Source organism: Mobula birostris, chromosome 8 (genome assembly GCF_030028105.1).
Source record: "Mobula birostris isolate sMobBir1 chromosome 8, sMobBir1.hap1, whole genome shotgun sequence".
In the NCBI taxonomy this organism is placed as follows: domain Eukaryota; kingdom Metazoa; phylum Chordata; class Chondrichthyes; order Myliobatiformes; family Myliobatidae; genus Mobula; species Mobula birostris.
Genome location: NC_092377.1, coordinates 87,142,250 through 87,718,965, shown reverse-complemented (window position 1 = coordinate 87,718,965; position 576,716 = coordinate 87,142,250). Strand labels below are relative to the sequence as shown.

Genomic DNA, 576,716 nt, shown 5'->3' with positions numbered 1-576,716 from the left:
CCCCTGGGGTGCTGGTAGAAGTACATACATTAGGAGCATTTAGGAGACTGTTAGATAGGCATATGGGTGACAGAAAAATGGGGGGCTATGTAGGAAAAAAGGTTAGATTGACCTTAGAGTAGGTTAAAAGGTCAACACACCATTGTGGGCAAAAAGGCCTGAACTGTGCTGTAATATTCTATGTTCATTCTTGCCAGCCATTTACCATGTTGGATCATACTGTTATCTACTGAGTCAATAAGCTACCCAGTACCTGTCTTCCAGTGCTATCCAATGTAATTCCATCTTCACGCTGACCTTAGCATTACAACGGAGCACAAAGCAGACGTTGAATACTTTACCTCTTTCCTCTGTCAGCAAAGAACTGACTAACATGTCTGCACAACTTTTAAAAAGTAACCATTATTTGGTGTTACCAAGTGATATTCTGTATGCGTATGGAGAAAAAAATCCTTGGCAATTTGATCAGAGAGTCTATGAAGCTTAAAAGTATAACACTTGCAGTGCCAATATCTCCATGATTTCTGAGCAAATATAATAATCAAATTAACATCTGCTGGATCACAGGTTTATTGTAGATGAATTTACTCCCTCTACAATTAACATATCTCATTTCCCATATCTCATGTGTAAAATAAATTAATTTTAATTTACCATTATCTGAAATTGCAAGGAACAGTTCAAAGTTGTACTTTGGTTGTTTTGGTTATTGATGCAGACACTGAGGAATTTAAATCAACATTCATGTTTCCAGTACCCCTGCCTTCTCCCAGCCATTAATGATTACAGGAGCACAGATGGTTGAATCCTCTGATCTATATGGCCAGAGAAATCATAAACAGATTCCTTTGATATTGAACTTTTCATTTGTTAAAATAATCAACACAGGAAATATTTTCTGTATTTTCACAGCAAAATGAAGACATCTGAGGATCCTGCTAGTGAACACAGGGCACTGAGAACCTTTTTGATTGAACAGGAATATTTTCATTTTGTTACACACACACAAGAATTTACCTGCAAACTAATTTCTATAGTTGAACCATTTGACCAAAAATCAGTTAAACAAGAAGTAGTTGAAAGAGAAGTCCTCTTTTCTTTTAGTTGTTTCTTTGGTAGTTTGTATTAGAAAAGTGGAAAAGTCTTTTCTCCCTCACATTTCTGTGCCTAACATTTGACTGTGAGCCACTCAACAGTTGATGTGCACAGATCCTAAGGAAAATGTTTGAATAGATTTCTGACACAGACTTACTGACTGCCGGTGAGAGTGAAATCCCCTCTCTCCCCCCACTGTGTTCATACACCCTTTACTCACACTCTGGGTCAGAGGTTCATAACTGTTTTTATGCAATGGACCCCTACCATTAACTGAGGGATCTGTGGACCCCAGGTTGCGAATCCTTGCTCTAGGTGATCTGCCCTGGGATCTTGCAACTCGTGATCCAATTCAGACCAGAAATGCAACCAGTCAGACTAAGGAATGAATTTCAAGCTAGAATTTCATTGACCTTAGACTCAAGCACCTTATTATACCTTTGGGAAGTAAATAAGGAGGCTGAGGCAAGTTAGAGAAGGTGTCAAAGGTTGAGGGAGGGAAAAGATGGAGCTGTCAGTTACCGTGAAGTGGTTTAAACAAGTACTTCTTGTTTCATAATAGTGCCTTTGATTTCTTGTTCTGACAGCAGTTTATTTGCGATCAATTTTTTTTTGGATTCTGCATGCTTTTATTGAGGATAGAGGTTGGGCTGCATAGGTGAGAATACAAAAGTTCTTGGGTCCATTCTGAGCTCTGTGACACCAAGATCTTAGCTTTTAGCTTTGGCAAGTTGGTTCTCTTGCTATGAGTTTATATATGCAATGCTTGTACGTCAGCTTCCAGTCGTTGCCAGTCTGGTCTCTGCTCCATTACATTTTGGACCTAATGATTCAATACTATCAAGATATTAAAGCAACAGCCTCACAATGTACCTTTTCCTGACATATAGATTTAGTTGTACTCTCTTTTGCTATTCTTCAGATTAAAATAAATGATATTGGGTTGTGAGTGTGAAACAGCCACCGGGTTGTGCTTCATCCAGCCCAAGTCTCCAGTTTACTCCTCATACTATTCTCATGGCTGCTCACTGCTTGGCGTGAGTCCAGATGCAAAGTGACTGATTGTACCCTCTGTTTCCTCCCTGTGCCACCCAGGAACAGAAGAGTGGAATGCACTGACACCCGAGGGGCACTTTGCCCGTGGTTCTCTTCAAAGATGTCGGTAAGATATAAGTAATAAACAATCTGCTGGACGAATTGCTTGGTCAAACAGCATTTGTGGGAGAAAAGGAAACGTCAACGTTTTGGCTTGAAACACAGCATCATAAATGTGTTTCACACCCCATGTAATGTATTTGAAGCTGAACATGGTACTCCATGGCATTGATGCTTGTGTGATGAAGGTTGAATTTTATTTTCTCCTTGTTTCTATATTACCTTCGATGCTCACTTCACTCTCCTCCAAATTCACTGAAAAGACAAGGTGGGGGCCGGGCAATGTTGGTGTTCCTTCCCAGGCCAAACTCTGTCAGGGGAAGAGATTACTGGGTAGAAAACAAAAATCAAGGATGTGTTCAAAGACCTTGAGGAAATGCAAAATCCCCTCTAACTCCTGGGAATATCTGGCCCATGACTACTCAGAGTGAAGAAGGAACATTCGGGGTGGAACTGAGGACTTTGATGCCATGCATCAGGAGCGCACAAGAGGCTCTGCCTAAGCAGCGGAGAGATCAGACCATCTCACAAGCTGCATATTCTGCCAGCCACCCCTTGCCCCAGCTATGGAACAACATATAGTCCCCATGTTAGCTTCCTTAGACACTTCAAAACCCACCAAACTGGAAAGATGTCATCATCAGTCACAAAGAACTGCCTGCAGAGACAAAGTAGCTATTTAGACGTGATGTTGCTAAGATTGTTCTGTTTCAGAACCACTGCCATGTAGAACTTAAGGCATGCATACAACTCCAGATCATAGCACCTGTGAGGACCCAGGCAAATGCACATGGCTAATGGAACATTATTTGAAAGGGAAGAGACATAAATCAAAGAAAGGCAAAGATTTGGATCAGCCATGATCTGATTAAAATGCAGGAGAGCCCTGAGGGGACCAAAAAGGGTTAGTCTTTTTCTCCTGTCCAGTTCTGAATGTTTAAAACATCTATTTCAGCTCTTTCCATGCTGAACACAATGAAAGGAAATGTTCCTTTCTTCTGTTTAGTCAATAAGATTCATTTAGATTTTGTTCTGTCATAACTTTTTACATGATCGAAATGATTTCCAGATTTATTTCTCTCTAAGGGCTATTTTGCTTCTGGAATCAATATCAGAGCAGGCCTCACATCAGCTATTCCTCGCAGACAATGGGAGGTGGGGGTGGGCTGTGTGGGAGAAGGATGTCTTGTTCTTCCATTTCCTCTTCTTTCAAGCAATTCTCTAATTAGCAATGCAACACAATCTCTTAAACTTTTCTTTAACAGTACAGTATTTCTTTTGTTGGATCCAATATATTGTACATTATTTGTTTTGAATATCCTCGCTGGGTTTGTATTATATTGGGACTCAGTTGTCATGAACTTGAAGGCCTCTGCACCGTGCTGAAGGGTGTTGGCTTCGAGGTTTCTCCAGCACCAGTATTTACTAAACGTTGTCTTAAAGCGAGTCGTTAAGCCCTTGTGCTCTCTGTTTAATCTTGTCAAGTTAATTGTGACTGGCACAAGTTTCCACGTTCTGTGATTATTTAAAGGGGACTATTGTTTTAGCACTTTGGCGGAGTCCTTGTGGTTGTGGAGAATGATTTGTCTCGCGGTGTTTTGCTCAGTTGTGCTGCCGATGCTCTATTGGCATTCCTATGTCTAAGCTCTTGCTCCTGCCTCCTCATGGGGAGTCTGCCGCTCCTGGGGTGAGTCGCTACCAGCGCCCACAGTGATGGAGCCTGGCATCCCTCTACACCTGAGTCGAGTCGATGCCAGTGCCCACTGTGGCAGTCAGTATAATAGAGCTGGAGGGGGAGAAGATAGTGGCGATGTCTGTTATTTGTCAAGTAGGGGACCGTGCACAATTCTGATTTGATGGAGACAGACGTGAGAGTACGGAGGAACATCTGGAGAAACTTCTGAAATGCCCGCTTCGCTGCCGCTGTTACAGTGTGGTCCGGAATCTCCGGAGGGGAAGGCCCTGAATCCTCGGCTTTGCTTGCTTCGGCGGCCGGGACAAGGTCAAAGGCGCTCTGCAGAGGATGGCGCTCGGGAAGTTGTATTGGAGGGGCTGGTCAGAGGCGCGAAGTTTTTGCACAGATGGACTTAGTGTCAGCTGTGGTCGGGTGCTTCCAATGCATCGGCAGTTGTCAGTGCCTGGAGGTTTATGGCAGGGAGTTTCTCCCTTTGCCGCCTGCTATCAGGCACTCGGGAGTCGATCGACTCGGGATTTTGAGACTTTATTTACCGTGCCCATGGTCTGTTCTTTATCAAATTATGGTATTGCTTTGCACTGCTGTTACTATATGTTATAATTATGTGGTTCTGTCAGTGTTAGTCTTCGGTTTGTCCTGTTTTTCTGTGATATCACTCTGGAGGAACATTGTATTATTTCTTAATGCATGCATGCATTTCTAAATGACAATAAACAAGGACTGAATGTTCTTATAATCCAATCTAATCTAATATTATGTTGACTATTGTCTAGGAGCTTCAGACCAAGTTTTACTTCTGTACTTAAAACTAATGACAAGCACTATATGGGCTTACCTCACACTGAGAGCTGCATTGATAGATCACATGACGATTCTCACTCTCTACATACCTAAAAGGATAAGAATTAGAGACAGCAGTACTCATAGAACCTGCTCTATGAGCCTGCTTTGCCATTGATGACCTACCTCAGTGCCATCTTCCAGCATGGCTCCAACATCTCTTGGCTTCCATAAAGCCCAGAAATCTGTTGCTTGTCTGTCGGAGTCATACCACATGGAAATAGGCCCTTTGGCTCGACCATCAACCAAGTCTGTTGTCTAAGTTAGTTCCATCTGCCTGCAGTTGGCCCAGATCCTCTAAGACTTTCCTATCCTTGTAATGTCCAAATTCCTTTCAAATGTTGTTAATGTACCTGCCTCAACTATTTCCTCTGACGGCTTATTCCATATACACACCACTCTCTGGTTTAAAAAATTCTCCCCTTTCAAGCTAAGTGTAGGTCTCTAGTTCTTGATTTCTCAGTCCTGGGGACAAAAGGTCTGTGCATTGACCCTATCTGTGCCCTCATGATTTTATATACCTCTATAAGATCAGGGGACGGGCCCCTGCACACGTAGCATGCAGGCCCCCAGGCATGTGGACAGGCCCTGATGCTTGCGGACCAGATCCCCAGCTATGGGTAAATAGCCCCACTGCCTTGTGGGAAGTCTCAGGGAGAGACAAAGACTACTGGAGTAATCCCAGACAGCAAATCCAGAATGGACCCCCTCAGGCAGCTGGACGTCGTTAAACATCCTTCTGGCAGATCCTGTAGCCAAGCTGGTGCCAAATGTATTGCTTTGCTTTCCTTTGGACTACACTGGTGAGGCCTTGAGGGGGATCTTGATGACTCGGCATCTCAGGATCTCTATACCTTCCGCCCAGGCTTGTGATGATGATGATCTTCACTCCTTGTCCTTCGAGGCAGACGGATGCCAACCACCAGTGAGATCACCCCTCATTCTCCTGTGCTCGAAAGTAAAAAGTCGTAGCCTGCTCAACCTCTCTCCATCACTCAGTCCTTTGAGACAGGTAAACCTTCCCATAAATCTCCTCTGCAGCCTTTCTGGCACCTTTCCTATGGCAGGGTGACTAAAACTAAACACAATATTCCAAATGTGACCTCAGCAAGATTTTGCGCCACTGTTTTGTTCTGGTTTGTGTTGTTTTGCTGAGCATTGTGGGAGTGCTGTGTTGGCACTGGAATGTGTGGCAACACCTGTGGGCTGACCCCACAGTATATCATTAGGCTGTGGTGGTTGTTAACACAAATGATGCTTTTTGCTGTATGCTTCAATGTACACGTGATAAATAAATGAATCTGAATCTGAACTGCGATATAACATCCCAATGACTACACTCAAGGTCCTGAATAATGAAAGCCAGAGTACCAAAAGACCTCCTCACCACCCTGTCTACCTGTGATGCAGGTTTCAGAGAGCCATGTACTTGTACTCAAAGATCTTTCTGTTCTACCACGCTCCCCAGGGCACTACCATTCACTGTGAGAGTCCTATCCTGATTTGTCTTCCCAAAATGCAACACCTCCCACTTACCTGAAGTAATCTCCATCCACCTTCTAACCTGAATGAACTCTATGACTGAGCGTCCGCAGTCAGTCAAAGTAGAGAAAACCGAAGGTACTGAGCGAAGAAATTTCTTCTCATTTCACTCATGAATGGCATCCCTCTTATTCTCAGTTTGGACCCACTAGACCAGGGGCTCCCAACCTTTTTTAATGCCATTGACCAGTAACATTAAGCAAGGGGCCCATGGACCCAGGCTGGGAACCCCTGCTCTAGACGCACACCCTTCATTCAGGGAAAGCAACATCCCTGAATCTATCCTGGCAAGCCCTTGAAGAACTTTGTAAGTTTTAACTAGATCTCTGGTCACTCTGCGAAACACTGAAATTTACTGGCAAACTGTTTCTGTTCAATCCTTTGGCAATGTAGAAATAAAAGATGCTTATATTCTTTCCAGCACTGTGTATGATCATTCCATTCACTTTGACACCTGTTCTTTAATGTGGAGATCAAAAAGGAATACAAGAGTATAGGTAGTAAATGTGGGGAAGACTATGTCTACAGAGTCTTTGAACTCATCTCTGTTTTCAATTCAAGCTTTTTTCCCAATAACTTGGAGTAGAGATCTGGAAGTTCAGTTATGTGTAAAATGGAGCACTTTCTTCTGCAGTGTGCTACTACTGCTACTGTACCAGGAGTGTAGCACCTACTGTGTTGGAATAGGCATTCAGGATATGGCTGGGTGCACTTGAAAATCCTCATTATAACGTGGACCCTGCCTGTAAAGTTAGGACCATTTTAAGAAATTTGCTTGTCATAGATCATGACTCACTAACAATCATAGCCACAACAACCCTGGAGAAACACCAGGGTGGCATGGTAGCATTAACGGTTAGCCCAATACTTTACAGCAGTGTTTCCCAAATTGTTTTAGCCCAACACCCCCTAAAGCACTTGCCAATGCCCCCCCCCATAAAGCACTTTCATTCTTACCAACGCCCCTCTTAGGCACAAAATACTTCCTGGCACCCCCATAGTGTAAAAACATGTCCACCATATGCTAATGTGAGAAAATTATCCTGCTTTAAACTTTTATTTGTCTTTAAACCTAACGTACTCTGTACCTGTGCGCTGTATAGCAGCTTCGATATCAATGTGATCCTTGAGCTTGCTGGGTTTTAACAAGAGTTTAAATATCTGGTTCAAGTTGTGACAGCAAATTACTTAAGACCCCATGCATAACAATGTCCAAGTGGTTTCTGTTTTTTGTGAGTATGTGGTTCACTGCACTGAAGTCTCTTTCAACAAGGTAGTAGGCTAGAAATACAAAGAAGAGCAGTTTGGCTCTTCTCCAAAGACCAGGAAACCATATGACAGTGTAGCCACATACCACAGAAGCCAACATTTTTGAATATCATTTTTGCTTCTTCATCATTCTGAATTTTGATAATTACTTCTTGTAAGCAGTCTTCCTGTTCTTCCACCTTGCAAGGAAGTGGGTTGATTACTCAATCTGGAACCTCCAGATCGTTCAAATCCTTGAATTGATTCTGACAATCCTTCTTCAGTGACTCCAGGTGTAAGCAGTTTCAAATCACCGTCTGTGAAAGAGAGTGCCATATTTTCCATGTGTGAGAACATTCTTCTCCCAATGTTTTGCTCATATATTTCCAATTTTCCTATAAAAGTGGACACTGCACTATTTGCCTGTATTAAATTGAAATTTTCACTGTGCAGTTTCATATTTAGAATTTTCATTTTGTCATTCAGATCAGCTAGGTATGCTACATCTCCACGTAGAATTTCAATCTTGTTTTCCAAGCTCTTGTCGACTTTGAGCAAAGATTTAACCACAGTGTCAAAAAGATCAAAGAAATGTTTTAAGCAGCAGTCTTTTGACAGCCAACACACTTCAGTGTGAAGAAGCAAGCATTCAAACTCTTCATCGTTATCTTGGCATAACTGGTGAAATATTCTGCTATTTAATGGATGAGCCTTAATTTTGTTGATAGCAGATATTACAAGAGTCATTCTTGAAAAGTGCCACTGGCTGAGGTTTTTGTCTGCAAGATGTTGTTGATAAATTACACAATGGATTGCAAACAGACTTGGAATTTCCTTTTTCATAAATGCCACTAAACCAGCATGGCAACCTGTCATATATGGTGCTCCATCAGTTGCACAAGAAATCGTGTTCCTAATAGGAATACTTTTATCCTCAATATACATTTTGAGCTCACCATAGATTGATTCTCTGTTGATATTTGTTTTTAACATTTTTACAAAAGAGGATCTCTTCATAAGCTTTTTCATTTTGATAAACCGTATATATGCCATCAGCAATGCCTCATTGTCTTACACAGTTGACTTATCCAAATTCTGTTTTTTGTAGCTCTGTGCATATTTGCTACTCAATGTCTTCACTCATTTTGTCAATACGACGAGCTACAGAGTTATTACTCAGAGGAATTGATTTCAAATTACTGGTATCCATTTTGGGAGCAGTGGTGAGCACTTCTGATTCAGCAGGCATTACTAATCTTTCACCAAATGCATGAGATTTTCCACACTTTGCTATCATTTTGGAAATGCTATAAGAAGCAATGAGACCACTATCAAGGTCATTTTTGGCTTTCTTGGAAAATTACTTGAGTGTGCAACGTTTTTCAAATGCTCCTTTCATCTTCTGGAACTGAGTAATACCATAAGTAGCCCTTTCAGGGTGTCTTTTATGGAAGTGTCCCTGCAATCTTGATGGTTTCATGGCTTCATTAGACAGTACAATATTACAAATAAGACACATGGGATGTCACTGATCAGACATGAACAGAATAAAACCATACTCTAGGTATATAACATTATATTGATGCACTTTACGTAGATTCTGTTTCTTAGCAGGATTAGAATTCAAGGCTTCACCACCTTCAGGTTCATAGAGATTGTGCCATATGCATTTATCCATCATTAATGGACTCAGTTAAATTAAAAAAGATTAACACTATCTGGGAATGTCTATCAGATGTTGACAACGGCAGTGCGCTGACACGGATGGAACGATGGTGACGGCACACAAAGGACAGGTGAGGAGAAGATGAAGATGATCACAACAGTGAAAATTACATTGACAAGGATTCAGATTGGAATCTGAACATTAGTTGAGATAGAGCTGATGTTCAGCAAGCTACCTTTATACTATTCCAGTTAGCATGATTGACCAATCACGTAATGCCTCATAATTCCCAAAGATGGTTCTTGACTGCAGATACGAAGCCAAGGTCGCTTTGAACACTTCACGAGGAATCCTCAGAGTTGGCAGGTCACTGATTGGCTCTATTTCACCGTTTGGTTCCGGCCAGCACTGTATCAATGTGTAACCGGTTTTCCATAGATCTGTATAGAAAGTTGAGGGGGTGTACTTGACTTACCAACTGTTAAATTGTATGAACTCGTTCCGTGCTGCGAGTCAAGGGGAACTGCTGGGAATCCTGGTTGCTAATTTATGCATCCCCAATAATGTCTGTTCGGCTGGTAAGGTCAGATGAGATTGCTGGGTTTCAGACATGTTGTGATGATGAGTGCTCACAGCCTACAGAGCCTTGGTTCTTCCTGCATTGCAATGCTTCATCCTTTTGAGTGCCCCCAATTTCTCCTAACGGCCCTTTAGAGCACATAGGCACCCCCTTGGGGAACAGGACCACCCCCGTTGGGAATCAAAGGTCTACAGCAAGCAAGATTCGAATTCAATTCCCACCACTGTCCGTGTTAACGCGTGGATTTCCTCCGGGTGCTCCGGATTCCTCCACATTCCAAAGACATACATATAGGAAGTTGCAGGCACACAACATTGGTGTTGGAAGCATGGACATACGTAGGCTGCCCCCAGCATATGTTTGGACTGTATTGGTCATTGACGAAAACGATGCATTTCACTGTGTGCTTCCATGTTTCAATATATATGTGACAAACAAATTTAACCTTTCATCTTTTCTTTAGTAGGCTCTTTGTGGCTTAGTTGTTCATTTCCCCAAAGGTGTCACTTAACATCCCTGTTTTATAGAGATGATTCTCAACTTCTGGGAACAATTTGGTCACTTGCTGCTTTTGTCTGTAGGAGAGTTTGAAAGGAATTCTTACTATAGACCCAATTTGTTTCAGTTGCTTACTTGAGCTATGATATTCATTCAGCATACAAACCAAATACCTGGGGAAAAAGACAGAGATTTTATTTAATGCAAAGTGTATACTAGGTGACCACTTGGCTGAGAAACCAACGCTCCATCCATCAAGTCCATCTGGTGCTCTCTGTTGCAAGCCATTTTAATCCCTCTTCCCAGTCCCACATTGGTCTGACTAACCTTGGTGTCCTTCACTACCTGGATGAGGGTAAATACAAACCAGAAGAATGGTATCTCATGTTCTGCCTGGGTAGTCTACATGTTGAATTCAGGTAAACTGCTCTCCCTTTGATTCTTACCTCTCTATTCCTGATTTCCATCCATTTCCTCCTACACCCACCCAGCACCCATCACCCTGCTTCTTTCCCCTCTCCCACCCATTCCAGCCATCCGTCACTCACACACTACTTGCTCTTGCTTCCTTCCCTTCCCTTACTTATACTGGTTTTCTCCCCTCTATCATTCATATCAAACGAGGGGCTTTGATGCAAAATGTCAATGTCTGTTTCCTTCAATGTATTGGCTCATTGAGTTCCTCAAACATCTTACTTGTTGAATGACATTTTATACAAAACTTTGAATAAATACCTGTGTACCACAATTCAGAAAACAAAGTAATTGTTTTTTAACACAGATCAGAATAAAGAAACTACATCATGGAATGACTTGATTTTATCTGATTTTCATAGGTTTGTTCAGCTTACAACATGAGGAGGGTTCCCATAGAGTTCAACAACCCACGTCTTTGTTCCAAAATAGGAGAAATATATTCTGCAAATCTATTTTGCAAGTATCCTTCTGACAAAACAATCAGCTTTTCAAAGTACAGAGTAAATTTATTATCAAAGTACATAAATGTTCCATATACTAGCCTGAGACTTATCTTCTTCTGGGCATTCGTAGTAAACAGAAAGAACCACAATAGAGTCAATAAAGAATGCACATGACAGAGATGGAAAAATAACCAATGTGCAAAAGACAACAAACTGTGTAAATACCAAAAGAAAATTAAATAAATAAATAAACAAACAAACAAACAAAAATGTTGAGAACACAAATTGTAGAGTCCTTAAAAGTGAGTCCATGGGTTCTGGAATCAGTGTCAGGGTGAGTGAAGTTATCCCCTCTAGTTCAAGGGCCTGATGATTGAGGGGTAATAACCTTTCCTGAACCTGGTGGTGTGGGACTTCCTGATGACAGCAATGAGAAGAGAGCACCTTTCTGCCATACAAATAATCAGGGTATATTCTGGAGTTATGTTACATATATAGCAAATTTCAATTTCAACAACAACCAGTCTTCAGATCTGAATGTGGACTGCAGATTGAATTTAAAATGCAGCTCAGAACAATGGTCTTCCTGGCTGATTGCAAGCCAGGATACGTCCATTGACCTGAGATGTCTGCATATGCATGATTGCAGCTCAGGGACAGTGGTGATTAACACTCATTTTGGGTGTGTTAGTGTGAAGCTCTAGGAGTTTGAAAATTATGTGCAACTCAAAGGAGGCATTATGAATGCACTGTAACTGTAAAAATTGTCCTGTTGTTACCTTTGTTCTTTAACATATAAAAATGTCATGTAATATTGGGGTTGGAAGCCTCTTCCAAGGAGGTCTCCAGTATGAAGCTTGCTTGTTGTGCTGAATAAAGACTTTTACACCACCAGCTTCTGTGTGTTTCTGGTGACTTCAATCACAATCACAACACATACCACTTCTTTTTTCAAAACACCTCAGCCCTGCTGGTTACTGTTTTGGGAATATAATTAATGTAATTAATTCTTTAAAGAAGTTAAATCCTAGTCAGTATCAGGTACCTCTGAATATATTTTGGTCCATGTATGCCCAATACTGTAGAGAATCCCCTCCCTCTAGTTATTCCCATCTCTCTCCCAGCACAACTTAACTTCTTAAATAATTTGTACTACAGGTTTACCCTTTGCACATTCAAAGTTATATCAGTTTGAATGTGATGTATTAGTCTGTCTTATGGTAGTTAGTACTTTCTATAATAATGTCTAGGAGACACCAGGATCTTCAGAACAAGGCTCTGCATTTTATTGGATACTAACAACTAACACGTGTGCTTATGTCATACATATGATGATGTCATTGCAACACATGCACGCTGAATGCCTTTGAACATATGCATACAAATATACCACTGCTTTCTCCTTTTGGAAAAAAGCATCTCACATGCCAACAGCAAATGTGTTCATTCAGTTAAGTAGCTTTCTCAGATACACCTTCATAATTGTTTTTAGGCCTCTGATGTGATAGTAACTTCTTAGCCTGAAGAATTTATGGCATCCCGAGGCAACACATTGTTGACTTGTGTTCCCCCTGCTGACGTAGTTTTCCATACATCCATGGAAGAAGTTCATCTTCACATATTCCTCCAGCATGATCTGGTGTATCTCTTCTTGCAATCATTTGGACCGTGTGGTGATCCTTTTTCACAAGGTTTAATACTTCAGATGTTTACTATCACATCAACACTCCATTTCCTTCGATCATACAGTATTTGCTCAACGTTCATGTTGCTTGAACCACTTATCTTTGGTTGTTCCAGTGGGTTGTCAGGATATGAAACTTGATTTTCTTTCTCAGCTGCTGTTTTTCACTTGTCTTGAAATTAGGCTGTGGTAAACTAAAGTGCTTTAGAAATCTGCAGCTGCTCCACTGCGTTGATGGATGTGATAAAATGTGACATCTTATTATACGTCTATATCAAGGAAGCTAAGTAGTGATTCATAGTCAAACTCAAACAACATCATAATAATGCACCAGCAAAGAACTGAAATGGATCGTAACGAGGCACGAGCTACTGACAGTGTTAATATTTGAGGATTGCAGTTTATTTTGAAGTTATTTGTGAACTTTCTGCAATTTTAACAGCAGCAAAGGTACTGATTCATTTTTATCATCCAATAGGGAACAAAGAAGGGCGCCTGAGTGTCGGGAAAAATTTTTAAAGAAGCAAGTGTTCTTGAGACGCATAAGCTTCACAATGATCCAATAATTGGCTGACATATTTAAATATGGCATGGCTCAATGCACTATTGCTGGTTTTACCTGGCACAGCTGTAAATGTGTTGTTGTCTTTGTACGGTTCACTTATTTTATTCAGAGGGAAGCTATACGGTGTCGGGGCAGTATATAGTGATAGAAAGTGGAATGTATCAGCGGTATCCTTTAGGATACATAGCCCTCTCTGAAATGGTCACATCATTCACCTGCATTTCTGTTGGGATACCTTTGGTGGTTTTGTTCTACACTCTCAGCAATGTGTACACGTTGATACAATACCTTCTGTTATTTTTTGACTTAAAATTTTCTGTCAGAGATAGAGCACTGCAACAGGCCCTACAGTGCCACCCAATTAGATCCATGCGCCAATTAACCTACTGACCTGTACGCCTTTGGATTGTAGGAGGAAACCCTGCACAGTCGTAGGGAGAACACACACACTCCTTACAAATAGCAGCAAGAATTGAACCTGGGTTGCTGGTGCTGTGACAGACCCTCAACGCGCTAACCACTAGGCTGTTGTGCTGCCCTGACCCTTGCCAATTCTTGGTCAGCATTTGAAGCCCCTGGCAATAGCCTCCATGCTGACAATACCAGTATGTTATTGCCTGTAACTCATCTGATGATTCATTTTCTCGGATTGTTGAGAATGACAATAATATTCTCCACCCCCATTCCATTTCAGGTGCGGTCAAAGAGATTGGTTTCAGGCAATCCTTACAGGAAGAGTAAGAGGTGGAAAAATATGAAGTAATTTAGGAAGCACATTATGTATCTTAGAGCTCACACAGCTGAAAGGAAATTAGTGTAAGGGAAATTGTTTGGTAATAGCAGCCGGCAGTGATCCCTACTACGACCAGTGTGACCACTTGCTGGGAAGAGACTCATTTATGCTTCAGATCAAGGACTTCGTCCTTCAGTATTTGTTACATCCAGCAGAAGTGTACATGTGCTAACATAGATAAAAGCAGAGAAAATGACACATTGTATTAACTCGAGGGACAGTAGATTTCTAAGGTGTTATTCACTTTGCTGCACTGAAAATCACCACTCAGTCCATTGGTATCTGGCAAATTTTGAGTGCCTAGATTGCACTCGTTAAAGGAGTGGGAAGCTCCCTTTACCATATGTCAGTCGGGGCTCAAAGGCCTGTTTTATGGCCCTGTCTCAGATTTGTCATTGTGGAGCAGAGCTTGTCCAACAATATCTCAAGCAACATTTCTTAGCAGTCTATATAATAGTCCTTAAAGCAGGAGGTGAGGACCACCTACTCAATGCTCTGTGATATCTTTATTCTCTCTATCTGTGTGTGACAGCAGGAGTGGGAGTACGGGGTCAGAGATGCTCTCAGCAAAGGACTGAGTGGGAATCAAAGCTCAATAGCTTCATGGAGATGCCTCATTTCCAGGCAATCCATGTTTCACTAGGGTCACGTTCCAGACACAGTGCCTGATTCCCAATGGCTCCCACTACCACATGTATCTCCTATCAATGCAACTGCAGAGTCCTCACTCTCAACACACATGCGGTTATTGGGTTCATCAGTGAAGACCTGGCACAGAAACCTACTCATGATTACAAAACACATGAAAACACGATAAGGCACAAAAGTAGCAACTTAAGCAAGTCACATGACACATTTATCCAGTTGCGATCTCTCAGAACACACAAGTGCTGGAGTGGTTCAGACTAAAGCACTTTCTCGGGAGCAAGTTGTTCCACTTACAGACTGGCATCAATTGTACAAATGACAAAAGGGGAACTGCCTTTGGAGCAATTCTCACTGTCACGTTGCTAAGCCACTTTAAACAAGATGTGGCATAGAGAGGTTCCTGTGGGCAAAATTATTGTTACAAAACATGAGAATGTTCTACATGAAAACTGGGCATGTAATTAGCTCTTCTACTGAGAGAGGTTGGATATAGCTTGTTTCCTTGAATTTAGAGAACACCACTGTGTTCTGGGCACTATAGGGAGCACTGAGTGAGCAGGAAACATCTACATAATTGTTGCTGTCAAAGTGCCCCTACATTATTGGGTAGGGACAATAACGTGTCCATCACTCTTGCTTGAAGCAGAACTGTATAAGAGTCCGGGACTTGGTGTCTAATGCCTCTGTTCACTATCGCTTCATTATAAGGTGGCTGATGATGGAACAGTTAGAGCTGCTGACCACAGCTCCAGGATCTAGGTTAAATCCTGACCTTCGCTGCCGTCAGTGTAGAGTTTGCAAATTCTCCTCATGATTGTGGGTTTCTGGGGTCCTCCCTCATCACAAAGATGTGCTGGTAGGTTAACTGACTGGAGCAATTTGACCCTTGGTGTAAGGAAGGGGTAGTGGGTGGCCAAATGAGCAAGAAAGGGGGAGTAAGGTGAGGGTGAAGGGAACTGCTTGGGCTGTCTGCTGGGTGTTGGCAGGGTCTGAATGCCCTTCTGAGTTGTGATAACTAGGAGCCCCAGGAAGCTAAGAGACTAAGGCAAGGATTCTTAGTCTTGGTCCAGTCGAGGACTGGAGTGCGTGTGGGTCTGAGAAAGGCAGGAGACTTTCCTTCAATCCCTTGTTAAGCAACCTCATATACACCCAGTGACCACTTTACTCGGTACCTCCTGAACCTAACTAAGTGGCCACTGAACGTATGTTTATGGTCTTCTGCTGCGGCAGCCCATCCACTTAAAGGGCTGGAGGGTCTCAGCCTGAAATGTCCATTGTACTTTTTTTCCATAGATGCTGCCTGGCCTGCTGAGTTCCTCCGGCGTTCTGTGTGTGATGCTTGGATTTCCAGCATCTGCAGATTTTCCCTTGTTTGCACTTGAAGTTTCTTTGTGTCGTGCATTCAGAGATGTTCTCCTGCACACCACTGTTGTAACATGTGGTTACTTGAGTTACTGTCGCCTTCCTGTCAGCTTGAACATTTCCCTCTGACCTCTCTCAGTGACAAGGCGTTTTTGCTCACATAAACTTTTGAGACTGTTTTGCGTGAAAACTCAGGAGATCAGGAGTTTCTGAGATACTGAAACCACCCTGTCTGGCACCGACAATCATTCCATGGTCAAAGTCACTTAGATCACATTTCTTCCCTGTTTTGCCATTTGGTCTGAACAACAACTGAACCTCTTGACCATGCCTGCATGCTTTTATCCATTGAGTTGCTGCCACATGATTGGCTGATTAGATATTTGCATTAACAAGCAGATGTACAGGTGTACCTAATAAAGTGACTACTGAGTGAATAACATTTTCCCTTCACGTCTATGACTCATTACCTTTACCTCTTACCTGTCCATGGTCACTGTGATCTTCTTGTGTGCTGCAGAGATTTACCCCGGTGGTTATTGACCCAACTCAGTTTTATGAGGGTGGTTCTGGTGAAGGGTCTTTGCTCTGTTTCTCTTTCCACAGATGCTGTACCACCCACTGAGTGTCTCTGTTCTTATTTCAGATTTCCAATATCGGCAAAGTTTTATTTTTAATTTCACTCTGAGGATTTGTTCTTTCATCGTTGCTGGGTTTAAATGCTGCAGCTTCCTTCTTAATGGCACCGTGGGAGTACTTTCATCAGGAGGGCAGCACCACTTCAAGAACGTGGCTCGCTGTCACCTTTGCAAAAGGAATTAAGGGCGGGCAACAAATGTGGAATAGAGGCAGCATGGTAGCATAGTGGTTAGTACAACCCTCTTCAGGGCAAGCTGTAAAATAAGGGTTCAAATCCCGCTGCTGTCTGCACATTTTCACTGTTACTGCAGGGTTTTCTCCGGGTGCTTCAATTTCCTCCCACATTCCAGAAATGTACAGTTAGGGTCAATGAGTCGTGGGCATGCTCTGTTGGCGCCGGAAGCATGGCGACACTCAAGGGTTGCCCAGCACAGTCATCTCTGATTTGATTTGACGCAAGCAACGCACATCACTGTACGTTTCAATATAGTGACAAATAAAGCTAATCTTTTAATTTTTAATCTTTACCTTTGCCCCGAGACTAAATGCAGATGAGCACTAAATGCAAATGACAAATCTCTCCGACTCAACTCCTAACTGCAGGGCTGGTACAGAATTCATAATGGGCTGATAACATTCTCCACCTGGGAACTCAGATATTCGTGTTTGTTCCATTTATAATAGGGCCTAACGCCCAATAGGCAGGGCTCAACATTCAATTCCATTGAAAGAACCAATGTCATATTTGAAGGAGTGGGTAATGCTGGGCATCGACAAAACTAACACTGTGCTGCTGCTGAGCTGAATATCTGCTACTCAGCAGGCAGCATCAACGTGACGTTCTGAACAAGTCAGTTTACCCATGCAAATATTTCAACTTTCTGTCATGGAGTAATTCAGCAGAGAATCAGCCCCTTTAGCCTGTCTTGTATATGCCGACCATAGTGCCCACCAAACTAGTCCCATTTGCCCACATTTTGTCTACATCTCTTTAAACCCCTCCTATCCATGTCTTTTAAATGTATTCTTCTACCTGCCTCAACTACTTCCTCTGGCAGCTCATTCCATATGTGCAGCACTTATGAAATCCCTTTAGAAAGTTTCCTTGCAAAGTTTTGTTGAAACAGACGACACAGGCCTGGATCAGGACTCATTTATTTTACGGGCCAAATATGGCCATGCACAGGAACAGCATGAGACCCAGAGAGAATGGAGGTGGTGATTTCCCCATCAATCACTTTTGTGATTGTTCGGCTGGAAGTGGCTGGTTGACTTTACTCTCCTACTTCATGGAATGAAACTCCAGTCGTAACCTTTACTGGAGTAAACACTCTGAACTTATCGTGAGAAACTGCTTCAGGTTTATCCGTGAGTTCTGGAGACACAAGAGACTGCGGATGCTGGGAAACTGGAGTAGCACACGAAGGAGCTGGAGGAACACAACGGGTCAGGCATCATCGATGGGGAGAAATGCTTATTGATTACTGCTGTGACTTAAGTGTGTTTGCAGATACTAAACCAGTCTCCATAGGTCTGGCGTACAAAGTTTCAAATGTTCATTTAATATCAGAGAACATATACAGTATACAACCTGAAATTCGTGCTCTTCACAGACATCCATGAAACAAGAAACCCCACAGAATGAGTGATAGAAACGTCAAAGTCCGAAGCCCCTCTTCTCCCCTCCCTTCGCACAAGCAGCAGCAAAGGCATTGGCACCGCCCCCCCATCCCTCCTCCACTCATGCCAATGCCAATCTCAATAATTTTGCTGGAAATGATTCATGCCCCTTCCTACACACCGTTTCAGTTCAAGGTTTGTGTCAGCAGGGGTAGGGATGGAGGAGTCATAGGGAGAGTCAGTGACTGGGAGTCTGTCTCAGGGAAAGCAACTGATGAGATGGGCACAAGGCCCCTTGTTTCCATATGCATCGGAGACAAAGGCCTCTTCTTACTTGTCCCTGCACAAACATCATGAAGCTGGCAAACATCCAATCGCAAGTGCTCTTGTACTCCATACTCTATATTCTGGGAGCTTTTGGTAAGCCGTATGGTGTCAGACAATGTGGCCTGAATTCTGCGCCAGGTACCTTAACCTTTTCCCCTCTGCTATCTTGAAAATGTCTAATATACAGATTTGTTCAATGAATCTAGGTCATTGGGTATAATTTATGTTACTTACTTCTCATCTGCCAGCCTCATGCTGGGTAACACTGCTGCTGCTTGTCATCAGCCAGGAAATTACTCCAGTTCATTTTAAGTAAATTTTGATAGAGGCTGTGCCTGTTTGAATTTCCTATGCAGTAATCATGATAAATTTGCAAGCTGCCTTGGTAATTTTTTTTAAACTAATATTGATTTGCTGTGAAGTAATCTGCAAAATTAAAGACTTATGTTACAATCGGCGCTGCAGTACATAATAGCCCTTTTTATCATGAGTTGCCTTGGAAATGGACTGTTAATCAGAATTAACTCATTGAGAGATACGTTAGGGTTTGTGCTTGTCGACGGAGCAATGTTGGGGAACTGATTGGTTTGTTTAGCAGGACTGACTTCACAGTGCTAGACGACAGACTAAGGTGACAGCCATTCCAGTTATGAAAGAAACAGTTTTCTCAATGCATGATGCCTAACAGAATTGTAAATGTGTTCTTTATAAGTTGATTAATGGCTTGAAAGCACCTGGAACCAGTCTGTACAGTCTCCAACCACTGGAGCTGTCTCTAGAATATCCTCCCTAAAAAGGAGGCAGGGGTCAAATGCACGCAGCTGGGATAAGTGAATCGCTGGAGAAGTGTAGGGGATACAGGAGTATACTTAAAAAGGACATCAGTGAAGTAAAAAGGGGGCATGAGATAGCTTTGGCAGAGAGTATTAAGGAGTATCCAAAGAGATTTTATAAGTATATTAAGGGAACTTAGTATAACTAGAGAGAGAAGAGGGCCCTTCATAGACAAAGGTAGACATCTGTGTGTAAAGCCACGGTCTTCAATGAAAGTTTCTCCTCTGTTTTCACTGTGATAGAAGATAGGAAGAAAATGGAACTCAGGAATGTTTAAGGGGATGTCTGGGGATAGTCTGCATTATGTCCTAAAATGTATGAAGATAGATAAATCTTCAGACCTGGTCAAGTATACACAAGAGCACTGCAGGAAACAGAAGAGGCATATGTATCATTGTTACTTAAGAAGGGATACACAAAAAAACACTGGATCTATAGCTCACTGCTGCAGTCAGGGTTTCCTATCTGCTTCAAAAGGGCGACAATTATGTCAGTGCCCAAAATGAGCAGGGTGAGCTATCTCAACAACTATCATCCAGTTGCATTCACATCGACTGTGGTGAACTGGTTTGAGAGGTTGGTCATGGCCAGCATCAACTCATGCCAAGGCAAGGACGTGGACTTGCTGCGGTTTGCCTATCTCCTCAATGGATCTACAGTGGATGTACTCTCACTGGCTCTCCATTTGACCTTGGACAGCCTAGACAATAGTAATACCTACGTAAGACTGCTGTTGATTACAGATTAGCGTTCAACGCAATCATATCCTCAGTTCTAACCAACAAGCTCCAAAACCTGGGCCTCATTACCTCCCTCTGCAAATGGATCCTTGACTTCCACATCAGGAGGCCTCAGTCAGTGTGGATTGGTAGTAACATCTCCTCCTCGCTGACAATTATCACCGGTGCACTGCTCTACTCTCTCTATACCCATTACTGCGTGGCTAGGCACAGCTCAATTGGCATCTGTAAATTTGCCTACGACAGGACTACTGTTGGCAGAATTTCAGATGGTGACGAGGAGGTGTACAGGATTGAGACTGATCCGCTGGCTGAGTGGTATCGCTGCAACAACCTTGCACTCAGTGTCAGTTAGACCAAAGAATAGATTGTGGACTTCAGGAACAGGAAGGCGAGAAAACATGCACCAATCCTAATCGAGGAATCAGCAGTGGAATGAGTGAGCAGTTTCAAGTTCCTGGGTATCAACATCTCTGAGGATCTATCCTTAGCCCAACATATCGATGCAATCACAAAAAAGACCCAACAGCGGCTATATTTCATTAGGAGTTTGTGGAGACTTGGTATATCGCCAAAGGTTCTCACAAGTTTCTACAGAAGTAACATGGAGAGCATTCTAACTGGTAGCATCAGAGTTTGGTACAAAGGGGCAACTGCACAGGACCAGAAAATCTGCAGGAAATTGCAAACTCGACCAGCCCCATCATGAGTACTAGCTTCCCAGCACCAAGGTCATCTTCAGAAGGTGATTCAGACCAGTAAGCCGAACATTTGTGGTAGTTAAGTTGCTAGAGGGGATTCTTGGAGATAAGAGATACACTCAGTGACTACTTTATTAGGTGCCTCCTGTACTGAATGAAGTGGCCACTGAGTGTATGTTCATGGTCTTCTGCAGCTGTCGCCCACCCATTTAAAGGTTCAAAGTGATGTACATTCAGAGATTTTCTTTTCCACACCACTGTTGTAATGCAAGGTTATTTAAGTTACTGTCCTCTTCCTGTCAGCTTGAACTAGCTTGGCCATACTCCTCTGACCTCTGTCATCAACAAGGCATTTTCACCCACAGAATTGCTCACTGAATGTTTTTTTGGGTTTTTCATACCATTCTCAATAAGCTTTAGAGATTGTTATGCATGAAAAGCCCAGGAGATCAACAGTTTTTGAGATACTCAAACCACCCAGTCCAGCACCAACAAGCATACTACAGTCAAAATGCCAAAAACAATGTTTTATTTAAGATTTTTTGCTGAATCAAAGTCGGTGATGAATCAACATGTCAGAGAGATTGAAATTTGGTTGAGTGATGACGCAACAGCGACCTCTCACTAAATGTCAGCAAGACTATAGAGTTGATTATTGACTTCAGACGGAGGAAGCTGAAGGCCCCTGAGCCAGTCCTCATCAGGAGATCAGAGGTGGAGAGGGTTGCGAACTATAAGTTCCTCAGTTATCATTTCAGAGATTCTGTTCTGGGTCCAGCGTGTAAATGCAATTATAAAGAAAGCACTGAAGCACCTCTACTTCCTTAGAAGTTTGCGAAGATTCAGCATGATAGCTAAAACTTTAACATACTCCTATTGGTGTGTGCTGGAGAGTACAATAGATTGACTTGTAGCATCACAACCTAGTATGGAAACACCAATGCCCTTGAATGGAAAATCCTACAAGAAGTAGTGGATATGTCCAAGATCATCATGAGTAAAGCCTTCCTACCACTGAGCACATCTACACAGAGAGCTGTCTCAGGTAAGCAACATCCATCATCAAGGAATCCACCATCTAGGTCATATTCCAAACTGATGTTTGGAGGCAGAGCACAATAACTGCGAAGCAGGTTTAACAACTGATTGGGAAAATTGTGTTCTTTGTGAACTTGATCAAGAGGTAAATATTGGTCAGGATATCAGGGATAACTCTCCAGCTCTGCTCGGAAGGAGTGCCATGAGATTTTTCACATTTGCATATCCGGGCTGGCAGGTCCTTGCAAGAGGGCAGCTCCAGCACAGTACTGCACTGACAATTTTTTATAACTAGGTCTCTGGACACGAACCCACAGTCTCCTGACTTCGGCTAGAATGTATCCAATGAACCACAGCCAATAAAGAGACAATCAAATTCTTCCCCATGTCACTGTTCCCTTGATGCTAAACAGGAATCTTTTATGATACTGATGGCAATGCTAAACTTCATGGCTGTTGATGTAGGCAGAGGGTTTTGGAATGCTTAATCAGGCATTGAGATGAAAGAGCGTGAGTAGAAGGTACACATTTTAATTACCATCACTACTCTCACCATATGTCATCCCCTTATCATACTAGGCTGCAATGACTCAATAAATTTGATTACACTCAGTGGACTGTTATTAATCAAGGATTAATGAATGTTTTTAGTTGCAGAAGATATAATTGCAATATTTGTTCTCTTTTCAAACAATATGGTTACAAAAATAGATTAAATATTTAGACAGGAGAGAAGGGACCTGTAGTAAGAAACACCACTTTGAAATTTTCTTTGCTCTTGACAATTGCACACTTTGAAATGCTTGAATTAAGCACATTACCTGCTTACTGAATCTTTAAAATTGGTGTGCCTTGATCACATCTGTCTTTAGGATGGGCTGAGGTTCGCTTTGTTGCAGGCACTATCTATTTTGTTCAGTACAACTAGGTGCTGCAAGCTGTTCACACAAGGTGATGTTGATCATATCCAAGAGGATCCTCTCAGACCAAGTCTCCAGCTCTCAACTATTTACCAGCTCTGGTGAATCATGGTCTTTCCAGGTGACATTTCACTTCCCAACAATAGTTGCAGACTGCAGAAAGTCTACGGAAAGACCCAACTTGAGCCCTTGTAGCTCCTCCAATTTGTGAGTGTCTCAAAGTGCATACGTTCTGATGAAAAGTCTGTAGTGGAGCTGATAGTTATGTGGTGATGGATATAATTGAATGTGTGCATTGTTTCCCTCCAGGCCAGCAGGGTCATGTTTCTTTCAGAACATAAAACTGTACTGCACATGAACAGACCTCTTAGCACACAATGCCTGTGCCAAACTCAATGCTGATTTAAAGTAACTCTCTTCTGCCTGTGCATGATCCATATTCCTCCATTCCCATCTTTGACTATCTCAAAGTCTCTTAAACACCACTATCTCCACCACTACATCTGGCAGCCCATTACAGGCATCTACCACGTTCTTTGTAAAATACTTGCCATGCACATCTCCTTTCAACTCTTTCCCTCTCACCATAAATGCATGCCTTGTAGTATTCGATTCCTGCCCTTGGAAAAATATACTGAATGCCTACCCCTCTCTATGCTTCTCATAATAGTATAAATTTCCATCGGGTCTACCTCAACCAGAGGAAGCAATCCAAGTTTATTCAACCTCTTTTTATAACTTATACCCTCTAACACAGGGAGCACCCTGGTAATCCTCTTCTGTACCCTTTCCAAATCCTTCCCACCCTTCCTGTAATGGGGTGAACAGAAATGAAGAATTATATTGGTGTTATGCTTTCTAACTTCAGAAAATGATCAAAAGAAAAACACGAGAGTCGGGGATACTCATGTACTTCATTTCTTTTCTTTAGTGAAGCACTCATATTTGACATGGTGGCATAATGACGTATGCCATTCATACTTCTTACATATAACCAATAATGAATTATGTAAACAAACAAAGAATGCTTAATCAAACAATATATTTATAATATTACTCAAATATTACTGAAATATTAAATACATGACACCCCTCACTGCTCAACTATAAACTCCAACTCAATATAGAATGCACCACAACGCAGATATGTAACATATTGCTCTCTAGTCATCTATATGTATAATACACTGCATAATATCTACTAATAGAACTAGTAGATAAACATCTAAAATATAGTAAATTTTAAATTGTCTCATTCAGGCCTAAAGATTTAATCGCTGCCGAGGATTTCTTACTCTTGTGGGATAATGTCTCTCCTAACAATGGCGGGGGTGGGGGTGTGGTCACTCTACTTGCAGCTGAGACTTGTGGCTGTGAATCAATCTCAGTTTCTGAGGCCTTCTCCATGATGGTTTCGTATCTGGGATTGCAGGAAGTGGTTCTAACAGCTTGGGATACTTTTCTTCTGGACATGTTAGCATCACAAATTGTGCATGGCAAACTGCTCGATCAGCTGATCAATCCCAGGCCACCAGAGCCAGTGGTTTCACTTTGACCACACCTTGATGACTGTCCTGTAACTCCTCCAACACTTCAGCTCTCAGCTTGGATGGTACAAGAGCTTTCTATCTCCATATAAGGAACCCTCCATCAAGGGCAAGTTCATCCCCACACTGGTAAAAATGGGGGAACTGAAACTTCTGCTGCACATTCTGGCCATTTTGGGAGGCTATGTATACCTGGGACAGGATAGGGTCTTTTCTGGTTCCCGTTTGGATCACCTCTGCTGTAATAGGGAGACTTTTGATTTGCATTAGGGAGAATATGTCATGAGGAGCGTCCTCTTTTGTAAATTTTCAAGTATTTCTTTTTCCAAGGTTAAACAAATAATTCATCAGTGTTTCCATGATTAGCTGTTCCCTTAAAGTCAATCTTGTAGTTGCATCCTTCAAGAAACAGAGTCCAGCTCTGCATTTGTGCTGTTATTAGTTGAAAATTAGCAATAGTGGTTGATCAGTAATGAGGGTAAACACTCTCCCAGATAAGTACTAGCTGAAATGTTTTACACCTCAACGCAGACTCAAGACCTCTCTGTCAAGCTGAGCATAATTTTTCTCTGCAGTGATAAGGGAATGTGATGCGAAGGCTATGGGGTGTTCACTTTCATCGGTCAGAACATGTGTCATGACAGCAGCCATATCATAAGGCGAGGTGTCGAAGGCCAGCTTCCCTGGACAATGTGGATCATAGCTTTTGAGTATAGTCTGATGTTACCACTTCATTCGTCTTTTGGAAAGCCACCTCACACTGTGATAGGGGGTCATGGTGGGGAGAAATCCAGAATGGTAAAGAGAAAAGACATGAAAACACGTGGGAGAGTGATTGAGGAAAGAATAGCCAACTGAGTCAGGAAGAGACAGAGTAAACAAATAAAAGTCTGCACAACAACCGGTATTCAAAGGCAGTATAAGGGTGCTTCATCTGAATACATGAAGCAATAGTAAGGAAGACAAATTAATAGTGATGTATATAAATAAACTGATACAATATAATGACCATTACAGCGATTTGGCAGCAGAGGACCAAAATGAGGAGTTGTATTTCTACAGTTCAGAGTTGTGATGAATGAAGTTATCCATGCCAGTTTGGGATCCTGATTGTAGGGTCATAACTGCTCCTGAAGCTGGTGATGTAGGACCTAAGACTCCTGTACCTCCTGCCCAATGGTAGTGGCGAGAAGAGGGCATGGCCTGGAAGGTGAGGGTCTATGACGATGGATACTGCTTTCTTGTGGCAGCTTTCCATGTAGATGTGCTCAATGGTGGGGAGGGCTTCACTTGTGAAGGACTGGGCTGTATCCACTACTTTCTGTAGCCTATTCTGTTCCAGGGCATTGGTGTTTCAATACCAGACTATGATGCAACCAGCTATGATACTTTCCACTGTGCACCATAGAACCATAGAAACTACAGCACAGAAACAGGCCTTTTGGCCCTTCTTGGCTGTGCCGAACCATTTTCTGCCTAGTCCCACTGACCTGCACACGGACCATATCCTTCCATACACCTCCCATCCATGTATCTGTCCAATTTATTCTTAAATGTTAAAAAAGAACCCGCATTTACTAACTCGTCTGGCAGCTCATTCCATACTCCCACCACTCTCTGTGTGAAGAAGCCCCCCCTAATGTTCCCTTTAAACTTTTCCCCCCTCAGCCTAAACCCATGTCCTCTGGTTTTTTTCTCCCCTTGCCTCAGTGGAAAAAGTCTGCTTGCATTCACTCTATCTATACCCATCATAATTTTATATACCTCTATCAAATCTCCCCTCATTCTTCTACGCTCCAGGGAATAAAGTCCCAACCTATTCAACCTTTCTCTCTAACTGAGTTTCTCAAGTCCTGGCAACATCCTTGTAAACCTTCTCTGCACTCTTTCAACCTTATTTATATCCTTTCTGTAATTTGGTGACCAAAACTGAACACAATACTCCAGATTCGGCCTCACCAATGCCTTATACAACCTCATCATAACATTCCAGCTCTTATATTCAATACTTAGATTAATAAAGACCAATGTACCAAAAGCTCTCTTTACGACCCTATCTACCTGTGACGCCACTTTTAGGGAATTTTGTATCTGTATTCCCAGATCCCTCTGTTCCACTGCACTCCTCAGTGCCTTACCATTAACCCTGTATGTTCTACGTTGGTTTGTCCTTCCAACATGCAATACCTCACACTTGTCTGTATTAAACTCCATCTGCCATTTTTTAGCCCATTTTTCCAGCTGGTCCAAGTCCCTCTGCAGGCTCTGAAAACCTTCCTCACTGTCTACTACACCTCCAATCTTTGTATCATCAGCAAACTTGCCAATCCAATTTACCACATTATCATCCAGATCATTGATATAGATGACAAATAACAATGGACCCAGCACTGATCCCTGTGGCACACCACTAGTCACAGGCTTCCACTCAGAGAAGCAATTCTCTACCACCACTCTCTGGCTTCTTCCATCGAGCCAATGTCTAATTCAATTTACCACCTCTCCATGTATACCTAGCGACTGAATTTTCCTAACTAACCTCCCATGCGGGACCTTGTCAAAGGCCTTACTGAAGTCCATGTAGACAATATCTACTGCCTTCCCTTCATCCACTTTCCTGGTAACCTCCTCGAAAAACTCCAATAGATTGGTCAAACATGACCTACCACGCACAAAGCCACGTTGACTCTCCCTAATAAGTCCCTGTCTATCCAAATGCTTGTAGATTCTGTCTCTTAGTACTCCCTCCAATAACTTACCTACTACCGACGTTAAACTTACTGGCCTATAATTTCCCGGATTACTTTTCGATCCTTTTTTAAACAACAGAACAACATGAGCCACTCTCCAATCCTCCGGCACCTCACCTGTAGACAGAGACATTTTAAATATTTCTGCCAGGGCCCCTGCAATTTCAACACTAGTCTCCTTCAAGGTCCGAGGGAACACTCTGTCAGGTCCCGGAGATTTATCCACTTTAATTTTCCTCAAGACAGCAAGGACCTCCTCCTTTTCGATCTGTACAGTTTCCATGATCTCACTACTTGATTCCCTTAATTCCATAGACTTCATGACAGTTTCCTTAGTAGATACAGACGCAAAAAACCTATTTAAGATCTCCCCCATTTCCTTTGGTTCTGCACATAGCTGACCACTCTGATCTTCAAGAGGACCAATTTTATCCCTTAAGATCCTTTTGCTCTTAATATACCTGTAAAAGCTCTTTGGATTATCCTTCACTTTGACTGCCAAGTCAACCTCATGTCTTCTTTTAGCCCTCCTGATTTCTTTCTTAAGGATTTTCTTGCACTTCTTATACTCCTCAAGCACCTTATTTACTCCCTGCTTCCTATACACGTCATACAACTCCCTCTTCTTCTTTATCAGAGTTGCAATATCCCTTGAGAACCAAGGTTCCTTATTCCTATTCACCTTGCCTTTAATCCTGACAGGAACATACAAATTCTGCACTCTCAAAATTTCTGCTTTGAAGGCTTCCCACCTACCGATCACATCTATGCCAGAGAACAACCTGTCCCAATCCAGGCTTTTTAGATCCTTTCTCATTTCTTCAAATTTGGCCTTCTTCCAGTTAAGAACCTCAACCCTAGGACCAGATCTATCCTTGTCCATGATCAGGTTGAAACTAATGGTGTTATGATCACTGGAACCAAAGTGCTCCCCTACACAGACTTCTGTCACTTGGCCTAACTCATTTCCTAACAGGAGATCCAATATTGCATCCCCTCTAGTTGGTCCCTCTATATATTGATTTAGAAAACTTTCCTGAACACATTTTACAAACTCTAAACCATCTAGACCCCTAACAGTATGGGAGACCCAATCAATATATGGAAAATTAAAATCCCCTACCACCACAACTTTATGTTTCCTGCAGTTGCCTGCTATCTCTCTGCAGGTTTGCACTTCTAATTCTCTTTGACTATTGGGTGGTGTGTAATACAATCCCACTAATGTGGCCATACCTTTCCTGTTTCTCAGCTCCACCCACAAGGACTCAGTAGACAAACCCTCTAATCTGTCCTGCCTGTGCACCTATAGAAGTTGCCTGTGCACCTACAGAAGTTTGACAAAGTTTTTGGTGCCATGCTTTCTTTATAATGGCACTTATGTGCTTGTTCCAGTCCAGGTCCTCTGATGTGCTGACACCGAGGAATTTAAAGCTACTGCCCTTCTCCATTTTGGATCCCTTAATGAGGACTGGCTCATAGACCTTTGGCTTCTTTCTTCTGTAGTTGATAACCTGCTCTTTGACATTGCCTAAGAGATTGTTGTTGTGACATCACTCAACCAGATTTTCCATCTCCCTCCTAAGACTTTGCCTCCTGCTCCCAGAGCTGGTAGCAATGGAGATTCAGTTGAGGCGATGGATTGAGAGAAAGAAAAGCATAACTAGTGAATGCCCAAGAGGTATTGAAGCAATTCATATTGGGGTACTTCTACAGAGCATTTCAGGACACAGATAGCTGGACATCTAACAATGATGGACTGTAAGAAAAATCTGGCCCAGGGCACCTTTCGTGTTTTATGTGCTGGTTTTAAACTGAACATATCATTGGTAATATCACTGGGGAACTGGGTCTGCTTCACCGGAGTGGAAGTGAGCACTGGATCAGCAGGTCGGCTGAAACTTAACCAGAAGAATTTAAACCAAAGCGCAAACTTCTCCAAAGAAAGTATTCTTCAAGCTCTTAAGTATTCATATTCTCTGCCTTAAGCTTCTATGAAGGAATCAGAGTAGAGGAAGAGGAAGAAGAAGGACTGGAGTGAAACTGGAAGGATAAAGGTGGGAGTGAGATTGAAGGGTAAACAAGTTTGGGAATGAAGAATGGAAGGAATAGTTGAAAGAAATAAAGAGAAACAAGGGTTCCCATCATCAGCTACTCCAGGGGCTGATCGCTAGTCCAGAAGTTGAAGCCCAATGGCCGAAGCCTGGAGACTGGAATACTCTCCATGTGCATGGATAGGTGGGAGGAAGGAAAGGGGCTCGCTTTGCTGTTGTTGTTTTATTGACGTTGTATTCTGTTTTGTAGTTAGGAATTGCAGGAATCCCCTTAAATTTTATGCAGCAGTTTGTTAACCTGAGAGGTACATGGCAGAGGTATCAATTTTAAAACTTTTCTTTCAGTGCTTCAGTTTGATAATAACATCAGATCAGAAACGGGAAGGGGATGGGAAAAGAAATTTTTTTGACTCATTTGGGTTTTTTGCTCATCATTTGGAGGATATGCAGAAATGTCCAGGAATGGATCCAGCTAAATTTAGCCAATTTGTTTTTCTGTGGTTTGCAATGTGGTGTGCAATGATTCCAGTATAATATTGTGTGCAGTTTGGGCCACCCACCTACAGGAAAGAGAGCAATAAGCTTCAAAGAGTGCAGAGAAAACTTACAAGGATGTGAACACCTGAGTTACGGAGAAAGGGTGAATAGGTTTAGATTGTATTACCTGAAATGAAGGTGCACAAAACTGAGGGGTATAGTATAAATAAATGCAGATGTTTTTCATCGCTGAGGCTAGCTGAGACCAGAACTAGATGTGTCAAATTTCTCCGCTCCAACCGCCACAAGCAGAACCTCCTGGTGGCCAAACACTTTAATTCTGATTCCCATTCCCGTTCTGACATGTCTGTCCATGGCCTCCTCTTGAGCCAAGATGAGGCCACACTCAGAATGGAGGAGATCCATCTGTGTAGTTTCCAGCCTGATGGCATAAATATTGATATCTCCTTCTGGTTAAAAAAAATTCCCCCCACCTCCCCTTTTTTCCTACTCCACACTCTCACCTGTCTTTCACATCCCCCTGTGTCCTTTCCTCCTTCCCTTTCTCCTATTATTCCTTCCATTCTTCATTCTCATCCTTGTTTACCCTTCAATCTCACTCCCACCTTTATCCTTTCAGTTTCACTCTAATCCTTCTTCTTCCTCTTTCTCTACTCTGATTCCACTCATCTCTCCTATCAGATTCCTTCCTCTCCTGCCCTTTACATCTCCCACCCACCTGCCTTCACCTATCACCTTCTAGCTACCCTCCTCCTCACCCCCCACCTTTTTATTCTGTCTGCTTACCCCCTCCTTTCCAGCCCTGAGGAAGGGACTTAGCCTGAAATGTCAACTGTTCATTCATTTTCATAGACGCTGCCTGACCTGCTGAGTTTCTCCAACATTTTGTGTGTGTTGGCCAGGTTTAGGGTGAAAGGTGAAATATTTAAGAGGAACCTGAGGGGGATCTTCGTCGGTCAGAGAGTGGTGTGAGTGTGGAATGAGCTACCTGCGCAAGTGGTGAATATGTGTTTAATTGCAACATTTAAGAACAGTTTGGATAGATGTACGGATGAGTGGTGTATTGAGGGTTATGGCCAGGGTGCAGGTATATGGAACTAGGCAGAAAAACAGGTCAGCATAGACTAGATGGGCTGAAGAAGTTGTTTTTGTGCTGTAGTGTTCTATGACTATAATATAATTAGGTTTTTTGACTGCTTGTATTGCTCTTTAATTAATTTAATTTCTCTTTTACTATGGAAACTGTAGGCAAACCTCCTCTGTGTTTTTAGGCAATAAAATCATTAACGTATGCTTTGCTGTTTCTTTACCTGTAGTGGATGCAGGAAATCTCTGAGGAGAACATTACGTTGGAAGAATTTCTGATCAGATTAGGTCAGTGAATTAGTAACACAGAAGTTTAAAGCGGGGGGAGGGGTGGAATCTGTTGGGGGTTTAGCCCTGATTACCCTGAAGTTTAATAGTGAGCATGTTGAAAACACCACCTACTTTTCCACACTCATTTCCAAAGGAGGTCAGTGTTGGTTGGCTTTGCAGTTAGCTGATTATCTTGCGCTACTGTTGAAGGGCAATTTTACTTTCATGAGAGGGCCAAGTCTCTGTGGTTGATGAAGCCGTGTCTTTTTTAAAGCAATATACTGTAGCTATTTGCAAAATGACAGGGTTCATATTTATTGACCCTTCATTATTGCCCATGAGAGGGCGGTGGCGGACACTTTCTTGAACTACTACCGTCCTTCTGGTTTTGACTAGGGAGTTCCTGGACTTTGAACTGCCATGGTGAATGGATAGCAGAATACAATCTGTGGCCATTTTACACTGAGTGTATGTTCGTGTCTTCTGCTGCTGTAGCCCATCCACTTCAATGTTCAATGTGTTGTGCATTCAGAGATGCTCTGCTGCACACCACTGTTGTAACGTGTGCATATTTGAGTAACTGCTATTTTCCTGCCAGCTTGAACCAGTCTGGCCATTCTCCTCTGATCTCTCTCATTAACAAAGTGTTTTTGCCCACAGAACAGCTGCTCACTGGATTTTTTTTTTGGTTTTCACACTGTTCTCTGTAAACCGTAGAGACTGTTGTGTGTGAAAATCCCAGGAGATCAGCAGTTTCTGAGATACTCAAACCACCCTGAAAGGTACCATTAATCATCCCATGGTCAAAGTTACTTGGATCACATTTCTTCCTCATTCTGATGCTTGTTCTGAACAACAACTGAACCTCTTGACCATGTCTGCGTGCTTTTATGCATTGTGTTGCTGCCATACAATTGGCTGATTAGATATTTGCATTAACGAGCAGGTGTAAAGGTGAACCTAAAAAGTGGCCACTGAGTGTATGTCCAAGTCAGGGTTGTGGGGGACTTGCAAGTGATGGTGCTCCCATCGGCCCCTATCCTTGGCAGTCGAGGTTATGGATTTGAGAAGTACTATCGGAGTAACCTCATTGTATTTTGTAATGATGGGCTTGACAGTTAACGCATGCGGATGGTGTGGGGAGTGAATGTTCAGGGTGGTGGATGGGATGCTAATCAGGTGAGATGCTTTGTTTTGGATTTTGTCAAGTTTCTTGGTTGTTATTGGAGATTCACTCATCCAGTGAAGTGGAGAACATTACATCATACACCTAATTTGTGTCTTGTGAATAGTCGAAAAGTTTCGGGGTGTCAGAGAAACCTTATTTATCTCTGACCTGCTCCTGCTAAGTTTCACATTGGTGGCAACCTCCTGGACACCAATGGTGAAGGGCTTGGTGATGATAATGTTTCAAGAGTAAAGAATGGATCTTTACAGTCTTGTTGGATTTGATTATTGTTAAGCACTACTGCTTTGTAACTTGTTACCTATTGGCCCTAACCTGAATGTTGATTAGATCTTTATGAAGGGATCATTAGTTTGTTATGTGTCGTTTGATGTAGGCGATTATTCTTGGCAAATTTTTTGACAGAAATGGTTTGCCATTACCTTCTTCTGGGCAGTGTCCTTGCAAGACAGGTGACCCCAGCCATTATCAATACTCTTCAGCCACTGTTGCCTGCTGTCAGGGGTCGCATAACCAGGACCTGTGATATGCACCAACTGCTCATATGACTATCCCCCACCTGCTCCCAGGGCTTCACAGGACTCTGATCATGGAGCTAATCAGGCGCTACACCTTGTCCAAAGGTGACCTGCTGGCTAGCAGAGGGAAGGAGCGTCTAACACCTCCTTTGGTCACCCTGTCACCCATATATGAAGGGACAGACTGGTTGATTTGCTGTGAATGGAAATAAACATTGGGCAATCATCTGTGCACAACACTGTTTGAAGCTAAAAATATTGGGGTCACTGAGTTCCTGCAACAATGTTCTGTGCTGGGATAATTAGCTTCCAACAGCCACAACTTTCTTTCTTTAGGCACAATATGACTCTCATCAATAGACTATTTTACTATTTTTGTCACAAACAAGAGAAAATCTGCAGATGCTAGAAATCCAAGCAGCACACACAAAATGCTGGAGGAACTCAACAGGCCAAGCAGCATCTGTGGAAAAGAGTACAGTTGACATTTTAGGCCGAGACCTTTCAGCAAGACTGGAGAAAAAAAGGTGAGAAGAGTTAAAAGGTGGGGGGGGAGGGGAGGGGAGGGAGAAACACAAGGTGATAGGAGAAACCGGGAAGGTGAGGAGAGAAGTGAGGAGCTGGGAAGTTGATTGGTGAAAGAGATACAGGGCTGGAGAAGGGGGAATCTGATAGGAGAGACAGAAGGCCATGGAAGAAAGAAAGGTGGGGAGGAGCACCGGGGAAGGTGATGGGTAGGCAAGGAGATAAGGTGAGAGAGGGAAAAGGGGATGGGGAATGGTGAAACAGGGGGGAGGATCATTATTGTAAGTTCAAGAAATTGATGTTTATGCCACCAGGTTGGAGGCTACCTAGACATAATATAAGGTGTTTTTCTTCAACCTGAGTGTGGCCTCATCACGATAATGGAGGAGGCCATGGATAGACAGTTCGGAATGGGAATGGGAAGTGGAATAAAAATGGGCGACCGTTGGGAGATCTCACTTTTTCCGGTGGATGCAGAGTGGGTGTTTGATGAACCAGTATCCCAATCACCAATGTACAGGAAGCCACACCGGGAGCACCGGACACAGTATATCACCCCAACCGACACGCAGGTGAAGTGTCGCCTCACCTGGAAGGACTGTTTGGGGCCCTGAATGGTGGTGAGGGATGAGGCGTAAGGGCAGGTGCAGCACCTGTTCCGCTTGTAAGGTTGAGTGCCAGGAGGGAGATCAGTGGGGATCTCTGATGGACAAGGGAGTCATGTAGGGATCGATCCTTGTGGAAAGCAGAAAGTGGGGGTGAGGGGAAGAAGTGCTGTTGGTGGGATCCCGTTGGAGATAACAGAAATTGTGGAGAATTATGTTCTGGATGTGGAAGCTGGTGGGGTGATAGGTGAGGACAAGAAACATAGAAACATAGAAACATAGAAAATAGGTGCAGGAGTAGGCCATTCGGCCCTTTGAGCCTGCACCGCCATTTATTATGATCATGGCTGATCATCCAACTCAGAACCCTGCACCAGCCTTCCCTCCATACCCCCTGATCCCTTTAGCCACAAGGGCCATATCTAACTCCCTCTTAAATATAGCCAATGAACTGGCCTCAACTGTTTCCTGTGGCAGAGAATTCCACAGATTCACCACTCTCTGTGTGAAGAAGTTTTTCCTAATCTCAGTCCTAAAAGGCTTCCCCTTTATCCTCAAACTGTGACCCCTCATTCTGGACTTCCCCAACATTGGGAACAATCTTCCTGCATCTAGCCTGTCCAATCCCTTTAGGATTTTATACATTTCAATCAGAACCCCCCTCAATCTTCTAAATTCCAACGAGTACAAGCCCAGTTCATCCAGTCTTTCTTCATATGAAAGTCCTGCCATCCCAGGAATCAATCCGGTGAACCTTCTTTTTACTCCCTCTATGGCAAGGATGCCTTTCCTCAGATTAGGGGACCAAAACTGCACACAATACTCCAGGTGTGGTCTCACCAAGGCCTTGTACAACTGCAGTAGTACCTCCCTGCTCCTGTACTCCAATCCTCTCGCTATAAATGCCAGCATACCATTCGCCTTTTTCACCGCCTGCTATACCTGCATGCCCACTTTCAATGACTGGTGTATAATGACACCCAGGCCTCGTTGCACCTCCCCTTTTCCTAATTGGCCACCATTCAGATAATAATCTGTTTTCCTATTTTTGCCACCAAAGTGGATCACTTCACATTTATCCACATTAAATTGCATCTGCCATGAATTTGCCCACTCACCCAACCTATCCAAGTCACTCTGCATCCTCTTAGCATCCTCCTCACAGCTAACACTGCCACCCAGCTTCGTGTCATCCGCAAACTTGGAGATGCTGCATTTAATTCCCTCATCCAAGTCATTAATATATATTGTAAACAACTGGGGTCCCAGCACTGAGCCTTGTGGTACCCCACTAGTCACCGCCTGCCATTCTGCAAAGGTCCCGTTTATTCCCACTCTTTGCTTCCTGTCTGCTAACCAATTCTCTATCCACGTCAGTACCTAACCCCCAATACCGTGTGCTTTAAGTTTGCACACTAATCTCCTGTGTGGGACCTTGTCAAAAGCCTTTTGAAAATCCAAATATACCACATCCACTAGCTCTCCCCTACCCACTCTACTAGTTACATCCTCAAAAAATTCTATGAGATTCGTCAGACATGATTTTCCTTTCACAAATCCATGCTGACTTTGTCCGATGATTTCACCGCTTTCCAAATGTGCTGTTATCACATCTTTGATAACTGACTCCAGCAGTTTCCCCACCACTGACGTTAGGCTAACCGGTCTATAATTCCCCGGTTTCTCTCTCCCTCCTTTTTTAAAAAGTGGGGTTACATTAGCCACCCTCCAATCCTCAGGAACTAGTCCAGAATCTAACAAGTTTTGAAAAATTATCACTAATGCATCCACTATTTCTTGGGCTACTTCCTTAAGCACTCTGGGATGCAGACCATCTGGCCCTGGGGATTTATCTGCCTTTAATCCTTTCAATTTACCCAACACCACTTCCCTACTAACATGTATTTCGCTCAGTTCCTCCATCTCACTGGACCCTCTGTCCTCTACTATTTCTGGAAGATTATTTATGTCCTCCTTAGTGAAGACAGAACCAAAGTAATTATTCAATTGGTCTGCCATGTCCTTGCTCCCCATAATCAATTCACCTGTTTCTGTCTGTAGGGGACCTACATTTGTCTTTACCAGTCTTTTCATTTTTACATATCTATAAAAGCTTTTACAGTCAGTTTTTATGTTCCCCACCAGTTTTCTCTCATAATCTTTTTTCCCCTTCCTAATTAAGCCCTTTGTCCTCCTCTGCTGAACTCTGAATTTCTCCCAGTCCTCAGGTGAGCCACTTTCTCTGGCTAATTTGTATGTTTCTTCTTTGGAATTGATACTATCCCTAGTGGGATAGTAGGAACCCTATCCCTGGTGGGATGGTGGGAGGATGGCGTGAGAGCAGACGTGCGTGAAATGGAAGAGATGCGGTTTGATGGTGCATTGGTTTAAAACTGTCTTGAAGCTCAAAGCAGTCACTCTTCCCTCAACTCCTAAATTCAGTTTGGACCAAAACTGCATTGATGTCAAGTGGCCCTGGCAAATGAAGCATTGGTGGTTTATACATTGTTATCCTACCCTGCGCATGTCACTTTTCGTAGTGTAGGCTGTGCATTGCCTTTGCTTGGTTTGTATTGTGGTCTCATGTATCAGCACCCTATAAAAAACATGAGCTGGCACCCTATGATTCTTAGTGCTTTACTCTACCAGCCTGACACCTCATGCAGTCCTGCTATTGTGAACTCCAGGAATCTGCTTCTTCATGCTGTGTTTATAGGTGCCTTGTGATAAAACTCGATGCATTTTGTGCTGTGTTTTGTTGTTCTATGCTGAATGGCTTTCTGTTGCCGTGCTGCCACGTGAGTGTGCATTGGTGATCCACCCTGCATGATGCCCATTTTGTCCTGCGTTCTGCCTTCCTTGGACCTTTGTTCTATGTTTGCTGTTGTTGTATGTGCATTCTGTGCATCCTGAGGCGAACTGTGGATCTCCCATCCTCTGCAGTGTCATATGTTACTTCATATGCTGATATCCAAAATCTGGTGCCTACCATTTATTGTATGTGCCATGCCATGTGCATCCTTTCCTCTGTCAGACTTCATATATCCTGTTCCCACCCTCCCCCCAGCTTCTTTATAGGGCCTCTGCCCCTTCCCCCTACAGTCCTGACGAAGGGTTCTGGCCCGAAACGTCGACCGATCTTTTCCACGGATGCTGCCTGACCTGCTGAGTTCCTCCAGCGCGCTGTGAGTGTTTCATATATCCTGTATCATGTATCTGATTCTCCATGGTACTGGATTTCTGCAGCTTATGAACCTTGATACAGGGAGCTAGAGTTTTGTATCCTGAGACGCTCTATGTGGGTATCCCATTCCCTATTATGTTGCTAGACGTTAGCCTGCTGGTCCCAGGATTTGCGTTGCTAAGCTACTGTTGCCTTTTCCTTGATTATCCATCCTCTGACAATCAAAAGGACAATGGTTAATAGTATCTGTGGCAGAATCTTTTTCCCTGCCATCTTAGTAGCTGAACTGACTGCTATGAACAACAGCCTTAAAATTGTGCTATGATGATATTATCAACATCACAACACTAGAATGATATGTGTAAACAAGCAGTTCACGGCTGCAAGCTACAAGCTGTTTCATGATAACAAATCCCATCAGCCAAATTTATTAACCAAGTGGTGCTGTAATGGAATCAGAAAGTGCTGGTAGCGCACTGTAGGTCCCTCAGCTTCTACAGAGAAAAACAGATATTGCGATATTTTGGATATTGTCTTGCCTCGAGTCATCTCCTGATTGAGCTCTCTAATGTGAATCTGTTTTCACTTTAGATTTTCGGTTGTTATTTTTATCATTTGAGTATCACCTTCTTACAGTATTTTTTTTTCCTGATGGTTTCTGGAGTGCAGTATCAAAGCTTTTCTAAAACTTGGATTGACATGCATTACGAATGCATCCGTATTTTGAGTTGTCCTGTGTTTTGGTGTTCTTGCTGACTTCCATTGGCTCTTAATTAAGCAACAGCACACTAAAATTCTCATCCTTCCCACCACACCACTAAGACTCTGCCCTTCCTTAACACCTTATCACCCTAAAATGGACAGCCCTCTGAGAAATCCATAATCCTTTGATTCTAAACTCCTGCATATTCCCAGATTATTCCATCAATGTTAGTTGTGACTTCAACTGCCTAGGTGTAGTCTTCTAAATTCCCCCACTCCCTTCACTTTTTCCTTTAGGACATGGCTTCAAACCCACCTCTGATAAAGCTTTTGGTCACCTGATCCAATATGTACTGATGTGGCTTGATGTAGATTTAGCTTTGCTTGATAATTCCTTTGGAGGTTTTAATCCAGAAATCCTTTGTTGTACATCTACTCGAAGTCCTTATTCCATCTTTTACCCTTCCCACTCTAAACAACACTGTCTAACATTGAGCTGAGATATGAAAGTAAGACCATATGATGTAGAGGGTAGTGTAGATTATACCCCACATGGTCCTTCTGATCTACTTGCCATTCAGAAGTCCCCTCAACCATTTTCTTGTCCTGTCTCCTTATCACATGATTTCTTAGTGTCTACCAGTCTCAGCCATAATTGGACATGACAACTGGTCATCCCCATCCTTAAACACAGAAGACAGAACATTACAGCACAGTATAGGTCCTTCAGCCCACAATTTTGTGCCGACCTTTTAACCTATTCTAAGATTAATCTAACCTTCCCGCCCCCCAATTAACCCTCCTTTTTTCTATCATCCATTCTCTGTCATGCCTATCTTAGAGTTTCTTAAATGTTCTTAATGTATCTGCCTTTACCACTACCCCGGCAGGGTGTTCCACACACTCTCCACTCTCTGTATAAAGAACTTACCTATGACATCCACCCAAAAGTTTCCTCCAATCACCTTAAAATTATGCTCCTTTGTATTAGCCATTTATGCCTTTGGAAAAAGTCTCTGGCTGTCCACTCCATCCATGCTCTTATTATCTTGTACACCTCCAAGTCATCCCTCTTCCCTCTTTGCTCCAAAGAGAAAAGACCTAGCTCATTCAATCTACCTTCATAAGACATACCTTCTAATCCGGGCAGCATCCTGGTAAAAGAGGTAATGAATTTTGAAAATGACGCAACTCTGTATAGAAAAGGAACACAATTTACAATAATATGATGCTTGTAGTACATACATTAGTTCAGATTTTCATGATCAGAGAACATCCCTGAGTTTGTTATTGCCAGCTAGATTCTCCTGAAGAAGAATCTCGCTTGTAATGAAGGAAGTGCATCAGTTGATTCGCCCTCATCAAACTCCCTCAAGCAGCAATGGGGCCAGGCACAGTGATTGGTCCTGGAATCCACCTCTGAGCTGGCAGACAAACCAGTAAGTCCCAATGAGATTGATGTCTGATTCGAGTAAGTTGCTGGTTGATGGCTGACATTGACCGGAGCTGAAGCGCCTTCTTCCATCCTTTTTCTCTCCCTGATGTTATCACTCGATCTCATTTCTTGTTATTGCTTGTATGGCTTTGTCCACCAAAACAAAGCATGTCTCATTTAAAGTGCTCTTCAAAGTTCAAAGTAAATTTATTATCAAAGTACAAATATGTTAACCCCCGAGATTCATTTTCTTGTCGGTATTCACAGTAAGTACAAAAACACAAGAGAGTCTATGAAAGGGCATACCCAAAAGGATGGAGAAACCACAAACAACAAACAGTGCAGATACAAAAGGAAAGAAAAATAATAATGAATAAGTAATAAATTCTGAGAACAAGAGATGAAGAGTCTTTGAAATTAAGTCCATACGTTGTGTGTTGTCCATAAGTTTGGTGATGGGGCAAGCGAAGCTGAGTGAAGTTATCCCCTTTGGTTCAAGAGTCTGATGGTTGAGGGGTAATAATGGTTCCTGAACCTGATGGTGAGAGTCCTGAGGCTCCTGTACTTCCTTCCTGATGGCAGCAGAGAGAAGAGAGCATGGCCTGGATGGTGGGGTACTTTGATGATGAATACTGCTTTCCTGTAACAGCTCTCCATGTGGATCTGCTCAATGGTGTGGAGGGCTTTACCCATAATGGACTGAGCTTCATCTGCTATTTTGTAGGATTTTCTGTTCAAGGACATTGGTGCTTCCATACCAGGCTGTGAGGTAACTAGTCAATATATTCTCCACTGCACATCTACAGTATAGATGGTCGTCAAAGTTTTAGATAACATGTCGAATCTTTGCAAACTTCTAAGAAAGCCAAGGCCCTGTCATGCTTTCTTCATAATTGCACTTTTTATGCTGGATCCAGGACTGGCCATCTGAAATGATAACACCAAGAAATTTAAGGTTGCTGACTCTCTCCACCTCTGATCCCCTGCTGAGGACTGAAGTCACCTGGAGTCAATATTCAGCTCCTTTGTGTTTCGGACATTCAGTGAGAGGTTGTTGTTGTGGCACCACTCAACCAGATTTTCAGTCTCCCTCCTATATGGTGATTTGTAATGGTTATGTTTGGCAAACCAGAACATAAAGGCTAAGTAAAAAGAAAACACGAAGGCAGAAGATAGATCATGTACGTTCAGTTTTGTTTTTACATTAAGTGAAGCTCACACATATGTGGCGTGGAGATGTGTGCTATCTTATATATAACCCATAATGAATTATTTAAGCAAAGAATGCTCAATCAACAATATATTTGCAATATTAGTCAAATATTACAGAAATGTTAAATAAACAACACTCCTTGCTTAGTTATAAGCTCCAACTGAACTGAACTGAACCCTCACTTATACTGTGTAGACTACTATCTTGACATTCACAGCATAGTAAAATTTAAATTATCCTATTCAGTCCTAAGGATTTAATCACTGTGGAGGATTTCTTAGTCTTGTGGGATAACCTTTCTTGAAGGGGAGCGGTGGCGGGGGGGGGCACTCACCTTGGCAGGAGAGATCTGTGTCTGCAAAACAATTTCAGGTTCTGGGGACTTCTCCATGGTGGTTTTAGGAGGTGACACTGGGACTTCAGGAAGTGGTTCTGACAGCCCTGGTCACCTTTTTTTCTGAATGTGCTGACATCCCAAACAGTGCATAGCAAACCTGACTGGATGGTGTGGATCCTAATGTGTGAGCGCAGTGCCTGACATCACTATTTTATTTACTTTTTGGAAAACCACCTCACACTGCTTTGTCCATTGCCATTTCTTCCCATCTGTAGTAATGAGCTGAAGGGATGGAGCACAATAGCCAGGTTTGGCAGGAAACTATTATGATAATTGACAAATCCTAAAAAGTACTACAATTGTGACACACGCTTTGGGGCATCCGCCACTGCTTGAATTTTCTCAGCACACTTGTGTAATCCTTATTTGTCAATGGTGTGATCACAGTAAGTGATGCTTAGTTTAAAGAATTTACACTAGTTGCATAGTGATCTGAGCCCATAATGTTCTGAACTTCTTAACACTGTCTTGAGATTTTGGAGATGTTCCTTGTCTTCCTTTCTTATAACAATGATGTCATCCAGGTTACGCTGTGTGCCTGGGAAGCCTTGCAGCACTTAATCCGTAGCCTTCAGCCAGAGCGCAGGTGCTAATGCTACTCCAGAAATAAGCCTATTCTAACAATAAATCCCTTTGTGAGTGTTTATGGTGAGAAACACTTTGGACTCTTCTTCCATCTCCATCTGCAGGTAGGCCTCAGCTAAGTCCACTTTACTGAAGTGTTTTCCTCCAGAAAGGTTTGCAAAGATATCTTTTTTTTTTTTTGGCGTGTGCCTGCGTGCGTGCAAGTTTGTGCATCTGCATGTGTATGTGTGCACGTCTGTGCGTGTGCATCTGCGTGACTGTGCGTGTGTCCGTGATGATGTCTTTTTCATTGGTTTTACAAGGCGCGGAGCGAGAGGGAGACTATGTGGCGTGCCACTCCTCATGCAGACATTTTCGCAGTATTTTCCCTTTTTTATTTTATGAGGTCAAGTTGCGATCTCGACACACAACCCTGCACGATGAAAAGCGTACTCAGGAGTGGACCTGACTAGTTTCGAACCCGGGAACCTCTGCTCCCGGGTCTGGCGCCAAAGTTGTTGTGCCACCAGCCGCCCCTGCAAAGATACCTTAGTGATCTACTTTCAGTATTGGGTTGATGGTGGCCTTAAAATCACCACAGAAGCCAAAAAGACCCATTCTTCCTGGCTACTGGAATCACTGGTGTTGCCCATTAGCTCCATTTTTCTTGGAAAGAATTCCTTCAGCCCCCATGCAATCTAACTCACTGGCAATTTTATCACAGATGGTATAAGGAACCGGGTAGGCATTGTAAAACTCGGGTGTGGGTATTTTACCTTTAATGTATTTGAGTTTTCCAATGGCATCCTTGAGCACTGCTATGGCACCATCCAGTATTTTGCTTAATTTGCTTTCAGTTGACTCTATTGCAGGGGATGTGGCATGCAAATGGTGGATGGGTCTCTAATCAAGTTGTAGTTGTCTCAGCCACTCACGTCCCCACAATGCTGGTCCTCCTGTTTTTACCACATACAAGATCAATGTGAGTTTTTGATTGTTGTATTTCACTGTTGTGAATGTTATTCCCACAAGAATGGTCTTTCCTCCAGTATAAGTTCATAGTTGGATATCTGCAGGCTTCAGTTTTGTATCTTTGAAATGTCATTCAAACTCATTTTGTGGAATGACTGAAACAGTCAAGCCAATATCCAATTCCATTTTAATTAATTTGCTTTTCACTGCTGGTGTAAGCAATATTGCTTGCCTTGTGTTAGATTCACACTGTAAATCTTAAAGCTACACAGTCCTTTATCACTCTCATCATTATCAGAGTTTTCATCAACAGCATGCAGATTAGTGCTCTTTTTGAAACTGCAACTTGACTTTTTATCTTTTCCACTTCCCTATGCAGTCCATTTATTTTTGTCTACCTGATATACTCTTTGTATGTGTCCAGCTGTGTTGTGCTTCACCCTTAGACCTGCATTGGTCTGGTGTATGTGATGGTAACACAATTTGTTCAGTCAGGCTGGTCTCTGTTTAGACATTGCAGTTTTGTTCATGCTTGGTTTGTGTCCTGACTGCAACTCAATTCTGTCTCTGTCTGTTGCTTCCATTGATACAGCAATTTCAACTGTTCTTTTAAATGTAAGTTGTGCTTCAGTTAGGGGCTGTTCTTGAATACTTTCTTGTAAGATTCCACAAACTAAATGATCTTTCAATGCATCATTAAGCCCATCACTGAACTGACAATGGTCAGACAATTTTTCAATAGAGCCACATACGGTACGCTGAAATTGACTCCCCTTTCATTTGCTTTCACTTTAAGTACCTAAAGCATTTTATAATCAACAATGTTTTGTTTCAAAATATTCCTATGTTAATTTCACAATATCAGCAAAGCTCATTTCATCTGGTTTGGTTGGAGCAATCAAACCTCTCAGCAATCTGTATTCCTTTAAATGCAATGCACTCAGCAAAATTGACACTCACTTTTCAATTGGCTATTTGATTTGCTACAAAATCCTGCTCAATTCATTCCATGGACAGCAGCCAGGTATCGTTTATGCAATTGAATGCATCTGATTTTCTGATGTAGCCAGCCAGTTCAGCTTTTTAAAAAATATTATTTTTATTATCACTCAGTGCTCACTGCTTGTGAACCAGTGAATTTGTCTGTTTTCAGCCTTTTTTTAACTTGACAATGTCCTCTCTCTCCCTTTAAAAGAGACACATACTGTGTTGCTTTTTTCAAACTCCAATGTTTCTCACTGTGCTTTTTTTAAAAACTCAAACTTCTCGCTATGACTCAATGGGTAGGTAGTCACCTCAGACTTCCTCATCACCACTATTATCCAATTTGTTTCTCAGACAGTAGTTGGAATGTTTCATCACCAACCTCTCAAAGCACTTCATCACAGTCGATGCAAGTGCTGCTGGATGATAGTCATTAAGGCAGGTTACCATGTTCTTCTTAGGCACCAATATAATTGAAGCCTGCTTGAAGCAGGTGGGGACCTTCAACAGCCCCTCAAGGGTGACAATGACTTACCTCCACTCCAGTTCTGTAGGTGATGAGGTGGCTGATGAGGGTGCTGTGAGAATTACAACTTCTACAAGAGATGATGCAGGAGGTAGATGACATGGTTTGTGAGGTGACACATCCTTTCCACCATATATTTAAGGCTTTTGAGAGCTCCCATGGTATTTAGGGCTTTTGAGGTCTCCTTCTGTATGCACTTGAGATTCTCTATGCCATCCTGAAAGTTGCTTCTCCACTTTGAACAATCATGGGCCAGAGATTCACAGAAGACATGTGCATTTCTTCAAAGAAGCTCTGAGCACATTCTTGTGTCTTCCCCTGGTAACTTCTTATCATGATAGGCCTTAGAAAAGAGTGTCTGCTTTGGGAGTTTCGTGTTGGGTGTATAAATGACGTGGCCTGTCCCGTAGAGCTGCCTGGATGCAATTAGGGCTTTCATTCTAGGGATATTGATCTTGGAGAGGCCTCCATCATTGTTGTCTTCATTCTTCCCAGCTGTAATTTATCAGATGACTATTCTACATTGCAAACATTATATAAGGTAAAGGAGCACACTGAATGAAATTGGACATTAGTATTTGGGGATAAGAAGAGTACGTTACCAAATTTTTTTTAAAATTTAAGGCCTGTGTTAAGGCAGAAGTCTCTGTGGTTTTGAGCATGCAGCAGGCAATCTCTCCACCGGCATTGATCAAATTCCCACGACCCCTGACAAAAATTCACCACATTGACTCCCGGACTTATGAGGACAGACTAGTGTAAGCTCTGATGACGCTCTAATTTTGTTCCTGTCTATTCATTTCCTATTTTTATTTTGGATTCCCAGCATTTGCAACGTCCTGCAGTTGCATTTTTGGGCCTTTATTCTCTTGAGTTCAGAAGAATAAATAGCATAAATGTTGGGTGTCAAGAACTACAGATCACAGGCTTGGGGTATGAGATTGGACATTCAGAAAGACTTCCTCACCCAAAGGCTGGTCAATGTTTGGAATTTCTTATTTAGTGGGGTTGTGGAGGCTACGTCATTGACAGACCTCAACAGATTTTTGGATATTAAGGGATATTGAAATAGTGAAGGAAGGCAGAGCTGTGATAAAAGATCAGTCATTTTCTGATTGAATGGTGAAGCAGGGATGAGAGACTGAATGACCAGCCTCTGCTTCTGCATCTTGCATTCTTATTTTCTTATAGTATAATGATAAGCATTGCAAGATTATTCTCTGTTTTCTTTAGTCCAGATTAATGGAGTCTTTTTTTTTGCCTTTAAATGTTTTCTTTTGCTCTTTCTGATAATACTCCTTCTTTTGATGAGAATTGGATTTGAAAATCAGGATCCATTTTTCTCTTTGATCAGCGATTGACAACTGGTCCAAACCTACACTGAGTTGAGTTGAGTTGACTTTATTCCTTACATCCTTCACATACATGAGAAGTAAAAATATTATTTTACGTCTCCATCTAAATGTGCAATCAGTGATTGGCTGATCTCTGGGCTCAAGAGGACAACCAGAATGGGTGATGCTTACTGGGCACATGCTACCAACTCAATGAGTTTGTTTAGAGTGACAACAAAACAGAACCTTTCCCCACTGTTACTCATCCTGTGACTGATACTAATCACGATGTTCGTTCCTGTGTTATCATTTTCATCATCCTCCAGTTTCTGCATCCCTTGCTTTCATTGAGCTCAGTGCCCAGTTAATTCCATGTGAACTCAGAGCACTGGGATGAACTCCAGATACTTCCCAGACTCTGACACCTGGCCGTCTACACTCTAGTCTGGGTGGCCTGTATCTATATCTGTGGGTAGCACACAGGGTAAAAACTCAAGAAAAAACGGGACCAGTGACTCGTGCAGTTCCTTCCTTCAAACTCAAAGAGAACTTCCAAAGGCAATTAGCCTTCATGCCCACTTTACGTTGAGAACATTACAATCTATCTATTTAAATAATATGCACACAAATTTATTGCTCACCACAATTGTTACAAATGTAATGTAACCTAGTATTTGAATATGGATTATAATCAATTGGCTTCATAATTTACAATGGAAATTGCACCTCAGACGTAGATCTTTGGCTGTAAATTGCTTCACGTCATGTGGTAACAATGCACTATTTATTTATTTATTGAGATACAGCGCGGGATAGGCCCTTCTAACCGCTCAAGCCGCGCCACCCAGCAATCCCCCGATTTAACCCTAGCCTAATCACAGGACAATTTACAATGACCAACTGACTTACTAACTGGCACATCTTTGGACTGTGAGAGGAAACCGGAGTACCCAGAGGAAATCCACACGGTCACAAAGAGAACGCACAAAATCCTTACAGGCAGTGACGGGAGCTGAGCCCCGGTCACGGTTACTGTAAAGCGATGTGCTAACCACTATGCTACTGTGGTTTTCTTTTGTTCAATGTACTTTTTACATGTGGTAAGATCCGCCTTTATTTTCAACTTTAATTATATTTTGAAAACTTCTAAAAGAACTTGAGAGAAAATCTGCAGATGCTAGAGATCCAAGCAACACACACAAAATGCTGGGGGAGCTCAGCAGGCCAGGCAGCATCGATGGAAAAGAGTTCGGGCTGAGACCCTTCAGCAAGACTGGAGAAAAAAAAGATGAGGAGAAGAGGTAAAAGGCCAGGGAAGAGGAGGGAGAAACAGAAGGTAATAGGTGAAACCAGGAGGGGGAGAGGTGAAGCAAAGAGCTGGGAAGTTAATATATTTTTATCCAACTGAAAAAAATTGGTGCATCTTCCCAGCCTTTCTTTGGGTTCCAGCATCACTGACATGGAGTGGATCGAATACTCCTGAATAAGTTTCAATTTTGGCTGAAAGTGGCCTTGAACACCTGCCTGTGGACAGGGAGGAAGCCAGACATATCAGGAGTTCTACCTTCCCGTGGGCAGACCCAAGAAATGCTCCAACCCCACAGAAGAGGGGCTTTCTTCTGGTTTGATTTTAACAAGCAGATGTCTTCCTTGTTCCTTCAGCAATCTGAGCCTGAAACATCCCCAACTAGCACATGGTCACCATCTGTCATTCTCTGCCCCCCCCAACCCGAAGTAATTGACCTACATTCCTCTTTACAACATGAACTTTGGTCTGTGAGGTGTCATCCTGAACGTTTCCAGTCTGCTTGTTTGCTCACCTACCCCAGCAGGTATTTGCCTCATCTTTGCTGAATGTCACCCACAGGCCAGATAAGTTCTTCCTCTTAGTCTCACACGTATCCATGTCCAATCTAAACAGCTTTTGACCCTCCCTCTTTGTATATTTCCTACCTCACTATTTAATAACCACCTTATCTGCCTCTAAGTGGTAGCGTGTTGCAATACTCTTCATTGGCTTTCCGAGTGCAGCCTCATGAGCATCTAGGAAGGAAGGTGATAACCAATCCACCACCTGAAATATCCATCCCACCCACCATAAGCATAGCATGAATAGAGAGTGCACTGTGGGCAACATGCAATGTTACTGCTAAGGTTGGACACATCTTTAGCGATCTTCCAAACCCCTTAAGCAGAAAACATTTTTTTTCTTAATTTATGTGATGCAACATATCAACTCCTGCCTGAGAAGCAAATTGGATTCATTCCAGTGTGCCTACCGGAGCAACATGTCCACAGCAGATGCCATCGCCTTGGCTCTTCACTCAATCCTGGAACAAATTGGCAACAAAGATGCATACATCAGGATGCTCTTTATCAGCTACAGCTCAGCATTCAATACCACCATCCTTTCAAAGCTAATCAATAAGCACCAAGACGTTGGCCTCAATATCTCATTGTGCAAGTGGACCCTGGACTTTCTCACTTGCAGACACCAGTCAGGCCAGATTGGCAGCAATGTCTCCTCTATAATCTCCATCAACACAGGTGCGCCTCAAGGCTGTGAGCTTAGCCCCTGCTCTACTCGTTTTACACTTACGACTGTGTGGCTGAGCACAGCTTCAATGACATACTCCAGTTGCTGATGACGCCACTGTTGTAGCCTGAATCGAAGGTGGTGATGAATCAGCATACAGGAGGGAGACTGAAAATCTGGCTGAGTGGTGTCATAACATCAACCTCTCACTCACTGTCAGCAAGACCAAAGAGCAGATTATAGACTTCAGGAGGAAGAAGCCAGAGGTCCATGAGCCAGTCCTTATCGGAGAATCAGAAGTGGGGAGGGTCAGCAACTTTAAATTCCTCCGTGTTATTATTTCTGAGGACCTGTGCAGGGCTTAGCATGTAAGTGCAATTACGAAGAAAGCACAGCAGCACCTCTACTTCCTTAGGAGTTTGCAAAGATTCATAATGACATTTAAACTTTGACAAACCTGTATAGAGGTGTGGAGGAGAGTATATTGACTGGCTGCATCACACCCTGGTACAGAAACACCAATGCCCTAGAATGGAAAATCCTACAGGAGTAGTGAGTATGGCCCAGTCCATCACAGGTAAAACTTTCATACTATTGAGCACATCTACACAAAATGATGTCACAAGGAAGCAGCATCCCTCATCAGCGACTCCCACTACTCAGTTTATGCTCTCTTCTCACTGCTGCCATCAGGAAGAAAGCACAGGAGCCTCAGGACCCAACACCACCAGGATCGGGATCAGTTATTATCCCTCAACCATCAGACTCTTAAACCAAAGAGGGTAACTTCACTCAACGTCATTTGCCCCATCATTGGAAATATTCCCACAACCTTTGGACTCCAGTTCAAGAACTCTTCATTTCATATTCATGATAGTTATTGCTTATTTATTTATTATTATTATTTCTTTGGTTTTTTATTTGCACAGTAGTTGAATATCCGTTCCATGACGCTTGCAGAGCGTTGGACCAATGGAAGGTCCAACGGTCAAGAAGGCGGTCTCTGCAAGCGTCATGGAACGTGTAGAGCAGGACAAGACACAGAAGACGTCCTGGTCATCCACTGCGCCTAGTCCCATCTCCAGCCGTCTAGACTCTGTCTTGCCACTGGATCCAGATGGGAATTGGGAAGAGAGAGTGAGACTGACGCTGCGCAACTCTCCCTCACTTAAATCCATATCACGCGCTAGTCTCAACACCATCATAATGGTGTTGAGGTCCTCATCGACGTCAATGATGGACAAACAACCTAGTTGAACACCCAAGTTGATGCGGTCTTTCACTGATTCTATTATAGATTTATTGTGTATGCCTGCAAGAAAATGAATCTCAGGATTGTATATGGTGACATATACATGTACTTTGATAATAAATTTACTTTGAACTTTGAACTTTGAATAACCTTTCAAATAACAATAAAAATATTTGGCAACAATGCTTAAACCAGCCAGAATGGAGGTCGTTGAGTAATCTCCCTGTCAATCAATCGTTGTGATCACTTTGCCTTGAGAGATCATGATGGACTTCACACACAAAAGTTATATTTATCTTTGGTCCTATCACTGCATTTATTTTTCTGCAGTAATGGCCCTGCTTTTACTGGGAGAAGTTGCTGTGGTTTGTTTCCACTGCTTCTCCATTACTGAATAAATTGTCTTTACAATTAGCTGTTTGTGTGATCTTCCACTCCTCCTCCATTGATGGACATGGTGTTGGGACTAAGTACTCTGTAAGTTAAAATTGGTGAAAGAAAATAAATTTAATTCAAAATAACCACCAGGCTCAGGAACAGTTATTACCCTACACCATCAGGCTCCTGAACTGACATGAATAACCTTACTCACCTCAACACTGAATGGATTCCAGAACCAATGGATTAACTTTCAAGGACTGTACAACTTATGTTCTCAATATTGTTTGTTGGTTTGTTTGTTTTGTTTATTTATTTATTTATTTATTTATTTATTATTTCTATTTGCACAGTTTGTCTTATATTGCACACTGGCTGTTTGTCAGTCTTTATGTGTTGTCTTTCATTGATTTTATTGTATTTTTTCTACTGTGAATGCCCACAAGAAAATAAATCTCAGGGAAGTACTGTATATGGCAACAGATACATACTTTGATAATAAATTTACTGTGAACTTCAAAGAAAAGTTTTCTACGATATTTCCAACGGATGGTCACACAACAAAATCCAGATACTAATCTCAGACATAGGAATTAATTCATTGGATATCCTATTGGGTATTTAACTCCAGGCTTCATGTTATGTTCCAATGCTGCAGCTTTATGCCTCTGCCCTTCACTTGTCTGTAACCATGTGCCACTCCCAGGTTTGGCAGATCACCGGATGTGCACTCAAGGGTGGACCTTTTTCTGGATCCCAGCTGCACAGTTCATACCTAACTTCCATTAGCCTCAACTGTTTAATTAACCATAATTACTTCTAAATGGCCCTGATCCTCATCAGTGCTCTGTATTTCATGGGCCTTCTATTTCCTATAATTTTGGTTGATTGCGATATATGATAAATGTATAAATTGGATTCCGGTTAATTGGACCATCTGCTAATCGGTGCAGCCAGTTATTTGGGACAACTCGAAAAACAATCAAAAAATAGCTGGGACTTGCTTCATTTATTTGAGAAGCTCTGCTGCTTAATTGGGACAGGAGACTATTGCCTAACAGTTTCTAACTAGCCCAGTCATGTGCATGTCTTGTGGTTGTTAAAAACTACACCGTGCTCAGAGCAAACAGCTTTTATATAGCATCACTTGCGTGTATTTTTGTTCAAAAAGCAATGAGTTTTGTCACTGATGGTTGGCAAGTAATAAGCAGTAAGGCATTTTAAAACTGTTTTGCTCATTGCGGTTTCAGGAATTCAGGCTTGGAAATGCCAGAAACGGCCGGGAGTGAAAACAAAACAACTTCATTACTTCAACAAGTTAGGAACTATAAAGAATTTGAAGGTATTGACAATCATCTTGAATGTTAAAACGAAAATGAATATTTGGAGGATGCAGTCATTGAAAACATTGTTTCAAGGCAGTCCATTATCTGTATTAGGTATCTGTACTGCTTTTGTTCATTTCCAGTCAATGAAAAGAATGTGGCAGCATTCTCTGGATTAATTAGACCATAAGACATAGGAGCAGAATTAGGCCATTCAGCCCAGTGAGTCTGCTCCACCATGGCTGATCCCAGATCCCACTCAACCCCATATACCTGCCTTCTCACCATATCCTTTCACACCCTGACCGATCAGAAAACAATCAACTTCCGCCTTAGGTATACGCACCAACTTGGCCTCCACTGCAGCCTGTGGCGGAGCATTCCACAGATTCACTAAGCTCAGGCTAAAAAAGAATTCCTCCTTACCTGTTTGAAAAGGTCGCCCCTCAATTTTGAGGCTGTGCCCTCTAGTTCTGGATACCCCACCAAAGGAAACATCCTCTCCACATTTATCCTATCTAGTCCTTTCAACATTTGGTAGGTTTCAATGAGATCCTCCCACATTCTTCTAAATTCCAGTGAGTACAGTCCCAAAGCTGCCAAACACTCCTCATATATTAACCCCTTCATTCCCAGAATCATCCCTGTGAACGTCCTCTGGACTCTCTCCAAAGACAACACATCCTTTCTGAGCTATGGGGCACAAAACTGTTGACAATACTCCAAGTGCGGCTTGACTAATGTCTTATAAAGCGTCAGCATTATTGCCTTGCTTTTATTTTCTATTCCCCGTGAAATAAATGCCAACATTGCATTTGCCTTCTTTACCACAGACTCAACCTGTAAATTAACCTTCTGGGAGCCTTGCACGAGGACTCATAAGTCCCTCTGCACTGCCGTTGATAACTGTTAGTACCTAATACATCATTTTATAGTACTGTGCTATTTTTTGGGAGTGTTCTAATTTGTTTTGTATTTCAGTTAAATACATGGTTTGTTACTCAGTTGAATGGCAGTTTGTCTTTTTTATATCTTTTTAATGATTTCTATGAAACTTCGGCTAATTGGGGCAGCTGTTTTATTCAGCCAAAATGTACTGGTCCCAATGTGTCCCAATTGATTGGAATCCCCTGTATATGAATTAATACAACAATTCCCAACATTTCCTTTATGTGGAAACATAGACTTTGCCATTTGGGCAGAAGGGCCTGTTTCTATGTCTTAGAATGTGTAACCAGATACCATTGAATGTAAAATTGTCTCCTCTTTACAAACAATAATAAAAATTGGTCACCCACTCTGTCTTTGTAATACACTGCAGTGAAAATGGTTAGAACTGACCTCAGGTGTAGGCTACATTATTTTTATTTATGAAACGCAGATGCTTTGATATATGCTGTCAACAAAGCCTACTCTTGGGCGGTAGTGGTTCAGTGGTGACGATAGGTATCATGGGATTTGCATGGACTGTATGGCACTGTGCCACTGAGAGTTTATTTGCAGTAAACCATTACTTCCCAATGCATACACGTGTTTTTAGAATCTTGGTCTGGTTGACATTTACCTTTGTCACAGTGCTAGTGTTAAACCATTTGTATAGCAAACAAAACCATGCCTGTGGAAAATGGACAGTTTGAAAATATTTGTAATTGTAATAGTCCTTGCTTTTGTGAGCATGAAGACTTGTAACAACCCTGGCAAAAATTCATTTTTGGTGTATTAATCCATTTATTCAGTCACTGTTCACACCACTACCGATGACGGATTTTGAATAATCGGCTGGTTAAGTTGTATAAGCTCTGCTGAGTGTGGATGAGTTATGGCTTGGGACATATCTGATGCAGGTTTTTGACCTGAAATGCCAACATTTCCTTTTCTCCCACAGATGCTGCCTGACCTGCTGAGTCCTTCTAGGAGGACCTCGTTGCACCAGTTTATCCTCAGTCATCGCAAAGGGGTAGAACCAACTGTTTGTTAACATGTGTCTATTGATAGAAATACGGATTTGTTAAAGGCGAGTTGTGTTGATCTAATTTGGTAGAGCTTTGTTTCTTGACAAGGTAACAGAAAATTGAGGTGGCTTTTCTGGACTTTCAAAGAGGTGTTTGATTATGAGGTGCATCAATCTTGATATCTGTGGAATACAATGGACAGAGGTTTGTTGGTCAAAATGGGTTAATTGGTCAAAGTGGTGCCAGACTATAGGCTCCGTCGTGGTCGTGACTCAGACTGAGCTGTTTTTATAGGTAGGTAGAGATAGATCTGGAGACAGAGAGGGGAATTAAGGGTCAGGTTAGGGTTTAGAGACAGGACTGTGGGGGAAGTTAGAGGTTAGGTCAGAGTCTGGGCCTCTGCTCTGCGCTCCACGGTTGAAGGTCAGCAATGTGTATTTGCGATGAAGGACATCCGTGAATAGCTGTTGGGCCAGCAAGCACTGTGCGTGAAGATCAGCAAGGATGAGGGCTGGTGGACCCTAAGGTCGATGGATCCCAGGAGACAGAAAGGCTGGTGTCCCCCTGGGCTGACAAGTCCAGAGTTCGAAGCGTGGAATTCTGGGTCCTGTCATCGTCAAGTCTGGAGTCCGTGGCCTGGAATTCGGGTTCCCATCATCAAGGAGTTCAGGGTTTGATAATGAAGATGGAAGCCTGAAGGTTGAAGACCAAAGCCTGTGAGTCTGGAAGTTGGGGCCCAATGGCCAAAGCCCTGAATCTGCAAGTCTACTGGTGAAGTCAGAGGCCCGATGTCTGTGAGTACATGAGTCCAACTGGAGGCTGCAGGCCCAAAGGCAGCCTGTCCTGGGGCTGGAGAACTGACTGTGTGGTATGAGTGGGTGTTTGGGAGGGAAAAAGGGGGCTTGCTCTGCTGCTGTTCTTTTTGCTTTGTCATTGTTGTTGCTTGTGTTCTGTTGATCATTGTGGGCCTGCTATGTTGGCACTGGAATGTGTGGTGACTCTTGTGGGCTGCTCCCAACACATCCTGAAGTTGTGTTGGTTGTGGTAACACCAACAGTGCACTTCACTGTATGTTTCAATGTACACGTGATAAATAAATGAATCTGAATGTGGATCGGGATTGCTAAGTGAAGTAGTGGTGAATGGGTGTGCTTTAAATTGGAGGGAAATGCACAGCAGAGTTCCTGAGAGATCAGCTCAAGGTTCTTTGCTTTCCCTGATAGATCCTTCACTCGGGTCTGCAGGTCATAATTTCAATATCTGCAGGAGATCCTAAACTTGGAGATGTCGGGGACTCTGAGGAGAATAGCAAAAGACTCCAAGAGGACATGTTTGGTCCAGTGCAACAGGAGGACATGAAGCAGATGAAATCTTACAAAGGGAAATGGGAAGTGTTCCGTTTCAGTAGGGCAATATGTACAGTATTAGTGGGCACAGGGTACAGGAATAGACATATCTTGGAAATATTTGCTCATGAATTGCAGAGAGGGTTGGTTGAGAAAGTGAGTAAAATGGACCTTGGATCCTGGACTTTATAAACCAAGACTCAGAGTACAAGAACAAGGGGGTTATAGAGCTCGGCTTTTCACAACTGTTGCATCATGTCTAGTTTCTGGGCACAATACTTTGGCAAACTAGATTAAAATGATTTATCTTCACTCGAATGGTTATTAACTCCCTTCCCACGCTGCTCCCAAAATCTACCTAAACTCAGGAACATCTCAGAGACTGGTCTCCACGCAGTTGACTTTCAGCAAGTGCTGAGATGAAGCTGCCACAAGTGACTTCATAAAACATCATCTGTTCTCTTGTGCCATTCTCACAGGGGCACACTTCTTTCCTTAAAGAGAGATCAGATTATCATGTCAGAAATGTCTTTGTTATTCTTTCTAGTCATATTGAAGTGTAATATTCTGATATTTCATGACCACGGGTTTAACTTTGCTTCTCGGGGAGAGCACCCCAGCCACGTAGGAGGTACTGTGCATGTCCTGTCTAAATACCCTCACACGCAGTCCAGATGCACCCAACAGACTGAGGCACAACAGTCTTTAGAGCAAGTAATAGAAATAAATGTTTCACTTCAGTCTCACACCTAATCTTTGTAATATTTAACACAAAGAGATTCTGCAGGTGTTGGAAATCCAGAGAAACACACACTAAATATTGGAGCAACTCAGCAGGTCAGGCAGCATCTGTGGAAATGAATAAACAATCCTTCATCAGTTACTTTCATCCGTTAGACTCATGAGACCATGGATTTGCGCCTTGGAAGGTTTCCAGGGCGCAGGCCTGGGCAAGGTTGTATGGAAGACCGGCAGTTGCCCATGCTGCAAGTCTCCCCTCTCCACGCTACCGATGTTGTCCAAGGGAAGGGCACTAGGGCCGATACAGCTTGGCACCGGTGTCGTCGCAGAGCAATGTGTGGTTAAGTGCCTTGCTCAAGGACACAATATGCTGCCTCAGCTGAGGCTCGAACTAGCGACCTTCAGATCACTAGACTGACACCTTAACCACCTGGCCACGCACCAACACGACTTTCAAATATTTCATGGCATTTCATATTACACTATACCGACAAATGTTGGTTGTTGATGGTGCCCTTCCCTTCCAACCAGAAGACTTCCTTGAAACCTGCTGTAAGCTTTTTTTGAAGTTTGATGAGCGAACAGCGAACTTATTTTTCCCTTGGGTTCCAGACTTTAAAGAGCTAATCCCAGGACTTGTTACCATGATGCAGAACCAGAGTTTCCACACCAGGAAATTTCCATTGCTATTTATATAAAGCTAATTGTGCAAAGATGTTGGTTTATCGCTCTCATAGGTAAAGTAGGCATGATAAACCGTACACCCTACTCATGGACTGTCTGTCCCACTCCCATCAGGGAGGAGGTAACGCATTATCCACGCCAGGGCCACCAGATTCAAAAACACAAACAACAGGAATTCTGCAGATGCTGGAAATTCAAGCAACACACATCAAAGTTGCTGGTGAACGCAGCAGGCCAGGCAGCATCTCTAGGAAGAGGTGCAGTCGACATTTCAGGCCGAGACCCTTCATCAGGACTAACTGAAGGAAGAGTGAGTAAGGGATTTGAAAGTTGGAGGGAGAGGGGGAGATCCAAAATGATAGGAGAAGACAGGAGGGGGAGGGATGGAGCCAAGTGCTGGACAGGTGATAGGCAAAAGGGATATGAGAGGATCATGGGACAGGAGGTCCGGGAAGAAAGACGGTGGGGGGGGGGGGACCCAGAGGATGGGCAAGGGGTATGTTCAGAGGGACAGAGGGAGAAAAAGGAGAGTGAGAGAAAGAATGTGTGTATAAAAATAAGTAACAGATGGGGTACGAGGGGGAGGTGGGGCATTAGCGGAAGTTAGAGAAGTCAATGTTCATGCCATCAGGTTGGAGGCTACACAGACGGAATATAAGGTGTTGTTCCTCCAACCTGAGTGTGGCTTCATCTTTACAGTAGAGGAGGCCGTGGATAGACATGTCAGAATGGGAATGGGACGTGGAATTAAAATGTGTGGCCACTGGGAGATCCTGCTTTCTCTGGTGGACAGAGCGTAGGTGTTCAGCAAAGCGGTCTCCCAGTCTGCGTCGGGTCTCGCCAATATATAAAAGGCCACATCGGGAGCACCGGACGCAGTATATCACCCCAGCCGACTCACAGGTGAAGTGTTGCCTCACCTGGGAGGACTGTATGGGGCCCTGAATACCGGACGCAGTATATCACTCCAGCCGACTGATAGAAAGATCCCGCCACTAAGCACATCTTTCCCTCCCCCCATCTCTCTGCATTCCGCAGGGATCGCTCCCTACGTGACTCCCTTGTCCATTCGTCCCCCCCATCCTTCCCCACTGATCTCCTTCCTGGCACTTATCCGTGTAAGCGGAACAAGTGCTACACATGCCCTTACACTTCCTCCCTCACCACCATTCAGGGCCCCAAACAGTCCTTCCAGGTGAGGCAACACTTCACCTGTGAGTTGGCTGGGGTGATATACTGCGTCCGGTGCTCCCGATGTGGCCTTTTATATATTGGCGAGACCCGACGCAGACTGGGAGACCGCTTTGCCGAACACCTACGCTCTGTCCGCCAGAGAAAGCAGGATCTCCCAGTGGCCACACATTTTAATTCCACATCCCATTCCCATTCTGACATGTCTATCCACGGCCTCCTCTACTGTAAAGATGAAGCCACACTCAGGTTGGAGGAACAACACCTTATATTCCGTCTGGGTAGCCTCCAACCTGATGGCATGAACATTGACTTCTCTAACTTCCGCTAATGCCCCACCTCCCCCTCGTACCCCATCTGTTACTTATTTTTATGCACACATTCTTTCTCTCACTCTCCTTTTTCTCCCTCTGTCCCTCTGAATATACCCCTTGCCCATCCTCTGGGTCCCCCCTCTTGTCTTTCTTCCCGGACCTCCTGTCCCATGATCCTCTCGTATCCCTTTTGCCTATCACCTGTCCAGCTCTTGGCTCCATCCCTCCCCCTCCTGTCTTCTCCTATCATTTTGGATCTCCCCCTCCCCCTCCAACTTTCAAATCCCTTACTCACTCTTCCTTCAGTTAGTCCTGACGAAGGGTCTCGGCCTGAAACGTCGACTGCACCTCTTCCTAGAGATTCAAAAACAGTTACTTTCCCCAGCAGTAAGACTGATCAACATTTCCACCACTACTTTATTATTTCCCCTTAGTCACCTTAAGTGCAGCCTAGTGTCACGTTATGGATGTACAATCAATCTATGTATACAAGTTATCTTATGCATTTATATTTAGTGTTTTATTATTATGTTGTTTGTCTTTTCAGTTTTTTTTTGTACTGCATCAGATACGGAGTAACAACTATTTCTTTCTCCTTATACTTGTATAAAGAAAATGGGATTAAACAATCTTGAATCTTGAAGGTGACTCCTGATTGTTAAACTACAGATTGAAGGTTACAGGTTCAACAGTATACCATATATTGAAATATTCCCTATAAATATCCTTCAGATTAATATATCTTTTAGTGTGATAGGGGTACCATGCGCAATCTGTTCTGTGTTGGTGACAAATGAGATCGCCACTCCCAGTTAATATAGGGTGACCTTTATGTTCACAAGAAAATGTTGTATAATTCAAAGAATACATTGTAAGTGTTTACTGTAACCAGAATGGCAGGAGGCACTATCCTCAAAACACACCGATAAGATTCCAGCTCTTTCAGTATTTAGAGGAATGCAATGGGAATGGAACAATTATCTTATTTTAATGTTCCAGCTGCTGCGAATGATTTTATAAAACACCAGCTGTTCTCGTGTGCTATTTCCTCCTGGGTAGTCTTCTGTCCTTGAGGAAAGATCAGTTTATCATATCAGCAGGAATGACTTTATTATTCACAGTAGTCATTTTGAAGTGAAATACTATGACATACAGTGTGGCCACACTCTAGAATATGCACAATTATATTTGAGCAACAGTTTGCATTGCTGATTTTAGGTTTTCACAATTTTTATTGCATTTATTATTTTATTCCTTGATTCTCCCCTGCAATAGAAACCTGGTGCCACCATCAGCTCAGAGGTGGAGTGCAGCAGACCTTTGAAGTAGTTACTGGGAAGGCCACACAATGAGATACTCGATACTTGAGGACATATACTACTTGAGCTCTGGAAGTATTTAACTACCCTGCCAGCAGAGCAGTGGAAAATCTGCTGAGACTTGGTTACCCTCATTCCAAGTCAGAAGGTCCCACTTTAGAAACCTGAGCCTAGATTACCTCTTGATGGGGGTACTGAAGGAGATCTACATTGCTAAAGGTACTGCCTTTTGGATGGAATGTTAAGCTGAGCTCCCATCTATGCCAGGTCTGTCCCAGCAGCCTAGATAGAGGCTTTTGACCCGAAATGTTGACCGTCTATTTCACTCCTGCTGAGTTCCTCCAGCACCTCATTTTCTTTTTACTCCAGAATTCAGCAACTGCAGGTTCTTGTGACCCACATCTATTCTCTTGGATGGATGCCCATGGGATATTTCCTAGAAGTGCAGAGAGTGTAGTTAATATACATCAAAGTCATAGAGTCATGAAGAAACAATGCAGAAACAGGCCTTCTGGCCCACTGAGTTTATGTCAAACGTTTGCTACATAAATCCCTGCATTCTCGTCCATTCCATACAGATTCTCCCTCCCATCTACATGCTAAGGGCTATTTCACAGTGACCAAATCATCTACCAACCTGAACCTTTTTGGGAAGTGGAAGAAAACAGAAGCACCAGGAGTAAACCCAATTGGCCACTGCAAAGATGTGCCCACAGCAGGATTGAACCTAGATCTCAGAAGCTGTGAGACTGCAGCTCTACCGGATGCCCAATGTCTTATTGTCAGGACGCTGAAGCAGGGACCCAATCGCAGACCAAGTATTGTGTGCACTGTGATATTTACTGAGTAGCAAATCCAGAGGAGCAACAAGCCAGCATCAAGGTTCAGGCAGAGATCAAAAATTCCAGAGAAATCCAAAAAACCAGAATCAGGAAACAGACAAAGTACAGATACAAATGCTGGAAAGGCTCAAGAAAACTCACTGGCCCAATCTGGCAACAAACAAGTGAAGACACAGGACTAAGACACACTGAGCAATAAACAGAGGGGCAGATGATAGGTGGAGCACAATGAGACACAAGTGGCAGCAATACAGGTAATAGTGGAATACTCAGTAATACAGGGGCCAGAGTAGAGCAGGAGTGGGGACAGGAGCACAAAATCAAACAAGAACACATAGCAATACAAAACCACAGAATGATGGCTAGGGGGAAAACACAAAAAGACAAAGTTCAACTGGAGGTACTGACACTTATTGTCTTTTGCACACATTATACTAAGCGTCTACTTGGCCAGTTTCCAATCGTGGGCAAAGGGAGATGAATACAATGTAGCTTCATTTGGCTTCCCAAAGACCAAGCGATGATTGACTTTAATGAGGGAGAGAGTGTGAGAAAGCTGCACCATTCTGGCCTCATTTGACTCAGTGTAGAGTGAAATTGCTATTTAAAGCTGACCAATTTGCTGCCTCTGAAGCCTGAAGATTTGATGCAGGGACTTGAAGTCTTTTTCCTGAATAATTTGTGGAGTAATTATAAAACAGGATATAATTCACTGAACTGGGCTCGGCTCAGAATTTGGAAAATCTAATGAACTAATAGCAGGAAAGTGATGGCAGTATCGTAAAGGAGATAATTCACAGAACAAAGCTTGGTTAAGAACTTGGAAAATCTAATGAACTAAAGGCATTGATCAGAGATCCAAAGGGCCTGTTTCTACATGACACAACTCTGAGATTATAAGTACTCTAAGGCCATAAGGCCATAAGACCATACGATATAGGAGCAGAATTAGGCCATTTGGCCCATCGAGTCTGCACTGCCATTCAATCATGGCTGATCCTTTTTTTCTTTCTCTTCCTCAACCCCAGTTCCTGGCCTTCTCCCCGTAACCTTTGATGCCATGTCCAATCAAGAAACTATCAATCTCTGACACCCAATGACCTGGCTTCCACAGGTGCATATGGCAACAAATTCCACAAATTCACCATCCTTTGGCTAAAGAAATTTCTCCACATCTCTGTTTTGAAAGGGTGCCTCTCTATCCTGAGGCTGTGCCCTCTTGTTCTAGACTTTCCCACTAATGGAAACATCCTTTCCACATCTACTCTGTCCAGTTCTTTCAATATTCGAAAGGTTTCAATGAGATTCCCCCCTCATTCCTCTAAATTCCAGTGAGTACAGACCCAGAACCATTAACCGTTCCTCATATGATAACCCTTTCATTCCTGGAATCATCCTTGAGAACTTCCTCTGTACCCTTTCCAATGCCAGCACATCTCTTCTAAGGTGAGGAGCCCAAAACTGTATACAATACTCAAGGTGAGGCCTCACCAGTGCCTTATAAAGCCTCAGCATCACATCTCAGTTCTCTTTTATTTTTAAAATACTTGAAAAAACTTTTACTATCCATTTTGATATTATTTGCTTGCTTGCTTTCATATTTTATCTTTTCCCTTCTAATCATTTTTTTAGTTCTCTCTGTATGTTTTTAAAAACTTCCCAATCCTCTATCTTCCCAGTAATTATTGTTTTGTTGTATGGCCTTACTTTTGCTTTTACAATAGCTTTGACTTCCCTTGTCAGCTACAGTTGTACTATATTACCATTTGAGTCTTTCTTCATTTTTGAACTACATATGTCCTGCACCTTCCTCATTTTTCCCAGAAATTCACACCATTGCTGCTTGGCTGTCATCCCTGCCAGCAGCTTCTTCCAATTTACTTTGGGCAAATCCTCTTTCATACCACTGTAATTTCCCTTTCTCCACTGAAATACTGCTACGTCAGACTTTACTTTCTCCCTATCAAATTTCAAGTTGAACTCAATCATATTGTGATTACTGGTTTCTAAGGGTTCTTTTACCCTAAGCTTTCTAATCACCTCCAGTTCATTGCATAACACCCAATCCAGTATAGCTGATCCCCAAGTAGGCTCAATGACAAACTGCTCTAGAAAGCTATCTCTTAAGCATTCAATAAACTCACTCTCTTGAGATCCATTACCAACCTGATTTTCCCAATCAACCTGCATGTTAAAATCTCCATGACTACCATAACGTTGCCCTTTTGACTTGCCTTTTCTATTTCCTGTTGTAATCTGTGGTGCACCTCCCAGCCATTGTTGGGAGGCCTGTATATAACTGCCATCAACGTCCTTTTACCCTTTGTGGTAAACCATATATATATGTTGTAACTAGGTTAACTGTCTGGACATGCCACTCTGCTGACTGCCCCTGTGGCTCCTCCCACAGATCCCTGAATAAAGGCGTTTTCGTCCTGCTCCTCCCCCTCAGACCAGGGGCAGACACTCAGCATGAAGGTCACGTCTTACTGCAAATAAAAGCCTTTCAGTATTTACCCTACCTCAGTCTTTTGGAGTTATTGAAGAAGCTTCAATTTTATTCGCAGTCAATTTTAAAGCATGGAACACGCCCTGAGACCGACAAGTTAGACCTCGATCCGCAAACGCCAGAAGCTGGAAACGCTTTCGAACTCTGGCTGGCCTGCTTCGAAGCGTACCTAAAGGAGATTAAAGTGACCGACCCCGTAGCGAAGTGCAGAGTTCTACTCTCCAGGGTCAGTCCACAGGTCTATTTGCTGATCAGAGACCAGCCCAGCTACGATGGCGCGATGAGCGCACTCAAAGAACAATACCTGCGGCCGATAAACAGCGTCTACGTGTGACATCATTTAGCGACTCGAAACCAGCGGCCCGGGGAATCGAGTGCTGAGTTCGTCCGAGCCCTACGGACACTCATGCGCGCCTGCAATTGCCAAAAACTGACGGTGGCGCAGCATGCAGAACTCCTAGTGAGAGACACCTTCGTCACGGGGACCAGGTCAGTGTATGTGCACCAGCGGCTGCTGGAAAAAACTGATCTTACCTTAAGTTCGGCGATCGAGCTGGCCAACACGCTGGAGGCCGCTCTGCACAACTCTGAGGCTCTCCAGGCACGTGATCTCCCGATGGCCTCGTGGGTGCCGCAGACCCCGCAACCCGCCAGCGAATCAACCTCAGCTGCTGCCAGTCACAAGTCCGCGAAGTGCTACTTCTGCGGACTCGAGAAGCACCCCCGGAAACACTGCCAGGCTCGACAAGCTACCTGCTCCAGTTGCGGAAAGGAGGGCCACTTCGCCAAGGTCTGTAAGTCGAAACTGCGAGCGGGATTGAGCAGCGCCGCGTGCGAGACATGGGGGTCGCCATCTTCCCTGCTGCCACCTTCGCTGCGTGCTGCCACCACGTGCGAGACATGGGGGGGGGCGGCTATCTTGGTTGGCACCACCTCCCACCGCCTATGACCAACGGGTGCTCAGGGAGCACCCCACCACGCTGGACCAAAACAGTGACTCAACCCTGACTTCTGTGACCCTCAACCAAAGCGCTCGCCACCAGCTCACAAGGTCAATGATGGACATCCTGGTGGAGTGGCGCAGGACAAGCTGCCTGTTTGACACAGGCAGCATGGAGAGTTTTATCCACCCAGACACGGTGCAGCATTGCGGATTTGTGATATGGCCGGTAAGTCAGAGGGTCACCATGGCTTCCGGGTCGCATACAACAGACATCTGGGGGGGGGGGGGGGAGTTGCGTAGCGACACTAGTGGTGCAGGGCACAGAATATCGAGACTTTACATTACTGGTCAAGCCTCAACTGTGTGCCCCTGTGCTATTGGGACTCGACTTCCAGAGCCACCTGAAAAGCGTGACGATGGAGTATGACGGGCCCTTCCCACCAACCACTGTCGTAAATCCCCAGTTTGGTAGGGATACGTCACATACCCCACTACTGACCACACACACACTGACCCACACATCCCACCCAACACTATGCCAACTGCCGCACTACCGACACCACTTGCAGCGTCTCCACCCTCAAGATCTCTCCCCCACCGCTGTTCACCAACCTGACCCCTGACTGTAAACCTGTGGCAACTAAAAGCAGGAGGTACAGCGCGGGGGACAGAGCTTTCATTAAGTCGGAGGTGCAGTGGCTGCTCAGGGAGGGGGTCATTGAGGCAAGCACAAGTCCTTGGAGGGCGCAGGTGGTCATTGTTCGGAATGGGGAGAAGAATAGGATGGTCGTGGACTATAGCCAGACCATCAATAGGTTCACGCAGCTCGACACGTACCCTCTACCCTGCGTCACGGATACGGTCAATCAGATAGCACAGTACAAGGTGTACTCCACCATAGACCTAAAATCTGCTTACCATCAGCTCCCCATCCGCTGGGAGGACCGCCCTTACACCGCCTTCGAGGCGGACGGCAGGCTTTATCAATTCCTGCGTGTCCCCTTCAGTGTCACGAATGGTGTATCTGTCTTCCAGAGGGCAATGGACAGGATGGTGGACCAGTGCCAACTGAAGGCCACGTTCCCATATCTGGATAACATCACCATCTGCGGTCACGACCGACAGGATCACGACAACAACCTCCAAAAATTTCTCCAAGCGGCCAAAGCTTTCAATCTCACCTATAACAAGGACAAGTGTGTGTTCGGAACCACCCGACTTGCTATCCTTGGGTGTGTCGTGGAGAATGGAGTCATTGGCTCTGACCCTGACCATATGCGCCCCCTGTTGGAACTCCCTCTTCCCAACACCCTCAGAGCCCTCAAAAGGTGCCTGGGCTTCTTTTCATATTACGCCCAATGGGTCTCTAACTACGCAGACAAGGCCTGCCCCCGGTCAAGTCCACCACATTCCCCCTCTCTGCCGAGGCCCACGCGGCCTTCAACTGCATAAAAGGGGACATTGCCAAAGCAGCAATGCATGCGGTGGATGAGTCCATTCCCTTCCAAGTAGAGAGTGACGCCTCCGACTTTGCGCTGGCTGCTACCCTCAACCAGGCAGGAAGACCAGTGGCGTTCTTCTCCCGTACCCTTCAAGGCCCTGAAATTCGGCACTCCACAGTGGAGAAAGAGGCCCAGACCATAGTGGAAGCTATAAGGCACTGGAGGCACTATCTCCCCGGCAAAAGGTTCACCCTGCTAACTGACCAGCGCTCAGTCGCATTCATGTTTAATAATCAACAGCGGGGAAAAATCAAAAATGATAAAATTCTGAGGTGGAGAATCGAACTCTCCACCTACAACTATGACATCATGTACAGGCCTGGGAAGCTCAACGAGCCCTCTGATGCCCTATCCCGGGGAACGTGCGCCAGCGCGCAGATCGACCGGCTATACGCGCTACATGTAGATCTTTGCCATCTGGGGGTCACCCGGCTTTTCCACTTCGTGAAAGCCCAGAACCTGCCTTACTCCCTTGAGGAGATCAGGAAGATGACCAGGGACTGCCAAGTCTGCACAGAGTGCAAACCGCACTTCTACCGACCCGAAAAGGCACCACTCATCAAGGCCACCCGCCCCTTTGAGCGACTGAGTGTTGACTTTAAGGGCCCCCTTCCCTCCACCGACCGCAATGTGTACTTTCTTAATGTTATTGACGAGTACTCGCGGTTCCCCTTCGCCATCCCCTGCCCCAACACCACTACCACGTCAGTTATAAAAGCCCTGCGCAAGCTCTTCACTCTGTTCAGATACCGATGCTATATCCACAGTGACAGAGGGTCCTCGTTTATGAGTGACGAGCTGCGCCAATATCTACTGGCTAGGGGAATTGCAACTAGTAGGACCACGAGCTATAATCCCCGGGGGAATGGACAGGTAGAGAAGGAGAATGGCACAGTGTGGAAAGCCACACTCTTAGTCCTCAGGTCAAAGGGACTGCCGGTCTCCCGCTGGCAGGAGGTCCTTCCCGAGGCACTCCACTCCATCCACTCCCTGTTATGCATGGCCACCAATGCCACCCCTCATGAGCGGCTCTTTTCTTTTCCCAGGAAGTCGACCACCGGGACCACCCTACCAACTTGGCTGATGTCCCCGGGGCCAGTGCTGCTCCAGAAACATGTGAGGAGCAATAAATACTCCCCGATGGTCGAGAGGGTTCACTTACTTCATGCGAACCCCCAGTATGCCTATGTGGTTTTACCTGATGGGCGGGAGGACATGGTCTCCATCCACGACCTGGCGCCCGCAGGAGCTCTGGGCCCCTACCCTGAACACTCTGTGGTGACTATTAACCCTGTATCCACCAATGTATGTACCTACGAGACACCGTGCACCCCAAACCCTATACAGACACCACACGACACTCCCATACCGGGCGCGACGCACACGCACGAGGGATCGCCGACGCCTAACGTGCTGGCACCTGAAGTCAGGCCGGAGCCAGCACAACCGCCATCGCTGGTGCAATCACCACCGGTGCTACGTAGATCACAGCGACGGACTCGACCGCCTGATAGACTTAACCTGTAAATATACTTGTTTTAAATATTGTCAGTCACTTCACCCCGTGGGACTCTTTTTAAAAAAAGGAGGGATGAATGTGGTAAACCATGTATATATGTTGTAACTAGGTTAACTGTCTGGACACACCCCTCTGCTGACTGCCCCTGTGGCTCCTCCCACAGAGTCCTGTATAAAGGCATTTTCACCCTGCTCCTCCCCCTCAGACCAGGGGCAGACACTCAGTATGGAGGTCACGTCTTACTGCAAACAAAAGCCTTTCAGTATTTACCCTACTTCAGTCTTTTGGAATTATTGAAGGAGCTTCACCCTTGCAGTTTCTTAACTCAACCCACAAGGATTCAATATCTCCAATCCTATGTCATATCTTTTTACTGATTTGATGCCATTCTTTACCAGTAGAGCCACACCACCCCCTCTGCCTTCCTTCCTATCCTTCTAATATAACGTGTAAACTTGGACATTCAGCTCCCAACTACAACCATCCTTCAGCCACGATTCAGTGATGGCCACAACATTAACTCCTTGTGCCCTTAACTCCTGGTGGAGTTGTTGGGGCATTGTCATGACAAGCTTTGCACCAGTCTGTTCCATCTGTCGCGGTTGTGTGCCAGAGCCTGGGTCACCGCAAATGTTTTCCCTGTCCATTCTTTAATGTTGTCCGTCCATCTTTTCCTCTGTCTGCCTCTCTTTCTTTTCCCTTCCACAGTTCCTTGTAGAATGGTCTTTGCAAGGCCACTGGATCTTGTTACATGGCCGTACCATCTCAGCTTTCTTTCCTTCACCGTTGTGAGAAGGTCTTCATGGGAGCCAATGTGGTGCTGGATGGTCTTGCGGACCTGTTCGTTTGTGATGTGGTCCAAGTATGAGATGCCCAAGGTGTTGCGATAGCATCTCATTTCCAGTGCCTGTTTCTTCCTCTGTAGCTCTGCTGTGAGGGTCCATGTCTCGCATGCGTACAGGAAGATGGAGAATACCAATGCATGCAGGAGTCTGTTCTTGTACTTCATGGTGATGTTGCTGTCCCTCCATATTGTCTTGAGTTTGGATAGCGCAGTCATTGTCTGTGCGGTTCTTGCCAGAACTTCTGGTCTTGATCCTTCATCATTGATGATTGCCCCCAGGTATTTGAACTGCTGCACTGTCTCAAGTTTCTGACCATGGACTGAGATGTCTGTTGTGATGACACCATTGGCATTTGCCACGAGCTTGGTTTTCTTGGCACTTATTTCCATTCCAAATTTTGTGGAGGCTCTGTCAAAATGGCTGACCAGGTTGGCCAGTTCGTCCTCTTTTCCTGCAAGTCCATCAGTGTCGTCAGCAATTCTTAGGTTTGTGATGTTCCTCCCTCCGATGCTGACTGTGCCCGCATGAAGAGAGTGGGGGAGAGGAAGAGAGTGGGGGAGAGGATTGGATAGTCATCCTCATTGGAAGATTCCTGCATATTCAGCATGCTTGGATCCCCTTTGCTCTGGTAGTTGTAGTTCTGAACAGTACTCTGTCCACCTTTCCATTATTTTATTTTCTTCTGTGAGACTTTTGCCATTTTTGTCTTGGATGGTGTTCACTTTGGCTTGTTTTTCTTTGGTAGGATCTTTCACCAGTTGGAATGCCTTCTTTGTGTTGTTGTTGGAAAGGCTGTCTTCAATGTCCACACATTGTTCGGCTATCTATCTTTGCTTTGCTTCCTTCATTTCCCTTCTGATTTCCTTGTTGATTTTCCTGTATTCTGTTCTTCCCTCTGCTGTGTTATCTTTCTTTAATTTCCTTCTTGTGTCACACATATCCAGTATCTTGCTAGTGACTCATGGTTTAGACCTGCAGCGGCATCATATCTGGCAATATGTAATATTGCAACAAGATCATCCACCTTATTCCTTATACTACATGCATTTAGATACAACACCTTGAGTACTGTATTTGCTATCCTTTCTGATTCTGAATCCCTAATACTTTGATACTCAGCCTGTTGGCTGCAACTAAGTCCCATCACCTGCCTACCCTTCCTGACAAAGACCTCAGGCATGGATGCATGAAAATGTATCATCTTCATAATAGTAAGTTTGCAGATGGCCTTATTCCTGAAATAGCCAGTAACTGGTTATGATAACCAAGTTACAGATGTTCATGTGTAGCAGAAACTTTATTCAATCAGATATTATCAGCAGGCAGCATAGGTATCCTAGATGTAAAACAGTTACTAATATACCCACTGTGAGAGAAAAGCGTACATTAATGCATTTCTGAGCCAATGTCACAATATGAGAGGGGTCTCTGGAGGCTTGACACATCAGACCGTCTCACTGGATCATTGCATGTCCTAATAGGGATAATGGCCTCAATTTCATGTCTCCTTTTACCAAACTGGTTTACCGGACTGACTGTGCTTACCGAGCCGGTACTAAACACATAAGCTTTGAAACAGCATTTAGTTAAATGTTGGGACGAGGCAGTTGAAAGCGCCATCTGTTTTGACAGACTGCTGCCAGCTGTCATTTGACTCTTTACTGTTGTTACATTGATCACCCCTTTCTTGATTTTCTGTTCTTTCTGTTTCCCCTTTGCTGGTTTTCCTATTCTACTTTGAAACAACTTCCTTTTGCTTTCTGCTAATTTCCCTCGACTGGTCCAATATCCTTTCCTACCACCCTCATCTATATGTTACGCCCATCTCAAGTGTTCTTTATAGGAAACTGCTTGGGTTTCCTAGCAGTGTCCACAGCTTGTGCCAGGCATCGTCTCCCAACCATATCAATAGTATCAGAGTGAGGGATTGTTCTACCAGCATCCATGACTGCGCAGAATCTTCAGAACAGAGGTAGAGTGCCACTTCCTACTGCAGAGGCTTTTCTAACTACCTGTGCTCTGTGGCTCAGCTTCCAGATAAGCTAGAAATGGAAACCATTGTGCATGCATGGAGATCTGAAGTTTGCTGGTCACTGCACTTGCCCCTAAGAGAATTGAAATGAATGTTATCTGCAAAGTGAATGATTTGTAACTCATGAATTTTGAATGGCCAATGCGATAAATTTTAAACCAAGATACATTTGGTTGACATATCACATACAGAGCATTTTGAAAGCGTTGCTATATTTAACACACCCTTTCCTGACCAGTCCTCATTAGCCTATACCCATTGCAACCCCAGTCTTGCCCTCTCAGAGATACTCCCTTTGTCCTTTCCATCGATCACCTATCCTCTCAGCAACTTCAAACTAAATTGCTTTTTCACCTTTAAAGAGTCTTCTCTTTTCACACATGTTACCTGATCTGCTGGATGCTTCTAACATTTTTGAATCTCATTTGCAAGTTTCTGATTATCATTTCATTCAGACATGATATGAAGACCTATCGTCTCACTTTCCACACTTCCGTTCCTTTATCACCTAAACAACTCTTCTTTGAAACACTGTTTGTATTTGCTTAAGTCTCCACCCCTAATCCATGAGATACAATAAGCATGTTGAAAAATAATTCAATTTCATCCAGCAATATTAGGTTGTGGCCCAGAGCGATCTTTGCACTGATCTGCCTCTTATCCAGAGAAGTGCCATTTCACTGCTAAATCATCACACTTTGGGGTCAAATGCTCTCTACATGCTGCCTTATCCATCATTTTAAACACTTCCTCCTCTGGGTTCATTATCCCCTGCACCCTTTCATCATCCCCTACACCCTTTCATCATCTTCATTACAAACTACTCCTCCTCTGGGTTCATTATCCCCTACACCCTTCCATCATCCTTATTACAAACTCTCCCTCCTCTGGGTTCATTATCCCCTACACCCTTTCATCATCTTCGTTACAAACTACTCCTCCTCTGAGTTCATTATCCCCTACACTCTTTCATCTTCATTACAAACTCCCCCTCCTCTGGGTTCATTATCTCCTCCACCAGATGTTTTCAATTTATGGTGCATGGACCCCTCATTTAATGGTAGGAGTCCACAGCATAACATGTTGGGAACCGCTGCCCTACACCGCTCCTCTTCCTCATTACAAACTCTGCCTCCTCTGGATTTGTTACCCTTCTCATTATCTGCTCCCTCTATTGAGACCCTCTTATCCATACTGATGGTTATCTGGCTTATCCTTGCAGGTTTTCTCTAGTTCTCTCACCCCTCATCTTTACAGCTTTTACATTAATATATCAACTAGTTAATATCATCAACTACTTGCCCCTCAGCAGTCCTGGTCTTTCCCGATGAGGCATATGTCTTTGTCCTCCCTGCTCCTTTCATCTCAATCTCATCTCTATCTCATCTCTGAATTGTGTCACTCTCCACAAAATTTTTTCTGCTTTGTAATTTCTTCATGTGCACCTGGAGAAGAAGTCCTCTCCTGATTCAGATTTGTCTGTCGTGAGCATTCCTTCGGTATGGACCCTCCCCTCATATGTGCCAACATTGCTCAAAATGCATGACCATTCAGGAATGAAAAGGTAAAAGCCAGAGGTGACAAACTTCTTTGCCAATGAGATGGGATCAAAATGATCCTTTTCCTTCAGCTATTTATCCAACTTCCTTTTGAACGTTACAATTCAATCTGCCTCCACAATTACAACTAGTCATGCAATCTTACCTGACACACTCACTATATACAAATAGCAGTTCCTTATAACAGGAATTCTGCAGATGCTGGAAATTCAAGCAACACACATCAAAGTTGCTGGTGAACGCAGCAGGCCAGGCAACATCTGTAGGAAGAGGTGCAGTCGACGTTTCAGGCCGAGACCCTTTGTCAGGACTAACTGAAGGAAGAGTGAGTAAGGGATTTGAAAGTTGGAGGGGGAGGGGGAGATCCAAAATGATAGGAGAAGACAGGAGGGGGAGGGATAGAGCCAAGAGCTGGACAGGTGATAGGCAAAAGGGGATACGAGAGGATCATGGGACAGGAGGTCTGGGAAGAAAGACAAGGTGGGGGGGACCCAGAGGATGGGCAAGAGGTATATTCAGAGGGACAGAGGGAGAAAAAGGAGAGTGAGAGAAAGAATGTGTGCATAAAAATAAGTAACAGATGGGGTACGAGGGGGAGGTGGGGCCTTAGCGGAAGTTAGAGAAGTCGATGTTCATGCCATCAGGTTGGAGGCTACCCAGACAGAATATAAGGTGTTGTTCCTCCAACTTGAGTGTGGCTTCATCTTTACAGTAGAGGAGGCCGTGGATAGACATGTCAGAATGGGAATGGGATGTGGAATTAAAATGTATGACCACTGGGAGATCACTTAGGAGGATCTCCCAGTGGCCACACATTTTAATTCCACATCCCATTCCCATTCTGACATGTCTATCCACGGCCTCCTCCACTGTAAAGATGAAGCCACACTCAGGTTGGAGGAACAACACCTTATATTCCGTCTGGGTAGCCTCCAACCTGATGGCATGAACATCGACTTCTCTAACTTCCGCTAAGGCCCCACCTCCCCCTCGTACCCCATCTGTTACTTATTTTTATGCACACATTCTTTCTCTCACTCTCCTTTTTCTCCCTCTGTCCCTCTGAATATACCTCTTGCCCATCCTCTGGGTCCCCCCCCCTTGTCTTTCTTCCCGGACCTCCTGTCCCATGATCCTCTCGTATCCCCTTTTGCCTATCACCTGTCCAGCTCTTGGCTCTATCCGTCCCCCTCCTGTCTTCTCCTATCATTTTGGATCTCCCCCTCCCCCTCCAACTTTCAAATCCCTTACTCACTCTTCCTTCAGTTAGTCCTGACGAAGGGTCTCGGCCTGAAACGTCGACTGCACCTCTTCCTACAGATGCTGCCTGGCCTGCTGCGTTCACCAGCAACTTTGATGTGTGTAGCAGTTCCTTATGTTGGTTTTGGCACTTATTCTATGTTCTTTGATTCTTAAATACTCCTCCAATGGGAGTTTCTCTCTAAATGTTCTATGATGTACACTTTGTCATGTTAAATACCTCTGTTAATTCCCCTGCAACCTCCTCTGTTTTAAGAATAACCTCAGCCTCTCCACTCTATCCACTTAACTAAAGCCCCTCATCCCAGGAATCATTTTTGTGAATGTCTTCTGTACCTTCTCCAAAGTCTTATGTCTTTCCGAAGGTGAGGCTCCCAGAACAGGACACAGTACGCCATTTATGGTCAAACCAGCATATTACTTCTTTGCTTTTGTGTTCCAATGTCCCAAGAAAGCCCTGGATCCAATATGCATTTTTACCCAAACTGTCCTACACTCTCATAACCCCAAGTCTCCTAGTTTTCATACTCCCTTCATTTAGTTATTGAGAGATGCAGCCTTTCTGGCCCAATGAGCAATGCCCCCCAGCAATCCACCTATTGAACCCTAGCCAACTCACAGGACAATTTACAATGACCAATAAACTTACCAACCGATATTTCTTTGGACTGTGAGAGGAAACCGAAGCACCCAGAGGAAACCCACATGGTCACAGGGAGAACGTACAAACTCCTTGCAGCTGGCACCTGATTTGATCTATACACCTTGACAGAGGTGTATAAGATGAAGAGAGGCATTGATCGTGTGGCTAGTCAGAGGCTTTTTCCCAGGGATGAAATTGTTGCCACAAGAGGACACAGGTTTAAGGTGCTGGGGAGTAGGTACAGAGGAGATGTCAGGGGTAAGTTTTTTACTCAGAGTGGTGAGTGCATGGAATGGGCTGCCGGCAACGGTGGTGGAGGCGGATACGATAGGGTCTTTTAAGAGACTTTTGGATAGGTACACGGAGCTTAGAAAAATAGAGTGCAATGGGTAAGCCGAGTAATTTCTAAAGTAGAGTCATGGTCGGCACAACTTTGTGGGTCGAAGGGTCTGTATTGTGAGTAGGTTTTCTATGTTTCTATGTAACGCTGACGCCCTGAGCTGTAATAACGCCATGCTATCTGTATGCTAGCCAATTGGTGGTGTAGTGGCCTCTGCACAGGACATCGAGGCGAGTGGTCCTGGGTTCTAATCCGACTGGCTCCCCGCATGCTTTCCATCCATGCTGGGTTGAAAGTCGAGCTAGCAATTTGGCCTTGTAATAAAAAAAGACAAAAATGCAAAAGAAACTGCAAGGTCACCGCCCAAAGCACCACAAGACATAAAAAGGAACAACAACCAACAACTGTGTACGACTGTGACCCCCCTCCCCCATTGTATTTAGAATTGTATGTCTTGGTTTACTTAGTCTCCTCCTCATTTGCCCTAGCAAGATTTCTCAGCATGGAACGTTACCGTCCACCAAAATGCCCATTGTATTTGCCTCTTGAAGTCACTACACCTTAAAGTCTTGTGTGAATTGCAGATTTGGGAATTGTACCCTTTACACCGAAGTCCAAGCCCGTCAGTTAAAATTTTTTAAATTACTGTGGACACTGGAAATACAAGTAAAAAACATAAAGTGCTGGAAATACGCACCAGGTCAGATATCAGGTGTGGAAGGAGAAGCAGAGCTGACATTTCAAGTTGGAGATCTTTAGTCAGAATACACACTTTGATGAAGAGTTACAAGTTGAAGTGTTAACTTTTTCCATAAGTGCTGTCTGATCGAGTTAACACACAGAGAGCTCTGGTCTTGCCAAGCCAAGCATCTGATGAGGTTAAATGTAATTATTTCTGTATGATGCAACCGGTTATATTTCATCTGCTTTGAACCTAATATGCTCATAGCCATTGAAAGCCATTAAATAACTTTTGATTGTTCACAGTAAGAACATCAACACCTACACAGGAACAATAATTTTGCATATTGCATACATCCTTTCGTTATACTAACTATAGCAGATTTGGTTTCTCTCAATGGTTATTGATTTGCTGAAGATAGTTAGCGGCTGGCACCTGTATGACAGGCAAGCACATCTTCACACTTTGTTGATTGACCACACCAGAAACCATTCATTGCTCAATCAGTCGAAGAAATTAGGAAGTTCAGGAAGTGAAGAATGTCGCAGATTTGAGGTACAGTCAGGGGAACATAGAAAAATGGAAATAAAGTAGAAAACAAGACAATGTTTTGTAGGATGCTGGATGTGGTGGTACAAGAAAGTATACAGGGGTAAGATAGATTGACTGGTCGAGTAGTGTCATGTAACAACATCACCCACAACTCAGCAAGAACAAGGAATATTTTCTGGATGTCAGGAAGAGGAAGTCAGGAGAACACACTCCAGAAGTGGGAAGGGTGAGCAGCTTCAAGTTCCTTGATGCTAACTTGTCAGAGGATCTATCCTGGCCCCAACACATTGATGTCATCGCGAAGAAGGCATGCTGGCGGCTCGACTTCATTAGGAGTTTGAGAGGATTTGGTATGTCACCCAAAGGTTCGTGGCAAATTTCTGTAGACTGGTTGCATCACAGCCTGGTACAGAGTCTATAACGAACAGGACTGCAAGAGTCCGCGGAGGATTATAGACTTAACAGTTCCACCATGGGAACAACCCTTCCCACCATCAAGGGTACCTTCAAGGGACAGTGGCTTAAGAAGACAGTATCCATCATTAAAGGCTTGCATTATCTGGATCAAGCTGTCTTCACGTTATTGCCATCGGGAGGAGGAACTGGAATCTGAAGATACATACTCAACAGTTTCAGACCAGAGGTCCCCTCTGCCATCAGATTTCTGAAAGGTCCATGAACCCATGAACCCTTGTTATTTGGTTCTGGCATTATTTATTCATTTGTGGAACCGTAACTTTTATGTCTTGCACTGTATATAATAAATTTCATGACATGTCAGGGATAATAAACCTGATTCTGATTCTTATTCATGTGCAGAATGACCAGTGAAAGACCGGGCAGCACAGAACTATCCCATGAGGTTAAAATAAGCTCAGTTCTCATAAAGTAAAATTATCTGATCTGTTGATGTCTGCACCATAGTCCTCCACAGAGGAAACCAACATGATGGCTGGAACAAAATAAGGAACTTTTCCTTGTAATATAATTAACAGACTTTCTGCTGCTGCTCAATGAAGTCATTGGCAAGGCTAAGGCATTTATGGCAAAGGGATGCAGCCCACTATTGTGGAACTGATTGACTGTGTGAATGTATGCTGCTGTCTCTTCATTCCAATAACTGGGATTGAAATAGAGAAAGGAGGAGGTAGAGAATTGGAATTACATCAGGTATCCTCCCTCAGGTATTACACAAGCTTGACTACAAAATACTCTGATGCTTCTGGTAGTGATCAATAGCTGAATCACAGATTTGTGCTGAAATAAAATCCTACTATTCGAAAATGTTCCACTTTCTTTCTGACTCCTTGGAGCCCAAGGCAAATTGTAAATCTCATCTTACATCCATTTGAAGGATCAAGGCATCACTGCAAGGTTCATCCGTTATTACCCTGGAGAAGGTGATAGAGGGCCGCAATTTGGGCTCCATATTCCTTCTCCTGAAGGTTCTCCCACATTGAAGCCAGACAGGGATTTAGACCCAACACCGACAAAGGATCAGCAATATACTGCATTTCCAAGTCAGAATGATACGTGACTTGGAGGAGCACCTGCAGGTGGTGGAACTGGCCATGTAGCTGAAGCCCTTGTCCTTCTTGATGGCAGATGTTGCCGAATTGGGAGGTGCTGTCAGAATAACCTAGGAAAATAACTGTGGTGTATTTTGTAGATGGCACTCACACTGCAGCCACGGTTTACCAGTGCTGATGGGAGGAACACATATTTAGAGTGGTTGGTGGGCGGCAGGTCAAATACCCTGAATAACATCGAGCTTCTCTCACTGGCATTCACAGAAATTTGCAACTCCTGGTAATACTGAAGAGTCTTTCTGTGGATGATACTATTACTTCCTGCCTAAATCCAGGACTTCAGATGATATTTTTCTTCTGTGTCTTGATGCACAAAGAAAATACTGACTTCCACGTGGAAGGAAAAATGCAGACGCAGGGTACCTAAAATCAAGACAGGAAATGCAGGACAGGCAGCCTCTGGAGAAGTAGAAGTAGGGCTAATGTTCCAGTTGACCTCTTTTCATCTTATGCAAAGTATGAAGACCACAAAGATATTAGTGGTCAGGTCTGTACTATTATATGCATTAGTAATGCAGGTACCATGGAGCCGAGCTGCACTCAGCAAATCCCCATGGACAGCATTGGTATAACATGAGTAGACAATCTGTTTTTATGATGTGAATACAGAGATAAATATGAATCGAGAAGCAGACTGATCTTCCGGAAGATAATGCTTTGGGATCTTTAACATCCATTCATGGGGAAATAGACAGGGCTTTGGTTTAACATCTTAACCCAAAGGACAGCACTTATAACACTGTCATGCTCACTCAGAACTGCTCTGGAGTCTCTACTTAGGTTTTAGTGTTGAAGTTGCTGGTGAAGGTAAGTATACCTTTGGACTCAGGGATAGGGGTACCACCAACTAAACCACTGTGGACCTCAGTAAAGCTGATCAACAAGGAGGAATTATGGAGAAGGGTGCTCCTTCTCACTCCAGTAGTGTGACGGAATGCTGAAGATGCTGCCTCCTAGCTCCAGTGACTCTGGTTCAATCTGGACCTGCAGGTCTTGTCTGGAGCTTGCATGTTGCTTGCTGTCCCTACAAGGGTTTTCCCAGATGCTCCCGTCTTCCCTCATATCCTTAAAGTGTGTAAGGTGGGTCGGTTAATTCACTACTGAAAATTGTCCTTTGTGGGGAGAGATGATGGGAATATGAGGAGAATAATCACAAGGAAATTTTGAGAGGGGGTTGGGATTGCTATGATAAAGTACTTAATGGTCAAAATGGTCTTTTTCTTTGTCATGTGGAAATATGTTACAACACTTTGCATCCATTGACCACAATGCCATTAGTTTCAAAGTAAATATGCAAATAGATAGGTCTGGTCTGTGGATTGAGATTCTGAATTGGAGAAAGGCCACTTTTGATGGTTTCAGAAATGATTTGTCAAGACTGGATTGGGACAGGCTGCTTTCTGGCAAAGGTGTACTTGGAAAGAATGAAATTTTGAGAGTACAAAGCTTGTATGTGCCTGTCAGAATAAAAGGTAAAGATAATGAGTCTAAGGAAGCTTAGTTTTCAAGAGATATTGAGGCCCTGGTTAAGAGAAAAAAGGAGGTGCATAGCAGATGAAGGCAAGTAGGAATAAATGAGGTGCTTTGGAGTACAAGAAATGCAAGAGAATACTTAAGAAAAAAATCGGGAAAGATGAAAGAAGGCATGAAGTTGCTCTGGCAGACAAGATGAAGGAGAATCCTAATTCTACAGGTATGTTAAGAGCAAAAGGATTGCTAGGGACAAAATTGGTCATCTGAAATACAGAATGGTAATCCATATGTGCAGCCAAAACACAGGTGGTGGAGAAAGGCAGCGTCCATTATTAAGGACCTCCAGCACCCAGAGCATGCCCTTTTCTCACTGTTACCATCAGGTAGGAGGTACAGAAGCCTGGAGGCACACGCCCAGCGATTCAGGAACAGCTCCTTCCCCTCTGCCATCCGATTCCTAAATGGACATTGAACCCATGAACACTGCCTCATTTTTAAAATATTTATTATTTCTGTTTTTGCACAATTTTTAATCTATTCAATATATATATTCTGTTATTTATTTATTTGTGTTTTTTTTCTCGGCTAGATCATGTATTGCATTGAACTGCTGCTGCTAAGTTAACCAATTTCACGACACATGGTGGTGATAATAAACCTGATTCTGATTCTGAGGTCTTAAATGCATTCTTTGCATCTGTATTTACTTGGGAGACAGATACAGAGTGTATAGAAGTGAGACAAAGTAGCATCAACTTCATGGACCCTGTCCAGATTAGAGAGGAGGAGAGTAGACAAATCCTCAGCGCCTGACAACGTGTTCTTTCGGACCTTACAGAAGGCAAGTGCAGAAATTGCCAGGGCTCTAGCAGATATTTAAAACATGCTTAACAACAGGAGAGGTACCAGAGGATTGGAGGATAGCCAGTATTGTTCCAGTGTTTAAAAAAGGCTCTAAACAGAAACCAGGAGATTTTAGGCCAGTGAGTCTGACATCAGTTTGGAAAGTTATTGGAAGGTACTCTAAGGGACAGGAGAAATAAATACTTGGATAGACGTGGACCGATTAAGGATAGTCAGCATGGTAAGTCATGTCTAACCAATCTCATAAAGTTTTTTGAGGAAGTTACCAGGAAAGAGGATGATGGCAAGGCAGTGGATGTTGTCTTCATGGAATTTAATAAGGCATTTGGACAAGGTCTGCATGAGAGGCTGGTCAAAAAGGTTCAATCACTCGGCATTCAGGAGGAGGCAGTAAATTGGATTGGACATTGGTTTTGTGGGAGAGTGGTAGTAGAGGGTTGCCTTTCTGACTGGTGGCCTGTGATTAGTGGTGTACCTCAGGGACTGCTGCAGGGTCATTTGTTGTTTGTCATCTATATCAATGATCTGGACAACAATGTGGTTAAATGGATAAGCAAATTTGTGGATGACACCAATGTTTGGGGTGTAGTGGATAGGGATGAGGCTATCATGGCTTGCATCTACCACCTACCACCTCACCAGCCTCCGGGTCCAACATATAATTCTCCGTAACTTCCGCCACCTCCAATGGGATCCCACCACCAAGCACATCTTTCCCTCCCCCCCTTTCTGCTTTCTGCAGAGATCGCTCCCTACACGACTCCCTTGTCCATTCGTCCACCCCATCCCTTCCCACCGATCTCCCTCCCGGCACTTATCCTTGTAAGTGGAACAAGTGCTACACATGCCCTTACACTTCCTCCCTCACTACCATTCAGGGCCCCAGACAGTCCTTCCAGGTGAGGCTACACTTCACCTGTGAGTCGGCTGGGGTGATATACTGCATCCGGTGCTCCCAGTGCTGCTTTCTATATATTGGCGAGACCCGATGCAGGCTGGGAGACCATTTCGCTGAACACCTACGCTCTGTCCGCCAGAGAAAGCAAGATCTCCCAGTGGCCACACATTTTAATTCCACATCCCATTCCCATTCTGACATGTCTATCCACGGCCTCCTCTACTGTCAAGATGAAACCACATTCAGGTTGGAGGAACAACACCTTATATTCCGTCTGGGTAGCCTCCAACCTGATGGCATGAATATTGACTTCTGTAACTTCCATTAATACTCCTCCTCTCCTTCACACCCCATCCCTTATTTGTTTATTTAACATATTTTCCATATGTTTTTTATTTTTTTACCCCTTTTTTTCTCTGTCTCTTTTTTTCTCCCTCTGTCCCTCTCACTATAACTCCTTGCTTGCTCTCCACCCTCCGGGCTCCCATCCCCACTTCTCTTTCTCCCCAGGCTTCCCGTCCCATGATCCTCTCCCTTCTCCAGCTCTTAGCTTCATCCCTCCCCCTCCTGTCTTCTCCTATCATTTCGGATTTCCCCCTCCCCTCCCCCACTTTCAAATCTCTTACTATCTCTTCTTTCAGTTAGTCCTGACGAAGGGTCCTGGCCCGAAACGTCAACTGTACCTCTTCCTAGAGATGCTGCCTCTCCTGCTGCGTTCACTAGCATTTTTTGTGTGTGTTGCTTTAATAAAATAACTTGTAGATTGAGTCAGTAGAAAGAAGGCAAGTACTACGTTTGTGTTAATTTTGATAAGACAAGAATATGAAAGCAAGGATGTACTGCTAAGGCTTTATTAGTTATTGGCCAGGGTGCATTGGGAAAATTGTGGGCTCCACATCTAAAGAGGGATGTGCAGGCCCTGGAAAGGGTCCAGAGGAGGTTCACAAGAATCATCCTGGAAATGGAAGTTTAACGTATGAGGAGCGTTTGATGGAGTTCAGAAGGATGAGGGGAAATCTCAATGAAACCTACCGAATACTGAAAGAGCTGGATAGAGTGGACATGGTGAAGATGTTTCAAGTAGTCGGAGAGTCTAGGATGCAAGGCAACAGCCACAAAATCAAGGGATATCCCTTTAGAACTGAGCAGAGGTGGAATTTCTTCAACAAGATTGAGGTGAATCTGTGGAATCCATTGTCATGGAGGGCCGGGGAGGCCATGTCATTGGATATATATAAAACAGAGATTAATAGGTTGTTTGATTAGTAAAGGGGTTAAGGATCACACAAAAAAGCTAGAGAATGGCGTTGAGAACAAATAAAGTATTGAATGGCAGCACAGTCTCGGCCAAATGGTCTAACTCTGCTCCAATATTTTATGGTCTTAATTATCGGTGAAGATAGAAGAGAAAGCCAGTCACCACCCAGGCTTTTCTGCAGTAAGTCACTGAAAGCAGCTTTGGGTTTAAGGTATGGCTGGTGGACACTGAAATGTTTATATTTTGGTTTGATAACAGATCGAGTGCTATAGTTGGGGAAGGGAGAGTGAGCGTGGATGATGATTGTCTTGAATTTACCGTTCAGGTTGGCTCCCGTCCACTGGGAGAGTGCAGTCTGTGAAGCTTAAGTTGAATTCAATTTTAAATGGATTTTTATTTGAAAGAAAACCAGTGCACTCTGCATATTTGTTTTTGACATAATATCAGCACAAATTGATGGTTTGTTTATGGAAAATTACTTTAAAATTCTGTGGAGTACTGTAAAGTCAAGTTAGGCCCTTCCAGCCTCCTGTGAGGAAATCTCATTACTGCAGAGCAAGATGAAGGAGCAGTAACACACTAATTAACATGATCAATGGGCTTCAGAGCTATGAAGGTTCATTTGAAGCACTGATAAGGAATGATATGGTGCATCATCTGTTACATTTTAAGTCCACATTCTAAATGGTTAAAATACAGCTTGCTAAAGAGGAATTAGGGGGCAGTTCTTGCCGTTGTCATAATCTAAGGATATGGGGTAAGCACATCCTTAGTAACCTGGGTAAGCATTTGGCTCAGAGGTTGTACAGCCACTGCGCTCAGGGCAAAGGTGACAGCACCCTCCCCGTCCTCATTGCAAGGTGGGGAGGCTGAGATGTTGAAGGTATTAAGCGGGACAAGTGCAAGGATTCCCCACATCTCCAGAGACCCAGGTTTGCTCCTTATTTCCGGCACTGTCTGTGCAGATTGTGCACATTCGATCTGTGACTGGGTGGTTTGCCTCCAAAGACGTGCAAGGTGATGGGTTAATTGCCCCTAGTGCGTAGCTGAGTGCAAGGAACTGATAGGAATGGTGAACATCAAAAGTAGATAGAACGTAGAACAGCATAGCCCATCAGCCCAAGAGGCTGTGCTACCCTATATAAACCTACTCCATGACCAATCTAACCCTTCCTTTCTATACAGCCTATAACTGTCAATTTTTTTCTTGTATCCAGATGCCTATCCAAGACTCTCTTAAATGTTCCTTTTGGATCAGCCTCGACCACCAACCCCAGCAGTACGTTCCAGGCACCGATCACTCTCTGTGTACAAAACTTTCCTCAGACATCTCCCCTAAGCTTTCCTCCAATCACCTTAAGCAGATGTCCTCTGCTGTTTGCCAGAGCCACTCTGGGGAAAAGGTGCTGCCTTTCTGCTCTGTCTGTGTTGGGAATGAAATGGGATCCATGTTAGGTTAGCATAAATAGGTGCTTGATGGTCAGTGTTGACTCAATGGGCTGAAAGGCCATTGGTCCTGCTGTCCGACCCCCTTGAGTCTCGATAAACTTGTCAGATCATTTCCCTGCCTTTCAGGTTTCAAAGGTTCAAAGGTACATTTAATGTCAGAGAAATGTATACAATATACGTCCTGAAATACTTTTTCTTTGCAACCGTCCATGAAAACAGAGGAGTGCCCCCATAGAATGAATGACAGTCAGAACCCCAAAGTCCCCCCCAAGCTCCCCTCCCTCCCGCGCATAAGCGGCAGCAAGCAACAATCCCCCTTCCCCCCTCCGGCATCAGCACCCACCTCTGAGCACTCGAGCGTGCGCAAAGCAACAGCAAAGACACAGACTGCAGACTTGCAGTACTCGAAAGACTGCTTGTTCACCCAGTATTCAACATACCACAGGCTCTCTCCTTCTCCCTAATAAGGGAGAAAGAGGTATCTCCGTTTCACAGCATAGGCACGACATGACAAAACTCACTGGTTTACGATGTTAAAAGTCCGTTGTGTTGCTTTTTCTGAACTCTGTGCCTAAAGATCTCGGGTCTCTGGGCACACAGCCTTAGATCTTCCATCTCCCACAACACACCAATCTCCTGTCCGGACGCCGACCTTCAATCCGCCCATCTCCAGAGCCTTGAAACCTTGAACCTCCAAAGCTGAGCGAAACTCTTGGGCTGCGCCCTTGGTGTGCCAAATAACGGCCCAAGAGTGGGTCCCATTCCCGTAAAGAATCATAGTCAGCGTGTAACTCCAGGTCAGGGTCTTCAAAGGAACCCTGAAAGGGGAAAACAGAGATATTAAGTATGGAAATGGAGCTGTTTCCGAAGATGCAAGCAAAGGAATCGCTGTTAAGCGCCATTGTCTCCTCCTCCTTACGTGGCCACAGATTTGAGAATGGTCCCAAGAGCAAAGCAGGGACATGGGGAAAATCAGTAATAGATGCTGGAGGGTACAAATGTAGCTGAGAAAGGTCATCCAGGTTGGCTACAAGTGCAATGCACAAGGTGCTGGATGAACTCAGTGGGTCAGGCAGTATCTGCAGAAGGGAATTGACTCTCAGTGTTTCAGTTTGAGACCCTTCATCTGGACCAATAGATAGAGGAGAGATGGCCAGTATGAAGAGGTGAGGGGAAGTGATAGAGCAAGAGCTTGTAGATGATAGGTGGAACAAGAATTGGCAGGTGATAGGTGGAACAAGAACTGGCGGGTGATAGGTGGAGCAAGAGCTCGCAGGTGATAGGTGGATCCAGATGAGGAGGGGTAATAGGCAGGGAAGAGTGTAACCGTGCGGGAGGTTGGGAGGTTACAGGTGGAGATGACAAAGGTGATAGACTCTGATAGGAAAGGAAGGTGTAACATGGAACCAAATAAAGGAGGTGGGGTAGACAGACGGGGACAGTAGGGGGAAGGGGTAGGTGTGTGTGGGGGATTGAGTAAGTGAGGGAGAAGGAATAGACAGGGTGATGGGGGGGCTGGGGTGGATGAAGAAGAAACTGCATGGATCAGGGTGAGAGAGAAAAGGATCAGAGGGGGAGCAATTTATCTGAAACCAAAGAGCTCATTGTTCATGTCATTGAATTGCAGACCCCCAGGGCAGAGTACGAGCTGCTATTTGGGTACGAAATCAGGTACTGGGGTTAGAAGGAGGGGGAGGCCATCAAGTGAATGGAGTGGGGTCAGCAAATCAATAGATTGGGAAGGGGCAAAGTGAAGACTTAATTTGCAGATCAGGGAGATACCACAGGCCTGGGTCGCAAGGTGTGTCAGTACAAAGCTGGGAGTCAATAGCTTTTGTATGTTGTCTGTGCTGGGTTTTCTCTAGTTGGACCGCAGCAGTGAACCTGAAATCGAGCAAAGCTCATTGTGGTGCTGTGGAAGCCTAATTTAAATATGTTAATTTAATGTTCCTACTCCAAGCACCAGGACAAGCATTTGATTTCCACCACTGGAGACATGAGGTAACACTCTCACTTCCAAGTCAGAAAGTTGTGGAGCATAAAACCCCAGGCTGACACCACTGCCCAGTGCCTCATTACTAGAAGCCCCTTCTTTATACGTGAGGTCGAGCTAAGCCCATACCTGTCCTCTAAGGTGGAGCAAATGTTTTTGAGTCATTAGTTCAAAAAGCACATGAGAATCAGAGAATATTTATCTCTCACCCAGTATTTATTGGCAGAGCCAGTGCACAGTGGCAGGAACGTGCAGTGTACTGTTTGGCATGACGTGCCTTCTGTAGTACAGGGATTGCAATGGAGAAACACTCAGGTTTGGTGTGAAGCACCTTAGGATGTTTTAAAGGTGGAATGACGGTAAGACTTTGTTCCCTTTCATTTCAGTGAATGCACATTGAGGGAGGAGGCATTGGCAGGATGATAAAAGAATGCTGATTTCTTTCACCTTGGAGTCAGGTCCAGATCTTTTGTAAGAACTATCAGGGAAGCCATTTGACACACCTCTTAGTGGAGTGTTAATTTTCACAACACTCAAGACTCCTGGAGACATACCGCATGGAACTAGGGCTTTTGGAATTCTGATTCTGTGCTGACCTCATGCACCACAGACACAAGTCACACACTAATCTCACTTTATTCTTCCCACAGCCCCAGGAACACATTCTACCACTCACACACATAATAAGGGCAATTTACAGAGGCTACTTAATTCACCAACCCACATGGGAGGAAACCCACGTGATCATTGGGAGAAAGTGCAAACTCAATGCAGAGGGCACAAGAGGTCAGGATTGAACCCAGGTGGCTGGATTTGTGAGGCAGAGGTGCCACTGCGGAATCGGCAGTAGACAAGCTATATCTATCTGTGCCAAGGCATGCAGAGCATGATGAGGGCATTCCTTAACAAGTCTTTTGGAAGCTGCTCAAAAGTGATTCACAAAATAATATTTCTCTAGTGCCCCATGGAACTCTGCACCAAAGGCTTACTCCCTCAACTTTGCTTTTCTCCTTTCTCGGGACCTGTTCAGGGCCTGAGCAGGGTTGGGTGCTGTCCAGAATGGTCAAGTACTGTCCAAAATCAGTAACTCTATTTCTCCCTCCACAGCCATTGTCCAATGACTCTGTTTCTTTCTCCACAGATGGAGCCTTTACTGGTCCCTTTAAGAAAGTACTTGGTTGGGCCTCGGATAATTTGGGTGGGAATTTATACAATGTAAATTCTGCTCATCTGCCCAATCAGTATCCAACCTTTCACAACACAGAAAACTGGCACCCCTTTCAGGCAAGCTGACTGGCCACCTAGTTATGGGCCTATTGGGCATCAATGAGGAAGCTGAGGTGGGCCTTTTGATCTTCAATGACTGCTTGACACCTGTGATGGACAAACAGGTTAGATTCTGTCTTCAATATTTCTATTTTGAGTAAACTGCAATGACTAAAATATGAAATCAAACCTCCTCTTCCAAACAAAATTTAGCATTTACTTCTCATTTGGCTATGTTATATACAAATTAATCAAAATGATAGAATGATTCAAAATAATAGCATATTTTTGGAGGGCTGATATAGGCACTATAGTGATGTTCAAATTTGTGTATTGTACAAGTACAATGTTTGATATTTTAAAGCAAAATATACAGGAATGAGTTAGGGATGTATTGTGTGAATTTAAATGTAAAACACTGATTTAATGCTTTGTTAATCCAAACATCCTTAAAATCTGAGTGCTGTTCTATTAAAAAAACAAGCTGAATCCTGGAAGACTTTGAATCAATCTTTCTCCACCACAAATAGAAATGTCTAAGGATGGCCAATATTATCCTGGTTTAATTGTATTTTGCTGGTTTAATTGTTTTCCTCTTTGGTGCTAAGTACAAGAGAAGTGACTGAATATATAAAGTGAACATATTTTTTTAATTTGTTAATTTTACATCAGAGAAGCACAAGTTCTGTGTTGATGAAGTAAAATCTCAAAGGAGTCTTGTTTCTCATGAAGAACTTGTACAAAGAATTACTTTTGGTAGGGAATTTTATGAAGTGTGTAACATAATTAGTTTTTCAGAGTTTAATATAAGCACATCAGTTCGGAAGACTCTAGTGGGGTAAATTATTATGGAGTTTATCTTGAATCAATATTGGAAAATAATAAGCCTTGAATGAGAAACAGCCATAAGCTTTTCAAACAAACTGTATGTGGAATAGCTAGTGTCATATTCTACATCATTTACTTCGATTTTATTTGACAAGGAAACACTAAAGCATCGTGATATTTGCTTTTGGTTTACTTTGCTCACCCTAATTTTATGCAGTGTGTTGCATAACCCTCATGGTTTCGGCACTGAACTGAATTAGCAGATGGTAAATTGAAGGCCTTTGTGCTGTATGGATCCCTGAACAGCCTACTCATCTCATGAATGGAAGTTTGCTGTGCAGTATCCCCCCATAAATTTATCTAATAGCTCATCTGGACCAGGGAGTAGATGATCTGACAGCTGTTCAAGAAGGCCACAGCCCAACAGAAAGATCCGATTTGTGTTGCTGGCCAGGAAATGAGTAATTGCCCACCACCAGCTTGCTTTTGCGTCAGAAGATTGTGGGTTCAAGTCATATCTCAGGATGGTACTGCGCTTCAGTAAATCTGGGTACTGTACCATTTACAACAGCAACTATAGATGACAGTCAAATGTAAATATTTACATTACATCCACAATTTTACACACTTTTCTATGGATCCAACAGAACCACCAGCTTCTCCACTGCTCTTTAGCATTATGCCACACAACTTGTCATATGAAAGGCTGAGACTGGACATTTCCTGGATTTGGTAAATTGGTTTGTTATTGTCACAAGTATTGAGGTACAGTGTAAAAACTTGTCTAGCACACTGTTCATAAAGATCAGTTCATTACAACAGTACATCCGAGTAGTACCAGGTGAAATAATAGAGTGCAGAGTAAAGTGTTACAATTACTGAGAAAGTGCACTGCAGGCAGACAATAAGGTGCAAGTTCACAATGAAGTAGGTTGTAAGGGCAAGGGCCCTTCTTATTATGATAGGAAATGATTCAATAGTATTATAGTAGTGGGATAGAAGCTGTCATTGAGACAGATTCCTCAGTGGGGAGGCTGGTTTCCATGATGTGCCGAGCTGTGTCCACAATCTTGCAGTCACATGCAGAGCCATTGCCATAACAAGCTGTAGTTCATCTGGGTTGGGTGTTTTCTACACTGCACCGATAAACATTGGTGAGGGTCAAATTGGACGTGCCAAATTTCTTCAGCATCCTGAGCAAGTTAAGGTGCTGGTGGGCTTTCTTGGCGGTGGTGCCAGTGTGATTGGACAAGGACAAGGTACTGTTGGTGTTCATTTATAGGAGCTTGCAGCCCTCAACCCCTCTTGAGCTCAATGCCATTGATGTAGACAGGAGCATGTGCACTATCCCTCTTCCTGAGGTCAATGACCAGCTCCTTTGCTTTACTGACATTGAGAGAAAAGTTGTCATGACACTATGTCACTACGCTCCTGGTCTCCTTTTTGTATTTTGACATTGTTACTTGACTTAGCTCACTATGGTGATATCTGTAAACCTGTAGATGGAGAATTGGAGCAGAATCTGGCCACAGAGCTGTGAGTGTACAGGGAGTAGAGTAGGGAGCAGATGACCCAGCCTTGTGGGGTTGAGGATAATCGTGGCAGAGGTGCTGATGCCTGTCCTTGCTGATTGTGGTTTGTTGGTCAGGAAGGCCTGTATTCTTCAATGATTCTAAGTACATTTATGATCAAAAAATGTATCAATTATACATGTTGAGATTTGTTTGCTTACAAGCAGCCATAAAGCTAGAAACCCGAAGAACCCATTAAAATAAAAGAAAGGCCGTAACAACTGTACTGAGAAGCAGGGGGAGGGAGTAGGAAACAGACACACACAGAGACACGCACACGCACACCAAACAATAGGAGCAAATGACAGCATTTTGAACCAGACTGGGTCCTTGGATCCGCTCCTTGGCCCAAGCCTCAGTCTCTGTTCATCATATTGGTGGGGTAAACACACCATGAAACTCGCAGCGGCCACAGCCACTGGAGCAATTCACAGCCTTGGCGCCACAGTGGGAGGAATGAACATCGCGGGAGAGTGAGCGAAATCAGCTCGTGCCTCGCCTCTGGTCCCGACGCTTGGGCTTTCCAGTGTATCTGGACCGGTGTTTAAATTGTCCAAGCACCGGGTAGTGCCTCACTCTAGGACCTGGACCCCAGCGCAGCTCCGTTGCTCAGTGACTCTCAGTCATCGATCCGGTTGCAAAGGTCCAGTTGAGTCCATGTCTAGGAACTTGGAGATGAGTTTGCTTGGAATTATAATATTGAAGGTGGAGCTGTACTCAATAAACAATAGCTACTTGTACTGTCCATATGCCCCAGAGATGAGTGTAAGGCCAGGGAGATAGCGCCTGCTGTAGACGTCGTTTTGGTGGTCACTGCATGGTTGGGTCAAGGTTATCTGGGAGGCTGGAGTTAATACACGCCATGACTGGTCTCTCAAAGCACTTTATGATGGAGGGTATCAGAGCCACCATGTTATAGTTATTAAGGTATATTACCCAACACCACCCAGGTCGAATGCTTCCAGTGGGTTCATTCTCCAGAAGACCGATATGTCCGCAACGGTGACTGGGTGAGGTGCTTTGGAGGCTGTTGAGTGTGTGCTGACATTCCAATCCACTTCCATTCAAAACGTGCATAGAATGTGTTCACCTCATTGGGAAGGGATGTGCGGTTGTCAGTGATGCTGCTTGACTTCATTTTTTTACCCCATTGTAGTATGAAAGCCCAGTCATCCCCAGCTGGTATGACTTGTATTGTGTCCTGGCATCCCTGATAACTTTGTGGAAGTTGGACCTCAACTTCTTGTAAAGGTCAGGGTCACTAGATTTGAACCCCACAGTCCTAGACTTCAGTAGGTGTGGATCTTCTGGTTCATCCATGGTTTCCTTTTGAGAACACCCAGACTGTCCTCTTTGGTGCACAGTCCTCAGTACGTTTGCTGATAAAGTCAGTGACCATGGTGGCACACACCTCTGGACTGGTTGCCAAGCTTGAGCCAGTCTACTGACTCTAAAGTAGTCCTAAAGAAGCTTGTCTGTTTCCTTGGACCAGCACTTAGTGACTTTCTGTACTTGATCCTGCTGTTTCAGCCCCTGTTTGTATGAAGGGAGTAGGAGCACAGCCTGGCCAAAGTGTGGGTGGGGGCTTGGTAGGCATCCTTAAGTGTGTAGCAATGATCCAGGGTGTCTGGTGCCCTGTGGGACATGAGACATTCTGGTAGCATTTTGGTAACACATTCTTGATTTTGGCCCGTTTAAAGTCACTAATAATGATGAAGAGGACCTGTTTCAAGGGTGTTGACCAAGGAGTATAGTTCATTGAGTGAAGGCTCCACATCAGCCTTGAGTGGGATGTAGACTGCATCAGGATAGTTGGTGAACTGTCATGATAGATAGTACTAAGCCGGGTAAGTAGGAACATGTCATGACTGAGCACTATGAGGTATTGATTAGGGAGAAGACACCTCCAAGTCTGACTTTGCTGGAGGACACCATACTATCTATCTGGTGAATTGAGAAGCCCTCAGGTTGAATGGCGCAGGCAGGTGAACCAGGTGACAGCCATGTTTCAGTAACACACAGCACACAGCAGTCCCTCCACTCTCTTTGGAAGGTCAGTTCATCAACTTTGTTCTCTGTGGTCTGGACGTTAACAAGTAGGATGCTGGAGAAGGAGGACTTGAACCCACGCTGGGAGAGCCTCACTGCATTCCAGCTCTCTCACCACGCTTCCAAGGTAAGTGGCTGCATCTGCTTGGTCCTCTGAATCCTGTGAGCCTTCTAGGATTTAATCCATGCATTTGTGCCAAGATCTTCAGATTTCCATACTCAAATAACAAAAGCAGTCTTGAAATTCACTTTGACATCATATCACATTTGCATTCTTGATGAAGGATGGATGACAATTATACTGATCAGTGACATCTAAGAAAGAAAGGCCCACACTGAATTAGTAGCGAGACAGCTGCCAAAGAATCTCTGCAAAACAGAATCCGACAGACTCTGATGTACATGCTGAGTGGCGTAGCAATTCAATTTCCCTTGGGCCTTGGTTAAGTGGCTGATATTGCACCACACATACTGTGTGTGTTTTTTTTTAAAAAAAAACGACTGCTAAAGAGTAAAATTGAAACAAAGTTAATTAACGGTGTCCAAAATGATCATGTGTATCTGGGTGAGAACAATACTGCTTAATAGCTTAAAATGGTGATAAGCTATTTTAATAAAGAATTACACCTTGCTGAAGTCAAAACTGATTTTGCAAATGAATTCAATGCAACAGTGATAAACTTGTCTTATTCAAAGATATCCAAAAATGGATGTTAAAATGTAGCCCCTGATTTGGCAACTATTTTTGAAACATTTGAATGATAACCACTTGCTGGCGTTTAAATTGACCAAACAATGGAATAGCTAAAGGCTCCAGTGCCCTGGAAAGAGAAGTGAACATCGCGTAGAGCACGTGAAATCGGCGATCACCTCTGATCTGGGACAACATTTACGTGCCGGGTGGCACCTAATTAATTAGCTTGTTTATTTTGGCTTTTTTCTTAAGGATGTGCTGGGTGCGTTCCGGCTACCGCTGCACCCCTGCATGCTTTGCGGCCCAGAGGTTGGGGACCACTGCGTACAAAGTCAAGTTCTGCTTGCAGATTTTACATGGACTTAACTCCCAGTTTAAAAAGAATGCAAGTAGATTATTTTTGCAGAAGTTGAATATTATTATTAGACCCAGATTACTCAGCCAGGACAAAGGATTGTCAAATGCAATTTTTTTTTGTTTGGTCAAATGTAAATGTTAATCCTACCTTTTTTCTTTTCAATTCATCCAGTTAAAAACAATGCATAGATAAAAGACAGTCTGTATTTAAACTGAATTGCACTAATAATGAAAAGTTTTCATATGGAAGGAATTAGTTTAATTTAATTTTTGTAATCTGGGCAGCACTGGCAAGGCCAGTATTTACCGCCCATCCCCATTTATGCAAAGCAGGGTGACTTACTCAGCATTACAGGACATTTTTCAGAGTCAACTACGTTGCTGTGGACATGGAGCCACAGTGGGTAGAGGAGGCAAATTTTCTCAAATGGAGTCTATCACTGAACCTGATCAGTTTTTAAAAACAATCTGACGAGCTCAACACCTTTCATGCACACTTTGAAAGGGAGAATAAAACTACATTTGTGCAAATTACTGGACCCTGCGATTTCTGTCTCGGAGGCCATCGTCAGAACATCTCTCTAAAGGGTGAACTCTTCCAAGGCATCAAGCCCTGATGGTGTACCTGGTAGAGCACGGAAAACCTGTACCATCCAGCTGGCGGGACTGTTTGAGGACACCTTCAATCTCTCACTGCTGCAGTCGGAGGTTTCCACCTGTTTCAAAAGGGCGTCAATCATGACAGTATCCAAGAAGAGTAGGGTGAGCTGCCCAGTTGCACTCACATCTGTTGTGACAGAGAGGTTGGCCGTGGCCAGCATCAGCTCCTGCCTAGATATGGACCTGGACACGCTGCAATTTGCCATTTGCCACAATAGGTCTACAGCAAATGCAATCTCATTGGCTCTCCACTTGGCCTTAGATCACCTGACAGTAGTCATACCTACATCAGGCTGCTGTTGATTGATTACAGCACAGCATTCAACAGCATCACATCCTCAGTATTAATCAACAAACTCCAAAACCTGGACCTCTGTACTTTGCACTGCAATTGTATCCTTGAATAGCTCGTCAGTCAGTGCGGATCGGAAGTAACATCTCCCCCTCGCTGACAATCACCACTGGTACTCCACAAGGATGTGTGCTTAGTCCACTGCCTCCAATCTCTCTATGCCCACAACTGTGTGGCTAGGCACAGCTCATTCGCCATCTATAAATTTGCCGATGACTATTGTTGGCAGTGTTTCAGATGGTGACGAGGAGGTGACCAGGAGTGAGATCGATCAGCAGGTTGAAAGGTGTCGCAACGACAGCCTTGCACTCAAAATCAGTACGACCAAGGAATTGATTGAGGACTTCAGGAAGGGGAAGTCGAGCCAACACACCCTAGTCCTCATCGAGGGATCAGCAATGGAAAGGGTGAGCAGCTTCAGGTTCCTGGGTGTCAACATGTCTCACCATCTACCCTCAGCCCAACATATTGATGCAAATACAAAGAAGGCACTACAGTGGCACATTTCACCAGGAGTTTGGGAACGCCAAAGACTCCTGCAAATTTCTACAGATGTACTCTGGAGAGCATTCTGACTGGTTGCATCACCATCTGGTACAGGATTGGAAAAAGCTGCAGAAAGTTCAAAGTAAATTTATTATCAAAGTACATATACATCACCATATACAACCTTGAGATTCATTTTCTTGTGAGCGTACTCAATAAAACTATAGAGTAATAATAACCATAACAGAATCAATGAAAATCTGCCAACTTGGGCGTTCAACCAGAGTGCAGAAGACAACAAGCTGTGCAAATACAAAAAGAAAGAAATAATAATAAATAAATAAACAATAAATATCAAGAACATGAGATGAAAAGTCCTTGAAAGTGAGTCCATTGGTTGTGGGGACATTTCAATGATGGGGCAATTGAAGTTGAGTTAAGTTTTCCCCTTTGTTTCGTGAACCTAATGGTTGAGGGGTAGGTAGTAACTGTTTCTGAAGCTAGTGGTGTAAGTCTTGAGGCTCCTGTATCTTCTTCCCGATGGCAGCAGTGAAAAGAGAGCATGTCCTGGGTGGTGGAGGTCCCTGATGATGGATGCTGTTTTCCTGCAACAGCATTTTATATAGATGTGCTTAATGGTTGGAAGGGCTTTACCCCATTCAAAGGTAATTGTGTTTCCATACCAGGCTGTGATGCAGCCAGTCAATATACTCTCCACCACACATCTGTAGAAGTTTGTCAAAGTCTTAAATGTCATGCTGAATCTCCACAAGATCAGCCAGCTCCGTCATGGGCACCAGCCTGTCCAGTAACAAGGATATCTTCAAAAGGTAATGCCTTAAAAAGGTGGCATCCATAATTAAGGACCCCCTTCACCCAGGGCATACCCTCTTCTTATCGTCACTGTTAAAGAGGGGGTACAGGAGCCCGAAGACATACACTCAATGTTTTAGGAACAGCTTCTTCCCCTCCACTATCAGATTTCGTATGGACAATGAACCCATGAACACTACCTCAATATTTTGTTTTTTTCTTTTTTTTTGCTCCCCTTTTATGCTACATATTTAATTTACTTTTTAAATATTTTATTGTAATTTATAGATCTTTTAAATTATTGTTCAATGCAATGTACTGCTGCCACAAAACAACAAATTTCACAACATATTAAACGTGATTCTGAATTCTGTTTTGAAGTTGAATTGCATAAATGTCAAATACAGAAAAGTTGGAAAATAGAAGCAGAAGGCCATTCAGTCCTTCAAGCTCTACCGTTCAATGTGTTAAAAGCTGAATATCATGTCCCAGCTCTCTCCCATGCCCTTTGTTGTGTCTGTACAACTACATATCAAATAAATAAAGACACACACAAGAGGTGAAGTTAACTCGTATATTCACTTTTCAGAGAGAGCACAAGTTAATGTGCATGGGTAAGTTATCAATCAATAATTAGTGCTAAGGGGAGTCATTGCATTAAAAGAAACAGATCCGTACACTACTTCCCGTTTTAGATAAGTGTAACATAAAACTGCATATGTAACAAAACATTCTATTTCCCTTTAGCAGACCATGTTCAAATAAACTTGCTTTCACAATAACAGTGTTAGCTTGTTTTTTTCTTTTAAATAATAGTCCATAACTAATATCATTATACTAAAGATTCGGACTTTTGGGTGGCGCTCCTTGTCTTTCAGGATAGTGCCCCTGGACCTATGTAGTGGCAACAGGTTTGACAGGTGTCTTGTCAAAGGGAACTTTCTTTGTTGCAGGTGTCACTTTGTTGTTAGTGACATGATCATCACTGAGAGGTGGTTCGGTGGATGCAATGTGTCTATCTTGTTGGACGCAGACGGCCCAGGTGTGTTCTTTGGCTAAGCATCCAGTATCTGGTCCACATGAGGTCTCCATCTGTGATCTCCAACATCCACTGTGCACATCAGTAGTCCAATCTTGTAGCTACTCTACCGCGTGTCCACTTGCTAGGAATTCCTGTCCAATTTCGAAGCTCCTTGCTGATTTACTTGGCAACTGGCTGAACTGTTTATTCTGCACTTCCCTCCGTAGATCTGGTTTCAGAAGGTCTACGCGAGATCTCAGATTCTTGCTCATGAACTTCATTGCAGGTGTTTGATTTGTCATTGCATGAATAGAGTTCTGATACACATAGAGGAAGTTGTCCACCTGGTGCTGTAGAGAAATGTCCTCCTTGTCCATCGCTTTAATGGACTTCCTGAAGGTTTGGATAAACCTTTCAGCTAATTCATTCGTTACTGGCTGGTGAGGAGCTGACTTGAAATGTTTGATGGCATTTTTCTTCATGAATAGTCTAAACTCCTCTGACTTATATTGTGGTCTGTTGTCACTCACAATTTGTTCTGGTAAGCCATTTCTGGGGAAGACAGTCCTTAGAGCGGAAACAGTCTTTTCTAATGTGGTTGAGTTCATTGGTATGACCTCAGGCCACAGCAGTCAGAAATATGAATGGCCCAGCAAGGTCAATATGCCCTCTTTGCCATGTGCAGATGGCCACTCCCATGGGCGTAATGGTGCCTGTGGGGGTGAATTTTGCCTTTTGTGACATTCTGAACAGCTTTTGGTCAAGTCTTCAATCTGCTGCCTACTCCTGGCAACCACACATAGCTCTGGGAGAGACTCCTCATCTTTACTGTACCCAGGTATCTTTTATGCAGATTTGCTAACACTCTGGTGTGCAGTTTAGAGGGAATCACAACACAAGGTCCAAGCATCTGGGTTCTTTGACGTTCAGACAGTCGGTCTTGTCTCACCGAGAACTCTGGAAACATAGGATCTTTGCATGGTGATGTCATAGACGTTTGGCAAAGTCAAGTCATTCCTAGTTTCTCTTAGTATTTCAGAATTTGTTACTGGTAGCTGGTCCACCGACGCTGTGCGGAACACCTCCACTGGGTCACAGAGTAAAGACTTTTCTACAGTTGTCACAGTGGGAGATGTGTCAGTGTTGCTGTGTTGTTTGGTAACCTTGAACTCTGACCTAAGACTGGGCTCCTCGGAATAGTGCCCAGCATTGCAACTGTGTAGTGGACATCACTGGGATCCCCTTTCTGGGATTGAAAATGGACACAGGCGGCTAGTGGTCTGTCACCAGAGTTAACCTTTGTCCATAGAGGTAGTGGAGAAATTTCTTTACTCCCCATACTAGACTAAGGGCCTCTCGGTTGATCTGTGCATAGTTACATTCTGCGCTCATCACTGATCTTGAAGCAAATGTAATTGGACGTTCAGATCCATCTTGCATAGAGTGTGACAAAATGGCACCAATGCCAGAAGGGGAAATTATCACACGCCAGTCTGATGGGCAGAGGTGGGTCATAATGGGTGAGCAGCTCATCTGATGTTATTAGTCTCTTTGTTTCCCTGAATGCTCTTTCACATCATTCTGACCACCTCCACTTTGGTCCTGTCTGCGATAGTGCTTTCAATGGGTGTAGCACTTTAGCAAGGTTTGGGAGAAACGTGAAATAGTAGATCACAAGGCCCAAGTAGGAACTGAGTTGTGACACATTTTCCAGTTTGGATGCCTGTAGCACTGCTTCAATCTTCTCTTGTGACTTCTGCAACCCATGCTCATCAATGACATGTCCACAATATGAGACTTCATTCTTGAAAAACTTACATTTGTCTCTCTTAGCACGTAGACCATACTCACTTTAGCAAGGTTCTGAAAGTGCTCTTCATCATTCTTGCCAGTCACAATGATGTCATCAAGGTAACATTGTATTCATGAGATATGTTGGAGTACTTGGTCCATTTCTCTTTATCAAATTTCTGGAGCTGATGCAACGCCAAAGACGAGACGATTTAACTAGAACAGTTCCTTGTGAGTGTTGGTTGTAAGGAACTTTCTGCTTGACTCCTCAATCTCCATTTGCAGCTAGGCTTGTAAAAAGTCAATTTTTGAAAACCTCTCCCTGCCTGCGAAAGATGCAAAAATATCTTCTATTCATGGCAGGGGATACTGCACAGTACACAGCACAGGGTTGAAGTTCACTTTGAAGTCCCCGCATACGCAAACAGCTACAGCCTTCCCTTTCTTGATCAGTGAGACGATGGTTATGGCCCAATCGCTCCCCTCAAAATTGGGGAGAACACCGGATGCCTCCAAACTCTGAAGTTCAGCATCTACTTTAGGACATAAGGCACTGGGCATGCTTCATGGAATCTTTGTGTTGTTGCTGCTTCATCCAGTTCAATTCTGGCCTTCGTGCCTTTGAGTTTACCAATACCCTTCTTAAACACCTTTGCATTAGCATTAAGCAACTGTGACAGTCTCTGGGTAGTGCTACCACTTGGGCTGCCGTTACCTGTTAATGTCACACTGAGAGCTTTGATTGAGTGCCAGTCTGGTTGGATTTTTCTCAATCATTCACAACTGAAAAGTACTAACCCTCCAATTTTCACTACGTAAGGCTCTAGCTGTTGTGTTTTGCTCTGTACATCAAATTCACTTTCAGTTTACCTTTGGGAGATACTTTTTTTTGCCTGTGTAGGTCTTCAGCATCACTGAAGTCTTTTAATGGTAGCTTAGAAAACACCCTGGTGTTGTCAGCCTCTAAAATTACAGACAAAGCTGACTGTGTATGCAGCTCCATTTTCAGTTTTACACCAAACACATCTGGTGTGATCTGTGTAATTTTGTGATCCGCTTCACTTTAGCGTTGCTAGTTGTGTGTCTCTCACGGTGTACTGTGCACTGTCACTCACATGTCCCTGTGCTAGTGTCTGTTGAAGGCCTTCTCCGTACTGATTCACTCTGTCCTCTCGCTGTCTCTCTCCCTTCCTCCGAGTTGTGGCATCTTGTAACTATCAGTGCAGTTGGTGATATTTGTTGCCAATTTCACACTCGTCACCAATTTGTTGTGTCTGTACAACTACATAACAAATAAATAAGGTAGGTGCTCGGTTGTGAAGCTAACTTGTATATTCACTGCAGAGAGAGCAACAAATCAATGCACATTGATAAGTAATCAGTCAATAATTACTGCTCAGGAGAGTCATTGTGCTAAAAGAAATACTGTAGATCTGTAAACTAAGCCCTTGATAATGTTTGGGCCTCAAAATCTATTTAATTCCTACTTGCATCTATTGCCTATGGGGAAGTAACTCCCTCAATACACCATTCTCTGAGTGAAGAAACATCTCCTCTTCTCGTTCATAGTTTGTTACCGTGTATTCTGAGACTAGGACTCCATGTGACATCCTCCCTGCCTCCAGCCTCTCTGGCTCTATCTTAATTCTTTGCACATTTTAATGAAAACTCTGCTAAATCCTTGTGAATACAGACCCAGTCAACACAACCTCATCATAAGAGACAGTACCACCATCACAGGAAACACCTGCGTACTTCAGCCTCAGAGATGAGCAGGGTGCAGGTCGCTCCAGCAGCCCTCCTCGGGGGCTCAGTGTTGGCAACATCAAACGGGGCGTAAAAATGATTTAGCTCATCTGGGAGAAGAGCAGCCATGTTGGCAGCACCACTGTGCTTAGCTTTGAAGTCTGCGATGGTGTGCAGATCTTGCCATAAGCTGCGTGTGTTGTTGGTGGAGAGCTGTGTCTGGATATTGTCCCTGTATAATAGTAAATGAAAAAAGAGAGCAAATTAGTGAGGTAATGTTCATGGATTCATGGACCATTCAGAAATCTGATGGCAGATGGAAGAAGTCATTCCTAAAAAAAATTGAGAATGTGTCTTCGGGCTCCTCTACTCCTCATTGATAATGAGAAGACAGTATGTGCTGAATCATGAGGGTATTCATGATGAATGCCATCTTCTTGAGCCATCGCCTTTTGGAAAAAGTCCTCACTGGTGGGGAGTCTAGTGCCCAGAATGGATCTGGCTGAGTTTACAACTCTCTGCATGACATCTCCGTATCAGATGGTGATGCAACTAGTCAGAATGTTCTCCATGGTACATCTGTGGAGATTTACTATAATTTTTTTATTAATTTTCTTATAATAATTTTTCCCTCTTCCCCCCCAGAAGTTTTCACATTTTATTGTTTTATAGCAGTGAATCACAACAGATTTAATTTGACTTTTTTGACACTGCTCAACAGAAAAAGACCTTCTTGTGTCAAAGTGAAAACAGATCTCTACAAAGTGATCTAAATTAATTACAAATATAAAACGCAAAATAATTGATTGCGTAAGTATTCCCCCCCCTTAATATGACACACCAAATCATCATTGGTGCAGTCAATTGGATTTAGAAGCACATAATTATTTAAATTGAGATCCGTTTTTGGAAACCTGTGTGCAGTCAAGGTGTTTGAATTGATTGTAGTAAAATTACACCAGAGTCTGAAAGGTTGAACCTCTGGTGAGTCAATATCCTGGCAAAAACTACACCATCAAGACAAAAGAATACTCCAAGCAACTCTGTGAAAAGGTTGTTGAAAAGTCAGGAGATGGATACAAGAGAATTTCCAAGTCACTGAATATCCCTTTGAGTACAGTTAAGCCAATAATCAAGAAATGAAAAGAATATGGCATAGTTTTAAATCTGCCTAGAGCAGGCCATCCTCAAAAACTGAGTGACTGTGCAAGAAGGGGACTAGTGAGGGAAGTCACCAAGAGACCTGTGACAGCCCTGGAGGAGTTACAAGCTTCAGTGGCTGAGATGGGAGAGACTGTGCATACAACAACTGTTGCCCGTTGCTTCACCAGTCGCAGCTTTATGTGAGAGTGGTAAAAGGAAAGGCACTGTTGGAAAAAAAACCTGCATTAAATTTTGGCTAAAGTTTGCCAGAAGGCATGTGAGAGACTCTGAATTCAGTTGGAAGAAGGTTCTATAGTCTGATGAAACCAAAATTGAGCTTTTTGGCTATCAGACTGAATGCTATGTTTGGCATAAGCCAAACACCGCACATCATCCAAAACACATCATTTCTACCACGAAGCTTGGTGGTGGCTGCATCATGCTGTGAGATGCTTCACTGCTGCAGGTCCTGGAAGGCTTGTGAAGGTAGAGGGCAAAATGAATGCAGGAAAATACAGGGAAATCCTGGAGGAAACCCTGATGCAGTCTGCAAGAGAGCTGCAACTTGGGAGAACATTTGTTTTCCAGCAAGACAATGACCCCAAGCATAAAGCCAAAGCTACACAGGAATGGCTTAAAAACAAAAATGTTAATGTCCTGGAGTGGCTAAGACCTCAATCCAATTGAGAATTTGTGGCTGGACTTGAAATGGGCCATTCACTCACAATCCCCATTCAATATGACAGAGCTTGAATGACTTTGTAAAGAAGTATGGGGGAATATTGCAGTGTCCGGATGTGCAAACTGATAGGGATCTATCCACACAGACTCAAGGCTGTAATTGCTGCCATATGTGCATCTACTAAATACTGACTTGAAGGAGGTGAATACTAATGCAGTCAATTATTTTGTGTTTTATATTTGTGATTAATTAAAATCACTTTGTAGAGGTCTGTTTTCACTTTGACTGGAGTCTTTTTTTTCTTTTGATTGATCAGTATCAAAAAAAGCCAAATTAAATCCACTGTGATTCAATGATGCAAAACAATAAAACATGATGTTACGTGTCCACAGTTTCGTTTTCCTGGGAGTCCATAGTTTCGTTTACTGTGAGCATTACCTTATGACGTATGCTGACGGTATAAAAGAAGTGTGGGCATAGTGCTGATAGGGAGTTGAAGGAAAGAGAGAGAGAGTGAAGATCACAGGCTTTGAGCTATCCGGGAACAGCTCACAATCAAGAAGGGTAAAGTCTAATGCTTACCCAAACCCAAAGGATTGGGTTAATCAGCGGCTCACTGTGCATTGTGGAGACGTGTCTGTCCTTCGCATGATCCATGGGTGTGGATTTTGAGACAGTCACTTTTTGAAATCACTCTTCGTGGACTTCGGAACAGCGTCCCTTGGCTGGGATCTTAGGTAACCGTTTCTTCGTTCGCTAGCCGTGGAATCTTTGGAATTCGTCGTGATCGCCTGGTCGCTGCACTGTGAATCCACAAGTCTGTCCTCTCACCTATTTTGTGAATTACTGGGACTCTCTGAACTGCCAGGTTACGACTGTGCTTGAGTGAGATTTGTTAAGAATGGGTTCTAAGTTTGACTGTAAGGGAGCTATAGACGCATAACACTGTTAACTTCTGTTTAAGAAAGTAGTTCATTTAATTTTCTATATTTTTGAGTAGATGTAAATAAATACAGTGGTTTTAATATTAAAACCTGACTCAATTTGTCATCTCTTGCTGCTGGAACGTTACGAAATCATAATAATGAAATCTTCCGTGGGGGAGGGGGGATGAATACTTTTTATAGGCACTGCATAACTGCTGGCTTGCCGCCTTTTTGAAGCTGCTCATCCTTTCCACTGCTGATCCCTCTTTGAGAACTACTGTATATGCTCCAGCCTACCCCTCTTGAAGTTCAAAAGACCAAGCTCCTTGGTATTATTGATGTTGAGTGCAAGGTTGTCGTTGCAATACCACTCAACCAGGCAATTTATCTTGGTCCTGTATGCCTGCTCGTCACCATGTAACATTCTGCCAACTATAGTTGTGTCATCGGCAAAATTAGAGATGGCATTTGAGTTGTGCTTAGCTACACAGTCATGAATGTAGAAAGAGTAGAGGGCTAATCGTGCATCCTTGAGGTGCATCCATGTTGAATGTCTGCTAGAAGGAGATGTTATTTCTGATCTGCACTGACTGTGGTCTCTTGATGAGGAAGTCAAGGATCCAGATGCAGAGGGAGGCACCGAGGGCCAGATTTAGAAGCTTGTTAATTAGTAACAAGGTTTGATGGTGTTGAACACTGAGCTGTTGTCAATAAACAGCAGCCGAACACGGGTATTGCTGCTGTCAAATGACTCTAGCTGAGTGGAGAGCCAGTGAAATTGTATCTGCTGCAGACCGGTTGTGGCAGTTGACAAATTGCAGCACGTTTAGGTCACTGCTCGTGCAGGACTTAATTCTAACCATGACCAACCTCTCAAGGCACTGGGTGATAGTCATTCAGGTAGCCCGCCCTGTTCTCCTTGCACTCCGGCAAAACTGGACTCTGGTAAAACTGGTACGTGGAAACCATAGAAAGGGTGCAGAGGAGATTTACAAGGATGTTGCCTGGATTGGGGAGCGTGCCTTATGAGAATAGGCTGAGGGAACTTGGCCTTTTCTCCTTGGAGCGACAGAGGATGAGAGGTGACCTGATGGAGGTGTACAAGATAATGAGAGGCATTGATTGTGTGGATAGTCAGAGGCTTTTTCCCAGGGCTGAAATGATTAGCATGAGAGGGTATAGTTTTAAGGTGCTTGGAAGTGGGTGCAGAGATGTCAGGGGTAAGTTTTTTACGCAGAGAGTGGTGGTGGTGGAGGCGGATACGATAGGGTCTTTTAAGAGACTCCTGGATAGGTACATGGAGCTTAGAAAAATAGACGGCTATGGGTAAGCCTAGGTAGTTCTAAGGTAAGGATATGTTTGGCACAGCTTTGTTTCTATGTTTCTAAAACTGATGAACTTCTGAAGAAGGTTGGAACCTCTGAATGCAACAGTAAGAGTTAAAGATATCCTTTGATCACACCAACCAGTTGTTCGGCACAGGCTGTTAGTGCCATACCAGGTACACCATCAGCCCCGATGCCTTTCAAAAGTTCAACCCTTCAGAAAAATGTTCTGACTTTGGCCTCTGAGACAGATACCACAGGGTTGCCAGGTGCTGCAGGGATTTGCACAGTTGTGGTATTCTCCTTTTCAAAGCATGCATAAGAGGCATTCAGCTCATTGGCGACAGGCTGGGTGGTGGAAGCATCACAGTCACTTGTAGGTTTTACCTTGTAGGAAGCAATGGCCAGCAAACCTGCCATAGCTGAAGTCTAACCTCATTCGGAATTCATTTTTTCACTTTTGAGATGGCCTTCCACAAGTTGTACCTGGACTTCTTGCAGGGATCTGGATCACCATTCTGAAAGACACAGAACTAGCCCTTAGCAGACTGCGAATCTCACTGTTCATCCCCAGCTTCTGATTTGGGTATGCCCAGTATATTCTCCAAGGACACACATTTATCCACATAAGCCTTGAAGAAGCTGGTGATGACTGTGCCATTTTTATCCCGATCTGAAGATGAATCTCTGAATATGATCCAGATAGTTCTTGTTTTGTTAAAATTAAGAAATAATTTTGCTGTATGGATTGCATATCAAAGCTCTTCTGAGGTACTAGGTGGGACTCTGGTTAAGTTTGAGCGTAGGAGAGGTTGCTGCAAAGGAATGAAACAAAGTTAAAGCAAATTCTTAAGGTGGGCTTGGTTATCTGGAGTTCAACATAAAGATATCAGGAGGTTTCCACTACAAGGCAGCGATTCATTTGAGTTCTCTACAAGCTGCTTGTTTTAACTATTTAATTAATTAATGTGTGATCAGGTGTTCGTATATTACAAACAAAAGTCCATTTTCAATGTAGTTTTATTAGCTGAGACAACAATGAAATCATCTGATATACCATGGAAAGAAAATGGATATTTTTGTTATATTCCAAAGAAACTCTTTAAATTTTATCTTCAGACATAGACTAACTGACTTCACAGGAAATTTCATCACAAAATGACATTGGCAAAGTTGGGTTATAGAGGGTGAAGCTTCCTAATTACTTGTCCAAAGGGGACTTTCAGAGTTGTGATAAGCTGCACTGACATTGCAGAGCAAAGCTGAAACAGTGCCTCATTTTTAACACTGTTTTTTGCAGCATATGTCAAATTAAGTCACTATTTAAAGGATGCAAGAACATCTCTCTGGCATTTATGTTAGTGTAGCTAGTGTCTCGTTGCAACAGATTCCTGTTGTCATGAAGTGATCTCCATAGTATCATGGAGCCAGCTCAATTTGTCCTTCCCTATTGTACTGCTATTTGCTGGAGCTGGCTACACACAAATTTGCTGTCATGTTTCCAATTTCGTACTGCGTAAAGATAACTACTCATGTCATATGTTCTGGGATGCCCTAAAGTACAAATTTTTAAAAGTTCTAAGTAAATTTACAATCAAAGTACTTATACAGTAAGTCACCACACACAACCCTGAGATTAAATTTCTTGTAGATATGCTCAGTGGTGGGGAGGGCTTTACCCGTGATGGATTAGGCCATGACCACTACTTTTTGTAGGATTTTCTAATCAAGGGCATTGGTGTTTCCATACCAGGCTGTGATACAGCCAGTCAATCTACACTCCACTACACATCTATAGAAGTTTGTCAAAGTTTTAGATGACATGCCAAATCTTTGCAAACTCTTAAGGAAGTCGAGGCGCTGCTGTGCCTTCTCCATAACTGTATTTATGTGCTGGGCCCGGGGCAGGTCCTCTGAAATAATAATGCCGAGGAATTTAAAGTTGCTGATCCTCTGGTGAAGACTGCCTCATGGACTTCTGTCTTCCTTCTCCTGAATTCAATAATCAGGTCTTGTTGACATTGAGTAAGAGATTGTTGTTGTGACACCACTCAGTCAGATTTTCAATCTCCGCCCTTTCTGCTGATTCATTACCATCTTTGATTTGGCCTATGATACAAGGAGTTGCATAAATAAGCGTAAACCTCTTTTACAGGATGAAATGTAAAGAAAAGAATGACATTACTATAACCTTCTTCTCTCCCTCTCCCCTTCTTTACATATAAAGTACACGTGTTTCCTGTTTTTGTTCAGTTCTGATTTACCAGAAAGATTAGCTCTGTTGGTCTGTTGCTCTGTTTCTTTCTCCATAGTTGCTGCCTAACCTGCTGATTGCTTCTGGCATGTATTTTTGTTTTATTTTCATTTGTTAAATAAAATGGGCCCAAGGGGACTGGATATTGTATTGTAGGTTAGGATATATTCTTCTTTTATACTTAGGATCTGGATGTTTAATTTAGCCTTAGTTAATCGTTGAAATACTCTGATAATAAATTTTACTTTGAACACAGTATCCTGTGCTGTGGACACATGATGTATCTTTTCCTGAGTGACATAGCATGCAAGTAAGTACTTTCTCCCACCAAATCTGTATTGAACCTTCAGACACTAATTTTTTTTTTTAATTCTCCTCACATTTTCATTAACTACCTCTAGCTTCTTCCCTTATCACTATTCTCAGGGATGCGCTAGTGACAATTTGAAGTGGTTAGTTATCCCAGCTGGTGAATCCCAGTGTACACAATAAAAGTGGGCACTGAGAACCCACTGATTCTAGATAGAAGACTAAATTTTACTCTTCTTCGATCTGTGAATAAATAACACTAGTAAAGAAGAAAATGCTTCCACATTTGTTACACAGGCACTCTTTGGTTTTTAACCTGTCTGTATCAACAATGTACCAATCTGTGATCCACAGACCCCTTGTTTAATGGTATTGGTCCATGGCATCAAAAAGGTTGGGGACCCCTGACCTACACTGATGATTGTTAATATGAGTTTAAATGTTAGTGGCCCTGATGTTGAAGTTGTGAGACTATATAAAGCCCTCAACAAAATTGTACTTGTTTTTAAATCACTGTTAGTTAAGAGGAAAATGGAACATGTTAATGTAACCTGGATATTTGACAGGCAAAAGCTGTAAAGCACCCATATATAAAAAGCTTTTGGTAAACTAACCTTTCGGTGATACGAGTTAATTTTCCAAGAATGGTAATGCTGGGAGACACAAAACAGCAGGTGCTGGAAATCTGCAGCAACACAAAAGTGCTGGAGAAATTCAGCAGGTTGGGCAGCATTTGTGGAGAGGGATGGACAGTCATTATTTCAAATTGAGAGCAGATGATAGGCCTCAACCTGCTGAGTTCATCCAGCACTATTTGAGTTGGTAATGCTGGGATTCAAGTTTTAATTTTGTAATGTGAAACATGTGCTGGCTACTTTTGGAATGTTGAGAGGCTGCAGAAGGCATTGTGATCTTGAAAGGGAGTTGACGCTGGCCACCTGACTAGTAATTATTCCACTTGGATGATGTAGGATAATTGCTCATCAGGTGGCCAGGGTCAACCTCCCTGCTCTTCTTCAAGACAGTGCTGTGCAATCTTTTATACCCACTTGAGACAAACCGTGGAAATAGAAGTCTCAGTTTAATTGTAAGACAGCACTCTGACAGTGCAGAACACCTTTAGAAATGCGCCAGACCATCATCAGATTCTCTGATCACCCACTAAAGGACACTTCAGAGTAGCAAAGCTGCTCATGTTTAGAATGTGGGAGGGAAAAATATGTGGCAGAGGGAGGACATGTAAACTCCGCACTGAGGCACGTGCCCCTGTGTCTGGCAGCTGGGTCCACTTCATCATATGATCCAAGGATTCCCGGCATTGAGATGGGGCCCACAAGCTGAAAAGGTGACACAGCTGTGGGATAGGTACAACCGGAGGACTTGTCTGTCCAGGTGGTGGTTTAACATATTATGGCCAGGAATAGATAGCTTTCTGAAGCTGTGGAATAGGGAACCATTGAAAAGGTTACTCGAACAGCTGGTCCAGGATGAATCTTGGAGCAGATCGACCATGATCAAGTTGCACGGCAGACCAGGCTGCTCCGATTTTCCGGTGTCCTCATCAAAGGGAAAGCTGGATGAGAAAGCCCAGTGGTTGCTGCAAAGCAGGGTTGAAGAGAAAGCACCTTCCTCCTCCCTCCTCTGCTTCTCTTCCTCCTACTAGCTCCATTGCTTTGTATGAGAAGTGTTTTACCACTATCCATGGTGATAGCAGGAGAACCCCCCCCCCCCCAGAAATTCTGACAGTTGATTTTCCAGTTCCAGCATGGTCCTCACATGTTGCTTGAGCACATCAAATGTCAGCTCACCAGACCTTATTGCCAGTCTGGTTTTCACTGTCAAAATAAACAATGCCCATTTAATGACTGTACTCCCTGAAAATGTCAGCAAGGATGAGTTAACAGTGCTGGCTCACACCCTCCAGATAGGTAGCTTGTGGAGGTTTACTATTACAGACCCCTTGAAGCTCAGTGATTAGGAAGGGTAGGAAATGAGATAGGTTCTAGGAGAAGTGGAGACACCCCAAGAATCTTCCACAGTGGATCACTAAGTACCTGAATCTGCAGCTGTGTTATCATCAGGTACCGTCAACACCGGCTTGCTCCAAGCAATGCCAGTTCTGCTTCCATTATCTCATTGTTACTCTTGAAACCTCAGCCCAGATCTGGTAGTCAAATTCTCAAGACTAGGAATAGAACCCACCATCATCCCATTCTGTCAAGAGTCCTATCCACTCACTCATCGAAGAAGGAAATGTCTGACCAAAATCAGTTTTTCAGTTATTTAATGGCAGTTGGACAAGAGAAACTTCTATGCTTTTTTTTCCTTGAAACTATGATATCCTTTCTTTAAAGTTTGGCATCCTGTTCTTCCCATGGTCAGATTCTAAGTATTTGCTCCCTTTACTGAGTACAATTCAATCTCCTGATCACAATCCAAGTGGTTTTCAGTGGTTTATTGACATTTCAAACTTGGAATAGGACAACATCTAAAAATATTACAGCTGTTGCCATCTTTCCCCAGGGTCCTGTCGGAAACAATCAAATTCAACAATACTCATTCAACACAAGGACCTTTGTAACAAAGCTAGCAGATGTTGAAATAAATTGCATGCAAATCTTATTTAGAATATTTGTGAAAATCTTTGGCAGGATGAATGGAGGAAAGGAAACTTTCTGAGAGGAATGGTTAATATTTTAGAACAATTATTGTAGTTATAATTTTATTAGATATAATTGCTTTTAAGATAGAGTCTAAAATTACAGCAGTGTTCCATAAGGTTTGGCTTGATGCAAGAAGTCTAAATGTTAAGCTGTGAAACCTGTGATTATTGGGCTTTCTCCAAGGACCAGGCTCTATCCCTATCAATTTTAAAAGTAGCCAACCTTCTAAGTAATGGATCTTCCTCTGGACCTGTGGAAGAGAAATGTGGTGTGTAATGAGCTACTGCTCCATTTTCTGTGGTGGCCAGAGAAAAGTAAGTCGAAGCCGGAATGTGCCGAACCTCCCCACAGTATTTTCAGCCTTTCAGTAAAATCGCAGGCAGTCCAATATTGTTTCCCTTCTTTTCCAGTCCTAATGAAAGGTCTCAGCACAAACCAACAATTCATTTCAATTGATGCTGCCTGATCTGCTGTGTGTCTCCAGCATTTTGTATGTATTACTCTGGATTTCCAACATCTGCAGTATCTCTTGTATTTACCCATGCCTGGAATCTGATTTACCATCTGACCCCCACCCCACCCCACCCCCCCATAGCCTCTGATTCCCTCTGTCCAAAAATATCCTTGATCATTCTCCACTTCTTCATGCTCTGCTGGGGTAGTGTGAAAACCACTATCAGCCCCTTAGGTAAGGAAGCAATATTTCCTCTGCTGTAGCAGAAATATCAGGAAGAAGAGTAATTGGGAATCATCAGCAAAACCTCTGCTTTTTCCACTGAGTAGAGATGAATAATATTTGGTCTTCCATCTAGATGGTCATATGGGCTCCGTCAGTATGAATTAGATTATGTTTGCAACATAATTTGATTGATTGTACTCTGATTCACCATCCCTCAGAGTAAAGTGATGTCCCATTAGAACTGAGATGAGAGGAACTTCTTCACCTAAAGGGTGGTGAATCTGTGGAATTTGTTGCCACGGAGGGCTGAGGAGGCTAAGTCATTGGGTATACTTACACAGAGATTGATATGTTCTTGATAGTTAAGCGGGTTAAGTGTTCCAGAGAGAGGACAGGAGACTGGGGTTGGAGTAAAGATCAGCCACTATTGAATGGTGGAGCAGTGGCCATGGTCTGCGTGGACAGAGTCAGAGTGGTGATCTTGAGGCTTTAGCTCTTCAAGGCTTCCGTGAAGAGAGGCTTCACTCAGAAAAAGCAAAGAAAAGAGAAGTTCTAGGTTCAGTTTTTTTTCTTCCCTTCTTTATCTAGTACAGTAGAGATGCCAGGCAGGATAGTGGAATGCTCCTCACATGGGATGTGGGAAGGCAGGGAGACCACCAGTATTCCTGACGACTACAACTGTGAGAAGTGCATCCAGCTGCAGCTTCTAACAAACTGCATTAAGGATTTGGAGCTGGAATTGGATAGACTCCAGATCATTCGGGAGGCTGAAGGGGTGATAGATAGGACATATAGAGGGGTAGTTACACCCAAGGTGCAGGACATAGGAAACTGGGTGGCAGTCAGGAAGGGGAAAAGGGTTAAGGTTAATGCAGAAACCCCGGTAGCCACTCCCCTCAACAACAGGTATATCACTTTGGATATGGTTTGGGATTGTGGGGGTTGACTTAACAGAGAAAAGTCTCAGTGACCGGGTCTCTGGCACTCTCTGGCTCTGTGACTCAGAAGGAAGGGAGGAAGAAGAGGCACGCTGTGGTTATAAGGGACCCGTTACTTAGGGGAATGGACAGGGGGTTCTGTGGGCAAGAGAGAGATTTCCGGATGGCATGTTGCCTCCCGGGTGCCAGGGTCCAGGATATCTCAGACTGAGTCCTCAGCATTCTTAAGTGGGAGGGTGAACAGCCAGAAGTTGTGATTCTTGTAGGTACCAATGACATGGGTTGGGAGAGTGATGAGGTTCTGCAAGAGGAGTTAGGTGCTAAGTTAAAGGGCAGGACCTCCGGGGTTGTGATCTCAGGATTGCTACCTATGCCATGTGCTAGTGAGGCCAGAACTAGGAAGATTATACAGTTTAATACGTGGCTAAGGAATTGGTGTAGGAGGGAGGTTTTTGGATCATTAGGATCTCTTCTAGGGAATGTGGGACCTCTACAGAAGGGATGGTTTGCTCCTGAACTGAAGGAGAACTAATATCTTAGTGGGAAGGTTTGATAATGCTGCACGGTGGGGTTTAAACTAGAGTTGCAGGAGGATGGGAATCAGAGTGCCAGAACAGATAGTGGAGAGGTTGTGGAGGCAGATTTTGCTAAGACCTCAGACCAAGTTAGGAATTAAAGGGTTGAGCATGGTGCAGCTGGTGTCCTGAGCTGTGTATATTTTAATGCAAGAAGTAGCGTCAGAAAGGCGGATGATGGTGCTGAAGATTAGGTAGCAGGTTTATAAACAGAAGCAATGTATAGTCAGGAGAGGTTGTTGACAGGGCAAGATTGCACTCAGCAGCATGAGTTGCAACATAACAGGCAGACAAATTCAAAAAGGGTGAATACAGGACTGAAGGTGTAATGTCTGAATGCCTGCAGTACACAGAATAAGGAAGATGAACTTGTAGCACAGTTACAGACTGGCATGTATGATATTATAGGCATCACTGAATCATGGCTGAAAGAAGATTATAATTGGGAGCTTAACGTCCAAGAATACACATTGTGTAGAAGGGACAGGCAGGAAGGCAGAGGGGGAGGTGTTGCTCTATTGGTAAAAAATGAAATCAAATCATTAGAATGAGGTGACATAGGGTTGGAAGATGTTGAAACATTGTAGGTGGAGCTAAGGAACTGCAAAGTAAAAAAAAAGCTGATGTGAGTTGAAAACAGACCCCCAAAGGACGTGGTCTACAAATTGCAATGGGAGATAGAAAATGCATGCCAAAAGGGGAATGTTACAATAATCATGGGGAATTTTAATATGCAGATTGGGGAAAATTAGGTTGGTGCTGGATTCCAAGAGGGTGATTTGAAAGAATCCCTATGAGATGACTTTTTAGAGCAACTCAAGGGATCAGCTATTCTGGATTGGGTGTTGTGCAATGAACCAGAAATGATTAGAGGGATTAAGGTAAAATAACCCTTGGGGGCAAGTGATCATAATGTGATCAAATTCACCCTGAAATTTGAAGAGGAGAAACTAATGTCAGCTGTATCAGTATTACAGTGAAGTAAAAGGAATTACAGAGGGATGAGAGAGAGGAGTTGCCAGAATTGATTGGAAAAGAGCACTGGCAGGAATGATGGCAAAGCAGCAATGGCTGGAATTTCTGGAAGCAATTTGGATGACACAGGATATATACATCCCAAAAAGGAAGAAGTATTCTAAAAGCAAGATGACACAAGCATGGCTAACAAGAGCAGTCAAAGCCAACATAAAAGCCAAAGAGAGGGCGTATAACAGAGCAGAAATTTGTGGGAAGTTAGAAGGCTCGGGAAACTTTTAAAAACCAACAGAAGGCAACTTTAAAAAAAAGTCATTAAGAAAGTGAAGATGGAATACGAAAGTAAGCTAGCAAGAGGATACTAAAAGTTTCTTCAGATGCATAAAGTATAAAAGAGAGGTGAGAATGGATATTGGACCACTGGAAAACGATGCTGGAGAGGTAGTAATCAGGAACAAGGAAATGATGGATCAACTGAATAAGTATTTTCCATCAGCCTTCACTGTGGAAGATACTAGCAGTATGGTGGAAGTCACAGGTGACAGGTCATGAAGTGTGTGAAGTTACGATTACTAGAGAGAAAATTCTTGGGAAACTGAAAGGTCTGAAGGTAGGTAAGTCACCTGGACCAGATGGCGTACGACTCAGGGTTCTGAAAGAGGTGGCTGAAGAAATTGTGGAGGCATTAGAAATGACCTTTCAAGAATCACTAGATTCTTGGATGGTTCTGGAAGACTGGAAAATTGCAAATGACACTCCACTCTTCAAGAAGGGAGAGAGGCAGAAGAAAGGAAACTGTAGGCCAGTTAGTGGCAGGGAAGATTTTGGAGTTGGTTGTTAAGGATGAGGTCTCAGGGTATTTGGAGGTACATGAGAAAATAGGCTGTAGACAGTATAATTTCCTCAAGGGAAAGCCTTACCTGACAAATCTGTTGGAATTCTTTGAAGAAATAACAAGCAGGATAGACAAAGGAGAATCAGTTGATATTTTGTACTTGCATTTTCAGAAAGCTTTGACAAGGTGCCGCATGTGAGGCTGCTTAACAAGCTATGAGCCCATGGTATAACAGGAAAGATTCTAGCATGGATAAACCAGTGGCTGATTGGTAGGAGGCAAAGAGTGGGAATAAAGCGAACCTTTTCTTGTTGGCTGCTGGTGACTAATGGTGTTCCACAATGTCCGTTTTGGGATTGATTCTTTTTACATTATATGTCAATGATTTGGACGATGGAATTGATGGCTTTGTTGCAAAGTTCGCAGACGATACAAAGATAGGTGGAAGGGCAGGTGGTTCTGAGGAAGTATTGAGGCTACAGAAGGACTTAGACAAAATAGGAGAATGGGCAAAGGAGTAGCAAATGGAATACAGTGTTGGGAAGTGTATGCCCATGCACTTCAGTAAAAGAAATAAAAGGGTAGACTATTTTCTAAATGGAGAATAAATACAAAAAAACTGAGGCACAACGGGACTTGGGAGACCTTGTGCAGTATTCTCTAAAGGTTAATTTGCAGGTTGAGTGTAGTGAGGAAGGCAAATGCAATGTTAGCATTCATTTCAAGAGGACTGGAATATAAAAGCAGGGATGTAATGTTGAGACTTTATATATCACTGAGGCCTCACTTGGAGTATTGTGAGCAGTTTTGGGCCCCTCATCTTTGAAAGGATGTGCTGAAACTGGAGAGGGTTCAAAGGAGGCTCACAAAAATGATGCCAGGATTAAATGGCTTGTCTCATGAAAAGCATTTGATGGTTCTGGGCCTGTATTCACTAGAATTGAGAAGAATGAGAAGTGACCTCATGGAAACCTTCCGAATGATGAAAGGCTTTGATAGATTGGATGTGGTGAGGATGTTTCTTGTAGTGGTAGAGTCTATGACCAGAGGGCACAGCTTCAGAATAGAGGGGTGCCCATTTAGAATGGAAATGAGGAATTTCTTTAGGCAAAGGGTGGTGAATCTATGGAATTTTTTGCCACAGGTAGCTGTGGAGACCAAGTCTTTATGTCTTCACTGCTCAGGGTATGAAGGGATACTATGAGCAAACAGGAGATCGGGGCTGAGAGGAAAACTTGATCAGCCATGATGAAAAGGCGGAGCAGGCTCGATGGCGAAATGGCCTAATGCTGCTCCTATATCTTATGTTCCAAAAGAGATATTGCATCTCTCGAAGCTGAGAAATCCAAGGTTGTTTTCCAAAGTCCATCCTTCATCCACTATTAGAGTCATAGTGTAACACAGTACAAAGGCAGTTTCTACTGGCCAACTTGTTTATGCTGACCAAGCTGCATGTCTAAACTAGTCTCATTTCTCCACTTTTGCTCCATATCACTCTCAAGTTCAAACCTTTCCTATTGGTGTATCTCTCCAAATGAATGATTGGACAGTGCTGCAAAATAACCTCCAAGACGGCAAAGTGGATAAAGGCCAAAACATAGGGTACAAGAGGAGGGAGGTCTTTTTGGAACGCTATAAACCACTGGTGAGTGTGAGCAAGAGCAAGTGGATGGGGATGTACGTCTGAGAGTGTGTGAGTTGGTGAGTGTAGTGAATGAGTAAATGAGTGAGTGAGTATATATTGACCATTATCATTTTAATTTTATTCCTGTGGAACTGTGTTCATTGGTACTAGCTGTGGAAGCCTAGAATGAAAACCCACACAAAACCAACTGTCAGGCATGAGTGGTGTAAAAACATAAAACATGATTGTTTAAGCTTTTGATGCGTCTTTAAGTCCTTAAGCTTGCAATGAAAAATTCAGAGTTAATAGCACTGAGGATTTGGATGATTTCATGCATTGTTTGAGTAATGCCTTCATAGGAGGGGAGATTAAACAAATAAATTGTCTTTTCATCTGAAGAAAAAAATTGAAATGTATCATGGAGTAGCACAATGCATTCAAGAGTATTAATTCAATGTCTTTTGGATGAGATATTAAATTGAGGGCCATCTGCTGTCTCAGGTGGACATAAAGCATTGCATTTGAAAAACAGCATGGAAGTTCTCCCGATGTCCTGGCTAATATTAATCAACCAACACCTGAAACAGATTGTCCGTTTGTTTATCCGCTGCTGGTAGTGGAAGCTTGCAGTGCACAATTATACTGCTGCGAATCCTATTTTTACACAGTGTCTGCTCAGAATCAGAATCAGGTTCATCATCACCGAGCGCATGTTCATGGCCTTCATCTGATGTAGCCCGTCCACTTCGAGGTTTGATGTGCCGGGCATTCAGAGATGCTCTTCTGCACATCATTGTTGTAACACGTAGTTAATTGAGTTATTGTCACTTTCCTATCAGCTTGAACCAGTCTGGCCATGCTCCTCTGACCTCTCTCAGTAACAAAGCATTTTTTCCCAGTGAACTGCTATACACTGGATTTTTTTGGGGGTTTTTTTTTTGCAGCATTCTCCATAAACTATCCAGACATTTGTGCATAAAAATCCCAGGAGATTACTTTGATTACTAATTGATTTGGTTCAGTACAACTGAAGCAAAGTACATGTGCTATACTGTTCTATGTTCTTTGATATCAGCCGTTTCTGGGATACTCAAACCGACCCATCTGGCACCAATAATCATTCCACCGTCAAGGTCACTTTGATCACATTTCTTCCCCAATCTGATGGTTGGTCTGAACAAAATTAAATCTCTTGACCATGTCTGCATACTTTTTGAGTTGCTACCACGTGATTGGCTAATTAGATATTTGCACTAACAAGTAGGTGTACCTAATGAAGTGGCCATTGAGAGTATATCATAAAATTTGTTTGTTTTGCAGCAGCATTATAGTGCACACTGAGCTTGTGAAAGATGATAGATTTTGAGGACATCTAAGGAACTCTTAAATAGGCACATAGATGATAGAAAAATGGACGGCTATGTAGGAGGGAAGGGTTACTTTGATCTTAGAATATGTTAAAAGGTCATCCCATTATGGGCTGAAAGCCATGTACACTGCTGTAATGTATAGTCTCTGTAAACCTGTTGTTATTGAAAGCGTGTTTTCAATAGTGCTTAAAATTCTTCTCCTGTCTAATCTTCTATGATGGACAAGTGTAGCCTCACTGAAATCTGGCGATTGACAACTTCAGCCGCAGTGAAGGGCAGGGAATGCATTGCCAGTGACTTGGAAATTGATTGTGACAATGAATCTTTATGTGTAGATTTCCTTCCAGGCACAGCCTGCAGTCTGCTGTACACAATGGTACATTGCACACTGACAGCCACTGTTCAAAGAATGATACATTCACTTCAGTCTGTTTTGCCACAAAGAAGCTGGTAAACTGAGCACAGGGGTCTGCAAAGGCTGCAGCCTTCTCTGCCATGCGTTGGGTATTTGAGAATTGTCTGTCAAAGCAGGGTTTGCCATATGTGCCAGCTGGGGTCACAGCAGGTGGGCACGGAGCAGACGCTCACCACATGACAAACCTGCATGTGTGACTCCTCTTTATCCCCAAGCCTAGGATTGGCCTATTCCTGTGGAAAATCTCTTGGTACCTGAAATTGTGCTGGCAGCAAGAGAAGGCTAACTGGCACCACAGCAAAGGAGAATTGCATTGTCAAGGGGGAGAAAAATAATAAGAAACATTGTGAAATATTATTTTACTAACCTTTAGACACATAAAATCATACAGTGAAGAAGGAAGCTACTTAGCCCTTTTAATCTTTGTCAGCTCTTTAAAAGAGCCATCTCATAAGGTTCATTCACCTGCCTGTCACCCACCCCTCTGCAATTTTTCTTGTTCATCAAGTATTTAACCAATTTCCTTTTGAAAGCAATTATGGAATCTTCTTTCACCACAGCTCACAGTAAATTTCCCATCATTCTCAGTGGCCATTTGCCATGGGCATTCTTCAAGAAACAACATGCAGAAACTTGATGGAGGTCTTTGACAAGTTGATGAAGGTACAACTGTGAATGTTGTCTGCATGGACCTTAGTGAGACATTTGACAAGGTCCCTCAAGAGAGGATCATTCAGAAGATTAAGATGCATTGGATCCATGGTGAATTGACTGGATTCAGAATTGACTTGACAATAGAACACAGAAGGTGGTGGTTGAAGAAAGTTATTCTAGCTGGAGATTATAAGATGATGAGAGGCATTGATCATGTGGATAGTCAGAGGCTTTTTCCCAGGCCTGAAATGGCCAGCATGAGAGGGCACAGTTTTAAGGTGCTTGGAAGTAGGTACAGAGGAGATGTCGGGCAAGTTTTTTACGCAGAGGGTGATGAGTGTGTGGAATGGGCTGCCGGCGACGGTGGTGGAGGTGGATACGATAGGGTCTTTTAAGAGATTCCTGGACAGGTACATGGAGATCAGAGAAATAGAGGGCTTATGGGTAACCCTAGGTAATTTCTAAGGTAAGGACATGTTCAGCACAGCTTTGTGGGCTGAAGAGCCTGCATTGTGCTGTAGGTTTTCTATGTTCTATGTTCTATTTTCAATTTGTAATTATTTGTGTTCCCCGGGGATCTGTACTGGGCTCTCTGCTGTTTACGATGTATATAAATGACCTTGATTAAAGATGTAATTGGTGGTTTATTAAGCTTGCAGATTATATGAAGATTGGTGGTGTTGTGGATAGTGTAGAAGACTGACAAAGAATAGAGCTGAGTTTAGATCAGTTGCAGCTATGAGCTGAGAACTGGCAGATGGAGTTGAACCTGGCAAGGTATGAAGTGTTACATCTTGCTAGGTCAATTGTAAAGAGACAGTGTTGATGAGCAAAGGGATCTCGGGGTTCAAGTCCATAAGTTCTCTGAAAGTCACTGCACAGGGTGATAGGTCATTGAGAAGGCCTATGGCATGCTTGCCTTTATTAGTCAAGGCATTGTCTTCAAGTCAGGAAGGTACGTTGCAGCTTTATAAAACTCTAGTTCGGCTGCATCTGGAGTGTTGCATGCAGTTCTGGTCACCCCATTATCGGAAGGATGTCGAGGCTTTGGAGGGGATGCAGGAGAAGTTTATCAGGATACTGCCCTAATTGGAGGGCATGTGCTATAACAAGAGTTTGGACAAATGTAGTTTGTTTCCTCTGGAGCAGCAGAGGCTGAGGGGATATATAAAGGGGCTTATAAGATTGAGAGGCATAGATGGAGTAGACAGGGAGAATCTTTTTCCCAAGGTTGAAATGCCTCATATAAGAGGGCATGCATTTAAGGTGAGAGGGGTTAATTTCAAAGGAGCTGTGAGGGGTAGCCCTGCAAACCTGCTCCATAATTCAATAAGTACATGGCTGATCTGTTGTTGGACTCCATTCCACTTTCCTCCCTGTTCTTTATTTTTCTACACATGAGCCACAATGATGCAGGATGTGCCTTCTTCCTGGAGATTAATGTGAAATTTTCACTGCCAAAACATAAATGGAATAACCCATCAAGCATTAGACTTTTGCAAATCAAACCCAACAGATGTTGAAATTTTGAACAAAGACATAAACCACTGGAGAGACTCAGCAAGGCAGGCAGTATCCACAGAAAGACAAACAGAGCTAATGTTTCAGTGGTAAGATTTCATCAGAAAGAATATTTCTACTGCCAGTTCTGATAAAAATATTTCTGGTCTGAAACATTACCTGTGCTTCTCTCTCCGCAGATGCTGCTTGGCTGATTGAGTATCTCCAGCATTTTCTCCTTCTAATTTAGGCAATTGACTTTACTGGTTCTTTAGACCCTTGGTTTTACTTTGATTCACATTCTAGAAGTTATCTTAAAATCTGGACAAAATGGACACCCACGGTGGTGATGTCAGGCACTCCATTAATTTAGAATTTCTTCCCCAATTGGACCAATGGTCTGTCTGGCACTGTCACCTGGAAAAGCTCCATTCTTCTATTCCCAAAGGCACCATTTGAGTTTTAAGTATTTCAATGGGGAAAACACATCATTTTAGGAAACAGAGCAACTGTTGGCTATCTGAGCGAGCTGCTTGTCACTGCTTATAGAGTGCCCCGGGCTTGCTGAAACCTCACCAGATGTCTGGATTCAGGAAAATATAGAGAGCTCAAGGGATAAATAATGACAGCATCACAATGTAAAACCCTGGCATCCTTGTTTTTGTTATTTGCTCATTAGCACAGAAATAATTCAACTCACAGAGAAATTATAAACGGGTAAATGAACACACAGCTCCACAGCATAGCACAGGGAGTCCCCATCGGAAAAACTGGGTGAAATAGTGAGTAGCTTCAAGGAAACTGAGTGACACAGAGGGCCGTGTAAGGAAATCTAGGGACCATAGGGGGTTCAATAAGGAAAATCAATGGCGCGATGGTTTTGATAAGGACATCATTTTATGGATTATAGAAGAGGGAGATGGAGTGCAGGGTGGGCTAGGTAAGTAAAAATAGATGGCACAGTGAGCTAGTAAGGAAATCGTGGGGGGGGACATTGTGGATGAGATCAGGAAAAATGGACAGTACAAAGGGTTCGATAAATAAAATTGTGAGGCAGTGATTCAGGCACATTGGGTGACACGTGAGTTATATAAGAAACTACAGCTGCACTGTGGTTCAGAATAGGAAATTTGGATTGGGACTTTGAATTAGATAGAGGAAGCTAGGTAGGATAGTGATTAGTCCCTGTAAAATTGCAAGGCTGAGCTGGCGTAAAGAGAATCTGACCATAGTTAACTGTGGGCAGAAGTACGCAAGCTGATTAGTGGTCATCAGTAGGGAATCAAAAGTCTGATGAATATAATAGGCAATAATGTATTATTCACTGTCAATCCAAAGCTTGTCTGTAGAAATATAAAGGCATTGCAATCAAAAACTTTGAAGGGGATGTCAAATATAGCCAAGCCTAATGCTAAATTGAATGTGTAGTGGGAAAGTGAAAAAAGATTGAACGAGGCAAAAAAGTAAAATCATGAGGGCGATAACGTAAAGGGAAGCAATTCAAGCTTTTTTATAAATGGACGGAAAGTTAAAAACAAAAAGCAACGCAGAGAGTTTAGCTGAAGTTGAAGGTATTTTACAGATGAAATTTTGTGCTGCGCCTTCCAAATGACGATGGAAATAAGACCAAGCTGTGGAATAACTGATAAGTTCCATTGCAAATGAGCAATTAGTTCTGAAAAGAATAGCAAATCTTAATAAGCCAGTGGACTTATGAAAGTAGTCAAAGGCACAGCACAAAACCAGCCAGAAACTTCAATTCTTGGTTAAATTTATGTATTACTCATTGAGACCAGGGAGTGATTGATCTCCAACAACCTTGTTCAGAGAAAGAGAGGACAGTAACTCTAAACACAAGGAGTTCTGCAGATGCTGGAAATCCAGAGTCTCACATTCAAAATGCTGGAGGAACTCAGCATGTCAGGCAGCATCCATGGAAATGAACAAACTGTTGACGTTTTAGACCGAGAACGTTCATCAGGACCGAAAAGGAAGAGAGAAGAAGACAGAATAAGGTGGTGGGGGTTGGGGAGGGGAAATAGTACAAGCTGAAAGGTGATAGGTGGAGCCAGGTGGGAGGAGGAGGGGAGATGAAGTGAGAAACTGGGAGATGATAGGTGGAGACAGTGAGTCTGATCTTGCTAATGAACAAATAACACAAAGTAAAGAAATGTTAGCACAGATGAGCAATGAATGTGTTAATCAAGTATAGGCAGCATGGATCTGTATGACATTGTCTTTGAAAGGTTCAAACAATATTTATGAGGAAGTTATGTATTGGAGAGATGAAGTATGGATTTTAATAAAGCTTTGAGATTTACCACTAAGTGAATTTTTTTAAAGCTGCAAATGTTGGAAATTTAAAACAAAAATAGAAATGGTGAAATATTTCTCAGTCAGGCAGTATCTGTGTGTGGGGGGGGGGGAGGGGAGAAGCAGAGAAACTGATAACAGATTTGTAACTGTTTCACTTCCCACAGATGAAACCTGACCTGTTGGTTATTTTGAGCATTATCTGTTTCTGTTTGTGGTCTTGTCAGACTTGTTAGAATAGTTCAAGCATATAGTATACAGGTCAAGTCACTCATGAATAGATTGTTGCTTCCTGGAAGGTTTCGGGCTTTCATTGGCTCAGGAAAGTTTGGGAATAATAACCCCGAGATCTAGATTCTATAAATTGCATAGAGACATGATCACAATTATTTTATCACTGTAAATATAGAAACTTCATATGAGATAACATGCATTGTGCATGGGAGGACAAAAAAACTAGGAGTTTATTTAGTGACATGGTATTGAAGGATATGGATTACAGGAAGATCCAAACAAAATTGCAGACAATTGCTATTGCTTGCAGATTAATGCAGGAGACGCTTGTTCTGCACCAAACAGGAATTTCCAATTTTCTCCTGGAAAAAAGCTGTAAATGCTAGCAGACAATTAAGGCTTCAAAACTCGAAGATTTTTTTATCAGGTAGAAGGCTTGATGGAGCTGAGAAATTAAGTAGATTTGAGATACAGATTTGCCAGGATGAAATTAAATGTAGAGCAGATTTGGGGGTAGAATGGCCTTCTTCTCTTCCCTTGCTCCTTTAAGTGAATTAAGAAAATGCTAATGGAGTTTTAGAAGCACAGAAATAATGCAAAAGAGTTAGGAAATACAAATGCACTTGTATGACACATGGGCATATTTTGTGGTGTTCCAGTTACCCCTCAGAGGAAACTCATTAAAGACGTAGAAAATGCTCAGCACAGAGGTTAGGTTGACATCAGGAAACCCATGTGTTCATGGAGGGGATGAACAAACTCCTTACAGGGGATGCTGGAATTGAACTCAGAACTGTTGTGTTTATTAATGAGGGATAGTGCAGAGCACACTAGCACAGCGGCATGCAGGATATTCAACTGAACTTCATTGATAATGCTGCTTGTACAATATGGGAACTCCCCCCTCATGGGAATGGCTAACTGAGTGGCATATGAATGACCTATTAACTACCACAACATTGCCCCTTCTTGAAAAAAAACTAGGTACACACTTCTTGTCTAAGGAACTGCATTGAAATTGTCGTCATTGAAATTGAGTGATTCAGTTCACTTTAACCATAGCACATAACTTGTACTGCTTACATAAAAATAAAAAGGAACTGAGAGCATTATAACTGTCTTTCTCTTTGCTTTTCACAGTCTTTCATGCTTTTTGTATTTAAAAAAAAATGGCCAACATTATAACTCTTTTTCTTTGCCCCCTCTCTCTCTTTGGTTTCGTCCTTTTTCACCAATTCCTTGTTTTTTTTTTAAGAACAGTCTCATTTTGTGAAATGCTTTCAATATTAGAACTTTTTAAAAAAAAAAACACTGGATCTAATGGAGGTCAGGGTTGACTACCTGAACACCCTGGCAAAGTGAGAGGATTACTCTGCCCCTTTAGTCATTTGCCCTAATCTATTAGGCTATGGAATAGATCTCTGTGGTGGGACAGGTATAGGTTCCTGGAATTGTTGGAGTGGATGGAGATTCTTGAACAGGTGTATTCACCTCAGGTAAGTTGTCCTCGTCATAGGGATCAGGCCACTATATATCTTCTTTTACCTTTCGTGGATTTTGAAGGTTCACGAGCATACACCTGCTCTGCCTGATTTTACCTTGTGATATTCTGATCACAAACAATTGTGATGCATGTTGGCAGACTGTTGTTCCTTTGGTGAATTGGTCTGAAACCCAAACAGCTTCACTACCCCTGAGCGGTGAGATAACAAAGATTTTACTCTGTGCTGTGTCTGAGATCATGCATGCTCTTTGTTTTCTCACTCTGCGTTGTCTCAGAATTTCTCAGTTTGTCTCAGTGAAGTAAGTGAAGTTGGCTAAGAGAAGGAAAAATGAACAGGCTTGTTCTCAGTCTCCGGCCCATTGACAGTTCTGATGGACCGCAGCCATTCGCAGAGGTGTGGAGCCGCAAGCTAGCAGTGCTTTGTAAGGGTCTGTTGCCTTCAGTAGGAGACTCTTAACAGTTTGCACTGCTCTTTCCACTTCTCCATTTGCCTGCGGCTACTGTGGACTGCTTGTCTGGTGTTTGAACTCACAGTCCCTAGCAAAGGGTTTGAATTCTGAGTATCTGAATTGTGGACCACTGTCTGACACAAGTGTCTCTGGTATTACATGTCGAGCGAATACAGCTTTCAGCTGTTGTATAACTGCTGCTGAGGATGTAGAGGACAGCTGGACACGTCAACATTCCATGAGTAGTAATCCACCGTGAGAAGATATTTGTTTCTTTTCAGCTCGAAGATGTCTGTGTCTGCGATTTGCAATGGCAAGTCTGGAAATTCTGTGGGACAGAGGTTCAGCATGATTTTTGTGCAGTTGTCTGCATGCTTTACATTATCTCACAGCTATGTGCTCAGACCGGGCTACCACACACATTGTCTTGCTCTTGGGCAAAGTTTCTCAATGCCTTGATGTTCTTGGTAGATTTGATTGATGATTTTAGAAGTAGGAATGATGAGTCTGGAGCTCTTTAGCAGCCAACCATCAATGATGAGTGTGTCTCTTTCAAGCCATTCAGGTTTGAGTTTGTGAGCTCCTTTTGGAACAGCTGGCCATCCATGTTCACAGTATTGCATGACCTTGCTGTAGATATGGTCCTTTTTCAACTCAGCACAAATTTTGTTCGGTTTACTCTGTGATGCAGGAAAGCTTTCACATACCTGAGCTAAGTGGATGTTGGTATCTTCCAAGAGGGCAGAGTCAGCTTCCATCCACTCAGCTTTGTATGGCATCCTCTATAGAGTGTTTGGTGTTGTGAAAGATTTGCCGGGGACATGTACAATGTCATAACAGTATCACATAAGCCTCATTCTGAAACTTTGCAGACGTGGAATTAAGTCATCCAAGTGTTTTGAGCTGAGGAGGCTGACAAGTAGCTTGTGGTCTGTTTCAAGAAAGAATTTAGTGCCAATAAAGTAGCAGCTGAAGGTTCACAAGCCCACACGAGAGTCAAGTCTCCTTTTCGATTTAGGCATAATGCTGTTCAGTTTGAGTCAGTGCTCTTGATGTATATGCCAGCGGTTTCCATACACCTCTGCAGTACTGCATGAGCTCCCCCACTAGGCCAGGGGTGGCCAACTTTTTACATTCCATGCGTCAATTTTTTCACACGAGTTCAGCTGCGCCATACATCTCTTGTACCCACATTCAATTCTTGTAAAAATACAGGTGTCCCCCGCTTTTCGAACGTTCGCTTTACGAAACCTCACTGTTACGAAAGACCTACATTGGTACCCTGTTTTTGCTTTCAGAAGGTGCTTTCACTGTTACGAAAAAATCAGCGCGCGATAAAAAGCTCCGCGCACCCTGAGCAGCCGCTCTCCCCCGGATTCGGAACTGCAATGCTTTAACACGTTGCATTGAACAGCTGTTTGCAAGATGAGTTCTGAGGTATTGGAAAAACCTGAAAGAGCTCGTAAGGGTGTTACATTTAGTGTAAAACTAGACATAATTAATTGTTTTGATTGTGGTGAACGAAATAAGGACAAAGTGAGTTTGACTTGTGGAAGCTGACGAAAATGATGTTGAAGAGGTTTTGGCATCCCATGACCAAGAACTGATAGATGAAGAGCTGATGCAATTGGAAGAGGAAAGGATAATAATCGAAACCGAATGCAGTAGCGAAATGAACGTGAAGCCACTGCGTGAGATTTTCGCTGCAATGATAAAGTACGACTTTTGAAAGTGTACGTTTGTTTTGGGGGATATTTGCAAAGTGGTTTCAGTCCTTACAAAGAACTGTATGATAGAAAAATGCGCGAGGCTCAGCCGTCAAGCAAGCCTTCCACAGCAGACAACGAACCTTGACCTTCCGATATCAAGGCGGGCAGTCATAGGAGAAGATGAGCCGCCTGCTGTAGTGGAAACAGAGGACGAGATGACAGCCCAGTGTCCCATCACATCAACACCCAGGCCGCGGACAGATACAGTACCAATTCGCGGAGAATGCAGCAGTAGCCGGGAGACACACAGCACATCTTTAAGAAAAAAGCCGAAATAAACATGCTAATTAATTAGGTGCCGCCCGACACGTAAATGTCAGCCCAGATCAGAGGCGATGCAATCAATGAGTAACAATGATTGTGGAAAAATATTTCTACTTTATATAGGCTGTGTATTAATCATATCATTCCTGCTTTTACTATATGTTACTGTTATTTTAGGTTTTATGTGTTACTTGGCATGATTTGGTAGGTTATTTTTGGGTCTGCGAACACTCACAAGATTTTCCCATATAAATAAATGGTAATTGCTTCTTCGCTTTATGACATTACGGCTTACGAACCGTTTCATAGGAACGCTCTACCTTCGGATGGTGGGGGAAACCTGTATGTTAATATAGAAATTGTGCATGAAAAAATTGCATCTGAACTTGTATGTGAAAAAATTGACACATGGAATGTAAAAGTTTGGCCACCCCTGCACTAGGCCAAAGGAAGAACAGTCTGCTGAGACCTTGGTTGTTTTGTTCAGATCAAAGGACGCCAATGTTGATGGAGAGATGAGCTCTGCCTTAAGTGATGAGAATGACTTCTCCTGTGGTGCATCCCTGTTCCAGACATTTTTCTGAGAGGGGAGGTCACATAGTGGCTTTGTTTTCTCTGCCAAATTTGGAATGAATTTTCCCAGATGGATTACCATGTCAAGGAAACTGAGGATCTCCGATACATTTGTAGGTTGATCCATGTTCCAAATTCCTGCCAGGTTGTCTGAATCTGACTGCACTCCCTCTGAGGACAGTTGGTGGTCCAAGAACTTCAGCTCCAGCTTTGTAACTTGCATTTCTTTTTGTTCAGGGTGATTCCAGCCTGTTTCAGTTTCTCCAAGGCAGTTCCACTCTTTTGTCATGTTCCCTACTTGAACCTATGAAGATGAATATATCATTCATGTAGTAGACTACTCCTTCCAGTCCCTCCAAAATTTGGTTCATCCTCATCTGAAGGAGTTCAGGGCTGCTGAGATGCCAAAAGGGAGTCTCTTGAAGGCATAATGTCCATATGGTGTGAGCTTCTGTGACTCAGGAGCTAAAAGAATCTGCCAGAACCCTGAGTTTGCATCTAGTTTGGTGAAGAACTTTGCTCCACCCAATATACTCAATATGTGCTCAACAGAAAGCAGAATAAACTTCTCCCGCCTCACTGTATTATTCAAGTTTGTTAGATCAACACAGATCCTCACTGCGCCATGTGGTTTGGGAACAGGAACAATCCCTGCACACCAGTTAATAGGTGCATTCACTCTGATTATGATGTCAAATACCTCCACTCTCTCAAGTTTAGCTTTGACTTTGTTGATCAATGGGACTGGTATAGATCTTGCTGTGGTCAGGGAAGAGGGCATCACTCCTGGCCTCAGTTGGATAAGGTACTTTTCTTTCAGTACCCTCAGGACTGTAAACAACTCTAGTTACTTCTCCTGCCATTGAACATTGTTTAACAAATCCTCCCTTGCAATGAGGTTCAGCTTCTCGATGGCATGTCATCCCAGTAATGGTGAGAAGAGATTCTCAACAAAATAGACATCCTCTTTTAATTGTTTCACATTTTTTCAGATGGAAGTAGTAAAAATTCCTTTTACACTGAGCTTATGTTTCCCTGGCTCCGTGAGCACTTTCTTTGTTGGGTTTAGCGTAATGCCTGCTTTCTTTGTCAGTTTTGTGGACAGACATTCTGAGATGGTTGTGACATCTGTCCCCATGTCCATTTTGAATGCCTCTGCCTCATTTTGCAAGTGAGCCTTGTTTATTTGAACCTGGAGCCCCAAAGAATGCTCTCTCCTCATCTGAATCATGGTCTTCTTTGACCTTCCTGAAGATCCATTTTTGAGTGGCACTGGCTTTTATAATGGCCAACTCTAATGCATTGGTGGTATTTCACTTCTTTTGCTGGACGGAACTCTTTGACATGGAATGAAGACTTGCCACATCTCCTGCAGTTGGACATTTTACCTGCATTTTGTTTCACTTGTCCGTTTTGTTTGAGCTGAGCTCTATTGTCACCTCTTTCTAACTGCACTTTGTTTGTTCCCTTCATTTTGTCCAGCACCTAGCTTTACCTCAGAATTGTTTTTGTGCCTGGGTTCTGTCTGTTGCTGACGAACAGTCTCACTCTGCCTGACCATTGAATCAGAATCAGGTTTATTATCACCAGCATGTGTCATGAAATTTGTTAACCCAGCAGCAGCAGTTCAATGCAATACATAATATAGAAGAAAAAAATAATAATAAAGTATATCAATTACAGTATATGTATATTGAATAGATTATAAATTGTGCAAAAAAAACCCAGAAATAACATATATTAAAAATGTGAGGTTTGTGTTCCAGGGTTCATTTAGGAATCAGATGGCAGAGGGGAAGAAGCTGTTCCTGAATCGCTGATTTTGTGCCTTCAGGATTCTGTACCTCCTACCTGATGATAACAATGAGAAAAAGGCAAGCCCTGAGTGCTGGGTTCCTTAATAATGGACGCTGCCTTTCTGAGACACTGCTTCTTGAAGATGTACTGAGTACTTTGTAGGCTAGTACCCAAGATGGAGCCTGTTGTGTTTTTTATACGTACCATGGGTTACTCACAAATTAGATTAGATCAGATTCAACTTTATTGTCGTTGTGCTGAGAACAGATACAAAGCGAATGAAATGCAGTTAGCATCTGACCAGACATACAAAGAATAGTGTTATTTACAAAATAACTGCGAATAAAAAGTAAGTGCTACAGCACACAAATATAAAAGTACTGAGACAGTACAATATGGGTGCAATACTGCTTAGCGCTGTGATGTGAGGTTCAGCAGGGTCACAGCCTCAGGGAAGAAGCTCTTCCTGTGCCTGCTGGTGCGGGAGCGGAGGCTCCTGTAGCACCTACCGGATGGGAGGAGAGTAAAAAGTCCATGGTTGGGGTGAGATGCTTCCCTGATAATGATTTTCACTCTGCCCAGGCAGCGTTTATGGTAGATGTTCTCAATGGTGGGCAATTGGGTGCTGATAATCTGCTGAGCAGTTTTCACCACATGCTGGAGTGCTTTGCGGTCCAATATGGGACAATTGCCATACCACACTGAGATGCAGTTGGTGAGTATGCTCTCAATGTTACGGCGGTAAAAGTCCATCAGTCTCCTGGGACAGAGGTGAGCTTTCTTGATGCTCCGCAGGAAATAAAGGTGCTGTTGCACCTTTTTGATTAGGATGGAGGAGTTCAGGGATCAGGTGAAATCCTCGGAAATGTGGACCCCAAGGAATTTGAAGCTTGATACACACTCCACTACAGCTCCGTTGATGTAGATGGGGACGTGAGTGTGGCTCCTAGCATGCCTGAAGTCCACAATTATCTGCTTGGTCTTCTGGGTGTTAAGACACATATTCTGGAAGAACATAACTAGAACTTTTATTTAACAGCAAACAGTAATCACATCTAACATACAAGCTTCTCGACCATTCTGTCAGTTCTGTGCATGCTCTGAACTCTGTCACGTGACACAATGATATCACCACATCTTCCTTTACTTTCAAAAGAAAAACAATTAGCAACATTAATCAAAACAAATGCATAATTTAACATGTCTCTACCAGTCTCTCTGGGGGTTTACGAACACCAGTAGACCTTCAAAGTGGTTCACACAGTTCTTGTGTTTCATTGTTATTTTCATGTTTTGTCTGGTCTGCATCAGTTAACTGAAACTCTGAAGTTGGCTATTTCTTGAGGTCTTTGCGATTTCTTCTTAACACTGCTTCTTCTTCTGTTTGGACCATGTATGATCTGGTTTGTACTTCTTCAAGTACTGTAGCTTTCTGTGTCCATGAGTTCATCTTGTTTTGTATCCTCACTTCATCTCCTTGGTGCAGTTGAGGTAATGGACGAGAACATCAGTCAAGGTATGTTTTCTGTTTTGCTTTGTGTTCATCTTCCCATCTTTTCACTTGTTCACCTCCCTCTGTTCTCAGAAGGCTCTCATCTATTGACAGATCAGATATCAAACAGTGTCCCATCAAGAGCTGAGCAGGTGAAAATCCACATTCAAGTGGAGTACTACAATAGGCTAACAAAGCTTTATAAAAATCACCTCCACTATCTTTTGCTTTGTGCATCAGTTTCTTGATAATTCCCATCGACTTCTCAACTAATCCATTGGACTGAGGGAAAAATGGACTAGATGTATGAACAAAGCCCCATTCCTGAGCAAAATGTCTCATGCATTCACCATTGAATTATGGACCATTGTCTTTGAAAACTTCATTAGGTAAACCATGTCTGGAAAACACTGATTTCATGCATATAATTACGTTCTCTGTTGTTGTTCTGCTCAGACCACACACTTCAGGATACAATGAGTAGTAATCTGTTATTAATAGATAATTTTTGTTGTCAGGTACAACAGATCAATGCCTACCTTCTGATAAGGTCTCTGAGGATAGGGTATGGATGTAGTGGTTCCTTAGGGTTTCTAGGTTGGTATTTAAAGCACATTCGACAATAAGACACCATTTCTGCAACTTCTTGATTCATCCTAGGCCAAAACATCACTTCCCGTGCCCTTCTCTCATGCTTTTCAATATCTAGGTGGCCTTCATGAGTTTTCCCAAGCATCTCTTTTCAGAGACTTTTAGGAATCACAATTCTGCTACCTTTGTACAATATCCCATCCACAACAGACAGTTCTGATCTGTGGTTCCAATATTCTTGTACTTCTGAGGGACAGTCATGCTTATTATAGAAACATAGAAAACCTACAGTACAATACAGGCCCTTCGGCCCACAAAGTTGTGCCGAACATGTCCCTACCTTAGAAATTACTAGACTTACCCATAGCCCTTTATTTTTCTAAACTCCGTGTACCTATCCAAAAGTCTCTTAAAATACCCTATTGTATCTGCTTCCACCACGATTGCCGGCAGCCCATTCCACGCACTCATCACTCTCTGAGTAAAAAAACTTACCCCTGACATCTCCTCTGTACCTACTCCCCAGCACCTTAAACCTGTGTCCTCTTGTGGCAACCATTTCAGCCCTGGAAAAAGCCTCTGACGATCCACATGATCAATGCCTCTCATCATCTTATACACCTCTATCAGGTCACCTCTCATCCTCTGTCGCTCAAAGGAAAAAAGGCCGAATTCACTCAACCTGTTTTCATAAGGAATGCTGCCCTCCGATTAATTTTTCTTTTATACATAGAAATGGTTGGCCTCGGGGTTTATAGTGGGAGGGTGGGGAGGACACTAATTTTATATGATTTTATTTTGGGTGCTTTTTCCTTATTGTTATGAATTATATATTGGACATGTTTGTTTTGCACTGTATAAATCTCCATTTTGTTGATTTTTTTTTTGTTCCTGTATTGTAGAAACACATAAAAAAATTAATTTAAAAAAAGGCATGCTCCCCAAACAAGGCAACATCCTTGTACATCTCCTCTGCACCCTTTTTATGCCTTCCACATCCTTCCTGTATGAGGCGGCCAGAACTGAGCACAGTATTCCAGGTGGGGTCTGACCAGGGTTCTATAACTGCAACATTACCTCTCGGCTCCTAAATTTAATTCCACGGTTGATGGAGGCCAATACACCATATGCCTTCTTAACCACAGACTCAACCTACGCAGCTACTTTGAGCATCCTATGGACTCGGACCCCAAGATCCCTCTGATCCTCCACATTGCCAAGAGTCTTACCATTAATACTATACTCTGCCATCATATTTGCCCTACCAAAATGAACCACTCCACACTTATCTGGGTTGAACTCCATCTGCCACTTGTCAGCCCAGTTTTGTATCCTATCAATATCCCGCTGTAACCTCTGACAGCCCTCCACACTATCCATAACACCCCCAACCTTTGTGTCATCAGCAAACTTACTAACCCATCCCTCCACTTCCTCATTCAGGTCATTTATACAAATCACGAAGGGGCCCCAGAACAGATCCCTGAGGCACACCACTGGTCACCGACCTCCATGCAGAATGTGACCCGCCTACAACCACTCTTTGCCTTCTGTGGGCAAGCCAGTTCTGGATGCACAAAACAATGTCCCCTTGGATCCCATGCCTCCTTACATTCTCAATAAGCCTTGCATGGGGTAGCTTATCAAATGCCTTGCTGAAAGCCATATACCCTACATCTACTGCTCTTCCTTCATCAATGTGTTTAGTCACATCCTCAAAAAATTCAATCAGGCTTGTAAGGCACGACCTGCGCTTGACAAAGCCATGCTGACTATTCCTAATCATATTATACCTCTCCAAATGTTCATAAATCCTGCCTCTCAGGATCTTCTCCATCAACTTACCAACCACTGAAGTAAGACTCACTGGTCTATAATTTCCTGGGCTACCTCTACTCTCTTTCATGAATAAAGGAACAACATTTGCAACCCTCCAATCCTCTGGATCCTCTCCCGTCCCCATCATCCAAAGATTGGCAAAGATCATCCCGAGGCTCAGCAATCTCCTCCCTCGCCTCCCACAGTAGCCTGGGGTACATCTCATCCGGTCTGGCGACATATCCAACTTGATGCTTTCCAAAAGCTCCAGCACATCCTTTTTCTTAATATCTACATGCTCAAGCTTTTCAGTCTGCTGCAAGTCATCACTACAATCACCAAGATCCTTTTCCATAGTGAATACTGAAGTAAAGTATTCACTGCTGTTACATGCCTCAAGGAGATCTGTGATTTTTTTTTTTGTGAGAATGACGTAATGGTCTTTTGGAGGACACCTGAGGTAATTTTCCTGCCAATGTGAGGTCACATGATGGCATGTGCACCATGGGTATATAAGGGGAGACCCCAGATAACGCAGTTAGTTTTTAGTTTTCAGATTTCCAGCTAGAACTTACTGTGTCTCCGTTTCTGTTGCGTATTTGTTTCTATGATGCAGTTTCATTTTTTAAATGGTTGTTACGTTCTGTTGCAAGGTACAATATTGCTGGACCGAAATTTTTGCTAGATGTGTTGATGTACCTTATTCTAGCAGTAGAAGGGAGACTGAAGACTTTATTGAAGTACAGGACCTGTAGGATTGAGAGGAGTCAGTATCGTTCGGCAGTTTAACAAAGGATCGACCTTATTGAGTCTTCGTTGAAGGAGTAGTGACCTGCATCGAAGAAAACTCTTGCCAAAAGACAAAGAGTTCATGCAAAGGTTTGCTCTCTCTAAAAGAAATTAAGGTCAGTTATTTTAAACTGTTTATTTTCTGCATCATGAATCCTTCGGACAGAACTAGCAGGAAAGTCGCATCTATGAAAAAATCTTTCTCCAGACAAGTCTTCTCTCCCAATTGAACGTATAAATCTGTTGGACTTTCGAATTTACTATTTTAAGAACTATATCTGACCTTACCGCTTTAAAAACTGTTTTCACATTTAACACTTTAAGAACCAGTGCCGAGTGACGATTTGTTGAACCAGAAGACGGTTAACTTCCGGTTAAGATTTTCGTTTGTTGTCTTTTATCGTTTATCTGTATTTAATAAATGTTTGGTTGTTTTTATATAACCTGTCTCGATTGATGTTCATTGTTGCCAGTTACATAATGTAATCTGTGGGGGCTCGTCCGGGATGTTCCCATTTTGAGTTTAAGTGCTGGTAATTGCCATTTTGATTTGGAAAAGGGAAATCCCTAATTTTTTTTTTAATTTGATTGGTGTGTGGGTGGTATTCGGCAACAATGGATATTGATGGGTTTATGGACACGCCTGACTTGGGGTCTTTAGTGAATGTGAGAAAACCTGAGGTACTGGAGATTGCTAGGTTGGATATTAAAGGAATTATGAAGAATTCCACCAAGGCTTTCATACAAAGAAAAATCACTGAGCATTATATTACTTTGAAATTGTTTGATGAGGAGGTGTTAGATAGGTTTCAAATGAGTAATCTGGTAAAGTTACATCTTGAACAAATAAAGTTAAAGCAATTAGAAGCTGATTTGGAAAGAAGTCGGTTAGAAGCTATAAATAAACAGAAGGAATTCGAGGCTAGGGAGGCTATTAAATAAGGGAACTTGAAGAAAGAGAAGCTGAAAACCAGAGGAAATTTGAGCTAGAGATGCAGAAATTAAAGTCCAGGAATCAGTCTTCTGGTTCTACGAAACAGTTTATTGCCAGTCATGAGGTTATTTTGGCTCCTCCATTTAATGAAGCTGAAGTGAACAAATATTTCCAGCATTTTGAAACTATTGCTCTGAGTTTAAAGTGGCCGAAAGAGCAATGGCCAGTGATGTTACAAAGTGTAATTAAAGGCGAGGCACAACAAGTTTATATAGTTTTAGATGCTGAGCAAGCACTGGATTATGATATTGTTAAGTAGCATATATTAAAGGCATATGAGTTGGTTCCGGAAGCATATAGAGAAAGATTCAGAAATTTGAAGAAATCGGTGGAAAAAACTTATGTGGAATTTGCCTATGTAAAATCTGTGTGTTTTCAGAGATGGGTTTCCTCTAAAAATGTGAATGGGGAGTATAATAAATTAGAAGAGTTGATTTTGCAGGAGGAATTTAAAAGAAGCATTCCTGTTGAAGTGAGAACATACTTAAATGAACAGGACACTGCTACATTGAAGGAGATTGCTAAATTAGCTGATGAGTATGTTTTAATTCGCAAGAATAAATTTTCTCCAGGTAAAATTTTTAAAAGGAAAAATAGCACAGAGAGTCAAGGTAAACCAGAAATTAAACCTGAAGTTAATGAGAAAAGTAAGGATGAAGGGAAACATGTGAAGGAAAGACATTTTGGTATTATTTGTAATTATTGTAAGAAACCTGGACATGTAGTCGCTAATTGCTTTCGGTTGAAAAAGAAAGAGAAAGAAGCCATCCCGGATGCTTGTGTACAGCATATTGAAAAACCTGTAAAGCCACGGGGTTCAGAAAATATTAATGAAGATATGTCAGAGTCTGACCAAGTTAAGAGGGGATATGAAAATTTTATAACAGAAGGATTTGTATCCTTGAAAGAAGGATCCAATTCAGTACCAATAAGAATACCTTAGAGATACTGGAGAATCTCAATCACTAATATTAGACAGTGTGCTAAAGTTTAGTGATGAGTCTGACATTGATGAGGTAAATTATATAAGAGGAGTTGGGAGTGCCAGTACATTTACATAGAATAAATTTAAGGTCAGGATTAGTTACAGGGGTTGTTAAAGTAGGACTACAATCCAGTTTACCTGTGAATGATGTTTCTCTTTTGCTGGGGAATGATTTAGCAGGTGGACAAGTTTTTCCTGAAGTACATTTGACAATAAATTCAAATTCTGAGGAACCACAGAGGGATTCTAACACAGATTCTTCCTGTGTTGTAATAAGAGCTATGGCTAAAAAGACTGATGTAAAGGATGAGGTTGTTACCCATGACAGTCCAAATCAAGATTCGAATTTTGAGGATGTATCAGAAACTTTCTTACCTACGTTATTTGATCAAGATTTTGGTGGTAAGTCTGAAGGAAGATTTGCCTTTATCTTGGAAGGAGATGATAGCAGAGCAGGGTAGAGATCCTGAGATAGTTAAATTAAAAGAACAAGCTCTTCCAGATAGTGAAATTGAAAAAGTACCAGTAGGATATTATTTTGAAAAGGGGATATTAATGAGAAAGTGGAGATCGCCTACAATTCCTGCTAGTGAGGAATGGGAAGTTACTCATCAGGTAGTAGTTCCTAAAATTTATTGAAATGAGATTTTAACTATGGCTCATAGTATTCCTTTGGGTGGTCATTTAGGTGTAAAGAAAACTATGGACAAAATTTCTCAACATTTTTATTGCCCTAGTTTAACACAAGATGTGGTGACATTTTGTAGAATGTGTCATACATGTCAGATTGTGGGTAAACCTAATCAGGTTACTCCAGTGGCCCCACTGCAACCAATTCCAGTATTTGGTGAGCCGTTCACAAAAATCATTGTAGACTGTGTAGGTCCTTTGCCAAAAACTAAAATTGGACATCAATATGTATTAACTATTATGTGCAGAGCATCTAGGTTTCCAGAGGCAGTACCTCTTAGGAATATAATAGCCAAAACTGTGACAAAGGCCCTCATAAAATTCTTTACTTATTTTGGGTTGCCTAAGGAAATACAATCAGATCAAGGTAGTAATTTTATGTCGGGATTGTTTCAGCAGATAGTTTATAAACTGGGAGCAAAACAGATATTTCCTCAGCCTATCATCCAGAATCACAAGGAGACTTGGAGAAATTTCATTCTACACTAAAAACTATGATTAGGACATATTGTGTGGAAAATGAAAAGGACTGGGATGAAGGTATATATTTACTACGTTTTACAGTAAGGGAGGCAGTACAGGAATCATTAGGTTATAGTCCTTTTGAACTTGTGTTTGGGCATAGAGTTCAAGGACATTTGGCCTTGAAGGAACAGTGGATTAATAAAGAGGTGCACACTAATTTGCTGGATTATGTTTTAAAATTTAAGGAAAGATTGTATAAAGCTTGTAGCTTGGCCAAGGAAAATTTAAAATTAGTTCGAGAAGATGAAGACTTGGTATAATAAGGAAGCTAGGATGAGGTCATTTAAGCCTGGAGATAAGGTGTTGGTTCTTTTCCCAGTGCAAATGAACCCATTACAACCTAAATTTCATGGTCCTTATGAGATTAAATCTAAGGTAAATGATGCTGATTACATGGTAAAAACCCCAGATCAGAGAAAGACAACATAGCTGTGTCATATAATTATGATAAAACCGTATTATGAGAGAGAAGCTGCTACTATGACTGTTGTGATTAATAATGAGTCTGATCTTGATAAAAACTTAATGGAGGATTCATCTGAAACTCAATTTAAACCCAACATTATTTCAGCCAGGTTACCAAATTCAAAAATTCTAGAAAATATTGATGAAAAATTAGCTCATTTACAGTCAGAGCAGAGAAAGCAGATGAAACATTTAATTTTTAAATATAGAGATTTATTTCCAGACGTCCCTAGGAGAACCACCGTAGCTACACATGATGTAGATGTTAGAGATGCAAAACCCATAAAACAACATCCATATCAAATGAACAGGGAAAAATGCGAACTTGCTGCACCGGAAATTAAGTATATGTTAGAGAATGATATTATTAGACATTCTAATCCGAATTGGAGTTGACCGTGTGTTATGGTGCCTAAGCCAGACAATAGTATTAGGTTTTGTACAGATTACAGGAAGGTAAATGCTGTGACAAATACTGATGCATATCCAATTCCTAGAGTAGATGATTGTGTGGAAAAAGTAAGTTGGACAGGCCAAATTCCTTACAGAAATTGATTTGTTAAAAGGTTATTGGTGTGTTCCATTGACAGATAGAGGTAGAGAGATTTCAGCATTTGTAACCCCATCTGGGTTATGTGAATATAATGTTCTTCCATTTGGGATGAAGAATGCACCAGGTATTTTTCAGAGGATGATTAATAGCATGATTCAGGCATTAAAAGATACAGATGCCTATATTGATGATTTAGTTACAGGAAATAATACATGGAAAGCACATATTACTGCAGTGGAGAAACTATTTGAGAGACTTTCAAAAGCTAACTTAACTATTAACTTAGCTAAAAGTGAATTTGGTCATGCCGCTGTGATGTTGTGGGTCAGGGAAAATTAGCACCTGTTCAAGCAAAAGTTCAGGCAATTTTAGAAGTACCCACTCCAACTGGTAGGAAAACTCTCAGAAGATTCTTGGGTATGGTAGGATATTACAGAAAATTTTGTAAGGATTTTGCGAACATCGCTCTTCCATTAACTAATCTCTTGAAGAAAAATGAAAAATTTGTTTGAACAGAGTCTTGTCAGGAGTCATTTGATAAATTGAAAACTATAATATGTAGTCAACCTGTACTTAAATCTCCTGACTTTGAAAAACCATTTTTGTTAGCTGTAGATGATAGTGATGAAGCTGCAGGAGCAGTGTTAATTCAAAGAGATGATGGTGATGAAGTTGATCGTCCGGTAGCTTATTTTTCTAAGAAATTTAATGCCCATCAAAGAAATTATTCAACAATAGAAAAAGAACTGTTATCTCTTGTTTTGGCTTTACAACATTTTGAAGTGTATGTTGGTACTACTCATAAACCACTCACACTTTATACCGATAACAATCCGTTAGTGTTTTTGAGTAAGATGGAAAACAAAAATAGGGGATTATTAAATTGGAGTCTAATTTTACAGGAGTACAATATTTTGATCGCTCATATTAAGGGTAAAGATAATGTCATCGCTGATTGTTTATCTAGATGTTAAATGTACAATGAAAATTTGTTTTTTTTTGGAGTGGTATTTTCACATTTGTAACACTCCTACTGTACATTGGTTTGTAAAGTGCTGAAAGATAAGATTGTATATATTGTGTATGGTGTAAATTTTGTACTTTTTTTTGTAAATTGTTAATTGCTAAAATTTTGTTCTTTAAGAGACCAGAATTTTTTTGGAGGGAGGTGTTACATGCCTCAAGGAGATCTGCGATTTTTTTTTTGTGAGAATGATGTAATGGTCTTTTGGAGGTCACCTGATGTAATTTTCCTGCCAATGTGAGGTGAAGTGATGACATGTGCACTACGGGGTATATAAGGGGAGACCCCAGATAACGCAGTTAGTTTTTAGTTTTTAGATTTCCAGCTAGAACTTACTGTGTCTCCGTTTCTGTTGCATATTTGATTCTATGATGCAGTTACATTTTTTTTAAATGGTTGTTATGTTCTGTTGCAAGGTACAACATTGCTGGACTGAAATTTTTGCTAGATGTGTTGATGTACCTTATTCTAGCAGGAGAAGGGGGAGTGAAGACTTTATCAAAGTACAGGACCTGAAGGATTGAGAGGAGTCAGTATCGTTCGGTAGTTTAACAAAGGATCGACCTTGCTGAGTCTTCGTTGAAGGAGTAGCGACCTGCATCGAGATAACTCTTGCCGAACGACAAAGAGTTCATGCAAAGGTTTGCTCTCTCTAAAAGAAATTGTCAGTTATTTTAAACTGTTTATTTACTGCATCGTGAATCCTTTGGACAGAACCAGCAGGAAAGTTGCATCTATGAAGAAATCCTTCTCCAGAGAAGTCTCTCCCAATTGAATGTATAAATCTGTTGGACTTTCGAATTTACCATTTTAGGAACTATATCTGACCTTACCGCTTTAAAAACTGTTTTCACATTTAACACTTTAAGAACCAGTGCCGAGTGACTATTTGTTGAACGGCTGCATTAGTGGTTAACTTCCGGTTAAGGTTTTCGTTTGTTGTCTTTTATTGTTTATCCACGTTTAATAAATGTTTGATTATTTTTGTATAACCTGTCTCGATTGATATTCATTGTTGCCGATTAAGTAACACTGCTATTTCCTCCAGTTCCATACACACTTTCCCACTGTCACACTTGATAGGTCCTATTTTTTCATGTCTTATCCTCTTGCTCTTCACATACTCGTCAAATGTCTTGGGGTTTTCCTTGATCCTGCCCACCAAGGCCTTCTCATGGCCCCTTCTGGCTCTCCTAATTTCCTTCTTCCTGTTAGCCTTATAATCTTTTCGATCTCTAACATTACCTAGCTCTCTGAACCTTTTGTAAGCTTTTCTTTTCTTCTTGACTAGATTATCTGGCCATCCATCCATCACCACTTGTATTACTTGACTGAGAATTTTTGTCCTTCTCTGTCTCAAGATGCAGCAGTTCTAACTTTTTGGGAGCAACAGGTACAGTTTCTATGACCATATCAATAAATACCTGAACATCAACAGCGTCCCTGTCACTGTCTTTTGTTGTTGGATCTACAGCTCTAGAAAGTATGTCAGCCATGTACATGAATTTTCCAGGTGTGTATGACACATTCAATGCATATCTTTGCAATTTGATCATCATTCGCTGATTTCACAAAGGACAGTCGCTTAAAGGTTTGTTAAACAATGCAATCAAAGGCTTATGATGGGTTTCAACATCAATAGATTGCCCTGACACAAACTGATGAAATCTCTCACAAGCAGACATAATGCTGAGCAATTCTTTTTCAATTTGGGCATACCTTGTTTCTGGATCGGATCATGCACGAGATGCATACACCACTGGTAGCCGTTCCTGATCATGTTTCTGGAGTAATACGGCCCCTAAGCCTGCTTGAGATGCATCCCATGAGATTTTGATGGGTCTCTCAGCACCACAGAATTCCAACACAGGTTCTTTGGTGAGCACTTTCTTGATATCTTGCCATGCCCTCTCCTGTTCATTATTCCAGCTCCATTCGTTTTTCTTTTCTGTTAGCTACCTCAATGGAGCAAGCTGTTCTGAAAGGTTGGCTATGAATCTTCCCATGTAGTTGACCATTCCCATGAACCTTTGAACATCCTTTTTACATTGCGGTCCTGGCACGTTCTCAATAGTAGAAACCTTCAATGGATCAGGACGCACACTCTCATTGCTGATTATATCACCCACAAAGGTAAGCCCAGTCACTCCTAGCTGACATTTGTCTTTACTCAACTTCAGGTTTGCCTTGCGTATTGCCTCTAAGACTTGTCTAAGTCTGGCATCATGTTCTTGTTCAGATGATCCCCAAACAATAATATTGTCCATGGAAGTATTTATGCCCTCAATATGCTCATACAGCATGTGAATGGTTTTATGTTACACTTCAGGAGTTGGTGCAATTCCAAACGGAAGCCAAAGAAAACAGTATCTGGCAAAAGGAGTGTTAAACGTACACAACTTTGAACTCGGTTCATCTAGTTTAAGTTGCCAGAATCCAGAGGATGCATCTAATTTACTAAAGTACTTTGCATTAGCAAACTGTGACATAATTTCTTCATGAGTGGGCAATTTGAAATGCTGTCTTTTAATGGATCGATTCAAGGCTCTTGGATCTAAGCAAATCCTTAGTTTTCCATTTTTCTTACCAACAATAACAAGAGAATTGATCGATTCAGTTGGTTCATCAATTTTTTGTATGACTCCTAACTGTTCCATTCTGTCAAGCTCTGTTTTCAGTTGATCACGTTATGCAAAAGTACTTTTCTACATGGATGTACTACAGGTGGCACTGTGTTGTCGATTTTTTTTTTTTATAATTTAAATTTTATAGTCATAGTCATAGTTATGCTTTATTGATCCCGGGGGAAATTGGTTTGCATTACAGTTGCTCCATAAGTAATAAATAATAATAGAACCATAAATAGTTAAATAGTAATATGTAAATTATGCCAGTAAATTATGAAATAAGTCCAGGACCAGTCTATTGGCTCAGGGTGTCTGACCCTCCAAGGGGGGAGTTGTAAAGTTTGATGGCCACAGGCAGGAATGACTTCCTATGACGCTCAGTGCTGCATCTCGGTGGAATGAGTCTCTGGCTGAATGTACTCCTGTGCCCACCCAGTATATTATGTAGTGGATGGGAGACATTGACCAAGATGGCATGCAACTTAGACAGCATCCTCTTTTCAGACACCACCGTGAGAGAGTCCAGTTCCATCCCCACAACAATCACTGGCCTTACGGATGGGTTTTGTTGATTCTGTTGGTGTCTGCTACCCTCAGCCTGCTGCCCCAGCACACAAAAGCAAACATGATCACACTGGCCACCACAGACTCGTAGAACATCCTCAGCATCGTCCAGCAGATGTTAAAGGACCTCAGTCTCCTCAGGAAATAGAGACGGCTCTGACCCTTCTTGTAGACAGCCTCGGTGTTCTTTGATCAGTCCAGTTTATTGTCAATTCGTATGCCCAGGTATCTGTAATCCTCCACCATGTCCACACTGACCCACTGGATGGAAACAGGGGTCACCGGTACCTTAGCTCTCCTCAGGTCTACCACCAGCTCCTTAGTCTTTTTCACATTAAGCTGCAGATAATTCTGCTTACACCATGTGACAAAGTTTCCTACCGTAGCCCTGTACTCGGCCTCATCTCCCTTGCTGATGCATCCAACTATGGCAGAGTCATCCAAAAACTTCTGAAGATGACAAGACTCTGTGCAGTAGTTGAAGTCCAAGGTGTAAATGGTGAAGAGAAAGGGAGACAAGACAGTCCCCTGTGGAGCCCCAGTGCTGCTGATCACTCTGTCGGACACACAGTGTTGCAAGCACATGTACTGTGGTCTGCCAGTCAGGTAATCAAGAATCCATGATACCAGGGAAGCATCCACCTGCATCACTGTCAGCTTCTCCCCCAGCAGAGCAGGGCGGATGGTGTTGAACGCACTGGAGAAGTCAAAGAACATGACCCTCACAGTGCTCGCTGGCTTGCCCAGATGGGCGTAGACACGATTCAGCAGGTAGACGATGGCATCCTCAACTCCTAGTCGGGGCTGGTAGGCGAACTGGAGGGGATCTAAGTGTGGCCTGACCATAGGCTGGAGCAGCTCCAGAACAAGTCCCTCCAGGGTCTTCATGATGTGGGAAGTCAATGCCACAGGTCTATAGTCATTGAGGCCGCTGGGGCGCGGCGTCTTCAGCACAGGGACGAGGCAGGACGTCTTCCACAGTACAGGAACCCTCTGGAGCCTCAGGCTTATTGAATACTTTTACAAATTTTTCCCGAACCCTTGAGTCAGTGTTGAAATTATGTAAATCATAGCTTACAAAACATAAAATTATCTATAAAATAAAAAAACAAACATGGCAGAAATAAATATCAATATAATAGCCATGTGTGTGCATCTATTTAGACCTCTAATAACATAAAAGACTGCCATTCAGCAATGTGCTTCACCACACATTCACCATTATCCCCCCCTCCGAGGAAACCGAACTATTTGCCCCATTTTTGTGTATAGAGGTCCAATCTATCAAACTGTTTGTAAGACGTGCATTCAAAAGCAGTCACTTTGGCTATTTCTGTGGCCCACTCCTGAAATGATGATCTTCCCAAGTTCCTCCAACCTCTCAGTATAATTTGTCTTCCTACCAGTATACTTGTCTGGATCCAATTTTGAGAGTGTTTATCCCCAAGTAACCCAAGTGTGTCTCCCAAGACAAAAAGTCTGGGGCAGAAAGGGAGTTGAATACCTGAAATTCACCAATGTACTTATGTATCATAATCCAAAATTCTTGAATTCTGGGACATGATCAGAGAGCATGTACTGAGTCCCCTTTATCTGCCTCACAGAGCCTGCATTCAGGGGTGTTTTTCAACCCTAATCTATGTAACCTTGCTGGAGTCCAATAGAAACGGTATAGAATCTTAAACTGAATAAGGTGCACCCTCAGGTCTCTTGACATTGTTTTGACATTTTTGCAAATTTTGTCCTACTCCTTTGTCTCAAAAGTCACACTCAGGCCTTTTTCCCATGCACTATTAAGACCCGACAGAAATTTGTCCCCGGAGATTTGTGTTAAAGCTGAATAATAAGTTGAGGCTTCGTGACCTTTACAGTACAGTAGACAGTATCGTAGCAACTTGTGGGGGTTGCTGTGTAGAACCAAAAGTTGTATGTAGCAAATGACGCAGTTGAAGATATCTCCAAAATTGTGACCTAGAGATATCGTACTATTGGGTTAATTGACTAAAAGATTTTAAACTGTCACCATTATAAAGGTCTCCCAATTTAATTATACCTTTCCCTTGCAATTCCCTCCAGAAGAAAGGGGACATCAATTGCCAATTTTGGATTCATCCAGATACTTGAGGCTTCATTCAAACATGGATTAAATTTAAATAATCTAGCTATCTTATTCCAAAACAAATGCATATGCGATATAATTGGGTGAGACCTTGCCTCAGGAGGTAACTTGATAGACAAACGTTGTAATGGAGGGATGGGAGGAAGAGCAGAGCACTCAATACGATATCAAGGAGGTGCTGTCTCTGGAGGGGGAGACCAATGTGCTAAATGCTTAAGAGTAAAGGATAGTAATAGTACATTAACTTTGGCAAAACTAAGCCCCCCACCCCTTCAACTGGCAATTGTAATGTGTTAAAGTTTAAGTGTGGGCATTTACCATTCCAAATAAAAGCCTTAATTATTTTATCAAATTGCTTAAAATATGTTATTGGGATTTGAATTGGTAACAATTGGAACAGATAATTAACCTTTGGAATGCTGTTCATCTTCAAGGCATTTACTTTTCTTGACATTGACAAATATAATGATGACTATCTGTCTACATCACATGAAATTCTCTGCAATAATGGATCAAAATTTACCTTTACTAAATCCTTCATTTGAGAGGGAAAATTAATAACTAAATATCATATACCCTTTGGCCAGTGAAATTGGCCTGGGTAAAGAGAAGATGCAGGGCGATATGCAGTCAACGGTAGTGCTTCCAATTTTGTCCAATTATCCTTATAACCTGAGAATCTAGAGTAAGACTTTATAATGTTAAAAAGACATGGCACCGACCGACTAGTGTCGGACACAAATAATAAAATACCATCCACATGAAACATCAGATTATGAACCTGTTCTCCCACAGGTATCCCTATAAAGTTCTCATTCCCTCTGATAGCTGCTGTCTGGGGCTCCAAAGCTAGATAGATCAACATTGGAGAAAGTGGGGAACCCTGTCGGCTACCCCTTCTAAGAGAGAAGTAAGGTGAGATGTATCCACTAGTTTGAACCGCTGCTTCAGGGTTATTATATAACAGTCTAATCCATTTTAAAAATATGGGTCCAAATCCAAAAAATTGAAGAATTTTAAACAGATAGCCCCATTCCACTCAATCAAATGCTTTTTCAGCATCGAGTGAGATAGCTGCTATAGGTGACTGATTATCGGCCACCGACCACATAATATTCACAAGATGCCTAATGTTATCAGATGATCTGCGGCCCCTGATAAATCCCACCTGATCACTATGTAGCAACCGTGTTATTACTGTGTCTAAACGGTTTGCAAGGATCTTTGATAAAATTTTCACATCTATTGGGATTAGGGAAATCGGTCTATAATTCTTACATTCACACGGGTCTTTACCCTCTTTCAAAGTCAATGTAATTAGCGCTTGTGATAAAGTAGGGGGTAAATTGCCCCGCTCTGTAGACTCATTGTACATATTCAGCAGTAGTGGAGCTAGTTCCTCCGCATAGCATTTAAAAAATTCTGCTGTAAATCCATCTGGGCCAGGAGCTTTCCCAGTAGATAAGGTCTTAATCACTGATATAATTTCTTCCAATGTTACAGCGGAATCAAGATTCTGTTGTTCTTTCGTCAACTTAGGTAACCCTAATGGCCTCAGAAAGCTATCAATTTCTTCCTCAGAGTTGGAGGTTGATGTATATAGGTCCTTATAAAACTCTTGGAATACATCATTAATATCTTTAGGTGTCAGCGAATTATCACCTGTTGCTGATCTAATAGCTGGGTTAATAGATATTGATTCTCTCTGTTTTATACAGCTTGCCAGAAGCTTGCCAGCTTTCTCCCCTGATTCAAATTGCCTTTGTCTTAACATAGAAAATAGGTGCAGGAGTAGGCCATTTGGCCCTTTGAGCCTGCACCGCCATTCAGTATGATCATGGCTGATCATCCAACTCAGAACCCTGTACCAGCCTACCCTCCATACCCCCGATCCCTTTAGCCACAAGGGCCATATCTAACTCCCTCTTAAATATAGCCAATGAACTGGCCTCAACTGTTTCCTGTGGCAGAGAATTCCACAGATTCACCACTCTCTGTGTGAAGAAGTTTTTCCTAATCTCGGTCCTAAAAGGCTTCCCCTTTATCCTCAAACTGTGACCCCTCGTTCTGGACTTCCCCAACATCGGGAGCAATCTTCCTGCATCTAGCCTGTCCAATCCCTTTAGGATTTTATACATTTCAATCAGATCCCCCCTCAATCTTCTAAATTCCAGAGAGTATAAGCCTAGTCGATCCAGTTGCCCTGAAAAGCCAAAGTTCTACCTTCTGGGATAATATTAGATTGTATTGATATTTCAGCTGTGTTAGTTCTCTCAAATCTTTGGATGACATCCGCTGCTTCAATTTTGTCTCAATCTCTTTGATTTTATTTTCTAAGTTTGTAATTTTCTGATTATTCTGTTTTTTTATATAAGAAGTATGTTGAATAGTATATCCCCTCAAAACTGCCTTCAGGGCTTCCCAGTTAGTCCCTGCTGAGGAGGCCGTAGGTGTATTTATCTCTAAATACTCCTTGATTTGTTGTTTCATAGCTTGCCTAACTATTGAATCTTGTAACAAGGATGAATTAAATCTCCATCTATGTGACTGCATTCTCTTATACTGAGCTATTGTCTCTAGACAAACCCAAGCATGATCTGAGGTTATAATATTACCAATTGCACATTGAGACACAGACTGAATAAGTGACTTGGATATAAGGAAGAAATCAATCCTTGTGTATATTTTATGAACTGTAGAAAAAAATGTGTAATCCCTCCCATTGGGATTCATAAGGCACCAAACATCCACAAGCCCGAGGACTATACAAGTTTTTTGCACCATCAGAGTGAGTTTTGAGGTTCTATATGACAACATTTTACTACGGTCGATGATTGGATCCATTACCAAATTAAAATCTCCCCCAAGTATGATATCATAAGCTCCAATAGAATGTAACTTTCCTTCAAGATCAACAAAAAATCCTGCATCTTCTATATTAGGTGCATATATGTTTGCTAAAATAATATGATGCTTCTGTACTTCTGCCAAGATAATAAGAATTCTCCCTGCTTCATCTTTGATCTGTTTCTCACATCTAAACTGCAGCTGCCTATTGGTAAGTGTTACAATGGCCCTGCTCTTAGTTGACCCTCCGCTGTAAAAAACATGATCTATAAAACCACCCCCCAGTAGCTTTACTGATTCCTCTGCTGATAAATGTGTTTCCTGTAGAAATACCACATCCCATTTTTGTCTCTTAAGCTTATTCATTATTTTTCTCCTGTTTATAGGATTCCCCAGACTGTTAACATTCCACGTGGTGAAACATATTTTATCTGAATTAAGAGAAGTCATAGTTAGGACAAATAAACAAGTACACTACAATATTTTGACACTGACTCGTAAGCCCCTGTTTAAACTGAATAGTAACAAAATGGCGCGTAAGACTCTCCCGTGTGCAACAGTGGCCACAGAACATGGCCAAACATTCCTTCCACAAAGGAACTACAGTCCATGAAATGCCCAGACCAGTTTTAACTGCTCAGAAACAAAGCCAGTGCAATTTCACAGTCAACATAGCACACTAACAGTATGTCAGCCCTAGTGAGATTAAGGTAGCTTCAGTACAATATAATCCAGCAAGATTTAAAAAAATAACAAACACAACCCGACTCACATCTTGCTCAGTTTAACTAGTGTAGTTAAACTCCCCCATCTCCTCAATAAATTTTCTTGCTTTATGTGGGTACTCAAAAACCTTGAAACTGTCCTTAGTCACTATTCTTAGCTTGGCTGGGTAAAGCAGCGCAAAGCTCACATTCCGCCCCCGAAGCATCTTCTTGCATTCTTTAAGCTTTCCTCGTTTTACTTGCGTGGGTCTGGAGATGTCCGGGAAGATCATAACATGATTGTTGTCCCAGGAAAATTTGCAGTTTACCCTTGCCGCTTGCAGCACAAAATCTCGATCCTTTGACCTGAGGAACCTTGCAAGGATAGGCCGAGGCCTATCTCCAGTACTGGGTCTAGGGCCCAGCACTCTGTGTGTGTGTTCTATTTCAAGCTTTTCCTCCTCATTGCCGACAAGCTCCGAGACCAGTTTATCCATGAACGTGATGATATCCTACCCCTCTTTTCCCTCTGGAATGCCGATGAATCAGAGATTGTTGCGCCGATTATGATTCTCCATGTCTTCCAGTTTATCTGTTAGCTGGTCAATATCTGCTTTGGTAGCCAATGGGTTGACTTCTCATTCCCTATCTGCCACTTCTAGATAGCCAACCCACTTCTCGACATCTGCAAGCCTGGTTATCAGTGATGACAGCTTTGACTCCACTACCGATATAGATCGGCGTATATCTTCAAGACCTATCAGGTCGTCCGAGATTTTTTCAAAGCCCCATATATGTCAGCCAAGTCATGACTCGCCTCATGTTGGTCTCCCTCAGGCGATGGTCCCCCGCCATTTTGATCAGAGGCCCAAAATGGCCTCAAGTGCCTCTTAATATCTCCAGAAGCCTTCATTTTAAGATGTTTTGGCATCTTACATGGACAGAAGCATTTTAGAGCTGCAACAGTGATTAAATAGACTATGAAAGTGAATTTTTAAAGGATAATTATATACTACCGGCGCGGAGCACTGTTCTAAGCAGCCGTCTCCGTCAATGTGTCACGTGACTCCTGTGTTGTCAATTTTAATCGTATGCGCTCCTGGAAGACAACCAAGCCCTTTGAACACGTCCTCATACTCTTTCATCAAGTCACTGTATTCTGACTCTGAGTCACTATCCAGGACTAAGACTCTTTACACAAAATTCAGTCTCTCACAGGCAGATAAACCAAGTATTGACTGTACACTCTTAGGCACAACCACAAATGAAAGCGTGTGCACAATATTTTTGTGTGATACTTTTGCCACACATGTTCCTTTAACTGGAATGTCTGCACCTGAATACCCAGTCACTTTTATATTTGTCTGATGTAACTTTGGTCTTGGCTTTAATGCATTAAACTCAGTTTCTGCTAGAACATTTACTTGTGCTCCAGTATACAATTTAAACAGAATAAAGTTTTGGTTCACTTGCAATGGCATCATCTAGTCATTCTTACTTTGTTTATTTTCACAAAGCACATCTATGTAAAACTCCTCACGTTCATTTTCAAGCACTGCATTTACGTGTTTTATTTCCTTTCTACCTCTGCAAGAGCGTGAAAAATGATTAAGCTTACCACAGTTGTTTCACAATTTCTGATACGCTGGACACATTTTAGGTCAGTGCTGCAACCCACAGCAATCACAATGTTTTTTTTCTTCTAAACGACACCTTGCTCTCTGTCGGTTTCGTAGTCGCTTCATTATTTTTTCTAACATGTTCGCGGTTATTTACAGCATGTACACTGCAGTTCTCAATAAAAAGCTCTTTCACCTGTGACTTTATGGTTTCCGAAGCTTTGCAGAGAATCAAAGCTTTTTCCAAATTTACGTCTGGCTCTCTTAAGAGTATTTCTCTCAGAGCATTATCCAGAATGCCGCAAACAATTCTGTCTTTAACAAGAGAGTCCGTTAGCTCTGCAAATTCACATGTTTTACTGTGGCTTCTCAATTACATAACAAATTGATCAATTGTTTGACGAGCTTTCTGCTTGCATGTAAAGAATTTATACCATTCATACGTCACATTGTGCTTCAGTATGCAAAATGACTCAAACTTGTCGATTATCGCTTTTAGATTCAAACTATCTCCATCTTCAAAAGTAAAATGGTTATATACCTCAATTGTCTCATCCCCAATTACGTGGAGTAGAATTGCAGCTTTCGTTTTCTTTGTTTTATTATTGGCTCCGATCGCTGATAAATAAATTTCAAAACGCTGTTTAAATCTTTTCCTGTTTTCAACTACATTTCCAGTCAGCTGAAGCATCGATGGGAGTTGCCAAACTTCCATTCTTAAAGCCGTTAGCAAACAACGAAAAAGTTTGCGCTTTTTTTTCCGATTATCTTCGCTTTACCCATGTCAGCGAAACGAATTATTCTTCCAGACCGACTTCTGACACCATGTTGTGTTCTTTATACGTACTGTGGGTTACTCATCAAGACACATATTCTGGGATAACATAACTAGAGCTTTTATTTAACAGCAAACAGCAACCACGTCTAACATACAAGCTTCTCCATCATTCTGTCAGTTCTGCACATGCTCTGAACTCTGTCACGTGACACATGATATCACCAGAGAGCCTACTAAACTTACAACCCTCTGCAGCTTCTTCCAGTCCTGTGCAGTAGTCCCCCGCGCCCCACCCCTACCATACCAGCCTGTCAGAATGCTCTCCACAGTACATCTATATAAGTTTTTGAGTGTTTTTGTTGACATACCAAATCTCTTCAAACTCCTATAGCCGCTGTCTTGTCTTCTTTATAACTGTATTGATATGTCGCAACCTCAGAGATCTTGACACACAGGAACTTGAAGCTGGTCACTCTCTCCACCTCTGATCCCTCTATGAGGATTGGTATGTGTTCCTTCGTCTTGCCCTTCCTGAAGTCCACAATCAGCTCTTTCTTCTTACTGACGTTGAGTATGAGTGCCAGGTTGTTGCTGCGACACCACTCCACTAGTTGGCCTATCTCGCTCCTGTACGCCCTCTCGTCACCATCAGAGCTTCTACAATACTGGTTGTATCATCAGCAACTTTATAGATGGTAATTGAGCTATGCCTAGCCACACAGTCATTGGGATAGAGAGAGTAGAGCAGTGGACTAAGCACACACTCCTGAGGTGCACCAACGTTGGTCATCAGCGAGGAGGAGATGTTATCTCCAATCTGCATGGATTCTGGTCTTCTGGTTAGGAAGTCGAGGATCCAATTGCAGAGGGAGGTACAGAGGCCCAGGTTCTGTAACTTATCAAACAGGATTGTGGGAATGATGGTATGATAGTAATAGCTTTCTCCAGTGTGAGATGTGCCTGCAACTGAAGTCTCTCTGACAATTTGGTGTCTAGTAGCTCAACAAGAATCCTGTCTCCAATGAGCTCATCTCTCAGAATTTCATATGCATGGTTGTCTGACAGGGCATACGAATGCTGTGATGAAGTCATTTACAATCTCATCTGGCTCCTGTTTTCTGGAGTTGAACTTTGCCCTCTCATATTTCACATTTTGCTTTCCTGGGAAATATTCTTTGAATTTGTCATGTATTATTTTGTACTCCTTGTTCTGAGCATCAGTTAACCCTTATCCACCCATGATGCCAATGTCATCTGCTTTGTCACCCATGCAGTACATCAGTGTGCTTAATTGATGCTCTTCTGAAGCTTGACTAAAATTGCTTGCAACCCTAAATCTCTTAAAATGTCTGAGCCATCTCTCAAAGTCCCCTCCTTTAGAGAAATCGAATGTCTCTGGGGGGCGGAGGGCTGTAGGGGTGTAGGGTCTTTATTAGGTAAGTAGGTTTAGGTCATGCAGGTATTTGCTCCATTTTCCTGTTTGTTTGTCTATTTATTATTTTATTTATTTGGACTACAGAAGTTTTGTTTTCTCTCCTTGAGAGTTTGACTGACTTCTCTGCTGTGCCTGTGTCTCTGTGCACTTCCCCAGGCTAGTGGCCCACAGATTATTACAATATATCCACTTCTGGGTGCAGCTTGAAGGTGTTGTCTAGCAACCCTATCCCTTTCTCAGCTCATTACCTCATGGTGCGTACAATTTAGCATACTGGCATAGGCAGTTTAGGTTGATAATACTTTGGATATTTTTCATAAATATATGCAAACAAGAACAGTCTTACTGTAAATCCTTTCTTGGTGGGAATCTCCTTTGGTTTGTAGCCCAAGTTCATCGATCAAACACTTCTGTCACCATATTGTGTTTACTAATGAGGGATAGTGCAGAGCACACCAGCACAGCGGTATGCAGGATATTCAACTGAACTTTATTGATAACGCTGCTTGTACAATATGTGAACTCTTCCCAAATGGGAGTGGCTAACTTAGTGGCGTAGGAATAAACCGTTAATTACCACAGCATGAACTCTGACACTCTGAGCTGTTTCAGAAAGGTATCGAGGAATTTTTCTTATGCTTATAGCTGCTCTCTAAGTCAGAAGGGCTCAATGATGACACTAAAATGGTAGTATTCTATATGTCTGCATGAGCATCTCTTAATTTGATTTACAAATTTGTAATAATTCTTGGTACGTTCTGATACAGAGATCACTCAGAAATGTATTGAATTAATTTCTATAATAACTAATGTTATTTGATTAGTTTTCGTGGTAGCTTTTTTGTTTTTGATTGCTCCATCGTAGAGGCATTTTTCTGCTCAGATTTTACCATTTTTTTAAAATGGAGTTTTTGTAAGTTGTGATATTAATACATTTTTAATCCCTGATTTTATGTAAGGTTTCGTTGATTCTGCAGCACAGTTAGATTTTCCTTAGCTATTCTGCCATAAAAATGAAGCTGTTCTGTTCCGTTGACCTGGCTACATGGGAACATTGTCCACAATCAGAGAGGTGCAGTCTGGTTAAATGCTGCATCTTTTTCATTTTGCATTGTTAATTCTGGCAAGCAAAGGACTACCAGGAACGAACTACTGTTCACCTGTACCGAACACCTGTTGTAATGTGTCTTTAAGCCTGGACTCAATTGTACTCAATTGTGCTCACTCTGCGTCCAATTGCGTGTTCCTATTGTGATCCTGCTTGAACAGAAAAATCATGTGATTTGCCTGTTTGCAATAACGTGACATTGTCACACCTAGGCAGCACTGACAGCTTAATACTCAATATCGAGAGTGTAGTGTGGAAAAATAAACCATTCCTTATTGGGTATACTCTGTATAGAAAGTATGTATGAAGACATGATCACTTACTGACAAGTTCAAAGTACACTTATTATCAAAGAATGTATAAATTACACAACCTTGAGATTTGTTTGCTTATCAGGCAGTTGCAAAGTAAGGAACTCGAAGAATCCAATTTAAAAAAAATACCAAACTCCCAGTCCCCACAGAGAAAGAGGGGAAAAAAACACAAAACAAATCAGATAAACAGCAGAAATGAGCAACAAAAGCATTCTGAACCAAACTGAGCGCTTGGAACCAAATTCCTGGAGCCGCTCTGTGTAGGCCCAAAGCCTCGGCATTCAGTTCATTTTACTAGCGGGGCAAATCACCGCAAAGTTCACAGACACAAAGCATGGCAGCCAGGGGCAATTTCACAGTCTTAGTGTAGTGGAGGGAGGAGGCCCCCCCCCCCCCCCCAGCCTACCAGGGCTGGTGCTTAAATTGTCCAAACCTCACACTAGGAACGCCCAGCGATTCACTTCGGACCTGATTTTGCTGCTGAAGAAGCCACCTTGACCTTTCCAAATTGGCTCAGTGCTCAGAGCGATCCACCTTCGTAACCAGGTTAGTTGGACGAGCATCGGAACTCCCCTATCCCATCTTCTCCCCTCCAAATTGTTCATTGCAGCCAGCACGGCTCCAACCCCAAGTGCGTTGATTTTGCAGTGCACCAGCAGGACACATAAGACCATAAACCTTAGGAGCATAATTAGGCCATTTGACCCATCGAGTCTGCTCCGCCATTCAATCATGGCTGATCATTTTTTCCCTCCTCAGCCCCACTCCCTGGCCTTCTCCCCATAACCTTTGATGCCATGTCCAATCAAGAACCTATTAAGCCCCGCCTTAAATACACCCAACGACCTGGCCTCACACACACCCCACAAATCTGTTTCGCCTTCTCTCGCTTCTTCGTTTTCAGCTCCGTCCGCCAAAACAGACAGGATCTCCCAGTAGCCACCCACTTCAACTCTGCTTCCCACTCCCATTCAGATATGTCCATACATGGCCTCCTCTACTGCCATGATGAGGCTAAACTCAGGTTGGAGGAGCAACACCTCATATACCGTCTAGGTAGTCTCCAGCCCCTTGGTATGAACATAGAATTCTCCAACTTCTAGTAATTCCCTCCTCCTCCCTTCCCCTATCCCTATGTTTCTCTGCCCCCTCCCCCATCTGCCTACCTCCTCCCTCTTGGTTCTGCCTCCTTCTACTACCCAGTGTGTTTTCCCCTATTCTTTCTTCACCTTTCCTGCCTATCACCTCCCTGCCTCCCCTACCCCACCCCTTTATCTTTCCCCTTACTGGTTCTTCACCTGGAACCTACCAGCCTTTTCCTTCCCACCCTCCCCCAACCTTCTTTATAGGGCCTCTGCCCCTTCCCTCTACAGTCCTGATGAAGGGTTCCGGCCCAAAACGTTGACCGATCTTTTCCACGGATGCTGCCCGACCTACTGAGTTTCTCCAGCGCGTTGTGAGTGTTCGTTTTCAGTGATAGTTTACCACAATATACTTTTTTAAAAATATGTTAATAATGATTTTAATCAAATTCCTTTGTTTTTGAATTACCAGTAAGCTGTCGCACATCTTCGGTAGCGCCACATTAGACAAAAATTATTTTCTTTGGAATTATCTGAGGATACTGCTGAGTCTCTGAGCAAAATTATAGCCCCAAATGTAATATATCACAATGTTTTCCTGCAACCATCTGCCTGTGACCACATGGTGCTCTAGTTCAGAAAGTTAAAGGTTAATTTGATTGTCAAAGTATGCATGTACAACACAATTCTGATATTTGTCTTCTCCAGATAGCAATGAAATACAGAAAGACCATGGGCTTTGTTGAAAGAAAAGATATCAACTTCTCCTCCCTGGCACAGAAAAAGAAAAAGAGAAAGAAACAAAACTTGCAAACCCCAAAATCCCCCACCCTTTCCCTGCAGAAAAAACAGCAACAATAGCATCACATCCAGTCAAGATATTGCCAACGAACAATGATTCCCCATGCTACACCCTCCAGACAGCCAATCGCTTCAACTATTTCACTTTTTCTTTGCCTTCTGCCTGTTCCTTTTGTCTTGTTTGTGTTACAGAAACCATTGGGGCCTGTGACAAGCAGTAGTTTGAGAGCTGGCATGGAGTTGGTGAGGCACATGGTTTCTTGCTGTGTTATAGAGACAATTGGTCATACTGCAAGAATACAGGGCATTCAGCCCAACTCATCCATGCTGAACAAGATGTCCATTTGAGCTAGACCCATCTGCTGGCATTTATCCCAAATCTCTCTTGGCCTTTTCAATCCATGTAATATATGAAAGTTCGATAATTTTGAAGCACACTACACTACTCATCACACAGCCAGTCAGGTACATCCGAATTTTGTAGTTAGGTTAAAAAGAGATTTACACAATGCAATTCCCTACAATAGGAAAAAGCTGGGTGAATCTATTCTGCTGTTTTTGGTTGGAGGATCAGCATTGATAAGAACAATGGAAAAACTATCCAGCACTTACTTGAATTCTCATTTGAATGGGTTCTGAGATTAAAATTTCACCTGATAGAAAAACAAACATTACATTGTCAGATCAAAGTCCTGACGAAGGGTCTCGGCCTGAAATGTCGACTGCACCTCTTCCTACAGATGCTGCCTGGCCTGCTGCATTCACCAGCAACTTTGATGTGTGTTGCTTGAATTTCCAGCATCTGCAGAATTCCTGTTGTTTACATTGTCAGAGAGAGTTTGAAGCCTTCGGTTTGCACAACAGCTCAGAATCTCAACATGTATGTTCAAAGCTCCCAACTTACCTATTCCTTTCCAGTCCCAATGAGGGGTCTTGGCCCAAAACGTCAACTGTTTATTCCTCCCCATAAATGCTGCCTAACCTGTTGAGTTCCTCCAACATTTTCTGTGCTGCTCTAAGTTTAAAGCTGCTGCTTTTCAAAATAAACCTCTGTGTCTTACTGCATTGATGAAGACAAAACCCTGGGCAGCAATTGAATACCTGCTGCGGGTTTTTTGAAGAACACAAGGCTTTCCATTCAAGGAAACTTGGGGAGCATATTATCAACATTTTCTGGTGGTACAGCAATAAGGGATTCAGCAACTAATGGTGATTCAATGACAGGCTAAACAGATGATGAATGCAGCTTCTGATATATGAATTAACGAAATTTAGGATGAAGGCAAGGATTAGTAATATTTGCCCAGCGAGAATATGCTGAAAGTATGAATAGAATGGTCAAGGGGCCCAATGTTCCTGCAGGTAGATAAATCATAAAAATAACTAATAACAAACTGGATTCTACACCATGTCTGTGTTCATCATTATACTGGACCATCTTTATATTGCAGTTATAAAACATCACCATTCAAGTAGATTCACAAGAATAATATTGATGAAGAGTAATGAGATATTTGGATTATTTCTACTCAAACAAGAACAGGATAAAAAGCAATTTAATTAAAAAATGCAAAGTTTTTTTGTTTAAGCAAATAGGGAAAGACTACTTCCTTTGCTCTGAAGTCGTTAATGAAAAGTCATCAATGTAAAATTGTTTGATGTTTGGAGGTAGAACTTTACATAGAATTAGTCAATCATAAGTTCTTTTTCATAAAGATCACGACAGACTACTTAAGGGGCAAAGGACAGGGATACTTATGACAGAAAAAGATACTCGGATGGTGAGATTAGTTTTAGCTTGCGGTGGGAATGTACGGTAAAGATATCATAGGCAAAATGGTTTTCAGAAGCAATGCACTATGAGTAGTAGGTGCTGCAGAAGATGCCTGAAGTACTCAGCATCTCAGGCAGCATTCGTGGAGATTGAGCAAAGCGTTTTCAGGTGCTGAAAGTTCACCAGCCTGAAACATTAACTCAGTCCTCTTTTCAAGTATGCAACTGACATGTGCATTTCCTGCAACTGAAGTCTAACCAGCCTCTTTTGCTGTAAATTCTCTGTTTGAAATGTAGCTTGTAGTGTACATTTCAATGCACGGCTTAATTGAATACATCCGCATTAAGTTACCTGAACCAGCTGCATAGTTGCACTCACTCTAGCATCTCAGAGTTTCCCTTTATATTTTTCAATACACCCTATATTGATCAGTTTTGATAGAGATCATGTACAGGCGCACACACATACACACACATCTTTTTTGTTCACCTTTTGCCATTGATAATTGTTGACAGGGATAAAACGTGAACAAAAAAGGGGTTTTCAAATGTCTGACTACAGATATGAGTTACCAGCTCATGGTATGAATCTGGAAGCCCTGCGAACAATTGATTTAACTTTGACCTTTTGCAAGGATTAGTTGAAGCAAACAGTACACTGCATGGAACAGCAGTAATTAGATAAAAAGAACAGAGAACATAGTGATGTGGGGCATAATAATGCTTGTACAGAAACTATGTCACTGTAAGAGTGGGAACAGGACAAAATAGCTGCTCAGGCTTGTGCTAGTGATGTTGGTAAACTTGCTGGATACAACTGTGGTTCTTTGGTTCGTACATACAAAGCTTAGACATGCTCTTTACAGCAAATAGCATCATCCAGGCTGTGGATGAATGTGCACTATGTATGTTAACAAATCTTTTAATAATATGAAACACATAAAGTGTTAGTTTAGTCATAGGGTCACAGAGTAATAAACATAGAAACAGTCTCTTCAGTCCAATTTGCTCATGCTGCCCACTGAGCTAGTCCCATTTGCCTGTGTTTGGCCCATATTCTAAACATCTCCCATCTGTGCACTTACCCAAATGTGGTTATTGTACCCTGTTTCAGCCACTTTCTCTGGCAGCTCATTTCATATAATAACCTTGATGAAGTTGCACTTCACATCCCTTTTATATCTTTCACCTCTCATCTTAAACCTATAGTCTCTAGTTTTTAGTTCCCCTCCTTTTCCAGGGAAAAAATACTATGTACATTCACCCTATCTGTACCCCTCATGATTTTAGGTCAAGGACAAGATCATTTCAATCCTGAACTGTGAATTTGGAATGAGAACTCTCAAAGTCAGGACTGGGGCTCCCTTCATTATTTTCCTACAATGTGGGACAAGTTGTGGGGAGGCCTTGTTTTGGTTGCGAACACACAGGCCTCATCCTGCGGCAGAAGTTCCCCAGGAGTGGCAGAGGCTGAATGGGCCAAACTACTTCCTGTAGTCACAGACACTTCAACATCACATTAATGCAAGCAGGCTTTTTCCACTGAGGTTGGGTGGGACTACAACAAGAAGTCATGGGCTAAGGGTGAAAAGTTTAAGGGGAGTACAAAGGGAAACTTTTTCACTCAGAGGGTCATGAGAGTGTGGAACGAACTGCCAGCACATGTGGTGCATGTGAACAGGATTTCAACGTTTAAGAGAAGTTTGGATAGGTACGTGGATGGAAGGGGTATGGAGGTCTATAGTCTGGGTGCAAGTCAATGGGAGTAGACAGTTTAAATGGTTTAACAGAGGCTAGATGGGCCAAAGGGCCTGTTTCTGTGCTATAATCTTCTATGACTCTATGACAAAGTAAATACCATACAGGGTTTTCCTGTTGTCCTTTACTGAAATCTCACCATTAAATTATAAAGGCAACACCAGCCCATTCAGAAAAGGCATAAACACAGGGTTTGCTTCAAAACTCAGCTGATCTCACTTTGGTCTTGGAGGGCAAACATTTGACTCTCCCCTATTTTGGGAAGCTGGCATACTTCCCTTCTTGCTCACCCTCAAAAGCCATTGTCCTACACACCGGTACTTTTACCAGAGACCAAGAGACTGACATCCTCACCATTGTGAAAGGTCTGGATGATGACATTTGCTGGAAAGAACAATTCCAAGCATTCTGCGTTTGAACCTTGGGACCAACTAGCGTACAGATTGGAGTGAGGCCAGGGGAGAGATGGTCATTTAAAGCCTCCTACAGCATTCTGTGCCTTTAACCGCTCTTTATACAACTCTTTGGAAAGGCAGTAATTTACACAGTGAGAGGCCATTATACTGATCGGGTCATTGCTGTTTCCCAGACGAATAGTCCCAGCAGGGTCATTGCTACTCTCCTTATTTCCCGGTATTTTTGCAACTTATTTTCTCTCACTCTCGATTGTCTTGCCACTTGACCTGCTGCTGGAGCAATATAGAGTGGCAAAGTAACCTATGAGCAAAAGGAAAGCAGAACAGCTGGGGGAGCTCCGTGGAGTTACAGGGAGAACGTACAAACTGCCCACAGGCAGCATTCAAGTTGAGTATGGAACCCGAGTTGCTGCGACTGTGAACTGCTGAACCACTGTGCCAGCAGTGAGCGATCCGTCCAGGCTCACTCTCCTGTAGTACCCGGGCCCAGTCCACTACCTGGCACTCAGGTCTGCAATCGGGCCTGATTGTCATGTGAGAGTCTTGCCTGAAACTAGCCCCAGCATCGGGCAAGTCTTGGGCCTGATACCCGGGTGATCTCTGAGGAACTTGCAAAACAAGGTCATACCAGATTCTTCAACCTCAGCTTCTGGGGTGCTCCTCTGGGTCACCAGATGCTGCAGAGCTTTCAGGGTAAACTTGATAATGATATCACTGCTTGCTCCTTTAGAAGGGCTGCAGCTGTTCAAGGAGTTCCTGATCACTCCTGCTCAGTCTCCTGGTTAATTCTGTGCAGATTGGCTTCCTGTATCAACATCTTAAAGGACATGTGCATTTCCTTTTAGTTACTGGAAGTCCTGTATAATATGGGAGTGTTGGTAACTCTAGGTTGAAAGATCTCTCTTGGCAGAACATCTTTGGCAGCTTTGTAGAGCACAGACTAGGTATCAAGTCTGGTTGTGGTGCACTGGGTAACTGAGGTTAATGACCACACAAAATTTTGTGTTTAATCTTGCACGTTCCCCTGAGGTGGCACCAAGGAATGTGAAGGTCTTTTGTATGATAATAGCTTACAGTCAGAGAATGGAAGGGAAAACTGATCCTAAAGAAGGATTTGAAGCAAAAGTTAGGGACTGGAGCACATTGTTGTTAAAAATGTCACGGAAGCTATCCATCACATGTACTGTATGTGAATCTTAAACAGAAGAATGTTTTAACAGTCAGAACAAAGGGTAAATATCCCCAGAATGCATGCCTGGGTCCCAGGCAGTGAAACAAAGTGATGTTTGTAACCTGATTTCTTCACAGAAAGATGCCATTCCGAGGTAACCTACACCATATTGAAACCAATGTCAGTAATGGAGAATTGGGTTAATGTAGTATTTATACCACAAGTTGCAATGGTGGAAAGCACAACAACATGACCCAAGAATGATGATGTGACCAGAGCATCAATATAAGCTTCACCACGGCAGTTGATGGTTCCATTTTGAGCAAGAATACTTACCTTAAGTCAGTACAAAAGAGGGGTGCAGTGAACTTGGCAAAATATTCAAGATTTATAAAGATGGCATTTTTATTAGTCATGTGAAGTTTATTGTTGTTTAACTACATACACGTATATAATGTATATAGAAACGAGACAACGTTTCTTCGAGACTGGGTGTAAAGCACTTAACACACGATAACATGAAGGAAAGGGTAAAATCTACACATAAATAACAAACTAAAGTGCCTTGATATTAAATATTGTAAGGTACTGAACAGATTAACCAGTGACACTTTGAATACGATGCGGCCAGGAGTTCAGAGGCCTAATGGCCTGGAGGTAGAAACTGTTTTTCATCCTGACCATTCTTGGTTTTATGCATCGTAGTCTCCTGTCTGATGGTAGACAGTCAAAGAGAATGCTGGATGGATGGGTGGGATCCTTAATAATACTAAGGGCCCTGTGTAACCATATAACAATTACAGCACGGAAACAGGCCATCTCGGCCCTTCTAGTCCGTGCCGAGCTCTTACTCTCACCTAGTCCCACCGACCTGCACTCAGCCTATAATCCTCCACGCAGCACTTCTGATAAATGTTCCTGATGGATGGTAGGGAGACCCTATGATCTCCTCAGCTTTTCTCACAGTCCTTTGTAGGGACCTCTGGTCCGATACTCGACTGCTCCCATTCCAGGTGGAGATGCAACTTGTCAGGATGCTCTCAATGGTGCTCCTGTAAAACTCAGTTAAGATGAGGGGTGGGAGCCTTGTTTGCCTCAATCTTCTTAGGAAGTGGAGGCACTTTTGTGCCTTTTTGTTCAGGGAGGTGATATTAAGGGACTAGGTGAGGTCATCTGTGATGTGAATTCTCAGAAACTTGGTGCACTTAACTCTCTCTATGGAGAAGTCACGTATTCACAGCAGATCATATATTGAAGTCAGATGAAATGTTTAACACATCACAGTGGTCAGTAGAAAGCAAAACCTATGGATGATATGGATTATATTATTATTAACATTGTGGGAAGAACTGGGCTCAGAAAAAGAGATGTTCGGTGTGGGATACTTCAAAATCATGCTTAGCCAAGCTTTTGGTACAGTTTGCAGAGAAGTCCCAGCATCGCCATATTGGGTATTACGTGATATAATATGCTCATCATTATCCTGCCAGGTCTAAAACTAAGTTTTGACCTGTCTGAAGAACCAAATGAATAAATTAGAACCAAATGGATTTCTTGAGATCAACTAGGTAGCTGCTGTTAAGTAGACAAAACTGTTTGACCATAGGGATTATGAAACAACATTGAGCCAGGGCAGTTAATGAAGTTGCTGAAGTTATTGCAAATGTGCTTTCATGGTTAAAAGTTAGGATGCAGGAAGAGAAAATAATAAGTTATCTTCACTGAAAATAATGAAGGACAGTTTTCCATTTACAGCAATGAAGTACAGGTGTCCCCTGCTTTTCGAACGTTCGCTTTACAAGACCTCACTGTTACTAAAGACCTACATTAGTACCCTGTTTTCACTTTCAGAAGGTGTTTTTGCTGTTACGAAGAAAGGCAGTGCACGATAAAAAATCAGCTAGCGATAAAAGGCAGTGCACGCCCCGAGCAGCCGCTCTCCCCCGGATTTGGAACGGCATTGCTTTAACACGTTGCATTAAGCAGCCGTTAGCAAGATGAGTTCTAAGGTGTCGGAAAAGCCTGAAAGAGTAAGGGTGTTACACTTAGTGTAAAACTAGATATAATTAAGCGTTTCGATCATGGTGAACGAAGCAAGGACAAAGTGAGTTTGGCTTGTGGAAGTTGACGAAGATGATGTTGAAGAAGTTTTGGTATCCCATGACCAAGAACTGATAGATGAAGAGCTGATGCAATTGGAAGAGGAAAGGATAACAATCGAAACCGAATGCAGAAAGTGAAGCAACTGCGTGAGATTTTCGCTGCAATGATGAAGTACGACTTTAATTTCGAAAGGGTATGTGGGCTTAGGGGATATTTGCAGGATGGTTTGAGTGCTTACAAACAACTGTATGATAGAAATTGTGCGAGACTCAGCAGTCAAGCAAGCCTTCCACATCAGCCACAGCAGACGACGAACCTTGACCTTCGACATCAAGACAGGCAGTCATAAGAGAAGATGAGCTGCTTGCCCTGATTGACGATGAGATGACACCCCCGTGTCCCACCACCCCGACACCCGGGCCCCAGACAGATACTATACCGATTCGCGAAGAACACAGCGGTAGCCGGGAGGCACACAGCACATCTTTAAGAAAAAAGCCAAAGTAAACATCCTAATTAATTAGGTGCTGCCTAGCATGTAATTGTCGGCCCAGATCAGAGGCGATGCAATCAGCAATCACCTCTGATCTGCGCCAACATTTACGTGCCAGGCAGCACCTAATTAACTAGCATGTTTATTTCGGTTTTTTTCTTAACAATGTGCTGTGTGCCTCCCGGCTACCGCTGCGTTCTTCGCGACAATGTATCGGGTCAGCAGCCTGGAGGGTGGGGGCCACTGCACCACCCCAACCTGCGACGACTCAGTCTAACACACCATCATCAGTGTGCTCGGCGCTGTTTTCCCAATTCCGGTAAGTGATACTACACTGTACATACATTATTTCTACTTTATATAGGCTGTGTATTTTTACGTGTTATTTAGTAGATTTGGCAGCTTCATAGTTTAAAGGTTACTGGAGAGCGTGTTTATGCCAACAGCGCTTGCGTGAGTTTTACTGCTGACAGCACTTGCGTGAGATTTTTGCTACGGAGATCTGTGCAGGCAATCGTTGTAGAGAAGTATTTCTACTTTATATAGGCTATGTATTTATCATATCATTCATGCTTTTACTATATGTTACTGTTATTTTAGGTTTTATGCGTTATTTGGCATGATTTGGTAGGTTATTTTTGGGTCTAGGGACGCTCACAAAATTTTCCCATATAAATAAATGGTGATTGCTTCCTCGCTTTACGACATTTCGGCTTACGAACCGTTTCATAGGAACGCTCTACCTTCAGATGGCGGGGGAAACCTGTAATGACAATTAAAGCATCTCTGAGACAGCACAAAAAGAAATTGTTGTAAAAGGTATGAAAAACCTTTACAAGGAAGTTTTGATGTTGGTTTATCATTGTCACATATGCTGAGATACAGTGAAAAACTTAGTTTTGCAGGCCATCCAAACATATCACTTCAAAGCATAAGTACATTGGGTAATAGAAGGGAAACACAATAACAGAATGCAGAATAAGTGTTCCATTTACAAAGAAAACACAGTGCAGGTGCAAGACAATACGGTGTAAGCTCCATGATGACGTAAGTTGTGAGCTCAAGAGTTCATCGTTAAAGTGCAAGAGCTCTGTTAAACATTGGGATTGTAGCTGTCCTTGAGCCTGGTGGTGTGTGTTTTTGAGCTTTTATATCTTCTGCCCAATGGAGGGGAGGAAAGACATCATGTCTGAGGTGCATCAAACAAATGTTCCACTAAAGACATGAAATGGGCTGCAACCTAGTTCAGTGTTATAACAGAACTATAACTAACAAGATGAGCTGTCATCAGAACAAGGTACAGTAGAGTTAAACAAGGACATGGAATTATTAGGCTGAGTGTATAGAGAGCACAAATTTTCAAAGGGCTTGACAGTGAACAGTCAAGTGTTGTGAGCATTAAGCTAATTGCTAGCATTTTCATTTGTTGGTCAGCTTTAGATAAAGCTCTTCAAGAACTAGTGGGCAAGTGTGGCATCAGTCAAGATCATAGACAGAAGGCATCAAAGACATCATTGCAGAGTTGGAAATAGACAAGCGAGACCTTCCTTGAGATTATTCTGAGAAGAGCACAATTACATCTCAGAACTCATGGATTTTATCTAGAGATACAGCACGGTAACAGGTCCTTCCAGCCCAATGGACCTGACCTGCCCAATTATACCCACTGTGACCAACTAACGTACTCATCTGTACATCTTTGGAATGTGCGAGGAAAGCATAGCACCCAGATGGTCACGGGAGAGGTAGAAACTCCTTACAGTCAACAGTGGAAATTGAACCCAAGTCACTGATGCTGTAATAGCATTACACTAATTGCTACCCTAACACGTCACCCCAATAGACGGCCTTGAAATGGATTGACGTGAAACACATAGAACCCAGTACTATATAGAGCATACAGCTGAAGAGCTGTGATTCATTTCCACAGATTACCAGAAGAATGAGCCTTGGGTGACTCTCCTCTCCATGTATACTTTCGTTTGGTTGCTCCAAAACAAAATGGTATTAAGCAACGGCTTAATTCATCATGCTGTCGTCTGTCACAGATGAGACTGAGAGATCAGCGAGGATTGTCAAAGAATCAATGAATCACAATCAGCTTTGATATCACCGGCATATGTTGTGAAATTTGTTGTCTTTGCGACAGCAGTATAATACAATACATAATAGAAAAAGACTGAATTACAGTTTTAAATATATATAAGTCAAATAAGTAATGCAAAGATAGAAATAAAAAAGTAGTGAGGTAGTGTTCATGGGTTCAATGTCCATTCAGAAATTGGATGGCAGAGGGGAAGAGGCCATTTGTGAATCAATGAGTGTGTGCCTTCAGGCTTCTATACCCCCTTCCTGATGGTGACATTGAGAACAAGGCATAACCTGGGTGATGGGGTCCTTAATGATGGATGCCACCTTTTCGAGGCATCACTCCTTGAAGATGCCCTGGGTACCATGGTGGCTGGTGCCTATGATGGAGCTGACTAACCTTATAACTCTCTGCTGCTTATTTTGATCCTGTCCTGTGCAGTAGTCTACACTCCATACCAGACGGGGATGTAGCCAGTTAGAATGCTGGGTGTCAAATGCAAATTCTGTTTTGTGCAGTTTACAATTGAGTCACAGGTCATTATTGTCCATAATATGAGGAAATTTATAAACATTCATGGGTGGAAAACCACCAATAGCTTTCAAGATCTTCCAAGTCCCTTTCAAATAACAATCAGCTATCTCCCTGAAATATAAGATCTATTAAAATGAATCTCAGCTTACTATAGATCATCTAGGAATCAGACCCACCTTGTAAAATGATGCTTTCTGTAATGATTATGGTGAATAACTTATATAAATCCTGTGAGATATGGAGGGGGATTGTAGAACATACAAATTTACAGGCCCGTCTGCCCACAATGTTTTGCCATCCTTTTACTATACTCTAGGATCAGTCATGTGGGAAATTCAAGCAGGTTTTTCATAAGTTGTCCTATACTTAAGACAGTAGAGGTTTTCTAGAAATTTCTGTGCACCATTTTCTACATCTTTTGTTTTTATATCAGAATTCTAGCATTTGCAATTCTGATTTTCACTCATTGACCATTGAGCTGTGAAAGGGTGTTGCAGAACCAGAACAATGAGTTTGAGTTATGTGATGCTTAGGTCAGTTTCTCCTTTAACAGCAGTTCTCTCAAGCTAGTGCAGTAGGATTAAGACCTTGGACACAAGAGAGTGCAGGTCCTGGAGTCTGGAGCAAAAGACAATCTGCTGGAGGAACTCAGCGAGTCGAGGGATAACTGTTGTGGTAAGGGGGAGGGGTGCGTACAAGGACTTGTCAACATTTTGGGTCAACATCCTGCGTGGTGATGCTGTGGAATTCATTGCCACAGACAGCTGTGGAGGCCAAGTCATTGGGTATATTTAGGGCAGAGGTTGATAGATTCTTGATTAGTAAGGACATCAATGGTTATGGGGAGAAGGCAGGAGAATGGGGTTGAGAGGGAAAATAAATTAGCCATGCTGCAATGGCAGAGCAGACTCAATGGGTGGAATGGTCTGGTTCTGTTCCTTTGTCTTATGGTGAAGCAGAGACCTTTAGGTGACTGGTGGATCAAGTCTGGATGAAGGATTGTCATGTTCTCCTGGGAATGTGGTACGATGGATTTCCCCAGGTGAACGTGTTCCAAATCCTCCAAAGGAGCTTTGTGCAGGAAACAGTGTTGGCCTATGTGTCCTTGGTGTGGAAATGGCACTGGGATCGCAAAGGTGACTGAAACTGCCCATTGTAGTTTCCTGATCGGTGCTGGAAACTGCAGATGTTGTAAATCTGAGACTAAAACAGAGTAAGCTGATAACACTCATCAGAAGGTGTCTGACTTCTGAATGTTCCCTGCATTTTCTGGTTTTGTCATAGCTAACAGTGGCTGGATGCTTCACACACCCCAACCCCTTCACTATCTCCTTTTCAATCACGTACATGAATGTAGCAGGGTTATGCAATTCACTTTCCAAGCCAACGGCTTCCATTCACATAGCACCATTAATATTGCAAATTTTCCAAAGTACCTCACAGGAGACAGATGATGTCATCCCCCATAAAAAGAGACATGAGGGCAAAAAACCAAAAACATTGTCAATGAGTGAACATTTAATTAAAACTGCAGATACTATAACAAAAACAAAAAGTTATTAAAAGTACACAGCAGGTCGGGCAGCGTTGGTGGAAAGAGGAACAGAATTAACGTTTCAGTTTGAACCACCGCCTTCAGCGCTGTTTCAGATTGGTGTTCTGAAGACAGGAAGGGATTTCAAGGTTTGGAGATGGAATTCTGAAGGCACAGTTGTCAAAAGTGGAGTTTTTAATTTTGGGGGATGAATTAAGAGGCCAGAATTAGAGGAGTGCATCTGCACGAGAATTTTACAATAGGAATTAGATGTGACCACAGTGGGAACAATGTTGAAGTGATAGGGTGTATGGACTCGTGCGGGTGACAGTGGGACAATGTCAGTGCTGGTGTCGAGACAGAGGCTGGGAGTTTTGCACTGGGTGTATAATATATGTTGCTGGATAAAGTTTGCTTTTGTGAAAACTGTTTTTCTTCTGTTTCTGTAATTTATTACCCTGGTCTAACGACAGATTCGTGCTGAAGTTTAGCGTTGTTGGGTAAAAAGGCCAGCACTGATGTGATGGGCTGAAGGGTGCTTTTCCATTCTATTGAACTCTGTGACTCTGAGTTGGTGCTCGTAGTCAGCGCGCAGCTACTAATCCATGTTCCTCCCCCACCGATGCTGCCTGGCCTAATAATTCTGCCTTTTGGATGCTGGCATTTCCCTCCTTCAGACGGATGTAAAACACCCTTGGAAAGGACAGAGAGAGTTAATCAAAGATACTTACTCCTCAAGTACATCAGCAAAAGAGAAAGCAGGTGATTTGTTCATTAACCATCACTGGTCAACAGTTGGTCATCATCACAGGAGCTCACTAAGCATATGTGAGCAACTGTGTGAGAGCCGGAGAGCACGATAGCACAGAAACAGGCTCTTTGACCCACCTAGTCCATGCCGAACTGTCTTTCTTCCTAGTCTCATCGACCTCCATACCCTTCCCATCCATGTACTTATCCAAACCTCTTAAAAGTTGAAATCCAACCCACATCTACCACTTCTGCTGGCAGCTCATTCCACACTCCCACCACCCTCCAAGTGAAGTTCCCCACATGTTAACCATACAACCATATAATGATTACAGCACGGAAACAGGCCGTCTCAGCCCTTCTAGTCCATGCCGAACGCTTACTCTCACCTAGTCCCACCGACCTGCACTCAGCCCATAACACTCCATTCCTTTCCTGTCCATATATCTATCCAATTTTACATTAAATGACAATATCGAACCTGCCTCTACCACTTCTACTGGAAGTTCGTTCCACACAGCTACCACCCTCTGAGTAAAGAAGTTTCCCCTCATGTTACCCCTGAACTTTTGCCCCCTAACTCTCAACTCATGTCCTCTTGTTTGAATCTCCCCCACTCTCAATGGAAAAAGCCTATCCACGTCAACTCTATCTATCCCCCTCATAATTTTAAATACCCCTATCAAGTCCCCCCTCAACCTTCTACGCTCCAAAGAATAAAGACCCAACTTGTTCAAGCTTTCTCTGTAACTTAAGTGCTGAAACCCAGGTAACATTCTAGTAAATCTTCTCTGTACTCTCTCTATTTTGTTGACATCTTTCCTATAATTCAGTGACCAGAACTGCACACAATACTCCAAATTTGGCCTTACCAATGCCTTGTACAATTTTAACATTACATCCCAACTCCTATACTCAATGCTCTGATTTATAAAGGCCAGCATACCAAAAGCTTTCTTCACCACCCTATCCACATGAGATTCCACCTTCAGGGAACTATGCACCATTATTCCTAGATCCCTATGTTCTACTGCATTCTTCAATGCCCTACCATTTACCATGTATGTCCTATTTTGATCAGTCCTACGAAAATGTAGCACCTCACATTTATCAGCATTAAACTCCATCTGCCATCTTTCAGCCCACTCTTCTAACTGGTCTAAATCTCTCTGCAAGCTTTGAAAACCTACTTCATTATCCACAATGCCACCAATCTTGTATCATCTGCGTACTTACTAATCCAGTTTACCACCCATCATCCAGATCATTAATGTATATGACAAACAACATTGCACCCAGTACAGATCCCTGAGGCAAACCACTAGTCACCGGCCTCCAACCTGACAAACAGTTATCCACCACTACTCTCTGGCGTCTCCCATCCAGCCACTGTTGAATCCATTTTACTACTTCAATATTAATACCTAACGATTGAACCTTCTTAACTAGCCTTCCGTGTGGAACCTTGTCAAAGGCCTTACTGAAGTCCATATAGATAACATCCACCGCTTTACCCTCATCAACTTTCCTACTAACCTCTTCAAAAAATTCAATAAGATTTGTCAAACATGACCTTCCGCACACAAATCCATGTTGACTGTTTCTAATCAGACCCTGTCTATCCAGATGATTATATATACCATCTCTAAGAATACTTTCCATCGATTTACCCACCACTGACGTCAAACACACAGGCCGATAATTGCTAGGTTTACTCTTAGAACCCTTTTTAAACAATGGAACAACATGAACAATACGCCAATCCTCCGGCACCATCCCTGTTTCTAATGACATTTGAAATATTTCTATTAGAACCCCTGCTATTTCCACACTAACTTCCCTCAAGGTCCTAGGGAATATCCTGTCAGGACCCGGAGACTTATCCACTTTTATATTCCTTAAAAGCACCAGTACTTCCTCTTCTTTAATCATCATAGTTTCCATAACTTCCCTACCTGTTTCCCTTACCTTACACAATTCAATATCCTTCTCCTTAGTGAATACCGAAGAAAAGAAATTGTTCAAAATCTCCCCCATCTCTTTTGGTTCCACACATAGCTGTCCACTCTGATTCTCTAAGGGACCAATTTTATCCCTCACTATCCTTTTGCTATTAATATAACTGTAGAAACCCTTTGTATTTACTTTCACCTTACTTGCCAAAGCAACCTCGTATCTTCTTTTAGCTTTTCTAATTTCTTTCTTAAGATTCTTTTTACATTCTTTATATTCCTCAAGCACCTCATTTACTCCATGCTGTCTATATTTATTGTAGATATCTCTCTTTTTCTGAACCAAGTTTCCAATATCCCTTGAAAACCATGGCTCTCTCAAACTTTTAACCTTTCCCTTCAACCTAACAGAAACATAAAGATTCTGTACCCTCAAAATTTCACCTTTAAATGACCTCCATTTCTCAATTATATCCTTCCCATAAAACAATTTGTCCCAATCCACTCCTTCTAAATCCTTTCGCATCTCCTCAAAGTTAGCCTTTCTCCAATCAAAAATCTCAACCCTGGGTCCAGACTTATCCTTCTCCATAATTATATTGAAACTAATGGTATTGTGATCACTGGACCCAAAGTGCTTCCCAACACATACCTCCGTCACCTGACCTATCTCATTCCCTAACAGGAGATCCAATACTGCCCCTTCTCTAGTTAGTTCCTCTATGTATTGCTACAAAAAACTATCCTGCACACACTTTACAAACTCCAAACCATCCATCCCTTTTACAGTATGGGCTTCCCAGTCTATGTGTGGAAAATTAAAATCTCCCACAATCACAAATTTGTGCTTACTACAAATATCTGCTATCTCCTTACAAATTTGCTCCTCCACTTCTCGCTCCCCATTAGGTGGTCTACAATACACCCCCATAAGTGTTACTACACCTTTCCCATTCTTCAATTCCACCCAAATAGCCCCCCGAGCCCTCTAATCTATCCTGCCAGAGCACCGCTGTAATATTTTCTCTGACAAGCAATGCAACACCTCCCACTCTTGTCCCTCCGATTCTATCACACCTGAAGCGATGAAATCCAGGAATATTTAGTTGCCAATCACACCCCTCCTGCAACCATGTTTCACTAATAGCTACAACATCATACTTCCAGGTATCAATCCATGTTCTAAGCTCATCCACCTTCCTTATAATGCTCCTCGCATTAAAATAAATTCATTTAAGAAATTTTCCACCTCTTACTCTCTGTTTATCACTAATGGTGAAAACAACTTTACTATTTTCTTTTTCTTCCTTCTCCCCTACATCTGTTCCTACACACTGGTCCCCCCCCCCCCACCCCCGTATCTAGTTTAAATCCACTGGAGCCTCTTGAGCAAACCTAAGTGCAAGAATATTTGTCCCCTCCAGTTCAGATGTAAACTGTCCCACCGGAACAGGTCCCACCTTCCCTGGAAAACTGCCCAATTATTTATAAATCTGAAGCCCTCTCTCCTGCACCATGTCTTCAGCCATGCATTGATCTGCGCTATCTTACTATTTCTAAACCCGCCTGCACGTGGCACTGGTAGCAATCCTGAGATTGCTATCCTGGAGGTCCTGTCCTTTAACTTGGCACCTAACTCCCTAAACTCACCTTTCAGGACCTCCTCACTCTTCCTACCCATGTCGCTGGTCCCTACATGGACCACGACATCTGGCTGCTCACCCTCCCTCTTGAGAATACTGAGAACTCGATCCGAGATATCTCTGACCTTGGCACCAGGGAGGCAACAGGCCATCCGGGATTCTGAATCTCTTCCACAGAACCTCTTATCTCTCCCCCTTACTATCGAATCCCCTATCACTACTGCTCTCCTCTTTTCCCTCCTTCTCTTCTGAGCTGAGGGTCCCACCTCGGTGCCAGAGACGCAACCACTGCAATTTGTCCCTGATAGGTCATCCCCATCAATAGTATCTGGCCTTATCTGGATTCGGCCCAGATCTAGGCCATACCCTCCAAATATCCGGACCTGCCTCTCAGTTTTTTTGAACTACTGTGGTAAACCATATATATATGTTGTGACTGGCTTAACTGTCTGGACATGCCCCTCTGTTGACTGCCCCTGTGGCTCCTCTCACAGAGTCCTGTATAAAGGTGTTTCGCCTTGCCCCTCCCCCTCAGTCTGGGGGCAGACACTCACCATGGAGGTTGTATTGTACAGCGAATAAAAGCCTTTCAGTATTTTACCAAACCTCAGTCTTTTGGAGTTATTGAAGGTGCTTCAACTACCTTACTTTCCCTTTTCTATTTATGATTTATAATTTAAATTTTTAATATTTACTATCGATTTGTACTCCAGGGAGCACGAAGTGCAGAATCAAATATCGCTGTGATGATTGTACGCTCTAGTATCAATTGTTTGGCGACAATAAAGTAAAATAAAGTGAAGTAAAGTATCCTAAAGGATGTACTTATTATTGGTGGGAACGGCCACAGGGGTGCTCTGCTCATTCTGTCTATTCCCCTTCCCTCTCCTGACAGTCACCCAGCTACCTGTGTCCTGATTCTTAGGGGTGACTATCTCCCTGTCACTCCTGTTTATTTCTGCCTCTGCCTCCCGAATGATCTGAAGTTCATCCAGCTCCAGTTCCCTAACTCGGTTTGTCAGGAGCTGCAGCTGGATGCACCTTTTACAGGTGTAGTCATCAGGGACGATTGTGCTCGCCTTGACTTCCCACATACTGCAAGCGATGTTCCCCTTAAACATTTCACCTTTCACCCTTAACCCCTGACCTCTAGTGGTAGTCTCACCGAACAGTGGAAAGAGCCTGCTTGCATTTACCCTGTCTACACCCCTCGTAATATTTATGTTACAGTAGCACTTCATTGTCTCTAAAACATCTGGTACATTCTGAGGTTGAGAGAGGCGCTACATAAATTCATCTTTGTTTCCTTTGCCCAAGCATTTCATGTGGGTCATGGATGTGAGTTTCCAGCAGTAATAGTGCTTGAATATGCAGACCTAATTCTTCTACGATAAGACAGTGAAGGAGGAGATGAACCCAGCAACCAGAGCAGTGAAGCATCCAGCAAGTTGACAGAGAACGCACAATGCTGGAAATACTCCGCAGGTCGTGCAGCCTCAGTGGCGTCTGGAAACACTTGCTGCTTTTGTTTAAGATTTGCAGCACTTGCAGTTATTTGTGCCCTTGAGGCCGCGACTTAGCTGATTATACCCCTGCCCCTAAACTAGGCAGATTCTGCCTTCGGGTTCCACTTTGGAAATTTGAGCCCCAGCATCTGCTTGGACGTCGTGGAGTGCGATGCACTCTCTGAGAGGTGTTAGACTGAAGCTGCCTATGCCTCGTCAGGCTGTTAATATCCAACTGTCATCTTGAAAGGCAGGATGCATTTTCGGAGGACACGCTGCATGCGCGTCAGTGCATGGTCTGGAAACCTGAAGCTATGCAAAGTGCTAAAAGACTTCTACGAGGCAGCAAATAAATGCAAACATTTTAATGAGTTTAATAAAGAGGTGAGAGTTGTATTTTGCGGTTGAAGCCCGAAGAGGGCGCAGCGGGCAAGCCTACCTCAACAGCAGACCCTCCCCTTCGCAGTAGAGTCCCTGACTCAGCCAGCTTCGGGCGCCGGTACAGAGTGAGTTGCAACGCTGGGTGTCCGGGGTGTCCGTGCTTCTGTTCTCTCGTCCCTGTTCATGGATCAACGCAGCGCAATAGCAGCAAGAGCAAGCAGCAACCAGCTTGCACCGTCTCTCCTCTCCTCTTGGCGTCTCATGGAGTGATAGCCACCCCATTTTCCCTCCCCTGTCCCTATTACCCCCCTTTCCTGACCCCCCTTCTCCCACCCACCCACTCCCCTCCACCCTCGGCGCTCTCGCCCGCTGCGGCTCAGCAATAGAAGTTGCGCCGCTGCCTAGCCAGAGCCGACCAGCGAGACTCGAGCTGCTATCATGGAGCCCCAGCGTTGCTCCTTGGAGCTGTTGGTGAATCCGAAGCACAACAAAGTGCGGCGCAAAAGACGGGACATGGTGTGGTGGCAGATCTGCTGGCTGGCCGGCGTGATGCTGGTGGTCCTCGGCATCTCCAGCTTGGTGGAGAAGGCAGGTAAGGGATTCTCCGGGGCGAGGGAGCCCGTCTTACCACAAAGAGCTTGACTGGAAAGCCCATTCAAGAATTCACCTTCGTGCAACTTTAGTGAAGCCAGTCTGACTGACACACACAACAATGCTGCTAACTCTGAGGATGGGGCAGTATTTTTGCCTGCCGTATTGGTGGGATGGAGATGGCTCGGTGTTAACAAAAGAAAATGTGCTGTGCCGGAGGTGAACATATTGCAGGTGGCCGGCTGTCTTCAAAGCACTAAGGGCCAGAGGATTGAGAATGATACCTTTGTCACTGCGATAAAAACACTTGTCTGCGAACAGGTTTAGACATTCGGGGTAAAGCCCGAGGTGGCGATTAGAAGAAAATGCTGGAGGTCAGAAGCATTGACTCCCACCCCCTCCCCTGCCTGACCTGCTGAGCTTCTCCACCGTGTCCAGTTTCTTCCTTTCAGATCTCCAGCATCGGTAGCTTTTCGCTGGTAGTCTTGATGTTAGGTAGCTGTGTGTTCCGGGCTGCCCGCGCTTGTAGAGGAGCGGACCATATAGGCTCTTTTACCTCTCAGTTATGCTGCGTGTGAGCCTGACATCATCTGAGGGGCATCGGTTGTGATTTCCTCTTTCCTCCCCCTCCCCTTCTCCAACTTTCCTGCCAGTCTAGAGGCAGGAGCGTTCTATGCAGTGTACCAAATGTTCACAAAATGCTTGGTCAAGAGATCCACTTCACAAATCCCTCCTTTTAGCAACTGCCCCATGTCAGTGTACTTCCAAAATTAACTTCCCCCTGCCTGGTGCTTGCAGGTTTCTTAAGGGATGGGGTAATTAACTTCACAAGCCTTTATTGTGCATTTAGAGCCCATGGCATTAGGAGCCAGTGTGTAATGACCACCACACCAAGGATGATTGGAATTGTTGAGAATATTACTGCAGGATTCATTACAGGATTATTTTGAATAGTTCACTCAGTATTGTTGGACAAGATCATTGGTTGTGGTGTATTGTGAGGCAGAACTGGCATATCAGCACTTATAGACCAAACAGGCTTTTCTTGCCTGGACTTTTATTCTCTTCTGTTCTGGCAGCCAGTCAGCTGGTCAGAGAGTGACTGTTCTACCTGCAAAGGAAGTAAGATGATTATCACCTGTAAAGTATTGACCACAGTGGTGATGGGTGAGGGAGTCCTAAAATTATGATGGCAATATGGCTGCTCTAAATTAGATTAACGTTCTCTTACAAAACATAGTTCAACATTGAAGTCCTTGCCTCTAGTAATTTGGCTACCTCAGCTGATCTTTGAATGAGCTAGTGCCTTTTGTTTCTTGGCAAGGGAATGTTAGTTGACTCTTAGAAGAGCAGGATAATGGTAATCTTGTTGATGTTGGACTCTAGTCGAGCTGTTCATTCTAATGAGCTGAAAATCCAGCTCTGATTTACAAAATCTACAACCTGCAACTGCAGATACTTAGTTTAGTTTTCATTTAGCCATTTATCTATTTTTTTTTGAAGATAATGTCTGTAAGAGTGTACGTATTTATTAGTATTGCATTTATAACTAACATAATGCTTGTCCCTGTTGACATCGTGAGCATATGCAGATGAGAACTTTGAGTGTTAGGGAAACTGTAAGGCTGCGAACGCACAGTGAATTGTAAAGTATGTTAACTCTGAGCTGTTTGCTAAAAGGATGGCACTTTCTGACCTTTTAACAGAAGTGTGTTTCAGTGCTTGTAATAATTGAATAAATAGTCTTAATGTATTGCAGAAGTGAAATCCTAAGCGACCATCGGCTCTAGATTATTAACACCTTTCCTACAAGCAAAGATGCTGTTTATCCCATACAATTCTTATTTTAAACTCTCTATTATGTATTGACACAGGATCTTAGTTAGCCAAGAAATGATTCAGCTATTCCACTTCTCTTAGATAGAATGAGTTCCATCGCTCTAAACTGATTTGTTTGCCTCGAACTCCAATAAATCCGGCTCCATCTCCGTCAGTTTTGCACTTGCGACAAGTTTTCCAGACTGTCTCTTTGCCTCTCTGCCAATAACCATTGTAAATACTGCTGTCAGTGTGAAGTACAAACCTTGCCGCTTAATTATTAGAGAACTGGGTCACTGGGGGAGGAGAAATGGTGTGTTTCCACCATCCAGACCGGTTATTGAGGGGAAGATGGTTGCTGCCAGCTAACCGTCTCGCTGTCAGGAGGGAAGGCTGAGTTCCTTACTCTACCAAGAGCAGGCAGTGGAGGCATGGGTTGTGAGTGGCAGGTTGCTAAGATGCCCTGTCGTTAATGGCTCCTGTAGACACAAGGTGTTTCATGTGTGTTTTCTCACAATAAAGAAGAAGAGCATTGACTCCTATGCTTCCTGCTGTCTCCGGACAGGTAGACTTCCCACCCTGGTTATGCTCTGTTCTTCTGTCTTCTATCGGGCAGAAGGTAAAAAAGCTTGAAAGCGAGTGCCTCTGGGCTCTAGGACAATTTTGGTCCTACTGTCAGCAGACTGTTGAGCAGATCTCTCGTACACTAAAGATGAGCTCTTGATCTTATCCAGGCCCTTGCACTTTGTTTATCTGCACTGTACTGCACTTTTTCTGTAGCTGTAGCACTCTATTCTGAATTCTGTTTTCCCGATTACCGTGTAGATGTCATTTTCTGCCTGGGTGGCCGATTAAACAAAACAATTTCACTCTATCTTGGTACATGTGACAATATTAAACTTTTTGTCTCTAAGAAGGATGCTATTCGCCATCAGTCCTGTTGAAGGGTTTCGGCCCGAAACATCAGCTGTACTCTTTTCCATAGATCCTGCCTGGCCTGCTGAGATCCTCCAGCATTTTGTGTGTGTTGTTTGGATTTCCAGCATCTGCAGATTTTCTCTAGTTTCCCATTCTCGATCTGCTTGTTCCTCTGGCTTCAGATCAACTATGGGGAATTACAGGGCAAACAGATTCACAATAAATTCTACCCACAGAGCTTCATCTTTCAGTTAATATTTTTCCTTACAAAAGGACTTGGGAGTCCTCGTACAGAATTCCCTTAAAGTTAACCTCCAGGTTGAGTCGGTAGTGAAGAAGGCGAATGCAATGTTGGCATTCATTTCTAGAAGAATGGAGTATAGGAGCAGGGATGTGATGTTGAGGCTCTATAAGGTGCTGGTGAGACCTCACTTGGAGTACTGTGGGCAGTTTTGGTCTCCTTATTTAAGAAAGGATGTGCTGACGTTGGAGAGGATACAGAGAAGATTCACTAGAATGATTCCGGGAATGAGAGGGTTAACATATGAGGAACGTTTGTCCGCTCTTGGACTATATTCCTTGGAGTTTAGAAGAATGAGGGGAGACCTCATAGAAACATTTTGAATGTTAAAAGGCATGGACAGAGTGGAAGTGGCAAAGTTGTTTCCCATGATGGGGGAGCCTAGTACGAGAGGGCATGACTTCAGGATTGCCCTTTCAGAACAGAAATGCGAAAAAATTTTTTTAGTCAGAGGGTGGTGAATCTATGGAATTTGTTGCCACGGGCAGCAGTGGAGGCCAAGTCATTGGGTGTATTTAAGGCAGAGATTGATAGGTATCTGAGTAGCCAGGGCATCAAAGGTTATGGTGAGAAGGCGGGGCAGTGGGACTAAATAGGATAAAATGGATCAGCTCATGATAAAATGGCGGAGCAGACTCGGTGGGCCGAATGGCCTACTTCTGCTCCTTTGTCTTATGGTCTTATGGACATATTCAGTATGGAGGGAGTGCTAAGAAAATTCATCAGGCTGTTTCCTGGGAGAGTAGGTCTGCCAGATAAGAAGAGATGGAGTAGACTAATTCTCTATTCTGTAAATAAATAGAAGTTGTTAGAAGCTTTAGAATGAGGGGTAATCTTGTTCATACAAAATTCTTAAGGGCTTGCTGGGTAGATGAAGAGAGGATAATTCCTCTGTCGAAGGAGTCTAGAACTGGAGTCACTGTGTCAAAATAAATACAGGTCATTTCGGATTGAGATGAGGAAAAATGCCTTAACTCGGTGCCTGGTGAACCTCTGGAGTTCTCTATCCTAGTGAATGGTGAAGGTTCACTTTTTGCTAGTGTTCTAAATCGGGTATTAGGTTTCTGGATACTTGTAGAATTGAGAGCTGTAGAGAAATGCTGTTGTGGTAGAAGATGATTTGTGATCTTGGGCAGCACAGTGTCTCATCTGGATGTGTTGCTGTCTCCCAGGTCCAGTGACCCAAGTTCGATACAAACTTTTCACACTGTCTATGTGGAGTTTGCACCTTCTCCCGGTGATCATAATAGTTTCCCTCAGGTTCCCCAGTTTCATTCCACATCCCAAAGATGTACTGGTTGGTAGATTAGTTAGCAACTTTAACTTACTTTTAGTGAGTATGTGGGTGATGGGAGAAACAAGAAGGGGAGTTGATGGACATTTGAGATAGAATAGTATACAGGGGAATAAATAAGGGAATGTGGTTGTGATTAGTGTGAGAGCTGCCATAGACTCAATGGACAGAGTGGCCTCTTGCTATGTTATAAGTGAATAGATTTGAGACTGGTGACGCAGAGTTGAGGTGCCTGCTCCAATTTCCTGTGTTCTTATCATCACGTCTATTGTGTTAGAAGAACTAGGGCTGAGTTCCACAGACTTCTCTACCCCTTCTCAGACCCCTCCCATTCCCCTGAACCATTCCCACCTCAACTCCCGGAAGCAAGGATAGAACTTGCATCCCGCTGCTGTAGTTACTGAGAGTAACACTGGAGCTTGTAATGCTCCAGTGTTTTCTGGGGCTCAGCAGGTCTGACCTTCTGTACTGCATTCCTGTCTTCCTCATGAACCAAAGTGTCTCTTTAGCTGCATGTTAAGATTGCTGGTTATGTTCCGTATCTCTGTGTGGCTTTTCTTCACAGTGGTGAGCGCTACAGCGAACACTACTGGAAGATAGTGCGGGCTGTAAGCTGTCAGCTATAGTTAATAAGCTATAAGTGAGTGTGTGGGGTGAAACAATCACAGATTGGATGTTTGGCAGTGTAACATTGGATGATTTTCCCCTCAAAATAGAAACTAACATACTTGTTTCTATTACGTTGAACTGTAACTTGAATTGGATCAGATTTCAGGCCCCTGAAATGTAACTTCTATGTGATGGTTTGAATGTGCACAATTCACTCTGGTGTAGCTACTGTGTCAGAACAAGACATGCAGAGAATCCCTTTGAAAGTTGATCCAGGAAGCGATGTTCCAGTTTTGGCTCAGTTGCTGGTTCTATCACTTCTGAGTCCAAAGGCAATTCAAGCCCTGTTAAAATTCTCCCCAAGCCTGCAGTGTACTATTGGTGTGGACAGTAAAACACTCTCTCGGGTGAATGCAAAACTCCGTGTTACAAAATTTTGAAAGAGTTCTGGGAGGTACTCCCCACTGTCCTGGCACTTTTGCTGAAATGGATTCACTGGTCAAGGTTACCATGTGAGGGTCCACCCTGCTGGGAGGAAAGAATGAAGGAGACAAAAGAATGAAGGAGACACAGGACACTTCAGTTGCTGGAATCTGGAGCAAACAACAAAATGCTGGAGGAACTCAGCAGGTCAGGCAATAATGGCGCCACAGCAGTGTAGCGGTTAGTGCCAAGCTATTACAGCTCAGGGCAGGGGAGTTCAGAATTCAACTCCTGTGCCCTCTGTAAGGTGTTTGTATGTTCTCCCCTTGGCTGCATGAGTTTCCTCCTGGTGCTCCAGTTTCCTCCCACATTCCAGAGATGTTAGTAGGTTAATTAGTCATTGTAAGCTTTCCTGTGATTGGCTAGGGTTTAAAAAGGTGGCTTGCTGCGCGGTGTGACTCATTGGGCTGGAAGGACATGTTCTGCGCTGTATCTCCAAATAAATAAATCTGTGGAATTGGAGGGATGGTCGGTGTTTTCGGTTGACGCGCTATATCAGGACTATGGGTATGGAAGGGAGCGAGGTCAGAGCGAATGGAAACTGTATGTTTGTCACTCCTACTCTAGAACTTGGGTCCTCTCAACCTCATTCATTAAGCAGCAGTTGCTGCAAAACTAGGTCCACTTACCATATGCCCCACTCCCTTACCAGCAAAAGAGGGCATCGGTGAGGAAATTCCACGTCACCTTCAGTGTAGGAAAAGCTTCAAGACCTCAAACCCAGCACAAAACACAACATTTATTGGACCGCAATGATCTTGGCTCTCCTGTACATTTCTGAGGCATGGATTTCCAACAGAAGATACCTCAAGACATTGGGTAGAGAGCATCAATGTCATCTCCGCAATATCCTCCAAATCCACTGGCAGGATAAGCTAATGGAGGTCAGATTTTTGTCGCACATCAAAATCCCCACCTTTCAGGCTCTCATTGGAGTTAGACAGGTAGCTTTTGTAAGGCCGACACCAGGCTCCCGATTACGAAGCTGTGCTCCGATATCTGTTGCGTCAAGGGACCACCAGGTCGGCAAGAATTGATTCATTGATGCTCTTCAGGCCTCCTTGAAGGAAGTGAGACTTCAAATGGACTCCCAAGAATTCCTGGCACTCAACCACTCAGAGTGGAGATGGAGATGGATGATAGAGTCATGGAGTTGCACAGCAAGGAAAACAGACCCCTTGGTTCAACTGGTCTGTGCCATCCGCGAAGTTAATCCAAACTACTCCTGTTTTTGGCACCTCCCCATCTAAACCTATCTAGGCAACTTTTAAACGTAATTGTGGCCACCTCTACCTCTGGCGGTTCATTCCATATATCTAACACCCTCAGTGTGGAAAAAGTTTCCCCTCAGGTTGCTTTTAACTTTAAAATCTATGTTCTCTAATTTTATATTCCCATTCCCTGAGAAAGACTGTGACAATTAATTCAGCTTATCTATGCTCCTCATGATTTCATACCCCTCCATAAGACTGCCCCTCGGCCGCCTACACGCCAGGGAAAGAAATACCAGCCCGTCCAGTCTCTGCTTATAACCATTCTTGGTAACGTCATCATGAATCTTTTCTGCACCATTTCCAGCTTCATGTTGGGATGAGACTGAAAACCTCAAGCTCACAGTACTACCCAGAATACCAGAGGCAGGAGCTCACCACTTCACAAACTGTGCTCTCTCCTGCCCCTTCTGTGGCAGAGCCATCTTCAGAAGTGTGCTGAATGAAAGCAAGTCATCCTCGATCCCAAGGGTCTGCCTGAGAAAGAGGGCATTATTTGATTTTAGTTTGAGAAACCTTGTTGGAATGTTGGCTTCTGTATCTCCCACATTGCCAGTCCATGGTTCAAGACCTGGAGTTCAGGGTCCAGTCATTGATGAGCCTTAAGGGTCAATACTGCAGATCGAAGCCTGAAGGCCAAAGTTGGTGAGTTCAGAAATTGAGGCCTGATGGCTGAAATCTTGGGTCTGCGAATCCACAAGGGTTGGAATAGAGAGTTTTGTTCTGCACAGCATCGTTTTTGCAGGATAACCAGTATTGATTGAAATTGTTAATTGGTGCCATTAGGGTACCAGGAGTTTTCACTGTAAGAGACCAGTAGAACCATATATTTCATCTCCTTAAGTAATCAGATTGAGTAAAGAAAGCAAAGGGAAAAAAATATAGAGGGCAGTAGTGAAGGAAGCTGAAGAGAGGGAAATGAAGACTGGATTAAGGAGGAGATGATAGAGTGTATATGTTACTGGGCTGATGATTGCAGTTATGGTCTTGGATCCAATGGCCACACCATGGCAACTGAGAATTGAAAATTCAAGTGATTAAATATTAAATTTAAAACGTCTGCTTGTTCAGCAAAAATATTGTTAAAAAAATCAATCTGAGTCATTAATGTCCTTTGGGAGAGAAATCTATGATCTTTATCTTACTTGGCCCAACTAGGACGCAGAGCTGCTAATGTACCTTCAAGAGGAATTAGCGGTGAACAGTCAGCAAGAGCAGAAAATGAACAATAAAAATTCTCTGTTCACTCTCTGATAGAACTGATGCATTCCTGAGCAAGCAAGGTTAAGCGTCATTGTCGAACAATTGTTACATTAAATATTTAATCATTTTGATAATATTTCAGACTCAATATGTTTAACATGAAAATCCGGCATTTTTTTTTTAAAACAGGGAATGCGAGAGCTTGCGTGTAAAATAAAAACACTCAATATCTCTCAAAATCCCCCGAAGCGGCTGACTACTTAGAATTTAGTAATGTTGGGTGTCATTCATATGTGGTTATTTTGCCAGCAAGTTGTGGGTCATGATGTTGGTATCTGGGTGCATTGTGTATCAAGATAAACAAACTAGGGCATTTGTATGTTTGAACTGAGCTTTTAACCCTCTGTGTATCATTTCAGCACTGAAAGAAGTGAACTTTGTAACGTGACCCATCAAGCAGTAAACTGTTTCATTTTTGCCATTGTCCTGTCATCTGCATGAAATGTTAAATTCTGGTTTCATCTGTCTGTGTTGGTGGTTTGTGTCTGAGAGGTATTCTCCCAGAGTCCTATCCTCATCATTAGGAACAAGAAATGGTTGCACTTGTTGCATTGAGTTGAATGCCCTGAAGCAGTTGGTGCATGTGTTGGGAAACCGTAAGAATGTTTTTTTCCATTTCATCTCTGTTCAGATTTGCTTTTGGAACTGAGGCCAGTACTTGATTATTGTTAGCTGAGGGAGGTAGCATGACCAAAATCTTAAGTCATTAAATCCTGGGCACCTAGAAATCAGACCTTTAGTGGCTCACCAAGTATTGGCACTGCCATTAAAGAAGATTCCTCTCTGCCCACACAGCCTAAATTAGCTGCTCAGAACCTGTAGTGCATGGTTTCCATCAGAGGTGAATACACTGCCGAATGACATTTGGTCAGTCTGACGTTTTGTTGCCTGTACTGCCTTGCTTTGTGCAGACTAGGTTGCCCATTTTGGCCATGAAAAAGTCATTGGACTGCAGAGCAGGTGCACTGTGGCGAGGCACATTTGACAGTTACAGCCGTATTTAGAAGTGATCCGAAGGCCACCAATAGGAAATTCAACCAGGTTGTTCATGGTTCAAACCTTATCTGAAGGTTTTTGTTTATCATTTGCAGCAAAAAAAAAATTCTAGAAGCAGATTAGAATCTGTTCTCTTATGTTGAAGGTAAGCAGAGGACTGTGCATTAGTGTTGAGATTTACCCAATCATTATTTCATGGTGTGGCAGATATACCACGTTCTCTCGCCTTCTGTAGATAAAAAATTTCACATCAAAGTGCAGATGGTAGTGGAGGATTTATAAATAGTCTGGTAACTGGATGCCGGAACCAAAGTGTTCACTGTTGACCTTCACAATGCAGTTGTGTTCACATGATGGAAATAAGTAATCTGCAGAATTTGGAATCTTAAATAAACTGGGGATTAGAGGAAAATGATTTGGCAGACATGAGATACAGAAGGGCGAAATAAAAACACAATGCTGGAAGAACTCAGCAGGTCAGGCAACTTCAATGGAAAGGAATACTGTTAACGTTTAACACAAGATTCTGGAGATGCTGGAAGTCCAAAGTAACACACACAATTCTGGAGGAACTCAGCAAGTCAGGCAGTATCTATGGAGGGGAATGAACAATTGATGTCTTCACCTGAGACACTTCATCAGGAGTCATGAAGACTTGTGTCCTGATTCTTGGCCTGAAGCATTGATTGTTTATTCCTCTCCATAGATGCTGTCTGACCTGCTGTGCTCCTGATTCTGTCCAGTCTTTAGAGGGAGGTTGTGTCCCATTAAATTGTTACTGTGGGGTGCAGTTAAATCAGTTCCATTATGGGTGCTGAGTTGGACATTTGAATATTGCCAGCAGGCATTTTGGTGAGAGTGGTTGTGGTTCTGTGCAGGGAAGGCAAATGCCAGTCAACAACAGGTGTGGGGGGGGGGGGGGAATGCGTCCCCACACTGCTGTGTAAAGAACTCATCTGCTTCCTTCAGGTTAGTTGCTGATTGACTATTGCCACGACTTAAGTGACTGGTGCATTTGAGATCTTTATGAAGTCGGGTTTACAGGAAGGGGTGCATACGGAGGAGGAGAGAGGCTGTGAACAAGAGGCCCCAGTCACCTGGGTTCAGTCCTATCCTCTGGTGCTTTCTGCGTGTAGACTGCACATTCCCCCTGTGACCCCTCGGGCTTTCTCTGGCTGCTCCAGTTCCCTGGCGGTGTTAAATTGGCATCTTTGTGTGCAGTTGAGTGGTAGAATCTGGGGAGGATTGATGGGAATGGGAGGAGAATGTAGATGGATGTTTGATGGGCAGATGAATGCCTATTATTACAACTCATACCTACTGATTGTTCATAAAATGAACCTTTTTATTTAAATACCAGCAGGACAGAAACAGGTCCTTCTGCCCATCTAGTCCAATCTGACCTCGGCTTTTGCCCAGCCCCATCTGGACTATATTCCCTCAAAACCCTCTCTTCCATGTATCTGCCCAAACTACTGTTGATTGTTACAATTGAACCTGCATATACCAGTTCCATAGGCAGCTCATTCCACATTAGCACCACCTGAAGAGGCTTCCCCTCTGATTTCTCCTAAATAATTTCACCTTTCACATTAAGCCTATGACCTCTGATTCTAGTCTCACCCAACCTGAAGGGGGAAAGCCTACATGCATTCTTCCTATATATACCACGTATAATTTTGTATACCTCTATCTCCCCTCATTCTCCTGCGCGTTAGGAAATATGAAGTCCTAGCCAGTACACACTTTCTCTGTAACTCAGGTTTTTGAATCCTGGCAGCATCCTTGTGAAGTTTCTCTGCACTCGTTCCAGCTTATTCATATCTTTCCTGTAGGTAGGTGACCAGAACTGCACAGAATACTCCAAATTCAGCCTCACCAAAGTTCAACATAACGTCTTATCTTCTGTGCTCGGTGCTCTGACTTATGGAGGTCAACGTGCCAAAAGCTCTCTTAAGACCCTATCTACTTGTGATGCCATTTTCAAGGAATTAAGTATCTGTATTCCGAGGTCCCTTTGTTCTACTGCATTATCTTGGAACCCGAACCATTCACTCTGTAAAGCTTATCCTAGTATGCCCTTCATAAATGCAACACCTCACACTCGCCTGTATTAAATTTCATCTGTCGTCTTTCAAGCTATTTCCCAGTTGGTTGAGATTATGCTGCAAGATTTCATATCCTTCCTCTCTGTACACTATGTCATAATCTTGGCATTGTCTGCAAATTTGGTAATCCAGTTCATGACATCATTAACATAGATAATGTACAACAGTGTACTCACCACCGATCCCTGTAGCACACCACTAGGTACAGTTTTTGGGACATCTTTGGTTCAATTGGAAACTCCCAATAAAAATTGCTGGTGAAGTGTGCATTTTGTAAGGTCTTGGATCAATGTTGTAGTTGGTGGATTTGGGATTAGGAGATGAAGTCACTGCTCTTTAAAGTCAAATTTAAGTTTATTGTTGCATGACGGGCACATAGTGTCACATCAGCAGCACTCACAGGTTTCAACATCAAAGTAAATTTATTATCCAAGTATATATATGTCACTATATACTACCTGGAGATTCATTTTCTTGTAGGCATTTACAGGAAAATAAATAAACAGAACTTACAAAAGACAAACAACCAACGTGGAAAAGAAGACCAATTGTGCTCATAAAAAAAATTAAAGAATACTGAGAAAATGAATTGTCAGGTCTGTAGGTTATAGAATCAGTTCAGAGTTGGGGTAAGTGAAGTTGTCCATGCTGGTTCAAGAGCCTGATGATTGAAGGGTAATAACTGTTCCTGAACCTGCTGGTGTGGGACCTAAGGCTCCTGTAGCTCTTGCCCGAAGATGGTAGCAGGAAACGAGCATGGCCCGGATGATGAGAGTCACTGATGGATGCTGCTTTCTTGTGGCAGTGCTTCTTGTAAATGTGCTTGCTGGTGGGGAGGGCTTTGCCTGTGGTGGACTGGGCCACCACTTTTGGTAGACTTTTCCGTAAAACAATTCAACACAAGTTATATACAGTTTTTACAAGAACACAATTAGATTTTAAAAAAGGTCAATTTTAACGCATGGTTAACATCATCATCCTCTTGCTGCATGGCTTCAGCGTCCTCGAAGAATAGGTCCTGGCATTCACCACGAAAGTTAACTCTTCGTCTGAACACTTGCTGTTCCTTGCTGATGAAATGTGTATTGTTTCCTGTTCCCCACCTCCTGTGCAGCTGTGTTGGACCTCAACTTCTTTGGCTCTGCTATTCTTCAGCATTTTCCAGAGTGCCAGCTGGCTCAGTGGACCTCCCTGCTGAGTGGTGCAGGTTGGCTTTGTGTGGTGCTCGCTGCTCTTCAGGGAAGGCCTAAGTAAGGTTAGTGACAGCAGCAGTCACCAGCCCTCGCACGAGCGGCTCACTGCCTGTTGTTTTGCATCAAGATCTCTGTGCCTAGCCAATTCACACACATTCCAGTGTCCTCTGTCCCCCTGAAATGACTGCATACCACCTCCAATGTCCACTTTGTAATTTGGCGAAAAAAGACATCCTTCCACTTGGGCCAGTTGGAAAAAAATATAGAATTAATAAACCCAGGTTGACATTGGAATACACTTTGCTTTGGCCCACATGCGCGTGCAAGACGAATTACAATCTTTAAAGGACATTGGGATGGGTTCATGGATAAGAAAGGGTCGGAAGGGTTTGGGACAAAGGCAGGTACATGGGAGAAGCTTAAGAAGGCAGCTTGGTAGGTCTGGCCATGCTGTATAACTCTGTGACTCTGAGGAAAGAAGCTTGAGCTTAAACTCTCAGCAGACTTTTCTGATATCACTGTGACTGTCTCTTCAGCAGCAAATAGCAGACAAATATAGTATAAAGCAAAAGATCTGGTCACCAGGCAGGGACGTTCTCTGTGATAAATGCCAGAGTACTTCAACTCTGTGTACTACTGCTGGATCACAGTAATGAATAAAGATGTGCTGGAAATTGACATTAATGCTTGTATAACATCATGAATGTACTGTACTCCTAAATCCAAGTGTACATTCCTAGAAGCTAAGGGATTGGAAAGTGATCTTTTGTTTAAAGAATGGCCTTCTGCTTTAAGTCACATTTGACTGCAGCAAGGAAAGAGAACACTCCAAAGAAGCCTTTCATTGGTACAATGTAAAGAGGCCAGTTATTGCTTGCCTACTGTAGAGAGTTGGTTTAATAGCTGAGGAAATGGTGATTGTACCTATGACACTGAACACTGTTTTCCATTGCTCAAGAAGAATAGCGCCAACACCACATGGTGGGATTGGGCACCAACTTTGACAGGTTGAAGAAATGGACCTTAATCAGACACAAACACGAGATTATGCAGATGCTGGAATTTCAGATCAACACACATAAAATGCTGGAGGAACTCCGCAGGTCAGGCTGCATCTATGGGGAGGAATAAACGGTTGATGTTTTGGGCTGAGACCCTTCATCAGGACTGTAAGAAGCCAGAATAAGAAGGTGGGGAGCAGGGAAGGAGTGCAAGCCAGCAGGAGATGGTTGAAGCCAAGAAGGTGGCAGTGGGTGGGGGAGGGGGTTTGAAGTGAGGAGCTGGGAGGGAATAGGTAGAAGAATTAAAGGGCTAAAGGAGGAGGAATCTGAAAGGAGAAGAGAATGGAGTTTTCCCTGGAGTTCTTGCCTCTTGCTCCAAGGATAGTGCAATGGCCTTTCCTTGTGCCTAAACCCAGATCAATTTGATTGAATGATCTGATAGAAAATCCTGAGTTCTGAAATTGTATTTCACAGGATGTGAGTTCAGATCTCTCAAAGGAAATGTGGCAGTCTTTTGAGATAATAAAATTCATATTTTTATTTTTAAAGTAGTAACTGCAGCTGTGCACGTTGCTGGAGGAGCTCAGTGGGTAAGGCAGCATCTCTGGAAGAAGGACAGTCAGTACTGTGGATAAAGGTCCTTTATCTGGACTGGCTGCAGGTGCTGTCTAACCTACTGAGCTCCTCCTGCATCCTGTGTCTTGTTCTAGACTCCAGCATCTGTAGTTGCTTGTGTCTCCTCACAGTGTTTTAGTAAAAATCCATTCTTGCTGGAAACGAGCTGCCCTCATGCAGACTGGCCTTTATGAGAAGTGGGCTTCACTCTGTTGTCCCAGGAAGTCATTCAGTTGTTGTGAGAAAACTGCATCCCCAGGGCAATGGGGATAGATGGCAGAGGGTGGACTGTGTTTAACTAGGCCCATCCACCATCTTTGCAGCTGGGCTAACTCTGGCGGCATGAGTCTAGGTGAGCTGGAAGCCTTACTGTTGTGGCTTTCCTACAAAGCAGACTGGTCTGTGAGCTCAGGAGGTGAATTCTAATCCCACACCTCAGATCATTCTGATGGCCTGTACTGACAAAGACATTTTCAAATCTCTCTTAAACGTGGGTCAGATGTTGAAAAACACTTAAGTAAATTGAAAAAAAAAATTGATTAAAATGAAATAAACTACATTCTTGAACCATTCTTTTCGATCGTAGGTGCTGATTTCATTGAATGAGGCCGTGCTAGATACACCAACATCAGATGCCCAGTGCAATCCATACCTTTGCACTGCTATGTGCGGTTACAAAGGTCGGGACCATTCTTCTTAAGCCCATCACTCCGACTGGAGCAAAGGCTGCAGACAGCAGCTCGCCAGAGTCCTGTACCTTGAACCAGTCTTTCAAGTTGTCCGTAGGTATAGCCCATTTCCTTGATCCTCCCTCACCTAGGGATGAGGTCATCGGAACTTGTGTTGGCGTTACTGTAGCACTGGGTTTATATGGGATGGAGTTACTAGCCCAATGTCCAACCTTCCTTTTGCAGCTGGGCTTGGGACCGCCCATAATTAAGTCCAGGAGCACCGTAGTGCACAAAATATCCTTCCTGAAAACACTACTTGAGAAGGAGCACAGTCTGGGCCAATAAGCCCTGGGCTCTGCATAGATTGGTTAAAGAATGACTAAATACAGTGGACGCATTGGACCAGTACATTTTGGCCCAATTAAGTGTCTGCCTCAGTTAGCTGAAGTTTGGAATCCAGGGCCACTTGCCTCAAAGTCCGGTACGGATGCCACTATACCATCAGCCGGCAGTTTTGATTGTCTGCAAATGAACAAGATCAGTGCAGACACCTAGTGCAGATAATGGATTGGATTCATACAATACTTTTGACAAATGCATCCTCCCAATCTTCATTATTCATTGTATCATTCAAGATTGTGGATACCTTCAAATTCTTAGTTCCTGACTTGTTCAAGTGAAATAGTTTCATTTTTATTCCCAACCATTTCTGGCATCTTGAAGCCCAGATGCTTGAAACTTCAGTGAGCAAAATACTTCTGAATCATTTTACTGCTTGCTTCTCGCCAAGTATCAATAACAAAAATCGCTGCTTGTTGAACACAAACTAACGCAACTGGTGCTATTTAAAAGCCGTTCGCTCTAAGCACGGTGTAGTGTCTACATCTACACAAGTACAGGAGATTGATATTAGTTAGAAACTATTTGCCAGAAGTCTCCTGTTCCAATTAAGTCGCATTGTATCCCAAATAAGCAAAGAGAATCCCAGCTATTTTCTCAATTTTTGTTCTTTAAGAGTTTTCCCAAACTGCACCTGCCCTGATTAACCGGTGGCCCAATTAACCAGAATCCTCTAAATTAAGCACATCCAAAAAGGTCTTGCCTCTATTTTGCACCATTTATTTGCACTGGCTCTAAGATTCAGTATGCCTGAATCAAATCTGACCCCACCCAATGAAACTGGCTCGGTTCCTCAATTGAGCCCATTTTGAGACTAGTTTATTTCTAACCTTTCAAATACCAGTTGGCCTCTTGATAAATAATGTTTCCCAATGAAATGATAAATGATTCAGCATAATTTGTTTGAGAGGCTTTTAAAACTATTTTAAGCAGGTTTACTCAAAATGAAAACTGACCACACACTAACTAAAGGGATTTATTTCTGGTGAGGGGCCTTTTTCCAAAGTGAACCATGCTACAGGATTAAATGTATTAAATACTCTGTTTTATGAAAGATGCAGCTTTGGATAAGACAGTATTATTGAGGGGAGTAACTTAGTGAGTTGAACAATAAATACCTTTTCCTCCCATACTCCATAATCATCCAAATTTGCCTCCATAAACCATCTGTTTTGTTGCACGTGCCTTTAAACCAGGTCAGATACATCCGAGCACCTTTGCTCCATTTGCAGCAGGGAGAATTTCCCCGTGGCCAACCATTTTAAATCCATTTCTCATTCCCATTCCGACATGTCGTTCCGGGCTTCTCTTAGTTTCAACAGGCAAAACCTCATGTTCCGTCTGGGTAGCCTCCAACCTTGCGTCATGAACAGTGATTTCTCCAACTTCTGGTAACTTCTCTTCCCTCCCCTCACTTCCATTCCCAATTCTGGCTCCTCCCTTACCCCGTCTCTTCTTTCTTCCCTTTCACCTCCCTCTGGTGCCCCTCCTTCCTTTTCTCCCATGGTCCACTCTCCTCTGCTATCAGATTCTTCCTTCAGCTCTTCACCTTTTCCACCCATCACCTCGCAGCTTCCCACTTCATTCCCCCCTCTGCCAACTATCCTCCTCCTCACCTGGCTTCACCTATCACCATCCATCTTGTACCCTTTCCCCTACTCCCACCTTCTTCTGGTTTTTCTCCATCCTTTCCAGTCCTGAAGAAGCGCCTTGGACCAACATGCCTGCTCTTTGTTCCTCTTCTTGGACTGTGCCTGACCTGCTGAGTTCCTCCAGCATTTTGTGCGTGTTTCTCTGGATTTCCACCATTGCATTCTGATGCATCTTAGCAATTGTATAAAATAGATGTGAGCCAATCAAGAGCCTGTCCTACCTCTTACCTGGTGTTTGTCACCAATCAGTCCAATATTTCTGGCAAAGTCACGTAGCCCATAGAAGCAAATGTTATAAACTAAAGTATTTCTTTAAATAAATGCACAACAGCCAACACCTTGCATCTTTCTGCTCTTCTGCATGTTTCTGAAGCCTGGACTATCTACGGTATGTATCTCAAGGTGCACCATTGCTATCTCCACAAAATTCTCTAAATTCACTAAAAGGGCAAGCAACCCATTGTAAAAATGCTCTCCCAAGCTAACATCCCCAGTAATTGGTTACTTCCTGTCAGCGTCATGGGGCACTTGCAGTCCAGAACTGAACCCTGAACACAGGTACTACTGACCCACTGAGTTCCCTCCAGTTTCCAGCATCTGCATTCTCTCGTGTCTCCAGTAGTCATTACTGGCTGAGCCCGAACCTGGGATGGAACCCATGTTTCCAGATCTGTAGGACTAATCCATTTGGGCAGCATTAAACTTCATTCTAGTCGCGAGCTATGGTACTCTCCAGCTACTTCTTTAAAAGGGCATAATTCAATAGTTTCACTTAATATCAGGGAAATGTATACAATGTACATCCTGAAATTCTGGTTCTTTGCAGACATCCACAAAAACAGAAGAGTGCCCCAAAGAATGAGTGATAGTAAAAACATTAAAACCCCAAACCCCCTCCACTCCCTCCTCGCACACACAAACAGCTGCAAAGCCACAACCTCCCCTCCTCACTTCAGCAAAAAAAAGCATCTGCACCTTCCACCCACCAAGCAGGCAATAGCAAAGCCCCCAAGAAAGACCATGACCTGCAGGACAACAAAAACTAATTGTTCACCCGGCAATTCAACATGCTGCAGGCTGTCTCTCTCCCTAATAGAAGGAAAAGGAGGTGTCCCCTTTCACAGCAAGAATTATTGGTTGTAATACACTTCAGAACGTAATAAGTTAACAAAGAGTATCGATATTTGTGAGTTCTTCATCTTCAGATTACAAAGTGAAGAAAATGATCATGCTTCAATTAATAAGTGTACCTGAGCAAAAATATATATAAAAAAATAACTTGATATTTGCCTACAGTCAAACAAACTAAAGCTAGAAAATTCAGACTATTTTCTCCTAATATTATCCTTTTACTTCACTATGTCAGGTATGTCAAACAAGGATTTTTCATTAGGTTTGATAAGAAATCCTCCAAGATTTTAAGTACAAGTATAAGGAGACATTTATTGCATTCTGTATATTTAATATTTGTGGATAATATGTTACAAAATAATTGCTTCATTAATCGCTTATAAAATCTGTGGCTTTGTGTGACTAGGTTACTCAGTGGTTCCTCAAAGGTTGTAGAAACATAGAGAAGTTCCCTTTAAACTCTACATAGACTTTTGCAAGGTTGAAACTCTCGCGTAGTTGTACAATTGTGCAGGAGGAGTCGGTTAGGATTATGCCCGCAGTGGCTATTGACAAAGAAATGTTTGCATCCATACGCCAACTTTCATGTCTCCTTCAGGATATCTCGAAGCTCTTCACACCTAATGCAATGCTTCATACTCACTTTGGAATGTGGAAAAGATGGCAGCCTTTTACCCACAGCAGCTCGCTATTGCATTTTACTGATGTCTCATCGATTTTTTTTTTTTCCCTCTCTCACCTGGATGAGGATTTCATCACTTGAATGCAATAAGTATTTATTAAATACCAGTGGAATAGCAAGTATGTATTAAGCAGGGAAACAAGAGGACTTAGATGTTCCTTACCGTGGCACTTGGCTATGGACTTTGGTAGCCACTGGAATTTACTTTAAATACAATCAGAGACTGCCACTTATTCCAGAGTAGTATTAATCAGCAGTTTGAGCAAGTAAGTGATCCACATTTTGCTGGTGTGTTTTCGGGCTGATTGAGCAATCTGGCACTCTGCTGTCTCTGGAGAGTGTTCCGTGAGGCTTCAAGCAAAAGGTGTGGCCTTGAGGCCAAGAAACCTGGAGGCGGGGCATAAGCCCATGACTGACTCCGTCTCTCGACGTTTATTGTGCCGAGGAAGATTGAAATCATCGAGGGCGAGAGCGGAGGGTGAGTCGATATTCAGTGCCGTTTACCAGCCTCTCGCTCGCTGCTGCCGAAGGAAGGAGTCTCTGTCTCTCTGTCTCTTTCTGTCTCCTCCCCCCCCACCCCCACCCCCAGAAGCTGTCGGGGGATGGTGGGGAGTTCAGGTCTTGGGCAAGGTTTAATCGACACGGTTTGTGGACTGGACCCTGTAGTTCACGTTATGATGTGTTTCTGTTTTTTTTTGTTGCTTTTGCGGGTGATTTTGAATCTGCAGATAATGAACACTGAGCTGAACAGAGTATGCCTGGACTCTTTCAATTTTCCCCCGCAATCTTCCCCCACGTTTTCCTCTGCACCTCCTTCTCTATCTTCCAAACCCTTGCCCTTCTCGCTCCTTCCTTCCCCACCCCCCCACTCATTCTTGCCCCACAACACCAACACACATTTTCAGATGGCCAGCTGTGTTTAAGCAGCTCATTTTTACCATAAATATAGCTGCTGGATTTGACATCACGTTGTTCCTCACCTGTGGAAAATGCCTGTTTCACTTGTAATCAAACCAGTGAATATGATCAGAGGATACCTTGTGGTAACTAATGTGTGATAATTCGGGGGGTGGAGGGGGGGAAGAATCACATACAGTCAAAATGATGGCGAAGCTTCCTCCTTGTGTGCCATTTCAATCCTGTGGAACATAAGGAATGATGCATTCTGGGATATTGAACCTTTAACACTTTGAGGATGGGAGCACTACACAGAAAAGTCAGAAGTGTCCTCAGAATCAGATCTATTATTGAGAGGTAAAGTATGGAATGGGGTTCTTTGGCCTCAGGAGACCACACTATACCATAGATGAGTGGAGGAAAGTTTAGGGGAGATGTTGGAGGAAGATATTTTAGAGTGGTGCGTCCTGAAATGCACTTCCAGGGGAGGTGGTAGAGTCTGATACATTAGGGACATTTAAGAGACTTTAAAGAGGCACCTGGATGTAAGAGTAATGGAGGATTATGGGCTTTTCAGGAGAGAAGGGATAGATTGTTCATATACATTGGCACATTGTGTTCGAGAGCTCATAATATGCTGGTCTGATCTGTGTTCTATGAACTTCAATATCTTTATTTTCCTGACTCTCCAACCAATTCCTTCCAGATTTGCCACTTACCAGCACACTGGGGGCAATTTATCGTGGCTATTGACCTGCACGCCCTTGGGATGTCAGGGAGACTGGATCACCCAGGGTAATCCACGTGGTCAGAATGTGCAAACTCCAAGCAGATAGGATCGGAGGTCAGAATTGAGCCTGGATTACTGTGCTGCCTCATGGTGTGTCCAGTTGATTGTTAAGGTAGTAAGTGTGGTGTTGGATGTTTCTAAGCACATCAGGCACCTTCATTCCCAAGGATGCAGTCCTAACAGGAGCAACCTAGGCACTGCAACTATCCTCTGCCACGTGATTGGCCGGCTCTGTTGGTGCAGCCCTTGACCAATCGGGTTAGCGGATACTCGAGTTGCTTCAGGTGGACGTCAGGTGGTACCTATTTCCAAGAGTAGCTCGAGAGTGTTCATCGGCCCTTTAACGGCTCTTGTTTTTAATTGTGCTGGGAGTCCACGCCCCAGCTGTGTAACCAGCTGAACTGGTTATGCGGTGTGCCAGGGATCAAGACTGATGAGCTACAGCAGAAGACATCCCAAAGCTTACAATAGAATCACTGACATTTGACATCATTTCCTTTCACCTTTGCTTTGGACACTTCCTTTCTCTCTCTCTCACTTCATTTTTTGTGCTTCCTCTTCTGCTCCTCGCTCTCTGACCAACTTTGCTTCCCTCTTCTGCTTGCACTGCAAACAAGTTCAAGTTTAATGTTGTTATTAAACTTCAACTTGCATATATAGGTTATAAATGCCATGAAAATTAGCTTTTTTATTGCAGCACTGGCAGCATAGCACATTATAAAGGCAAGTGTAAACAAACATAAACTTAAGTTAACATAGTTTATGTATCTTGTACATGTGCAAAAGAAAACAAGATAAGCCGGATGACACTATTAGGAGATTAAAAAAGGGGAAAAAGAAAGTCTGAGGTAGTATTAAGGTTTTCGGGTTGGTTCAGGAACCTGATTGCAGCTATTTTTAAACCTTGAGCTGTGGGTAGTCAGTTCCTGTACCTCTGCCTGATGAAGGCAAGGCCTAGGTGGTTGTGGTCCCTGATGATGGGGGTGATCTTTCCGAGAAGTCACCTTTTGTAGATGTCCTTGGTGGGGAGAAAGGTGTACCCTTGGTAGAACTGTCTGGGTCCACCACTCTGCTTTTGTGTGCATTGGAGTTTCCACAGCAGGCTGTGATGCATTCAGTCAGAGTGCTTTCCGTTGCTCAGGTCCCACGCACTTGGCGCCATGCTAGATGAGGGAGCGGCAGCCCAAAGATAAGGCATCGTTTGGTGCATGGTCACTCCTGGCCACTGCAACTGTGCAAAATTAGCAGCAACATAAAAAGAGCAGGAATTGTAGTCTGGTGCTTGAAGGCTAGCTGACCGATCCTTGCTACTTCCTGCTCATTTTCAGCTCTGAATTTGAGCAGCGTACAGATGCCAAAGGTCATCCAGAGAAGTACAAAATTGCCCTTCATATTTGATCTTGGTAAAATTGCAGGCATCAAGCGTCTATCTTCCCCTGCCCATTGCAGCTCCAGAACTTGACTGCTTTTTCTTTAATGCTATTGACAGGCACGTAGGATGTTGGCAGTGCAGGTGTTACCGCTGGGCTACATTGGGGTGAAGCGGTCAGTGACGGTGGGAGCTGCGTGTGAGGAACAGCTGGGAAAAGTGTGTTTGGCAGCAGGATGTGCGTATGTTTGTTTATGACGAGAACAGGCCCTGACGTCAGTCTCAGCAAACCCATGCTTAAAGACAGCCTGTGCTTTGCTGGGGAGTGATGTGATCCTCCTAACTCTGACCATGTTGTTTAGAGGGATGGAGTGCGAGAATAGTTATCATTTCAGCAAGAACTGCTCCAGTCAGACCTTCTCCTTCACTCTTGGACTACTGTGCTTTTGTCTTGTTCTCTGTTGTGTTTCCTGGTTTTTCTTTTCTGCCTTTAAAAACATTGATTCAAAATAGGTTTTTGCACAGCTTTGGCATGCGAGCACGTTTGTGGAAAAAAAAAATTAATTTTGCTGAAATGCTTTCAAAGGTGAGCCTGGAAGCAATTATCATGATGTTATTGTATCGTTGGTCACTGCCCCTTTTGGGAGGGAAGAATTTAATGTGCGCGCGTTCAGAGTGTGCTCAACAGCATCGCTGACGATGTTCGGCCAGTCCCTTTGCAGAGACATTTGATTGATCACCTAGACGCGAGTTATGGTTAAGAACATTGCTTGCATCACATGGTGCAACTGGGAAGATGTGTGGCTCACTCGTAGGGTGGTCATTGTAAACCAGAACTGTGGCCAAGGTCAGATTTCAAAGCAAATGGCAGGAAGCGTGAAGTATCTGCATGGAATTAAACTGCCATTGGAAAGCTCAGGGCTTAGACTGGCAGCGAAGGTGTTCCAGTTTGTGGAGGGACTTGGAATGTCCATTCCATACAGCATAACTCTTTAGACTTGGAGGGGTTTCCATTCAACTCCACTAAAACTGGAGACTCACTTAAAGTTGTCTTTGGCTAACAAGTCAGCAACTGGATGTGAATGCAGCTTTCTTTTACTTCTGTTTCAAAGCTGATTGCTATGTTTGATAAATTGAAAGTGTTGCGATTAGTTGAGCTCCTGAATATTAGTTTTTATCCAGCACTCTATATCTTCTTGCCAGTGTCACCTGCATAGGTGGTGGGCAGCTCCAGTGCTGTAATGCCAAGAGTACAGTGATGCTTTGGGCTTTACTTGGTCCTTCACGCCTGACAACTGTGCAATGTGCTTAGTTGATGCTTGCCTGCTAAACACACTCAGTCCACTTGTGGTGGACAAATCACTGCGAGTGCTCCATTATGTCAAAATATTCAGGGTGTGGTTTTGAGATGAGAGGGGAAAAGTTTATTGGCGGTTTGTGGGGCAAGTTGTCAAATGCGGCGAGTGCTCTGTATGTGCTGCCAGGGGAGGCGGTAGAAGCAAATAAGACAGCAGCATTTAACACACATTTAGATTGGCGCATGAACGGATGGAAAATGGAGGCATGCGGAGTGCAGGCAGATGTACAGTTTTAATTGGCATCATGGTTGGCACTGCCATTGTGGACCAAAGGGCTGCTTCCTGTGGATGTATTTTTTTTAGTACTATGTTATTACCATTTCTACTTGGTTAATAAATAATGTCTTGATAATTTATTTGTTAAGGTTAAATAAGCTGAACACAAAGAGGTGAAAGAAAACTTTCCTTAAACTAAAAGGACTTTAAAATAGCAAAGTATTCCAAGGACCTTTGAAAGAGTAATAATAGGCAATTTGATGCAAAGCCTGGAGCTAACAGGGCCGGTGACTGAAGGCTTGGTGAGTTAAGGGAAAGAAATAGTAAGGAAATTTTGGTCTTTATGGCTGAAGGGCTTATTGTTGGTGGAGGAGTTGAATTCAGGAGGAACAAGAGCCACAATTGGAGGAATGCAGACTGTTCAAGAGGGAGTCAGTATGGAGAAAGGTTAAAAATTAGCTTTATTTGTCATGTGTACATCAAAGTATACAGTCAAACACGTCATTTGCGCCAAATCAGCGAAAATTGTGCTGGGGGAGGCTGATCGCAACGTGCCGCCACATAGTCTACTCACTCTGACCGTACTGCTTTGGAGGGTGGGAGGAAACTGGAGCACCCAGAGGAAACGTGAGGTGGGATTCGAACCCCCATCGGTGAAGGTTGGCCCTGTAAAGCGCTAGCCGCTAGGCTACCATGCTGCCGTTACGGAGATCAGGACGAGCAAGAACATGCTGAGAGTAGAAAACAAGGCAGTGAACCTTTAAATCAGGGGCTCCCAACCTAGGGTCCACAGAGCCAGCAATTACTGTAGGGGTTCAAATTGCCACCGTCTTTGAGAAGTGTTGTACATTCTCCCCGTGAATGGTGTTTATCCTCCACAAACTTTGGTATCCTGTCATATTCCAAAGACAAATGGGTTAGTAAGTTGTGGGCATCCAATACTGGCGGCGGGAGGCTCATCCTCAGACTATGCTGGTTGTTCACATGCCAGTGTAAATGTGACTAATGGATAATTTGATCTAAATCAAGAATGTGCATTAGGGTAGCCCAATTTAAGGGAGCATAAGCAGAGATGAAGCTTTTCAGCAACAAGGCAAGGGAGGGTGAGAGTCAGAGTTAAGAGGAGGGGACAGCAAGGTCCAAAGCTTGTCTTAGAATCATAATGTCCTGCCATGGTTTTAAGTTGCAGACCCTGTTAGGGAGAATTGGAGCCAATGGTTAGGAAGTAGAACTCGTGGTTGAGGATGATGACTTTCATCTCCCAGACTGGAGGGATTTTTTACTCATTTGGCTTGATATTTCTGGATTACTGCCAGTGAGGGTAAGAACAGGATGATTTGGCAGATGAATGTGTGGCTGAGCAGCAGGTGTAGGGGGCAGGGTTTCAATTTCTGGATCATTAATGTCTCTTCTTGGGAAGGTATGATCTGTATAGAAGTGATGAGTTACACCTCAACCAGAGTGGGACCAATATCCTTGTGGGCAGGCTTGCTAGAACTGTTGTGGAGGGTTTAAACTAATTTAGCAGGTCTATGGAACCGGAGTGATAGGGTTAAGGATGGGGCGGTTGGTATATAACTAGATACAGTGTTCGGTGAGACATTGAGGAAGGATAGGCAGATAATGGGGCAAAATTGCAGTCAGTGGGATGAGATCAAGTTCAATGGGGGACAAAATCAAAAAGGGTGATGAATACAGGACTGAAAGTGTTGTATTTGAATGCATGCAGAATATGGAATAAGGTGGATGATGTTGTAGTACAGTTAGAGATTGGCAGGTTTGACGTGGGCATCACTGAGTCGTGGCTGAAAGAAGATCATAGCTAGGAGCTTAATGTCCAATGATACACATTGTATCAAAAGGACAGGCAGGTATGCAGAGGAGATGGTGTGGCTTTTTAAAAAAAAAAAAATGAAATCAAGTCCTTAGCAAGAGGTGACATAGGATCAGAGAAGATGTAGAATCATTACGTGTGGAGTTAAGGAACTGGAAGGGTAAAAAGACCCTGATGGGAGTTGCATACAGACCTCCAAACAGTAGCCAGAATGTGGGCTACAAATTAAAATGGGAGATAGAAAAGGCAACGTTACAATAATCATGGGGGATTTCAATATGAAGCTAGATTCAGAAAATCAGGTTGGTGCTGGATGGCAAGAGAGAGAATTGGTAGAATGCCTATGAGATGGCTTTTTAGACCAAATTGTGATTGAGTCCAGCAGGGAAAGGCTATTCTGGATTGGGTGTTGTGTAGTGAACCAGATTTGATTAGGGAGCTCAAGCTAAAGGAACCCTTGGGAGGCAATGATCATAATATAATTGACTTCACCTGGCAATTTGAGAGGGAGAAGCTAAAGGCAGGTGTATCAGTGGAGTAAAGGGAATTACTGAGGCATGAGAGAGGAGCTGACCAAAGTTGATTGGGAATGGACGCTACCAAGGATAACAGCAGAACAGCAATGGCTGGAGTTTGAGATAAGTTCAGATGGCACAATATAGATACATCCCAAAGAAGTAGTATTCTAAAGGCAAGATGGCACAACTGTGGTTGACAAGGGAAGTCAGAAACAGCATAAAGCAAAAGAGAGGGCATATAATACAACAAAAATTAGTGGGGAAGTTAGGGGATTGGGAAGCTTTTCCAAACCAACAGATGGCAACTTAAAAGCCCATAAGGAGGGAAATGATGAAATAAGAAGGCTAGCTAGCCAATAATATCAAAATGACACCAGTTTTTTTCAGATATATAAGGAGTAAAAGAGAGATGAGACTAGATATCAGACTGCCGGAAAATGATGCTGGAGAGGTAGTAATGGGGTACAGGGAAATGACGGATGAACTGGATAAGTATTTTGCATGATCCTTCACCGTGGAAGACAGTAGCAGTGTGTTGGAAGTTTGAGACTGTCAAGGAGCAGAAGTGAATGCAGTTGCTATTTCTAGCGAGAGGGTGCTTGGGAAGCTGAAAGATCTGAATTTGTGGATCACCTGGATCAAATGAACTACACCTCAGGTTTCTGAAAGAGGTGGCTAGGGAGATGTGGAGACTTTGGTGATGATCTTTGAAGAATCACTATGTTCTGGCATTGTTCCAGAGGACTGGAAAATTGCAAGTGTCATTCCACTCTTCAAGAAGGGAGGGAGACAGAAGGAAGGAAATTATTTGCCAGTTAGCCTGACCTCAGTGTTTAGGAAGATGTTGGAGTCGATTGTTAAGGATGAGGTCTCAGGATACTTGGAGGCACATGATAAAATACTCCAAAGTCAGAATGATTTCCTTAAGGGAAAATCTTGCCTGACAAATCTGTTGGAATTCTTTGAGGAAATAACAAGCAGAATAGATAAAGGAGAATTAATGGATGTTGTGTACTTTAATTTTCAGAAGGCCTTTGACAAGGTTCCACACAGGAGGCTGCTTAACAAGATAAGAGCTCATGATATTACAGGAAAGATTCTGGCATGGATAGAGGTTTGGCTGATTGGCAGGAGGCAAAGAGTAGGAATATTGGGAGCCTTTTCTGGTTGGCTGCTGGAATCCACAGGGGTTGGTGTTGAGATGGACTCTTTTTACATTATATGTCAGTGATATGCATGACTGAATTGATCACTTCGTGGCCAAGTTTGCAGACAATGTGAAGATGGGCAGAAGGGCAGGTGGTACTGAGGAAGCGGAGAGGCTGCAGAAAGACTGAGACAGATTAGGAGAATGGCAAAGAAGTAGCAAAATGGAATATAGTGTCGGGAAGTGTATGGTCATGCAATTTGGTAGAATGAACAGAAATGTAGACTATTTTATAAATGGGCAGAAAACTCAAAAATGTGTGGTGCAAAAAGACTTGGGTGTCTTCATGCAGAACTCCCTAAAGGTTAACTTGCAGGCTGAGTTGGTGGTGAGGAAGGTAAATGCAATGTTTGCATTCATTTCGAGAGGACTAGAATATAAAGGCAAGGATGTAATGCTGAGGCTTTATAAAGCACTGGTGAGGCCCCACTTGGAGAATGGTGAGCAGTTTTGGGTTCTTTTATCTCAGAAAGGATGTGCTGACACTGGAGAGGATTTGGAGGAGGTTTACGAGAATGATTCCCCAAGAATGAAAGGATTATTGTATGAGGAGTGTTTGATAGCTCTAGGGCTGTACTTGATGGAATTTAGAAGAATGAAGGGGGAATCTCATTGAAAACTTTCGCATATTGAAAGAGTGGATGTGGAGAGGACGTTTCCTGTAGTCCAGAAGTTCAGGACCAGAGGGCACGGCCTCAGAATAGAGTGACATCCGTTTAGAATGGAGATGAGCAGGTATTTTTTTAGCCAGAGTGTGGTGAACCTGGAATTTGTTGATGCCACAGGTGGCTGTGGAGGTCATTGGGTGTATTTGTGGTGGAAATTGGTTAGTTCTTTAGTCAGGGCATGAAAGGTTATGAGGAGAAGGCAGGAACATGCTTTGAGAGGGAAAATGGACCAGCGGTGATAAAATGGAAGAGCAGACTCAATGGGCTGAATGGTTTCTATTCCTCTTGTAGTCTAATAATTCAGCATGGACTAGATGGGCTGAAGGGGCTGTTTCTGTGTTGTATTGTTCTATGACTCTAAGATAATTGACTTAACTGTATAAAATTAGGCATACTAATATTAAAGTAAAAGTTGAAAGGTGAGTCATCCTCTTAACTTCATTTCTGTTCAGTGAAGGTTAATGACCCCCCTTCACCCACATACGGAAACAAAGTATATTTGGTCTCTCAGCTTGCAAGAATGCTGACTGAGGCCAGGCATAAAGTGAGACGTCCGATAACACCCCTATTTGATCTCCTCATTTTCAGTACTTGCATGCTGCAGTGTGCTGGCACGGAAAATGGAATGTGCTGGGGTATACCCATCCAGTGGTTCCCCAGCAGGCTGCCAGTGCCCTGTAGCCCAATGATTCTCATGGATTGGGAATGCCTTAACCCAGGCATAAGTGGATGAGGTTTGTATTTGTGGTAAACCATGTATATATGTTGTAACTCGGTTACCTGTCTGGACACACCCCTCTGCTGACTGCCCCTGTGGCTCCTCCCACAGAGTCCTGTATAAAGGTGTTTGCCTTGCCCCTCCCCCTCAGTCCGGGGGCAGACACTCACTGTGGAGGTCGTATTGTACAGCCAATAAAAGCCTTTCAGTATTTTACCAATCCTCAGTCTTTTGGAGTAATTGAAGGTGCTTCAATTTTATTCGCTGTACGTTTTAAAACATGGAACAGGCCCTGAGACCAGAAAAATTAGACCTCAATCCGCAAACACCTGAAGCTGGAAACGCTTTCGAACTCTGGCTGGCCTGCTTCAAAGCGTATCTAGAGGAGATTAAAGCGACTGGCCCCATAGCGAAGTGCAGAGTTCTACTCTCCAGGGTCAGTCCACGGATCTATTTGCTGATCAGAGACCAGCCGAACTACGACGGCGCGATGAACGCACTCAAAAGACAATACCTGCGGCCGATAAACAGCGTCTATGCTCGGCACCGTTTAGCGACACAGCAACAACAGTCCGGGGAATCGAGCGCTGAGTTTGTCCAGGCCCTACGGACGCTCGTGCGAGCCTGCAATTGCCAGGAGCTGACGGCGGCGCAGCATGCAGAACTCCTAGTGAGGGACGCCTTCGTCACGGGGACCAGGTCAGTGTACGTGCGCCAGCGGCTGCTGGAAAAAGCCGATCTTACCCTAAATTCGGCGATGGAGCTGGCTGATACGTTGGAGGCCGCTCTGCATAACTCCGAGGCTCTCCAGGCACACAATCCCCCAATGGCCTCATGGGTGCCGCAGACCCCACAACCTGCCGGAGAATCGACCTCGGCTGCCGCCAGTCGTGAGTCCGCGAAGTGCTACTTCTGCGGACTGGAGAAGCACCCCCGGAAACGCTGCCCGGCCCGACAAGCTACCTGCTCCAGCTGCGGAAAGAAGGGCGACTTCGCCAAGGTCTGTAAGTCAAAACCGCGAGCGGGATCGAGCAGCGCCGCGTGCGAGACGTGGGGGTCGCCATCTTCCCTGCATGCCACCACCATGTGCGAGACATGGGGGTGGCCATCTTGGTCGGCGCCACCTCCCACCGCCTACGACCAACGGGTGCTCACGGGCCACCCCACCACGCCGGACCAAGACAGCAACCCCACCCTGGCTTCCGTGACCCTCGACCAAAGCGCTCCCCACCAGCTCGCAAGGTCAATGATGGACATCCTGGTGGAGGGGCGCAGGACAAGCTGCCTGTTTGACACAGGCAGCACGGAGAGTTTTATCCACCTGGCCACGGTGCAGCATTGTGGACTCATGATATGGCTGGTAAGTCGGAGAGTCACCATGGCCTCCAGGTCGCATACAACAGACATCCGGGGGGGTTGTGTAGCGACACTAGTGGTGCAGGGCACAGAATATCGGGACTTTACGTTACTGGTCTTGCCTCAACTGTGTACCCCTGTGCTGTTGGGGTTGGACTTCCAGAGCCACCTGAAAAGCGTGACAATGAAGTATGATGGGCCCCTCCTGCCAATTACTGTCATAAATCCCGTTTTGTAGAGATGTGTCACGTACCCCGCTACTGACCCCACACACACACACACACACACACACACACACACACACCGACCCGCGCATCCCACCCAACATCATGCCAACTGCCACACTACCGACACCATTTGCGGCCTCTCCACCCTCAGGTTCCCTCCCCCACTGCTGTTCGCCAACCTGACCCCTGACTGTAAACCTGTGGCAACTAAAAGCAGGAGGTACAGCGCGGGGGACAGAGCTTTCATTAAGTCGGAGGTGCAGCGGCTGCTCAGGGAGGGGGTCATTGAGGCAAGCACAAGTCCTTGGTGGGCGCAGGTGGTGGTTGTTCGGAACGGGGAGAAGAATAGGATAGTCGTGGACTATAGCCAGACCATCAATAGGTTCACGCAGCTTGACGCTTACCCTCTACCCCGCATCGCGGATACGGTCAATCAGATAGCACAGTACAAGGTGTACTCGACCATAGACCTAAAATCCGCTTACCATCAGCTCCCCATCCGCTGGGAGGACTGCCCTTACACCGCCTTCGAGGCGGACGGCAGGCTTTATCAATTCCTGCGCGTCCCCTTTGGTGTCACGAATGGTGTATCTGTCTTCCAGAGGGCAATGGACCGGATGGTGGACCAGTGCCAACTGAAGGCCACGTTCCCATCTCTGGATAACATCACCATCTGCGGTCATGACCAGCAGGATCACGACAACAACCTCCAAAAATTTCTCTAAGTGGCCAAATCTTTCAACCTCACCTATAACAAGGACAAGTGTGTATTTGGGACCACCCGACTTGCTATCCTTGGGTGTGTTGTGGAGAATGGAGTCATTGGCCCTGACCCCGACCGTATGCGCCCCTTGTTGGAACTCCCTCTTCCCAATACCCTCAGAGCCCTCAAAAGGTGCCTGGGCTTCTTTTCATATTACGCCCAATGGGCCTCTAACTATGCAGACAAGGCCCGCCCCCTGGTCAAGTCCACCACATTTCCCCTCTCTGCTGAGGCCCACACGGCCTTCAACCGCATAAAAGGGGACATTGCCAAAGCAGCAATGCATGTGGTGGATGCGGCTATTCCCTTCCAAGTAGAGAGTGAAGCCTCCGACTTTGCGCTGGCTGCTACCCTCAACCAGGCAGGAAGACCAGTGGCGTTCCTCTCCCATAACCTTCAAGGCCCTGAAATTCGGCACTCCGCAGTGGAGAAAGAGGCCCAGGCCATAGTGGAAGCTATAAGGCACTGGAGGCACTATCTTGCCGGCAAAAGGTTCACCCTGCTAACTGACCAGCGCTCAGTCGCATTCATGTTTAATAATCAGCAGCGGAGCAAAATCAAAAATGATAAAATTCTGAGGTGGAGAATCGAACTCTCCACCTACAACTATGACATCATGTACAGGCCTGGGAAGCTCAACGAGCCCTCCGATGCCCTATCCCGGGGAAGATGCGCCAGCACGCAGATCGACCGGCTATACGCCCTACATGTAGACCTTTGCCACCCGGGAGTCACCCGGATTTTCCACTTCGTGAAAGCCCGGAACCTGCCTTACTCCCTTGAGGAGATCAGCATGATAACCAGGGACTGCCAAGTCTGCGCAGAGTGCAAACCGCACTTCTACCGACCCGAAAAGGCACCACTCATCAAGGCCACCCGCCCCTTTGAGCGACTGAGTGTTGACTTTAAGGGCCCCCTTCCCTCCACCGACCGCAATGTGTACTTTCTTAACGTAATTGACGAGTACTCGCGGTTCCCCTTCGTCATCCCCTGCCCCGACACCACTACCACGTCAGTTATAAAAGCCCTGCGCAAGCTCTTCACTCTGTTCGGATACCCCTGCTATATCCACAGTGACAGAGGGTCCTCGTTTATGAGTGACGAGCTGCGCCAATATCTACTGGCTAGGGGAATTGCAACCAGTAGGACCACGAGCTATAATCCCCGGGGGAATGGACAGGTAGAGAAGGAGAATGGCACAGTGTGGAAAGCCACACTCTTAGCCCTCAGGTCAAAGGGACTGCTGGTCTCCCGCTGGCAGGAGGTCCTTCCCGAGGCACTCCACTCCATCCGCTCCTTGTTATGCACGACCACCAATGCCACCCCTCATGAGCGGCTCCTTTCTTTTCCCAGAAAATCGACCACTGGAACCACCCTACCATCTTGGCTGACGTCCGCGGGGCCAGTGCTGCTCCGGAAACATGCGCGGAGCAATAAATACTCCCCGATAGTCGAGAGGGTTCACTTACTTCATGCGAACCCCCAGTATGCCTACGTGGTTTTACCTGATGGGCGGGAGGACACGGTCTCCATCCGTGACCTGGCGCCCGCAGGAGCACCGGGCCCCTACCCTGAACACTCCGTGGTGACTATTGACCCCGTACCCACCAATGTATGTACCTACGAGACACCGTGCACCCCAAACCCTATACAGACACCACACGACACTCCCATACCGGGCGCGACGCACATGCACGAGGGATTAGCGACGCCTAACGTGCTGGCACCTGAAGTCAGGCCAGAGCCAACACAACCGCCATCGCCGGTGCAATCACCGCCGGTGCTACATAGATCACAGCGACGGACTCGACCGCCTGATAGACTTAACCTGTAAATATACTTGTTTTAAATATTGTCAGTCACTTCACCCCGCGGGACTCTTTTTAAAAAAAAAAAAAGGAGGGGTGAATGTGGTAAACCATGTATATACGTTGTAACTCGGTTGCCTGTCTGGACAACATCCCTCTGCTGACTGCCCCTGTGGCTCCTCCCACAGAGTCCTGTACAAAGGTGTTCGTCTTGCCCTTCCCCCTCAGTCCGGGGGCAGACACTCACTGTGGAGGTCGTATTGTACAGCCAATAAAAGCCTTTCAGTATTTTACCAAACCTCAGTCTTTTGGAGTAATTGAAGGTGCTTCAGTATTATAAACAGCTCCGTCCAATGTAGAACCAATCGGGATACTCTCTCCACTTGCCTGGAAGAACGCAGCTTCCGTAACACTGAAGGAGTCACGTACCAACTAGGACAAGGCAACCTGTCTGATTGTTAACCCTCTGCATGGTGCAGGACTTATAACTTGGAGAATGTGTAAGAAATGTGACTGATCCAGAAAATATTCAAAAACCTCCTGAGGAATGTTTGAGAATGCCATGGTTTGGAGATCATTGTCAACTATGACTTGGCAGAATAACTGATGAGTGTGGACTGGATAGGCTGAGCAGCCTGTTTCTTTGCTGGAGTGCTCTATGACCCTATGGGTTACAGTTGGACTGATTGGTAAATAAAATCGGAAGTTATATGTTTGTAGTACATCTTATTATCTGGGTGAGATCTTAACATTCTCCAAGAGTGGAAAACGGACAATAGTCATTTGGCAATCAGTTTTCCATATTCACCATTTTTTATCTTGATTACTTTCAGTGGAAATAAAAATCAGAAGGAGCATCAATCAGGTGGGCTGGTGATTCACTGGTGTCCATCTTGCACATTCACATGAAATGAAAACTGCACAATCTGCTAACTGTGTATGGATTAATTGAAACAAAGTTGATTGCAGAAAAGGAGAACAAAAGAAAATTGCAACACCCTGTGTGTTTTTTTTATCAGAATCAATGCATTTTTAAAATGTCACAACCGTGGCAAGTTCTGCTCACCGGTTTTAATTAACTGCTGTTTATGAAATGTAAACCCCTGCTTTCCCCTTGCATTGAGATTACTTACATTCACTTGGACAGACAGCCTGACTGCCTCAACATAAAACCACCCTAGTTGTATATCTCATTTGAAACATGGCACAGTGACAATGTCACACTTCAGCTGGGATTTAGCCAATCCGGGGCTGGAATGGGAAATTGTCAATGGCGAGTGGAGTCGGATTGCACACAGCACATCTGGGTTCTGACTTTCCTCCATCGTCCAGAACTGGAAATAGAATTCCTTAGGATTAACCTCTGTAAAGTGCAGCATTCAGTGTGTGTGAAGTTTTATGTTTTATTCTGTCTCCATGGATTCCGCGATTGCGCCTGTCCAGCTGGTGGGAGTTAAGGGCTAATGCCCTTTGTTATGGACTAACATCGTCCAAAATACGCTCATTAGCCACTGAGTGTAGTTTCGTGGTCTTCTGCTGCGGTCCACTTCGAGATTCGATGTGTTGTGTGTTCAGAGGTGCTGTTCTTCGCACCACTGTTGTAAGGTGTACCTACAGGATGTTTTTTCATTAATTTATTGCATCATTCTCTGTAAACTCTTGTGCATGAAAATCCCAGGAGATCAGCAGTTTCTGAGAAGCTCAAACCACCCTTTCTGGCACCAACGATCATTCCAGGGTCAAAATCATTTAGATCACATTTCTTCTCCATTCTGATGTTTGGTGTGAACAACAACGGAACTTCTTGCCCATGTCTGTATGCTTTTGTGCATTGAATTGCTGCCATATGATTGGCTGATTAGATATTTGCATTAATGAGCAGGTGTATAGGTGTACCTAATAAAGTGGCCACTAAGTGTATACCTTCTGATAGATATACAATCCAATAGAGTGAAGAGTTTTTTCCCCCTAAACTCCCACTGATGCAGCACAGTTGAAAACACCATCCTGTAACATACTGTATTATCGTCTTCAGTAACTTAAGGCTTTTGTTAGTGAACTTCAACCTGAGGTTTTGGTAAGTCTGTTTAGTAATTCTTCCATGGAAATTTCCTCCTACCTTAAAGTATTTCTCAACCAAAGGTGTTAATGCATCCCATTTTTTTTCTGTTTCTATCCTGCCGGCATGAACTGCTGCATCCATGTTTTTCTTGTTTAAAAGATTAGATTTATTTGTCACATGTACATCAAAACATGCGGTGAAATACGATGTTTCCATTCAAATCAAAATCATCAAGGATTGTGCTATGAACCCTGCAGGGGTCCCAAAGGTTTTTCAGATGTTAACTGCTGTTTGCTGCCCTGCCAAGCATATTTTCTTCGTGCCGGACGGAGTATCAAGCCCCATTTAGAATGTACTGTAACTGGTAATAAGGAACTGGAAGTTAGCCTGGGTGTCTTTACAATTTCTAGTTTAGCCTCGCAGTATAACCCAACAACATCGAGCCAAGATCTCCTCACAGTGTAAACCCTGAATTGTAAACAGCCTTCCTGGAACCCATATCCTGGTGTTTTAACCAGTGATAACTATGTTCTATTCTCTGGCTGATTTAACAGTGGGGGGTTATTTCCTTCGTGCCTCCAACAACAGTGAGAATGCCAACCTACATTTCCCAATCATCTCCACAGGAATGCTCTTCCATTAGATTTGACACAGGCTGCAGGTTGTTAGGATAGGCAAACATTTAAGCAGTACTAAAAGGAGAAGTGTTTTAGAAGAGGGGAATTCTTTAAATATAATATCCAGGCAACTTCAGGTATGGCAGTATGATGAATATGTGGGATGCTGAAAAGAGCGGGATTCAACAAGAGAAGAGGTCTGAGCTCAGTGTTGGAGCTAACCAAGATCCAGATGTGCTGTAAATCATGGGCTCCAGACACACTGCAGTACTATGTCCAGCACGATTTAATCCAGGTGAAAGGAATCCTCAGGATAATCCCTAAGAGATCATAATTTCAATTTGTGTTTTTTTTTTCCTCTCTGTTTTGAGTGAAGATTATTGCTATGAGCCTTGAATTGCTTCAAGGCTTATTGGAGATGGGAAGAATGTAATCCAATTTGAGCTGCTTCCTGACATTAGAATGTACGACAGCTCTGTTTTGTATGTGAATAAAGTCCTGCTTCTGCACTTTAATTGTCTGGAAACTAGTTTAAGTAAGGACAGGCACAGTGCTGGGTAACATTTCTCATTCTTGTGGCCCACAGAGGGTGCTGTTCCTTAAAATAAAAATACTCCATCTGACCACTGCTGGCTTTCCCAGGCCCATTAATAAACTTAAGTTGGACTTGCAACTACAATGGCCCGATGTTAGGGTTAAGATCGTGTTTGGATTTACTGCCCTGCTATTCCTATCCTGTCCTTTTGGGCCTTTGTGAATGGGTCAAGGTGTTTAAACATGGTCCAACCGCCTGCACAAACGCTCCATTGGACATGATAATTAAAGTTCAAAATAATCTCACCTTGTATTTGTTTTGACAGTGAACTGGAAGTAATTCTGTGTCAGTGGCAGTCTTTCCATGCTACTAAAGCAAAGTGATGGAATGTAAAACTTTATGTTATGTGGGAAGAATGGTTACTGCAGGCAGGGAAGGGCCCTGTGAGTCAGGTATGATGTTGGTAATCCTGCTGGCTGGTCTTGATTCAGTCGAGTCTCCCAGAGATCTGCCCTGGATGCTGCTGAGTTTTTTTCCACAAATGTACAGAAGTTTATTCATTCACAAATACACATAATAATCGGGGGCTCACAAAAACTAACAATTTCAAATTCAAATATGATTATGTGCAAAGTTATTCCCTGGGGGCCTACTTTTCTCAGAAATCCCTCACTGTGCCCAAAGAAACCGCATGCTCCTTCTCCAAGGACATTTGGGCACGGATGTAATCCAGGAAGAGGGGCAGACAGTTGGCTCGGGCAGGCCCAAGAACAAGCTGAGCAGGAAATCCCCTGAATGACCCCCCCCCCACCACCACCACCAGTACTGTGTGACAGTAGATCAGAAGCTTGGGGTTAAGTGCAACCAGAACTTGAGGAGCAGCCCCCTTCAGATTCTCAAACAGAAGCTGCAGCTTCTCACACTCCATGTGAATGTACGTGATATACTGAGCCAGCAGCGTTCGACAATTCTGCCATGCAGAGACACACCCACCATCCTAGGAGCTGGCAGAAGGTAACAGACCTCTGTGAAAAAGCAGACTGCTTCTCTATTTAACTCCTAAATTTAATTCTGGAATAGAAGGTGTGGTAGACTGAAATAAAAAAAAAAGTGCAAGTTATCTGGCACATGTATGATTAAAAGATTTAGATTATTTGTGTTGTGTGTCCTCTCTTGGACAAGTACATCTGAGATTAAAGAGTTCTGTTTTACACACACAGTTCCATTTAGACTAAGCCACTCTGGCTGTTGACGGTAGGATGGTCCAGCTGTTACAGTGATTGTGGATTAGACTCATTTGTTGAGGCAAATTCCTTTTCAGATTATTTCATGTTTTTTTCCTTCTGTATAATGGTTTACTGCAAAATTATATGTATTTTAAACTTTTTTTCAAACTCTACTTACAACACAACAATTCCTGCATGTCTAACATATTTAGCATGTCTCCTGGCACTTTATAAACACGTTACCAAATTTTGCACAAGAATACATAATGAGGCCCCTGGACAGGTGAATAAACAGATATTTCATTAAAAGTCAGCATTGTCCTTGAAATTGAAAAATGGATAATTCACTTTAACCTCTCAGTTCTTGAATCAACCTGCACAACCATAATCACTATCTCAGTAGACATAGTCATAGTCATACCTTATTGATCCCGGGGGAAATTGGTTTTTGTTACAGTTGCACCATAAATAATAGAACCATAAATAGTTAAATAGTAATATGTAAATTATGCCAATAAATTATGAAATAAGTCCAGGACCAGCCTATTGGCTCAGGGTATCTGACCCTCCACGGGAGGAGTTGTAAAGCTTGATGGCCACAGGTAGGAATGACTTCGTATGACACTCTGTGTTGCACCTCAGTGGAATGAGTCTCTGGCTGAATGTACTCCTGTACCCACCCAGTCCATTATGTAGTGGATGGGAGACATTGACCAAGATGGCATGCAAATTAGACAGCATCCTCTTTTCAGACACCACCGTGAGAGAGTCCAGTTCCATCCCCACAACATCACTGGCCTTATGGATGAGTTTGTTGATTCTGTTGGTGTCTGCTACCCTCAGCCTGCTGCCCTAGCACACAACAGCAAACATGATAGCACTGGCCACCACAGACTCGTAGAACATCCTCAGCATCGTCCGACAGATGTTAAAGGACCTCAGTCTCCTCAGGAAATAGAGACGGCTCTGACCCTTCTTGTAGACAGCCTCAGTGTTCTTTGACCAGTCCAGTTTATTGTCAATTTGTATCCCCAGGTATTTGTAATCCTCTACCATGTCCACACTGACCCCCTGGTTGGAAACAGGGGTCACCGGTACCTTAGCTCTCCTCAGGTCTACCACCAGCTCCTTAGTCTTTTTCACATTAAACTGCAGATAATTCTGCTCACACCATGTGACAAAGTTTCCTACCGTAGCCCTGTACTCAACCTCATCTCCCTTGCTGATGCATCCAACTATGGCAGAGTCATCTGAAAACTTCTGAAGATGACAAGACTCTGTGCAGTAGTTGAAGTTCGATGTGTAAATGGTGAAGAGAAAGGGAGAAAGCCATGGGTGACAAAGGACATTAAGGACATCCTGAACACTAAAAAGAGGGCGGTTAGAGATGGAAATAGGGAGGAGCTGAGGGCAATACAGAGGGACCTGAAAGCCAGGATCAGGGAGCAATACTGTGACCATTTTGCTCGACAATGGACTTCTTTTGTTTCAATACTGTGCTTTTTTTTTTGTAAAAATTGTGCATAAGTTGTTTAGTTTCCAGGTGAATGTTGTATGCCGAAGCTATGTGCCTGTGATGCTGCTGCAAGTAAGTTTTTCATTGCATCTGTGTTTACGACAATAATCACAACTTTCATCGTTACGACTTTCCCCAAAGACATTTGTGCCAATAAAGAGTAGATTCAATCATTAGCACAAACCAAATGCTTCAACACCATGAAATGCATAAAATGAAGATGCTTACAACAAGCTACTACATAGTTACTCTGTATTGGGGCAGCACGGTAACATCGTGGTTAACATGTTGCTTTGCAGTGCCAGCAATCATGATTCGGGTGTAATTCCCATCCTGCCTGTAAGAAGTTTGCACGTTCTGCCTGTGACTGGGTGGGATTCATTGAGGTGCTCTGATTTTCTCTCAAATTACGAAATACGTATGCTTAGAGTTAGTGAGTTGTGGGTGCTGGAATTATAGTGACAACACTTGCAGACTGCCCTGCACAATCCTTGATGATTTGCTTTGTTCCAAATGGTGCATTTCACTATATGTTTCTACGTACTTGTGACAAATAAAGCTCACCTTTACCATCTTTTAGTAAGATTGCACCTTTTTTAAAAACATAGTTTCCCTCAACATATGATTTCTGCCTTCAATCCATCTGATTCAATAAACTTCTTTATCCTGTTGGCTTAAACTTTCCTCACCAGTTGCTGTATTCTGCTGGAGGAAACTTCTTCCTCTTGGATTTGAATCTACATCTGCTTGACCCTGAACTTAAGACAATGTTACAAAGACAAACGTAGGGCTCTTACAGTCAGACAGAGAGGAAATCATAGTGTGGAAGAAAGAAATGGCAAAACAATCAAAATCATACTCTGGAACAACAAACCAGTCCTTATGCAGGCTGCCAACTTGAAATGTTGACAGTTCCTTTCCCCCACACAGATGCTGCTTGACCAGCTGAGTTGCTGCAGTAGGTCGTTTGCTGCTTCAGATTCCAGTATCTGCAGTCTCTTGTCTTCACAGATTCCTGCCGTGGTTCTGCATTCACGGAGAAAGATACAGGTAGCCTCCTGAACTGCTGGGAGAGTAGGCTTCAGTGAGAGGGAGGAACTAAATGAAATCAGTAATAGTAGAGAAATTGTATTGGGAAACTTAAGGGATTACTAAAGCCCCAATATTAAAAATTGTGGGGAAACTGTTGAAATCCATATTTTTTAAAAAAAAAAGTATTACAGGATTTGTGTGAAGAGTGGCAGGATCCAGTGAAGTGGACCTGGATTTATGAAATGAAAGTCACGCCAAACAAGTCCATTGGAGTCTTTTTAAGGATGGAACACATGAAATGGATGAGTGAGAACTTGTGGATGTGGTGTTACGTGGACTTTCTGAAAGCTTTTAATGAATTTCATTTATGTAAGCACACAGGAAATGAGGGAAATGTGCTGATGTGGAAAGGGAATTGATTGACTTGACAGGTAACAGAGCAAGAATAAGTGGATCTTTATGTGACTGGCAGCCAGGGACAGGTGAGGAACCACAGGGATCAGCTCTTGGTCTCTGGTTAATCACAATATAGATTTGTGGTCTGGATGAGGAAAATAAATGGTACATCTATAGATTTACGAATGACACAAACCAGAATGGGAGTGGAGGTCTGAAGAGGTTTGGAGGATTGAAGAGGAAGCAGAAAAACTCCAGGTTGATGGTAGGGGCAGATGGAATAAAATATAAGTAAATATGAGGTTATCCACTGTGTTGGCAAAGTCAGGAAGACCAGTTATTATCTGAAGCAACAGATGGGGAAAAGGAGGTACAGCATGACGGTTTCCTAAGCATGCAAGTAAGACAAACATAGGCTGGCCTTCCTAGTGAGATGATTCTATATATGTGTGTGGGAGGGAGGGAGTGAGAAACAGGGCTTGTTTTTTGCTGTTTTTGTTGTGCTCTGTGTTGTTCCGCCGAGCGTCGTGGGCACGCACTGTTGGCACCGGAATGTGAGGTGATACTTAGGGCTGCCCACACCACATCGTCGGGTGTGTTGCTTGTTAACGCACATAATGCATTTCATTTGATTATTGATGTACAGCACCTGTGAAAAATAAATTTAATCCTGAATCTTGAGTTCATTCAGGTGTAGGAATTCTTGTAAGTCTGCACCTTGAGTATTTTATGTTGCTTTGGTCACTTTATCTAATGAAAAATGCTCGTGTTATGGAGAGGGCCCTGTGAAGATTCACCAGGCTGATTCTTGCTGATATATGACTGGGTTTTTAATGTTCACTGGAGTTCAGAAGACTTGAGATCTGACAGAAACCTACAAAATTCTAACAGAACTGGGCAGGTTAAATGCAGGGAACATGTTCCCAATGGCAGGGGGCTGTAGGACCAAGAGTCTCACACTAAGAATATGGGGTGAGCCGTTTAGGATTGAGATGAGGAAAAAGTCTCTCACCTCTCTGAGAGAGTGAACTGTAGGACCAATGGAAAACAGTGGAAGCCAAATCATTAAATATACTCAAACACACGTTGGCTGTTTTTCTAAAGGCTAGAGATATCAAAGAATTTGGGGAGGGTGATGAAACAGGATATTGAATTCAGACGATCAGCCAGGAATGGAGGAACAGACTTGACGTACCAAGTGGCTTTCTCCTCTCCTATTTGTCTCATTTCTTTAAGAAGTTATTCCATGCCTGATTTACTGTGTTAGATGCTCTGCTGCTAATGGCGAAGGTGGGGGGGGTCAGCAATAGTTCTTTCAGCACCATGTGAAATCATGCTCCAGAGGTATATCTACAAACGTACATGAGGCTAATGCTACATTGCAGTGCTGATTCCGTGCAGCGTTGACAGGCAGTGTCTTTTGGATAGGTTGTTAAGCCAAGGCCTTGTCTCCCTTAGGTGAAAGTTCCCATGTGTGTGTGATGATGTTCACCAGAGTAGGGGTAATCTTTGCTGTGTGTGACAATATTTATCTCTCAATCAATTTCACTGAAAGTGATAATCTGGTATTGTCACACTACTGTACAGACTGCTGGGATTTGCTGTACAAAGCATTGCAGGTGCCTTTCCCATATTAGAACACTGACCAGATTTTGATAAGTGCTTCTTTTGCTTCTAAAAAATACTGAACATTTTGAGGTCACTGGTGGCTTCTCTCTCTCCTCTAATAATTGGATGTCCAGGGGACATTGAAAAGAGTGAACGCAAAAGCAGCCTTGGAGAAAGTTTATGTAAATTATTACACAACACCAACATGGTGAAAGACAGGCTTGGTGCCAGGAGACACTTGTTCATGTAAGGTGTGATTAAGTGGTCCTTTGAATAGGAATCATTTACAATAAAAATACGGTGGATTCTGGTTAATTGGGCCTTTGGTTAATTGGGGCAGCTGCTTATTTGGGACAACTCTTAATGAACAAAAAATAATCAAGAAAATAGCTGGGATTCCCATTGTTTATTTGGGACACCATGCCACCTAATTGGGACAGGAGACCATTGCAATTTCTAACTAGCATTAGTCGTGTACGGTTGGGTGGCTGTTAGACACTACACGGTGCTGAGAGTGAACCGTTTTTAAATAGCATCAGTTGCGTGTGTCTGTGTGATCAATCATCTTGAATGTTAGATGAAAATAAAAAATTTGGAGGATGTAATCATCAAAAGCATTGTATGAAGGCGGTCCATTATCTGCACTATATGTTGGTGCAGATTTTGTTCATTTGCAGTCAATCAAAAGAACACAGCAAAGTACTCTGGACAAATCTCTCCGATAACTATTAGGCACAAATACAGATTTGTAGTACTGATAGTGTTCTAATTTGATCTGTATTTCATTTAAATACATAATTTGTTACACTGTTAGATAGTACTTTGTCTTTTTTTGGTACCTTTTTGATGATTTCCATGAAACTTTGGCTAATTGGGACAGCCACTTAATTGGGCCAAAATGTGTTGATCCCGATGTGTCCCAATGAATGGGAATCCACTGTATCCATAGTCTCATAGGGGTGTAAAGGTAATGGCATTAAGCACAAATACCATTGTTAAATACAGAAAGGCAATTCATGAGAAAGCATTCTGATTCTAGAGTAAGTTGAAAGAGTGGAACTCTGTATCACATGGAATAGTTGAACTGAATAGTAGAGATCCATTTAGAGGGATGCTGGACAAATGTGAAAGAAACAAGTGAGAGGATATTTTGGAAGAAAGGAAATGAAGTAATGTGTAGGATATTAGTGTTAAAGCAGTCTGAGTTAGAGAGCATGGGAAACCATGGTGGTGTGAAACGTGTAGTTGGAGATCTTTAGAAGGATGAGGTAAATGGCCAGAAGAGTGACCCATCTATTTCAAGTGCCTGTGGCTTGGCGGAGAACTCAGCTACAAAAAGAGGAATCTGGAGTTTGTCGCTTTGGACTTCTTGCATTGTTGCTGGTTACAAAGGAAGAGTAAAGCTTGGCTCTTTCGTCTGGGGAAAGCAGAGATGCAAGAATTTCTAACATTGCCACCAAAAAATTGAGTCTTATTACATTCTTTTTTTAAAAAAAATCAGATGTTTACTGGCATTTTCCAATTTAACTTTCATTTTGTTCTTCCTAGGCTACTGTGTGACAAGTTACACACTGGAGGTGCATAACAAGTGGCTTGGCCGGAGACTGATGGAGCATATCGATGAGAACACCACAAATGCTAAAGCCGTCTCCCCTCCGTACAAGAACTGTACAGAACCTGGTAAGGGAATTGCAGCTTCACTTGCTTCAAGAGCAGGAGAATTCATTGAGAGATTTTGAAATGTTATATGGCCTTCAAATTGAATGCTGTTGTTTTTGTAGTGGAGTAACATGGTTCCTTGCCGTATTGTCAGCTATGTTGCCTAAATGTCGCTGACCATGTTTTCAATGAGAAGTAGGGACAATTGGGAGGGTCATTCTAGGTAATATTGTCGACTGGAACAACTCTGATAGAATTTTATTAAAATTCCTGCTCTTTTAGATGTGGGGAAATGGGAAAAACTTGCAATATTTTAAAAAGACCTGACTCCATACAGTTTCAGAGGTATCACTTGAGATTGTTTGGAATGGATAAATAGCTAAAATCTGGATAGAAGGCATTGTGAATTCCTTAAAGAATGATACAGCTCAGAAAAGGATGAGAAAACAAAATTGAAATTGGTGCTGATTGTTAACTATGCAATTGAAAACAAACTACTTTTTATTGGTGTAAATTGATCTTGCATCCTTGTACAGCAGTTAACTTTATGTGGTCTTAGTTTTGGTATCCATGAGCTACCTTTGCATGGAAGATAAATTTTTGTCGAGGAGAAAAATTGTTGATGTTTCAGGTTATAATCCTTCATCAGGATGAGGGGAGGAAAGTTTCTTCAGTGTCAGCATGGTTGTAGAGACTTCGCCGTGGAATAGCAGTGTGGAGACAGAAAAGACCCCAGATGCTGGAATCTAGCACAACATGCAATCTGCAAGAAGAATTCAGCAGGTTGAGCAGCATTGGTGGGAGAAAAAATAATTGTCAATGTTTCAGGTCACAACCCGGCATCTGTCAAAATGATATTTTCTTTCTTTTTGCTAATTCTGCTCAACCCACTGAGTCCTTCCAGCAGATTGTGTGTTGCTCCAGATTCTAGCACCTGCAGTCTCTTTTGATGAGGAGAATCTGATTCCACTCACAAAAAAGCTGATAATGAGACAGAATGTATTTAAAGTACAAACGTTGTAATTTGGTTAAAACAAACAGAGGGGATATTTAAAATAATACTCAACCTTTGTAAGTTGTTGTGAACTGGAATGTGCTGTTGGCAATTGTGAAGGAAGTTCAGCTGTAAATCTCAAAATAGAGTTCGATATACTCCATAGTTAACAAAGAAAAGTTTTCAAAGCTAAAGGGAGTGGATCAAATTACATAGCTCTTTTAATGGATGACAAAGTGCAGCCACGAGTTCCTAAACAGTGGGAACCATGTGATAATAAGAAGAAATTTAAAAAATATCAGATGGCTGGCTACATTGGAAAGATAGATGCATTTGATTGCAAAACAGATAACTGAATGATGTATACTGAATGAATTGAGTAATATTTTGAAGCAAATGAAACAGCCAATGAAAAGCAAGTGCCTGTATTACTGAATGCATTGGGTGGAAAAGCATATAGTTTGCTTAGAAGTTTAACTGTTCCAGCCAGACCAGCCAGAATGAGCTCTGATATCATGAAAGTAATGCAGGAAAAATTTGAACTAAAACAAATGTTAATTGCAGAACGCTTTAGATTTCATAAGTGGAATCAAAAGGAAGTAGAGTTAATTTCAATGTATGTGGCTGAATTGAAGAAATTGTTTGAGCATTGTCAGTTCAGTGATGGGATTAATGATGCACTGAGAGATCATTTAGTTTGTGGAATCTTACAAGAAAGTATTTTTAAAAATTGCTCCTTACTGAAGCACAACTCGCATTTTAAAAGAACAGTTGAAATTGCTGTGTCAATGGAAACAGCAGCCAGAGATGCAGTTGAGTTTTAGTCGTGAACAAAATTATAATGTCTAAACAGCAACCTGTCTGACCGAACTAATTGTGGCAGGGGCTTACATACACCAGACCAGGTTTAAAGGCAAAACTTGATGGTTGCCATGGAAATGCTGGACCATATGACCTGTTTCTGTGATGTATGATTCTGAACATTTGGAAAAGCACGATGATCCCCATTGTGCTTCATCAGACCTCACCGGACCTCAGCATAAACAGTGCAAGGAGCATGCCACCTTCTAGATTATCCACAATTCCCTTAATCAACCATCTGCCCCAGTTGAAGAGTCTGTAGGTCCCATATCATTGCACCACTAGGCTCCTACAAATACAGAGCCATAGTGGCAGCAAACTATCCTTGATGCCAACACACTGGCAGACAGAGATCTTTAAAATAATGTTTTTTTTTCTTGAGACATTGTAAGTGTTGCTTACTTTAATATACTCGTGTTAATTTTGGATAATAATAAAAAGATTTGAAAAGAAAGGGAATCTGGGAGGTGATAGGTGGAAAAGGTAAAGGGCTGAAGAAGAAGGAATCTGATGGAGAGTGGACCATGGCAGAAAGAGGAGGAGGAGCACCAGACAGAGGTGAGGAGGAGGAGCACCAGACAGAGGTGAGGAGAAGGAAAGGTGTGAGTGGGGAGCCAGACTGGAAAAGAGCAAAGGTGGAGGGGGAGAAATGACTGGAAGTTAGAGAAATCAACGTTCATGCCATCAGATTAGAGGCTACCCAGATAGCAGAGGTGTTGCTGCTTCAACCTGAGAGTGGCCTCATCGTGGCAGTAGAGGAGGCCATGGGCTGACATGTTGGAATGGGAGTGGGAAGTAGAATTAAAATGAGTGGTCACCGGAAATTCTGCCTTTTGTGGTGGACAGAGCAAAGGTGCTCAACAAAGCAGTCCCAGAGTCTATGTTGGGTCTCACCAATGTAGAGGAGGCCGCAACGAGAGCTCTGAATTCAGTAGATAACTCGACAGACTCGCAGGTGAAGTGTTGCCTCACCTGGAAGGACTGTTTGGGGCCCTGAATGGTAGTAAGGGAGGTTGGGGGGGGAGTGGTGAAGTGACGGGTGTAGTTGGAGCAAACCATCCTTGATACTAAGGGACTCCTGAGAGCTGGCAGAACATCTGTGGATGTGAATGATAAAGGATCAGCCTTGAATCTGCAGCTTCTAAAGAACGTCAAACTACTGGGGAGGAATTGGTTTGTTGTTCTCAGATGTTCCATGATTGGTTTACATGCCATCCAGACAGATCATCCCATACACAAGGATGTCAAGGAGGTTAAAAAAAAAGGAAAATCAGAATTCAGAGATAGTTTTATAGATACAGAGAACATGCAGACAAAGAAAGTGCATGTGCTCTGACAAGGTAGCCTGGAAGATTGAGAGTTCATTTTTAGTGTTAAGCGGTCTGTTCAAGAGTCTGATAACAGTGGTATTTAAGCTGTCCTTGAACTTGCAAGTAGCTGAACTTCAGCTCTTGTATTTTCTGCCCGATGGGAGGGGAGAGAAGGAAAAACAATCAGAGTTGGAATAAACTGATCTTTTCCACCTTGTAATCGAAGGGGTGATTATAAGGCAAATTGGAAAGGTGCAGAAGAACAATATTGTAATGCCATAAATATATCGGCAAAATAAATTGTCCCTTGGTACAGCTGCTTGGAGCTTGAGCAGGCTAAATTTGGCACATAAGACAAAAGGAGATATCAATAACCAAAAGCTCAATAGTAGAGCTGGGTAGTGCATAATGTCTTAAGGTAGGAAAATAAGACAGAAGAGGTTTGTCTCGGGTATTGCAGAGATTGGCAGCTCAGTGCATCGCTGCCAGAGGTGGAGCGGGTGAATTTGATGATGTCAAGAGGCCAGAAATCTCGAAAGATTGTGGGTCGGAGGAGGTTACTGGGACGGACAGGAGGGGAAGCCACAGAGGAAATCAAAGTAAGGATGAGAATTTAAAATCACTTAATCAAGTGTCAGTGGGAGATCAATGAACCGAGAGTGGAGTAATTTGCTTCATCACAGTGAAAGGTGCCATAAATAGTAAAGCACTCAGTTTAATTTTGGCTGCTCTGAACATTATATAGGGGAGGAAACAAATCCCTTGTGTGGCAACAGCAGGTCTGTCAAAGAAAGTGCAGGTAAGCAGTATTGGGGACTTGGCAACAGGAAGGCATAGGCTGTGTTAGCTGCGTTGTGTTCTGAGCAGCCTTGAATCGGTAGAATTTTTTGAGCTCACTTGATCATGATCCTGCATACACCTGGTCCGAATATAGTGGTGGTCCTCTGCTTATTAAGGCAGGAAGTTCCCCATTACAGAAGTAATCTCATAGTCTTCATGTTTAATGTTCCATTGAATGAGCAACCTCAATTTATAATTTATGGCTAACATGAGAGGGCACGGTTTTAGGGTGCTTGGAAGTAGGTACAGAGGAGATGTCAGGGGTAAGTTTTCAATAGGGCCTTTTAAGAGACTCTTGGATAGGTACCTGGAACTTAGAAAAATAGAGGGCTATGAGGTAATTTCTAAAGTAAGTACTTGTTTGGAACAGCATTGTGGGCCGAAGGGCCTCTATTATGCTGTAGGTTTTCTATGTTCCTATAATTTAATTCACCACTTCCTTTTTGGATTTAGTTGTCTGGGTAAGGACAACTCCCATGCCCAATGATCTACTGAAAATCCAATCCTTGGTTGACTTCCTAATGTGCAACAATTTTTGGCTCACTTACCTAACTGATCAAAATCCCATTTTAATTTTGATTACCTTATCAGAAATCTGATTATCAGAAGTTCTCCAATGACTCAGGAATGTTTAGGTGTATAAAGGGAGGATGAATGTTGGGCCCTGGTGGAGAACTTTGTTAGATGGTATAAGCTGAATCATCCGCAGCTCAACGTCAGTAGAAAAGGAGATGGTGATGGACTTTAGGAAGACTAAGCCTGCGTTCCTCCCTGTTACTATTGATGGTGAGGATGTGGATGTGATGAAGACCTACAAGTACCTGGGGGGTACACCTGAATAACAGACTTGAGGGGAGCACCAACATAGAGGCTGTGTAAAGAAAGGCCAGAGTTGCCTCTACTTCCTGAGAAGACTAAAGTCCTCCGCAGTATGCAGGCCACTTCGTCATATGTTCTACCAGTCTGTTGTCGCCAGTACATTATCCTATGCGGTGGTGTGTTGGGGCAATGGCATCAACAGGGGTGATGCCAACAGGGTCAATAAACTGATTAGAAAGACTAGTTCTGTTATAGGAGTCAAACTGGACACGCTGGAGGCTGTGGTAGAATAATGGATCCTCTGGAAAATCCTGACAATTCTGGACAATGTTTCTCACCCTCTGCCTACCACCTCGGCTGAACAGATGAGCACTTTTAGTAATAGACTAAGACAACTGTTCTGCTCCAAAGAGCGCTCTGTGAGGTCATTCTGACCCTTGGCTATTAGGCTCTATAATGAGTCAACCTATAGCTGGGGAAGTGATGACCCCCTCCGGTTAGACTGCTTGAGGTAACTTATTTTTTATTCTTTCTATTTCTCTTCTAATATTTATATCTGTGCCCTTGTAATGCTACTGTGACACTGTCATTTCCTTTGGGATCAATAAAGTATATCTCTCTCTCTAGCTATCTTCTTCAGTGTCGACAGTACCACCTAATTTAGTGTTATCACTGACATACTTGTACAAACACATCGAAATAATTTAAATAACAAATAACAAAGGTCCCAACCACACCACTGATTGCAGGCTTCCAGTCTGAGACAATCTACGGCCATCACTCTCTGCTTCCTACCATTAAGCCATTTGCAAACCCACTATTCTGGTCGCTATTCATTTTCCACAGTTACTAGTTTTTAGCTGAATAGATCCAAGAACCTATTTTAGAAACTGTCCAGCACAGACTCTGTGGGCCGAAGGGTCCGTTTCTGTCTGAAGTGCTCTGACTCTAAGAGTGGGAGGGAAAGCGCATGGTTTTCTGGAACTTCAAACATTTATGACAGCAGTCGCTGACAAAATTTACATTGAATTGTACAAATTCAGGCAATTTAGCCCATTAGATCTCTTCATCAGGAACAAGTAAATCTGGAGGGCACAGATTTAGGGTGAAGGCTAAGGCTAAAATTTTCTTATGCCCCTCGTATCTCCTCTCATTCTCAGGCACGGGGGTGGGGCAATAAGAATCAAGCAGAATGAATATTGATGATAAAAGGAGAAATCAGCTGTTTTAACCTGATGTTAGCAAACAAAGTGTGTAATAGAGATCAGAGAGTCTATGACATAGCCTCACAATTCGGGGGAGTAGATTTAGGCTGGAGATGAAGAGGAACACCTTTTCCCAGAGAGGTGAATCTGTGGAATTCTCTGCCCAATGAAGCAATGGAGGCTGCCTCAGTAAATATATTAAGACAAGGTTGGATAAATTTTTGCATAGTAGGGCAATTAAGGGTTATTGGGAAAAGGCAGGTAGGTGGAGATGAGTCCGTGGCCAGATCAGCCATGATCTTATTGAATGGTGAAGCAGGCTCGACAGGCCAGATGGCCTACTCCTGCTCCTATTTCTTATGTCCTTATGATCAACATATTTCTGAATGTTATGCTCACCAGTGATTAAACAATTGACAGCACAGCGATATGTTGCTGGAATATACATTTTGAACCAGTCATTTCACTGTGGCTTATTTCTTAATAGCTGCTGTACCTGTCATTGCTCAAGCTATTTTGCTGTCAATTGTGTCATTTTCATTTATTTCTATGCAACTGTGTTTCATAACACTTATTCCAAATGAAATAATATCTAACTTAAATATATAATAGTTCAATGAATGATTATGATGAGCAAGTTAAGGTTGTGTAGTTTAACTGAAGTGGTCAATCAGAACAGACATACTGAACATAAATGTACCTGCAAAAATTATGTTTAATGTAGTTTTAAGTACAGAAATGCCTATGTATAGTGTGTAAGTTTACTTGATTTTAATGAAGTAAAAGTAAGTTTACAAAACTGTGCAAAAGTCTTGGGCACATGTATGTCGAGAGTGCCAGAGACTTTTGCATAGTACTGTATATTGGTTAAGTAGGAAGGTGGTTGGGAAACAGAAATAAGAGTACTTAACTTTGTATTAGCTCAGTAGTATTAAGTGTTATTTGGTGACTGGAACGACATAATATACAGTAAGCTTGAGTATCCCTTATCTGAAATGTGTGAGGCCAGATGTGTTTTGGATTTCAGATTTTTTGGGATTTTGGAATATATAATGAGATAACTTGTGATTGCCATCTCTGAGTTTGTGTGCTACTGGTAAGCAGTCTTTGTCTTGCACCTGGTCATCACACACATGTACTTAATAGTAAAAAGTTATTACATACCATCAATATAATGACAATATAATGTGTGCAGGGTAACAGAAGCTGTACAGCAGCATTAGGAGAATACCTGAATCAGCTGTTCAACAACAGCAAACAATGGCAGGCTTTCATTCTCCACCTACGGTGCTGTGTTTTGATTAAAAGGTTACAGTACAATGTATTGTATTTTTACTTTTTTTTAGGTTTGATATAAGGTATAAAAACAGCATTGTAGACTTGACCTGGTGTTGGATTTTCCATCAGCAAACTTCAATGAGTTTCTCTGCTGTTTCGTGATCAGCAGACGCTTTATCTTAAAAAAATTTTGTTTTTAATTTTCAAAAATTCAATTCCATGCCTTTTCTTAAATTTCTGCAACCAGCGTGCTGAATATTCACAATTGCCTTCAGTTTTCACTTTGTTGTGATAGATCTTGATTCATAATCAGCATACTGTTAAGCTGTACATGTCCCTGTTGACACTTATGAATCCTTCCTTTCAATTTATGATCGAGGTCTTAATTATGCAGTGTTTTTCTGTTTTTCATTAAATTCTGTTTATTCCATATGTGAGGTCACTTCTCAGAACTGTCTGTGGTGCGCAGAAACCTGCACATCACCTGGGAACCTTCTCAGGGTCTTGTAGAATTTTTTATTTGTGATCTTATGTCAGTGCTTAAAAAAAATATTTAGATTTTGGAGGTTTTTTGGTTTTGGAATTTCAGATGAGGTATACTCAACCTGTACCATGTACTATCCTCAAATTTATTTTGGGTTAGGGTCTAGGTTCCCTATAAGCTATGCGCATGTGCGCGCGCACACGTTTTTCAACCAGCGCACAAGGGAAATTACTGTGCGCACAAAAGTTTAGTTACCTAAAATAATGTAGTAATTAATAATCATTGAAAATAATCTTTTAGCTAAACGTTTCTATTAACTAGTTAGTCAGTTTTTCAAATACCGCAATGCACGTCACTAATTTACGTCACCTCACCTTTCCTGTTCCAGTTTGTACAGCTGCATCACGGCGGCAGCCATTTTTGGCGGACAGTGTTCATATCGTAAAGTTTACAAAGATCTGTTTCAAATCCTGTAGATAGCTTACTAAGTTTTTATTGAAAAAAATATTGATTCACTATGTCGAATTCAAAAGAAGCGAAGGGCATGAAGTGTAAAAGAACTGCAAATTTGTTTAAAGTTGAATGGCTTAACAAAATAGTAGAAGTTCCTAATGTCATTTGGATATGTTAATGAGAATCAAAAGCTATCAATTGGATGGAAATTCTATTAGTCTAGATAGAGTTTACAAAGAATGGGTAAATGCCAAAGACAGGACAAAAAAAAAATAACTGAGTGACTTAAAAATGTAAACACAAGGAAATCTGCAGATGCTGGAATTTCAAGCAACACACATCAAAGTTAGTGGTGAACGCAGCAGGCCAGGCAGCGTCTCTGGGAAGAGGTACAATTGACGTTTCGGGCCGAGACCCTTCGTCAGGGCTAACTGAAAGAAGAGCTAGTAAGAGATTTGAAAGTGGGAGGGGGAGGGGGAGATCCAAAATGATAGGAGAAGACAGGAGGGGGAGGGATGGAGCCAAGAGCTGGACAGTTGATTGGCAAAAGGGATATGAGAGAATCATGGGACAGGAGGCCCAGGGAGAAAGAAAGGGGGAGGGGGGGAAGCCCAGAAGATGGGCAAGGAGTATAGTGAGAGGGACAGAGGGAGAAAAAGGACAGAGAAAGAGAATATATATTATTTTATATATATATATATATAATAATAATAATAAATAAATAATGGATGGGGTACGAGGGGGAAGTGGGGCATTAACGGAAGTTTGAGAAGTCAATGTTCATGCCATCAGGTTGGAGGCTACCCAGACGGAATATAAGGTGTTGTTCCTCCAACCTGAATGTGGCTTCATCTTTACAGTAGAGGAGGCTGTGGATAGACATATCAGAATGGGAATGGGATGTGGAATTAAAATGTGTGGCCACTGGGAGACTTGAATATGTATGTTATTTTATTGTTCTGTGCAGTTTTATGTCAAATATTTTGTAAACCTACATAAACTGTGCCACGTGTGCATTCAGTGCACGCAAGCTTTTGTCACAGGAAAAGAATTTGCACAACATGAGATTTTTGCGCAGATTGACTACTAAAAATTAGAGGGAACATTGGTTAGGGTACTATTGAGAACAAGAGGTGTAGAGTCCTTGAAAGTGAGTCAGTATGTTGTAGAATCAGCTCACAGTTGAGGTGAGTGCTGGTTCAGGAGCCAAATGGTTGAGGGATAATAACTGTTCTGAACCTGGTGGTATAGGACGCAAAGCTCCTGTACATCCTCCCTGACAGCAGCAGTGAGAAGAGAGCATGGCCTGGATGGTGCGCTTCCTTGGTGATGGATACTTTTTTTTGTGACAAAGTGCTCTGAATTTGTTGTACTTGAATCCAGTGGAAAAAGTGTATAGTTCATTTTTATCTTTTTTTTAGAGCAACTTGCATATAGCTGAATGTAGGAAAAGCACTGAGTTTCAGGATTAAGGCTAGTAACTCCTTGTGCCTTGTTAATGCTCATGGCAGAATGATGTTGAACAAGGAACTGAAGTCACTTGAACAGAAAAAGTAGATCAGATGGGAGAATTGGTATAGGACCGTAAGACATAGGAGAAGAATTAGGCCATTCAGCCCATTGAGTCTGTTCCATCAATCCATCATGGCTGACTTGTTATCCCTCTCAGTTCCATTCTCCTGCCTTCTCCCCGTAACCTTTGATGCCCTGACTAATAAATAACATATCAACCTCCGCTTTAACTATACCCAACGATCTGGCCTCCACAACTGTCTGTGGCAATGAGTTCCACAGATTCACTACCCCCTGGTCAAAGAAATTCCTCTTCATCTATGTTCTAATTGGACATCTCTCTATTCTGAGGCTGTATTCTCTGGTCCTTGACAGCCACTGTAGGAAACTTTCTCAACATCTACTCTATCGAGGCCTTTCGATATTCAATAGGTTTCAATGAAAGTGAGTACAGGCCCAGAGCCATCAAATGCTCTTCGTACGTTAGCCATTTCATTCCTGGAATCATTCTTGTAAACCTCCTCTGAACCCTCTTCAATGCCAGTACATCATGTTTTAGATGGAGTGTCCAGAACTGCTCACAATACTCCAGGTGCAGTCTGACCAGTGCCTTATGAAGCCTCAGCATTACATCCTTGCTTTTATATTCTAGTCCTCTTGAAATGAATGCTAATATTGCATTTGCCTTCCTTACCACTGACTCAACTTGCAAGTTAACCTTTAGGGAGTCCTACATGAGGACTCCCAAATCCCTTTGCACCTTGGATTTTTAAAAAATTTCTCCCTGTTTAGAAAATAGTCTACACCTTTAATTCTTCTACTATACTTGTCAATACTATATTCCAATTACCACTTCTTTGCCCATTCTCCCAATCTAAGTCCTTTTGCATACTCCCAGCTTCCTTAACATTACCTGGCCCTCCACCTATCTTCGTATTATCTGCAAATTCGGCCAGAAAACCATCAATTCCATCAGCCAAATGATTGATATACAGTTAGAAATGCAGCAGTCCCAACAGCAAACCCTGTGGAGTACCACCAGTCACCAACAGCCAACCAGAAAAGGCCCCCTTTATTCCCACTCTTTGCTTCCTGTGAGTCAGTCAATCTTCCATCCGTGCTAGAATCTTTCCTGTGATATCATGGGCTCTTGTTACACAGCCTCACGTGCGGCACTTTGTCAAAGGCTTTCTGAAAATTTAAGGAAACAATATTCACTGACTCTCCTTTGCCTATCCTCCATGCTATCTCCTGAAAGACAGATTTGTGAGGCAAGATTTTCCCTTAAGAGAACAATGCTCTAACAAGCCATCTCATAGGTACTTTACAAATTCCATCTCTTAAGATCCTGGAGTAACTTGACTTTCCCAATCTACCTGCATATTGAAATGCCCAATGACAATCATAACATTGCCCTTTTTAACGTTGCTTTTTCTATGTCCCATTTTAATTTGTATCCCACGTCCTGGCTATTGTTTGGAGGACATACACAACTCCCATTGGGGTCTTTTTTATCCTTGCAGTTTCTTAAATCTACCCACAAGGATTCTACATTTTCCAAATCTATGTTACCCCATTATAAGGGTTTGATTTCATTTTTTTAACCAATGGAGCCACTCCATTCCCCCCCCCCCCCGTTTACCTGCCCTGCCTGTTCTTTTGATATGCTACATATCCTTGGTTTTTATGCTCCAACTATGATCTTATGTCAGCCACAACTCAGTGATGCCCACAATGTCATACCTGCCGATCTTTTATTGTGTTGCAAGGTCATCTACTGTATTCCGTACACTGCGTGTATTCAAATATAACACCTTTGGTCCTGTATTCACCACCCTTCTCAATTTCCCTTCCATGTTGCACTCCAGCTCATTCACCACTGACTGCAATTTTGCCCTATCATCTGCATGTCCTTCCTTAGTGTCACTGCACACTGCATCTAGTTGTATATCAACTGCCCCATCCTCAGCACGATCACTTTAGCTTCCACCCCCCCCCCTGCCAAATTAGTTTAAACCCTCCCTAACTGCTCTAGCAAGCCTGACTGCAAGGTTATTGGTCGCCCTTGGGTTCAGGTGTAACTTGTCCTAGTTGTGCAGGTCCTACCTTCCCCAGAAGAAATCGCACTGATCCAGAAATCTGAAACCCTGTCCCTGTACCAGCTCTTCCCTGCGCATTCATCTGCCAAAATATCCTATCCTTATCCTCATTGGCAATTGGTACAGGCAGCAATCCAGAGATTACTACCCTGCAGGTCCTGCTTTTCAGCATTCTACCTAACTCCCTATATTCTGTCTTCAGGACTTCCTCTCTTTTCCTACCTATGTCGTTTGGTACCAATCTGTAGCATGGCTAATGGCTGCCCCCGTTGGGATCTGATCCGCGACATCCTTGACCCTGGCACATGGGAGACAACACACCATCTGGCTGTCTCTTTCATGTCCACAGAATCTCCAGTCTGCCCCTCTAACAATGGAATGCCGAATCGCTATGGAACCTCTATCACTACTGCACTGCTCTGCTTCACCCTCACTTTCTGAGCCACAGAGCCTGACTCAGTGCTAGAGCTCTGACCACTGCTAGTTTAACACCCACAATAGTATCCAAAGCAGTATACAGTACCTGTAGTTGAAAGGAGTGGCCACGGGGTGCTCAGCACAACCCCCCCCCCCTTTCCCCCTCCTGATGGTCACCCAGTCCTGCACCTTGGGTGTAACTACCTCCCTTTGTGTCCTATTGATCAACCCCTCAGTCTCCCGAGTTCATCCCATTCCGGCTGCAATTCCTTAATGCTGTCTAAAAGTAGATGCAGCTGGGTACACTTCTTGCAGGTGACACAGGAGATCTCCCTGCCTTCTCACATCTCGTGAGAAGAGCATTCATGCCTGGCATCCCCACTGCTCTGACTGTGCAATAAGAGAGTGAAAATTGAAAAAAGCCTTCGCCTCTTCTTGCTGAGGCCTTTATGAGCTTAAGCCTGAGCTCCCAATTTTAACAGTGGGCTACTCACACAACAGCTGCTGTGCTTAAAACCTAACTTCTCTTCATTGGCCCTTGCCAAGTTATAATTATGCAAATCCAACATCTCCTTGGGAACTGTGGGGTCCCTGCTCACTTATTTTGAACTCCCTCCCACCACGGAATCCAACATCTCTTTGGGAATTGTGTCGCGCAGTATCTGAGAGATGAAGACATGCTCCCCAGCAGCATTACCATTGTGGCCTCAATTTAATGTGGTGGTAGTTTTTGAATCATGGTATTATCCTGTTGCAGAGTATTAGAATTCTTAACCCAGCAAACTGCAGAGGTAAAATCATTGAATATATTGAAGGGCAAGCTAGATTTTTGAATTTTTGTGAGTGCAGGGCTGTGGGGAACAGACAGGAATGTGGCACTGAGGCCAAATTAAATTCAGCCTTACTTCGCTGGATGAGGGATGTCAGCTCGAGGGTAGTGTGTAGAACAGCTCCAGTCAGAATGAACAAGAGTTCACTTTGTGGAATGCAGAGAGCTTGAAAGGTAAATGGGACAGGGGATTCCCAAAATTAGGCAGGGATGAGGAGGGAAATTGCTGAAAGCTGAAATTTGGAGGTGTTGCCTAACTGGGAGCCAAAAGAGGTCAACAGGCACAAGATTAAAGAGGGAGAAGAAATTCCTGGTTGGGAAAAGGTCCAGAAATTGGACTTCACAATGCACAGAATACTTCCAGAAGGTCAGAGTGAGTGCAGTCCAGTTCCAGCTTTTGACCAGAAGAAACATGAACAGAAATTGTTAAAGCTAAATGGCTGACTATTCTTGGAACTATTGAAGTGTCTTTTTGTTCTCTGTTCTCCCTCTGTTAGTCAGCTGGTGCCAAATAGAAGTAAGAATGCTTTTTTTCTCTCTCTTCTGGCCCTGATGTATCCTTTGATACCTTCCTGAGTGGAATCTTTTGGTTTCAGTACCATGACATGGCTCAGACCTGGATTGTAACACCTTCCTTGGACTTTGTTATCATCCCCAGTTCATTGTGGCTCATTCTTCACAGCACTTAGTTATCTTATACTTGTGTTTGTGTTCAACTCTGTTCCTGAATGGTTAGTATAGGTTGTAAGTGTTCAGTCGGTAAGACAATTGCTAGCTCTAAAGTGTTGGTGTTGTTTTTGTATTTGTGTTATTTGGATTCGCCATACGCATTAAATACATTTTTCCATGTTTAATTCTGTCCTTAATGCTATTGTAGAGAAATTCTAATGCACCAATTTTAAACATTCAAGTGACTGCGTGAAAGTTTTGAAATTCTGATAACACTACTGAAGACAATGGGAAAGTTGAGGTATAAGTATCTCTGCTGCTTTTGGCCACAATACTTTGGAATAAAGATCATTGGGACTATGCCAGTCAGCAGCATCTACTATGTGCATCAGTAGCTCAGGTTCTGGATGGTATCTGACTCATTCCGTGGCAAAACATGCAGTGGCTGAAGAACACTGAAACATATTTTATGCTGTGGCTGAACTGTGATTGACCAGCCTGTACATTGCGATTGTCCCTCATAGAATGCCCAGGGTCACACTTAATGTTTGGCACCCAAAGAGCTCCTGATTTCCAGCCAGTGCAAGTAGTATTTGTGGGCGGTGGGAGCTAAAAGCCCCACCTACAACGGGCCTGAATAGCCGCCTTACATCTCCTGGGGATACGTGCCTTTTATTTTGCTGATGCTTTCTGAACTGCAAGTGACATGAGGGGAGAACTTGTTTTTGCAGTAAGCGGTTAGAATTGGAGGCAGATTAGATTAAGAGGGATCAGAACATGAAAGAGAGAAAGATGCAGAACTATGAAGGACATAAGTGTGGGACAGGCTGACTTGCATTTGTATAACACAGTCTGGATTTGATGGATTTTAAAGGCCCCCTGTGGTTCTGTGAATTATTTCATGTCAGTGTTTGTTATAGAGGAAATGATTAAGCAATAACTGGAACTAAAAGAGAAGTGCTAAAAATTTATATTGACAGAATCTAATGGTTTCCATTCTATAATGTTAAAGCACAAGGCTAATTGCAAATGCTTTACACAAATCATTTGAGTTTCCTTTTATTTAGAAATTGTCCTTTAGCACTAAAAGAGGAGATAAATATAACTGTAAGCCTATCTCCATATTAGGGAAATTACTAGAGTCTGTAATTAGTACAGGTAGGTCTGCTATAACATAAGTATGTCCCTGAAAAAGTAGTGTTATTGAAAGTTGTGTTGTAGCAGAATAGGCCGTGTAAGTTGCTCTTGAAGCATAGATTTGAACAGATTTTCACAGGTTATCGCGCTGTTACGATTGCAGCCTGTGTAATGCAAATAATGCCCCCTAAACGTCAATTACTTTATAAGCTATTTGTGTTATGGAGACACGTTATAGTTGAACTGTCTGTAATATAGTGTCTGAGGACCAGGAAATTTAAACTCCTCAGTGAGAGTTGACAGTGGTTTACGAAGGATGGATTATATTCAATGAAGATAATTACAGTTTTTGGAGGCTATGACACAATGGAAGGGGGTGCACATTGTTTACGTGGACTTATGGAAGAGGAAGGATATATTACTAGGATTACTATATTCACCATAGAGCTGGACCTTGCACTATAGCAGGTGGTTGTGACTGTTTGAAGGTTATCATTCAGCCCCAGGACGTCGCTGCAGGTGGTCTTCAAGGCAAAGTCTTAGGCTGTACCTCCTCCAGCTGCCTTACCATTGACTTTCCCTCCTTGATAAGCTCAGAAGGTTAGTAATTGTTCAGTTCCATACACAATTTCTTGGAAAATAGTCATTGTCTACATCTAGAATGACACATGGAGCATTTGTACCCAGGGTATGGGTATTGGTTTGTTACTGTCACACGTACAATGCCTCTACAATGGAAAAACAGATTTATAAGCCGTCCATTACAGAACATTTCAAAACGCAAGTACATTGTGCTAAGTAAAGGCTATAACAGAATGTTATGCCCCACTAAGAAGCAAGCGGGGCAGTTGGGGCATTCTGCGCACCACAGTTTCCTTGGAGACGCTGGATTGTGCATGATTAGGCACTTGGCAAGAGCCAATAAAAACAAGTTGTGTTGAGCCAGAGTGGCCATTGTGTGAGTGGGCCAGTTTCAGAGGAGGGAAAACTTTGGCTCATGGAGGCTTTGGTAAGTGGAGGCAGGCACTGTACATTGATTTTTTTTTTTTAGTTTGAATTTTCTTTCTTATAGGGCAATGGAGATGCTAGGCAGGATAGTTGAAAGCTCCTCTTGTGGGAAGGCAGGGAGGTTTCCAGTGTCCTTGATGACTGCACCTGCAAGAAGTGCATCCGGCTGCAGTTCCTTTCAGACTGTGTTAGGGAATTGGAGCTGGATGAACTCCAGATCGGTTGGGAAGCGGAAGGTTGTCCGACAGGCGATAAAGGGAAGTAGTTACCCCCAAGGTGCAGCACACAGATAGCTATGTGACTGTCACAATGGAGAAAGGGGATAAGCTGCCAGTAAAGACTGCCCCTGTGGCAGTTTCTCTAAATAATACTTCAGATACCATTGAGTGGAATGACTGAGCAGAGGAAGGCTGCTGTGGTCAGGTCTCTGTGGCTCAGAAGTGGTGGGGAAGAGAAGAGGCAAGCTCCGAGATAGGGGGTTTATTGGTTAGGTGAACACCACAGGAAGTTCTGTGGACAAGAACGAGATTTGCAGATGGTATGTTGCCTTCCGAGTGCCAGGATCATCTTGGATCAAATCAGCAGCATTCTTAGGTGGGATGGTCCATGTAGGTCCCAATGACATGGGTAGGAGAGTGACGTGGCCCTGCAAAGTGAGTTCGGGGAGTTGGGTGATAAATTAAAGGATAGGACCTCCAGGCTTATGATCTTCGGGTTGTTACACATGCCACATGCTAGTAAAGCTAGAAATAGGAAGATTGTGCAGTTTAACACGTACCTAAGGAGACGGTGCTGGAGGGAGGGCTTCAGATGTTTGGGACACTGGTCTCTCTTCCAGGAGAGGTGGGACTAATATCCTGGCAGTAAAGTTATGGAGATGTACAAAATTACGATAGGGTAAATGCAAGCAGGCTTTTTCCACTGAGGTTGGGTGAAACTAGAACAGGAGGTCATGGGTTAAGGGTGAAAGGTAAAATGTTTAAGGGGAACCCTGAGAGTGAATTTATTCAGTCAGAGGGTGGTGAGAGTGTGGAATGAGCTGCCAATGGAAGTAGTGGATGTCAACACTTAAGAGAAATTTAGATAGGTACTCAGATGGGAGGAGTATGGAGGGATATGGTCTGAGTGCAGATCAATGGGACTAGGCAGATTAATTGTTTGGGATGCACTAGATGGGCCCAGAGGCCTATTTCTGAGCTGTAGTGTTTTATGCCTCTGAATCTAATGCCAAACATAGTGCTACATTTACAGAGAAGGATCAGAGCAGATCGACAATAAGCTGCGAGGACCATGACAACAGTGACTGTAAGGTCAGGGGTTTATCTTTAACATAATGATGTCTTTCAATTCAATAGTTTCACAGCACCCGAGTATCATTGCTTCATTATTGTTAGACCAAATACCTAGAAACTAGCAAACAGAGAGTAGTACTTTTAAGTATTCAATGCAATGATTCAATGAGAGTAACTCCAAATATGTTGAAGTATCTCCCTTTGGAATTCAGTAGTTTTCTATTGTTAAATGTCACACCATCAATATCCAGGGGTAACCACTCACCAGAAACCTACTTGGACCAGCGCTGTAAATGCTGTGAAGACAACTGAGGGTTAGTTGGGCTGTGCAACTTGCAGTGAGTGACTCATTCCTGACTGTCAAAACCTTACAAGGTACGTCAGAAGAGTAATACAGTGTTTCTCGCTTGCTTGAGGAAGTGCAGCTCCCCAAGGGTGACGCCATCCCGTTCAAAGTAGCACGTTTGTTTGTTTCCCTATTGGTCTTTAAACGGCGGTTTTCTCTATTGCTGGTGTGTACCAGTTATGAAATTCTCCATAGGTACTCATCGAGTCTAATTTCACAGCACCTAAGTCTGTAAGCTCTTCCTTTTGCAAGGACATGGGACATGGTTATTTGTGATTTCCCTTCAGAAGATTAATATTTTCTTCAAGTGGAAATGTATCGTAGTTCCTTTATTGTTGTTGGGCCAAAAGCCTGGATGGCTTCAACCGAAAAAGAACTATGGTAGCACTTCTAGTGCATAATACAGTGGTTCCTGAAGGTGCTCCATCTCCACTGTCTTCAGGGTGGTTAGTTTAGTGGTAAATGTTGTCCTTGAAAGACAAACCCCAGTCCCATGAATGTAAAAGGTACTCATCAGGAAGTGGCAAATAGTGGCTCACAACATCTATGCAGGGGTCACAGTTTATTAATGTCTTAGCCAATAAATAAAGAACTATGTATTGCCTGGATTGGAGAATATTCATTTTAAAAGGCTTTGGACAAGCTTCGCTGGTTTTCTGTGGAGCATTGGAGGCTGTGTGTGGGGAGGGGGTTGTGACCTGACAGAAATATATAAAATTATGAGAGGCATAGAAAAGGTTTCCCTGGATGGGGAAAGGAGATTTACAAAGCATTGTATGTACACAGAGCATGATAGATGTCTCAAGTGTGTTGTCAGGGGCTTTGGTAGCAAGGTTTAAGAGCCATTTTGATGTCACATGAACAGACAGGGAGGGGTGTGAGCAGATGTGCAGTTTAAATTGGTTCATAGTCCAGATGAAGGGTATCATCTGGAAACGTCGCCTGCCTGTTGCCCTCCATAGATGCTGCCTGACCTGCTGAGCTACCTCAGTTTTTTCTGTGCTGATCATAGTAATCACGGATATCATTGGCCTGCTCCTGTGGTCCACTGTTCTGCATTCTGTATCGATATCCTGAATTTTCAGGTGGTCCACTGGGATGGTGACATAGTAATTGATATGGCCAAGGGTGTGAAAATTACCAAGAGATATTAATCAATTAAATGAGTAGGTAAAGATGTTGCAAATGGATTTCAGAGTAGGTTAGTGTAAACACTGCATTTTAGACAAAAGGAGGAGATTCTGAGTTTGTCCATGATTTGAAACACTAGAACAAGTGGGGGTGTAATTAGATGTAGGCAACGACACATAAACTAAAATTTGTTACATACAAAAAAAATCAGTGGAAGCAATGGTAAGCCTGCTATACTTTTGCATCATATCTTTAGATCTTGGTACTGTTTCTTGATGGCTCACCTCATTTCTTGAAAGGAATGCCGTGCATAACAACAAAACATAACCTGAGTTCCAAGGATCAGATTATAAAATGAGGTACATAAACTATTTTGTAAGTTTACTGCAGACACTGGGATGTTGAAAGGAATTGATGAAATAGTTAGAAACTTTTTCTGCTGGCATGGAGGTTTTGAAAACTTTTATTGCTGGGCTTTTCAGGAGAAAAGTTTGAAAACACTTCTTCATGTCTTGTCAGTTCTGGGGAGAACTCTTCCACAGACTATCAAGAGTAGAATTTGCTGGGCAAGTTTTTCTAAGGATACAGAACCAAGGTGGATTGATGAAGATACACATCAGTGGTAACTTGTGGGAGAGATTTAAACAGTAGAATGCCTCCTTCCTGTTTACATAGCAACATAGAAAACCTACAGCACAATACTGGCCCTTCGGCCCACAAAGTTGTGCCGAACATGTCCCTACCTTAGAAATTACTAGACTTACCCATAGCCCTCTATTTTTCTAAGCTCTATGTACCTAAGCTCCTGTTTCTTGATGGTTTGTTTGAGGTTGTGCTGGGGATGACTGCTGCTATAGAAGAAAATTGCTACTTCCTCTGAGGAAATTGCATATGAAAACATTCCATGTAATAAACATCTGGAGGCACTCTTCAAGCAGAGCCATGGCTTCTCAAGAGCCAATCAGAAAGGTCAATCTAAGAGCAACACACCACATTTCACATATGTGCCTATACTCATTATTGGGCACTTTATATATAAAAAAAATTGTGTGTGTGTGTCTATATATATTTCAGAATATAGTTTATGTATTCCTTTACAAAGGTGAGGATTTGACTATTTTTTTGATGGGCTCAGCGTTCCTGGTCTTTGCAGCAGGTTGGTAAGGGTGTGTGGTTTACAAGATTTTCAATCAGCATGCTGGCTTTAGCAACATCGTTATCACAGTGGGCTCCTTATTCTCTCAAATCTATTCTGCCGTTTACTGGACTGATCTGCAAATTCACTCCATGGATTTATTTTTCCTCATATCACTTAATCCTTTTGCCCAACAAAATCTAATAACTTGGGATTTTAGGTTAGCATTTGACCTGACATCAATCCCTGTGGATAATTTGCAAGGGACTATCTACAGGCAGGAATGATCACCTGTATGGATGGCAGTGATTTCCCCCTAATAGTCATTAGAGTTGAGTTGAATTGAAAGGGTTGGAAAGGAACACAACTGAGCTGAGGTAACAACATAGTTAAAACAGTGTAAGATTGTGAGAGTGTAGAGGCCACATCACAGAAGTATTTTATATTTTATTATTTTTTATGTTGTATTACTTTAGAGCTTCATATTTTATGGGTTGCAGTGTTTAATAAACTTTTGAGGGGTTTTGTTTATGTCTGTGGGTATTGGTTAGTTCTTAGGGATGGCATGGTAGTGGAACACGACAGTATTATAGCGTCAGCTGTCAGATCAGGGTTCAGGGTTCGATTCTTTCAGCTGTCTGTAAGGAGTTAGTATGTTCTCCCCCATAATCGCATGTGTTTCCTCTGGGTCTTCCAAATTCCTCCTCCGTTCCAAAGACCTATAGTTAGGGTTAGTGAGTTGTGAGCCTGCTATGTTGGTTCCAGAAGTGTGGCGACACTTGGGGGCTACCCAAATCAATCCTTACTGATTTTTATATGATGCAAGTGACACAGTTTATTGTATGTTTCAATGTACATGTGACAAATAACTTTATCTCCTTTACCTTCTTGGACAGAACCATAAAACCTTGATAATCTAACATGCTCCAAACTCTGTTAGTGCTGGACTAATGGAATTTCTAGACTATTGGATGTTATTATGTGTTTCTAATCCAATGCACTTCTAATTTGTTGTTTTTAAATGTTACACAGTATGAAAATAAAGTTTCAAAACAACCAGGTAATTTGAAAGGAAGCGCTGGAGTGGAGCTTTGGAAAGGGAGAACACCCCAGTGAGTGCAGAAGGGGTTACATGAGCTGAGACTGCAGTGTGAAGGGAGGGTGAGTGGTAACTGTAGCCTCACTGAGCGAAGGGGAGCAGAATAACTCCGGCTGCAGTGATTGGAAAAGGGTTGTGGGCACAAGGGCTCCCGTGAGAAGAGGAGGATTGTGGGAACTGAGACTGCAGTACGTGTGAAGAATGAGCGAAACAGGGACCTCATTGAATGAAAGAAAGTGGAACAATTCTGGCTGTAATGACTGGGAAAGGGCTGCGGGAACCAGGGCCCGGATGAGAGGAATACGGGCACAGTAAGTGTTACCTGGTGAGCCTGATGCCAAAGCATAGTATTTCCAAATGGTTAGAGAGCAGATTACTGGAGTTGCTGTGTAAAGGCCATTTCTGCTGTCTGCTACGGGAAGCATTTTGGCTTGCCCCCACCTGAATAGCTTTATAACCTATCCTACACCCCAACTAGTGGTTCATCTGTCCCACCTATCTTCTCAGTATCTTGAAAAGGTTCATTCAAATATGTCACTTCCACTACTGGGGAATGTGGACCCCGTTTGTATAATTTTAAAATATTCTGATCCAGCTACGGATTAGGAGGAACTGTGCAACTCTGAAGGTGGCTTTGTCCTTGATAGGAGACTCGGAGAGAGGGAGTAGACTTCATGACGTGACAGCATGACTGTGCTGGGGGTAGTGTAGCAAACCTCTCATTGGCATTGCTTACCCAAGAACAGTATATTAATCATTAGGACAGGGGTCCCCAACCTTCTTTGCACCGCGGACTGGTTTAATATTGATAATATTCTTGCCAACTGGGTGGGGAGGGGGTGGTAAGGTGTTCAAGTAGGGTTAAACTCACCTCAACATGTATTTCACAGTTAGGATTGGCAACTTTCTCACTCCCAAATAAGGGACAAAAGTAGCAGTCAGATCCTGACGAAGGGGCCCGGCCTGAAACGTCAACTGTACCTCTTCCTATAGATGCTTCCTGGCCTGCTGCCTTCTCCAGAGTTTTTTATGTGTGTTGACGGGACACTTGTGTTTACCCCGAGAAAGACTACCATGACCACGAAGCCTTGCGTGGACACCTGTGTGCGTATGTGTAACGTTCGCATATGTGTCGTGCACATGCGCATAACGTGCCAATTTTTTTCCACAAATCGGTTTTGGCTTAATCTTCCCGACTACAGTGTACATACATTATTTCTACTTTATATAGGCTGTGTATTTATCATATTAATACTTTTACTATATCTTAGAGTTATTTTGGGTTTTGTGTTATTTGGTATGATTTGGTAGGATTTTTTTGGGTCTGGGAACGCTCAAAAATTTTTCCCATATAAATTAATGATAATTGCTTCTTCGCTTTACGCTATTTTGGCACGAAAGGTTTCATAGGAACGCTCTACCTTAGCGGGGGAAATATGGGACAAGGGCGGTCCCGTATGGGACAAACCAATTTAGCCCAATATACAGTATGTCCCGGCAAATACGGGACAGTTGGCAACCCTATGTTCAAGTTTAACAGTGCGTGACAGGGAATGAGGAAAGGTGCAGCTGACTCATATCGTTTCCTCACGGCCCGGTAGCACATGCTTTGTGGCCTGGTGGTTGGGGACTGCTGCTTTAGGACACTGCTGCCAGTGATCAGGAGAGAAAGCCGGAGGCTGTTTTTAAGAAATTTATTTGAATGCTTGGTTAATATTGATAGAGATTTTGGGAAGTGGAATAGCTTCCCATTTGTTTAATAGTAAAAATTCTTTCAACGGGTGGGGAAAAAAGTCTGTATTTCCATTGGTGCTGTTGGTATGGATAAGTTGGGCTACTGATGTCAGGAATGTGGCACTGGATTTGTTGGAGGCAGGACATTATCTAACAATGCCTCCAAGAATAATTCAGATCTCTGTGAAATGGTCGTTATGTCTGTATACTTATGGGGAAAGGAGTTCTCCCCCAGTTCATTAATAACTGTTTGAAAGTCCCAACAGCCTTTCCTTCATCCACCAGGACTCTAGTTTGTTCAATTGCACCCTCGCCTCTACCGTAGATCTCACTAACATCATTACAATTCCTTCAGGTGGCAGTTCCTCTGGGTAAGTCTTCATCTTGAAATTCAAGGGTTCACATTTCTAGAGCGAGAAAGCAGGGGATATTGGGGATCACAGGTTCAAAAGTATCAGTGCAGAGAACCTGAAGCCCTATGTTGAAACAGAGTAGGTATCCTTGGTGGTGTAAATGATACTTTTTCTTAAGTCAGTCATGCAAAAGCACATGTGGCTGTTTGTGAAGTTTGTACAAGTTTTCTGCTGTGTATCCTACTCATGAATCTAACTGCACTGAAATGGTACATAATTGGCAGTAAGCATCTGTCAAGATGCTGAACTCAGGAATTCCTTACCACACCTTGTTGCCTGTCCGCTCTCTTCTTCCTCCTTTAAGACACGACTTCAAATTTTGGCGGCCTCCCCTAAATGTTGATCGATGGCAGGTGGTCAGGACGACTTTGACAAGGCTGTCATGACACTTGGGACTGTTTACTGCTGTGTAATTTAAACCTTTTGTATATGTATTGAATAACTATATAGGTATTTCAATTGAATCAAATCTATTATCACTGACATATGTTGTGAAATTTGTTTTGTGGCAGCAGTAGAATGCAATACATAAATTTCTATAGGTTTCAATAAGAAATATAAAAAAAAATTAAGTAGTGCAAAGAAGAGCAAGAAGTCAGTTAGCTTTCACAGGTTCATGGTCAGTTCAGAAATCTGATGGTGGAGAGGAAGAGGCTGTTTCTAAGGAATTGAGTGTGTGTCTTCAGGTTCCTGTACCACCTCTTGGGTAGCGATGAGAAGAGGGGGTGTCCTGGGTGGTTGGGCTCTTTAACCACCTTTTGGAGGCATGGCCTATTGAGGATGGTGGGGAGGCTAATGTCCATGATAGAGCTATCAAATATCTGTTTTGAAGTTAAGGGTGTAAAGTAGTGGCAACAGATGTATGGGGGTTTGATGTTAATGGAGATTTCACAGAGGGAAGAATTGTGCAATTTGTTAGCAATGACCTTGGAATTGTTCCTGGAAATTTGATGGTAAAATGATACATGACTGTGATGCATTTCTGATGAGTGACAGTACCAAAGCTAGGCTGTTCCAACACTGTGTTAAATCTACATTTATGGTGCATTCAGAGATGATTGCTGGTTAGCTGCTACAGCATTCTCATGAAAGATATTTTGCCATTGATGGAAGAGTATTGTGCTGTATGGAATAAAACTGCTGTTAACTTGCTGCTGAAGCCCATATATGGCAATTGTTGGTGCTAGCTGACAAATCAGGATTTTCAGTCCCTCTTGAACAGCTCTCTGACCCCTTCACAAAACGCTGTTGTTTTCTTCTGGGAATCTATGCAAAGATCTTGTGTGTCCCAAAAAGCACGAGGTTAACTTCTAATGGCCCATAATTCTTATCTAGTGCAAACCAAATTCAGCACTATCATATATCAGAGCTTGTATGAATTCTAGATATGGGTACATGAGTTCAGGATTGCAGAGCAACATTAAATAATATGACAGTCTAAGCTTTTTGATTTGTGGCTGAACTGAAGCCTGGATTCTGAAAATCTCTCCTTCTGCCCAATGATTGCTTTGCCTTCTGAAATATTTTTCTGTATTCTAGTGATCCTACATTGGCAGTGTCATTTAGACTCGTGTCTAACTTATTTGATCTCAAACCTTTCTTCCCCCTCTGTCCTTAATTCTGCTTCTGACAAATAACCTGCAGATTATTGGAGTTATTAAACCATTTCTTTTGTTTCATTTCAAATATTCCTAAGTTTAGAAGGGTGGGAGGAGGTCTCAGAGTTACAAAGTTCTCGAAGGGATTGATATTGTGGAAGTAGGGAGGACGTTCCCCACGGCAGAGGTGCCTTGAACCTTGGCTAACTGTAGTAGAATACATGGGTTGGCTCTTGGGTACTGAGATGAGAAATGTCTTCACTCAACAAGGATATATATTCTTTACAGTTTTGTGAATCCAGCCACAAAGAAGGCACAGTCTGGAAATTTTTGAACTGCACATCAATGTGGTGAAAAATCTAAAAGTGCAGGAATGTACTTCCACGAAGGGAAGAATTATCTAAACCATTGAACCAAGTCATGAGATCATTTTAAATAAACAAAGTCAGTAGATAAAGTGTACAATGCTTACACGTTGCTTCATAATCTCCAAATGGACTTGAAGCATCTCGTTTCCCCAAATTGTGAAGAACACAAGGTGCCATTCTCTGATCATTTGATGGAAGCTGTCTGAAATTCAGTGGCAAGGCTTCTAACCAGGACACCAGCAGTAGTGATGAGCTACTGTTGACCAGACTGTAGCTAGCACAGTCTCTTCAGTGGAGTTTAAAGGAGCTTCCACAGGTCATCTACAACAGCTGGTTGTGAATGACCACCTCCCATCTTCTCAGTTTGCGTGGATAATATTTACTAAACCGGGATTGTACATGATTTGTACAAGTCACGTGGCAGATTGAGTTGGTGTGTTTAACTTTAGAGCAAGCTGTCGCCTTTTTATCAATTAATCAGACACAGATTCTCGGCCAGTTACATGCAGTAGCAGGTATTTTGCATGATTTATGGAGCTTCTTTCAATCTCTTGCGTGGACAGTTTTCTTGATTATTACTCTAACTGGAAAAGCAAACTATCAGCCCCCCAGTAATCAAGAAATAAGTTGTTCAGAACTATAGAAATTGTGCTCATAGTTTACTTATCTTTAATAAGGCACGACAATGTAGAATTCAAGAAAGAGGCCACTCAATTCATTGTCCTTATGTCAGTTTTCTGAAAGAACCGGCCTAAGAGCCCTGAGAGTTTCTCTTTCCTCCCACGTCCTAAAGATGTGGGGATTGGTAGGTGCATTGGCCATTTTAAATTATCCTTCATACGTGTGTGATTGGTACAATCGGAGGCAGCTGATGGAAATGTGAGGAAAATAAAATGAGACTAAGGTTAGATTTTTGTAAACAGGTGGTTGATGCTTGGTGTGGACAGTGGGCTGGAGGGATTGTTTCTGTGCATTATAAAGTTATGAGAAATTGATCAATTCCTCTTTGAAGAATATAGATGAATATACTTCTTGCACCTCTTTGGTTAGTGCATTTTAGACCATATGACCTCGGAGCATAATAGGAAACAAAAGCTCATCACCTCTCATCTGGTCCAATTGTCAATTTAAAAAATATACCTTCTGGTTTTCCATCCTGCTGATAAAATTAACTCTTCCTCAAAGTTCATCAGGTTTGTTAAGGTCTCTATTAAATCCCTCCTTCACATCTGTTCTGAGGAGAAAACCACCATCTTCTCTGTAGAACTGAAACCCCTCATCTTCGTACCATTGTACCTCTTGTTCTCCGTATTCTCTTTCCTGAATTGGTGACTTAGTAAAGGAAACAAGACATCGTTTGGGATCCAAGCAGTGTATTAGAAAAGTATAAGACAACTATGTTTTTGATGAATTTCAGGGACTCCGTGTGATGGTGGGGTGGAGTTGGGTTTTTACCAAAGAAGGTGCAAGACACTCCTTCCATCCGCTAACCTGCAGATCACCCTTGGGCAAGGTGTAGCACTTGCTTAGCCCCCTGATAAGGGTCACATGAAGCCATGCAAGCAGGTGGTGGGTGGATGGTCGTACGAGCAGCTGGTGCACATCGCAAGTCCTGGTTATGCGGCCACTGACGACAGGCAGACAATCCCTGAAGACTATTGATAATGGCTGGGGTTACGCGTCTTGTAAAGACACTACCCAGAAGAAGGCAATGGTAAACCACTTCTGTAGAAAAATTTTCCAAGAACAATCATGGTCATGGAAAGATCATGATCATCCACGTCATATGGCACGGCACATAACAAGCGAACAAACGTGTGTTTTATTAACAGCCTTCTCAACTAATCCTGTTGTCCTCTGTCGTCTGTTTCTACCACCTCTTGGAAACTGAAACAGTTTTGTTTGTTGCATTTTCTCACGCGCTGCGGCAAGATTCTTCACCGCATGCTTCTCCAGGTTAAATTATGCCTGTAGCGTTTTTGTCCATTTCACCAGTTAGCCCATGTCATTCTGAAGTCTGTTGCTGCTTGCTTCTCTCAGTTTTATGGTATGCAGAAACTGTTAGAATTTGCCCTACACATCCATACCCAGTTATTACTAGGTATGGAAAACAGAAGAGAAACAGAGATATGAAATATAAAATGTTAACCCTATTCTGAAAGGAGGGTTACCACTGTATATTTTGCTCCTATCTTAAAACTATCCATCAACCACTGCTCTGGCCTGTGTCCATAAGCAGTTTTGTATCCCCACAGCAACTGTGCATGTGTCCTCAATTTTGCCATCAATGTTCAAAGTAAATTTATTATCAAAGTACATGTATGTCACCATATACAATCCCTGAGATGCATTTTCTTGTGGGCAATCACGGTAAAATCAAAGAAACACAGTAGAATCAATGAAAAACACACACAATAGAGACAACGAGTAACCAATGTGCAAGAGACAATAAACTGTGCATAAACAATAAATATTGCTAACATGAGTTGTAGACCCTTCTCAAGTGCCTTTAGAAACTCTAGCATAATATCAACCCCAGTGTCACATCAGTTTTCTCATTCCTTATCGTACTTGAGCGACAGTCAACTGCTTTGATTTAGGGCTGTTGCCTGAGTTCAGGCCCGGCCCCTGGAGTAGTCTGTGTGTATCTGTGTTTGAAATAGACCAGGGCAGAATAGAGATGGACAATTAATGCCATCTGTGGTGTCGGTAACTGTGAATGAATAATAAGTGGCTTTATTGTAAATAATTTGTGGCAAAACCATGGTCTGATCCCTCTTTCTGGAGCTTGTCATCTTTTGCATTCATTCATGGTAATTCCTCGAGAAATGCAGAAACTACAATCAGGATGTTGTGGTGGAACTTCATCCTTGGTTATTTGTGCTAAGTGTGCAGTATGATGCCTCAAAGCATTCTGTTCCAGAAGTTTTGATTAATGTGCAGCCACTATTGTAAAAGCACAAGCAACCGTGTTTACCTTTCTACTCCAGGATATCATTTAGCCATATTATCTTGCACATTCAGTATGCAGTGGAGTAGAAGATGCCCACTGAGTCTGTGCTGGCTTTCAGAACAATCCCATCAGTCTCATTTCATCTCCTTCCCTGTAAATTTGTTCTCTCTCAGTTGCTCATTATCTCCTCTCTCATTCTCCTTCCACCATTTACATCTGGGGTAAATCAGTGAGGCCAATTCACCAAACAATTGGCACGTCTTTTGGATGTCACAAGGAGCAAGAGGTTCTGAAGAAAACCAATGTGGTTCGATTGAGAACATGTAAGCTCTATATAAGATGGCACCTGAGATTAGGATCGAACCAGGAACTGGGAGGTAACAGAACCCTTCTTTTCCCTACCTCTCAGTCTCTTGAAGCCACCCCCACCACTAATTTTGGTGGCACCCAATGTTTCTGGTCCAGGAGTTGTGGGTAAGGCACCCTGTATGCCATCTCTTCTTTCATATGATCATTGTTGGGTTACTGGTCATAACCTGGGTTGTTGGCACACACTTTCTGTTTAAAATTACAAGGCTCTTCCAACAGAATGGCCTCATTTGTAAAGGTCCTGAAAGTTGCAATTTTCACTAGTCTGTTCCCTTAGTCATTACCAGCCATTTCTTCTGACCTTAGTTGTTCTTGAAAATCTCCAATTTTCACTTGGTGTGTTGAGAAAAATCCAAGTCTGAATGGGTAACTGATTTTATCTACGGTAGATTTTTTACATGGGGACTTGTGACTTGCTTTTATTTATTGGTTAATATCCTCCACCACCATCACCCACAGGCTGGCTCCATTTCATTCCTCCTCTGCATCTGAAACTTTTTTTAAAAATAAATTTGTGTCTGGTTTCACTGCTTCAACAGAAAAGAGAGGTACTGATCTGGATTTAATTTGCAAATGTGAGAAATGGAGTTTGCTTTCATGTTCGGCCTCTGCACCGTATTTCAGGTGCCTGGGTTCCCTCCGTGGCTGGAAGCTTCCAGAGATTTTCAAACAGGTTGCCCTTGGGCAGAAAGTACCTGCCAAACAGTTAACAGCATGTGAGAAGGACCAACTTGTAGAAACAATACTGGAGGAAAAGGTCAGAGGAAGTTTAACTGATTGCATATTTTTTCATTCTTGGACAACCATCAGGTGGATACTTTTCCAACTCCTGCAGTTTTCTGTAAACAGAGTAATTCATCTACATTTATGTCGGCCGAAGCTATTCTTCAAAGTTAATGTGGTCAGCTAGCATATGAGACAGTGCACTCAGCAATTTGTCTGGGAGTGACTTTCCAGTCTCACATTTTCTGCCTCATTAAATCACATTATGCTACTCACTGTGATCAATTACCCAGCGGTGAACTTTGCTGCCAATTTCCATCATAAACTTGTACCTTCTGTTTACCTGGGAGTAGGTTTCCTAAAGCATAATTGGAGGCAGAGCGAAGGATAGTTCAGACTTCCTTCAGGGTGTCCCAACCTGGGATGCACCGACCCCTCGGCTAATGGTAGGGATCCAAGGCATAAAAAAAGGTGGTGAATGTGTTTTGAAAGATGGTTTGTGACATAAATATAACCCAACACTTTTAAAAGCTGCCCTGTGTGTGAATTTGATTAACAGTATATAAACTCAAAGGAACAAGAATATTTTAAAGGGCACATGACAGAGGAAATGTTTCCACTGGAGGGAGAACCCCATTGAGAGGGGCATTGTTTCATAGGTACATTGTTATAAGATATGGGGATGGTTTATTCAAAGCAGATCTTCATAAAGATTTCTTCTTGTGGAGTGGTGGTGAATCTTTGGAATTCTCAACCCTGGAGGTTTTAAAGCTGGGCTTCCCAACTTTTTTTATGCCATAGACCAATACCATTAAGCAAGGGGTCTGTGGACCTCCAGTTGTAAAGCCTTGCTTTAAAGTGTAGTAGATACATTTTTTTGAGATTGAGGAATGGAGGGCTATGTAGAACAGAACTGAGAACTGAACTTGCAAAGACGAGTTGGGGCGGGGTGGGGTGCTCGTGATCAGCTCTTGCTCTGTCTTTATGATCAGGTGTGCTTCAAGGTCTGAAGGTCCACCATGTTAGGTGGACAAGACTAATGGAGGTGAGTTGAAATTCACAGAACTGTGCTGAAAACATTATTTTTTTCTAGCAAATGTTAGTTTTATAATTACATCAGTTTCAATGGTAATTGGAAATAACAGAGGAAGTAGAACGAGAAGCAGAACGGAAATTGTAATTTAATAAACATATATAAGCAGGAAACAACGCCAACGACAGGGGTTCAAATTCCGCCACTGTCTGTAAGGGGTTTCTATGTTCTCCGCCCATGACTGCCCCTGCCTTCCTCCCACATCCCAAAGATGTAAAGGTTAGTAGGTTAATTGGTCACACTGGTATAATTGGATGGTGGGGGCTCATTAGGCTGGAAGAGGCTGTTACTGCGCTGTATCTCTAAATAAAAAAAACTGAAACCTGCTGCACCTGTGTAGACCTGGGCTACTTGACCCGAGCCTGATGCAGGAGCTGGCTCTGGCCAGGGTAAGGATGATTTTTAATGGACCTATATCTTGTCTCGTGCTACATAGATCATAGGCATAGGTATTATGAGGGAACACACATCAAAGTTGCTGGTGAACGCAGCAGGCCGGGCAGCATCTGTAGGAAGAGGTACAGTCGACGTTTCAGGCCGAGACCCTTCATCAGGACTAACTGAAGGAAGAGTGAGTAAGGGATTTGAAAGTTGGAGGGGGAGGGGGAGATCTAAAATGATAGGAGAAGACAGGAGGGGGAGGGATGGAGCCAAGAGTTGGACAGGTGATAGGCAAAAGGGGATACGAGAGGATCATGGGACAGGAGGTCTGGGAAGAAAGACGGGGTGGGGGGGACCCAGAGGATGGGCAAGAGGTATATTCAGAGGGACAGAGGGAGAAAAAGGAGAGTGAGAGAAAGAATGTGTGCATAAAAATAAGTAACAGATGGGGTACGAGGGGGAGGTGGGGCCTTAGCGGAAGTTAGAGAAGACGATGTTCATGCCATCAGGTTGGAGGCTACCCAGATGGAATATAAGGCGTTGTTCCTCCAACCTGAGTGGGCTTCATCTTTACAGTAGAGGAGGCCGTGGATAGACATGTCAGAATGGGAATCGGATGTGGAATTAAAATGTGTGGCCACTGGGAGATCCTGCTTTCTCTGGCGGACAGAGCGTAGATGTTCAGCAAAGCGGTCTCCCAGTCTACGTCGGGTCTCGCCAATATATAAAAGGCCACATCGGGAGCACCGGACGCAGTATATCACCCCAGTCGACTCACAGGTGAAGTGTTGCCTCACTTGGAAGGACTGTTTGGGGCCCTGAATGGTGGTAAGGGAGGAAGTGTAAGGGCATGTGTAGCACTTGTTCCGCTTACATGGATAAGTGCCAGGAGGGAGATCAGTGGGGAGGGATGGAGGTGATCCCTCCCTACACAACTCCCTTGTCCATTCGTCCCCCCCATCCCTCCCCACTGATCTCCCTCCTGGCACTTATCCGTGTAAGCGGAACAAGTGCTACACATGCCTTTACACTTCCTCCCTTACCACCATTCAGGGCCCCAAACAGTCCTTCCAGGTGAGGCAACACTTCACCTGTGAGTCGACTGGGGTGATATACTGTGTCCGGTGCTCCCGATGTGGCCTTTTATATATTGGCGAGACCCGACGCAGACTGGGAGACCGTTTTGCTGAACATCTACGCTCTGTCCGCCAGAGAAAGCAGGATCTCCCAGTGGCCACACATTTTAATTCCACATCCCATTCCCATTCTGACATGTCTATCCACGGCCTCCTCTACTGTAAAGATGAAGCCACACTCAGGTTGGAGGAACAACACCTTATATTCCGTCTGGGTAGCCTCCAACCTGATGGCATGAACATCGACTTCTCTAACTTCCGCTAAGGCCCCACCTCCCCCTCGTACCCCATCTGTTACTCATTTTTATGCACACATTCTTTCTCTCACTCTCCTTTTTCTCCCTCTGTCCCTCTGAATATACCTCTTGCCCATCCTCTGGGTCCCCCCCCCCCACCTTGTCTTTCTTCCCAGACCTCCTGTCCCATGATCCTCTCGTATCCCCTTTTGCCTATCACCTGTCCAGCTCTTGGCTCTATTCCTCCCCCTCCCCCTCCAACTTTCAAATCCCTTACTCACTCTTCCTTCAGTTAGTCCTGACGAAGGGTCTCGGCCTGAAACGTCGACTGTACCTCTTCCTACAGATGCTGCTTGGCCTGCTGCGTTCACCAGCTACTTTGATGTGTGTTGCTTGAATTTCCAGCATCTGCAGAATTCCTGTTGTTTGGTATTATGAGGGAGTTGTCTTGATCATCAGGTCTGCATGAAATGACTGTGGTGAGTCATTCTTACCAGTTCTCTGGAATTCCATTGAAGTACTCCCTTTAAAGCTACAGCAGCCAATTCTTACTGAACTTTAGATCTTCCAATTTAATTTGTGGAGAGACCATTCTTCTGGTAGAATAGAACATAGAGTATTGCACAGGAACAGGCTATCACCTCATGATATCTGTACCAAATGTGGTATGAATTAAACTAAATCTCTTCTGCCTGTACCTGATCAATATCCCTCCATTCCCTGCTATTCTTTTGTCTAACAGCCTCTTAAATGCCACTATTTTATCTGCAGCTACTATAATCCCAGCAGCCACCCCGCTCTGTGCAAAAGAAAAACTTGTCCTGCACTTCTAGATCCCTGGACATTAATTATGTCATTTATAATGTTGAAATTGTACAAGGCATTGGTAAGGCCAAATCTGGAGTATTGTGTACAGTTTTGGTCACCAAATTATAGGAAAAATGTCAACAAAATAGAGTACAGAGAAGATTTACTAGAACGTTACCTGGGTTTCATCACCTAAAGTTACAGAGAAAGGTTGAACAAGTTGGGTCTTTATTCTTTGGAGCGTAGAAGGTTGAGAGGGGACTTGATAGAGGTACAGTATTTAAAATTATGAGGGGAATAGATAGAGTTGACGTGGATAGGCTTTTTCCATTGAGAGTGGGGGAGATTCAAACAATAGGACATGATTTGAGAGTTAAAGGGCAAAAGTTTAGGGGTAACATGAAGGGGAACTTCTTTACTCAGAGTGGTAGCTGTGTGGAACGAGCTTCTAGCAGAAGTGGTTGAGGCAGGTTCGATGTTGTCGTTTAAAGTTAAATTGGATAGATATATGGCAGGAAAGGAATGGAGGGTTATGGGCTGAGTGCAGATCGGTGGGACTAGGTGAGAGTAAGAGTTTGGCACGGACTAGAAGGGCCGAGATGGCCTGTTTTCGTGCTGTAATTGTTATATGGTTATTAATGTCCTCCTGCCTTGTACCAGACAGTAATTTATTAAAGTAATTCTGAAACCTGACCTGTTAATTAACACAACATTATCAGTAGCAATATTGATACAAGTGATGCTGAATTGTTCAGAGAATGCAGAAAGTCCGTCTCTTTATTAAAGACTTTATTCAGTGAGTAACTGCGTAAGATTTGGAAGTTCTCATGTATAATCCACCATGAATTACATGTACATGCTGACTGTGGTGTAATCTTCATAGAACTGCATGTCACCAACCAGAAGTTGTTTTTGTCCTTGTATAATTTTGTATGATGAGTGTTTAATGTGTGTTTTCTTTGTGTCTCTAATGCTACGCCCTTGCGGTAATGCTGCAAGTAACTTGACATGATGATAAATTCGACTTCGACCAACACTGGCCTGGAGCCCTGAACAGTACAATGCCAGATTCTGACCTTCATGCGGTAGAATCACTGCTATTGTGTGAACAATGAGTTACATGTGCATCGTCTTTATCGCAAGGATCAGCAACAGTAACTGCCATGGAATCTGTCCTCCTTTTACAAACGTTTACTTGCGTGTTATCAGAATAATTCAAATTAAAACATGACCATCCTTTTTCATGGTGCGCTCCAGAGTGCCAAGTGTGCTTGAGGCATGAAAGGCAGCTTAGTCAGCTTGCCCGAATGGACACCTTCGACCAAGGTGAGGAGCAGACCAGAGTTTCCCCCATCTGATTCGAGCCCACCTCCACTCTGGCTGCCCAGATATCAGGAGAGTGGGGCTGAAGTAGAGCCAGAACCAGGGAGGACTCAACTTGGGGCTGCAATCTCTCACATTTTACCTAGACATAGAAAACTGACCACTCTAGGCTGCAGAAATGACAGGTGGCCTCGGAGTCTATGAATCAACATTAAAAACCTGTGCGATGCTCACCATTCCAGGCTCCCGATATAAAGCAGGGGGAGGACTCCACTGTTGGAGAGCCTTTCTTTGCTGTGAGGCAGCAGAATGGACAACACTCTACCTCCAGATGAGGGTAGGGAACTGGAGAGTGTACTGGAACAGTCTGTATGGCATTGACCAGTACAGAGGACATCTCCAAGGTGATGCGGTTCAGGACCAACTCTTGAGAAGGGTTGTGGGGCCTGGACCTGAGGACCCATTCTGGCTGATCAGGATTCGACTTGTTCAGGATTTCCCCACGCTTGCCTCAGGGTGCCCTTGGTAACGGGGCAGCTGGAGGCTTCGGCCATGGGTCCTCCAGGCGAACAGCTCACTCTTCCGAGGTCCAATCCGTACCTTCATCCGTCCACTTTGTCAGCCAGAATGCCTATCTCTGCTGGTGGCAAAGGACTGTGAGTGGAGATGACCATGTCCCAGACTCTGTAAAGGTCTGGGTAAAAGCCGATACTTGTCACCGGGAGCTGAATGTTGTCCTGAAGACAATCCCCCTGGTGGGGAAAGAATTACATTGTCAGTACATATCATCAGGAAGGATGCTCAACATCCAGGGTGGATAGTCTCTGATACACACCAGTGACTGACCGCCTACCACAATGGGGAAACTCCTAACTGTGGCAGAGATCCAGTGTTATCTCTTTTCCTAGAAGAAATCCACCAGCCTCACCGAGGTCGCAGTGGGGAAAGGCAAGGGACAGGACTAAAGTGACCAGCCAGTACTGCAACAGTGAGGTCGCCAATTGTTTTCTGACCAGCGCTCAGCCCTTGTGGGGAAATACCCCAAGCAGTTCCGTTCTACACCACAGTCTGTTGGTGACTTTCACCTCTGACTCCTGCATGTCTACCGACCAGGCTTTCTCAGTTGGGCTCAGACTCCCAGATAAGAGCAGGTATATGGCGTTGCAAACAAAATAGCTTCATCTTCACAGTACAGACACCACCAGAGGTCAGAAATGAACTCAGGTCACTCAGAACTGGGGGAAGAGAGGAGGCATGTCAGTTTTCAAAGAAATGTATGGAGGATTGAAATACTGTTGAATTGAAATTCATTTAAAATGGAATTACAAGCTGGTACCTGTAGTGGAGGTGAAGAATCAATATTGTGAAACTGAAGTGCTGTTAGGAAGACATCTGCTGTTCTGACGAGTCTTCAGATCATACCAGTATGGACAGCCGTGGCTAACATTCTTATTAAGTGGAACAGTTGCTTCCATCTGGCTGTAGCCATGGGGATGTGAGATCAAACAAGAGTGTGGCACCAGCTACATCTTTGCCTCTTTTGTATATTTTTTCACAGAATAGAAATATTAAATACTAACTTTTTTTTTACTCATGAAGGCAAGCATGTATATGCCTTCTTCACCAACTTGTCTAACTGTATTCCCACTTTCTGGGAACTATAGTCCTATGCAAAAGTTGTAGGTACATATGCAGTATATAGCTCAGGTGCCTAAGACTTTTGCACAGTACTGTATTTGTCAACATGGGGTGGGGAGAGAGTTTGTAAAGCTGGCGGGAGCGAAGGATGTTGAGAATGGTGGGTTTAGAGTTCTGCGGGAGGGGTGTGGGACGGGTGGCAGAGGAGTGCCAGGGGTGGTGGGGAAAGGCACAGGTGCAGACACACCCGATCCCATGACACCAGGCAGGGTCATTTGATTCCAAACAATTAGTTTATTGATCATTACAGAATGCCTCTTGGTGCTTCCTGCTTTCTCCCCCCTCCCTTGCCCTTTTCACAACTATGATTCCTCTCTGCCTGCCCCCTTCCCATTCTCAGTCCACAATGGAGACCCATATCAGAATCAGGCTTGTCATCACTCATATATGTCATGAAATTATTTTTTGTAGCAGCAGTGCGGTGCAATACATAAAATTACTACAGTACCGTGCAAAAGTCTTAGGCACCCTAGGTATAAATATGTGCCAAAGGCTTTTGCATAGTGCTGTGTATACTTGTGGCCTTGGATGTCTTAGTTCTTCATCACTCTCAGGGTCAATCAGGCAAAATGACTTTCACCAAGTCGTGGTGTGAGATAGAAAGCATGCCTTTCTGAGCAGGAGCTGTAACTGTTCCTGACCTCGTCAGTACACGCAATTGGCAGTGGGGTGGAAACCACACATTAATTCGATCATTGTCATAGAGCACAACATCATAGAAACAGGCCCTTTGGCCTGTCCCGTCTGTGACAGCCTGTTTTTCTACCTACACCACCATATTCCTTAAATTCATGTACTGTCCAAATTTCTCTCAAGCGTTTAATTAAACCCACATCCACCACATCTGCTGGCAGCTCGTTCCACAATCGCACTGTCCTCTGAGTGAAGAACCTCCCCCTCTGGTTCCCTATCGTCCTAAACCAATCTCATTTAGTTCTGCTCTTGCCTAATCTCGTATATTTATCCTGTCTATACCCCTCATAATTTTATGGTCCATCCAGATGATGAATGGATGTTCAGCTCCCTTCAGCCAGTGCCTCCACTCCTCCAAGGCGAGGTTGACAGCCAGCAACTCCCGGTTCCCAACGTTGTAGTTCTGTTCGGTGAGGGATAGTCGGTGAGAGAAGAAGGCTCTGGGATGGAGCATTGGGAGAGGACCACTCCCACCCCAGAGTCGGCGGCATCGACTTCCACAATGAATTGGCGAGAGGGGTCAGGTTGGACCAGGATGGGAGCGGAGGTGAAACGCCTCTTCATTCCATTCCATTCCATTTCTCTTCATCCCATTCTCTATTCATTCTCCTATCCTCCAGAATAAAGTCCTAATCTATTCAGCCTTTCTCTATAACTCACGTCCTCAAGCCCCAGTAAGTTTTCCTTGCACTTTTTCAAGCTTATTGAAGTGTTTCCTGAAGGTGGGTGACCAGAACTGCACACAATGCTCCAAATTCGGCCTCACCAACATCTAAGACAGCTTTAATATAACATCCCAATTCCTGTACTTGATGCTCTGGTTTATGAGGCCGGTGTGCCAAGCAGTCTCATTATGACCCTGTCTACCTGTGATGCCACTTTCAAAAAGCTATGGATCTGCATACCCAGAACCCTTAGTGCTACCGTACTGTCCAGTGGCCTACTTTTCATATGCAAGTCCTACCCTGGTTTATCCTGCTAAAATGCAGCACATCAATCTCTGCATTAAATTCCATTTGCCATTTCTCAGCCCATTTGTCCAGCTGGTCCAGATCCCACTGCAAGCTTTGATAGCCTTCCTTGCTGTGCACAATATCCCCGATCTTGGTGTCATCTTCAAATTTGCAGATCCAGTTTACCACTTTATCATTTAAATCATTAATATATTTGATAAACAATAACGGACCCAACACTACTCCCTGTGGCACACCACTGGTCGCTAGTCTCCAGTTAGAGAAATAACCATCTCCTACCAGTCTGTCTTCTCCCACTAAACCAACGCTGAGTTTAATATTTCATCCTGAATGCCAAGCAACTTAACCTTCTGGAGCAGCCTCCCATGAGGAACTTTGTCAAGGTCCTTGCTAAAGTCCGTGTAGATAACATTTACCACGTTTCCTTCATCCAACTTCCTTGCAACCTCCTCAAAATAATTCTATAAGATTGGGTAGACATGACCTATCACACACAAGCCTTGTTGTATATCTCTAATCAGGTCCTACATATCTAAATACTTAGATATCTTGCCCCTTAGAATACCTTTCAATAATTTACCCATGACTAACATCAGGCTTAGTGGCCTCTAATTTCCTGGCTTATTCTTAGAGCCTTCCTTGAACAATGGAACAATATTAGCTATCCTCCAGTCCTTTGATACCTTTGCCTGTGTTTAAAGATCTTTTAAATATCTCTGCTAAGGCTCCTGCAATTTCTGCACTAGCTTCCTGCAAGGTCCAAGTGGTACCTTGTCAGGGCTTGGAGACATTCCTGCTCCAGTTTTGCCTCAAGGTAGCAAGCACTACCTTACTTTCCCTTTTCTATTTTCTATTTATGATTTATAATTTAAGTTTTTAATATTTACTATCGATTTGTACTCCAGGGAACACAAAGAGCAGAATCAAATATCACTGTGATTGTACGCTCTAGTATCAATTGTTTGGCGACAATGAAGTATAAAGTACCTTCTCTTTTGCAATCCGGATATGGTCCATGACTTCACTCCTCATTTCCCTCATTCCTATAGCTCCTGTGTCTGTCTCCCAAGTAAATTACAGATGCAGAAAGTACATTTCTGATCTTCACCACCATCTCTTTCAGCTCCATGCATAGACGACTACACTGATCTTCAAGAGGACCAATTCTGTCCCTTGTTATCCTTTTGCTTTTAATATATTAGACCATAAGACAAAGGAGCAGAAGTTAGCCATTCGGCCCATTGAGTCTGTTCCACCATTTTATCATGAGCTGATCCATTCTCCCATTTAGTCCCACTCTCCCGCCTTCTCACCATAACCTTTGATGCCCTGGCTACTCAGATACCTATCAATCTCTGCCTTAAATACACCCAATGACTTGGCCTCCACTGCCACCCATGGCAACAAATTCCATATATTCACCACTCTCTGGCTAAAAAATTTCTTCGCATCTCTGTTCTGAATGGGCGCCCTTCAATCCTTAAATCATGCCCTCTCGTACTAGGCTCCCCCATCATGGGAAACAACTTTGCCACATCCACTCTGTCCATGCCTTTCAACATTCGAAATGTTTCTGAGGTTTCCCCTCATCTAAACTCCAAGAGTGGACAAACGTTTCTCATATGTTAACCCTCTCATTCCCGGAATCATTCTAGTGAATCTTCTCTGTACCCTCTCCAACGTCCGCACATCCTTTCTTAAATAAGGAGACCAGAACTGCCCACAGTACTTCAAGTGAGGTCTCACCAGCGCCTTATAGAGCCTCAACATCACATCCCTGCTCCTATACTCTATTCCTCTAGAAATGAATGTCAACATTGCATTCGCCTTCTTCACCACCGACTCAACCTGGATGTTAACCTTAAGGGTATCCTGTACGAGGACTCCCAAGTCCCATTGCATCTCTGAACTTTGAATCTTTTCCCCATTTAAATAATAGTCTGCCCATTTATTTCTTCTGCCAGAGGAAGAAGAAATAACCATACACTTTCCAACATTGTATTTCATTTGCTACTTCTTTGTCCATTCTCCCAATCTATCCAAGTCTCTCTGCAGACTCTCCGTTTCCTCAGCACTACCGGCCCCTCCACCTATCTTCATATCATCAGCAAACTTAGCCACAAAGCCATCTATTCCATAATCCAAATCGTTGATGTACAATTTAAAAAGAAGCGGCCCCAACACGGACCCCTGTGGAACACCACTGGTAACCGGCAGCCAACCAGAATAGGATCCCTTTATTCCCACTCTCTGTTTCCTGTGGAACACCACTGGTAACCGGCAGTGTTCCACAGGGGTCCGTGTTGGAGCGGCTTCTTTTTACATTATTCTCTTCCACCTTGTCTGCCAGAGAAACCTCATGTTCACTTTTAGCCCTCCTGATATCCCTCTTAAATGTTCTCTTGCATTTCTGGTACTCCTTGGGTGCCTCATTTGACGCGAACTGCCTGTCCCTGATGTGTGCCTCCTTCCTCTTAGCCAGGGTCTCGGAATCCCTAGAAAACCGAAGTTCCCTAAACCTTTTAACTTTGCCTTTTATTCTGACAGGAACATCAAACTCTCAATATTTCACTTTTGAAGGCCTCCCACTTGCCATGCGTCCCTTTGTCATCCTTTCTGGTGCCATTAAATTTGACCTTTCTCCAATTTGGAATCTCAACTGCGGACCAGTCTGATTCTCTTTCACAGTTATCTTGAAATTAATTGAATTGTGATCACCAGATCCGAAGTTCTGTCCCCTGGCCTGTCTCCTTCCCTCAGGCAAGATCCAGTATCACTCCTTCTCTAGATAGGACCTCCACATATTGATTAAGGAAGCTTCCTTAAACACATTTGACAAACTTGATCCCATCCAGTCCTTTTACATTATGGGAGTCCCAATCGAAGTTAAAATCACTTACTATTACAACTTTGTGTTTCTTGCATCTGCCTGTCTGTCTCTCTATAAATATTTTCCTGTAAATCCCACTGATTATTGGGAGTTCTGTTTACCGTTGAGCATTTGATCCTTCACATTGTATTTTTTGGAAATGTTTGGTGAGATTGCTTTGTGGCCTGATACCAGCAAGCAAACAATTCCAAAGAACAGAGCACCTGTAAATTACAAAATAATCAAGTGGCTGAGATTTCCAAATCAACATCTTGACCTGCTTCTTGAAGGTTTTTGTTTTGTCTTCTGGAAGGATCTGCCAGCATGATCACATGTTTCATACTAAAATAGATTTGATATGTAAGTGAAACTGTTTAGCCCGCACAACAACTTCATGCATGATAGCCTATTTCACGTGAGTTTTCTGTGAGTAATGTCAGCACCAGGCTTTATACCAGCTACCACCAGAAACACTAGCTTGGGTCAGGGTGCCAGAATAGTTTATTGTTCTTACAAGAGGCCAAAGACCATGGGATATATTTTCCAGGAAAGCATTTACTGTTATGCTGATCGTTATTGTGCTACAGCTGACCTGATGGATCACTGGTTATATTAAAGTGCCCCTGCAGCAGACAGTCAAATTCATTGACGTAAGCCATCCTTCAGGATGTCAAGTTGACACTAGTACCTCCAACCTGTCCTTGCTTGTTTGTGAATCATAAGAGAAACCTGGTTACAGCCCACTCAAGTTGGAGGTTCCTATCAGTCATTCAGAACGAATGGTTGGACAAAAACACCGTGCCTGATCCTAGAGTTTGCAGCGCGGACAGTCGCCCCTTATTGCCCACACTGCTAGTGGCCAATTAGATCTGTTGATAGGTTGGATGGCAGATGTCAGGCCCAATCAGGTGTTGCTTGGTTGCACAAGTTTTAAAACTTTGGAGTTTTAAGTGAGGTAATAACTTCACTGTCGTGGTTCCACTTATTTTTATGCTGGTATTGTCTGCACAATGCTACCCTTAAAATGAGAAATCCCAACATTATTAAAAATATCTTGTTTATTATAAAAATATATGTATTTTATTTTACTCCAGACAGTTTTCCGTGTTATATGATCTTCAAAATTGATTCCAGCTGTCATTTTTGAGATAACTGGTTGTAGCAGCTTGGCCAGTTCACTGACTGCTGTAGATGTTGAATTGTCAGATGAAATTGATGACTCGGGTTAAAGTGGCGGTGTGCTTCAAGCTGAATTTTCAGAGATTCCCAGGTTTAAGATTTTACTAAGGCTTGGAACTGTTGGTGTGCAAGTCCTGTTTGTTTAAGCACCCACAGTTAAGGTCCTTTTTGCTGCCTTCTGTCACCAGAGAGAAAGGTAGCCTCCATGAGGAAGTGTGAATCACAAATGAGGAAATGTTAATCATAAATAAGAATACTGTATAAGAAATTAGAGTATGGTAGTCTGGAGACAGCAAAAATCTGTGCAAATTCAGCACTTAAAAACTTTTCTGTAAATAGTGATTTTGTAATTCTTCCCCCCCCCCCCCATGTACGTTTGTACAAAGTAGTGTATATTTTATTTCTAGAAACAGGAAACCTGTTTTGACTGGTGTAATTGCAGTCTCAGATTACTGTTTGTGGTGAAATTTAGGCAAGGAACGCACTGAATTTCTATCAGATTCCCAGAAAAGGAATGGGATTCTTTAAATCTACTGAAGCACAAATGCCATTGTTTACTCGAGGAGCTTGAAGTTGCCTTCTTACAGCTACCATTGGGTAGGAGATACGTAAGCCTGCATTTTTACATCAGCAGGTTCAGGAACAGCTACTTTCTTTCAACCGTATGACCATGATTGTTGGCAAATTTTTCTACAGAAGTGGTTTCCTATTGCCGCCTTCTGGGCAGTGTCTTAATAAGGCGGGTAACGCCAGCCCTTATCAGTACTCTTCACATAGCCAAAACTTGTGATGTGCACTAGCCACCAAACCACTACCCACTACCTGCTCCCATAAGACCATAAGACATAGGGGCAGAATTAGGCCATTCAGCCCATTCCACCATGGCTGATCCCGGATCCCACTCAACCCCATACACCTGCCTTCTCGTGATTTTCTTTGATGCCCTGAACCATCAACTTCCACCTTAAATATACCCGCAGATTTGGCCTCCACCACAATATGTGGCAGAGCATTCCACAGATTTACTACATGGCTTCACAAAGTGCTACACCTTGCCCAAGGGTGACCCACAGGCTGGCAGAGGGAAGAAACGCCTTACACCTCCTTTGGTAGAAATGTGTCTACACCCTGCAACTCATTCAGTGACATAGCTGTGTAATGTAGAGGATTATGCTGTTCTAGTGCTACAATTGGATATGTTGCTCTGCTTAAAGACAGCAAATGTTTTTGTACTGAGCTATGTGGATAGGGCTGGACCATGAAGTTGCCACCCCTCAGTCACAAAATCAGAATCAGGTCTGTTACAACTGATATATATCTTGTAAAATATGTTGTTTTGTGGCACCAGGATAAGTGCAATACATAAAACTATTACTATAGATTACAATAAGAAAAATAAAAAATAAATTAGCAGTTCAAAAGGTGAGATAGTGTTCATGGGTCATTCAGAAATCTGATGGCAGAGAGGAAGAAATTCTTGAAATATTGAGTCTTCAGGCTCTTGTACCTCCTCGCTGATGACACGAGGGTGTACTCTGGATGGTGAGTGTCCTTCGTGATGGATACACCCACCTTGAGGCACTGTCATTTGAAGATGTCCTCGATGATGTGGAGGCTTGTGTCCGTGATGGAGCTGACTGAGTCTGCAGCCCTCAGCAGCTTTTTTTCATTCCTGTGCATTGGAGCCTTCATACCAGGTGGAGATGCAAGCACTCAGAAAGCTCTCCATTGTCCATTAGTAGACAGCCTTTGATGTACCAAATCTCTTCAAGCTCCTAATGAAATAATAGTTGCTGACATGCCTTTATCATGATTGCTTCAATATATTTGGCCCAGGATAGATTCTCTGAGATGATGACACCCAGGAACTTGAAGCTGCTACGATTTCCACTGCGGACTCCTGACTTTCCCTTTCTGAAGTCCACAATCAACTCCTTGGTCTTACTGACATTGAGTGCAAGGTTGTTTTTGCAACACCACTCAACCAGCTGATCTATCTTACTCTTGTGTGCCTTCCCGTCACCATCTGAGGTTCAACCAACGACAGTTATGCCATCAGCAAATTTATAGATGGCATTTGAGCTGTGGCTTGCCACGTAGTCATGAGCGTAGAGTGAGTAGGACTTGGAGTGCCTGTGTTAATTGTCAGAGAGAGGTACAGAGGTCTGGGTTTTGAATCTTGTTGATAATTATCGAGGGGATAATGGCATTGAATGCTGAGCTATTATCAGTAAATAGCAGGCTGACATGAGTGTTACTGTTGTCCAGGTAGCCTAAGGCCGAGGAAGAACCACTAAGATTGCAACCACTGTTGACCTGTAATGGCGCAAGACAAATTTGCCTGGGTCCAGGTCTTGGCTCAGTCAGCAGTTAATTCCAGCCATGCCTGACCTCTCAAAGCACTTCCCATCACTGTAGATATGACTGCTGCCAGGTGATGGTCATTCACCCTGCTCTTCTGGGGCACTGGTATGGTTGATGCCCATTGTGGGGAAAATCTGACAGCAACAGTGAAAAGTTGAAGATCTCCTTGAGCACTCAATCCAGTGGTTGGGCATAGGTTTTCATTGTCCTGCCAGGTACACCATCAGGGCCTGACTCCTTGTGAAGATTCGCCCTCTTGAAAGATGTTGTGACATCACTTTATGTTCATGACTGTGAGCTTTACTGCCATATTTAAGATTGCCAAGGACATCACTGTCCTTGGCTAAATCAAAGGACTCTTCATCTCATGTTCTTGATCTCTTGATATCTCTCTCTCTCCTCTCCCTCTCCTCCCCCTCCCTCTCCTCCCCCTCCCTCTCCTCCCCCTCCCTCTCCTCCCCCTCCCTCTCCTCCCCCTCCCTCTCCCCCTCCCTCTCTCTCTCTCTCTCAATATATTTTTCTGTCACTCCATCTCTATGCTGGAAATCCAAGCAACACACAACATGCTGGAAGAACTCAGGACAGACAGCATCTATGGAAAAGAGCACAGTCGATGTTTTGGGTTGAGACCCTTCAGCAGGACAGGAAAAAAAAGACTCCAGTCCTGCTGAAGGGTCTCAGCCTGAAATGTCGGCTGTACTCTGTTCCATAGATGCTACCTAGCCTGCTAAGTTCCTCCAGCATTTTGTGTGAAATATCGGCACTGTTGTGTCTTTATAATTGCATCAATTTGTTGTCCCAGGCTAGATCCTTAGAAATGTTGATGCCCGGGAACTTGAAGCTGCTCACCCTCTCAATGAGGACTGTCATGTGTTCCCCTCACGTCCCAATGCTGAAGTCCATGATTAGTTCCTTAGTCTCACTGACATTGAGGGCAAGGTTTTTGTTGCGACTCTACTCAACTAGTCAACCTATCGCACTTCTGCGCTCCTGCTCACCATCTGAGATTCTGCCAACAACATCGGCAAATTTATAGATGGTGATCAATTCCTGGTTGTCCCAGTCCTTAAAATCAACTCCCAGTGTTGCCATGGGTGAAGTGAATCTCTCTACCTGAAGCACGCGGATAAGATTAAAGTCTTCATTCAATCACTGTTCCCCATGGCTCTTAGTATGGCATTGCTTGACAAATTTTATTCGCTCTCAACCTCTTTTTATTGCACCTAACCACTTGCTTCAACAGTGCTCTATTTTTAGTTAATTAGTTTCTTTATTTCCTGGCCAGAGCTGAGGAAATTCAATTGTGCTTTATGGAGTAATTTCTTTTAATTTTGTAAGCTGTTTATGAGAGCTGTGTCATGAAAAGCTTTTCCTCAGCGTGTATACAAATCTAGGAGACTGACATCTTGCTTCCCTAGAGTTGCTATTGACTGTTTAGGTGCTGTGAGGGATCAATTCAGAATTTATAGACCATAAAAAGATGAGACTGTTTACTGAAGGAAGTTTCTTGTCTTTCATCAGCAGTAGTGCATCTTTAACTATAGTCGACTTTATTGTCATATTCATACTGAATGTTCGTACAGGTGCAATGGAAAAACTTGCTTGCTTGAAGGTACAGAGTATAAATTGTATATCAATTATACAAGACCGTGAAGAGAGAGAAAGGAAAATACTGTACAAAAACAAGACCTAGTGCAAATAAAAGATTCAGAGACAAGTCTATAAAAGTGGTTCATAGTGTCCCATTGTTGAGGTAGATTAGTTCAAGAATCTGATGGTTGTTTCAAAGCAGCTATTCCTTAACCTGGTGATGTGGGATCTCATGGTTCCCTCTTGCCTGATGGTAGGCATGGTCTGGATGATTGTGATTCTTGATGGATGGTGCTTTCTTCAGACAAAGCCTCCTGTTGATGCTGTCAGTGGTGTGCCTTGATGGACTGGACTGAATTCACTCCCCTTTGCTTCCTGCACCATCATTGCATTTTCCTTATAATTATTTTTCATAACATAACATGGGGAAGGAGGGTAAGGGGAGGCCACTCTTTAGAATTTGGTCACAAGTTACAGAATTTTGCACCTCTCTTCCTTGCACCTCCAGGGACCCAGGTTCAATCCCAAATTCAGGTATTATTTGGAAAGGAGGTGGAATATTCCCTCCCATGATTACATGGATTTCTGCTGGGTGCTTTGGTTTGTTCAACATCTCAGAGGCATGGTTAATTCACTGCTTACCCCTTTAGTCTATTGTTAATAAGTAAAAATTCAAAGGGGAGTTGAATGGGTACCTGAGGGAAAATAGGTTTCAGGACTACAGGGCAATAAGAAAAGGGGAAAGGTGACTGATGGAATTGCTTTGCTGGGAGCTGCCATGCAGCCAATGGACTGAACAGTCTCCTGTAGCAAATATGTAATTAAAAACTTCCATAATTTTTGAATGGCTTTTTAAATTTTTGTCAGGGGTGTGCAGCACAAATGGTTTAATAGAACTCTTACACATTCTACATAAATGATAGAATGGACGCTTGGGATAGGTCTTCTCCTGTTGCTGAACTTCTGGTTCACAAAAGGCAAGCTGGTGTCCACCATCTTTTAGTAAATCATGCAATGGATTTTGTATTTCATTCAATATTCCTAGTCACAGTGAACAGTTAGGAGTAAAGTAGATCAGTGATCAATTTGCCCGTTCTTCCTGCATTAATGTTCAAAGAAAATTTATTATTTATGTACATGTACGTCACCATATACAACCATGAGATTCATTTTCTTAAATCCATAATAGAATAACCATAATATTTTCAATGAAAGGCCATGTCAACTTGAGCTTTCAACCAATGTGCAAAAGACAAAAAACTGTGCAAATACAAAAAGAAAGAAATAATAATAAATGAATTTGCAATAAACATCTAAAAAATGAGATGAAGACTCTTTGATAGTGAGTCCATAGGTTGTGGAAGCATTTCAGTGATGGGGCATGAAGTTATCCCTTTCATAGTAACCCTGTCTGACGCGCAGCCATGACTTCAACAAATTTCAACATTCTTCACTCTCTGAAGCAGTTAAACACCGCAATTACAACTAATACAAGAAACGTGCTTCATAGAAATGTAGCTAAAAATGAGTACAAGGGAGTGCTTGCTGCCAGCCACTGATTATGAGTAACTGCTCAGCTACTCTTTATCATTATAGTGCAGTTATATCATCGCGTTCTAGACTCACAATGGGCGATGACTATAATTTAATTTATTTTCAAAGTTTCATGCACTGCAGAATTGACTGTAACCTCAAATCAGGCACCTGTCATTGTCCAAATACAGGTGTCTTCACAAAGCTAGTCAAAACCAATTTGCTTCCATCACCACTTTTGTGACGTGAATCAAGGCGATGAGCTAAATGACTATTCACCAACTCTGTGTAAAATGTAAGTCATTTGGTTTTATCTCATGACTTTAATTCTCCTTAGATTGTGATGAAACTCTTTTGATGCTGACAATCCCATATCTCTCCCCATCACTCATAGCTTGGCCCCATTTATCCAATCTTTTGGATTCAATATTGGCTGAATTATTAGTAAATCATTGTGGCCTCATCAGTTTGACTGTGGGAAAGATGATCCATTGCAGATATTTGAAATGTGTTCAAATATTTGTCACTGTAAAAAAAAAACCTCTGCTGAAGTTTGTTTTTTTTTAAGCAAAAAGCATGTAGTAAGCCAGTTCACCGTGCCAGGACAAAGTGTGGGACTCTACTGGTGATGCAAACATTGCTGGACACTCCGATGTGTAGGATGGACAATTAGCAATGGTAACCCTCTGGTCCTGTTCATCACATTGCGGCTGCAGCCCTTCTGTTTCAGACCCACTTGGCTCCAAGCCCTCACATTGAGTTGGAAATGAGCACTTTCTCTCTACCCAAATTAAGGATCTTAATTAAAATGGGGTTTGGATTCGTCCCTTGGTGGGACACGTGAGTGGAGGATGAGATAATTTTTTTTTAAAAAGTTAAGTTTTGGAACTTGGCTACATGCTGAAAATGATAGAAGTTTCTAACTCCATCTGCACATAGTAATTGATAGGTCAATTATAAATTTAAACCTGTGATCGGTGGGGCTTTATTAATTAAAGCTGTGAAGAACTACAAGTCAAAGAATTAGACCACAGATCAGCATAATTTTATTGAAATGTTGTACAGACTCAAAGGACTGACTCACCTACTATTTCCGTTGTTAACCATGTTCACCCCTTATTTGACAAATTATTCCGATTGTTAGAGATTAGAACCAATCTGATACTGAAGTTTTGGGGAGGTGGGGTGGTGCAGTCAAATCAGCAGAGTTTAGGAAGCTTTCGAACAAACCTTGATGGATGTTTAACAGTGGCAATAAGGGTTTGAATGGATTTCAAAAGCACATGATCTTTGACTTCATTCCTTCACATTTTGCTGTGGGTACCGTTTCCCAAACCTGAGCTGAGAGGCGAGGCAGCCTTGTTCATGATGTTAGTTCAGGTGCTGTGAATGCAAAATAAGGATAAATCTTCCATTTCCTGCCCCTGGTGTCTGTCGGCTTGATGAGCCATGCTACAAAGGAGATCTGGAAGGGTCTGGTCCATTTCACATTGGTCTTTGGGATAAGGCAAAGATCTGATGTTAGTGGATAAGTAGCTTGCCCATATGGTAATGACAGTTTGTTGGCCCAGTGTCTGCAGGCGGACTAAGCAGTGAGCTGGTCATTAAGGACAACAGAAGAGCAGCAGGGGGATAGAAAACTGAATTAAATATATTGTTGTTGCCAGCAGGTGGCTGAAGAAGAGCTCCGCTCTATTTATCTCCAGTGACACACAGGAGTGTTGTCAGAACTCCTGCCTGGGTGGAATGGGCATGTGATATTCATGAGTGCTTGGAATCGATAAGCATACTGTAATGAGTTGGGACTGCTGGAAGGCAGTTTTAATACAGTTTAACTTAAGAAATTGAGTCTGAATCTAATTGGGAAGGTGAAGGATTTGTTTCATAAACCCTGTGGTTGATGGCCCTAACTACTTATGCAGAATTTTGCAACAATGAGAAGGTGGACCCTCCCTGAAGTTCATAATTCCTAAGTATTTTCATGTGGTGTTGCTGCAAGTTCAGTACTCAGAAATCATTTTGAGACCCTCTCTCCCTCTCTACTACCCAGCGTGATTGCACTAGGATCTGCTAACGATGGAAGTGCTACCCCCTTGTGGCTGTATTCTGGTCTGAGTAAAAAGATTCATTACCATGGCAAAAAAGGTCGAGATTTTATACGTATAACTTACTGACTGTGCTTGTAGTGGCTGTAGGGTCTTTTGTATTGCTGCTTGCAAGAGCAAGTAACAGCAGAAAGTTTACTGGCAGCACAGCCTTTACTGAAGGGCCAAGCCCTCTCTGTCTGGGCAGTCTCTAAGGTTCAAGTATGACTTGCCTTCCACTCGCTCTGGATGCTGAGGTGGCTGACAAGGACTGCTGGAAATGGGGTAAGGGGTTCTCTCAGTGGGATGAGAGGATGGGTTGTTTGAGAGGCAGTGTGTGCTCTTTCTGCTTATACACAGCTTTTCCTTGATCATAATACACACCAAGATGTTCTCAATACCATTTAGAATGCTCCTACTCCACTTTGGGTGGACATTGACCATGAGATGCTGGAGATATTGCACTTTTTCAAGGAGATTTTGAGCATATGAATGATTTCTTTGTTGCCATTTGGTAATCTCTTCCTGGGGCAGAGTTTAGTGAGCATCATGATGTGCCCATTGGAGGTAACGGAGTATGTCTGGAATGTCAGTACTGGAGATATTGGGCTGAGTGAGAATGCTGATTTAGGTTTGCTTATCCAGTTGAGGATTTTGAGGGCTTTTGCAAAGATGATGTCAGTGTTTTTGCCCCAGTGCTTTGGACTGCCTGCTGACCACAGAACATGATTTAAAGCATTCAGGAAAATGGATGCCAAGTAGGCCATGTGCTTTGTGGCAGTTTTAACATCTTAATTTTTCAATAGTCCTTTCCTCAGAAGACAAAAGGCAACCACATATCTCTATTTACCATGGTACAATCGACTGAATAACAACCATAAAAAAGGTACAAACATTTGTAGTTTCTGTGATGCTCCTTTAAGTGCGAGGTTTGGTTGGAAACTTCTTTGGCTTCACTCATGAAGATGTGTGTGTAGGTTTCCAGCTGCTTTTCTTCAAATTTTCCCTTCACTTCCTGTTTGTTCTGTGCAATGAATTGATCCTTGCTTCTCATCCTCCCGTACTTTCCCACTCTCCGGTAGAGACTGAGTCTAGCTACCCGGACACAAGTCCCATGATGCCATCTTGGTGTCAAGTAGGGTCTTTCTTGTGAAGTCTGATCCCTCACCTTCGAGCTGGAGATGTTCCTTTAGCCTCATTTCCTGTGCCCTAGCTGGAGGGAAATTAACAAGAGTAAGTTCTCACTCTGCTGTGCTTGTCTAAGCAGTTATTAACAGTCCCAGATAGTATATGATTGACCATGTCCATCACAAACGAGAGCATCCGCAGATACTGGAAATCCGAACAACACACAACAGAATGCTGGAGGAACTCAGCAGGCCAGGCTGCACCCATGATGAAAGCTGTCAGCCCGAAACATCAGCTGTTTACTCTTCTCCATAGATCCTGCCTGGCCTGCTGAGTTCCTTCAGCATTTTTTGTGTGTGTTGACAACGTCCATCTGCCTGTTTCTTTTACTTGTGTATCCATGCCCCTCTGCCCCAGGAGAGGCAGCATGCTGTACCTGCTAGTACACTTGAGGTGCTTTGTGATCTCTGAGTGGTAGATGGAGCAAGAAACAAGATCACCACAGCTAGATGCTCTTCAATTTGATGTTTCCTTTAACTTGATAGTAATTTGTGCTTTGCACCCTTTTAAAAACGGGTACTTTTCTATATTTGACTTTGATTAATGGCAGTGTTGTGGTCAGTAAATTTTCCCTGGCACAGGAAATACTGCCATACGGTCATAGATTTCTGCTGCTCAAAAACATGTCCTTTGGCCCACTTGGTCCATGCTGACTGCTCTTCTGCCTGGTCTTATTTCCTTTCAAGTGGGCCATATCTCTCCAAACCCTTCCCATTCAAGTACCTATCTAAACTTCTCTTAAATTTGCAATTGAGCCTTCATCTACCACTTCCTCTGGCATCTCATTCCACACCCGCACTAGCCTCTGAGCTTCAGATTCCCCTGGTAAATATTTCACCTTTCACGCTGAAGTTACGACCTCTAGTTCTAGTCTCACCAAGCCTCTATGGAAAAGGTCTGTATGTACCTTTCACTGACTGGAAAACATGGTGTTTTCCATCTACGTCACTGAGTTTAGGAGGAGTGTGAGCCAACCCCGGCAGATAACTGGAGCTTTTCCTGAGTGATTACTCTGAACGGATTCCACAACCTCCAAACTCGCATTCAAGGGCTCTACAACGAATTTTCTCATTATCTATTTATTTATTTGCACAAGTTGTCTTACTTTGCACATTGGTCGTTTGTCAGTCTTTATGTTCAGTTTTTTTTTTCATTTCTATTGTATTTATTTTCCTGTAAATATCTGCAAGAAAGTGAATCTCAAGGTATATATCGTAATATGTATGTACTTGGATAATTAATTTTATTTTGGCTGTGACTACTTAGCATTGGGCAGGTCAAGCTGAAAATCCCGTCCGTAACCTCTGACACTAGTTGATGGGTTACGTCCCATTCTCACTTTGCTTGCATGGCATTGAAATCATTACTGTTCGTATCTGAACTGAATGAATGGGGCTGGAGAAAGGAGTGATTCCCTTGACTCGCCTTCTGCCACACTATCCCAACAACTGAGGACTGACATGATCAGATCCAAGTGATGTGGTTTTTGTTCAAAGAAATTTAACACATTGTAAATTGTGCTAGACTTTGTATCTCACATATGGGGAAGTGACTGTTGTGGCTTTCCAGTGAGTTGTTGGTCTAGTGGGGGTTACTGGTTAGGAGCAGTTTACTAAATGTGAATGTCGAGTTAATTCATATGTGTTTGTTGCTGGTAGTAATCCACTGCATTAGGAAATTGATAGTCACTTGCTAGAGTTCACTTAACTGCCGTTCGTTTTATTCTTCAGTGAGTTTTTTGAGGTGCCTTAGACCAAATGTGTGAGAACCGTGCATTTTTTGAGGTATGGGAATGAAAGACTGAGAGAAAGTGTGAGTGGGGGCTGGGACTGCAGAAGTAGCAGAATGCCCCAGCAATCTACACAATCACAGTCCTCGATGGCGTCCCATTGCCAAGAAAAGTTAGAATCACTTTGGACCATTTCCATAACTCCTGCTGCTGCCTGTAATATCTCCAGCGTCACTGTTGCCATGGCAGCTGCTGTCAGGCGGCGATGCTGTCAAACCTCCAGCTTGCCAGTATTACATGAATATATGAGTCTCGTCTGGCCTGGGGTTCACACTAAGTTTAATACAGCCCATTGTTTCCAGCAGTCACTGACTACTTCACTGCATAGAGCATCTTCTAAATTTAAAATGTAATCGATCGGAACACTCTCTTCACTCTCATTTTCAGTAGTGTGACTCTCTCCACATTAATAGAAAAATAAGATGAGGCACTTGCATTTGGGTTCTGCTTTTTGAGACTGCAGTGCTCCAGAGTGAATAGCAGCTAATTGAGTATTGCAGTGGCGTGGTCACCAGAGTGCTGGAGAGTGATCACATTTCCACACTCTCTAAGGTTTGGGGAATAACTGGGTAACTGATGGCAGAAATGGGACAAAGGTTGCGACCTGCTGTCAAGGACCTCTCCACGGTTAGGCTTCCCCTCGTTTGTTAATGACTGCCTTGCTTGCTGATTTCAAAAAGTCCAACAGACAGTTGTAAACTTGAGTGACTTTGACAGAAATCTCTGTCAGATTGTTACATATGACCTGAGTCTTTAGGAAGTTGCATAGTGAATTGCAAATGGTTCTTTCCCTTTCCCAGTGGTCATAAAGGCCACTTATTGATCTTTTAACCGTCTTCTCAGTAGTTGATGCCAATTTCCTGCACCTGTTGTTCCTGGCTTTGACCGCTTGCTCAACTGGTTGGAGTTTTCAAAAAAGAAGTGTTAGTTTAAGCAAGCTAGGCAATCACTGTCATTGAGTCATACAACTGTAATGCCCTGGTTAAGATTTCTGTTGCTAGTCTGTGAGGTAGTTTATATTAGCAGTTTTCCGTAAAAGCAGTGCTGGAAAGTGTGTTTTGGCTTCGGCTAAGATATAGATCATGTTGTCCAACTTAGGAATGTGATTCAGCCAATCAGGATGGTGGGATGTGAGAGAAGGTTCTGGAGAGCTGTGGGGAAGAATTTTTTGTAGGACATTGGTCTGGTTTGGGGTTTCTTGGTTGGAGCTGTGGAGCGAGACAGAAGGGAAGATGCTGCAGAATACCTTGGGAAGAAGAGTCACGGTTGCAAGAGGTGTTTTGTGCAGACGAATGGCTCCAAGGAGCAAGGGCTAATGAGAGAGAGGGAGAGAGAATGAATATGTTTGAGAAGGACTTTGAGGGAAGTTTGGAATGTGGCGGGTTCTTTCATGCAGACCGTGTGTCCAGCGCGTGAGTATATTCCCGAATATTCCAGTATGAGCTCCAATGTTGATGTGCAGATTGGATTGGTTTAACTGTAATGGGCCCTTTTCCTTTTCCTATTAACTGTTTGATAATGCTGAAATGGGTTAATATACTTTCTTTATAATTCTATGCTGTGTAGGATGTGTTATTTCTTGCCAACTGATAATTGTGTATGGGCAGTATTTACACCGTATTCACTCAAATCGAAGTTTCTTTAATTGGAATATCATGACGTTCCTGTGTGGTTGAACTCCACATCATACCGGCCCTAGACAATATGTTTCTGAAAGGTGGTCTTCTCAGCGCAGAGTCATGTGGCTGTTAGCAGAGTCAGCTAACGAGCAGAGTTTGTATACAAGCCCAGTGAGGGGGTTACGCAGCGTAAAAACAGTCCTTTCATCCCACCACATCCATTGCTGACCCTTTTGATCATGCCAATTGATCACATTAGGATCATACCTGTACCACATCTTCATGTGTCAGTCGAAATGCCTCTGGAATGTAGTGATAGTATCTGATTCCATCACCACCTCTGGCAGCATTTTCCGGTAATCAACCACTCGTGTGTGTGGGGAGGGTAGAGAAACTTTTCAACACTCTCAGTTTAAACCTGTGCCTTCATATTTTCATCAGTTTCTCGGTTCATCAGTATTACTTGGTGCTCTACCATTTTTGGATATGACTTCCCAAAATACATCATCCTGCACTTGTTGGGATAAAATTCCATCTGCTCTGCCCAAGTTTCTATCTGATCGAACCCTACACAACCTCTCTCAGTATCAACAATACCACCAATTATTGTATCATTTGCAAACTTACTGCGCATGCCTTCTTCACTGATGTCCGTGTCATTAATGTATATCACAGATCCCAAGGATTCAAGCATCGATCCCAGGAGTACAATGTCATGGACTTGCAATGGAAAGAAAATCATCCTGCCACCACTATCTTTTGACTTCTATCTCCAAGCCCATTTTGCATCTAATTAGCCAGCTCACTTTGGATTTGATGTGCCTTAATCTTCTGGACTAACGTACCATGTAGGGCCTTATCAGATGGCTTCCCGAAGTTCATGTGGATAAGATCTACTGTTCTTCTTTCTTTATTACCTCCTCTGAAACTCAATCGACTTAATAAGGCAGGATTTTAAGGATCTTCAAGGATAGTTATGCTGACTATCATTAACGATTAGCTTTATTTGTCATATGTATAGCTGTGGATATGGAGAGGATGTGTCCTATAGTGGGAGAGTGTAGGACCAGAGGGCACAGCCTCAGAACAGAGGAACGTCCATTTAGAACAGAGATGAGGATTTTTTTTAGCGAGAGGGATGTGAATCTGTGGAATTCATTGTCAGGGATGGCTGTGGAGGTGAAGTTGTTGAGTATATTTCAGGAGGAGGTCAATGGCTTCCTGATTAGTCAGGGTGCCAAAGGTTACAGGGAGAAGGGAAGAGAATGGGGTTGAGAAGGATAATAAATCAGCCATGATGGAATGGTATAGCAGACTTGATGGGCCATATAGCCAAATACTGCTCCTGTGTCTTATGGTCAAACTTCGTAACGAAAGAACATTGAGAATCTGTGACTGTGATAGGGGAATGAGAAAAGTGAAGGAAATATGAGCAGGATTTACACAATGAAGTTGAAAGATCTGATGAGTGAAAGTAACAGTGTCTTGGATATCGGGGTACTTCCCTGAGCATTTTGCAGCATATTTGATCATTTTGACTGCAGACAATGTAGGAGTCAATTTGCACATATAACTACGAGCTAATGATCAGATAACCTGTTTCCTCGACATAGATTGAAATGTAAACACCAGCCAGCTAATGGGGGAGAACTCTGCTATGCTCCTGTGAAACAGTGCCCTACAATCTCTTATGTGTGTGTAAGAAAACCGACTTGATCGAACATCTAATAGGAGAGCCAGTGACCCTCATTACCCTGAAGCATGTCCCCAGTAGATCACAGGAGCAATAGCATCAATAACACAAAGACTAGGCACAAAAAGAACAAAGAATGGATGAATCATAGAAAGTATGCCTGGATGCATGTCAACTTGGGATGGTAACTGCTCTGCACGTGACAGCAGGAAACTGCAGATTTGTGGACACAACTCAGCACATCACAGAGACCAGCCTTCTCTCCACGGGCTCTGTCTTTACTTCTCCCTGCCTCAGTAAAGCAGCTAGCATAATCAAAGCTCCCCCCCCCAGACATTCTTTCTTCTCCCCTCTCCCTTTAGACAGAAGATGCAAAGCCTGAAAGTACCTAACTCCTGGCACAAGTTCTATTCCACTGTGGTCAGACTCTTGAACAGACCTCTTGTATGATAAGATGGGCTCTTGGCTTTGTTATCTATCTCCTTATGATCTTCTACTTTATTGTTTACATGCACTGCATTTTTCAGTAGCTTTCACACTTCATTGTTATTGGTTTACCTTGTTCTACCTCAGTACACTGCGTAATGATGATCTGTATGAACAGTAGGCAGGCTCAGATTTTCACTGTTTCTTGGTGCGTGTGACAAAAGCATGCCAATGCAATACAAATCAGACCTTTCCAATGCCAAGGCAAATAAGTAACTTCCATCCAGAGAAAATGTTAAAACATATTGTTGATGTAATTGCACCTTGGACTGACAGACAGGAATGACAGAAAATAGAATGGTGTATTAAGTTGTCACCTGCCACATCATGTTGCAGCTTGCCCGAGAACTGATTCAACTGTTCATGTCGAGGCAAAGAAAAGTCTTTACTGGCAGTCAGTTCTGGGATTTGAGCACACATTCACGAGAACTAGAAATCTCATTTTTCCTCTCAGGTCCCTATCCACGGTCCTCCCGCATCCATCTACACTAGGGGCAGTTCACAGTGGGGAATTAACCTACCCACCTGCATTGCCTTTGGGACGTGGAGGGAAACTGGAGCCCATGTAATCACGGAGTGAGGGTGTGAGCTCCGCACAGAGATGGGGTGCAAACATGGAGTGGTGAGGCAGCAGCACTAACCGCTGCACCACCCTGCCCGTGACTAGTGGCAGCATGAGGCATGACAACCAAGTTTCAGAACCTCACCCAGCTCCACAATCGTAGCTTCAACATAGTTAAACATCTCTGGATACTTCATGGACGAAATGATCACGGGAGGACCTCATGGTAAGATGTGGTTCAGCTAATTCAGGGTACGCTGAGTGGCAGGTGTCTCTGATAAGGGAATTGGGATAACATTTGAAAGGGTTACATATCAAGTAATGAAATAAATGATTTTCAATTCCTGGAAAATAGGCTAAAGCTTCTGCTCAAAATGAATTTATCTTGACATATGAGTGAGCAACTCTGTACAGTTGCTCTGTTTTAAGAGTAGGGTTTTCATGAGAATCAAGAATAAAATTACTTAAATTACCTCACTATCATCAAACATGATACGAGGCAAAGAAAAGAGCTGCATTTATATTAGAAATGTTTTATGTTCAGAATGGGCATGAGATAGGTCATTTAGACTCTCAAAGCTGTCTGCTGGTAAAGTCCTTTGTAACCCAGGCCTTATTAGCACTACATATTGAACAAATTACAATTGACTCTCAGCCTTTTAGGGAAGTGACTTCTTGGTTTTGATAATCTTTCAGATGATAAAGCAGTTTCTAAATTCACCCCTGTACAGCTTGGTGCTAATTTTAAGAAGAAGCCATGAATTATTTGGGATTTCCCCATAATATCTGTGTCTCCTCCTGCGTTCACTGGAATGCTTTTAAATTGTCGGCAGAGTTATTCTTAGTGATACAATGGAAGCCATTTTATTCACAACGCCTGGAGACAGCAGGGAAGTGAATCACTTGTGGAACAGGAAGGTCAGTTTGTGAAGTGGGGGGGGGGGCGCGGTAGACAGTCAATAGGAGCCATCAATTCAGCCAAGACAGTGCCAGCATCCTGATCAGTGTGGAGTGCTATGTGGCAGGGAAAGGGGGAGTGGGGCAGATGGAGCCAGTGAGTTGAGGAACTAGGGCAATGCCACACAGATAATAAAGGCATTGATAAACGCCAAAGGTTTGGCTGAAGTAAAGTTGGAAGACCAAGGAATTGATTGTGGCTTCAGAAAGGGGAAATCCTCATTGAAGGAAAGGATGAGCAGTTTCAATTCTATGAAGATCTATCCTGGGCCCAACATATTGATGCAGTTATGAAGGTGGCATGTCAGCAGCTATATCTCATTAGGAGTTTGTGGAGACTTAGTATATCACCAAAGACACTGGCAAATTTCTCTAGATGTACTGTGGAGAGCATTCTAACTGGTTGCATCACTGTTTGGAATGAAGGGGCCACTGCGTAGGATTGAAAAAAGCTGCCGAGTGTTAAGAACTCAGCCAGCACCATCATGGGCACTGGCCTCCCCAGTATTGGGGACATCGTTAAAAGACAGTGCCTCAAAAAGGCGCATCCATCATTAAGAAACCCCATCACCCAGAGCATGCTGTCTTATTACTACCATCAGGGAGGAGGTGCAGGAGCCTGAAGACACACCCTCAACATTTTAGGAACGGCTTCCATCCCTTCATGATCGGATTTCTGAATAGATAATAAACTGGCATGTGAACGTTACCTTTTTTTTTTGGGAATTGCAATGTACTGCTGCCACAATACAACAAATTTCACGCATGTGGTACGTTAGTGATATTAAACCTGATTCTGATTTGGAACAGGAACTTGATGAGGGTAGGGCAGTAGATGTGGATTATATGGGCTTCAGTAGTCTGGTAAGGAAGATTAGATTACATGAAATCCAGAAAGAGATGGCTAAATTGGATACACAATCGACTTGATGGTAGAAAGCAGAGGGTAATTTGGAAGGTTGTTTCTCGGACTGGGGGCCTTTGACTAATGATGTGCTTCACAGGATGATGCTGGCCCCATTGTTGTTTGTCTTCTACGTCAATGATTTGGATAAGAAGTTCAAAGTAAATTTATTCTCAAAGTACTTATGTCACTGTATGCAACATAGATTTGTTTACTTGCAGGCATACACAGTAATTCCAAGAAGCAAAAGACAGCAGACTGTGTAAATGCTAAGAAAATAAAGTAGTAATGATAATAAATAAATAAATATCGAGAACATGAGTTGAAGAGTACTTGAAAGTGAATCCATTTGTTGTGGGAATAGTTCAGTGATGGGGTGAGTGATGTAATCCCCACTTTTCCAAAAGCCTGATGGATGAGGGGTAATAACTCTTCTTGGGCCTGGAGGTGTGGGTCCTGAAGCTCATGTACTTTCTTCCTGGTGCAGCAGTAAGAAGAGAGCATGGTCTGGGTGCTGGGGATCCTTGATTCATGTCACCCTCCAGTGATAGTGCTCTGTGCAGATTTGCTCACTGAGGGGGAGGGCTTTACCCATGATGGACTGGGCTGTATCCGCCACCTTTTGTAGGATTTTCTGCTCAAGAGTATTGATGGTTCCATACCAATCCATGATGCAGCAGTGAATATACTGTCTGCCACACATGTATAGACGTTTTTCAAAGTTTTAGATATCATGCCAAATCTTTGCAAACTTCCAAGAAGGGGCGCTGCCATGCTTTCTTCATAATCGCACTTAAGTGTTGGGTCCAGGCCAGATTATCTAAACTAATAACACTGAGGAACTTAAGGTTCCTGATCCTCTCCACCTCTGACCCCCTGATGCAGATTGGCTCATGGACCTTTGATTTCCTCCTCCTGAAGTCAATAATCAGCTCCTTGGTCTTGCTAACATTGAGTGAGAAGTTCTAGGAAGAGGTACAGTTGACGTTTCAGGCCGAGACCCTTTGTCAGGACTAACTGAAGGAAGAGCTAGTAAGAGATTTGAAAGTGGGAGGGGGAGGGATGGAGCCAAGAGCTGGACAGTTGATTGGCAAAAGGGATATGAGAGGATCATAGGACAGGAGGCCCAGGGAGAAGGAAAAAGGGGGACGGGGAAACCCAGAGGATGGGCAAGGGGTATAGTCAGAGGGACAGAGGGAGAAAAAGGAGAGTGAGAGAAAGAATGTGTGTATATAAATAATGGATGGGACATCAGCAGAAGTTAGAGAAGTCAATGTTCATGCCATCAGGTTGGAGGCTACCCAGACAGAATATAAGGTGTTGTTCCTCCAACCGGAGTGTGGCTTCACCTTTATAGTAGAGGAGGCCGTGGATAGACATGTCAGAATGGAAATGGGATGTGGAATTAAAATGTGTGCTCCCGATGTGGCCTTCTATATATTGGCAAGACCCGATGCAGACTGGGAGATCGTTTTGCTGAACACCTACGCTCTGTCCGCCAGAGAAAGCAGGATCTCCCAGTGGCCACACATTTTAATTCCACATCCCATTCCTATTCTGACATGTCTATCCACGGCCTCCCCTACTGTCAAGATGAAGCCACACTCAGGTTGGAGGAACAACACCTTATATTCTGTCTGGGTAGCCTCCAACCTGATGGCATGAACATTGACTTCTCTAACTTCCGCTAATGTCCCATCCGTTATTTAAATACACACATTCTTTTTCTCACTCTCCTTTTTCTCCCTCTGTCCCTCTGACTGTACCACTTGCCCATCCTCTGGGTTTTCCCCTCCTCCCCCTTTTTCCTTCTCCCTAGGCCTCCTGCCCCATGATCCTCTCATATCCCTTTTGCCAATCACCTGTCCAGCTCTTGGCTCCATCTCTCCCCCTCCTGTCTTCTCCTATCATTTTGGATCTCCCCCTCCCCCTCCCACTTTCAAATCTCTTACTCGCTCTTCCTTCAGTTAGTCCTGACGAAGGGTCCCGGCCTGAAACGTTGACTGTACCTCTTCCTAGAGATGCTGCCAGACCTGCTGTGTTCACCAGCAACTTTGTGTGTTGCTTGAATTCCCCGCATCTGCAGAATTCCTCGTGTTTGAGTGCGAAGTTGTTGTTGCGCCAGTCAGTCAGATTTTCAATCTCCCTCCTATGTGCTGACTTGTCACCAACTTTGATTCAGCCAATGAGAGTGGTGTCTTCAGCAAACTTAAGTATGGCATTGGATCAGTGTTTAGCTTCACAGTCATAAGTATAAAGCGAGTAGAGCAGGGAATTAGCACACAGCCTTGTGGCGCACCTGTGCTGATGGAGATTGTTACCAATCCGAACTGACTGGGGTCTGCAGGTGATGAAATCAAGGATTCAATCACACAAGGAGGTTTTGAAGCCGAGGTCTTGAAGTGTATTGATTAAATTTGAGGGGTTGACAACATTTAATGCCAAGCTGTACCTCGGGTCAAGAATGATGAGTTTGGAGAAGGACATAAAGGTATGGAAGGAGCTGGCATGGAGGGCTATGAATGACATGAAGGAAATCTGGAAGTCGAACCTGACCAGAGGGCTTAAAAAGAGGATTTTCATAGTAGTCATAGAGTCCATTCTCACGTACGGATGCGAGACGTGGACACTCACCTAGACGATGCGAAGGTGTCTAGATGGTTGCTATACACGAATGCTTCGGATGGCTCTTGATGTGAGTTGGCAACAGCACACGACGAACGTTGAGCTCTGTAAGAACCTGCCGATGCTCACCACTAAAATCGAGGCGAGAAGACGGCAACTAGCGGGGCACTGTCTACGCCACCCTGAGCTACCTGCCAGCCTAGTCATCATATGGGAGCCCAAGCATAGGAGGATGAACCCTGGGCGCCCTCCCAAGACTATGGTCAACATGCTCCTAGAAGACAGCAGCGCAGCTAATGTAGATGAACTGAACACACTGATGAGGGAGAGGGAGAAGTGGAGAGTCCGTCATTGTGCCCGACGCCAGCCCCCTAGGCCTGAGTCGAAGTTGTAGTAGTGTAGTGAATAAAGAACATCATGATGTATGCACCTTTGCTGTCCAGATATTTCCAGGGTTGTGTGAAGAGCCAATGGAATGGCATCTGCTGTGGTCCTGTTGTGCCAGGAGGCAAATTGGAGATGATCCATATTGTTTCTCAGGCAGGTGTTAATGTTTGGTCACCAACCTGTCAAAGCACTACATCACAGTGGATGTAAGAGCTACTGGTGATGGTCATTGAGGCCGGTTGCTATGTTCTTCTTAGGCACCGGTATAATTAAAGCCTGTTTGAAGCAGGTGGGGACCATTGCTTGTATTTGATGTACTTGAAGAATATGCAAGGCATAGTTTGTAAGTCTGCGGGTGACTCTAGAATGGACAATGAAGAAGGTGAAGTTCAAACATTATAGGAACGTAACCCATCTGAGTATGTGGGCAGAGGAATGGCAAACGGAGTTTCTTTCTGATGAGTGCAAGGTTTTGTATTTTGCAAAGTCAGATCCAGGTAGGACTTTCACAGTGAATGGCAGGGCCCTGGTGAGCATTGTAGAATAGAGGGACCTTTGAGTGTAAGTACAGGGTTCACCAAAAGTAGGGTCACAGGTAGTCAGGATGCTCCCATAATCTTATGAAGGTAATTTGAGGGACTTGGTGACCAACTCCTGCTCCTGTTTTCTTGTGTGTTCTTGGTGAGTCTGGAGTTACATATGGGCCACATTTAGTAAGGAGAGGCAATTTCTTCCCTTTAAGAACATGAGTGAGCCAGTTTGGTTTTTAATGACAGTCCAGAAGTTTAAGTCACCAGTATTGATCTGTCACTGCTGATTAATTCACTTCCTTGAACTGAACTTCTCAGTCTGTGTTGGTGAGTTTTAAACCGTGTCTCTGGATCAGTGGCCCACAACTATTCCTGCTCTCCTCACTCAGCTCTCTTGCTTCCCATTGTAGATAAGTGCTGGATGCAAAACTTTATTGAAAATGCGTAAATGTTAAATCTGATGGAGATTATTTTCTACTGGTTAAGCTTGGTGCTGAATGTAATCCAGTAGTTGAAGATTATGCAATTTATTCAAGGTCAGGCAGCTAAAACCAGTGGATTAATGCGTAATGATAGGTAAAATTCTCACTCGAGTGACAACAGCCACATCGTGATAAGTAACATTGCCACATGCATAAGGCTTCGCTTCCAACTCAAGCTTCAAGACCATAAAGGTGTGGTAGGGAAACAGCCCAAAATCCTTGTTGTTTCTTTATGTTTATAACGGTGTGACAGACATTTCCCAAATCAAACCAGGTTACTTGGTTAAATTTAAAATGCCAGTGACTCCCCTGATAGAATCTTTTCGTAGTAACTTGGAAGAGCAATTATCTGGTGTGATATCAGGAGTAGCATCTATTCATCTGGGAATATGGCATTTCTCAGTCTGGTTTCTCCGGATTGGGCTGTTCTTAGGCCATTATAGAATGCAGCTTCCCACGGTTTCATATGAGGCCAATTTTAGATGCCCTGGGGCACTCCTATAATTAATGTCATCCAAACAGGCTGGTGTAGATCAGAACTTTATCAAGGGTATCCAGAATGTTAAGATGCTTTACTCATGTTATCAGCCTTTGTGAGATTGTGCTGTGCTGACTTCAGTGTGTACAGTGACATGCTGAATGAATCCACTGCTGGAGCACTCCAATGAGCATGGAGATCTAGGAATTCCATCCCTTTTGATCATGACAGGCTATATCTTGCCTCACACCTATCCAACTGTACTTGCTTCATGATGGGTGTCAACTTAGTGGGCAGAAGGGATATTTGTTGGGCTGTATGGTTCCATGGTAAATCTGGCAGGATGGTCTGACTGAAAGGGCTTGAGACATTGTTCTTTCCAACCACTGTGAGGTATCCGGATCCATTCCAGAAATGACATGAGCATCTAAGGATGAATCAACACATCTTGTATCTTACTGTGCCATGGGATACAGACATGAATCTGACCATGTGCGCCAGCTGGACTTTGACTTCCACTGAGCCTGTGACCACCCCACTGTTTTAAGACTATTACAGGATGGTAGCTCAGCTTTTAACTTCACAACCATAGTACTTGAGTTTACACCCAGTGGCCTCTTTATTAGATATCCCCTGTACCTAATAAAGTAGCCACTGAGGGTATGTTTATGGTCTTCTGCTGTTGTAGCTCATCCACTTCAGGGTTTGACGTGGTGTGTATTCAGAGATGCTCTTCTGCACACCACTGTTGTGATCTGTGGTTATTTGAGTTACTGTTGCCTTCCTGTCAGCTTGAACCAGTCTGACCATTCTCTGCTGTCCACTGTCATTAACAAGGCTCACAGTGAGACTACAGAACTGCTCACCTGGATTTTTTTGTGTTGTTTTTCACACCATTCTCTGTAAATTCTAGAGCCTGTTGTGCGTGAAAATCCCAGGAATTCAGCAGTTTCTGAGATATTCAAACCACCCTGTCTGGCACCAACAACCATTCCACGGTCGAAGTCACTTAGCTTACACTTCCTCATTCTGATGTTTAGTCTGAACAACAACTGAACCTTTGACACTTTGACCAATGCTGTATGTTTTTATGTATTAAGTTGCTGCCATATGACTGGCTGTTTAGATACTTGCATTAATGAACAAGTGTACCTAATAAAGGGGCCGCTGAGTGCAAACGGAAACGTGGCCCAGCCCAATCTGGGGAATAAAGAGGCACACTTCACCTTTTTGTAACCTAGCACGGCCTGTTTGTGGCCGTTATTTTTATTGCAGCAATCGCGATCTTTAGCCTATGTGTGCTAAGGCAAAATGAAGTCACTGCTCCATCAACCTGGGGCTGACCTTAAAGCAATGATCAATTAATTGACCCTAATTAAAAGACATGCCAAAGCATGCTGATTCATATTTCAGCCATTGTTAACTGAATGATAACAGAGCAAGTGTAGGCGATTAAATTCTGGAGAAGGAAAGATCTGGATTGGCGTACATGAAGTGTTATTGAATGAGATGAGAATGGTAAGATTTTTATTCATTCAGTTGGTTTGGGACTTTGGTTCTGAATGAGCAGATTTTCCAGACCACTGGATTTCATTAATTAATATTCCAACACATTATTAATTCCCTTATTTTTAGAAGTTACACAGTAGAATACTAAATTTTCCACTGAACAGGGCAAGATTGAAGAGAGCACAGGAAAAACAAGGTCAAGGTTTCAAGGGAGCTCAGTAAGCACAACCAGTGAGTTTAAAGGGAGCATGGGATGTGAGGTTCTGGTTAGTCAAATGAAGTACTGGGTTAGGGCTCCAGTGAGTAGAAACCGTAAGGTCCCAGCTTGTGAAGGGGCGCACAGAAACCAGGGTCACAATGAGCTTAAAGTGAATCTGGAAACCGAGGCCTTGGTGAGTATAGCAACTGGATATCTGCTATATGACAGGGAATGTGGGAACCAGGGTCTGAAGGGTATAGGAGGTCTCAGTGTGTGAAAAGTGTGGAAATCAGCACAGTTAAATGCTGAACCATCAAGGGTTATGAATAGTTGGCTTGCAGATGATCAATGTTTTATGATAATTAAATGTTTGGAATAAAAGTGGAAATGTGGTGGAAATACTTAGCAGGTTTGCCTGTTCCTGCAGGAAGATACAAGATTGAAATTTATTTATCACCTGTATATCGTAAAACATTGTATATGCATTGTTTGAGTTAACAATCAACACACCAAGAATGTGCTGGGGGCAGCCACACATTCTAGCAACTATATAGCAGGCCCACCATGGAAGAGAAACGCCCATTGTTTGGATTGGAAGGAGACGGGTGAGACTGGCACAGGGGTAAAGGTGCCTAGGGTTAAACGGAGGTGACCGTGGGCATAAAGTGTAAACAAGGCTATCTGGTCAGTGAATGAATGGGAGCAGCTAGAGAGTGAGAGCCTTAACAAAAGAAGGTAGGAGTTGTGAGGAGCAGAGAGACAGGCAGGACATTTCTCCCTTCACTCCCAGAAGAACAAAATAGGGGCACGATAAACAACTAAGCCAGTGTTACAGATGGTCGACTGATTCAGACACAAATCAGGTTCCGTGTAGCTGAAGAATTCAATATTGAGTCCAGAAGCTGCAATGTGCTCAGAGGGATAACTGCTTGGAATTTGGATATTTGGAAATATTTGGATTCATATTGGCCCTGAAAACTGTGCACAAGGCTGTTGTATGTGAAAGCGTAGGAAAATGTGTAGGTCTTATCTCCCCGTTGACCTCTTCTGTCATTCGGTGAGATCATGGCTGAGCTGCAACTTGATTCCTTATTTTTGCCTTTTCCCTATGACCACCTGTACGATAGGTTAGCAAAAAGTTAGCAGTCTCAGAGTTAAGAGAATAGTTCAAAATAAATTTATTACCAATGTGTGTATGTGTCGCTAAATACTAATTTAAGATTAATTTGCTTGCAGGCATTCACAGTAGAACAGAAATACAATAGAATCAATGAAAACTACACAGGAACAAAGACTGACAAACCATGCAAATAAAAAATAAGGAAATGGATAGTACTAAGGAGATGAGTTATAGAGTCTTGGAAGAGCATCCACCGATTGTAGCATTAGTTTAGCTTTGAGGTGAGTGAAGTTATTCATGCTGGTTCAGGCACTTGATAGATGAAGAGTAATAACTGTTCCTGAACCTGGTGGTTTGGGACCGCTCTTGTACCTCCTTCCTTATAGCAGCAGCAAGAAGGGTACGTGGCCTGGTTGGTGGGAGTCCTTGATGATGGATGCTGCTCTCTTAGGTTTGACCCAGACTGAATGTTGTTTGCAACTGAAAGAGTAATAACACACTGTTTCCCTCATTTTTGTCCAAGTATTAATCTGGCTCAGGAACGCAAGTAGGTTTACAGATAGGGCCGTTATTCAGAGTGCTTGTATCTTTCCTCCACCTTTTCAACTCAGCAGGCTCATTGCATAGTGTGTTAAACTGCTGTATGATGTGATAAGGTGAAATAAATTAGTATACATCATCTGATGTTCCAGCAAACCTGCTGGTCTGGCACTGTGATGTGCCAAGCATGTCGGATTATTTAAGTTTCACTCTACATAAAATTTCAAGTGTGGAAAGAAAAATTCTGCCGGTTCTTGCTTTGTATATGGATTGCTGCATTTCCCATGTCTCTGCCTAGTTCTAGATTTTTATCAATTAAGATGCATTTTGTTTCTGTCTCAAAGTGGATGACTTTATATATGAGTGCATTAAAATCTGCTTGCAACAGATTTGACTGTTACCTACAAACAAGAGAAAATGTGCAGAAGCTGGAAGTCCATGCAACATGCTGAAGGAACTCAGCAGGCCAGGCAGCATCTATGGAAAAGAGTACAGTCGATGTTTCGGGCCCATCGCCCTACCAGGGATAGGGTTCCTCTGTCCTCACCTACCACTCCACCAGCCTCCGTTTCTGGAGAAAAAAAGATGAGTAGAGTTAAAAGGTTGGGGGAGGGAGAAACACAAGGTGCTAAGTGAAACTGGGAAGTGGGGGGAGTGTGAAGTAAAGAGATGGGAAGTTGATTGGTGAAGGAGATACCGGGCTGGAGAAGGGGTAGCCTGTTAGGTGAGACAGAAGGCAATGGAAGAAAGAAAAGGGGGGAGGAGCACCAGAGGGAGGTGATGGGCAGGCTAGGAGATGAGGTGAGAGAGGGAAAAGTGGATGGCGAATGGTGAAGTGGGGAAGGGACGTCCATTACCGAAAAATCGAGGAATTGATGTTCATGCCGTCAGCTTGAGTGAGTCCATAGGTTATGGGAAGAGTTCAAGAGCCTCCTCAGGTCCAAGAGCCTGATGGTTGAGGGTCTCTCTGTTTTTAAAAAAAACAACTTGCCCCATACATCTCTTTTCAACTTTCTCCCCTCATCTCAAATGCATGTCCTTTAGTATTTAACTTTTCTCCACTGGGATTAAGATTCTAACGGTCTTCCCTATCTAAATTACGATCAGTCAGGTCTCCCCTCAGCCTCTGATGTTCCAGAGAAAACAACCCAAATTTGTCTGACGTCTCCTTATAGGTCATACCCTTTAATCCAGATACCACCCTGATAGACCTCTCCTGCACTTTGCCTAAGTCTCCACACCCTTTCTGCAATGGAGTGACCAGAATTGCAGTCAGTACTCCAATTGCAGTAAATTCCAGCGAAAGCTCAGGCAGAGGAGGGCTGTATCTGTTCAGCGTGCATGTTGACAGAATACCATGGCTAGAACGTTCTGTCCTGGCCTTTCCTCATGTCGAATGGGAGAGATGTTCTGGGAAAGATTTCCTGGAAGAGTCACTGCAGTGGTAACCTTCCAAACCACTTGATAGGAGGCAAGAAATAAAAACCAAACATGTTGGAAATAGAAATGGTTAAAGCTGTAGGACTTTTGTCAGAACTGGGGAAAGAGATTTAAAGAAATGATAATTGGAAGTTGCAGTGAAGATAATGTGGATATGACACAACAAGCCATACAACCTCTTGCAGGACTTTCTTTACACTTGTGATACTAGCCCATAATTTGTATCATCGCAATTCTGTTTACGTGGTATCTCTGCAGAAAACTACTAAAGTAAGGCAGATAATGGAGTAAGTGGCGTGTTACGTTGCGTTCACCACTTCATAATTTTCTTTCACTCCAGTTAGGCTGTAGAATTGTTACTGTTCTTGAAGTTTAACTTTTCTGTGCTTGTATTTTTATATTATCTATATATGAGTAATTGTTCAGTAAATTTTCCAGTAATTGTAGCATAGTTGCTTCTGCATTTTTCCAGAAGCTTCTTAGTTTTTCTGCAGTCGGTATCCCATCACTTGGATCTGGCTATTTTATAGGCTGATTATTATCACTGGAATGTTTATCTTTTTAGTCAGAGCTAGTCTTTGTGGAGGATGACCAGGGTTTCATTGGACTCTGCTCTTTTCTTTGTTCTTGTAAACTAACTGTAAATAACAAGTTTTACACCTCACTCTAGTCTTCTGAAGCACCTCTGGATCACAAAAGCACCAGCATCCCAACACTGCCTAAGGATATTTATGCCAAATCATAACTTCCTACACTTTTTCACATTGTGTCCTTGTACATTGAAAACTAATGTGCTAGAGACCTGGAGGGGTGTGACTTGTGGACAAGTGTGTTCTACTTGACCATTGGGAGTCTCTGAATGAACCTAATAAAAACACATACTACTCTCTTGCCTGTTGATCTGTTCAGCTGGAAGTGAACACCATTGGAAGACATTCCAAGTTGTTTAGGCAACACGCACAAAAAGCTGGAGGAACTCAGCAGGCCAGGTAACGTCTGTGAAAAAGTATGTTGTCAACATTTCAGGCCAAACACTTTGGCCAGACTGGAGGGGAAAAAAGCCGAAGAGTAGATTTAAAAAGTGGGGGGGTGGGGGGGGACTGGAAGACAAGGTGATAGGTGAAACCTGAAGGGGGAGGGATGAAGTAAGTTGATAAGTGAAAGAGACAGAAGACCATGGAAGAAAGACATGGGGGTGGGAGCACCAGAGGGAGTCAATGGGTAGGCAGGGAGATGAAGTGAGAGAGGGAAAAGGAGATGGGAAATAGTGAAGGAGAGGGGGTGGTAAGGGGCATTACCAGAAGTTAGAGAAATCAATGTTCATGCCGTCAGGTTGGAGACTACCCAAACGGAATGCAAGATGTTAGTCCTGCAACCTAAGTGTGGCCTCATCATGACAGTGGAGGAGGCCATGGATAGACATTTTGGAATGGGAATGGCAAGTGGAATTAAAATGGGCGGTCACTTAGGAAATCCCGCTTTTTCAGGTGGACGGAGTGTAGATGCTTGGCGAAGCGGTCTCCCTATCGACATTGGGCCTCACCAGTGTACAGGAAGCCACACTGGGAACACCGGACACAGTATATGACCCCAACAGACTCACAGATGAAGTGTCGCCTCACCTGGAATAACTGATTAGGGCCCTGAACAGTACTGATGAAGAGGTGTTGGGGCAGGTGGAGCACTTGTTCCACTTGCAAGGATAAGTGCCAGCAGTGAGATCAATGGAGAGGGACAAATGGACAAGGGAATCGCGTAGGGAGCAATCCTTGCGAAAAGCAGAAAGTCAGGGGAAGGGAAAGATTTGCTTGGTGGTGGGATCCTGTTGGAGATGGTGGAAGTTGTGGAGAATTATGTGCTGGACACGGAGGCTGATGGGGTGGTAGGCGAGGACAGGACAAGAGGGACCCTATCCCTGGTAGAGCGGGGGGAGGATGGGGTAAGAGCAGACGTGTGTAAAATAGGAGACATGGTTGAGGGCAGCCTTGGTGGAGGAAGGGAAGCCCTTTTCTTTCAAAAAAGAGAATATCTCCTTCGTTGTAGAATGAAAAACTTCCTTCTGAGAGCAGATGTGGTGGAGACGGAGGAACTGAGGGAAGAAGATCCTCAGTTCATCAACTCACTTTCGTGAACTTTAGCTCTGAATGTTATTTGCTTATTGTTTGCACGATTTGTTCTTTTTTTGCATATAGTGTGTTTGATTGCTCTTTTTTAATGGGTTCCATTGGGTTTCAGGCAGTTTTGTGGCTGCCTGTAAAGAGACAAATCTCAAGGTTGTATATACTGTGGTATACATACTTTGAAATTAACTTTGAACTGTATGTAGAATAGTACAGCACAGGGACAGGCTCTTTGGACTACCATGTTGTACCGATGGTGAATTAACTTAATCCCTTCTGCCTGCACATAGTCCATATCTCTCCATTCTCTGGATATTAATGTGCCTATCTAAGGTCCTCTTAAATGTGTGAGAAATTTGCCCCTTTGAACTCTCCCCCTATCACCTTAAATGCTTACCTTCTGGGATTAGATATTTCAATCCTGGGTAAAAAAAAAGATGCTGACTGTTTACTCTGTCTATGTCTCTCATAATTCTATTAACTTCTGTCAGGCTGTTTTCACCATTGCCCTGTTAATGCAAATTTTAATCAATTGTACTGAAAGGAAAATGTCCTATGTGGCACAGAAGTGAGTGGTTCCGCTTTTCTTTCTCGAGAAAGTCAATGTTTAATTTCAGGTCGTTGAAAACAAAAAGCCTTGTGCAAGAAAATTTTGATGCAAATCTTTTACCTTTCAAACTAGTTTCTCAAAAAATGTTATGTGCAGAAATAACCTCACCAATTTTTATCAGCGCACTGTGGAAAGCATTCTATTCTGATGCAACACACATCAAAGTTGCTGGTGAATGCAGCAGGCCAGGCAGCATCTCTAGGAAGAGGTGCAGTCGGCGTTTCAGGCCGAGACCCTTCGTCAGGACTAACTGAAGGAAGAGTGAGTAAGGGATTTGAAAGGGGGAGGGGGAGATCCAAAATGATAGGAGAAGACAGGAGGGGGAGGGATGGAGCCAAGAGCTGGACAGGTGATAGGCAAAAGGGGATACGAGAGGATCATGGGACAGGAGGTCCGGGAAGAAAGACAAGGCGGGGGGGGGGGACCCAGAGGATGGGCAAGAGGTATATTCAGGGGGACAGAGGGAGAAAAAGGAGAGTGAGAGAAAGAATGTGTGCATAAAAATGAGTAACAGATGGGGTACGGGGGGGAGGTGGGGCCTTAGCGGAAGTTAGAGAAGTCGATGTTCATGCCATCAGGTTGGAGGCTACCCAGACGGAATATAAGGTGTTGTTCCTCCAACCTGAGTGTGGCTTCATCTTTACAGTAGCGGAGGCCATGGATAGACATGTCAGAATGGGAATGGGATGTGGAATTAAAATGTGTGGCCACTGGGAGATCCTGCTTTCTCTGGCGGACAGAGCGTAGATGTTCAGCAAAGCGGTCTCCCAGTCTGCGTTGGGTCTCGCCAATATATAAAAGGCCACATCAGGAGCACCGGATGCAGTATATCACCCCAGTCGACTCACAGGTGAAGTGTTGCCTCACCTGGAAGGACTGTTTGGGGCCCTGAATGGTGGTAAGGGAGGAAGTGTAAGGGCATGTGTAGCACTTGTTCCGCTTACACGGATAAGTGCCAGGAGGGAAATCAGTGGGGAGGGATGGGGGGGGACGAATGGACAAGGGAGTTGTGTAGGGAGCGATCCCTGCGGAATGCAGAGAGATGGGGGGAGGGAAAGATGTACTTAGTGGTGGGATCCTGTTGGAGGTGGCGGAAGTTACGGAGAATAATATGTTGGACTTGGAGGCTGGTGGGGTGGTAGGTGAGGACCAGGGGAACCCTATTCCTAGTGGGGTGGCGGGAGGATGGAGTGAGAGCAGATGTCGTGAAATGGGGGAGATGCGTTTAAGAGCAGAGTTAATAGTGGAGGAAGGGAAGCCCCTTTCTTTAAAAAATGAAGACATCTCCCTTGTCCTAGATGCATCATGGTTTGGTATGGCAACGGCTCTACCCGTGACCACAAGAAACACACGCAGTGTGGACATAGCTCAGCACATTGCGGAAACCCGATTCCACTCCATGGGCCATGTCTACGCTTCCCGCAGCCTTGGTAGAGCAGCTGACTTAATCAGAAGCTCAAAAAAAATCAAAACTTTTACCTTGTGCTACCTCAATGCACCGTTGTAATCAACTGGTCTGCATGGATGGCATTGAAAACAATGTTTTTCACTGTAACTCAGTACATGGGGCAATAATAAACCAGTTCACCAAATTTATCAATATGTCTAGGTACTGTCTCCTCACAAGAGGGTGGTTTTAGCCAATAAATTGACCTTCCTCCAATGAGGTCTGAGCTGCAAATGAGATAGCTCAGCCTCCTCTTCACTTCTTTTCTCTGCTGTCAATCACAGTTCGATCATAACCTTATTCTGCAAAATGCTAACTGCTTCAGAATACAGGAGCATATTTCAACCAATACCTGAAAGTATACTTCCCCAGAGTGCTGACATTCAGAGACTGTACTCTGGTCCGTTCAGAGACTTCCCTGAGAATAACCTGGCTGTGGCCCTGAAGGGGCTCCGTGGACTCTTCCTTGTACTAAAAGCAGTTTTCCAATGGATATAGTATTGCTTCCAGCAGGTCTGACGGAGCATTCTCCTTCTCTTCTGCTAATGTTGCACGATTCATCCATTCAGGAGCAGCACTCCCAAGTATCTGGAAGAGTGTTGTTTGCACAGTGGTATAACCATTAAGAGTGAGCTGCAAAGATTGTACCTGCTGTGCTGCATTCAGTAGCAAATATACTGAAACTGGCAATCCAGTGTGACATACAGAGAAACACAATAACATCAAATGCAGAATTGAAGCTCTGAAAGTGACTTTCACAAAAAATGTCAACTGGTTTAATACCGGGAAGTGTTGTGGGGCCATTTTCAAGCCTATATTCAGAGAATACACCCATGCATTTTAAAAGCAGATGATAAGCTTAGTCTTTTTATGGGCTTTAATCCGATTCAGTACATAGTTTTAGAGTGGGGGAAGGGCATGTTCTTGTTATGTTGTTCATGAGCTCAAAGACAAATGGAACTGTTAATGATAGGATCTGTACCTCATTCATGGGATCACCAGAATGCTTGTTCCATTGCTTTCTAAGGGAATGCATAAGGGGTTAGCGGGTATCAACAGCTAAGTGGCATGAGGGATGAACAGGTCAAGTCCAGTCACTTTTTGTTGTCATTTTGAACATAACTGCTGGTACAGTACACAGTAAAAACAAGACAATGTTTTTCAGGACCATGGTGCTACATGAACAATACAAAAACTACACTGAACTACATAAAACAACACAATGGTGACGGGAGGAGAGATAGCGTGTCGCGCGTGCGCAGCCCTCCGGTGAAAATGATACCATAGCCATTAAATAGGGGCCGTGGACAATTCTGATTTGACGAAGATAGACATGAAAGCACAGAGGAACATCTGGAGAAATTTCTGAAACGCCGTTCGCTGCTGTTGTTACTGCGCGATCGAGAATCTTCTGGAGGGAAGGCCTCAAAATCCCCGGCTTTGCCTGCTGTTGGCGACCGAGATTGAGGTTGAATCGTTCAGATAGAGATGGTGCTCGGTACTCGGTGTCGGAGAGCTGATCGGAGGCTCGAAGTCTTCGTTCGACTCAGAGTCGGACTGTGGTCGGGCAAGGCGGGGAGAGTTTTCTTCCTTTTCCCATCTGCGTGAGATGTGGGACATTTGAGAGACTTTGAACTTTTTACTGTGCTCATAGAAACATAGAAAATAGGTGCAGGAGTAGGCCATTCGGCCCTTCGAGCCTGCACCGCCATTTATTATGATCATGGCTGATCATCCAACTCAGAACCCTGCACCAGCCTTCCCTCCATACCCCCTGATCCCCGTAGCCACAAGGGCCATATCTAACTCCCTCTTAAATATAGCCAATGAACTGGCCTCAACTGTTTCCTGTGGCAGAGAATTCCACAGATTCACCACTCTCTGTGTGAAGAAGTTTTTCCTAATCTCGGTCCTAAAAGGCTTCCCCTTTATCCTCAAACTGTGACCCCTCGTTCTGGACTTCCCCAACATCGGGAACAATCTTCCTGCATCTAGCCTGTCCAATCCCTTTAGGATTTTATATGTTTCAATCAGATCCCCCCTCAATCTTCTAAATTCCAACGAGTACAAGCCCAGTTCATCCAGTCTTTCTTCATATGAAAGTCCTGCCATCCCAGGAATCAATCTGGTGAACCTTCTCTGTACTCCCTCTATGGCAAGGATGTCTTTCCTCAGATTAGGGGACCAAAACTGCGCACAATACTCCAGGTGTGGTCTCACCAAGGCCTTGTACAACTGCAGTAGTACCTCCCTGCTCCTGTACTCGAATCCTCTCGCTATAAATGCCAGCATATCATTCGCCTTTTTCACCGCCTGCTGTACCTGCATGCCCACTTTCAATGACTGGTGTATAATGACACCCAGGTCTCGTTGCACCTCCCCTTTTCCTAATCGGCCACCATTCAGATAATAATCTGTTTTCCTATTTTTGCCACCAAAGTGGATAACTTCACATTTATCCACATTAAATTGCATCTGCCCTGAACTTGCCCACTCACCCAACCGATCCAAGTCACCCTGCATCCTCTTAGCATCCTCCTCACAGCTAACACTGCCACCCAGCTTCGTGTCATCCACAAACTTGGAGATGCTGCATTTAATTCCCTCATCCAAGTCATTAATATATATTGTAAACAACTGGGGTCCCAGCACTGAGCCTTGCGGTACCCCACTAGTCACTGCCTGCCATTCTGAAAAGGTCCCGTTTATTCCCACTCTGTGCTTCCTGTCTGCTAACCAATTCTCTATCCACATCAATACCTTACCCCCAATACTGTGTATTTTAAGTTTGCACACTAATCTCCTGTGTGGGACCTTGTCAAAAGCCTTTTGAAAATCCAAATATACCACATCCACTGGTTCTCCCCTATCCACTCTACTAGTTACATCCTCAAAAAATTCTATGAGATTCGTCAGACATGATTTTCCTTTCACAAATCCATGCTGACTTTGTCCGATCATTTCACCACTTTCCAAATGTGCTGTTATCACATCTTTGATAACTGACTCCAGCAGTTTCCCCACCACCGACATTAGGCTAACTGGTCTATAATTCCCCGGTTTCTCTCTCCCTCCTTTTTTAAAAAGTGGGGTTACATTAGCCACCCTCCAATCCTCAGGAACTAGTCCAGAATCTAATGAGTTTTGAAAAATTATCACTAATGCATCCACTATTTCTTGGGCTACTTCCTTAAGCACTCTGGGATGCAGACCATCTGGCCCTGGACTGTTCTTCATCAGGTTATGGTATTGTTGCACTGTTGTAACTATATGTTATAATTATGTGGTTTAGTTAGCTTTTTCGGTCTTGGTTTGTCCTGTGTTTTGTGATATCACACTGGAGGAAATATTGTATCATTTCTTAATGCATGCATTACTAAATAACAATAAAAGAGGGCTGTGTGTCGTCATAATCTTAAAAAAAAACTACACTAGACTACAGACCTACCCAGGACTGCATAATGTGCACAAAACAGTGCAGGCATTACAATAAATAATAAGCAAGACAATATGCACAGTAGAGGGCAGTAGGTTGGTGTCAGTCCAGGCTCTGGGTATTGAGGAGTCTGATGGCTTGAGGGAAGAAACCGTTACATTGTCTGGTCGTGAGAGCCGGAATGCTTCGGTGCCTTTTGCCAGATGGCAGGAGGGAGAAGAGTTTGTATGAGGGGTGCGTGTGGTCCTTCATAATGCTGTTTGCTTTACGGATGCAGCGTGTGGTATAAATGTCTGTAATGGTGGGAAGAGAGACCCTGATGATCTTCTCAGCTGACCTCACTATCCGCTGCAGGGTCTTGCGATCTGAGACAGTGCAATTTCCGAACCAGGCAGTGATGCAGCTGCTCAGGATGCTCTCAATACAGCCTCTGTAGAATGCGGTGCGGATGGGGGGTGGGAGGTGGACTTTTCTTAGCCTTTGCAGAAAGTAGAGAAGCTGCTGAGGGTTCTTTGCTATGGAGCTGGTGTTGAGGGACCAGATGAGATTCTCCACCAGGTGAACACCAAGAAATTTGGTGCTTTTAACAATCTCTACGGAGGAGTCGTCGATGTTCAGCAGAGAGTGGTCGTTCCGTGTCCTCCTGAAGTCAACAACCATCTCTTTTGTTTTGTTCACATTCAGAGACAGGTTGTTGGCTCTGCACCAGTCCGTTAGCTGCTGCAGCTCCTCTCTGTATGCTGACTCATCGTTCTTGCTGATGAGACCCACCACGGTTGTGTCGTTGGCGAATGATGATATGAATCGAGCTATGTGTTGCAGCACAGTCGTGGGTCAGCAGAGTGAACAGCAGTGGACTGAGCACACAGCCCTGGGGGGCCCCCGTGCTCAGTGTGATGGTGTTGGAGATGCTGCTTCCAATCCAGACTGACTGAGGTCTCCCAGTCAGGAAGTCTAAGATCCAGTTGCAGAGGGAGGTGTTCAGGCCCAGTAGGCTCAGCTTTCCAATCAGTTTCTGAGGAATGATTGTGTTGAATGCTGAGCTGAAGTCTATGAACAGCATTCGAACGTACGTGTCTTTTTTGTGCAGGTGGGTTAGGGCCAGGTGGAGGGTGATGGCAATGGTGTCGTCTGTTGAACGGTTGGGATGGTACGCGAACTGCAGGGGGTCCAGTGAGGGGGGCAGCAGGGTTTTGATGTGCCTCATGACGAGCCTCTCGAAACACTTCATGATGATGGATGTGAGTGGGATGGGACTGTGGTCGTTTAGGCAGGACACTGAAGACTTCGGCACGGGTATGATGGTGGCGGCCTTGAAGCACATAGAACAACGGCACTACTCAGGGAGATGTTGAAGATGTCAGTGAGGATCTCAGCTAGCTGGTCTGCACATCCTTTAAGCACTCTGCCAGGAATATTGTCTGGTCCAGCAGCCTTTCATGGGTTGACCCTGCACAGGGTTCTCCTCACATTGGCCATGGTAAGACACAGCACTGGTTGTTTAGAGGAGGGGTGGTCTTCCTTGCCGCCACGTCATTTTCCACCTCAAAGTGAGCATAGAAATTATTCAACGCATCTGGGAAGGATGAACCGCGTGTCACCACTGTCCTGGAAGTGGCTGTAGATTCGCTGGGCATGTGCATGCTTTGCCTCTCTGATGGCTCAGGAGAGTTTGGCCCTTCCCGTTGTTAGGGCTGCCTTGTCGCCTGCTCTGAAGGCAGATTCACGGGTTCTCAGCAGCGCACGCATCTCAGTGGTCATCCATGGCTTCTGGTTAGCCCGTGTGGTGATAGTCTTGGCCACAGTGACGTCATCAATGCACTTGCTGATGTAGCTAGTCACTGATGCCGTGTACTTTAAGCTGGTAGAGTCGCCATCGGTTGCAGCCTCCCTGAACATGTGCCAGTCAGTATGCTCAAAGCAGTCTTGGAGAGCAGAGATGGCTCGTGCTAGCCAGGTTTTCACCTGCTTCTGAACTGGTCTGGAGCACCTGATGAGCGGTCTGTATGCTGGGATTAGCATAACAGAGATGTGGTCTGAGTAGTCAAGGTGGGGGCAGGGCTCCGCCCAGTACGCATAAATCTGGTGAGGCAGAATTTCCCACTTGATTGCTGCAGGGAGATATGGGCAAGGGTGTTTCCTTGTGTGTGATTATTCTATCCGGACTGCTGCTTCTCTAAGTCCCAGACAGAGGTTGGGGTCTGGGCCATCTGGCTCGCTCAACATGTGCGCTGTGTCCTCGGTATGAATCTCTTTCCGAGCACTGCCTTTCATTCCTTCCCTTGATGTTCAATGTGACTGGGACATTTGTGGTGCCTTCCTTTAAAGGTGAAACCAATCAGTTTCAGGGATGCACCGCTACCCGACTGCGAGGTCCGTATTAATTAAATTTCCCTGTGAACATCAATCCCCTTGATTATATAGATCTGCAGTTTTCCAATATTTCCAGTTTTTATTTGCATCTGCAGTATAATGTAACTGATATGTTTTATGTGACACTTGGGTCTTGTATTTGATTAACAAATGAAGGAGCTAAAGTACCAGCAATCAAAAAGTTACCCAAGACAAAACTTCTAAAAAATTTTTTCGGCAATGCAGAGAGTGTTTTCTTTTTCTGTAGGTCTCTTGCAGAGATCTTGAGAGGCATAATGAAACATGGTGGTTATAATTTTTAGGGATTAGTCAGTTCATGTGTCCAGAATTATGTCACCTTGTATATAATTAGGAGTCTAATAATAAGAGAAATATCAAACCAGAGTAGGTGGAAAGATGAGGAGCTCATTATTCTTTTTTTACAAATCTTATGATTAATTCTTGCCCATTTATTTAAGCCTTACATCTTCAGCTACTGCCATTAGAATTTCTTTGAATTTACCTCTGTGCACGAGAGTGTTGAGGGATAAGATTTGGTGGGTGGGATATATCTGCATTTATATTGGTTATTTCAGATTATTATTATTTGTGTTATATCTTGAAATCATTTAAAATTCATTGCAAAAGTTGTATTTAGCACTGTGGTTAATTGATTTGAAATTTGACAAAGTTTTCTGTTCTGAAAAGAATTTATATTTTGCTTTCGAGTCATGGAGTAATAAATACAGTAGGGAAACATGCCCTTTAAGATTAGAAAATAAAGATTAACTTTGTCATATGTACATTGAAATGTACATTGAAACATGCAGTGAAATGCGACGTTTGTGTCAAACCAAATCAGTGAGGATTGTGCTTGGCAGCCCGCAAGTGTCACCATGTATATCATGCCCACAACTCACTAACCTGCACGTCTTTGAAATGTGAGAGAGAACTGGAGCACTGACAGGAAATGTGCATTGTCACAGGGGGAAGGTACAAACTCCTTACAGACCATGGCGGGGTTCAAAGCCTGATCTTGCTGCTGGTATTGTAATGGCGTTAGGCTAACTGCTACTCCACCGTGCTGCCCCCAGCTGGTCCCATTGGCTCACAGTTGGTCCCTTTTGCTATTCGTGTGTCCACCCAAATTTTAAATGTTGTTAGTATACTTGCCTCAACCACTTCCAGTGGCAGCTCAACCCACTTATGCACCATCGTATGCCCATTGGATCTCTCTTCTCACCTTAAACCTGTGCCCTCCAATTTGTTTTATTCCCCTTCTTTTGTGTGTGTGTGTGTGTGTGTGTGTGTGCGCGCGCATTCACTCTAAGAAAGTTTAATCAAGCCATGAGTGGGGGCTGTTGGTGACATTGGAAGAAAGGTGTGGAGATGAAGTTGTCATTTTATTTGTGGTTGCTGACTTTCCAAGCTTGATGAGGGAAAAGCTAATGTCCATGACCATGACCATGCAGTGCTAGAAGGCATTGCTGCTCGTTTTGTTTGAGACTCACTTGTACAGCTAGTGCAGCGAGCATTGTTTTGTTTGAATTTGGTTCTATGCCTGTGTGTGTTTAGTCAGATCTTGTGGATGGACTACTTAATATTTACATAGGCGATTCAATTGCTTTTTTCTTTTGCTTTCTTGAAATTGGTCACTTTAAACCCACAAATGAATGTCCATAAAGCATGGACCTACAGAAGATGTACTGCCTGTGTCTGGATGAAAAAAGTGTTCAATTCTTAGTGTCTCCAGGTTGATTTTGTCTGTAAGTGGGAAAACTATCCAATCATTACAAAAAAAAACCCTCCATTGTATCGTAATATTTGATATTAGCATGCTCTTAAGATAGATATGAAAGACCAATTACTAAAAGTGGAAAGGAAACTGCTCTTGATTGGACTGAATGCATGTACTGCATATACATCAGAGTTTTCAATTTAGTAATATAGGAGCTCATTTGTGTATGTGTGGATATTGTACGCAGGTCAGCGGATTGTCACCTGTAATTTGAGATGAAGCAGATCTTGTTTGGTCTGCCTGCCTTTCAGTTCTGCTCAAAATTTCCCTCAGAGCAGTTCTCCAGTAGATGTGCCTATTGATCCAAACAGGAGTGACTTTCCCCAGTTAACACTGGTGATTTTGTGGGCATGGTATTAACTACGAGTTGGCAGCTTGTTCTATTGGCAAAAACATGAACAGAAAAACCTTTTTGACTCTCAGTCTCGTGTAGAGTGGTGCAAGTGCTCCATTAACAGAAATATATTTTTTTGATGAGTTCTTTCTTGTACAAGTGTTTGTAGATGCAAATGTCCGAGAAATATTGCCTCCAGTGTCTGCTAAATGATACCTCTCAGCTGAAATCATTATTAAGAATGAACATTATCACGTGGCAGTTTGTGGGAACTTGCTCAGGGCAAATTGGCTATTGTTTATCCAAATTGTGATACATGACTGCATTTCCACAATGCTCAATTGGCTGTAATACCCTTTGGCACATCCATCCATGAGCGTCTTTCTCCATCAATGCAGACTGTTTCTTCTCTCACAAATTAAATCATCTTTTTAGAAGGGATTTCTATTGTGAGGCAGAAAATGACTATTCTTTTTGTTTGGAATAAAAGCAAGACTGTATTTGTGAGTTTGAAATTGTATTTAAGAGTTTAGGAAGTATTTTTATTGAGCTATAATGTGCAATAGATGATTGTGAATATACACAATCGCACTTCAGTGTGTCATTATGTTCCAGTTACCAGTGCAAGCCTCACTATAACTTTTCCTTGGATAGCAATCCTCAGTATCATCCTTTTCAAGTAACTTTGTTTTCTCTATTAGCTTTCTTTCCAATTCAGTACTCTTACATTAAAGAGGAAAACTTAATGATATAGGTACCAGTACAACTTCTCTTTAATCTTACTTGGGTGCTTCATCTCTGATTTGTCTTTCCAGGACAATATTAGTTGCAGCATTAATAAAGGAGCTCATTTACTGTTACAACCCCCTACTGAAGTAGAAGGTGTTGGTCTTAAGAGTTTAGCCCAGAATCTCATTATGCACCTTTGTGAGACTTCTTTGATGGTTGATGCACTGATTAGGATTCTAGCTTTCAAAGCCTACTCAAATTTAACTGTACCACACATTCCGTTTACTTTAGAAAGTGAGTAGCGTCAAGCAGGAAGACCTTGACTCCACTGGCATGAAGGCTGAAGGAGAGAGGACTGACATAACTATGATTAAGGAAAGTCTATAGAGTGGTAGAGCATAGAAACGGGACCTTCAATCTGCCACATCTATACTGACCATCGTGCCATATCCCACTTGCCTGCATTAGCTCCATATTCATCTGCCCATTGCCCATTGAAATACTTGTGAAGGTGCCTTGAACATGTTCCTACTGTTCTTGCCTCCACCGTCTCCTTCAGCTTATTCCAGATACCAACAACTCTGAAAAATGTATCTCAGATCTTCTGTTCACAATATGTCTTGCTTGTTTTCAGTACCTCTTCCACATAAAAGGTTATTAATCATATCTACACCTTTTCATCATTTTATAAACTTCTGTTATGTCGCTTCTCAGCTGCCCACACTCCAGGGAAAACACTCCTTACCTATCGAATCTTTTCCTGGCATCTCAATCCAGGCGACATCCTTGTGAATCTTTTCCACATCCTCTATAACTTAACTGCATCCTTCCAGTCGTGTGGTGCCACAACTCCACACAATACTCCCAAGTGCAGCCTAACCAATATTTTGTACACCTGTAAAATGACATCTCAACTCTTGTACTCAGTGTCTTGGCCCATGGAAATAAGCATCCATATGCTTCTTCACCAACTTCACCACCTCTGTCCACCTGTATTCCCATTTTCAGCAAACTATGTATTGCTACCCCAAGATCTCTCTGTTCAGCACTCTGCTGGGCCCTGCCACTCACTGTGCAAGGCCTGTCCTTGTTTAACTTCCCAAAATGCACTCATCAGGGTTAAATTCTGGGAAAACATTTTCTAAATGCAGTGTTAGTGTGTGAAATACATTGTTGCTGGAAAAGATTTGTCAGGGAACTGGATTTATGCTCATAAAGGATAAATTTGCACGGCCTCAGGGGAGCGATCAGGGGTTAATTGGAGAGCTTTATCAACAGAAGAACAAGGGGAGCTTCTTTGTTGTTGCAAAATCCTTTTGATTGGAAAATCATTCTCTGTCATGATGAACAACCAGAGCAGAAGCTGCACATTGCCCTCTGCTTCATTAACTTGTTCTTTACAACTCAGTAGAAAGTGTGGTCGCCATTGCAGAGCAGGGCATTTGATGCTTTTTTTTAAAAAAAAGCATGGCAATTATAGTGTAACACAGCATGGAAACAGCCCTTCAGCCTAACTCACCCAAGTAGACTCTGTTGCTTGTCTGCCTGCATTTGGCCCATAGCCCTCTATATCTCTCTGATATATGTACCTATCTAGATATTGCTAATGTGCCCCCTTCAACCACTACCTGTGGCAGCTCATTCCAAGCTCACACCCCATCCCTGATGTTCCATTTAAATCGCTTGCCTCTTATCTTAGACGCGTGCCCTCTTGTTTTTAGCACCCCGCCCTGGGAAGAAGGCTATGTGCTTTCACCCTGCCTCGATCTCCTGTACGTCTGCCAAGCCACCACCCAGTCTCCCACGTTCCAGGAAATGAAGTGCTAGTCCTCACAACCTCGAGCCCCCAAGTCAAGGCAATATTCTGGTAAATCTTTTCGGCATTACTTTTAGTTTAATTACATAATTCCTATAATAGGGTGACCAAAACTCTACACAGTACTTCAAGCGAGGCCTCATCATTCTTGTATAACTGTGTCCTAACTTCCCAGTTCTTTGGTGTTCTTGATCGTAAACCTGTCACCAAGGACTTAATGAAACTGACTGAGGAAAAGCAAGGGCAAAGTTAGCGTTGAGGGTCTAAGTCTGACTTGAGGTGTATGGACCATTAAAGAAAAATTATTCTTGTCAATTACTTGTCAAATAAAGAGAAAACAGAATGGGACAGAGCAGGCAGGTGGCTACAAACTGTTAATGATAAAAAAAATTTCAGTAATATTGATTGTTAGTGAAGAGACTGGATTTAACTCTCCTTTTCAAACTGATGCCTATGGAAACTTGTGTGAAAATCAATGAAACTGGCGATGCTAGAAATCTAAAATAAAATAAATAAAAGCAAGAAGTGCTGGAAATATTCAGCTGGTCAGGCTGCATGTGTGGGAAAAGAAACATAATTAGTGTTTCAGATCAAAGCCCCTTTGCTTGACTGGGAAGGAGACAAAATAATCTTGGTAAGCTGCAGGATGGGTGGGGAGAGGGGATGGTTCTGATGGGGTAAATCTAGGGTAACCATGGGGATAAGCTCTAGACAAAGTTGTCTGAACAATGAGTGAATGGCAACAGAGTCAAACCACCAATGAAAGAATGTAGAAGTTGCAAACTGCAGAGCAGGAATAAATGCCCAGTGGGTCAGACTGGGTGTGTGCTTAGTCTCTTTCCCACCTCCACCTGTTCTGGGAACGAGCTGAGCCAATATCACAGATGAATAACTGATCAAATATTCGGATTGCCCAGGCAGGAGATGTGGTTTAGCTCCTTGGGCTTGCATTGGGCCTGATTGTAACAGTACAGAAGGCCACAGACTGATAGATCAGGGTGGGAATTAAAGTGGCAGGCAATAGGAAGTTCAGGGTCGTCCTGCGGACTGGGCGCAGTTACTCCACCAGGTGGTCACTCAATCTGCATTTGGCTTTGCCAGTGTAGAGGTGACCACGTTATGAACCCTGAATGCAATGCACTAGGTTGGAAGAAATGCACCTGGAAAGACTTTCTGGGTGCCTGGAGGGTGGGAAGGTGAGAGTTGAAAGGATAGGTATTGTATCTCCTGTGGTTATAAGGGGAAATGCTAAAAGAGGCAGGTGGTCATTGGAAGTGAAAAGTAGACCAGGGAGTCATGATGTGAATGGTGCCTGCAAAATTCTTAGAGGAACATGACTCTGGTGGTGGAATCTCTTTAAAGATGATGACCAGAAAAACTCTATCCTTTTTTTTTCTGTCCCAGGGGAGAGGAGATAGGAGCAGAGAGGTGGGAAATAGATGAGATGTAGACAAGGACTTTGTCAGGGAAAGCACCAGTCGGAAGAAGGAAAGCATTTCAGGGAGACGTGCAGAAAGTCTCAACATCAGAACAAATACACAACTGAAATGGGAAAATGGAATGGAGTCCCCACAGGAGGCAGAATGAGATGAAGAGCAGTCAAGATGGAGTTGGAAGTTGGTAGATTTGGCTTTCATTGATTCTAAAATTGTTCTTGGATTTACTGAGTATGCCACAAGAAAATGAATCTCAGGGTTGTATATGGAAGTACTTTAATGATAAATTAACTTTGAACATAGCTTGAGCTCATGCAATTTCCATAGTTACAACTTTGGTGAAAGTCCAGTTTATTGTCACATGTAACACACACACACACACACACACACACACACACACACACACACACACAAAATGCTGAAGGAACTCAGCAGGTCAGGGTACTTGATCCTCCTGCATTTAGTGTGTGCTGCTTTGTATTTCTAGCACTTACAGACTTCCTCGTCTTCGTTAGCATCACATGCGCAAGTACATATATGCACATGGTGCAACGTAAAACATAAATGCAGCAGCAAAATTGGCACATAGCATCACATAGGCAGCATTTACGAGAAAAGCATAAATTATATACAAGTTTTACAAGAAAAAACAATTATAAGTCCATTTTAGTGCAAAGTGATTGATATGGTGATGATGTTACTCTACAGAGGTGGTGATTGGGGTTGTGCAGGTTGGTCCAAGAACTAAATGCTTGAAGGGAAGTAGCTGTCCTTGAAACTGGTAGCGTAGGAACTCAGACTTCTATGCCACATGCCGATGGTGGCAGTGAGAAGATGGCATGGCCCGGATGGTGGGCATCTACGATGGATGTTGCCTCCTTGGGGTAGCACATTGTGTAGATACTACTGATGGTGGGGAGAGCTGCGCCTGTGATGTATTGAGCAGGAGTCCACTACTCCCTGCGGTTTTTACTGTTCCTCCACATTGGATTGACAGTTCCAGATCATGATGCAACCAGCTTCAAGGTACATCTATAGAAGTTTTGAAAGTGTGTTTGGTGACAAGCCGAACCTCCCAAAAATGGTGCATCTACCTTGTGATTGTATCTATGTGCTTGGCCCAGGACAGGGCATTTGATATATTTACCCCCCAGGAAATTGAAGCTGCCGACTCCATCACCAATCTTCCCCCAATATAGACTACTGCATGCTTGCCTTTGTTCCCCTTCCCAAAGTCAATTTTCAACTCTTTAGTTTTGCTGACACTGAGTGAGAACTTGCTGTTCGGAGAAATTGAACAGAACTGAAATATAATTTGTTCAAAGTGAGAACTAATTTGGCCAGATGAATGAGTGTGTAGGATGAAGAGGGGGCGGTGGGGAACAGGTTGGTTCTCTGCTTAAGGAAGACACTCTTATGTGGGACGGAGGTTTGAAGGGATTGCACATTCATCGTTAAGATGGGGTATTTTGGGACAAAAGAACTGAAAATGAAACTGATGTAATGATGCAGCTCTATAAAACTCTGGTTAGGCCACACCTGGAGTACTGTGTCCAGTTCTGGTTGCCTCACTATAGGAGGGATGTGGAAGCATTGGAAAGAGTACAGAGGAGATTTACCAGAATGCTGCCTGGTTTAGAGAGTATGCATTATGATCAGAGATTAAGGGAGCTAGGGCTTTACTCTTTGGAGAGAAGGAGGATGAGAGGAGACATGATAGAGGTGTACAAAATGATAAGAGGGATAGTTAGAGTGGATAGCCAGCACCTTTTCCCCAGGGCACCACTGCTCAATACAAGAGGACATAGCTTTAAGGTAAGGGGTGGGAAGTTCAAGGGGGACATTAAAGGAAGGTTTTTTACTCAGAGAGTGGTTGGTGCGTGGAATGCACTGCCTGAGTCAGTGGTGGAGGCAGATACACTAGTGAAGTTTAAGAGACTACTAGACAGGTATATGGAGGAACTTAAGCTGGGGGCTTATATGGGAGGCAGGGTTTGAGGGTCGGCACAACATTGTGGGCTGAAGGGCCTGTAATATGCTGTACTATTCTATGTTAAAATGGTCAAAGTAGCAGAGGGGCTTGGAGGTGTCATAGATATAAAAGGGAAGGATAGGGCAGAGGAGAAAGGAGAGAGTTAAGCTAGGAAGAAATAAGTCTGAGGCAAGAGTGGGCTAAAATAATGGTTCTACCAGGATAGCCGTGCTTGTGGATTTCGGGCAAGAGGTAGAAGCAGGCCGTGAGAATCTGGGACAATATAAAACTGCAAATGGTAGGCAGAAGATCTCCCAAGGAAATGAGGTCCATGATTGTCGTGGTGACTGAGACCTGATGCTCAACAGTAGAATTATGACACAAAGGGAGGCATGAGGAGCTGTTTGAGAGCTGATGTCGGGCCTCTGCAAGACAGAGGTGTCAGCTGAGAGAGCAGATGAAGTCTCAGTGTCCCTGACTGCTGCAGTCTCTTCTGATGGCCTGGATTTTCTACTCACGCTTCAGGAGTGGGATTTGAATTTCAACCCCTGACTGGAGTACTTCTATCTGAACATGGTGGGCGTTATCCTGGGATCTTCAGGAAGACTCAGGATTATTGAATTTACGATAAAAATTACAGGATTATGGGGACACAAGCAATTTTTTTTCATTGGCTTTACATGATTACTTTTATATCTGTTATGCTGCAGTTATACAAGACATTGGTGAGGCCACATTTGGAATATTGTGTTTAGTTTTGGTCACCCTGCTCTATGAGAGACGCCATTAAGCTGGAAACTGTACAGAAGAGATTTATGAAGATGTTGCCAGGACTCAAGGGACTGGGTTATGGAGAGAAAATAAGCAGTTTGTGACTATTTTCATTGGAGCATAGGCAAATGAGGGATGATCATGTAGAGGTCTATAAAATTAAGAGGGGGCAGAATACACCATCTTCTCTCCAGGGTTAGGGAATCAAGAATGAAAGGGAATAGGTTTAAAATGAGAGAGGAAAGATTTAATAGAAGCCTGAGGGGCAATTTTTTCATCCAATGTGGTCAGTGTGTGGGATGAGCTCCCGGAGGACGTGGTTGAGGCAGGTACATTAATGGTGTTTAACAGGACACGCATGGGAATGGTTCAGAGCAATATGGGCCAAATGCAGGCAAATTGGACAAGTTTAGATGGAAAATTTGGTTGGTATGGACCAGTTGGATTGAGAGGCCTGCTACCATTACTCTGGCTGAGAATCTAGCACATCTAGTGTCTTTCAGATTGACACAAGGAGCAAGAAGCTGTGAGAATGATTATGTTGGACAAGAAATGATGGGGCTCTGTGGGAGAGCAGAGGGGAAAGTTTAAGTGGGGAGTTTTCATGATTAAAATCCTTCTGAGGCAGCCTCACTTGGTGCTGGCTGTGAGGGTCCAGTGTGGAACTAATTGGGGCAGTCACAATTTGCTCCTGGGTAAAACTGTGCTTAGAGTGCCACCAGATTTGACCACTGTAAGGAACTGCTCCTGCAGCAACTTGATGTGTTTGGAATTGGGTCGAAAAGCCAGAGAAGAGAACCTCATGTTTGCTCATGCTGTGCCTGACCGACGTGCTGACACTGGATGATTTAAGTATATGAGAAAAGGTTTCACTTTAACCTGCGTGGATGTTCTCAACTGATCTTTTAAAAAAAAGCTACTTTGTGCTGCAAATTGACTTTAATGGATTACTTTCATTCTGTGATTTGTCTTAATCATGAGCATAAAGTATCTCCCAAAATTCTTGAAAACTGATTTACATTCGGCTGCCTGTGCTAGGAGATAGCTGGAGTCATATTCCTTGGTGTTTTGGGGCTGGCTGCTCTCGCGCATATAAACAATAGGAATTCATTCTCATTTGCATTTCCTGGGTTAATCTGAGCAGTGGCTGGTCACTCTTGTTCCAGTGGCCGAGCTGCAGTCGAAATGCTGATGATATACAGCAGAAAACCGCTGATCTATAAAGAGAGGTAGCAGATAGTATAACATTTACTGTGTGTTGCCTTTGCTCCATCATTTTAGCAAGGGTTTCACATCAATAGGAAACCATTGGCTTTAACACATTTTATGAAAATGTTCACAAAATGATTCCAGGATTGAATGGCTTGTCATACGAAGAGCGTTTGATGGCTCTGGGCCTGTAATTTGCTACAATTCAAAAGAATTCAGGGTGACCTCATTGAAATCTATTGAATGGTGAAAGTCCTTCATAGAGTGGATGTGGAGAGAATGTTTCCTGTGGTGGGCGTCTAAAACCAGAGGGCACAGCCTCAGAATAGAGGAGCATCCTTTTAGAATGGAGATGAGGAAGAATTTCTTTAGCCAGAGAGTGGTGAATCTGTGGAATTCTTTGCCACAGGCAGCCGTGGAGGCCAAGTCTTTATGTATATTTAAGGTAGAGGTTGATAGATTCTTGATTGGTCAGGACATGAAGGGATACGGGGAGAAGGCAAGAGATTGGGACTGTGAGGAAAATTGGATTAGCCATGATGAAATAGTGGAGCAGACTTGATGGGCCAAATAGCTTAATTCTGCTCCTATCTTATGGTCTTTATGGCATTTTGAGCTTGTGAAAGAAATGGGCATCTATCCTCTTTCCCTCTCCCATTCCCTCCCTCTAAATAAAATCCAACATACTCCACAATAAGAATATTTCATCTTCAGTAAATAGTCTATTCCTTCTAGTGATTGTGAGATTGTAGACTACAGGGGATCTGATCCTTTGCAGTTTAGTTCCAGTTTTCTCTACATTGATAAATAAAATTTCTAAACTGTAGTCCTGGTTCCTGCAGGGTATCAAATGCACTTATTTTGATGCAGGTTAAGTGGTCCAGATTGTTGTACTCGTTTGGACCCAGAATTGTGTTGCTGCTCACTGTATGTTACTCTGCATTAAAACTAAAGTGACCTCATTCTCAGAACAATTGCAGAAAAATATTTTGTTTTGAGTCAGCAACAACCTTATGAATTGGGATCTTTGTTGTCAGCCTGGAGGGAAATAAATAAATAAGTCACTTGGAGAAATTTGTCTTGCTAACATTTTCCATCTCTAAATAATACCACTTCTCTTGGCCTAATCTGAGGTAAGGTTACAGCTACAGATCCGCAGGCTTTGGCACAAAGGCGCTTCTGTGTATGTTTCAACATTCAGGGTTTTTTTTTCATCTGAATTTTCCATTGCATCGTGCCAGTCTGATGTGTGCTGAATGGTTTCTCACCAATTACTGTAATCCTTGGAAAACAAAACACCAACTGGATGCACTGGAGCACAGAAATGAAAAGCACATCTTGTGGTTTTATGTAGCATTGCTGCAGATTTATAAAATTCGGAGCAGAGCCTTTGTGGTTCAGACTGACCTCTTTTGAACTTAAGTTTCCTCTACAGAGTCCTGCACGTTGCTCACAGAGTTCCTGTCGGGATGGAGTGGCTCGGCTTTGTACGCTGCCCTTGTAGTTCCCACTGCTAAAGAATGAAAAAATTTCCATTTCACTCTTTCTGATGCTGATTGAATGTGAAATATTGGCCAGGGCTACTTGAGGAGGAAAACAAAATCCTGTTCTTCTTCCAAACAGTGCTGTAATATCTCCTGCAGTCACCTGAGACAGCAGATGGAGCCCCTGGTTGACATGCTACCCCAAAGGCAGCAGCTCTGACAGTGCAGCACTTCCTCGGTGTTGCACTACAGCAAGCTCAAGGGATGAGTGATCCGCTCCTGCTGCTGTTTCTTGTCATGTATCTCAATCACCCCGATGATACCCAGTTTTATCTCTCCAGGACGTCACCATCTCAGTCACACTGAAAGCTCTGGCTCAGCAGCACTCTCCCATCCTGTCTCCTCAGCCTCTTATGCAGGTTGAACCAGAGGCCACAAGGACCTGGGAGATCCTGGGCCAACCTTCGAACCCAACAGCTTGGGCATTCAGAATCCCTTACTTGTAACTCTGGGACATTGTCTGCTTGATTATACATGTTCCTTTGCAACATCATTTCTTGCCTGTACAATCTCACAATTTTTAGATTATGAGCACACTCAGTCCTCGTTTATTGTCATTTAGAAATGCATACATGCAGTAAGAAATAATACAATGTTCCTCCAGAGTGGTATCACAGAAAAACAGGACAAACCAAAGACTGACGCTGACAGAACCACATAATTATAACTTATAGTTACGGCAGTGCAAAGCAATACCATAATTTTGATAAAGAACAGACCATGGGCACGGTAAAAAAAAGTCTCAAGTCCCAATCGACTCCCGAGTCCCTGATAGCAGGCGGCAAAAGGGAGAAGCTCCCTGCCATAAACCTTCAGGCACCGACAACTGCTGACTCTGAGTCCGTCCATCTGAAAACTTTGAGCCTCCGACCAGCCTCCCGAGCACCATCCTCTGCCGAGCGCCTTTGACCTCGCCCCAGCCACTGAAACAAGCAAAACGGAGGATTCGGGGCCTTCTGCTCCAGAGATTCCAGACCGCGCAGTAGCAGCTGCAGTGAAACGGTCATTTCAGAAGTTTTTCCAGATGTTCCTCTGTACTCTCACATCTGTCTCTATCAAATCAGAATTGTGCACAGTACCCTACTTGACAGATTACAGATATCATTCACCGGAGAGGCCAAGCGCTCTGCGTCGCGCTGCCATCTTCTCCTCTTGCGCGCAAGCTTACACAGTTAACATCTGGAGGGGCTTAATCCCACCACTCTCTGGGCAGAAGAGATCGTCTCATTTGACCTTGCTGATTCCACTTCTGTGGCAGCTCATTCCATGTACTGACTGCTCTCTGGGTGAGATAAATTCCCCTCAGAATCCTACTATATCTCTCTCCTCTCACCCTAAACCTCTGCCTTCTCATTCTTGACTCCCCAGACCTGGAGAGAAAGGAATGAATACATTGATCATTTCTGTGCTTTTCATGACTTTATGCATGGAATACATTTTAATTACTAAATATTAACTACAAGAACTTCAGTCAGTAAGTGTGAAAATAATCAATTAGAAATTTAGTTGCAAACTCCTTGGGATTTTAGTACAAAAGCCGCAAGGTGTCTGTGCCGACCTGCAGTAGCAGATCAGTGTAGACATTCCTATTTTAACTCTGTTACATTGAAGGCACTGACGGCATCCTATCCACCTTGGAGAGTGTGGTGTGATTTCATATACTGTGGAATATTTTGGTGAGATTCTGAATGAGCATAATTTACTTAATTGATAACAGTTCTGTAGAAATGTTCCTATCCTGAATTGAAGGAACTTTCTGGGACAATAATGCTTAATCTGTTCCTAGCCTGTGGGAATGGGAAGTGGGGTAGAGAATTTGCTATTCCGGATTGCATTAGTGGCAGCCTTTGTAATCTTACTTATTACCCTCAATGGTCATCTCTTTCACCCTCCCCTTCCCCTCCATTTCCAGGCTCCATCTTCCTTCTCCTGTGACTCCTCTGTTATCTTCACCCTGTCATCCTTCACTGCTCCTCAGTTCCCCAATCACCTCTGACCTCTGTCTAACCATTCCCCCACTCCTCTATGCTGTCTCACCATTCCCCTCTCTACTCTCAATTCTGACGCAGGATTTCAACCTGAAGATTAATGATTCGGCACCCACCCTCTCAGATGCTGTATGACCCACGGAATTCCCCCAGTCATTGTTTGGTTGCTGCATTTGTTATCACTCATGGTAACACGCTTTTGTGTACTCCAGAGGAAACAAAGGTTCATTTAAAAAGAGAGTGAAATCAAAGCCTTTGCTGAATACCTGACTGTCACTGGGAATCACAGTTTTTGAAGATAGCTGAAGTGCAGGATGTTACCAGACCCACTGCTGAAAATCAGAGGGAACACACACAAAATGCTGAAGGAATTCAGCAGGTCAGGCAGTATCTGTGGAAGGAAACGAGCAGTTGACATTTCAAGCTGAGACCCTTCATCAGGGCTGGGAAGGAAGAGGAGTTGAAATGGAAATGATATGAGAAGCTGAGAAGGGTGATGTAGAAATGACTGAAGAAGATGGAATCTGATAGGAGAAGACACGGTATAAAGGGAAGAAATTGTGGATGGCAGGCAGATCAAGAGGGCAAGAGGGAATAAAGGCATAAAAGGACATGAGGGATCGGGGGAAACGGGGATAAAGTGCCGGGAGGGGGAATGGTGGGAAGGACGGTTGGATCATGGAGTTGAGGACAGCAGGTTTATTGCAGAAAGTAGAGCAGGGATCAGTACCCCGGTAATGTCAGGTGGAGGAAGGATGGATGGAGTAAGGATGGTGATGTGGGGAATGAAGGAGATATGGGTGAAGGCTGCATTGACAACAGTGGAGAGAAACCCCCATTTTCTGGAAAAAAAAGAAGGCATTTTGGATGGAAAACCTTATCCTGAGAGCAGATGTGGCAGAGGAACTGTGAGAATAGCAGTCATCAGTGTAGTGGGGGAAGAGTTGAGCAGTGTTCCTGGTCTAGGTTCGGAACATGAAAATGCAGGCATTGCTGGAGCCCATGTGAGTGCCCATGGCTATCCCTTTGGTTTGGAGAAGGTGGGACTAGCTGACAAGTTGTTAAAGATGAGTACAGATGAAGGGTGATGGCGGAGGAGAACTGGTGGGGTCTGTTGTCTAGAAGGAGTCGGAGCGCATTGAGGCATTTCTGATGGGGGACGGAAGTATCGAGGGACTGGATGTTAAAGGATAAGAATGAGGCAGCCTCTCATCCCACTGTATCTATGATACTACATGCTCTCCACCACTTCAACAACTTTCAGTTCTCTAGCCCTGGCCACCTCATTTTCACAACTCACAAACCACCCTGTGAGCCTCCATGCCATGTCCAAGACATCAATCTCTGCAACGTTCACCATGTCCAACAGGATTCCCCCCCCCCCCCCCAACCACTGGGCACATCTTCCCCTCCCCTCCCTGCTTTCTGCAGGAACTACTCCATTCGCGACTCCCTTGTCTGCTTGTCCACTCCCCACTGATCCCCCTCTAGGCTCTTTTCCTTGCATCCATGCAGAGTGGTGTCCCTGCCCTCCCTCACCAGCATTCAGAGGCCTCAACAGTCCCTCCAGGTGAGGAAGCCCTTCACGTGTGAATCCATCAGGTGCATCTGGTGCTTCCATTGTGGCTTCCTCCCCAGACTGGGAGACAACACTTTACTCCATCCATTGTAATAGTCATGATATCCCGATGGCCAGCCATTTTAATTCTACTTCCCCTCCCCCAATGACTTGACTACCCATGGCCTCCTCTACTGCCACATTGAGGCTAGATGCAGATTAGAGGAGCAGCAAGTCATTTTCCATTTTGGTAGTCCTCAACCTGACGGCATTTATCTGACTTCTTGCAGTTTCTCCCCTCCACCCCCATTGTTTTCCCTTATTTCTCTAGCTGCTTCACTCCTTCTCTTTCTCCTCCTCTGCCCATAACTTGCACCTTTCTCCCTCTGGTTCCCCACCTGCTTCCCTTTATTTTATGGTCCACTGCCCTCCACTGTCAGATTCCATCATTTTCATCTCGTTGCCTCTTCCACCGACTACCTCTCAGCTTCGTTCCCACCTTCCTACCTTCCCCCAGCCAAGATTCCCCCATTAATGGCCAGCTCACGCTCATCCTGCTGTCCAGCCTCGTTCCAGTCTTGGTCCAAGACATCAGCTGTTCATTTCTCTCCATGGATGCTACCCGACCGCTGAGTTCTTCCAGCGTTTTGTGCCTGTCTCCCTCCAGATTGCCAGTATCTGCAGAATCTCTTGTGTCTCACTGAAAATGAGATATTTTTCTGTGATGCAGGAAGAGCTGAAGGAGAACATTGTGCACTGGCATTCAAAACACGTGGGAAAATTAGTCAGTCAGTCATACGTCTTCAGAGAAAGCCACTGAGCCCTCCCAGTGGCCTGTGAAATTAGTGGCTTCTGCGGCTGAATGCCTTAAACCATTCCTTGCTCTCAGTGTATTCACAGTAGTTGCTTAGAATGCGTAGCATAGCACAGAATGGTTTGCAATTTTGGAGCATGCATTAAATTGTGTTTGCAGAAATCCTTGTCATTCAAGAGAAACATCCTATCTGGATTACAATAATCTTTATTAGTGCAGATTAGTTAAGTCTTCCCTCTCAAGCAATAGTTTGGTAGAGCTGGGGTTTAGCTGTGGTGTGATGAGGTGATGGAAACACAACTGTATTGGTTAGGTCTGAAGCTAGATGGAAAGGTTAAGTTAGGGTGATTTGCACGATTTGATCAAGGCCGAAAGCAAAGGACGAACCAGCGTTCAGCTCATTACCCCGCAAGGCTTACTCACTTCACCACAGAACTGACTCTGCAGTTGTGGCCTGTGACCATGGGAACTCACCTCAGCGCTGAACTTCCGCCGTGGCTATGGCCTGCAGCCACTGGACTCGTGAACCGACTTCACTCGTCTCAGCGCTGGTCTAGTTCCGTGGCTGTGGACTCACCTCCAGGGACTCAGCAGTTCGTGTTCTGCGCGTTATTTGTTATGGCCCAGTTCATCGTGGGCAAAGCCCTTCCCACCATTGAGTACATTGAGACAGAACGCTGTCGCAGGAAAACAACATCCATTATCGGGGGCCACCACCACCCAGGCCATGCTCTCTTCCCACTGCTGCCATCAGGAAGGAGGTACAGGAGCCTCAGGACCCACACCACCAGGTTCAGGGACAGTTATTACCCCTCCACCATCGGGCTCTTCAACCAGAGGGAGTAACTTCACTCACTCAAACACTGAACTGTTCCCACAACTTATGGACTCACTTTCAAGAATCCTACATCTCATGTTCTCGATATTTATTGATTATTACTGTTTCTTTCTTTTTGTATTTGCACAGTTTGTTACCTTTTTCACACTGGTTGAGTGCTCAAGTTGGTGCGGTTTTTCATTGATTCTTTTATGATTATTATCCTGTTATGGATTTATTGAGTATGCCCACAAGAAGATGAATCTCAGGTTTGTATATGGTGACATATGCAGTATCATCATCATCATCATCATCAGGTGCTGTGCCCAGTCTGACCTTTGACTGCCATGGCCCACACACTCCTGTTTCGGGTCAAGTGGGTCAGTTCATTGGTAGTCATTTCCAGTTCTCTGTACATACTTTGATAATACGTTTACTTTGGACTTCATTTCCACAAGTTGCTCTTTTTTCGCATTTTGGGTGTTTGACAGTCTTTGTTGTGTGTGTTTTCTTTTAATGGGTTCTATTGTGTTTCTTTGTTTTGTGCCTGTCTGCAAGAAGACGAAACTCAAGGTTGTATATAGTATACAAACTTTGATAATAAATGTACTTTGAAATTTGAAGGTACCACTATTCTCCATTTGTCAGCTGTTGACAATTTAGGAGCATTAGGTTGCAGAATGTAGAAACGTCAATACTTGGTGTGAGAAGCCTGTCACTCAGAGTGGGAGAGTAAACCAAGAAGCTGGAACTCTGAAACCTAAGCAAAGATTGACTTAAAATATACAGCAGGTCAATCAGGAGTCTAGAGTCCAGATCTGACATCAGAATTGCTGGCGTAGTTGATTCTTACCCACAGCTAGAATGTGACATGTCAAGCAGGAAGCAAAATACACAAGTTCAAAGTTCAAAATAAATTTAGTATGAAAGTACATAAATGCCACCATTAGCAAAACTGAGATTTGTTTTCTTGTGGACATTCATAGTAAATCCAGGAAACAAAATGGAATCAATGGAAGATCTGTACCCAACAGGATGGACGAACAACCAGTGTGCGAGGGACAACAGACTTTGGAAATATGAAAGGGAAAAGTAAATAAGCAATGAATATCAAGAACGTGAGGTGAAGAATCCTTGAAAATGAGTCAATAGGTTGTGGGAACAGTTCAGTGATGGGGTGAGTGAAATTATCCTCTCTGGTTCAAGAGCCTGATGATTGAGGGGTAATGATTGTTCCTGAACTTGGTGGTTTGGATCCTGAGGCCCCTGTACCACCTCGTTGATGGCAGCAATGAGAAGAGGGCATCCCCTGGGTGGTGGCCCGTCTGGATGCTGCTTTCCTGCAACAGCATTCCGTGGAGGTGTGCTCAATGATGGGGATGGCTTTACCCGTGATGGACTGGGCCGTATTCACTACTTATTGTAGGAGTGTAGTGGGGAAAATCAGCCGTCCCATCCTGATAGTTCATTCCCAAAACATAATGGGGAGCGAGTCTGATAACCACAGTCAATTCCCTTAAGAAATATAGCAAGTTTGACTTAATCACAGCATAAATGCACGGCAACATGCAGTCAAGACACAGGTCCTTCAGCTTACCATGTTTGTGCTGTCCTTGATCCTATCTACACTCGTCCTTTTTTATGCACTGCTTCCACTTCACCCTGCTGTGCTTGCTCACTCCTCACATTTGGCGGTACACTTCCATTCACCTTGCTGCCAATTAATGTTGCTGTTCCCCTGCTTAGTTTCCCCTTTTCTTTGTCAGTCCCTGCTGCTGGCCCACATTTGTGGGGTCCATTGAGCTTCACCCTGCCGGATCCGCACCTATTTTGGCAAATCCACTCTGGATCATCTCGCCCTCTCTCTCTTTATCCCTGACGCCCACTGCCTCTGTGCCAGGCATGATTTACCTTTGCTTCACTTGGCCTTCTCAGCCTCTCCATGCTTTACCCTGATTGGAGCTCTGGGTTTTCACTCTGCACCTCTTCACATTTCCTGGTCCACTTACCAACATCCCACTTTTCCCTGCTTTACCCCGAGGCCCACTACCTCCTGCCTCAGGGCTGAAAAGTGCCTACGTTCCCTGGGGTAAAAGACTTAAAAGTCCTACCATCTGCACGTAGTCCTGTACTTTGGCGGCAAGAGACCTGTTGGGGGTATTTCTCCATCTCATTAGATCGAACCAAACAATACAATGGACTGCAGTTTCAGTTATCTTGCCCTCTTTGATCCAGCCTCTGACCGGTTTAAGCACTGCTGCCTGCAGCCATTGCGCGCGCACACACACGCGCCTGAGAAGTGAAGTAAGTCAAGGAAGTGGGCAAAAAACCCAATCTTCCTACCATGGAAAGGGCCCGCATATTTTCTCTGAATGTGAAAAGAACTGGATGACCAACCATTTCTAGATGATTACAGTGTCAGGATCCCCTGAGGAATTTAAATAAACAAAGCTGTCAATCCTCACTGAACTGGGAGACAAATAGAGACATATCTACTGTCATGAGGAATGGAGCACCTTCCAATCTTAATGAAGATTGAACAGCAAGACAAATGGAATGATGGATACATACATCAATCCACAGAAATCTGCAATGGATTTTTCTGAGTACGAATGAGTACCTGCTCCCTCACTAAAATTAGTGGAACAAAATTAATGCAGATTCTCTTGAGGGGTTGGGTGGTGCTTTTCAGTTCTGCTGGATTACTCCCGGATGCTGAAGATAAATTTCTACCTGATTAAATGAGAGGAGGAGATGGATGGACGTGCATTTTCATGTTAGACCTGCAGAAGGATATTTAGGCAATAGAATGGGGTCTGAAAAGGAAAGCAAACGGGAGCAGAGATTATTGAGTCTTGAACTATGAAACAGGATGTTAGTAAAGTACTGACAGCAAAGGCTGTTGAATCTGGCTCACTCATTCATTCAGAATGATTTCCTTCGTATTGGCCTCTCCTCTGCAATCTCCTCACACAGCTGATGTGTCCGGCACACTCCTGCCTGGAAGATAATTCCTGACTTGAATTATTCCTTTTGAGAAGGAGTGCTTTGCAATCAGCATGGGAGGTTGCCTTGCCTGGCGGCCATCTGTATTAGAGTCCCATTGATGCTAATTATTTGTGCATTTGCTATTGTCCAAGCTTAGTGAGGGAAAGGTAACTTGAAATTAACATGCAGAACATCAGGTTAGCAGACAGTGAGCAGTAAGCTGATGGTAATATATATTTCATCTGCACTCCCTCATCCCCAGCCCCTGCCCGGTATCAGCCTCATTATCTTCACCAGTCACACGAAAAGGTCAGCCATCAAATACTTGTGAAGCTTGGTCTAGCCACTGCACGAGTCTCATAGTTTTCCAATGGCCTGACAAATCCCCGAGATATCAAGAGTATGTTCTTTGTTAGAGTTCAATTCAGGCTGATCCCTCCACCTTCTTGGAGGGTATTGGTGATGAAGGGTCAACCTTACCTGTCATGCTCACATGCTAAAAATGAGTTGCACAAAAAGCCACACGAGGCTGGTGGTTGTGTGAGCTGGCGTATCTACAGGCTCCTTGGAGACCAAGGGCATTGGCAGCACAGGATGGTGCCTGACTCTCTATTTGATATGGACGGAGTTTTCAATTCCAGAGATGGCGCATCACTTCAAAATGTCACTTCAAAAGACAGGATGTAGCTGTCACTGCTTACTTTAGCACTTGTGAGTCATGCTTCTGAGGTGATTAATGAACACCATGTGAAAGGGAAGTCTTTAAGCAGACTGCCCCTCCAACCCAGCCAGTGCAACAGATGTACTGCCTTTGTAGTACGAAATACATGCTGCAAGTTACTGCCCATAGCAGCCAGGCGGGATGTGAGCACTGATCCTGAAGTAGGAGGGAGTAAGTTCCTTCCGGCGGCAGCCTGATCCTCAGGCAATGTCCACAGCCCAGTCATCCTCAGCTACTTCATCAAAGATCTTTCTTCCATCAGAAGGTCAGACATAGGGATGCTCACTATGTCCAGTTTCATTCATGATTCCTCAGCAATGAAGCAACCAAGTATTGTGCTGTGAGATTTAGATAGTACTCAGATATGTATTGAACACTTTTAACAATTTCCACAGATGTACTGTCGAAAGCATCCTGAAGGTTGCATGCTAGGCTTTTACGGCAATTTGAATGTGCAGAAAGAAGATGCAGTGAGTATTGCCCTATACTTCACGGGCAGATCCCTCCCCACTATCAGTAGTATCTACATGAGGAACTACCTCAAGGAGGCAATGTGCGTCATCAAAGATCTCCACCATTTGGGCCATGTCATCTTCTTGCAACTACCACCAGGCAGGAGGCTCAGAAAACTGAAGTCCCACATCACCAGGTTGAAGAATAGGCACTTCACTTCAGCTGTGTATTTCTTGAACCCTAAACACTACCTCAGTATAACAATACCATGGCTACTTTGATCACTTTGCACTACAATAGACGTTGTTTGTGCTAATTGTGTTCGTTTTTGTCAAAGTTGTGTATAATTTATATTTAATTTATGGTTTTTGAGTGAATGCTGCTTATTTGATGCCATGTGCCTGTATGCTGCTGCCAGTAAGTTTTTCGTTGCACTCGTATGTATAAGTGTACTTGTGCATATGACAATGTGCTTCACTTTGATAAGTTGTAAACAACACTTGTGCCTTAAAAGTGTCAGGCAATGACCCTCTACAACAAGAGGTATACTAGCCACCTGAGTAACTCACCTTTTAACATCCCAAAGCCTTGCCGCCATTGGCAAAACGCAAGTCAGGAGCATATCCTCTCCACTGGCATGAATGAATGTAACTCCAAAAACCTTCAAGAGTCTCGGTGCCATCTAGTGCAAGGCAACCCATTTGTTGGGCACCATGCCCTAAATAGTAATTCCCTCCACCTTCAGCTGCCAATGCAAACCTACAAAATGCACTGCAGTTACTGAACCAGGTGACTCCAAATGCACCTCCCAAACCCAGGACTTTTACCATCAAGAAGTGCATGGGCAACAAGTGCCTGGGATCATAACCATTGGCATGTTTCTCTCCAAGGCACAGGCCATTCTTACTTGCAAATATATTGCTGACCCTTCAGCCGTCTTCTGAAACTCACTCCCCAGCGTCACGGTGGGAGCAGCCTCTCTAGGTGGACAGTAGCCATTCAAGAAGGCAGTTCACCACTAGCTTCTCGAGGGCAGTTAGGACCGGACAGTAAATGCAGGTCTTGCCAGTGAAGCAGTGGAAATGCAATCTAAAACAAATTGGATATGGGCTGAACTGCAGCCAAAATTTGAGGTTACCTGAATGTTGTTTTTAGTATTAACAATGCAATATCATCTTGCATTTAAATCAGTGCCTTAAATCCCTCCTCCAGGGTCATTCACAGGATCACAGGTAAAAGCAGAATCTCAAACAGGGGAGGATGGTTGAAGGGGCCTTTAATGTTGGTTTAAGGTGGACTTTGAAGGGATTTTTTTTAACAGAATAGGAGAAGCAGGTAGTCTTAGGAGAAAGATCAGAGAGCCGGTGTCCTGGCATGGTGGGAGAGGGTCCTGGAGCCTGTATCCTGGTGGTCTGTGGTAAGAGAGGATGCTGAGCCTGTGTCCTTGTGCTCTGTAGTGGGAGATGGTCTTGGAGCTCATCTTCTGGTGGTCCGTGGTAGGAGAGGTTACCGGAGCTATGTCCTGACAGTCTGCAATGAGAGAGGTTTCCGGAGCCCGTATCCTGATGGTCTGCAGTGGGAGTGGGTCCCAGAGCTTGTGTCCCGGTGGTCTGTGGTAGGAGAGGGTCCCGGACCCTGTGTCCACGTGACCTGCGATAGGAGAGGGTCTCGGAGCCTGTGTCCTGGTGGTTCATAGTGGAAGACAGACCTGGAGCCTGTAACCTGATGGTCCGTGGTGGGAGACAGTCCAGGAGGTCTTCCGTGGGAGAGGGTCCAGTGGTTGGAGAGGGTCCTAGGGCCTGTGTCCTGGTGGTTTATGGTGCGAGGGGGTCCCAGAGCCTGTATCCTGGTGGGCTGTAGTGGTAGAGGGTCCTGGAGCTAATGTCCAGGTGGTCTGTAGTTAGAGAGGGTCTCAGAACCTGTGTCCTGGTGTGTTCATTGAGTGGGAGGGTCCTGGATCCTGTAGCCTCATGGTCTATAGTGGAAGAGGGTCTCAGAGCATGTGTCTTGGTGTGTCCATTGTGGGATAGGGTCCAAGAACCTGTGTCCTGGTGGTCTGTAGTGGAAGGCAGTCCTGGAATCTGCCCTGGTGATCCATGGTGGGAGGGAGTAAATGTACATCAAAAGGTGTGATTGTCCCTGCTTCCATCACCCTTACAGGCAGCAGATTCCCGTTCATCACCGTTCAGCAGTCCTACAACAGTAGAGTAGAAGTTGTCATTGAGCCTAGCAGAACATGCTTTGAGGCTTTTGTATCTTGTGCCCAATGGGAGGAGGGAAAAAGAGAACGTACTGGGTGAGAGGGGTCTTTGATTATCTGGCTGCTTTATCATGGCAGCGAGGTGTAGACGAAGGTTTACAAACACAGCAGACTGTATCCAGTGACTGTTCTTAAGGACAAGGTACGTAGATTTATGTATTCACATGCCAGCACTGGTTACACTAATCTTTCTGGATCTTGAATTAGAGTAATCAGCGTGTGATTATTGTTTGTGACATTGTCATGGAGATTATTCACATGACTGTTCACACGGTGATAATGCGTCAATAAGAAGTTGGAACTGTGTCTCATCCTCCTGGTTTTCTGCTCACCTGTTGTCTGCAGCAGGAGTTTGATATCTATCAGGGGAACAGCTTTTCTCTCGCCCCTTATGGATGGTGTGTAAGTGTATGTTTTCCCTCAATCTCAGGTCCTCCATCAGTGCAGTATCCTTGCTATTCTGAGTCGTGCACTGTTCTGGACCAAGATCTCAGATGTTGTTCCCGGGATCTGTTGGAGCTGCTCTCCCAGTCCAGGTGTCACAGCTCCAAGTGCTCCTCTCACCACCAGGATTACTCTGGCTTTAACCTTCCACATCCTTTCTATCTGCTCTTTCAGGCCCTGGTATTTCTTCAGCTTCTCAGATTCTTTCTTCCTGAAATTACTATTGCTTTCTTCTGTTCCTTGTCCGGTATTACTCTGTCTGGTTGGTTGGCCAGTTCCCGCTTATCAGTCTGTATTTGGAAGTCCCACAGGATCTTAGCTCTGTCATTCTCCACTACCTTCTTGGGTGTTTCCCCATTTGGACTTAGGAGTGTTCAATTCACACTCAGCACAGATGTTCCTGTACACAATTCCTGCTACTGTGTGCTAGATGGTTTCAGCAGATTCCTTGCACAGTCTGCATCTTGGGTCTTGTCTGGTGTGATAGACCCTGTTTCTGTTGCTCTTGTGCTCAGCACCTGTTCTTGAGCAGCCATGATCAGCACCTCTGTGCTGTCCCTCAGCCCTGCCATTTCCAACCATTGGTAGGACTTTCTTATGTCAACCACCTCTGATATCAGGTGATGGTGCATCCCATGCAGTGGCTTGTCCTGCCATGGCCTCTGATCCTCTGACTCTGCTTCACCCACTTCCATTTCCAGACCTCCTGCCTGCTGTCTGAGGTATTCTCCTAGCAGGTTGTCCTTTGGGGCCATCTTCCTGACATACTCATGGATACTTCATATTTCTTCTAGGACTGTGTCCTTGACACTTCCAAGTCCCTGTTTTCCTTTATTCTGGTGGGTGTATAGTTGCTTGACTTTGGATGGAATCCTCCATGTACTGTTAATAGTTTTCAGATCTTGATGTCAGCAGCTTCCAGTTTGTTCCTTGGCCAGCACACTATTGCAGCTGAGTATCTGATCACTGGTAGGGTGAATGTGTTGATGGCTCTGATCTTGTTCTTCCTATTCAGCTGGCTTTTTAGGGCCTGCCTCACTCTTTGGAGGTACTTGAATGTTGTAGTCTTCCTTGTGTCCTCATCATTGCTTCCATGCACCTGCAGGATCCCCAGGTATTTGTAGCTGTCCTGTACATCTGGGATGTGACCTTCAAGTAACTCGACTGCTTCAGTCTTGATGAGTGTGCCTGTTTTCACTACCACCCGGCTGCACTTTCCCAGTCCAAATGACATCCTGATATCACAGGAACCTTCTCCATGAGCTGCCAACCATGACTGAAATGCCCCATCTGCCCGAAACAACTGGTTTTAAGGTGACAGTAACCTGCCTTTGCCCCTTCTCGTGTCAGTAGAAATGGTTCCACGTGGCTTAGTAGCTAAGCCACATGTGAAGGCTGGGAGCTGGACTTGGTTGTCAGAGCTATCTGAGGCGTGTGCCATTGGGAGCATTTAATAGGTAGGAGGAACTTATCCTCCTACCTATTATAAGAACCTGAAGGAACCAACACTATGACCACTTTAACTTCATTGCACTGTATATTTTTTGGTGTAGTTGGGAGCATACAATAGGTAGTGGAAGTTTACCCCCATAGCCCCCTCGTCGTCTATAACAACTGTAAGGAATCAATATTCCAAGATTGGGCACATATCTCTCTAAAATTCTTAAACACAAAATACTCTGCAGATGCTGGGGTCAAAGCAACACTCACAACACACTGGAAGAACTCAGCAGGTCGGGCAGCATCCGTGGAAACGATCAGTCAACGTTTCGGGCCGGAACCCTTAGTCAGGACTGAAGAGGGAAGGGGCAGAGGCCCTATAAAGAAGGTGGGGGGAGGGTGGGAAGGAGAAGGCTGGTAGGTGCCAGGTGAAAAACCAGTAAGGGGAAAGATAAAGGAGTGAGGGAGGGGATAGGCAGGAAAGGTGAAGAAGGAATAGGGGAAAGCACAATGGGTAGTAGAAGGAGGCGGAACCATGAGGGAGGTGATAGGCAGCTGGGGGAGGGGGCAGAGTGAAACTGGGATGGAGGTCATGCCAGGTGGCATCTACCAGCCTTTTCCTTCCCACCCTCCCCCCACCTTCTTTATAGGGCCTCTGCCCCTTCCCTCTACAGTCCTGACTAAGGGTTCCGGCCAGAAACGTTGACTGATTGTTTCCACGGATGCTGGCTGACCTGCTGAGTTCCTCCAGCGTGGTGTGAGTGTTCCTCTAAAATTCTTCCTATCCATATATCTGTCCAAATACCTCTTGGTTGTTATAATTGTACACACTTCTACCACATCCTCTCGTTCTGTATACTCACCTTCCTCTGTGTAGAAAGACTTGCCCAGAGATCCCTTTTAAACCTTTCCCCTCTCACCTCATACTTATGGTCTCCACTTTTACACTCTCTTACCCAGGGAAAAACTCTAAATGTTGACCTCATACATCTCTTTAAGGTCAACTTTCCTAGGTCGATTTCCCTGGTTCATTCTGAGACCATGGTTATTTTTCAGGGGCAGGAATGCTACATATCCATACTGACAAAGACAGTGATCCTGTTTGCCTGCATTGGGCCTACATCCCTCTAACTCTTCTTATTCATGTCCCTGTCCAGATATCTTTCAGATGTTGTAATTGTCTTGACTTCTCAAGGGTGAAAAGGACAGAAATGCTGATTGGATAGAGGGAGAGGAAGGGTGCCATGGTGGGCAGTAACTGGAAGGAGAAGCAGGGCACTCAAGATTGAATCACAACCTTGAAGCACGAATCTCAAGGTTGTATATGGTATACATTGATAATAAATTCACTTTGAACATTGACCTTTGAATATTAAAGTGCACATTTGATTATTTCGATTGAGAGAGGCATTGTCAATAACTGCTGACTAATAAATTAGTTAAATTGATTGAAATACCGGTGAGCATTCTTTCAATGAGTCAGAATGGTAAGGGAGCACTGGTTCAAAGGATAAGTAATTCAGTGAAAAGGGCTGCAAGAGGAAGGACTGTAATTTCTTCCCTCTAAAGTGCATATGCAATCACTTGTTACAACTAATGCACAACAATGGAAATAAATAGCTGATTGATGACTCCTCTCCATAATCTGTCCACGTCTCTTTCTATCCCCGCTCTCTTTTTACCCACTTTGCCCCCTCTCCCTCTTTCCCCCTCTCCCTCTTTCCCCCTCTCCCTCTTTCCCCCTCTCCCTCTTTCCCCCTCTCCCCCTCTTCCCCTCTCCCCCTCCCGCCTCCCCTTTCATTTCTTCCTTTCGAAGTTCATTATTATCAAAGCATGTATACTATATATAGCCTTGAAATTAGTCTCTTTACAGGCAGGCACAAAACAAAGAAACCCAATAGAACCCATTGAAAGGGGAAAATTGTGAAAATCCAGTGTGCAGGGAAAAAAAGTAAATTGTGCAAACAATAAAAGTAAGCAAATAACTTTCAGAACTGAAGTTCGTGAAAGCAAGTTCACAGCCTCCCTCTCTCATCCCCTCCCCTTCTAACCCCTTCCCTCTCACTCCACTCCTCTCCCCTTTCCACCTCCCTAACACCTAGAAAGTAGCTGGAAGTGTGACCTTGACACTACAACTCGCTCACTGGATGCTATGAACCACTCTGATTCAGGCTATGTCCACACTATGCCGCATAATTTTGAAAATGAAGCCTTTTCTAATCGTTTTGACCCTCCATCCACACCGAAACAGCGTTTTCATCTCCCGAAAACGGAGATTTTCGAAAACACTCTCCAGAGTGTGTAAGTTTGAAAATGATTGTTTCACATTGTAGTGTGGATGGGGTAAATGGAGAGATTTTAAAACATTGTCATGAGAACACCACAACAACAATGCTTTTTCTGCTTCTGCTTGGGACTGTGCAAGCACTGCCGGATACCTGTTACAACGCGCAGTCGGTGTGAACAGCGTGCGAGTTAAATTGTATAGTGAGCTTTTTTGACTAGATCCCCTAAATTGATTTGATTGAGTCTATCTTTAAAAATATTAATGTCAGAAATACTGCGCAGGTCTGGCAGCAGAAGATTCCACTCTCTTGTTGATCTTGGGCAGAGGACGGCTTCATGCGTGTGTTGTTTACTTTATTGTCTACGTTAATAGTTTGTTTGGAATTAAACATCTTTGCTGACTTTGTAGTTGTTTGTAACTCACAGAAACAGCTCAACTTTTGTCTGTCTAAACGAAGAAGTCTGGTCTGATTTTTCCAGTGGAGGTTTTCTTTGTAATCCTTGAAGACATTGTTGAAAACTTTCTTTCGCTGTTGTTGTTGGTATTCTAGTTTAATTCTATGGAAATAGCACAACGCCGCTGCAGAAAAGTAAATATTATACCGTTTCCTCTTCACTTGTTTTCTGTAGATGTGTCTGCGCATGCCCAGTAGGAGTAGATTTGCCCACATATCTGTTTTGGTGTGGACAGAGATATTTTGAAAAACGCGTAGTGTGGACGCCTGTCGTTTTTACTCGAAACTGGCGTTTTCAAAATGATCCGGTCTAGTGTGGACGTAGCCTCAGTTTGCCACTCACATTTACTTTTTAAGCAGGCTCATAAATACACTCTTCATGCAAGTAGCCAATGTCAGTGGTGACTCTGAGGTCAGCTGCTCAAATGAACTGAAATGAAATTGAGAATTACCGATTTTGGTTGATGTTGAACATTTTCCAGGTCAATATATGACTTGGCAGCTTGTATCTCTTCTATTCTTGCCCTTTTTTAGCTTGTTAACATTTCTTTCTTTTATCCTCTCTCATTCACACATCAAGTGGAAAGTTGATACAGCTCTTTGAAATGGAGAACGTTGGAAAATGATTCATTTGGGTTTCCAAGTGGGTAGATTAAAACCATTGTTTATGGTAGGCCGGTTCATTTGCAGAGATGTTGATGTTTAGATCCTTCACTAACGAACTTGAAACAGAAGAGGGGAGAGTTGGCAAGATTTGGAATGGTTCAAATGAAAGAAGTCAATTCCCTGAATTACCCTAAATGAGATTTGACAATGTGTTTGAGAATGAAGAACTTGCAGAGATCAGAGACATGCAGACATGCAACAGGATCACGCAAAGCTACTCTATCAAAAGCCCCAGCGTGGGCTAAGCAGGCCAAATAGTTGCTGAGCCTGCTGCCGATTTCTTGACTCTGCTGCTCATCCTCATTGGCTTTCACCGTCTCATTCCTTCTGTGACCCACCTCTTTGCACACTGTCAGTTCGCAGAGAGGGTGTGGAGGAGGATGGACGGGCTAGTGTCACGTTTCATCCCCAGCAGCTGCGTAACAGAGGACTCTCTGATCTACGGGCTGTTCTCGAGGACGGACGCACGCGGAGACAAACATCCGGTGCTGCTGGCAGATCATCAACTTGGTGAAAGACGCTCTTTGGTCGGCCCGAAACTTGATGATCTACCAGCACATGGAGATGTCGGTGGGAGAATGCTGCCGACTGGCACATTCTCGGCTGCAGGAGTACGTGCTGAGGGACGCACTGAAACTTGGTGCAGCCACCGCAAGGGCCCGGTGGGGAAGGATCACGGTATAGGTTTCTCCACCCGTGGGAGTGGGAGGGGTCGGGTGGTGGGGAGTATACCCCTCAACAATGATGTGGTAAGGTGAACTACTGGAGTGCCACGTGGGTGGCCATAAATATGGATATGTACTGACTATAATGGAAATGTATGTAAAGGATGGGAAGTTATTGAATGGTTTATTGTATATATTTATTTTTGAATAAAGTATATTTTGAAATAAAAAAAAATTCCTTCACCTCTCCTTGCACACTTTTACTCATGTTACTGCCTCATTCTCTCTTACCATCTTGTTCACTCTATCTGCCATTTCCTTGTCTGTCACAGACAGCTGCACACAGGCAGGGATTTATCTGTAGGTATATGAGAGTCTTGTATAGGGCAGAACAGTACAGACGCTAGAGACACGGGTTCAGTCCTGACCTGTGAGGAGTTTGCATGTTGTTCTTGTGATTGCTCTGGTTCCCTCCCACTTCCCAAAACACGCAGATGGTAAGTTCATCAGCCATCGGTGTGTTGATTATTAACAACACCAGTGATTGATTTTGTGTGTGTGTGTATAAATGGTAGAATCTGGGGGGAGCTGATAGAATGTAAGAAGAATGGGATTAATGTGAATTTGTGTAAATAGATTGTTGATGGTTAGTACGGACTCGATGGGCCAAAAGGCCTGTTTGAGTGCTGTATCTTTCTATGACTCTATGAAGAGTTGAGCTATCTGTTATTACTAGATCAGAAGCACCTTTGCTTCTCACCCTCCTGGCTACTATTTCTCAGGCATCTTTCTTGCCAGGTCTGCGAAAGCGGAGTTCAGTCCATGTTCCAGTCAGTTTACTTGAACTCTTGGCCTCGTGGGTCATTCTCTGGGCAGTTGATTCCGTGGAGTCTTCTACATGAATCCGACTGTTTATAAACAGCAGGGTTATTTTTACCTGAAAACTTAAAATAAAAGCCTTTAAGGATGTTGCTCATTAATTTGCATTACCTTCCCCATCTGTGCAAACCTTGTGATTACAGACGAGACAAAACCCTAGCTTGTGTCTTAGCCACACCATATCTTGAATAACCCAAGTTGCACATTAATTATCAGAGTAATTGTGGTTTGTTCACCTAGAGTTACAAAATACACATGGACTAAGATGTTAACTGTCCTGTGCTATCACCAGTGGGATCATCAGTTGATCTGCCACCTGTCTTCAGGAGTTTCGGCCCGCTTATGATCAAGACTCCTTCGAGGTGGTGGGCCAGCAGTGCTAAAGCACCACCTCCCACTGGTGAGCTTAAAAACTTGGCATCTGCCTCTATCAGAGTTGTTGGTCACTTCCATCCAACAGATAGTCTACTCTTCAGATGTCTATGCAACTACTGAAGGGTTTGCAAGATATGTATACACTGTCTGACTATCTGCCCCTCTGGACATACTTGGTCCACACCCATGCTGATCCTTTCTCTGCTGCCTCAGCTACAGCCCTGCTGGTTGACTTGATCTCTCTTCTAGTGAAGCCAAGGTCACGCAGCCACTTCTGGAGAGTGAACGTAATAAACCCACGGCAGCCTACTTCGAATGGATAGCATGAGACCTTCCACCCTCTGTCTCTGCCCTCTGATCTCAACTCTGCATACTTGGTTAACTTGTGCTCATGGGCTTCATAAACTGATGTTGCATTTGGACACTGTCTTGTGTGCTTTTTGCATCGGAGAATTTGTGAGGCATTAGTTAATTTTATTGAAGGATTCTCTCGGGATAGTTATTCCTTTTGGACTAACGGTTGAATCTCTGGAGCTGTCAATGCATATGCTGATATATGCTTACTAGAACATGATACAACAGAGAAACCCTTAGTTATCTTTTTCTGTCATCTTCTCTCCAAACAATGAAACCTGATACTGTAATAAGAATCACAGTGTTGGCAGGCAGAAATAAAACTGGTAAATGTTGAATATCACTTCACCTCTCTCAGTTTATACAATATGGAAAAGTCCAGCAGGATTTTGGATGTGCCATGTTTATCTGATCCTTTCAGAAAAATGTGACAGAAAATATTAACTTCTCATTATCAGATATTCTCAAAGTTCAAAATAAATTTATTATCAAAGTATTTGTATGTCCCTATATAGTACCTTGAGATTCATTTTCTTGCAGGCATTTACAGGAAAATAAAGAAATACAACTTATGAAAAATTATACGTAACGAAGACCGACAAACAGCCAATGTACAAAAGAAGACAAATTGTGTAAATGAAGTTTTTAAAAAATCTAGTACGTTCAATGTAATGGTACCATTTCTCTTTTGTAACCCCTCACCACCAGCTCCACCCAACACACTTTCTTTCCTGTGGATTGGGAAATTCTGATGAGGAGGAAAACTGATTCTTTTCTCTGTGTGTCTGCTTGGTGAGATTAGGGCACTGCCTTTGCATTCTTTAGACAAGCTGGGTGATAGGACACTTTACCTTCAGACATGAAGTCCAGTTCTGTCACGTGTTACCCAAGCTAACATCACAAAGCAGCATCCCTCTCGATCTTGTGAGAGAAAACTATCCGCAAGAATCCATGAACATCACTGGCTGTGAACTGCATGACCAACTCCTCCTGGTCTCTGCCCATGGACAGTGAGAAGGGCACAAATTCGACTGGGTGCCAGTGAAAGTCATGGTGCAAGCGAACACACGGCATGCAAGAGAATTTCTAGAAGCATGGTTTTCTGCAAACAATTTTGTAAACAAACACGTAGACCTCATTTCTATTTATGAGCCAATGCAGGGAGAAATTTCAGACCATAACAAACGAAATTTACCACACAGCCAATCGGTGACGAGATTTCCTCCCCACATCACAACTGAGGTTCCGAAATGACGGCGAATTGGCTGATTGTAAAGTATAATAACAGCCAAGCATTTGGAGGACACTCCACACTCAACAGTGTTCTCATCTCTCCTCACCACATGGTGATGAAATACTTGCAAGTAAATTGCCGAGATTGTCATTTCCCTCTGATTCTGTTTATCAATGACCTTAAACCTACATCCTCTGTTTTCTGATCTTCTCCCAATGGAATACTTTTTTTCTATCAGCTCTCTCAAGCTTTGTATCATTTTGAGCACTCTTATGTTCCTTTATCTTACTTTGCTGGTAGGAAAACAATCTGTTTCTTTGTTCTTGCCCCATCCTGCTAAATTTCCTTGGAATCCATCCAGCATTCAATGCCCAGAATTAACACACAGATACCTCACCGGTGATTTATGAAGGCTCAGCTTTGTATGAGAAGCAGCGGACAGAAATGCCAAATATTTCTTGAAGTGGTCTTCACGAAGGATTGTAGACCTTATCCTTTAGGAAAGAAGTGTCTCTGCAATAATGGGTTTATGGTTAAAGGGGCTACGGTTTCCTTGAGTTACCCCCATTTCTGAGTGATCTGAGATGATCAAAGCTCAACATTTAGTGACTGATTTTCAAGTTCAAGTTTATTGTCCTCTGACTGTACATACATACAACCAAATGAGGCTGTCTACAAGAAGGGTCAGAGCCGTCTCTATTTCCTGAGGAGACTGAGGTCCTTTAACATCTGCCGGACGATGCTGAGGATGTTCTACGAGTCTGTGGTGGCCAGTGCTGTCATGTTTGCTGTTGTGTGCTGGGGCAGCAGGCTGAGGGTGGCAGACACCAACAGAATCAACAAACTCATTCGTAAGGCCAGTGATGTGGGGATGGAACTGGACTCTCTCACGGTGGTGTCTGAAAAGAGGATGCTCTCTAAGTTCCATGTCATCTTGGTCAATGTCTCCCATCCACTACATAATGTACTGGGTGGGCACAGGAGTACATTCAGCCAGAGACTCGTTCCACCGAGATGCAGCACAGAGCATCATAGGAAGTCATTCCTGCCTGTGGCCATCAAATGTTACAACTCCTCCCTTGGAGGGTCAGACATCCTGAGCCAATAGGCTGGTCCTGGACTTATTTCATAATTTACTGGCATAATTTACATACTACTATTTAACTATTTATGGTTCTATTACTACTTATTATTTATGGTGCAACTGTAATGAAAACCAATTTCCCCCGGGATCAATAAAGTATGGCTATGACTATGAAACAACGTTCCTACACAATAGTGCACCCACACAATATATATCACACACAGCACATAGACCAATATATTGTACTATAAATAAGTTAATAAAATATAATTCAAGATGCATGTAGTAAAGCACAGGAAAACAGTAAACAGCTTGCTGACCTAGTATTTATTAGTTTTGCAGCCTGAGGGAAGAAGCTGTTATCTCAGTCTGGCAGTCCCATTCCTGATGCTCTGTATAGCCTTCCTGATGGTAGTGGATCAAAGAGATTGTGGAATGAGTGTTAGGGATCCTCAACAATGCTATTGGCCCTTTGTTTGCAATGGTCCTAGTAAATGTCATCAGTGGGGGGAGGCGGAGACCCTAATAGTCCTCTCAGTGGTCTTTACTATTCTCTGTAGGGTTTTGTGGTTTGATGCCTTGCAGTTTCCGTACCAAGCAATGATGCAGCCAGAGAGAATCCTCTCAATGGTGCTCCTGTAGAAAGTTGTTAGAATGAGGGCGAGGAGCCTTGCATATCTCAGTCTCCTTGGAAAGTGTAGATACTGCTGTGCCTTTTTGACTAATGAGGTGTTGTGGGTCCAGTTTAGATCATCCATTATGTGCACACCAAGGAACTTTGTGCTCTTCAATCTCGCCAAGGCAGAGCCATTGATGTGCAGTGGAGGTTGGGTGGGTGGTCCACATTGAGACTCAGTTTGTTGTTCTGGCACCATGCGACAAGCCTCTCTGTATGCCGACTCATCATTGCTGTTGATGAGGCCAACCATTATAGTATCAACTTGATGATGGGATTTGAGCTGAATCTGTCAGCGGGCTGAGCACACAACCCTGGGGGGCACCAGTGCACACTGTGATGGAGCGTGATAGGTTGCTGCCAACTTCAACTGACTGGGGTCTTTATCAAGAAGTCCAAGATCCAGTTACAGAGAGGGGTGTTGAGTCCCAATGAGGACAGTTTACTCACCACCTTCTGAGGGATGATCATGTTAAATGTCGAGCTGATGTCTATGTCCAGCCTCCTGGTACACAGGGCATTGTTTTCTAGGTGGGACAGGGTGGAGTGGAGAGCTGAGGCTATTGCATCAACAGTGCACTGGTTTGAGTGGTAGGGGAACTGGAAAGGATCTAATGTAGCTGGTAGGTGGGATCCATGAATAATGAATTGAGATGCAGTAGATTTCAGTTAATCGAGCCATTGGTTAATCTGGGTAGCTGCTTATTTGGGACACTCTTAAAGAACAAACACCAATCGAAAATATAGCTGGGATTCCCTTTGTTTATTTGGGACACTATGCCACTTAATTGGAGCAGGATACTGTTTTCAAACACTTGTATTTGTGTGGCACTTGTATGGCAGTTAGACACTACACTGTGCTTAGAGTGAACAGTTTTTAAATTGCGTCAGTTGTGTGTGCTTGTGTTCAAAAAGTAGTGATTTTTTTTTGTCCCTGAAAAGTTAGTCAGAAATGAGCAGTAAGACAATTCAGAACTGTTTTGCTCTCTGCAGTTTCAAGCATTCAGGCTTGGAGATGTCAGAAACTAATTCACTACTTCAAGTTAGGAACTACGAACATTTTGAAGGTATCAACAGTCATTTTGAATGTTAACAATGAAAGTGAAGATTTGGGAGATGCAATCATCAATAGCATGTGCCCCGATTTATATTAACAGTAGTTTCCTGTCCTGATACTGTAAATTCAAATGTTTTATTCAAGAAGTCCATTTATTTTCTTTCCTCTAATTAATAGACACACATAGCCCCCCGACCTGTACATGCATATACACATGTGCACACTTATTGATTCCCTTTTCTCTCTTCCCAAAGTCTTCTCATGTGCCCTCTTTATCAATCTTATCTTTTTTTACATACTCTCACTCCTCTCATTCATGGCCTGTTATTTCACACATCGTCCTTCTCCATCTGCTCTCACTTCCATTGATACTCTCACTCTCCCTTTTCCAACCAGTATTTCTTATCTGCATTTACTTTCTCTTTTCTCTCTCTCTCTCTCCTCTCCCAGTCCCCCCATCTCCCACTCTATCCTGTCTCTCCCATCTTCTCAGTGTACTGAAAGCAAGCCCTGTTTGGACCGCCTTGCCCAGAAGATCCCTAGCATTGAGCACAGTGGAATGGAACTCTACGGCCATGGTCTGTGGATTTCTACGCCTCTTTCACCTGTGTTTGCAGATCGATTCCTTTTCCTTTTCAGCCATCTCTTTCATTTGACATCTTTACAGCTGCAGCAAGATTACATGTATTCAGCTCTTCCACAAACACTGAAAGCTTGTTGTCATCACTCTTTCCAATATTTAGAATGGTATGACGATGAGAGTTTAAAAAGAAATGCTTGTCATCTTATTCTCAGTAGGTTGTTGCTCATAAAGAACTCTGAATTGTCAGAATTTTGTTTCCCATTATAAATCTTCAGTAGAAATTGATTGCACAGCAGACCCATGGTTTGGGCTCGGGGAACTGTCATAGTAACCGTGCAGTTTCCATGTGGCAACTTTGCTTGATGTTCTATGTTAGAGTCAGCTTTCATGCAAATTAAGACCCTAGAATGTTTTTCTCATTAGCCTAACCTGAAATTTTAAAATATAAATTGGGCACTAGATTTTTTTCTTCAAATTATATCTCATGGTTATTTATCAGATTAAACAAGAACTCAGTTTTTCAATTCTCAACCTTCTTTTCAAATAGCTCACTGTTCCCGATCTGTGTATCTCTACCTACAATTCCATTCTGCTGATCAAACTCAGAATTAACTGCATTATCACTGTGGGCTGTACCTACTATAGGCTCCTGAAATCCCTTTCTGTCTCCTTTTTTTCCTTTCCTCTGTTGAGCAGATTCTTGATCTACCAAATGAGGGAGAGGACAGATGAGGAAATTGTGGGGAAAGATTTTGAGTAGAAAATTGGAGTAAGACAGTGCGACCAAGCCTTAGATCACCTACCCTAATATTTAACCATGTGACTTGGTGTCAAATTTTTTCTGATAATATATTCTAGTGAAAGGTGGCAATGTTATTGCACTGCAAAAGGTGCTATTCAAACGCTTGTTACCTTTGCTTTTCCTTATCTTAGGATGTGGAAGCATTTGATTATATTTTATTTCAGTGAAGTATGACATTCATTGTGTTCTTGTGCACAGGCACTAGTAGCATCGAAGAAATTAATTAATTGTACAGTAAGCAACTAATTTTAGTTTTGCTGTTCTGTATGGATTGCAGAAGTGAATAGCATTGCCACCTCTCTGGTGGGTGTTCACTTTCCAGGTCCCAAAAGGCTTGTTGCTAACCTCAGCTTTCTAGCACAGCAGCATGACCGTTTCAAAGCATCAGGGTTGTTTTTGACAAATTTAAACTTCAAACCAATATTCCTTGCTTATCTACTTGTTTAAAAAAAAATGAGGGTTGTAGGGCCAAGTTTAATCAATGCAAGACAATGGGGTTATGTTAATTGGTCTGCATCAAAACAAACAACACCAGCAAAGTTATTTGCACCATTGTGACTGAGTTCAAGGAAGCCTGTAGACCAGACTGATTTTGCCCCTGAGCACATTAAACATAACCACAGATGTGATCAATCAATTTGCGTACCCAGAGAGTCATCCCTCACAGCATTTAATTTTGGGTGTATGGGACCTCTGTCCCCAGAACATTTTAGACCAAGGATTCCCAACCTCAATCAATGGACCCCCTCAGTTAATGGTTAGGAGTCCATGGCATAAAAAAAGTTTAGGAACCTCTGTTTTACACCATCTTTATGAATTATTTAGTCTCAACAAAGGTATCTGGAAAAACATCCCCTGCAGTAATAAAACAGTATAAATGTTCAAAATCTTTGGGAATTGTTCAGAAAGACAGAAGAATGACAGAAAGGCAGGGTGACAGAAAGAAAAACTAGAATTCATTCCTCAACCTTTGGTTTCTGCAATGGATGTCTCATCGCCTGCAACTTGTTGGTATGTTCTTTTAGTTTGTAAGAATTATACCTTATGTGTTTAGAAATCCTTTATAGTTTATAATGAACCCAGTACACTCCTTGATCAAGATAAATGCATGGCAGAAGAACCTTCACTACAGACCTGCAGATGCCAACGTACATGCATGCCTTTGGCATCTTTGAGTGTGTACCACAATGCCACAAACCTTTTGGGATGTACAGCAGGGCTGTAGCTGAGGCAGCAGAGAAAGGATCAGCATGGGTGTGGACCAAGTATGTCCAGAAGGGCAGATAGTCAGATAGTGTACACATATCTTGCAAACCCTTCAGTAGTTGCATAGACACCTGAAGAGTAGACTATCTGTTGGATGGAAGTGACCAACAACTCTGCTAGAGGCAGATGCCAAGTTTTTTAAGCTCACCAGTGGGAGGTGGTGCTTTAGCACTGCTGGCCCACCACCTCGAAGGAGTCTTGATCATAAGCGGGCCGAAACTCCTGAAGACAGGTGGCAGATCAACTGATGATCCCACTGGTGATAGCACAGGACAGTTAACATCTTAGTCCATGTGTATTTTGTAACTGAACTCCATTTAGACCGTACACTCAGGAATAATTTTACCAATCATCTCATTGTCCACCACACACAGTGTTGTAGCTGGTAGAGCTGTTGTACTCAGGTCTGGTGACCCGGGTTAGATCCTGACCTCCAGTGTTGTCCATATGGAGTTTGCACAAGCTGCCCAGGGGTTCCAGTTTCTTCCCATATCTACGGCCCCATCTGCAAAGGATTACATCCAATTACAAAGTTTTGCTGGAAGTATCAGGTGCTATTTGATGACGTTTGTAGCTAATATTTGCGCAAAGCTGTGCTGGAGACAGTTTTAAAGATAGAAAACTTAGGTAGCATCTTCTGTAAGTTAAGTATATTGCAAAATAATCTACAGCCAATGCAGTACCGTACACTGGAGAAGCTATTATTGTCAAAATGTAGGAAAGGTGATGGCAATTTGCAAACAGCAAGCTCCCTAAGTCACTGATGAGATGAGTGCAAATCAGAATTAATGAGGTCATAGATTAGTATTTGCCAAGGCACCAGGAGCAAATCGCCTGCCTTTAGAACAGATCCATTGAAATCTTTTATTTATCTATCCAAGGGGGCAGACTGGACCCTACTAATTTAATTCCTCCTGCAAAAGGTGACAACGCAACATTTATTTGGGACAGGAATCAGGGAATTTGATGAAAATGTGGCAAATATATATATACAAAAATGAGATTAATTCAGGATTAATGTGAAGAGGTAGTTGATGGTTGGAATGGATTTGGTAGGCCTAGGAGTTTATTCTCATTTATTCTGATCCTCATTCCCTCTCCCCCTCCCTCTCCCCCTCTCCCTCCCTCTCCCCCTCTCCCTCCCTCTCCCCCTCCCCCTCCCTCTCCCCCTCCCCCTCCCCCTCCCCCTCCCCCTCCCCCTCCCCCTCCCCCCTCCCCCTCCCCCCTCCCCCTCCCCCTCCCCCTCCCCCTCCCCCTCCCCCCTCCCCCTCCCCCTCCCCCCTCCCCCTCCCCCCTCCCCCCTCCCCCCTCCCCCCTCCCCCTCCCCCTCCCCCTCCCCCTCCCCCTCCCCCTCCCCCTCCCCCTCCCCCTCCCCCCCTCTCCCCCTCTCCCCCTCTCCCCCTCTCCCCCTCTCCCCCTCTCCCCCTCTCCCCCTCTCCCCCTCTCCCCCTCTCCCCCTCTCCCCCTCTCCCCCTCTCCCCCTCTCCCCCTCTCCCCCTCTCTCCCCCTCCCCCTCCCCCTCCCCCCTCCCCCTTGTTTTGACAGCAGTACAGTGCACTGCATAAAAAATTAGTGTAAGTTACAATAAGAAATATGTAAACAAAATACATAAGTAGTACAAAAAGAGCAAAATATGAGGTAGTGTTCATGGACTGTTCAGAAATCTGATGGTGGAGTGAAAGAAACTTTTTCTGAAATGCTGAGTGTGTGTCTTCAGGCTCCAGGCTCCTGTACCTCGTACTTAATGATAACAGTGAGAAGAAAGGATGTCCTCAGTGTTGGGGGTCCCTAATGATGGATGTCACTTTTTTTTGAGGCATTACCTTTTGAAGGTGCACATGATGGAGCTGGCTGAGTTAACAAATTTCTGCAGCTTTTTCTGATCCCGTGCAGTGTCCCCTCTATACCAGATGGTAATGCCATGTTAAAATGCTCACCACGGTACATCTGTAGAAAGTTGTGAGCGTCTTTGGTGAAATATAGCTGTTATTGTGCCTACTTTGTAATTGCATCAATATGTTGGACCCAGGAAAGATCTTTAAGGATGTTGATGCCCAGGAACTTGGCACTGTTCAACCTTTCCACTGCTGACCCCTTTAGGGATTGGTGTGCGTTCTCCCAACTTCCCCTTCCTGATGTCCACAGTCAATTAATTGGTCTTGCTGACGTTGAGTGTAAGGTTGTTGTGACACTGCTCAACCAGCCGATCTATCTCACTCCTGTAGGTCTCTTCAAAATGTTTGGTGCAATCAGGAAGCCAGGCTGCTTTTATGGCAAAGGAGAATTAATGTGATTATAGACGTAGAAACATAGAAAACCTACAGCACAATACAGGACCTTCGGCCCACAAAGCTGTGCCGAACATGTCCTTACCTTTGAAATTACCTACGGTAACACATAGCCCTCTATTTTTCTAAGCCAGAATTTATCCAGCAGAAGGGAGTGGAAAATACAAACCAAAAGAGTTTGCATGTCATGAGATTTCGAGCAAGCAGATTGTTGAAATATAAAAAAGCCTGCTGAGCAAACTTGAATGGTTTCTGCACATGAATGTACACATTGACAAAAAACATTCTCCACTTGCACATCAAAGTTCAAAGTAAATTTATTATCAAAATACATATATGCCACCATATACTACCCTAAGATTCATTCTCCTGCAGGTATTCACAGTAGAACAAAGAAAATGCAATGGAATAAATGAAAAACTCTGCACAAGGACTGACAAGCAACCAATGAGCAAAAGAAGACAAGCTGTACAAATACAAAAAAAAAATGACAATAACAAATAAATGCTGCTGAGAACATGAGTTGTGGAGTCTTTGAAAGCAAGTCCATCAGCTTTGGAATCAGTTCAGAGTTGAGGTTATTCACACTAGTTCAGGAACCTGATGTTTGTAGGGTTAAAGTTCCACAAAGGGATGAAGTAAAAAGCTTTGTACTGTCAGGTAATGAATGCAGGATGCTGGAGGCAGATTTGCGGCAGAGGTGGGGTGCACGTTGGGGTTGAGTGATCACTGGGCAGATCTGCAAAATCTTAGAAGGAACTGATCAGGAAGGGGTGGGCCAAGTCACAGGGGCTCCAATAGCAAGGATTTGCGCAGGGTGGCTAATTTGGGGTGAAAGGAGGCAGTATGGGGTATAGACAAACTATTCTGCATGCAAGGATCTGGTGAACTGTGGTCTCTGCTGAATTTCCCTGTTGCATTAATCAATGTTCACTTTGTAGCAGTGTGTTCTTTATTTTCAATGTCTCTTTATATGACCAGAAAAGAAAGAAAATGAGTTTTAGATGTTTCTTTGTATAACCATACAGAAGAAATGAAGTGACGGTTGGAAATAAGTGAATAAAAATTATCCAGACCATTTTACAGATGTACTGTAAGAGGAAGCCGAGATTTACAACAATGTCTCCTCCCACAATCTGTAATTTGGTTGGCCAATGACTACCAGCAGCGTCTACATCTCCCCCACTAACACCCTCCTTACTTCCCCTACCTAATTCAGCCGGGCGCGGATGAGTTAGACTGAAGGGAATGTTTCTGGACTGTATTTCTCCACTAGTACTGTGAACTGATGATGAGTGAAATTGTGCCTGGAAGCTACATCATTTAAACTCCACTTTCTCAGAAGGGAAGTGGATATTCCTGGCTTGATCACTCTCCTTTAACCAAGAGGGAATCTGTTGTTCGTGAGCAGCAGTTGGTAATTGTGACAGTTCTGTTGACACATTTATACCTTGAGGCATCTGAGTCCTTCTGAGGTCCAGTCTACATCTGCTAGATCAAAATTCTATGCACACTCTCAATACAACGCACTGACTCACCAGGACCCCCATAAAGGAAGGAAACAGACGAGAAGAAGCACAAAAGTCACAACTGGAGACATGGCTGTACAGAGATATTTAAAAGTTACCTTTTATCTCCTTTGCGAAAAACAGTCTCTAAATATAGGAATTCCAAATGAAAAATTCATGAGGTACCAGTTTCAATTCATCAAAGGACAGGATACTTAGATGAAATAAGCAGACATCAAACAGTAGTAAGACACAAATCTAGTTTATTAGCATGTTCGGAGGAAATTGCATTGATTATTTGAGGATTAGGAGCAGTTTGTGGCAGGTAGCCAGCCTTTGAGCCTTTATTTCACAGAGAGCACGATAGGAGATGTTCTGTAGAACCCACATAGATGTTTGTAAGTTTTGGGACCGAAGGAGTGAAATTTGCACATTCAGCTGGTTGTGTTGTAGCACAGTAATACATGCTGTAGTCCCTCTCCCAGTGGGCAATTATAGAATCAGTGAGGAAATTTGCAAGAACACTGATCAGTCTCTGCCTGTGATAGCTGTATTCCACCAGTAGCTTTAGTAAAGTTAAAAATGTTAACTATCTCCCTCCATCAATGGAGAATGAAATGAGTTCATCTGTAATTTCTGAAGTTCGAAGTAAATTTATTATTAAAGTTACATAAATATCACCATATACAACAATGAGATTCATTTTCTTGTAGGCATACTCAATAAATCTAAAGAATAATAACATAACAAACTCAATGAAAGACCGCCTAACTAGAACATTCAACCAGAGTGCAGAAGATATCAAACTATGTGAGTGCATGAAGAAGTAATAATAAATAAATAAGTGGTAAATATCAAGAACATGAGATGAAGAGTCCTTGAAAGTGAGTCCATTGGTTGTAGGAACATTCAATGATGGGGCAAGTGAAGTTATTCCCTTTGGTTCAAGAACCTGGTGTTGAGGAGAAGTAACTGTTTCCGAACCTGGTGGTGGGAGTCTGGAGGCTTTTGTACCACCTTCCTGATATTAACAGCAGGAGGAGAGCATGACCTGGGTGGTGGGGGTCCCTGATGATGGATGTTGCTTTTATGCGACAGTGTTTCATGTAGATGTGGTCAATGGTTGGTTGGGTTTACCCCTGATGAATTGGGTCATGTCCACTACTTTTTGTAAATTTATTATCTGGGGTGGCTGAAAATGTCATTCTGACCTCAGCAGACTAGGCCTGCTCTCTTCTCACTGCTGCTGCTGGGTAGCAGGTACAGATTCTGGACGTCCCACACTACCAGCTTCAGAAACTTCAACCATCAGGATCCAGTCGAGCCACTGCATCTTCAGCACATTGTGCTGTGTGTTTGTTCAACTGCTGGTGTCCCACACCCACCCCCACCTGGAGATTCAGCAGTGTAAAAATCAGCGCCATTTTGTATCTTCCGCTTCCTGTAGATTTGTGTCTCCTCCCGAAAGAGCTCTTTGCATCCACCTTTCTCTTTGGTTGCAAGCTTGGCACTCTGGATTTCTCTTCCCATCATTAGAACTGAGTCCCCATTGGCACCATGCCCCACCTGAAGCATAAACAGCTGCCACAGATTACTTCTGGCTGTGTTTTGCTGAGGGTGCTACTGAATATTATGGTTAATTAGCGACACTGTGGCAGATAAATTGAATTTGTTTGTAGCGTAATCTGCACAGTGGGTTGGATTTTAATAAAATCCTCTGCCTTTGGAGTCCTCCTACGGTGCTTGAGGATTTTGTGCTCCTCTCAGCTATTGGTTTTGGTGCTGTGAATAGAACACATTTCCACTTCAAAGTTCAAAGTAAACTTACTATCTACGTACATATATGTCACCATATACCACACTGAGATTCATTTTCTTGTGGGCATACACAACAAATCCATTAATCATAATAAAATCAATGAAAGACCACACCGACAGGGTGGTCAACCAGTGTGCAAGAGACAACAAGATGTACAAATACAAAAAGAAAGAAAAAAAGAAATAATTAAAATAAATAAGCAATAAATATCAAGAGCATGAGATGAATAGTCCTTGAAAGTGAGTCCGTAGGTTATGGGAACAGTTCAGTGATGGGGCAAGTTGAGTGAAGTTATCCCCTCTGGTTCAGAGGTCTGATGGTTGAAGCACAACAACTGTTCCTGATCCTGATGGTGTAAGTCCTGAGGCTCGTGTACCTTCTTCCTGATGGCTGCAGTGAGAAGAGAGCATGACCTAGGTGATGGGGGTCTGTGATGATGGATGTTGCTTTCCTCCTGAAGTCAATAATCAGCTCCTTGATCTTGCTGGCTTTGAGTAAATTGTTGTTGTGGCACCACTCAGCTAGATTTTCAATCTTCCTCCTATATACTGATTCATCCCCAACTTTGGTTTGGCATACGACGGTGGTGTTGTCAGCAAACTTAACTGTGGCATTGGAACTGTGCTGAGCCACATAGTCACAAGTGTAAGGCAAGTAGAGCAAGGGGACTAAGCTTAGAGCCCATTGGTATACCTGTGCAGATGGAGGTTGTGGAGGAAATGTTGTTGCCAAACCGAACCGACTAGAGTCTTTAAGATTCAAGATTCAAAGATTCAAAAAACTTTATTGTCATTCTAACTGTACATCAGCTCTGCAGGGCAGAATGAGACAGCGTTTCTCAGGAACAGTGCAATCATAACATAACAAACGTAACACTAAATAATAAACATAACAATAAATAGTAAAACACAACAGTTAAAGTCAAGTTATAAGTGTCCAGTGCAAGTTAAAAGTGTCCAAAGCAGAGTCAGGTAGAGGAGCTATTTAGCAGTCTGACTACCTGTGGGAGGAAGCTGTTTGGTAGCCTTGTGGTTTTAGTTTTGATGCTCCTGTAATGTTTGCCTGATGGCAGAAGAACAAACAGTTCATGGAGAGGGTATAAGGGGTCTTTAATAATGTACCATGTCTTCTGGAGGCATCGACTTTGAAAGAGGTCTTGGACAGAAGGTAGGGAGACCCCAATAACCTTCTCTGCTCCCCTAACCACCCTCTGCAAGGCTTTTTTGTCGACAGCACTGCAGCTGGAGTACCAGGTTGTGATGCAAAAGGTCAGCACACTCTCAACCACGCCTCTGTAGAATGTAGTTAAAGATGTTAGTGGGGAGTGATGCTTGTTTAAGCTTCCTCAGAAAGTGCAATCTCTGCTGGGCCCGTTTCACAATCCCAGTGGTGTTCCTGAACCAGGTGAGATTGTCAGAGATCTGCACCCCAAGGAACTTGACGTTTTTCACTCTCTCCACTGTGGAGCCGCTGATGCTAAGGGGTGTGTGCTCAGGCTGAGACTGTCTGAAATCGACAATCATCTCCTTGGTTTTGGTGACATTAAGCATCAAGTTATTATCATTGCACCAGCTCTCTAGGTGTTTGACCTCTTCCCTGTACATAGTTTCATCATTTTTGCTGATGAGCCCCACCACTGTGGTATCATCTGCAAATTTAATGATCCGGTTCTCCTTGAATCTGGCTGCACAGTCATGTGTTAGCAGTGTAAACAGCAATGGGCTAAGCACACAGCTTTGTGGGGATCCAGTGCTCAGTGTGATGGAGTCAGGAATGAGGAAATGAGGAAATCTAGGATCCAATGACATAAGGAAGTATTGAGGCCAAAGTCTTGATGCTTATTGAATAGTTTTGAGGGGATGCTAGTACTGAATGCTGAGCTGTAGTTGATAAAGAGCATCCTGATGTATGCATCTTTGCTGTCCAGATGTTCCAGGGGTTGAGTGAAGAGCCAGTGAGATGGCATCTGCTGTGGACTTGTGCCAGTGGGCAAATTGGAGTGGGTAAGTTGCTTCTTAGGCAAGAGTTAATGTTCTTTCGTCACCAACCTCTCAAAACACTTCATCATAGAGGATGTAAGTATTACTGGACAATAGTCATTGGGGCAAGTTACCACGTTCTTAGGCACCGGTATAATCGTAGCCTGCTTGAAGCAGGTGGGTACCTCAGACTGCTGAAGTGAGAGGTTAAAGTTCTCAGTGAACACTCTCGCCAGTTGATCAACGCAGGCCATTAGTACTTGGCTGTGTACCCCATCAGGGCTTTCCATGGTTCACACTCCTGAAGGATGCTCTCACGTCGGCCTCAGAGACTGAAATCGCAGGATCATTGGGGGATATTGGAATTTGTTCTGGTTCTTTCATGTTTTGACAGTTAAAGCGATCATAGAAGGCTTTGAGGTCGTCTGTAAGTGATTGTAGTTGACTTCTGGTGGTATGTAAACTGTGGTCAGGATCATGGGGGAGAATTCTCTTGGTAGGTAGAATGGTCAGCGTTTTATTCGTTAGGTGTTCAAGGTCTAGGGAAGATAATTCTGACAAAACCACCACAGGGAGTTTATTGTGAAACCATCCCCCCCCCCCCCCCACCTTTTGCCCGGAATCAGTAGTTTAGTCCTTCCTGTGTAATGAGGAACTTTAGGATCTGATCACCATATCTGGCATATTCTAAATAAGCCATGTTCTTGGTAAAACAGCAATCTTGCCCTCAGGTCCTCAATTTTGTCCTCCAGTGACCGTACATGTGTAGTAAGATGCTGGGTAGAGGGGACCTCATCCCTCTATGCTTCAGCCCAGCTGGGATTCCACCCCCTTGAAAGCCATGGCGATGAACCTTCATCTCTTTAAAGGTGCCATACCTGCTTACTTGTGAGTTCAGTCCACTGAGTCCTTCAGAAGGTCATGAAACCTGTAAATCATTAAGTCAATTTAAAAGTATGTTGTTTAAGGGGAAAATGCATGCTGCAGGTTGCAGTGAAAGTAATTCAAAAGATGTCTCCTTAGAAGTATTGTACGTAGCCTGCAGAACGTTGCTGTGGTTCACTAGTGCCATTTTGTCTGATTCTGATAGTGCAGGGCAAGAGGACATATGATCTTAAGACGTACTGTAGAAGCAGCATTAGGCTAACTTTGAGTGTTTGCCAGAGTCTGCATCCACCAGAGATCAAGAAGAGCATCATATCCACCATTTAGACACTGCAACCTCCTGGGCTCCACAGAGTTCAAGAAACTTGGGTAATGTTATTACTTTTCTTAACTTCCCTTCTTCATGAAATTGGAACTGCAAGGCAGGGTTTCCTCAAGGTTAACTTGCAGGTTGAAATGGTAGCAAGGAAGACAAACACAATGCTCATATTAATTTTAAAAGGATTCGAGTATACAAGCAAAGATGTATTGCTGAGGCTTTATAAGGTATTGCATTTGCAATATTGTCTGCTATTTTTGCAAATCATATCAAAGGAAAGATGTGTTAGCTCTGGAGACGGCCTAGAGGAGTTTTGCAAGAAAGATTCAGGGTATGAACAGGTTAATGTTTGAGAAACATTTAATGGCTCTGGGCTTGTATTTAATGACGTTCAGAAAGATGTGGGGGATCTCACTGAAAACACTGTCTACTGAAAGGCCTAAATAGAATGAACATGGAGAGGATGTTTCCATGAGCTAGGGAGACTAGGATCTGAGGACACAACCCTAGAATAAAGGGATGTCTTTTTAGATCTGACATAAGGATTTTCATCAGCCAGAGGGTGTTTAATCTGGAATTCTCAGCCACAGAGGAGACCAAATCTCCATTGGATATATTAGAGGCAGAAATAGATGTGTTTGTGATTGATAAAGGGATTAAGGGTTATGTAGAGAGGATGAGAGAATGAAATTGTGGTGGTGGAGGGAAATCAGCCAGAATTGAATGGCAGAGCAGGCTTGATGGGCCAAATGCTGCTCCTGTATCTTCTGATTTTATGTCCTCTTGCCTTGCACCATCAGAATCAGGTTTACTATTACTGACATGTTATTTTGTGGCAACAGAGCAGTACATAAAGATTACTGAGATACAGTAAGAAATATGTAAAAAATCCAATAGTGCAAAACTGTCATATCTTTCCTCGTCTCTTCTCCCCTGCTTCCTCGTCTATCGCAGTTCTTCCCTTTCTCTCTGCCCTTCCTCTCTGCTTAATTTATTTCTACCTTTCCTCTGTTCTGATGAAGTCTCGAAACACTAACTCTGGTGCTTTCTGAATTGCTGCACAAACTGTTGAGCATTTTCTCTTTTTGTCACTGATGTTCATCACACCCTAGATCATAAAACCAAAAGCTCTTGCTCTGCCTTATCAGACCACTGGGTATAATCTTTTTCAGCCAAGGAGAAGGGATGGGTCCTGTTGTTTGACCATCTGCAGCCATTCATCCCATTGGGAGCCTATCGGGCCACAGACCACAAGGTGTTTTCAGAGTGGGCCTTGGAATGCAGGCAGATTGCCTGTTTTTTGTGATGCCTGGTCCTCTTGAATAGCCAAATATTACAATGGTTTTCATTAATGCTGTAGTATATCAAAGCAATTTAGTGTCTGAAGTCGATGCCAGTGTTTTGCCTACTTGTTTGTGGGACGGCAGCATTACTGACAACATCGTCTCTTAACGTCCATAGCTAATTGGCCCTGAAATGAGGAGACAATTAGGAGATAACCTCATTGCTGGATATTGAGTCACCTTAGACAGGGTAACGACTGCAGACTTCCATTAAGCATAATTATAAAATGACTGGAGGAAAATATAGGGGGGATGTTGGAGGCAAGACCTTTACACAGAGAGTGGTAGGTGCGTGGAATGCTCTGCCAGGGTGAAGGTAAAGGCAGATACATTAGGGACATTTTAAAAAAACTCTTAGGTAGGCACACGGAAACGAAGGGCTATGTAGGAGGGAAGGTTAGATTGACCTTAGAGTAGGTTAGAAGGTTGGCACAACATCTTGGGCTGAAGGACTTGTACGGTGCTGCAGTGTTCTGTGTTTCTATTCTAAAGGACGAAGGTACACCAAATGAATTCTTATGACAATCTTGTAGTCTCATGGTTGTCATTAGAGGCGGGCTTAATGAGGTTTGTTTTAAAGTTTCTCTGCACTTAATTATACTGGTGTTTCACTTAACACTCAGGTTGCAATTTTGGGAATCAGTGTTAAAAAGGGCCCTTAGAAGGTGTCATGGTCTAAATAAGATTTTTCTCATGTGGGAGACTAGACTAAAAGGTTAGAGCATTTTGGGCACAGGGCGTGCTGGCAAACTGAATACAAGATTAGGAGACAGAGTAATGTAGAGGGCTGTGTTTGTGATGAATATATCCACCCGTAGTGTCCACGGGAATCAGTGCTGGCGTCCTTACTGTTCATAGTATATGTGAATGAATTGGATATGGATGTTTGAAAAATGATCAGTAAGTTTATGGGGGATATGAAAACTGGTGATGTGGAGGGTTGTCTTTGGCTATATAGTGATGTTGATGTGTTGCTGAAATTGTCAAAGAAATGGCACATAGAGTTTAAACCTGATCAATATGAGGTGAACAACAGGAATTCTGCAGATGCTGGAAATTCAAGCAACACACATCAAAGTTGCTGGTGAACGCAGCAGGCCAGGCAGCATCTGTAGGAAGAGGTGCAGATGCTGCCTGATCAATGTGAGGTGATGCATTTTACAAGTACTAATGAGGCTAGGACATACCCTGTGTCTGTAAGGTCCTAGTCAGTATTAAGCAACAGAGGAACCTTGATGTACATGTCCGAAAATACCTTGAAGGTGGATAATGTGATTAGGAAGGCATAAGGGATACTGGCTTTCACTGGTCGGGGCATTGAATACATAAGAAAGGTGGTTACGCTCCAACTTTTTAAAACCTTGGTCAGACCTCACCGTTCTATAGGAAAGATGTGATAGGCCAGGAGAGGTTGTAGAGGAAGTTTACCAGGATTTTGGTTACGATGGAATGTTTTAGTTATGAGGAGAGAATGGGGAGGATTATGTGTGTTTTTACTGGAGTGGGGCTGGTTTAGAGGGGGCATGATTGAGGTGTATAAAATGATGAGGGGTATAGGTGGGTCAAAGCAGAACACTTTCCCATATCAGGGGTGAGTAAAGCTCTTGGCTTAAGGTAAGGGGTAGGAGACTGAGGGGGTTTCTGAGGAGGATCTTTTTCACTAAGTCCCTAGAGTACTTTGCTGGAGAGAGTGGTGGAAGCAGAGTTGCTTCAGCATTGAAGAAGTGTCCAAATGGGAACTTGAACCACCTAGGCATAGAAAGCCGCAGGCCAAATACTGGAAAATGGGATTTACACATATGGGTCCCACTGGTCAGAGTGGGTGCGGCAAATGGCCTGTTTCCATTCTATATGGCTCTATACTGCGTGATCTTTCCAAGTTAAAATGCCCAGCAGTTGTCACTGCAAGAGCCTGGTGCATAGGCCTCTGCAGCACCTCTCACAGAGGAAATTCCTCAGTGCAGAAAGGCTGTTGTGGGCTTGGTGTTAGGTATGTAGGTATGAGTGAAATACCCCCCAAACCATCGCTGAGATCTGCTGCTCGACACCATGCAGACCTTTGCTGGGGACTGCCCACAACTACTCCATGTGTTGACAGATGATGAGAGGCGGTAGGATCCACAGGAACTGTTGAAAGCAGCAGCAGGTGCTGCTGTATGGAACCAGTGCTGTGGGGGCGGCATGAAGCAGGGGGATCACTCGACTTGATTTTGGAGCTGCTTTGAAGCCATGTCATTGAGTCATGGGGCATGTCCACAGGGCAGCTCGCCATCAACCACCCATTTGTTCTGATCCCACTTTCCCATTAATAGCCACAGACTCTGTCACTCAACTGCACACAGTTTAACCCACTAGATAGAACATCGCTGGAAGGTGGGGGCAAACTGGAGCAGCCAGAAACCCACGCAGTCACAGGGAGAACGTGCAAACTCCACATGAACAGCACCCAAGGTCAGCATCGAAGCTGGGATGCTGGGGCTGTGAAGCCACAGTTCTACTAGTTGTGCCACTGTGGTTTTTGGGTTTAATAGTGCAGAACTCGTTTGCTAGCCCAGTAACTTAATCACGTTAGCACCGATCGGTGTCTTTCCACTCACATCTTACCTGTCCAGTCTGATTCAACTGTACACTACTCCGGAATGAATCAAAATGCCAACAAGCTACCTAGAAAATTGCATCCCTTCACCTTCTCGGAGCAGTAAAGATGGGCAATTGATATGCTCATGTTTAAGAACACATCTAAAAAACTGGTTCTTCTCGCAAATGCAAGAAAAATGCAAGTTGCCTGTCATAACATAAGTCAGAGATGAATGAAATTGCATTCACTGTCAGTGCCTCCTTGTACCTTGTTGAATATTTCTTGAGGGTGGAAGCCCAAGTAATACTGAAAAGAAACAGGCCATTCAGCCCATCATACTCATGGCAATCAACAAGTGTCTGGCTATACTTATCCTATGTTCTAGCACGTGCCCATTGCCTTCTCTGTGTTGTTGATTCAAGTGCTTGTCTCGATACGTAAGTGTTTTGAGAATCCCTACTTCCACCAAGCCCTCACCCATGCATTCAAGGTTTAAAAAACAATTCTTCCTTGGAATTCTTCTATACAGTACCTTTTTACCCATCACTTGAAGGCCATGATCTCTAGTTTTAAAAACACTGCTGTGGAGATAAATTTCTCAATATCTACACTCTCTGTGTCCCTCATAAATTTTAACTCTCTCAGATCTCCTCAGGAAAAGAAGTTAAAATTAGAGTGAAGAAAACAAACCCACCTTGTCCAGTCTCCCATCATAGTTGAAATACTCAAACCCCAGCAACATCTCAGTGAATCTCCTCTGCACTCTCTCAAATGCAGTCACATCCATCCTTCCTCAAGTGAGTCAACCAGACCTGTCCACAGCCATTACATAGAAACATAGAAAATCTAGAGCACAATGCAGGCCCTTCGGCCCACAATGCTGTACTGAACATGTACCTACTTTAGAAATTACCTGGAGTTACCCATAGCCCTCTATTTTTCTAAATACTTTTCCCTCTATTTTACATGGATCTGGAGGGGCCAGAAAGAGTTCTAAAAGTGATACCGGCCTTTGTTTCTTGTATTTCTGGCCAATCATTGTTCTTTCTAATGAAATCCTGCTGCTAATTGGACTTTTGTACAATAACTAAGAATTGCATCATGAGCAGATTACCAATTTGCACCGAAAACTCAGTGTGGAATTATTGACATATTTGAGGTGTGTGGATTACTGTCTAATCTGAACTAAATTAAAACAGCAGAACTCATTTACAATCATAATATAAAAGCCTTTAATTCCAATTGCAACTGGTGAGCAGATATTTTAAACCTACTACCTCTCTGTATAGTGTTTTTGCAATTAACTAATTGTTAGTGCAAGAAAATTTACTAATGGGGGAATGAAGAGTGCGATATCAGAGTAAAACACATAAAATGCTAGAGGAATTCAGCGGGTCCGGTGGCATCTATGGAAAAGAATAAGAGTCGAGGTTTTGGACGGAGACGCTTCAATGGTCCAAATGAAGGATCTTGGCCTGAAATGTCGGCTCCTTATTCCTCTCCATCGATGCTGCCTGCCATGCTGAGTTCCTCCAGCATGTGTGCTACTCCAGATTTCCAGCATCTGCAGAATCTCGTGTGTTTATTGTAGAATGCAATATTGTTAATGTTATGCATGTTTAGTAGTTAAAATGGAATAGCATGGTGCTGGGCATAAACCGGTTTCAGTCCAGAGAGCACATGTACTCAAAGAACTGCAGTTGATTATAGCGAATACGTTTTCCGCAGGAGTCCTTTCCCTTAATGTGCTGAGTGCAGGATGCATCCAACTGTGGCACTTTAATCAAGTGTCTGTGTCGTGTGAAAACAGTCCAATAGGTCAACCTTTTTCTTTTACCTGTATTTGTGTATCTCAAAGTTAAAAAGAATCGTGAGTAAAAGCCTCATTTTCAGGCAATTTTAGACTGAAATAGGCAGTTATGTTTTGTGCTTACATCCTGTTAACACCATGATTTGTGATAAGTTGTTATAAGTCAGCAGTGGCTTCTGATGAGTACGTTCTCGGTATGAAATGTGATGCGATGACTTTGTGATGTTAAGGATAACTGCTACACTCTCCTGTGAAGTCAAAAGCCACAGGATTATTTGTATTTTCGTGCCTGCGGTTTCTTTTCTTCAGTCGGGCTCCTTCCTTCGTTTGGATTTTTATCCATCGGTGTAGATGATCTTGGGTAAACCGAGTTAGGAGGAGCACGGAGCCAGAGAAAATGGGAAGCATGTGTAAGATGTTGCAAGTTAGACCCCAGACACAAAAAGGTTGTATGGCAGCAAGGCTTTTGACTGAAAGCACAGATTATGCTTATGTAGATTCCTTGACTGTAAATCAGGTTTACTGTCACTGACAAATGTAGTGAAATTGTTGTTTTGCAGCAGTAGTTACAGTGCAATTCATTAAATAATTACTTTAAGTTACAGCAAGAAAGTAGTGCAGAAAGAGAGCCTGAGTAGTGAGGTAGTGTTCATGGGTTCATCGACTGTTCAGAAATCTGATGGTGGAGGGGAACAGGCTGTTCCTAAAACATTAAGTGGGTGTCTTCAAGCTTCTTCTGTACCACCTCCCTTTGGGCAGTGATGAGAAGAGGGCGTGTCCTCAATGATGAAGGCTGCTGTTTTGAAGCATTGCCTTTTAACAATTTCCTCGATGGTGGGGAGGCTGGTGCCGTTGATGCAGCTGACTGAGTTTACAACCCTCGGCAATTTTTTCCCCCAATCTTTCCCTCCATACTGGATGGTGATGCGACCAGTTAGACTGCACTCTACGTTACATCTGTAGATATTTGCAAGAGTCTTCGGCGACACATCAAATCTCCTCAAACTCCTAATGAAATGTAGCCACTGATGTGCCATCCTCTTAATTGCAGCGTTACGTTGGGTTCAGGATAGATCTTCAGAGGTGTTGACACCCAGGACTTGAAGCTGTTCACCATTTCTAGGAGCTTCACAGGGCAAGTTTCAAAGAAATTCTGACACCCAACTACATAAAGATTGTGCGCGCCACAGTGCACTCAACGAGAGAATCAAACCTTGGCATTTATAGTTTTTTCTATACCGTCACACGGTCTCCACATCGTAGATCTAGTCCATTGTAGTACCTAAATAAAATCTGAGCTCTGCAACATGTGATGCATGCCACCACACATAACTCTTGCTTATAATGTCACAACCCCAAAGGAAGCAGATTGGACGAATTCACTGGGTCTGTGGTGCTGACCCAGCAGCGTCTGGAAATAGCACAGTCAGAAATTGACAACCGTCTATTTAGTTATTTATTTATTCACTTACTTATTGAGATTCAGCGTGGGAAAGGCTCATCCGCCCCTTTGAGCTGTGCTGCCCAGCAACCCCCAATTTGACCGTAATTATGGGACAATTTCCAGTGACCTATGAACCTACCAACCGGTGGGTCCTTTGGACTGTGGGAGGAAACCAGAGCACCTGGAGGAAACTGGCATGGTCGTGGGGAGAACGTACAGATTCCTTACAGGCAGCAGCGGGAACAGTCAACAGTGAAGGATGAAACTGCGGCCACAAAAAGTTAATCACTTGACTCTCACCCTGTTACTTCTTTGGAATAAACACCAAACAGTGTAATCTTATATAAAACAAATCAAGCATGTAAACTTAGGTGCTTAAGTGCGTAGAGGAGCACTTGAAAGTCCTAAGCGTAGTACTGGATGGAGTCATAATAGGGATTTGGGGACAGAAAATGTTGAGGGGTATAGGTAGGGCAGAGTGCAAGAAGCATTTCCCCTTATCAGAGATGATAAAACTAGAGGACGCAGGTTCAGGTTAAGAGCTAAGAGATTTAGAGGGGTCTCGAGGGCGATCATCTTCACCCAGACATTGGCAGGTCCCTGGAATGTACTGCCAGAGAGAGGAGTGGAAGCAGTGGCACTGAGAGTGTCTAAGAAGTTTCGAAACAAATACTGAAATCATATAGGCATAGTAGGCACAAAACTACAAGGAGCATAGATAAGCTGTCAGAAAATTTTTTGGTAGGGTTGAAATGTCTAATACTAGAGGACATTCATTTAACCTGAGAGGGGACAGGTTTTTACAAAGACAATGGTTGGTGCTTGGAATGTGCGCCCAGGGCTGGTGGTGGAGGCAGCGATGATAGAGGCATTCAAGAGGATCATTGATAAGCATGTAACTATGCACAGAACAGAGGCTTGTAGACCATGTGCAGGCCGAAGGGATGAGGTGTCAACAATTTAATTAGTTTGTCCGGCTACATAGGCTAAAGAGCTTGTTCCTGCACTATGCTTATCGATCTTCTAAGGCAATTTAAACTTTTAAAATTTTGCTTTTATAGTCAGTTCAAAGCACTCAGAGCATTCTGGAAGGATAAATCCTATACTGCTGTTTGTGAAATGGTCCAGTTCAGTTTGTGCAGCGTGAAATCTGCTGTGCACTAACTCAGGGCTCGAACACACATATTTCACAGCTGAGATGATTTAAAGATTCTCCTCTGCCTTGGCATATGATGTCACCTCACCCCCTCACTCTATCAGAGTCTTGTAATGCAATTCAGGGGAAAAGCTTTTATCCGCCTCCTTTCGATTCCCTGGGCTGTCGCTCTTGAAGTTCAGTCACTGTTGAATTGTAGATGGGACTGCTGAGGTTAGGCATGTTTGATCTGTGATACTTTCAGAACCTCACTGAAAGCTAGAATTGAGCTGTTCCATCTCCCTCCTCCTACAAATCCTGCAACATATTTTCGTAATGTCCGTGTTTTCCTCTGCCTGCATTTGACAGTATCCTTGTGAAGTACCTCAGGGGTTTTCTCAATGCTAAAGATCCTGTGTAAGTAATTCCTGTTGAATTGGCCTAGATCACTTGGCCAAATAAAATGCAAATCATTTGCACCTGTTTCAGTGTCATGGAGTCGTCCAGCATGGAAGCAGGCCATTGGCCTACCATCTCCATGCCAACCATTGGGCACCTAAGCCTTCCAGCACTTGGGTTGTAGCCTTCTATACTTAGACAATTCAGGTGCTCATCTGGACACTGTGAATGCTGTCCATAACTCTGCTTCCACCACTCTCTGACAGTGCATTCCAGAGATGTCTTCATGAATAAGATCCTTCTCAGATCCTGTCTAAGTCCCTTACCTCTTACCCTAAACCTACGTCCTCAACTTCTATCAGCTCTGATAAAGGGAAGGTTTCCCTACCTATATCCCTCATAATCTTACCTCCCGATCCACATCAATCACTGCTTCTGGCACTAGGCATAGGCAAACCAAGTGCTCCTCTTAACACTTCTTAAATGCTTTTGATTTTATGTACTTTATTTTATGTCAGTTTTCACTGGTTATTGTCATATTCTTTAAAAAAAAGTGACAAACTGAGGTTCTTATATTTTTGAAGTTTGCAATTGTTGTCTAAGACATACCCAGAATTTTATTAGCTGTAACTGCCACTTTTCTCATCCACTTCATGTAAGATACTATTAAACCTCTGCTCTGTCCATAAGGAGTCCCGTAAATACTTGTATACATTGTAAGATTGTTCTAAGGATGTTAACTTTGGTAGATTAAGGATAGATTTGTATGAAATATGGCTTTCAATTTACTGTGAAATCTTCCGGAACTAATTTGAAGTTTCTCAAATTGCCATAGGTAAAAATGAAAACTGCATCAATGCAGCTCCTTTTTAAATATTGTTACACCTAATCTCCAACAAGCTTTCTGATGGGGTGTACTAATCTACATGGGTGGCAGGGTGGAGATGCGTCTATACCTAACGAGGAGTAAGGCACTTCTTCTCTCCACCAGTTTGCAGGTCAAGGTCACCCTTAGGCAAGGTGTAGCACCTGGGTAACCCCGTCCCTCACCCCCACCCGATCAGGGTGATGTGAAGCCATGGGAGCAGGTGGTGGATGGTCATATGAGCAGCTGGTGCATATCACAAGTCCTGGTTATGTGACCGCTGGTGTCAGACAGACAATCTCTGAAGAGTATTGATAATGGCTGGGGTCACCCGTCTTATAAAGACACTGTCCAGAAGAAGACAATAGCAAACCACTTCTCTAGAAAAATTAGCCAAGAACAATCACGGTCAAAGACCATGATCACCCATGTCATACAACACGGCTCATAATGAACCTGTTCAACATGTGTCACTGCCACTCCAGAAATGAGTAACACAACTTAAGTCACTGCGCTGCAGAATGCAGTTGGTGTTTGTGTAAGTGCACATTCAAGATTCAAAAAAACTTTATTGTCATTCTAACCATACATCAGCTCTGCAGGGCAAAATGAGAGCGTTTCTCAGGGGCAGTGCAATCGTAACATAACAAACGCAACACTAAATAATAAACAAAACAATAAATAGTAAAACACAACAGCCACATGCAGTTAAAATCAGTTATAAGTGTCCAGTGCAAGTTAAGAGTGTCCAAAGCAGAGTCAGGTGGAGCAGCTATTTAGCAGTCTGACTGCCTGTGGGAGGAAGCTGTTTAGTAGCCTTGTGGTTTTAGTTTTGATGCTCAGGAACATTTGCCTGATGGCAGAAGAACAAACAGTTCATGGAGAGGGTGTGAGGGGTCTTTAATGATGTACCGTGTCTTCTGAAGGCATCGACTTTGAAAGAGGTCTTGGACAGAAGGTAGGGAAACCCCAATAACCTTTGCTCCCCTAACCACCCTCTGTAAGGCTTTTTTGTCGAGAGCACTGCAGCTAGAGTACCAGGTTGTGATGCAAAAGGTCAGCACACTCTCAACCATGCCTCTGCAGAATGTAGTTAAGATGTTAGTGGGGAGTGATGCTTGTTTAAGCTTCCTCAGAAAGTGCAATCTCTGCTGGGCCCATTTCACAATCCCAGTGGTGTTCCTGGACCAGGTGAGATTGTCCGAGATCTGCACCCCCAGGAACTTGATGTTTTCCACTCTCTCCACTGTGGAGCCGCTGATGCTGAGGGGTGTGTGCTCAGGCTGAGACTGTCTGAAATCGACAATCATCTCCTTGGTTTTGGTGACATTAAGCATCAAGTTGTTATCCCTGCACCAGCTCTCTAGGTGTTTGACCTCCTCCCTGTACATAGTTTCATCATTTTTGCTGATGCAGGGACAGACCTCCAAGACATCATCAAGTTGTTAGCTGAAGTCTACAAGAGAATGGGCTCCACACAACATCCCCTCAACAAGGCTTGAAAACTAGCTCATCCAGCTTCGGGGAGTTTCTATCCACTGTTATAAGAATCTTGACTGGATGACTTTACATTAAAGATGAACTCATTGACTTCATAATCTACCTTGTCATTGGCTCTTGCACCTTATTGTCTGTCTGCACTATGCTTTCTGCATGTGTAACAGGTTATTCTGAATTCTTTTATTGTTTTCCCTTGTCCTACCTCAGGGTAATTGTGCACTGCACTGTCTCCATAACTGTAACACTCTATTCTGAATTCTTTTTTGTTTTTCCTCTTGTCCTACCTCAGAGTATTTTAGAAAGAGCTTTAAAGATCAGCTTTATTTGTCTGTCATGTGTACGGTACATCGGAACATTGAAACATACAGTAGAATACATTGTTTGTGTCAATAACCAACACGGTCCAAGGATGAGCTGGGAACAGCCTGCAAGTCCCCATGCTTGCAGTGTCAACATATCATGCCAGAAGTTACTAACCCAAACCCATTCGTCTTTGGAATGTGGGAGGGTTAGGAATGTAGAATCTGTATGAATCGCTTCCAGAACTAAGTTTTCCGTATATGCCGATAACCATCGAAGCTTACCAAGTTTATACAATGAAAGGTTCTTTACCAAAGTAACCACACTGTTCAACTCTGCCTTCCTATATTAAAAGGTCTAGAAAGAAACCTTGGAAAATTTGGACTTGTTTCGGTACCTTGGGAGCTGCCTCTCAGTGAGGGCACTCATCAACAGTAAAATTAACCGGTGCCCCAGCATACCACTTGACCATCTGAGGAATTGAGTGTTGGAAGATCAAGACCCCTAATCTGGCACAAAACTACTTGTCTTCTGAGTAATAGTGATCCCTGCCCTCCTGTATGCGTCTGAGATATTGACAACCAACAGTAGGTATCTCTTAGCACTTGAGAAGTAATCTCAATGACATCTCTGCAAAATCCTCCAGGCTGACTGGTACTGCAAATGAAGCAACCTCAGCAATGCCTCCTAATCCAGCAACCCCAACAGTGAAGGCTGTGTGGGCCGCATTATTGGCATCACTGACACCAGACTACTGAAGCAGGCACTCAACTCTGAGCTCAGTCATGACAGACTACCAGGTAGCCAGCGGAAAAGTTTCAAGGTGGTTTCAAAGCCACCCCACCAACCTGTGGAAAACCTGGACCATGTTTGCTGCGAATGGGAAAGGAGTGTTCCAGTGGCATTCACAACCTGGAGTCAATATGTCAGAGATCACAGAATCCCAACAGAGGAGCACACCATCTCCCAAATTACCCATCCACCCATTCTGTCAGATCTCCTGCCTCACCTCTGGTTCACACTTTGATGTTATCAAGAACCTTGGAACCCACAGAACTGAAGTAGAAGCAGGTAATTCTTAATCCTGGTTGACAAAGAAGAAAACGTGTGAGTATTTCAGAAAGACATAATGCTCAAATCTCTGAAGTTGGGATTGAGTCCATGACCTTCTGACTGAGAAGTGAGAATAGTATCAATGAGCAGATGCTGTTGTTTCAGCAGTGCAATTTTTCATCTGGAGATTTGTATTTAGTGATACACTTGTTCCTAAAGATCTGACTAGTGGTAAGTGAGAGTCTAGGAGGTCTTGGGTTTAATTTCTGCACCACGGGAGGCAGCTGATTTCATTTGCAGTAAGGTTGTCGACAAACGTCCACACTGTCCCGCAGCAAAGTTCTCCTAGTTAGTGTGCAGTGACCCCTGCTGGAGTATGTTGGTATAGGGTTGCTGATGAAGAACAGGAAGAGATTTTCCTTGGAGATGCTCAAGACTGTAGATGCTGGAACCTGGATGTGGAATACTTACCTGAAAGAATTCAGCAAGTCAAGCAACACCAATGGAGACACAAGGATGGTTTTCATTTCAGAGTAAGATTCTGCATCGGGACTGAGTGTGGGACAATAGGTGATAAATGGAACCAGATAATCGGCATGTGGGGTAGGGAGAAAAGGGGAAAGTTTGAGACAGGTTGGTCCTGCTGAAGGGTCTCAGCCTAAAACATTGACATACTCTTTTCCATAGAGGCTGCCTAGCCTGCTGAGTTCCTCCAGCATTGTGTGTGTGGGGGTGTGTGTGTGTGTGTGTGTTGCTTAGAATTTCCAGCATCTGCATATTTGCTCTTGTTTGTGAGTTCTTGCAGTAGTTTTGTTTTTGCAAGAAACTTTGTTCATTCTGGGTTGTATCGAAAGCCACCACTGTGTGTTTGTATGAGTGCAACTTGAGGAATCGTCCACAATGAGCTAGTTCTTGAGAGTTTGAGACTGCATAGTACCCAGCCTGAGTGTTGGGAAGAATCAACTTCCTCTCATATTCCTTTGAATTCTCAGCATGCATATGTAAGGAGAGTGGACATGTGTCAATCTGACATGTTTTTGATTGGACAAACAGTTTACTGATCTCAACGAAGCCGCTGATGGGCAAGAGAGGAAAATCAGCCAGTCTCTTCACTCTGATCAACAAGCAGTCTGCTGAAGGACATCAGTGGGTTGAGCAGTATTTGTGGGGAGCAAACTGTCTGCTGGAGGAAGGTAGGTAGGTACCTGCTTAGATGCTGCTCGATCTTGCCTTCCCACAGAGGCTGCTTGAACCAGAGTATCTCCAGCAGATTTGTTTGTTGCTCCAGATACTTAGTCTGTGCAGCCTCTTGTCTGCCAATCCTGGTCACAATGCAGTGTTCCTATACATGGTAAGGTGTGGTCAGTTTTAGATGTCAAAGGCTAAGCATCAACAGAGACTTGTCAGGTAAAGTACTGTAACAGAAGGTGCAGTTTCAGAAATTTGAATTAATAACCTTGTTCAGTGGTAACTTGTTTGAGGAGAGGTGGTGATTTGTAAACGCTAATGTTCGTTTTGTAATCCTTCTAGGTATTACTTCTAAGTGCAAATCAAGTACAGGTGTCCCCCGCTTTTCGAAAGTTCGCTTTACAAAACCTCACTGTTACGAAAGACCTACATTAGTATCCTGTTTTTGCTTTCAGAAGGTGTTTTCACTGTTACGGAGAAAGGCAGCGCGCAAAAAAATCAGCGCGCGATAAAAGGCAGCGCATGCCCCGAGCAGCCGCTCTCCCCCGGATTCGGAACAGCATTGCTTTAATACGTTGCATTGAGCAACCATTAGCAACATGAGTTCTAAGGTGTCGGAAAAGCCTGAAAGAGTAAGGGTGTTACACTTAGCGTAAAACTAGACATAATTAAGCGTTTCGATCATGGTGAACAAAGCAAGAACAAAGTGAGTTTGGCTTGTGGAAGTTGACGAAGATGATGTTGAAGAGGTTTTGGCATCACATGACCAAGAACTGATGAAGAGCTGATGCAATTGGAAGAGGAAAAGATAACAATCGAAACCGAATGCAGAAAGTGAAGCAACTGCATGAGATTTTCCCTGCAATGATAAAGTACAACTTTAATTTTGAAAGGGTACGTAGGTTTAGGGGATATTTGCAGGATAGTTTGAGTGCTTACAAACAACTGTGTGATAGAAAAATGCGCGAGGCTCAGCAGTCAAGCAAGCCTTCCACATCAGCCACAGCAGACGACGAACCTCGACCTTCGACATCGAGGTGGGCAGTCATAGGAGAAAATGAGCTGCCTGCCCTGATCGACGGTGAGATGACACCCCCGTGTCTCACCACTCCAACACCCGGGCCCCGGACAGATACTGTACTGATTCGTGAAGAACGCAGCAGTAGCTGGGAGGCACACAGCACATGTTTAAGAAAAAAGCCGAAATAAACATGCTAATTAATTAGTTGCCGCCTAGCACGTAATTGTCGGCCCAGATCAGAGGCAATGCAATCGGCAATTATCTCTGATCTGCGCCAACATTTACGTGCCAGGCAGCACCTAATTAATTAGCATGTTAATTTTGGCTCTTTTCTTAAAGATGTGCTGGCTGCCTCCCGGCTACTGCTGCGTTCTTTGCGGCAATGTATCGGGTCGGCGGCCCGGAGGGTGGGGGCCACTGCACCACCCAGCCTGCAACGACTCAGTCTAACACACCATCATCAGTGTGCTCGGCGCTGTTTTCCCAATTCTGGTAAGTGATACTACACTGTACATACGTTATTTCTACTTTATATAGGCTGTGTACTATATAGGCTGTCTACTTTATATAGACGTGTTATTTGGTAGATTTGGCAGCTTCATAGTTTAAAGGTTACTGGAGAGCGCGTTTATGTCAACAGCACTTGCGTGAGATTTTTGCTTCAGAGATCTGTGCAGGCAATCGTTGTAGAAAAGTATTTCTACTTTATATAGGCTGTGTATTTATCATATCATTCCTGCTTTCACTATATGTTACTGTTATTTTGGGTTTTATGTGTTATTTGGCATGATTTGGTAGGTTATTTTTGGGTCTGCGAATGCTCACAAAATTTTCCCATATAAATAAATGGTAATTGCTTCTTTGCTTTACAACGTTTCGGCTTACAAACCATTTCATAGGAACGCTCTACCTTCGGATGGCGAGGGAACCTGTAAGTCAAAATTTGCCCTGGATCTTTGAAGAGCTTTTGCTTTTCTGAAACAAAAAGGGTGAAAGTGCCTCCTGATTCTTGTCAAAGTATTTAGCATCAGTGTGAAGAGGATTTCACAGGGAAGCTGTCCTGTGGTCTTGCAGGATTATGTCACATTAGTGCCTGGAGTTCAGCTCCTTCACAGGAATAATTGGGTAATAAATCATGCTGGCAGTTATCACAATTCAGCAGCTCCCTGAACTTCACACCACTTCCACATTTCCCTGGCGAGTTTGCACTTATTGGTTTGCCGTCAGTATATTATAATGAATGATATTCAAGGCTTTGTTACAATGCTGTTGGTCCATGGCAAGGTGACAGTCCAGTGCTTTTTGGCTGGAGAAGGTCAAGGCATTAATCCTGGTCCCTGCTCGTGTGCCTGTGTAACAAGAATGAGCGAGTCCAGTAACTTGTTCACATGTAGCAGCACAATAGCAGGACATAGGCCCCAGCTGGTTGTCCTCCCTGTAAAATTTACCTCCATGCTTTTTAAACCATTTTCTTAGCGTTCTGTACCTCTCTCCCTCATCTGTTTATCCAGCTTCTTTGCTATCAGTATTGCTGCCCTGCAGCTCCAGTTGACCCAGGTTCAACCCAGGTTCAATCCTGATCTCAAATGCTGTTCATACCGAGTTTGAACGCTCTTTCTGTGACCATGTGGGTTTTCGCCTGGGCCTCCAGTTTCCTCCTGCATCCCAAGGTTATGCAGGTCGGTGAGCTACTTGGCCACTGTAAAACTGAGTGGAGGATAAACAGAGAACAAAATAGGATTAGTGTAGGATTAATGCAAGTGGGTATTTGATGGTCAGCAAGTCGTAAACACGAGATTCTGCAGATGCTGGAAATCCAGAGGAATACACACAAAATGCTGGAGGAACTGTGTAGGTCTGGCAGCATCTCTGGAGGGGAATAAACAGTCCCAGGTTTTGGTCCTGATGAAGGGTCCTGGTCTGAAATGTCCGCTGTTTATACCCCCCCACCCCATAGATACTGCCTGACCTGCTGAATATCTCCAGCACATTGTGTGTTGCACTTGATGGTTGGCATGGAATTGATGAGCCAATAGACATTTTTTTCTGCTATATAACTCAACGAATGCACCCGTGCTTTTCACATCAGCTATGTCACGTGGTGTTAATACTGCACTGGGCTTGCCGCCAATGATTCACATAATCACTTAGTCCTCTAACCATCAGCATCACGCCACCGTCGCTGTTTGTAAACCGTGTGAAAACTGTGTGGATATAAACACTGGCAGTTATCTCTAACAACCCCCCACCACCCCAATGAATGAGATCAAGCTCCACAGAGCTTCAGTGCAAGTGTTGAACATCCTTTCACAAGGACTGTTGCCATTTCAGCACCTGAATGGGGACGCCACAACCAAGAGGAAAATCCCAGAGAACCCCTTGGCCTTTGCAATACACACTTCCTCTGGCATTGCTCGTCATCTCCAGCCCTCAGTATCTCAAGAGCCAAGAAACTTGAGTTTTAGCAGGTGAATACACAAGACATGTCTTTGCTTTACAAGCTGTCCTCCTATCTGGATGTGTTTCCGTTAGTAGGTGAGTCTAGGATCTGAGAGCACAGCCTCAGAAAAAAGATGGGTCCTTTTAGAACAGAGATGAGGAATTTCTGCAGCCAGTGTGGTGAATCTGTAGAATTTGTATTTACAGGGGGCTGTGGAAGCAAAGTTATTATGCTTATTTAAGGCAGAGATTGAAAGGTTTTTGACAGTCAAGGGGACTAAGAATTACTGAGAGAAGAAAAGACAATGAAGTTGAAAATCAAATTAGCCATAATTGAAGGCAGAGCAGTCTGTATGGGTTGAATAGCCTAATTCTGCTCCGATATCTCGTGGTCAGTGGACTGTTCTGGTCAGAGGTGAATGCATGACAACTAGAAGAGGGTTTCCGCCAGGTTTTGATTATGTCTCCCAACACTTCACCTCCCTTCACCACCAACCCCTAACCTGTAGTCCCAGGAACTCTGAGATGCATGAGAATAGACAGTGATGGATGGATTTCGAATGAAATGTCTTTGTGTCTCCTAATTGTTTTCCACCCAGTATGGATACAATCAACTAAAAGGTCTCATTCTGTACCAGTATTTCCTATCACTTTCAGTAGGAAGATGGATTTAGAACCTTCTTCCTCCAGAACTGGAATGGAAAAATACCAAGCTACTGTAAATCTAATGACTTGACTGACTTTAGATTACATTCCTCTCCTGGTTACACTTTCCCAACATTCTGCTACCACTCACTTTATAGCTTTACGTCAATAATTAAGAAAAAAAATTACAAGAAAAATTGATGACTGCCTTGAAGAAAATACAGATATTTTGATCTATGAACATTCATTAATGTTCATTGGCAACAGAGTTACACTTTTCAGTAGAAAGTAAAATATAAGAAGTGAGGATATTGTAGCTGCTCTTATTATAATTCAGAAGTGAACTGGCATCATCTTGCAAATAGCCTGTGTTGAGATCATACTGGGATAAGCTCAGATTCCCCATTTTGCTTTGAAATCCTGGTTTTGTTCGTCTGTCTCTGTCTCTCTGCCTCTTGTTTTTTTCATCTTCCCTTCTTGCACTCACTCTCCCCCACTCTCACACACTGTTCCCATCCCCCTTTCTTCCCCCTCCTTCCTTCTCCCCTCCTCCTTTCTCCCCTCCTCCTTTCTCCCCTCCTCCTTTCTCCCCTCCTCCTTTCTCCCCTCCCTCCCCCCTCCCTCCCCCCTCCCTCCCCCCTCCCTCCCTCCCCCCTCCCTCCCCCCTCCCTCCCCCCTCCCTCCCCCCTCCCTCCCCCTCCCCCTCCCTCTCCCTCCCCCTCCCCCTCCCTCTCCCTCCCCCTCCCCCCTCCCCCCTCCCCCCTCCCCCCTCCCCCCTCCCCCCTCCCCCCTCCCCCCTCCCCCCCCTCCCCCCCCTCCCCCCTCCTCCCTCGTCCCCCCTCCTCCTCCCCCCTCCCCCCCTCCTCCTCCCCCCTCCCCCTCCTCCTCCCCCCTCCCCCCTCCTCCTCCCTCCTCCTCCCCTCCACCCCTCCTCCCTCCACCCCTCCTCCCTCCACCCCTCTCCCTCCCCCCCTCTCCCTCCCTCTCTCCCCTTCCCCTCATTTTGAGAAATAACCCAATTGTGATTCAATGTTTCAGTTCAAGGAGTAACTTCTGTTCTGGCATGACTGGTTTTTATTAGGTTAAACTGCCATTCATGTGGGAAAAGACTGATGTTCACACCTGAAAGAGATTCAAAAAATTATTTTGCATTAATTGGCTTGTTGGTGCTCATTTTCATCGGACCATGGTAATTGGAACAAAGTTTGTAAAACCTTGATAATCATGGCTTTTCACACAACATTGACTCTGGAGGAATCATTCTGATGCACCAGTTTTCATTTTCCTTTCTGCTCATCCAAGACTCCTTGGTTTCAGTGCAGCTCAGCCACCACCCCTTGAGATGCACGAGAAATATCACTCGGACATGGTAGAGCTGTGGCAACGTGCCTGGAATAGATTTCAAGGGATTAGTAATCCAAGTGATGTAGGTGCCACAGCAGCAGCCTTTGTTTAAAAGCCGCATGAACATGACCATGAACCCAGCTGATTCAGTGATAAAGGAGTTTCTTGGTTTTGGTCCTATGTAGCTCATAGCAGCCCTCAAAGGTCCAATAGTTTGCTCTGTCTGGGTGACAAGCAATTGATTCCCATTCATCATCTACTTTCAGAGCTATCAAATGTTCCGAGAAACTCCAACATGACTTGACACGAGAGAGTGGGGAGATTCTGTGAGGATATTCCAGTACGCAGGTTTGGTGAAGCTCAAGCTCAGGCAGTGTGGATAGCAGGACAGAAAATGGTCTAGTTAGGACTGACCTCACCTGGTTGCTTAATATCACCTCCCTGAACAAGAAGGCACAGCAGCACCACCACTTCCTAAGAAGATGAGGCAAGCAAGACTCCCACCCCTCATTTTAAAGGTGTTTTACAGGAGCACCATTGAGAGCATCCTGATAAATTGCATCTCCATCTGGTATGGGAGCAGTTGAGCATTGGACCTGAAGTATCTACAAAGGACTGTGAGAACAGCTGAGAGGATCATAGGGATCTCCCTACCACCCATCGGGGACATTTATCAGGAGCGCTGCATACGCAGGGCCCTTAGTATTATTAAGGATCCCATCCATCCATTCAGCATCCTCTTTGACTTTCTACCATCAGGTAGGAGACTATAATGCATAGAAACAAGAACTGTCAGGATGAGAAACCGTTTCTGCCCCCAGGCCATTAGACTTCTGAACTCCTGGCCGCATCATATTCAAAGTGTCACTGATTAATCTGTTCCGTACCTTACAATATTTAATATTAATACACTTTAGTTTGTTATAATGTGATTCATCTGTAGATTTTATCCTTAACCTCATAAGTTATCATGTGTTAAGTGCTTTACACCCTGGTTGGAAAAAATGTCTCGTTTCTCTATACATTATATGGTTATATACGTTACCAACATGTATATAGTTAAATGACAGTAAACTTCACTCGACTTGACTTAATGAAAAAATATCAGTGGTGGAAAGGGTGAGCAGCTTCAAGTTCCTGGGTGTCAACATCTCAGAGGATCTGCCCTGGGCCCAACATTCTGATGCAATCTTGTGAAGGCCACAGAGGGGTAGCATGAAAATGGGAGATAAAGGAGGATGAAGAATAAGATCCTATGTCCCAGGGACAATGTTGTATGTGAGAGGAGCAGTTGAGGTTGGTGACTTAATAATATTGAGGTTCACCAACCAAGACTGGATAATTTCCATTTCTCTTGTACAGTTTACAGAAGTTTTCCTGTTTTAAAATCCCTGAGATTATCCTATTTGAAGTCTATAATTCTGCCCTTCAGTTGATTTATTTGTGATAATGGCAAACTGTTAACCCTGAATGTAACTTGTTGAAACATTGGACAGCTGTGGTTGAACGAGAGAAGTCAAAGACAGCATAAAAGCAAAAGAGAGGGTATATAGTATAGCAAAAGTTTATGGGGAAATTAGAGGATTGGGAAGCTTTTAATAGCCAACAGAAGGCAAATAGAAGACCATAAGGAGAGAAAAGTTTAAATATGAAGGTAATTTAGCCAATAATGTCAAAGAGGAAATCAAAAGTTTTTTTTCTGATATATAAAGAGTAAAAGAGAGGCAATAGTGCATATTCGGCTGCTGGAAGATGACGCTGGCCTGATAGTAATGGGGACAAAGAAATGGTGGACAAACTTAAGTATTTTGCATCAGTCTTCACTGTGGAACACACCAAAAATTGGAGAGCGTCAGGGGGCAGAAGTGCCATTACTAAGGAGAAGGCGCTTGGGAAGCTGAAAGGTCAGAAGCTAGATAAATCACCTGGGACCAGATGACTACAAGCAGGATAAACAAAGTGAATGTTGTTTACTTGATTTTTTTGAAGGCCTTTGATAAGGTGTCACACATGAGGCTGCTTAGCAAGTTAAGAGCCTGTGGTATGAAGATTGGCTAACTGGCAACAGGCAAAGAGTAGAAATAAAGGAGGCCTATTCTGGTTAGCTGATGGTGTCAAGTGGTGTTTCGTAGGGGTTGGTATTGTGATCACTTGTATTCACGTCATATGTCAAAGATTCGGATGACGGACTTGGAGTATTGTGAGCAGTTTTGTGACTCTCATTTAAGGAAAAATGTGCTGGCATAGGATAGGGTCCAGAGGAGATTCATAAGAATGATTCTGTGTATGAATGGGTTAGTACTTGATGGCTCTGGGCTTGTACTCACTGGAGTTTAGAATAATGGGAGGGCAGGGATCTCATTGAAACCTTTTGAATATTGAAAGCCCTAGACAGAGTAGATGTGGAGAGGATGTTTCCTATAGTGGGTAAATCTAGACCCAGATGGCACAGTCAGAACAGGGGGACATCCATTTAGAACAGAGGTTAGAAGGAATTTCTTTAGACAGAGGGTAGTGAATCTGTGGAATTCATTGCCACAGATGGCATTGGAGGCCAAATCATTGAAACATAGAAAATAGGTGCAGGAGTAGGCCATTCGGCCCTTCGAGCCTGCACCGCCATTTATTATGATCATGGCTGATCATCCAACTCAGAACCCTGCCCCAGCCTTCCCTCCATACCCCCTGATCTCCGTAGCCACAAGGGCCATATCTAACTCCCTCTTAAATATAGCCAATGAACTGGCCTCAACTGTTTCCTGTGGCAGAGAATTCCACAGATTCACCACTCTCTGTGTGAAGAAGTTTTTCCTAATCTCGGTCCCAAAAGGCTTCCCTTTTATCCTCAAACTGTGACCCCTCGTTCTGGACTTCCCCAACATCGGGAACAATCTTCCTGCATCTAGCCTGTCCAATCCCTTTAGGATTTTATACGTTTCAATCAGATCCCCCCTCAATCTTCTAAATTCCAACGAGTACAAGCCCAGTTCATCCAGTCTTTCTTCATATGAAAGTCCTGCCATCCCAGGAATCAATCTGGTGAACCTTCTTTGTACTCCCTCTATGGCAAGGATGTCTTTCCTCAGATTAGCGGACCAAAACTGCACACAATACTCCAGGTGTGGTCTCACCAAGGCCTTGTACAACTGCAGTAGTACCTCCCTGCTCCTGTACTCGAATCCTCTCGCTATAAATGCCAGCATACCATTCGCCTTTTTCATCGCCTGCTGTACCTGCATGCCCACTTTCAATGACTGGTGTATAATGACACCCAGGTCTCGTTGCACCTCCCCTTTTCCTAATCGGCCACCATTCAGATAATAATCTGTTTTCCTATTTTTGCCACCAAAGTGGATAACTTCACATTTATCCACATTAAATTGCATCTGCCATGAACTTGCCCACTCACCCAACCTATCCAAGTCACTCTGCATCCTCTTAGCATCCTCCTCACAGCTAACACTGCCACCCAGCTTCGTGTCATCCGCAAACTTGGAGATGCTGCACTTAATTCCCTCATCCAAGTCATTAATATATATTGTAAACAACTGGGGTCCCAGCACTGAGCCTTGCAGTACCCCACTAGTCACCGCCTGCCATTCTGAAAAGGTCCCGTTTATTCCCACTCTTTGCTTCCTGTCTGCTAACCAATTCTCCATCCACATCAATACCTTACCCCCAATACCGTGTGCTTTAAGTTTGCACACTAATCTCCTGTGTGGGACCTTGTCAAAAGCCTTTTGAAAATCCAAATATACCACATCCACTGGTTCTCCCCTATCCACTCTACTAGTTACATCCTCAAAAAATTCTATGAGATTCGTCAGACATGATTTTCCTTTCACAAATCCATGCTGACTTTGTCCGATGATTTCACCGCTTTCCAAATGTGCTGTTATCACATCTTTGATAACTGACTCTACCAGTTTCCCCACCACCGACGTTAGGCTAACCGGTCTATAATTCCCCGGTTTCTCTCTCCCTCCTTTTTTAAAAAGTGGGGTTACATTAGCCACCCTCCAATCCTCAGGAACTAGTCCAGAATCTAACGAGTTTTGCAAAATTATCACTAATGCATCCACTATTTCTTGGGCTACTTCCTTAAGCACTCTGGGATGCAGACCATCTGGCCCTGGGGATTTATCTGCCTTCAATCCCTTCAATTTACCTAACTCCACTTCCCTACTAACATGTATTTCGCTCAGTTCCTCCATCTCACTGGACCCTCTGTCTCCTACTATTTCTGGAAGATTATTTATGTCCTCCTTAGTGAAGACAGAACCAAAGTAATTATTCAATTGGTCTGCCATGTCCTTGCTCCCCATAATCAATTCACCTGTTTCTGTCTGTAGGGGACCTACATTTGTCTTTACCAGTCTTTTCCTTTTTACATAGCTATAAAAGCTTTTACAGTCAGTTTTTATGTTCCCTGCCAGTTTTCTCTCATAATCTTTTTTTTCCCTTCCGAATAAAGCCCTTTGTCCTCCTCTGCTGAACTCTGAATTTCTCCCAGTCCTCAGGTGAGCCACTTTCTCTGGCTAATTTGTATGCTTCTTCTTTGGAATTGATACTATCCCTAATTTCTCTTGTCAGCCACGGGTGCACTACCTTCCTTGATTTATTCGTTTGCCAAACTGGGATGAACAATTGTTGTAGTTCATCCATGCAACCTTTAAATGCTTGCCATTGCATATCCACCGTCAATCCTTTAAGTGTCATTTGCCAGTCTATCTTAGCTAATTCACATCTCATACCTTCAAAGTTACCCCTCTTTAAGTTCAGAACCTTTGTTTCTGAATTAACTATGTCACTCTCCATCTTAATGAAGAATTCCACCATATTATGGTCACTCTTACCCAAGGGTCCTCTCACGACAAGATTGCTAATTAACCCTTCCTCATTGCTCAAAACCCAGTCTAGGATGGCCTGCTCTCTAGTTGGTTCCTCGACATGTTGGTTCAAAAAACCATCCCGCATACATTCCATGAAATCCTCTTCCTCAGCACCTTTACCAATTTGGTTCACCCAATCTACATGTAGATTGAAGTCACCCATTATAACTGCTGTTCCTTTATTGCACACATTCCTAATTTCCTGTTTAATACCATCTCCGACCTCACTACTACTGTTAGGTGGCCTGTACACAACTCCCACCAGCGTCTTCTGCCCCTTAGTGTTACGCAGCTCTACCCATATCGATTCCACATCTTCCCGGCTTATGTCCTTCCTTCCTATTGCGTTAATCTCTTCTTTAACCAGCAACGCCACCCCACCTCCCCTTCCTTCATGTCTATCCCTCCTGAATATTGAATATCCCTGAACGTTGAGCTCCCATCCTTGGTCACCCTGGAGCCATGTCTCTGTGATCCCAACTATATCATAATCATTAATAACAATCTGCACTTTCAATTCATCCACCTTATTACGAATGCTCATTGCATTGACACACAAAGCCTTCAGGCGCTCTTTTACAACTCTCTTAGCCCTTATACAATTATGTTGAAAAGTGGCCCTTTTTAATGCTTGCCCTGGATTTGTCGGCCTGCCACTTTTACTTTTCTCCTTAGTACTTTTTGCTTCTACCCTCACTTTACACCCCTCTGTCTCTCTGCACTGGTTCCCATCCCCCTGTTGTGAACTAACCTCCTCACGCCTAGCCTCTTTAATTTGATTCCCACCCCCCAACCATTCTAGTTTAAAGTCACCTCAGTAGCCCTCGCTAATCTCCCTGCCAGGATATTGGTCCCCCTAGGATTCAAGTGTAACCCGTCCTTTTTGTACAGGTCACGCCTGTGCCAAAAGAGGTCCCAATGATCCAAAAACTTGAATCCCTGCCCCCTGCTCCAATCCCTCAGCCACGCATTTATCCTCCACCCCGTCGTATTCCTACTCTCACTGTCGTGTGGCACAGGCAGTAATCCCGAGATTACTACCTTTGCGGTCCTTTTTCTCAACTCTCTTCCTAGCTCCCTATATTCTCCTTTCAGGACCTCATCCTTTTTCCTACCTATGTCATTGGTACCTATATGTACCACGACCTCTGGCTCCTCACCCTCCCACTTCAGGATATCTTGGACACGATCAGAAATATCCCGGACCCTGGCACCAGGGAGGCAAACTACTATCCGGGACTCTGGACTGCGTCCACAGAATCGCCTATCTGACCCCCTTACTATCGAGTCCCCTATCACAACTGCCCTCCTCCTCCTTCCCCTACCCTTCTGAGCTACAGGGCCAGACTCTGTGCCGGAGGCACGGCCAGTGTCGCTTCCCCCGGGTAAGCTGTTCCCCCCCAACAGTACTCAAACAGGAGTACCTATTGTTAAGGGGCACAGCCACCGGGGTACTCCCTATTACCTGTCTCTTCCCCTCCCCCCTCCTAACCGTGACCCACTTGTCTGCCTCCCGTGGCCCCGGCGTGACCACCTGCCTGCAACTCCTCTCTATCACCTCCTCACTCTCCCTGACCAGACGAAGGTCATCGAGCTGCAGCTCCAGTTCCCTAACGCGGTCCCTTAGGAGCTGCATCTCGCTGCACCTGGCGCAGATGTAGACGTCCGGGAGGCTTGGAGACTCCAGGGCCTCCCACATCCGACACCAAGAACAGCAAACTGCCCTCACACTCATACTGCCCCCCTCCTCAAATAACAACAGAAAATGAATGCCAAACCTTCCTCGCCTCGCCCGTTTCTGCCTAAGCCCGTTGAACCGAAGCCCTTAAGTCCTCACTCTGCTCCTGGCTCACTCCGCCGCCTGCAAACTCTGCTGCCCGCTCTATGAGGCTCTGTTCCTTTTAAATCTGCCGCGCTGCACTGCCCAACGTCACACGCCTGCGCAATCCCGCCTCTCAGAACGCCGTTGGAGAAAAAAAAAATGAAAATTTCAAAAAATGTCTTTCTCGGCACTCCCACTCAGACTCTCAGACTCCTTCTTCGAATCAAACCCGAAGCAGGATTTCTGCCCTTTTAAATCTGCCGCGTTGCACTGAGTATATTTAAAGCAGTGTTAGATAGGTTCTTGGTTGGGCAGGGCGTCAGATGTTATGGGGAGAGGGCAGGAAAATGGTGTTGAAAAGGATAATAAGTCAACCATGATGGAATGGCGGAGCAGACTGGATGGTCAGAGTGGCCTAATTCTGCTTCTGTGTCTTAGTTTTCCAGGCTGTTGAACACATGCCCCTACTATAGTATTTAAAGTTCTATCCAATGCCTCTCTATGTGACTTGCGAGGAGGCATGGTTCAGCTGGAGCCCGACCCATCAGAATAGTTCCCTCCTTCCCCAATACTGTGGTCAAGTTCCACAAATTCAAACCCACCTCTCCCACACCATACTTTGAGCCAATCATTTAACTCTAATCTTAGTGATCCTGTGCCACTTTGCATGTGACTCAGGTCACTATCCAGACATTGTTATCTTTTTGGTTCTGCTTTTTTAAACTTAGTCCCTAGCTGCTCAAATTCCCTCAAAATAACCTCTTTCTACATAATAAAAGCAGCCAACATACTCAAAGACCACTAATTCCCTATTCATTCAAAACGTCTCCACTTCTCATTGGGCAGAAGATACAGAACCCTAAAATCATGAATCACCAAGCTCAAGAACAGGTTCTGTTCTGCTGTTATGTCTATTGAATGGACTTCTTGTGTGATAAGATGGACTGTTGACCTCATGATCTAAATCATTGTGGTGTTGCACCTCATTGTGTGCCTGCACTGCACTTTCTGTGTAACTAAACTACATTCTACATTCTGTTACTGCTTTGCCCGTGTACTACCTTGGTGTACTGATTTGATGAAAAAATCTGCATGGAAGGCAGGCAAAGCACAGATTTACTGTATCTCAGTAAATGCAACAATAGTAAATTAGTTTACCAATAGAGGAGAGGCGGCAGACATTTTGTGACGGCTGCTCAGATATGTGGTGTACAGTACCTGACGGCCAGAGGTTAGTGATCCCTCTGAGTCCAATGACGCTAACCAGCAGCATGATCCCAGACTTAAGACGATGGTGCCTCTAGTGAGGCCACATCAGTGCCACTGGCTTTGACAGCTGATGCGGACAGTTTTGATGACACCACTTCAATGCAGTTTATTTTCAGCGGCACCCTGTGTGTTTCTGGTAAATGCAACTGATCTAGTTTTCATCACTCTGTGCACTTACTTGGCCTGCCATGGATGTGATGTCATTGCGCGAGTCAGGATCTCGGGTTGTCAGATCGCTGACCATTCACCTGTCAAGCTGTTGTATACATGGTGTTAGCCTTGCTGCTGGGCAGTCGCGTGGTGCCAGTGAAGTTCTTTGGGAATGTCGCAGAGGACATAATTAACTGTGATGACTACTGCTCCCCCAAGGCATCTGTTTGGAGGGCTTGATGCCTTTGTGTTGTGTGACACACAGGAAGCAGAGTGAAGCCTGGCTGTCCCTTTAAGGCACTGCCATCACCATGAAGCTCTGGGTGTGTTACAGTGAGTCAAAACCTGTTACCGAGCCATGGACTTGTACAGCACTGAAAAAGGCCCCTTGGCCCACCAGCATACACTCACCTATGCTAACCCTATTTGGCTAGACTAGCTCTGTTACATTCTGTGTCTTTGCAATTCTAATGCTTGCCCTTTGTATGACCACTTTTGTCATGTTCTAGGTACCAGCCACCCTCTGGTTGGAACAAGTTCTTCCTCTAATCTAAACTTCTAACTCATTGCCCTCTTAGATATCCCTGCAATGGGGAAATATTTCTCACCAACTTCTTACAATACTGTGCAAAATTCTGAGGCACGTATGTAAAAACCTAGGGTGCTTAAGACTTTTGCACAGTACTGCATTTGTCAGCATGGAGTGGAGAATGAGTTTGTAAATCTGATGGGAGCAAAGGGTGTTGAGAATGACGAGGGTGGGGCATCACAGGAGGTGTGCAGGACAGTTGGCAGCAGAGTGTTGCCGGGGTACAGACTCACCCAATCCTGAGATGCCAGGCAAAGTTATTTGATTCCAAATAATTGGTTTATTGATCATTATAGAATGCCTCTCTGGTGCTTCCCACTCCTTCCCCTGTCCCTTTCCCTTCCCACTCTCAGACCCATAACAGAATCAGGTTCATCATCACTCGCATGTCATGAAATTTGTTTTTTTTGCAGCAGCAGTAGAGTACTATGCGTAAAATTACTATAGTGCTGTGCAAAAGTCTTAGGCACATGAGTTGTATATATCATTGTGCGTACCTCCGTAAGCTCCCTCCTCAGCCTCTAGGGAAAGAAACCTGACCTGTCCCACTCTCACAACTGAAACTCTCCATCCCAGGTTTTCCAGTGCTAGTTAATGCTTATTTTACCCCTTTTATCTGTGGTGTGAGAGAAACACTTCACTGGCTTTCTGGAAAGAGCAGGGCGTAACGTTGAAGGTTTTTGCTGTAACCTCAAGTGTTCAGTTCAGGATTAAATGAGTGGCAATTCTGATCCTTATTCATTTTAACATTTTTTTCAGGAGTCTCACTCCCACCCACAGTACTGGGTCCTGTCAATGTGTACACAATAGCCCCTCTTTGTAGTCAGTGTGTAAAACTTAGTGCCAAAGTACTTGCCTGTGATTGGGTTCTCAGATTTGCAATGGCCAATATTTATGTACAGACCTTTGCTGAATAGAAATCAGTGCAACTGCTGTGATCCCATGATAGGAAGGATGTGGAGGCTGTGGAGGGGGTGCAGAAGAGGTTTACCAGGATACTGCTTAGATGAGAGAGATGTGCTGTAAGGAGAGGTTGGAGACGGTGGACAGACTAGGGCTGTTTTCTCTGGAGCGGTAGAGGGTGACGGGAGATCTGACAGAGGCTTATAATATGAGACGTGGGGATACTAGGTTGTGGATATCTTTCTTCCCAGAGTCAAAGTATCCAATACAAGAGGGCATTAGAGCATTTTAAGGTGAGGAGAATTTTAGAGATTTGAGGGTCAGGTTTTTTTTATACAGAGAGCGGGTGGGTGCCTGGAATGCACCGCCGGGGTAGTGGTGAAGGCAGAGATGATGGAAGAGTTCAAGAGGCACATAAATGTGCAGAGAATGGGGAGGGGGAGACATGTGGACTGTGTGCAAGCAGAAAGGATATCTAATTAGGCAATATTGGCTTCATTCGTTCAGAACAACATCACGGGCCAAAGGACCTGGGCTGTACTTTTTTATATTCTATGATAAGTGTCGACGTTTCTTTTCACTTCTCTTTCCGAGATGGACCTTGTAGCTCCGTGGCCATCGTCAAAGGCAGAATCAGCCAGTTGGCCGTCAAGCCCCCGCCCTCCCAAATCTGCATCACCGGAGCAGACCATCCACATTACCAGGGTCCACTCTCACTCCTCCTGTGTTAAACGCTTGTCTGTGTGCCGACCAAGTGGGAGTTGGAAAATGGGAAGGAAAACAGAAGGCAGCTGTAGCCAGCAAGGAGGTTAAATGGAAAAAAAAGGCAAGAGTTTTAATTAAACAGATGCTATCTTTTTGGCCTGCACCAAGTGTTTTGAACTTGCCAACAACTAAGTCTGTACATCAGTTTTTTCTGCTTATATGGGCTTTGCCTTCGGGGTGAGGGTGACTCAAGTAAACATAGTTAAGGAGGCTCCATCGCTGTAGCCAGGGCTCTTCCAAGACCCTTCAATGTGTTTATAAATCATGTTGAGTTCAGTTTGTATTGGGCAGCGCAGCGTTGATCTATACTTTCAACAGTTGTGTCTAGGTTCTACAGATTTGTTACTGCTGTCTCTGTCTTAATAAAAACTAAGGCCTGAGTAGTCACAGCAAGGAAATTCCACCCGAGCTGCCACCTCCTTCCACCTCTGGCCATTCAACCAGTCGCTGTGCTTGGCAAATCTCAGTCATTATTCCCTCCCCTCCAAAGCTCTGATTTACACTCAGTGGCCACTTTATTAGGTACTTCCAGCACTTAATAGTGACTGCTAAGTATATGCTGGTGGTCTTCTGCATGCCAATGTTGTAACACGTGGTTATCTGAGTTACTCTCACCTTCATATCAGCTTGAACCAATCTGGCCAGTCTCCTCCGACCTCTCTCACTAATGAGGTGTTTTCACTCACAGAGCTACCACTCACTGGATGCTTTTTGTTTTCTCTATAAACTCTAGAGACTTGTGCATGAAAATCCCGAGAGATCACCAGTTTCTGAGATACCAAAACCACTCTGTATAGCACCAATAATCATTCCACGGTCAAAGCCACTAAAATAACATTTTCTTCCTCTTCCAATGTTTGGTCTGAACGACAACTGAAGCTCTTGACCATGTCTGCATGCTTTTATGCATTGAGGTGCTGCCACATGATTGGCTGATTAGATATTTGCATTAATGAGCAGGTGTACAGGTTTAACTAATAAAATTGCCACTGAATAGATATATCCAAACACAATGTTCAAAATGAAAAGCCAAGTGATTTTCTTTTGAGCAGAGGGTATTTTATTTCTCTCTGTATTATGTCGGGGATTAATCCTTAATTCCTAGAAAAGCCTTGAGGGTTAAATCCTGGAGAAGATCAATTTGAGATTTGTAAAGCTTGATGTGTTTCCAGTGGGAATTAAATACTATAACTTAGGTTTAGAATCATCTGTTTGGTTTAATTTTTGATGGTTCCATAAGGCTGCCTTAGCAGAAATTCTGACTGAAATTTGCATACCTTGTATTGCCGTTAAAACACATTGTGTAAGACTCATTTCCTTCACACCTCTCTGTATTTCTTATTCATTGTCATAATTTGCTCTCATTACATAGTCATTTTAAGTCCCCAACATGCTCCTTGCTGCTTTGCCATTTTGTTTCAGTTGCCGTGTCATTTTAATTGAATTGTAATAAATATTGGCTTAGCGAACTCAGTAGGTAAAGGACAGCATTGTGCAGGGGTTCCATAGACCCCTGTGTTAATGGTATGGGACCTTTGCATAAAAAGGTGGGAACCCTCGACTTAGAGCCTTGGTTCTTGATAAAGCCTATTTTCTGTGAGGTGGTAGCCTCATTCTCCTGAAGTAGAGGTTCTGGCAACTGTACTCTGTGGAGGCCACTCAGCCCATTGCAACCTGCTAGCAAGTAGATTGTATTAGTGTTCATAGAGCTTGGAGTCATGTTTTCTGGCTGGATGCATCCCTAGAGATGGAGGGATATACTACCCTGTGCTTTCACCATACGACATAGGACATTTCATAATGGACAGAGCTAATAAATATACTCTTATCACTCAGTTGCCTGATGTTTGTTAAACAGTGTGTTTCAGCCATATCATATCATTCTATAATTAATCAGTACAAAGTACTTACAAATTGTGTACTTGGGCCCATGAGTAGTCCTTGTAGCTGTGGAGATTAGTTCCCCTCCCTCCACCAGAAACACCAGGACAGTCCCAGAGCATTGGATTGGCAATCCAGAAAAGATCTGAGTTCTCCAGAAATAAACGACATGTGGTGCTTTGTGACAGCCTAGCTTTACTAATTAGCAGATGCAATAATTATCTTCCTGGACAAATGGAGAAGCCTCAGTGCCTCTCCATTGAATTCAGTCATTTTAAATTTTAGTGTCTAACTTCTGTGGGTTCACTTCTGTATCATTCAGCTTTGTAATGACTCAAAGTGTAGAAGCTGACTTTTGTTCAATACATCGTTCCCCTCCAATGTTGCTGTTTTCTATCCATTAACAATTCTTCCCACCTCTTGCTTATTTGTTACCAAAATAAATTGTACTAAAACAAAGCTGAACTAAAAATGTCTACTTAGAATGATCTTCTAGGCGTCCCGGGGTCATGGAAGATGCTCCTTAGGTACACGTGGATTGATGTCTCACACTGAGACATTTGCACTGAAGCTCACTTCCTGTGCTTGATGGGATAGACACTGACACTGCCCCACAGTCAGTTCTGTGTTTTGCTGGTACAGACTGTGTCCTTTCCCTTCTGATCAGTGTCACACTCATCACTGCCAGCCTGGGGACTGACTGGTGTCCAATGAGGTGTGCGACTTGTCCTTTATCCAATCCAAGACTTCATTTTGGATTCAATGTCATCAAAGGGAGCCTCAGTCATTCATGATAGCTGAGCAAGAACGTAGAGACCTGGAGGGGTGTTTTGATTCTCTTTGTTACTTCCAGTCTCTGGAAATTGAATGATGAAATAGATTGTCTGATCCATCTGTTGCTTAATGATGCTATGTTCCAATGTGAAGAGATTGCTTACTGCTGTGAATATGCAGAATGTTGAGAATTGGTCGGCAAGGTAGGTCGGCATGCTGATATTTTACCTCAGAGCCTTAGATTAAAATCAAGCCTCCATTGCAGCTTTATGGGGGGGGTATAATTTCAAATTTATTCGAGTGACCACTTGAGATCTTTGCAGAAGACAGCCCATGATTGTTTCAGCTGAAGTAAAATGGGGGGGGGGGGGGGGAGAAATTAAATCAGTGAACATCATCAGGGACCCCCACTACCCTGATCATTCTGTCTTCTCACTGTTGCCATCAGGAAGAAGGTACAAGGGCCTCAGAACTCGCCCCACCAGGGTCAGAAATAGTCATCAGGCTCTTGAACCAAAGGGGATAACTTCCCTTGCCCCATCATTGAAATGTTTTCACAACCAATAGGCTCACTTTAAAAGATTCTTGGATCAATAATAATTAATAAATAAGCAATAAATATCAAGATCTCATGTTCTTGATATTTGTTGCTTATATATTTATTATTATTGTTGTTTTCTGTACTCTGGTTGAAAACACTGGTCTTTCTTTGATTCTGTTATAACTATTATTCTATAGATTTGTTGCGTATGCCCACAGGAAAATGAATCACAAGGTTGTATATGGTGACATACATGTACTTCGATAATAAAATTTACTTTGAACTTTGTGGCCAAGTGGTTAAGGCATTGGACTAGCGACCCAGCCGAGGCAACGCATTGTGTCCTTGAGCAAGGCACTTAATCACACATTGCTGTGCGATGGTGCCAAGCTGTATGGGTCCTAATGTCCTTCCCTTGGACAACATTGGTGTTGTGGAGAGGGGAGACTTGCAACATGGGCAACTGCTGGTCTTCCATACAACCTTGCCCATGGTCTCACAAAACTAACGGATGCCTTTACTTTACTCTACTTTGAACTTTGTTCTGTCAAGCATGTGGTCATTATGGCACTCTACTGTGCCTGAAGAGTGGAAGCAAATTTCATTCATATCTTTGTACATTTCCCCAACTCTGCTGAATTAACATTGGTCAGAAGAATCAAATGTCTATTGTGCAGTACTGCCACTTGGCAAATGTGTTAGTCTTGCTTTTATCTTCTAGATTGAGTTCCACTGTTTGGGTACTCCTTGGTGCAAGATGTCCCATCCTCTGCCCATGGGAACATGGAAAACCAGCCAGCAAGAATAGACTGATGATGCTCCTGAACTAACAGACTAATGACTTGCTCTTTTATCCACCATTTCTGCTCCAATTATGCTATTTGTACCCAAGACCAAATGAAATAAATATTTTCAAGGCATGAACCAGTGGGCTCATCAATAACAACACAGAAAATAACAGAAGAGAACTCGCACAAGTGGAGGCCATGCAGACCATCAGGTCTTCTGTCCGTTCTACTTCCTCGGTTTCAGTTGCCACAGGCACTTTCCTTTTACTGTTTTCCAATTTGTGTATTATGTTGAAACTGCACTCCTATTCGTAATGATTTATTACTTAAAATATGTCTCTTCCATTCTGTTCTCAACTTGTACATGTAATGTCAGGATTTAAGCCCGTCTGCCACTGAAGCTGTTCCTTTTGCTTTATTCCTTATAAGACCTAGGAACAGAATTGGGCCACTTGGCCCATCTAGTCTGCTCTGCCATTCAATCATGGCCAATCCTTCTTTCTCCTCCTCAACCCTGCTCCCCTGCCTTCTCCCTGTAACCTTTGATGCCATGTCCAATCAAGAACCCATCAAGCTCGGCCTTAATTACACTCCATTGATCTGGCCTCCACAGCTGCATGTGGTAACAAATTCCACACATTTACCACCCTCTGGCTAAAGAAATTTCTCTGCATATGTTTTAAGTGGACGCCCCTCTATCCGGAGGCTGTGCCCCCTTGTCATAGACTCCCCCACCATGGGAAACATCCTTTCCGCATCTTGGCCTTGCAACGTTCAAAAAGTTTCAATGAGATCCCAATTGATCCTTCTAAGTTCCAGCGAGTACAGACCCAGAGCTGTCAAATGTTCCTCGTATGATAACCCTTTCATTCCTGGAATTATCCTTGTGAACCTCCTCTCAACTCTCTCCAATGCCAGCACATCCTTTCTTAATTGAGAAGCCCAAAACTGTTCACAATACTCAAGATGAGGCCTCACCAGTGCCTTATAAAGCCTCAGCATCACACCCTTGCTCTTGTATACTAGATCTCTTGAAATGAATGCGAAACAGCTCATTGTTCTAGAAATCTCCTCTGCTGCCTCCGCTATAAGGTCTGAAGCCCTGGCTTCCCCAGCCTAAACTGTAATCCCTTCACACCTTGTACCATTCTTGTAAATTTTATCTGTACCTTTTCCAAAGCCCAGGAGTTGGTGAGCCCCTCCTCGGGCTACAGGAGACGTTCATACAGCTGGAGTGTAGTTACTTGGCATTTGTATTCAAGGGTTTATCTTCACAGGCAGACATTTAGATGTATGTAATGGCATAAATGTATGTTCCACAATACATTCTATTTTGCTGGGAAAGTAAGAATGACGGGTGACCTTATTCAAGCACAGCATTCTAAAGGCGCTTGACAGATGTTGAGATGGTTTCACTAGTGAGAGAGTCAGGATCAAAGATGTATAGCTAACAAAAAAAAGGGAAAGCAATCATTTTAGACTGAGCTGCATATAAATTTATTCTCTCGGTAGGTAGTCACGCTCTGAATTCTGTGCTCCTGAGAGCGTTGGAAGCCACGTCATTAAATGCTTCCAAGATGCAGATGGATAAAAATGTTTGCAAAAATATGGGGAGCTGGGATGGAAAAAGAGTTGAGGCCAGCGTATGTCAACCACAGTTGTATTGAATGGTCGGGGGGGGGGGGTTTTGAGAGAGAGGCTGGTGTTTAAGCAACTGAGCGGTCCGTTTCCGCTCCTATTATGTTCTTCTGAAAGTGGATTCAATGCTTCCATACGGCACCCAGGAGAAAAATCCATGCTTAGATTCAAGATTGTTTACTTTCATTCTTCGGTACCCAAGTGTAAAAGAAAACAAAATGATTGTTAGTCCAAAACCGATGCAGCATAAAAACACACGCACTCACAGCAAGCATACAAAACATTATATAAAAAAAAAGCGCAATAAATATAAATACATAAGATTAGCTTATATGCATAGAAGTGTTAAAAGACGCAACAAGTTTGAAATTAGTTTCAGAGATTAATGCCGATAAAAATGATATCAATGCCTATCCATTCCTATGGACAAATATAATGGCAGATTTTCTCCTGCCCTTATCAGGATGCAGGAGTAGACACTTTAACCTCTCATGCCCACTCCACCGTTCAGATTGTTCATGGCTGAACTTATCCACATTTCCAGCTCTTGTGGTAACTTTTTACCTCCTTGGATATGAAATATTTATTGACCCGTTCAGCAAAATTATTCACACATTCTGCTTCTGCTGCCCTTTGAGGGTGAGAGTTGCAAAAGCTTCTGAGAGAACAACAGATTGTCTTCAGAATCACAATCACGTTCATTATTCACTGACGTATGTCAAGGTATTTGTTATTTTGAGGCAGCAGTACAGTGCAAGACATAAAAAGTGACAATAAAAAAGTAATTTTTTTTATAAATAAGAAAAGGAATAGTGAAATAGGGTTCATGAATGGACCATTCAGAAATCTGATGGTGGAAGGGAAGAAGCTGTTCCTAAAATGATGAGTGTGTGTCTTCAGGCTCCTGTAGCCCACCACGATGGTAGTAATGAGAAGGGTGCATGGTGGTCCTTAATATGGATTAAGGACTTGAGGCATCAGCTTTTTTGCAGACTTACTCTTAAATGGGTGAACCTTTATTTTTAAACTCTCAGCACCAAAAGCTAGTGTGGTAAAAAGGGAGTAATGTTATCTTGGTATTGCCAAAACAAGGAGAATATTAAACTCAGAGCTGAGCGATTCAGGAGAGAACTTAAAAGGATGGTTGTATGTGGAACTTGTTCCCTCAAGGAGCTGCCAACTCCAACTCAGTAATTTTCAATGTATGATTGATAGGGGTCTGCCAAACAAGGATGCAAAAGGTTTTGGAGCTAAAGAAGGTGGATGTTTGTAGGATGCTGCCCTGTGTGATTTTGTAGTCTTGAGTATCGGAAGGATTTCCTCCAGCTAATGTGTTCCAAGAGATGGCTCTGAGGATACTTTTAGAGATGGAAAGATTCAGAGTGCAAACTGTGATGACCAAGGGTCAAGAATATGAAAATGTGCAGGAGGGAGTGAATTGTCAGGGTCAGAGGTTGGAAGGGCACAGGAGGCTGAAGGTGGATGGTGCAAAATGGCCTAGGCATCTGCCAAGGAAAGTGAACTTTTAAAACCTGATTTACTTGGGGGAAAAAGAAGCAAGCATAAAACGTAGGTTCAGTTTGAAGTGTTAGAAGTCTGAACACATGAGTGAAGTCTGTGATTGTAAAATAATGGAGCAGAGGAAAGTTTAAAGAGTGCATCATTTCAAAATAAAGACTTGAAACCTGTTCAAGTATGTATCTTCAGATATGGAGATAATGTTAAAAAAAAATCTTTTTATTCTACTGAAATTGCTGAACTTGCACCTCATTACTGATTTACAATCTGCCTTCAACTGAGCAAACTGGAGTTACCTTCAGTAACACAATATCCTGCACATCGATCATGACATTGCACTGTGTAGATTGGAAATGTAATTTCATACAACGCCAAGGCTCCAGAGATAGACGGCAAGGATTCTGTCAAAGGGTCTTCTGTTTATAGGCATCAGCTGGAGGTATGATTGTCTCAGTATGATAGCTGTGAAATTCAGAGTCAGTAATTATTGCATCGATTTAGTGCTTTAGAAAGGACAGGGCACTCTGATGATAGCTAAAGTTTGATTCAACGTGATTGGAAAATGCACGGTGATGTACCTCATCATGTATGATAATCAATCCATTAACCTCAGCATTGTCCTTTGTACGTTTCTCATGTTGGTTGACCGAGGCGAGAGCAGCTGGCTTGGGAGCTAGAAGAGCATTGCGAACGAAAGTGGCACAATGCATATTCTTAAAGACAAATCACAGTAGAGACCGAACTGTTGGAAATTACCACAAGTAAAATGACAGATAGCTTTTAATACTTTTAAAGCCATCTATGAAAACAAATCTCCTGACCTAAGCCCTTGCAAGCCTTTCAAGTATTTTATAAACCTAGAGGAGCCACAGAATGCATTGTTGTCATTCACAAGAATGGATGGCTACAGTTGTTTCTGAACTCTTGGCTCTTCTATTATCCTGAATTTCCCTTTAAACGTCTAAGTCCACATTCAGGGAAGGACCAGACAAATCTGCAGCTGGGCTCAGCATCTTCACCAAGCCTGCTCTGAATTTTTGCCCGCTGAATGTCATTTCTGTGAGGAAGTGAACTGTCTGAATTTATACTGTGCTAATAACATTTTAAGGGTGCATTTGAATAAAGCCTTTAGGAATGTCAGCGTGTCTTGAATACAACATCGGGTCTTCCTAACGCAAGGCTATGTGACGCACATTGAAAGGGTGGGAGGGCAGATTTTGCGCTCTCTTCTGCTTTGGAGCTACGTCAGGCCTTGGCAGTTTGTTTGCTTTTCTAGTGTAGTCACTGGAGTTGAAGCTGTCTGACCCACACTCAATGACATGACGTTGTCTGCTGGGAAGCAATGGATTTGTGGACCTATGTTTGTACTTCTCCCTCTTCCCCCATTCTACTAACCCTTGATCATTCACTCAGAGCAAGGAAACAGACAGTTGTAAAATATTTTATGTGGAGGCCCTTCAAGGTGGTGTCGCAGTCATACACTTCAGATGGTGCAATGTGATTCCGGGGGTGAAGACTGTCCCTTGACGATAGACTATGTGGCATAGGCTGCCTTCTTTGTGGTTTAGAAGAAACCTAGAGACTTCACCCTCATATCCCTGTAACAGTTTCTATGCCTGTCTTTCACCTGTAATCCCTACCCAAACCCCAACAGCTAATTGCATTCCCTCCCATCCTACACTTATGTTCCCATCAACCGTCCCAGACCTTGAAGACCTCTGATTGTTGGACCTCTTCAAGCCTCTCTCGCTCCCTCCCACCCCAGGTCGAGGTGATACCTTTTGTGAACTGCACAATGTCCTTTCTAGAGTGAGGGCCATAACTACAGTATTTGGCACCATTAGCCACAAACACTGCACGGTTTTGAGATGGTATATGTTCGTTTAGTATACTGATCATTTGTATATTGATCATGTAACTGTCTTTACAAGTCACCCACTCCCAGCTCGATAAATGAGCAGATAAACAGAATGGGAGAAGAGGGAGAGACTCACACATTTACCAATCCTGTTCTATCCGGTGGCAATGCTGCACCCGAGTGTGACTACAACTTAAACTCTAACCTCTGTGTCCCATCTAGTCATCTCCTAGCTCAGTCAGTGAAGTGACCCTGTTTATGTTTTAATCTAATACATTTCCGTTAACTCAATTCACTTATCTATTTATCTTTTCCAGCTCTTCGGGAATTCCCTGATGACGTCTTTACGAACGAAGAGCGACGACATGGAGCCATTACACTCCACCTTTTCTGTGTAAGTCATAACTTCCTATTCTCACATACTGCCCACGTACAAAAGATGACTTTGTGCAATTTACAGTAGATACTTAAGGCATCTGCCAATAGGTTAGATTTCTCTATTTGAATGGGTTTACACTTGCCACTCAATGTCAGCTTTCAACTGGCTTCAAAAGACTAAACAGTGACTCTGCCTCTGACAGGTGATTTAGTGAACTCAAGGTAACAATTTGCAGTGCGATCCACCCCTCACATATTTCACCCAAACAGCTTACAGTAAGAGCACATTCCTTTCCTAAACAATTTAATTTTACCTGTGTCCCTATCCACGACACTTGCCTCTTGGACATCTTTGATAGTTCCACAGTCTTGTGTCTCTCTATCACACAACTTACAAGACCTTAAACTCTGGAGTACCCTCCAAAAATGCCATGATGGAACGGCGAAGCAGACTCGATGGGCCAAAAGGCCCAATTCTTCTCCTGTGCGGTACAGCCTTAAGATCTGCCCACCTCCATCACTTTCATTTCTCTTTCAAGATAACCCTTGAAACCCACCTCTTGAACCAAACTCTTGATAATTTTGCAGATTATCTCCTAATGAGTGTCTGTTGTGACAATTTTCTGATTACTCTGCTGTGGAAACATGCTACATTAAACACAGGTTGCTTTTTTTTTTGTTGAAATTCATGCATGCATGACTTCCAGTAAAAATACGAATCAGGAATGTGAACCCTGGTTAATTCATTCCATGACTGCTGACTTACGAAAACAACCTGTGGTCATATGGTGGGCAAGCTCAGCGAGCAGCTCCTTGGAGAGCCATCTTCTTGCCACAGTGCAAAAGCATGGAAACTGCAGAGGGGTCCGTCTGGGAGCATCTGAATGTTGGCTCTGCACCCGTGAGTCTCAGTCTGGTTGTATGAGTCAAGGTGCTGTGTGCATTTCGTGTCTGGTCCTTGCCTGCATTTATGGACACTGGTCAGGCAACAGTCCCACTCATTTGAATAAGGGTCACAATCCTTCATTATTCAATTCTCCATTTCACACTTCAAAAAATGTTCTTTAAGTTCATTGATAGTGGTCTTAAATGAATTATTTTCGTCAATTTCAACCATTTTACCATCTGCAGTCCCAAGAACTTAAGATATAGGAGCAGGAGTATGCTATCAAGCCTGTTCCACCATTCATTAAGATCATGGCTGATATAGCCATAGGCTCAGATCTGTCTACCTGCCTTTTCCCCATAATCCTTAATTCAATTCCCCTGCTATGCAGAAGTCTATCTAGCTGTATCTTTAATATATTTAATGAAATACCCTCTACTTCTTCCTTCGGTAGAGAATTCCACAGATTCACTACTTTCTGGTGAAAGCAGTTCCTCCTTATCTACATCCTAAATCTGCTCTCCCGAATCTTGAAGCTATGTCTTCCAGTTCCAGTCCTAATGCAGGATTTTGACCTAAAATATGGACAATTTCTTCCCCCATCCCCGCAGATGTTGCATAACCTACTGATTTTTCTCCTGCAGATTGTTTGTTGCTTCAGGCGCTAGTCCCTTATTTCTCCATTTCAAAGAGGAAAGTTGACATTTTTTATTATAAGCAGGAAGTGACAAATGCTAAAAAGAGTCCAGCTTTAGACAGGAACACCGAGAGACCTGGTCACTATTTAAAGTCTGCACTGTTTGGTGGCAACCCAACCTTGAAGTAGCTGGGACGACATGAAGGATATCAATGACAAGTGCAGTCAACAGATCAGGACCAGCACGATCTGACCCCATTGCTTTTATACAGGGGAGAAAAGAAAAATAAGTTGTTAAATCAAAGAGGAGGTGGGAAAATTGGCCAAGCTGTGCAGAAACATTGTCAAAGTTATGTCCTTTCAAGAAGGCAACCAGGAGGAAGGAGAAGCTCATGCAAAATGTTCCAAAGGGAAGGCTGGATGTTTCTACACCAACAAGGAGGTAATGAGCAGGAAAAATGGCCAAAGTTATAAGAGGCATGAGGCTAGAATGGGCTGGGGGGTTGGGAGCTAGTGGTTGGTGGGGAAGTTCCATGTTTGAGTTTGGAAAGAAGAATTTTAAATGTTTTAGGAGTCAAAACAGCAACATTAGTCAGTGAGGAAGTGAGTGATGTGTAACAGGAGTGGAATACGGGAAGCTGAGTTTTAATTATTATTGCTGCCATTAGGTGTCCATGATATAGAAGTCGAGTGTGTTCATTTCTTCATTGTTGGATAGTGTACTACTTCAAGTCATGAAATGGGGATAACTAGAATTTTCAGGAAGACAATTGGCTTGATGGGCTATTAATGATTTCTGAACGTATTTCCACTTTTGTTGGATGTCTTGATAGAATAAAAAAATAGGTGATTTATGATGCTTATGTGAATGTTTGAATTTGAACACATTTCAAATGGAGCTTCTCCAAGGTGTGTGAAGGAAAATTTCAAAGCTCTTAGTTTGATTTTTTTTTTAAAGTGCTAGGAGTATCTGACTGGCTGAATCGTTTAAGGATTCCTGAATACTTGATTGTTCAAATATTAGAGTCCTACAACATTGAGAAAAGCCCTTCACATGTTCCTGCTGGCCATGATACTCATCAAAGCTAATCCCATTTGACTGCATTTAACCTACATACCTCTAGAATGTTCTTTTCCATTTAACTGTGACATGTCTTTGTTATTGTACCTGCCTCAACCCCCATCTCTGGCAGCTCGGTCCATATGCATACCACCCACTATGTTGAAATTGTTGCCTCTCAGATCATCCCCCTCTCACCTTATACCTATGCCCCCTAATTCTTGATTTCCCAACCCTGGGAAAAGATTGTGCATTCACCCCATCTCTTCTCCACCTCCCCCCCCCCCCCCCCGGATTTCCTGATTTTATACGCCACTATAATCATCCTTCAGTATCCTGTGCTCATAGGAATGAAGTCCTAGCCACACTCCTTTCCTTATATAACCCAGGCCCATGAGCCGGAAGCATCTTCCTAGGTTTGTTATGCCACCTTTCCAGCTTAGAACATAAAACTGGAAACTGCACAGTTCAGCCCCCTTAGCCCATGATACTGTGCCTATCTTTTAACCTACTCTAAGAACAATCTGACCCTTTCCTTCCACAGAGTCCTCTGTTTTCCTTTCATCCATGTTTAAGATTCTCCTAAATGTCCCTAATGTATTTACTATTCTGGCCATCGGGTTCCATGCACCCATCACTCTCTGTGTTTAAAAAAAACCTACCTCTGATATCTGTGCTATACTTTCCTCAAATCACCATAAAATTATGCCCCTTCATATTAGCTATTTCCACCCTAGGGAACATGTCTGTGGCTGTCCACTTAATCAATGCCTCTTATCATCTTGTACACCTCTATCAAGTCTCCTTCGCATCAAAGAGAAAAGCTTAATGGCATCTTTCCTGGAGCAGTGTGACCAAAGCTGAAGGCAATACTTCTAAACATGATGTCACCAACATCTTGTACAACTACAAGATAACTTCCCAACTTCCATTCTCCATATCCTGAGTAATGAAACCCAGTGTGCCAAAGGCCTTCTTCACCCTCCCCCTCACCCCCGCCATCTACCCATGACATCACTTCCAGATGGTACTTAGTTGCTGGGTTAGATAGTGGCTGTCATCGACCGGAGATGCCATTGGTTAAAACCGTTTCACGACAAGTTAATTCATTATTAAGCCAATGTCAAAAAAGTGTAGTTTCACCATTGCAGATGTCAGTATGGTACAGATCATTTCAAACTGGGGCGTTGAGGTTCAATTAAACCAGGTTCACAAATTCAAGGTGCCTCTTACATGTTCTGACACAAGGCAGAAAGGAAAATTAAAGTGTCTGATCTTAGCTGCATAGAAAGTGGTTGATCACACTGGATCTTGTATTCTCTGGAGCGCAAGAGTTTATAAAATCATGAGGACTATGGATAAGGTGGACAGTCAGTCTTTTCCCACATTGTAACCCCCTTTGCTGCACATTGGGGAGTACAAATTAGAGGGCATAGATGCAAGTGGAGAGAGAATTAAAAGAGATCTGAGAGATCATTCTTTACACAGAGGATAGTGAGTACCTAGAATGAGCTGCCAGAGGCAGGTACAATGGCGACATTTATCAGAGGCATTTGAATAGGTGGAGGGGCTTGGAGGGTAATGGGGTGAATGCAGACAACTGGGACTAGCAGGGAGCATGCTGAGGTTGGCATATACAGAATCATTTGTGCCGAAGGGCCGGTTTTCATGCTGTATTGCTCTAGAATGGTGGGTGAGCCATTGGATTGGGTGGTGGCGGGGGAGGGCGGTGGAGTCATGAGAGGGACTGACCGTTCAATTACTGAGAACACAGAGGAATAGATGATAGACAAGGAATCCATGAATATTGGGTCAGCCGAGAGTTGCCAACGATCCCATATTTAAAAGGTGCCCAGTATTTAAATAGGAAGATGCCTACCCTGCAAGTTGGCAGTGCAAGATGCCCTACTTCTCGTGTAAATTTCCTGGTTGTGGCACCTGACCAAGAGAGATTCCAGTCCTAGAGGCTGGTGATGAACTAAATGACTCTGGTTCAGTGTTTGCGATCAGTCACAATGGTGAAGGAATCTGAGGTTGAGAGTGAGTATTGTTGCAACTGACCTCCAAGATCAAACCAAGCTTAATCTCCCAGTGGATTCTCCCATTGGTAAATTATGGGAACATGACAGCATATGAATCCAGAATAGGAGTCGGCCACTTGACCCTCAAGGCTGACTTATCATTCAGTAAAGAGCACACTAGGCCTGATTGTACCTAAATTCTGCATTCTCACAGTCCTTCCCCTGATGTCCTTTTTACCTTTCAGATTCATGCCAAAATGAATACGTATACATTTTCCCACATTGTACTCCATTTTGCCCATGCTTAACCTACCTCTGTCCTTTTGTGTCCCTCTGTCCCAAATAATCCCTTCCCATCTTGCATTCCTGTGTATCTTTGTCTTGTTTACTGAACTTTGTAACCAGACCATGGGTGGCACTGGCAGTGGGGGGTGGGGGAGGAATTAGCCTACATCGATTTCATGCAGCTACCACGGTGCTTCAATATAGAAGTTGCTCTGCACAGCAACATCGACCTAATGCTGCTTCATTACAATCAGGTACAGTATAAAAAGCAGTAAGCAGTTTGGATCTGGCACAGAATTATGGTGCCCCAGCTGTCAGCATCTGTCCTTGTTACACGAGGGCAACATTACTGTGGGATTGTTTGAGTATTTTGTTCTCCAGAGGCCACAAAGTCTTGTTTCCCTGGTGGAGCCTTGCGCCCTGTACGTAGGTTACTCGTGTTGGACCTTACCCACATCCTCCCCCTTCAGTACGTTACCTCCTTTATCCTTGTGTCGTCCTACCCCCCAGTTATCCCAGTGCTTGTGATGTACATATAGAATGCCTTCAGATTTTCTTTAATCGACTTCTCATGGCCCCTCCTGATACTCTTATTTCTTCTTGAGTTCTTTTCTGGCTTCCTTATAATCCTCAAAGGTTCCTTTTGATTTTAGTTTTCTGAACCTTGCACATTCTTCCTTTTCTTCTTGACCACATTCACCACCTCCTTTGACATCCAAGGTTCCCATATCTTGCCACAACGATCTTTCCTTCTTAATTACCCTGTACTCTGTGCAGTTGGTCTCTAAACACCCTCCCTATGCCAGATGTGCTCTTGCCCCAAAAAAAGCTGTCTCCAATTGACTTGATGGGAGTAGGCGGGTTAAATGGTTTGGCAAGGGCTAGATGGGCCGAAAGGCTGTCTGTATGTCGTACCTTTCTATGACTCTAGTTATTGCCTAATACCCTTATAACTTTCTTTACCCAAATTTAATATTCTCTGGCATTATCCATGCTTATTATAGCTATTTTAAAAACTTAAGGCAGCAAGAAGTGTAGACCGAGTCCATGGAAGAGAGTCTGGTTTTCGCAATTTGCTGAGCTATGTCCATAATTCTGTAATTTCTTGTGGCATTGGGCAAAGCACTTTCCCATCAAGCTATGATGTGTCTGGATATGATACTAAGGTGTGTCTATAAAAACACAGGACAACAAAGATTTTGCTTCCAGAATACTTTTAGGTGTATCTTATGGATTTTGGGCTGCTGATCATGAAGTTTCCCTATCACCCACCGTTTTTTTAGAAATTGTCTATATTTGCTGTTTTAATTCATAATTCAAGTCAATTAAAACATTGCTCACAACGTAAGCTGAGAAGATTTCTATCTTGTCCGGGCATTACCACTATGCTGCATAACGAGTCTTCCATTCCCGAAGCCACCAGAGACATGGAGTCTAGAGGAGGCAGGCGCAGACGCCATGATGCATGAGCCAGGATTGGAAAATAATGCCAATACTGATACAGATTTTGAGCCTTTTATGTCGACTGAGCCTCATCTGATAACTCAGTCTGAGTTACAGACATCCCACCCTTCAAAAACTCATTTCAGGGAGGTAGCACCATCAATTTGCGGGAGACTCCCAGAAATTCCAGGAGAGGTGGCATGTCTGCAGTAGAGTAGCTCCTTTGCAGCTAGCCAGCTAGTTTAAATAATGTTAGCTATGCTAATGAATGAATGACACCTGTTAAACTCACCTCAACATGTCTTTTACAGTCTTAACCCACCATGGGCAATAGAAAAGTCACTGTTGCAAACAGTACAGTGAGCAACACTGTCATTATTTTTGACCCCTATTAGGCAGGGGTACACTTTAGGGTAGTCTGAGGTGACGTACGTTTTATATTTTCTTTTTTTGGAACACTCTCCCATTGCGCGCATGCTCTCTCTCTCTCTCTCTCTCTCTCTCTCTCTCTCTCAAAAAAATTGATTTCCAGGATATTGAATATAATTTGCGGGCATCAGGGAGCCACAATTAATATGCGGGAGACTCCCGGAACTTCCGGGAGAGGTGGGATGTCTGGAGTTAAATGAGCTGGTCAGAGACTTTGGTTTGTCCAAGGCAAAACCAGAAATACTGGGTTCAAGACTGCCAGGATGGAATCTGCTGTCACCAGGCACAAAAATGTCCATGAAGAATTTTGATATTTGAGACATGTTTCCCACAATAACTGATGCCAAAGTTAAGGAAGACATTTTTGTTGGTCTGCAAATCAAACAGGTCTTCAATGACAGGCAATTTGAAGAACTTCTAGTGGGGCTGGAGAAAGTCACATGGAAGGCATTCAAGGATTTTGTTGAAAATTTTATTGGCAACTACAGAGCACTAAACTACATACAGCTGGTTGGCAACGTGCTTCAACCATATGAAACCATGAAGTACAACCTGTCATAAAAGATTCTGCATTCCCATTTAGAGTTCTTCCCTACAAATCTTGGCACTGTCAGTGTCAAGCATGGTGAAAGTTTTCACTAGGACATTGCAGTCATGGAGAAACGGTATTGGGGCAACTGGAATCCATCAATGCTGGCTGATTATTGTTGGACACAAGCGGGACGCCTCAGACACTGAGTGGAAGTGAAAATCATCAACAGAACATTTTTAGCTTAGGTGAACTATTGGAAAGCATCAGCACTGTTATGCAATTAAACGTATTATATTTAATAGGGGTTAATTTCTTGTTTTTCCAAATTCCTAAGAGATAAAAGTAGTCTGAAATTATATTCGTGTTTAGCTTCAATGGTTCAGTCGTAACCACAAAGATTTCTGAGGAAGCAAGGCTTTCGAAAAAAATTGCCATCCAGTGAAATTTCTGAGCTTTATTGGGGACATGTTATATTTCCTCAGCCTCCTAAGGAATAGAGGCATCACTGGCTAAATTGTTTATACGGTTAGACCAGGGACAAGCTATTAGTAAATGTTTACACCAAGGAATTTGAAGCTCTCAACCATCTCCACCTCAGCCCCATTGAAGTAAACAAGCAAGTGCGTAATTCTACCAGCCTCGTCATCTCCCCACTGAAACTTTCCCCAAGCCCACCAAAGGCAATCTTTAATGGAAGCCATGCAACCAACATGATTCAGAAAGAGATTTAAAGATACTGACCCATAAAGTAGTAGAAAGATCAAAACTATTGAAACTAATTCCTTCACCTCCGTCCGCCCTTAGGTCGACCTTCAGTCTAAATCCAGCTTTGTGCACATCTTCACCTCAAGCTTTGCCTTTTTTGCTCTGTGCATGCACCTGCACCATACAGAGCTGATTCTGTCTGTACTGTGGAGATGCATACACAGAGGTGCAAGGGCTTGACGTTCGGCTGGATGTTCAGCTGGCACTTGGGGTTGGCATGGAGCGGAACCTAGTGTTATAGAATACTCTTCAGTTTGAACATAGAACAGTACAGCACAGCAACAGGCCCCTCTGCTCATGGGGTTATGCCAAGCTAATTAAATTAATCCCTTCTGCCTTCACATCATCCATATACTTTCATTCTCTATATGTTCATCTGCTTATCTTAAACATCTCTATTGTATCTGCCTCCACCACCTTGGTACTGCCTTCCAGCCTTCCCTGCATAAAGTATCTTGTCTGCACATCTCCTTAGAACTTTCTTCCTTTCAGCTTAAATGCATGCCCTCTAGTATTAGACATTTTAACCCTGGTTTTAAAAGAAATACCCAGCTCTCTGCTCTGTCAATGCCTGGCATTAACTTATATTTTTAATTTTAAGGTCAGTACCTTTTGCATTGGCACAAGTTTTCCGACGTTTTGGCCAGGGGTTCAGAAGACTAACCCTCACCTTCTTCCACTTGCATGGAATTGGAGATGAAAATGTTTCCACTCGGCTTCTGAGCTTCATTAACGAACTCATGCCTTGCGTCTGCTCTCCCATGCTATCCGCATATCCTTCAGTGTCCACAGAACTATCAGTCACAGCCTTCAATATACTCAATGACCAAACATCCACAAACTTCTGCCATGGAGTATTCAGTTGTCCAGTCCCCCAGCTAGAAAAGAGCTGGTTGTTCGAAAGTGAGAGTTGTCCAATGTTACCATGGCCTCCATAGCCATGAAATAGAGTAAGGAGATGCAGATTCAGAAACTTACTAAGCAACGCATTCCAAATGCTCCGCTGCAGATGAAATGCTAAAAGAACATAAGTAGGAGCAGAAGTTAGCCATCTGGCCCACCAAGCCTGCTCTGCCATTTATTAAGATCATGGCTGATCTTGTCCTGGGCTCAGCTCCACGTATCTGCTTTTTTCCCATAGCCCTTAACTCCCCTGTTGTGCAAAGATCGATCTAACTGTATCTTAAATACATTTAATGAGGTAGCCTCTACGGCTTCCCTGGGCAGAGAATTCCACAGATTCACTACTCTCTGTGAAAATCAGTTTCTGCTCATCTCCATCCTAAGTTTATTCCCCTGAATCTTGACGCTATGTCCCCCACTTCTGGTCTCACATACCAGTGGAAACAACTTTCCTGCCTCTATTTTATCTATCCCTTTCATAAATTTATGTTTCCTTAAGATACTGTCTCATCCTCCTGAACTTCAATGAGTATAGTATATAATCTATTCTCAGAGACTAACCTTCTTATCTCCAGAATCAACTTGGTAAGCCTCCTCTGTGCCATCTCCAAAGATAGGTCTCCAGGTACCCTGTACAGTTGCAGCATAATTTCCCTGCTTTTAAATTCAGTCCCTCAAGCAATAAAGGCCAACTTTCTATTTGCCTTCTTGATAAACTGCTGCACTTGCAAGCCAACAATCATGTACAAGCGCTCCCAGGTCCCTTTGCAAAACAGCATGTTGCAATCTTTTATCTTTTAAATAGTAATCTGATCTTTCATTTTCCTTCCACAGTGGATGACCTCGCATTTACCAACATTATACTCCATATGCCAAACCCTTGCCGACTCACTTAACCTATCTGTATCTCTCTGCTGACTTTCTGCACCCTCTACGCAATTTACTTTTCCACTCAATTTAATGTCATTAAACTTAAGTACACTACATTTGGTTCCCTCTTCCAAATTATTAATGTATATTGTGAACAGTTGCGGACCCATCACCAACCCCTGTGGCACTCCGCCATTCACTTTAGCCACCCTTTTCCATTTTAGATCATTATTTAAAACTTTTACTATCTGTTTTTACATTTTGTGCTAGTTAACTTTCATAATCTATCTTCCATTTCCTTATTGCTTGTTTATTGATTCTTTGTTGCTTTTTGAAGTTTTTCCCAATCTTCTAGTTTCCCACTAGTCTTGGCAACTTTGTATGCATGAGCTTTCGGTTTGATGTCTTCATTTATTTCCTCAGTTATCCAAGGCTGGCTGTCCCCACCCTCTCTGTCCTTGCTTTCAACTAGAATATGCGTTTATTAAGCACCATGAAAAATCTCTTTGAAGGTCTTACACTGTTCCTCACTTGTCTCACCATATAACCTGTGATCCCAGTCTATACCGCCAGATTCTCCCTCATCCCATTCTAGTCTCCCTTGTTTAGGCTGAATTATTCCATCCTCCATTTGTATGAGAAATGTCAATCATACTCTGATCACCATTTCCAATCTTACCTATTAATTAATTTTAATTACCTATTTATTAATCTTACCTATCTCATTGCACAGGACCAGATCTAAGAATCTTCCCTCATAGGTTCACTGACACGCTGTTCAAGAAAGCTATCGTGGATGCATTCAATAAAGTCCTCCTTAAACTTGCTTCAACCAACTGGATTCATCCAATGTGGAAGTTAATGTTCCCGATGGCAACTGCTGTTCCATTCTTGCTTGTATCAGCTATTTCTTAGTTTATTGCCTGTACCACTGTAATGTTGTTATTTGGTGGTCAAAGACAACTCCCACCAGTGATTTTTCCCTTTTCTATTCCTAATCTCTAGCCAGATGTTTTCAACATTCTGCTCCTTAGATCTTTAACTCTCTGTCACTGTTGCCCTGATCTCATCCTTAATTAAGAACACTACCTTGTCTCCCTTATCTTCCTTCCTGCCCTTCCATATTACCTGACACCCTTGGATATTTAATTCCCAAGTCATCTCCACCTTGCAACCATGTCTCTGTAATGGCTACTAAATCGTACCTCTTTGAGCTGATTTGCGCACAGTTACACTGACTATTTCGAATACTACAGGCTTTCAGATAGAGTGCCCTTATATTCATTGTCCTTTACCTTTGTGTCCTTTCATTTGCCTTTTCTGTAGTCCACTCTGACTTCTCTGTAGACTTTGGCTTTGGCATATTAGCTTTAACCCTCTGGCAGCACTAGCAAACATTCCCCCTAGCAATATTGTTCCTGGTCCTGTGCACAGGGAGACTGTCAGATTTCTACTGCTCCTATCAGTTGCAGAATTGGTTCCAATGCCCCAGGAATCTGAAACTGCCCCTCCTGAACCACTGTTCAAGCCACACATTCATCCTGACTGCTGCTATTCCTACTCTGACCAGCACATGGCCAGTTAGCAATCCTGAGACTTTTACCTTTGAGGTCCTGCTTTTTAATTCATCTCTTTGCTCCCTAAATTCATTTCTAGAAATTTTTTTCCATTTTTTCCCCCTATATCAGCTTATAGGACCTCCTTCTGCTTTGTTCCTATGTTGCCAGAATTTGAGGCTGCAAGTTATCAGGAGAGATTGAGCAGACTTAGAGAGCAAGAGACTGAGGGTTGGTCTTATCGACCTAACTGTCCATTTCATGTATTATATCATGAGAAGGATAGATAGGGTGAATGCACACAGTCTTTTTGCCCAGGGAAAGGGAATCAAAAACTGGAAGGTCTAGGTTAAGGTCTATGTGGAAATAAAGGAGGCCTTTACGAGTTGGCTGCTAGTGGCTAGAGATGTTCCATGGTGTTAGCATTAGGTCTGTTGTTTTTCATGATGATCTAGATGACAGAGTCGATGGCTTTGTGGCCAAGTTTGCCCATGATGTAAAAGGCCCTTGGCCTTTTCTCCTTGGAGTGACGGAGGATGAAAAGTGACCTGATAGAGGTGTATAAGATGATGAGAGGAATTGATTGTGTGGATAGTCAGAGGCTTTTTCCCAGGGCTGAAATGACTAACACGAGAGGGCACAGTTTTAAGGTGCTTGGAAGTAAGTACAGAGGGGATGTCAGGGGTAAGTTTTTTACGCAGAGAGTGGTGTGTGCGTGGAATGGGCTGCCGGCGACAGTGGTGGACGTGAATACAATAGGGTCTTTTAAGAGACTCCTGGATAGGTTCATGGAGCTTAGAAAAATAGAGGCCTATGGGTAATCCGCGGTAATTTCTAAAGTAAGTACATGTTCGGCACAGCATTGTGGGCCAAAGGGCCTGTATTGTGCTGTAGGTTTTCTGTGTTTCGATGACACAAAGATAGGTGGAGGCACAGGTAGTGCTGAGGAAGCAGAGAGTCTGCAAAAGGACTTAGACAGATTGGGAGAATGGGCAAAGTAGTGGCAGGTAGAATAGAGTGTAGGGAAATGTATGATCTTGCACTTTGGTAGAAGGAATAGAGGCATAGACTACTTTCTAAAGGCAGAGTGAATTCAGAAATCAGAAATGCAAAGGAACTTGGGAGTCCTTGTGCAGGATTGCCTAAAGGTTAACTTACACGTTGAGTTAGTGACAAGGAAGGCAAATGTAATGTTTGCATTCATTTTGAGAGTACTAAAATATAAAATCAAAGATGTAATTCTGAGGCTTATAAGGCATTGAGCAGACCACATATGGAGTATTATGAGCAGTTTTAGGTCACCTATCTAAGAAAGGATGTGCTGGCAATGGAAAGGATCCAGAAGAGGTTCGTGAGAATGATCCCAGGAATGAAAGGTTTAGCATTGATGGCTTTGGGTCCTTACTTATTGGAGTTCAGAAGGATGAGGGAGATCTCATTAAAACCTACAGAATATTGATGGGCCTAGATAGAGTGGAGGTGCTGAGGATGTTTCCTATAGTGGGAAAGTCTAGGACACATAAGTTATTGCTTGTTATGTGTGTTATGTACTTTACACCCTGGTTCAAAGAACTGTCTTGTTTCTATGGTTATATATGTTATATATGGGAATATATTTAAATAACAGTAAACTTGACTTGAATTGGCTTGAGAAGGCACAGCCTAGAGATAGAAGGACATCCCTTTAGACCAGAGTTGAGGGAGAATCTCTTTAGCCAGAGGGTGGTGATTCTGTGGTATTCATTGCCACAGGTGGCTGTGGAGGCCAAGTCATTGGATAATATTTAAAGCGGAGGTTAATAGGTTCTTGGCAAAAGGCATGAGAATGGGGTTGAGAGGTATAATAAATCAGCCAGGACCAAATGGCAGAGCTAACTTGATGGGCCAAATGGCCTAATTCTCTTCCTTTGTTTTAAAGTCTAAAGTGAAAGGGGAATTATTAAAAGAAACCTGAGGGAAATCTTCTTCGCCCAGAGGAGCCAGCTGCCTGAGGTTGTGGTAGAGGCAGATACAATAGCAACATTCAAAAGATATTTGGGTGTGTACACGGATAGGAATAGTTTAGAGCAAGGGTAGGTAGATTTCAGGAGGTCCATGAACTTAGGGAAAAATTAACATCTTTATTTTCACTGCACCCTAACTGAACTTTAGCATTATGATTATATTACTATACCACAAATTTGATTTTTAATATTTTGATAACTATTTTAATGTAATTGGTTTCTTTTGCAATCCTGTATATTTTATTTTATATATTTAAATACTTTGTTCTGAGAAGGGGTCCCTAGGCTTCACCAGACTGCCAAAAGTGTCCATGGCATAAAAAAAGGCTAAGAACCCCTGATTTAGAGGAACGTGGGCCAAATGCAGGCAATGAAACTAGCTCACTTGGCATACTGGTTAGTATGGCTTTGTCCTACTCTACTCTCTGTGACTCTGACACTGTTATTAGGTTGGCAAACTCAATCCCAAATTCTCACAGCCAACTCTGTGATGAAATGTTTCAGTGATACTGTGCTAAAGAATACTATTGGTCCCCATTTGTGTTTCATATGTACATGTCGTTCAAAGGAGAGTGCATTGGATGTTTAGTATTTTAAAGATCATTCTAGGTTATCCACTCACATTTCTGTAGCGGGATTTGAACTCCCAGATCTGAGGACTAGAGGGCTGCTGTCTGAGCCGAGTTTGACACCTTCCCTCACCCACAACATTCTTGGTGCATGCAGATTAGGGCTCATCTGGCAATTGACATGCGGACAGCAAACGCTGAGGTGCTTGGATGGGCCTAGGGCTCCCTTCTACGTGTCCTCCTGAGTTCCGATGCTCAGTTTAGCTCTCTTCTGTGGTGCACAGTGGACATTGATATTCCTGAGGAGGGGAGGCGGCTTCAGAAGCTGAGCCCCCTGTGAGACAAGGACAGATCACAGTAGGGTCAAGAACTGATGCTGGGAGGAAGCCGCCAAGCAAACAAATCAGTGGGACTCTCTGTTCTGTTTCTGATCGTATCATAGCTGTAAAATCATGAGGTTGGGTCACATAATTTAAGTGCTTTAAAAAGAAACAGTTTATCACTTTAAAAAAAAAGGTTCCGCTAAAAGTCCTGCCAAAAAAACATCTGTTCCTTCTTCAGTATCTTGTATTGTGAACCAAAAAAACTGCAGTCTAGGAATTCTTAAGGCTGGGGTGGGAGTGGAAAACGGGAGGGGTTGTTGAGGGGCAGGATCAGCTGCATTGAGAAGTACGATAGGTCAATGATCCTGATGTCACAGACTTCTGAGTGCTGTGATTGGTTGGCAGTAGTTGAGGTGCTGGCAGCAGGAGTGGATTCCAGCACTGGGACAAAGTAGACCACCCTTTGGAATTAGGAGGAGGAAGAGCATCCCCTGGGACTAGGAACAGTCAGATATCGAGGGTCTGAGAGAGGAGGGAACTTGTCCTGAACATCCTGACATAGGAACGGTTGGGAGGAGGATTACAGAATCAGTAAAGTTTGGAGAAATATTGTGTAATAGGAGCCATTGAATTCAGTTGAAGAGATTATGGTGAACAGGCTAGTATTTTCTAAAAAAGATGCTCAAGTTCTACATTTATAGACATTTTGGGTGATAAGTTTGCAAACACGAGGAAATCTGCAGATGCTGGAATTTCAAGCAGCACACATAAATATCGCTGGTGAACGCAGCAGGCCAGGCAGCATCTCTAGGAAGAGGTACAATCGACGTTTCAGGCCAAGACCCTTCGTCAGGACTAACTGAAAGAAGAGCTAGTAAGAAATTTGAGAGGGGGAGGGGAGATCCGAAATGATAGGAGAAGACAGGAGGGAGAGGGATGGAGCCAAGAGCTGGACAGTTGATTGGCAAAAGGGATATGAGAGGATCATGGGACAGGAGGCCTAGGGAGAAAGAAAGGGGGAAGGGGGGGAAACCCAGAGGATGGCAAGGGGTATAGTGAGAGGGACAGAGGGAGAAAAGGGAGACAGAGAGAGAAGAATGTGTGTGTGTGTATATATATAAAATAACGGATGGGGTACGAGGGGGAGGTGGGGCACCAATCTCCCTCCTGGCACTTACCCTTGTAAGCGGAACAAGTGCTACACATGCCCTTACCCTTCCTCCCTTACCACCATTCAGGGCCCCAGACAGTCCTTCCAGGTGACACGACACTTCACCTGTGAGTCGGCTGGGGTGATATACTGCGTCCGGTGCTCCCAATCTGGCCTTCTATATATTGGCGAGACTTGACGCAGACTGGGAGATCGTTTCGCTGAACACCTACGCTCTGTCCACCAGAAAAAGCAGGACTTCCCAGTGGCCACACATTTTAATTCCACGTCCCATTCCCATTCTGATATGTCTATCCATGGCCTCCTCTACTGTAAAGATGAAGCCACACTCAGGTTGGAGGAACAACACCTTATATTCCGCCTGGGTAGCCTCCAACCTGATGGCATGAACATTGACTTCTCTAACTTCCGTTAATGCCCCACCTCCCCCTCGTATCCCATCCGTTATTTATTTATTTATTTTTATACACACATTCTTTTTCCTCTGTCTCCCTTTTCTCCCTCTGTCCCTCTCAGTCCCTCTCACTTACCCATCCTCTGGGTTCCCCCCTCCCCCTGTCTTTCTCCCTGGGCCTCCTGTCCCATGATCCTCTCGTATCCCTTTTGCCAATCACCTGTCCAGCTCTTGGCTCCATCCCTCCCCCTCCTGTCTTCTCCTATCATTTTGGATCTCCCCCTCCCCCTCCAACTTTCAAATCTCTTACTAGCTCTTCCTTCAGTTAGTCCTGACGAAGGGTCTCGGCCTGAAACGTCGACTGTACCTCTTCCTAGAGATGCTGCCTGGCCTGCTGCGTTCACCAGCAACTTTTATTTGTGTTGGGTGATAAGTTAGTGGTCGATGAATTAAGTATTAATCAGAAACTTTAATTCTCACGTCTTATTGAATCCTGAATGCAGAGGATGCGAGTGCAGAGATTTGAGACTGGTTAATACCATTTCCAGTGTACAAGTGTAAAGGAGAACAAAATAATTGTTACTCTGGATCTGATGCCGTTCAAAAATATAATAATTTAAAAAAAGCAATAAATATAAATACAATCAATCTATGTATATAAGCTATCTTATGTATGCCCATAAAATTATGCCAGGCACAGGAGTGTAACTGACAGGAAATGATAAAGTAGTAGTGGTGGTGGGGGGTGTTGAGGGGTGGGTTAGTGGGTGGACATGTTGATCTGTCTTACTGTTTGAGGAGAGTAACTGCTTTTGAGTCTGGTAGTCCTGGCATGGATGCTATGTAGCCTCCTCCCTGATCAGAGTGGAGCAAACAGTCCATGAGGAGGGTGAGTGGGATCCCTCATGATGTTTCTGGCCCTTGCCTGGCACTTTTCTATATATATATGTCCTTGCTGGCAGGTAGGCTAGTGCTAGGCTGTTTTCACTACCAACTGTCGAGCCTTCATGTCTGCCGCAGTGCAGCTTCCCTTCCGTGCCGTGATGCGTGCTGCGCAGCTGTAGAATGACCTGAGTATAGATTTACATAGTCCAGCTCTCCTCAGAAAGTAGAGGCACTAGTGAGCTTGTGTAAGATGTGTTCTGGAACCAAGAGGGATTGGGTGAGATGTTGCATCCCCTGCAGTTTGAAACTGTTCGTCGCAGTTTCTACTGCTATGCCACCCATGTAAAGGGGGTGTGAGTGGTGCGAGTTCCCCTGAAGTGGAGAGTCCAGGTTACAGGCAAGCAGGAATTGGGAAGTGTGAATGGCAGTACTCAAGGTCAATGGGTTCTCTGGAGGAGAGGGAATCCTGGAGTCAGGGCTTGCCTAGCCGAGCTGACAATAATACTAGATGTGAAGTACAGTGATGGTAGCTGACTTGGCCCTACTGTGACTTTCTCATACCCCAAGGGTTCAGCTTCTGATGCGACCTCCTCCTTTTCACACCACAGGACAAAAGCAGAGGACGATGACCTGGGCAGCAGACTGGAGGGAGGCCCAGGTGTCTGCGAGCGCTGAGCTAGAATAAGATAAAGCAATAATGATGCAGAATAAAGTGTAAAAGCTACTGATACAATGAAGTACAGGTAAATGATAAAGTGCAAAATCATAACGTGAGGCCAAAAGTCCACCTTATTATACAAGAGGACCATTCAAGAGACTGATAATGGTGGGGTAGAAGCCGTCCCTTAGCCTAGTGGTATGTGCTTTCAGACATTTGTATCTTCTGATCAATGGGAGAAGGGAGAACGTCTGGGGTCAGTGGGGTCTTTGATTACACTGGCTGCTTTTCTAGGGCAGTGAAAAGTATAGACAGACCCTAGCAGGGAGGCTGGGGACACAGTTATGTAGAGATGGTGTTGGCTGGCTGTAGGAGCATTGGTGGGGGGGGGGGGTGCGGTGGTACTGCCAGAGAGTGTGAAGTACTGGGAGGGAAACTCTAGTGTATGAAACCAGAAGAAAGAAACTTAAGCTAAGTAGATGAAAATGTTGCAGGATGCAACCTCCCTACAAGCCCTAAGCTCATACACTCTCTGTTGATGGATAATGCCACGGCTGTTCTTTTCAGATCTCACTTTTACTCTGTTTCCTCCCTGGCCAAAATCCTGTAATTCTCAGTTATATGTCTGCTCCCTGGCCAGACACTCTCTGCCAAGGATGGCAACAAGGTGATGGAAATTGACTCCAGGAGGTGAGTAACAAGGAGAGAAGAGAAACTATGCGTGTTTCTATTTTTTTTTGAGGGCCTCGTATTTATTTATTAGCTTAGAGATGGAATTGGGACATATTGAACTCAGTCATGAGGCAATAAAGTATCCAAACCTATGCACACTTGACAACGAAAGTGATGGAGAAGGAGTTTGATATAATTTCCACTTCAATTTTTAAACAGTGTGTATTTGAGCATTGTAAATCATTTATTTTTATAGTGAAATGATTGAAGTATAAGATATGATTGAATAGTAAATAATACTATTCTTTTGCACTTATGGTCAGATGCTAATTGCATTTCATTGGCTTTGTATCTATACTGGGCACAATGACAATAAAGTTGAATCTAATCTAATAAATGTACTGTGATGGAGAGGCAGTGCATTTGATGGTGGTGTAAGTGTTTATATAGTACTGGGTGAAAGTCTTAGGCACATGTATATATCGCTATGTGCCTAAGACTTTTACATAGCACTGTATTTAGCAACGTGGAGCAGAGAACAAGTTTGTAAATCTGGTGGGAGCAAAGGATGTTGGGTATGGAATGGGTGGAGCGCTGAGTGAGGGGTGTGGGACAAGTGGCAGAGAAGGAGTGCCAGGGTGAGGGTTTTGCTGTGGGTGCAAACATGCCCAGCCATAAGACACCAGGCAAGGTCATTTGGTTCTAAACAATTGGTTTATTGATCATTACAGGCTGTCTCTATGGTATTTCCTGCTCCCTTCCCCTTCACCCAATTATGATTCCCCTCTCCCTGCCCCCTCCCCACATTCAATCCATAAGAGAAACCCATATCAGAATCAGGTTTATTCCCACTCATATATTATATGTCATGAAATTTATTTTTTTTCTGCGGCAGCAGTATAGTGCAATACATAAATTTACTACAGTACTGTGCAGAAGTGTCAGGCACCCTAGCTATATATATGTGCCTAGGACTTTAGCACAGTTTTGTATGATGGAATTTTTGATTTCAATCATTATTCAGTACCGAGCCTTCTGAGAATGGCATTGGCTTTCCCACATTTAGGAGGGTTAACTCAAGGTCCCAAGTGGCTAACTAAGGAAGGTCCGTGCCCAGCTTGATGGAAGTTCAGCCAGATTACTGCTGCTTCATTTTGCTTTCCTCGGGAACTTAGCTCAAAAATGTTCCAAAATAGAGGCATGCCTCTTTAAAACGAAACTCTTACTAAAATTACATTGTACTCTCCAAACTCAGAACATTTCTCTTTTGGAAGCTGATGATGTGACAGGTCTCAGTGTGTGCAGTTTTGCTGAAAATCTAGAATGTGCAAGTCAGATTCAATTCAAAGATTCATTCTTTGGTGTAATGTTGTACAGGCCAACCTTGTGTTACAAACACCTGACATATGACGCCCATGCGTTCAAATGTTATTATTAAATTTAAAAGTCTTTTGCACCCCCATACTATGAACAGCAGAACTATTTTCCTTTCTGTTGCTACTTTCAGTAACTGTCCTTGTATGTTTTTGATACTGTGGAGATATGGTTACCCTGTGGAGTGGTTTTTCTCTGTCTTTTTGCTTATGGACATTTGTTTCCAGGGATAGCCTGAATGCACAAATTACAAGTTAATTAAATCACGTTCCAGTGCCTTTATATGCAGCAGATGGCACCCAATTCTAATTTTAATTACAAACTCCGTCTAATTAAATGTTTAACTTTGACCAAAGAGAATTAAGTTGGCAGGATGGATGTGGGTGTATAAACGAGAGAGGCTTGCTTCAGCCTTGCACAGTCTGACTGCTGACTTGGGAAATTGTGACCATCAACCAGTCAGCGAAACTGAAGTGTCAAGTTTGGTAATAAGTGATTTTGGGAGTGTGACTGGTTTTTGCTAGTATGGTATAATCCCCTCCCCTCGATATAACATCTGCTTGACTGGATTGGTAGATAGTGTGATGGAAGCACGTGATCAGACTTTGCAGATACAAGAGACTGCATATGCTGGAATCTGGAGCAACTCAAAAAGTACCAGAAGAACTCTATGGGGAAAAAAGTGTCAAATAAAAGACCAAAAAAAAAACAAAGTTTCCAAGGTTATTTTTGTCAAAGGAAACTGACTGGTCATCGACATATTTCTCAAATCTGAGTTATTCAGATATTTCTTTAAGAGAAAGTGAATGATTCCTGTTGAAATAGGTATTTTTTTCACTAGGAAGTGGTTGCTGGAGGGCATTTGAAGAGTTGAAGACATAGGTTTTGACTAGATGAGGGTTTCAGAACACATAGAGTTGATCTAAATTAGTGACGGAACAGATGAATTTTCTATCATTGTTCTTAATGTTATTAAAGAGTGAATTAATTTGCTTTATTAAACACTTTTATCATTGTGCTAAATCCATGGTTTGGAAATTAAGTAAGCTTGTGGGTGGATATCAATTTTAAAACCAAATAGAATTTACTCTTGGAGTCATAGTTGGCTCCGCAATGAACTAAATCAAGTGGTGAGCATTAGTATTTTCAAGAGAAATTGGCTTCGGTGCCAACTAGAAAATAAAGGTGCTATGTTCGGCACTCCTTAAAACAAGAATCTCAGGTTTTGAGTCATTTGTCCTGTTACCTGTTCCTGTGACTAGGTGTCAGAAACTTTATTGATTATATTCCTGTGAAGTGGTATGTTCTACAGCGACTTGTGGTGGTGGCATCCGTTAGTCTCGCGAGACCATGGATCTGCGCCTGGAAAGTCTTGCTTCAGTCTATGTTAGAGCAGCGTCTGTTGTGGCTGTAGAGTCCCACATGGGAGTGACAGTCTCGGCTGCAGCAACTGCACTTGAAGGTGCTGTCCTCCAGTGTTGTCTTGGTGCTGTTTTTACGACGAGTGCACTTTTCTTCAGCAAAAAGCCTCAGCTTCTCTTCTCCTCTTTTTAGACCTCTGCGTAGTTCCAGCCTCCAGTGAGAGCAATTGCTTGCGATGTCCTCCCGCCTCTCAGTGTTCATTTTCAGTGACTTCATGATCCTCCCGTCTGACATGCAGTGTACATGGCCCAGCCAGCAGAGACGGTGTTGTTGGAGCAGGGTGAAGAGGCTGGGTATCCGGGTACGGGCCAGGATCTCATTGTTGGTGACTCGGTCAGTCCACGTGATGTCCAGGATGTGTCTCAGGCTGTGAAGGTGGAAGACGTTGAGACGCCGCTCTTATCTGTAGTAGAGGCTCCAGGTCTCACTGCCGTAAAGCAGTGTGCTGAGGACGCAGGCCCTGTAGACTGCAACTTCGGTGTGCGTCGTCAGCTTTCTGTTCTCCCAGTCTCTATTTGTCAGCCTGGCGAATGTTGAGGCTTATAAGTTGTATATTACTGTAGATTCTGCTCTGGTGAACTGTTGTCTTTTTTGAAAAGTAAAAAAAACTAGATGATAGAAATCTGAAATAAAACAAACTGCTGGAAACACAGCAAGTCAGACAGCATTTGTGGAGAAAGAATCAATACAATTGTCCGCAGAAGCATCATTGATTGGGAACATAAACTTTATCACATATCAACAGATGCTAACTTTCCTGCTGAGTATTTCCAACATTCTCTACTTCTCTGGCAACACTTTTGTTCCTTTTTTTGTGAACTGGCTTCGGTTGAACTTATTATGAATTAGTGTGAATGTTTTCCTGTTGTTATTCCACTTGCCGTGTTTAGTCTTTTAGAGGTTGGCAAAGCAGCGCCAGAATACTGGCAGCATTATGTAGATCAGTGCAGGTGATACAAGGATGTCTAAACTGTTTTCTTGCAAAATATTCAAGATTTCGCATGATCCCTGAAACCAACCAAAATAAAACATTCATCAAGCAACATAAGGACTAACAAATATTGTTACTGAGGTTTGAATTTTGCAGAACATGAAGATTAGTGTTTAAAATATATAGATCTATTCTTTGAAGGTGTTTTGTAAAAACATAGAGGAGAAGGCTGGTTTCTGCACCTCATTTAGGAAGTATATAAAGGCACACTTGACTTACCAAAGCATGGAGGACAACAGGCCAAGTGCCGGGGAACAGGTATAGCATAGATGGGTGGGTACTTGATGATCAAATTGGACGTGCTGAGCCAAGGGGCCTGTTCCAGTGCCACATGTCTCTATCTCAGAAAAATTCTTCTTGGTAAGCCCACAAGAAAATGAATCTCAGGGCTGTATGTGGTGACATATATGTACTATGAACTTGGAATTGACCATTGTAACCTACCCGTTGTGTAGGTGGCCGGTCAGAGTTGACAGGCTTTTGAGAGAGAACAGGTTATTTAGAAATAGGTCAGGAACTGACTGAGGAGGCCTTCTCTGCTTTACGGTGGTGTGAATCATGAGAACTGTAGGGCTGTGGAATGGGAGGAATCTGATTTATTGTCATTTACGACATGTAATTTATTGCTTTACAGCAGCTATGCAGTGCAAAGACCTACAATTACTATAAATTACAAAATAAATAGTGTAACAATTCAATTAACAAAGTAGTATTCCTGGATTCCTGGAATGCCATTCAGATATCTGATGGTGGAGGTGAATAAGCTATTGTTTCTGAATGACTGAATGTGGTCTTCTGGCCCCAGTACCTCTTCCCTGTTGGTAGTAGTGCGAAGAAGGCATGTCCTGGATGGTGTGGGTCCTTACTGATGGATGCTGCTTCCTGGAGGCATTACCTCTTCAAGGCATCCTTGATGGTGGGGAGGGGTTGTGCCCGTGATAGCGTTTGCTGAGTCTGGACTCTCTGCAATCTATTGTGATCCTATACATTGGCGCCTCCATGCCAACCAGTTAGAATGCTCTCCATTGTATATCTGTAAGAGATTTTAGTGACATACCAAGTCTCCTCGGACACCTCATGAAGTAGAGTCACTGGCATGCCTTTTTCTTTTACATCAATGTGCTGGGCCCAATGTAGATCCTCTAAGATACTGACACCCAGGGACTTAAAAGCTGCACACTTACCACCACAGACCGCTCAATGAGGACTAATGTGTGTTCTCCTGACTTCCCCCTTTCTGAAGTCCACAAACAACTTTTTGGTCTTGGGGATATTCTTGCAATGCCACTCACCCAGCCGATCAATGGCACGCTTGTGTGCCTGCTTGCCGCCATCAGAGATTCTGCCAGAAACAGTGGCATGGTCGACAGGTTTATGGATGGCATTGAGCTGTGCCTAGCCACACAGTCATGAAGATGGAGACAGTAGAGGAGTGCGCTGACCACACACCCTTGAGATGCGGTTGTGGTCATTGTCTGCGATGAGGTGTTATTACTGAAAAGTTTCAAATAAATCTGAATCTGAATAAGCCCGAAATAATCTGCATGTCCCAGGGAAGGGTTGTGGTGTGTAACACACATCAAAGTTGCTGGTGAACGCAGCAGGCCAGGCAGCATCTCTAGGAAGAGGTACAGTCGACGTTTTGGGCCGAGACTCTTAGTCAGGACTAACTGAAGGAAGAGCTAGTAAAAGATTTGAAAGTGGTAAGGGAGGGGGAGATCCAAAATGATAGGAGAAGACAGGAGGGGGAGGGATGGAGCCAAGAGCTGGACAGGTGATTGGCAAAAGGGATATGAGAGGATCATGGGACAGGAGGCCCAGGGAGAAAGAAAAGGGGGACGGGGGGAAAGCCCAGAGGATAGGCAAGGAGTATAGTCAGAGGGACAGAGGGAGAAAAAGGAGAGAGAGGAAAAGAATGTGTATATAAATAAATAACAGATGGGGTACGAGGGGGAGATGGGGCATTAGCGGAAGTTTGAGAAGTCAATGTTCATGCCATCAGGTTGGAGGCTACCCAGACAGAATATAAGGTGTTATTCCTCCAAACTGAGTGTGGCCTCATCACGATGGTGGAGGAGGTCATGGATGGGCACGTCGGAATGGGAATGGGAAGGGGAATTAACATGGGTGGCCACTGGGAGATCCCACTTTTAATGGGAGGTGAAATCGAAATGGTGGCCGCTGGGAGATGAGTAGAAGGATTTACAGCGCTTTATCTGCCTAGAACTTATTTTAAAGATTCATGCAGCATTTTGCACCATGTCCAAAAAACCCAACACTCTAATGATGAAACATAGGAAACAACTGAGCTGTTGCACTACATTAAAGTTAAATAATTTGTTTGTTTAATAGAGTGATACAGATTGCAGGACAGGTGTAGATTACGACTCAGAGGATAATTTTTTCAACATAGTGCTGCCCATCTGTCTGAGAGAAAGCTGATGGACCACTTTAATTTCTCATTTGAAAGGTAACACTTCACTCTGAAGTCAGCCTGAAATGTACTGACATGCTCTGGAGTGTGATTTGACCCCCACCCCAGCTTGATGAGTCAGAGTTGACGGCGTTGGCCACTAACACTGAAACACAGATAAGGTGAAGATTCTTTAAGTGTAAAGTGAAAAACAGATTGTATTTCCTGTCACTTGTTGGAGCATCAAAAATAGACACTGATTCCACAGAGGCAAATACAACACACACAGGCACAGAGCACTGAAGCACAGATGACTTGCAACTGCAAGAGAATCTTCCTCTCCAGAATGAGACAACTGAGTGTGTATCTGTGCTGTCCCCAATGACTCATGTTAAGTATTGCCCTCTCCTTTCATGCCAATTCCTTGTAGCTTCGCTGCTGTGCCAACATCCATAAGGTAGGATTATTTTTACCAGAAGGGCCCATGATAATTAATAACAGACATCAATCCAACTTCAAATGTGCTTGCCTTCTGACAGTTGTTTCTGACAGGACTGCAAACTCATCCTCAATGGAGCTGCTTAGTTTAAACAAAAACTTGCGGTCTTTTGGTCTTGAGGGAGGATGTCATGCTGTTAATCCAAATGCTGGAGTTAAGAGCTTCAAAGCTCAATTGATATTGAAGCAAAGCATTAGGGAGGAGAAGACAGTCTTTTGAAAAATCACAGCATTCATTATTGCTAATACTGGTGCACATATTGCTGAAGGTGATGAAACAGCATTTGAAAAGGCTTCAAAATAATCCACATTATTCGAAATGTGTAAGCGGCAGCGAGCAACAATTCCCTTTCCCCCCACTGGCAAAAAAACAAAAAGCTTCAGCACCCGCCACTGAGCACTCAAGCGTGAGCAAAGCAACAGCAAAGACACAGACTTGCAGTTACCCCAAAGGCTTCTCGTTTCACCCGGTATTCAACATACCACAGGCTCTCTCTCCCCCTAATAAGGGAGAAAGAGGTGTCTTCATTTTCACAGCAAGCGGGGACACATAACAAACAAATTGCTGGTTTATGATGTTAAAACTCTGTTACATTGCTTTTTTCGAGCTCTGTGCCCAAAGATCTGGGCACACAGCCGTAGATATTCCGACTCCCCCGTCGACACACAAATCTCCTGCCGTGACACCGACCCCCGATCCGCCCGTCTCCAGAGCCCCGAGATTCTAGACTTACAAATCCGAGCCAGAATCTTAGGCTGAGCCCTTGGTGTGCTGCACAACAACGACTGGTTATGAAACTCCGAGAGCGGGTCCCATTCCCGCAAAGAACCATAGTCAATGTGTAGCTCCAGGTCAGGATCTTCAAAAGAACCCTGAAAGGGAAAAATAAAGATATTAAAGATGGAAATAGAGTTGTTTCCAAAGATGCAAGCAGAGGAGTCACTGTTTAGTGCTGTCATCACTCTGCTGCGCCTCCGCAGATCTTAACATGTGTTAGATGTGCTTTGGCACTGGTTGAAGGTCCCCTGACTTTGCCCAACATGGTATACTGGTCCCCTGCTGTATAGTGATCTCTTCCATTTTGACCCTCTCCATCATCCTCAGTAAGCCGTTGAGTTTATCAGTGATGGTCTTCCCCAGACCCACACAGATCCCTAGTTTCCCCGATATTGCGATGTTGCTTTTCCCTCAACTTTAGGCCAAATCCTCCTGTCACCTTCTCTCCTCACTTCTTCCCACCAAACTCACCATGACCAGATGCCCACTAGCTCCACAGCACGGGAGTTCCTAGAGGAAAGATCATCCTTCACGCCAAAGCCTGTTCTCGTGTGATTGATGCTTTGAGATTCATATTTGATAAATTTTGTGACCAGGGCAGCGCAGAATCAAAATCAAGTTTTATATCACTGGTACATATCATGAAATTTATTGTTTTGTGGCAGCAGTACATTGTAGTACAAAATTTAAAAATCTTAAGTACAATAGGACTTTATAAATATATATATATACACACACATACATAAATGGTTTTCAGTTAATTAGAACACGTCTGGACCAAGTATTTGTAGTCCTGACGAAGGGTCTCGGCCTGAAACGTCGACTGCACCTCTTCCTAGAGATGCTGCCTGGCCTGCTGCGTTCACCAGCAACTTTGATGTGTGTTGCTTGAATTTCCAGCATCTGCAGAATTCCTGTTATTTGTAGGCCCAATTAAGTGGCTGCCAAATTAGCCGAAGTTTCATGGAAATAGTTAAAAAGGTATAAAAAAGACCAACTCAGTCACAAATTGTGTATTTAAATGAAATACAGAAAAAATTAATACATTACCAGTAGCACCACAGTACCTAATGTTACAGAGAATTCATCCAGCGTACACAATGAACAAAATCAGTGCAGTTACCTGGTGCCGATAATAAACTGCATTCGTACAATGCTATCAACAACTGCATCCTCCAAATATTCATTTTGATTGTAACGTTCAAGAAGATTATCAAAACCTTGATAATCTTGTAAGGGGTAGTGGAGGTATAATTTGTCCATCTGTGCTGATCACCCCATCCTTGACTAAGCTGTTCCACCATGAACACGATCTGTTATGAATCAACATGATGCTTTCAGATCAGGTTATGCATAGCACATACCTCCGCCGCACCACTCAGGTGTGCTTCTGGGGTACAGGGGCTAGCAACCCTTGTCCTTGTTTTGTGTTCTATCACTGAGCAGCAGTGAACCATCTGATTGGCCTATCAGAGTTCCCTTTGGGAACTAGTTGACTTGATCAGCATTTCTGATCTGGCTATTGTTCACGATTGCACTTAATTAAAAAAAACCTTCAAATTCGTCATAGTTCCAAATTTGCTGAAGTAGTGAAATGGTGTCATTTTCACTTCCCAACCACTTCTGGCATCTCCAAGCCTGAACGCTTGATACAGCAGTGAGCAAAACAGTTCTGAATTGTCTTACTGCTTATTTCCCTCCAACTATCAGTGACAAAAATCACTCCTTTTGAACACAAAAACGTGCCCGTTCAGAAACCTGATGGTGGAGGGGAAGCAGTTGTTCAGAAAATGTTGAGTGTGTGTCTTCAGGCTCCTTGATGCTGGGGAGACTAGTGGCCATAATGGAGCTAACTGAGTTTGCAACTTTCTGCAGGTTTTTCCAAACCAGTGCAGTGGCCCCTCCATACCAGACGGTGATGCAACCAGTTCGAATGTTGTCCACAGTACATCTGTAGAAATATGCGACAGTCTTTGGTGACATACCAAATCTCCTCAAACACATAATGAAATATGGTTGCTGTTGTGCTTTCTTTGTAATTGCATCAGTATGTTGGGCCCAGGATAGGTTTTCAGAGATGTTGACACTCAGAACTTGAAACTGCTCACCCTTTCCATTGTTGATCCCCAACGAGGACTGGTGTGTGTTCCCTCAACTTCCCCTTCCTGAAGTCCACAATCAGTTCCCTGGTCTCAGTGATTGTTGTTGCGACACCACCAACCAGCTAATCTATCTCACTCCTGTGTGCCTCCCTGTCACCATCTGAGATTCTGCTGACAATCATGTGCCATCGGCAAATTGATAAATGCCATTTGAGCTGTGCCTAGCCACACAGTCATGGGTGCAGAGAGAGTAGAGCACCCAACTAAACACGCATCCTTGAAGCGTGCTGGTGTTGATCTCATGTATAAGACCAGCCTTTGGTCCTCTGTACCATTGTGGAAGTCTCAGTCCCATGTGTTTTTTATTCTGCCTCGAGAATGTGAATTAAATGAGCACCCATATTCTCATAGGTTAGGTAAATGGAGAAGGAGTTACAGTTACATGACCTTTGTGATAAATTGACATTCCAACATTTTCATATGATGTAATCTGACCGTTCCGAATCTTTTTTCTAAACTTAAATTATATGATGAGAGGAGTGGAGTTAACAACATTATTGAACGTGTCCGATATAAGCTGTTGGTCTAGCCCTGTTATGTTTTTTTTTCCTTGGGTTTTTTTTTTCTCTTTTTCTTTTGGGTTTTTTTTTGTTTATATATATTTTTTTCTTTTTATTTCTTTTTTAATGTTTAATCTTATTATGAGTTTGGAAGTCTTTTATATCTATGTTACTTAAAATTCATTTTATATATGCTGATGAACATTTTTCCAATCTCTTTGTACCAACTTTGTTATTGAGTTTATAATTTTGAAAAATTAATAAAAAGATTTAAAAAGAAAAAAATTGGCATTCATTCTGTTTTGTGTAAGGTACTTCTATTTTATTGAAAAAAAATTTGCAAAGAGGGAATCAGGGCAGAGGTCAGTTTTGCTGCGAGCCAGCCAGGAGAGGGAAGGCTAGAATTATAAACTGAATGGGCCTGAATTTTTTTTAATTTTGGTTCCCTACTTCTTCTCCAGTTGGAATGACCTTAGGTCTGAATGAGGCTCTGCCGTAGTGACAATGTGGGAAGCTCTGTAATGTTTGCCACTCACTGGTGTTGGTTTCTGAGTAATGACAGAAACGTTCAGGCCAGAACCAGGCACTTTACAAGCTGACTTTTTTTTTCTTAGAGCATCCTTTTAAGTATTGACTCAACATCCTATCCAGTTTCTCAGTGACATCCTATTTGACTGCAACATTAACAATAGACTTTTCAAGAACCTCCACCTTATCTGTGCTTCAGTGTCACCGGTGCCACGGTGGGCAGCATCATCAACTCCGGGTCTCAGAGCCGGGGGCTCAATCCCACTCCTGTGGCTGACATTACATTGTAGGCTGACTTCGTAGTGAAGTACGTGAAGGAGTGCTTCCTTGTCTTTCAAGTGATAAATTAAACAATCAACTTTCTCAGACTTATGTCAGAGTCCAAATCTATACTTGCCTGGCAATAGTTTTGCTTTATTACAAAAACATATCATTGTACTACAGCAGCTCAAACAATTCCTAAGTTTCGTTGGTAGTTCTGAAGTACTGCATTGGTCAGAGAGCGATTTTTCTCTAATTGGGTTAGCATTGCAAAATAATTGGCTTAACAATGTGAGGGGATAATGGCAGCATATTAATTTATCCCAAGCATTATTGTCAGCTGTAGTACCACATCTAAAAGGTGGATTCATGTTCTCTGGAAGTTTTTACAATTGGCCATGGAATTTGGAAGAATTTCATGTGGAGGTTGTCAAACACCTGGACTAAAATGAACTGCTGTTTCGAAGAGCCAAGGCAGACATAATGGGCCTAATAACCAAGGCTGCACCATTCCGCAAATGTTCATTCGGAATTTCATCCAGTCTAGTGCAGGCCATCATGTGCCATATTTCCCCACCCCACAAGGAGATAAAGAACTCCCTCTGATTAGCTAACTGGCAAGATGTCACCTTTTACCTCTCTGCACGGATCTATGTACGGCAGTGTATTTGCATTGGTTATCAGGTCTTGCGTACTCCAATGGTTCTCATGTCTTGCCAACAAAGGGAAAAATATTGAGAGGACCCTGCCAGCCCAGATGTAGACACCCTCATTATAGGCACTTCTGCGCATCCATGTCCATTAAGCCCTGCTGTGCAGGTTTCAAGCTCTGGCACTTGGGGGACCTCCAGAGCAAGAGTGTCAACAGTTACAATCAAGGGGTGAGGGAATTGCTGAAAAAATCTTTGGCTTATCTAGGCTTTCAGAGACATTGGCTCCCTTCCCATAGCTGTCAACTAATACACTAAAAAAAGCAGTGTTTGCAGGGCTGCCTCCAAGACTTTGAAACCTTCTTTCCATCCAATTGCATTAAATTTAGCGCCCTGAGAAATATCCCGTGTTTAGCAGCCCTCCAGAAAGATTTTGCAGAAGGATCCAAGCAGTCACGCATTTCATAATGGTAGCAGGATCCCCCTGAATCAGCCATTTTAACCGAGCCTGTCGTTATCAAGTATGGGAATCATCGTAGCAAAACGATGAGTGGAAATGCTATGTGACTTTACATCAGAAAGTGAGAGATGCATAATGAAATTACGATCAAAGGCTTACAGTTCAATGTTTACATTTATTTATAAATGGCTTGTTTGGAGGACACAGTGATGAAGAATGACCCAACACAAGGAATTCTGCAGATGCTGGAAATTAAAGCAACACACATCAAAGTTGCTGGTGAACGCAGCAGGCCAGGCAGCATCTCTAGGAAGAGGTACAGTCGACGTTTCGGGCCGAGACCCTTCGTCAGGACTAACTGAAGGAAGAGCTAGTAAGAGATTTGGGAGGGGGAGATCCAAAATGATAGGAGAAGACAGGAGGGGGAGGCATGGAACCAAGAGCTGCTCATATCCCTTTTGCCAATCACCTGTCCAGCTCTTGGCTCCATCCCTCCCCCTCCTGTCTTCTCCTATCATTTTGGATCTCCCCCTCCCCCTCCCACTTACAAATCTCTTACTAGCTCTTCCTTCAGTTAGTCCTGACGAAGGGTCTCGGCCCGAAACGTCGACTGTACCTCTTCCTAGAGATGCTGCCTGGCCTGCTGCGTTCACCAGCAACTTTGATGAAGAATGACCCTGTGATTTTTGTTCATTCAACTTGATATTTGACATGAAAAAGTTGGTGTAGAAACAGGAAATCCAGAAGTTATATGGCAGGTTGGGCAACATCTCTGGAGAGAGAAATGGGGTTAATGCTTTCGTTTGATCACTCCATGAAAACTGGAGCCGTTAGGAAGCAAACATCTTTCAAGTAACACAGAGGTGCAGAGGGGACGTACCTGGATGCTGCCTGGATTAGAGAGCATGTCTTATGAGGATAGGTTGATCGAGCTAGGGCTTTTCTTTCTGGAGCGAAGGAGGATGAAAGATGACTTGATTGAGGTGTACAAGATGATAAAGAGGCACAGATAGAGTTGATAGCCAGAGGCTTTTTCCCAGGGCAGAAATAGCTAAAATGAGGGGACATAATTTGAAAGTGATCGGAGGAAAGTATAGATAGGATGACGGGTAATTTTTTTTTTACACAGAGAGTGGTGAGTTGATGGAACGCTCTGCCAGGGGTGGTGGTAGAGGCAGGTACATCGGGGGCATTTCAAAAACACTAAAATAGGCACGAGGATGATAGAAAAATGGAGGGCTATGTAGGAGGGAAGGGTTAGATAAATCTTAGAGTAAGTTAAAAGGTTGGCACAACATTGTGGGCCTGTACTGTGCTATAGCGTTCTATGTTCTAGAAAGGAGAGGACAATGGAGTGACTATCTATGATAGGATGGCATTCAAGAGAGAATGGATGACACAAATGACCTCAGTGCTAGCTGAGAGAAGGTGGTGGGTGTAGCTGATACATCTGAAGGAAATGAATGTGGACAGAAATAAAGCAGAATAAAGAGAGGAAAAAATAATAATGCTGGAATGATGAGACAGTGATCTGAAATCCTGGTGCTGTGGTGCAGCCTGGCTTGATTGTTTCAGATCTTGTGATTTAGAAAGAATGCTTCTCTGCACTGCTGGTTGTAAAATCCCATGATGTGTCTTGAGCTTTCACAGTTGTGGCCCTCAAGTTGAGACAAATGCAACAATTGGTTGGGAACGTGAGTGCAAGCCATTCCAAGTGCACACTGCGTAGAGTCTTGGGCACTGCCTGCCCTGCATCTCTCTCATTGACCTCTGGCCAGTTTGACCTCTTGGCCACCTTCCACCCTGCCCTGTTATGTGTCAGCTGACCATCAATCTGACTTTTATCTTTCCTGAAAGACCATGATAAGTTACTGGATTGGCTGCTGTAGTTCAGTTCCATTGATCCAGTGGTAAGAGTTTAAATTCTACCTTGGCAGAAGTAGAGATCGAAGTTGAATACTGTACCTAAATGAATCTGAAGTTTTTTGAAGAAAAAGAAAGATGGCAGCCACGAAACTTCTGGATTGTGGTTACTAATACCCATCTGAGCAAGATAGCTATCATCTTTGTTTGGTCTGGCCCAAATCGGTCTCCTAACCACCATCCCAATTTTCTCCTCTGTTAGGAATAGGTGATAAGTGCTGGTCACATCCTGCAAAAACCTGTCAATAGAAGGAATAATAATAAAACATCTAGTTTTTTTTCCCCCCCACTCAGGGCATTTGGGAGCATTAACTCAGACAGCGTCTTGAAGCTGCCCTTCCGCCAATGGCAAAGCTCTGTAAGATGAGAGTGATTGTATAGAGAAAAGAAGGCAGCAAGCTTATCGCTGGAGAGCATACTGTTTCTCACAGATCTGTACATGCTTTCACTTAATTTAATTAACATGATCAAAGGAGCTCTAATAACGGAAACGGTAATTTTTTTTAAAAGAATAACTTCCTTGTATTTTTTCAGCAAATGGCAGTTATCCATCCAAACGCCCTACACATTTTACACACTTTCCCACGTTGCATTTTAATAGTTTTATCTTGCTTTACTATTGGAAAATTATTAAGATGTCCTGAAGATCTCTTTACAAGATGTGACATGCAAAAAGGGCGTCACTGTAAAATTAATGAAATTGCCGTTTTAAACGCGAATTGATTAACAATCAAAACCAACTGATAAAAATGCACAGTGAGTGGGACTATGAGAGCGAAAAGCATTGGTGCCTCTGAACACATCTGAAAACAGGAAAGGGAACTTTCCACTGTCTCGGGCAATTTAGGACAGAGATTACAAGATAATGTACAAATACTTCCACTTCAAAGAGATGGCATCTATTGAACTTCCCAAAAAAGTTTCAGAGAGGAAGTTAGCCGCACAATATATGGTAATAAGTTCCAAGAGAAAACAACTCTATTATCGAATTAGGACTTTTAAAAGGAATCTGTGCAAAATTTTCCTTGAGTTCTTGTGATGTCCAGCCAGTTGGCTGTCGGACAGCTGTGCTCCATTACTGCCCCAGTGGTAGGTCGTGCAGGATCTGTGTACCTTGCCATGTTTCCATGGGGTTTGAGTTGTGACTTTTGAGAGCAAATTCCACTTTGGTCTATTTCTAGCTCAGTTGCACAACTCTTACCCTAACTGGGAAGCCCAGAACCCAACTAAAGTCAAGTCTCAGGTCACAGTTAAGTCAGCTGGATGTGACGCTAGTGTTCAAAGTGCCTCTGGAGGCACTTTTGACACCAGCCAACAAAGTGCCGCTTACGTTTTAAAAGTGGTGAAGCAAGCACTGACAAAATCTGAAGATGAGTTTGTGGGATTGTTGGTTGCAGGCAAGGCCCTGGGTATCCTGAAAAACTTTGAGGAGCACTTATGCTTTCCAGCTAATTGACTAATCAATTGCTGCTATGTTGTCCGATTATGCTTGGCTGATGATGGTTCCTGATCAAGGGCAGTTAATTCATTTATGCACATCAGGGGCTTACTACTTTGGGATCTACTCTATGTTAACAACAATGTCAACAAATTACCAGGATGAATATAGAACTCAAGGAAAAACCAATGTCACTGTGCCAACAGCACGAGCAAGGTAAAAAAGTTGGCTTCAGTAATGTGAAAAGAGTGAACTTAAGGTTCACTAGGGTACAGTGCTGAACTGATAAGTTTTTCAACTCTAACTGATAAGACCTAAAGATGAGCTTTGATTTTTAAAAAATCTCCAAAATAGGGATCATGTGCTTTGGCTTTCATATTGTTTTGTTGTTATTCCTCTCTGCCTTGTGGCACATCAGGCGGCAACGTTGCCATTTCTTCAGTATTTTGTCTGTTTTTTACGAGATCAAGTTGCTATCTCAATGCTCAACCCAGCAGAGGCGAAAAGCATGCGAGAAGCCTGCTGGATTCGAACCTGGGACTACTGGCCTCGAAATCTGGTGCTGATACCACTACACCATCAGCTGACATTTTCCTTTCATATCAGTTACTCAAAAACCAAAACTAGTATCTGAAATTTTCTGATTTCTGAGGAATGTGTTTTAATACTTTTAAGTGTCTTGATTTCACTAATTTGCCACACATTTTCCACAAAAGAGAAAAAAAAATCATATTCTTTTCATTGTTGCTTGAGGAAGCACCAGAAATCAATTTTCTATCCACTATGTGTGGAGCCTCTGCAAGAGACACTAGACTATCAGTAAACATGAAGTTAAATGGATAACAGAAGTGCTTATTTTCATCTGTAGTTGCTTATTATGCTGCCTCACAGATAGGATGGAGTCACATTCATAAAGCAGCTTCAAATACACCCCCCCCCCAGAAATCATTCCATAATAAAAGAAGAAGATGGTGAGGAAGCCAGCAATGAGATGAATATTTTCATTTTATTCAGGGCTGTGACCTCAAGTGCATTATTTTAGAGGAAGTGAATTTGATCTTAACTTTAAAAATGGAATCAGATATACACTTGAACGGGAAAGATTTGCAGAGGGTTTGTTGGAGTAGTGTGGTGGTACAGCGGCTGGGAAGTGTGGCTTCTGGGAAGCACACTCAAAGCATCACAGCAGGCTGAATGACCTTCTTAGCACAGCAAGACTGCAGTGTCAACAGATTTATTTGCTAAAAGAAATCCAAGGGTCAGATTCTATCACTGTGCAATGTAAAATTTTCCATTCTGTAATTATTTTATGAGTAACAGCACCAGTGTTGGGACCAAGGAGCATGCAGTATGTGTTAAACACAAGAGATTCTGCAGATGCTGGAAATTCACAAAATGTTGGAGGAACTCAGCAGGTCAAGCAGCATCTGCTGAGTTGCTGCAGTATTTTGTGTGTGCTTCAGTATATGTTTCCAACTGTTTGTGCTTACTGAGGAGCTAGTATTTACCTAAATTCTGGCAGTGAGAAGGCATCCTCTCACCATTTGCAGAGTTCAGATGAAGAGGAGTTTTCTCCCAAAGCTATGCTCAAATCAGCATAGGAAGCAGTGAAACTCACCTCGATCCTAGGGACTGTAAATATGTCACTGCCTTTGTTGCCCCTCCACTGACCGCTGGGCAGGCCTGACTTTGAATGTAATACTTCACCCAAAATCTTAGTATCAATTGACTCCTCTAGGCTGATAGATGTGAGACTTACACTCAGTGACCACTTTATCATGTGCACCGGTACACCTGCTCATTAATGCAAATATCTAATCAGCCAATCATGTGGCAGCAACTCATTGCATAAAAGAATACGGGTATGTTCAAGAGGTTCAGCTTGTTGTTCAGACCAAACATCAGAATGGGGAAGAAAGTGATCCAAGTGAATTTGCCAATGATTGTTGGTGCCAGATGGGGTGGTTTGAGTATCTAATCTTCTGGGATTTTCGCGGTCAACAGTCTCTAGAGTTTACAGAGAACGGTGTGAAAAACAAAAAATCCAGTAAGTGGCAGTTCTATGGGTGAAATCACCTTGTTAATGAGAGAGGTCAGAGGAGAATAGCCAGACTGGTTCAAACTGACAGGAAGGCGACAGTAACTCAAATAACCACGTGTTACAACAGTGGTGTGCAGATAAGCATCTCTGAACCCACAACATGTCGAACCTTGAAGTGGATGGGCTACAGCAGCAGAAGACCACGAACATACACTCAGTGGCCACTTTATTAGGTACAGGAGGTATTTAATGAAATAGCCACTGAGTGTATGCTCCCCGCTGAAGTATTAACACTTCCCCTACCTCTAATGCACCAGTCTGCTGGACTCAGTGAACTTGGATGATAGATTCACAATAAACCCAGAGCTGCCCAATGCCGATAGAGAACAAAGACTCTAGCCCCTCACGGCAATCAACATCTCTCAACTTGACAAAGCAAATCAAGAACCCCCTGTCAAAGGAAGCAGCAAACAGAATGTATGACCCAGACCACAGCTGCAGCTCCATAAAAAGACAGAGGGCATCCTCCAGCCGTGCACTGGGTGGAGACTGGTCAACAAATGAAAACTGTCTGTGAGATCAAGCCCACTCACTCACAAGTGTGACTGATGGGGAATGAATATAATTAGTGGTAACCGGGCAGTTGTGTCAATATGCACAGTTGAAATTGGCTCCAGAACATTGCGTAAGAGTTTATTATTTTGAGGGGGAGCAAGGGTAACTTGATCTTTGCATTGCAAACAAAGGTTGTATGGACACTGGTCCACGTTCTTTCTGGAGAGCATATTACCAGTTGGACAAGAAAATGAGTTCAAAGATGTGATGAAACCTTCCTTGCATGCATCAGCTCCATTCTGGGAGCCTCTAGCCCAAAGTGGGTAGAGGGTGGGGCAGACCACCAGGCAGAGGGAGGGGCGGATCACCGGGCAGTGGGTGGGATGGACCACCGAGCGGTGTGAGGGGCAAATCACCGGACAGAGGGAGGGGCGGACCACTAGGGTGTGGGCGGAACTAAGACCATTTCACGGGCTGCCTGCCTTCTGACTTAGCAGTCACCTTGGAACTCACAGGAGTGGAAGCAGGTTTCCACAATCCCAAAGCCCTGCCAAAGGAGAAGAAAGGATGTGTTTTCTCCAGAAACTTCGCTCACTGACACACATAATTATTACGCTTCTGCATTTTCCCTCAACGTTAAGAATACATGTTTTTTTTTTATTGACTGAAGGAATGTGGGCTTGGCAGACTTTTCCATCACCTATTGCTTTCGAAGGTGGTGGTGAGCAGCCTTCCTGAACCACTGCAGTCCTTGAGGAATCGATGCATCCATGATGCTTTTAGGAAAGGAGGGAGTAGGAGTTTGCCCCAGTGACGGTGGAGGAATGGCGATACATTTCCAAGTTAGGGTGGTGTGTGGCATGGAGAGCATTTTCTAGGTGGTGGTGTCCCATGCATTTGGTAGAGGCTGTGGGTTTGTAAGATGATGTTGGGGGACAGGAGTCTGTATTGATATTGAAGAGACAATCGTCAGCCATCTCATGTTTTTATTGGCTTCCGTTGGAGATACCCTTTGTTGTGTTGCAAAACTTAGTGACATTGTCTCCGTTTGGCTCCAATTTTATAATTAATGAGTGATTGATAGCCTTTAAATAAAGCTATTATTGCATGTTTGTTAATGCACAGATGACAGATCTTCCAACACTGAGTCAGAGTGATACATATTGTCAGCATATATGAATATATGGGTCGTGATTATTTTTTAAAATGCACATGCAACAAAATGAATTACGTTTTTCCGATCCTCTCTGTGGCTCCTGGCTATCTGTTCTGGACACTTGCCAGATCTGGCAGCCTTCCAGGAGTTCTCCCAATTGCCTGGTTTAATGTTTTTATGGATCGGAGAGGTAGAGATTTGTCCTCTATTTAGTCTGCCAGATGCAGCAATGCAAGTCAGTTGCATAAATTACTACTGTGTGCATTTAGTGCATTAAACTGAGAATAAAATTTCTGTCCTAGAATGTATAAAAGCTGTTTGGAATGTGGGGAACATTACAGCCGAGTTTGATGGTCCTCCCAATGAGACGAATGTTCTCTATTTAAACTGCCCTCTTTTGTGCAGTTAAGATCCAGTCCATTTGCAGTCACTCATCCACACTACAGGTTAAGCTGCACAATTTTCTGACTTGCCATCTGCAACAAAATGCATCCCATTGTATAAGGGGGTGGGGAAAGTGGAGACCAATTTTGCAATGCATCGTGAGGAATCCTCACCCACAGTGAGTGTCTTAGCTGTGATATACGCAATTGGTCAATTGTGCCTTAATTCCCTCTTTCATGCTATTCGGAGGGTTTCTGCAATGCAGATGCTCCCCTTCCGAATGCCATTGCGTCCAATATTAACTACCTGAATGTGAAGAAGCACAAAAACTAATTAATTCCCAGCCTGAAATTGTGTACTGGCACTCACAGATTAAACCCGCCTATTGAACTGAGTCAGGCGTATTTACAACACTTTTGAAACTCCAGCATCGACAGCACTGCCCTCTCAGGTGAGGTAAGAAGTCTGCGTGGTTGGACCTTTGTCATTTGAGATGAGGCTGACGTACGTCTCAGAACTAGGCTGCTTTGTGGTGATGGCAGGGAGCACCTCACTCTGAAAAGCTGGAACTCTTCTCTGTTGAAGGCTGCAGTGTTAATTGAAAGCTTCAAAATTAAGATTGATATCTTTTCACCAGCCCAGGGCATTGGGGCAATGTATGGAGTTAGGGTGGGTTTAATTTAAGCCTCTTTATATGGGTAATTTTCTTGTAATATTTTGTCGGCATTAGGTGAGTTGGTTTTGTAATTGTGAGTTACAAATATTCCGTGAATTTCCTGCCTTTTTCTGCCCAAGCTCCATGCAATTTCAGCTACTACCTACATTTCAGAGCGAACGTTCCAGAAGAATTAATTTTCACTGGTGGCAATAGGACAGATATAAGCATCCAGTGGGAATTTGGTGATCAGGAATAATCTTGCTCAGAACTGTCTCAGTCGGAATATGGATGCGCCAGCTTGCAACGTTTACTTTAGAAAAATGTGATTTTTTTTTTCCAAACTGCACTCAACCTAATATCTTCTTTCTTTCTGTCTCCCACAGACCGTGTACATGTTCTATGCTCTGGCAATTGTCTGCGATGACTACTTTGTTCCTTCATTAGACAAAATTTGTGAGGTATGCACTATCTATGTTTGGTATTGGTTCTCTAAAATGGGGTGTGTTGTGATGTCTTTACTGTTGTCAGTCTGAATTGTCAAGTTACACTAGATAGTTATGAACAATTGAAACACTGCGAGTATAATTCCTGTGTTCTGATTGCTTATTTCTTTTCACAATGGTTTGGTGAAACTTCATCTTGTGGAGTGAGCAAAAATGATGATAGAAATCCTCTGCCTAGTCAGATGGCTGAGACCTTCACTGGTATACTGAAACTGCATGTGCAATGTTAAAAAATGAGGGCAGTTCGAGGGAATAAATTAGTTCCCTAAGTATGTAGTGCAGAAAGAAAGGTAAAAATTCCCAGCACACCTACAAATCAAAAACATCTGTACACAGGTCCTTTCATTAATTTCCATTATATGCCCATGTTGATAATGATAACTGTTTCTCCCCCTTCTCTGGTAGAGTTACTAAGGTGTGACAAAATAGCACGTTGTAATCACCGAGTGATATTCATTGTAGGCAGTGTTAATGGTTGCCATGCGTTTTGGAATTAATTAATGAAACAGATAGGGAAGGATAACCTATAGGAGAATATTTTCATTGAATATGTTAAAAGACTGAAATGGAGAAAACTTTGAGTTGTATTTTGTTATCAACACACCCAAAAAAGTACCAGTCAAGAGGTAAAAAGTTCTTCGAACATGATCCTGTAACACTGACGGTGGCACTTGCAATGTGAAACTTCAATCATGCTCCAATTTAATATGCAAGTGAGGACAATACTTTATCAAATATCCGATTAGGACAACTTGAAAAGAAACACTTTTAAAATGTAAAGTCGGGCAAGCACATTAAATTTCTTCCACAATGGATACAAATGACTCTCATTGTCAGAAATCTGATGGCCCATTTGGAACAACTTTTTGAAAGCAAAATAGAGAAACAAAATGAGAAATTGGACAGGGGACATTAAATGCCAGAGCCACCCTATCTGCAGGCGAAATACTGGCCTGCCAGAAAGCAAGCCGGTGTTCCATCCTCCAGTCTAAAGAGCAATTGGTCCTTGAATGGACATTAGCAGCGATTACTCAACGTGTGTGTTATATTTTGGTCTTAAAACAACACACAGCTACACATTAACAGAAGAATAAATTACTATGTTTTAAATGACATCATGTTGCTATCTTTATTTTTAAAAAGACATCAGATTTAACCTCTGCTTTACATGCAGTTATTTGACTTGCCCTGATTGATGGTTGCATTATCAGATCAAAGCAGTCTTAATCAATGGGTTAGTGACTCAGTTAATTCAGCAGTGGGAGAAGAAAGGCAGGTGATTGTCATATGTACGCAAGCTAAATTCCTGGTAACTCACCCTCACATAGGACCAGTCTTTAGTGGTGACACCACTTCTTCACAAATGGAAATATTTACTTCATTTTTTGGACATTGTCTGAAAACTGAAGTGAGGCTCATAGCAGCGGCAAAGCACACAGGACTTCTGTCTTCCTCCACGTCATGGAAAGAAACCATCCACACATGTTTGTTATTTTTTATATATTTTCCACTACCCCTCCACTGTTTAGTGGAATTCTTGTTCATTCCTAGAGAATAACAACACTTCACAGCTGGACAGCATTTGGTTAATGGCAAACACATGTAACAGATGGTATTGAATAGATATTTTCGGGTAACGTGAATTTGCATATTCAGTGATGTGACAAAGCACAAACATGAATTTGAAAGAGAGTCTTGGGGTTTTACAGCACAGACACAGGCCCATCTTCTCATCTCACCTATCTTGTCTAAGATGCCTACCTGAGTTGGTCCTAGGATCCAGTATTTGGTCCCGATCCCTCTAAGCTTTCTCCTTCCATATACCTGTGCAAGCATCTTTTAAATATAAGTGTATCTGTGTTTACCATTTCCTCTGGGAGTCTGTTTCCACCCTCTGTGTGGAAAAAGTTGTCCTTCAGGTTCTCTTCAAATCTTTTCCCTCTCACCTTAAATATATGGCCGCTCGTTGCAGATTCCACCACTCTGGGAAACAGACTGTGACCATTTACCTGATCTATGCCCCTCATGATTTTATATAGCCCTATAAGGTCATCTGCTAAATGCTCCCAATGGCGTGTGGCTCAAGTAGCCTCTGACAACCAAGTCCGGCTCCAGGCATTCACATGTGGCTTAGCTACTGAGCCTGGTGGAACCATTTCTGTTGACAGGAGAAGGAGCTAAGGCGAGTTACTGGCACCTTAAAGGCAGTTGCTTCGGGCTGATGAAGCTCATCAGCTGTGGTTGGCAGCTCATCTAGGAGGAGGAAAAATCTGATCTCAAACCATTGCCTTGTGGCTATACCCACACATGGGGAAGGACTCGGGAGTAAACCCCGAGGGAAAAATCTGGAGCTGGGGTCCCTAAGGCAGTCCTACATTGAGTTCAACGCTGACTGCAACTCCTGCGACGCTGCTGATACCAAACTGTATCGGTCTCTGCCGTTCCTTTGGGTTCATCAGATGTGTGGAGACGGGGAGCTTGCTGCATGGGACAGCTTGCTCTCCATATCGTACTGCCCAGGATTGCATCTCAATACCCATGGTCAACTCTGACCGATGGAGGCCTTAGGTCACCACTCAGCCTTCCATATTTCAAGGAAAAAGAATGCCCCAGCCTATCATGCCTCTCCTTACTACTCAAGCTCTCCTAAACTTCCTTTCCTGCACCCTTTCCAGCTTAGTCACATCCTTCATTTAGCTAGGTGACCAGAACTGTGGTCATCGCCCCAAGTGTGGTTTCACAAACATCTAGTACAGTTGTGTCATCACATCCTAACTCTGGTACTGATGCCCTGACCAGTGAAGACAAGACTGCCAAACTCTTTCCAACTACCCTGCCTACTTGTGTAGCCACTATGTCCTTGTACCCATAGATGTCTATGATCTACAGCACTTCCCAGGGTCCTGTTATTTTCTGTCTGAGTCTTGATCTGGATTAATTAACCAAAACACGTCACCTTGTAATAGTCCAGGTTAAGTTCCATTTTCCATTCCTTGGCCCCCTTTCCTAGTTGATCTAGATCCTATTGTAATGTTAGCTAACCTCCTTCGCTATACGGCCGATGTTGGTGTTATCTACAGACTTATTAACCATGCCAATTACATTCTCATCCAAGTCATTAATATAGGTGACAGTGTACCCAGCACCAATCCCTGCAGCATACTGCTGGTCACAGGACTCCAAACTGAATGATAACATTCTAGTTCCAACCTTTGGCCAAGCCAAGTGTGTATCCAATTGGTTAGGTCACCCTGGATCTCATGTGACTAACTTTCCCAGCCAGCCTACCATGCTGGACTTTGTCAAAGGCCTTGCTAAAGTACACAAAGGCAATGTCTTTTGCCCTGCCATCGTCAATCTTTTTGGTCACCTTCTCAAATAAACTCAATCAAATTCATGAAAGATGATTTTCAGTCCTTGCCTTTCCAAATGGTGACAGATCCCGTCTCAGAGTTCCCCCACAGCATCTTTCCTCCCATTGATATCTGGCTTGTACCAGTTAACCAACATGGAGTAAGGGTTAACCCTGCTGTCCCATTTTGTTGGAGCTAGCCATCCACCCTGGTCACAAGCCTGGTGTGCCCATGTATGTACGTCAAACAAACTGGGTGCGTGAAGGAGGGTACCCCACTCAGCTCCCACACTCACAATGAACTGGTGCTCAGTGCAAGCATGAGGCTGGGGTGCAGAATGGATATAGGAAGTGGGGTTTTGAAGAAGTGCACAGGAGAAGTGGGATTTTAAAAAAAAACAAGGGTTCCAGAGCTTTGAAAGATGTCAGGTGTGAAGCAGCTGGAGTGACCTGGAGTTTTTGATGGGACAGAGCTAGCTGGAAAGATGATAATAACAGTAGATTAAATAGAGAAAGCTCTTTTCCATTCAGGCCTAAATAGAGAATTCTACTTGGAAGTAATGTCACTAAGTACTTTAAAATGGGAAGTTCTAGGAGTAGTATTGAGATATGGAAAAGAGTAAACAATTGACGTTTCAGGCTGAGACCCTTTTTCAGGGACTGAGTCCAGAGTCCTGAAGAAAGGTCTCGGCCTGAAATGTTGACTGTTACTCTTTTCCATTGGTGCTGCATGACCTGCTGAGTTCCTCAGCATTTTCCGTGTGTTGCTTTGGAGGTCCTGCATCGGCAGACTTTCTCGTTTTGAGATGTATTTGGAGAATTGTCACAGAGAACTGCAGCACAGAACCAGGTTCTCTAGTTATTCTGCCTGGTCCCATCGACCTGCACCTGGACCATAGCTCTCTATCTCCCATCCAAGCTTCCCTTAAATGTTGCAATCAAACCCACATCCACCACTTCCAATGGCAGCTTATTCCACACTTGCATCATCCTGTGAGTGAAGAGGCTCCCCTTAAATATTTCACCTTTTTTACACACACACACACCACCTCCCCCCATAATTTTGTATACCTCTACCAACTCTTCCCTCATTCTCCTATGCTCCAAGGGAAACAGTGCTAATCTATTCATTCTTCCCCTATAGTTCAGGTCCTCAAGTCCTAACAGCATCCTAGTAAATTTTCTCTTGGGCTTTCAAACTTACTGACATCTTTGCTGTAGGTACGTGATCAAAACTGTACACAGTACTCCAAATTTGGCCTCGCCAAAGTTGCATATAACTTCAACATAACATCCTACCTCCTATACTCAGTACAGGTTCCCCCCGCCATCCGAAGGTAGAGCGTTCCTATGAAACGGTTCGTAGGCCGAAATGTCGTAAAGCGAAGAAGCAATTACCATTTATTTATATGGGAAAATTTTGTGAGCGTTTGCAAACCCAAAAATAACCTACCAAATCATGCCAAATAACACATAAAACCTAAAATAACAGTAACATATAGTAAAAGCAGGAATGATATGATAGGTACACAGCCTATATAAAGTAGAAATACTTTTCCGCAATCATTACTGAACTGTTCTCCGGAGCGAAAATCTCAACGCAAGCGCCGTCGGCAGAAAATCTGACGCAAGCGCTGTTGGCAAAAACACGGCGCAAGTGCTCTCCAGTAACCTTTAAGCTATGAAGCTGCCAAATCATACCAAATAACACGTAAAAATACACAGCTGATATAAAGTAGAAATAATGTTATGTACAGTGTAGTATCACTTACTGGAATCAGGAAGACAACGCCGAGCACACTGATGATGGTGTGTTAGGCTGAGTTGGAGTTTGGGTGGTGCAGTGGCCCCCACCCTCCAGGCCGCCGAGCGATACATTGCCGCGAAGCATGCAGTGATGCAGCGGTAGCCGGGATGCATCCAGCACATCTTGAAAAATGCCGAAACAAACATGCTAATTAATTAGGTGCCGCCCGGCACGTAATTGTCGGCCCAGATCAGTGCCGATTTCCGATTGCGTCGTCTCTGATCTGGGCCGACAACTACGTGTCGGCGGCACCTCATTAATTAGCATGTTTGTTTCGGCTTTTTTCTTAAAGATGTACTGTGTGCCTCCCAGCTACCATTGCATTCTCCTCGAATCGGTATCTGTCCATGGCCTGGGGGTTGGGGTGGTGGGACACGGGTGTCATCTCGTCGTCTGTTTCCATTAGAGCAGGCAGCTCATCTTCTTCTATCTCTGCCCCCCTCGATGTCAAAGGTCGAGGTTCATCGTCTGCTGTGGCTGATGTGGAAGGTTTGCTTGACTGCTGAGCCTCACGCATTTTTCTATCACACAGTTCTTTGTAAGGACTCAAACCATCCTGCAAATATCCCCTAAACCGATGTACCCTTTCAAAATTAAAGTCGTACTTTATCATTACTCATTCGGTTTCAATTGTTATCCTTTCCTCTTCCAATTGCATCAGCTCTTCATCTGTCAGTTCTTAGTCATGGGATGCCAAAACCTCTTCAGCATCATCTTCGTCATCTTCCACAAGCCAAACTCACTTTGTCCTTACTTCGTTCACCACGATCAAAACACTTAATTATGTCTAGTTTTACGCTAAGTGTAACACCCTTACGAGCTCTTTTAGGCTTTTCCGATACCTTAGAACTCATCTTGCAAACGGCTGCTCACAGGCACGTGTTTAAGCAATGCCGTTCCAAATCCGGGGGAGAGCGGCTGCTTGGGGCGCGCTCTGCTTTTTATTGCGCCCTTGTTTTTTTATCGCGCGCTGCTTTTTTTTTCGTAACAGTGAAAGCACCTTCTGAAAGCAAAAACAGGGTACTAATGTAGGTCTTTCGTAACAGTGAGATTTCGTAAAGCGAATGTTCGAAAAGCAGGGGACACCTGCACTGTGATTTATGAAAGCCAGTGCACTGAAAGATCTTTTTATTACCCAATCTACCTATGATGCCATTTCAAGGAACTATGGATCTGTCATCCCAGACCCTTTTGTTCTACCATACTCCTCAGTGGCCTACATTCACTGTGCAAGCCTTACACTGGTTTGTCTTCCCAAAGTGCAACACCTCACACTTGTCTGGATTAAATTCCATCTGCCATTTTTTAGCCTATTTTTCCAGCTGGTGCAGATTCTGCTGCAAGCTTTGATAGCCTTCTTCATTGTCCACTACGCCCCAATCTTGGTGCTTTGATAATTGCAATTAAATTCTTGTGTGATCTGACTAGAACTTGTTTCCTGTTGCAGCTTTGCCACAGGGTAATTAACATTTTTTTTCAACTAGCCCCAAGCTTATTCCAGAAATAACGAGCAGAAAAATTTTAGACAATTCTCTTGTGTCGATATTACCAAGTGGAGCGTGTAACTGGCTTGGCAAAAATTGTGCCATTTATTTTCCCTCTCATTTTGCTTTCTAGGTATCCACTATTTTGGTTTCTCTAAACTATTCTTAAATAACCTAGTACCCAAACTCAGAGGTGCCCTTTGTTTTGCTTTAATGGTTGGTCACAAAGTTAGCCCTGGACCTTTCTTCTCACACCATAGTTTTTTGATGAGATTATAAACAAGTGAGGCTTCAGGTATAAGGAACATTTCACTCGTGAGAGTGTTAGCAATCCTAAAGTTGAGTTTATTGTCGTGTGCACAAGTACACGTATGCACAGGTAGCTTGAATATGTGCAACTTCACAGGAACATAGCATCCCGGTAAGCAGCATTCACAAGAAGAACATAAGTCAAACATAAGCTATACACAATTTTTTTACAAGAAAGATCACAATTAGAACCTAAGAAAGCCATTTTTATTTTTGATTATTTCTGGCAGTTAGTTCAAGAACTGAATGGTTGAAGCAGCTGCTGTCGAACCTGGTGGTGTGGGTCATTAGGCTCTGTACCTCCTGCCCAAAGGTAGTGGCCAGTAGATGACATGACTAGATGTTCAGGATGTTTGATGATATATAAGAATCCTTCTCTAAGTAAAATGGATACAGATAACCATGATTTCATTGAATAGTGAAACAGGCCAGGATGGTCGTGTGTTTTATTCAGTCTCTTGTGTAAATAGCAAGTCATCAGATTTCAAGATTACATTTTAGGTTCATGAATCTCAAAATTCCAAATACAATCTGTTATTTTGGGGATTTACGGTGAATATATTAAACATAAATAAGCCTGTGGTTGCTTGTCTAATTTAGAATAAGTCTCATGCTTCTTGCATAAGTTCTTCCCCCCTTTAGAGTCTTATCACTCTGAGCTCCTTTCCCCATTGTCTGCTCTCAGGTCTTCCTCAACACCAGCAGTAAACTTGCGAGATTGAATGTCTGTAAAGGCAGCCATTAATAATTCCTATTTTTTTTACCTGGTCTCTCCTCTGTCTCCCTGACTGCAAGGCTGTGGTTGGGAACTCAGAATCTGACAATCATGAAATACAACTACACAGGATTGTACAGTGCAAAGGAGAGACCTGTTACTCCTTGCAACAGTGCCAGTGATCTCTGGAGTGAGATAGGAGCAGGAGCAGGGCATATAGTGACTAAAGCCAGCTGTGCCATTCCATAACCGAGACCAGTTTTCTTACCCATATCCACGTTCCCATCCAACTCTCCTGCCCTATGTCCCTTGGACTCCATCAGCCTCAGTCCGGAATATACTCAGTGACTGAGTATTGACTGCCCCTGGGAAATTTCTTCTCATCTCCATAGTAATTGGCCCACCCTTTACCCCAAAAGTATGATCCCCAGTTTTGAGACTTTCAACATCCATCCTGTCAATCCTCTCAGAATTTTGTATTTCTCAGTATCTTAGCCTTCTAACCACCAGTGGGTATAGAAATCCCTGTTCAAAGGAAATTCCCACATTATGTCAATTAATCAGGCTAAGACAGTGTATTCATATCATTTTGATACTCAGGTGTTTTCCCAGAGGCTGAAATCATTTCCCTTTACTTTTAACAGTTGTGACCCCCTTTCATTCAGTTATAATAATTACACTGTGTTCATTCAATTTAATTTCTTCCTTTGTTTTGAGAGATAATCCTCGAGATTGTCATTTTTGGTCCTGGTTTCTGAATCAGAAAGTCAATAATTTCATGGTCCAGTACAGTAACCTCTGCAAGCAACATATAAATTAAGAGTTTGGTGATTGACCATAGAGTTGTAGAGAGCTACAGCAAATAAAAAGGAGCTTTGACCCACTGAGTCTGTACCAACTCTCAAGCACCCTTTTACACTTATCCGATGTTAATCTCTATTTTTTAATTTCCCCCACATTCTCAACAACTCTGCCTAGATTCTGCTACTCACCTACACGTGAGGGACAAGTAGTCCGCCAGCCAGTGTGTCTTTGGCATGTGCGAAAAAACCAAAGCACCTGGAGGAAACCCACACAATCTCAGGGAAAACATACAAACTCCAACCAGACAGCACCAGAAGTCAGGATCGAGCCTAGGTCTCTGATATCGCAAAGCAGTGGCTCTACGAGCTCTACTGTGTCACTCTCAAGTCTGTGCCACCATTCAATAATGGCTGGTCTGATTGTTGACTGAAATCCATTATCTGTAACCCCTCAGGACCCTTCACTCCCTTGCTTATCACACATCTATATCTCTGCCTTCAAAATATTCAGATTCTATTTTCACTAAAGCTTGAGGAAAAGAATTAGAAAAACCTGCAGTCCTCTGAGAGACAGAGAGAGGGAAATCACTTCATCCCCATCACAAATTGTCAATTGCAACACACAATATGAGATTTCATTCTTGAAAATCTCACATTTCTCTCTCTCTCTCTGTGCAGACCATACTCACTCAGCCTGATAAGCACTTTGCCCAGGTTCTGGAGGTGCTCCTCATCATTTTTGCCAGTTATGATGATGTCATCAAGGTAACATTGTGTTTCTGGGATATCTTGGAGCATATGGGCCATTGCTGTTTGCCAAATTGCTGGAGCTAATTCACGACAAAGAGGAGACGATTGTACTGGAACAGTCCTTGTGAGTGTTGATTGTAAGGAATTTCCTGCTTGACTCCTCAATTTCCATTTGCAGATAGGCTTGTGATAAATCCATCTTTTAAAACCTCTTCCCAACTGCCAAAGGTGCAAAAATGTCTTCTATTCGTGGCAAGGGATACTACAAAGTATGCAGCACTGAGCTGATGCTCACCTTGAAATCCCCACATGTGCGAACGGCCCCAGGCTTCCCTTTCTTGATCACTACGACAATGACCCAGTTGCTCCACTCAACCTTGGTGAGAATTCCAGATGCCTCTAAGCTCTGCAGTTCAGCATCTGCTTCAGGACGTAGTGTGTAAAGCACTGGATGTGCTTAATGGAATCTTGGTGTTGCTGCTTGATCCAGTTCAATTCCAGCCTTCGTGCCTTTGAGTTTATCAATCCCCTTCTCAAACACCTTCTCATTAGCATTAAGCAGCTGTGCCAGTCTCTAGTTAGTGCTACCATTGGGGCTGCTATTGCCTTTTGATGTCACACTGAGAGCTTTGATTGAGTGCCAGTCTAGTTGGATTCTTCTCCACCATTCACGTCCAAAAAGTGCTGGCCCTCTGCTTTTCAAAGCATAAAGCCCTAACTGTTGTGTTTGGCCACCATACGTAGAAATCTACAGCACAATGTGGTGCCGGCCATGTAGCCTACTCTGGAAACTGCCTAGAATTACCCTATTGCATAGCCCTCTATTTTTCTAACCTCCATGTACCTGTCTAAGATTCTTTTAAAAGACCCTATTGTATCCACCTCTACCACCGTCGCTGGCAATGCATTCCATGCACCCACCATTCTCTGCGAAAAACTTAACCCTGACATCCCCTCTGTACCTACTTCCAAGCACTTTAAAACTATGCCCCCTTGTGCTAGCCGCTTCAGCCCTGGGAAAAAGCCTCTGGCTATCCACGTGATCAATACCACTCGTCATCTTATACACCTCTATCAGGTCACCTCTCATCCTCCATCGCTCCAAGAAGAAAAGGCCAAGTTCACTCAACCTATTCTTCAATCCAGGCAACATCCTTGTAATTCTCCTCTGCACTCTTCCTATAGCATCCGCATTTACTTTCAGTTTGCCTTTGGGAGACATTTTTTTTTTGCCTGTGTAAGTTTTTAGCATCACTGAGGTCTTCTCTAATGGTATCTTAGAAAACGATCTGTTTTAGTTAGCCTCTGGAATTGTGACAAAGCTCACATGGTATCCAGCTCCATTTTCAGTTTTACACCAGACATACAGTACCTATTATGATCCAGATGATTTTGTGATCTGCTTCAATTTTATCCTATGCAGTTCTAGGCATGACTGTTCACCTTTGTCAGACTCTATGTTGTCTGATTCTGTTTTACATTTGGTAACTTTGTGCATTTGCTTAGTTTTGTGTTTGAGACTTTTCACTCATTTGTGCTTTTTGTCTGCCTTATACATTCTCTCTATGTAACCTTGTCTGTGACACTTTCTGCAGACTTTTTCTTTGAACCAACAGTCATTTGTATCATGGGAGGATTTGCTACATCAATAACATCTTTGGCTTTTTGCACCATTCAGGGACATTTCACATTCTAACCTTTTCTGTAGTTCTTATGCATCCTTGGCTGCAGTCTCTAACGATATGCAATGGTCAATCTTTGTTCTAAGATTAGGTCTCTTTCTGCCAGTAACCTCGTTTGAATGCTTTTACTATTCATGCCACATCCAAGCCTGTCCCTTATTGCATCAGAAGTCCATCTCTAAAGTCACAGTCCTGGGAAAGTTTGTGCAGTTCTCTAATATATTCAGAAAGGCTTTCATCTTTTGACTGGTTCACTTTATAAAATCTAATTCTCTCAGCTATTACCAGTGGCTTAGTGCTTAAGTGATTTTGTAAATTTGTAACAATTTCATCAGACGGTTTGCTTGATGGCTTTGCAGAGGTTACCAAGTTGTGTAAGAGACAGTACGTTCTTGGCCTATTAAGCTAAGAAGCTTAGGGGCTCTCTTTTGCTCCTCCATGTTGTTCACATTACAATACAGTTCCACCTGCTCGATATACGACTCCCAGCCTTCATTAGCACTATCAAATTCATCAACTTTCCCGACTGAAGTTATGGCCACATTATTTTCACTTTAAATTCATAGTGTTACTCAAGTGTGCTGTTTTACTCTCACCCTTTTGTCCTGTTCGTGATATTCTCTGACATTCAGGTTCATACTAATCGCCAATTTGTTGTGTCTGTGCACAACTACGTATCATTTAAAATAAAAGCATGCACACGCGAGATGGCTTTAACTTCTGTATTCACATTGCAACGTGAGAAAGAGACAACAGCGCATACGCAGACAACGGATCAATACATAGTGCTCAGGGGGACGAGGTCATTGCTCTAAAAGAAATAGATCCATACATTACAGTTAGTTTCAATAAAACTGGCATTTTTTTTGCAACTGATACTAGAATATTTTGAAAAGTATGATGTTATTGCATAGAATCGGCATGGTTTTATGAAAGAACAATCGTGTTTGTCAAATGCATTCAAGTTTTTTGAGGATGTACTGAACATGATGGAGTCAGTGAGTGTGATTTATTTAGATTTTCAAAAGGCATTTGGTTATGCTACATGTAAAGTTTTGTAACACCAAGGTTATGGGTATTTTAAGGTAGAAATGTTGTAATACAGGGTTTTGGAGATCAGTTATTGACTGAGATAGCAACAGTGATTGAATCATTTTCACATTGCCTGCTTTAACAGGGGGCTGCCACAAGCAACAGTACTGGGGTCTCAGATACTTACAGAATGTATCAGGCTTGCTGATGATGCAAAGCTAGGAAGAAAAATGTGTTTTGTGAAGAGTGCAAAGGGATAAGGAGCGATAATTTAAGTGGGCAAATTATTTTAGTCTGGGAAGAATTGAAAATCGGAGCATTTTTTAAATGGAAATCAACTATAAAATATTAATGCTCAGTGAGACTTTTATGTCCTTGCACACAAATCAAAGCAGGAGTCAACAAGTGGTTAAGAGTTCAAGTATCAGCCTCTTACAAGACAAGGAGTAGGGAAGTCTTGCTTAATGTGTGCGGGGCTTTGGTGAGCTTGCAATAGGAGTGTTTTAAAGGTAGTTCTGTTGCATACTGAGAATGCCTTTGGCCATGGAGAAGTTTGATGTTTGTTCAGTGACGTTGGGTCCTTGGTGCTCAGGTGCTGCTGACATTTGAGGTTACATGCCTGTTGTAACTGGTGTATCTCAATTTCTAGGCCAGCAAGTCTGACATGCCTTGCAAATGCTTCTGGAGTCCATTTTGGTAAATGAGTGCTATTGCATTGAATGGGTAACTACATAATTGAGCTGCTTAGCGTTGTCAGTCCTAGCCACTTGATGCTGGACAGAATGGGAGCCATCATCTTGGTAAAAACAAAAATACTTTTCATTTTATAGATACACGGTGAATTAATTTAACTGAACAACAAGCACAGAATAAATGCAGAGAGCCTTCTAATCTCACTCCTGCCTTGAATTTACAATTCCATTCAGGTATATACATGTTCTTCCAAATAGCAATGTACTTTTCAGGTTTCTAAGTAAGCCTGGGCATTTTTGAAGAAGTTTCTAACAAATGCAAGTCCACAGTGAGAAACAAATGTTGTTACAACTTACACTTGGCGCATAACAACACTTAAGACAGATGCCAGTTTTTAACACAGGACCTTGCATTTTAGAAGTGTTATTAAGGAAGAAGAATAAGCAAGGGAAACTGACTCACAGGTCAGAAAGATGAATAATGAGCGTCTGTTCAGGATGAGTAAACACTATATTGTAATCGCCGTGGTGATGACTTACCTTTGAAATTTCCTGTCTGTGCCTTCTCTTCCACAGCGGCTTCATCTCAGTGAAGATGTGGCTGGAGCCACATTCATGGCAGCTGGAAGCTCGGCCCCCGAACTCTTCACCTCCATCATAGGTAACCCATCAAGGTCAAAGTGTGGGGAGCAAACTTTGTTTCTCCTCAGATGTTTGTCTCCACCTTGTTAATGAGTCACTTGTCCAGCTGAATGGTCTGACATTAATGTTTGCATGAATCTTTATGGGACCATTAGTAAAAGCATGATTGCATTCTTTGCTCTGTGTTGCACAAAGCTCGGTTTAAAATTAGATGCCTCTCTCATTGAATTGGTCTATGTGAGCCAGGAGTCACTCTTTACTGCTGCCTTCCAGTGAGGATCTGCTGTTTAACAATACTGATCATCAGCAAATTTGGTAGCAATCATATTGATTGAAACTCCCATGCCATTGTAAAATGAATATGTTTCTGTCCTTTATGAAAACTGTTTCCAGTGAAGCAACCAAACATGAATTGTTACCCCCAAATTTTTAAGAATTCTGATAAAATACATTTATTCAGATGCTTTCAGAAGTGTTTTGGCAGAATTATGACAAGTTTCTATTTCAAGGAAGATCCATAAGGTGGATCTTATTGATGTTCTCATTTGTGCCAAATTAACTGGCCACATTAGAACAGCCTCACTGTGATTGCATGCTCCAAATATGCTGTCCTAGTTTGTTTGAGCTTCATAGTATTAGGTTTCTTTGCAGAGTGGTGTCTACTCTGGCAGTCCCTTCTGATGATTTGCTTCCCACTGTGATTTTGTGGGTTCTGAGGTGGTTGATGAGGCCAATGTGTGAATCACAGACTCTTCCTTTGGTGGGGGAGGTGATGGCTAATATGCAGGTGAATAGTGTGTGAGATTCTGCACCCCCACCACCATATATGCAATGCCTTTTGTACTCCCAATGCCTCGCTTCAAGGTTCTCAGTACTTCCAAAAAGTTCCCTCTCTGCTTGGAGCAGACAGGCCAGGGATTCTAGGGAGTGTGTAGCATTTGGTAATAGCATGTGTGCTCACCTTTGTTTACAATGACCTTTCTCCTTTGCAGGGGTGTTCATCACAAAGGGGGACGTAGGAGTTGGAACCATCGTGGGCTCTGCTGTGTTCAATATTCTCTGCATTGTTGGAGTGTGTGGACTTTTTTCTGGACTGGTAAGCAGATCCTCAGCAGGAACCAGCACTGTTGTCACAAAACAGCATCAAAACATTTAAACTCGTGGATGCATGGTGTCAGTTAGTTAGGGGTGTCCTAGTCAGAGGCAGGCTTAAAACACAGCAACTTCTGGGGAGCTTTTCTGCCAATTAACTTGCCAAGAGATGGTGATGAAGCAGGGTGTCCATTGCTGGTCTGTCAGTGATTTATTAATGTGACGGTAGGCAATAGGAGAGGAGGCAGCAGTTCCAACAACTTCTCTGTGGAGTCGCACAGCATGGAAACAGGCCATATAACCATTGACCCTGTGCCAACAGTAAAGAATCCCATTGACAATGACCTTACACTTATTGCATCTAAGTGTTCTCCCAACATTCCCATCATCTTCTCCCAGGTTCTATACTATGGGCAATTTCAATTGGCCAATTAACCCGCAAATTTCTGGGATTTGGGAGGGAACAGGAGCATCCAGGGAAAACCAGAGGCCCGCTCTGAAAGGTTTGCTGTATCTATGAGTCAGAAACATTGTATTGTTCTGCTCCCCAAACTAAGGCATTTTTAATATACCAAAGCAACCAGATCTCTGGGTCAAAGGTTGCATCTAGAAATTGATTGCGCTCAACTGGTTTGAGAAGTAATGTGATTAAAAGGATAACCAGGTGAAAGCCAGCTTTGTTGATGAACCCAGCATTTTTCTTTGTTCAATACCTGCTGCTTGCCAGTTACGTCACTGTGACCTGAGGTCTTTCCTTGAAGTGATGCTGGTCTGCATCTTGTACCTTTGGGCTTTGCAGCTCCCTAATTGACGGCTGCTTCTACAGGTCTTTCCACTATAGATCTGAGCTATTCATCACACCTGTGTGCACAGACATACTCATTCTTCATGCACGGACATGCAAGACTTCAAGGCTGCAGGTCACAGTGATGTAACAGGCAATGACATTTACTAGAACAGGAAGCTGCTGGAAGCCAATTATTTGATTGCACATTTTAAATCTGACAACACAGTGCTTGCAGAACTAGGCAGCATACATTTTATTAGGTACACTTGGACATTAATGCAAATATCTAATCAGCCAATCATGTAGCAGCAACTCACTGCATAAAAGCATGCAGACATGGTAAAGAGGTTCAGCTGTTGTTCAGACCAAATATCAGAATGGGGAAGGAATGTGATCTAAATGATTTTGACCGTGGAACGGGGTAGTTTGAATATCTCAGAAACCGCTGATCTCCTGGGATTTTCACACACAGGAGTCTAGAGTTCGCAGAGAATAGTGTAAAAACATTTTAAAAAACAGCCAGTGAGCGGCAGTTCTGTGGGCAAAAAACACTTTGGTAATGAGATAAGTCAGAGGAGAAGGCCAGACTGGTTCAAGCTAACAGGAAGGCAATAATAACTCAAATAACTACGCATTACAACAGTGGTGTGCAAAATGTCGAGCCTTGAAGTGGATGGCCTACAGGAGCAGAAAACCACAAGATTAGCCTCGGTGTCCACTTTATTAGGTACATGAGGTACCAAATTTTTTTTTATTTCAAAATATACTTTATTCAAAAATAAATATATACAATAAACCATTCAATGACTTTCCATCCTTTACATACGTTTCCATTATAGTCAGTAAATATCCATATTTATGGCCACCCACGTGGCACTCCAGTAGTTCAGCTTAGCATATCATTGTTGAGGGGTATACTCCCCGCCACCCGACCCCTCCCACTCCCACGGGTGGAGAAACCTATACCGTGGTCCTTCCCCACCGGGCCCTTGCGGTGGCTGCACCGAGTTTCAGTGCGTCCCTCAGCACGTACTCCTGCAGCCGAGAATGTGCCAGTCGGCAGCATTCTCCCACCGACATCTCCATGTGCTGGTAGATCATCAAGTTTCGGGCCGACCAAAGAGCGTCTTTCACCGAGTTGATGATCTGCCAGCCGCACCGGATGTTGGTCTCCGTGTGCGTCCCCGGGAACAGCCCGTAGATCAGAGAGTCCTCTGTTACGCAGCTGCTGGGGATGAAACGTGACACTAGCCCATCCATCCTCCTCCACACCCTCTCTGCGAACCGACAGTGTGCAAAGAGGTGGGTCACAGACTGCTCCTCACTGCAGTCCTCCCGTGGGCAGTGGGGTGAGGAGATGATGTTCCTAGCGTACAGGAGGGCTCTGACTTGGAGGGCCCCTCTCACCGCCAGCCAGGCGAGGTCCCGGTGCCTATTGGTGAGATCTGGCAATGAGGCATTTTGCCAGATGAACTGGACGGTCTGCTCAGGGAACCACCCCACTGTGTCCATCACGTCCTTCTCCTGCAGTATCTGCAGGACATTACGTGCCGACCACTGTCTGATGGCCCTGTGGTCAAAGGCGTTCTCCTGGAAGGACTTTGCTACGTAGGACAGGTATGCCGGCAACGACCAGCTGACTGGGGCGTTGCGCGGGAGTGGGGCCAGACCCATCCTTCGTAGCCAGGGCGACGGGTAGAACCTGGGCACATAGTGATACTTGGTGCCCACATAGCTGGGTTCTACACACAACCTGATGCAGCCACACACGAAGCTGGCCATCAGGGTGAGGGTGACATTGGGGACGTTCTTGCCCCCGTTGTCCAGGGACTTGTGCATGACGGTCTGTCTCACCTGCGAGGTATGAAATAAAATGACCACTGAGTTAATGTGTGCTGTTTTCATATTTATCCTTCCGCTACTGCTTGCATTTGCCACAGATTTATCTCCACTAACTTGTGGCATCCAATGTGTGTTGATAAGACATTGACATTTCGTTGTTGATCACTGGGACTACTTGTATTATACTGGGGCAGTAACTGAAATTCTGCTAATTTTGCCAAGGAATGCATGGCAACTGGTCATGAAACCACAACTAAAAACAGAAAATGCTAGATGTATTCGGTGGGTAAAACAGCATCAGTGGAAAGAGAAACAGTTAACATTTCAGGTCTGAGACCCTTCATCAGAACTGAGAATGAAAGAGACAATTTAACATCAACGTTAGAGCAAGTGGTGGAGAGCAAAAGTGAACAAAGTAAACTTCTCTGATAGGGGCAATTTGAATAACATTCAGCACCTTTGCTCATTGTACGATGTGAATGTGTAAAAAATAGAAAATAATGGCAGGCAAAAATGACCTGTTCGTATGCAAAGGAAAAGGAGGAGTGAACTACTTAAAGTTAGAGATTTCAGTATTAAGTCCTGCAGGATACGTTGTGCCCACTAAGTGGTATGCCTGGAATTTTTATTAAATTTTATTGAAACTAGAAATGTTGCTGTTACATACCAAGTTAACAATAGTGGGAAGGTAGACCATTGCAAACTGAGGTATTTACTCACAAGACCCTGTGATTTCAGCTTTATTCATTGCTGTAAATTCCTGCATAAACAGTTGAAACATTTTGTCACTGCTACTTCTGAGTAGCACAATCTTATTCTGTGTCTCATTGATTACCATCAGACTAATTCACACTCTTGCAGCTCCAAGTTTCAGGAGTGCCTGAAGCTGTTTGCTAATGCCTGCTGGGGCTGTAGTTGACACTTTCCTGCAGGCTGTCACTGGCATTTCCCTTCTAAAAGGTTGTGGTACAAATTTATGAAACCTCTCCAGTAAATGGAATTAGAGCTTGCAGCTCATGGGACATTCAAGTCTCAACCTCAAGTTCATGCTTGACTTCTTGCATGTCTGTATTATAAAGGGAATGGAGCAGATGTTAGGTTCTTTAATATAAACGATTTGGGCATTGGGAAAATGAAGTTATAATTGGCTGATACCAAGGTAAACTATGAAGTAAGGTGAGCCTCTGCCACTGTTGATAAAGAAGTTACTGTACAGCAAGGGTTGCAGTGGATTTCATATGAGTTTTAAAATATATAGTATGGAAGAATGTGGAAGTGGGGCAGAGAATAGGTCAGCGCCTTTCTCTTGTATTGCATTCACTGCTGTGTTTGTTCATGTATTATTATTACTACGTGTTCTGTTCACGTTTTGCTTCACACAAGCAAGGAAATCCATTGTGGCTTTGTTTGTATGGCAATGAGCTAGCCAGAATCTGAATGTGAAGAAAGTAGCTGGGCTGCAGCAGAGTCATAGGTTAAATAATGACCTTATCCATTTCATTGTAATTGCTGCAAATCATAAGGTTGTTTCTTCTGAAGGTTTATTTAATAAAGATGCTGCTCAGCTTAAAATTTGTGCTGCAGGAGTGAGTGAGAGTCTGTGTCCTCTATCTTTTGGAAAGCTTCCTGGGTGAAAGGCCCTGTTGCTCTGATGAAGTAGGTATCCATGTCTCAGCCAACAATGATCGCACAGTCAAAAGTCTAAAATTTGCATCAACTCCATCGTTTGTCTCTTTGTGGACTTTGCTATAATCAAATTTGGCCTACTGGATTTCCCTACATTGAGCACATTCTGGAACCATTTTTGAGGCATCTGATGTGTGAAGATTACTGTGTGAATTGAAGCTTTTTCTTTTGTTTTTTAGCTTTATGTGCTTCAAATAGCTCCAAGCTTGTCTACATCTGATGAACTATCCATCTCTCTATAACAGTAGTTCTGCTTTGTGCAGGATAAATTTCCCTGGCAGCCTGAGAACTGGGAATTGCCTTGACGTAACAATTAAAGCAAAGTATCCAGCCGGGAAAATGGATCCCTTCAACCATTGGAGTTCTCTTTAATTGAAAATGATAGTGGGGAAACTCGGGTGACTTTTGTAAAGTAACACTCACAACACGCTGGAGGAACTCAGAGGGTCGGACAGCATCCGTGGAAACGATCAGTCAACGTTTCAGGCTGGAACCCTTCATCAGGACTTCCGAAACGTTAACTGATCGTTTCCACGGATGCTGCCCGACCTGCTGAGTTCCTCCAGCGTGTTGTGAGTGTTGCTTTGAACCCAGCATCTGCAGAGTATTTTGTGTTGACTTTCGTTAAGTACTTGCTGATCCACTTGGTGGTCCTTTGGCCAGTGATTGACTAACACTGATCTTGATGCCTAACTAAAGATTAGTCATAGAATCATAAGGCACTTCGACCCATCTAGACAATGCTGAAATGTAATTCTGCCTAGTTCCATCGACCTAGACCTGGACCATAACTCTCCATACCCCTCCCATCCATGGCTCTTAAATGTTGCAATCAAACCCATATCCAGCAAATCCACTGGCAGCTCGTCCCATACTTGCACCTCCCTCTGAGTGAAGATATTCCCCCTCAGGTTTCCCCTTAAATATTTCACCTTTCACTCTTAATCTAAAATCACTAGTTCTAGTTTTACCCTTAACTTGTGATTTCTAGTTCTAATTTTCACTCTTAACCTACGACCTCTAGTGAAATTGAAGTATTTCTTGCTTCAATGCTGGCAATGCATGCAGTGTGAACTTTGACCTTCCACCTTATTTCTGCGATTCAGTTCTCCAAAGTAATCTTATGTTCTTGAGTAAACCTTATATAAAGTGAATAAAAAAAGGAAGTGCTGGAAATAGTCTGCAGGTCAGTTTGCATCTGTGGAGGAAAAACACAGTTAATGTTTCAGGTTGACAACCCTTCAACAGAACTGGAGTAATGGTAACGCAAGCATTTTAGGTTTCAGAGCAGGGAAGGGGAAGTAATGTCTGTGATTTGGTGGAGACCAAGTTTACCCAGGGTGACACAATTGCTTTTCGTGCCCTTTCCAAATGCTTGTTAATCATAACTGATCTCTCCCAAGGAGGTGTAAACAGAGGAGGATGATTGATGGAAGTTAGAGAGAAATCAAAACTTGTTGGAACTAAGAGGGAGAACCCAACAGATACTGAAATCTGAACTGGAACACCCAGTGGGTCCTCTATCACCTGTGGGAGAGGGGAAAACTGTTAATATTATAGGTGGATGTCCTTGCATCAGAACTGCTCACTTCTGACACAACAGGATAGGCTGGTTATGTGAAATTGTTGAATTCAGTATTCAGCCCAAGAGATTGCAATGTCTCGGCTCAAAACGTCGACTGTCCATTTCCCTCCATAGGGAGATGACCTGGTGGGTTTCCTCCAGCACATTGTGTGCATTGCTCCTCAAACTCTTGTTGGGTTTCAGTAGGTTAGAGTGAGAAGTTAAAAGACAGTGGGGTCACCCTGGGGACAGAACAGAGATATTCTGCAAAGCAGTCACCACCCAATCTATGTTTTTTTCCAACATGGAGTGACCATATTGTGAGCATCGAATACAAAGCACTGAATTGGAAACAGGGCAACTGAATTGCTGTTTCATCTGTAAGGACTGCTCGAGCCCTTAGGTGGTGGGAAGTTTTGTGGAGAAGGACAGGTGTTGCCTCTCCTGGACAGGAGAAAGCTGTGAGAAGGGTAACAACGGTAGGTGTGGACTACACAGCAAACCAGGAACATGCCTGGTGATAGACTGTTTTTGAAGGTGGTGAAAATTGGTGAGTATGGTCTATTGAATATGGAGATTGGAAGATTTGAAGGTGAATACAAGGGATTCTTTGTTCTGACAGGGAGGAGAGAAAATAAAAGCAGAGGTATGGATAACAGGGGTTTCAAGTTAAGGAAATTACCTTAGAGACACTGGACTAGTCTCGTCAACTGAACAGACATGATGGAGGCAGAGAAACTGAATGGAAGGTTATTGTCCAAGGACCTATGGACGCCTAGAGGCCTGTAATAGTTGTTTGTCACTTAGCTTTGTGCTAAGATTAGAATGGTGAAGTTAAAGAGTGGAGAAGTGAGATGTGGGCCATGTGAGGGTGGGAGCAGGCTGAAAACCGGCAGCATAGATGAAGACATTCCTGAGACTTGAACAAGTGAAGGAAGCAGCACCAATGTACCCTGCTGGGAAAAAAAGACGTGAGGGAGAGGGCTGAATAGGATTTTGAAAAAGGACTATTTCAGATATTCCACAAAGAGACCGACAAAACTTGGGTCCATGTTAGCTCCCATAGCCATATATTTGATTGGAGAAAGTCAGTGAAATTTTTTTAAAAAGTAACTCTATGCAAGGATGAGTTTGGCCAGGCAATTGTGGAGTAGTGATTGTGGGGGCTGGCTAGGTCTCTTAAGGAAAATAGTGAAAGGCTTCTCAGATATGCTGCTGTGGGATGGAAGTATGCATGAGCCTGCTAGTAACCTGCCAGAGTGGCCGAGGACACTTGAGATGTGAGGCATGTAAGTAGCGAGGGACTGGAGCAGGAGAGAAAGAAAATAGTCAATATAGTATTAAGCAAATTCAGTGAAGTAAGAGAAGGATTAAATAATGAGTCTGCCAGAACAGTCCTGCTTGTGGATCTCAGAGGGGGGGTTCCCAGTTTGTGCAGGGGGACTGTGGATTTGCAGGTTGTGGAGAGATGCTCTCCTGAGGAAGTGAGATTCTCTGGATTGGCCTATTGTTTAGTGGTACTGATCCACTGGGTGGTCTGAGGAAGTGACAGAGAGCTGACTCTCAGCCTTTGCAAGGTAGAGGTCATTTTGTCAAGCCACAACAGCACCAACCCCAACAGCAAGTTCAGTGAAAATGTTAGGGTAGGCCTTTAGTAAGTGGTGTGCTGCAAGTTCAGAGGAGGGTAGGTTTGAGTGGGCAAGACCAAAGCTGAGTCTGTCACTGTCGTGAAAGCAGTTAGCAATAAATAGATCTAGGGAGGGTTTGAAGCCTAAGGAGAGATTGAGGTGCATCAGGTTTTCTGGAGAAAGAGTCCACAATCCCAGGTGAGGACGCCTGGCCAAAGAAATGGAGGCAGAAGCACCAATCAATGTCATATTAGGCTTAGAATACTTCTAGAAGGGGATGTAGGGGATGAAGCATCTCCTGCTGAGGACAGATTGTTCAGGATCGGGGGAGGAAGGATCAGATGGGTTACAGCAAGGTATGGGAGAGGTGAGGTTAGGAGAAAGGAAAGAGGAGAAAGATCCGGGAGAGCATCAAAATCCGAGAACTGTGTTGATGTTTGTGATCTTTGATGTCTGAAGGCAAGGAAGAAAGTCTTTTGATGGAACAACAAATGCGGCGAAGGGTGACACAACACTCCGGACCCAGGACAGAGTGAGTCAGTGCTGTTGCAAAGAGAGGTCAAGAGCACGCGTGAGTCAATGCATGGCGTTAAGCATGGATTTTGAAAAGACAGTGAGCCTATTAAATTCACTGCTCTGTACAATATAAGCATGCTGGTTTTCCTTTGAAGACCACTGATAACATTGTGAATTGCTGGGAGATAACACAAGATTGTACTAGATTAATTCTTTTCTTCCCAGGCCGTCATCAAATGAAAGGCACAGATTGTACAAGGATACAAGTTGCCCCATTTCATGCTGAGACCAAATCCAATCTTGTAAGAACATGCAGGATAATACTGTTAAGGTTTACAAATAAAACCTTTTAAGGCTGAGTAATCAGGCATTGTTGAAAATGACTGTGCAATGTAATGAAAGTTGGCATCTGGTATTCTTCCATTGCTTGGTTGCTTTCTGCAGACTGCAATACTGGATGACAAATATTATTTATAGAATAAAAGAATTATGTTATTTTATTCTTTATACTTAACAGTTTCAAGCTATTTTTCTGACTTGAGTTGACACATTCTGCTGCCCTATTGTTTCAGCCCATTAAAGGATATTTGAATTTGCAACTTGCAGGGGTGCCATGACTCTCCTGCAGTGACAGGATCTGAGGGGAGCTTGTGTAGATGATTGCGGGAATGAGGGGATAAGCTTACGGTGAGAAGGGAAAGATTTAAAAAGGACCTGAGGGGCAACTTCTTCACACAGGCGGTGGTGCATATATGGACCAAGCTCCCATGGTCAAGGCAGGTACAGTCAGATTCAAAATTGGGTTTAATATCACTGGCACATGTCTTGAAATTTGTTGTTTTTGTAGAAGCAGTACATTGCAATACATAATTAAAAACTATATATTACAAAATGACAAATATATATTTAAATAAATAGTGCAAAAAAGAGGAAAAAATACTGAGCTAGTATTCATGGGTTCTTTCTCCATTCAGAAATCTGATGGTGGAGGGGAAGAAGCTGTTCCTGAAATGTTGAGTGTGTATCTTTGGGCTTCTGTACCACCTTTTTGATGGTAGCAATTGGAAGAGGACAAGTCTTGGGTGAAAGGGTCCTTAATGATGTACCCTTTCTGAGGCATCACCTTTTGAAGGTGTCGTGGATGCTGGGAAGGCTAGTGTCCATGATGGAGCTGGCTGAGTTTACAACTTCCCGCATCCTTTTCCGAAATTGTGCAGTTGCCCCTCCATACCAGACAGTGGTGCAACCAGTTAGAATCCTCTCCACGGTACATCTGTTGGAATTTGCAAGTATCTTTGGTAACATACCAATCCTCCTCAAACTCCTAATGGGATATAGCCACTGTCGTGCCTTCTTTGTAATTGCATCAATATGTTTGGCCCAGGATAGGTCCTCAGAGATGTTGACACCCAGGAACTTGAAACTGCTCATCCTTCCCAATTCTGATCCCTCAATAAGAATCCCTAGTGTGTCTTCCCTCAACTTCTCCTTCCTCAAGTCCACAAACAATTCCTTGGTCTTACTGACGTTGAGTGCAAGGGTGCTTGCTGCGACACCACTCAACCAGCTGATCTATCTCACTCCTGTCTGCTTCCTCATCACCAACTGAAATTCTGACAACAATAGTTTTGTCAGCAAATTTATAGATGGCATTTAAGCTGTGCCTAGCCACACAATCGAGGATGGAGAGAGAGAGAGCAGAGCAGTGGGCTAAGCACACATCCCTGAGGTGCACTAGTGCTGATTGTCAGTGAGGAGGAGATGTTACTTCCATTTGCATAGACTATGGACTCCTAATGAGGAAGTCAAGGATCTAGTTGCAGAGGGAGGTGCAGAAGCCTATGTTTTGGAGCTTGTTGATTAGAACTGAGGATATGATTATGTTGAATGCTGAGCTATCGTCAATAAACTGCAGCCTGGCATAGGTATTACTGTTGCCCAGGTGATCCCAGGCTGAGCAGAGAGCCAGTGAGATTGCATCCACTGTAGACCTATTGTGGTAATAGGCAAACTGCAGCAGGTCCAGCTCCTTGATTTAGGTAGGAGTTGATTCTAGCCACGACCAACCTCTCAAAGCACTTCATCATAGCAGATGTGAGTGCTACTGGGCAATAGTCATTGAGGCAACTCTCAACCTGCTCTTCTTGGGCACTGGTGTGATTGTCGACCTTTTGAAGTGATGTCTGACTGCAACAGTGAGAGATTGAAGATGCCCTTGAATGCTTCTGCCAACTTGTTGGCACAGGTTTTCCAAGGCCTACCAGGTACACCATCAGGGTCTAGCGCCTTGCAAGGGTTCACCCTCTTGAAAGATAATCTGGCGTTAGCCTCCAAGACATCGACCACTGGGTCACCAGATGCTGCGGGGCTTCATGCAAATGTTATTTTATTCTCCCTTTCAAAGTATGCATAAAAGGTGTTGAGCTCATCTGGGAATGAAACATCACAGCCATTCGTTATGTTTCACTTTGCTTTATAGGATGTAACCCTGCCAGAGCTGACGTGCATCCAATTCTTTCTCTGGCCTCAATCAGAATTGTTTTTCTTTGCTCTTAAAATAACTTTCCATAAGTCATACCTGTACTACTTATATAGTTCTGGATGACTAGTTTTGAATGCCACAGATCTAGCCCTCAATGGTCTACGAATCTCGTGGTTCATCCACGACTTTTGGTTTGGGTATGTCCAGTATGTTCTCAAAGGCAGACACTCATCCACACAGGTCTTAAAATTGGTGACAACTGTGGTGTATTCACTCAGACTGAAAGATGAATCCTGAAAATTGTCCATTCCATTGACTCGCAGCACTGCTCTGCCTCCCTTGCCCATAGCTTCTTAGCCCTCACCACTGATGCTGCGGTCTTCAGTCTCTGCCTATAAACTGGGAGAAGAAGCATAGCCAGAGGATCAGAATTTCCGAAGTGTGGGTGTGGGATGGCACAATAAGTGTACTTGATAGTGGTATAATAGTGGCCAAGTATGTTGTTTTTCCTGGTTCCACAGGTGATATACTGATGGTAGTTGTTTAGAGACTTCAATCAGGCCTGGTGGAAATCTCCTGCAATGATACAGAAGGCATCATGCCTGCTGATTACATTGCTCAGCTCCTCCCGTGCCTGTCTGACATTGGCCTGAGGTGGAATGTGCCCCACTACCAGGATGATGTTGGAAAACTCCCTCAGCAGATAAAATAGGCAACATTTGACCACTAGATGTTCCAGGTCGGGTGAGCAGGACTGAGGCAGAACCGATCCCAATACCAGTGAGAACATACTAAAGACATTTGTAAGGTACATGGATAAGAAGGGTTTAGAAATTAACGGTTTAGATTGGGTCAGATGAGGATAATAGGTACCAGCATAGATGAGCATTTTGGTCAGCATGGCTGAAGGGTCTTTTTGGCAATGTATTACTCTATGACTCTATCATAGGCCCTTGGCTCAGTGGGCATGTTTCTGTAGCTGGGCTTTGTTATCCACCTGAAGTAGCTTGTCTGTCCACAACTGTCTGCAAGGATACAGTCAGTAATGCAACATGGTCGGTGTCACTAACATCTGTTTTTAAAAAAACTTAAAACATATAAATTAAATTCCATTAGATGCTGATTATCTGATCCAAACACTGCATCCAATTTGAGCGAGCTGAGTACCAAAATAAATTTAAGTCATTGGTCTCAGGTTGGTTTTAGATTGGCTTTGTTGGTTGGATCATACAACACAGAGACTTTGATTGATTGGATGGTACAACACAGTGGCTTTGATTGGTTGGATAGTGAAGGACAGTGGTTTTTGATTGGTTGAATAGTGCATCACAGCAGCATTGGTAGGATAGCAATGACATAGCAATTAGCACTCCTGCCTTAGCTCCAGGGACTTGCATTCAATTCTGATCTCATTTGATGTTTGTGTGGTGTTTGTATGTTCTCCCGCTGGCCATGTGTGTTTCCAATGAGTGATCGGCTTTCCTATGGCCCAGAGCTATATGGATAACACACACACAAAATGCTGGAGGAACTCAGCAGGCTAGGCAGCATCTATAGAAAAGAGTAAACAGTTGACATTTTGGGTCGAGACCCTTCATCAGGACTGTTGAGCTAAGAGGCTGGGTGTATTCAAGGCAGAGAGTGAAAGGTTCTTGGTTGGTAAAGGGGTTAAAGGTTACAGGGAGAAGGCCTGAGAATGGGGTTGAAAAGTAAATCAGTCATGATTGGCTGCTGAAGCAAACTTGATGGGTGAGTGGCCCACTTTTGCTCCTCTATCTTATGGTCTTATGGATCTGAGTGTTTCAGTTTTTAAATTTAAAAAAAGATTAACACATCATTGAAAAGTTAACATATTGGCCTCGGGTGTATCCCCAGCCTTTGACAATCATGTTGGTTTCGAATAGCATCACACTGAGCATGAGACCTTGCTTGCAACCAAACACTTTTCAGCCTTTTTGATTTTGCATTACTTGTCACTCTAGAAGCCTGAACATCTTACAGGTCACCAGCCCTGGTGAGAGCTTTGTCACAGGTGGGGATTTCATTCCATGCTGAGGGTGATGCATTTTGAGTCATTCTGTTTCCCATCTCTGTGCATAGGTGGTGGAAGGAACAGACTGTTCAAAATGCTGAAAGGCTAAATAGGAGTGGGATCCTCGGTAGTGGGATCATCAGAAATAATAGGGCACAGAATGAGATCAGGATGATATTGTTTGCCAGAAATAACAATTGAACGATGATGACAGGCACAGGAGACAGCAGATGCTGGAATCTGAAGCAGCAAAACAAACTGCTGGAGGAAGTCAGCTGAGTAGCAGCTTTGTGTGTGGGGGTGGGGTGGAAAGGGCAGGGTTTTGACCCAAAACATCGATAATTCCTACCCCCATCCCCACAGATGCTGCTCGACCCATTGAGTTCCTCTCGTAGTTAGTTTTATAGCTCTTCAAGAACAATGCCCGGCGCTGTTTCCTCAAAGAGCTGTGGCTGTTGGGCTGACTGGGATTTTAAAGGCTAAGACCATTAGATTCCTCCGAAGTTTGGACAATAAAGAAAGGATGATGAAGCTACAATAGCAATTGGAAGAAGTTTTGTGGGTTGAATAGCCCACATCTGTCCCTATGTTTTTAAACTGGTTGCTTATAGTGGGAGCAGTATAGACTGGCAGAGTAAGGTGATTGGGTAACTCTGCTGTCAATCAATCATGAAGCCCATTAAGTGACAGAGATTAATTTTGTGCATATAATTAATATGCAATTATCTATTAACTTTTTTTTTGGAAAACTTAATCCTTATCAGGCAAAGGCTTAGTTCCTGCCTCCTTGGCTTTTTATCTACTGTTCCTGTGATTATCGTGTTATCCACTGCGGCATTCAGGCATATGCTGAGGTCCTGCTCCAACTGATTGGCTGATGCGGAGCCATCGATAAAAGTTATGTTTAGGTAACTCTTTCCTCTTTTTAGTTTCTCAGCAGTTGCACATACCTGTGCAGATCTTGACGTTCTAAAGTCTGCTGCTTGCATTTTTCCTCTAGCTCTACACCACGTGGCCCCGTGGGTTTAGTTGTCCTTGTGTATATTGAAACATACAATGAAATGCGTCTTTGCTTTAACCACTAACACACCGGAGGGTGTGGCAGAGGCAAGTGTCACCACACGTTCCAGTGCCAACATAGAAAACCCACAATGCTGAGCCGAACAACACCAAACACAACATCAGCAAAACAACTGCAAATACGTCCACCCTCACACATACACAGTCCTTTAACCCCAGGACAAGCTGTCCTTTAATGCACGCACCTGACCTTTAACCCCAGGACAGGCTGTCGTCTTTGGTCTCTTCCTGCTTCCAGCAGACCTGGAGTTGGACTTGCATTTATGGATTCAACGGGAGTAGACAGCCAGGTGCTGAGCCTGACATTTAGCTAGTCCTGTAGTTGCACTGCACAGGTGTGTGGAAATCAGGAACTAACTGAGTTACACACTGAAATTAGCCAGCTGTTCTCCAGGAAGCTGTCAGGAATTCAACATGGTCTCAGACAATATGCCTCACGATCCATTCATGAACAATTATCCTAAATACAATAATCTGTTTCACTGAATTCATCTCTGTACTATTGCTCCCATCCAGATTAAAGGGCATTGAATACAGCCCAGGCAGGTCCAACCAGCAGAACCTAGTCTTCATGCTGCGAGTAGACAGCAGAGCCTACGTGAGTCCCGATGAAGGGTTTCAGCCCGAAATGCGAACCCTTTATTCATCTCCATAGATGCTACCTCACTTGCTGAGTTCCTCCAACATTTTGTGTGTTAAATGCAGCGATGTAGAACTGTTCAATAAATTGGGAAAAGTATCTTATGAAGAATGCCAAATTATGTCAATAATAGGCAAACTGTTATTTTTAAAAAAGAATTTGAATCCCAAAGAAGTTTTACAGAACAAAGTTTTGATTCCAAAATAGTTCTCCCTTCAAATTCCTTTCAGTATCTGCATAATGTTTTGAATTTTTTATAACTTTTTCAACAATATTCAATATTCAGGGGAATAGAATGGTGACTTACATTTACCAAAATTTCAGAACTAGTTCGCACTGCACCAGGATCCTGTCTGTAAGCATTCAGTGCGGATAAAGTTCTCAAATGTTTTGACAAAATTTAATCCTTAAATATGCCAGTCCTATTTTTGGAGATAAATGAATTGTCAGCCAGGCAAAATTTATATTGTCCAGTCAGAACATGGGCAAGTTAATCAGTGGACCTGCAAATTTAAATAGAAAGATCCAATTCTAAGGCTAATAGTTTCACCAAAATCAAACTCTTTGCAATGGATCTAACATTTGTGTCTAGAGTTAACTGATAACATTTAGAAAAAAAACCATAGAAAAACTACAGCACAGAAACAGGCCTTTTGGCCCTTCTTGGCTGTGCCGAACCATTTTTCTGCCTAGTCCTACTGACCTGCATACGGACCATATCCCTCCATACACCTCCCATCTATGTATCTGTCCAATTTATTCTTAAATGTTAAAAAAGAACCTGCATTTACCACCTCGTCTGGCAGCTCATTCCATACTCCCACTACTCTCTGTGTGAAGATCCGAAACCTGCAAAATCTTTGCGTTTGCAATATATCAGATAAATACTTTTCAAGGTTTATTAGAACATTAGTCAACATATTGGAGGTTCAAAGCATGGAATGAGCTTGTCATTTCAATAAACAGGTTTGAGTGGGCTGGGGAGCTGATAATCCCTTTCATTCAAAGTAATTTGCCCATTTCAGTACATAGAAAGTTTATTAGTTGTTCTTTACACCCTTGCTTTAACAATGAATCCACGAAGACATAAGGGATTGCAGTTGCTGGAATTTGGATCAACAATCTGCTGGAATGGGTCGAGCAGCATCTCGGGTTTTGTGTTGAAAGTCTGCATACTGCATAAGGACCCTTGATCCCTGACTCCTTTTCGATCACAAAGGACCCAATAAGTGACAACTAGTGATAGTTACAGAAATTCAGGAAATGACATTTGATAAGATTTGATCTTATGTGGTGTTCAATGATTCGATATAGTTAGGAGCAGTTAGTTTCACTTTCCACACAGGGGTAAAGCATGTACAACCAGCTGCTTTTATTTTTGATTTGCAGCATCTGTTGTGCTTTGTTTCAGTAAAATATAAACCTGTTTTAAAAATATTACAGTCAAATTTGTCATTCTTGTCCTGTGCAGAAAGTGCATAGTTCAGCAGTGTTTATCAGGATGATGTTCACTGAATGTAACCTGGCACTAACCCGTCACGACTCACCTCTTTCCCATGAGATGGAAAAGAGCATCTCACTTCAGCCTCTCTCCTATCTGATGTCGAGGTTAGCCTCCAGCTAACTGCAATCTCCTTTAAGGCCTTGGGTTCCTCTCTAGTTCTGAGTAACCTCTGCTGGAAACTTGTACTAAAAACTCATCCTGTGATCGGTTAAGTATTTAGCTTTTTGCCTTCAGAGCCTCAGACTGCCCTCATCCTAATGCTAATAATTTCACCAATTCTATGAAAAACATGATGTGCCTAAATATGGGTGAAACTTTTACTTCTCTGTCAGTTGGCAAGGATCCATGATTTGCCATTGTACAGTAGCTGAGTTGTTGTTACCTGCTCCACGTTAGTCATCCTCCCATCATTCCCCTCTGCTGCCTCCGTCCTCTGCATGGGTAAAGCTGGAACCATACCCATTCTTACAGATCCTCTCTCCTTTAATGGAAAGGTTCGCAGGCTCAACCAGTGATGGGTCTCTAATCTGTACTGTTAAAATTCAATTGGTACTGCTATGCCATAAACAATTAGGCGCCTCACTTTTGACATAAAAATGTACACAGAAAATTTAAATTGGCTGTGAAACATTTTGATGTGTTCTGAGTTTGCAAATTACTCTGTACAAATTCCTTTCTTTTTCTTTCATGAATACTGTCATCTGGAGAGTGTAGCCAATAAATGAAACTGCTTCATCTCCCATTGCCTGAAAGATCTTAGATGTTGCTGCAGAAGTCCACATGGAGAAATAATGTTGAATTTAATTGTTTTTCCTACATCAGCATCCCTATTTAAGGCACACTCACAACACGTTGGAGGAACTCAGCAGGTCGGGCAGCATCCTATTTAAGGCAACTAATTAATCGAATACAATTGCAAATCTTAGCATAAAGCCATTTAAAAATATTGAAAATAATGCACGTTTTTCACTTAATTATTTTTCTGCAATAATTCAGAGCACAAGTCTGAATCATGTTAATACCTTGCAAAAGTGGCAGCAAATTTTAAATGGATTTTCAAGCTCAAAAGCTTTCACATTGCTGAAATGAGGACATTAGGAGAAATTAAGATTCCATTCTTGATAAATTATAATATGGGTTTTCATGGAATCTTAATAAAATAATTAGAAACATTGAGTTGGAAACAGATTCTAAATGATGAGATGATGGATGAACTGAATCCAAACAATTCACAGTTTGCTGCCAACTTAATCAAATTAATAAAACTAAAACTTCTAATTTTAACAAGAATTTGATGCCGTTAATTTTTAATTTTAGTCAAAGATGGATGGATTTTCATTAATTGTTGATTTACTGATGTGGGGAATAGGTAGGGGTGGGAAATTGGGACGTGGACGAGGGCTGATCTCAGTGAGTGACTGAGCAGACTTGAAGGTTCCTCTATTCTTCTGTTCCCAAGTAGGTGGCACTTACTTAGTGGAAAGTTAATTTGAGAGAAAATAGGAAACAAAAGCATTTAAACCTGAAACATTGAGGGACTGAACTGTGAAAGAGGAGAGAACCTCTGCCCTGCGGCGTGCAGGGACATTACAGAACTTTAGTGACTGAAAGTGTGCACTAGGTAGTAAGATGTGCTTTGCCCTGAATTATATTTACCACATGCTTATATGTTAGAGGCTTTGAAGATGAACATTTCACTAGAGAGAGCTTATGAATAATCCCAAAGAGGTTACATGCTTTATTTTCACAAAGGAAAGATGCTGACCATGTGCAAGAAGTTGGTTAGACCACTCTTGATAATTACATACAATGCTTCATTAGAGAAGAAGATTGGAGCAAACTAGCAAGCTGAAGGTAGTTTGGGAACAAGAGGTTGCTGCTGTGGAGAAAGACTTGAAAGATTGCTGCTCTCCTCATCAGCACAGCTGAACTGATTTAAGGTGATATCTAGGGATTATGGACACTTGTAAATGGCCTGGTTGTTGAATTGACAACAAGGGAATAGAGACTTAGGGAAGACACAAAAAAAGCACAAATTTGTGCGTATATCTTTCACATCATTATTAAAACACAAGAACCATTCTGATTGCCCTGACAGACACACAGCCATTATCTTAAAAACAAAAATAGTGCATATTTGGGGGGGAGAAAAAGGAAGGCAGCTAAAGAGTCATAGGGAAAGAATAGCCATATTTTATACTGCATTTTTCATAATGCTGTAGTATAGATCAATCCTAGTTCTCTACAATTCCAAAGTTCAAAGAGCATAAGAACATAACTACATTTTTTTTAATCAAGGTATGTATCTAAGTATCCAATCTTGAGATTTGTCTCCTTCAGTAATATGACATAGATAATAAGAAAGCATGGCTTGAGGAAAGCATCTGCAGATTTTCTCTTGTTTCGGTTAAGAAAGCAATCCATTTGGTTAATTGTAAGACTCTTGGTAGTGTGGAGGATCAGAGAGCTCTTGGGGTCCGAGTCCATAGGACACCCAAAGCTGCTATGCAGGTTGACTCTGTGGTTAAGAAGGCATACGGTGCATTGGCCTTCATCAATGGTGAGATTGAGTTTAAGAGCCGAGAAGTAATGCTGTAGCTATATAGGACCCTGGTCAGACCCCACTTGGAGTACTGTGCTCAGTTCTGGTCGCCTCACTACAGGAAGGATATGGAAGCCATAGAAAGGGTGCAGAGGAGATTTACAAGAATGTTACCTGGATTGGGGAGCATACCTCATGAGAATAGGTTGAATGAACTCGGCCTTTTCTCCTTGGAGCGACGGAGGATGAGAGGTGACCTGACAGAGGTGCTCAAGATAATGAGAAGCATTGATCGTGTGGATAGTCAGAGGCTTTTCCCCCGGGCTGAAATGGCTAGCACAAGAAGGCATAGTTTTAAGGTGCTTGGAAGTAGGTACAGAGGAGATGTCAGGGGTAAGTTTTTTTATGCAGAGAGTGGTGAGTGCGTGGAATGGGCTGTCGGCGGCGGTGGTGGTGGAGGTGGAAACGACAGGGTCTTTTAAGAGACTCCTGAATGGCTACATGGAGCTTAGAAAAACAGAGGGCTATGGGTAAATCCTAGGTAGTTCTGAGGTGGGGACATGTTCGGCACAGCTTTGTGGGCCGAAGGGCCTGTATTGTGCTGTATGTTTTCTATGTTTCTAAACCCACACTGTTGCATTCCATACACAATCAGCCCATTCATGGAATAAACTCCATCCACTTAATCTCTTGAAAGGATCAATGGACTCCTCATTGATCGAAGACAGTTCAATGAAATTCAAGATGATTACAAAAGACAACGGAAAACAGGTGTGACTTCAAAATGTTAAGATTTATTTTCGCTCTGAATTTGTCTTATTTTGTGATGATCAACTTAAAAATCCCTTCTTTGCATCTTTTGGGGATCTCTGAGAAATAGGTTCAGGATCTAGTTGACATCATCATAAATTTATTGATGGTAAGTGTGTCCTGCTCTGCAACTATCTCGTTGTTGAGTAAAACACAAAGTAAGGTGGTCTGCAGTCCACTTTATTTCACTTGGTTCTTTCCGCTGTTTTGAAACCGGTCTATTTTCAGTCTGCCATAACACACTATTAATTCCTCTGCTATACAGAGTTTAGGATTCACATCAGCTACCACTTGTTGCTGTCTTCCCTGACAACGGGAAGTGGGAAATGAGTATTGTAGGCGATTAATGTTGCTAGAAACTGATTGTTAGTTAGTTCCTTTTAGAATGCGAATGGTAACTGGCCCTTGGCGTGATCAAACACTTTCTTGGAGACATGACCCTCTGATTTTGCTAGCAAATTAGTAAATGTCATCCAGCAGAAGGGAAAGGAGTACTTTGTAATCAGATGTACAAAAAGGAGATTCATGTGGTTCAGATGCTGTGTCACTAATCTGAAGCGTTGAAACTATTTTAACAGCCAATGAGATCCAGGTGTCTTCCTCAAAGTGCATGTCTGAGATAAATTGATGTGAGCATATTGCTTCTGCTCTTAATGCTCATCAGATGTAATGGTGAAGTGGTGTGCCTGAGGTATTGATTTAACAATATCGCTAATTATCCAGATTAGATGTATCTAATCCGATTCACACTTAATTGGTAGCAAACACAGATGAGAATTTGTACTGTGATGTCCTTGAACTGGATGTCATACGTTGTATTTCATCAACTGGTTTTCTTTGGAGTAACAATGCTCCTGACTATCTTTTTCCTTTTCTACTTTGACATTTGAAGAACTACTGATTCCAAAGGTAACGCAACGGTGTTATCATTGTCGTAGACTCAAGACTGTAGATGCTGGAAATCGAGAGCAAGGAAATAAAATGCTGGAAAAACTCAGCGGGTCAGGCAGCATCTGCAGAGGCAAAGGGATGGCTGGTACTTCAGGACAACATCCTGCATCAGGAATTGTATCCTGCTGCAAGAACTTGACCTGAAATATCAGCCATCCCTCTTCCTCCACAGAAGCTTCTGGCTTGCTGAATTCCTTCAGCGGTGAGTTTTTTGCTAATCCTTCTGTTTTACCTTGGTTGACAAAGTAAAAATATATAGCTCAAGACCAAGCCTTTACATAGCACTTTTTTATGAGCTGTGACTGTTGTGGTTTACCCTTGACTAAATATTTTTGATATATCTTCAATGCTGAAATGTTGGACACTTTGCACCAATTTGTGAATGAAATGTGGGATTATATTGCTATTAATGAAGTACGGCTACTCCCTTTATGAATGATTCTCATTGAAGGAGTATTCACCTGCCCTTCTTTGACTGAACACACTGGGGAGATCAAAGCCCAATGTTTGTGAGTCCATGAGTCTGCTGCTGGGTGAGGATAGCCTGTCCTGGTATTGGAGGACTGAGTATGTACGTTGGGTAGGTGGGAGGAAAGAGACTAGTTTTATCTATGGCTGTTTTGTTGCTTGCTGTGTTCTGCCCAGCACTGTGGACATACTATGCTGCTGTCAGAATGTGTGGCAATACTTGAGGCCTGTTCCCCCACTCCGCCCCAGCACATCTTTGGGTTGTGTTGATTGTTAACATAAATGACACATTTCACTGTATATTTTGATGTACATGTGGTAAATAAATGAATCTGAATCTGAAATCTAGCACTGTTTAGTTCTTACACCACTTACCAATCCAGGTGAGGGGATGCCATCTTGTTTTAATATTTAATCTGTAGCAACAAAACTGGGAATTGGCAACAGTGTAGTTTTCCTTCAGTTCAGTGTCCAATCACTGGTGTGGGGTGAACCTTTCATGATCTGATAAAGATGAGATGGCTGCCAGTGAGATAATCGTGTCGATAAAAGTCCCTGATAATGCCCGCAACAATTACTTCGAGTGTGCAGTGAAGCTGCACGAATAAAAATCCTGTGGCCTGGCATTGAAAGATGGGAAATTACTCTGAAACATCTCATTTGACAGATAAGCCCTGGGAAGTTTATCACAAGAGAAATGTGATAATGACCCCTTCGCCACAGTGGTGTGATGCTCTGGAAATTTGACTGAGCACTTTGTGGAATAATTCATCCTTCACATGATACAGTTTCTGCAATATTCACCTACAGGCTGGCCTCCTTCCAATGCAGGAGGCCTTTTGGAGCGTGGAAGCTAGAACATAGAATATAGAGCAGAACAGGCCCTTTGACCCACAATGTTGTGCTGACACTTTAACCTGCTCTAAGGTCAATCTAACCCTTCTCTCCCACATAGCCCTCCATTTTTCTAACGTCCATGTGCCTATCCAACACTCTCTTCAGTGAATCTGCCTCTACCACCAACCCTGGCAACGCCCTTCACACACCCACCACTCTCCGGGTAAACTGTTCCCCTCTGTAATTTCCTCCAATCACGTTAAAATGATCCCCCCTCATATTAACTACTTCTGCCTGGGAAAATGTCTCTGACTGTCCACTCGATCTATGCCGTTCATTATCTTGTATACCTCTATCAAGTCGCCCCTAATCCTCCCTCCCTCCAAAGAGAAAAGACCCAGCTCGCAGAACCCCTCCTCATAAGACCCACTCTGTGTTCCAGGCAGCATCCTGGTAGATCTCCTCTGTGCCCTCTCTGATTCTTAGTATGTAAGAGAAATTATAGTAGTAAAGAAAAAATTACAGAGAGCAACCACCATGGGGCGATTTCTCAGTTTCGTTTTATTTTTAGTAAGTGGTGACATGGTGGTGTAATGACGTACGCCATTCAAGTACTTTTACATATAACCTGTAACAAATTATATAAACAATGAATGCTTAATCAAACAATATTACTCAAATATATAACCGTATAACAATTACAGCATGGAAACAGGCCATCTCGGCCCTTGTAGTCTGTGCCGAACTCTTACCCTATCCTATTCCCACCGACCTGCACTCAGCCCATAACCCTCCATTTGTTTCCTGTCCATATATCTATCCAATTTAACTTTAAATGACAACATAGAACCTGCCTCAACCACTTCTGCTGGAAGCTCATTCCACACAGCTACCACTCTTGAGTAAAGAAGTTCCCCCTCATGTTACCCCTAAACTTTTGTCCTCTAATTCTCAACCCATGTCTTCTTGTTTGAATCTTCCCCACTCTCAATGGAAAAAGTCTAACCACGTCAACTCTATCAATCCCCCTCATAATTTTAAACACCTCTATCAAGCTCCCCCCTCAACCTTCTAATTGACATATTAAATACACAATTCTGGTATTATTATTACACAATTGTGTACAGCAGTTTGAAGTAGATGGTTAAATAGGGTCTCAGTACCCTGTGCCCAAAGGTAGGGATATGGGTGAGGAGGTCGGTTACAGCTAACTATATACTGGGAGTCTTGAAAAGGACAATAAAAGGAGTCCATGGAATAAATATGTTGCTGTAGGATGTAATACCAGACTTTTATCACAATAATGCAGGTTGGCATCATGTTTCTTATTTTTTCAATTAATGTGACTAGGGTTTTTTCCCTTTTCTTGTTGTGTTGCCAGCCCAGTGATATTTGCACAGAGTATCGAGCTGGCATTATTCATCCTAGCTAGTACATTGTTTTTTATTGCAGTTATCCTTCAGGCTATTATATCATATATTCATACTGAATTGATAGCGACTCCAAACATTTAATACTTGCTTGTCAGTGACCCAGCGGGTTAGTTGCAGTGAATAATATTGATGTTTAGATGCTGGGGCTCTGTTGGAATAAAGTCAGTTTTCCAGCTATCTTTTGGCAATGGGCTAAGAATCCAAAACAGATTTTAGACATCTTTCTGCAGTCTGCATATTGCTTCTGTTGTCAGGGAGAAAAAATGAATTTCGGTTAAAATTCTCCCATCTGCTCAGAACCCTGAAGTGTGTTTGGACGTCCAAGTGAAATCTATCAGAAGTATACTTTCCCTTCATCCAAAAAAAATTAAAATCAGCAGGAAAGAAACTGGAGTTTAATAGCATTAGTCCTGCCCAGTGTTTGATCTGCCTTGAATGTAAACAGAGACTCCAGGAGACATTCCCAACACTTCAGTGAGCTGATGATACAGAGTCTCACATTAGTCTAACAGATGATATGTTTACAACACTCTAACTGGTTTATGACAGTCATAATTCAACACTGGAATTCCAGAACTCAGTGCCCTGTAACTCCTTTAAAAAAAAGTAATGTTTCTGTTATCGGACATTTTTGTTTAAGATGCCCTGTAAATTGAAGTTAATACAGATTAAGATTTCAGATTCACATGTACCTGGAAACATACAGTAAAATGTGTCGCTTGCACTAACAGCCAACACACCTAAAGGATATGCTGGGGGCAGCTGCAAGTGTCACCATACATTCTGATGCCAGTAGAGCATGCCCACAATACTCAACAGATTGACAGAACAACACAGAACACAAGAAGCAACAAAACAGCAACAGTTAAATAAGCCCCTTCTTCCCACCCCACACCCAGACACATAATCCTCCAACCCCAGGCCTCTGAGCCTTCAGTCTCCAGGTTCCTTTTCGCCCCTCCCACCCAAACACCCAGACACACAGCAGACATCCCACCTCTCCCGGGAGTTCCGGGAGTCTCCCGCAAATTAATAGTGGCTCCCTGATGCCCGCAAATTATATACAATGTCCTGGAAATTGATTTTTTTGAGAGTGAGCGTGACAGAATGCGCGAGAGAGCGAGCGCAAGAGCAAGAAAGCAAGCGAGAGAGAGAGACTGAGAGCAAGAGCGAAAAAGCAAGCGTGAGAGAGAGTGAGAGCGAGAGAGAGCAAGAGCGAGAAAGCAAGCGCGAGAGAGAGTGAGAGCGAGAGAGAGCGCGCGCATGCGAGAAAGCAAGCGTGAGTGAGAGTGAGAAAGCAAGCGAGAGAGAGAGAGAGCAAGAGAGAGAAAGCAAGCGAGAGAGCGACCACGAGCGACAGAGCGCGCGATAGTGAGCAGGAGCGAGAGAGTTCCAAAAAAAGTCAGAGTGGCAGAGTGTTCCAAAGAAAATATAAAACATACGTCACCCCAGACTACCCTAAAGTGTACCCCTGCCTAATAGGGGTCAAAAATAATAACAGTGTTGCTCACTGCACTGTTTGCAACAGTGACTTTTCTATTGCCCATGGTGGGTTGAAATGTAAAAGACATGTTGAGGTGAGTTTAACAGGTGTCATTCGTTCATTGGCCTAGCTAACGTTATTTAAACTAGCTGGCTAGCTGCTAAGGAGCTACTCTATTGCAGACATCCCACCTCTCCTGGAATTTCCGGGAGTCTCCCGCAAATTGATGGTGCTACCTCCCTGAAATGAGTTTTTGCAGGGTGGGATGTCTGACACAGAGATAATCCTCCAACCCCAGGCCTCTGGGCCTTCAATTTCCAGGCCCCATCTCACCCTCTCCGCCCACACATAGAGACAGTCCTCCAACTCCAGGCCTCGGGGCCTTCAATCCCCGGGCCCCTTCTCCCCTCCTCCGCTCACACACGCAGACACACAGAGCCAGTCCTCCAACCCCAGGCCTCTGGGCTATTGGGCTCCCACTTCCAGACTTCTGATTGACCTTCGGATTTCAATCTTAGGATACTTCTTTCCCTGCCCTGCCCTCACAATAATAGTCTCCTAGGCCAAGTTCAAAATTGGAGTAAGGAAGAAGGTAGAAATAAAATGGATATCAGTTTTATCTTTTTACAGACACAAGGATCTAAGTTTCCAGCTACCTGAAGAGCTGGGTCTGAGTAATGCATGATTCACAGGTCCAGCTGTTGTTTGAAGAACCAAATTGGTGGGTTGCTCATATTCATTGGCATTTCCAGATAATTAGAGCACTATCCTAAACAAAAGCTGCATGCTAGTAATTGCTTCTAATCTAAATCTTATACCCTTTCCATGTGTCTAGACTCCAGCAAATGCAGAGGTCTGTGTTCAATGCAAATCTCTGAAGCTCGTCGCTAGACTGAAAGACCTACCTTGCTCCACTAGCAATCCTTAATCAGACGGGGATGGGATCCTTAGACCTCGTGACAGGGGTTGCTGCCCCCTCCGGCTGTCACCCTCCCTCAAGTTTTCCCAAGCTGCAGTGAGTTAATGCCTGCTCACTAACAAGACAGATGCCTGTGGTCCAGTGAGACAAACGCTATGTGGAGTTTTATGCTTTGTTTTGAGTTCTGTTGTTTGCGACACTGATGAAAATATCTGATGCAAAAGGAATGAAATGGTGCTTCTGTGCACTGGTCCAGCAATCCGGTTTCATCTAGTGTGCTCTACCCACGATGTGTGCCATGTGGCAGTGAAATAGATGGGGTGGATGGGGGAATCGAGAGATTTCCTCGTTTTAGTTACAAAACTATCTTATAAAACTAAGTTATTTACAAAAATATCATATGTAAATGATATGAAACACCAAGTCAACATTTTCACTCATTCACATTTCCAGTTATTCAGTCTTTGCAGGACACCAATTATCATTAATATACCACCCTTGAGAAATAGTTTTATGGGCTTTCAGACACAGGTCAGTCAGATCTTTGCTATATAGCCGCCTCCTCCGACAGGAATTAGGAGAACAAGCTGAGAAATCGGCTAGGTTTGACTCCAGTGTTAAATGTGATAGCACCTGGGCAGAGGTTGAGGTGAGGGAGGGGTTCCAGACCTGGATCACTGCAGTGTAGTAATGAGCTTAAAAATATTTGCTGAGAATACAGAACTCTGCATCCACCAAGCACAAGGTAATTCAAGGTTTAATCTTGATTGGAAGTATTTACTGTTTGATTCACGGTTTTTGATTAGGAAAATACTCTGAGTACTTTGAACAGCTGATACATTTGACCATCCCATTTAATTCCCTGATTAGTTCTTCCAGATGTTGGACATGTACGATGTATGCATGGAGGCGGGGATGGGGGCAACTTGCAGACCGACAGCAACTGTGCGCTGCAGCTGGTTAGACACATTCCATCAAACTGAAGCCAGAGACGCAGACGGCTTTCATCAAGGGGGCAACATCGGCATCTGCCTTAGGACCAGCTGATTCCTCTGAGTGCATTCGCATGTTCATTTGAAACTTAACTCCTCACTTGATGGCACACACTTATGAGCATGTTGTTGCTCGGTTTAAGAGGTGGAATTTGCTTTTAATAGGGAGGAAACTTTCATGCATGATGTCCGGTTGTAGTTGAACTGAGGTCTTATTGGCAAGGAGCTGCTGTTTGATTTTGGGCTCCGTTTATTTATTCATTTTGTGATACAGCACTGAGGAGGCCCTTCCAAACCAGCAGCCCACTACCCTGATTAACCCTGACGTAATCATGGAACAACTTACAATGACCAGTTAACCTACCCGGTATGTCTTTTGACTGTGGGAGGTAACCAGAACACCTGGGGAAAATCTATGCATTCCACAGGGAGGACATACAGAAACTCCTCACAGAATTGAACCCCAAACTCTGGCACACCCCAAGCCATTGCCTGCATCTCCACTACCTCCCCTGTCACACCCGTTCTAGTGAAGCCCTTCGTCAGTGCTGTCTATATTTGTTCCTCTACCTTTGCATTCCAGCGCACTCCTGAGGGCATCCCTTCCTCCACCCTCCACAGACTTCGGCCTATTGGAAGCCCTACTACCCACATCCTATTCACAATGAGTCCCATTCACTTATCACCCGGCTCTGCACCGATCTGCAGAGGTAACAGCTCAGGCTTCCAGTTCTCATCTTTGTGTTCAAGTCCCCTGGAGGCCTTGCCCCTCTCTAACACCCACCAACCAAACGTTCCCCTGATATCTCAGAGCTCCTCCAATTCTAGCCTCTTGTCTACCCATAAATTACTGTCCTCTATCCACTGGCCGCCATATATTTGCCGCTGAAAGTTGCACTGCTAAGCTTTCTCTCTGTCTTCTTTTCTTAAATCCTTATAAAAGGGTGGCATGTTAATGTAGAGGTTGGTGCAATTGCTTTACAGTGCCAGCGATCCCATATTGGGTTTTGATTCCTGTTGCGGTATATAAGGAGTTTCTGTGATGCCACGTGACTGTACCAGTTTCCTCAGGGTGCCCTGGTTTCCCCTCTCATTCCAACGACATACAGTTAGGCTTCGTAAGTCGCGGGCATGCTATGTTGGTGTTGGAGGTGTGGCGACGCTTGCAGACTGCCCTTAGCACAACCCTCACCAATTTGATTTGACACAAATGACACATTGCATTGCATGTTTCGACGTGCACGTGAAAAACAAAGCAAATCTTTTCATTACAGCCTTAACCTGCCTTGCCATGTTACCACCTCATGGCTTGGTGTCATATCTCGTTTGACATGGTTCCCATGTGAAGCACCTTGGGATCTTTGCAACAAGAAAGTCGCCGTGTAACTGTAAGTTGTTGCTGGCATTCATAAAGGACATTATCTTGGCGCATCCATGCTGCCTGTTAACAGTGTTGGCACATTCTGTAAGTGATGCCAGGATACGTTCATTAATTAGAGTCTGGCAGTTCCTTCTTTGTAAGAAACTACATCACTTCCAAAGGTCACACAATGTATCTGAGCAATCTCTGAACTGAACTCAAGTTCAAGTTACAATGTTCTCACCATGCCTGTTTCAGCCAGGAATTGATTAAATTCACAGAATTGTTACTTTTTTTTTTACTGAAGACACAGGCATGTGGGTGTAGAGGTTCATTCTCAGTTGCCATCACTAATAATATAATAACAGTTGCATGAACTTTGTAACAAATGGAAAATGCAGGAAGTCTTCAGCAGTTCTGCAGACTTTGTGAAGGGAGAAAGAGCTCACGCTTCAGGTCAAGCCTCTCTCATCCTGAAGATTAGAATTGGTACCTTGTTGAGCCAGTGCAAAGAGGGGTGAATTTTGACTGCTGGTATTTTGCTGCACTCTAAACAGGTGTGATAAGGAATCTTAACTTTCTATTGTGCCTTTCATGATTAAAGACTTAAACATTTCACCGAGCCAGGGAAGTACTTTTGAATCGTAGCTGGTGCTGTAATGTGGGAAAGACAGCAGAATCTTCTTGCAGCAAGTTTCCAAAGGCAACAATATAATAACGATTAGATTATCTTTTATGCTGTTTTGGTTCACTTGGGGGAAATAAATGGATCATACAAAGTATGACTCATCAACTCTTCTTCAAATTTGTTCGCAACCTATTACTTCTCCTCCACTCGATGGCATAGCAGAAAGATTGAACCTCCAGGAGAACAATGCTCTTTCAGTATCACACTGGAGTACCAATGTTTGGGTAACGTTAGATGAGAGAAACCCATTTACTGCCAGACATCGAGAGTGATGTGAGAATGTGACGAGTACAGTCTGCAGCGAATGAAAATTGGTCAGTCATTTGAAGTTCTGTCATTAGTGGAGCAAAGTGAAGCTTAACGAGCTTTATTTTCATAAGGGTGCAGCTTGTGACTCGTCAGCTTTTCAATTACGTTGGGCAAATTCAATAAACTTCACAGAAAGATGAGGATAATAGATTTTTTAAAATTGTGTACTTTCCTGAGATGGGAAAACTCCAGCGCAATCTTTCTGGTTCCAGTCTGATGTTGGCACTCGGAGCCACAGCTACACTTGATAGACAGATGAATATACTTTTAAACTGTCAGAGTAACATACACAAGATGCTGGAGAAACTCGGCAGGTCAGGCATCATCCATGGAAAGGAATAAAGAGTTGATGTTTTGGGCCGACGTTGAAGTATCTCGACAAGGAATGTCAGTTTTTTATTCCTTTCCATAGATACTGCCTTACCTGCTGAGTTCCTCGTGCATTTTGTGTGTGTATGTGTGTTACTCTGGATTTCCAGCATCGGCATAATCTCTTGTGTTTATGAAATGTTGTCAGTGCACTCCAGTGATATACTTCAGTTGTAGGGTTTTTCTCTTCAATTGGTTATGGTTGCTATATTTTCTTAATATGTACCATTCAAACCCTTCAGACAGCCAGCAAACCATTAGCTTCTCTGCTGGGCGGATGAAAATATCTCCAATTGTAATAGTTTGGTGTTAGGCAGTACCTAAATATGTTTGTTTCAGTAAGCAACACCTGTCATGCCCTCTGCTAATGTGATGATTTATGTAAACTGCTTAGTACTAGATATAAAAAGAGCTTTGTAGTTACTAGTACTTGGACAGGGCAGTTGAACTCTAAACACTACTGTTGGCAAACACATTTAAAGGTTTTACCAAGAATATGGAATGAACAAATTAGGCAACAAATTAATGTTTTAGGACAATGGCCTTTATTCAAATTTACCCCAGCTCTGGAAATGAGATTTCTTTTCCAGAGGAAATTCATAGAATCAGAAGTTGTCCAAAAGGAGCTAAGAAAGGAGTTATTTAGGAAACAATAGAAGATTTTCACTTTTCCAGTGATGTGGCTGTTCACCTTCAATAGAATACCCTCCACAATGACGGATGCTAGGAGAAAAATCAGTAATGCAAATTATATTTCCACAAATGTGGAAATATTATGTTACCCTTCAATATTTCAGTTGTGTGCACTGGGGTGCTTTTCAGAATAAGTGCAGATGAGGTGAAAGGAGCCTAGCTAATACAGAATCATCACTTTCATCATTAGGCCAATTCAAACTGTAGCTCTCTCCTGTCTGTATAATGTCGGTCTGTTGTGCATTGTGGAAAGACATTACTCTTGAGTGAATTATTACCTAGCATAAGTGAGAGGAGGTTGTGTATTTTTTGACTTCAGTATGACAATTATATTGTCATAAAATTTAGAAAGGGTATAAATTACTTATTAATCAAGGTAAAAGGTTTTCAATATGCAAACTTCTTAGATGCAGGTAGTTTCTCATTTTCTCTACACTTTTTTTTCAAGGGTACTTATGGCCTCTAAACCATTTTCTTAAAGCACAAACACATAACATTACCTCATTACCAAACAAAGGCCTAATTATTCTGTAGAAATGCAGGAAATGCCTCTGTTTTTTCCCCCTGCTTGAAGGTGAAGTCCTTAAGGAATCTAGGGTAGAAGTGCAAATTTCCAAAGAGTTCATATATAGTGTCCACTGGGCATTAGCTAGACTAGACATAGAACAAGTCTAGTGAGCTCATTCCTTTGAATGGGGAAGAACTGCTGGAAGTAATTTCAACCAGAATCAGGTTTAATTTCACCGGCGTATTTCGTGAAATTTGATAACTTTGCGTCAGTAGTATAATGCAGCACATGATAATATAGAAAAAAATTACAGTATGTATATTGAATAGTCAAATTAAATGAGTAGTGCAAAGACAGAAATAAAGAAGTCATGAGATAGTATTCATAGGTTCAACATCCATTCAGAAATCAGATGGCAGAGGGGAAGAAGCTGTTCCTGAATCGTTGACTGGGTGATCTGCAGGCTTCTTATCTCCTTCCGGATGCTAGCAATGAGAAGAGGGCATGTCCTGGGTGGTGGGGATCCCTAATGATGGACACCACTCCTTGAAGATGTCTTGGATAATACGGAGGTTAGTGGCCACGATGGAGCTGACTAATTTTACAACTCTCTGCAGTTTACTTTATAATCCTGTGCAGCAGCCCCTCCTCCCCATACCAGACGGTGATGCAGCCAGTTAGAATGCTCTCCACAGTACACCTGTAGAAATTTATGAGTGTTTTAGATGACAAACCAATTCTCCTCAAACTCCTGATGATATATAGCTGCTGTCTTGCCTTCTTTATAGCTGCATTGATATATTGGGACTAAGTTAGATCCTCAAAGTTAATTTCCCAGTGGAGAAATTGTGCACTCTCTCCACTTCTGATCTTTCTATGAAGACTAGTATGTGCTCCCTCGTCTTACCCTTTCTGAAGTCTACAATCAGTTCTTTGGTCTTAGTGACATTGAGTGCAAGGTTGTTGCTGTGACAACACTCAACCAGCTGGTATATCTTGTTCCTGTACACCTGCTCATCACCGTCTGAGATTCTGCCGACAATGGTTGTATCATCAGCAAATTTGTAGATGGCATTTGAGCTACACCTAGCCACACAGTCATGGGTGTAGAGTAGAGCAAGAGTTGATTGTCAGCGAGGTGGATATGTTATTTCCATTCTGCACAGATTGTGGTCTTCCAGTTAGGAAGTCGAGGATTTAGTTGCAGAGAGAGGTACAGAAGCCCACTCCTGTAGCTTTTCAATCAGGACTACAGGAACAATGGTGTTAAACTCTGAGCTGTAGTCAATAAACAGCATCCTGACATAGGAATTTGTATTGTCCAAGGCTGCGTGGAGAGCCATTGAGGTCGCATCTGCTGTAGACCTTTTGTGGCAATAGGCAAATTGCAGTGGGTCCAGGTCCTTGCTGAGACAAGAATTGATTCTAGCCATGGCCAACTTCTCAAAGCACTTGATCACCGTAGATGTGATTGCTACTGGACGATAGTCATTAAGGCAGCTCACACTGCTCTTCCTGGGAACTGGTACGATTGTTGCCCTTTTGAAACAGGTGGAAACTTTTGACTGTAGCAATGAGAGATTGAAAATGCCTTTGAACAGCCCCACTAGTTGGTTGGCACAAGTTTTCAGAGCCTTACCATGTACTTCATCAGGTCTTGCTGCTTTGCCAGGGTTGACCCTCCTGAAAGATAGCCTGACGTTGGCCTCCGAGACGGAGATCACAGGGTCACCAGGTGCTGCAGAAATGCTCATAGCAGTAGTCTTATTCTCCCTTTCAAAGCGAGCATAAAAGGTGTTGAGCTCATCTGGGAGAGAAGCATCACTGCCATTCATGATGGGCTTTGCTTTGTAGAAAGTAATGACCCTGCCACAGCTGACTCATGCAGACTCAAAAATGAATCCTTGAATACAGTCCAGTCCACTGATTCAAAGCAGTCCTGTAAGTGCCCCTGCAGCACCTTCCTTGTCCATACCTTCTTGGTCCTCGCTACCGGTGCTTTGGTGCTGCAGTCTGTACGCGGAGCAGAAATACAGCTAGGTGATCAGACTTTCCAAATTGTGGGTGGGAGATAGCACGGTAAGCATCCTTGGTGGTGCTGTAGTAGTGGTCCTGTGTGAAGGTTTCTCTGGTACTGCAAGTGATTTGTTGGTAATAATTATTTAGAGTAAGATAGGTATTTGCTTTTAGGAGATGGGGACAAATTGAGATTGCTTTCTGCAGAGCTTCAGAGACTGAGGGGTAGCTGGTTTAGGAATAATTAGGAGAATAATTATGACATTCCCAGGGCAGGAGTGTTTAAAGGGAATTTATGAGACAAGTTTTTTTTTACACTGTATGTGTTAGGTGCTTGGAACATGCTGCCAAGGGAGGGGTGAAAACATGCAAATCCAACATTTAAGAGGCATTTAGACAGCACATGACCAGGCAAGGAGTGGAAGGAAGTGGACCATGTACACGCAGGTGGGATTCGTTAAACTGCACCAACATGGTTGCTGTGATGCACAAGTAAATCTAAATATATTTAGATTTAACTTATTTTGTATATTTCATAAATTAAAAACAATAACTTTAAGTGTTTTTATTAGTATCTTTCATCTTTATTAGTCCTGCATTGTTTTTGAAACATTCATAGGTATTTAACCAAACCCTTTGGGTAGTCAGCTAAGTCTGGGACTTGGCTTAACCAGCTGCCGAAACCTTTCTGGGAGCTGATTTACCTTCAGCTGTGGTTTTAACATGTGGATGACTGGTGAATTGGGGAGGCTTGCCACTCAGGACTGCTGAGACATTATTTTCTAAGAGGTATTCAAGTAACAGGTAATGTATGCAAACCTGTCAAGGGAAGAGACTTGTGCTCTAAAACAATGCTAGTACGTCTGTGAGATTTTCAGGTGACCCTTTTCTATTTTACTTTGTAGATCTGTGGTTAATAGATGAGGTAAATAATGTTCCAAACATTAGATCCAGGGTGTATGTACATTCTTTGTGGGTTGCTCACAGTAGATCTAGGAGTTAGCTGAGTGCTTCTTACTTCTGCTCTTTGAAGAAGTGCTGGCCATGGAATGTTACTCAAAGCAAAGTCATTTGACCAACAGAATCAACCAATGAACACCACACTCAGTCTTTTCTTTTTCTTCATTGTAGCTTTTGCAATTTCTCACTGAAAATTATTTTGAAACTGCCACCCTTTCAGATGGTGAATGTCAGATATCAGAACTTACTTCGTGAGAAGATGCATAATGGTGTGCAACTGGACAGGTACATTGATAGGGTTATGGGCAAAGCACCGGCAAATGGAACAAGCTAAAGTAGGCACATAGGTTGGGACAGTCATATTGGCCAAAAGACCTATTTCCATGCTCTATGACTCTGTGACTCTTTAACAAAACATTTCTTGTTCTTTATTCAGAAATATTAATTCTGTGCACTTGTTGCTGATACTCCTGCCTACAAAAACAATTATTCTCCATATATTTTATCAAAATTCCCTCAGGACTATGAGGCTCTTAAACCTCCCCTTGGTTTTGTCTACCACAAAGAGAACTTCAACTCCTCAAGATTCTCCTGAAGTTTCTCATCTCTGGTGCTATTTTGCTGAATTCTCTCACCAAGGTATAACAAATTAATTCATTGTTCATTTCTGCCTCCCATTCTCCTAGTTCCTCGTGGTAATGGCTAGTGTAGAAAGGTCAGTTTAATTTGCTTTCTGCCATCTGGGAAAATATAAGCCCTGACTTTTGTCTTTGTTGACCTGCTACACTCAAGCTGCTAACGTACTTTGTATAGTCATTGGATGTGTGCTGAGAATTAGCATTAGCCATTCCCAAAGTCACTGGACTCACCACAAGCAGAGAGGAAACTTCTATTTCATTGGTCTGGACCAGGCTTCATCATGAGCTAGAATGATCAATGAATTGGGCCATCCGTTTGCCTGGTTATAATTTAATGATTAGGTAGACGCCATTTACCATCCATGAAATTTTTCTGTGAATTAGATGATTTTTTTTGAAGTTTAAAGAAAGTGCAACCATGATAAAATGCAACAAAAACATCGACATTTGTAAAATGTTTCAAGTTTTGTTTCAATTCCTACAAGTCAAAAGAATTTGATAATGTCCTCAACATGGGGGAAGCTGCCTGCTGCCGTCGATTTCCTAAGCATTCTTTAGCATTTTCACCTAAGTGTTCAAGACATGTCTCAAGCTTTAACCTTAGAGGAACCATCGTCAGACTGTCTTCTATTCTATTAACTAAAATTAATTTATGCTCCCATTATCTGTTTTATGAGGAAGAAGGCACCCTCTCCTGAGATTAATGCTTTCTTGAGTCATTTTGCTCTTGTGATTTTTATCTGGCAGAATCAGCACTCACTGTGTCCCTGCCTCTCTAGGGAAATGAGATGAAAATGAGGTGTTGAAGCAGTGTAAGCTTTTCTCCTGCCTGAGGCAGAGCAGATACCCTGGGAGTTCTATTGCCAGACAGAGCACAGACCAAAGCCCTGAGTTTGTTCCCCTGCATTTTCAGCCTCTGTCAGCCAGTTGACAGTTTGTCCCTTGACCAGCCAGCTAAAGTCCACTTTGCTCAGGCAAAGCACATTGTTATCAAATTAATTTCAGTCCTACATTAATGTAACAAAGATAGTGTTTTGTAAGCTGTGCCATTATAATGAGCTTTAATTCATATTGTAGTTGGTAAATACTGAGGCAAGGGAGAGAGTACTGAGGGCCTCTATGTTGTCTGACTAAACAGTGAGGTGTTATTAACAGTGTATCACCTACTGGCTTCATCTGCCTGTCACCTTTCACCCCTCAATCCACCTATCACCAACTGGCTTCACCTGCCTGTCATCTTTCACCCCTCAATCCACCTATCACCTGCTGGCTTCATCTGCCTGTCATCTTTCACCCCTCAATCCACCTATCACCTGCTGGCTTCATCTGCCTGTCATCTTTCACCCCTCAATCCACCTATTACCTACTGGCTTCATCTGCCTGTCATCTTTCACCCCTCAATCCACCTATCACCTGCTGGCTTCATCTGCCTGTCATCTTTCACCCCTCAATCCACCTATCACCTGCTGGCTTCATCTGCCTGCCATCTTTCACCCCTCAATCCACCTATCACCTGCTGGCTTCATCTGCCTGTTATCTTTCACCCCTCAATCCACCTATTACCTACTGGCTTCATCTGCCTGCCATCTTTCACCCCTCAATCCACCTATCACCTGCTGGCTTCATCTGCCTGTTATCTTTCACCCCTCAATCCACCTATCACCAACCGGCTTCATCTGCCTGCCATCTTTCACCCCTCAATCCACCTATCACCAACCGGCTTCATCTGCCTGTCATCTTTCACCCCTCAATCCACCTATCACCAACCAGCTTCATCTGCCTGCCATCTTTCTCCCCTCCTCAGCCACAGGGTTTCTGGACTGTTGAAACAAAGTTCCTTTGCCCCCTTACAGATGCTGCTCGCTCCTCTGAGTTCCTCCAGCAGATGGTTTATTATTCCTGAATCCGGCATCTGTAGCCTGTTGAGTCGGTATCTGTCCCACAGTCCCTGAGCCTGATCCCCACCCTGTCCTGTTTAGGTATAAGCTGCCTTGCTGATCCCTAACCCTTTCCCCCAGTGTATGACCCTGAGTCCAAGAAGATCAGCTCATGGCGAACGTTGAAGTCTCAAGCAATAAACAGCAGGGAGGCCCATGTCCCCAAAGCTGAAGGAAAGAAATAGATACATGTGGAAAATTGTTTTAACATTTTATTTCTCTCCCCTTTCCACTCAAGGAGATACACCAGTAATGTCAAGGCTTCCAACAGCATTATAACCTGCTGCACATGCTGTAACTTGGCATCTTGCCGCTGTAGACACTGTACTGAGGTCTAGGATGCTCACTTCTCACCTCATTCCCAACCCACTGTATCTCTGAACAGAGTTAGAACAAGGTACCTTCAGGGATTCGAGGAAGATAATAAGGAAATAAGTTAGCCTCCAACGATTTTTACTCTCTCCATTCTCCTTCTTGCTTCTACCCAACCTCTTATAAAGATGAAAATAAAGATTAGTTTTATTTGTCACATGTACATCAAAACATGCAGTGAAATACGTCATTTGCGTCAAATCAAATCAGCATGGATTGTGCTGTCGGCTGACATAACCTACTAACCTCAACCCGTATATCTTTGGAATGTGGAAGGAAACTGGAGCCCCCGAAGGAAACCCACAAAGTTCACGTTGTCTGTCTGCACATGGAACAACTGCTTCCAGTCCCCTGCAATATAATGCTGTGGTACTGGCCAGGGTAGCAGGCTGGTGGCGTAGTAGCATCAGCGCTGGACCTCGGAGCGAAGGCTCCCGAGTTGGAATCCAGCCAGTCCCCTTGCACGCTTTCCATCTGTGCTGCGTTGAGCGTCAAGCTAGCAACTCGGCCTCGTAAAAACAAGAAAGCCTACTTAAAAAAAACGTTGTCATGATGGCGTCCCGATGACTCCACTTGGAGTTAAGGGCTTCCTTCTTCTTTCGTACTGGCCAGGGTATAGCCCAGAGCAGCTAAGCAGGAAGATCCCCACCTGCTGTGGAATTCCATGCCATCGGAGGGCAGGGATCCATGCCAAATTCCCGCACCTCTCCGTACATAAAGCTTTCATTGTAACGCTGATTCCTTATCACTCTCCTGAGCACTAAGCAATGTATCGGTGAGGCGGATCTCTTCGATAGCAGTTAAAATGAGTTTCTGGCATTGTAAGTCAGGGTGACATTGTGGCCACTCAGTTTGGTAGACTTTAAGAGCACATTGCCCATTTAGTACTCAGTTTGGGATGCGCTGAAATTACGTGCTTCAAATTACAAAGATTTACTCGGGGAGCAGAGAGCATTGATTTTAAACAGCAAAGTTTGACTCCAATGGACTTCGAGCCAAGCCTGTTGATGCTTTTAATTGCATTTTAGGTCCACACTTCCTGGATTTATTGAGGATTAAAATTTTGTGGAATTTGCAGTCTGTGCAGGCTAGGTAAACAGCTGGGCCCAATTAATAATCCTTCAGGAATCCCTGCGTGGAGTTTGCACATACATTCTCCCTGTGGCCACTTAGAGCTTCCTCCAAATACTCTGGTTTCCACCCACATGTGGTAATTTGACCTTTTATGTGAGTGAGTGTAGTATATGGGGGGAGGGGAGAATTGATGGGAATGTGGAGAGAATAATATGCAATTAGAACCATCAGAATAAGCCCATTCAATCTGCTTCACCATTCCATCATGGGTGATTCAATTTCCTTCTCTAACCCATTCTCCCACCTTCTCCCCATAACCTTTGATGCCCTGACTAATCAAGAAACTATCAACCTCTGCTTTAAATATACCCAATGACTTGGCCTTCACAGATTCACTACCCATTGGGGTAGGTTTGCTAATCAATGTGGGCATGCTGGATTGGTTGACTTTGTGATTATTTTGAGAGGAAATGGATACTTGATGGTCAATGTGGACTTATTAGTCAGAAGAGTCTGTTGCTCTACCCTGTAACTCTATGGAAGATGTAAATGAGTTAATAAAAATAGAATTCTGAGTTAAAACTTGCTTAGAGATCATTTGAGAAAGTTCCATCAACCAGTGATGTTAATTCTGTTTCTCCATGGATGCAGCCTGACTTGCTGAGTTTTACAGCATTTTCTGTTTTTTTTTAATTTCAGGTTTCCAATATCTGCAGTATTTTGCTTTCCAATTTTGTTTATCTTCTATTATACACTAAGGGTTCTGATAGCACTAGAAAGCAAGTCAAGTGTAAAGAATGCTTCTATCTAATGTCAACAGAGGAAATGAGGCATTCCCAGCAGCGTCCTTGAAAAGAAAATTTAACGTATTTAATTTGATGATTTTTAGATGGGTGAACTTATGTGGTAAACATATGTCCATACTCTCTGGAGACCAAAATAGACTAGTTATTACTTTTACTATTGATCTCACTGTCTGAGAGGCAAGTAAGAAGGAATTATTATTAAGTCAACTTCCTTGGTGAATATAATACTTCGCAATCTGCTGAGAGATTTCTTAGGGAACTACAGAACTGAACAAGCAATGCAACGTTTGCATACTTTGCCATAGACTTGGAGAGAACAATTAGGTGGCTACCAGATACAAATGTAATCACATTGTCATGGAGCTGAAATCTGTGCAGAAAGAATAAATGGAAAGATGTTGGGCTCAAAGGGTCATATTCAGATAGAAGTAGAAGTTTTTTGCCCTGTGTCCTCAATTGTCTCTCTTCTCTATCCTTACAGTCCTCTCAACATGGTCTTTTTTTCATCCTGGAGCACTATTGTTCCTTTTACCAAAATGCATTGTCATACATTTCCCAACACTCTATTCCATCTGCCACATTCTTGCCATGCTTCCAATATGTCTAAGTCCTGGTGCAATCGCGTAGTTTCCTCAGCACTACCTACCCCTCCAACTATCATCTGCAAACTTTGCCACAAAGCCATCAATTCTATTATCTAAATCATTGACAAACCATGTGAAAAGTAGCAGTCCCAATACTGACCCCTGAGGAACACCGCTAGTTTTGGCAGCCAACCAAAAAAGGCCTCTTTTATTCCCACTCGTTGCCTTCTAGCCTGTCAGCCATTCCTCTATCATTGCCAGTATCTTTCCTGTAAAGCCGTAGGATTTTACTTTGTTAAGCAGCCTCATGTATAGCACCTTATCAAACGCCTTCTGAAAATCCAAGTAAATGACATCCACTGCCTCTCCTTTGTCCACCCTGTTTGTTACTTCCTCGAAGAACTCTTAACAGATTTGTCAGACAAGCTTTCCCTTTACTGAAACCATGCTGATTTTGACTTATTTTATCATTACATAAAATAAATACCCTGGGTTTGACACATGTCCATTTACGCAGTGATATAATGACCCTGCATAGGGCTGATTTACATAGCGCTTCACCTCCAAGGAACACATCCTCAGTGTTTAGCGGGTTCCCAGTGTGTTCTGACTGGCTGCGTCACTGTTTGGGTTGTGGGGGGAGGGGGCTACTGCACAGGATCGAAGTAAGTTGCAGAGAGTTGCAAATTGGTCAGCTCCATCATGGGCACTAGCCTCCGTATATCCAAGACATCTTCAAGGAGCGGTGCCTCAGAAAGGCTGCGTCCATCATTAAGGACCCCTACCGCCCAGGACATACCCTCTTCTCATTGTTCTCATTGTTCCAATCGGGAAGGAGGTACAGAAGTCTGAAGGCACACAGTAAACGATTCAGGAATAGCTTCTCTCCCTCTGCCATCCAATTTCTAAACAGACATTAAATCCGTGAACACTGCCTCACTACATTTTAATTTCTGTTTTTGCATTACTTATCTAACTATTTTATATATAGAATGGCTCACGTGCTTCAATTCCTGCTGTATGTGCTAATGTGACGTGGAATAAGATACAGCTTTTCAGCCTATTGTATACACACCAGCATGTGTGAAACTTCATATACTGTGGACTCCAGCTCATCTGTGTGAGTTCCCATTTGAAAGTTATTCTGATCTCCAAATGAAAGGAATCTAGACAGCAGAATGTTGGCTGAGCCCATAGGAACGTTATTGAGCAGTGTGTGTCTTGGTTGTCCCACGCCTTCCTCATTAGTGTGACTTCAGCATATCAATGCTAGATTGGAGCTAAGCAAGGGAACCAATAGTTAGAGACTAAATGTCAATGCACATCGAGGTTGCGCTTTGAATTGCACGCTGAGCTGAACTTTAACATAGCTAAATCGTTTGGGCAAGAAAGCGGCAAAGGGTAAAGCTGGTAATAACCTGGGCAAACTGGCCGGCCCCTTTTTGGGAAGGTGGAATGCTGTGAATACACAAAGTATGTCTGTGGAGCATGCAAGGGTGTTGTGATGTGGCCTGCTCGTCAGTGGAGTCCCATGTGCCAGTATGTTGTTTGACACGCCACATTCCTGGATGCCCAGCATACCTCCTCCACCATGCTCGATTCTCCTGTTCCTCAACTACCTGGTCCTAACCTCATCACTCGCACTCGGCTAAGGAGGAAGATGGCAATCAGCAAGAAGATAAAGACACCTACAAAAAGCTGCCTCTGCTCAATGGCATGTCTCATTCGCTCGCTACCCCTGCAGTTCGTGCTGGTGCCCCAGGGCGTTGCAAAGAAAGTACTTTGACAGCAAGAGGGGACAGCATGCATTAGCTGCCATCCATCCAGCTCCTCGTCACAGATCCCAGTCCTCACCCACTTGGACTGGGCTTGCCACTTTCTAACCGGTGTTGGATCGGGCAAGGCTTGTGTGTCAGTGTCGAGTCTCCAGTTTGACCAGCCTGCAGCTGTCGTGCAGAGTGGACCAGTGCCCACTTACAAGGTTTAATGGCGGTCACCTTGCTCTCCATCCAGTCACTTGGTCTGGAGAGTGCACCATCACGAAACAAAATACATCAGCACTGGATGCCAGGAAATCCAGTGCAACATTGGTTGCCTGAACCTCCTCTCTCAGCAAGGTATTCCTCAGCTCCTTTTACACTGATAAGCTTAAGTTATTATTGGAAATCTGCTCCATGTTGCCATTGCTTTAAACGAGAGCAAGATTCTTTTGGTCTGAAGCAAGGGATCAAAAGCTAAGCACTGGTAACTCATTTGTGATCTGAGTATTTCACTGACTTGAAGGTCACTGCTTTGATCTGATAGCAACAATTTCCATTCCTTTTTCCCATACAGCCTGGGAGCATATGGAAACCGAACAGACAGATAAAGAAAAAGAGGCAAGAGGCAGGAGTATAAGCACCATCAATAATTGGTCTTACAGAAGCTTAATCAAGCAGAGGAACTTATCAATGACAAGGCAATGTCAGAATCAGAATCAGGTTTATTATCACTAGCACGTGACGTGAAATTTGTTAATTTAGCAGCAGCAGTTCAATGCCATACATAATTTAGCAGAGAGAGAGAGAGAGAGAGAGAAATATGATGAAAGGAATGACACTGTATGGAAGTGTTAAATGAGGCGTGATTTGCTTTTGACCGAGCAGAATGGATATAAGAATAACTTTTGCAATCACCATCAAGGATTGATTTTAGCTAGTAGCAAGCATCTATAAAGATTGGATGAGGTGAGCCCACAGAGGGTTTACATACGAGCAGATGAAGCTTTAGGATACAGAGAGCTGGGGAGGGGGGTGTTGCTTGACAACTGGAGTGCAAACGAGGCTGAAACAGGTGTATGTAGTTCATATTGAACAGCATGTTGAGACCAGAAGTGGTTGTGATATGGGCTGCAATCTCTTCATCAGGTGGGATAAATGCAGTGTGTTTCAATGCAAAAGATCAGACGTTGTGTTCGAAGTATTGGTTCATCAAATGTATTGTTATTGTCATGTGAACTAAGATATAGTGAAACACTTTTGTTCCCATGCCATCCAGGCAGATCATACCGTACTCTGAGGTCATAAAAAGGAAACAGAATGCAGAATATGGTGTTACAGTTACAGAGAAAAGTGCAGTGCAGGTACACAAAGTGCAAAAGGTAGATTAGAAGATCTTTAGCATTTCAAAGATCTTCAAGAGTCTTATAACAGTGAGATAGAATTTGTCCTCGATCCTGTGGTACATGCTTTCAAGCTTTTGTACCTTTTGCCGAAATGGAGGTCAGTGCTGAATAGAACTCGAGCAATATGCGTCTTCCAGCCTGTTACTGGTTTGGACAGAAAGCAAGGCTGGAGGCTGAGTCTTACCTTCTAACAATATTTTAAAACTTTTCTTATAGACACAGGCACTTAAACATGTCGAATGCTTTCTAAACATTCCTATACCCTAGAAGATGTTTAGAACATTCTCTAACAGGTGGTTAACATGTGTTGTTCTTGCCTTTTATGGAGCTATTTAATCCGTCTTCTCAACGAACTTTCCACCCATATTTTCCATGTTTTCTTCAAACCTGGAAGGAGGCTATTCAGTCCATCGAGTCTTTTGCAGCTCACTCAACAACTCTATTCCCCATTATTTTTCCCGGTGATCTGTTCTCCTCACATGACCATCGGTTACCCCATATACATTCCCCGTACACACTATGGACAATTTACAGCAGCCAATCACCCCACCAACCCTCACATCTTTAGGGATGTAGGTGTGGGCAGAAATCAGAGCACCTGGAGGAGGGAGAATGTACATTCTCAACACAGACTAGACTGGAGGTCAGAATTGAACCGGAATCACTGAAGATGTGAAGCAATAGCTCTGTTATCAGTGCTATTGTGCTGCTCGTTTTAAACTGGACCTGCATCCAATTCCTTTTGGATTCAAGATTGTTTAATGTCATTTCTTGTACACAAGTGTAAAGGAGAACGAAACAATTGTTACTCCAGATCCGATGTAGCACAAAAAAAAGCTCAATAAGAAAAAAGAACACAGTAATATTAAAAAAACACAATATATTATCAAATTAACCATATAACAATTACAGCACGGAAACAGGCCATCTCGGCTCTTCTAGTCCGTGCCAAACTCTTACCCTATCCTAGTCCCACCGACCCATAACCTTCCATTCCTTTCCTGTCCATATATCTATCCAATTTAACTTTAAACGACAACATAGAACCTGCCTCAACCACTTCTGCTGGAAGCTCATTCCACACAGCTACTGCTCTCTGAGTGAAGAAGTTCCCCCTCATGTTACCCCTAAACTTTTGTCCTCTAATTCTCAACCCATGTCCTCTTGTTTGAATCTTCCCCACTCTCCATGGAAAAAGTCTAACCACATCAACTCTATTTCAATCCCCCTCATAATTTTGAACACCTCTATCAAGTTCCCCCGTTAACCTGCTGCGCTCCAAAGAATAAAGACCTAACTTGTTCAACTTTTCTCTGTAACTTAGGAGATGAAACCCAGGCAACACTTTAGTAAACCTCCTCTGTACTCTCTCAATTTTATTGACATCTTTCCTATAATTCGGTGACCAGAACTGTACACAATACTCCAAATTTGGCCTTACCAATGCCTTATACAAATTCAACATTACATCCCAACTCCTATACTCAATGCTCTGATTAATAAAGGCCAGCAAACCAAAAGCTTTCTTCACCACCCTATCCACATGAGATTCCATCTTCAGGGAACTATGCACCATTATTCCTAGATCCCTCTGTTCTAAAGCATTCTTTAATGCCCTACCATTTACTATGTATGTCCTATTTTGATTAGTTCTACCAAAATGTAGCACCTCACATTTTTCTGCATTAAGCTCCATCTGCTATCTTTCAGCCCACTCTTCTAACTGTCCTATATCTCTCTGCAAGTTTTGAAAACGTACCTCATCATCCACAACACCACCTTAGTATCATCTGCATACTTACAAATCCAATTTACCACCCCATCATCCAGATCATTAATATATATTACAAACAACATTGGACCCAGTACAGATCCCTGAGGCACACCGCTACGCACCGTCCTCCAATCTGAGACACAGTTATCCACCACTACTCTCTGGCGTCTCCCATCTAGCCACTGCTGAATCCCATTTTACTATTTCCATATTAATGCCTAACGATTGAACCTTCCTAATTAACCTTCCGTGTGGAACCTTGTCAAAGGCCTTACTGAAGTCCATATAGACAACATCCACCATTTTACCCTCGTCAACTTTCTTAGTAACCTCATGAAAAAATTCAATAAGATTTGTCAAACATGACCTTCCACGCACAAATCCATGTTGACTGTTCCTAATCAGACCCTGTCTATCCAGATAATTATATATACCATCTCTAAGAATACTTTCCATCAATTTACCCACCACTGACGTCAAACTCACCCGCCAATAATTGCCAGGTTTACTCTTAGAACATTTTTAAACAATGGAACCACATGAGCAATACGCCAATCCTCCGGTACCATCCCCATTTCTAATGACATTTGAAATATTTCTGTCAGAGTCCCTGCTATTTCTACACTAACTTCCCTCAAAGTCCTAGGGAATATCTTGTCTGGACCCGGAGACTTACCGACTTTTATAATATGTAAGATAGATTATATACATTGATTGTATGTCCAATAAGTGATGCCAAGTATAAGAGTTCAAAGTAAATTTATGATCAAAATATGTATATGTTATCACGTACAACCCTGAGATTCATTTTCTTGTGAGCATACATGTAAATCCAAGAAGCTCAACAGAGTCTAGGAAACGCTGCGCTCAACAGGACAGGCAACAACCAATATGCAAAAGACAAGCAAAAGAAAAATAATAAGTAATTAATATCTAGAGCATGAGATGAAGAGACCTTGAAATGAGTCCATAGGTCTTGGAAAAGTTCAGTGATGGGGCGAGTGAAGTTATCCACTTTGGTTGAGGGGTAATAACTATTCCTGAACCTGGTGGTGTGGGTCCTGAGGCTCCTGCACCACCTTTCTGATGGCAGCAGCGAGAAGAGAGCGTGGCCTAGGTGTGGGGTTTCTTGATGATGGATGCTGTTTTTCTTTGACAGCACTCCTTTTAGATGTGCTCAGTGGTGGGGAGGGCTTTCCCAATGATGGAGTGGGCCATATCCACTACATTTTGTAGGCTTTTTCGTTTAAGGGCATTGGTGTTTCCATACCAGGCTGTGATGCAACCAGTCAATATACTCTCCACCACACATTTGTCAGTGTTTTAGATATCACACCAAATCTTTGCAAACTTCTGAGGAAGCAGAGGCTCTGCCGTGCTTACTTGCTGGGCCCAGGGCAGATCTTCTGAAATGATAACACTGAGAAATTTAAAGTTACTTGACCCTCTTCACCTCTGATTCCCCAATAAGGACTGGCTCATGGACCTCTGGTTTCCTCCTCCTGAAGTCAATTATCAGCTCCTTGGTCTTGCTGACATTGAGTAAGTAATTGTTGTTATGGCACCACTCAGCCAGATTTTCAGTCTCCCCCCTATATGCTATTCATCACCACCTTTGATTCGGCCAATGACACTGGTGTCATCAGCAAACTTAAGTAAGGCATTGGATCTGTGTACAGCCTCACAGTACTAAGTATAAAGTGAGTAGAGCAGGGGGCTAAGCACACAGCTTTGTGGTGCACCTGTGCTGATGGAGATTTTGGAGGAGATATTTTTACCAATCCAAGCTGAGTTCTGCAAGTGAGGAAATCAAGGATCCAATTTCACAAAGAGGTCTTGAGGCCAAGGTCTTGAAGCTTGTTGATTGGTTTTAAGGGTATGATAGTACTAAATGCCGAGCTGTAGTCAATAAAGAGCATCCTGATGTATGCGTCTTCACTGTCCCAATGTTCCAGGGTTGAGTGAAGAGCCAATGAAATGTCACCTGCTGTGGATCTGTTGTGATAGTAGGCAAATTGGAGAAGATCCCAGTCGCTTCTCAGGCAGGAGTTGATGTGTTCCATCATCAACTTCTCAAAACACTTCATCACTGTGGATGTAAGTGCTACTGGACTACTGTTATTGAGGCTGGTTACCACATTCTTGGGTACTGGCATACTTGAAGCCTGCTTAAAGCAGGTGGGGACACTAGTCTGCCTAAAGGAGAGGTTAAAGGTATCAGTGAGCACTCCAGCCAGTGGATCAGCACAGGTCTTTAGTACTTTAGGAGTGTTTGTACAGAAGGTGACTTGCAGGAAATTGTGGTGGTTGGGGGTGGGTTAGTAGGTGGAGGTGTTGATCAGCCTTACTGCTTGGGGAAAGTCATATCTTTTAAGCATGATGGTCCTGGGGTGGATGCTGTATAGTCTTCTCCCTGATGGGAGTGAGACAAACAGGCCATGAGCAGAGTGGGTGGGAACAGTGTTTCCTTTTCTTTCTTGATCTCTTCAGGTTAAGAACAAGATCTACCTGACTGAGATCCCGTTTTACAAACGGGAGGGGTTTTTTTGTTGAAAGTAGGAAGAGTAAAATTCCACGCTGACTTAACAAAGGATGATTGCAGGTTACAGAGTCAGAACTGTTGGAATCGTTGGTGCTATTTCTTGTGCATGAAATATACAAAAAATTCGTGACTGTATGCAACATATTAAAGTTGAAGAGAGAAAGACAAGAATTTTGTTATGTTCCACTAGGGTCAAAAAACCAGGTACTTTTTCTAAAAGGTCCTGGTATTGATTTGAAATTTTCAATTCTTTCAGGAAAATGCACGAGGCAGTGTTGAAGTAAGATAACATTGTCTTTCCACAGGATATCACAGGAGTACAATTCATGCATCTCCAAGAAATATTATTCTATTTTATCATCGTACAGTGGCTATTTATAACCTTGACATTTAGTGTTACATATTTGTCTTGATGGCTTTTTTAAAATATTGGAATCATAAAATCATATAACACTGAAGAAGGACATTAGGCTTTTTGAAAACAACTATCTAATTGGTTTTATCCCTTCCCATTTTATGGCCTGTTCAATTATATATCCATGTCTGCTTGTTAATTCTTATCTCTATTGAGATGACATGTGACTAGAGATTCAATGTCCATTATCCAGCTCATTTTCAATGCCAAGGAAAATCAAGTTTGGTTTATGTAATATATTGCCCTTTTTAAAGAGTGTGAGAAAGATCATCAGGCAGGAGATTAAAATAGAAACAGAAAAACAGGATGCTGTTTATCGACTTCAGCTTGGCGTTTAGTACGATCATTTCTTAGAAGCTGGTGGGGAAACGTTCATCGTTCGGTCTCAGCACCTCCCTCTGCAAATGGATCTTGGACTTCTTGAAGGAAAGACCACAGTCAGTCTTTGTTGGCAGAAACATCCCTAGCTCTGTCGTGCTGAGCACTGGTTCTCCGCAGGGCTGCGTGCTCAGCCCACTGTTCACGCTGCTGATGAATGACTGCATTGCTAGTTCCACTTCAAACCAAATCATCACGTTCGCTGATGACATCGATAATGAGGGGGTGGAGTGGCTGGTAGAATAGAGCGAGCATAACAACTTGAGTCTCAACGTGGACAAGACCAAGGAGATGTTTGTGCACTTTAGGAAGGTGTAGTCTAACCACTCCTCACTACACATAAACAGCTCCTCATTGCAAGATTTAGGAGCACCAAGTTTGTGGAAATGAACATAACGGACGATCTCACCGGGTCCCTCAACACCAATTCTTTGGTCAAGAAAGTACAGCAGTGTCTCCACTTCCTGAGTAGAATGATGCAAGTGAGGTTCCACACACCCATTTTAACCAATTTTTACATCATTGAGAGTGTCTTGACCAGCTGCTTCACTGTCTGGTATGGGAATGTCGAAGCATCCGACTGTAAGTCCCTACAAAGGATTGCGAGGACTGCTGAGCGGATCATCGGGGTTTCTGTTCCACCCACCAGAAATATTTATCAGGAGCACTCCGTGCATAGGGACCTTGGCATTGTCAGTGATCCCTCCCATCTGTCCAACAACCTCTTGACCCCTACCATCAGGCAGGAGGTACTGTAACATTAGGACAAGAACTGTTAGGATGGGAAACTGCCTCTTCCCCCAGGCTCTAAACAACTGAACTCCCCACCAGGTTTCATCATGTATAAAGCACCAGAGGCGTTATACTGTTTATTTGCTAACTTGTGTCGTAATGCACATTATTTTTTAACTTATTTGTGGTAATGTTACTTCATTTGTGATGTATGTGAGTTATATGTACTGTGCTGTGTACCTTGGTCTGGAGGAACATTGTTTTATTTGGTAGTATGCATGAGTACAGTTGAGTGACAATAAACTGAACTTAAACTTGAAAAGTGCTGGAAATACTCAGCAAATTGAGCCATGTCTGAGGGAGGAGAAACAGTTAACCTTTGTCGGTGATGTTTGATTTTCACAGGCAGAGGACTTGATTGTGGAGGGCACAGGGTTGTCCAATTTCAGGAAGTTATCTGGCGGAGGCAGTGGAAACATTCCTGGTCCACAGGGAGTCTGGTGCAGAACATTAACATTTGATCTGGATTTCCCTATAACTGTACACAGGATCCTTATTTATATATTAGAATGAGTTGAGCCATCACTGGGAAGGGAGCCCAGTCATGGTTGGCATTGTATTTTAATTTTCAATCTGCCCACCCCATACTCTTCACCACTCTTTCAATCTGGAAGCCAACTGAAACAAAACAAATTACTCTTGTGAATGTTGGGCCAGACTAAGCAATGTTGCTGCCAATTTACCAGCTTCACACCACAGAAGAGGAGCTTGCTGCCCTTTATCTTTCCCATTGTGACACCCTGTCAGGTTTTTGCATTGTCAGATTATCTGGTTGTTATCAGATCACCGTTGGGAATTTTGGAAGCATGGTTTGTAATTGTGATTCCATTTATGCAATGGATAGGAAAGGTTGAGAGGGATATGGGCCAAATTCAGTCAAATGGGACTAACTCAGGAAGACACCTCAACATGGATGAATGTGCAAAAGAGCCTGCTTCTGTGCTGTGTAATTGTGACTCCATGAAAAAAACAGACTTCCATTTAAACTTTCAACTTCAAACCTCTACTATTGCAGTAAGTATCTATTTGGTAGTAAATAGTAGGAAAATATATTTAAAGTACAATTCTAGTATGACCTTATGACGCACTCAGTTTAGACTCTTGTTAGCTGCCATCTTCTCTACAGAGGCGGCGACATCTCCAAAGTATTTGACTGGCTAGGAAGCACCATGTGACATCCTGGGAGGGATATGAAGGTGATGTAGAAATGTGAGCCTTCATTTCTTTGAGCAAGGATATAATGCTGAGGCTTTATAAGCCATTGGTCAGACTGCACTTGGAGTATTATGAGCAGTTTTGGGCCTCTTACCTAGGAAAGGATGTGCTGACATTGGAGAGGGTCCAGAGGAGATTCACGAGAATAATTCCAGGAATGAAAAGGTTAACACATGAGTGTTTGATGGCTCTGGGCCTATACTCACTGGGGTTTAGAAGAATGAGGAGGGATCTCACTGAAACCTATTGAAAATTAAAAGACCTAGATAGAGCAGGAGGATGTTGTCTGTAAGTGGACAGTCTAGGACCAGAGAGACTCAGAACACAAAGACATCCCTTTAGAACAGAGATGAGGAATTTCTTAAGCCAGTGGGTAGTGAATCTGTGGAATCCATTGCCACAGATGGCGGTGGAGGCCAAGTCATTGAGTATATTTAGAAACATAGAAAACCTACGGTACAATACAGGCCCTTCGGCCCACAAAGCTTACCTTAGAAATTATCTAGGCTTTACCCATAGCCTTCTATTTTTCTAAGGTCCACGTACCTATCCAGGAGTCCCTTAAAAGACTCTATCCTATCCGCCTCCACCACTGTCACCGGCAGCCCATTCCACACACTCACCACTCTCTGCGTAAAAAAAACTTACCCCGCTATCTCCTCTGTACTTACTTCCAAGCACCTTAAAACTGTGCGCTCTCGCGTTGGACATTTCAGCCCTGGGGAAAAAGCCTCTGAATATCCACACGATCAATGCCTCTCATTATCTTGTACACCTCTATCAGGTCACCTCTCATCTTCCGTCGCTCCAAGGAGAAAAGGCCAAGTTCATTCAACCTATTCTCATAAGGCATGCTCCCCAATCCAGGCAACATTCTTGTAAATCTCCTCTGCACCCTTTCTATGGTTTCCACATCCTTCCTGTAGTGAGGCAATCAGAGCTGAGCACAGTACTCCAAGTGGGGTCTGACCAGGGTCCTATATAGCTACAGCATTACTTCTCGGCTCTTAAACTCAATCCCACCGTTGATGAAGGCCAATGCACCGTATGCCTTCTTAACCACAGAGTCAACCTGTGCAGCAGCTTTGAGTGTCCTATGGACTCAGACCCCAAGATCCCTCTGATCCTCCACACTGCTAAAATTTAAAGCAGAGGCTGATGGATTCTTGATTAGTAAGGGCATCAAGGGTTATGGGGAGAAGGCAGGAGAATAGGGTTGAGAGGGATAATGAATCAGCCATGATGGAATGGCAGAACAGATTCAATGGGCTGAATGGCCTACTTCTGCTCCTATATCTTATGGTCATAACAATTAGCACCAGCCATTTCAAGAGAGAAGTTAGAGCCCAAGATAAGTATGCTAGAAGCTTGGAGCACTTCCTCCAAATTAAGATGAAGATTTCATTCTTAATATTGCTTGAATTTTGTTAACGTATGGGGTTAACAGATAGGGCAGATAGAGGGGCTTAAATAGAAATCAGCTTAGATCTTAGGGACAGAACAGGGACTGAATGACCTACTGTTGTTGTTGCATGACGATTTTAAAGCACTGGTTTACGCGGAAAATGGATTAACTTGTCGAGTGTAGTCTCTAAAATGTCAGCAAAATCCCAAAACTCAGTCTAATAAAAACGGGATTTGATTTATTTGGTCACAATAAGCTAGTGGCTCTGTTTCCAAAAATGGACACAATGCAATCTCCAGCCTGGTGGCGTAGACTCCTGTGTAGTAGGGAAGGAATTTGACTTATTTAGTCACTATGCACCAAAGGCCTCCTTCATTCCTCTTCCCTGAGCTTAGAGATTCACAGCCGAGACTTGGCAAAGAACAGCAGCACTCAGTCTCTTTAGTGGGTTCTTTGTTTTGTGGCTGTCTGTAAGGAGATGAATCGCAAGGTGTACACACTTTGATAATAAATGTACTTTGAACAGCAGAAAGAGATCCCTTACCGTGGAAGATACAGGATGGTATCATCACCCATTCACCTCAACAACTACACTATCATTTCAATCGTGCGTCATTTTATCGAAACCCACTGCATCGAAGAGGGCCCTTCGGCCCTCCAAGTCCATGCTGGCCGTCAGGCATCCAGTAATTCCATTTTATTCTCGCCACGATCCCTCCCCAAATTCCACCACTCCTCTGCATACCAGGGGCAACTTGCAGTGGCCGGTTCCCCCGACAACCTGCAAGCATTTGAGACGTGGGGGGAAGCCAGAGCTCCCAGAGGAAACCCACGTGGTCCCAGGGAGAACATGTGGACTCCATGCTTACAGCACCAGAGGTGGAGATTGAACCCAGGTTGCTGGAGCTGAAAGGCAGTACCGGCAGTGTCACTGCGCTCTCCCACAGAGTCTAATGGGAAAAGGCTGCCAGGTTTACTGCCATCCAGATTCTATCGTGGCTGGGGGTGCTCTGGAAATCAGCGAAAGGGCATGGGTGGAATCTGTTGTAATCGTTCAAACTTTGCACCGCATATTTCTAAATACAGGTTTCCCCCACCATCCGAAGGTAGAACGTTCCTAAGAAACGGTTCGTAAGCAGAAATGTCATAAAGCGAAGAAGCAATTACCATTTATTTATATGGGAAAATTTTGTGAGCGTTCGCAGACCCAAAAATAACCTACCAAATCATGCCAAATAACACATAAAACCTGAAATAACAGTAACATATAGTAAAAGCAGGAATGATATGATAAGTACACAGCCTATATAAAGTAGAAATACTTCTCTACAACGATTGCCTGCACAGATCTCTGTAGCGAAAATCTCACGCAAGCGCTGTTGGCAGAAAATCTCACGCAAGCGCTGTTGGTATAAACGTGCTCTCCTTTAAACTATGAAGCTGCCAAATCTACCAAATAACATGTAAAAATACACAGCCTATATAAAGTAGAAATAATGTATGTACAGTGTAGTATCACTTACCGGAATTGGGAAAACAGCGTCGAGCACACTGATGATGGTGTGTTAGACTGAGTCGTCGCAGGTTGGCTGGTGCAGTGGCCCCCACCCTCCAGGCCACCGACCCGATACATTGCCGCGAAGAACGCAGTGGTAGCCGGGAGGCACACAGCACATCGTTAAGAAAAAAGCCGAAATAATCATGCTAATTAATTAGGTGCTGCCCGGCACGTAGATGTCGGCTCAGATCAGAGGCGATTGCCAATTGCATCGCCTCTGATTTGGGCCGACAGTTACGTGCTAGGCGGCACCTAATTAATTAGCATGTCTATTTTGGCTTTTTTCTTAAAGATGTGCTGTGTGCCTCCCGGCTACCGCTGTATTCTCCACGAATCGGTACAGTATCCATCCGGGGCCCGGGTGGTGGGACACAGGGGTGTCAACTCATTGTCGATCAGGGCAGGCAGCTCATCTCCTATGACTGCCCGCCTCGATCTTGAAGGTCGAGGTTCGTCGTCTGCTGTGGCTGATGTGGAGGCTTGCTTGACTGCTGAGCCTTGCACATTTTTCTATCATACAGTTGTTTGTAAGCACTCAAACCATCCTGCAAATATCCCCTAAACCTACGTACCCTTTCAAAATTAAAGTCGTACTTTATCATTGCAGCGAAAATCTCACGCAGTTGCTTCAATTTCTGCATTCAGTTTCGATTGTTATCCTTTCCTCTTCCAATTGCATCAGCTCTTCATCTATCAGTTCTTGGTCATGGGATGCCAAAACCTCTTCAACATCATCTTCGTCAGCTTCCACAAGCCAAATTCACTTTGTCCTTGCTTTGTTCACCACGATCGAAACGCCTAATTATGTCTAGTTTTACGCTAAGTGTAACACCCTTACTCTTTCAGGCTTTTCTGACACCTTAGGACTCACCTTGCTAACGGCTGCTCAATGCAACGTGTTTAAGCAATGCCATTCCAAATCCGGGGCAGAGCGGCTGCTCGGGGCACGTGCTGCCTTTCTTCGTAACAGTGAAAACACCTTCTGAAAGCGAAAACAGGGTACTAATGTAGGTCTTTCGTAACAGTGAGGTTTCGTAAAGCGAACGTTTGAAAAGCGGGGGACACCTGTACAAACTCTTCTCCATCCTGCTATCTGGAAAAAGGCACTGAAGCATTCGGGCTCTCACGATCAGACTATGTAACAGTTTCTTCCCCCAAGCCATCAGACTCCTTAATACCCAGAGACTAGACTGACACCAACCTACTGCCCTCTACTGTGCCTACTGTTTTGTTTATTATTTATTGTTATTTATTTTAGTGCCTGCACTGTTTTGTGCACTTTATGCAGTCCTGGATGGGTCTGTAGTCTAGTGTAGTTTCTGTGTTTTTTCTCTTATGTACAAACATTTGTAGTTCAGTGTAGTTTTTGTATTGTTTCATGTAGCACCATGGTCCTGGAAAACGTTGTCTCATTTTTACTATGTTCTGTACCAGCAGTCATGGTTGAAATGACAATAAAAAGTGACTTGACTTGACTTGACTTGAAATGGGGTACGGTGCTTCTGGACACATTGCATACTTCATGCTGTTTGCAGCCTTGATATTAAGCATGTTAATATTCCACGCTGGACCATTCTGGAGCAGGTTTACCTGTCTCTCTGTGTGGGGATTTAATTCCCATTTGTAAATCATTTGTTTACACAAGAAAGGTGCACAGGATAGAAACAGACCCCTGAACCCATGAGACCTGCAACGTCCATCGGCACTACGCAGATTTGTTTATGCCCCTTGCATCTCCATCAAATTCCCCACCCCGGACTGTAACAGCTCAGCTGCACGAGGGGCAGTTTCCAGTGGCCAGTTATTCTGCCAACTCGCTAGACGTTGTGATGTGAGAGGAATCCAGGGTATTCAGACAAAGACCCTGCAAACTCGCCACATACTCCCAATGAGTTGACAAATATCACAATTTCCAGCATAACCCACAGCCTCACGGTCACTTAAACCATCGTCTCTTTCCACAAAGTGATTTCAGAATCCACCACATTTCCAAACTGTGCACCATGACTGAATGTTACATCAGTCTTCCTGCAAAGTCAAAGTTGAGTTTATTAAAACATACAGAAGCAGGTGTATGCATGAGTGTAGTGAAAAGCTTACTTACATCAGTATCATGGGCTGATTGCATAAAATAAACATCAGTTCTAGAGTCGGTACTGCAGCACAGAATAGGCCCTTTGGCCATGATGGCCTGATTTTTTGCAAGCAAGAGCACATTAGAACAAAGAAAAAGTCCGTTGCAGTGCAAAGTTATATTAAGTCAGAGCACCCGCAGTATATTTCCTTCCCATCTTAATTTCTAACCAGGATGTTTTCCAGCGACCAACTTTGTGATTAGGATCATCTCCTGCTAAAGAAAAGACTGGGACCCACTGCAATTTGCCTTATTGCCTCAATAGGGCTGCAAGAGATGCAATTCCACTGGCTTTCCACTTGGCCTTCGATGCCCTGGACGATAATAATATACAGGTCAGGCCGTTATTTATTGACTACACCCCATCAGTTCTAATAAAAAAGCTCCAAAAACTGGGCCTCTGTTCCTCCATCTGCAGTTGTAGATTTGAGTTCCTCATCAGGAGACCACAATCTGTGCAGATTGAAAATAACATCTTCTCGCTGACAATCAACACTGGGGCACCTCAAGGATGTGTGCTTAGCCCACCGCTCTACTCTCTATATACCCATGGCTGTCTGGCTAGGCACAGCTGAAACACCATCTCTGAATTTGTTGACAATACAACCATTATTGGCAGAATTTCAGATGGTGAAGAGGAGATGTACAGGAGCGAGATCGATCAGCTGGTTGAATAGTGTTGCAGCAACACCATTGCCCTCAATGTCAGACCAGGAAACTGATTGCAGACTTCAGGAAAACACAACAGTTCTCACCGAGGGATCAGAAGTGAAAAGGATGAGCAATATCAAATTTCTGGGTGTCAACGTCTCTGAGTCTTGATCCAGGGCCCAACATAGTGACACAATTACAGAGAAGGCACAACAACTGCTATATTTCATTAGGAGTTTGAGGAAACATAGCAGGTCATCAAAGACTTTCGCAAATTTCTACGTTTGTACAATGGAGAGCATTCTAACTGGTTACACCGCCAGCTGGTACGGAGGGACCACGGTGCAGGATCGGAGTAAGCTGCAGAAAGTTGTAAGTTCAGCCAGCTGCATTGTGGGCACCCACCGTCAGGGACACCTTCGAAAGGACGTGCCTGGGAAAGGCGGCATCGGCATCCATCATTAAGAACCTCTGTCAGGCAGCTCATGTCATCCTTGCTGCCATCATTGAGGTACAGCAGCCTGAAGGCTCACACTCAACATTTCAGGGGCAGCTTTTTCCCCTCCACCGTCAGATTTCTGAATGGGCAATGAACCCATGAATCTTTTTTCAGTATTTTCCCCTGTTTGCACTACCTTAGTTAATTAATTTTATTTACATTTCTTGTTGTAATTTATAGTTTTTCTTACTATGTATTGCAATGTACTGCTGCCACAAAACAACAAATTTTTAAGACTTATGCCAGTGATATTAAATCTGATTCTGATTTTTGGGGAATGCATAGAATTTATTTTACTTTATAGGATTTTGGCAGTTTTGCTGCTGTCAATACGGCAGACTTTAGGGATGTGTGCAGCAGGTAGTGCTAACCAAAATATCCAAAATGGCAAAGAAGCACTTGATCTAATTGCCAGTGACTAATATATCAGCAGAAAGAGCTGATAATACTCTGCAGGTGTTGGAGCAGCATCCACAGAGTGGCTAGAATTATCCTTCCAAGTTAATAACGTCATAAATGAGCTGATGAAGATTCATTATCTTGAAACGTTAATTCTCCTCTCCCCAAGGATGTCACCTGACCTCCTGTGTACTTTCAGCATTTTGTATGTATGCTTCAGAATTTCACCAACTGCAGCATTTTGGATTTGAGTTAGCAGGTTTCTGTTACCTTCAGGTCTTTATATTACAGGATGATCGCGCATTCCGTGAAAGGAGCATTGTATCTTTAAGGTTAACTTGTGCATCAGAAGAGGTGGGCGCTTGACTCTGCTAGAACTAGTCTGTTAAAGTAGGACTTTTTCAGCAGGAATCTTATGATAATAAGGATTGTGGAGTGAGGATGTTCTGGTCCAGTATATCCTCAGTCCAAAAGAAGGGTCTCGAGCTGAAATGTTGACACTCCCATTTCCCTACGCAGATGCTGCCTGACCTGCTGAGTTCCTTCTGTGTATTGTTTGTTATTGCATATCCTTGTGCCACCCTTTCTTACAGAGATGATAGTTGGCTCATTCAACATTGAAGTAATGTGTTTTGTTCTCTTTGTTTCATTTTAGGTTGTTCCATTGACGTGGTGGTCACTGATCAGGGATTCCAGTTACTACACGTTGTCGGTGATGGCATTGATCTTGGTAAGGATGCTACTGGGCTCTGTTGCAGTAGCCAAATATCCACATCTCAGAGAGGTGTTGCGAGGGAATTTCGCGATCTGATGGGGTTGATGCGGTGGAATAAAGTTACTGAAAATGAGCAAATGGTGACACATGTCCTTTCAGTTTGCTTGCTTTCCAATGGGAGTCTGTCCTTTGCAAGAGAATCAACACTTCTTACTCAGGAAACAATTAAAAAAACAGAATGGTGCAGGATTTATTCTCTGATGATGATCTATCTTTAACTCTGCATGAATTCAGCAGAGTGACAGTCCACTAAAAAAGAGACATTTGAAGACTGTAATGGAAGAAAGTTCAGTGTTGATGACTGTGAAGTTATTTTAAAAAGCAACAAAAGATTTGCCAAAAATGACCCAGCTCAGTGGTAGTTACACTTGGTGTACTGTTCTCCATAGCTTTGTACCCCACCACCAAACTTTCATGTACTTGCCATGCGGGAAGCTTCTTTGGACCTCGCTGAACACATGCCAATGCGATTGACGAGATTACACCAGAGATTAATGCTCTTGAGTCTCCTTAAAGCACCTCTATCATTCTGTGATGGATAAACACAGAAAGGGTGGTCAGATATTTATCAGATCTGTGAGAATGAGAGGATTACTCATGGCCTTCAGTATATGTTGAACTCACCCCATAAATCCAGTGAATACTTAACAGGGTCAGGCAACATCCTAGGAGAAGAGGGCAAGAGCTGTAAGTCAGGACCCAATGGCTTTGTGTCCAAACAGAATGATTTCAGCTGAAGGGTAATGGGGAAGAAGGTTAGAATGGCGTTGATAACCAAAATTCAGCAATGATTGACTAGCAGAGCAGACTCAATGGGCTGATTGGTCCAATTCTGTTCCTATACCTTGTGTTCTTATGGTCTTCATTTGGGGTATATAAGCAAGTGCAGAGCCAAAAATGACTTGGAAATAGAAGAAGGGACAAGGGAGGATCAAAAAGAAGGATGTATCTTCTCTTCGGTTGTCCATCGAAATCCAGTGACGACGTCCACTCCTTTAACAGTGAGATCTTTGATGATTGTACCGTCCTATCCTGGACCCACATGCTCTATTGCAGGTGGGACATGTATATGTAGTAGTGGTGGCAACCATGGCTACATTTCTCCTGGCTCTCTTCTGCGGTCTTCTGGTTGTTTTTCCATCTCCAGAATACGAACCCCGTCCCTACACAGCTGTCGCCAAGTGGTATGGTCAGCAGCAACATCCTCCAGGTCCTTGGGTCTGATCTTGCACTTCCTTAAAGCATTCTTCATCTGATCCTTCTAACACTTCTTCGGCCTTCCAGCTGAGAGTCATGTTGTAGCTGGCCATATAACACTCTGCAGGGTAGCCGACATGGGGGCATCCTTATGTATAGGAAGGGTAATTAAATGAATAGATGGATAATGGGAGACAGGTAAGATTGGGACAGGAGTAGGGCATATGTCTTCAAGGATTAACTTCATTCACCATTTCCATTTACATGTATTAGGAAATTGTGTGTTAATGTGACATGCAACAAAAAATGACAACATTCAACAATTATACAGAATAAAGAATTATATTATAATAAAGACCATAAGATTTAGGAACAGAAGTAGGCCATTTGGCCCATTGAGTCTGCTGTGCCATTTATCATGGGCTGATCCACTTTATCCAGACATTCCCACTCCCCTGCTTTCACCCTGTACTCTTTGATGCCCTGGCTAATCAAGAACCTATCTATCTCTGCCTTGAATGCACCCAATGACTTGGCCTCCACAGCCGCTCATGGCAACAAATTCCACAGATTTACCACCCTCTGACTAAAGTTAGAAGTACAGATATGGAGTAAAATGTGTATGTGTACATAAACACCAGCATGTAGTTACAAAGGCATTATAAAAAGTCGTTTAAGGTGTTTACAGTACAGTGACTGAGGTAATAGATAGAGGGAGGGGTAGGGTGGGGGTACTAACTGGAACGCTTAATCAGATTAACTGCCTGGGGGGAAGGAATTTTAAAATGGCGTGAAGTTTTTGTTTTAATAGCCCTATAGCACTTTCCAGAAGGAACTTTTGGAAGCATCATTTTGATGGGTGGGTAATATCTGCAATGATGTTTTCTGCCTGCTTCTTTGTCCTAGACACATTCAAGTCCTAGTTAAACTGTTTAATATCTCATCACTGGTTCTCTGGTAATGTAAAAGTCGATCTGTCTCAACTTTTGAATGTAAGATACTTGGACTCGTACAAAGGTGGGAAAGGAAAGGGATACTGGCCAAGTGTTGGCAAATGGAAATCGATTTGACGGGAGTCTTGGTCAGCATGGATAAATTGGGTTGAAGGACCCGTTTCTGTGTTGTATGATTCTACAGCTTTGTAATTTGAAGACTCAGCGTTCATTGCTGTCTGCATGGAGAATTCCTAGTTTTCACAGTCCGCTGGGAAAAGAAGTTCCTTCTGATCACCCCTTCATTCTGAGTCTTGCCTCATCAGGGAAATCATTCTGCCCATATCTGTGCTGTCAAATCCCTCAAGAGTCTTTAAGAGCACTTGTTTTTCAAACTCAGAGCATGGAAGCAAAAGGTGGACAACAAGGAGATAGAAATGGCAGCAAAATAACCTTCCCAGCATCTGCTGTCTGGGTGTGCAGAAGCAGTGTACCACACTGTAAACCTATCGTGCCTAAGGGTGGGTTTATCACCGAGGACGCTGATCATTTTAGCAGTTCAAGTCAGGTGAAATCTACACTGTCAATTCTTATTTCTGCTGAATTCCCTCATATTGTTCAGTTTCCAGAGGTGTAACTCCTTTCTGTTTCCTATGATCTTGCAATCCCTCCAATAAAGTATTTATTGTTCTTTGTACTGAAACATTAGTCCCATTTTATCACCCAGGACTCTCATTTCAAATTCTAGTTAGTGTGAAATTGACATTAAATACCCATTAATTGCTGTAGAAACTTGCAGATTGGCTTTATTTTATCTGCTTTATAGTGCCAGATGCCATCTAATTCAGGACTCGGTATTGAATTGAGCAGCAGTGACTTGACTGTGTGGAATGACTGCTAATGTATCTCCTTAGCCGTGCCAGTGAATGTACAACAACCCAGAAGACATGAGACAGCACACACTGAAATTTGCAGCAAGGAGGTGGAGGAACTCAGGGGTCAGGCAGCATCTGTGGAGAGAAATGGACAGTTGAAGTTTCGGGTTGAGCCCACTCCAGATGTAGGGGTATGACCCAGGATGTAGACTGTCCGTTACCCTCCACTGCTGCAGCCTGACCCACTGAGTATATACAATTCCTATGGTGCTGTAGGTCCGTTTGTCATGAATAGGCTCAACACTCGGATACTATTTCTGGCTTTCTTTGATCACCCGTGTCTCTGTTCAATTCTCAAAGCTACAACAGTTAAAACCTCCTTTGTGGAAGAGGCAGGGAGTTGTACCTCGACATGTAACCATCTGCGGGTTTCAGCTGAATATTTCAGAGCTCGTGTGCTCGATGTGCCTTTTAGTTCTGAGCAAGTTCTCGTACTGGGACAGTTGGATTATATTTGAAGACCTGTGCTGATGATAAGAGTCAAAGTCTTGTTTATTGACATGTTCACACAAGTGCAATGAAAACTTCCTTACAGCAGCTTTACAAGCATATAGCATCAGGTATACAACATTCACAGAGATTTTACAAAAGAATCATACAAGAAAGAGCACAGTTAGGACAAACAATGCGCACTGTCGTGCAAAGTGGTGTGCAGGTTAGTTCAAGAACCGAATGGATGAAGGGAAGTACTCGTTCTTGAACCTGTGGTGTGGAAATTCAGTCTTTGGTACCTCCTGCCAGACGGTAGCTGTGAGAAGATAGAATGGCCTAGTTGGTGGGAATCTTTGATGATGGAGCCAACCGTCTGGCGGAAGAGAGAGCCTCCTGAGGCTACAGAAAAAATGGGGTTGTTTTCAATTGGAGTACAGGAGGTAGTGGACTGACTGTAAGGGCAAAAAGACCCTGATGGGAGTTATCTACAGGCCCCCAAACAGTAACCTAGATATAGGGTGCAAGTTAAATCAAGAGTTAAAATTGGCATGTCGCAAAGGTAATTCTATGGTTGTTATGGGGGTTTTCAACATGCAGGTAGACTGGGAAAACCAGGTTGGTACTGGACCCCAAGAAAGGGAGTTTGTGGAATGCCTCAGAGATGGATTCTTAGAGCAGCTTGTATTAGAGCCTACCAGGGAGAAGGCAATTCTGGATTTAGTGTTGTGTAATGAGCCAGATTTGATAAGGGAACTCGAGGTTAAGGAGCCATTAGGAGGTAGTGACCATAATATAAGTTTTAATCTACAATTTGAGAGGGAGAAGGGAAGATCAGGAGTGTCAGTATTGCAGTTGAACAAAGGGGACTATGGTCCCATGAGGGAGGAGCTGGCCAAAGTTGACTGGAAAGATACCCTAGCAGGGATGACAGTGGAACAACAATGGCAGGGATTTCTGGGAATAATACAGAAGGTGCAGGATCAGTTCATTCCAAAGAGGAAGAAAGGTTCTAAGGGGAGTAAGGGGCGACTGTGGATGACAAGGGAAGTCAAGGACAGTATAAAAATAAAAGAGAGGAAGTATAACGTAGCAAGGATGAGCGGGAAGCCAGAGGATTGGGAGACTTTTAAGGAGCAATAGAAGATAACTAAAAAGGCAATACGGGGGAGAAAAGATGAGGTACGAAGGTAAGCTAGCCAAGAATATAAAGGAGGATAGTAAAAGCTTCTTTAGGTATGTGAAGAGGAAAAAATTAGTTAAGACCAAAGTTGGGCCCTTGAAGACAGAAACGGGGGAAATTATTATAGGGAACAAGGAAATGGCAGACGAGCTGAACAGGTACTTTGGATCTGTCTTCACTAGAGAAGACACAAACAATCTCCCAGATGTAATAGTGGCCAGAGGACCTAGGGTAACAGGGACTGAAGGAAATTCGCATCTGGCACAAAATGGTGTTGGGTAAGCTGATGGGACTGAAGGCTGATAAATCCCCAGGGCCTGATGGTCTGCATCCCAGGGTACTTAAGGAGGTGGCTCTAGAAATCGTGGACGCATTGGTAATCATTTTCCAATGTTCTTTAGATTCAGGATCAGTTCCTGCGGATTGGAGGGTAGCTAATGTTATCCCACTTTTTAAGAAAGGAGGGAGAGAGAAAACAGGCAATTATAGACCAGTTAGTCTGACTTCAGTGGTGGGGAAGCTGCTGGAGTCAATTATAAAAGATGAAATAGCAGCATATTTGGATAGCAGTGATAGGATAGATCCGAGTCAGCATGGATTTACAAAGGGGAAATCATGCTTGACTTATCTTCTGGAATTTTTTGAGAATGTGACTATGAAGATGGACATAGGAAAGCCAGTAGATGTAGAGTACCTGGACTTTCAGAAAGCCTTTGATAAGGTCCCACATAGGAGGTTAGTGTGCAAAATTAGAGCAAATGGTATTGGGGGTAGGGTACTGACATGGATAGAAAATTGGTTGGCAGACAGGAAACAGAGTAGGGATTAATGGGTCCTTTTCAAAATGGCAGGTAGTGACTAGTGGTGCACCACAAGGCTCAGTGCTGGGACTGCAGCTATTTACAATATACATTAATGATTTAGATGAAGGGATTAAAAGTAACATTAGCACATTTGCAGATGACACAAAGCTGGGTGGCAGTGTGAAATGTGAGGAGGATGTTATGAGAATGCAGGGTGACTTGGACAGGTTGGGCAGGTGCATGGCAGATGCAGTTTAATGTGGATAAATGTGAGGTTATCCACTTTGGTGGCAAGAACAGGAAGGCAGATTACTATCTGAATGGTGTCAAGTTAGGAAAAGGGGAAGTACAACGAGATCTTGGTATCCTTGTTCATCAGTCACTGAAAGTAAGCATGCAGGTACAGTAGGCAGTGAAGAAAGCTAATGGCATGCTGGCCTTCATAACAAATGAGTATAGGAGCAAAGAGGTCCTTCTGCAGTTGTACAGGGCCCTGGTGAGACCGCACCTGTACAGTTGTGTACAGTTTTGGTCTCCAAATTTGAGGAAGGACATTCTAGCTATTGAGGGATTTCAGCGTAGCTTCACACGGTTAATTCCCGGGATGGCGGGACTGTCATATGTTGAAAGATTGGAGCGACTAGGCTTGTATACACTGGAATTTAGAAGGATGAGAGGGAATCTGATTGAAACATATAAGATTATTAAGGGATTGGACACGCTAGAGGCAGGAAACATGTTCCCGATGTTGGGGGAGTCCAGAACCAGAGGCCACAGTTTAAGAATAAGGGGTAGACCATTTAGAACGGAGTTGAGGAAAAACTTTTTCACACAGAGGGTTTTGGTTCTGTGGAATGCTCTGCCTCTGAAGGCAGTAGAAGCCAATTCTCTGGATGCTTTCACAAAAGAGTTAGATAGAGCTCTTAAAGGTAGCAGAGTGAAGGGATATGGGGAGAAGGCAGGAAAAGGGTACTGATTGGGGATGATCAGCCATGATCACAGTGAATGGTGGTGCTGGCTCGAAGGGCTGAATAGCCTACTCCTGCACCTACTGTCTATTGTCTGTCAACGATATCTGTGTGGAACAAGGAATGGAAACAGATTATTTTAAGTAACCCAGAACACTGGAAGACCTCGGTGGGACAAGAAGTGTCTGCAAGGAAGAAAGGAATTGTCGCTGTTTCAGGCCAGTCCTTTGGCAGGGTTTCGACTTGAAACGTCGACGATTCCTTTCTCCCCACAGGTACAGCTTGACCACTGAACTCCTCTAGTAGAAGGTTTGTGGCTTCAGATTCCGGCATCTGCAGTCTCTTGTGTCTCAAGTCGAGCTTATAGTCATGTGCACCAGTATGTAGAGGTACAGGTACAATGAAAAACTTGCCTGCAGAAGAGAGCATGTGCATGTAGATTCAGACAATACACAGAATATAAATTATACGTAATTTGCAATACTGTGCAAAAGTTATAAGCATATGCAAAAATAAATCTGTAAAGCGAAGATGCTTTCAAAATAATGAAATGAAAAGTTTCTAAATATCAAGAAGATTACTATAAAGAGTAGTAAACAGTAAAAAAAAACAAATCAAATCAATATTTGGCTTAGTCACCCTTTGCCTTTAAAACTGCATCAATTCTCTTAGGTACACTGTCGTGCAGTTTTATATAAATATAAAAAAATCAGGTAGTATGTTGTTCCAAGCATCTTGGAGAACTTGCCACAGTTCTTCTTCAGACCCTGGCTGTCTCACTTTCTTCTGTATCTCCAGGTAATCCCAGGACATCAAAGAATATGGTGAGAAGGCAGGTGTATGGGGTAGAGTGGGATCTGAGATCAGCCATGATGGAATGGCGGAGAACACTCGATGGGCTGAATGGCCTAATTCTGCTCTTAAGTCTTCTGGTATTATGGACTGCTTCGGGGATATTGAGATCAGGGCTCTGTGGAGGCCATACCATCTAAAATCATATTAAAAAAATCTGGGGTGCCTAAGACTTCTGCACAGTACTGTATGACGTCAGCGTGCACGTAAAATTTCAACCTTCTTCCTAACCTCCAGTTTGGGAATATCCATTCAAATGGGACAGGATTCTAATCCATTGTTGGGACCTAGAGGCAGATGCCCAGGTATACCGCTGGGAAATTACAGCACAGTCAGTCTTCAGATGGATCTCAGTGGTAGAGCAGGTTGGCCACGCTATCATCTACCTCTCATCTCTTTCTGAACCGTTGTAAACGTCAGCCACAGCTCCCGTTAAACCCAAATGCATTTTTTGCCGAGCCCAAAACTAAACGGTTATTAGGGCTGGGCTATGTATTGTTCAAACAGCGTGAATAACAACCTCCCTTCCCTCCCGAGACACAGCTGTATAATGAGTCTTGCTGGAAGTCTGGCTCAAAATTCCATTGGGATATCCAGAGACCATATTCTGGCCTGTGCATTTTGATTTAATCAGGGGTCAAAGTGCTAGTCACTTAACCAGCTGTGCAGCCCAGAACAAATGCAGCCCATGTCTCTGATTCTGTTGAGCTGTAAAATGTACTTCATGGATTAAAGCAGGTTTTGGTCGAAGGAGGGAGATGTAAACAGTTACTGAGAGGTGGCTGAGCTATTGACGGGGAGTGGTGAGAAGGTGAGGAATGTCCAGAAGGCTGGGTTTAGAGGAATGGCACGCTCAGGATCAGAGTAATGGGATGGGGGTGGTGGAGATACCAAATACTGATTGGGATATGGTTTATATTTGATTCATACCAAATGTGGGTTCTTTGGATTTTACAAGGAACTTGAGATGTGACACAATAACAACACAAGATATAGGAGCAGAATTAAGCCATTCGGGCCATTAAGTCTGCTCTGCCATTCAGTCATGGCTGAATTTTGGTTTTCAACCCCATTCTCACATGTTCTCCACATTAAGCGCATTAAGCTCACATTCACAGTGTGAAATGTGAGGAGGATGTTATGAGAATGCAGGGTGACTTGGACAGGTGGGGTGAGTGGGCAGATGCAGTTTAATGTGGATAAATGTGAGGTTATCCACTTTGGTGGCAAGAACAGGAGGGCAGATTACTATTTGAATGGTGTCAAGTTAGGAAAAGGGGAAGTACAACAAGATCTGGGTGTCCTTGTTCATCAGTCACTGAAAGTAAGCATACAGGTACAGCAGGCAGTGAAGAAAGCTAATGGCATGTTGGCCTTCATAACAAGGGGAGTTGAGTATAGGAGCAAAGAGGTCCTTCTGCAACTGTACAAGGACCTGGTGAGACCCCACTTGGAGTACTGTGTGCAGTTTTGGTCTCCAAATTTGATGAAGGACATTCTTGCTATGGAGGGAGTGCAGTGTAGGTTCACGAGGTTAATTCCAGGGATGGCAGGAATGTCATATGTTGAAAGATTGGAGCGACTGGGCTTGTATCCACTGGAATTTAGAAGCATGAGAGGGGATCTGATTGAAACATATAAGATTATTAAGGGATTGGACATGCTAGAGGCAGGAAACATGTTCCCGATGTTGGGGGAGTCCAGAACCAGAGGCCACAGTTTAAGAATAGGGGGTAGACCATTTAGAATGGAGTTGAGGAAAAACTTTTTCACACAGAGGGTTGTGGATCTGTGAAATGCTCTGCCTCAGAAGGCAGTGGAGGCCAGTTCTCTGGATTCTTTCAAGAAAGAGTTAGACAGAGCTCTTAAAGATAGCAGAGTCAAGGGATATGGGGAGAAGGCAGGAACAGGGTACTGATTGTGGATGATCAGCCATGATCACAGTGAATGGTGGTGCTGGCTCGAAGGGCCGAATGGCCTACCCCTGCACCTATTTTCTATTAAGCTGAATGAAATCATTCTGTTTGGATGCATCTGGCCTAGACAAACGGCACTTGCCTTCCTCTCACTGGATGTTCCCTAACCCTGCTGAGCATTCCCTGGTTTTGTGCAGTGTGTTCTACATATACTGAAGACCATGAGTAATCCTTGCACTCTCACAGCTTTGATAAATATCTGACCACCACTTGCCAATGTGTTTATCCAGCACAGAATGATACTGATGGTTTAAGGAGACTCGGAGCATTAATCATTGGCATAATCTCACCAATCGCACTGACAGAGAGTCATAGAAAAGTTCAGCACATTTTGGCCCATCTAGTCCATGCTGAAGAAGATTCCTCCATGGCAAACAAGTCTTTAGTCTCTGGTGTAAGAAGTCGGGAATTTCCACAATTTCTGGGTGTCATGTTGCTGTTCCTTTCTGGGCCTGGTGGCATATCGGACAGCAACCCTGCTGTTTCTTTAGCGTTTGTCTGTTTTTTACAAGGCTGAGCTGCTAGCTCAATGCTCAACCCAGCACGGATGGAAAGCATACAAGGGGCCGGCTGGGTTCGAATCCAGGACCATTTGCCTCAAAATCTGGTTCGGCCGCCACTACACCACCGGCCAGCTTTTCTGAGTGTTGGAGACCACACAACAGCGACTGACTGTATGATTGGTAAACATCTGCTCTTTTGAAGCATCGTGCAAGTGCAGAAATAGTGTAGTGATTCTATTTACTGGAGGTGTTGAATGTTAGAGTATTATTAACAAGCTGCTGAAAATTATAACACATTTTCCAGCACAAAAGAAGGCAGTCAGTCCATTTCAAGTGTTAACGCACCACGTTAACCTTCTCCCACCTTGTTTCCTTTCACCCTTTGATATGTCGTCGTTTCCTCCCCAATGTATGTCACTAGCTTCACTTTAAATGTGCTAGCAGGTTCCAAATTCCTGTCAGCCTCTTAGATACAGAAACTTCTTGCAATTTCCTTATATGGTTCATGAGTACCTATCCCAGAGATATCACCCACACTTTTGAGCTTGCTCTTGTGCATGCATTTTCTCCACTTCTGCAGTACTAAAATTGGCAATTTTAAAGGTTCCCCTCAACTTTTTCCTTCCTCTATAAACAGGTCCCCCAGCTGTTCAGTCTGGCTGCCCCCCCACCCACAAGTTACAGCCCTCCCCCCCCCATTAGTTACAACTCTCCCCCCCCCCCCCCCCAATTTGTTACAGCCCTCTTGGTCATGTTGTTATTTTCATTATACTTTGCACTTTTGTAATGTGGAGAGCAGGAATATGCAAACACATTTTAACGCCCTTCAGCCGCGATGTTGTGCGAGCTAAGTGTTCGAAGTGTCTGTAAAATTAACATAAATTCTGCCTTTGAATTCCACAAGTGAACTCTAGCTCTTTCTTGATACTTCTTATTGCCTTGTTGACCTGTGTTACCCTTTTTTATGATTTCTGCGTCCGCACTCTGAGATTCTTTTTGTTCTGTTGTCTTTGTTACTTAAGAAGGGGTAGGTGGACCCTGTCCTCCACGGATTTCCCACTCAGCTTGTTCCAGTGCTGGTTGGGCCACACTTGGCATATTTATTATTTTAATTTTTATTGAGAGGTAGAGTGTTCTGACTCAACAAGCCGCACCCTCAACAAGCAGCCCTCGATTTAACTTTAGTGTAATCACAGGACGACTTATAGTGACCAATTAAGCTACCAACCAGTATGTCTTTGGAAACTGGAGCACCTGCAGGAAACCTATGCACTCATGGGAAGGACATACTAACTTCTTACAGACTGCGTTGGAATTCTGAACTCCATGCCCTGAGCTGTAACAATGTCAGCCCCTATGCTGCTGTACAGTTCTGGTCATCATGCTGTCAGAAAGAGGTGGTTAAGCTAGACAGGGTGCAGAAAAGATTTACAGGAATGTTGTCCGGATGCAAAGCCTGAGTTATAAAGAGAAGTTGGGTAGATTGGGACTGCTCTCTCGGAGTGAAGGAGGCTTGAGGAGTGATCCTATAAAGCAGGGGTTCCCAACCAGGGTCGGTGGACTCTTGGATAATGGTAGGGGTCAGTAGCATAAAAGAGGTTGGAAACCCCTGCGAGGGAGGTTTATAAAAGGATGAGAGGCAGAGATAGGGTAGATGGTCAGTCTTTCTTCCCAGAGTAGGGGGTTCTAAAACTAGAGGTTTAAGGGGGGTATTCGAGTACAATTAGGTGATTTAAAAAACATTTGGACACGTACTTGCATAGGAAAGGTTTAGAGATATACGGGCCAATGCAGGTGAATGCAAATAGCATATTAAGCCATCTTGGTCAGCATGGTTGAGAAGGGCCGAAGGGCCTAATTCAGTGCTGTGTAACTCAATTATCTGTCACCTCACACCTTTACCTATTGAAGTTTGTTTGCTCATTCTGCGGTCTTGTTCCTTTCTTACTTTTGCTTCCTCAGTGTTAGCATTATACTTTAACCCGAAAGCTTTGGCTCAGTACTTTAAATCATGAATGTGCAGGGTGAATAACAGCTGTCCAACATTGATCCTTTCCCATATGTGTCCGCCTGAGCACGCAACTCTGATACACAAGAGATTCTGCAGATGATGGAAATCTTGAGCAAGACTCCCTCTGCCCGAAATGCCAACAGTTTATTTCCCTCCATGAATGCTGCCGGATTTGCTGAGTCTCTCCAGCATTTTGTTTTCCAGTGCAGACCATTCTCCGCACTGACAGCAAAAGGACTTTCTTATCAAAAGGTCCAACCATATGAGAGTACAAATCAGAAGCAGCACTGGGCCAGCAATAGATGGATTCTTAACAAATCAGAGGCGAAGGATTATTATGTGCGGCGTTGATCTTCGGGTCCAAGTCCAGAGTTCCTTAAGTCTGGCCACAGAAGTCGATAGGGTGCTAAAGAAGGCATATAGTATGCTTGCCTTTTGTTAATTGATGCATTGAGTATTGCATTCAATTCTGGTTGTTTCATAAGAGGAAATGTGTGAAAGCTTTGGAGGGGGTGCAGGAGGGGTTTTATCGGGATATTGCCTGGTTTTAGAGGGCACATCCGTAGGGAGGGGTTGGATAAAGAGATTGTTTTCCCAGGAGTGGCTGAGGCTGAAGTGAGACTGATAGAAGTTTACAAGATTATGGAAGTCATAAATGGAGTAGGAGACCTGTACTTTTTTCCCCTGGGTCAAAAAGTCCAGTACAAGAGAGTTGAGAGGGGAAGGTTCAAAGGAGATGGGCAAGACAAGTTTTCCTTTGCACAGAGAACGATGGATGCCAGGGGTGGTGGTGGAGGAGGCAGGTATGATAGAGGTCTTTAAAAGGCTCATAAATAGCATACGAGTATGCAGAAAATGAAGGAATGTGGAGCATGTGCAGGCAGAAGGGATTAAGGATTAATTAGTTCAGCACAACACTGTGGGCCGAAGGGCTATACTGTTGTACAGAGAAGGGCCGTCTGTGCTCTGTTCTGACCGAGGAGTAGGAATTAGCAGGGGTTGGCCACTCAACTCTTCATATCTGCTCTGCCATTCTATGAGATTTTACCTTCAAACGTAACTGTAAACCAACTCCACTTTCCTCACAAACCAGGCCAACCCAACCCTTCTTCCCTTTGCATCTACCTTTGCCCCCATTGCCCTTTGAGGAAGAGGGTTCCAAAGGCTTCAAACTCCACTGAGAGAAGCAGATTTTTGTCTGTCTTCATGAGGCAACCTGCCCTCTCCACCATAAGTACAATAAACAGTCTGCGAGCCCTTTGCAGCCCTTTACTGACCTCCTCTAACAAAGGAAGAAAGTAGTTGTAGTTTTACCAGTGCCCTTTTGAACTGAGGTACAACCTTAAGCAATAAACTATAATATTCCATTAGCTATCCTGATTACATGCCGTCCTTGCCTCGTGGCCTTTTGCAGATCATCTTTCCATATCTCTGTACCACTTCCATCCTGATATCCCTGTGGGAACTCTATGTTCCTCCAGTCCGGCCTGTTCCACAACCACCGATACCCGTTGCTGGTAGCTGGTGCTTGAATGGTAGGAGTCCTTACATTCTGGCATCCGCCCCAGAAACCTTCCCATGACTCTCCTGTACGAAGCCAACGAGCTCCAGGCCTCCCAACCTTGGTTTTCTTTTGGCCTGGTGCCAGATTTTGTTTGGTTACACTCCCTCAGCTACTGCAAACAAAATCAGACTGAAAGTTTATCCCTATGACATTGTGCGTTTATATTAACATTCTGATCCTAATAAAGCATCTGGAATACCTCATGGGAGCATTATTTTAGCAAGTACTGACACCAAATCCACAAACTTTCCCACCGCACCAGTGAACCAGGTTCGAACCTGACCTCCGGTGCTGTGAAGGTCACAGTAAAGTTATGATCAAATATGTGTTTGTCACCATATAGTACTCTTGAGATTCACTTGCCACAGGCATTTACAGGAAAATAGAGGAATTCATTGGAATTTATGCAAAACTATACATAAACAAAGGCTGACAAACAACCAACGTGCAAGAGAAGACAAATTGTGCAATACGAGAAAGTAAATAATACTGAGAACGGAGTTATGGAGACCAAGAAAGTGAGTCTGCAGGTTGTAGAATCAGTTCAGGTTGAGGTGAATGAAGTTATCCGCACTGGCACAGGAGACTGGTGGTTGTAGAGTAATAACTGTTCTGGAACCTGTTGGTGTGGGACCTGAGGCTCCTGTACCTCCTGCCCGATAGGAGAAGCAGGAAGAGAGCATGGCCTGGATGATGGGGGTCCTCGGTGATAGGTGCTGTTTTTCTTGTGGCAGTGCTTCGTGTAAATGTGCTCGGTGGGAGGGAGTGGAGGGCTTTGCCTGTGATGGTCTGGGCCTGTATCCATCTCTTTCTGCAGCCTTTTTCATTCCTGGGCATTGGTGTTTCCATACCAGGCTGTGTGGAGTTTGCACACTCTCCCTGTGATTGCATGGATTTTCTCCGAGTGCCTCCCACAAATGCAGGAGCTGGAAATCAGAGGTGAAAAGAGAAAACACGGCTTGCACAGGAGCTCTGGCATCATCTGTGAGGGAAAATGGAACCTCAGACCTGGAGTGTTAACTCGTTCTCTCTTTGCATGGGTCTTGCCTGACTTGCTGAGTAGTCCCAGTGTGAGAGTGGAATGGAGTTGCTCCGAGCAGTGTGGACTGAGTTGGCAGAAAGGTTTCATTCAATGCTTTGAGGAAATTGCAGTAAAATACTGGGACAGCAGCCCAGAATCCGGACAGACTGTTTAGCCCTGAGGAGCGTCCTAAGGAAGGAGAGAGAAGTGGTAAGACAGAGGAGTTAACTGGAAGGAATTCCAGAGTTGGGGCTCGGGCTGAAGGTGCAGAGGTCAACAGCAGAAAAGTGATTATTTGGGATTCATGAGAGAGGCCACAAGTGATAACTTGGGAGGTTGCTTGGCAGGCAGAGGCCTTAGAGATAGTGAAGGGTCAAGCCATTGAGGAATTTGAAAGCAGGGGTAAGGATCTTTAAATCAAATGCTCTTAAAACCAGGAGCCAGGGTAGCTCACTGCATTGGAGGTGGGGTTGCGATGAGTGAGCAGTGTCAACCGAGATTTGTGCTGAGATATTTTTAAAACCAGGGAAACACTGGTATGGTCTGCTAATGAAAGCAGGGGTGAAGGCTGCAGCTGTGCTCTTCCAAGGGGCAAGTTAAACAAGAGCTTGCAACTTCAGTCCCTGCAGTAAAATGCCTCCTGCATGTTACATTTCATGGTAAAGTAGTGGTCAGCACACTGCTTTATAGTGCAGTTGACCTTGGTTCAGCTCCCATTGCTGTCTGTAAGGAGTTTGTACATTCTGTCCGTGACTGCGTGGGTTTCCTTCGCGTGCTCCCGGGTTTCCTCCAGCAGTCCAAAGACGTACCAGTTGGTAGGTTAATTGGTCATTGTAAATTGTACCGTGATTAGGCTAGGGTTAAATCGGGGATTGCTGGGCAGCACGGCTCAAAGGGCCCATTCTGCACTGAATCGCAATAAATTAAAAATAAATACGTGGTAAGGTATCCAAAGCTGCAGGAACTGAAAAGTTGCGATGCACAAACTGCAGCTGCACCTGACCTGCCTAGTCTTGTACTGCCATCTAGTGGTTATTTATGATGATTGCAACATGTAACAAGATAATTATTGGAAGGACATTGGAAGCACCTTAACTTCTGCACACAAAATGCTGGAGGAACTCAGCAGGTCAGACAGCATCTGTGGAGGAAATAAACAGTGTATGTTTTGGGCCGTGTCCTTTCTCCCTTCATCAGGACTCAGCCCAAAACGTTGACTGTTTATTCCTTCCATAGATGTCACCTGACTCGATGTACTTCTCTGGCGTTTTGTGTATTGTGCTCAAGATTTCATCATCTCCATGAATCCCTTGTGTCTCTGTCACTTGGGAAGGCACTTCAGACAGTTGGGGAGAGATTTGTTAGGTTTCAAACCAAAATGAGGTTCTGTTTTGCCCCACAGATTATGCCTGGGCTCCTGAGCATGCCGAGTGTTTTCTCTTTTCACTCGTTTGCATTTCTTCAGATTTCCATTCAAACTCATCTTTCTCGAGAACGTTAGAGGGAATCCCTCCCATGCTTACTAACACTCTTCTAATTCTCAAACCACCCTCTTCCAATGGGGTCCAGACTAAAATCCTGGACAACTTTGACATTTAGCTTCAGTTCAGTAGGGCTGGTGACAACTAAGGAAAGTGCTTCTTGTTTTCCACTTTAAATCAAATCAATTCTGAGTCATTTCAGCTCATTAACAGGGTGGCTGAGATAATTTCGTCATTTTGACATTAGTTGTGTTTACAAGCCAGAGGATTGTGGGGCTGCTGGTGAAAGATTAGTATTCTGGGGTACACAGTGGGGACTCGTTCATTGAGAGTTGCAGCGTGTGGTGGTGGGACATAGACCAAAATAAGGAATGCTGTGAAATCTCGGTTTGTGGGGGCAAAACAACAACCTGCCTAAGAAAGTTCGCCAAGAATGATGGTGTTACCCAATGTGTAACGGGGCTGTTTCGGTTTGTTCACAAGTTGGTGTTTGCTGGATTGACTTTAATTGACAGCAGAGACTCCCTAGTTTAATTTGGTTAGGCTTACAAACAAAAAGAGCTTCCATTTCCCCGGTAACTTGCATGAACTCAGAATATCCAAGGTGCTACACAGCTTCAGGTCAGCTCTTCTGAAGCGTATGTACTACTGAATTACAGTGAATGCAACAAGACCTCACTCACTGCGATGTTATGTCCCGACAAACTCTTTCACTAAAGTTTAAGGGACAATTATTGGACTGGAAATCTGGGAAACTCCTGTGCTCTTCCCCACAGGACTATTTACAACTAAGCAAGGGAACATGATCGTAACTGTTTATTTTCTCAAGTGAAAGGGAGAGTGTCTGACTGAGCTACTTTCCTACCCAGAGTAATACACTGACACGGATCTTGTGCTGGTGTACAGGTGACCTCTGCTTTGTGTGAAGCAAGTAGAGTAGAACAGGGGACTAAGCACACAGCCTTGTGGTGCACCTGTGCTGATGGTGGTTATGGCGGAGATGTTGCCAATTTAAACTGGCTGGGGTCTGCAAGTGAGGAAATTGAGGGTCCGATTGCACAAGGAGGTATTGAGATCTAGGTCTTGGAGGTTAGTGATTAGTTTTGAGGGGATGATAGTGCTGAATGCTGAGCTGAAGTCAATGAAGAGCATTTTGATGTGTGAATCTTCATTGTCCAGAGCTGAGTGAAAAGCGATTGAAATGGCATCTGCTGTTGACCTGGAATTGTTACAGTGAACTGAAACAACCAGTGCCTATTGGTTAGCTACAACCAATCACAGGCTGACTTTCACTAATTGATTGTTGTTCCGGTCAACGTCTTGAGTGTTCTTTGTGTAAACTGTTTAAATAGTTGTGCTTTGGGTTGCACAGTTGAGTTTTGAGCTTTGTAGTTGTGTAGTTTTATTGAATAAAGGAGTATTCTGTGTTCCGGCTTTGTCCTATCTCCTGGCTTCAGGCCTCATCAGTAGTTCTAGGCGAGGGAAGACTACAAATTGGTGACCAAGTATTGTCTTACATAGACATGGCAATCTCAGTAGAGGACTTGTCTGCAGTCCTACAACAGCAATGAGCTCAATTTGAGGCAGACCAGCTGAAGTTAATCGAAACATCGGTTGGCAAATTATCAGCGAGTCCAACGATGGCGTCAAACACTGAACGAAACTCATGTGAGTCGGTTGTTGTGTCCTTTACAGATTTCCAGTTCAATGCTGCTTTGGGAGTTGCATTTGAATCATGGTTTAAATGCTGCAAAATTATATTCTGGTTTGAGTTCACCTGTAAAGACAACTCGTGAAAGACATGCACTTTGATCCAAACATTGAGTACTACTGAACATGAGTGTTACTTCAACTTCATCCTGCCTAAGATCTCCCATGACCTATTGTTTGCCAAAACTGCTCGACAGCTAACAAGCATTTTTGGAGATCATTCATCCCTCTTCAGTGTTCACTGCTAAAGCCTAAAACTCATTTAGACACAACGCCGATTACTTCATCACATATACTGGTGTCGTCAAACATGAATGTGAAAGCTTCAAGCTGGTTAATATGACTGAATCAGAGTTGAAATGTCTGATTTTTGTTTGCAAGCTTCATATGCACCTGATGATGCAGACATTTGCAAATGGCTCCTGGCCGGACTGGAGCAGGACACTGATATGACACAAGGACGTCAGCGTGTTTAATCAGCCTGAAACACGATTCCAACCTGGTCACACACAAATGTGTCAATGTGGTTTCCAATGGCCCAGACATCATCACTCAGCAGGTCTCCCAGTGGCCAAACACAGCTTGTTGGAACTGCGGTGCATTGCATTTCACAAGGAGCTTCCAATACAAAGAACACATTTGCAAGTGCTCATAGGAAGTCATTCCTGCCTGTGGCCATCAAACTTTACAACTCCTCCCTTGGAGGGTCAGACACCCTGAGCCAATAGGCTGGTCCTGGATTTATTTCCTGGCATAATTTACATATTACTATTTAATTATTTATGGTTTTATATTGCTATATTTATACTCTATTCTTGGTTGGGGCAACTGTAATGAAATTCAATTTCCCTCGGGATCAAAAAAGTATGACTATGACTATGAAACACAAGGACAGGAAGTTTCAAATGCCATCTAAATCTACAAGGAATTTAATAGTCATGTTCAAGGTTGACTTCACCCCCCCCCGCCGGGGAAGATACATCAACGTATTTATTAGCCATCAGTTGGTCGCGCTACAAGTTGATACAGTGTCAGACATCACCATTAACTCCAAACACACGTGGTGGGCACTTGGATCCCCCCCCCCCCAGTCAAATCAACTCATCACTCCGACTGCAGTGCATTGGGTGGAACCCTCCAGCTGATTGGTAACTGCACAGCGTGGTGAGGCTGACCTGTAACCAAGTCAATAGTGTGTGCAATCTTCTTGAGAGTCCAACCAGATCTGATTGTCCTTGGCATTGACTAGTAGACAAGCTGGGTCTCTGGATTTACCCTCTGGATGAGTTCTTACGAAGACACTGGCTGTTGAAATCACATCAATCGATGCCATACCACTATCAGTACATGAGGCCAAACAACAACTGCAACAGCACTATGCAGCAGTATTTCAAGAAGGGTTAGGTTGACGCACCAAACCGCAAGCAGAACTCCACTTCCATCCAGATGCAAAGCCAGTCTTCTGTCCCAAAAGACTAGTACCATACACAGCCTTACCAATTGTGGAGCAAGTGCTGGATTGCCCACAACAAGGAGGTGTGATCAGAACTATCATCTCCTCATGTTGGGCAGCTCCAGTCGTCATTACGAAGAAAGCCAACAGTACAGTGAGGTTATATGGAGACTTCCCAGCTGCTGGGCTCATTGTGGCTCCGAAGACACAACAGTGCCCATCACTGATACTGGCAGATCTCTTTGCAAAATTGAATGGTAGTCACTACTTTGGACTTTACTAAAGCCTACCTACTGGTGGAAGTTTTGGAAAATTCACAGGAGCTTCCCAGCATTACAACACGTAATGGGTTGTTTTCTGTCCTCGGCTTGCCTTTTGGGGTAAAGGCAGTTCCTTCAATTTTCCAGAAGCTTATGGGCACCATACTGCGTGGTATTGATGGTGTTGCCACTTACCTTGACAAATCATTGTGATGGGCATGGATCAGACAGAACTATGCCAACACCTGGACCATGTTTTGAACAAGCTACAAGACTTTGGATTACAATTTTGGGCTGAAAAAAATGCAGCCTCTTGACATCTTCAATCAAGTATCTGGGATTCATCATCGAATAGCACAGTCGTTACCCAGATCCCAAAAATATTATTGCTATCTTAAAGATGCCTCAACCATCAGATGTCAGCACTTTGCAATCATTTTTGGGTATGATCAGTCATTATTCAGCATTTTTCACAGCAATGCACAAGCTGAGGAAGCCACTCAGTGCCCTGCTCAATGAGGGTGCACGTGGAAATTATCTAAACAATACCAAGAGGCTTTTGATCAGGTAAAAAAATATGGTGTCATCTGACCTCTTGATGCATTTCAACTCAGAGTTGGCAATTGTTGCCGTGACAGATGTGTCCAACTACAGGGTTATGCTTTTGTATCCCAGATCTTCCCTAATGGTTCAGAAAAGGCAGTTGTGCATGCATTCAGATCACTGGCCACAGCAGAAAGGAACTATGGTCAAATCAGGAATGAACCCTTGGGAATCATCTTTGTTGTGCAGAAATTCCACAAGATGCTTTATTATGGCAGGAGCTTAACTCTCTTTACTGATCACAAGCCACTGTTGTCCATCATCGGGTCTCAGACTAATTATCTACAAAGATGGGCAGCAACATTATTGGCTTACAATTTTGAAATCAACTGGGGAACTTGGTCAGGCAGACGTCCTGTCCAGATTTATGAATCAGCAGGTTACTGAAAACAAAGAAGCAATCATGGCTGCAACTTCAGTGGATTTCGAAGTTCAACGGGTTGTATTGGATGTTGCTGAAGGTCTTCCAGTCATAATTGACAAGATCGGAGTAGAAATGGCTGCAGATCCTCTTCTTCAGCATATCTCCAGACACCTCATTGATGGATGGCCGGTCGTACCCTTCTACCAACATCATACATCGCTCCAAACTGTTTACTCCTGCCTAATGTTTGGAGACAGAATAGTGATTCCACAAACAGCTTGACCAAAAATACTGAAACAATCCCACCATGGTCACCCAGCATCAATCAAATGAAAGCCCTGGCAAGAAGCTTTGTGTACTGACTGGGCATAGACAAAGATAACACATCTGTATGCAAGCCGTGTACTCAGTTCTCTGTGGCAGCAAAGAATCCAGCCATGACCTCAGGCTACCAGACCATGGAGTCGAGTACATAGTGACTTTGCTGGCCCAATCGATGGGTGTACCTACCTTGTCTTGGTTGACACTTATTCCAAATGGCCAGAATTATTATCCATGAAGTCAACAATAATAGAAGCTACCATCCAACAGCAGCTGCAGATCTGTAGCCGCTTTGGGGTGCCAGAAGTTTCTGACAACGGCACTCAATTCAGTTCATAGCAGTTTGCTGTATTCTGCCAGAACAGCAGAATTATCCATATCTCTACTCTAACTGCTCTACTCCCTCTATACCCATGACTATTAGGCTAGGTATGGCTCAAATATCATCTGTAAATTGATGATACAACCATTGTGGTAGAATCCCAGATGGAGATGAGAGGGTGGACAAGAGCGAGATAGACCAGCTAGTTGAGTGGTGTCACAGCAACAACCTTACACTCAACATTAATAAGACCAAAGAATTGATTGTGGTCTTCAGAAAGGGTCAGACGAGGGAACACGAATCAATCTTCGTAGAGGGATCAGAAGTGGAGAGAGTGAGCAATTTCAAGTTCCTGGGTGTCAAGATCTCAGAGGATCTAACGTGGTCCCAGCATACCGATGCAGCTATAAAAAAGGCAAGACGGCAGCTATATTTCATTAGGAGTTTGAAGAGATTTGGTTTTGTCACCTAAAACACTCAAACTTCTATAGTTGTGGCATGGAGAGCATTCTGACAGGCTGCATGTTTATTAAGGGCGGTGGGTGCTAGTGCACAGGACTGAAAAAAGCTACAGAAAGTTGTAAAATTAGTCAGTTCCACCTTGGGTACTAGCTTCTGTAGTATCCAAGACATCTTAAAGGAGCTGTGTCTCAAACAGGTGGCGTCTATTATTAAGGACCCCCATCACCCAGGGCATGCCTTGTTCTCACTGTTACCATTAGGTAGGAGGTACAGCAGTCTGAAGGCACACACTCAGTGATTCAGGAGCAGTTTCTTCCCCACTGCCATCTGATTCCTAAATGGACATTGAACCCGTGAACACTACCTCACGTTTTTATATTATTTCTGTTTTTACATGATTTTTAACTAGTTAATATACATAAATATACTTGCTGTGATTGATTTACTTATTTTTTCTGTTAATGCTATGAAGTATTGCATTGAACTGCTGATGCTAAGTTAACAAATTTCACAACATATGACAGTGATAATAAACCTAACTCAGATTCTGATCTGCTCACCCCCCCCCATCACCCACAGTCTGATGGCCAACCAGAGAGGTTTGTAGATACTTTCAAACAGTCGCTACTGAAACCAAAAGGGGAAGGAGTATTGACCAAGGTTCTCAACACATTTCTGCTGACACATCGAACTTAACCACATCTCAGCCTTGAGGGGAAGTCACTTGCCCAGTGCTTTTTAGGAGAAGCCTGCGCAGTGTTGAATGCAGAGCTGCTATGCTGTCCAACATCCAGGACAGGTGCACAGTGGCAGCCATGCAGATTTTGGTCAGCAGATGAAGTTCACCCTTGTAGAATTCACAAATCACTAGCCAAAAATATGACATACCGAATGAAGTTTGCTTTCTCAGAATTTACGTGTTGGCAAGGATTCAACAAATCAACACTAAACTTAGTTTTACTTCATTTCTTGAAACAAACACAAATGACGTGGCTTTGCACTACGGAACGTTGCAGTAAGGCCCATTTTCTTGGAATGCAACTTGATCAATGACCCCTCCAAGCTCCGGTCATTCTCTATTCTCCCCCTCCCCTATCAGGCAGAAGATACAACAGCTTGAGAACACATTCCACCAGCCTCAAAGACAGCTTCTACCTCATGGTTATAAGAGTCTTGAGTAGACCTCTTGCCCAATAAAGCTGAACTTCTAATCTTTCTTTCTGCCTAATTGTCTCCATGGCATTTTACTGTCTCCCTTTCTGCGCGTTCTCTATAACTGTAACACTATATTTTGCATTTTGTGATTGCTCTTCTGTTTGTATTATCTTCATGTACTTATGTATGGAATGACCTGTCTGAATGGTACACAGACACAAAACTTTTCACTGTATCTTGGTATATGTGACAATAACGAACCAATTACAATTAACTTTGCCCACCCTCCCCATAAGATGTTGATGGCCTGTGTTTAGACCGGGGCTTTAATGTAACTTACTAAGTAAGGGGCCAGCCTATTAGCCATTGAGAACAAGTTTGTCATCCCCCATTTTGGGATTGTTACCCAACCAAGTTCAGAATCAAGTGTAATATCACTGTTGCAATAGATAATAATAGGAAATATAAATTACCATATATATATTTTTAGAATTAGTATTTTATTTCTTTAAAAGAAAGTGAGGCAGTGTTGATGAGTGCCTTGTCCATTCAGAAATCTGATGGTGGAGGGGAAGAAGCTGTTCCTGAGTCGTTGAGTGTATGCTTTCAAGCTGGTGTACCTACTCCCTGATGGTAGCAATGAGAAGAGGGCATGCCCCAGATGATGGGGTCCTTAATGACGGATGTCGCTTTTTGAAGGTGTTCTCGATGGTGGGGATGCTAGTGCCCATGATGCAGCTGGCTGAGTTTACAACTTCCAGCAGCTTTTTCGGACCCTGTGCAATGGCCCTTCCATGCCAGACAGTGATGCAACCAGTTAGAATGTTTTCCACAGTACGTCTGTGGAAATTTGTGGGAGTCTTTCATGACCTACTAAGTCTCCTCGAGCTCCAAATGAAATAAAGCTGCTTTTATGCCTTCTTCACAATTGGGACCAGGAAAGATCCTCAGAGATGTTGACACGGAGGAATTTGAAACTGCTCACCTTTTTCCATTGCTGATCCCTCCATGACGACTGGTGTGTGTTGAACAGCAACAGGAGAGTTTCTGCCCTCAGCCACTCTCAGCTCAACCAGCACCATCGACTGCTGATGAAACCAGCCAGTTAATTGCCGCATTAGGTGATACACATACCTATGGAGTGGTTTCTTAGGCAGATTGTTATTTGTTTGTTTTACCCCCAGAAGATTTTTAAGATTTTCTTGATTCCATCTTGAACTCACTGCTCCAGAAGATACCCGCGGCACGGCAACACTTTGGCAAGTTCCATGTGACTGCTGGGTGACCCAGCAAGGGCCAGGGTGATCATGGAGGTGAGGCAGAAGAGCAGTGTGACTATCCACTTCCCAGCAGCTCACTACTTCTGGAACTGGGCTATAGACCGAAGACTGAAAGGTGATCTGATGGAGGTGCACGAGATCACCGGGGTGTAACTAGGATGAATGCGTTCAGTCTTTTCCTCAGAGTTGCAGCATCAAGAACTCGAGGGCATAGGTTTGAGGTGAGAGGGGAAATTGATGGGCACAATGGATGTTGTCTGTGTGGTATGTGGATTGGAAAGATTTAGAAGATTATGGGTCAAACACTGGCAAATGTGACAACCTGGGTGGGGGCATTTTGGACGTCATGGAATAGTAGGGCAGAAGTGTATGCTTCCTTGCTGTATGACTCTAAACTGAAGCTGCCTCAATGTAGGTTGTTATGCTCAGTGACAGATTGTAGAAATAAGTCTACAATTTCATATTTTCAATGGCCTCGCTTTTATCATGGGGGAGCAATGTGCCAGTGGGGGCAGGTGGGTGAAAGACCTCTGTCTTGCAGATGCTCTCCTCACCTTGGTTCCAGTACATTGCCTGGAGCTCAGCCATAAAGCTCACAAGTGCAAACATTGCCTGCTTACTACAGCTTAACTACTGAGGTACATGTGATCTCAATACTGTAGTGTGTTTCAATGACAGTCATCTTCGGTAAGTCCTGAAAGAGAAGCGAGAGGTGTTATATTAATGCAAGCCTTCCTTGGTACATTACTTTTACTTGTAGAGATGAAACATATCCTTTGATATTTATTTACTTGATAATATATGTAATTTAACATTGACTTTGATTGGGATTGATGCCTGTTCAAATATTGCATTTAAAATGGAAACCGAGCTCTGAAATGACTGAAGGGTCATTCTCAGTAAATTTTCTCTCTTTCTTTCCAGATTATTTATGATGAAAAGGTTTCTTGGTAAGTATCGCTCACAAACATCCCAAATTATAAAAATGTTATACCTTTCTGCACTAGCCTCAGAGACAAAAGTCATACTGTGTGGAAAATGTCTTTTTGACCCGCCATGTCTATAGCAACCATTTTGTTCATTTACCCTAATCCTATTTGCCCGCATCAAGTCATTATCTTTCTATGCCTTGCCCATTCAACTACCTGTGATTGTATCTAATTCCATCACCTCCTCTGACAATAAGTTCCAGATATATACAACTCCTTGTGCAAAAACAAAATTTACCCTCAGCTCCCCTTTAATACTCCTACCTCTGATCTTTAGACGTTGCCCTCTTGATTTTAATACCTCTGCCATGGGAGAAAGATTCTGATTATGAACTCTATCTATTACTCTTATAATATTATATACCTCTGCCAGGTCACCTCTCAGCCTTCCTCGCTCTCGTGAAAACAAACCCAGCCTACGCCACCTATCCCGATAACTGGCCAATTCTGACGAATCTCCATTGCATCTTCTCCAGCGCAGTCACGCATCCCCATAGCCCAAAACAGCACACAACAAGGGGCCATGGTGGAGTAGTGGTTAGCACGATGCTATTACAGCTCGGGGCAGCAGAGTACAGAGCTCAGTTCCAACGTCACCTGTAAGAAGTCTGCACATCCTCCCTGTGGAATGTGTGGGTTTGCTCTGGGTGCTGTGATTTCCTCCTTCAGTCCAAAGACATTCTGGTTAGTCGGATAATTGGTTACTGTAAATGTTCCCTTGATTAAATTGGGGGTTATGGGGCAGCATTGTTCGATGGGCCGTGAGGGCCTATTCCACACTGTATCTCTAAACAAAATAACTAAACTCTCCAAGTGTGGCCCAACAAGTGTTTTGTAAGTTGCAATGTAACATCACAACTTTTATATTCTGTGCCCTGACCTGTGAAGGAAAGCAAGCCATATACTTTCTCTGCACCCTCCCCATCAATACTCCACGATCATTCTCTGTACACCAACCTCCCACTATACACTGCTCATCAATCCTTCACGTTTACTCTGAGAACGTACTCTGTCCATACGCTCACTCACACTTCATCCACACAGTCTGTCAGTACAGCACACTCTCAGTTAATACATCCCCTTTACTTTTGTGCCGTCACCTGCTTTTGCTTCTGATGCGTTCGGTGGTAATGTACGATAGAGCAATGCTGTCTGTGTGGTCTGTAATGCAAAGCATGTCAAGGAGCTAAGCGACACACACAAAGTGCTGGAGGAACTCAGGCCAGGCAGCATCCATGTAAAAGAGTACAGTCGACGTTTCGAGCCGAGTCCCGACTGTACTCTTTTCCATAGTTGCTGCCTGGCTTCTGAGTTCCTCCGACATTTTGTGTGTGTTGCTTGGATTTCCAGCATCTGCAGGTTTTCTTTTGCTTGTCAATGAACTAATCCTAGAATTGTATCACTTTCCTCCTCAGGTGGGAATCTCTGGTCTTGATATTAATGTATGCAGTCTACATCCTGATTATGAAGTAAGCACTCATTAATTTGTAATGTTCTCTGGAATTTGGTGATAGAAACTGCCCGTTAAATAATGAACAGATCTTTATCTTCATCCCTTGAACAGGGCAGCGAGGAGACTGACAGTCTGCATCCAAGCATGTGGTTGTAACGATTGACCCAATTTGATTCCCATTCTCGGCTCACCCAGTGATAAAGATGAGCTTTATTTGTCACATGTACATCAAAACATTGAAACCTACAGTGAAATGAGTCATTTGGGTCAAATTAGATCAGCAAGGTTGTGCTGGGCAGCCCACACGTGTTGCCACACGATCAGTGCCAACATGCCCGCAACTCACGAACTCCAGCCCGTACGTCTTTGGAATTTGGGAAGAAACTGTAGCATGCAGAGGAAACCCACACAGTGACAAATTCCTTATAGACAGTAGTGGAAATCAAACCCTGATCTTACACTGTAAAGCAATCACACTAATCACTAGGACACTGTGCCACCCCTCCCCGCCCCAGTGGGTGTTTCAGGGGAGTGTAGTTATGTCCTTGAATGTTAAAATCCAGGTGGAAGAACAGATCGGCCCGATAAGCTAGGATGGACTGGATGGCCTCCTGTGCTGAAACAATGCTGTGGGTCCTGCACTTAACATCCATTCTCACTGGAGACAGACTGGCAGGCAGAGGAGCACTCCCAGGAGGTACATGCCTATTGGATGATTGATCCATGAAATTCAGCCCCAGCACTTTCTCCAGGCTCCAGACAGGCAGAACTGATCAGGCCCGCTGATAACCACACAGGTTCCGGAGAAGCACATAGGCTCAAGTTGCCCACACATTGGTGGCTTTGACAGAGGCAAGAGCCAGTTCAAAGACAGGGGCCATGCACAGAGCAAAGCTGACACCTCTTACATTCCCACTGCTGGTAGCATACCACAGACTGTCCATGGAGAGACACTGGGCACTCACACCTACCGTGGGGTCATTTACAGTTGTGGGACCATGGAAGCACTACACTAGGTGCAGTTTCAAAGGCCTGCTGTCATTTTCTAGGTGACAAGAAAATAATGTTTCACAAGAAATGCTTGACACAGAGAGCAGCCATTTGGCCTAATGTTCCTCTGCTGGTCAAAACAAGCCGGCCTATCCTGATCCTACGTTCCACACTAGGTCTACCGTTCTAGTGGTCACACATCTGCAAGTGTTCGTCCATCGTTGACGTCGATGAGGAGCTCGACACCATTATGATGGTGTTGAGACTAGCGCATGATTTGGATTTAAGTGAGGGAGAGTTGTGCAGCGTCAGCCTCACTCTCTCTTCGCAATTCCCATCTGGATCCAGTGGCAAGACAGAGTCGAGACGGCTGGCGATGGGACTAGGCGCAGTGGATGACCAGGACGTTTTCTGTGTCTTGTCCTGCTCTACACGTTCCACGACGCTTTCTTGACGGTTGGACCTTCCATTGGTCTCGTCTGCTCAATCCGCCGGAGTCTGTCTTCACATGCTGAGATAGACAACTCCCTATCTCACCGAGGGTTTGAGACCCGTCGGCTACCCTCACCTGGTTTAGCTGGCTTGTCGAAACCATTGCCCGGGGTGTGGCCGCTGTAGCATGCAAACAGCTACGGGGAGCCACATGTGAGAGCTGAGTGCCAGAGAGGGGTAGCACCTCTAACCAAAGATGGACTAACCGCCTTGAAAAGGATGCGACATGTTCCCCCACCAGAGGTGCTACCCCTCCCTGACACCCCATACGCCCCATCTGCAAGTACACGTCCAGCTGGTCTTCAAGTCTGTCGAGGGTTTCTGACTCCAACACCCTCTCAGTCAGTGAGCTCTGGACTTCACCACCCTCGTGAGCACAAAAAGAACAAAGCTTTCCTTACCTCCCCTCGAAGTCTTCTCCATCACTTTGGATTTTGACCCCAGTGTAGGGGTTCTCCTTACTTACCCTTTCTGGACTCTGCATAATTTTATACCATTTAAGTCCCTCTTCAGCCTCCTTTCCCAAAGAGATTATCCCCAGTTTATTGATCTTATTCCTTGTGCTGGCAACCTTCCAGCCCTGTGTAAATCTCTGCACCCTCTCCAGTGTGGTATGCTGAGTGGAGATGTGTGTGGTGTCAAACTGCGAAGTTATACACAGTTCTGTATCATACGCCCAGTCTTGTGTTTTACCTCACGTTTGTGGAAAGTTTGAAATGGTTGTTAGTGAAGGCATATAGTATTTGTGGTGGGACCCTAAAGACTGAGACAGGATTTCATTAGTGAGCTAAAAGCGGCTACACTGTATGAGGCCCTATCAGATCGATGACACCGTGGGGTGACTGACTGTGTTTCTACTCCTTTCGTTATCTGCACGGTGTGACTGCCATCAGTCAGTCCTCAGTCTCTGTAGTGATATTCTGAAAAATGTATGCAGTTTGCACTGTGCAACGATTCGTAAAACCCCATTCCGGTCTTGCTTCAGAGGGGTCCTGTATCTACCCACAGATCAGAACAAAGGCCTAACTGTGCCTTGCACGTGCTCTGTAGGTACCTGTAGTTTCTGAAGAGCATTAGCTCCAAAAAAAATAAAATAAATTCTGAAGGAGCTGGATCCTAAAGATCCATGGGAAGAAAAATAGAGCTGACTTTTCGGGTCAGTGACCATTGTCAGAGCTGGGAAGGAAACTAAAGGGACTTGTTAAGCTGCACGGAGGGTAGGTAAGGAAGATGACTCATAGGAGGAGAGTGGGGTCACTGTGGGAATGAGGCTGTCGATGAGGATAACGACCAAAGGTGTAAGGTTATCCAGTCATTGAATGAACAGGACAACAGACAAGTTGCTAGAGGAACTCAGCAGCCGATGCTACCTGACTTGCCCCTCCAGCATCTTGTTTGTTGCACCAGATTCCAGCATTGGTGCTGTCTTGTGTCTTCATTGAGTGAATGGGAGCAGTTAGAGAATGAGAACGTAGACAAGAGCAGAGACGAGGGATGCAAAGCAGGAAGACTGGATCAGACCGGGCATGTCCTCCACTCCAAGGAACAACTTCAGTTAACCAGACGTCGCTCCACTTACTTTTATAGGGGAATATTGGTTGAAGGGTAGGGTGACGTAGCAAATAGGAAAGGGGACAACTGTGTTTGGTATCCAAAGAATACAGAGCAGCGGTATAGTGGATTTCTTTCCCTATTCTGTGGGATGCTGGACTTGTTCGTCGGAATACGAAGGGCCCTATGTGTGTGGCAAATAAGTAAGTTATTGTAATCTTCCATTCATTGGTTCATCGCCTCTTCCAAGCTGATACCAGTTACTGAGTAAGAGGTTCTCCATCTTATCAATACGCTTGTCCCTTGGCTTCCACATTAACGTCAAGTTGTTTGGAACATGAACATCACAAGTCAATGGACAACACCTCATTGGAACCCTATGTCCTCATCATCATTAGCTCCTCTAATGCATATACAGGTTTTTGCTCCCAGTGGGTGCAGAATGACTTTGGAACTATAAAACCTACCTGAAAGTCAACTCATCATCAAAATAGCACAGAAAGTCAAACACGAGGGATTCTGCAGATGCTGGAACTTCAAACAACACACATCAAAGTTGCTGGTGAACGCAGCAGGCCAGGCAGCATCTCTAGGAAGAGGTACAGTCAACATTTTGGGCCGAGACCCAAAACGTCAACTGTACCGCTTCCTAGAGATGCTGCCTGGCCGGCTGCGTTCACCAGCAACTTTGATGTGTGTTGCAGAAAGTCAAAACTGAGTTTATTGTCATATGTACATGTGTAATTAAAAACTTGCAGCAGTATCACAGATACATAACATCATAAAAGCAGCATTCATAAGAAAACCATAAATTAAACAAATTATGCACACATTTTATAAGAAATTATACGATTAGAGCTAAAGAAAAACAAAGTCCGTTGTGGTGCAAAGTAATGAAACTAGGCATAGTGTTGCTGCACTGAGGTAGTGATTAGGGTTGTACTGGTTGGTTCGAGAACTAAATGGTTGGAAGGAAATAGCTGGTTTTGAACCTGGTGGTGTGGTGCTTCAGTTTTCTGTACTTCCTGCCAGGAAAAGATGGCATGATCCCGATGGTGGGGATAGTTGATGACAAACGAGAACCATTGTTGGGTCTTCTCTTAGTTCATTCATCTTTTGAAATCGAGATATTACTGGCAAGACGATCATTTATTAACACTCAGAGCACGCTGGAGGAACTCAGCAGGTCGGGCAACATCCATGGAAACGGTGAGTCGACGTTCCGGCCCAGCATCTGCAGATTATTTTGTGTTTACGATCATTTATTACTTCTAACTGTCCTTGGGAAGATTGTGGTGAGCCATCTTCTAAAACCATGGCAGCTAGTCTGATGGAGTTGCTTCCATAGTGCTGTTGGGAATTAAGTTCAGGGATTTGGATCAGCAGTACTGAAGGAACAGGGATATATTTCCAAGACAAGATGGTGCGTGACTTGGAGGCGAACCTGCTGGTGGCCGTGTTTCTATGTTCCTTTTGTCCTTCTCCTTCCTGATGGTGGAAGCTGTAAGTTTGAGGATTGATGACAGAGTAGCCTGGGTGGATGGTGCAGTGTGCTGATGTGGAGCAAATGAGAATGAGGTGGTGGATGAGGTGCCAATGACGTGGGCTGCTTTATCCTGGATGGTGTCCAGGTCTCGAGAGTGGTCGGTTCCATGCTCAGATGGGTAACTGAAGAGTTTTCTGACTCTGCTAGAAGCTCATGACTTGCAGATGGTTGTGAGGCCGAGGGCTTACATGAGATGAGTCATACAAAGCAAAATATTCAATCTCTGGCCTGTCCTTGCAGCTGCATCGCTTATTTACTTAACTCAGTTATGTCTCTGATGATTGGTGACCACACAGAATATTGCTGGAGAGGGAATGACATGGATAGGTGGTAAGGCCATCCCCCACTGGAGGTGGCCGTTGCCTTGACTTGTGTGACACAAGTGTTACCTGGCCATGCCTGAATGTCACCTAGTCCTTGCTGCACGTCAACATGAACTGCTGCCTCTGATTGGCGCATTGTGAACGTTGGAAGAAACAGCAAAGTAGAGATCATAGAAGAATTGCCATAAAAGAACCTAGATGACCTGGTGATATCAGGGATCAGAACGCAAAGTGAAAAGCTTATCAGTCTCATTATTGGGTCCTTTCTGTACTTAGTTCAACTTCCGCTGCTACTCCATGATTTGCCGTGATGGGAGCTTTGTTCTTTCCGAGGTGGAACCTTCGGAGCGATTGGCTGGATGAAGGACTGGGATGTGGAGCAAGCTTGATTTATTAGAGGAGCAGTTTGAGATGGGAGGGATGTGGGGAATAGGTTTAAAGAAGGACAGCATTGATTGGAACAGAAACACCCTGTACAATAGCCTGGCCTATAATAAACATATTGTATCACTGAAAATTTATAAAGAAGAAATGTTCTTCATATGTCTCCTCCTGTCTCTCTACGAGTGCCATAGCAATGAACTGTGTACTGGACTTCATCATAATTACCATGAGAACCTGAATTAATGTTCCTTTAACATCTGCTGGACGATGCCGAGGATGTTCTAGGAGTCTGTGGTGGCCAGTGCGATCATGTTTGCTGTTGTGTGTTGGGGCAGCAGGCTGAGGGTAGCAGACACCAACAGAATCAACAAACTCATTCGTAAGGCCAGTGATGTTGTGCGGATGGAACTGGACTCTCTGACGGTGGTGTCTGAAAAGAGGATGCTGTCCAAGTTGCATGCCATCTTGGACAATGTCTCCCATCCACTACATAATGGACTGGTTGGGCACAGGAGTACATTCAGCCAGAGACTCATTCCACCGAGATGCAACACAGAGCGTCATAGGAAGTCATTCCTGCCTGTGGCCATCAAACTTTACAACTCCTCCCTTGGAGGGTCAGACACCCTGAGCCAGTAGGCTGGTCCTGGACTTATTTCCTGGCATAATTTATATATTACTATTTAATTATTTATGGTTTTATTACTACTTAATTATTTATGGTGCAACTGTCATGAAAACCAATTTCCCCGGGGATCAATAAAGTATGACTATGACTAAATTTCAAAGTATGTGTACATTATACAACCTTGAGATTTGTCGCCTTATCGGCAGCTACAAAACAAAGAAACCCAAAAGAACCCATAAAAAATGTACTTTTGTAGTATAAACTGAATGTGAAGGAATTACTTTAAAAACACTCTAATTTTTGCTAATCACTGCTTGGACCCAGGTTCAACACGTCGATGCAGATCTTCTTTGAGAACAAATGGAAGAAGCCATCTGTGAACATGGCCAATGGGAACACAAGTAATGCAGAAATGGATGACAACAGCAACTGTGATGCCACTATGGTCTTACTGAAGAAAGGTAGGAGTCAGGGTAAATAGCTTGTCTTCAAAATCCTTGGAAATCTTCACTAGGTTTGCATCACACCGCTCAGGTTGAAAGATGTGCTGTAGAAGTGATTTAAATACAGTGGCTGTCCTTGAGAGATCGTTAAGTGACTGCTGAGGACGGGAAGGAAGGCAGCAGGGAGGACTGTTCAAAACTACAAGGCAGCACCATGTTTGGCCTTGGGGAGAACTGTGGTCATGTTGCAACTCACCGAATTTAGAAGAACTGTTGAATGTCTCAGCTATGATGCCGGTCTGGTCCTTCAGCTGGGATCGTCTGGGTTCCCACTGGGTTCACCTTGTAGTGTACTGGCTCCCTGAACTTGCTGTTCAATCTGTTCGGCTTCTCTGTGCCTTATCCACTGTACGGGGTCTCTTCTTTGTTATGTTACACCACCTTTTTGTTTTAAGTATTCATGCACCACACTTTTGAAAGCCACAAATGAGCATTCTCATGTTAGCCATTTCTGCCCTGGGAAGAAGTCTTCACTTGATCTATGTGACTGATACAGTCCTGCTCTAGCTTAACCCCTCATCATTTTAAACACCTCTATTAAATCTTCCTTTGCTCAAAACAACAGTCCCAGCTATTTTTGTTTTGCCCAGGCACCTCCTGGTGCCTGAAATTTTATTATCAAGCAGCGTGAATGACTCTCTCTGCTGCCTCACTTATGATGAACGTTGCAAGACTCAGCTGAAAGGCTACGCCTAATGAAGGGGGTTGAGCAAGCCAGGGCTTTTCCCTCTGGATAAGAAAGTGACTCGATAGAGCTGTACAAGATGATAAGAGGCATAGATCAAGTGGAGACTTCCAGGGTGGAAACGGCTAATACGAGGGGGCATAATTTTAAAGTGATTGGAGGAAAGTGTAGGGGAAATGACAGAAGTTAGTTCTTACAGAGGTGGTGGGTGCATGGAATCCCCTGTCAGGGATGGTGGTAAAGGCAGATACATTAGAACCACTTAAGCAACCCTTAGAAAGTGGATGATAGAAAAATGGAGGGGTATGTAGTAGAGGAGGATTAGATTGACCATAGAGTAGGTTAAAAGGTTGACACAACATTGTGGACTGAAGAGCTTGTACCGTGCTGTACTGTTCTATGTTCTACGGCTCAGTGTAGGGAGACATTCTCGTAGGGAAAGAAATTTGGGTTCTTTCTCTTATCCAGCCTCTGGCAAGTTTCCGGTCTAAAGCGTACACCATCGGCTACTTCCAGGTGCAGGTTATACAAACGAAGAGTGGGAGGAGGCATATCATGGCTTGCGTTTGATCAGTGCCTATTTTTGTTAATATAACTTCACTTTGTTACAAGGTACACAAAAGCGGGGAGAGAAATAGACACCTGGAAAAAATGTGACCAGGGGACGTTATAAAATCATGAGGGGCATCAACAAGATGAATGCACACAGTTTTTTTTTTAAACCCCAGGTTGGGGTATCAAAAGTTAGAGGGCAGAGGTTGACGATGAGAGGGGAAAGGTGTAAAATGAACCTGACGAACAACTCTTCACCATGCAGGGTGGTGTGTGTGGAATGAGGTGCCAGAGAAAATGGTTGAGGTAGGTACAATAATAGACAGGGTACAGTATGTGAATGGGAAAGGTTTTGAATTATATGGGCCAAACATGGACAAATGGACTACTTTAAATATGCATCTTGGTTGGAATGGACAAGATGGGCTAAAGAGCCTACTTCTGTGGCTTATGACACTATGATTGAAGAATCCTTGTGCTTTGACAGTCAACGTCCAAACTATAGGAGATTATGTAGAGTTATGAAGCGTCACTAGTTTGGGAAAATATACCCAGCTTTGGGAAGTTAAAGGGCAATGGCAGCCATTCCACTGGTGAGCGTGATGCCGGTGAAAGGGTTAACACTTTGCGGCTTTCCTTTACAGCCAACTTCTCCCGTAACTCCTCTGTGCTCATGGTGGATGAGCTGCTGTCGGCATACCCTCACCAGTTGTCTTTCTCAGAGGCCAGTCTCAGGATCATGATCACCAGTCACTTTGGACCCAAAACCAGGCTAAGCATGGCCAGTCGCATGCTTATCAATGAGGTAATTGAAAGAAAAACAAACAAGCTTGCATTTATATAGCACCTGTTTTACAACCAGTGATGTACCTACACTGTGGTGATGCAGGAAATGAGTCTGCCAGCTGCAGAAGGTATCAGGTGGACAAACTCAGGTTGCAAGATTCTACCTGGCCACAGGTAAGACAATGCCTGCCTAGTCTGTGTGTGTATTACGGTCCAAACCCAAGTGCATGCACATGCCTAGAAGCAAAGTTCAAAATACATTTATTATCAAAGAATGTATAAATTATACAGCCTTGAGATTTGTTTGCTTATAGGCAGTCACAAAGCAAGAAACCCAAAGAACCCAATTAAAAAAAAATAAAATAAAGACCGAAACCCACTGCACAGAGAAAGGGAAAAAATTACAAATCATGTAAGCAATGGAAGTGAGCAACAGTGTTCTGAACCAAAGTGAGTCCTTACATCCGAACCCCAGAACAGTGACGTTGCTGATCAGACAAAGGTAACTTGGAAACAATTTAAGTCTGTTCAGTCCATCGTGTTCACTCGTTCCATTTACCAATTACGGTCACTCATAATCTTCACTAGAAAAGGGGTGGCAAGATCAGGACGGCACAGGTTTACATTGAGAGGCAAGAAACTTAAGGAGATCTGAGGGGTAAGAGTGGTTGAAATCTGCTAGAGTAGGTGGCAGAATAGGGGACAATCACTGCATTGAAGGGGCAGTTAGAAAACACTCATATAGACGAGGCTTAAAATAATAAGGTTCTGTAACATGGGCAAATGGAATTAGTGTCGGTGGGCAAGAAGATCAACATGGAGTCGTTAGGCTGAAGGCCTGTTTCTGAGGCAAAGTCAAGTGAAATCTCCCGTTGTCCACGTCTGTCATTACACCTCTAACCTTTGTTCAACTCAAGATGAACTCCACTTATCACAGCAGCTATGATTTCCCATGGGTAATCAGTCTCGGTTTTCCTTTATCACTTTGGAGAAGCACCTGGCTTTGCTCAGTGCTTCAGTGAAGAGTATTTGCTGTGAACAAACTGTTTGCCTGCTAACCCCACTGTACTGCCTCAGGACTCCATTTGCTATTGGTTAGCACTCCTCACCCACCTGCCGTTGTTACAGTGAAGGTGGGCAGCTCGGCATTGGTCCCTGTGGTATGAGCACGGCACCTGATTGTCTCTGTGAGCAAGAGGGTCAGGCCGGCTATCCGGTGTCAATACTGTGGTATGGACAAATGGCAAGGCCCAGGAATGGTGAAGTCTTCAGAAAGTGGTAGAATCAGACCAGTCCATCACAGGCAAAGCCCTCCCCAGCACCGAGCACATTTACAGGGAGCGGTGCATCAAGAAGGCAGCATCTGTCATCAGTGACCCTCACCATCCAGGCCCTGTTCGTTTCCTGCTGCTACTGTCAGGCAGGAGATATAGGAGCTTTAGATCGAGGTTGACAAGAGCAGATTGGGGTGCTAAGTCAGTGAGAATGTAATGCAGATCTCACCTCTTTATCAGTGTTTACATGATTTTTCTGTGGTAAGGAATGCACAATAACATGACGCATATAAAACACTACTCTGGCTTTTCCTCAGCATCCACCTCTGGGTTGCCGTGATTCTCCCTCTTGACCAAAGCAGACTTGATTTGCAGTCACTGAGTGAGGGTTTGCATATGTTAGAGAAGCAAATCAAGGGAAACCAGGATGGTAAAGCTTGTACTTCACATGCAACCTGCAGTAGCCAATGCCCTTAACATGCCTGGGCACTGCCAGTCTCAGGTGGTCGTGGCAAATGTTCACATCAAGTTAACCAGTGCAGGTCAGCAATAAAATTGTGGTCAGTTCGTGTGGTGAGCAGCGCCATTATTTGCAAGGGCAAGCCCCACCCAATCTTTGGCTGTGACCCATTGAAGTAATTGAATGCCAAGCCCGTGCTGACGTGATGTTTATTAGGTCAAAAAGCAATACAGTCTTGCACCGTTCCGGTTACCTGTCCAGTAATGACAGCTTTCTTTCAAAAGTTCTTCTTTCTGAACCTTTAACTAAATCAGTGCTGGCTGGAATCATCGGGACAAATGGCTGTTTTCCTGTCCCCTGTGTTGCAGAGACAAAGGCTGATCAGCAGCAAGACCATTTCCAATGGCGAAGCCGAGGTTTCCATTAAAATGCCCGGCAAGCACAACATCGAGAACGGAACTGGGCCTAGCTGCTCGGCGGAGAGGAGCGTGAGCAGCCAGTGGAGGGAGGAGGACAGGGCCGAGGCCGGCAATGAGAGAGAGATGGAGAACGAGGACAACCAGAACAATGAGAATGATGAAGAGGAAGAGGAGGAGGAGGAAGGTGAAGGGCCGTACGTGCCATTCCACCTACCTGGTGAGTGGGCAGCGGGAGGGAGAGGAGTTTGTGGTCCCTTTGCCAAGTGCCTGTTCTTTCACAACACCCAAATCACACTTCATTCAACATTACTAATCCAATGTCATCTCAGTCAGACAGGGTGATACTCTGTGGAGCTCTTGAAATTTCAGCCAAAACTGCCAACATCTGATTTTCATTCCATTTGCCAGTGTGCCTCCATGGTCTTCCCAACACCACCCAGAAGCTCCTGGTCTCTCAGCCCCAGCCACAAGTCCATTCTCTCAGCTTCATTCCTTCCTTCACATCAGAGTGCTGTATGATTTATGACCCAGTTTAACTTCTGGGGAGGACAGTGGCACAAAAAGTAGAGCCTCTGTCTGTCTGCACTGGATGCCTGGGTTCAATCCTGACCTCCGACACTGTCTGTGAGGAGTCTGGACGTTCTCCATGTCATTGCGTGGGTTTCCTCCAAGTGCCCTTCCCCAGCCCCCCCATGTCCCAATGGCGTACCAGTTGGTAGGGTAATTGACCACTCTCCATTGTCCTGGTGTGCAGGTGAGTGATTGGAGTTGATAGGTTAGTTGACTTCTCTCCCTCGCCCTGGTGTGCAAGTGAGAGGTTGGAGTGTGGGAGGAGTTGATGAGAATGTGGAGAAAACAAAATAAAATGGGAATAACGTAGACAACAGGAATTCTGCAGATGCTGGAAATACAAACAACACACATCAAAGCTGCTGGTGAACGCAGCAGGCCAGGCAGCATCTGTAGGAAGAGGTACAGTTGATGTTTCAGGCCGAGACCCTTTGTCAGGACTAACTGAAAGAAGAGATAGTAAGAGATTTGAAAGTTGGAGGGGGAGGGGGAGATCCAAAATGATAGGAGAAGACAGGAGGGGGAGGGATGGAGCCAAGAGCTGGACAGGTGATAGGCAAAAGGGGATACGAGAGGATCATGGGACAGGAGGTCTGGGAAGAAAGACAAAGGTGGGGGGGACCCAGAGGATGGGCAAGAGGTATATTCAGAGGGACAGAGGGAGAAAAAGGAGAGTGAGAGAAAGAATGTGTGTATGAAAATAAATAACGGATGGGGTACGAGGGGGAGGTGGGGCCTTAGCGGAAGTTAGAGAAGTTGATGTTCATGCCATCAGGTTGGAGGCTACCCAGATGGAATATAAGGTGTTGTTCCTCCAACCTGAGTGTGGCTTCATCTTTACAGTAGAGGAGGCAGTGGATAGACATGTCAGAATGGGATGTGGAATTAAAATGTGTGGCCACTGGGAGATCCTACTTTCTCTGGCGGACAGAGCGTAGATGTTCAGCAAAGCGGTCTCCCAGTCTGCATCGGGTCTCGCCAATATATAAAAGGCCACATCGGGAGCACCAGACGCAGTATCCTCCCGCCACCCCACTAGGAATAGGGTTCCCCTGGTCCTCACCTACCACCCCACCAGCCTCTGGGTCCAACATATTATTCTCCGTCATCTCCCCCATTTCACGTACATCTGCTCTCACTCCATCTTCCCGCCACCCCACTAGGAATAGGGTTCCCCTGGTCCTCACCTACCACCCCACCAACCTCCGGGTCCAACATATTATTCTCCGTAACTTCCGCCACCTCCAACGGGATCCCCCCACTAAGCACATCTTTCCCTCCCCCTCTCTCTCTGCATTCCGCAGGGATCGCTCCCTACGCAACTCCCTTGTCCATTTGTCCCCCCCATCCCTCCCCACTGATCTCCCTCGTGGCACTTACCCGTGTAAGCGGAACAAGTGCTACACATGCCCTTACACTTCCTCCCTTAACACCATTCAGGGCCCCAAACAGTCCTTCTAGGTGAGGCAACACTTCACCTGTGAGTCGACTGGGGTGATACACTGCGTCCGGTGCTCCCGATGTGGCCTTTTATATATTGGCGAGACCCGACGCAGACTGGGAGACCGCTTTGCTGAACATCTACACTCTGTCCGCCAGAGAAAGCAGGATCTCCCAGTGGCCACACATTTTAATTCCACATCCCATTCCCATTCTGATATGTCTATCCACGACCTCCTCTACTGTAAGGATGAAGCCACACTCAGGTTGGAGGAACAACACCTTATATTCCGTCTGGGTAGCCTCCAACCTGATGGCATGAAAATCGACTTCTCTAACTTCCGCTAAGGCCCCTCGTACCCCATCTGTTACTTATTTTTATGCACACATTCTTTCTCTCACTCTCCTTTTTCTCCCTCTGTCCCTCTGAATATACCTCTTGCCCATCCTCTGGGTCCCCTCCCCCCCTGTCTTTCTTCCCGGACCTCCTGTCCCATGATCCTCTCGTATCCCCTTTTGCCTATCACTGGTCCAGCTTTTGGCTCTATCCCTCCCCCTCCTGTCTTCTCCTATCATTTTGGATCTCCCCCTCCCCCTCCAACTTTCAAATCCCTTACTCACTCTTCCTTCAGTTAGTCCTGACGAAGGGTCTCGGCCTGAAACGTCGACTGCACCTCTTCCGACAGATGCTGCCTGGCCTGCTGCGTTCACCAGCAACTTTGATGTGTGTTGGGAATAACGTAGGCTTAGTGTAAAAGTTGATGGTCGCTGTGAAGTCAGGGGGCTGGAGATCTTATCTGTGCTCTATCTTTCTATGACACTGAGACTCTGTCAGGGTAAGCAGGATCCTAGATAGTCCATGCCTACCTTTTCCAAAGCTGCTAGATGTGCACACTGCCCACTTCACTTCCCCTCTCACGCTTCTGTGGGGTTCACTGCACAATGGTTGGGTGGAGGGGTGGCCCTGGGGGAGTCTCGTCAGGAAGAGATGGACATTCGCATTTGCAAGAGGCAATCAAAGCAGCTCTGTGACTGACAATTTGTGAGCTGTGATTGGAACGGTGGTGTGCTGCCCAGGGTGGAACCAGTTAGGTTGGAGCTGGCTTACGTGAGGATGTTCACGCAAGGGGACTTGAGAGGTGAGAGTGAGCAGGCAGCCTGTTGGCGCTATTCAACCCCTCCTCCCCTATCAGCCTCTATCTCACCCTCCATTTTACTCCTGGATACTTACCATCTCCCCCCTACACTCTCAGTCCTGGTGTAGGGTCATGACCTGAAACACTGGCCATCTCTCCACAGCTTCTGTCTGACCTGCTGAGTTCTTCCAGCAGTTTGTGTTTTTTTTTACCAAACTAAAGCTGGGAACGTACTCAGTGGGTTTGTTGTGGAACTTGTGGTAAAACTGCTTGGAACTGTGTTACGAAATGTTCTTGTTTTAAAAGCTAACCACTTCACTAGCTGTCCACTTCCAAATAATTGATGTTCGTTGTTGGGAATGTGGGACATGATGAATTGCTTCCTGACCATCATATCTGTCGACAGCTGACAGGCAGAAGTGCGAAACTGGCGAAGTGAACCAAGTGGGAAATAGCATTTTACTGTAAATCCCAACAAATATCAATTTTGATCGCCATAAATGGTTACGTGGATTAGCAATTTGCTGTGGTGTGTTGGTCAGAGCGTAACATGCAACAAAAAACAACATTCAACAATTATAAAGAATAAACAATTCTATAAGAAATACATATTTTTAAAATGCTAATAAAGTTAGATTAAAGGACATATGGAATATATGTGCATAAATAAATAAATAGATACATATAGATATAAATACCGTCACATATTTGCAATGTAAGCAGCATTATAAAAAGTGTTTTAAGGTGTCTGCAGTGCAGTGACGGGGGTATTAGGTAGAGGAGTATGTGTCTGGGGGGGGTAACTAGAATGGTTAATCAGATTAACTGCCTGGGGGAAGATGGCATGGTGTTTTTGTTTTGATAAAGCTTAGAATTTTCCAATTTGTAGGGTGGGTTGTGTCTGCTATGATTTTTCCTGCAGTAATGGTAGACTGCAGCCAATGACCTTTTCTGCTGTCTTCCACCGTGGTGGTCATATATTGTGAGAGGATGCTGAAGCAAACCAGGCAGTAATATGCACTGAGAGCTCCACATGTTGAGCCTCATGGGCTTTCCTTGAGGTGTGGAGCAAGTGCTGTATATGACAAAATATAAAGAGAAAATGCCGGAAGTGCTAAGGCAGCATCTGTAGAGAGAGAAACCATAGTTACTATTTCAGGTCGATGCCCATTCACCAGGTTAAAGCCGAGCTTTAGGGGCAGTATTATTTCCCGACTGCAATGTACAGTGGATCTACAAGTAGTAACTGAACAGCCTCCTTGTCAGCACCCCTCAAGCCATGACCTCTATTCTACCATCCAGAGAGTACAGGGAACGCTCATTTTACAGGCCCCAGTCATGTAGACCCCCCCCCCCCACCGGTCTGGAAATGCATCATCTGCCCCCTGCTTTTGCTGAATCAGAATGCAAGTGCTCCTGGTGGGAACTCCCATGTCTGACAGTGTGCCTTTTATTTCTTCTGCTCTCTCCGCAGTGGGAATGTGGGATGTGATAAAGTGGGTGATTGCGTGGCCGCTGTGTTTCCTGATGTACTTCACCATCCCGAACTGTGCCAAGCCTCGATGGGAGAAGTACTTCATGTGCACTTTCGTTGCAGCTACTCTGTGGATTGCGGTTTTCTCATATGTGATGGTGTGGATGGTGAGTGGTGGGATGGAATGGGCTTCCCCTGCTGTTTTCATGGCTGGAGTGATGGCAGTGACTCTTGGTCTTGTGCCTGTGGCAAAACCAGGCCTGCATTGTGCAAATCACACAAAAGATTCTGGAGGAGCTCTGTGGGTCCCTCAGTGGAGGGAGCAGATGCTGCCTGCCCTGCTGAGTTCCTCCAACATTTTGTGTGTTGCTCAAGTTTTCCGGCATCTGCAGGATCTCTTGCATCTGAGGCCTGCCATGAATTACCCAGCCTCAGGTGAGTGGGACAGCTTCAGAAGAGGGGGCAGCGTCAGCCTGCTTCCGTGCATCCTTTGCTGCAGTCTCGAAAGATGCAGCCAGGGGCTCTGAGTCCCGGTCTCTGGGCGCTGACCTGCGCCCGCATTGAGATGAGCAGAGTTTGGATGGAGATGATGTCACGTCTCACTGCTGGTAGCCTGCCCGCAGCTGCTGTCCATGTTCAAACGTGGCGAGTGGGCACTTGAGCCAACACCGGAAGCTGGTTTATGGTTGCCCCCCCCATGAGTCGGGAAGGGGCCAGTACGAAATCAGAAAGGAAAGCTTCAAGGTGCCTCGCCAGAATTTTCTTTTGCAAGGCTGTGTTGTGTATAACTACATGGTTGAAACACCTGCTAGGCTACACAGTTGATCAGAATACAGCTAGTCCGTTTCGTCAAAAGGGAACATGTTAACTTTCCTTTCCCTTAACAATCAATCAATCAAACGTGCTATTTGTGACTTTAGTTCAGAAGCATTTTGGCTGCCTCACAGTTCATGATAGTCACAGGCTAACATTAAAACATTTTGAACCAGCCACGCCATTGGCTGCCCTAGTGTCAGGACTCCCCCCATTTCAAGAAGACGCTGGTGTGATATGCAGTCAAGTAAACGTTTCTTCAGTTGCTCAGCCATCTCAGTCTACTCTCAAAGTCTCCCTCAGTCTTTCAGGAAGCCTCTGCTTTTCCTAATTAGCTGTTTGCTAATTTTGGGAAAAAAACTATTTACCCTATATGTGACTTGCATAATTTTATGTATTTCTATCAAGTCTATCCCCAAGCCTCTGATGCTCCAGACAAAACAACCCAAGTTTGTCCAATCTCTCCATATAGTTCATATTCTTAAGTCCAGGCAACATCCTGAAGAACCACTTCGGCACCCGCGCCAAAGAGTTACCAGTGTCTTATATTTTCATGTTTTTATTGAAGTATACTATCGCAAAAAATATTTTTATGAGCAAATTTATAGACGTAACAGGTCCTCACTTTGTTGGGCACAGCTGTTGTTTATAATAACGTATTTCCATTTCTTACAGGAAGGATATTATTGCACAGAGTGGTGAAAATAGCTGGCAGGGAAGGAAGCATAAATATTTCTGGGGTAGGAAGTCATTCGGATTTCCTTGAGAAATTAGCGGTAGTAGTTGGGGAATGTGCATGGAAGCCTTTTTAAAATAATAGAAGTATTTAGTTAAGGAAGATTTAAGTCTGGAATGAGATCTCATTGACACAGCCTCCAGGGCCTGCAGGAGTTGTTGGGGAAAATCAGGACCAAAACCTAGTAAGATCATTTTAGCTTTTCACTTTCACTTTCTTGATCCTTGTTCTTTGGTAAGGTCATATTGTCTTTAGAGCAGGTCGGTTTTCTACTGGCTAACTTAATGTGTTCTATCACAATGTCTGGGTCACAAGTCAAGCAATGTGGCTATAATAGGAGAAGGGAATGCACAGTGTACCATGTGCATCTTGTTACCTTCTGTTACCAGCACCAGGTATCCTGGAAATCGAGGGTTTATGACAAGTCATTGTTCTGGGAGGGACTTTAGGAATGTCACCAAAGACTTGAAGGAAACCTTGAAGAAAATGGACACTGCTTCCAAGAGGTGTTGTACTGATATTTTGGATCTTGGAATATTTTTTAAATGTACATTAAATAAAATATTGGCAATCACAACTACAAGTGGAAATCATTAGAATTGGGAGATGTTGCTTCACTTGTGACAAAAATCTTAGTATGCTGCAGTTTTTTGATGTATTAACGTGGTTCATCTTTCAGTACTGGGGAAAGGAGCTCTTTCTGTATCAATATCAAACAGCCCCATGTCATGTTCAATCAAAAGAAAGGAACTCTCAATTCTGGGGCAAGCTGAGAAAAAGAATCCTTTAGTGTGCAGATGATTATTAGTCACTCCAGCTCTTTGGTGGAGTTGACAGCTTCTAGAAATTCTGTGCTTTAGAGGTTTTGGTTGAGTATGGAAGGTTATAAATTGTAGCTAACAAGAGAAAATGTTAATTCCCAACTCTTTGGGATGAATGAATAAGAAACAGAAGCTAGAATAGGCCATAAAATTAATCTGATCAGTTTAGTGATTCAGTTGCTGATTCTTCCAAGTCCTCATTTCTTCCCTGTCATCCGTAATCAGTTTAAAGGGTGATTTGCAATAGCTGGTAACCTAACAATGCCCATATCCCATAATTCAGATAAAAGAACTTAGCATGACCAGGGTACATCTTTGACCCACTGTGCTTTCCACATTCAACAAATTTCCTTTTGCCTTCAGCATATTCAATTTGAATTGGTCTGTTTTGGCACTTCCAAAGCTCCCTTTCAGAGTGTGAGTGTTAACATCTGCTAAAGAGCTGTAACATGGTTTCCACCATGCAGAGATTTTGCTACACCCTCAACTCAATCATGATCTGATCCACTGCAAACTGCTGACATTGAGCAAGTCTAGGACTCATTAGACTTGGAAAGAATGGGAGGTGATTTCATTTAGAAATGCAGGATTCTGAGGACAGAGTTGAGAGGCTATTTTCTTTTGCTGGCAAGTTTAGAACCAGGGAGCTCAATCTCAAGGTAAACCATTGAGAATAGATGGATATCTTATTTGCACACCTGCTCCTACTGTATATAGAATTCTTTGTTTTGATGGATGGATGCTCACCATGGGATATATTTAAAATTGAAATTGATGGGTTTTTTTGGTCTCGAGTGAACGCTAACCCATTTCAGAGAGAAGTTAAGTGTTAATAATTGTTTTGGCATTCTGGGTAAGGGCATGAAATAGATGAGGTTTTACAACAGTCCAATAGTGTCATGTTTAGCATTATTGACAGTGGGTTTTTTTTTCTTCTTTTATTCTTTTGATTCTGCTCTTAAAGTATGCCTTACAGTCTTATGTAATGAACTGAATGTAAATACCCCACATGCTGTGGTTTTATTTGATCATGCCTCTGGATTATTTGTCCAAAATTCTTGACAACTAATCCAGCAATGTAACTGCAATGTGATTACTCTGTAACAAGTGGCTCAACAAGATACAAGTCAATTTTCTACTGACTAACTCATGTTCTACCACTAAGAGCAATGTGCTGTTGTCTAGGTCACAATAATCGGGTACACACTAGGAATCCCTGATGTTATAATGGGAATCACGTTCCTGGCAGCTGGAACAAGCGTACCAGATTGCATGGCCAGCCTCATTGTTGCCAGACAAGGTAAGGTCAGTGTGTGTGTGTGTGTCATCACTGAGTCTTTTGGTGGAGTCTTTTAGAGTTTATGGTTGTTAGTTAGTTTATGTTGTAATGTGATTGTTTAATTAAACCACAATAAGAATCCACCCATGTTTACACATGTACATTTTGATAGATTTTGTTTTCATTGATGATAAGGAATGTTGTAGATCCAAGCTGAAGTTGAGTTTATGGTCATATGCACAAGTACATGTATGCAATGAAAGTCTTATTTTCAGCAAAATAACATATTTCACCTCACAGGCTGATAATAAACCTGATTCTGATTCTGAGCATCACAGGCACATAGCTTCTTATTTACAAGAAGCTCATAAATTAAACATAAATTATACAGAATTTTTATAATAAACACAATTAAAAGACAGAACAAAAAGGAGTCCATATGTTGGGATAAGAGCACTTCTGTTCACCGGTGTCAGCCAACATGTCTCCTAGACTAGTTATGGACATCTACAAACTATTTTCAAACTTAAACACCACGCTTGCAAAAGACATGTTACTGCTGCCTGCTGTGAGTTCTGACATAACGAAGGCTTATAGTGGCATGCAAAAGTTTGGGCACCCCTGGTCAAAATTTCTGTTACTCTGAATAGCTAAGTGAGTAAAAGATGACCTGATTTCCAAAAGGCATAAAGTTAAAGTTGAAACATTTCTTTAATATTTTAAGCAAGACTACTTTTTTATTTCCATCTTTTACGGTTTCAAAATAACAAAAAAGGAAAAGGGCCTGAAGCAAAAGTTTGGGCACCCTGCATGGTCAGTACTTAGTAACACCCCCTTTGGCAAGTATCACAGCTTGTAAATGCTTTCTGTGGCCAGCTAAGAGTCTTTCAATTCTTGTTTGGGGGATTTTCGCCTATTCTTCCTTGCAAAAGGCTTTTAGTTCTGTCAGATTCTTGGGCCGTCTTGCATGCACTGCTCTTTTGAGGTCTATACACAGATTTTCGATGATGTTTAGGTTGGGGGACTGTGAGGGCCATGGCAAAACCTTCAGCTTGCGCCTCTTGAGGTAGTCTATTGTGGATTTTGAGGTGTGTTTAGGATCATTATCCTGTTGTAGAAGCCATCCTCTTTTCATCTTCAGCTTTTTTACAGACGGTGTGATGTTTGCTTCCAGAATTTGCTGGTATTTAATTGAATTCATTCTTCCCTCTACCAGTGAAATGTTCCCCATGCCACTGGCTGCAACACAAGCCCAAAGCATGATCGATCCACCCCCGTGCTTAACAGTTGGAGAAGTGTTCTTTAAATGAAATTCTGCGCCCTTCTTTCTCCAAACATGCCTTTGGTCATAGTGGCCAAAAAGTTCTATTTTAACTTCATCAGTCCACAGGACTTGTTTCCAAAATGCAACAGGCTTGTCTAGATGTTCCTTTGCAAACTTCTGATGCTGAATTTTGTGGTGAGGACGCAGGAAAGGTTTTCTTCTGATGACTCTTCCATGAGGAAACAGCTACCTGAAAACGCTTTGCTGTCTTCTTATTGCCTTCTCCTGCTTTCTGGACATCATTTATTTTAATTTTCAGAGTGCTAGGCAGCTGCTTAGAGGAGCCCATGGCTGCTGATTGCTGGGACAAGGTTTGAGGATTCAGGGTATTTTTAAAGTTTTGAAATTTGCATCACCTGGCCTTTCCTAATGATGATTGTGAACAAGCCATAGCCTTAACAAGCCATAGCCTTAACAAGCCAAAGAAGGTTTGAGACCTTGGTAGATGTTATCTGAGAGCTCAAATCTCTTGGGGTGCCCAAACTTTTACATGGCGCTCCTTTCCTTTTTTCACTCTAAAATTGTACAAAACAAAAATAATACACTAACCTTGCTTAAAATGTTGAAAAGAATGTTTCATCTTTAACTTTATGACTTTTGGAGACCAGGTCATCTTCTACTCAACTATTCACAGTAACAGATATTTTGACCAGGGGTGCCCAAGCTTTTGCATGCCACTGTATAATGCTCTCGATAACCCTTGGCAACCTTTACTTTATTTTATTGTCGCCAAACAATTGATACTAGAGCTACAATTATCACAGCAATATTTGATTCTGTGCTTTGTGCTCCCTGGAGTACAAATTGATAGTAAATATTAAAAATTTAAATTATTTATCATAAATAGAAAATAGAAAAGGGAAAGTAAGGTAGTGCAAAAAAAAAACCAAGAGGCAGGTCTGGATATTTGGAGGGTACGGCCCAATAGACAATAGACAATAGGTGCAGGAGTAGGCCATTCGGCCCTTTGAGCCAGCACCACCATTCACTGTGATCATGGCTGATCAAACACAGTCAGTATCCAGTTCCTGCCTTATCCCCATGACCTTTGATTCTGCTATCTTTAAGAGCTCCATCCATCTCTTTCTTGAAAGCATCCAGAGACTTGGCCTCCACAGCCTTCTGGGGCAGAGCATTCCATATATGCACCACTCTGGGTGAAAAAGTTTTTCCTCATCTCCGTTCTAAATGGCCTACCCCTTATTCTTAAACTGTGGCCTCTGGTTCTGGACTCACCCATCAGCGGGAACATGTTTCCTGCCTCCAGCGTGTCCAATCCCTTAATAATCTTATATGTTTCAATAAGATCCCCTGTCAGCCTTCTAAATTCCAGAGTATACAAGCCCATTTGCTCCAATCTTTCGACATTTGACAGTCCCGCCACCCGGGGAATTAACCTTGTGAATGTACGCTACACTCCCTCAATAGCAAGAATGTCCTTCCTCAAATTTGGTTACCAAAACTGCACACAGTACTCCAGGTGTGGTCTCACCAGGGCCCTGTACAGCTGCAGAAGGACCTCTTTGCTCTTACACTCAGTTCCCGGGCCAGGATCCATTCAGCAGTCTTATCACAGTTGGAAAGAAGCTGTTCCCAAATTTGGCTGTATGAGTCTTCAAGCTCCTGAGTCTTCTCTCGGAGGGAAGAGGGACGAAAAATGTGTTGTCCTTACTCCAAAGCCTCAAGTAACACTATGTATTAACACTTCCTGGAAACAGTACCGTGTCACATGATTTATATATACCCAGAATTCAATGAATGTGTTGATCTTGGAACAATTCCTGTGTTGCTTGAACTTCCCTTCACTGTGTCTTACCCTCTGTATTTGTAAGCCACAGTGTGTGCCAATGAACACAATGGTATTGCATATTTGGAATGTTATTAGTGAGGTTTGGTGAATAGTACACCAAGCCAGAAACAAAGCAAGTAAAAAATTTTGGGCTGCTGATGTAGCGTATGCTAGCTGGTTCATGCGTGTTCTAATGTTACAACAGCAAGAAGGTCATTAAGGAGAAAGGTTAAACTCTTTAAGTTGCCATACGTCTTAGTGTTTGATGTGGGATTCACTTCTTCATAAAACAATAAACACATTCAACGTAAAAACAAAGTGCTGGAAGTACTCAGCAGCTCAGGCAACAGCATCTGTGGAGAGAGAAACAGTTAATATTTCAAGCTGATGAGTTTTCAGATAAACTCAGCCAAGTTAGAAGGTGGAGGGATGAAGCGATGGAAGGATTGTTTGACCTGCTGAGTTTTTCCAACATTTTTTTTAATTTTAGATTTCCAGGGTATGAAGGATTTTATTTTGGTTTTTGATCCCATTGCCAATCCTTTGTCTCTAAGTATTGTTGACAAGATGCACTTTAATCTTTCTTTCTGCATTCTTGTTATGGACATTTTATTTACAATCTCACTCCATTCTTCCTTTGCAAACTTAGTAAATCTTCATGGAAGAGACTCGCAGAACATTTTAAGTTACCAGTGCGTATGTGAGATTTTTCATTGAAGCCAACTAAAGCTAACTGGAATACCACAGATACATTAACTGCATTGTGTAAGAATTATCAGAAATGCGTTAACATGGAAGGACTCTCAAAGTATATCCTTAAACAGAATTGCACACTTCTCACACCTCAAATGTAAATCAAAACAGAAGACACTGAACAGACGACATGGACAAGCTTTCAAACAGAAATAAGCTTTGGAACTAAGAGCATTCACTGGGAGTCAAGGGTTTGCTAATAGATCTTGAGCCATACCCCCTCCATTGATTCCCAGTGGAAGGCCCACAACTGAAGAACCAGAGGTAGTAAGCAGGAGTGATTGTCAAATTCCAGACTACTCTGGTCCCTCATGATCAGCTCATCCAGAAGAATGGGATGCTTGGAATCCATGGTGCCTGGGCTATTTTGATTCTAAGTTGGCACAGAGGTGGAGTGGTTCTACCTGAAGATCCATGACTAGTTCTGTTCTTTATGGATCTGTGCTGGAACATCTGCTGCAATGTAAGATTTGGATGAAATCATCAATCAGTGTGTTAGTAAGTTTGAAGATAGCACATGTATTAGTGGCACTGTGGATAGTGTATACGGTTGTCAAACAATGCAGTAGGATATAGATCTGTTGCAGAAAAATGGCAGAAGGAATTCAATCCAGGCAAGAGTGAGATGTTGTACTTTGGGATATCAAATGTAAAGGCAAGACCTTTTAACACTGTTTATGTATAGAGGGTTTGGGAGTTGAAACGTAAAGGGGAAGTACCATGGTTAATGGCAGGACCCTTTATTAGTGTTGATGTACAGAGGGATCTTGGGTTCCAAGTCTATAATGACCTGAAAGTAACCTCACAAGTTGATAGGGTGGTTAAGAAACCGTATGGCATCCTTGCCTTAATTAGCCAAGGCAGCGAGTTCAGGAGTCAGGAAGTACTATTGCAGCTTTTTGCAACTCTGGTCAGGCCACATCTCGAGTTTTGCATTTCAGTTCTCTTCACCCCAATTTAGGAGCGATGTGGACATTATGGAGAGGGTGCAGAGTAGATTTACCAGGACGTTGCCTGGATGAGAGGCAACATGTGGTATAAGGGAAGGTTGTATAAACTAGGGTTGTTTAATCTGGAGTGGCAGAGGCTGAGGAGAGACCTGATATAATTTTATAAAATATGAGAAGTATAGATAGAGTAGACTGCTGGTATCTTTTCCCAAGTTTGAACTGTCTAGTACCAGAGGGCATGCATTTAAGGTGAGGGGGGAAAGTTCAAAGGAGCTGTGTGTGTTTTATGCAGAGAGTGGTGGTGCCTGAAATGTACTGCCAAAGATGGTGATGGAGGTAGGTACAATCAAGGTGATTAAGAGGCTCTTACATAAGCACAAAATAGGCAGAAATGGAGGGGCACAGACTATGTGTGGGCAGAAGTGATTAGTTGCCTTTAACTTAATTAGGTTGTCAAAATATTGTGGGCTGAAGGAACTAATCCTGTGAGGCAATTCAACCACATATTCTTACTGGACTTCCTTGGACCCTGGTCCACAGATCTCACCATGATGACCTTAAGGATGCAGAGTTCCAAACGTTTACTTGTAAAAGTGAATGAGAAATGCAGCAAGGTTTATTGTTGACACAGTCATCTACTCACAAGATGCCCAAGATGTATTGAGATAAGATTCTGAATTTGAATTGAGGCACAAAGCAGCTCTACAGTTGCTGATGAAGAGTTGTCACTGAGCGTGACTGAAGTGGTGGTTCCAGTGAGCCTAGTGAAGGGACTGCAACAACAGGATCTGTTCAGGCTCCAGGATTAACATAGGCAACACCACTACAGATAACACAGATCAAAGTGATACCTCCATTGGGTCTGGTGAAGAGACTGCAACAACAAGATCTGTTTGGACTCCGGGATTAACAACAGGCAGAACCACTACAGATACAAAGATCAAAGAGAATTGAACACAGCTAATCAAGTACCCTGTTGAAATGTGTGCACCTCATTAAACTAGTTTCACTTCTACCCCTTATAAAAGGGTCCGTGGTAACGTGACGCTATTACAGCTTGGAGCGTTAGAGTTCAGAGTTCAGCTCCGGCGCTGACGTTAAGGAGTATGTACGTCCTTCCCATGAGCACTCAAGTTTCCTCCAAGTGCTCCAGTTTCCTCCCACAGTCCAAAGACATACCAGTTAGTAGGTGAATTGGTGATAGTAGATTGTCCTGTGATTAGGCTAGGGTTAAATAGATGGGTTGTTGGGCAGTGTGGCTCATTGGGCTAGGGGGCCTATTCTGCGCTGTATCTCTAAATAAAAGATAAATAAAAACAACGCAATAAACACAATTACGTGACATCCCTGTGCGACCATATTTGAGCATGTGCACATTCTGAGGAAGAAACTCAAATGTGGGAGAAACCCACACCTTAGACCTTTCCATCATCCCCATGTAATAATCTGCATGTTACTGCATTGAAGACTGGAAACCTACACTATAGATGCTAAATAGGAAATGTTACTGACTCCAAGGAAGGTGATAGAACCTTACTGAGAGAGCCTGATGAGCTTCCTTATGGGCTATGGAAAGATAAATCAAATTCAGTATTGTTAGTTGACATGGATGACATGTTCTCTACTAATAAGCAATAACTTAAAGGTGAGGTGAAAGAAGTATTACATTCTAATTCTTCTCTGAACATATAGAAAACAGTGAGATAATAGTATAATTGGGATGCACAACAATAACTGACCTGTCCTGATGTCCACAGGCATGGGAGATATGGCTGTTTCTAATTCCATAGGAAGCAATGTCTTTGACATCTTGATGGGACTTGGTCTGCCCTGGACGATTAAGACAATCATGGTGAATTACGGCTCATATGTAAGTCTTATGCTTAATTACTGAGTGTTAGTAAAAAGTCACCATAAACATGTTTGAGAGCTGCCAGCAGCATAGTGCACCAATGTAGCCTGCATGCCTGAATTCCCTTGACTGTGAGTTTTTAGAGTGCTCATCCCAAAACAGGGGAAATGCCTTTTCAGCTCACAGTCAGTGAACCAGAGGAACCTCACCCTTCACTGCATCCATATCTTCTCCAAGTAGTGTTTTTAATCTGGACAATTTACAGACTGCATTACTGTTGATAACATTCAAAACTACACTCTGTGACCACTTGATTTGATACCTCCTGTACCTAATAAAGTGGCCATTGGGTGTAAGGTCATGTTCTTCTGCTGCTAAAGGCCAACCACTTCAAGGTTCAATGTGTTGTGGGTTCAGAGATGCTCTTCTGCACACCACTGTTTTAACGCATGCTTATCTGAGTTACTAAAGTCTTCCTCTCAGTTTGAACCAGACTGGCCATTCTCCTCTGACTTCTCTCATCAACCAAAGGTTTTCGCCCACAGAACTGGATGTTTTTTTTGATTTTTGCACCATTCTCTGTAAACTCTAGAGGCAGTTGTGTGTGTGGGAAAAACCCAGGAGATCAGCAGTTTCTGAGATGCTCAAACCACCCTGTCTGGCACCAACAATCATTCCACGATGCATGATTTTATGCATTGAGTTACTGTCACATAATTGGCTGATTAGATATTAGTATTAATGAGCAGGGGCACAGATGTACCTAATAAAGTGGCCCTGAGTGTACAACAATGACAGAACTGCTAAACTTGATCACCTGCCCTTCCCCATCTCAAAATCCACCTATCAGTTTTTTAATGGAGACACAAAAGAAGACCGCAGATGCTGCAATCTGGAGCAACAAACAATCTGACAAGGGATCTCAAATGGGTCAAGCAATATCTGTGGGAAGAATGGAATTGTCAATGTTTCAGGTCAAGGGTTTCTCAAAATGTTGCCATCCCGAAACATTATTAACTCCTTTCCTCCCACCAATGCCGTTTGACCTGCTAAGGTCTTTGACCAGCAGGGGCTTGTTGCATCAATTTCTTAATCCTTATTTCCTGCAAGTCACAAGGATGAAAGATTCCTTCCTTCCATAAAATCTCAACACCAACGTCCTACCAAGTACTGCCTATTCCTCCCATATCTTACACCACCCAATCATTTACCTCTTCCCTCACTCAATAATTTTGGATAATGAATACTTAATAACCCAAAGATATTAAGACCAGATGATCATAAGACAGAGGAGCAGAATTAGGCCATTAGGCCTAGTGTGCCTGATCTACCATTCCAACATGGCTGATTTATTATTCCTCTCAACCCCATTCACCAGCTTTCTTCCTGTCACCCTTACCTATCAAGAACCTATCAACCTCAGCTTTAGATATGCAGCTTCTGATGACTTGGCCTCTACAGCTGTCTGTGGCAATGAATTCCACAGATTCACTGCTCACTGGCTAAAGAAATAACTCCATATCTGTGTTCTAAAGGGAAGTCATTGTATTTTGAGGCTGTGCCCTTTCATAGTAATTCCAGGGCCCCCCCCCACCCAACTATAGGAACCATCCTCTGCACGTCCACTCGAGCTAGGCCTGTCAAACTCCAGTGAATTCAGTTCCAGAGCCATCGAACACTCCTCACGTGTTAACCCTTTCATTTCCTGGATCATTCTCATGAAATTCCTCTGGATCCTCTCCGTTGCTAGCACATCCTTTCCTGGATAATGGACCCAAAATTGCTCATAATATTCCAAACGCAGCCTGACCAATGCATTTTAAAGCCTGTGACAAACCTTTTCATTCCACAATTTCATTCAGAGCCCATCATGGTGCAAGTTATCCATTTTGTTGTGTTTGGAACCAGCATAAAAAAGGTAAATAATGCAGTTTACATTTCCACTGAGGCAGGAAATCCAACCTCGCAAGGTCTTGGCCAACAAAAATAGTCACCATAACCACTGTTGACATTCACCTACTCCTGCAGACTAAGGAGCTGTAGACCAACAAGTCATTGCTTGGTTATACAGAGCTTCACACAAGTCTATGGAATGACTGTGGCCAAACTACAAGGACATGAGATGTTAAGGGAATTACTCCATCATACTCCACTGCTAGACTTTAGATGCAGCACAACATAATTAGGGTGGTTGTATTATATCAATCTATATATTACGTATTACAGAAATACCAGGTTTGCACATGTAACAATATGGAGATGATACCTGGAAAAGAGGGAAGTGCTTCAATTAATGGCCATCTATTATAGTTCAGATGGACCATTTCTTCCATTGTTAGCATTTTGAATACCATCAAGTGCAGCCTGCAGATTGCCCAGATTACGGACATTGGTTTACAAAGGTACAAATGCAGAGCAAAGTTTCAGATCCCTCCTTATTCAGTATTATTTCTAACCAATGATATTAGGACATGATGGATCCTTCCAGATTCCTACCTCTTCATGTTTCTATTGTCATATACTCTGAACTCACCTTCGCAGTTCATTCACAAAGAATATGTACCTGACTCAGATGTCCAGTGCCATGGAGTAGACTGCAGAGAACCATGCATTTCCACTGTGCAAGGCACTTCATATGCCACAAGGACTTGTGAAAAGATCATGAAAAGCTGATCTGTGATTAATCAGTTGCTGCTGGCAAAGTATTGGATTATCTAAGCCATTATCCAGAAAGTTGACAGGATAAATCAGAGGGAATTGGTGTTACGTAAATGAGATTAAACTTGGATATTCACATCGTGCAATAGACACCAGCTGGCAAAAATGTTAAACCAACTAGTTTAATACAGTGAAGTTTTCTAGAAGAAATAAAAAAATGTTTTCTTTCTTTTAGTTATCATTGAACAGTCGTGGGCTTAAATATTCGGTGGGACTGCTGCTAGCTTCTGTTTTTCTAACAGTAAGTTTTCAATCCTGTCATGTTCGGACTGTTAGCGTGCCTGAGACCAGTGCCATTGCCCATTCAATGATGTATAGTGAAGGCTGCTTTTTACTTTAATTTATACTCTCGTTATGCTCTTCATATCATAACAGCTGCATTTGTTGAAATTCTCCAAAGCTCAAAGTACATATATGGTATTTCACCATAAACAACTCTGAGATTCATTTTCTTGTGGGCATATTTAATAACATAGAATAATAACCATAACAGAATTAATGAAAGACCACTCAACTAGGGCATTCAACCAGTGTACAAATACAAAATGAAAGAAATGATACTAATATATATTGAGAACATGAAATGAAAAGTCCTTGAAAGTGAGTCCATAGGTTGCGGGAACATATCAGTGATGGGGCAAGTGAAGTTGAGTGAAGTTATCCCCTCTGGTTCAGGAGCCTGATGGTTGAGAGGTAATAACTGTTCCTGAACCTGGCAGTGTGAGTCCTGAGGCTCCTGTACGTTCTTCCTAATGACAGCAGTGAGAGAACAACATGACATGGGGGGGTGGGGGTCCCTGATGAGGTATGCTGCTTTCCTGCAACAATGCTTCATGTAGATGTGCTCAATGTTGGGAAGGGGGGGTGTGGTTGTGGTTTACCCGCGACGGAGTGGGCCGTATCCACTACCTTTTGTAGGATTTTTCTGTTCAAGTGCATTGGTGTTTCCATACCAGGGCTGTGATGCAGCCAGTCAATATACTATCTACAACATATCTATAGAAGTTTGTTAAAGTTTTAGATGTTATGCCGAATCTTCACAAACTCCTAAGGAAGTAGAGGATTCAAAGACTGGCCCGTAGTTCTGCAAACCTCAGTCGAAATCTTCTTATAAGTTTCAGAAATTCAGATTAACAGACCAATCTCTCAGAATTTTTCCTCATGCACTACCTAATATGAATGTGTTAGCAAGATGGTATCAAATTGACAAAGACCCCTTTTCTAAGAATCATTAGAAAAATGTTTTCTCACTGCTCAGGGCAAGGAAAAGAAGTACTTTTCTAAACCTTTGTTTCAAATGTTTATCAGCACCTTAGAAGTGTTCTAACGCTATTTTATAATTTGCTGTCTTTTTGCATTTTAAAAACAAACTGTTGAGAATGTTCATCCCTACCTCAGGTTTGAGTGGTTAATAACAGAAAGACAGTACACAGTGTTATTTTGTCATGTGCCATTTCTTCACAGTAGAGGAGCCTTGATCTCAAATATTTTTTATAAGAAAAACACTGCTGATGTTTCTGTTACTGGGTGATTATTTATTGTCATTTCAAATATTTTAAGTGATTTGAAGGCATTTGCTCCTTCTGTGATTCTATCTGTGAAATTAAAATCAGGTGCAATTTCACTCATTTTAACAGTATACAACTTAAAAATTGTTAATAATTCTGTTTAAATGATTATCCCAGTCCTTAACACTGTATTCATTTTGCGAAGAGCACACCCTCAATACGTATCACAAATATTGTTTTAGAAATTCCTTTAGTAACTGATCTGAAGTCAAATCTTTAATTTTTAAAATCTGTCATTCCCAAATCAATAAGTTCCAGTTTACTTCCTTTACAATTTGTGTAAAAATCTGTCTGGGAATTTTACAACATTGGTGATCAGCTAATGCTCCAGGTGAAATTGCCCTCCAGGAGGTTCTCCCTCTAGGCTGTAGATTTCCACAAATCAAGGTTTGGTGCAACTTGCTGCCACGTATTCTGAACAATCAGCAATCAGTTTATTGGGTATAATGTGCAGGAGAGGTATACCTGATTAACACATGGTAATATCCTTCTGTAGAAGCCGACCTCCTCAGGTTAGAAGTGGAGCAAGCCAAGGATCAAGCATATAAAAGGAGGAAGAAGTCCCAAATTCAAAGTTCAGCGAGGTCTATGGCTTAACATGAATTTATTGGGTTCTCCAGTCTCCCTCTTGCCCCTCCTGGGGTCTCTGGCCTCCTTGTTACCCATTTTCTGGCATCTTAATCTGCTCTTGGTCTCAATTTCCTTTTCTGTTTGCTCCCTACAGGGTCTGGATTCCTTCCTGAATGTTTCAGGATGTCTGTTGTCCTGCCCATTTGCCCCACGGGTCTCAGGCCTCCCTCTGACTGCTCTGGAGGACGCTGGCCTCGTTCTCAGCCGCTCCCACATTGCTTGGCCTCACTCCCATCCATTCTCTCTCTCATTCCCAGAAACTCTGACTGCTCCCAGAGACTCTGGCCTCCCTCTCAATCGCTCTCGGAGGCCCCAGTTTCTTTCTGTGCCACTGGCAGAGACTGAGGCCTCTCTTCCAATCATTCCCAGATACTCCAGTCTCTCGCTCTCTCTCTGCTGTAGTTTGAATCCCCACTCTCTCCACTCACTTGGAAATGACTACAATTAATAGAAAATATTACTGTTCTGCAGCCCTGCTGCCTTGTTTGTAACTTGGCCACATTTTTTGAAAGTTAATTTTGCAGAATAGGTGGGAGATATTGAAATTGGCTGTGACAGGTAACACTGCTTCTGATGTTTGCTCTGTAGGTAACTTGTGTCCATCTGAACAAGTGGAAACTGGATAAGAAGCTTGGCTGTATATCCCTGTTCCTGTACGCAGTTTTCTTGTGTTTCTCCATCATGACAGAGTTCAATGTTTTCACATTTGTGAACCTTCCTATGTGCCGGGACCACTGATGTACAGTGAAGATGGCTCGACCTTGGAATCAGTGCAATACTAAAACTATACGAAGAGCAAAAGTCCCATGGCTTAATGTTGCGAGCTGCAAGGAACTGCTCCTATTGAGAACTGGGTGCAAGACACACTTTCAGAAAGAAAACAAACACCTGTATTGATGTGAACATATTTTTAATGTACTGTATTTAAGTGGAGTTGTCACACACACACACACACACACACACACACACAGAAGAAAACTTATCTGATATTGTTGGCTGCTAATCAACGTAAGGCTGGAAGACATACCTGCCATGTTTGTATATTCTCAGTTCTTTCAGAAAGAGATATTTTGTCTTGATAGAGATGAGTGGGAAGTGTACAATGGTTTGTTATTGAAAAGTATAAGGTGTACCTTAAAGCAAGGAATTTGTATTGCCCTGTAAAATTACCTCTTACTCTCTCCCCTCTCCATGCCTTCATTTTCCACCCAGCTTCTCCTTTGCCAGAGGGCTTAAAACCAAGAATGTACATATCAACATGATTCATCTTGTCCTACTGCTCACCAGCTGTTCATACCACTGACGGCAAGTGGAGTTTAAGCTCTGAGCCATGGTGTTTATGCAGAATTTGAGTTATGGCATTTGACATCTTAAACATATTGCAGTTTGTACCCAGATACTACTCCTGACAATGGTTCATTTCTCAGGAGGTACATTTGCACGATTTTTTTTCTTTGTTGGAACAGTTTGCGCAATCAATGGTACACGTGTGTATATTGATGGTATAAAAAGTTGTATATATTGGGAGTTTTTTTTTCCTTTTCATAAAGGTAGAGTATGTAAGATATATCACGGTTTTACGCAGCTGCGCGGTGTTTGATTTGGAAATGTTGATTAAGGTACGAACAGTGCAGCTGAGGAGGCAAAGTTTCTCTGGGTTTTGTCTGTACAGGTAGTTTTAAAAATAAAGCATGTTTAATTTATATATTTATATAAAAAACAGCACAGGAAGCCACTTTGCAGTTTCACAGCACATTTTTACAGGACTGTGTGAAAGTTCCATGCATGCCTGCATGCTTGACCCCCTGGTTTTAGCTGGTAGTCTTCCTCAACCAGTTTTCCTGCAGAAATGATTGTGGTGGGGAAGATATTAAATTGTCCTTAACTGTTGCTATAGTTAATAAATTTCTAGATGAATTTGCTATGAAATGACTCCACTAAGCTGATTGTAGTTAGTTGTCGCGATCTAACTATAACTTGTTCTGTTTCTTAAATGATTAAGTGATGATACCACTGAAATCCCAAATTGTGATTAGAAATGGAGGATTATTATTCTATTGATCACACCTCACCAAAGTTTATAAGCCAATTCTTACTGCTACAGAACAGCGTTAAACAAGGATTTCAGTAGAAACCAAACCTTGTTTATGTTCTAAAGAAGTAAATACATGAGACATTTATTGTGCTTCAAAGTTTTCAAGGACTTAATGAGCTTCAGGGTTGTATTGGCTAAGTGAGTCTATTGTAACCTGCAGGACTGTCACCATATATGCATCCAACATCACTATAATTCCACTGATTTGTGATTTTAGTAAGTGTCTTTAATGTGTTTTATCTGCCTTTCTTTCTGTCCCTCTGTATCTTTCCCTTTGCCTTTCCGCCTCTCTCGCTCACTCTTTCCACCATTAACCCTCAAAGCAGAAACTTGAGGAAAGCAGTAGGCTCCTTGATCCTGCTCTGTCGTTCAGTGCGATCATGACCACACCATCAATGCACCTTTTCCCCACGCTCCTTATTCCATTCCATTAACATCAATCTAGAATTTGGGATTTAAGGCAATCTGATATCAATTGTGATCTGCACTAAGGAGATGCAAAATTCTGGCCTCCTTTTTATGTATTTCTTAATTCTCCCCAAACCCTGGCATTGGATTTTGAGACTACTGTATATCTCTAGTCCTAGATAATTCAATCATTGGAACTAATTCCTCCCTCTTTCCCCTGCTCTCCCTCAATCTCTCAGCAGTCCTTTCCACTCCCTGTCCCTCTCCCTCTTAACATCTGGATAACAACTATCGAATTGCCAATTAGTTCTTGAAATTCCAGGGAATACAATCCTAGTTTGTGCCAACTCTCTATGCAACTCTGTTTTTCAAATCCAAGCAATGTTTGGTAAGTTCATGTGCATTACCTCCCAGGTCAAGATACTCTTTCTAAGTGGTGCTGCCCAGAACTGCCTATTTTACTCCAAGAGAGGTCTAACAGTCCAGATGAAGGGTCTCAACCCAAAATGTCGACTGTCCATTTCCTTCCATAGATGCTGCCTGACTCACTGAGATCCCTCAGCATTTTGTTTGCTATTCCCATGTAAATCTCTGAGAAGTTTTGCACGTTCTAACTTCCATAGCTTTCTGCTTTTCTGCCCTCTGCTGTAACCCATTTTCAGTGTAGAATTACTTTGCTAAAATCTAAAATGAGACGGGGCTATTGCCAGCAAGGCAGAAGACCGAGATGTCAAGATCATCGATCACAAAGACTTGTACATATAAAGGCTTTCTGTTTGTCTACTAGAACCAGCCCACACCATACACATCAGTTGGTTTAATATCTGTCAGTGCTTAACATTTATTAACTGTTGCTGCATTTTATTTCCAGCTGTAAGGGAATAGAATCATTGTCTTGGTGACAGAGTCTCAACACTTAATACACACGTCAACTTTTGTTCCTGAACAAAACCAAGGATTTTACCCACTGGCGTTTAGCTGGAATAAATATTTCATAGCAACGTTTTGCAGATCAATGGATTGTAATTTTTGAAGTTTGATGTAAAATGTTGACTGAATCCCCATGATGTGTAAACAGTAAGATTTTATCTTGCAGGCTAGTCTTGTTCCCCAGCATTACTATATTGAGTTGATTAAAGTTTCAATTTTGCCAGTAAGATGGTCAAATGCGGATTTTTCACAAAGTATTCTCTTTTACGTGAAAAGAATTTCTTGGAGTTTGAAGAGTTGGAAATCATGCTTATTTTATGAAATGAAGTGGTAAAGAATGTAACACGCATGTTAAGACATATGGCTTGTATTCATGTCCAGTCAGATTCTTCCTACTTTGGGATTACATTAACAATTTTCTAATTCTTTTCATAACTGAAATACATTTCCAGCCAGGGTAATGTAAAGATTAGAAGTGTGGTCTGTACTACAAAACTATATTTTCATGTCCGTTCTGCTCAACGTTAAAGGTAGAGTTAGGTACTGCACACAGGCTTTGACTTTTAGGGACTTTATAGAACATTTTTAGAGTACTTCGTGCCATTTGGTAAATTTCCTTGTGGAGGTAAGAGGCCTTGATATTGAATCGGTCTTGCATTTCCTCCATTTAGAAACTTTGCTGTGAGAATTTCCTGGTTGGGGAATTAACTGTAGATCACTCAATTATACAGTTTATTGAAAAATATTTCCATGTCTTTGTTTCCATTGGCAGTTGACCAATTAGGTCAGTTGCAGTAAATGCTGAGTGCTTTCTCTTTTTTAAAACTATTGTCTACACAAGGTACAAAACTTACTGAAAATTAGTTAACATTTCAAATAAATCACCAATGCTGTAAATCCAAGCCACTCAGTTTTGTGGTTCAGCCTGTGTGAAGCTGGACTGATCTGTTTGATTTTTGTGATGAGCTCACCCCACAAATGAGTATTAACTAATAAAATATATTTTTCAAAGTTTCATCAACATGCACCTTTGCTGCATTACTCTAAATAAACACACAACCATATACACATGCTTGACACACTTAGCAATGGTCAGGAAAGTGACCTATCACCTCTTTCATGAAGGCAAGAAGGATGGACGTTAAATGATGACCTTAGCAACAATATTCATTTTCACATAATAAATAAGAAAAGACCTGCAGTAGTATTCACGTAACATCTCTTTTGGTTTCTCTGCTGAGTAGAGCATGGTGACAGGCCGTTCAGCTCGTTTCCCATTGCTGCCTGTAAGGAGTTTGTACGTTCTCACCATGACTGCGTGGGTTTCCTCTGGGTGCTCCAGCTTCCTCCCATGGTCGCTAGGTTAACTGGTCATCATAAATTGTCCTGTGATTAGGCTAGGATTAAATTAGGGGAATGCCAGATGGCATTGCTCAAAGGGCTGGAAAGACAGGTTCTGCCCTGTATCTCAATTGATATATAAATATGTTTACCAAACCTGCCAAGCTAATGACACCTAATCTTTTCTGCCTGCACATGGTCAATATCCCTCCATTCTCTGCATATTCATGCACTTATCTAAGAACCTCTTAAATACCTCTATCATAACGGTCTCCATCACCCCCAGCAGCACGTTCCAGACGCTCGCCAATCTCCTGTTTAAAAAAAATCTTGTCCCACACATCTCCTTTGAATTTTCCTCCTCTGGTATTAGACGTTTTGACCCTGGCAGTGGGGTGTGGCTGGTGGAAGATACAGGCTGTCTGTCTCTGCCTCTCATAATTTTATTATCCAATGTCAGGTCTCCCCCTCAGCTTCTGCTACTCCAGCAGAAACAACCCTAGTTTGTCCAGCATTCTTACAATCACTCAAAGCAAGAGTGATGTTCAAAAATAGGCACTGGGAAACTCCAGGAATCTGTAGAGCTCTCTTTCTCCAATGATATTGAAATATGCAGACCTTAGCATTCAGTGTGTCAGGAACATTAACCCCAGACCTTGTCATTTTTTGTCTTTTGCCTCACGAATGTACTATGCCACTTCATTGTCCTACACTGCAGATTTATTTACCCTCTGGTGCATGAATCCTAGATGAAGAAACTGAAATGTATCGCTACTCTCAGAGAGACTGGTTTTGTAATGTAACATAATACCATGTTACTGAGCAGTAGTGATCAAAGATCCAATCTGGTGTAATGATCTGTGGTTAATTTCTGTTCATGGACTATCCTCCAGTTCTGCTGGATTGGTGTGTCAACGGTAGTGTAGAGGTTAGCACGATATTATAGCTTGGGGTGTCAGAGTTCAGAGTTCAATTCCATCACCGTCTCTAAGTGCTCCAGTTTCCACCCACAGTCCAAAGACATACTCATTTAATTGGTCATTGTAAGTTGTCCTGTGATTAGGCTAGAGTTAAATAAGAAGGACCTGTTCCACACTGTGTGTCGAAATAAAACAAAATTTAGAATTCTGCCTAGGGTGGATGCCGTAAAACCGTGCAAGTGACAAATGCATTGCAACCACGTGTATCAGCTTTAGTGAAGTCAAGCACTGGTAGTCCTGCTGTTCCTTTTCTGTGAGGCTGTGCTGTTTCTCCCTGCTAATATGCAAAGCCAACTCTCAGCCTTCAAATCCCCATTTACTCCACACAGGTTAGAGTAACTCTCTAGTGACCCAAGTTCAATTCCCACCTCTGTCTGTAAGGAGTTTATGCATTCTCCCTGTAACATTTGTTTCCTCGTGCTCCAGTGTCCTCCCACATTCTCAGGACATTCTGGTTAGTAGGTCACGTGGGGGTAATTGGGCCAGAAGACCCTGTTACTGTGCTGTATTATGTTTTTAAAAAAATCATGTTGTATTAAAGTGGTAATATGCCCGCCCCCCCCACGCTGAATAGCCCTTGAATGGAAACAGCATGTACTTGAACATATTGTATTAACATGTAAAACTGCCTGTGGCTCTTTTCCGCCCCTTTAAGGTGCAGTCCTGTTTTAATGCAACCATGAAAACATCCATCAACAGAGAATTCAAGCTGTTGTAAAAACTTGGATTAAACCACATAGAACTTTTCTAATAGCTTTGGATTTTCTGGCAAGCAGCTACCTTCTTGGCACACTCATCCTCCGACTAAATCTGATGTAGCTGATAAACTGCTAGGAAGTGCTGGGACAGTGTTGCTGATGAATGTTGATCTTTGACTGTGCTTTGTGGTTCCAGAGAACACCAAACAGCCATCAAATCCATTCCAATGGAAACAGGGAACTCAGTAGTAGATGCCAGAACCATTGCATTCTCATGATATTTGAGCCAGAATATGTTCAATTACCAATTTGGACGTGCTGTAAATAACGCTGTTCTGTGAAACTATTCCTAGAATCATACAGCATAGAAAAAGTACCTTTGACCCATCAAGAGTGCACTGACCATTGAGAACAGAGGTATACTAATCCTACACCAATTCCTTTGTATTCTTCATGTTCCCACCGACTCTCCTTTCCGTCATCCTTTTTCCCTTTTGAGATGGATGGATGCAAGTAATTCTCTATGTATTTTAAGCAAGATTATTAACACATTTGTGATTGTTTAAAACTATAAAGTATGCACAAAATGAACGTTTCTTTCAGATGGAGACACAGAATATTGCAGCTGTTGGAATCCTGAGCAAAAAAAAAACAAGCTGTTGGATGAACTTTCTGGGTCATGCAGCATCTTTAGAGGGAAGTGGACAGTCAACGTTTTGGTTTGAGACCCTTCTTCCGGACTGAAAGATCAAAAGGAGACAGCCAGTATAAAAAGGTACAAGAGAAGGTGTCAGGCAAGAGCTGGCCAGTGATAAGTGGATCCAGCTGAAGAGAGGTGACAGACAGATGAAGGAGAGAGTGGAAATAGCGATAGAAGCTGAGAGGTGATAAGCTGTGGTGACAAAGGGCTAAAGATCTCCCTCAAATATAAGTGTATAACATTTCAAAATAGGAAGAAACCTTTTATGTTTTTTCTAGTGTCATTCAGGATATTTTGGGGAAACTTGCAGCATGCCTGGCAACACTGTAGAGTAGCGGTTGGGCGGAACAATAGCATAGCGATTAGTGCGTCACTTCACGGCGCCGGCAATCACCGTTTGGGATTGAATTCCGGTCGCTGCCTGTAAGGGGTTTTATGTTCTCCCCGTGACCATGTAGGTCTCCTCCGGGTCTCCTATTTCCTCCGACATTCCAAAAACGTGGTTAGGATTAGTAAATTGAGGGCGTACAATGTTAGCTCCTGAGGCATGGCTGCACAGCACAATCCTAACTGAACTGATTTGATTTGATGCAAGACAACGCATTTCACTGTATGTTTTGACATAAATGTGACAAGTAAAGACCATCTTTAAAAAAAGAACATGTTAAAAAAGCATGTAATAATCCAAATGGACATTGATCAGGGTTCTTCAGATCTAAGTTAAAAGGAACTTTTGACATGTTTTATCCTCAGTACAGTGAAGGAAAAGGTAATCTCTTCGCACAGGTTCTATATTATACCGAAGCAGGCATTGGCACAGGCACAAAGGGGTACTTTTAAAAGAGCATTAACATTCAGATATCTTGGCAATGCCTATTTTAAAAAATAAGCATTTCATCATTTTTAACCATTTTCTTTGTTTTATTAATAATTTCCAATAATAAATGCAGTAATTCTCCTATTCCAGTACATCGTGCAGTATTGTCTGGGATAGGTCATGATTTATGTAGGTTTAATATGAAATTACTAGTTTATTACAATGTACTGCTTTGGGCGTCAGAAATCACTGCACTGGCACTGGGAGCTTACTTTATAATTTCTCTGTTCTCTCAGGATTTACTGTAACGTGAAGTTGAACATTGATGTCCACAGGTGTGTCATGATTTCTTGTAGTTTTCTCTCCAAGAGGTTGTGTTTCCAGCCTGTGTAAAGTTTATTTTATCATCAATCACCAGAAGCATAAGCATCAGCCTAAGCTGAGGCTGTTTCCTGCTAAGCATTTGAAGGTGGGACCTTGGAGAATGAAAGTCAGAAGGAGTTATATTAATATAAAGTCTTTTTGCACATTCGGGTCAACAGACTTCGATTGGTGACTTTGTCCAGTTTGGAGTTGTTGTTGTTCTTCAACATCATCAAGCCTACAACTGCCTTAGCTACAGGTTGGTCTGCTGCTGTGTGGGTTGTCAGTGAATGGGTGTTTAACTATTTAGTTGGATAGGTGTCCCCACAACAAATGCAAGGGAACCACTCGGGATTATTTTATGAATGCACTCATTGATGCAGCTGGAAGCATGTGTCAGAAAATCATGGGCATGATGAAAAGTTAAAAAGCAGAGTACCATGAAATACATCTGAAATTTCCGCGTATTAAGCCTTGGCATCAAAGTATTCTGCTGGTGTGCATAGATCTCCATTATATGCAGAGGCACAAATCTAAAGAGATCAACAATTAGGTTGAATATAATAAAACTGCATCCCTGTTTCGATTAACAGAATAGAATAATTCATCAATAGTTTATTGCTGTGGGATGCTAACAGCTTTAAGAAACTTGCCACTGGATTGAACTTTGCAAGGAAGGAAACAGAAAATTGAATGATCAATTTCTTAGCTTGATGTGGGTAATAGGGAAGATCCAGAAAGCTATAATAGAGAATGTAATGCAGAACACATCGCAAAGAATAGTGGAATTGAGTAGAATCATCATGCATTTATGAAAGGAAAACCATATCTGCAGTTCCTTGAGTATATAACCAACAGAATATCCAAGGGGAACCAATAGATGTGCTACAATTGGAATTTCAGAAGGCCTTGGATAAGGTCCCATGTGGGATTGGGCACTCAGAGTTGGAGGATATGCTGAATGGACAGAGAATTGGTTATTGGACAGAAAGCAAAGGAACGGCTGAGACTACTGGACTCACACAGGAGTCGATGCAGAGAGGAAGATCCAGCTTTTCACAATTTATGTCAACAATTTGACTGAGGAACCTAAATGTCATTTTCTTCACATTTGCTGCTAATGCAAAATTAGTTGGGATGTGAGTTGGGAGCTAGATGTAGAAATGTTTCAATAGAACATGAGAGAGTGGGCAAAGGCATGACAGATGAATTATAATGTGGGAACATGAAGGAATTCACTTTGGGACCTACTACAGAAAAGCAGATATTTTTAAATAATGAGAGATTGAGTGATATTGAAGCTCAAAGGGATTTTGGTGTCCTTGTACACAAAACTCAGTTTCAGCAAGCAGGAGTAAGAAGTGAACTGGTATGTTGATTTTTGGATGAGAAAACATAGCAGCAGAATTAGACCTGTCTGCTCTGTCATTTTATCATGGGTGATTTATCCCTTTCAACCCTACTTGCCTGCTTTTGTTACAAGAGAATTTGATTGCAAGAGTAAAGAGGCCTTTCTGCAGTTACAAAGAAACTTGGCCAGACTGTATTTGGAATATTGTGCTCAGTTTTGTTCTCCTTACCTGTAAACTAACATAAGTGCATTAGAGCAGGGGTTTCTGACCTGGAGTCCATGAGTTCCTAGCTTAATTATATTGGTCCATGGGATAAAAATGGTTGGGAACCCTTGCCTTAGTGGAAGCTTTGCTGGTTTTATTTTATGAGGACAGACTGAGCAAATCTGAGTTTGGTTGTGAAATTCAGAAGAAAGAGAAGCGATCTTATCCAAACTTAAAAAATATTTATTGGGTTTTACAGGCTGAGCACAGAGAGGACACTCTCCTTGACTGTAGGTGTGGAGCATGGGGGCACAACCTCTGAATAAGGAGGAGGTAATGAGAGAATTTTTTTCATTCAGGAATAATGAAGCTTTGGAGTTCTCTAGCCCATGGGGCAGTGATGGCTCAGCACTGAGTTCATTGCAATGGAATCCTGGACGTTAAAGTAATCGAGGAATAGTGTTATAAAATTACACTGAGAAGGAAGATTGGCCATGACCTTCATGATGCCCAGGCCCATATGACCCACTCCTGTTCCAATTCCTTCTGAAAATACTCCATACAGCAGGTAAAATCTTAATCCTCAACATTGATATACCACAACTGATATGCCAAAAAAATGTCATTCTCAAAACAATCTAAGATGGCTGTTTTATTCAGAATTATGTGAGTTTATAACAACTGAAGCAAATGTGTTTATAGGAATCGTTCCTTGTAATAATTATCAGAGAGAAGCTGTATTTACCAACAAGTAACCGTTATTGTCTCAACTATAAAGCGTGTGGGTTCACAAACTAACTACCTGTGTGCATACCCACTAGAATTCCCTCACACTGCATTGCAACTAAATACATTATTCTCTTTATGTTGAATTAAAGCTGTATCACACAAGGGTAATTTTTGTCTTTATTTCCAGTTTAAATCTTAAATTATTTTAAGTCCACATTTTCTATTTGTTTTTCTAGACCATACAGTCCCAACTCCCAATTGTCTTTGGACTCAAAGCATCCAATTTTCCTCACCCAATTGTGTTTCAAGATAGGAGAGACAAATACTGGCATATTTTCCTTTACCTTTGATTTTTTTCAAAACCCCCTTGGTCCTCAGGATGAGGGAACTGAAAACACTCCCTTGATAAGACCTGCCACCATCTTCTTGGAACAGTTGTTCCATCCTCAAGTCTCCCAAATCAGTGCCATCATGTACATTAATTCCTGGTGATGTCATTCCTGTTTCTCCCACCAGTTTCAGCTGGTTGATGTGGTACCATCCACTTCTATCTGGAGAAAGAAGTACTTTGTACACTGTTGAACTTGCATTGCCTATCATTTCATAAGGCCCTGCAAACCTTGGATTTAAAAATGAAAGCAACAGGAATTCTGCAGATGCTGGAAATTCAAGCAACACACATAAAAGTTGCTGGTGAACGCAGCAGGCCAGGCAGCATCCGTAGGAAGGGGTACAGTCGACGTTTCAGGCCGAGACCCTTCGTCAGGACTAACTGAAGGAAGAGTGAGTAAGGGATTTGAAAGTTGGAGGGGGAGGGGGAGATCCAAAATGATAGGAGAAGACAGGAGGGGGAGGGATAGAGCCAAGAGCTGGACAGGTTTAAAAATGAGGTGGGTTGGTGTATTCTAATTATTATTCTTTATCCTGGCCTTAATTCTATGGGACTGACTTTTGAGGCAAAGTAGGCTTTACTCTTGTTACTTCACTTTTCCTATTTGGTGGACTGCCAACTAATTGGCCTCCTTCACTGTCTCTACCAATTGTCGTACCCACTTTTCTGATACAATCTCATTGATTTTGTATTCTGACAAATCTAATCCTGACAATTCCTCCAATCCTCCCATGTCTCTTCTGTTCATGAGTTTTTAGGGGTGCAACATGTTGAATAAGCACAAGACAAAACTATCTGCCATGTTGTTGCACCATTTTTGCAATCATATCTTTTAGTGTTTGATTCACCTTTTCCACAATCCCACTAGACTGTGATCTATAGAGTATATGAAATCTCTGCTTGATCACTAAAAGTGCCATGATATCTTGCATTATCTATGCTGTGAAATGTGTGCCTTTATCCGATTCGATACTCCAGGGTAGTTCCCAGCGAGTGAATATACTTTCCAATAAGATTATTGCAGTGGCCTTTGCTGTGCTTCTCTTAGCCAGAAAATCTTCCGCTCACTTCGTAAATGTATCTGTTACTACTAGAATATATTTCTACCCTCCAGGGGTGGGCGGTAAGGGACCAAAGTAATCTATCTGCAAATTAGTCCAAGGCCCTTCCACTGGTCTCGTGTGTCAAAGGACTCCTTTCTTTACATTTCTGTCAGGATTATATTGTGCACAGATCAAGAAATTTCTGACATAATGCTCCACATCATCCTTCATCTTAGGCCATGGGCCCACTTCCTTGATCTTTTCCAGGGTGCCTTCGCACCCCTGGTGTCCCCATAGATCATGGTACCAATGGATCATCTGGCTTCTTCCACACTCCAGAACCACAAGCTTTCCTTCGTAAAGGACAACTCCATCTTCAACAAACACTCCCTTGTGCTCTTTTTGTACAAACGTTAGTATTTCAGACGTTGCTCATTCTATTAGTTTTTTAAAACTCTTTATCTTTCTTCTGCTCCTCTGTTATATATATAAAACCTTAATCTGTTGTTCCTTCTGCCTCTCGATCTCCCCAATCTGTGGCTGCTTTTCCTGCCCAATTAAGGCACCTTGCTTCACCAATACATTAGCCTTTCTGTTTTCCTCGGGAGATAATTTAGAGTGGGCTTTCACCTTTATGACTCTATATTCTTTTCTCTTTGCCTCTTCAGATATATATTGTAATAAATCAGCAGACGGGAGGGGCTTCCCATCTGCAGAAACAAACCCTCTGGCTTCTCACAGAGGCAAATGTGCTGTCAGGCTGTTACAGACATGCATACTATCAGAGTGTATGACTGACCCTGGCGGAAAACATTCTGGGTGGATAACCACATACGCTACAGCTGCCAATTCTACTGCCTGTGCACGCATGGTTTTGAGAAACTTTAAAGCTGCACAATACCTTTCCTGGCCATGTTCATCCTCTACATGTTTGCTACACCCTGTTCTCCTCTCACCATCCTGTGCTGATGTGGAGCTATTTACAAAAATTTTAAAATACATTTTTTCTTTTTCCTTTATATCTTTGTTCTCAGTTATTACTTTATTTGATCTGCTTCCACCACTCCTTTTTGTTTTGATACAAATGGACACTTGGGATCCTTTGCTATCATAATTTGACACTCATGTTCACTTCCTTGGTACACTAGGTTGTCAGCTAACATAGTCAAGTTTACTCGCTCTACACTAATATTTCTCCCTTGGAACAGCAGTGTCCATTAGCAATTCTGTTTTTCCTTACTGAACCATCCTTAATCCTTCCATCTAGCAGTAATTGTGTGTGTGTGTGGTGGGGGGGGCGGTGTTCTGTCATTATTGTAAGTGGATTAAGTCCCACTATATAGGCGAAATGTTGTACCCCCCCAGAAAACTGCTAACAAGTGCTTTTCATATACAGAATGCCCCATTCTCTGGTGAGAGCATGGGTGTTGTATACGCTACCGGTCTTAACTTCCCATCCACCTCCTGTAATAACACTGCTGAGAGGGTGGTATCAGTTGTGGCCAACTCCGATGAGGATGGATCGGGACCATGAGGAATGCCTGACCAGTGTAGACTCATTTCATGGGTAATACGTTTTCTCTTCATTGATAGTTCATGAAGCGTCAGGGAATTCTAGTGGGTGTGCACACAGGTAGTTGTGAACCCACACACTTTTCAGTTAAGACAATGAAGATTACAGGTAAATACAGATTCTCTCTGATAATTATTACAAGGGGTGATTAGAGGTTTTAGTTGGTCTTTGTATCTCCTTTTCCCATGCTCTACTCTCTTTTCCTCAGTGCCCATTCCTCAGCATGTGTGGGTTCAGAAGGATCAAACATTTTCAATGACTTTTTAGATTCATCAGCACAGTGAGACACCAATGTCCTCAACCATCGATTTGAGGCATCGAGTCCTAATTGGACTCGATCTAATGCCGTTCCATATATCCCTTGGAACACCGTCCATAAACGGAAGGCAAACACGGTGGGATGTTCACCTCTCTTCTGGTATCGTTTGGCTAGCGTGTCTACCACGTCCCATAACAATCAATATTGCAGCCTTTTAATTCCTCACTTGCTCCCCCACCATGTCGTTGTATATCTAGCAAGGCTGAGGGTATATTTGGATGCAAACACACTATAATCATTGTCCTTTCCTCAGAGTCATCTAGGCTACTCTCTGATGAATGGTTGTTTGGAAAAGCTTTCGAGGATCGTTTCTGAGCACAGATGTTCCAATATCCTTAGCAATATCTCCACTGAACAGTGTGGTGTATGTTATATCCTGATTTTGATTTCCTCCCCTGGCTCCCCCCGCCCCCTCTTATAGTAACTAGGGGTGCCAATCATGCAAACGGTAGCACCGGCTGGCATTGGTAGGGTATCGGTGGGGATTCTTCGGGAAATGGTGCTTCGTAATTAGCGTAACCATATCTAGCATCTTCATCTGCTAAATCACTCCAATCACCATCTCCATACTCACCTTTCTCCCCTTTTTCAGATCCAAAAGGACATATTACTGTATTCCTCTCTGTGCAGCCAGTTGGCCCTGCAATTTTTGAATCTGCTTTAAACACTGCATGATCCCCCATGTTACTCTTCCTTTCCTGTGCTGATTTCTGAATCACATTCATGGCCATCTTTAAATCACTACACTGTTTGCTTAATCCTTCAACTTCATCCTTTGCTGGTTCTGCTGCTTTCTCTTGTTTACTCTTTTCTTTAAGTAATTTCTCACACTTCAGCTGAAACTGGTTCATATGCATCAAGCCCGTACCTCTCTGACCCTGTAAATCAGTAACCCTTTCTCTAAAGGTTTCTACCTTCTTTTGGAGCCTTTTCTGTTCCCCTTGTAACCCACTTCGCTCAGCTTCTGCTTTTTGCTGATATTCTTTTTTTTGTAATTTATTTTTTATTGAATTTCATCATCAAACAAACATTTCCATAAGATGTATTTCAGATACTGTACTTATATATCATATAATCATATTTGTCACAAATCTCCACATAATATTTATCTGAGGTATACACTTATAGAAAGGGGAGGAAAGAAAGAACAATCGAAAGAAGAAAACTATGTACAGAGTAGGGAGTGATCTTTTTTTTACAACATATTCATTGATTTGTGAGAATAAAATCAGGCCTATGAGGTGCTATGTAGTTAAACCATTTTTTCCAGTATGAATAAAATTGTTCCAACTTATGATTAACAGATGCTGTTATCTGCTCCATTTTGTAAATGTCCATTGTAATTTCCATCCATACGTTTAAAGTTGGGCTCTCCTGTGATAACCATTTCCTGGTAAGGGTCTTTTTACCAGCCACCAGCTGTACATTCATTAAATATTTATCTCTTTTCAACCATTCTTGAGGTATATACCCAAAATATATGGTCTTACTCTCTAAGGGTATTTCACATTTAAAGATGTCTTGTAGGGCATTATGTATCCTACTCCAGTAGTCTTTGATAACGGGGCATTCCTAGAAAATATGATAATGGTTTGCATTTTGATTTCCACAATTTCTCCAGCAAGCAGGGGAGTTGCTATTATAATGGGATTTCTGAGAGGGTGTAATAAAATATCTTATCAAATTTTTCCACCTGAACTCCCTCCATTTCTCTGAACTGGTACACTTCCATTGATACCTCCATATTTTTGTCCAGTCTTCCTCAGATATTATTATCCCTCCTTCCTTCTCCCATTTTGTTTTAATGTATGAAGTCGAATGTGTTTTAAGATTTGAAAAACCCTTATAAACGCTTGAAATTATTCTACTACTGTTCTCTGAATTATATGCCTTTCTAAATAGCTCTATCAGACATGTACTTGCCTTGGTTACATTTTTAACTGTCCTATTAACATACTGTCGCATCTGTAAATACCGGTAAAAGTCTTGTTTTTCTAATAAGTGTTTCTCTTTGAGCATTTCAAAACTGAAGTGTTCCTTCTTTCATTAAATTGCAAATAGCTGTTATTCCTTTAGCTGTCCAGTCCTTAAATCTAGCATCCAGTTTATTCGGCGTAAAATCTGAGTTATATGCACACCATTTAAGATGTCTCTCATACACCAATGTCTCTCTCTAGTTTATATTCTTTTATAATAGTTTTCCATATTTTAAGAGTCATTCCCCCCTAAGAGTCCATTTCACCCAAGGGTTGTCAATATTATTTATGTAACTTTGTAGGTTGTTATCAGCTAAAATTGCCTGTATGGGAATGGAACGTATCCTCTCCTAAATGTTTTTCCATTGAGTGCCATATGATGGGTTGCACCAGCGTATCACAGCTCTCAACTGTGCTGCAAAATAATAATATCTAAGAGAAGGTAGGCCCCACCCCCCTTTTCCTTGACTAATTGCAAAGTTTTAAGACGAACCCTAGGCCTTTTACCTTGTCATATATATCTTGATAGCATCTTGTTCCATTCATTGAATTGATTTTGGTTAATCTCTTTTGGTAGGGTCTGAAAGAGATATAGTAGTCTGGGCAGTATATTCATTTTAATAGATTCAATCCTTGAACTGAGACCAAGAAAAGGAATTAGGTTCCATCTTGTTATATCTTCCTTAATTTTTTTATATATAGGCTGATAATTGCATTCTGATAATTTTGCCAAATCTTTTGGTATAATGATGCCCAAATATTTGACGGACTCTGTTTGCCATGTCCAAGGATATCTACTTTCAATTTCTCTTAGTGGGCTACAGTTATATGAAAGTAGTTGGGTTTTATCTTTGTTGATTTTGTATCCTGATAATTGGCCATATTGTTCAAAGGATTACATCAATTTAGGTAAAGAGTATGTTGGTTGCCCTAGATAGATCAAAATGTCATCCGCGTTACGGACCAATTTATGCTCTGTCCCTTTAATAGTAATTCCCCTGATATCTTCATTTTGTCTGATGTATTGAGCTAATGGTTCCAGATATAATGTGAAGAGTAGCAATGACCATGCACAACCCTGTCTCGTGCCCCTTTCTAGATAACTTTCCATTGATTTTAATCCTGGCAGTAGGATTGTCGTATAGTGCCTGTATAGTTTTAATAATTGTGTCATGTAGACCAAATCTATGTAAAACTCTGTAAAGAAAATTCCAATTAACCGAATCAAATGCCTTTTCAGCGTCCACGCTTATCACTATTGCTTCAATTTCACTTTAAAAAATATGATCCATAATGTGAAGTGTCCTTCGTATATTGTCTTGTGTTTGGCGTTGTTGTACAAAACCTGTCTGATTATTATGTATCAGTGTGGGTAGAAACTCTTCTAATCATTTGGCCATATTCTATAATCCACATTAAGAACAGATATTGGTCTAAATGATCCACATTCCATTTTATCCTTGCCTTCTTTCAGTATAGCTGAGATTATCGCCTCCTTCCAGCTGGGTGGCATTTGCACCTTTCTTAGGGTCCAGTTCAGTGTGGAGAGTAAAATAGGAATTAACTCACTTCTGAACTCTTTATACCACTCTGCTGTATATCCATCTGATCTGGTGACTGGCTTAATTTAAGCCTACTAACTGCAGTTTTTAGTTCAGCTTCAGTCATTGTTCTATTTTGTTCTTTGCTTAAAGTGGGTAACTCTAGAGAATTCAGGAAGGTGTCAATCTGGGTTATGTTTCCCCTGGAACTTTGGAATATAGAGTTTTGTAAAACATTTCAAAAGCTTCTTGAATTTCACTTAGCTTATTTTTTATCACTTTTGTTCTTGGATCCCTTATTCTATGAATTGTATTTCTGCTATCTTTTTATTTCAGTTTCCCCACCAGTATTTTCATAGATTTAGATCGACTTTCATAGTGTCTCTGTTTCAGAAACATTAATTTTTTTTCTAATTTCTTGTGTAGCCGAACTATTAATTTCATTCCTAATTTTTTAAATTTCCTCTAGTGTATCCTGTGCCAAATTCAATTTGTTTTTTTTTCTAGTTCCTTCAGTTTATTTTGTAATTCCTCTAATGTTCTATTCCTTATTTTTTTCTTATATGAAGATATCGCTATAATTTTCCCGTTTAAGAGTATCCCATAGAATGGGAGGTGAAATCCTCCATTATCATTGAATTATCATTTAAAGACCAATTTCTATTTTAATTTGTTCCTTAAAATAGGGATCATTGAGTAGACTTGAATTTAGTTTCCAAATAGTATTCTTTGGTTGTAGGTCAAAATCAACAGATAAATATATAGGTGCATGGTCACTTACATCTATTGTCCCAATTCCACAGGTGATTACTTTGTCTCTATCTTTTCCAAATATTATGAAATAGTCTATTCTTGTATATACGGAATGGGGGCAGAATAATGAGTGTAATTCCTTCTGTCGGGGAAAAGGTCCCTCCATGTATCAATTAGACCAACATCCTCAAAAAGAGTGTTAACTTTCCTATGTAAGGATTTTGTTTCATAAGTTTTTCTATTGGAAGCGTCTAACTTTGTTGTAATTGTAAATTTAAGTCTCCTCCACATATCAAGAGACCTTCTGCTTCTGTTACCATAATATTAGTAATTTTCTGGAAGAAACTAATATCACTTCCTGGGGGTACATATATATTCAATAAAGAAACTGGATTTTCATCTATATTCCCCCTTACCAGAATATATCTGCCCTCCTTATCTCCCATTTCGAATACTTTTTCAAAATTTAGCTTACTTGAGATGAGAATAGCAACTCCTCTTCTATGTCCTGATTTATATGAGGAGAAAAACAAATTAGTGAAGCCCATTCTCTTTAATTTTCCATGCTCATTATCACTTAAGTGAGTTTCCTGTAAATATACTACAGGGGCTTGTTCTTTTTTCATTTTTGATCGAATTTTACTGCCCTTGACTGGATTCAACAGCCCATTGACATTAAAAGAAATGAATTTTACCTTGTCCTTAGCCATGTGTATTTATCTGTTAGTATATCATTGAAATTTGCAGAATATAACTTAATAGATCTACTCCCTGAACAAGTATGAGCCAAGATACGCGAATAATAAAAAAAAAGGTAACAAAGGTGTGATTCTAAGGCTGAGGTCTCTAGATGACCCTGGGTTGGGCTGGAAGAAAAGTCTAGCTGTGGGGGATAGCCCCTCCTACCTGTGGGTTGATGGCCCCCACTGCAGTACCTATGAAAGTAAGTTAAGAAAAACTATGTTCATTACACAGAAATAATTTCCCTGTGTATTCCTCCCATGTATATATTCTCATTTAGGTGGGGAAAAAGGAATGAATAAATGAATTTTTAAAAATTGAGTAATATAAAATCCACATTATAACACGTATTTTTCGAGATAGGTATATCACCGTCTATTTTTGCTTCCACTTAGTTTATCAGCACTTTTAAAGTTAGCCAAACCTTATGGCTCTTCCGGAGGAGGTGAGGGCTGCCCTCGGAGAACTGACAGTTGCTTCCTAAAATCCTTCTCCCATCCTGCTCCCGTCCCCTACTTTCTAGGTTCTCTTACTATTTCCCAAGCAGATCGGGATAACTGCTCAGCCAGACTTTCCTTTGGTTTGACCATACTAATGGCATTCCTCTGTTGTTCATGTCTGTAGTCGCCTGCTCCACTGTCTGATGCAGTCGTGTCCCTTCTTGGTAAAATACCTTCAGTTTAGCAGGGTATGTGGTTTGGAATTTAATCTTTTCTTGCTTTAATATTCGTTTTGCTTCGGAATATTCCTTCCGTTTCTGTAAGACCGCCGGGAGGTAATCATGATCGAAGTATATTAACTTTCCGTTCCAAAAAATCCTATTCTTACCCCAGGTCCTTCGTAGAATCTCCGCCTTGCTCTTGAATCTAAGGAATTTAAGTACTATCGAGCACGGTTTACTTTCTCCATCTCCGGAGGGCCGTGGGACGAGTGAACGATGTGCCCTCTCAATTTCAATCTCCATAGTCAGGGGAATCTCCAGCGCTTCCCGCAGCAGCTTGTCTACAAAGTCCATCATTGACAATCCCTCCGCTCCTTTGGGAACATTATAAATCCTGATATTTTTCTGTCGCGATCTTCTGTCCTGGTCAAGCAATTTACTTTCCTTTTGATTTAATATTTTTATCATCTTACTTAGTATTTGTTCCACGTTTTGCACGCGATCATCCATCTTCTCAATTCGAGTCTCTGCCACAGCTATTTTCTGATTGACGTTGGCGACCTCTGACTTTATATTATTTTGTTGCTGCTTTATATCTTTTTGGAATTCCCTTATCTCTTCCAGAATCCTTATCATATTTGCCGCTTGGCCCGCACGAGGCCCATCGTCAGCTTCGCCGCCGCGCGCACACATAGGAGAGATGTGCGCTGCACCTCTCTCTTCTATAGGCTCCGCAGTGATGCTTTTTTTAATCTCGATTCTTTCTCCCCATTCTTGCCCCCTTTATCAATTCAGATATTTTTGGAAGATCTTCTACTTGATGGATTAACTGGGCAAAGTATGCGTTTTTCCGGAGGAGCTGTTGATTTAAGCTGCCATTCAGAACAATGACGTCCCCGGAACCCGCTTTTTGCCGATATTCTAGGATTTCCTGGTGTAACCTATCTTGCTGGGCTTCTGCATTTATGCCGACATTGGTTTTCCGTTTCTAATCTGTGCCGTTCTGTCCTAATTCTATCAAATCTCAATGAAGCAGCCAGCTGCTACTGGCTTTTGTAATTGTTTAAACTCCCTGTCCGACAGCTTCCCTTGGGCGTTTTCCCTGCAGTTTTCCCTTCACAGCCGGAGGAACTGACAAACACCTCATATTGCGGCCACTTCCCCAACACTTGTTTCTGAAGATATCCCCGCCAATCTAAACAATCCAAGTTCCGGACTTGGAGAATTTCCTGGGTTCTTCATCTTGGGTTAGTAGCTGCTAACTACCCAGCCCCAGATCTCTTCTTCACCCATGTGGTCCGACTCGAGTGTCCCACTGAACGAAGAGATTTATCCTCCCCGAGCCCCCAACAGGGATGCCTATTCTGTTATAGGAATCACCCCTTGTAATAATTATCAGAGAGGCACAGAGAGAATCTGTATTTACCTGTAACCTTTATTGTCTCAACTAAAAAGCGCGTGGGTTCACAAACTAACAACCTGTGTGCACACCCACTAGAATTCCCTGACCCTCCATGAAAAGTCAATGAAGAAAAAATGTTTTACCCAGGAAAGGAGTCTACACTGATTTCCACGTGTCTATGGGGTCCATCTCATCTCCGATGGTTGGTCTCTGGTTGCTGGAGAGTTATTGCCGCTACGAATTTGGAACTCCTGACTCTTAAAGTGTTCCTCATCAATTGAACTGGTGGATCTCCATCCCATTGGCTCAAGGTCGCCTGACCTACCTGGGTCATTTTAATGGTTCTAGTCCAGGGCTACAGCTAATATTGTTTCATGGGTCTGCACCCACCCACCCCCAGCCTTGTGTATTTGTGTCTTTCAACTCTGGTACAAACCAATTAAACTAGAGGACCCAAACACTGTGTCTAATGATGGCGGACAGAGCGTAGGTGTTCAGTGAAATGGTCTCCCAGTCTGCGTTGGGTCTTATTTCTGTTTAGTTTACTTATTGGAATCAAGATTAACATGGTTTAGTTGTAAACCTTCATGATGAAGTGGTAAGACTTTTTAGACATTTTCACAAAGTCCCAATGCTGTTAAATGCTTCAAAAGTATCACCAGTTTCCCAAGCAATTGTTGGCTTGGTGCAAGGCTGTGTCAGACATTCTTCACATAGAATGTCAATTTTGAAAATCTCAATTTTGCAGCCCAAAGAACTATTTACTCAACAATTCAACATAATTAAGAAAACATTGGCCAACCTCATCTTCTTTCATTGAAGATGGTTGCACATCTGATGAATATGATTGATATTTGCCAGTTAATATGCATGAGTTAATAAGTGGAATTAAGGCGGCCAGATGGCGCAATTTATTGAACTATTGTTCCTTCATCTGGTCCATGCGTGATTATGATACAAAGATCCTAACTTAAAGGTCAGGTTTATATACATAGAAAAGTGCCTTCCATAAACAAATTCCACCCTCCCCTTCCTCTATTCTCCACTCGGACCTTTCACTTCCTGTCCGCTGCCTATTACTTCTCCTTCCCTTTCTCTAACTGTCGATTCTCCTCTCCCATCAGATTCCTCCTTCTCCAGGCCTTAATAACCCCCAACCCCCAACCCCCCCCCCACCTGGCTTCACCTTCCAGCCAGCCTCTTTCCCCTCCCCCCATCTTTTTGTTCTGACATCTTCCCCCTTCCATCTCAGTCCTGAAGAAGGATCTCAGCCCAAAATATCGACTATTTACTCATTCCCATAGATACTGCCTGACCTGCTGAGTTCTACCAGCATTTTGTGTTGCTTTCCATAAACAAATACTAACTTGACATTTTCATTTGTGTTAAGGTATGCATTTCACTCTGGTACAACTGATGGGTTTTCTAAGTTTGGAAATCAAGGGAAGGAGATACAGATTTACAATACATTCTTGAAACATCCTGCAGGAACTTATTTTCTAGACCCGACTGTAAAATGCCCAGACCCTGGTGTATTTAACACCGGCAAGTTTTGTGTCCCATTCCCCATTAATTACATACCTCAGCTTGATGACCACCTACCCAGTCAGATAAAGCAGACAATTTAAACAAAAAGGTATCTGAGTTGGAAACTGAAGGTTTGTGTTGATCTGAAATTGATTGAAGCAGATGATGTTGCTGTACTCTCTCACCACAACAAAGTAAATTGAATCTAATTTATATATGACTCCCTATGCGACTCCCTTGTCCTTTCATCCCTCTCCACTGATCTTCCTCCCACTACTTACCCTTGCAAGTGGAATAAGTGTTACACCTCCCCCACACCACCTCCCCCACACCTCCTCCCTCAATACCATTCAGGTCCCCAAACAGTCCTTCCAGGTGAGGCAACACTTCACCTGCAAGTCTTTTGGGCTTATATACTGTGTCCGGTGCTCCCGGTGTGCCCTCCTGTATATTGGTGAAACCAGATGTAGATTGGGAAACCTACAGCACAATACAGGCCCTTCGGCCCACAATGTTGTGCTGAACATGTACTTACTTCAGAAATTACCTAGGGTAATAGCCCGCTATTTTTCTAAGCTCCATGTACCTATCCAGGAGTCTCTTAAAAGACCCTATCGTATCCGCCTCCACTACCTTTGCCAGCAGCCCATTTCAGACACCCTCCACTCTCTGCATAAAAAAACTTACCCCTGACATCTCCTATGTACTTACCCCCAAACACCTTAAAACTGTGCCCTCTCGTGTTAGCCATTTCAGCCTTGGGAAAAAGCCTCTGACTATCCACACGACCAATGCCTCCCATTATCTTATACACCTCTATCAAGTCACCTCTCATCCCCTGTCACTCCAAGGAGAAAAGCACCAGTTCACTCAACCTATTCTCATAAGGCATGTTCCCCAATCCAGGCAACATCCTTGTAAATCTCCTCTGCACCCTTTCTGTAGTTTCCACATCCTTCCTGTAGTGAAGACACCAAAACTAAGCACAGTACTCCAAGTGGTGTCTGACCAGGGTCCTATATAGCTTAACATTACCTCTCGGCTCTTGAATTCAATCCCACTGCTAATGAAGGCCAATACACCATATGCCTTCTTAACCACACAGTCAACCTGCGCAGCAGCTTTGAGTGCCTTATGGATTCGGACCCCAAGATCCCTCTAATCCTCAACATGACCAAGAGTCTTACCATACTATATTCTGCCATCATATTTGACCTACCAAAATGAACCACCTCACACTTATCTGGGTTGAACTCCATCTGCCACTTCTCAGCCCTGTTTTGCATCCCATCAATGTCCCGCTGTAACCTCTGACAGCCCTCCACACTATCCACAACACCTCCAACCATTGTGTCATCAGCAGATTTACTAACCCATCCCTCCACTTCCTCATCCAGGTCATTTATAAATATCACAAAGAGAAAGGGTCCCAGAACAGATCACTGAGGCACACCACTGGTCACCGACCTCCATGCAGAATATGATCTGTCTACAACCATTCTTTGCCTTCTATGGGCAAGCCAATTTTGGATCCACAAAGCAAGGTCCTCTTGGATCCCATACTTCCTTACTTTCTCAATAAGTCTTGCATGGGGTACCTTATCAAATAATTCCCTCTCTCACCTTGTCTCTTTACCTGCTCATCATCTCCCTCTAGTGTTCCTCCCCTGTCCCTTCCTTCCATGGTATTCTGTCCTCTCCTATCAGATTCCCCCTGCTCCAACCTTTTAACTCTTCCACCAATCAACTTCCCAACTCCTTACATTAACCCCCTCCCCCTCCCCGGTTTCACCTATCACCTTGTACCTCTTCCTCCCCTGCCCCCTTCAGCTTCTTACTCTGACTTCTGCTCTTTCTTTCCAGTCCTGATAAAGAGTCTCTGCCTGAAACATCGACTGCTTACACTCTTTCATAGACGCTGCCAGGCCTGCTGTGTGTGTTGCTTTGGATTTCCAGCTTCTGGAGATTTTCTCATGTTTCTGATTTATTTATATATGTTTTCCAGACAACTATTTCCTACATAGGAAGTCAACAACAAATAACATTTAATGGGCTTGTCAAATATGGTGCTTTTATCTTTCTGAGTGTATCAGTGTACAGTACCACCTGAATCCAATAATGTGTCTGGTTGAATTGAATCTGTGATAAAGTTATAGAATCAAAGAATGCTACAGCACAGAAACAGGCCGTTTGGCCCATCTACATTAATCTGCATAGTCCAAATGACCTGCACCCAGACCATAGCCGTCAATACCCCCTCCTTCCCTGTACAGTACCAATCCAAGCTCCTTTTAAACGTTAAAATAAAATACTCTTGCAGTGCTCCTTTACACAAGTCTCCTCTGTTTGAACTTGAAGATCAAAAGATTTACTATTAAGAAGAGCCTAAAGTATAATGATGATGAAAGCAAACTCCTGTGATCCAACATAACACAGAACAAGCAACACTCTTTGTTTTACACAAGGCACCACTGTTTTGTACTTTAAGTATCAAAAATGTTACTGAAGTAAAATGTTGCGATATGTCATTTAATATAATAACTGTTGCGTGTTAGCTAAGTCTCTAGCAATGATTTAAAACAGATACTGATGAGAAGCTACCTATATTTGTGCATTCCATATTATGTAATGTTTCCATTCATCCACAAATGGTCTTTGCCTCTTGTTTACCTCTTGCTAATTTTGACTTTACAGTGTGTAAATAGCAACTAGACAGTCAAGAAGATTCCCATAGGTTGTGCAAATTCCACTATGACATCAGGAAAAGATAAAAGTAACCCCTTGGAGAAATGTAATAAGTATCTAATTTTGCTTATTCTATAGTACTTACACTAACTGTGAAATGACATTAGAACATTGATGAGCACTCCACCCCATCTCCCTTCTCAAACCCTGAGCAGTCACTCATCTTTTACCAAACAGGAATTTGCTGCTTTGAGTCCACAGGCAGAGGTAAGTAGACCATCCTTAACCATCCTAAATACGTACTGTTTGGTAGGTTATTTCACTACAATAAATTGCCTCTGTGGGGAATGGGATTGATGGAATTGCCTTGGGAGCAAACATAGACTCAGCTGGCTGAATTCCTCAGGAAAATATGGGATTAATTTTCCCTGTCCATCGTCAGGAAGAAGTCAGTTTGGATTGCTTTAAATGATCTTTATCAATAGCTTGTTTAAAATTCTTGGACAAGGCAGGCAGAAGAAGGCTTCCATAGATAACTTGCAGCTTGGATCGTAACACACAAATGCCATCACAACTACACATAATCCGTCCCTTCTAGTTCTGCTCCACGTGGTATGCAACAACTAATTCCATTGTTTCTGTCTCTGTATCAGAAATGTGCAGACAAATTGTACAGTGAATAACACCAGCAATATTCAATAGACACTGATCTAGTGATTGAAATCCTTTTTTTCTCTCTAGTTGGTAATTTCACAAAGAACTATCAATGCAGTGTCCAGAACTGGGCATCGAATACGTCTGTCTTGGTTTCCAAAGTAGCTCTTGGGAGATTAGCACCTACCTTCTGTTCATTTGTAGATTGCATTTATTTTTAAAAGTTTAAACCAATTAAGTATATGAGTTATTGATGAAAATACATTCCTATGCATTTTTTCTTGTGATGTTGGCATCGCTGGCAAGGCTAGCATTTTTTGACCAAATCCACATGAGAAGTAGTAGTGAACTGCCTTCTTGAACTGTTGCAGACCTTTTGATGGATGTCCTCCTGTAGTACTGTTGGGTTGGAAGTTCCATGGTAACATACACCCAGTGGCCAGTTTATTAGGTACCTCCTGTACCTAATAAAGTACCCACTGAGTGTACGTATGTGGATGTCTGTTCCTGTAGTCCACCCACTTCAATGTTTAAAGTGTCGTGCATTCAGAGATGTTCTTCCGCACACCACTGTTGTAATATGTGGTCATTTGAGCTACCATCACTTTCCTGTCAGCTTGAACCACCTGCCATTCTCTTCTGCTGTCTCTCATTAACAAGACATTTTTGCCCACAGAACCACAGAACTGCCGCTCACTGGATTCTTTGTGCTTGTTTGTTTTTGCACTACTCTCTTTAAACTCCAGAAACTGTTGTATGTGAAAATCCCAGGAGATCAATTTCTGAGATACTCAAACCACTGTCTGGCACCAACAATCATTCCACTGTCAAAGTCACTTAGAACACGTTCCTTCTCCATTCTAATATTTGGTCTGAACAACAACTGAACCTCTCGACCATGCCTGCATGCTTTTATGCTTTGAGTTGCTCCACATAATTGGCTGATTTGATATTTGCATTAACGACCAGATGCACCTAATAAAATGGTTCCAATTGTGTACATGCTCCGATAATAAATTTACTTTGACTTTGATTCAGATGCAGCAGTGATAAAAGGTCACTGATGCACTCCCAGTTCAGGATTGTGTGCGTCTTGGAGGATGACATGCAAGGGTGGTGTTCCTGTACATTTTTTGCACTTGGTGATAGATGGAGAAAATTTGGGACATGTTCATTGCTTTACTGACATTGTTATAAAATGCAAACAACAGCCCATAAGAAGTCAGCAGCTTTCACGATCTTTGAAAATAAAAATGAAAATAGATGCAAGACAAGTTACAGAACTGCCTTCCCTTATTTTACACTCATATACAATCAAGACCACATACAAAGCCCTGCCAGAAGTTTAGTTTTACCCATTGTTTTAAACTAATACACAAAGCTCAAGATTTGCTGAACCTTCCCCCTATGGTTTGAAAATAGTTCCATTAAGCATAAGCTGTGGGATTTTGTGGTAATGTTTTGGACTTATCCTTGCCTTTGGTAAAGCAAACCTGAATCCATCAATATTTCGTTCAACCTTTTCCCTATAAATGTGGAGAGATCATTTTCATTTGCTTCAGCAATGGGAAAACTGTAGTTTGCACTAAATAGAATTTTATCATAATCATAAAGCTACTGACATTATGCATTTTGAGTAAACTTAGAAAGTTATGAAGTTTTTTAGCAATTCAGTAAATGCATTATTGAGAAACATTTTACAGGTTTGGAAGCGCTGCCTATACTTTGCTCCATGGACACAATTAGCAAAAAAAAAACTCTTTGATTTGTTGGTCTGTTATCTTTATTACATTTTAATTGAATCAGTTTGTTGTGAAAATGTCAATTGATGAAACTCATTGCTTCATGAACTTCAGTTTTTAACAAAACCGATAAAGAAAGCAGATCTCAGCAAAGCTGTTGAAAAAAATCTGAAGACAACAGTAACTTTTGTGGATACTTGGGTCTTGTTATTTTCCTTAGGAAATTATTACAATAAATCAACTATTGATTTCTCAATATGCAATGGAATTCTTGAAAGTCAATTCACGGAAAGTCATCCTCATCTTAAATACCCTCTCAGGGTTGAGTGTGACATTTCTACTCAGCTGTGAGGAGATGGGTGTGATAACTGTGGTATGGGGCAAGGGGGCTGATGGTTGATTGATGGGCTGAGCATGAGAGGAGAATGTCTTCATGTGCTTGTTATGGAGGATCTCAAGATTCTGTATAATTTCCTGCAGGATCTCCCATATGTGGGTCCAGCATGTTAAACTTTTTCAAGGAGGCTTTGAAGACATTTCTGAATCATTTATACAGTTCCCCTGGTAATCTCTTTCAGTGACAGAGTTCAGAGTGCCTGCAATGGGAATCCGGTGTTGGGTGTGCAAACAACATGTCCTGACCATCAGAACTCGCCGATTGTGATTAGAGTCTCAATACTAAGGAGGCTGAGAGAGAAATCTGATGTTGGTTTGCTCATTCAGACAGAAATTTATCTTATTTATAGTTCATGTCTATTGGAAAACATGAGAAGCATATTTTGCTCATAATTTCTTACACCAGTAATGGGTTGTATGGCCTCCTCTGCCAGCTCAGAACTTTCCCATCAGTCCTACACCCCCACTTATTTTCCTGTCAGCTACTCTCTCTCATATACCCATCAACCCTCCCCCCCCCCCGATTCTACCACCCATTCACCTACACACTCGGCACAATTCAGAGTGGCCAGGCAACATATCCACCAGCACATTCTGTGATGCAGGAGAACACTAGGGTATCCAGAGGCAATTCTTGCAGTGACAGGGAGAACATGACATCCCCAGGCAATCGTTAAAATATAGTGGGAGTGAACCTCATTGGAAATGGTCATGCAGGCAGATAAAGTGGTGAAGAAGGCACAGAGTATGTGTGTCTCCATTGGATTGGCTGAGTGTAAGAGTCCAGAAGTCATATTGCAGTTGTTTAAAGCATTGGTTAGACCGCACTTGGAGTACTGTATGCAATTCTGGTGGTCAACCCATTACAGGAAGGGTGTGGAGGATTTGGAGAAGTTGTAGACGTTAATGTCCTATGTTCTGAGAGGTTTCCTAGGACACTGCCTGGTTTAGAGGGCATCAGCTATAAGGAGAGGTTGAACAAGCTTGTCTTGTGTTCCCTGGAGTGCTGGAGACTGAGGGAGACCTCAGAGACATTTGTAAAATTATGGGGGTGTAAATGGAGTAGACTGGGAGAATCTTCCAAGGTTGAAACATCAAATATTTGATGACATGCAATTAAGATGGAGGAAAAGATTTTTAAAGAAGATGTGGGGGGCAAGTTTTCATTATCACAGAGAATGGTAGATGCCTGGAATGGGTCGCCAGAGGTAACGGTGGAAGCAGAGACAATAGTGATGCATCAGAGGCTGTTCAGTAGATACATGAATATACAGGGAAAGGAGGATGGAGGGATATGCATCATGTATAGGCAGAAATACAGTTTAATTCAGCATTGCCTTTGGCACAGACATCATGAGTCAAAGGGCCTCTACCTGTGCTGTACTATTCTATGTTCTATGTTATGATTTGTCTGTTTGTTTTATTGACTGCACAAAAGAATTTGATAAAGTGAAGCACAATAAGTTATTTGAAATATTACAGGAAACTCCAGATCTAGATTTGAAAGACCTCCGCCTAATCAGAAATCTGTACTGGGAACAAACTGCCGCTGTAAGAATAGATGGAGAAGTGAGTCAGTTTACAAAAACCAAGAGAGGCATTAGACAAGGGTGTGTTTTCTCCCCCGATTTATTTAATGTGTACAGTGAAACAATATTACAAAAAATAAGATACATCTTGGGAATCAAAGTTGACAGTGAAAATATCAATAATTTCAGATATGCAGATGACATTGTGTTAATTGCAAGTACGGAGGAAGAACTACAAAACTTAATTGAAGCTGTTGAAGAAAGTGCAACAATTGGTCTATCAATTGCAAAAAGACAGAATGTATGGTGATATCTAGAAAGAAGGAGAATCCTATCTGCAGGCTGAGAATAAATGGGGAAGACATAAAACAAGTACAGAACTTTTGCTACTTAGGAAGCTGGGTGACATCAGATGGCAGGTGCGACATGGACATCAAAAGAAGAACAGGGATGGCAAAAGATACCTTTACGAGAATGAAGAGTATACTGACCAATTCTAAACTAGGCATGACAACCTGCCTCAGAGTACTGAAATGTTACGTTTATCCAGTTATGTTATATGGCTCAGAATGTTGGACAATATCTAGTAGCATGAGGAAACGAATTGAAGCAGCAGAGATGTGGTTTTTGAGGAGAATGCAAAGAATATCATGGATGAAATGACTATCTAATGAGGATGTCATGAACAGAGCAAGCACAAAAAGAGAAATAATATATGAGATCATGAAAAGGCAACGTAACTTCATTGGACGTGTGATTAGGAAAGGGGAGTTAGAATGCACGGTAATTATGGGAAAGATTGAAGGGAAGAAAGCAAGAGGAAAGCAAAGACAAATGATGATGGAGACAGCAGCCAGAGAACTGGAAATGAATACCAATGAATTAATCCACTTGACCCGAAACAGGAGTGTGTGGGCCATGGCAGTCAAAGCTCAAACTGGGCATGGCACCTGACGATGATGATGATGATGTTGTTATGAGACAGCTACAGCAAGTAGTCCAGTTCCAAACAGTGATAGTGCAATCTAATCCCGCTCACTACCTACCAGTTTCGGACTTGGTGTGACCTCCCTAACCGTGACATGATTTGGATTGCCTCCAGCTCCAAGCAGGAAAGACCCAGTAGTGAAAGAGATAACAGCTGCTTCTCGCTACACCAGCAAAGTGACTCTGCTCCTGTGACTGTGACACTGCAAAGCAGCATCTCTGTCAGTACCTTCTTGCTGAACTGAGGGGTATGGTAAGCGATTGTCCTTTAAAGACTCTTGCCAGATGTAGCTCCTCACTGAGGCCTTTTCACCACCTCCCCCGCTTTGAGCAGGTCGCCTTTCTCAAGATATCCTTTCCTCATCCTGCCTACCATGCCCTAAGGCTGTGTTAACTAAGACACCCTTCTATATTAGCAAAGCATTGGTCTGAAATCTCTTAACTGAAGACACACAATCCTTCCTTCTGCAAGACTGCTGCAGATGGAGTTTATAAATTGCTACAACATCTGGAAACTATAGCTCCATCCAATGTTTTGCAATGAACCTCGAGGTACCTGGTGGTCCCCTTAAATAGCCCAGGTTGTAAGGATGGTAATGAAGGGGACAGGGATCCACTCTGCTGTTAAACGCTTGTTCCTTCCAGATATTGAACATTACTGAACAACTTGTGATAGTTGCAATGGCAAGGTTCAGTATAGAAGTGTTAGCATCAAATTAGTGTCAAATGCAAACTGGTTGCATGATCTATGTGCTCTACGTACTTCTGGCATGCAAGAGTGGCACACGTAGTAGTGCATTTCCCGGAATGGAAATCACTCTTGAGTTTCGAATGCATGATACAGCTAATTCAGCAGCTATGGAACCTAAAAAAAAAAATCAGCTGTTTCTTAGCTGAGTTAAGTAGCTCCACACTGCTGTGTGTTTATTAAAGCATTTTGAAGTACGGGATTCTGAAACCTTCAGTAGTCTCTGGTTCTACCTCTTGCTCAATAGGTTGAAGTGAGCCTGCCAGTAAATTAACAGTTCAGAAGGTTTATAGTTCTTCAGTTTTGATGATAGTCTAAACAACTTGCTATACTTGGGAATTGTTATTTTCTATTGAATTATTTGTGGTTTCTTAGATGAGTTTCAGTTTTGGAATGAGTTCCTTTTCTCCCTGCATTTCCGCTATTTTTTCACCCTCAACATGATGAGGCAATGATCAAGAACTGCTGAAACTAGACTAGTACAAGGCGAGATTGACACACACCCAGATGACAGTGGGAATAAGCAAGAATCCAGAGTTACCGCCAAAAACGAAATGAAGATAATGAATTGACCATCCAGAAGGCACATATGAGAAAGGAAGGGAAACAGCAGGGAGATATGGTGTGCTCAACATCAAAATATGGGAGATGGGAACAAGGTGAAGGTTCAAGCGTGCAATGAATTCAAAAGTGAATGAATTTATGACACCTATTGATCAGAAACAAATGTGATAAGTTAAAAGTTCCTACTGAAGAAGATAAGGCAGAAAATGAAATAACACACACTAAATGCTGGAGGAACTCAACAGGTCAGGCAGCGTCTATGGAGGAAAACAAACAGTTAAATTTATGCAGAATATTTCAGGAAGTGAGATAAATGAAAGGACATCAATGTTGGGTGTTGAATATATCAGTAATGTTTGATTAATATTGTAAATATAATTTTACAAATTGTGCAAATGACTACTGGCTATAACCGTGCAAAAGCATTCAGTTATCATTTGACACAGTCAACATCCGTGCAGTGTACGAGGGGATCAAGAAAGCCATCGGGCCAGCCCAGAGCAAGACAGCACCATTGAAAACCATAACAGGTGAGACCATCAATGGCAAGTAGATGGAGAGATGGGTGGAGCATTACTCTGAACTCTTCTCCAGAGAAAACAGCATCTCCGACATCGCGCTAGATGCCATGGAATGCCTGCCTATCATCGAGGAAGTTGATACAGTGCTGACTGCCAAAGAGCTGAGTAAAGCCATCAACAGTCTGCCCACTGGGAAGGCAACAGAATTGGATGGCATTCCACCAGAGGCCATCAAGTGTACAAAGGGCGTCCTGCTAAACCACGTGCACGAACTAGTGTGCCAGTGCTGGATAGAGGGAGCAGTGCCGCAAGACATGAGAGACTGCAACATTCTCACCATATATATACAAGAACAAAGGGGACAAAAGCGACTGTAACAGCTTCAGGGGAATCTCCTTGCTGAGCATCGTTGGGAAGGTCTTCGCCCGTGTGGTCCTGAACAGACTGCAGAAAATAGCCTGAAAGGTATATCCCGAGTCTCAGTGCGGTTTCAGGTCAGACCGCTCCACAATCGACATGATCTTCTCCATTCCCCAGCTACAAGAGAAATGCAGAGAGCAAAGACAACCACTCTGCATCGCTTTCATTGACCGTACGAAGCACGTGAGCAACTTGAGCAGCGACGGCCTGTTCAAAATCCTCGCCAGGTTTGTTTGTCCCCCGAGGCTCCTCAGGATAGTTCAGTCATTCCACATTGACATGAAGGGTGTCGTTCAGTTCGACGGCTCTTCTTCGGAGGCCTTCAACATCTGCAGCAGTGTGAGGCAGGGCTGTGTGCTTCCCCCACCCTGCTCAGCATCTTCTTCGCAGTCATGCTGAAGCACGCCTTTGGAACATCAACTGATGGTGTCTACCTCCACACCAGATCAGATGGGAGGCTGTTCAAGTCTGTCCTGGCTGAGGGCGAAAACCAAGGTTCGTGAAGTACTCATCAGGGACATGTTGTTTGCAGACGATGCGGCACTGGCAACCCACCCTGAAGAGCAACTGCAACGCCTCATGGACAGCTTCTCAAGAGCCTGCCAGGACTTCAGCTTGACCATCAGCCTGAAGAAAACCAACGTGTTGGGCCAAGGCGTTGAGCACCCCCCTGCCATTACCATCAACAACTACGAGCTGGAGGTAGTTCACGAGTTTACATACCTTGGCTCCACCATCATGGACAGTCTCTCCCTAGACCCCGAGATCAACAGACGGATCAGACGAGCAGCCTCAACATTCGCCAGGCTGACAAAGAGAGTCTGGGAGAACAGAAAGCTGATGACGCACACCAAAGTTGCAGTCTACAGGGCCTGCATCCTCAGCACACTGCTTTACGGCACCGTGACCTAGAGTCTGTACTCTAGACAAGAGCGGCGTCTCAACGCCTTCCACCTTCGCAGCCTGAGACGCATTCTGGACATCATGTGGACTGACCGAGTCACCAACAATGAGGTCCTGGCCGGCACCCAGATACCCAACCTCTTCACCTTGCTCCAACAACACCATCTCCGCTGGCTGGGCCACGTACACCGCATGTCAGACAGAAGGATCCCGAAAGACCTTCTGTATGGGGAACTGACCACTGGCAAGAGAGCACGCGGGAGGCCCCATCTTTGTTTCAAAGATGTCTGCAAGAGAGTCATGAAGTCACTGAACATGAACGTGGAGAGGTGGGAGGACATCGCAAGCGATCGCTGGAGGCTGGAACTACGCAGAGGTCTAAAAAGAGGAGAAGAGAAGCTGAGGCTTGCTGCTGAAGAAAAGCTCACTCGCCAGAAAAACAGCACCAAGACAACACTGGAGGACAGCGCCTTCAAGTGCAGTCGCTGCAGCCGAGACTGTCACTCCGCGTGTGGGCCTCTACAGCCACAACAGACGCTGTTCTAACACAGACTTTGCAAGTGCAGATCCATAGTCTTGTGAGACTAACGGATGCCACAACAAATTTTAAGATGGCGCCACCGAAAATGTATGGCAGCTTGCTTTTAGTTCAAGAGCAAAGGAATTCCATTAAAACTATTATTAATAACAATTTTTTTGAAGTAAGTTGTGGTAAACTACCACAGCAAGCAATGAAGAACTGACCAAAGGCAGGGTGAGTTCGTGGGATGTACCCTGCTGGTGCGCTGCAAAATCGACGCACTTGGAGTTGGAGTGAACAATTCAAAGGGAAGACAATGGAACAGAGGAGTTCTGATGCCCGTCCAACTAACCCGTGTACGAGGGCGGGTCACTCTAAGCACCAAGCCAAATTGGAGAGGTCAAGAACAGCTTCTTTAACAGTGAAATCCAGGTCTGAAGCGAATCAATGGGCAGTATGTCCAAGGGCTGGAGCAACTCACCTGGCGAGGCCAGGGTCCTAATGTGAGGTGCAATCTGCTGTTTGGACAATCTAAATGGGAAGGCAGGATATCGAGAGTCGGGCGAGGTTGGATCTCTCTGGGCACCGAGCTGACTTGGAAAGGTCGAGAACGGCTCCTTCGGCAGTGAAATCTAGGCCCGGAGCAATTCATCAGCTGCAGGGCCCGGGTCCAAATGTGAGGTTCGGACAACTTAAATGCCGGCAGTCAATCTGGGGGCTTCTCTCTCCAGCATGCTAAGGCAATGTTCAAAGATGACATTGGAAAACTCAAACATTTCAAGGGTAAAATAGTGTTACGTGAAAATGCAACACACAAGTTTTCATTATACCATCCGTGATAAAGTAGCCAGTGAGCTAGATCACATGGAGGCTGAAGGAATTATTTCCAAGGTTGAGTGGAGCCCATGGGCAATACCAGAGGTCCCTGTAGCCAAGAGGGATGATTCTGTCAGGATCTGTGGTGATTTTAAGGTCATCCTTAACCCAGTGCTGAAAGTAGATCAATAACCTCTGCCCAGAATAGAGAAGAAAGGTGGCCAGAGCTATCAGAACCACTGCCTGAAGTCCCAGAGTCAACTCCTACAACCACAATGGCGGAGGAACCAGAACCCCAGCTTGTTTCACAGCCACAAGTCTCACCTGTCAATCAGAGTGACCCCCCTTGTCAGGAAAAAAACATCCCAGAAGAATAAGAAATCCTCCACAGCAATTAAATATTTAGGCTTAATGAGACAATTTAAAATTTACAATGCTGTATATGTATAATAAGTAGTTGTATTACATAGTATGCATACACACAGTATATATACAGTAGATAACTACAGAGCAATGCATTACCAACATAAGTTGAGATGCATTCCATATTGAGTTGGAGCTTATAGCTAAGCAGGGAGGAGTGTTGTGTATTTAATATATCAGTAATATTTCAGAAAATTGTAAATATATTGTTTAATCAAGCATTGTTTAAATAATTCATTATATATTAATGGGCTATATGTAAAAGTACGTGAATGGCATACATTATTCCGCCACCACGTCATTAGCGTGTCTTGCTAAAAGTAAAAAACAAAACTGAAGCACGTGTTCCTGGCTCTGTGTTTTCTTTGAATTCGTTTTATGGTTCAGAGTTACAAAACATAATGGTCCACATGGTTCAGATGCATGCTTCAAAGAGAGGGATGGAGTGCTCTCACTTCTCTTTTTCTCCATACCTTTATTGTGACGGTAGCTGCTAACTTTGCTGCAAGCACTAGAGAGGGCTGAAAGGATCGGGATCCAGTCCCCAGTGGTTTAGTGCAGGAGTTTGTTAGTCAGCTGTTAGATCCCTTTTTCTA

The 576,716-nt window shown here is 43.2% G+C and overlaps 1 protein-coding gene across 1 annotated transcript; it reads left to right on the top strand.

Moving 5' to 3' along the window:
• Positions 1–168,802: 168,802 nt before the first annotated feature.
• On the top strand, positions 168,803–545,078 carry slc24a3 (solute carrier family 24 member 3). Its single transcript, XM_072265589.1, has 17 exons — positions 168,803–169,273; positions 211,947–212,078; positions 374,608–374,684; positions 413,306–413,380; positions 426,628–426,712; positions 427,686–427,789; positions 483,876–483,950; positions 508,705–508,730; positions 510,185–510,238; positions 516,461–516,597; positions 518,521–518,681; positions 520,765–521,032; positions 525,436–525,602; positions 528,991–529,105; positions 535,658–535,770; positions 538,646–538,711; positions 541,257–545,078. Exons 1-17 carry the CDS (start codon positions 169,120–169,122, stop codon positions 541,404–541,406), a joined length of 1,959 nt encoding a protein of 652 aa, XP_072121690.1. The 5' UTR covers positions 168,803–169,119; the 3' UTR covers positions 541,407–545,078.
• Positions 545,079–576,716: the final 31,638 nt, after the last annotated feature.

What these genes read in the sequence shown, in the direction of transcription:
- slc24a3 (XM_072265589.1), top strand. Translation starts at nt 169,120, where the DNA reads ATGGAGCCCCAGCGTTGCTCCTTGGAGCTGTTGGTGAATCCGAAGCAC. An exon ending in TATGGTCTTACTGAAGAAAG is followed by an intron (nt 516,598 to 518,520) that starts GTAGGAGTCAGG and finishes TTTCCTTTACAG; the next exon opens with CCAACTTCTCCCGTAACTCC. An exon ending in GTCGCATGCTTATCAATGAG is followed by an intron (nt 518,682 to 520,764) that starts GTAATTGAAAGA and finishes CCTGTGTTGCAG; the next exon opens with AGACAAAGGCTGATCAGCAG.